The following is a 542455-nucleotide window of genomic DNA, read 5'->3' on the forward strand; positions in this document are numbered from 1 at the left end:
TAAGGAAACAGCTAGATAACCACTTTCCTTGCTTCCTCACGACAGAGCATCTTGGCCTGATTCGGCGAAGCTAGTAGGACGTCCGTCCAGCAGCATCTTCGTTTGTTCCCCTTCATAGCAAAATCATGTTGCATTCCGAAAGATATGCTTAAAATCTGTCTAGCTTGTGAAATGAGGCCTAACGTTACATTATTGCATGATAGGGTCACAGAGGTTCACAAGCAAGCTGGGTTAAGGATTGGTGTCCCTTCCACTGGATGGTTGAGCTAACGTAGGCTAATGCAATTAGCATGAAGTTGTAAGTAACAAGAATATTTCCCAGGACATAGACATATATGATATTGGCAGAAAGCTTAAATTCTTGTTAATCTAACTGCACTGTCCAATTTACTGTAGCTATTACAGTGAAATAATGCAATGCTATTATTTGAGGAGAGTGCACAATTTTGAACGTGAAAAGTTATTAATAAAGAAATTAGGCACATTTGGGCAGTCTTGATACAAAAAATGTTAACAGAAATGCAATGGTTCATTGGATAAGTCCACAACTTTGCACATACACTGCTGCCATCTAGTGGCCAACATCTAAATTACACCTTGGCTGGAATAATACATTATGGCCTTTCTCTTGCATTTCAAAGATGATGGTACAAAAAACTACAAAATAACGTTTTTTTTCCTTTGTATTATCTTTTACCAGATCTATTGTGTTATATTCTCCTACATTCCTTTCACATTTCCACAAACCTCAAAGTGTTTCCTTTCAAATGGTACAAAGAATATGCATATCCTTGCTTCAGGGCCTGAGCTACAGGCAGTTAGATTTGGGTATGTCATTTTAGGCAAAAATTGGGGGGAAAGGGGCGGATCCCTTAACTAATTAGCTAGACTATATATGCTATCTTCAAAGCTAGCTACAGTAGCTAGCAAGCAAGCTATATGTGGCCACTAAATCAACAGTCAACTCCAAACGATTCCAGTTTTCTCTCATTGGGGCCTGAATTCCTTTCCTTTCCCTTTTAAATTCTGACTACCCTTCTTATGTAATGTGTTGGCTATCATCACGAGAGCTTATGAATCACAACAATAAACACTAAGCTATTACATGTTTATTGCTTGGTCCTGTACACAGGCTTATCTAGTATCTGTAAGAGGTCTCTCGTTTTTGCTTTTGTTGGGGATTACAGAGACTGATGTGTACAATATTATGTTTAATCTCACCATTGCTTCTTTCATTTTCTATTACCAACTATAGTGTCCAGTCCTGAGCGATGGAGGCTCTAATTCCCATCATCAACCGGCTCCAGGAAGTCTTCATGACAATGGGGGCAGAGATCATACAGCTGCCTCAGATAGTGGTGGTTGGATCTCAGGTCATTACAGAATCAAAATGCAAGAATCAACTGTTACCTGTTACACTGGAAAATTATGCTTTTGTTGAAATGAACAGATCAATGTCCAGGGAGATGAAGAATAAATAAGAAAGAAATAATAGCAATGAATCATTAATGTAGCTAAGTGTCAAAGCCTTTCTAAAATCAATCTCCTCTCTTCCCATTACAGAGCAGCGCCAAGAGTTCTATGTTCGAGAGTCTGGTTGGAAGGTATTGTTTTGCCTCGGGGATCAGGGATAGTCACACGGCGACCCCTAGTGTTACAGCTGGTTAATGTGCCCCCATTGGTGGAGAGGATTCTGCAAGAAAAAATGGTATGGACTTGACACAGAACAGAGACGTGACTGTCACTTTAAACCCAATCTCGTGTTACTTCTAGCAGACATACTGGACACACTTATACAAACCAAACCCAGTCCAGTTGACATGTATTCAATTAATTTCAATATTATCTCGCATGCATGTAGTTTCACTCACTGGATAAAAATATTTCAGAGATTTTGTGATTTTGTAACATATTTACTTTCCCTTCACTGCTTTTCTCAGGAAATGCGGTAAAACAAAAAAGCAAACACCTACCCAGGTCTTTAATTCCATAGTTTATCTGCATGGACCAGTTGTGTTGTCACTCGTCTTAATATCGTCTTGTGATCTTCATCATTTTTCATTTACTCTGTCTAATCATCACATCAACTTACAAACTCTGTTTCTGTCATATTGCCTTCTATACTGATAAACCCCATCCAAGTCTATGTTTTATATGTGATATGAATATTTCCTTTGTTTGCACATTATTTTACACTCATTACTTTATATTTTGTCAAGGGATCAAGGCTGGGGAATGGGGCACATTCCTTCACAGCAAGAACCAGGTATGTGACACCATCATTTGCTATGCACGTATATTTAGCTGTTTTGCAATGCACATTGTGAGGGTTTCCAAATTTGTAGAACAGCATTGCATTGTCTGAGAGTCTTGGCACTTGTTTGTCCAGTGTTGTAGTACTCTAGACAGGTCTCGAGACCACATATTGAGCATCTCGGTCTTGTCGAATATAGTTGTACTCCGTCTTGACTCGTTCTCGGACAGTGAGGACTCGTAATTTCTTCCCGAGACCAGCGGAGTAAAAAACTAAATTATCAGCTTCCAGTCAGTCAGCACATAAAACCGCTTCGAAAGGCTAAATATATGCACTCCTTTCTTGAAACATTATTATCTTAACAGCCTTTATTATAGACATGTTTGCGCAGTGTGACAGGTTTGTGATTCTGAAAGAACAGCAACTGTAAGACCAGTGCATTTATGTAATAGTGTACTTTTTGTGAAACACAAAGGGCCAGTTCTGCCGTGTAGGGTATAAACAGTATATACCCACTTGTTTTTCTGTGGGCATTGCTTATACTCCTTAATCTCTACTGATGTGTATCAAAGTTGATTTGAGTAGTGTAGTGGCAGTATATGACTTAACAGTATCAATTATATAGTACAATAGAGAACATGCACAGTAGCCTACACAGTCGCAATTTTGTGATATCCAATTGGTAGAGAGCCATGCGTCCTCTGAAACACCGCCCAGCCAAGCCGCACTGGAAGCCAGCCACACCATTGTGTCGGAGGAAACACCGTACAACTGGCGACTGTGTCAGTGTGCATGCGCCTGGCCTGCCACAGGAGTCGCTAGAGCGTGATGGGACAAGGACATCCCGGCCAGCCAAACCCTCCCCTAACCCATACGATGCTGGGCCAATTGTGCGCCGTCTCCGGGTTGCGGCCGGCTGCGACTTTGCCCGAGATCGAAGCCGACTCTGTCCTGACGCTTCAAGCACTGCGATGCATTGCCTGCGCCACTCGGAAGGCCTTGTCCGAAGTGTTGGTTAGTAGGCTATTTGTAATGCGCAATTGTCATCATGCCTGTTTGCATCAGGGGCGTAGACATGGATGGGCATGGGTGGACAGAGGCCCACTCACTGGGAAGCCAGGCCCTGGCAGGCCCACCCCATCATATTGATGTGGTTTAAGCATTGTTGTGTACTAAGATCATCAAAGTTTGGTATTTTTTTCTATTAAAAAAATATTTGAGGGTGAAAATCTGTAGGAGAACTCATTAAAAAAAACATAGGAAAACAGGAGTTTTCACACAGGGTGCTTTTCCTTTGCTTGGCGGGAACTTTTTGCCTAAATTAAAGTATACCCACTTCTCCAGGCACCACTGCATAGGGTTGATCAAAAGGCAGCAGTCACACACAGCATGATCTTAAAGGATAAGGCCCTCTCTGAAGGCGTTGAAGACCCGTTGTTCTCCACTGTGTTTTGGGTTAGTAATAATTTCCCTCATTATGCATTTTTTGCACTTTTCTGAATGTCTAAAGAATCCATATGTTGTTCTGAAATATGAACACAGAAATACTGGACACTTTGAACTCTTAATTATGGTGGTGATTTGACAATTGTCAAATCATGGTCTCGAAATGGACTCGCATTTTTCTGGTCTCGATCTTGACTCGGTCTCAGACCCTTGTCCCCCTCCGGTCTTGGTCTTGACTCGGACTCGATTTGCCCCGGTCTTGGTCTTGAATCGGTCTCGCTTTAGGTGGTCTCAAACACACTGTATCTCCTAATGTCATGCTGCTAGGGGTGTTGGTGAAGTCGATATTTCAGTATCCCATCTCTCTGTTTGCATTATAGATTTTCTCAGATTTCCTGGAGATTCGCAAGGAGATTGAAGAAGAGACTGAACGTAGCTTGGGAGGCAACAAGGTTTGAATAAATAGTTGTCGGTAAATATGGCTTATCTCCAGTTTATGAGCTACTGATTTAATTTATCTGCTTCTCTATCGCCATCTGTATTTCCTCTCGTGACCCCTAGGGAATCAGCCCTGAGCCCATCTGTTTTAAGATTTTCTCTCCTCATGTCCTCAATCTCACACTGGTTGATTTGCCAGGAAAAACCAAGGTAATCCCAACCAGTGTATTAATCCCACTTACTTGAATATGCAGAAGTATGACGTTCCTCATGGTAAAATAAATACCATTACTCATTGAAAACAAATACATATGTATATTTATTTACAGTATTGTAGAGTTATTTATTTATTGTTGATGTACAAGGTTCCAGTTGGAGACTAGCCAGAGAACAGAAGCTCAAGTCCAAGACATGATTCTATTCTTCATCTCCAACCCCAACTCCCTTATCCTCTGTCTCCTGCCAACTCTGACTTGGCCACCTCTGATGCCATTAAATTGGCTTGGGAGGTCGTCCCAGATGCTGAGGCATACTGTACACTTACGCTCCTTAATTTTTCAGTGTATATGTATTGTTTGTTCATTGATATAAATATCAGTAAACCTGGTCAATGTTACTTTTTAGGTTTGACCTCAGTGAACTTTAAGATCAGTGACTCCTAAATGCACAACACCTTTTAGAGGACATAATGAACTGCCATTCAAATGCTGTTAGTATGTATGTATATGAGAGCCATGGACAAAAGAGGCTTGTCTTTACCCCATTTTTTGTGCCCATGTGTGTCTTGCAGGCCGTAGAACACTGCTGGTGGTCAGTAAGCTGGACCTGATGGACGCAGGCACAGATGCTCTGGAGGTCTTACTGGGTCGGGTCATTCCAGTGCAGCTTGGAATTGTGGGAGTGGTCAACAGGTTTGTCTATATCATATGCCTATAACTTATCTAACAGATGTATCTCATTTTTACTGGATGATGTCGCCACGATGCTTAAAAAGATGCAGCAGTGGAAGATGGCATACAAAAATATGATGAATGTACCACCTATCAGACTGAGTATGATGGATCTGAGTCATTTGTGTCGTTAAATTAACTCTGGTACCCTCAGAGACCTTAAAGCTATAAATAACAAATGTTCCAATGTCTCTGCTATTCACCAGCTCAATTTAGTTGCATCTGCCAAACAATCATTCAGCAATTAAAGATTTCTGTCTCCCCACTTTGAGATCGATATTAGGATCTCACACACCCTGCTGAAATATGTGTGCCGTGTCTTGCTCATTGGTTATGTGAGTGATTTTTCACCAAGGTTGCAAGATTGCCAAAAAACAACATATCCACTCTTCAGAGGCTGAAATGTTACATTTTCAGAAGCAATTTCACTGAGCTGAGTCAATCATAGCAACTCACAGGGAAGGCTGTCTGAAGTCAGTAGGCTAGCACACTCCCCCAGAGTGCTGAAGATGAGTTTTTTAAAGAAATGTTACAGATACAGTAACGGCCTTTTCAAAAGTGCTTCATCCTGTAATTGAGGTGTATTATTTCCTGCTATGCTGGAGCTAACTGGTGACTATTTGATCACGCAGAGCCACTGTGAAGTCTTTAACTCCAGCTGTCACTCTCCACATTTCTCCCTTCTAGGAGCCAGCATGACATCAACACCCAAAAGAGCATAGAGGACATGGCGCGGGATGAGCAGGCCTTCCTCCAGTGCCACTACCCTTCTCTGGCCTCCCGCTGCGGGTCTTGCTACCTGGCCCACACCCTGAGCCGCTTCCTCATGCTCCACATCCGGGACTGCCTGCCGGAGTTGAAGACCCGTGTGACGGTGCTAGGTGCCCAGTACCAGGCCTGGTTCAGCAGCTACGGCCAGCCAGTAGAGGACCATAGCACCACCCTGCTGCAGATGGTCACCAAATTTGCCAGCAACTACTGCAACACCATCGAGGGCACTGCCACACACATCCAGACATCTGAGCTGTGAGTAGTTCAACTGCTTTAGGCTACTTTCTCCAGGCAGCAGTCATCTTTCAGTATTTTATATTGTATTGAGCGACTCGCAATCATTGACCACCAAATATCTAGCAACCACCTAGATGCTGCACAGCTGCCATTTTGTGACAGGAAACTCACCACACAATGGTTATTCTGCTGAATGCATTTCACTTAGGCAGGCGTTTTATTTATTTTAGTGTAGAAAATATTTTTAGGGGGTAGATCAGCATTAATACTGCAGATTGTAGCTTCCATCAATGTAATTGTCTGCATCATTTCCAATTCCCCATATATTTTGGGGGTAAATATAGACAGTACCGGCCAAATGTTTGGACACTCATTGGCCTTCAAGAAGGCAGACATTAAGTCAAAATGTGATTGGTTGATTCAACTGTCACTCAACATTTGGCCCTAATGCAGTTCAATGGAAGATGCCTTTATCTAGCTTCTGATGGCCTAGCCAATGGCTAACTTAGCTCGCTAGATTTATCTCCCCAGAGACCAGCAAAGAAAAATCTTGATTGGATATTTTTCTTCTCTTCAGTGTTAATCGCTTCAGTTTTTGTTGGAAAGGGTTCAATCAAAAAAATCTTTGAAAATTAATTATTATTGTTATTATAATCATTCCTTTATAAATCCTTAGGCCCTCTCTGAAGGCGTTGAAGACCCGTTGTTCTCCACTGTGTTTTGGGTTAGTAATAATTTCCCTCAGTATACATTTTTTGCACTAGCTTGGGAGGCAACAAGGTTTGGATAAATAGTTGTCGGTAAATATGGCTTATCTCTAGTTTATGAGCTACTGATTTAATTTATCTGCTTCTCTATCGCCATCTGTATTTCCTCTCGTGACCCCCAGGGAATCAGCCCTAAGCCCATCTATTTGAAGATTTTCTCTCCTCATGTCCTCAATCTCACACTGGTTGATTTGCCAGGAAAAACCAAGGTAATCCCAACCAGTGTATTAATCCCACTTACTTCAATATGCAGAACTATGACGTTCCTCATGGTAAAATAAATACCATTACTCATTGAAAACAAATACATATGTATATTTATTTACAGTATTGTAGAGTTATTTATTTATTGTTGATGTACAAGGTTCCAGTCCGGTAAATATAGACAGTACCGGTCAAATGTTTGGACACTCATACTCATTCCAGGGTTTTTCTTTATTTTTTACTATTTTCTACTGTTGGATTCGATACTTTGAACATTGAGATATTAAAGACATGATAGATCAAACGCATAGTATATAAAGGAGTGAGATCTGTAGAAAGACAGAGTGGCTGTGGAATGTGCTGGGTGCACGGGAGGAGATCAAAGGATTGCTCTAGGGGAGGCAGATGGACATCTGTGGATTAGGCGAAGGAGGGGTTGTGGTCAGGAGGTGAGGTCAGATCCCCTGAAGGGAGTAATAAGGGTTTACTACCCTTTTCCTGTGGAACCATAAGATGTAAGGATTGGAGAGAAGGAGGAGGGTCTTAAGTGGGATATACAGTTGAAATCGGAAGTTTACATACACTTAGGTTAGAGTCATTAAAACTCGTTTTTCAACCACTCCACAAATTTCTTGTTAACAAACTATAGTTTTGGCAAGTCGATTAGGCCATCTACTTTGTGCATGACACAAGTCATTTTTCCAACAATTGTTTACAGACAGATTATTTCACTTATAATTCACTGTATCACAATTCCAATGGGTCAGAAGTTTACATACACTAAGTTGACTTTGCCTTTAAACAGCTTGGAAAATTCCAGAAAATGATGTCATGGCTTTAGAAGGTTCTGATAGGCTAATTGACATCATTTGAGTCAATTGGAGGTGTACCTGTGGATGTATTTCAAGGCCTACCTTCAAACGCAGTGCCACTTTGCTTGACATCATGGGAAAATCAAAAGAAATCAGCCAAGACCTCAGAAAAAAAATTGTAGCCCTCCACAAGTCTGGTTCATCCTTGGGAGCAATTTCCAAACACCTGAAGGTACCACGTTCATCTGTACAAACATTAGTACGCAAGTATAAACACCATGGGACCACGCAGCCGTCATACCGCTCAGGAAGGACACGCGTTCTGTCTCCTAGAGATGAACGTACTTTGGTGCGAAAAGTGCAAATCAATCCCAGAACAACAGCAAAGGACCTTGTGCAGATGCTGGAGGAAACAGGCACAAATGTATCTATATCCACAGTAAAACGAGTCCTATATCGACATAACCTGAAAGGCCACTCAGCAAGGAAGAAGCCACTGCTCCAAAACCGCCATAAAAAAGCCAGACTACGGTTTGCAACTGCACATGGGGACAAAGATCATACTTTTTGGAGAAATGTCCTCTGGTCTGATGAAACAAAAATAGAACCGTTTGGGCATAATGACCATCGTTATGTTTGGAGGAAAATGGGGGAGGCTTGCAAGCCGAAGAACACCATCCCAACTGTGAAGCACGGGGGTGGCAGCATCATGTTGTATGGGTGCTTTGCTACAGGATGGACTGGTGCACTTCACAAAATAGATGGCATCATGAGAAAGAAAAATTATGTTGATATATTGAAGCAACATCTCAAGACATCAGTCAGGAAGTTAAAGCTTGGTTGCAAATGGGTCTTCCAAATGGACAATGACCTCAAGCATACTTCCAAAGTTATGGCTTAAGGACAACAAAGTCAAGGTATTGGAGTGGCCATCACAAAGCCCTGACATCAATCCTATAGAAATTTTGTTGGCACAATTGAAAAAGTGTGTGCGAGCAAGTAGGCCTACACACCTGACTCAGTTACACCAGCTCTGTCAGGAGGAATGGGACAAAATTCACCCAACTTATTGTGGGAAGCTTGTGGAAGGCTACCCGAAACGTTTGACCCAAGTTAAACAATTTAAAGGCAATGCTACCAAATACTAATTGAGTGTATGTAAACTTCTGACCCACTGGGAATGTGATAAAATAAATAAAAGCTGAAATAAATCTGTCTCTACTATTATTCTGACATTTCACATTCTTAAAATAAAGTGGTGATCCTAATTGACCTAAAACAGGGAATTTTTACTAGGATTAAATGTCAGGAATTGTGAAAAACTGAGTTTAAATGTATTTGGCTAAGGTGTATGTAAACTTCCGACTTCAACTGTATATACCTGTGATGGTGAGAAATGTTTGGTTGTCTGAATTACAGCTGTAAAGACCCTTGGGTAAGAATTAAACTTGGTTAAGCTTCTCTAGTGCTCTAGAGTTATTTACTCTGAAAAATAAGAACCTAACACTACATTGTAGAATAATAGTGAAGACATCAAAACTATGAAATAACACATATGGAATCATATAGTAACCAAAAAAGTGTTAAACAAATCTAAATATATTTTATATTTGAGATTCTTCAAAGTAGCCATCCATTGCCTTGATGGCAGCTTTGTACATGATTCCATGTGTTATTTTATAGTTTTGATGTCTTCTATTATTCTATAATGTAAAAATAAAGAAAAACCCTTGAATGAGTAGATGTGTCCAAACCTTTTGACTGGTACTGTGTGTGTATATAATATATTTTCCTTTATTATTTTCCCCTGACCCTACCACCCCTCCCCTATTGGAGTAACCTAACGGACAGCAATACTTAAGATTCTACATTTTATGGACACAATGTATTTTACAGTAGTTATCGTTTGTTTTGTTTTGAATCCCATCCTTCAGCTACTCTCAACCGCTCCCGTCTATCTCTGAAGACCATCCAGTTCTATTTGCCATATTTTGTTCAACTGTGCTGTGCTGTTTCACAAAAGTTCTGAACCTTTCTATTCTCATAGTTTCTACAGATTGTAAATTAAATAAACATTTTTACTAAAAGTATTATTATATTATTGATCGATTTACTGACTTTTCAAATCACCCATTAGTGCTATCTGCAGAGTTAGCTCCAGGTAAATGTTGCAGGCGTTTATTGTATTTCTTGGGCTCATTGTTACTTTGTAGGTGTTCATGCATTGGCATTTCATATTTTGCAGCTTCATTTCAATAGCTCTTGTACCACTCAGTGATTTATTGATTTCCTCAAGCATGTGAAGCAAGTATTGACTCAGTCTTACTGACTGCATCTGAAGTTGACATCCCTCACACACAGCCACTGATATGGCTTCCTCTGTCCTCCTCTCTTGTCAGCTGCAGAGGGGCTCGTATCTGCTACATATTCCATGAGACCTTTGGCCTCACTCCTCAGTCTACCGATCCCTTGGGGGGCTTAACGGAGCTTGCCATCCTCACTGCAATCCGCAATGCTACAATAATAACCACCAGCTCCAATTGAATTGTCCGTGTCTAGGTTAAACAGATCTTTTGAATAGTTTTCCATTAAAGCTAATGGATGTAGAGAAGCACATGAGTTATGTTAACAGAGGGCTTTGTGTGTGTGGTGCTTCAGGGTCCGCAACCGGCCCTCTTTGTGCCTGAGATTTCCTTTGAGCTGCTAGTGAAGAGGCAGATCAAGCGTCTGGAGGAACCCAGCCTACGCTGTGTGGAGCTGGTCCACGAGGAGCTACAGAGGATCATCCAGCACTGCTCCTCCTACAGCACACCGGTACGCTACACACTGCACAACACATACTACAAAGCATTCACTTAAAGCTATGACAACCCTGAAACAAATTGTAATATAATTGTATTCTGGCATGCTGTGTGTTTGTCAGGAGCTCCTTCGGTTTCCCAAGCTGCACGACTCCATTGTGGAGGTGGTGACTAGTTTACTCAGGAAGCGCTTGCCCATTACTAATGACATGGTAAGACAGTTCATTTTTGTGATTTACTTTAAAAAAATTATTACAGATCTTACTGAATGTAATTATTCTACAATTTAATGCTATTCCTTACTGGACGTCTGTCTGTGTTTGTGGATGATTCCGAGCAGGTCCACAAATTGGTTCAAATTGAGCTTGCTTACATCAAAGCACCCAGAATTCACTGATGCTGCTCAGGTCTCAGCATCTGTCAACAGGTAATTCTGTCTCAACTCAAAGCAGATGTTCTGCTTTCATGCATGTCGATGAGCCTAATGTTGACCAGAGGGCTCGAGTGTGATGCTGTCTTTTCATGCCAGTATGGACTTCACTTTTAAGGAATTTCACTAAGCCAGTTGTGAAATTTACTTGAATGACTTTTAACATGTTACTAGAACAGACAAACTGAATTGAACCCCTCATTTCACCTATTTTAGGGCCAGCAGGATGGAGAGAAATACTGGAAGAATGAGAAAATGGCTGAGGAGAATGCACAAGTGGCAGGTTTCAGCAGCCCTGTAAAGGGCCAGGCCATCAACTTCCTGGACACAGTGAGTAGTGGAATCAGCAGTCAGAACTGACCCAGCGCTAGCCTGTAGAGCAGCACTGTATCAAATTAGATCTGTGACAGATTGTAACATCTGACCCCTTCTCTGTTTGCCAGGCGGTGCTGGCGTCCCGCAAGCTGAGTACCAGAGAGACTGAGGTCATCCAACGCCTCATCAAATGCTACTTACTTATCGTCCGCAAGAGCATTCAGGACCGTTCAGAGACCAGAGCTCCAGAGCACCTAGGGGTGTTATTTATATATCCAGTTAGTGGTGAGTTGAGCCTTGCCTGTCCTGGTGTGTTAGCTAACTGTGTGTCTTAGGACTTGTGTGTCTGCAGTGTGCCCAAGACAGTGATGCACTTCCTGGTGAACTTTGTGAAGGAGCGTCTGCAGAGTGAGCTGGTGGGCCAGCTGTACAAACATAACCTGCTGCAGGAGCTTCTCATCGAGTCCCAGGATACAGCACAACAGAGGACAGAGGTGGCCCAGATGCTGGAGGTACTGTATGGGTGCTACTGGTATCCCTACTTACTGGGTGTAGACTTTCATGCACTTTATATTGTACTTTCTGTTTCTCCCTTTAACACCAGTATCATCTCCTTTCTTTCTTTCTTCCTTTCTCTCCTTCCTCAGGCTCTCCAAAAAGACAGCAACAACATCATCTCGGATATTTGGGAGACACCTGTGGTAGCCCAATGCAACTGACCGTGCCCCACTGATCGCATGTCTTTGAGAGTGTAGGTGAGAATGTGAGTACTGTATGGTAATACCACTGAGCTCACACTGACCATAGCACATCCAGCTGTCCTTTTTGTCTGTCCACTGGCCTCTTGGCTGGAGGATTTTGACCATTGTGTCTCAGGCAGAGCTGGTCCATTGTATTGAGTTGGCCATAATGTGAGACACCCATGATCAAAAACAAAGTAAGTGCAACAATCGTCTGTCTAAATGTCTGTTGGGTCTTTTGGTTGTGGTTGTAAATGTGTTTTTATAATGTGCAGTATTAAGTTGTTTTCTAGGGTCTTTATTGCGTCATGGCACAGGTTGTACATGTACTGCTACGTTTGTTTTCATTGATGTATCTATTTATGGAAGAGTGATCTCAAACCATGATCCCAGTTTCTGAAGGTATGTGTGCCGAGTAAATATAATCAGCCTGTTATTGGTTTCTCCTTTTAATTTTTTTGTGACATTCTGTAAAGATGAACAGAGGGAGAAAACCAAACATTATACACTATGATCCTGGTCTTCAGGGATGCTGCAGAGGTTTGGTTTGACCTGGTCTATAGGGTGGAGGGGTACAGTAGTTGTGAGCTAGAGCAGGCTTGTGTTCTTGACGCGTGTCATGTTTACATATCATTCCAGTTGTACATTTGCACTGTGTTTGTGCATATATTAGTCCCATAGCGAAGTCGTATGTTCACAACAGAATACAGCATTCCTTTTCTCAATATGAAGTTTCTAGTCAGGCTCTTCTTTCACATGTTGTTGGACAACTGAGACTACATCATTTATGAATAGCAGACACAAAGACTTGAATAGGTGTGTGTGTGTGTGTGTGTGTGTGTGTGTGTGTGTGTGTGTGTGTGTGTGTGTGTGTGTGTGTGTGTGTGTGTGTGTGTGTGTGTGTGTGTGTGTGTGTTGTAAGCTAGCTTTTCAGGAAATGCAGGATAGTTATGGTTGAGTCCAGCACTGATTTGAGGAGTATAGCGATGAAGTGTAGAAAGCCACTATGCAAAATGATTTTACTGTCCTTGGGCAGTCCTTTACTGTCCATATCTCAGAATGCATTCAAATATTGTACCCCATGTAAAAATACCCCATGTATGCAATGTGCCTCATAGAGGCAGTGTTTTGTAGAGGCAGTTTCAGAAGTCTAGATCTAGTCCTACCCAGATGACAGGGATGTTGGTGTGAGAGACTAACATGGTTCTTGATTGAACTCATGCATGCACCCGTAATTGTATTCTATTTTTTTTAATGTAGATCCCCAAGTGGAGTATGCCCATACAACTGCAGCCCTTAATTTGTGATTCGGTACTAATAGCATTGCGTGATGTTAGTGCATCTTCCCCACCCTCCATCCATTTAGCATTAGCGATTCTAAAGTTTCTCTAATATTGACATCGTAAGTACGCATCTGTTCCGTGAGCCAAAAGTCATGGAAAAGTTCCCAAAGGATGATGTTTATTCTGAAAGCCTTAAAGAGACAGGCAACAAGCACCATCTGAGCAGAAACACTAACTTCTGTGTGATCAGGGAGAGCACAGTGTCTGTTCAGTCTTTCGGAAAGGACAGTATGGCTGTGTGTGTGCATGTACGTATGTCTGAATGAGAGGATGTGCTTGTGTGCGTTTCTATTATTTAACTGTATATGTTCGACTTTACAAACTGCCTGAAAGTGCTTGTCTGACAATATTTGTGATACATGTAATTTGATGGAATGACGTCTGTTCAGATTCGATAGACTCATTAAACCCTAACAACAACAGTCTGGTCTCTGTGAGATTGCTTTGCAGGATGTCCTCAACAATTGATAAGATCTGAGAGATCATAAGATCTGCTGAGTCGTCCAATGCGTCCCCATTCAGTCCTCCAGATGGCTGCTATGACTCACAGCAGTCTGGTATCTGTCGTCATTTCCCTCTGTTCCTACTAAGCAGGTGAGCTGAAATCACCGTAGATATTTGTGGATTATTATGAGGTAAGATGGTATCCTATTCAGCATCTTGAAAAGGACAATGACAAAGTGGCCTGCATGTTGCAGAGACAGATTGACTTGCACTCACACTCCTGGCCCTGTCTGCAACCCCATTCTCCCTGCCTAGTAAGTGCAACAACACCCGTTGTAATTGAGAAAACCAGCAGGAATTTACATTTCAGCCTTATCTAAAATATTTCCATTTAGCAATGATGGATTCGCTGTCGTCTCTTGTGTGAATGTTTGTGTGTATGTGCGTACGCACACGCTGAGCAAAGACTTACTGTATATTAGTTTTGAAAGTTTGAGATGGATGATGAAGTGATTGATTAAAAAGAATACAGGAGTGTATGTAATAAGACTATAACATTATCAAACCACTCATTCATGACAGAAATATGATTAAGGAGATTGCAGTACTGTAGGTCTATACCCAGTGTAGTACATCGGTACATGGAACAATGGGTGTAAACAGTGAAGGATATGTAAAATCATCACTGTATCGTAATGAACCAAAGTGATGTGACCACAAGCAGCCCTATCTAACCATATTATCCAATCATAGCAGTCTACTAAAATAACTATACATTTCATGTTGAATAATGATAGCTCTGAGAGTGTTCCCTTTAACAAAATGTATTAGATGTGAATGCAGGAGGGAATTGGGGGAACAAAAAAGAACACATGCTTGATGGGCTCAGACTCCTGGGGTTGAAATGATATGGCCTACACCTTGTCTTCAACTGTATCCAGTTACTCTGATCAACCTCCTGAACTACCCTCCTCCCACTTTCCTCCTCGCAGAGCCCCGGCCAGACTATACCAACCAATTCCTCTCGAAGCCAAGGGGGACTCTGCTGCAGTCTGTTGGCAAAACCTTCACGTTAGACACGTGTTTCCTGCCAAATAGAGCTTGAATTTTAGTCAGCCCTCTTTTTGTATTACCTGTTAGGCTGTGATGAGATGTATCCCGTCACATGTAGTGTCCTTGATGCCCAGGCTGTGCTCCCCTCCCCTCGGTGTGCCAGTCAGGAGAGAAGCCTGAACAAAGCCATGATAGAAGAGCTGCTGGGAGAGTGAAAGAACTGATACTCTCACTGACTGTCGCCTGGACAACCGGGCACAGGAGGGAGGGAAGAGTGAGAGAAAGGGAGAAAACAACAAAACATAATTGTCATGGTGGCCAAGACTCATTGAGGAACATAAAGATCTCATAAGTCTTGTATCAGAGAGGCTGCACAAAGGTGCAGGCGCTCTCCCTAGTGGAGCTAGAACACTGAACATTAAACAGAGATCAACAGAGCGAATCAAGTGAACATCTGGAGAACAAGTTTGAAATGAAATTGTTCAGCACAGGTTTGCATCCTCAAAGGACTCCATAGGGCTGCACATCCCGTCAGTTCATACCTCTACTCCTCAGGCTCAGGTAAGATTCTCCGGCTTTGCCGTACTCTGCAGTAAATGGAGCTCTCAGGTGGATTGAGAAGTTTCAGAGACCTTCGCTTGCTGTAATGGGATGGTTTTATTTTTTTATCTGTCGTCAAACTTCAAATGGCTCTGTAAATCTCCAGGCAATCACTCTTCTTCTGCAATCCCCCACCATCTCCCCCAGGTGTAGCAGCAGTAGTGAGATTTCAGATTTGGGTTTATGGTACTTGCATGTGTTGAGGGGGTCATCCGTGTTTGCAAATATCAAACAAATTACAGTAGGTACAAATGGAGCATGAGTGTAAGGTCTTTATACTTGAACTATGCTGAACCTTTATATCCTAGGGATCTGTGAAGAATAGAGGCATCACCCTCAGTGATTCCCCTTTAGTGATATACTCAGTGCTCATACATAAGCAAGGTCTGTCGTCTGGCACGCTAGGCTGAGATTAATGTCCCTTTTAAATGATGTTGCATGGTCTGTGAATTTAAACCATGCTGAATCTGTGGGGCAGGAGAAGCTGTGAAATCCATATTGGATGAGATTGATCCTTTCCCAAATGGGGGAGGGGAGGAGGGAGAGCAGACTGGAGCATAACCTTTCTTACTGACAACAGCTAAAAATAGTATGTATGTATCCTCCTTACCCCCACCTTTCTAGACACTTGTGCACACACACACAGGCATACATACGCATCGTCACATCCCCAGAAAGCAAGAAATAAAAGCCTTATGTGCCTCTTAGTGAGGGTGTGTTGGATGGCATGCTAGGAGTGTTTAGAGTGCCACATCAGATCCACAGGAGACTAACACTCAGCATAGACAGTACAGTACCAAGAAAACCGCACACTGCCACACAACAGCAATAGTCACCACCTGGCATTCAACCCTGGGCTTTGGTGCTTCACATTCCAAAGTCAACCCAAAAAAGCTAGCATTTGGTCTGGGAGGACAGTTCTATCTTTAGTTCTCTAGAAAGTTATTTACATAAGGATATTAATTCATCTTTCACTGCATTCTTTTTTAAAATAGTTGTATCAGGGTAATTGGTATGTCACAGCATTGTAAATAATGTACAAAATGATCAACCTCATCCAATGAATTTGTCTTTGCTGTGGAAAATCTGTAGTTGAAAATAACCTATAAATTCAGCTGGGCAGTGTCTACAATATGGGTCTAAAAATAAATGACAGACTAGAATGACAAAGTTCCAGAATCATGCTGACTGAACATTTTGAGAATGCTTTTGTTGTCCATAAATCTATTTTTATTCCCCCACCTGCACAGCATAAATTGACTTTCTCTGCTCTCAAGAATGAAAGAAAAGTTAAAAAGTTGAATGATTCTGGAAGCTTGTTAACACATTCCTCATTCTCGCTTCAGCCCTTGGAGTGTTACCCTGCAGTTGAGGCTTCTCTAATAAAGATATTGTATGGCTGGAAAAGCGGCGCGGCTGAATTCGTCAAGAAGGGAAAAGAATGTGTCAGAGACCGATTATTCCAGGAAGCATTGCAGTAATCTGCCGGGTGGTGGAGGGAGCCAGGGATGCTCTAATGTACATCTATGTTATGTCTGTGTAACGGTGTTCTCAGCAAACGACCATTAACATGAAATACACAGCTCTGCTTTAATAGTACAGTCTGCATAACTGAAGAGTGGTGTAAGTGTGAGGGGCCAGCATGGTGTTTCACCACAACTGATCAGCAATTCCAGGGATGTGGAAACAAACATGGCAGATACGGAAATGTACAGAGCTAGCTGATTTTAAACTGCCTTGAATATTACACTTTCACACAGGACATCATCATTTGTTGGTGTTGTAAGGAGTTCCATTTCCCCTCTTTTTCTCCCTCTCCTTTCCCCTTTTTTTCTCCCTCTCCCCTCAACAGACTGATCCTGTGTCTAATGAATTTGTCCTCTGCAGACACAGATGTTCTCCCAGTGCAGACAGATGTTGAACTGCTCTGTTCTCTCAGTGAGGGTGTCCATCTCTGCTCTGAACAATGGCATGGCACAGGGTGGACTCATTGTCATGGTGATCTCCTTGAATAGACTGTATTCGTGACTATGTGCAGGTGCAGCTGCAAATATGTACAGATGGCTAGCTACTATGGCTGATAACAAATCATAATGCCTATTTTCGTTCTTGATCAACGGCCATATGTTTACCAAACAAATTAACAATCGATTCAAATACACTTCTTATCGGAAATGTAAATATTCAAGACCCAGGCTGAAGAGCGATATGGAAATTATGCACCCACTCTTTTGGCCCCCCCGCCCCACCTAGATGACCCTGGAGCTAAATTCTAAAGATGGTAGATGACTTGCCAATTTGTCATTAGCATGATTATTGCCACTTGAATACCAAGTTACTGCAGTATCCTGTGTTTGCAGAATACCAAGTTACTGCAGTATCCTGTGTTTGCAGAATACCAAGTTACTGCAGTATCCTGTGTTTGCAGAATACCAAGTTACTGCAGTATCCTGTGTTTGCAGAATACCAAGTTACTGCAGTATCCTGTGTTTGCAGAATACCAAGTTACTGCAGTATCCTGTGTTTGCAGAATACCAAGTTACTGCAGTATCCTGTGTTTGCAGTGGAGTGAAAAGAGGAAGGAACAATAGCTTAACACTATCAGAAGCTGTCTATCACCAGGGATAAAACCCCTCATATTCCACCTCTCGCTAACATTCCACACGTCTCTCCACTCTCCGTAATTAGACAAGTAAGATTATTTAATTTGCTGAAGATCAGCCAAACCCAAGTCGACTGCTGGTGTGGACAAAGACGCCACTGAGCACTCTAGGGGAAATATTGTTTTTTGCACACACACTGAAGGAATGAGTGAGATGCATGAAATTACAGCCAATACTCTCTAAGCCCCCAGCCTTAGTGTTCAGCATATTAAACTGGCAGACCGGTACACTGCTTTGGGCCCTTGAGACAAGGTCCATCTTCTTCCTAAATTCTCCCCTTGATGTTTCTGTCAGCTGAATAAGAACCCTGTGTGTCTTGGCTATTGAGGGACAGATTCAATGGCTGTGCACTTTCTGGCTGTGTACTGCAGAATACCCTGCACCACTATTATGACTGCTCTGTAAATCACCTATAGTTTGTCTGTTTTTCTGCCCAAGGACAGGAGAGAATTTACATTCGGAGAGTGAGTGATGATGAAGTACTGTGTGTGTTTGTGACAGGTGCTCCAGCCATGGACTTAGAAGACGAGACGTTGTTATTCCAGAGCAGCTGGGATGCTGAGGAGGAAGAGGAGGAGGAGGGTGGGGAGTCAGATACACAGATTAATGGGAGGACCAGCACCACTGGAGGCAATGGGGTGTGGGGAGCGGTGGGCTGGGTCTACACACAGCCCTGGGTGAGTGGTGTTGTCCTGGGAGTTGGAGTTTTTCTCCCCTGTGCCCTCTCTGCCTACATGTTCCTATACTGCCCCCCATTGGACATAGACCTTTCCTACAGTGCCTTTGAGGTTCACAGCCACTTCTCCGCTGAGCGGTTTGATGCACTCACCATTGCCATAAAGACTCAGTTGGGGTCCTGGGACAGACGCAGGCGTGACGTGGACCCCTATGACTCCACCGCTCTACAGGAGCTGCTGTTGGACATGCTGGCTAGGCAGGGAGATGGAACATCCAACAGGACATCACATGGAGGGCTGAACTCGAAATCTCTGAAAAAAAAACGTGTTCAAAAGAGTAGTTATGGAACAGAGAGGAGATGCCCTGAGTCAGCAAGAGACTGAGAGGCATGGAGAGGCTAGGGGTGGTAAAGTAGAGGTAGGAGAGGAGGATAAAAATACAACTAATTTAGGAAAATCTGAGAGTCGTGAGTCCATAGCAGGAGAGGGCGACGGGGACAGTGATAGATCTCAGACTAGGATGCGCAGGTTTGTCCCCAACTACTCATACCTGCAGAGCCAGGCCCTGTGGAGGATGGAGCTGGTGTTTGTAGCTCAGGGTGGGGGGGACAACAACATCTTCACCCCAGAGCGTCTCCACACCATCCACCACATAGAGCGCCTGCTCATGCAGCACCCCCAGTTCCAACAGTTCTGTTGGAAGCCTCTGGAAGTCCTGAGAGACCTGCCCCTGGGCCCCTCCTACTGCTCCCCTCCAAGCTCCCTCCTCTCCTACCTCTTCCCCAGTGAACGGGGAGGCAGGATCTACTACGACGGCATGGGACCCAACCTGGCTGACATCCATGGTGAGTCTGATGTTTATAAAACTGGGCAACTTCTGTAGGTACAGTTGCTGCTCTGCATGATTTAGTAGTGAGCTCTTCTGCTTGAGAGAGATCAAGCAGAATATTAAAGGGGGCAGGCAGCGACGTTACCACTTTGATCTTCACTTGTGTTTTTACTCCCAGGTGCTCTGAGTCTAGCGATCACCCACCCACAGTTCTACTGGTATGTGGATGAGAGTCTGGCCCCTGACCGGCTCTCCTCCTCTCTCCTGCGCAGTGAGATCCAATTTGGAGCTCCGCTGCCCTCTTACTGCTCCCTCCAGGACCGGCCTGAGGAGCAGAGAAGCCGCTTCAGGAACTTTGTGGTTCAGTACGCTGACATCCTGGCTCAGCAGTCCACCAGGTGGCTTATGGGCCCTCTGCCAATGCTGATGATACGCTGTGTGCTGTGTAATCTTTAAAAGAACCACATTCTAAAAGACATAAAAGAGCCATACGATGAACTGATGCTGTTTTTAATTTCTCACAAGACTTTGACTTTGACCAATTGTAATTAAGCACAATCAAAGAGTCCCTCCTTTCATGACACCCACATACTATTCTTTCATTCTCTTGTCGCTGTCTCCTTATCTCTGGATTTGTGGGATGCTAGCCAGGTGAAGGTGTTGTATGGGGGCACAGAGCTGTTTGATAACGAGGTGAGACAGACCTTCCACAGAGACATGTTGCTGGCGCTGATCAGTGGAGGCTGTATCACTCTGCTGGTCTATTTCCTCACCTCCTTCTCAAGTAAGGTCCCATGCACTCTCCCACCTGCATTAGATACAACATGCATGTTATTGCAACATTTCCTATAGGTCATATGCTGTTATACATGGTATCTGATAAGCTAGCATCAGTATAGTATTCTTATTATTTTGATACCACATGCATGAGGTCTCACAGTCAGTCACTTTGGTGTGTCTCTACAGTGTTCCTGACATTCTTTGGGCTCACTAGCATTGGTCTGAGCTGCCTGGTGGCTCTTTTTCTCTACCATGTGGTCTTTGGGGTGAGATACCTGGGCATCCTCAATGGGGTTGCAGCCTTTGTGATCATTGGCATTGGTGAGTGACAATATGAAAAAATACTAGAATTTCTCTCATGACCAAACTAGTTGAGAAACAACATCTTTGTTACAGATAACATCCAACTCTTTCTTCTGTTTCCCCTCTCCGTGGTCTCCAGGTGTGGATGATGTGTTTGTGTTCATGAGTACCTTCAGACAGGCTTCCCACCTAGTCCATCCAGTCCAGAGGATGGTGTACACGGTGAAAACAGCTGGCCGGGCAACCTTCCTCACCTCCTTCACCACCGCAGCCGCATATGCTGCCAACACCTTCTCACAGGTACTCAGAATTATTGTCAGTCCATATTGTATTATCCTTCCAAAGGGAATGCAAAATAAATGAATGGCTGTGAGGTGGAACTGTCTGTATATGTATCAATATGAAAAGCATTATGTAAATGTGTTGAGGTCTTTTACCCTTCCAATCAGATTCCAGCCGTGCATGACTTTGGCCTGTTCATGGCCCTCATCGTCAGCTGCTGCTGGCTTTGGGTGTCAATCCTCATGCCCGCTGCCCTGTGTATCTGGACCCAGTGTATTGACCCCCAGGAGAATTCCTGTCTCAAATGGTGTGATCCCATCTTTCCTAAATTTTGTGCTAGAGAAGAGAGTTCCTATTGTTGTGCTGCTTGCCTTTTCATTCTGTTTTCCAATTATGAACAAAGTGTGGTTCTAAAGCTGTATCTCTCTGATACGCTTCCTCTTAAAGGTGGAAGGCACTTGCAGGACTGCCAGTGAGCCACAGTCCTTTGTCAGATGAGGATGACGATGTGACCCTACTGTCAGTGGAGATGGAGCCAGGTGAGATCCATATCTGAACAGAGATAAATGAATGAAGGGCAAAATAATGAAAGGTAATAGAGTCGCGACACCATTCAGCCCCTCTCTCGGTCTCTTCCTGTCTCACCCAGGCTCCTGTGACACAGATGTAGATGCAGCCATTCTGTCCCTGTCAGTGGAGACTTCTCTCTCACCACCAGAGCAGGGAACTTCAGGCATGGTCAGCACTTACCTTCAGTGGGCTCTGAGGCACTGGGTGGCAGAGCCAGCCGTGGAGAACCGTAAAGTCATTCTAGGTAAGGGCTCTGTCTGTCTGCAGCGTTTGGGAGGACCACCATATCTCATGATGCCCATATTCCTTTTTCAACTTTTATCAGCAATATCCATGAGTTTTGTATTGTCTATCCCTGAATCCTCCTCACAGAAAAGCTATTTAATCGTATTCCTCTCCCCTCAGTGATCTCCCCCATCTCTTACCGACCAGTCTGTGTCTTGCTGCAAATAGGAATCTACATCCTGGTCCTGCTGCTGTCTGCTGGGTGCTGCTGCCTCCTGCGGCCGGCCACTCATGCCCCGTTACTGTTTCGTCCAGACACCAACCTCCAGACTCTACTGGGACTGAGGAACAACCTCAGTGCCCAGGGCATATCCTGCCACATGTGCTCTGGTGAGACGTCGCCATCAATCTGTGTGATGGAACCCAGATGGGTGTAAAGTAAACTGACTCCACTACTTTAACCTTTCTAGGACACACGTTCCGCTAGCGGAACCCCCCCACAACATTCCGCTGAAAAGGCAGCGCGGGAAATTCTAAAATATTTTTCCGAAATATGTAACTTTCACACATTAACAAGTCCAATACAGCAAATGAAAGATAAACATCTTGTTAATCTACCCATCGTGTCAGATTTAAAAAATGCTTTACAGTGAAAACACAACATATGATTACGTTAGATCACCGCCAAGTCCAAAAAACACACAGCCATTTTCCCAGCCAAAGATAGCAGTCACAAAAAGTAGAAATAGAGATAAAATTAATCACTAACCTTTGATGATCTTCATCAGATGACACTCATAGGACATCATGTTACACAATACATGTATTTTTTGTTCGATAATGTGTATATTTATATCCAAAAATCTTAGTTTACATTGGCGCCATGTTCAGAAATGCCTCCAAAATATCCGGAGCAATTGCAGAGAGCCACATCAAATAACAGAAATACTCATCATAAACTTTGATGAAAGATACATGTTTTACATAGAATTAAAGATACACTTGTTCTTAATGCAACCGCTGTGTCAGATTTAAAAAAACTTTACGGAAAAAGCACAGCATGCAATAATCTGAGACGGCGCTCAGATATAAATAACATTTCTCCGCCATGTTGGAGTCAACAGAAATACGAAATTACATCATAAATATTCCCTTACCTTTGATGATCTTCATCAGAATGCACTCCCAGGAATCCTAGTTCCACAATAAATTGTTGTTTTGTTTGATAATGTCAATTATTTATGTCCAAGTAGCTACTTTTGCTAGCGCGTTTAGTACACATTTCCAAACGCTCATGCAAGTCCCGCATAACGTCGGACGAAAACTTCAAAAAGTTATATCACAGGTCGAATAAACTTGTCAAACTAAGTAGAGAATCAATCTTCAGGATGTTGTTATCATATATATCCAATAACGTTCCAACCGGAGCATTCCTTCGTGTCTGTAGAAGTTATGGAACGCAAGGCGATATCATGTGGAACGCGCATGACCAGGAACTGGCAATCTGCCAGACCACTGACTCATTCCCCTCTCATCCGGCCCCACAACACAGCATAAACTTAATTCAACATTCTACAGACTGTTGACATCTAGTGGAAGGCGTAGGAAGTGCAAACAAATCCATATCTTCCTGGGATTTGAATAGGCGATGAGTTGAACATTAACCAGCCTCAGAATTTCCACTTCCTGTTTGGAAGTTTGCCTGCCATATGAGTTCTGTTATACTCACAGACATAATTCAAACAGTTCAAACTTCAGAGTGTTTTCTATCCAATAGTAATAATACTATGCATATATTAGCATCTCGGACAGAGTAGGAGGCAGTTCAATTTGGGCACGCTATTCATCAAAGTGAAAATGCTGCCCCCTATCACTAAAAAGTTAAAGCCAAATGAAACTCCCCAGTCCTGCAACTGTCTGGCTGTAAATGTCTTTAAGCAACATTTCAATTCATTTTAGACTGGGATATTAATTTACAGTCGACTCTTGGTAAGAGCTGACTCCATTGCATTATTATTCTTGCTATGGGTATTTGCATATTCCAGTTCAGTGCTCACATTTACAACACTCCCAGGACATTGCATATACAAGGATAATAAGCTCTGCCAATCATTTAGCATTGAATCGAAATGTCCCCTGCAGGTCTGTTCATGGAGAAACCTCATCTTCTGCACAGCCCTACCCATACTACCCCCTCCGTGGCTTGGTTTCACCCCCATGAACATACCAAAAGCACTTCAAACTCAACTCTACGGAGCCCAATCACACCAAGCACTTCCTCCTACACAACAGGTACTGGATAGTATGTTAACATATCAAAATAGGATCCACATGAATATATCCCTGGCAATGTTCTGTCAATGTTTGAATGTGGGCCTCTATTAATCTACTGCGTATACTACTAATGTATCTTTTCATGACAGGGCCTCTGCTGACCGTGTATGTCTCTAAGCTGGATTTAGGCGCTTCTATCACTCTGTACCGCTTCTCTCTGAATACTAGCATGCCCTCGCCTTGGAAAAGCCTCAGTCCTAGGAATGGAGAAGTTCCATCTTTTCAGGTTAGATGACCCCAAAATGAAAATGCGGTATTACTGGGTTATGATCAAATATCTAACTTCTGACAATCAGCTTCATCATATAACTTCTGGTGTCTCTAAACAGGCTTACGTTGAACCTCACAGCAACTTCAGCACCCACATGACTGTGTGTGTGTCCCACCCCAGCCCTCGCTGGATGATCACTTCCCAGTCATGTGACCCGCGCCACGGCTGGAAGTCAGAGTTCAGCTTCTATGTGGCATCGGCTGAGCAGCAGCACAGCAGGTAAAAGGAATGACGAGGGACAGATGGAGGAATAGAGAACAGTCAAGCTGTTTGTGGTCAAACTGTTAACACAGCTGTCCTTGTGCCTCCTAGGAGGCTGTATTTTGCCCAGCACAAGCTTAGTCCTCATCCAAGCCGAGTGTGTGCAGAACCACCTGGTTGTGTGATCAGCTCCGGGCCTGACGGACCCACACGGGGCTACTTCTACACACCGCTCCCCACAGGTAAGAGCGGGACAACATCTGGAGCCAGAAAACATCAGGGAACTGCATGAATACTGAAATAAGAGTGTACTATGAATTGTTGCTTATGAATGTGATGGAGTCACCTTTTTCCTCATTTGTACCTTGTTTCAAAGATTCCACCTCAACGAAAAGGTCCAGGACCTCCGGTTTTAACCCCTGTAGTGGAGGTGGCTGTGGCCAGCCAGCAGTCCGTCCTCTGGTTGACACTGGTGCCATGGTGTTTGGAATACTGGGAGTCAACCGCACCCAACGCACAGACAACCACGTCATTGGGGACATGGTGAGGGGCCAACTGCGAGATAATAAAGATATGAAGGTGTAATTTAATAATCAATACTGTTTTAGTGGTATTCATTTGCTTTAAAATTCTCTCCAAAGGGCAGTGTGATATTGGATCCAAACTTTGATATCTTCCAAGAGATTGGTCATCTCTGCCAAATCTGTAAAGTCATCAGTGCTAATAAACAGCTTGTGAAGCCGGGAGGAGCCCAATGTCTACCCTCCGGTACAAACTGCACAGGCAGTTTAACACATATAACAGCACACATACACAAACCACGTTTGATAGGAGTTATGTATTCTCTCTCTCCCTCTCTTCAGGCAACAAACTTTCTTTTATCCTGCCCTTACTCCACCCAGACTGCCACTCACTCCCTGAGCCCAACCTGTTGCCAGGCCAGCTGTCCCATGGGGCCGTGGGGACACACGGTGGCAGAGTGCGCTGGCTCTCCATGGCCTTTGAGTCTGTGAGTGCTAGCCACTGTTGTACTTGGTGTATACTACCACCTATAATGTAGCGATATAGCCCTGATTTGTGCCTGTAACTGAGCACATGTATTTTTCATCTGTCTGTTCCTAAGACCACCTACAAGGGGAAATCCTCTTTCCAGACTCGCTCAGACTTCCTCCAATGGGAGACCTTCCTACAAGAGCAGCTCTCAGCTCTCCCAGAGTCCTCTGCTCTACGGAGAGGTTTCCAGACCTGTGAGCACTGGAAGCAGATCTTTATGGAAATCATAGGCAAGTGGAGAAGCCGGAGGACATGTTCAATACCCAGGGCACAATCAAATCTTTTGACTGCCTGTCGGGCAGCTAATAAATATATGTAAAAGATTATTATTTCAGCCCTTCTGGGAATGTAACTTTCCTGTGCTGACTGACTCCATCCTGGGTTATATGTAGGTGTGGAGAGCGCCCTCTGCAGTCTGCTCCTGTCCCTGGCCATCTGTGTGGCAGCTGTGTCTGTTTTCACTGCCCATATGCTTCTGCTGCTGCCAATACTGCTCACCATTATGGGTAAGACACTGCTGTCAAGCCTTTATTTTTATCAGGATGGCCCATTGTGAATAGACTGCAGAGAAAGGTCTCCAATAATTAGATACAATGCAATATTGATGTGTCATTGGGTATAATGTAAGAGGCAGTCATTAACTGTTGTAATGTACATACTGTATGTTCTGTGGTTTTAGCCGTGGGAGGATTAGGGGGTCATCTGTCTGTCAGTATGTGACTGTGATCTCTTGACCATATGCAGGGGTCATCTGTCTGGTGGTGGCCATCATGTACTGGCTGGGCTGGGAGTTGGGTGCCGTGGAGGCCATCTCTCTGTCCATCCTAGTGGGCTCCTCAGTGGACTACTGCCTGCACCTGGTGGAGGGCTACCTGCTGGCTGGGGAGACCTTACCAGCCACACCAGAACACACTATGGTACGTTCAACACAATCTGATATGCATCTATTATTGGCACATGAGGAATTGAATTTACATATTTTATATTCTACTGTTAGATAGCCAAACTTGGTAAATGAAGGATTTGCCTTGAGTATATTCTGTTTACTTAAAAGTCACTCTGTGACGAATGCCACCGGGTTTAATGGAATAAGCCTGAGGGTTATAATGCATAAAGAGAAAAGACTCATTATATAAATCTGTTTGTATTCTCAGGATCTATCAGCTAAAAGGCAGAGACGGACCCTAGACGCAGTGAACCACGTAGGAGTTGCCATAGTGTCCAGTGCTGTCACCACAGTCATTTCAACCATCCCTCTCTTCTTCTGTGTCATCGTGCCTTTTGCTAAATTTGGTCAGATCGTGGCCATAAACACAGTAGTGTCCATCTTGTTCACCCTGACTGTGACAGCAGCCATGTTAGCCACCATGGGCCCTGCCAACTTCCACAGGCCTCCCGGTGCCGTGCTGAAGGCCAGCCTGGCAGTACTGGGAACCACAGCCTTTGGCGTTGCCCTGTGCTGGGCAACTAGGACCAGTCCCTGGCACACAGTAGTCACCATGTGACCACAAAAACTCAACCACTACTGTTACCTCTGTAAGCAGAACTAAGAGGCTTGGTCTAAACCTCAGTTTAGTATTGTTCTATACATGCAGCTGGAAGGATTCAGATAAGTAAAAGCATCTTGTTTGAGTAGACCATTCTTGATGTGGATAAAGTTGAATAATTTTTTTACCAAAAGAACAGAATGTGGTCTCTTGAGAATAAATAGTCTGCAGAATAGGCTTTGGTTTCTGTGGATGCAGCCTACTGCTCACAGGAGATTACAGTGTTGATTTAAATACTGGTTGGGTCCACATTACTTTGTTCCTGAGAATATTTATTTTTTCTGAAAATTACTGGCTTCTCTGACCTGCTGTTAGCACTAACCTCTGATGGTTGGAAACCACACTTTGAGGTCCAAGAAGACAGGTGTTGAATCAACAAAAAAATATGAATCATTGTCATGCACTCCCTTATTCCAGTGATAAGCCTATCACTCACATCACACCTCTTCACTTGTCTGATTGTTCAGAAGAGAACATTGCGAGTCAAAAGAGTATTCAAGAAAAGGCCAGTGTAAATTGGGAAGATTGTAAAAACTGGGATAAAAGGTGCTTTACTTTACTGGCCTCACTCTTGTCCAGTCTACATGTGTAGATCTTAGATGTAGTGTGAGATATCCCATCGGGTACTTGGTCACCTCCCTGACCAAGGAAGGCCCTTCTCCCTGATTGCTCAGTTTGGCCGGGCGGCCAGCTCTAGGAAGAGTCTTGGTGGTTTCAAACTTCTTCCATTTAAGAATGATGGAGGCCACTGTCTTCTTGGGGACCTTCAATGCTGTAGGCATTTTTTGGTACCCTTCCCCAGATCTGTGCCTCGACACAATCCTGTCGACCTCATGGCTTGGTTTTTGCTCTGACATGCACTGTCAACTGTGGGACCTTTATATAGATGGGTGTGTGCCTTTCCAAATAATGTCCAATCAATTGAATTTACCACAGGTGGACTCCAATCAAGTTGATCATCTCAAGGATGATCAATGGAAACAAGATGCACCTGAGCGCAATGTTAAGTCTCATAGCAAAGGATCTGAATACTTATGTAAATAAGGTATTTCTGTTTTTTTATTTTCAATAACCTGTTTTTGCTTTGTCCTTATTGGGTATTGTATGTAGATTGATGAGGAAAACAATTTAATCAATTTTGGAATAAGGCTGTAACATAACAGAATGTGGAAAAAGTCAAGGGGTCTGAATACTTTCCGAATGCACTGTACTGTATGCTGCTAATAACACACACACTTGGGAAATGTTTTCCTTCTCCTGAGGCTACCTACTAACACACTCCTTGAGTGCTGTAACATTCGGTGGAAATAGAGCAGTGATTTGAGGAGCATTTCGAGGAACGGATATTGCAATTCAATGAACAACAATTGCAATTTCACAAACAATGCCACAGACAGGAGTAACTCAACTTTAACATCTGATAAGGAAATGAAGGACTAACCACACATACCTGAACAAAAATGCTAAGAAAAATGCTAGCCCTCTCATTATGGTTCAAATGTACTGTACATTTCTCTCTAAGGCCTAGATTCAATCAGATCAACGATAGCGGACACCCTGATGTTTTGGAGGTGTGTGAGGTCGAACTGCATACACTGCCCCATTCGCATAAAAGGTCAGAATGAGAAAGTGTAGGCTATATATAAATAATTACACTCAAATTGACAAATCAAACTAAATAATGAGAATTTCTATCATCCTAATCGAGGTGTAGATTAGGCCTACATCTCACGTTCCAGTGTTCGAACTTGTAAACAAGACTGCATGGGATTTCTGTTAATGTGACTCTGTGCAGCCAATGACAATGTCTGCTTTACATATAATGCACTGTCAAGACAACAGCTATGCAGAGTCTGCAAAAGCAGATCTGATTGAATAGACCCCGAAGCTATACTGTGGTATCTTCATGCACTTCAGACGTTTGACCCAAGTTAAACAATTTAAAGGCAATGCTACCAAATACCAATTGAGTGTATGTAAACTTCTGACCCACTGGGAATGTGATGAAAGAAATAAAAGCTGAAATAAATCTGTCTCTACTATTATTCTGACATTTCACATTCTTAAAATAAAGTGGTGATCCTAACTGACAGGGACTTTTTACTAGGATTAAATGTCAGGAATTGTGAATAACTGAGTTTAAATGTATTTGGCTAAGGTATATGTAAACTTCCGACTTCAACTGTATATACTGTATTCTATTCTACTGTATTTCAGTAGAATAGAATACACGCTGACATTGCTCATCCTAATATTTATATATTTCTTTATTTTACTTTTAGATTTGTTAGATATTACTGCACTGTTGGACTTAGGAACACAATTTTGCTACACCCGCTAAATATGTGACCATTGGAAATGACAGTATGTGGTCTATTTTTTTTATTTAACTAGGCAAGACAGTTAAGAACACATTCGTATTTACAATGACTGCCTACCCCAGATGACGCTGGGACAATTGTGCTCCGCCCTAAGGGACTCCCAATCGCGGCCAGATGTGATGCAGCCTGGATTTGAACCAATGACTGCAGTGAAGCCTCTTGCGCTGAGATGTAGTGCCTTAGACCGCTACGCCACTCGGGAGCCTAAAAATCTTTGCTACTACTTTACAGATCCACCAAAGATTTGTATAACTAACCCATATAGACCAGAGCCAGTCGTTTACAACGGGAGCAAATGAATCATAGTGGGCAGAACAATAAAAGACATGGGCAGAACCAACAGCAGCTAGCGAGATCCCATTGGCGCGTTCTAGCAGTTATTTGCATATTTCTGTTAGGGAACGCCTACTTTGTGAAATATACGTGTGCAATAAATCAATTCGCCTTTGCGCTCCTTCTAAACAACGCAATTTTTGGAAACTTTGGCAAAGTGTAAAGTCTACAAAACGTTGTCCACTCTGTTTGTTACAGATTATAGTTTTGGAAACAGAAAAATGTATTGAGATGAAATATTTTATCGAGGAGAAAATGTGCAGGATGTCGGTCAAAATCCATCTCGCTCCATGTTCTTCTACTGCCGACAAGTGGGCTTCCTCTCATCACCATATTTGGTGAGTGGAAAAGCCAAACTGATGATTCACATTTTTATGCTACATCCAGTGTAATATCTGTCTCATTGTTCTTGCGCATGCACGCCATTTATTTATGGCCTAATAATGACGTAATTTAAAAATGAATTACCTTTTAATGTGGCTTGAGCATAACTAATTAGGAATTGCCATTGATTAGGTCTACATTAATTGATGCGTCTTGCTGACAAATGTACCTTTTTTTGTAGCCTGAAAAGTTTGGACACCTGAAATGGGGCTGAAACTGTCCCGGAAAAATGAGATGGTCACTAACACACTATTTACTCAACTAGGCTACAATGCGTCTCACCATGAACTTCAAATAGGCCTACCAGTAGCCCCTGGTGTAGTGGTAAAAAAAATGGTGGGTAAACTCTGATTGTGGTAAATAAAAGTAACGCCCCCTATACTTTTAATGCAAAATGTGGTAAAACAGCGTTAACTTGCTTTTACTCTCCACTAGACCTATCCTCTCAGCCAAGGCAATTTTACACATGAACACACGCAGGACACGTAGCCAACATTCAATAGAATATGAGTTGAATCAAAACACGTTTTACACCCTAGTTCATGAGTTGTCCATAATTCATGAGTTAATGCTAGGCGTGTTCACAGATCATGTAATATAAAATAGTACCTTACCTTACATTAATGACATTTATGACACTGTTATTTGTCATTATTGAGCATTTAACAATTGAATTAGAACACATTCGTATTTAAACCCTGTACCAACTATGGATCTTGGCGATCTCGGAGAATGCACTGTAAAAGTGTATCTATTCATACGTAACATTTCATTAGGCCTATGTTTCGCCGTGAAACAGTTCTCATGGTCACACAAATCCCAAATAATGTAGGCCTGTACCATTGCAAAATCGAATGCTTCTAACCAACCGAACTTTAAAACCTCGTCTAACCGAAAGAGTTACCTTATAGGCCTACTGTCGTTAACGTGTACATGTTGGATGGATTGGATACGCATTTGGCTTTAGAATAGTTATCTAGTGATATTGTCGACCATCATCAGCTGATCAAGGAAAGAAAACAAATATTGATAAAAAAAACAATAAAGCTAAATAAATGGTCTACTACTGGCCAAGTATGGCACGAAGAATAACAGTACCCTCGCACACCTGGAAAAAAAAGCAATGAGCGCTCTAAACAACTGACTGACAAAAACAAACAATGATAAATCTAATGCATTGCAATAAAGGCATAGGTTATTTTTTGTCAAGGACGCATGGAAAACAAATAGCGACAATTAGGAAGTACAGAGGAAAATCTATGCATAAAGAGCTCAGTTGAGGCTGAAATTCAACACTACTGAGTGTAGTGCTCCACATAGAAATACATGGCTTAATCCATAACAGAGAAGTGGGGGTGTTCGTTTCATTTAGAAGCTTTTATTTTCATATTTACCAATGTAAAACATACACTATATATACAAAAGTATGGTGGATTCGGCTATTTCAGCCACACCTGTTGCTGGCAGGTGTATAAAATCGAGCACACAGCCATGCAATCTCTATAGACAAACATTGCAGTAGAATGGCCTTACTGAAGAGCTCAGTGACTTTCAATCGCACCTTCATAGTAAGCCACCTTTCCAACAAGTCAGTTGGTTAAATTTCTGCCCTGCTAGAGCTGCCCCAGTCAACTATAAGTGCTGTTATTGTGAAGTGGAAACATCTAGGAGAAACAAGGCTCAGCCTCAAAGTGATAGGCCACACAAGCTCACAGAACGGGACCGCCGAGTGCTGAAGCACATAAAAAGTGTCTGTCCTCGGGTTGTAACACTCACTACAGAGTTCCAAACTCCCTCTGGAAGCAACGTCAGCACAAGAACTGTTCGTCGGGAGCTTCATGAAATTGGTTTCCATGGTCGAGCAGCTGCACACAAGCCTAAGATCAACACGTGCAATGCCAAGCGTCGGCTGGAGTGTTGTAAAGCTCACTGACACTGGACTTTGGAGCAATGGAAACACATTCTCTGGCGTGATGAACCACGCTTCACCATCTGGCAGTCCGACAGACTAATCTGGGTTTGGTGGATGCCAGAACACTACCTGCCCCAATGCATAGTGCCAACTGTAAAGTTTGGTGGAGCAGGAATAATGTTTTTTCATGGTTTGGGCTACAGCATACAATTACATTCTAGACGATTCTGTGCTTCCACATTTGTGGCAACAGTTAGGGGGAGGCCATTTCCTTTTTCAGCATGACAATGCCCTCCCTCGTGCACAAACCGAGGTTCATGCAGAAATGGTTTGTCAAGATCAGTGTGGAAGAACTTGACTGGCCTGCACAGAGCCCTGACCTCAACCCCATCAAACACCTTTGGGATGAATTGGAAGCCGACTGCGAGCCAGGCCTAATCAGTACCCAACCTTACTAATGCTCTTGTGGCTGAATGGAAGCAAGTCCCATCAGCAATGTTCCAACATCTAGTGGAAAGCCTTCCCAGAAGAGTGGAGGCTGTTATAGCAGCAAAGGGGGGACCAACTCCATATTAATGCCCATGATTTTGGAATGAGTTGTTCGACGAGCAGGTGTCCACATACTTTTGGTCATGTAGTGTATTTACCACTACATTTTAAAGAATGGTTAAATTAGCTCTTTTTTTTAAAGCCCCCCCCTAAAGTTTGACTTCTGTTGCATTTAGGGGAGCTAACGTCTCATTCAGGGGAGCTTGGGACTGTAAGTTTATATCTAGAAAACGATGATTCTGAGATAATTGGCTTTAAAGTTCCAAACCCTCATTGGGTTATCAACATGAATTGGGGTTATTTAGAGTATTATATAGCTAGAGACCATTTAACAAAACAAGGCTATGTCTATAACTCAAATTTGACAAAAATGCAGATAGAGCCTTATAGTCAAAAACTCTCGAAATAGCCTACCAAAATGTTGGAAATTATGAGCAGAAACATTTCCAAATTCGGCAAAAAAAAACATTCTGCAGTCTTTGACTGTAGACTACAGTGTATTTTCTATATTTGCGGGTTAGGGTCGGGTGCGGGCCTCAGATTGTCACTTAATCATATAGTCTAGCGGTTACGGAGGCATTAGGGTATTAGCAATTGTGGGAGGGTGTGAGTGAACGAACAGCTAGACCGCACACCACTAGTCTATGCCATGAGGCGAATGACCATTATTGCTTAAATAATGTTTTTTAAGTTAGCCTACATGATGAATCTGTAACTGGATTAAGGACTCTAATCAATCCACATGGCGGAAATTTCAGCTTTCCAGCGTGATTGAATTTTACAGACAATGTTCCGCATTTAGTGGCGACTGCATTCACTGGAAACGTTCCACATGTCTGCTCAATCGGAATTGACCTTAATCGGAATTGACCTTTTGTCTATTGTGGAATCTGTAACACTTCAGTACATTATGTGTGTAGACCTGTTGCTGTAAGTGTTAAATAAAGAAGGTATGAGAGATGGAGGAAGAAAAAAAGTGGTTATTTTAATTCCCTTAATTTCAAACTGATATAGGTTTATGTTGCATATAACCATCTAAGGTTCTAAGGCACACATTTCAACTGCACATCTAATGCACTACCCACTTACTCTATCTGAGGAAATTATAGATGTTCTTGAAGGGCAAACATCCAAAAGAGATGTTATTTCACTGTTATTTTGATTGTTTTTGATTGCAAGTAGACTACTGCTCTTAACTACGGCTCACGTTTTTAGAAATCACACTTGTGTGTGTCATTGTCCTTGGTTTGCAGCCCGTGCCACCGATTTTGCTTGGTAACACCATATCTCAGGGGAGCAGAGATACTAAGAGAGATGTCACAATCAGTGTAGTGTGACGCTCAGTGAATTCGAGTGTCACACTAAGCCGATTGTGACAGCTTGGACATGTCTTCTCCTCTGGTGACAGTTAATAATTAATGACAAATCGCTCGTGCGCAATTCATTTTTCATGTAAATCATTAGGCAAACAAAGAACTGTTATTGACATAGATATCCACAAGCCACCTACTGTCTGATGACTAGTGTCTCTATTCAATCCGCATCGCGGAAGTTCAGCTTTACAGCGCGATTAAAATTTAAAGACAATGTTCCCGCTTTAGCGGAGGCTGCATTCACCGTAAACGCTGCATATGTCGGCTCAATCTGAAATTACCTTTACATTTCTATTGCAGATCTGTAAAGCGATTCAATAGAGCCCTAAAGCACACAGCACCCTGACAGCTTATATTCAACATTGTTTTGTACCTTTATTTAACTAGGCAAGTCAGTTAAGAACAAATTCGTATTTACAATGATGGCCTATCCCGGCCAACGCTGGGCCAATTGTGCGTCTCCCTATGGGACTCCCAATCACGGTCAGGTGTGATACAGCCTGGATTCGAACCAGGGGCTGTAGTGACACACTGAATTGCAGTGCCTTAGACCGTTGCACCACTTGCGAGCTCAATATGGAATATGATTAGATGTCTGTGCTTATATATTCTACTAGAGCTGTATGAGACAAGCTGATGTGATCATTTCATAATTTGTAATTACTGTCCATCAACCATGCCAGAGAATATAATATTTAGTTAATTAAATGATTCCAAGAATAATTGCTTTTTAATTTTACTGAACAGAACCATGTATTTCCTGCTGAGCAAGAAAAAATAATACAGAAATACTTTTCATTTTAGCAGATTTAAAATGCACAAAGACAGGCTATGCTATTTGTTACTGTTAGATGTACAGATTTGGTTTCCAGTGAGCACAGCTAGTGTGAGCTCACAGTCTATTTGGTGCCACCCTGAGGATTATTGCTTGATAACATTATCACTCATGCAACATGAATAATAAGGCAGTATTGTACAGAGCAAAACAGTGGCTGAACCATTATGTCAGAGGTCACTGGATATGTTCACAGGTCATCATTATTACAGATATGTTGAAACCAAATATAGCCTGAAACTCAAACTAAACCCAGGCAATCATTTCAGAAGATTACATGTCTAGCCTTTTTGGGGGGCTAAGAGTGTGTGATTGAATAACTGAAAATGCTTGGTCTTCATTGGTTTGTGGAGCTTGGCAGTCTCAGACCAATGTGCTTCAGGCTATTAGAAAATAATCAGTTCTGACTCCTGTGGAAGTATTCTCTCTCTACAGTGCCCAGGACTCTCACCTAACCAGCACATGCTAAACACAGACAGCTGAAAAGAGAAAAGGAACATATGACAGCATACAAACACACATAGCACATCTATTGGTTTTTACAAATCCAACCATGCTAAACATCTGCATTGATTGGTTATAAAGGCAAAGACATTAAGTGACACAGCTGGCATTGTCAGTCAAATGAAAAATAACCTGAAAATAGAGTGGGATAACAGTAATTGACATGTATTCAACATCAGTCTTGCTGCAAAATACCAACACTTTCATACTAGCATGGACTTCTGCAGTGCTCCACCATAAACAGATGATTATATTGTGCAATGTGTTGCTATGACAATGACTACTCAGACTTGCCAGCACCCAGAGCCTTCTATTACAATAAAGGAGGCTCTGGCTTGCACCTGGAGATTGTACTATCTATGGAGAGTTTTAGTCTAGTGGGAGAAAATCCTGCACATTAAAACTGTAGATCAACACTGTAACAGAAACCATATCTTTATTCCCCAATGTTACAGGGTACAAACAGCTCTCCAGCACGCCTGAGAAACTAAATGGAGCAATGAAAAAATAATCAGGGAATAAAAGTGATTTGCATTAAAATGCATAAAAAATAAGTGAACTTGCATTTGACAAAATCTCATTAGTTCATGATTTGGGACAATTCACTGTAAAGTGCTTACTGATTTGAGTTGAGGAAAGCATGTCACTTCCCTTTGAATAATCATACTCATTACAATTACACAGAGGTACAGCAATAGCCCCTCAATGGGCAAGCAATTACCAACCAGGAGACATGGGTCACATTTTATTTATTAGATAACTGCTTCCTTAATTTCCTTGTTAATGGTAATAATGAGAATCCTGTACTGGTTGCCAGGACAATTCCAATTACACTTGCAATCCTCTGACATACAGTATCAAAACCTCAAGTCAAAGGTATTCCTCTAATCCTCTTAAGGACTGGAATCCTTGAACAATAGGGATGGGGATGTGAGGAGAGGAGCTCTAGTATTCCGGAGGAGTGCGGCCGGGAGGTTGGGGTTGGCTAATCCCTCTGGAACTCCCTCCGGTCTCCTCCTCTTCTCCTTCTTCCCCCCTGGCATGGTGGGCTGGCCTGACAAAAGCAGGGATCTGTCCAGCTGATGCCTGCCTTCCTACAGGTCCTGAGAATCCACTGTTGTTCATTTAGCTCTCATTAGGAGGCATTTGTTTTTAAAATAAAATAAAAAATAAAAATACCTGGGGGTAGATAAACTTTCCCCCTGAATCCGCCTAAACCGGATATCCACCCACCCGCCCCAATCATAACCATAAAAAAGGTAAAAACAAGGTCTACTGCAGAATGGCTTTACTCCTCACAGTCTGTCGGGAGCTGGGGCCCCTGGGAACTGAGGTGCGGTTGGTGGTCTTGCGGCTGTTCTGTCGTTTCTGAATGATCTTGGTGGCCGAAGGTTTCCGAGTGTCAGGCTGGCGCCTCCCCTGGGGGCCCCTCCGCTTGCCCCTCTTCCCCACCCGGCCCTTTCCGGCCCCCGCTGGTCACTTGCGCGAGTGCAGTGTGTCCTGGAACTTAGTGCTGGTGTAGCGGACATGGAAGCCTTTCTTGTTGATGGTGTCGTCAGAGCGGAACTTGATTACAATGGAGTCGCCGGCAGAGTAGATCTCCTCGGGAGGCTGGGGGAACAGAGGAAAAAAACACACAGATTGAGTTAACGGCTGTCGGTTTCTGGCACTCTGACTGCACTTCAATTAAAACCAAATGATATCTCATAGATAGAGACTGAAGGGACTGTAGCGTAAGGGAGGGGGAGGGCTGTTGGAGTGAACAACTTATTCTCCAATAAAACCCATAATGAGCTTTCCACCTTACTTTACAGTCTCAGTTTGCAGTTTAGTCCAACATGTCTAAAAAGGACTTGATGGAGGAAGTGGTCATTTTGGTACTGTGAGCATTATGTGCCCTCCAGCTCCTGCTAGAACTGATTTACAGTACCAGGCATCAGTAAAGTAGCTAGAGAGACAGGCTTATTATTAAGTATGTTAAATGAAATCAAGGTTGTTCCATGGCCTATGGAGCTAACGTTTCAACTCCCCAGTGGCCTCATTGTTCCAGCTACCCCCCACCCGCTGTAGCCTCAGCACTGGCTGATTCATTCTCAGTGCTGGAGACCATGATAGCCTATCACAAGCCAGCCAGGGCCCGCTCTTATTGAGCTCAGCTGCTACTAAAGCAATATTGTCCAACCCAGAGGAACACATCAACTTTAACAAAGTGATTAAAGCTGGAGAGCGGAGTGGAAATCTTCACAACCTTGGGGCCATTCTTTAACGCTCAAACACAGACACACAGTATAAAAGGTTATTCGACTGCAGAGGTCATTTTACACTGCCTCTGAAAGTGTTGTTTTAACACAGCTGCAGTTGTTCAATAAAACTAGACCTGAACGAGAGAAAAATTATATTATAACAGTATACTGTTGGTGCTAAAAATTATTTTGGGCAGAAAAAGTCTTTCAATAATGAGGTTATCAGTGAGTTTACCCCAGAGCCACAGTAACGTCCTAGCCTTGGGGACTTGGTGTCAGCACCATCGAAGAGCTCCATGTAGTCGTAGCCACAGTCAGCCTCCTCCTCGATTTCAAAGGTCTGGAAGATGAGCTCCACCCCATAGCCTTTCTCAGCCGCAATCACCCACTGGCAGTCAGATGCACCGGGGTAGTTATTGTCGCCAAATTGAGCATGGGAGTACAGGTCTTTGGTCTTGACCTCAGCCTTGAGACGACCTCCACACTCTGGAGATAAAAAAACACCATAGACATCATTTAGAAGGAACTAACCAATGACAATTTATGAGAAACCACTGCAGTATTTCTATTCACAAAGTGGGCTAGAGTCTAAGTTGTGTTGGCGGTAATATACCTGCTGTGTGGGAGGCCTCGAAGCCTTTCTTCTGAACAGAGTTATCAGAGAAGAAACGGATGAACATCTTGTTGGCACTGGACATGATGGGAGGAGGCTTCTTGGTGCCACAGAAGCGACCCAGACTGGGGGCTTTGCCGTCGCGCCCGTCGTAGATCTCAATGTGGTCGTAGGCACACTCTAGATGGGCCTCCATGTCAATTTCATTGAAGGCCTGAGACAAAGCATGAGGGGAGAGAAATAAGGAAAGAAGGTCGCAGGTATACAGCCTGTTTTACAAAAGCTAGAAGAGCTGAGTATGAAATATAATGGTTCCCTATCAGGGTAATAACCTTAAGAAACCAATTGGAATAAAGAGCATAGACACATGCAATCACTTTTCATTGGCTAAGCCAAGTTAACCATATTCAAAAAGCTGAGATATGTACAGTCTGCCATGGATTAAGACAAACAGTATGATTGTGACAGAAGGGGGAGACATTTGTGGTTAGGGGATTGTTTCAATCAAGCAGAGGTTGTGGTGCTCAGTACAGTACAGTGCAAAGTCTTCAATGGTTTCCACAGTTCACCCAAACCCCCCTTCCCACAAACACATGCATACCCATACCTACACACACACATGTAATCTGTATGTTAAGACTGTAGAGAGAGTTGGAGGGGGACACATACGATTTTGATGCGATGGCCTGCGGTGGTGGAGAGTGCCCAGGTGCATGCCTTCTTGCTGGGGTATTTATCTGGCCAATTGGGGCTTGTGATAGTGCCAGTCACACTGTTCACAACGTGATCACAGCCGGCTGCAAAAATACATCCACAAGATCAACATTGCTCCCCTGTATCATAACTGCTCCACACAGGCCAATGTTCAAACTCCACTCAGGAGCTGCACTGTGGTACTTGGCACAAGGGAGTGTGTACTTGCTCACCTCCAATCATTGCAATAGGAAGGCATCCACTGGAGGCTGTTGAGGGGAGGATAGCTTATAATAATGTCTGGAACGGAGCCAATGGAATGGCATCAAACACATGGAAACCATGTGACTGATGCATTTGATACCATTCCACTTATTCCACTCCAACCATTATCTCCCCAATTAAGGTGCCACCAACCTCCTGTGAAGTCATCCCCCTAAAAATAACCTCCAGAGCTCCAACCCGCATAAAATACATAAACCCAGAATCAATGTGCCAGTGGGTCTCAGTTTCAGTGTGCAGGTGGCCGATCGGTACCTTCTTTGCAGTCGTGTTTGTTCTCGTGCAGCACAAAGCCACTGCGGCACTGACAGCTGTAGCTTCCGAAGGTGTTGACACACTCGTGTTGGCAGCCTCCATTCTCCTTTGAGCACTCGTCTTTGTCTGGGGACATAAAGGGACACTACCTTCGTGAACGTTTCTCCCACACTACCACCCTGCCATTAGCACTCAAACACACTTGTGGGGTCGAATTGATTAACCTTCACTCATACACACAGAAACAGACTCTTGGAGGGAAAGACACACACACACAAAGTGCACAAAGAGCCAAAGGCTCACCTGAGAAGAACTGAGCTTTGAATCCCTTCTTGGAGACTGTGTTGTCTGACTTAAACTCAATGCGCATGTTGTTGTACTGAGAGGTGATGGCCTCAGGTTTCTCTGCTCCACAGAATTTCCCATGTAGCCTTGAGTCTGCTGAGAGCCCACTGCGCACCTCCACATAGTCATATTTACACACCTATACAGAGAAGCATCAGGTCATTACAACATGAAACATTTGGGAATGCAATTACAATTTGTACACAAATACGATGCACAGGAATATATACTATTACAAAGTACAATATAAGGACAACTTTCTGTACTCTATGACAGACAGGAGGACAGATCCATGATGACACCATTAAGGCCCATGTAGATAGAACAAACCCAACCCGTGCCCAGTCATAATAACCCCGGTGCTCACGTCATTGCCCTCCGTCTCAAAGACGTCAAAGAGCAGGGTGATGCGGTACTGTGTGGGCGCCACCAGCTGCCAGATACAGTTCTTGTTGGGGGGGTACTCTCTAGGCCAGCCTGGACTGGTGATGGAGCCGTTCAGTTTGGTGATGAAACCTCCACATGCAGCTACACACACAGACAGACAGACAGATGTCCATATGAGAGAAGACCAGGACAATGGTTAAGATGTGCCTAAACTTCACATGGTTATAAGGATAAAATGGTGTATATAAAAAGGTGTATCAATGACAATTTGTGCAAAACATCTATCTATATTGGTGGGATTTTATCCCCCAAAAAGCTTAAAAGCACAATGTATGTCACCCAAAAAGGTTAAGCTGGGTATTATTTAACCATTGAGGATTATTTTCTAACAGACAACCAGCTATATTTTTACCAAAAGCTTAAACATGCAGAAATGTATGTCACCCAAAAGGGCTAAGTTGGATAATTTTTCAATGTTTGAAGAACATGTCATAGCAGGCCTCCTCCTCTAGAGGCAGACAGTGGTCAGGTTTGGAAAACGAAAAGGTAAAACAAACCCCTGCATCAGCAGCACTTCTGTCTGTTTCTAATTTACAGATGATGGTCGAATTAGTCAGGATGTTTTCAACACTTGCTTTGGGCTCTGATTACCTGTGAAGTTGGAGTTGATTTTTGGTAGGGTGAGGGCAACAAATACAACCCCATTGGGTGGCAAAAAATCCAAATGACGAACTGTTGAGTACACACATCTCTGGAGGTATTTTTTCTAGCTACTGTATGTGGGGCAAATGGTGTATTTGGGGTGCAGTGACTAAAGAACAGCACTGAACTGCATTACTGTGTGACCTGCAGAAGAGGAGGCATTATTGAGCAGGCTCTGGTCAGTATTCTGCTGTACTCACCCTCACAGCTGCGCTTGTCGGCAGCCAGCTCGTAGCCCGGGTCACAGGCACACTTGTAGCTGCCCAGTGTGTTGACACAGCGTTGCTCACAGCGACCATTGTCTGGCTTGGAGCACTCGTCCATCTCTACAACCACCACAACAACAACAGGTTAGCGCCCTTTACATGGCCTCACAACTCACCAGCCTACAAGTGCACCCCTCCAAAACTAAACCAAAGATAAACATTAAAAGGTCACAAATGATGAATGATGAAATTGTCTGTCCTGAATTATATATAATTTAACACAACCAATCATGACAGAATGATCAAATTACTCAAAATGTCACCTTGTAATGACATGATGCTGAGATATTCATTACTATGAAACTTAGGCTGGTAATTTCTACAACAAGGGCATATGCCATCAGCAATGACTCTCTGGGTGTTTATTTATACAGTACAAAACCCTTGAGATCTGACCTTTGAAAAAGTTGGCAGCGAAGCCAGCCTTATTGACAGAGCCATCAGACACAAACTTCATCCAGAGCTGGTTGGAACTGGTCTTAATGTCATCTGGCTTGTCGTAACCACAGAAGCGTCCCACCAGTGGGCTGTTCTCTGAGTTCCCATCCCTCACCTCCAGGTAGTCATAGGCACAGCTGTCATGCCTCTCAATCTAAGGAAGGGATGGGTAAAAGGGACAAGGTTAGAACTTCCAAGTCATTTTCATTCCTCATACACAAAGGTTGCAGAGGATAATGATGTAGTGGTATGTAAAAATGTGATAAAGGGGGTGAAAGGAACAAGTAGAGGCCTGTATCTCTTACCTCAAAGGACTGGAAGGTCAGGCCGACGTGGTAGCCCTGAGACACACTGATCTTCCATATGCACACCTTGTTGGGCCGATAGTCGTCTGGGTAGTTAGGAGACTGGATCTGTCCGTTATCCTTCTTCACCTCCCCTCCACAGATGGCTGAATGGCAGAGAACATGCAGTGACGTCATTGCTATCTATCATCATCACCACCACATTTCTTTCAATGGGTTTTGTTTGATGGATTTCATAATGTGGATTAAATTAAATGGTTCCTATATTCAATACACCATGCTCTACAGCAGGGGGGGGGGGGGGGGGGTAAAGTACAGCCCACGGGCCATAGCTGGCTCGTCAGGCACTTCAATTGACCACTTTTTTCATGGTATACAATTGTTAGTTACAATCTTGTCGCATCGCTGCAACTTCCGTACGGACTCGGGAGAGGAGAAGGTCGAGAGCCATGCGTCCTCCAAAACACGACCCAGCCAAGCCGCACTGCTTCTTGACACAATGCCCGCTTAACCTGGGAGCCAGCCGCACCAATGTGTCGGAGGAAACATCGTACACCTGGCGACCTCAGCGTGCATGCGCCCGGACCGCCACAGGAGTCACTAGAGCGCGATGGGACAAGGAAATCTCAGCCTGCCAAACCCTCTCCTAACCCGGACGACGCTGGGCCAATTGTGCGCCGCCTCATGGGTCTCCCAGTCACGGCCAGCTGTGACACAGCCTGGGATCGAACCCGGGTCTGTAGTGACGCCTCAAGCACTGCGATGCAGTACCTTAGACCCCTGCGCCACTCAGGAGGCCCCCGCAAATTGATGACAAACAATTGGTCCCCCAAAAAATGCGTCCCACCGTTGAATTTCAAAATCCCGATGTGGCCCTCGAGCCAAAAAGTTTGCCCAACCCTGCTTTACAGTCTGGATACAATGTTACAATGAGCCATGCTGATGTGCTGGATACATCAGCATGGAGGCAGCCAGACCTGGGGATTTGACAGAATCACTGAGCTGCTTTCAGGCATGTTGTTCAATCTGTGACCCATGTGGCCAGTCAGTCAGCTGAGCTGTGTTGTTATGGGGTTGCTGGGGATTGGGCTCTGGCCTTACCTTCATACACAGCGGAGAAGCCCTTCCCCACCCAGTTACTGCTGCTGCGGAACTCGATCCACAAACGGCTGTCGGTGGAGATGATTGGTTCAGGCAGCTTATCCCCACAGAAACGACCTGGAACACACACACACACACACCAGACCACCTTATTACACTCAGAACTACCTTTTTGTCCAGACACCCTTGTGTTACATTTAAGTTTATTTTCAGCATCACTTTACCATAGTGTATGTATGGGACTAAGACATTCTTAAATCCTAACCTTTCAGAGGGGCTTTCCTGGAGTATCCATCTCTGATCTCAACATGGTCATACCAACACAGGTGACTCCTGTACAGATCCATGGAGGTGAAGTTCAGAATGATCTTTAAAACCAAGAGAGCATGATGATTACTGACCAAATACAGTCCAAACAGTTTCAACATGAGAAGAAAACAAAAATCCAGTGCTGACTTTAAAATGGAGATTTTCTAAAATGATATCATCCTAAGAAAAACTTAGTTATGAATATAACTACTGTTCCCTGAAGGAGGGAATGAGGTATAACATACTGTGGGCAGTCAACAACCAATCATATTCACCTGAAGAAAATTGAAATCACACCCAACGGGCCAATGAATGCCGAGCCCGCCCTCGGAAGCCCTACCTTCCTGGCAATAATACTCGCATTAATTTCCTCAATTCAGTACTGCTCTTCAGTGATCCCAAACCCCCTGACGGCATGTGGCCAAAATATGTTATACCTCGTTCCCGCCTTCAGTGAACTGTAGTTATATTCGTAACTGTACCTTCCCTTTCAGTCGGTCACTCTGTATAACATTCTATGGGGACATACAATCACGCCCCAAGCCAGCTCAGAGGGTACCAAACTAGCAGGCCCACATCTCCAAAAAGGGGTTACAGAAGTCCCCTTTTTCCCTAATACTTACGGGAGAAGCCTGAACAGAGCCCAATATATGGAACCAGAACCTACTACAAATTGGCCATGCGCACTGACACGCTGCCACTGCAGACGAAGTCCATAGACCCCATGGTTCCAATAATAATACTTACCATGCCATCCTGAAATGTCAGTACTCGTGCAAGAAACCGCAAGTCCAAAACAACAGAACACCTGTCGTGACTTGGTAAAGCGCACAGGCGTGCTGCATAGCATCAACCAGATGAACCATGGCAGCCTGAGGCTCAAACCCACAGCAAACCTGCAGCAACCTTGAAACTGTGTACTCGCTGCTGCCATGGCAGACCAAGGCTCAAACCCATAGGGAACTGTGGTAACACGGATAAATGGGCAACCTGCGCACTGCATAACACCCACTCCCGGACCCAGCCATAAGAACACTATGAGCCACACTGGGACAGTTACATCCATATGATAAAAGCTCAAAAAAGTTTGTGGGGAATGCCCATGAAGCCACCACACCCCTAGTGGAGTGAGCACACACATACCGCTAGGCAACCCTTGTCCGTTACTGTCACATGCCAGGGAGATAGCCTCCACAGTCCAATGAGAAAGATGTTGCTTAAAAAGCACCCTATCCAGAGCTGGATTAGCAAAACAGACAAAAAGATGGTCACAAACATGGATATCCTTGATCCTATCCATCCATATAAGTGAGTAAAGCGTGCACCGGACACAGGCCATGCAACCTCCGTTGTTTACTGGAAACAAACTTAGGTTAAAAAAAGGAACAGCTCTAAAGCCAGGAACCTGTAAGACATAGGCATAACCTAGGAAGTAAAAGCTGCATTAGGACATAACATCACTTTGAAGTCGCTAAGCGCAAACTCCAAACAGGAAGGGTGTACTGATAGCGCGTGGAGATTCCCAACGCGCTTGGCAGGTGGCAAGGCCATGAACAGGGCAGTCTTGTAGGAAATTACCTTCAGGTCCACAGACTCCAATGGTTCAAAGGGAGGCTCAAACAGTGTGTCCAGGACCAACACCAGGTCCCAGGTCGGTGCCATAGGCTTAGACACTGGTCTGAGCCACAGCATGCCTTTCAGGAACCACACCACTAGAGGATGAGACCCCGGGGTAGAGCAGTCAATCCCTACATGACACGCCGAGATGGCAGCCATATAAACCTTCAATATGGACAATGAAAGGCCCTGCTCAAAAAGCTCTTGCAAGAACATCAAAATGTCCACCAAAGAGCTTTGAAAAGGAGAACTCCATCAACATGACATCAACACTCAAACGCGCACCACTTATATATGTATATAACCCTCTCGTAGGGCGCATGCACCGACTGTAGGGTTTTAATCACGTTTGAGGGTAAACCCGTAGCTGCCAAATTCAACTTTTCAAGGGCCAAACCCACATCTGTGGTTGTGGGTGCCAAACTCTCTGTCCCGACGACATGGAACCCTCCACGGGTCCCCGCCCTACAGGCGGATGATCTCCGGGAACCAGGGTTATCTTGGCCAATGGGGAGCCACCAGAATCAACAATAGACCCTGCTTACGGACCCTCTCCATGGTGGCCTGAATCAGGTCCACCGGAGGAAACGCATAGAGCAGGGTCCGAGGTCACTGATATGCCAAAGCATCCATTCCCAACCGAGTGCCCAGATCCCTCATTGAGAAGAACAGACAACAATGCGCGTTTTCTCGAATTGCGTAAAGATCTACGTCAGCCCTGCCGAACCGGTCCCATATCTGGACAACCACCGGGGGGTGCAGTCTCCCCTCCGTAGAGATAGGACCCTCCCCCCCTGGAAAGTAGATCCGCACCTACATTGAGAGACCTGGGAAGATATGTCGTCCTGAGTGACAGGAAATGCGCACTGCTCCATACGAGCAGATAATGGGCCAGGTTTTGCCTGTTGATTCCACCGCTGTCCAGTTGTCGGACCTTACCAACACATGCTGGCCCTCCAACATTGGAAAGAAACGCCTCAGCGCTAGCAAAACAGTCAGTAGCTCTAGGTAATTGATATGGAGCGCCCTTTGCGCTGTTGATCAAATCCCTCTTTCCGAGTACCCCAAACACAGCGCTCCCCATTCCAGTAAGTTATCACCCACTGGGACACTACCTGACCAATGAGAACCCCCTTCCACAGCAGTCGTGGGTCCCTCCAAGGAGTCAACGCCCTTAGGCTCGACTGGGATACCTTGAGCAACCGAAGGCAGTGGTGAGATGCATCCAGATGCGTAGCAATTACCCAGTGCTGAAACAGACACATCAACAGAAGTCCTAGAAGCACCACAGCTATCAGAGGGCATCAAACCCAATAACCAAAAGACACAAGCGAAAACAGTGCCCCAGCTGAAACCATGCCAGAAGAGCATATTGAGAACAGAGTCCAGACGAGACCCAGTAACTGAATGCGCTGAGCCAGAGTCAAACAACTTTTTTTGTGATTCCCTGTGAACCCCAGAGACTGAATATGGGAAACCAGCGTGGCAGTGTGGAGCTCCACCTGTTCGCTCGACTCCGCTACGACCAGCCAATACTCTGATCCCTGTCCCCGCACCAGTGCCAAAGCCACCTCCACCACCATATAAAAGGTGCAGGACAAAAGGGAAAGCCCGAAAGGCAGGACCAGAAACTCGTAAGCCACACCCTTAAAATGAAACCTCAGAAACGTTCTATAGGGAGTATGTATACACATTAAAAAAAGATGAATCCTTCAGGATGTGAACCAATCGCTGGGACTCACCGACTGCAATAGCTGGCAAAGTGTGAGCATTTTAAACTTGCAAACCTTGAGGTTCTTATTTAAAACACGCAAGTCCAGGATGGAATGCAATGTTCCATCGCTCTTGGGAACTAACAAGCACCGGGCTATACCAACCGCTCTGTACTTCTGACACGGAGACCACCCGAATAGCCTGCTTTTGAAGGAGAGAGTAAATCTCCTCTCTCAAGACAGGCGTTAGGACCTTGTGGACTATTGATGTAATGATGCATCGAAAAGGAGGAGGACGCATGGGCGAACTGCAGACCGTACCCTCTCGTCACTGTCCTCATCACCCATGGTGAAACTGCACATGCCCACCACTGGACGGAGCATGCTGCCAGTCTCCCATACATTATCTCCTGAAGGGGCAAAGCACCAGCTTGAGGACTGGGATAATTTGTTTTTTCTGCAATGCTTGTTCTCATATCCAACATTCTTGACAACTGTGTGTGAATGTGGGTAAGGAAATGTGTTTATTATGCCCACACCTGGACGATACCGTACTTTCGATACCCCTGAACACAGAGGAACCATGGGTAAAAGCAATGTGCTTTCGTGGTACCGAAGTTCTGATACCGAGCCCAACTGGGTTTGGGGACTTCGGCAACTAGTAACTTGCCCCCATTGATCGAGCCACTTTGGAGCACTGCTACCACCGTAAATGCTTGGGGAGGAGGGCCCCCGAGAACACTTCCATTCCCCCAGCCTCCAGCTAGTGTCGCGAGGTCTGCTTTTGCACCCATGCCGCGGAAGAATCCACTTTCACCCCACTCTCCTTCGACCCAGCCAAGAGTCCGTGCCAAGACATCCACCGCCGCCCAGAAGCACAAAGACGGTCAAAAACAGACATCGAAGCCGCCCCTGGCCCAGGGAAACCTGCCTCTGGCCTGGACACTTTCCTTCACTCCTCAGGAACTGCCGAGCCTCGTGGGAAAAGGACTCGAAGAGCTGTGTCCTGTTTTTGTTTCTCCTCGAAATATGACTGTAAGGACTCCACAGCCGAGCCAAACAAAATTGTTGGCGAAACTGGCTCATCCAAATACATCACCATCCACCAATATTTTACCCACAGCCAGGATAGTACAGCGGGACAGACGCAGCACAAAATCAGCTATAGCACGGATTTCATCGAGAAACTCTGAAACCGGCTTCCCCGCTTCCATGATCTTATTCAGCTCCTGCAGAAAATGTATATGATACAGTGCATTCGAGAAGTATGCAGACGCCTCCCCTTTTTGTTCTCTTACAGCATTATTATAAAATGGGTAAATAAATAATAATAATCTAAATCTACATATAATACCCAATAATGACAAAGCAAAAACAGGTTAAGACATTTTAGCAAATTTCAATTAAAAAAACAACCTTATTTACATAAGTATTCAGACCCTCTGCTATGAGACTCGAAATTCAGCTCAGGTACATCCTGTTTCCATTTATCATCCTTGAGATGTTTCTACAACTTGATTGTAGTCCACCTGTGGTAAAATTGTATTGATTGGACATGATTTGGAAACGCACACACCTGTCTACATATGGTCTCACAGTTGACAGTGCATGTCAGAGCATAAATTAAGCCATGACGATTAAGGAATTGTCAGTAGAGGTCTGAAACAGGATTGTGTGGAGGCACAGATATGGGGAAGGGTACCAAAAAAGTTCTGCTGCATTGAAGGTCATCAAGAACACAGTGGCCTCCATCATTCTTAAATGGAAGAAGTTTGGAACTACCAAGACTCTTCCCAGAGCTGGCCGCCCGGCCAAACTGAGCAATCGGAGGAGAAGGGCCTTGGTTAGAGAGGTGACCAAGAACCCAATGGTCACTCTGACAGAGCTCCAGAGTTCCTCTGTGGAGATGGGAGAACCTTCCAGAAAGACAACCATCTCTGGAGCAATCCACTAATCAGGCCTTTATGGTAGAGTGGTCAGACGGAAGCCGCCACTCAGTAAAAGGCACCTAAAGGACTCTCAGACCATGAGAAACAAGATTCTCTAGTCTGATGAAACCAAGATTGAACTCTTTACTCTTTGGCCTGAATGCCAAGCATCATGTCTGGAGCAAACCTAACACAAACATTATCGTGAACCATGGTGGTGGCAGCATCATGCTTTGGGGATGTTTTTCAGCGGCAGGGACTAGGAGACTAGTCAGGATCGAGGTAAAGATGAACAGAGCAAAGTTTAGAGATCCTTGATGAAAACCTGATTTAGAGTGCTCATGACCTCAGACTGGGGTGAAGGTTCACCTTCCATCAGGACTACCACCCTAAGCACACAGCCAAGACAGTGCAGGAGTGGATTCAGGACAAGTCTCTGAATGTCCTTGAGTGGCCCAGCAAGAGTCCGGACTTGAACCTGATCGAACATCTCTGGAGAGACTTGCAAATAGCTGTGCAGCGACACTCCCCATCCAACCTGACAGAGCTTGAGTGGATCTGCAGAAATGAATGGGAGAAACTCCCTAAATACAGGTGTGCCAAGCTTGTAGCGTCATACCCAAAAAGACTCAAGGCTCTAATCGCTGCCAAATGTGCTTCAACAAAGTACTGAGTAAAGGGTCTGGATACTTATTTAAACATGATATTTCAGTTATTTATTTTTAATACATTTGCAAAAATGTAATTATGGGGTATTGTGTGTAGATTGATGAAGGAAAAAAACGATTTAATACATTTTAGAAAAAGGCCGTAACGTAACAAAATGGAAAAAGGCAAGTGGTCTGAATACTTCCCGAATGCACTGTAAATCTGCAGCATTGTGACCATATTCAATGACTAGGCCGCCACACCCTTAGCCTGGTACACTTTTTGTCCAGCTAATCCGCTGAGAACTGGCATTGTTTATTTGGAAGCACCGTGCTAGGATTAGCCCCATTGTTAGCCCCAGAGGCTAAGAACACTACATGACCAAAAGTATGTGGACACTTCTCGTCGAACATCTCATTCCAAAATGATGGCCATTAATATGAAGTTGGTCCCCCCTTTGCTGCTATAACAGCCTCCACTCTTCTGGGAAAGCTTTCCACTGGATGCGGGGACTTGCTTCCATTCAGCCACAAGAGCATTAGTGAGGTCGGGCACCGAGGCCTGGCTCGCAGTTGGCGTTCAAATTCATCCCAAAGGTGTTCGATGGGGTTCAGGTCAGGGCTCTGTGCAGGCCAGTCAAGTTCTTCCACACCGATCTCAACAAACCATTTCTGTATGAATTTCACTTTGTGCAAGGGGGCATTGTCATGCTGAAACAGGAAAGGGCCTTCCCCAAACTGTTGCCACAAAGTTGGAAGCACAGAATTGTCTAGAATGTCATTGTATGCTGTAGCGTTAAGATTTCCCTTCACTGGAACTAAGGGGCCTAGCCCAAACCATGAAAAACAACCCCAGATCATTATTCCTCCTCCACCTAACTGTACAGTTGGCACTATGCATTGGGACAGGTAGCGTTCTCCTGGCATCCACCAAACCCAGATTTGTCCATCGGACTGCCAGATGGTGAAGTGTGATTCATCAGTCCAGTGAATGCATTTCCACTGCTCCAGAGTCCAATGGTGGCGAACTTTACACCACTCCAGCCGACACTTGGCATTGCGCATGGTGATCTTAGGCTTCTGTGCAGCTGCTCGGCCATGGAAACCCATTTCATTCAAGCTCCCGACGAACAGTTATTGTGCTGACGTTGCTTCCAGAGGCCATTTGGAACTCGGTAGTGAGTGTTGCAACCGAGGACAGACACTTTTTACGCACTACCACTTTACGGCTGAGCCGTTCTTGCTCCTAGACATTTCCACTTCACAGTAACAGCACTTACAGTTGACTGTGGCAGCTCTAGTAGGGCAGAAATGTGACAAACTGACTTGTTGGAACAGTGGCATCCTATGACGGTGGCCACGTTTAAAGTCACTGAGCTCTTCAGTAAGGCCATTCTACTGCCAATGCTTGTCTATGGAGATTGCATGGCTATGTGCTTGATTGTATATACCAGTCAGCAACGGGTGTGGCTGAAATGGCCGAATCCACTAATTTGAAGGGTTTCCACATACACTATATATACAAAAGTAACTCGCCAGCTTTCCATCCATCAGCACTGTGCAAACAAGCCCAGCTTTCTCCATATCCTCTACATTCATGATCCAGCCTGGCTGAATGAGGGGAATCCCAGGTCGCCTTTAGCTCATCGGTGAAATCTTTAAATAGGGGTAAGCAACGCTTCACTGCTGCAGAGACAGGAGGTAAATACCTTCCCCCAAACTTGGAGCAACTCTGCTGTGGGGGAGAAGATGGCCAATCCACCCACAGGTGATCTACCACCCTATGACACAGCTCCATCAAAAGGCACATATACCACCAATGGTTCACTCTCCCACACAGAATCCAAAGCCGGGGCTTTAGGCTGCCCCGGACTGATGACATCCGATTCACACTCAAACTCTGAAAAGCCAACAAGGGATTGTATATCATCTGGACTCTGAACACTGCCAGAGAAACCAGAATGAGCCTCACTCGGCTGGGTTGACAAATTTGACCACCACTGCTGCTCTTTTCCGGCCTCAGACAACCCCATTCCTGGGGTCGCTTCACCGGAAGACCCTTCGCCAGCAGCCCCAATCTTTCTCACAAAGTCAGCCCAACGCCCAATGGAAGTTGAACCAAGCCGGAGAAAATGTCCCACAAACTTGTCTGAGCCAAAGCGTGTTTCCACCCCAGGCAACAGGACAGAACTCATGGGTATCTTTAATTTTCATTGTGAAACCACATGCCCTAGGGCACGATCGGTGGTTCAAACTCAACTGATTAGACTTTTTGAACTTACTCTTACCACTGGTCATCTTATTCAAGCAAGGAAGCATAAGCTACACAAGCAGAGCAGAAAGTAGTGGGGTTTTAGCAAACGCAAAAACCAATGCCAAGACCCAAAACTCGCAACATCTACAGGGACGAGTACTGTCTCCCCACGGAGCCGAATCTCGTAGTCTTCGTTTGCTTGAAAAGTTAGTAAATTGCGTGACACGTTCCCCGGTATTCCACGAACCCCAGTATTATAGCCAGGAAGGCGGGGCTTCCAATGGCGGGCTTGGCATCTATCTATTGGCCCGTTGGGCATGATTTCAGTTTTCAGTGAATACGATTGGTCGTTGACTCCCCATGGTATGTTATACAGAGTGACCGACAAAGGGAACAGAGTTATCACTAAGTCACAATAAACAAAGCACTTCTCCAAGTTTTTATCTCAGTCAGTTTTCCATGGCCTCCCACCTTTTCCCCTGGCGTGACCGATATTCTCCAGATGCAGTGCATGTAGGCTGAGTATCCATTGGGGAAGCCAGGAGAGGAGAAGTTCCCACTGCTTTCCTGCAGACTGTCTCCACATCCTATCAACAAAGAAAGAGAGAGACACATTAACATGAGGACCACGTCAACCAGTGGAGAATCTAGCAATTAGTTTCTGTCTGATAAGGGCTAAAATACTGATTTGAGAAACAGAAATGAAGTAGCCAAGTCCCACTAAAGGCAGACTGTAGAAGACAGCAGTTTGATGCTACAACTATAATCGTGAATCTTAAGAGGGCAACTCTTTCATTTTCAAAATATCATCTGCTGATGATGATGATTATCAACCTCTTCCAGTTGATGAGAAGCAATAGAAGACCGTATGTGCATTGTCTCAAAATAAATCTGGCCTACTGTAAATAACCAAATCCTCTAGGAGACCTAATACATTATGAACATGGTGGTAGTTCAATCCTCCCCCTGGCCAACTGGCTAAACCCACTGTGCTACAGGGGATAATTTCAACCATCATGCATGCACAGTGCTCTAGGGGAACTTCTTACTGAGTTTTTCTTACTCAGCGGGAGTAAGAAAAACATCTCCCACAACTGGTTACGTTCATTGGCTCCCTCCCTCCAGGCCATAAAGCGTCAAATAACGCTTGGCAGAGGTCTGCTAATGCTAAACCATTAACAATCACTCTGAGGGGATGACAAATGCTCCCAGGAATGCTGTGTGAATAAGGATCCACTGCGCTGCGCTCGTACAATCTGTTTTCCATGAAAACTGAGAGAGAGACTCCTTCCTAGCTGCATCCCCTGTGCGCCACATCATCCACTATCCCCTGTTCCACTGAGAGAGAGTTTATCACTGTGAAGAACACATAACACACCCACTCAAACAGCCCCACCTCTCTAAACCCTCTATGGTGAAGAAAGATGATTCCCCCCACTAAAACCACATTCAGTGGTCCAGTTCTGGCCAGCAGTATACTGTTTATTCATTGAGCTTTAATGTGGTTCTGACAAACCCAGTTTTCCCTGTCTGACCCACAATTAACGCTCTGACATCACTTTTATTTTATAAATGACTATTTTAAACTTGTCGGTTTATGCTATAAAATCGACCTTGCGCCTGTAGTCGTTGTCCCTTCAGCCTTAACCTTATTAAACCTCTAAGTCTTTCTAAAGACCAACATAACTACTGGTAAAGTGTCAGGGCAGGATGTTTTCCTTTAGAACACATATGTTCAGTTTTCATTGAACATATCTTGATCTCTGGACCCTAAGAATAGAGTATGTTGATTCCCAGCCATCATTCTAGTCATTGTTCTCTTGAGACCAGCCTTTCTTTTGAGTCTATCTGGGAAAGAGTGATGACACTTCCTGTCCTAGGGCACTGTTTACACTCCTTCCCCTAGCCAGGGAGTCACGGCAACTGTAGCCAGGGAACCACGTCACATCAATGGTAGATGCGCAACTATTTCCACACGTAAACTACATCTAGGAAAACAAGGAGCGTTTGAGTATTCACGCTGTGATATTGAGAGACACGAAAAAGTAGAATAACATTTCTCACTCTCAGAGGTAAGCAAAAGCAACAAAGCACTATATAATGTCCATTGTGCATTATTATCAGACCTATTATTTAATATCTACCTTATGCTATGTACAAACTACAGTGGCAAGAAAAAGTATGTGAACACTTTGGAATGATCTGGATTTCTGCATAAATTGGTCATAGAGGAAGATCAGATCAAATTTTAAGTCACAACAATAGACAAACACAGTCTGTTTAAACTAATAACACACAAACAATGATACGTTTTCATGTCTTTATTGAACACACCGTGTAAACATTCCCAGTGCAGGGTGGAAAAAGTATGTGAACCCTTGGATTTAATAACTGGTTGACCCTCCTTTGGCAGCAATAAACTCAACCAAATGTTTTTTGTAGTTTGGAATCAGACCTGCACAACGGTCAGGAAGAATTTTGGACCATTCCTCTTTCCACAAAACTGTTTCAGTTCAGCAATATTCTTGGGATGTCTGGTGTGAACCACTCTCGAGGTCATGCCATAGCATCTCAAAATTGGGTTGAGGTCAGGACTGGGCCACTCCAGAAGGCGTATTATTTTCTGTTGTTGATTTACTTCTGTGTTTTGGGTCATTGTCCTGTTGCATCACCCAACTTCTGTTGAGCTTCAATTGGCAGACAGATAGCCTTACATTCTCCTCCAAAATGTCTTGATAAACTTGGGAATTCGTTTTTCCGTCTATGAGAGCAAGCTGTCCATGTCCTGAAGCAGCAAAGCAGCCCCAAACAATGATGATCCCTCCACCATACTTTACAGTTGGGATAAGTATTTGATGTTGTGTGCCTTTTTTTTCTCCACACATAGTGTTGTGTGTTTCTTCCAAACAACAACTCAATTGTAGTTTCATCTGTCCACAGAATATTTTGGAAAATCTACTGGAAAATCCAGCTGCACTTCTGCAAACTTCAGACGTGCAGCAATGTTCTTTTTGGACAGCAATGGCTTCTTCTGTGGTGTCCTCCCATGAACACCATTCTTGTTTAGTGTTTAATGTATCGTAGACTCGTCAACAGAGATGTTAACATGCTCCTTATATTTCTGTTAGTCTTTAGCTCACACTCTAGGATCCTTCTTTACCACATTGAGCATTCTGTGCTGTGCTCTTGCAGTCATCTTTCCCTTACAACCACTCCTAGGGAGAGTAGCAACAGTGCTGAACTTTCTCCATTTATAGACAATTTGTCTTACCGTGGACTGATGAACATCAAGGCTTTTAGAGATACTTTTGTAACCCTATCCAGCTTTATGCAAGTCAACTATTCTTAATCTTAGGTCTCCTGGGATCTCTTTTGTTCGAGGCATGTTTCACATCAGGCAATGCTTCTTGTGAATAGCAAACTCAAATTGTGTGAGTGTTTTTATCGGGCTAGACAGTTCTAACCAACATTTCCAATCTCGTCTCATTGATTGGACTCCAGGTTAGCTGACTCCTGACTCCAATTAGCTTTTGGAGAAGTCATTAGCCTAGGGGTTTCACATACTTTTTCCAACCTATACTGTGAATGTTTAAATGATCTATTCAATACAATAATGTGTGTATTATTAGTTTAAGCAGACTGTGTTTGTCTATTGTTGTGACTTAGATGAAGATCAGATAACATTTTATGACCAATTTATGCAGAAATTCAGGTAACACATACTTTTTCTTGCCACTGTATACACCAAAATGTGTTTGAATATTGTTTGCAATAATTGTGCTGTTCTTACTGGAACACTTGTAGAGTTTGCGTGCCTGTGTGATATCCCCTTTGCTTAGCCTTGTCCTCTGGCCAATCGGCGGTCTCACTGCATTGACATCATAGCGTGGCAGGATGGTGTCCAAGAAGATTCCTCTGCATTTCAGGAGAAGAGACCGCTGTTAGATCAAAACACTGCATAACCGAGAAGGCACTTGCACATACACACTTTCTCAGAAAAGACACCACTCAGAGGGCAGTGGTGAACCCTAAAGATCCATCAGCCAGCGGCTGAACTGCTGACACTAACACTGACAATAGGCATTATTCAGTGATATACTGAGGATGCTGACACTTATGGAAGCATCAGGCCACATCTTTACGTGTGTGAGTCTGGCAGCCTGCAGCCAATAGGGCCTGAGCTAAGGAGTGAGATATACTGTATGGGGAGCATACAGTTTATAAAACACAGTTGTTTTTTATTGATATGGTGCCAAAACACCACAAAACATGCACTGGAACATTATGCCAGTTAAGAGAGTGGACCGAGTGTGATCCCAAGCCGTGCTGCCCAACAATGTGGTCTCAGGGCAATTTGTATTATTCTGTACATAAATCTGTGACACTCCTTTTAGTATGATATGATACGTTAGGTTACATTATAAATGGAATAACATACAATAACATACGTACTAGAGGATGTGTAGTATCATACGTCTTACTCTGTGGTATAATATCATACAAATTGGATGATGTACCTTCTCATACATCTTGGTTGACGTATAATATTGCACATCTTTATCGGAGACCAGGTTGCTTGTTGCGCCGTAACAACAAAGGAGAATTAACTTGGAGGTTAGGAGAACTAAAACAACAAAGGTTAGGCAAATTTATGTAGAAGGTTAGGTGAATTGGGTTAAGTTTAGAATATGGGTTAGGGGAGAATATGGGTTAGGGGAAAGGTTAGCTAAAATGCTACAGTGGGCCCCGACGCAACTCAAACATTCAAGCTTTGGATTGCTAGACTGTCACAGATAACGCTCACCCATCCTCCCCGACAAACCTCCCTACTTTCGTTTCTGTCTCAAGTAACTAGACCATTAGTAGGTATCATACATCTTGGTGGTGCTCAGAAATACGTCAAGTATATTTTGTATGGCTCTGAGGCAAGGCGGTGCCCATTCAGTCTTTCTCATCAGTGAACTCAGCACAGAGAAGTGGAGCCACACCCATCAGCGGACCCATGACCCTTATCAACACTGTCAAAAACAATGACCTAACTTCATATATTATTATATAAAAAACAACCAATGGACTGTTACTGGTCAGTGGTCCCCTCCAAGGCTGTATGAATGTCCTCCTCAGAGAGAGGAGGTAGTTCAAACAGGTCTGGGATCAAAACTGACCTCGTCATGTGTGCTGTGCAGATGGAAGAAAAACACTATCCAATTCCAATACTAAAAACCAAACGCCCTCCTCTGACAACTCTATAGGAAAATATAATACTTGATTGGTTTGTTGTATGGACAACAGCAATATTTAGCATAAGGATTAAAAGTCCAAAAGAACAAGAACAATTAGAAAGATGGATAAAAATCACATCATGGTGGCTTGCCTTTGGCTTGAAAAAACCAGACCTTTTCACACCACTTTCTCACTTGACACTTTGCTAGTTTATCATCTCCTTTTCTCTCTCTGCAATAGTGAGGAAAGCCTGGTTCCTGGCTGTTCCCATGGTGACGTACCCATCAACGCCAGGCATGTGCAAACAGAGCAGCCTGAGCTAACAGTTTAAGCACTGTCTGTCTGCCTGTCTGTCTGTCTGTCTGCCTGCCTCCAGGAGCCCGTAAGCTGGCTGTCGGTGAACAACGCCACTCCAGCCAGTGTCAGAGCAGACAAAGGGCATACTGGCAGGTCTTTATTTGAGTTGGCTCTGCTTTATGCACCAGGCCTGAAAAATGTCCCCAGCGCAGAGGGGCGGATAAAGCCCAGGGTTGGGTAACATGCCCCAGACAAAAAGCATGGGGAGCTGCCTTACTTGTCCCCAGGAGACACTTCAAAACATGAGGGCTCCCCATGAAATCTTGCCAACAACAATCTCAGCAAAGGCCCTGGCTTCCCACGGTGATTTACAGTAAAAACGCTGTGCAAACACACAGGCTAATAATGGGGAAACAAAGTTAGACATTGGGACAGGTACATCAGCATCAAAGGAGGTTGGTAACACCTTAATTGGGGAAGACGTGCTCGTGGTAATGGCTGCAGCGGAATGAGTGGAATGGTATCAAACACATGGTTTCTATGTGTTTGATGACAATCTATTTGCTCCGTTCCAGCCATTATTATGAGTAGTCCTGCCCTCAGAAGCCTCCACTGATCAGCATGCAGGGGAAGTGTAAACTGTAAACTGAGAAAACCTAACAGGAGCCCCTTGTCTCCTAATAAGGTGCTCTGAAAACACACTGACCACGCTCTCAATACATTACTTTTTCATCTCTAAACAGTCAAATAATTAAATAAGGCTGGCTATACTCAGGGAAAATAGGACATGCTCAGAGAGGTTGAATGACAATAGAGCAGAAAGCATCAACAATCACAAACCTACTTCATTGTCATCCCCTGGCAAGCACATTGCCTGTACAGTTAGAAAAATAAAGGGCTAGACAGCTCATTCTGTGCAGTGGCCTGAAAGAGTGTTTGTATCCAATCTCAGCCTCCTTGTAGAGAAAGAATCTCTCCCGGTTTCCCAGAATCCAGTTGCCACGAGCACATGGCAGGTTATTTGGGACAGACTGCAATAGGAGGTATTGAGGAAAGGGCCAGCCTCGGTGAAAAAAAGGGAAGAAAATTTTGAACAAAAGGAGAGCCAACAGCTGGTTCTCATACCAGAGAGCTATGTAGTAATGATTACAGTCTGGTCTGGCCACCCTCTCCTCCAGCTCTCACTCGCCTTGCATGTGCCCAGGCTCACATTACATTCACACTGGGAAGCTGGGGCATGCCAAACCCCTTCCTGCAATTGGGAAAGAGGCATTGAATTGGAACAACAATCACTGCTGCCGATGTCTGTAGCGCTAGACAATTTCACATTTTGTTTATGTAAAAGATCTTTCGAAAGAAAGTCCGCGGCGAGTTGCACAGCGGGTACCAAAAATCTATCACACACATGGCTGAGGGAGGGAACCGCATGTTACCGGTATGTTAAACTCAGTGCCAGGGTATCCCCCCCATTGTCATGCAATCCACTATAGACTGCACACTTCCTGACAAGGATGTCATGCAACCTTTATGCTGGGCCTGTATGACTTATGTAATGACACCAAATTTACAGCTCAGTCCCAAGTGGACCTTTTTGGCTTTGCTTTGATCCTACGGAAACAGACAGAAACAGTGCCAAACTGCAGCCTAAAAAGCAAGGAGATGGGTAAAACCCAAATAAGCATGCAGTCGTCATAGAAGTTGAGCTGGTCCAAATCTCAAACAGCCACTATGACGCCACTGTCTCTGTCTGACTAACAGGTCAGCATCTGGAGAGATTTCCAGATGCATCCGACAGGGAGTCTGGGAGAAATAAAGAGGTCAGCTGGCACAGAGGGATGCACTGGCACAGTGGAGTATCAAAAACCATGACACATGCACTGCTCTCCTTTTCAAGCATACTTCAAGGACAAGAAGCAATTTTGTGAAATATGAATTTCAAATCGCAGCAGCATGTACTACAACAGCACTTAAAGAGTTTGGTTTGAGGGGATAGCGGTTTTCCTGCTGTTTAGTATTACATTGATTCTACTGAGAAAAAAAATCTTAGAGGGCAAAGTGTGACAAAAATAGAATCTTAACAGATTCTATCTCCGTGGCCATGAAAAAAAAAGCTGTGGGATATTTTACACTCCTTTTGTCCTTTATAAAAGCTGCACAAACCATCTATGACGCCTTGATCACAAAGGACACAATAGATCAATCATATCAACAATTTATTGAAATATCTATAGCTTGCAGTCAGAACGCACCTGGAAACAGGATCAGTTTGATTCTGTACTCTCAGAGATTTGACTTGTCAAGTCAATGTCGGGGAAATGACATTGAATGGTCTCCTTCTTTATGTGATCATTAGTGGTTGACCTAAATCATGCTAGCAAGTAGACCTGACTTTTTTTTTTACACCAGGGAGCCATGAAGCTAGCCAGCAGACACCACGGGAATAAAACCCTATAACCTCCTAAAGAAGCCTGGTATGTGGGATCATGTTGCTAACGACGATCAAAGCCACTTCAAAGGGGCTCTATGTGGCATAATGAGGCAGTTCACACTATGAGAGGAGAACTTTTACAAGGAGCTTCACAGAGGTATGAGTGTGCCATGTAGCCTGATGTGCTGCAGCAGGGCCACTGGCGCTAGCGGGTCGGATGTGAAGGTTTACTGGGCTGCTGCTACACACTCAGGTAGCTTGAGCCAACCAGGGGAGGGATAATTGGAACAACCTGTGGCTGTGGGTAAAAGCTGGCTCATCAAAAGGTAGACACAATCAAACCTTATGGGTACTTCCACGGAAACGGAATTGCACTGAGACTCAGATTTTTCCACTTAAAATGTACGCCGAACAAAAACCATTGATTTCAAAGTTTAACAAACCATATAACTCTACGCACAAAACTTTTTTACACTGACATTTTTACAAACAAAAAAAACATTTCCTGGGTGAACTTTGCAGATGCAATTATTTTAATGAGCTCTGCCCCGAAACAAGACCAAATTTGGTTAGTCCAGACTGTACCAAATCTGAACCAATCATAGACATCTACATTTCACAAGTTTGGACATTAAAGTACAGCACAGTAGCCCTCAGTAGAGTAGAGGTCAGTACAGTACATTTATAGTGTACTCAACTCTAGTATGTACTGTATTTTTGGGAAATTCCTTTACCGATTTGCTAACAGAATTGAGTTTTAATCACTTAATAATTCCTAAACAAAATTGATATCAGTAAAAATACTATAACTAATTGATAGGTCTACCTTTACATGTTACTTCTGTGAACTTTCATTATCCTCCCTCCTAATGAGGGAGCGAAATGTAAAAATATATTTTGGTAACAGGTTTTTGGTAACAGAATGTTTATGCACAAGGCAGTTTCTTATGCTGTGCATACACTACATGACTTCTAAAATCGTAACAATTTGAACATGCTCAGATCTTATCATTCCATCCACATTACGATGATTGGTCCTGCCCTGCGTTTCTCGGTTTTCGTAGGAAAAAAATTCCGACATGCAAATAGTGAGCTGCTTTGTTAGTGTGCACATTATTATGTGCAGAAACATTAAAACACGGGACAGAGGCGCAGAATACTTATTATGAAAATATGAATAATATTTTGGGTTTCTGTCATGGTAGGACATAGACGTAATATTGGTGGATTTCGTTTTGCATGGCCCGGTGCCCGGTTGGGTGGGTATTTCACTTAAGCACCTATGGAATGTTCTAAAATATTCAAACGCCACTCAACTGAGGCACCGGGCCACGTAAAACAAACTCGCCCGTTGAAAAGGCAGCGTGTTCTCTCCAACTGCTCCATCAACGTCTTCCATCACCTCGGCCCACAAGGTGCGTGTTGTTGTTGCTTTCCTCTTCACCGTCATTGTTTTGGACTCACATGCTGAATACTCATTGGCTATTTCGTCCCAGCACTGCTACTACAAGATGATCGACCAAAATTTCAGACATGTCCAGAAATTCTCGGGACATCTGACAGGGGTATGTAACAGCCATCAATGGTGCGGCCTTGATCCGTGGGAACTATGCCAGTCCCGACCTACTGATCCTAGCCCAAATTCATAGGATTTCACCCCAATCATCAAAATTAATCTGGGACGTCCAAAACATGGCATGGAAAAATCGTGTAGTGTATGCCTGGCATTACATTTAGATGGCTGAACCATTTCTCCTAAACTAAATATGTGTTGATATTAGTTGGTAGGCGTCTTTATTTCAACATTAGTATTTAAGACTGTTTCTGGTAGATGTTTTCTAAGACCCCTTTTCCATCTGTTTGACCAGAAATCAAAGCCTTCACTTAATTCAACATTTTGGGATGGAAAATGGTTGAAAAATGGATATATGTCTTAATTTCTCAAAAATATAGACTCTTAGCTTTCATTTCACACCCAATTTGACATGCTCCTATGAACTTCACATGTTGGTGCTCATGGATCCTTTTACATGGAAAAATCCTTATCCAACAAATACCCCCCTTAATACATAGCTGCCACTGGACAGCATCCCCACCCAGAGACGCAGCTACCTGAAAGACTGGAAGCAATCAATATGATATATGCCTAACCCCATAATAGAAAACAGATAGGCATTGTATTACATGCGGTTGGTAAAGCATGCTGCAGTTTGTGTGCATTGATTTTTGTAGGTGCCCTTCTACTACTAGACTACAGATGGACTGGGTAAGGTGGACTATACAAGATCAAAAAGTTGGTGCTGTCTAGGAAAACGTATAAAACATTCACCAGGATTGAAAGCGAAAGCTCCGTAATCCTGCTCTTTCTGGGCCCCAAAAAGCTAAATGGGCCAGATGTGTCAACTCTAATGACACGTTACTCCAGGCATCCTGGTGGATTACACTTTTTTACCCTCAGAAATCTCATTACAAGGACAAGCAATATAATCCTTTCTGCATCTCACAGAAACCACGTCAGTTCACCCCCTGAGCATTTCCACTGCACGCTCAAATGTAAGCGGTGACCATTGAGAGAGTTAAAAGATCCAAGCCAAAATAAATTTGCGGAAGAGAGAGAAAGAGTAGACACTCCCAAAAAGTATTATATTCTGCAGATGTTCTTCCTTTAAGCCAAGGCACTGACACGTTCATGAGGTCCATCACTGAGTTGTGTCTTTGTCCTGCTTCCCTGTACTTTAAATTCATCAGACCAACCATCATACAGGCTAAGTAACAGTGACAAATCAGCAGTATATTTGTCCCCCAGGCTATGAATGTCAGCAGATCATTAACTGAATAGTATCTAAGCTTCAATTTACACCACCTTTCCTAAGCCTTGAAGTCAGCCCCTGGCTCTAAAATTAAACAAAATAATGGAGAAAAAAAAGAGACATTGACACATTGTAGAACTATGAAGTGACTCACATGGAAAAGACCTGAAGTGAGACATGATAGCAAAAGTGACAGTCTGGGAAACTGCTCTCTGGCCTAAACTGTAACTGATTTCCATGATGTCTGTTCTGTTCTGCTGTGTATGAAGTGGAACTTGGCCGATCTCCTACCTTGAGAATGTATTCCTGGCATAGTGCATGATGCTGTCAAAGTCATACACTTCCCCCAGAGAGTCCACCTCCCCTGGCTCCATCTTCAAGAAGTTATACTCCTGTCCTGTGAATGGAAGCAAGAAAACAGATACTGAAACCTGCAACCCACCACTACCTCAAATACTGTACCATAATACTAAATAGCAAAAGTGAGAGGCTATCTCCTAGAAAGGGAAAGATGAGTGGGCTGTTCCATACACAGCAGTCTACAAAGCAGTCTTACCTGGCTGGATGTTGTCCCTGATGATGCTGACGTGTTCGTCTCTGTCGGGCCGGGTGTGCTCGTGCCAGAAACCAATCACGTGGCCCAGCTCATGCACCACTATTCCAAACTTGTCACAGTTCTTTCCTATGGAGATGGCCTGGGGACCGCCACCCCTGCGGCCCACATAGGAACAGCACCTGCAGGGTCCAACACACAGAACAAAGATCAGGGACAGATCAACAGGCAGGGTAACAAGCTAGTTCAAAGACTGTGGTAACTGGCTACATATTAGACTAAACTAAGTCACTTTTAACTTGGCAGACAAAGATGAGAGCATTAGCTCAAGATTGGCCATCGTGCTTACCAAAGTACTATGTAAACGCTACATTTCTGTGTACATCTCAATCATGTAACAAGAACTTGGTGAACTTCATGTTACACTGGATATATAGAACTTTACTTCCACAAACATGAAAGTGTAAACCAGAAGGAGTGAATAAATAACGAATAAGCCAAGTGAAGTAGTCTATGGAAGGAATCCCTGTTCCTGGAGAGACGCAGGGTCTGACCTAAACAGTTTGTGGTTCAACTCACATCTCTAATGCATATATACAGTATTAGGAACAGCATTCTTAACAGCCTTTCTAGCACGTCATAGGAAAACTAGCGGAGGTGAGATGACCCTACATCCTAATACAGTGGTGACATTCATTGATGCGTGCTTCACTGTAGATGGAGGGTTATAATGTGTGACAGTGAAGGCTGGCTGACTTTAGACTGCAGGGCTCTCCCTCTCTCCCTCCCTGACATGAAAGGGTCAGTGTGGAACCCCGGTCCATGGACACACACTGCGCCCCTGTGGGCCAACCAGCCTCTCTCTAATTAATGTGAACCAGGCTTTCCTGAGACGAGCCTTGAACTTTGCACAGGACAGATGGGGCCTGCAGCAGGCCAGCCCAGAGCCCAGGCATTCCCACTAACTGCGGCCGCCTGAGTGGATAATGTCATCCCTGTTACTCCGGAGGACAGTTACCAGGCTAAAAATGGCTATCAACAGCTGGGTGGAAAAAGGTCAGTTTATGCTCCATATCCGCTCTTTAATATGTTCTTCTTGGTAACGGATTTACTGTACATGCAGAGCCAGAGTATAACGCCATCAACGTGGCTACAGTTTTTGTGTAAAATCTTTTGAACTTAAAAACATGCATAGCTGGGAAAATGACAAAATATATAATGTGGAATTACGGGTTATGGTAAAGCTGAGGAGGTCTCCCTTGGGTGTCATTAAAAAAAAACATGTGTGACACCAGTGCTCAGTGAAAGATGTGTCAGAACTATGAGGCACAGCATGCATTCCTTGGGCATGAATGGCTGTCTTTCCCAGGACTTGCAGGGGGCTGCAATTAGCACAACTCACGCAGACAGACTGCGGACAGAGGGGATGAGCCAGCACTAAAGGACAATGGAGGAGTGGTAAGGAAAAGTTCTTAAGCGATAACTCATTATGGCTGTGTGGATAAAGGACTGTCATGTCTGAGCAGGCTGACCAGCTACACTTCCTTCCTGAGGGAGGCGAGCCCAGGCCTGCGTGGACTTACCCACACGGCCGGTAAGTGAACACAATGTAGCTCTCCTCTGTTGTCCTTTCGATAAAGGTCACGCAGGTATGCTTCTCCCAGTGACGCATGGCCTGGCGGAATATCGCCCGCTGGCTGCCTGAATGTGACGGGAAGAAGGGAGGAGATCAGTGAGGCTGACGTCCATAAGTCACATAAAAAGGAGGATAAAATACCAATGCTAACAGCTTGCTCGTAGTGCCAAATTCATCCCAAGTAAAGTTAATAAAAAAATGTTATGTCCAATAGCTGCCAAGACATTCATTTTAATGTAGTGGATGCAAGTATGCTGAAGTATGCTTAATGGACACCAGCTACCACCTTTTAGTAGGAACTATGTTATAGGGCGCATATAAGACACATATGGCAAGTAAACAGCAGTGATGATGTGGGACTTACCACTGAAGTTCCCACTGATGACATAGGGAATGACACCTTCTGGCCACACCCTCTCAGGTCTGGAGGTTGCCGCCCTTTTCCTGCGGTGTGATCCCTGCCGGTTTGGCAATGCTCTGTTTCGACTGGTCTCATTGGCAGAAGACCCTGTCATTCCCAATTACCAGCCAAAGATGAGGTTTGTACAATATAATCACAGAAAACCATCCAATTAAAAAGTTCAACTCTGGTGAGAACATGGTAAAAACCATGATGAGATTACAACATTTCAGCTGTTCCTAAATGGTAAAGAGATGATAATGACAATGAAGCATGCTTTATAACTTTGTTGAGCATTTTCTTTACATAAACACTTTGAGAGTGCTGGTGATAAACATGCTGTTTGTTTACAACAGGTGTCTTGGCCAACCCAGTGTTGGAGAGGAGTCATCACCTGGTGCTGAGTGGTTCATGCATCGTATACATCTTCCTGGCAGATGCACTGGGAGAGAGTTACAAAGCCTCCTTGCATAATTGGCCTTAAAGTGGGAAAATGTGGGAACTATTTAACTGAATGCAAGTTTTTTTTCTTGGACTGGTTTGTATTGTATCATTAAGGAGACATTTTAGTCAGCACTATATAATAGCACATGCATAAATGGAGTCAGACTTTTAGGATTGATGACAGGCACGTTTACAAGAAAATGCACGCTTTTAGGCTATGGCGATAGGCCTTAGTCTTTATTCTCAGTAACCATGACTGGGTCAGCCAGCCTCACAGCTCTTGCTCACCTGTGGTTGTCTCATTGAAGGTCTGGACGGTCCGTTGGGCCATGTTTATAATCCGGTCCACCTTAAACATGCGCATGTCCTCCTCATCCAGAGCAATGTCTCCCCAAAAGGCAACTGAAACAGACACACAAAGAGAGAAAGCAAGTCAGACATATTTAAGGCGTCTTTACAATATTGTTTTGCACCGTTCAATAGCCTCAAGGTTTTCCTGCTCTGCAGTCCGACAAACCCTGTCGATCACATAGGCATCCATTAAAACAGAGGGTGAAAAAGCTAGACACACAGAGTTGTGAAACAGCAGTTATGTGAATGTTTGAATAACAGGAGAGGAATGCAGTCTGAATCTCAGAGCTCTATAAGCTCCAAGCTAAATAAGTCATACCATCAGGGAGGGAACATCTCTGTATGACATTCAGTGGAGGACATATGAAATCAATTAATGAGAGCTACATTCAAAAGCTTTCAGATCAGCATACCCCAGATGTGCTGGGTCAATCCAGTTGCCGTTGAGAAAACTCTGGGGGAATATTTCCTGTCCTGATATCTTTGTACCATTAATGAGTCCTCGAGCAGACCTAATACTGTAAGATGCTGCCTCAATACTGTATATGGGGCACCTTGAACAAGTAATAAGTTCTTAATGAGGCCAAGGAGAAGGAAAAATAACCAAACAGTCACCCTTTATGAAGAATGTGAAGAATGGTATTCCTTGCTAAATGCCCTATTTCTTCGGCAGTTTGGGCAGGAGTCCTCTCCAGAGATACAGGCCGCTCTGTTTTAAAAGCTTTTAAACCAGCGCGTTTGCTGAATTTACGTCCTGTCCTGTGTGCAGGAGTGGACCATACAACTCTATGCACAAGTACTGCTTCTAACAATTTCCATTATTTTATTTTTTTTACAAAAACACATTTAGTTGAAGAACAGTGCAGATGCAAAGTTCAGTAGCAGAATGACGGTTTGTGCTGTTGTCACCTAACTTTGCATCTGCATTGTTTTTGTAAATGTGTTTTGTAAAATGTTAAAGTCGTCCTTGTGCATAGAGTTCCATGGGTTGTTTAACTTTGCAATCATTGGTTTTTGTTTGGCATACATTTTAAAGTGACAAAATCGAGTCTCAGCATCATTCTGTTCCTGTGGAATTGCCCCTCTGGGAACTGCTTTACTGGGAAAAACAACATCAACTGCTATAGTGAAAGATGGATAACTAAGAACTAACAAAGTGTGGTCTAGGAATCAAAGTGAATGCATCTTTTCAGGGCTTAAGGTTGTTTTTAGAACTCTACAACAATCATCTAAGACTGTTATAACTGAGCTATCATTGGCCAGACCATTAATAACAGTCAGATCGTGGTGTGCGTTTGTGTCAGAGAGAAAAGACGACGAAGGAAAACAATAGAGGAAAAAACTTTTTAGCTTGTGTCCCTTATCCACCAGAGGATAATTATTTAGACAAATGTAGCTGGCTGAGATGTAGGCACAGTCTCACACAAGCAACAGAGGGTCGGAGAGGGCATGTTATTGGCTAGCAAGATTACAAGCTAATGACAGCAATAAGAAAAGGTGTAGATCTTTGCCTGCAAGATAGGGCATGCTCAGCTCAGCGCGTTTAAAATATCATAAGTCAAAGGGATCCTATTATTTGCACTCATAAAAACGCTCAATCACTGTGAGTGTCACCAAATCCCCAAAACATTCAAATAGACTATTCGTACTCAGCTCAAATACGGACACTCTGTGCCAAGAGTATACAGTGCCTTCAGAAAGTGTTCATACCCCTTGACTTATTCCACATTTTGTTGTGTTACAGCCTGAATTCAAAAACGATTAAATCTATTTTTTTATCTCACCCATCTACACGCAATACCCCATAATGAGAAAGCAAAAACATGTTTTTCGAATGCTTTGCTAATTTATTGAAAATTAAATATAGAAATAACTCATATACATAAGTATTCACACCCGAGTCAATACTTTGTAGAAGCACCTTCGGCAGCGATTACAGCTGTGAGTCTTTCTGGGTAAGTCTAAGAGCGTTGCACACCTGGATTGTACAATATTTGCACACCTTTTACAGTTCTTCAAGCTCGGCCAAGTTGGTTGTTGATCACTGCTAGACAGCTATTTTCATGTCTTGCCATATATTTTCAAGACGATTTAAGTCAAAACCGTAACTAGGCCACTCAGGAAAAGTCAACGTCGTCTTGGTAAGCAACTCCACCGTAGGCTTTATTTGGCATTGTGCTTTAGCTTATTGTCCTGCTGAAAGGTGAACTTGTTTTATTCCGTTACTTTTTATCCCAAAAAACTCCCTGGTCTTTGCCGATGACAAGCATACCCATAACACGATGCATGCAGATGCTTGGAAATAGGCCTCATTGGTCTCATGGTGAAATCCCTGAGTGGTTTCCTTCCTCTCCGGCAACAGAGTTAGGAAGGACGCCTGTATCTTTGTAGTGACTGGGTGTATTGATACACCATCCAAAGTGTAATTAATAACTTCACCATGCTCAAAGGGATATTCAATATCTTCTTTCTAAAAAAAAAAACTCCATGGTCTTTGTGGTTGAATCGGTGTTTGAAATTCACTGCTCATCTGAGGGACCATACATATAATTGTAAGTGTGGGGTACAGAGATGAGGTAGTCATTCAAAAATCATGTCCTGAACTCATTAAGGCTTGCCATAACAAAGCGGTTGAATACTTATTGACTCAAGACATTTCAGCTTTCTTTTAAAAATGTATTTACCAAACATTTCACTTTGACGACATGGGGTATTGTGTGTAGGCAAGTGACACAAAATCTTAATTTAATCCATTTTATATTCAGTAACACATTTGCATAAAGTTTATTATTTCAATTCATTGTCACGCCCTGACCTTAGAGAGCCTTTTTATTTCTCTATTTGGTTAGGCAATCTAGTTTTCCCATTTCTTTGTTTGGCCTGGTATGGTTCCCAATCAGAGGCAGCCGTCTATCGTTGTCTCTGATTGGGGATCATACTTAGGCAGCCTTTTTTCCCACCTTAGTTTGTGGGATCTTGTTTGTGTGTAGTTGCTTTCTGCACTGCATATAGCTTTACGTTAGTTTTTTGTTGTTTTTCGGTGTCATTTTAATAAAAGAAAAATGTACGCCTACCACGCTGCACCTTGGTCTCATTCCAACAACAGACGTGACATTCATACAATACATTTAGAGATTTTTTTTTTATACTTTCAAAGACATTCCATTTGAATGGACTCCTCAGTGTCCAGGAAATCCGCCAGTGTTTTAATGTCGCAGGTTCATACTTTTGTCTTGACCTTCAACTCCGCCTATCCATGCAAGCCTATGGGGTCCCCTGGGGAGCAGCACTAGCAGAACACCCATTGGTCAAACTTCTAAACGGACATACCCCCCTCAAAGGGAGTTGTTTCTAATATCTATAGTTAATTAATTCTAGCAGCACAAAAACCATTAACTCCATCCACTGTATGGGAAAAGGATTACACTTACACTTGCTGACAGACAAATAAATTGGGAGACAGTATGGAAAAATATATCTGGATCATCTAGAAACCCCAATCACCAATTAATTAATAAAAACATTTGCTATAGAACCTATCTGGTGGTTAGAGCATTGGGCCAGTAACCAAAAGGTTGCTGGATCGAATCCCGAGCTGATAAGGTAAAAATCTGTCGTTCTGCCCCTGAGCAAGGCAGTTAACCCACTGTTCCCCGGGCGCCGAAGACGTGGATGTTGATTAAGGCAGCCCTCCGCACCTCTCTGATTCAGAGGGGTTGGGTTAAATGCGGAAGACACATTTCAGTTGAAGGCATTCAGTTGTACAACTGACTAGGTATCCCCCTTTCCATCTAACACCTCAAAAAATACATCACATGGGCATTTGTCCATCGCCATTATGTGAGTTCTGCACCACAGAGGACCTTGGTACTTTTCAGCATGTGCTGTGGAAATGCCAGAGGGTGGTTGAATTCTGGGGGAAAGTCAACAATGTAATCTCTGTACTTATAGATAAAATAATGTCATTAGATCCAATTGTGATGTTGCTTTGTGATGACTCTAATTTGCACTTGTCAGAACGCCAACGGAGAGTGTGGTTGGCAGGAACCACAGCTGCTAAGAAGATTATTTTACAAAGGTGGATTCCACCTCATCAGTTACCATTGCAACAGTGGTTGCTCACATTTACAGAAATTGTACTTATGGAGCTCTCCACAGCCAGGATCCACCAGGGCCAAGGTGTTCACTCTGGACACATGAAAAAAAGCAGCAGCGGACATTTCTGAACTCTTAACCAACATCCATGAAATTACTATGTAATATAAATGTATTTGTTTTTATTTCATGATTTATTTTACTTTCTTTTTTTTTTTTAAGCGGTGTGAATGCTTTCTGAAGACATTGTATCTGATCACTACAAGCTACCAGCTGTCCATACAGTATGCAATGGATACAAACTGACTGTCACAATGCTCTTTTATCCTCTTGTTCTTACTTTTGATTCTAAGAACTGACAGCATTAAAGGATGAGAGAATAGAAAGCACTTCAACAAAACCAACATCAATTTGGGGCTGTCACCGAGAGGACAGGGAGCACGATGAGAGGACAGGGAGCACTCTTTCCACAGTGGAAGATAAAAATGCAGCTGCAATTAGATGACTTAATTTATGAGAGTAACCCTGATTTACCTAATACGTAATGCTACAGTAATACTAAACTGAGTTACACAGTTATTAACATTGATTTATTGGCCTAATGCTAGAACCAACTAACCACACAACAAGTTGCAGGATTGTCCCCACCCCCACGCCGCTGCCGTGCACAGAGGGCTAATGTACTTTCCGTCCATGGCTGAGACCCACTCATCCACAAAACATTCTGGGGACAAGCTCTTAATCCAGCGTATAATTGTTCCCTGACAACAGCTAAGATTGAAGTGAGCAAATGCACAGCCCCGGCGGCATTAGGTCTCATTTCCCCCGGGCTTCCCAGTCGTCCTGGAGACGCTGCAGGTTTAGGGAAAGTCTCCCAGGGATTGAAAATTAATCCCCTTGTCTACTGGCTTTAATTATCCACAGAATCTCTGGATTCTTCAATATGGAGCACCGGGCAGAGGACAGGATGGCAGTCATTGCACTGGCCAGTTGATTTTTAAAACAGAGAAACCCCACTGCATATGCACGACTGTCAAAACAGACTGAGCAGAGAAAGACTAGTAATGAAGATTAAAACCCAGAGAGAGAGAAAGAAAGAGAGAGGCAGATAGGAGCAGATCATTATTGAGCACAGCACTGCCGCCACTCTCTTTCCAGCAACATTCATTACCTAAATGACAACAGCTGCAGCAATGGTATTAATTTCAACATAAATGTAAAGGTTGAACAATTTGATCATTTCCGCTCTAAGAGATAGTTCCATTCCAGTTTAAAGATGATATGGTTCTCAGTGTCCTAACATAAACATCTATTGTGGAGAAACACAAACAGGCATTTTCATTTACGTACCACACTTAGTGGCTGGGACAGAGATGCTGTTCATCACTGTATGGGACATACTGGAAAGATAAAAACAGCCTTTGATTAAACATTTGATTGATTGCACTTTGTGCGTTAAACTTTCTCCCTCTCCTCCCCATCGCTGGAATGTGTCTTTAGATCATCTTAACCATCATACTACCTTTCATCTCAGACCACCCCCATCAATCAGTTTGGCTCGTCAGATTACGCACGAGATCTCTATCAAATTAAACACCATTTGATTCAGGGAATTCCCAGGACACGGCCTCCTTGGTGTAAGACACACACCATGACTGAATTGCAGATTTGCGCAAACAAAAACCACACAACTTTATGTACAATGACTACTTTTAAGAATTTTCACTGAACATTTTACAAAAATACATTTACTGGTAGAACTATGCAGATGCAAAGTGTGGTAACCGAATTTTGGTAAAATCTCCCTCAGTTTTTTATGTGACCATGTTTTCAAAAACCTCAGAAATATTTGTTCCGAATTAAGATTCAAAGATGTCTGCAGAAAGAATCCCCTGTCAGCTATGACATCACACCTTGAGTTTGAAAAAAATCTCTTGTGGTTATTGAACTACAGTAAGTGAAGTGTATTTACACCTGGTAACAGAAATTCATCATGGGTCCCTGATCTGAAAACAGAAATGCAAATTTATGGATATGAATCTCATTCTCCTCATGGTGATGTATCTTAAATAGGTACACAAAAAATGTAGAAATATGCAATATCCTAATTTACATATTTGGGTATTATTCTACACACTGCTATTGTTTTAATGAGCTCCGACACCAAACAAGACCAAATTTGTTTGGTCTGGACTACACCAAATCTGAACCAATCCCATATTTGAACATCAAAGTACAGCACAGTGGAGCTCAGTAGAGTAGAGTTCAGTACAGCAGGAGTTTTCAAACTTTTCTTGCCCAGGGACCCCCCCACCCAGGCAAACCTGCAACCCAGGGACCCCCCCACCCAGGCAAACCTGCAACCCAGGGACCCTCATCATCCCACTGCCAGCGGCATACCACCATGCATCCCACTGCTAGCTTGCCTCTGAAGCTAAGCAGGGTTGGTCCTGGATGGCCCCTGGACGGGAGACAATATGCTGCTGTAAGGGTTGTTGGAGGGCCAGCAGGGGGCACTCTTTCCTCTGGTCTAAAAAAATAATATCCCAATGCCACAGGGCAGTGATTGGGGACATTGCCCTGTGTAGGGTGCCGTCTTTCATGGGATGTTAAACGGGTGCCCTGACTGTCTATGGTCATTAAAGATCCCATGGCACTTATCATGAGAGTAGGGGTGTTAAGCCCGGTGTCCTGGCTAAATTCCCAATCTGGCCCTCATACCATTATAGCCACCTAATCATACCCAGCTTTCAATTGGCTAATTCATGCCCTTTTCTCTCCCCTGTAACTATTCCACAGGTCGTTGCTGTAAATAAGAATGTGTTCTCAGTCGTCAACTTACCTGTTAAAATAAGGGTAAAATAAAAAAATAATATGTTAGCAAAAAATGTAATACAGAGTGACGTCTTGTCTTATCATCAAGTGAACGATAATGGCAAGTAAAAGTAATCAACATTTTAAAATGAATAGATTTGGTAGGCAGTTTCATTATTTTTATTAATTTTGACCTCCCCACAGTTCATTGGAAGAGGAAGTGTAAACTCTAACAGTCTATTCAGTAGAAAAATATCTTGGCAGCATAGAGCAAATGTTGCTGTTGCAAATTTAGCAATTTTGAAGCTAATCTCCTGCAATTCTATGTATTTTGCCATGGCTAATGCTGTGTTCCTCTGCTCAAACATTATAACAAAACTCAATGGGCTGTGCCTGAATGGCCATTAAAATGTAAAAAATATATATATATATTTTCCCTGACTGTATAGCTTATTTCATTGTTAGTTCTCAAATAACTATTTTATCTGCTAGCCCAGAGTTGGATAAACAGGAAGAGCTAGCATGCTAACTGTTCCTGTAGACTTCCAATCATTGTGGTAGTTAGCATTGGCTTGTGAAACTACCTTTAACTTCCTTCATACTGGATGCAGAGACTTAAAAATGGTATCCATAATGGTATTCTGTTGCAGCTAGCAATAAACATTTTATATTATATACAAAAATAAAATGTTTTATCTAATAAAAATAATTAACCCTGCAGTAGAGTATAGTTCAGTACATTATAGTGTAGGGCTGTGACAATACCGGTATCGCAAAAAAAATTCCATGGAAAAAATGAAAACGCAACGTAGGTCAAACTCCTTGGTCCTTTAAAAACCTGCTGTATGTAAAATAGTGTGCTAAAACTGGGAAAATAAATGTGACTCGATCACAACATAATGACGATTGTTTCCAACATCTTGGCTGCTTTCCTAAATAAGTTAAATCTGCTTCGTGTTTTGTTTCCTTGCCACGATACTAACGAGTATCGCGATACTAGTATCGTCCCGGAACTATTAGTGTACTTTTTTATTTTATTTATTTTTTATTTCACCTTTATTTAACCAGGTAAGCTGGTTCAGAACAAGTTCTCATTTACAACTGCGACCTGGCCAAGATAAAGCAAAGCAGTGCGACACAAACAACAACACAAAGTTACACATGGAATAAACAAGCGTACAGTCAATAACACAATAGAAAACAAAGAAAGTCTATATACAGTGTGTGCAAATGGCGTGAGGTGGTAAGGCAATAAATAGGCCATAGTAGCGAAGTAATTACAATTTAGCAAATTAACACTGGCGTGATAGATGAGCAGATGGTGATGTGCACGTAGAAATACTGGTGTGCAAAAGAGAAGTTTTTTTTAAAGACAATATGGGGATGAGGTAGGTAGATTGGGTGGGCTATTTTACAGATGGGCTATGTACAGCTGCAGCGATCGGTTAGCTACTCAGATAGCTGATGTTTAAAGTTAGTGAGGGAAATATACACTGCTCAAAAAAATAAAGGGAACACTTAAACAACACAATGTAACTCCAAGTCAATCACACTTCTGTGAAATCAAACTGTCCACATAGGAAGCAACACTGATTGACAATAAATTTCACATGCTGTTGTGCAAATGGAATAGACAAAAGGTGGAAATTATAGGCAATTAGCAAGAAACCCCCAATAAAGGAGTGATTCTGCAGGTGGTGACCACAGGCCACTTCTCAGTTCCTATGCTTCCTGGCTGATGTTTTGGTCACTTTTGAATGCTGGCGGTGCTCTCACTCTAGTGGTAGCATGAGATGGAGTCTACAACCCACACAAGTGGCTCAGGTAGTGCAGCTCATCCAGGATGGCACATCAATGCGAGCTGTGGCAAGAAGGTTTGCTGTGTCTGTCAGCGTAGTGTCCAGAGCATGGAGGCGCTACCAGGAGACAGGCCAGTACATCAGGAGACGTGGAGGAGGCCGTAGGAGGGCAACAACCCAGCAGCAGGACCACTACCTCCGCCTTTGTGCAAGGAGGAGCACTGCCAGAGCCCTGCAAAATGACCTCCAGCAGGCCACAAATGTGCATGTGTCTGCTCAAACGGTCAGAAACAGACTCCATGAGGGTGGTATGAGGGCCCGACGTCCACAGGTGGGGGTTGTGCTTACAGCCCAACACCGTGCAGGACGTTTGGCATTTGCCAGAGAACACCAAGATTGGCAAATTCGCCACTGGCGCCCTGTGCTCTTCACAGATGAAAGCAGGTTCACACTGAGCACATGAGCACATGTGACAGACGTGACAGAGTCTGGAGACGCCGTGGAGAACGTTCTGCTGCCTGCAACATCCTCCAGCATGACCGGTTTGGCGGTGGGTCAGTCATGGTGTGGGGTGGCATTTCTTTGTGGGGCCGCACAGCCCTCCATGTGCTCGCCAGAGGTAGCCTGACTCCCATTAGGTACCGAGATGAGATCCTCAGAGCCCTTGTGAGACCATATGCTGACACATGCACATTTGTGGCCTGCTGGAGGTCATTTTGCAGGGCTCTGGCAGTGCTCCTCCTGCTCAAAGGCGGAGGTAGCGGTCCTGCTGCTGGGTTGTTGCCCTCCTACGGCCTCCTCCACGTCTCCTGATGTACTGGCCTGTCTCCTGGTAGCGCCTCCATGCTCTGGTTACTACGCTGACAGACACAGCAAACCTCCTTGCCACAGCTCGCATTGATGTGCCATCCTGGATGAGCTGCACTACCTGAGCCACTTGTGTGGGTTGTAGACTCCGTCTCATGCTACCACTAGAGTGAGAGCACCGCCAGCATTCAAAAGTGACCAAAACATCAGCCAGGAAGCATAGGAACTGAGAAGTGGTCTGTGGTCACCACCTGCAGAATCACTCCTTTATTGGGGGTGTCTTGCTAATTGCCTATAATTTCCACCTTTTGTCTATTCCATTTGCACAACAGCATGTGAAATTTATTGTCAATCAGTGTTGCTTCCTAAGTGGACAGTTTGATTTCACAGAAGTGTGATTGACTTGGAGTTACATTGTGTTGTTTAAGTGTTCCCTTTATTTTTTTGAGCAGTGTAAGTCTCCAGCTTCAGCAATTTTTGCAATTTGTTCCAGTCATTGGCAGCAGAGAACTGGAAGGAAAGGCGGCCAAAATTAGTGTTGGCTTTGGGGATGACCAGTGAGATATACCTGCTGGAGCGCGTGCTATGGGTGGGTGTTGTTATCGTGACCAGTGAGCTGAGATAAGGCAGAGCTTAACCTAGCATAGACTTATAGATGACCTGGAAACAGTGGGTCTGGCGACGAATATGAAGCGAGGGCCAGCCGACTAGAGCATACAGGTCGCAGTGGTGGGTGGTATAAGGGGCTTTGTTGATGGCACTATGATAGACTGCATCCAATTTGCTGAGTAGAGTATTGGAAGCTATTTTGTAAATGACATCGCCAAAGTCAAGGATCGGTAAGATAGTCAGTTTTACGAGGGTATGTTTGGCGGCGTGAGTGAAGGAGGCTTTGTTGCGAAATAGGAAGCCGAATCTAGATTTATTTTTGGATTGGAGATGTTTAATATGAGTCTGGAAGGAGAGTTTACAGTCTAGCCAGACACCTAGGTATTTGTAGTTGTCCACATATTCTAAGTCAGAACCGTCCAGAGTAGTGATGCTAGTCGGTTTGGCGAGTGCGGGCAGCGAACGGTTGAAAAGCATGCATTTGGTATTATTAGCGTTTAAGAGCAGTTGGAGGCCACGGAAGGAGTGTTGTATGGCATTGAAGCTTGTTTGGAGGTTAATTAACACAGTGTCCAAAGAAGGGCCAGATGTATACAGAATGGTGTCTTCTGCATAGAGGTGGATCAGGGAATCACCCGCAGCAATGATCGACATCGTTGATGTATACAGAGAAAAGAGTCGGCCCGAGAATTGAACCATGTGGTACCCCCATAGAGACTGCCAGAGGTCCGGACAACAGGACCGCCGATTTGACACACTGAACTCTGTCTGAGAAGTAGTTGGTGAACCAGGCGAGGCAGTCATTTGAGAAACCAAGGCTGTTGAGTCTGCCCATAAGAATACGGTGATTGACAGAGTTGAAAGCCTTGGCCAGGTCGACGAAGACGGCTGCACAGTACTGTCTTTTATCGATGGCGGTTATGATATCGTTTAGTACCTTGAGCGTGGCTGAGGTGCACCCGTGACCAGCTCGAAAACCGGATTGCGCAGCGGAGAAGGTACGGTGGGATTCGAAATGGTCAGTGATCTGTTAATTAACTTGCCTTTCGAATACTTTAGAAAGGCAGGGCAGGATGGATATAGGTCTATATCAGTTAGGGTCTAGAGTGTCACCCCCTTTGAAGAGGGGGATGACCGCGGCAGCTTTCCAATCTTTAGGGATCTCGGACGATACGAAAGAGAGGTTGAACAGACTGGTAATAGGGGTCGCAACAATGGCGGCGAATAATAATCGGGCAAGGAGCTGCCCCCCGCAGCGGAGCTGTTGGCCGGGGTTGGGGTAGCCAGGAGGAAAGCATGGCCAACCATAGAGAAATGCTTATTGAAATTCTCGATTATCGTGGATTTATCGGTGGTGACAGTGTTACCTAGCCTCAGTGCAGTGGGCAGCTGGGAGGAGGTGCTCTTATTCTCCATTGACTTTACAGTGTCCTAGAACGTTTTGGAGTTAGAGCTACAGGATGAACATTTCTGTGTGAAAAAGCTAGCCTTTGCTTTCCTGACTGACCGTGTATTGGTTCCTGACTTCCCTGAAAAGTTGCATATCGCGGGAATTATTCAATATTGTGCAGTCTGCCACAGGATGTTTTTGTGCTGGTCGAGGGCAGTCAGGTCTGGAGTGAACCAAGGACTATATCTATTCCTAGTTCTACATTTCTTGAAAGGGGCATGCTTATTTAAGATGGTGAGGAAATGACTTTTAAAGAACGACCAGGCATCCTCGACTGACGGGATGAGGTCAATATCCTTCCAGGATACCCGGGCCAGGTCGATTAGAAAGGCCTGCTCGCTGAAGTGTTTTAGGGAGCGTTTGACAGTGATGAGGGGTGGTCGTTTGACCGCGGACCCATAGCGCATGCAGGCAACGAGGCAGTGATCGCTGAGGTCCTGATTGAAAACAGCAGAGGTGTATTTGGAGGGCAAGTTGGTCAGGATAATATCTATGAGGGTGCCCATGTTTACGGATTTAGGGTTGTATGTGGTGGGTTCCTTGATAATTTGTGTGAGATTGAGGGCATCTAGCTTAGATTGTAGGACTGCCGGGGTGTTAAGCATATCTCAGTTTAGGTCACCTAACAGAACAAACTCTGAAGATAGATGGGGGGCAATCAATTCACATATGGTGTCCAGGGCATAGCTGGGAGCTGAGGGGGGTCTATAACAGGCGGCAACAGTGAGAGACTTTTTTCTGGAGAGATTCATTTTTAAAATTAGAAGCTCGAACTGTTTGGGCATAGACCCGGAAAGTATGACAGAACTTTGCAGGCTATCTCTAGAGTAGATTGCAACTCCTCCCCCTTTGGCAGTTCTATCTTGACAGAAAATGTTGTAGTTGGGTATGGAAATCTCAGAATCTTTGGTGGTGTTCCTAAACCAGGATTCAGACACGGCAAGGACCTCAGGGTTGGCGGAGTGTGCTAAAGCAGTGAGCACTCAACTATAGTGTGCTCTACTGTGTACTCTATTCTACTGTACAATACAAGACTGTGCTGTACTATACTACTTTTCTTTACTGTACTCTACTTTACTGTCCAAACTTGTGAAACATAGACGTCTATGATTGGTTCAGATTTGGTCCAGACCAGACCAAATCTGAACCAATCATGGACGTATATGTTTTGGACAAATGAAGGCCGGTCCAGACGGCCAGGGCTGACTGACCAAATTGAAAACTACTTTTCAATGTCCATGGACTTCCGGTGTCGGACCGTGCACAGTGGGTGAGGATGTTGGTTACAGTAAATGCCTAAATCAGAGGTGGGCAACTCCAGTCCTCGAGGACTTGATTGGTGTCACACTTTTTCTCCATCCCTAGCAAACACAGCTGATTAATCAAATTGCATTCTAAACTGAAGATCATGATTAGGTGATTATTGGAGTCAGGTGTGTTAGCTGGGGCAAAACTGTGACACCAATCAGGCCCTCGAGGACTGTAATTGCTATCAGTAAGAGCCGGGAGAGGTGACATTCATTGGAGAGAGAGGGAGAGACAGGGGTTGTCCAGATTTCTCACACTTGCTTTGACCATCAGATGACAGAAAGAGAAAGTTTCAGCTGAACATAACAGTATGCCAGTGGAAGGGAGGACAGCAGCAGCAGGTAACTATGGTTTGTGAGTACTGTACTGTCCAAACTTGTGAAACATAGACGTCTGATTGGTTCAGCCAATTCAATTGCAGAAATTCTGTTACTGATTTTTCTGAAACTCTGTTACCGATTTGGTAACAAAATGAGTTTTAAATCACTTAATTCAGAAACAAAATTGATTTCAGTAAAAACGAACTAATTGATAGTTCTAACTTTACTTGCTAGTTATGTTAACTTTCATTGTCCTCCCTCCTCAACTAGAAAATATCTTAAAGATATGTGGGTTTTTGGTAACAAGTCAATGTTTCTTAAACTTACAGAAGGTGGACAACATTTTCCTTAAATAAATATCAGTGTTGATATTAGTTGGCAGGGGTCTTTACTTATACATCAAAACACAATGAAGTAGTTCTAATAGCTTGAAATATTTTTTCTGGTAGATGTTTTCTAAGACCCCATTTCCCTCTGTTTGAAAATAAATCAAAGCCTTTGCTTATTCCTAATTTTTAGGATGGAAAATTGTAGAAAAATGTATATATGCCTTAATAATAAAATAAAAATAGTCTCTTGGCTTCCATTTGACATGCTCCTATGAACTTCACATGTTGGTGCTCTTGGATCCTTTTACATGGAAATTACCCTTACTGACACTATTTACTGATTATTCTCCCTGTGTGACCACCAGGACACCACATCTGGTACAGTAAAACTACAAACAACCTCTAAAAACCAACACCACTATCACATAAAGGAAAGTAGGATCACTAGGAGACTTGGACTTCTGTAGTAGTCAGTTTGCCTGAAAAAAAGTGATATTTTCCTATCGAAGACCCTGAGATGAGATGTGGAAAAGAACAGCTGACGTGGGCTTGAAATGTATTACAATGAAATGGCAATGCCTTTCACAGTGAGGGTGTTTTGAAAACAAACATACATTTGAATTCCAATGGCAGCCAATAGTGTATTGCGTTAAGATGATTACAATCTGATGACAGGGCAAGTATCACTTTTCAGGTTTCATTTTGTGAATGCCAACCCTAACTGACTTCACACATGTTGGCTACAGTGTGGCAGCAGGGTGATACCCTACACTCATGGCACATTTCCACACAGGATTTACCCAAAAGGCGCAGACTTTTCGGTTTCCATCTATGCGGGCCGGCACCCGTGTCTCAATGGGCCATGGCTCCGGCAGACCTGCTCTCACTTGGGGCCAAAGCCAGGCCACTGGTACTTTTCAGATTTCATTTACATAACAATGGCTAACTGTGAACTTTAACACCTCACAAAGCAACTGTTTTGATTATGCAGAGGTTGTTGATTCTGATCTTGTCCTCACTGTCAGCCCTAGCTATGGAAACACAATTTTTCTAATATTGTTACACTTAGTATACACTAGGGTAACACTGGTTTTCGAGTCGAAAATGAGGCATCATTGTGCCTTCTGTGGCTGTATCTTTAAAATTCCCGAGAGAAAAATACAAACATAACATCCAGGCACCACGAATAGTGAGGCAAACAGTGGTACAGTCTATGAAAAGCTTATAGTAAGAGGTGATTGGTGGTATTATGGAAGGTGAGAGTCTTGTAAATATTGTGCCCCTCTCCTTCTGTAAAAACAACTCCAGCTGTTTTTCTTGAGCAAATGCTTACCTTGATACTTCCTCACACTGCAATTTGAGCCCAAGGCAGGAGGGAAAAAAACATAACTAAAGGTGTAATTAGGAGAGATTCCGGAGAAGCCTCAGGCTAAAGCCCCAGATTCTAAGAGGGGATTACGCTCCAATAAAAGCTTAGAAGTCTCATCAGGCACCACAGCAGAGATCAGTCCAGAGTCTTATTATTGACACCATGAAGACAGCTTCAGCTGGAGAGCCACATGTCCAGAGCCTGTCTCTTCTAACGTATTTCAAACTCCATCAGGCCCATTAGCAGGATCTGATTTCCCATATTTATCCATGTCTAAAATGTCATCTTAAAATCATGACTGACATATGTTCTCCAATAACTCCCATATCGTATAGCCATAACATTTTCAAATAATCATTCGTTTTATGGGATCATCATGTAACCATTGCAACATATTATGTCTGTTATTACTCATATGCCATATCCTTGCGATGCATTTTTTTGGCTAGTGAAGAGTGGTAGCTACATAAGGTACAAATCAGAGATTAGAGAATTTACTTTAGAATTGTCATAGTCATTAGTCAAGCTGAGATAGGCTTAAATATGCATTGTGTCATGAAGAGACATCCAAGCTTCTTTAAATAAATTAAAAAGGAGACTTTTAAAGAAACTACAGGTGGGGAAAACACTGTTTCCAGATGAACAGTAATGGAGCTCAAATGAATAATTCAGACAAGTCAAAATGAATGACAAATGGGACTGAACTGTAAAGAAGTTCCCTTTTTGCTTGTTTAGCTTCTCATTATTGTTGCTTAATTAGGCATGCTTTGAGTCATTTAAATGAGCACTCCCAGAGCATTTGTTATTTCTTAGCATTGACAACAAACATATTGTTCCCACTAATGCACCCAGATTATGACCACACCATGGCACCCTAATCACCTGAAAACTACAGAAGCAAACCTGTTGATGTAAACTACATTATGTGTGGGCTGGTTTGTATATGTTTCATCTTCCATGCATGGCTGCATACCCTTTAGATAACTAATTGCCTTGGGAGCTTTCTAGAAGCAGATCCCAATAGTAACTAAATGGAAATGTTCTATTTATTTATTTAAAAAAAAAAATTGGGGGGGGGGGGTAGATCAGCATTAATATTGCAGATAGATTGTGGATTCCATCAATGTAATTGTCTGCATCATTTCCAAGAGTGTGCAAAGCTGTCATCAAGGCAAAGGGTGGCTACTTTGAAGAATCTCATATATAATATATTTGTTTAACACTTTTTTGGTTATTACATGATTCCATAGGTGTTATATCATTGTTTTGATGTCATCACTATTATTCTACAATGTAGAAAATAGAACAAATAAAAGAAAAACCCTGGAATGAGTAGGTGTGTCCAAACCTTTGACTGGAACTGTATATATTGAGAAACAGACGCCTCACAAGTCCTCAACTGGCAGCTTCATTAAATAGTACCTGCAAAATACCAGTCTCAACGTCAACAGTGAAGAGGCGACTCCGGGATGCTGTCCTTCTAGGCAGAGTTCCTCTGTCCAGTGTCTGTGTTATTTTGCCCATCTTAAGCTTTTCATTTTATTGGTCAGTCTGAGATATGGCCTTTTCTTTGGAACTCTTTCTAGAAGCCCAGCATCCCGGAGTCGCCTCTTCACTTTTGACGTTGAGACTGGTGTTTTGCGGGTACTATTTAATGAAGCTGCCAGTTGAGGACTTGTGAGGTGTTTGTTTCTCAAACTAGACACTCTAATGTACTTGTCCTCTTGCTCAGTTGTGCACCGGGGCCTCCCACTTCTCTTTCTATTCTGGTTAGAGCCAGTTTGCGCTGTTCTGTGAAGGGAGTAGTATACAGCGTTGTACGAGATCTTCAGTTTCTTGGCAATTTCTCGCATGGAATAGCCTTCATTTTTCAGAACAAGAATAGACTGACGAGTTTCAGAAGAAAGTTCTTTGTTTCTTGGCCATTTTGAGCCTGTAATCGAACCCACGAATGCTGATGCTCCAGATACTCAACCAGTCTAAAGGCCAGCTTTATTGCTTCTTTAAATCAGCACAAGTTTTAAGCTGTAATAACATTATTGCAAAAGAGTTTTCTAATGATCAATTAGCATTTAAAAATTATAAACTTGGATTAGCTAACACAACGTGCCATTGGAACACAGGAGTGATTGTTGCTGATAATGGGCCTCTGTACGCCTATGTAGATATTCCATTAATAAAAATCTGCCGTTTCCAGCTACAATAGTCATTTACAACATTAACAATGTCTACACTGTATTTCTGATCAATTTTATGTTATTTTAAATGGACAAATCTCTTTTGCTTTTCTTTCAAAAACAAGGACATTTCTAAGTGACCCCAAACTTTTGAATGGTAACGTTAGTATATAACAATTCTATTGGTTGCAAGAATTTTGTATAATAATTTAAATGGAAAAACTAAAAGTTTTGAATCCAGCGTTATTTTGTGTATTAGCTCATAAACCATGTGCCCTGGAATCGGTACATCGAAAATCTCTTCCCAACTATTTTGTAATATATATGGCACAGCTGTTAATTGTTTGGTCCTTAAATTAAACTAGAAAACTTAATAAAAAAAAACCTTTAACAAATTTCAGTCTTTAATGCAGTTCTTTACTTTCTCCCCCTTCCACTTGCCTCTTCCATTTTTGCGGTAATGCTGCAATAAGCACACATTTCCATATATTTTTGTTAGCTGCATGTATGACATAACTCCACCAGTCATATTTATGATATCATTTACAAAGACTATACCGTTTTAATTTATTTTTCTCCAAAAATAAGAGATGCAGAGTTTACTTCTAAATCAACAAACCATATAACAGGCATTAAAAAACAATTGGTTTACAACAACGCTGATATTTTAGATGTTTTTGTTTTGTTGACTAATATAAAATCACCCATCAAATTCTCTCCCAATGACAAACATCTGGTTCTTGCTGTCTAAACCACACAAGTAACATTTCACTAGATCTGTTTGAGAATAACCTTACCCGCTGGGATCACATTTTTTGAGGAGTGATTTATATTCAGTGATTTAAATATCCAGGTTTTGAACCCTTGAGTAGCACATGTGAGGTCTCTTAGAGAACATGGCCTCAAGCTACAAGCTCCCTCTGGGTCACACTATCAACAGCTCAGGACACCTGAAATGAACTAGGGAATTATCCAACTAGACTCTTCAGATGACAAAGACATCAGAGTTAACAGCTGCCTTCCAAATATCCCCCATGATCCATTGTTTATTATCAAGTCAGAGACTAGCTCATAGTCAAATGCATAAGCAACGGTGGGGATGATTAAAGGCTTGGGTTGACTGCATGCATGCAATCCTCAGGGCCAGTTAACAGCTCCTAGATAAGCTGCCAATGGGCTTCACTCACCTTACGCTGGCGTGGCCAGTCTGCCCAGCCTGCCCTCCACCTTCCAGTAGCTCTGCCCTGGCATGGCGTGAATGACCTACAGTACAGTCTGTGGGAACTGCCAGGGACAGTCAGAGGGGAGAGGAGGGGGGTGGGGGAGACAGGAAAACCACTTGCATAAGCGAGGGCAGGGGGTTGCTTGAGGCTGGTCTCCTCCTCACCCTCCCTATAGGCTACAGCACATCTCTTGGTAACGCTTACAGCAGAGGAGCTCAAACGGAGGGCAAAGCCTGTTGTAGCCCACAGACTTCAAATTAAATGTCAGAATACAAATGAGAAGGATATATGATTTAAAATCCAACAGACTCAACCCTTGAAAGAAGCACCTTGGTAGATTAAGTCATCTACCCCATAATGCAAACTCAAATATCAAGTCAGTTTCTGCTCTCTTGAAGATCTATCATGATTTAAATACAGGAGACATTGAGCGTAACTTGCATTTTTTATATAGAATTATAGAATCCACTCTTTTTTAGATAGAAAATGAGTGGGATCTAATCTTAATAGGTTCTTACAGTAAACAAATTGCTGGGATGCTGCCATGGTTGGAGCTCTGAACTAAGGCATTTTCCATCAGATAACTATCAGTTTCAAATGGATTTTCCCCATTTACAATTTATATTAATCAATTTGTAATGTTAGCAATTATATTTTGCTCAAGTAAACAATTTATTGTTGAACTTATTGTTTAATCTTGTAAGCTTGCAAGAGCACTAACCACTGTTGACCTACAGCTAACCTTGAAAGCAGCAGACTGCTATCAAATTGACTAAATGCAATGGTATCGTTTAGTAAAAATCGATACAGGCACAAGCGAAGGAACACTACACCACTGTCGATTGCTGACAGTGGTTGTCACCTTTTGCGAGAGAGCGTGAGTAAGTAAGTCAGTGAGCGAGTCATTGAGTGAAGAAGTTTGAGTGAGACAGCTGAAATGGGGCAGAGGCTAGAAATGGGTGGGAGTTGTACTTAACCGTCTTTCCAGAACCTGTCCTTAACATTGCCCACAGGTAAGTGTGAACATATTAACCCACTGTTCAAATGATGATGGGACTGGTCTACCATCACTACTAAAATAAGTCATTTCTTGACATGTGTGATTCCCTGACATTTGTTTGTTTGACTTTGGTCATTTGCTCTGTCTAAACAAATGAAAGATATCATGTTAGGTCAATGGAATAAGCAACGAGCAAAAAACTGACACCTCGGACCTTTGATCGTCAGCAAACACTGCACATTTCTGTTCATGTTGCATCCTCAACTCCAGCCCATTCAAACTTGATTTGAAGACATACTTGTTTACATTTAGGAATCCCACTTGGAGCACTTGTACTGATTGATTTACTCTGCTTCCAGGGGGCTCCTAACCATGAGTCATGTGTCAGTTATCCTCTTGCATATCAGATCCCACATTTTCCTATTTATAAGTTAAACAATTTGCCTGGACAACTGAGATGACAAATACTGATAACTTTGCTCCTCTAAACAGATCTATGTAGATAGTAGAGGAAGCAGCCTTTTGAACCCCCTGTAAAAACATCTCATGTAATCACGCCTTACTACATACAAGAAAAGTATAAACAAGCTATATGAAATTAGAGCAATGTGTGTGTGATGGATTCTGTATTGCAAAACACCACTTTTATTATGTTCTGCCTCTGGTCATTTCCATGTAAAAGGACCCATGAGCACCAACAAATGAAAGCTAAGAGTTTATATACAGTGGGGAGAACAAGTATTTGATGAATTACTTAAAAATCATACAATGTGATTTTCTGGATTTTTGTTTTAGATTCCGTCTCTCACAGTTGAAGTGTACCTATGATAAAAAATTACAGACCTCTACATGCTTTGTAAGTAGGAAAACCTGCAAAAATCGTCAGTGTATCAAATACTTGTTCTCCCCACTGTATATATTTTATATAGAGTTGAAGTCGGAGGTTTACATACACCTTAGCCAAATACATTTAAACTCAGTTATTCACAATTCCTGACATTTAATCCATGTAAAAATTCCCTGTTTTAGGTCAGTTAGGATTACCACTTTATTTTAAGAATGTGAAATGTCAGAATAATAGTAGAGAGAATGATTTATTTCAGTTTTTATTTCATTCATCACATTCCCAGTGGGTCAGAAGTTTACATACACTCAATTAGTATTTGGTAGCATTGCCTTTAAATTGTTTAACTTGGGTCAAAGTTTTTGGTAGCCTTCCACAAGTTCCCTACAATAAGTTGGGTGAATTTTGGCTCATTCCTCCTGACAGAGCTGGTGTAACTGAGTCCGGTTTGTAGGCCTCCTTGCTCGCACACGCTTTTTCAGTTCTGCCAACAAATTTTCTATAGGATTGAGGTCTGGGCTTTGTGATGGCCACTCCAATACCTTGACTTTGTTGTCCTTAAGCCATTTTGCCACAACTTTGGAAGTATGCTTGGGGTCATAGTCCATTTGGTAGACCCATTTGCGACCAAGCTTTAACTTCCTGACTGATGTCTTGAGATGTTGCTTCAATATATCTACATAATTTTCCATCCTCATGATGCCATCTATTTTATGAAGTGCACCAGTCCCCCCTGCAGCAAAGCACCCGCACAACATGATGCTGCCACCCCCGTGCTTCATGGTTGGGATGGTGTTCTTCAGCTTGCAAGCCTCCCCCTTTTTCCTCCAAACATAACGATGGTCATTATGCCCAAGCAGTTCTATTTTTGTTTCATCAGACCAGAGGACATTTCTCCAAAAAGTACGATCTTTGTCCCCATGTGCAGTTGCAAATGGTAGTCTGGCTTTTTTATGGCGGTTTTGGAGCAGTGGCTTCTTCCTTGCTGAGCGGCCTTTCAGGTTATGTTGATATAGGACCCCTTTTACTGTGGATATAGATGTTTAAAGGCACAGTCAATTTAGTGTATGTAAACTTCTGATACAGTGATTTTGATACAGTGATGTATAAGTGAAATAATGTCTGTAAACAATTGTTGGAAAAATTACTTAGGACATCTACTTTGTGCATGACACAACAGACTTGCCAAAACTATAGTTTGTTAATAAGAAATTTGTGGAGTGGTTGAAAAAATGTGTTTTAATGACTCCAACCTAAGTGTATGTAAACTTCCGACTTCAACTGTAGGTACTGCCAGCTATAGCAAGAAGTAAAAAAAGTTAGCCCAACTAGATAATCATTAATTATTTGCATGATTTCAATTATCATTCTGTCACTGCATGACAATGCACATTTGTTATAGCCTGCAATTGTTATTGTCTTCAAAGCCAAAAACAAGACATGTATTTTTGGAAAATGCTCTTGTTCAGTTGTTTATTTTCATACCAATAGGCCTACCTGAAACCAAAATTGCACTAGCCTGCTGGGCGAAAAAATGAAAATAATAAATTAGGCTTACAGCTATCACAACCTATATTTTAGTAGCAATAAGACAGCTTCTGGTTTCAAAAAAGGAGGACTCCCCTCCCAATTAAAATGAACCCCTGGCTATCAGATTACAACAAGGCTTACAAGACCAAGTTCAAAGCAATCAGCACACTGCCTAAACAGCTTATCGGCAAAGGAAATGGCACTCTCTCTGCCCCCTGCTTTCTAAAAGTGACAGAAAAGGGTGCACAGGCTAGAAGCTGCTCTCCAATGCTCTGCATGGTCCTAAAGCCAGCCTTTACAGGTAAACAGCCATTGCAATTTTAAATCAGGATTGGAATGATTTTAGTCTACGTTTCTTGTTGTTGCCTCTGCTGGAGGGGGGTGCTGAGATTTTTCGGCACGCTAGAGACAGCTATATCGAACCGCCAATACAGAACTGGTTAAGCCCCAGTGCATAATATTGTTTTCTTTTTATTCTGATTTTTCAGGGGGTGCTGCAGCACCCTCAGCACCCCTACTTCCCGCGGCTATGTCTAGAACCTAGGCTATGGGAGAATATCCATATGATAAGAGTAATACCACTAAACAAACAACAGCCAACATATATACACAGTACCTGTCAAAGGTTTGGACACACCTATTCATTCAAGAGTTTTTCTTTATTTTTACTATTTTCTACATTGTAGAATAAAAGTGAAGACATCCCAACTATGAAATAAAACATATGGAGTCATGTAGTGACCAACAAAAGTGTTAAACAAATCAAAATATTGTATTTTATACATTCTTCAAAGTAGCCACCCTTTGCACTGTTGACAGCTTTGCAAACTCTTGGCATTCTCTCAACCAGCTTCACCTGGAATGCATTTCCAACAGTCTTGAAGGAGTTCCCACATATGCTGCGCACTTGTTGGCTGCTTTTTAAAATAATATATACAGTTGAAGTAGGAAGTTTACATACACTTAGGTTGGAGTCATTAAAACTTGTTTTTCAACCACTCCACACATTTCTTGTTGAACTTAAATCACCCTCCCGGATCCGGGATCCTCCTCATCAGAAACGCTGACTAGCATAGCCTAGCCTAGCGCCACAGGGAATATCATATAATATAATTTCATGAAATCACAAGTCCAATACAGCAAATGAAAGATAAACATCTTGTGAATCCAGCCAACATGTCCGATTTTTAAAATGTTTTACAGCGAAAACACAACATATATTTATGTTAGCTCACCACAATAGCGCAACACACAAAGCCATTTTTTTCACCGCAAAGATAGCTTTCACAAAACCCACAAATAGAGATAAAATGAATCACTAACCTTTGAACAACTTCATCAGATGACAGTCTTATGACATCATGTTATACAATACATTTATGTTTTGTTCGAAAATGTGCATATTTATAGCTACAAATCCTAGTTTTACATTGTGAACATGGCGCAAAAATGCTCCAAAGAGTCACGTAATCTAACAGAAAAACTCATCATAAACTTTGCTGAAAAATACATGTTGGACATATAATTAAAGATACACTGGTTCTTAATGCAACCGCTGTGTTAGATTTAAAAAAAATAACTTTAGTGAAAAGCACATCATACAATAATCTGAGACAGCGCTCAGCCATTCTCCGCCATGTTGGAGTCAACATATTCAACAAAAATACAAAATAACATCATAAATATTCTCTTACCTTTGATGAACTTTCATCAGAATGCAGTGCCAGGAGTCCTAGTTCCACGATAAATCGTTGTTTTGTTTTAGAATGTCCATTTCTTCTGTCGAATTAGCAACTTTTGGCTAGCTCATGTGTCCATGAAAGTTTGGCGCATGGAACGAAAAATTCCAAAAGTCATAATAAAAGTCGAATAAACTGGTCAAACTCAGTTGAAAATCCATCTTTAGGATGTTTTTCTCGTATGTATCCAATAACGTCCCAGACGGAGCATTTCTTCGTGTCTACCTAACGCATTGCAGAAAACGATATGGTACACCCAGGTGCGCAGCAAAATACTGCCAATATGGCTGACCTGTCACTCCAAAAGCTCTCATTCGGTCCCACATCAGGCTAGACACCTCATTCAACGTTCTACTGCCTGTTGACATCTAGTGGAAGGCGTATGAAGTGCATACATATCTATAAATACAAGGCAATTGAATAGGAGCAGCCCTTCACAGAGACCCATTTCAGAATTTTCACTTCCTGTTTGGAAGTTTGCCTGCCAAATGAGTTCTGTTTACTCACAGATATAATTCAAACAGTTTTAGAAACTTCAGAGTGTTTTCTATCCAATAGTAATAATAATATGCATATCATATGATCTAGAACAGAGTACGAGGCCGTTTAATTTGGGCACTATTTTTTCCCAAAGTGGAAATGGCGTCCCCTATTAAGAAGAAGTTTTAACAAACTATAGTTTTGGTAAGTCGGTTAGGACATCTACTTTGTGCATGACACAAGGAATTTTTCTAACAATTGTTTACAGACAGATTATTTCACTGTATCACAATTCCAGTGGGTCAGAAGTTTACATACACAGAGTTGACTGTGCCTTTAAAAAGCTTGGAAAATTCCAGAAAATTATACCATGGCTTTAGAAGCTTCTGATAGGCTAATTGACATAATTTGAGTCAATTGGAGGTGTACCTGTGGATGTATTTCAAGGCCTACCTTCAAACTCAGTGCCTCTTTGCTTGACATCATGGAAAAAATCAAACGAAATCAGCCAAGGCCTCAGGAAAAAAATTGTAGACCTCCACAAGTCTGGTTCACCCTTGGGAGAAATTTCCAAACGCCTGAAGGTACCACGTTCATCTGTACAAACAATAGTACGCAAGTATAAACACCATGGGACCACGCAGCCGTCATACCGCTCAGGAAGGAGACGCGTTCTGTCTCCTAGAGATGAGCGTACTTTGGTGCGAAAAGTGCAAATCCATCCCAGACCAACAGCAATTGGACCTTGTGAAGATGCTGGAGGAAACAGGTACAAAAGTATCATATATCCAGAGTAAAACGAGTCCTATATCGACATAACCTGAAAGGCTGCTCGGCAAGGAAAAAGCCACTGCTCCAAAACCGCCATAAATTAGCCAGACTACGGTTTGCAACTGCACATGGGGACAAAGATCGCACTTTTTGGAGAAATGTCCTCTGGTCTGATGAAACAAAAATAGAACTGTTTGGCCATAATTACCATCGTTATGTTAAGAAGTAAAAAGGGGGAGGCTTGCAAGCCGAAGAACTCCATCCCAACCGTGAAGCACAGGGGTGGCAGCATCATGTCTGCTTTGCTGCAGGGGGGTCTGGTGCACTTCACAAAATAGATGGCATCATGAGGATGGAAAATTATGTAGATATATTGAAGCAACATCTCAAGACATCAGTCAGGAAGTTAAAGCTTGGTCGCAAATGGACAGTGACCCCAAGCATACTTCCAAAGTTGTGGCAAAATGGCTTAAGGAAAACAAAGTCAAGGTATTGGAGTGGCCATCACAAAGCCCTGACCTCAATCCTATAGAAAATGTGTGGGCAGAACTGAAAAAGCGTGTGCGAGCAAGGAGTCCTACAAACCTGACTCAGTTTCACCAGCTCTGTCAGGAGGAATGGGCCAAAATTCACCCAATTTATTGTGGTAAGCTTGTGGAAGGCTACCCAAAACATTTGACCCAAGTTAAACAATTTAAAGGCAATGCTACCAAACACTAATTGAGTGTATGTAAACTTCTGACCCACTGGGAATGTGATGAAATAAATAAAAGCTGAAATAAATCATTCTCTCTACTATTATTCTGACATTTCACATTCTTAAAATAAAAAGTGGTGATCCTAACTGACCTAAGACTGGGAATTTTTACTAGGATTAAATGTCAGGAATTGTCAAAAACGGAGTTTAAATGTATTTGGCTAAGGTGTATGTAAACTTCCGACTTCAACTGTATATATATATATATATATATATGTGGCCAACACTTAAAATAAGTGGATTCGGCTATTTCAGCCAGAGCCGTTGCTGATAGGTGCAGGGGAAAAAAATAAGAGCACACCGCCATGCAATCTCCATAGTCAAACATTGGCAGTAGAATGGCCTTACTGAAGAGCTCAGTGACTTTCACGTGGAACCGTCATGAGATGCCACCTTTCCAACAAGTCAGTTCGTCAAATTTCTGCCCTGCTAGAGCTGCCTCGGTCAACTGTAAGTGCTGTTATTGTGAAGTGGAAACGTCTAGGAGCAACAACAGCTCAGCCACGAAGTGGTTGGCTACACAAGCTCACGGAACGGGACCGCCGAGTGCTGAAGCGCAAAAAAATCCTCTGTCCTCGGTTGCAACACACACTACTGAGTTCCAAACGGCCTATGGAAGCAACGTCACCACAAGAACTGCTCTTCGGGAGCTTCATGAAATGGGTTTCCATGGCCGAGCAGGTTCACACAAGCCAAAGATCACTATGTGCAATGCCAAGCGTCGGCTGTAAAGCTTGCAGCCATTGGACTCTTGAGCAGTGGAAACGCGTTCTCTGGAGTGATGAATCACACTTCAGCATCTGGCAGTCCGATGGACGAATCGGTGTTTGCCAGAAGAACGCTACCTGCCTTAATGCAGTGCCAACTGTAAAGTTTGGTGGAGGAGGAATAATGTTATGGGCCTGTTTTTCATGCTAGTGTCCACATATTTTTGGTCATGTAGTGTATATTTAGAAGATCACATAGGCTCCCAATTAATGTCAACAGAATTGGGATTTAGAGTGGTCAGAACTGGAGATCATACACGAGGATAAAATAGGCCAGGTGTGGACTACATTACAGCACCCCCTCCAGCCGCTTGTTTTCAGTGGTCACATGAACAGCCGGTGAAGTATTAAAATGCACGTCATTTTGCGCAATGACAAAACCAAGTGGGTAACACTGGAGCCTCATAACATACTAAAATGCAGCGTTTTTCTTCACGATCAAGGCCTACTTAAGTGAACGTAAGATCGGTAGAAAGGATTATAATAGTTTCAATTGACAGTTCAATAGGTGGTTATTTGGTGCTCTCCAATGGATATTTATTCTTCCAAGTTAGGCTATAACTCCTTAATCTCTTTAAATAGGTTATTCTAATAAAAAATGTAACTACACAGAAAGAACATACATCAAAAATACTTTCTATAAAGATATGACAAAACTTTTAAACTAATAACATGTTTGCATTATGTTCCAGTAAAAATGCTAAACTTTTTTTTCTTCCATGTTTTGAACATTATACCCTGAGAAATGACATTGTCCTTATTTTATTTCAATGAGTGCCAGCTTTCCACCACCAGCTATATCAACAGTATGTTATGTTCAACGCGTGAATCAGCAAAACTATGACAATAGGTCAAAAATAAAGAAATATAAAATATCCTTATACCTTTTAAAACTCGATTCACCGCTGTCATCTCCAAATGCATTTCCTTCACTGACCACAAGCTTCCAGGCACACAAAAGCATTTCGTGGCATGTTTGAGGTCCACATAAATGAGGTAAATAGCGTTCCAAAATCTTACCAGCTTTACAGGGATCCTTATAGTCGATCACATCTGAAGTGGCAGTGGGCTCCACATAGTAGCTTGTTTCTATTGCTTCTAGATCGATCGCAGATATCACGCAAAGGCAGGGTAGAAGAAACAAACATCTCGTTGTGAGATCCATGATTCGTGAGTGGAGGGTAGATTACAGCGAAAGACGAAAAATAAGAGATAAAGAAAAAAGGACAGAAGGAGAGAGAGAAAATGGGAGGTTTTGGGGAAATTAGATCTCTCCGGAGGGCGGGTTTAAAATCAGAGCTCAGCCTCTCCACAAAGTCTTGATTATGGGGCAGTGATTCGCTCCCTAGTCGTGCTCCGGGGTAGCGCATTTGCTTGCAAACTTCGGTGATCGTGGCACATCATCACGTTGTGATCTATGGAGACGAGCCATAGCGATGGGGGCCCGTATTTACTCGTCTGTAAAATACTTATTTATCTTAGTCTTTAATTAATTATAATCCCTAAATGTAACTTTACAAACATGATTATATTGTGTAAACACATTTCATTTCAACAGCACAAGATCGGAATGTGCATGGTCAATACTGGAAAATGAAGATCAACCAGTCTTATGTTTTTGTGTACCATGTGTTTCTGTGCATATGATAAATAAACTTGACTTGATTTGTGTAATTTGAAAGTAAGTAAATCAAAAACCTATCATTACAAAGTTACAAATAACATTTTGTTTCATCATCCCAAATAATCACACCCCTCTGCTCCCATAGTCGATATAAATAAAGGCCAATGGAGATGGATTGACACACACACACGCTTGCACACACACACTTTTATTCCTGGCTGGCATTGTCATCACTATTCTACTCAGGTGATTTATAAGTCACACAGTTCATCGTGTATTTTGTCTGGTTGTAAAGAAACATTAAGCTGTTTATCAGAGATAGGCTTCCCCCTACCCCAGACACAAGGCAGAACCCTTCCGTAGATGTGACAAAGCACAGCCTTATTATCACTTGATGAAATCTATAAATCAGATATCAAACTAACTATGCAATTAGAGACAAAAGGAAATATTAATTTAGAAAAGTAAAGAGGGAGTTATAACTCATACTGTGTATCATTAAGAACCAGTTAAAACAGTAATGGTTTTTACTGAGTTGAGCGCCACCTGTTGCCAACACATGGAATTATCATATTTTACCTGCAAAGAAAAACACCATTTATTTGTAATCTAAAAGTAAACACGAAGGATGACAAATATTGATTATTTCATTATTAACTGAATACAAATGACTCGACAGCAAACATGTAAAAGATCAAACATAGGCCATTCCTACCTGTTCCTTTGATCATGATACTGCATAAAATTATCAATTGTGCAAACTCTGAATGTAGACAATTCAAAGTTTGCAAAAACATGTAGATCAGTCTGCAAAGACAGTTGAGTTAGCGCTTGATTTGTCATTGCTGAGTTACGTGACAAATCAAATGCTAACTCATCCCAGTGATTTGGGAGTGAACAGGATGGAGCTGTGTTGACTAAATACAAGTGGCATTTTGACACAAAGATCCTGATCAAATGTGGCCTGAATCATTTCTCAGTAAGTGGGGGTCTCACTCAGTAAGCTTGGGAAGCAACCAAGCAAATGTCAGTTTTGGAGATTTAAAATACACTACATGGCCAAAAGTATGTGGAAACCCCTTTCAAATTAGTGGATTCGGCTATTTTAGCCACACCCGTTGCTGACAGGTGTTTAAAATAGAGCACACAGACATGCAATCTCCATAGACAATCATTGGCAGTAGAATGGCCCGTACTTAAGAGCTCAGTGACTTTCAACGTGGCACCGTCATAGGATGCCCTGCTAGAGCTTCCCCGGTCAACTGTCAGTGATTTTATTGTGAAGTGGAAATGTCTAGAAGCAACAACGGCTCAGACGCGAAGTGGTAGGCCACACAAGCTCATAGAACTGGACCGCCGAGTGCTGAAGAGCATACAAATCGTCTGTCCTCGGTTGCAACACTCACAAAAAAATCTAATCAAATGTTAATTGATCACGTACACATTTAGCAGATGTTATTGCGGGTGTAGCGGAATGCTTGTGTTCCTAGCTCCAACAGTGCAGTAGTATCTATCTAACAATTCAAAACAATACACAAATCTAAAACCGAGTTCCAAACTGCCTCTGGAAGCAACGTCAGCACAAGAACTGTTCATCAGGAGCTTCATGAAATGGGTTTCTATGGCCAAGCAGCTGCACACAAGCCTAAGATCACCATGCACAATGCTAAGTGTTGGCTGGAGTGGTGTAAAGCACGCCGCCATTGGACTCTGGAGCAGTGAAAACATGTCTGGAGTAATGAATCACACTTCCCCATCTGGCAGTCAGACGGACAAATCTGGGTATGGCGGATGCCAGGAGAAAGCTATCTGCCCAAATGCATAGTGCCAACTGTAAAGTTTGGTGGAGGAACAATGGTCAGGGGCTGTTTTTCATGGTTCGGGCTAGGCCCCTTAGTTCCAGTGAAGGGAAATCTTAACGATACAGCATACAATGACATTCTAAAAGATTCTGTGCTTCCGACTTTGTGGCAAAAGTTTGGGGAAGGCCCTACAATGCCCCCGTGCACAAAGTGAGGTCCATACAGAAATGGTTGGTCGAGATCGGTGTGGAAGAACTTGACTGGTCTGCACAGAGCCCTGATCTCAACCCCATTGAACACATTTGGGATGAATTGGAACGTTGACTGCGAGCCAGGCCTAATCGCCAAACATCAGTGCCCAACCTCACTAATGCTCTTGTGGCTGAATGGAAGCAAGTTCCCCCAGCAATGTTCTGACATCTAGTGGAAAGCCTTCCCAGAAGAGTGGAGGCTGTTATAGCAGCAAAGTGGGGACCAACTCCATATTCATGCCCATGATTTTGGAATGAGATGTTCGACGAGCAGGTGTCCACATACAAAGCTTAATGTAGAAAGTGTGTTTGAGACAAACACTTGCAGCCCACATTATAGATCACTCACGTAGCATTTTGGTAGGAGTGAAACATGGATTGCCTGAAGGAATAGATATTACCATGAACTGTGGGGAGGTTAGTCCAACAGCAGTCTCTGGCTGTCTTCCTGACTGGCATACTTATCCCGTTTATCACAGACAAAGCCTGGCTTATATAAGAGCTAAAACATACGCTCTCCTCTATATTGTCTGACTGTTACCCATGTGTGTAATAAAGACACAGTGCAGAAGAATAAAGTATGAAGATAATGATGTGCTTGTTCAATGCTTCACTACTTGCCAATGATGAGCTATTCAAACTTACATGAAAAGCTCAAAATGATGCTGAACCTCTGTTATAACAATCATGTCCTCTCACCTCGCTCTTGTTCCATTTAAAAGTAAAATGTTTGTGATCTGTAAATACACATTTACAACACAGGAGTAGTCCACCTATTAATAAATGCGATCAATGTCCCACACATTATATTTTTGAAACATCTTGCCAGGTCAAAAGCTTTATAGAATTCCTTCCATGAGATGGAGGTCAAATTATAAATGAATTGACCCAACTGGAGCCAAACAAAGTTACAGAACACAGCATATAGAAAAAACTGTTAGGGCTATCCTTTTCAATGATGCTGAGGATTACAAAATGTGACAAAATGCCTTCAATATTGTAAGCCCTCAACATATGGCAGTTGGGTTGATGGAGATTGCCTGTAGCAGAATGGAGACTCGTCCACTACAGAGCTAGTCATCTCAAACCATGGGGTATGAATCCTTTACGTAATGCAGTGTTCCTCTGCTGCATTGGGGTGGGAGTAGACGTAATGGCAGGGGGTACATAGACTAACCCATATCTACATATCTGAATAGTAAGATCATAGCCCCGTTCAGGATGATGGCATCACATTTGGCATCTGGCATGATTCAGTCATCACGATCATCATTAGGTCATCACTGAAAAAGAGGATATAGTGTATAAAACATTAAGAACACCTGCTTTTTCCGTGACAGACTAACCAAGTGGATCCAGGTGAAAACTATGATCCCTATTTGATGTCACTTGTTAAATCCACTTCCATCTGTGTATGAAGGGGAGGAGACATGTTAAAGAAGGATTTATAAGCCTTGAGACATGGATTGTGTATGTGCCATTCACAGGGTGATGGGCAAGACAAAATATTTAAGTGCCTTTGAACAGTAGTAGGTACCATGGTAGTAGGTACCATCTGCACCGTTTTGAGTGTGTCAAGAATGGCAATGCTGACAAGTTTCACACTCAACAGTTTTCCTGTGTGTATCAAGAACGGTCCACAACCCAAAGGACACCTCTTGACACCTTGTAGAGTCCATGCCCTGACAAATTGAGGCTGTTGTGAGGGCAAAAGGGGGTACAACTCAATATTAGGATATGTTTTTAATTTTTGTTCCAATATGTTCCTAATGTTTTGTACACTCAGGATATTTGGTACCAATCCATTGTTTTAGAAAATGTGATAAAAGTTAACATGTTTGCTGTTTGTGAGGAGAGACTTTCATATCAGGATGTTTGGACAGCATCCGTGCCACCCACAGCCTAGCTCAGTGCAGTCATTCTGCTGGGCTGTCCTCGCAGCTTCACAATTATATTTTTGGGGGCTCTGAGCCCTGCTGCCAACACACAGAGATGGCATGGGTTACACATCTACTCAGATCTTTTAACTAGATCTGGGTGTCAAGCCTAGTTCAGACAGAATTTTCCCTCAGACACAGCAAAGCAGGCAACTTTCCAGCTGACATTCCTGAACAGCGAGTATCCAGCAGTGTTAATCCGATGTGGGAAAAAATATTTAAATCAGATCAAATATTTCTTCAAATAAAACTAAGTGCCCAAGGGCGTATTTGGTGTTTGGCTGTATTTTCATGTCTGGCTTGCTTTTCTCAATGACGAGAAAAGTCCATGTCAGGAGACGCAGTGAGAGATCTCAATTGCATACTCCTCGCGTCCTCTCTCCTTCTAAAAACGCAGTGGATGAGAAAGCCAGAGGTCCCTGTTCTCAAATGGACGCGAGGTGTATGCAATTGAGATCTTCCCGTATATACAGGATTTCTACTGGAGTATGTAAGAAAATAACTTGTTTTAGTCTTAGCGTAAATGATTCATCCAGGTTCGAACTTTACACAGAATTACAAAAATAAGCCTCCAAAGACAACAGCAATCCTGGGGAAGGAGTGGAAGACTTGGATATCTTAACAGCAACACCCATTTCTAAATCGAAAAATAGGAATGAAAACATGGGTTATTTTCCAGTCTTTATTGCAATGATAGAAACAGAGATGGTATGCCGGATGTGAATATTATTGCCTTCAACTCTTCTACTCCCTCCAAAGTGAGTCTGTGGGTCCTTGTGCGCATCTGGAAGTATGGCTGCTGCTTGCAGGTGATTTAATTAATAATGTAACATGAAGACCATCTTTACCAAGTGGACGTATGTGGTGAAGAAATTCATTCTGAACAGGGCCATTGACATATTCTGTAGTCATGTGACATTTAGACAATATTAAAATGCACTAATTTTTGGCCCTCCTGATTCACAATTCTTGTGACATCAATTTTGTATCAAGAGTTCCATGTATTCAAAGCAACATCATGCAAATATGAACATGCCAATGACGGATTCTCACGTCAGCATTTTGAACATTTACATTTGACATATCCGCAGACTTCCATTGATTCAGAAACAATAACTATTAAACTTGACTTCATCAAACTTCTAATTCCAATGTCACATCCTCCCGGATCATGGTATTCATTGATGTTTTCCTTATGGCTCTTTCCAAACATGAAAATTAGTACAAAAACACATCCCGTACGATACAAATCTATATACTCAATGTTACACGGCTGCAAGTCTGGCTTTTCAGATACTGACAACACCTAGGATCTTCATAGATGACTATCTGCATACACATTACTGATCATGCTGTCCACTATCTGTGTCACCCATCTGTAGTGTGGCCAAAGTGAACTGGCGATAGGGCCCGTCCTGCTATTCTAGCTTTCCCGAAACAAGGGGTTAAGGAGTTTACCCTGGGCATTCAGCGTGGCCGCCTTGGTTTGGTAGTTCGAGACGTACCGGCGCTCTGGATGGAGATGTGTGGCAGGCCGGGGAGGCCACTCGCCGGCTTGGCCAGCCCACCGTTGTTGAGTAGCTGGTGGATGGCAGTTGTCATAGTCAGCCCTCCAGTGGAGACCACAGGCACTGCCCGGAGCAGAGTGCTGCTGCCAGTACCTATGGAGTTAAGAACCTGACCCTGGGGCTTCCCACCGAGGGCCTAGGGAGAGAGGACAGGTTGAGCCAGTCAGTAACAACGAGTCAGCACACACAGACACAAGGATACTTTTAGCAGGTTTTTGAGGCTGGGTGTACCTGAATGCTGCCCATGCTAGCTGTTGTGCTGGGCAGGCTAGGGGATTTGGTCACTATCTCCTGTAGACTGAAACTTAGGCCGTGGAGGAGGCTGCTGGCGGAAGGTGCTGCACACAAACACAGCGAGAATGATTCAGCACAGTTCACATTTAGACACAGTCAATATAGGAAGCTCAACAACACAATTGCTGGTGACGACAGTTGAGAACCACCCCTATTTGTCTATTCAAAATAACGACCTTGAAAAAACAACCAGAGACATTGCAGGGGTAACGCAAAAAGTAATCAATAACATTGTTTGCTCAGATCGGTTCTCGTGAAGTGCTCAAAATCATGACATAAAACTCCACTTTAGTCCCATTCTTTTTACATTGATTCTCTGTTCCTCTGCATTGCAACTAACACATCTGTGAAAATATACTGTACAACATATTTGGTTGTTGTTCAGTGTTCTGTGAGATAGATCTGCTGCAGTGCCGAGTTAGGACAGTCGTGCAGGCAGGTAGCAGATACCTTGGACATTAGCAGGAGCTTGCGCCTGGACTTGTGAGGAGGACCCTGACACCATGCAACTCTGCAGATTGTGGAAAGAGCTGGAACCCAGACTCTGGGCACTAGACACCCCTGTCAGACTACCAGACCTGCATTAACACACACAATCAATCTACTCAAAGTTGCTCCGATAAACAGAGCTGCTGTGGTAGCTACCCTCCCCATAGTTTATTTTCTATACAATAACTTCCAACCAGTCCAGAACTCAATCCGTTTGCAGCACACACCGCTGCCCAACGGGAGAGAGTTTGGAAAGTTGGAGATCATGGTGTGTCAGGCCTACCGCTGGGCTGTGAGGAGTCGGGAGACTTCCTTGGCTCCAGACACAGTCTGTCCCACAGTCACATTCAGGGGCTTCCCAGAGGGGCCCACTGCATTGGAAAACAGACCATGAAGAGAATAAGCCAAATCTGATCGGACAACGCCACAATATAACATTGACAATGGTTTCTAATGAGTTTTGAAACGGAGGAAATGAATATGATCCATATAAGCCCTACAAATATTTAAATTATCTTAGAAACTATTTCTAATTTTTCTTTACTGAATCATTCATTTAGAGGAGCAGAAAACTGCCCACACTTAAATCTGAGCCAGTTACCTTCCTGTGTTGCAGAGCTGACAGCGCCCCCTGCTGTCTCTCCATGCAGGATGGCCACCTTGATCTTAGCTCTCTTTGAGGCCTTGGTGGGAGTGGGGCTGGGCGTCTGCCTCCTCTTCAGATGGGCCATCAACTCATCTCTCTCCAGGCTCTCAGTCTGCTCACTGGATACAGGCACTGAGACACAGACAGACATCACTGACTGGGATATACAAACCAGACCACTTCAATCAACCCTGATACAAATTCTCAAAATTGTTATATGACCCTGTACATAAATTGTTATATGACCCTGTAAAAAATGTACATCAATTATCTGGTAACCTAACGTAGAAGGCGTAAAATAAACATCTTAAACTAGTTCCCCTACATGGTCTTGACGAGAAAAAATATAAGTAAAAAGGGAAGGTTCTCTTCTGCATTGTTCAACAAGTCCAGTAAATGTGGAGGAGTTCAGATGGAGTGTCGCCTTGTTAACGTCCAAAAGCGGAAGTCGCATCATAGGCTCTTTCCATTTCCCCTGAAAACCGGAACATCCGGTAGTTGGGGACTCGGCAGAGGCTAATGATCTGCCAGTAAGAGGGAGATGGCAGACAGAAGAGAAAAGAGGAGATACTTACCGAAGACACAGGAGGGAGCGCCAGGGGGAAGAGTTTTCCTCACAAGCATGTTTTGTTTCATAAAAGCAGCAAACTGGGCTGGAATGAATTAAAAAGGTAGAAGGAATAGTAGAAAGAGAAGGGATGAAAAGATATCAGTCACGTTCCATTGTGCCCTTCTGTTGTCGTGACTGCTCTAACAAGATTCATGTCAAAGAAAACTATTTTCACCATTCAATATTTCATTCACATTTTCCCAAGCCCACATTGGCAATGGAGGTGACTGACTCATTAGAACAAATGCACACAAACAAATGTGTCAAATGTGAGAGCTGTGTGTGTGTGTGTTCATACACGCTAGTAAGCCCACAAACCTTGTGCCTGCTTGTGTGTGAGCACCGTCCCAGACCGCTGCATATGGGTCTTGAGGAGCTGTGTGGCGGTGATCAGGCTGGACTTCTGTGCCGGGGACAGTCCCGAGGTCTTTGGTTTGGGGCTGGAGGTGAGACTGCTGCACACACTGGACAGGTCCTGAGGACACAAACAGAAAACATGGCTAATCAAATGATCAGCAATGTACACTAGTGTACAAAACATTAGGAACACCTGCTCTTTCAATGACAGTCTGATCAGGTGAAAGATATGATCCCTTTTTGATGTCACTTGTTAACCCCCGAAGGTCAATGTCTGCACCCCGTGGAAATCGAATTAGCATAATACAAAATCCCCATAAGAATCTGTCAGCCTAAGCTAGAGATGTTTCTTTTATTTGGATGCCGTCTCAAGACATCCAACACAATCTCACTCAAATCATGCAAATATGTACAAAAAGTATTTCAGCAGATTTTGTGCATTTGTGTGTGAATAGACCCCCAAAAATTAGCGACTTAATTCGTAGGAAAATACTTTTTTGTGGGCAAACTTCGGAACAATCTTTTGAAAGTTAGAGCAATGCATGATGGGCAATGATGTTCTACACTGACTTTTCTTTCTGACCCACATTTATGATATAATAAAAAAATTAAGTGATAACGACCCTTCGGTAAGTATTCAGACCCCTTGACTTTTTTCATATTTTGTTTCGTTACAGCTTTGTTCTAAAATGTGTTACATTGTTTTTTCCCGCCTCAATCTACACACAATACCCCATAATGACAAAGCAAAAACAGGTTTAGACATTTTTGCTAATTTATAAAGAATAAAACAGAAGTGTCAAATTTACATAAGTATTCAGACCCTTTACTCAGTACTTTGTTAAAGCACAATCTTTGCACACCTGTATTTGGGGAGTTTATCCAATTCTCTGCAGATCCTCTCAAGCTCTATTAGGTTGGATGGGGAGCGTTGCTGCACAGCTATGTTCAGGTCTCTGCAGAGATGTTCGATCGGGTTCAAGTCCAGGCTCTGGCTGGGCCACTCAAGGCCATTCAGACTTGTCCCGAAGCCACTCCTGCGTTGTCTTGGCTATGTGCTTAGGGTCGTTGTCCTCTTGAAAGGTGAACCATCGCCCCAGTCTGAGCGCTCTGGAGCAGGTTTTCATTAAGGATCTCGCTGTACTTTTCTCTGTTCATCTTTCCCTCGATCCTGACTAGTCTCCCAGTCCATGCCACTGAAAAACATCCCCACAGCATGATGCTGCCACCACCATGGTTCACCGTAGGGATGGGGCCAGGTTTCCTCCAGACGTGATGCTTGGCATTCAGGCCAAAGAGTTCAATCTTGGTTTCATCAAACCAGAGAATCTTGCTTCTTTAGGTGTCTTTTGGCAAACTCCATGCGAGCTGTCATATGTCTTTTACTGAAGAGTGGCTTCCGTCTGGCCATTCTACCACAAAGGCCTGATTGGTGGAGTACTGCAGAGATGGTTGTACTTCTGGATGGTTCTCCCATCTCCACAGAGGAACTCTGGAGCTCTGTCAAAGTGACCATCGGGTTCTTGGTCACCTCCCTGACCAAGGCCCTTCTCCCCCGATTGCTCAGTTTGGCTGGGCAGTCAGCTCTAGGAAGAGTCTGGTGGTTACAAACTTATTCCATTTAACAATGATGGAGGCCACTGCGTTCTTGAAGACCTTCAATGCTGCAGACATTTTTTGGTACCCTTCCCCAGATCTGTAGCTCGACACAATCCTGTATCGGAGCTCTATGGAAAATTCCTTCTACCTCATGGCTTGGTTTTTCTCTGGCGCATGCATTGTCAACTGTGGGAACTTATATACACAGGTGTGTGCCTTTCCAAATCACGTCCAATCAAGTCTCATAGCAAAGGGTCTGAAAACTAATGTAAATAAGGTCTTTCTGTTTTAAATTTTTAATACATTTGCAAAAAAATATATAATAATAATAATTTTTGTCATTATGGGGTATTGTGTATAGATTGCTGAGTTTTTATTTTAATTTTATACATTTTAGAATAAGGCTGTAACATATCAAAATATGGAAAAGGTCATGGTGTGAATACTTTCCGAAGGCACTGTATGTGCCATCCAGAGGATGAATGGGCAAGACAATATATTTAAGTGCCTTTGAACAGGGTATGGTAGTAGGTGCCAGGCACACCGGTTGGAGTGTGTCAAGAACGGCAATGGTGCAGAGTTTCACGTCCAACAGTTTCCCGTGTGTTTCAAGAATGGTCCACCACCCAAAGGACATCCAGCTAACTTAACACAGCTGTGGGAAGCTTTGGAGTCAAGATGGGCTAGCATCCCTGTGGAACGCTTTCGACACCTTCTAGAGTCCATGCCCCGGCGGACTTAAGCTGTTCTGAGGGCAAAAGGTGTTCCTAATGTTTTGTACAGTCAGTGTATATAATTCCTAGCATTACCTTGCTAGTTTTCCTAAGCGTAACTGAGTGATGCAGGATGTACCTCGGAGCCTGAGGGGGAGATGGGTACTCTGAGGGCAGGTGAAGAGGGGCGGGCCCTCTCCAGGTCAAAGGGTAACTCCCGCCAGGGCTGCTTCTTCTTCTCTGTGTCCAGGTCCCTCAGCTCTCCGGAGCCTATGCTCTCCGCCCGCTCCAGCACTCCCGACAGGAAGTCTGCTATCTCATCCTACACACGAGAGACAACAGGCATGTATATCTGCATCAAAAGCATTTCACTGACACTATATGTGAAGAGTTTGATGGCCATGGTTTAATTCTCAAAATTCTTTGGAGTTTTCGTAGAAACTCCTGCACTTAGCCAACATTGTCTGAATAAAACAAACATGGTTCCTTTCCAAGACAAGGACAAGAAAAATGGACCAACCTGAATGCAGCGATCCACCATGGTCTGTGTCAGTCCCTCTGATTTGATCTTTGTTGAGTTGATTCTGAGGAAAGACACCATTTAATCATGACTGAGAAATAAACTGAAATGTCCTCAAATTCTTCAATTGAATAGCCATGCAGAAAATGACTGTGAGCAGTCAACAAGTTTAAAATTGCTTTCTTAAATTCCAATGTCTTCATATATATTTCAATAGCGTGTGAAGACCACTAACCCTCCTCAGAGTAAACCCAGGGTAGGCTTAACCCACCTGAGGTTGTCTTCAGCTCCCCCCACCACCACCATGCTGTTGTCGACTCTAAGTTTCTCTCTGAACTCCTCCATGGCCTCTGTGCCACACTGCAGAGCGTTCTGACCAACCACAAACAGCACTGGGGTCTTCATGTCCAGTAAGGGGTCGTCCACATCCTGCCAGTCAACAATACAAATACAGTCAATACAAGTCTATGACTCACATCCCTGACCCGTGAAAGAATGTTGAAACTGTAAGACAAGTAGAAGCATCATATCCTAATGTCTCCACAAGGCAGAACAGATTTGAGCATATTTCCTTACCCCTCTTGACCCACTGATTGTTAGCAGAGGAAAGCCAAGACACACCACAGCGGTCAGGTACTCCATGAGGGAGACCTGGGAGAGGACAACCACGTCAATATGTGCGCCAATGTCACATCCACCCATCACACACGTCAAACCATGGATTGGTTTTCAATAACCAACAGATGTATATCTTTCTGAGCATTACAGAGAATACTCTTAGAAAATGTGGACACCATATATACTGAACAAAAATATAAACGCAACATGTAAAGTGTTTGTCCCATGTTTCATGAGCTGAAATAAAAGATCCCAGACATTTTTTATATGCACAAAAAGCGTATTTCTCTCAAATGTTGTGTACACATTTGTTTACATCCCCGTTAGTGAGCATTTCTCCTTTGCCCAGATAATCCATTCACCTGACAGTTGCGGCATATCAAGAAACTAAACAGCATGATCATTACACATGCATCTTGTGCTGAGGATAATAAAAGGCCACTCTAAAAATGTGCAATGTCTCAAGTTGAAGGAGCGTGCAATTGGCATGCTGACTGCAGGAATGTCCACCAGAGCTGTTGCCAGAGAATTTCATGTTAATTTCTCTACTATTAGCTGCCTCCAATGTCATTTTAGAGAATTTGGCAGTACGTCTAACGGGCCTCACAACCACAAACCACGTGTAACCATGCCAGCCCAGGACCTCCACATCAGGCTTCTTCACCTGCGGGATCATCTGAGACCAGCCACCCGGGCAGCTAATGAAACTGAGGAGTATCTGTCTGTAATAAAGCCCTTTTGTGGGGAAAAGCAAACTCTGATTGGCTGGGCCTGGCTCCCAAGTGGGTGGGCCTATGCCCTCCCAGGCCCACCCATGGCTGCGACCCTGCCCAGTCATGTGAAATCCATACATTAGGGTGTCATTTCTTATTGACTGATTTCCTTATATGAACTATAACTCCTTGAAATTGTTGCATGTTGCGTTTATATGTGTTCAGTATAGACAGAGACAGCATTCATAAATCAGCCTTACGTGACAGGCGATGAGAGCTCCCACATTCCAGCCAACCAAGATAATGGGTTTGTGAGGGAAGTGACTGTGGATCTGGTGCATAAATGCATTGAAAAGCAAATGAATAGAAGCAAATGAATAGACAGATCAGTCTGGTACATAGTATTCAAACAACAATCTCAATTAGCAGCAACGGTCAAATCGATTAGGAACTTTAATCTGGATACACAACTTCAGATTCATAGAACAGCCTTACCTCCATGACTTTGGCCCTGACTGTGGCCAACATGTGCTCCAGACACTGAGTGATGCCCACATTGGCTCCACTGTTTACATGTGTATTTACTGGGATAACCTGGGATAGACACATTATACAGTAAGTAATTCAATTACTTGCCCAAAAGCCTATTGGGTGTGAATAAAACACAGAGACGCAGTCACACTTGAGTATGAATAGAATAGATACAAACCTTTCCCAAGCAGGAGAGTTGTGACTGCCAAAATCTAAATCGGCGAGGGGTAGAAAGAACAGGATTGGTAGGACCTGATGGTACAATTAAGATGAGTGGGGAGCCAGGAAGCTTGCTCTGCAATACAGACAAGCACAAAGATAGGCATCTGGTTATCATCACATCATTTGGGAAATGTAATCAAAGTAGTGCAAGTCAAAACAGTGGTCAAAGTAAGACAGTTAGCCATATAAAACAGTATAAAGACGAAACTACTAAGAGCTTTCTCTTACTGCCACAACTATCACTTTCATCCCTATTATAATTTGGAATGTGTGTTTGTTTCCATTGTCCTATTCATTCTTTGACTGCAGTGAATTCTGATTGCTCCCAGCACCACTGACAGGGATCGCAGCATTAGAGACGTACCGGTTTGTTGTGAGACAGAACGCCCACGGCTGGATCCCAGGGCCTCTTCAGGAGCAGAGAGAGGGCTTCTGCACCAGCCGCTCCAGTCTTTACTGACGACGTCAGCAGCATCCTGTCAATCAGCAAGGGCAACTGCACAGACAGAGAGGAATGGTGAATCATCCTGATAGAATGTATCCCTCTATATAAAAATGCATGTGTCATAACATCAAAGTGTAATCACATTTTGAAAGAGAGAGATAATGAGTACCTTGCTCTTGAGTGTCTGCAGTACGTCCAGGTAAGCAGCCAGCATGGCCAGACTGAGAGACTCTATCAGGGTGCTGTGTAACCACTGGGTCAGTTTGGTGTCCCAGTTGACACTGGCCAGTGCATGGCGCACCTTCCGGGCACATTTGTCCACAGCAATCCTGCGCAATACTGGCTCATTGGAGGCCTACGAGTCAGAAGGGTGGTGAGATGGTGAGACAACAGGGACAGGAACTTTGATAGTCATTCAAACTGAAACATGTCAATGCAATATTTCCATGTTGAATCACTTTTAAAACAAAATCGGCACCACATACAAAAGCATTTAGGTGGTGTTTATGAACTCACATTTTCATTGGCAAGCCGGGCCAGTCTTTCAGCTTGCAGAGCTTTCAGCACCTTATTAAATAATTTGTTTTGAGTGACCGACCATCCAGCCCTGTAATACAAGCAGAGATTGAAATGGAGATTGAGACACATTAATAATTTAGGAAAAAAGTGTATACAAGAGCTGAGCAAACAAGGCAACTGCACCACAGAAGTCAGAAATAATGTATATTTTGAAAAACTCTATAGGGTTATTCAAAGGGATGTTGGGTAGAGGCCACTCACTTGTTGATGCGTTCGTCCCAGTCATCAGGGGGTGGGGGACCATCGGCAACTGTGCGAGCAAATAAAACATGTCGCTCACACTCCTTCATAACACTGCGTGCTTTCTGGTTGTCATAGAGTCGAATAGGTGTAGGCGTGACAGATTCCACATCTATTGACAGATCTGATTCCCTGCAAAAGACACAAACATACTTCAGTCAATGATGTTATCCAGTTTTAGCGGTCAATTAATTATTGCCTTGATAAAGTTACAAAATAAAATTTGTTCTGAGGCAGAAAGATAGACATGCCTTCAGTGTTGTCATATGTGTGCATAAAATAATTTGGGCATTGAGTCATTAGTGAGGATTATGAGGGTTGACACTCACGGAGTGGCATCAGGTTGGCGACGGGGTGTGACGAACAGCATGCGCGTGGGCCGGGCACTGCTGGCGTCCGGGTGGGCATTCCATGGCTTGGCATAGCTGTGGTCCAATAACACCAAGTCCTGATCACGCTCATGAACTGACAACTGGAACAGCAAGGATGTACCCATCCTCTGTGCTGAATTCTGGAAGTACCTGTCCCCACTAACGTACATTCTCTACTGGGGCCACAAGGCCCTACAGCTCTGAGAGAGTGGTCCTTTCAACCCAAGCCTGAAGGGGGAGGAACCATGATCAATATCATATACGTCAAAACATAATGATACATCACGTCATTTGAGTTGGACCATTCATCTTTAACCCACAGCTGGTTCGTTACAAGCACCTTTCTTATGCATTGGCTTAATAACCAATTTTGTAACGTTAGCTAGCTGGCTAGTTAGCTAACGGCATTATTTTAGCTAGCTAGATTCTTTAGAGATGTTCTCATAATGTTGATAGCAAACAACATGCGTTTGCTTCATGCATGGCGGAGAGCGAGCTGTGCGTTGTTGACATTCCTTTGTTATGTAGCTGGCTAACTTGCTAACGTAAGCTAGCTACATGGCCTAGACAGATGCGCTAACAACACGAAATATGCATTACACTAACGTTAGCGCATAGCTTACAGAAGGGGTAACTAACAATCATACCGGGTATTACAACGTGGCTACGTAGCTAGCTAACTTGGCGAGCATAGTAGCATTAAAACTAGCACGCGCTAGTCGTATTGGCTACTCACCTTTTCATACTACCATTGATAGCATTATGTGATTGTAATCGAAATATAATTTTGTCCAAATTCAGTCAAATATAAACGTCAAAATCTAAATTCCGTGTAAATTTTCACATTTGAGAAGGACTACTCCCTCGGGTTTCTATAAATCATTGATTATAGCCGACTTCCTTTTGCTTTGCACTGCCACTGTCAGTACACGGATGCAAAACACCGCCTGGATAGCTATTTCCTACGGGCGGTGCATGTACTGGGGCCTTGGCCAGCACCTGCTCTGAACCCTGAAAAGCAGTGGCTCTAGGTAAGCCAGATGGTAAAGAATGTATTAAAAATCTACTTAGTACACAATTGTCAGCAAATGTCATAGAAACTACATGGTGGATTTCCGTACGACGTTTACCAGTGCGTTCCGTAGTAAAGTGGAGCTGTTTTGTTCAAAGTACATTTTGTCCTATGCCTAATTGTCATGATGATGAGAGTTTAGAACACATTTTATGGAACTGCTACTACACACTGTAAACCATGTTATGTAATAATGAATCCATGTATTGATGTGAAAGCTGATTTGTATTTATATGAACTATTATGATTGTAAAATGTGAAAACAGTCAATAAATATGATTTTTAAACCAATAACCCCTTACCCTAATTCAAACCCTAATACCCTAATTGTATCCCTAAATCTAACCACTTAGCTTAAAATAGTCTTTGTCCTCATGGGGAAGTGGGAAATGTCCCCACAAGGGAGAGTTTTCCTTTATTTTACTATCCTTGTGGGGACTTTGGGGTTTTAGGTTCCCACAAGGATAGAAGAATCCCCCCCCCCAACACCACCACACACACAACATTTTTTGTTGTTGATCTGAATTATATTTTTATTGATATTTTACTGTCAGTAAATGACAGACAACACCAATAATTTCCCCACACCACCAAAGTATGGGCATAGCACAGCGCGATCATTCTTCATAAATACGTCATATTTACACCTCTTCATATCAAGTTCCGTCGTGCGGTCATTTGGAACGTTGCAGGGGAATGCAGCCCTACACCAAACAAATCAAATTAGCAAATTATATTGTACAGTTCTTTATTTTCATTAGAGCCAACAGTGAACTACTTTTATTCCAACAAACTGAAATGGTAAAGACAACGTGCCATGATTATGACCATTTTTAACAACATGTTTGTATCATGTATCACGCATGGCAGCACATCTCATCCACTGTTCCTCCACCTAGACCCTAGAGAATGCCATGTACCATCCAAATGGTCCTGGCAATGGATCATGCCTAAAAAGACACCATGTGATTCATCAGAGTAGGCTTCCTAACACAGCATTAGTTTCTGAAATGTAAAACATAGTTGACATTCTTTTCATTAATCTGTGCGCTATAGGCTAATGTAGGCCTATATGTTTTTTCTTGTTTGTTGAGGGGTTGTTGTCTTGTCCTTTGCCTGGTTTCATATTTTGAAAGATGACACGCAGCATGGGACAGTGGAGGCAGAGCAAACAGGATTACAGCTAGAGCTGTACCTATAGGAAATGAGAGAACAATCAATAAACCCTACAGATAGATTTTCAGTTACATTTTTGTTCCACATTGTGTTAGCAGTTTAGTTTCTCACTCACTATATGACTTTGCCTCAATGCCCTTTACTTCTCAGCTTATTATCTGACATACATAAAATGTAACTGAATTAGACATTGTCATATTAATAATATCCCCTTAGAGTCTATTGACGCACCGGTACGTCAATATAAGTAACATAATAAAACAAATCTGTCAGTTTAAACTAGAGATACAGTATCTTTTTTTTGTTGTTGCCTATAGGCGTCTACAAGCTCCACTTCATTGATGTGCGTACACGTGGGTGGAGTCGTTTTTTTGTGGCAGTGGACTCTTTTAGTTTTGTTCTACCCAGAAAGGAAGTCCGTCTTGTGTAGTGTATATCCACTAAAGGGCTTGGGGAACCAGATTAGTTTACCAAGCAAGAGGGGCGGAGGCACTCTTTGACTCTAGTTAGTAATGACATTTGAACTTCCAATCTGGTGTTATGCCTGTTTACAAATACTAGCTAGCTACCTAGCTACATGTCAGCCTAGTCTGGTGTTATATGCTTTACGACACTACTTTCTTAACCACAGAAGAAGAAACAAACGTGTCTCTTTTTGAATTGCAATTGCTGCAAAATGGGAAGAAATCCCCAGAGATTTTGGGGATCATTGGAATGATCAGTTTTGTGCACGAGCTGTCAATGCCGGGAAAAATATTCGGATCCGAGCTCCGTAATACTTGGGCAGCGAGTACTACAACTACAAGGGCTTTTAAGCAATGGTCCTGAAGGCAGGCTGCGATCCAAGGTACCGCTTCACTATGATCGAAGTGGGCGCATATGGTCCGGAGGGAGATGCGGGAATCTTCTCATGACGCAAGTTTGGCTCCCAACTCATTGCAGGCCAGCTGCCGCTACCAAGGCCGGAGTGCTTGCGGGGAACCCAAACACAGAGCCCATATGTCTTCGTGGGATACCAGGCATTCCCTCTGAGGGTAAATCTGATGTGACCATATCCAGATAAGATATGCAAAAAAAGAAACATCCTCTCACTGTCAACTGCGTTTATTTTCTGCAAACTTAACATGTGTAAATATTTGTATGAACATAACAAGATTCAACAACTGAGACATAAACTGAACAAGTTTCACAGACATGTGACTAACAGAAATTGAATAATGTGTCCCTGAACAAAGGGGGGGTCAAAATAAATCAGAATTAACAGTCAGTATCTGGTGTGGCCACCAGCTGCATTAAGTACAGCAGTGCATCACCTCCTCAAGGACTGCACCAGATTTACCAGTTCTTGCTGTGGGATGTTACCTCACTCTTCCTCCAAGGCACCTGCAAGTTCCCGGATGTTTCTGGGGGGAATGGCCCTAGCCCTCACCCTCCGATCCAACAGGTCCCAGGCGTGCTCAATGGGATTGAGATCCGGGCTCTTCGCTGGCCATGGCAGAACACTGACATTCCTGTCTTGCAGGAAATCACGCACAGAACGAGCAGTATGGCTGGTGGCATTGTCATGCTGGAGGGTCATGTCAGGATGAGCCTGCAGGAAGGGTACCATATGAGGGAGGAGGATGTCTTCCCTGTAACGCACAGCGTTGATTGCCTGCAATGACAACAAGCTCAGTCCGATGATGCTGTGACACACCGCCCCAGACCATGATGGACCCTCCACCTCCAAATCAATCCCGCTCCAGAGTACAGGCCTCGGTGTAATGCTCATTCCTTCGACGATAAACGCAAATACGACCATCACCCCTGGTGAGACAAAACCGTGACTCGTCAGTGAAGATCACCTTTTGCCAGTCCTGTCTGGTCCAGCGACGGTGGGTTTGTGCCCATAGGCAACGTTGTTGCCGGTGATATCTGGTGAGGACGTGCCTTACAACAGGCCTACAAGCCCTCAGTCCAGCCTCTCAGCCTATTGCGGACAGTCTGAGCATTGATGGAGGGATTGTGTGTTCCTGGTGTAACTCGGGCAGTTGTTGTTGCCATCCTGTACCTGTCCCGCATGTGTGATGTTCGGATGTACCGATCCTGTGCAGGTGTTGTTACACATGGTCTGCCACTGCGAGGATGATCAGCTGTCCATCCTGTCTCCCTGTAATGCTGTCTTAGGCGTCTCACAGTACGGACATTGCAATTTATTGCCCTGGCCACATCTGCAGTCCTCATGCCTCCTTGCAGCATACCTAAGGCACGTTCACGCAGATGAGCAGGGACCCTGGGCATCTTTCTTTTGGTGTTTTTCATAGTCAGTAGAAAGGCCTCTTTAGTGTCCTAAGTTTTCATAACTGTGACCTTAATTCCCTAGCGTCTGTATGCTGTTAGTGTCTTAACGACCGTTCCACAGGTGCATGATCATTAATTGTTTCTGGTTCATTGAACAAGCATGGGAAACAGTGTTTAAACCCTTTACAATGAAGATCTGTGAAGTTATTTCGATTTTTACTAATTAGCTTTGAAAGACAAGGTCCTGAAAAAGGGACGTTTCTTTTTTTGCTGAGTTTACATGTGACTATATACATATGTGAAAATTATTGTAATGATATGCATAAAAGTGTTCAGGCATCTTTGTAAGAGAATAGGGGCTTATGTCTAAAGCACATGCTACACAGTTGTTACACCACACATTTGATAGCTGTCATGTTCATTCCTCTTCAATACAAATGAAAACACTTATTTTATTCAAAGATTCTTCTGGACTTGATAATGCGAAGAAGATCTACAACTACCACCGCTCAAGTGCCAGAAGAATTTCAGAGAACTGCTTTGTGATCCTTGTAGCAAGATGGAGGATCCTGGGACGAGCCCTTGAGGTTGCCCCAGAGAAAGCTGAGACCATTGTGAAGGCCCATGATTACCTTTGCACCACAGACACTAAAGACATTGACAACACAGTCATCAACATGGTACATCCACCCCACGTTTGTTGATCTCTCCAGAAACACTGGGGACCTGCATCCAGGAGAGTGGAGACAGCTTCCTCATGTTAGAACATGTGAATAAGAAAAATGCACACAACACCAGTTTTTGGGGTGAGACGGAGTGCTCTGTCTCACTCGAGAGTGGACGGAGCGGACACACAGTACTGATCGATGTTCCTGTGAAAGTACATTGTCATGTCCCTGAGAAACAGGAGACATTGATCAGCAGGAGTCATCCATCTGCTGCATAATGTCAGTGTCCAAAGGACCCACAGCTGTCTTCCTCTTCCGGCCATTGGAGCTGGGTCGGGGAGATGGGGCGGAGGTTAATGGAGTTGCAGGGCAGAGATCAAGGGTGCGCCTGGACGGTACTTTGGGTGTTGGTGAGAAGGGCCTGGGCGTTGGGAAAGGGGCCGTTGAGGTGATGAACCAGGCTGGGGAGATGATTAATCAAGGGGCGATGAACTACCTGTAGATGGGCCCTCAGGGCTCTGCTCTGTCTCTGGGCTGTCCAAGACACCAACACCCTCCAAGACCTACAAGCAGATGGCGAGTACATTAGAATACAATGCAAACAATCTTAAAACATCTCCATGGGCTCCTTTGAGTTAAAATGTTCAACCAAAAGAACTGACTTTATAAATATCTCAATCTAATTATGTTTGAACTAGCCGCTGCTAATCATTGATTTGACAACACAGGCACTGAATATTTCCCAATCCCAATTTCTCCTATCCAGAAAAGAGCTGATTTCACATGTTCTATCTAGGTCTGCTAAACATAAGATCACAAACACATACACACACACTGTACAAGATATCGGCTTCATGATGAGTACGTTAACGATGATCTGGCCTACCACCGTTGTGTCGTCAGCAAACTCAATGATGATGTTGGAGTCGTGCTTGGCCATGCAGTCGTGGGTGAACAAGGAGTACAGGAGGGGACTATGCACGCACCCCTGAGGGCCCCCCGTGTTGAGGATCAGCGTGTGTGTTGTTGCCTACCCTTACCACTTGGGGGCGGCCCATCAGGAAGTCAAGGATCCAGTTGCAGAGGGAGGTGTTTAGTCCCAGGGTCCTTAGATTAGTGATGAGCTTTGTGGGAACTATGGTGTTGAACGCTGAACTGTAGTCAATGAACAGCATTCTCACATAGGTGTTCCATTTGTCCAGGTGTGAAAGGGCAGTGTGGAGTGCGATTGAGATTGCGTCATCTGTCGATCTTTTGGGGTGGTATGCGAATTGGAGTGGGTCTAGGGTTTGATGGATTTGATGTGAGCCATGATCAGCTTTTCAAGGCACTTCATGGCTACTGTGGTAGTCATTTAGGCAGGTTACCTTCGCTTTTCTTGGGCACAGGGACTATGGTGGTCTGCAGACTCGGTCAGGGAGCGGTTCAAAATGTCAGTGAAGACACTTGCCAGTTGGTCCGCGCATGCTCTGAGTACACGTCCTGGTAATCCATCTGTGAATGTTGACCTGTTTAAAGGTCTTGTTCACATCGGCTATGGAGAGCGTGACCACACAGTTGTCCGGAACAGCTGGTGCTCGCATGCATGCTTCAGTGTTGCTTCCCTCGAAGCAAGCATAAAAGGCATTTAGCCCCACTGGTAGGCTCGCGTCACTGGGCAGCTCACGGCTGTGTTTCCCTTTGTAGTCTTTAATACACTGCTCAAAAAAATAAAGGGAACACTTAAACAACACAATGTAACTCCAAGTCAATCACACTTCTGTGAAATCAAACTGTCCACTTAGGAAGCAACACTGATTGACAATAAATTTCACATGCTGTTGTGCAAATGGAATAGACAAAAGGTGGAAATTATAGGCAATTAGCAAGACACCCCCAATAAAGGAGTGATTCTGCAGGTGGTGACCACAGACCACTTCTCAGTTCCTATGCTTCCTGGCTGATGTTTTGGTCAGTTTTGAATGCTGGCGGTGCTTTCACTCTAGTGGTAGCATGAGACGGAGTCTACAACCCACACAAGTGGCTCAGGTAGTGCAGCTCATCCAGGATGGCACATCAATGCGAGCTGTGGCAAGAAGGTTTGCTGTGTCTGTCAGCGTAGTGTCCAGAGCATGGAGGCGCTACCAGGAGACAGGCCAGTACATCAGGAGACGTGGAGGAGGCCGTAGGAGGGCAACAACCCAGCAGCAGGACCGCTACTTCCGCCTTTGTGCAAGGAGGTGCACTGCCAGAGCCCTGCAAAATGACCTCCAGCAGGCCACAAATGTGCATGTGTCTGCTCAAATGGTCAGAAACAGACTCCATGAGGGTGGTATGAGGGCCCGACGTCCACAGGTGGGGGTTGTGCTTACAGCCCAACACCGTGCAGGACGTTTGGCATTTGCCAGAGAACACCAAGATTGGCAAATTTGCCACTGGCGCCCTGTGCTCTTCACAGATGAAAGCAGGTTCACACTGAGCACATGAGCACATGTGACAGACGTGACAGAGTCTGGAGACGCCGTGGAGAACGTTCTGCTGCCTGCAACATCCTCCAGCATGACCGGTTTGGCGGTGGGTCAGTCATGGTGTGGGGTGGCATTTCTTTGTGGGGCCGCACAGCCCTCCATGTGCTCGCCAGAGGTAGCCTGGCTGCCATTAGGTACCGAGATGAGATCCTCAGACCCCTTGTGAGACCATATGCTGACACATGCACATTTGTGGCCTGCTGGAGGTCATTTTGCAGGGCTCTGGCAGTGCACCTCCTTGCACAAAGGCGGAGGTAGCGGTCCTGCTGCTGGGTTGTTGCCCTCCTACGGCCTCCTCCACGTCTCCTGATGTACTGGCCTGTCTCCTGGTAGCGCCTCCATGCTTTGGACACTACGCTGACAGACACAGCAAACCTTTTTGCCACAGCTCGCATTGATGTGCCATCCTGGATGAACTGCACTACCTGAGCCACTTGTGTGGGTTGTAGACTCCGTCTCATGCTACCACTAGAGTGAAAGCACCGCCAGCATTCAAAACTGACCAAAACATCAGCCAGGAAGCATAGGAACTGAGAAGTGGTCTGTGGTCACCACCTGCAGAACCATTCCTTTTTTGGGGGTGTCTTACTAATTGCCTATAATTTCCACCTTTTGTCTATTCCATTTGCACAACAGCATGTGAAATTTATTGTCAATCAGTGTTGCTTCCTAAGTGGACAGTTTGATTTCACAGAAGTGTGATTGACTTGGAGTTACATTCTGTTGTTTAAGTGTTCCCTTTATTTTTTTGAGCAGTGTAGTTTGCATGCCCTGCCACATCCGATGAGCGTCGGAGCCGGTGTAGTAGGAGTCAATCTTAGTCCTGTATTGAGGCTTTGCCTGTTTGATGGTTCATCTGATGGCATAGCAGGATTTCTTATAAGTGTCCCGCTCCTTGAAGTGGCAGCTCTAGCCTTTAGCTCGGTGCGGATGTTGCTTGTAATTCATGGCTTCTCGTTGGGATATGTACGTACGGTCACTGTTGGGACGACATTGTCGATGCACTTATTGATGAAGCCGGTGACTGAGGTGGTATACTCCTCAATGCCATTGAATGAATCCCGGAACATATTCCAGTCTGTGCTAGCAAAACAGTCCTATAGCGTAGCATCTGCGTAATTGACCACTTCTCTTCCGTATTAAGCGAGTCACTGGTACTTCCTGCTTTAGTTATAGCTTGTAAGCAGGAATCAGGAGGAAAGAATCATGGCCAGATTTGCCAAATGGAGGGCGAGGGAGAGCTTTGTACGCGTCTCTGTGTGTGGAGTAAAGGTGGTCTAGATTTTCTTTCTCATCTGGTTGCACATGACATGCTGGTAGAAATGAGGTAGAACGGATTTAAGATTGCCTGCATTAAAGTCCACATGCCACTAGGAGCGCCGTTTCTTTATAAGCATTTTCTTGTTTGCTTATGGCCTTATACAGCTCGTTGAGTGCGTTCTTAGTGCCAGCGTCGATTTGTGGTGGTAAATAGGAAGCTACGAAATATATAGATGAAAACTCTCTTGGTAGATAGTTTGGTTTACAGCTTATCATGAGGTACTCTACCTCAGGCGAGCCATACCTCGAGACTCCCTTAATATTAGACATCGCGCACCAGCTGTTATTGAGAAATAGACACACACACCCCCACCCTTCGTCTTATCGGACGTAGCTGTTCTGTCCTGCCGATGCACGGAAAGCTAGCCAACTGTATATTATCCGTGTCGTCCTTCAGCCACAACTCGATGAAACATATGATTATACAGTTTTTAATGTCCCGTTGGTAGGATAGTCTTGAACGGAGCTCATCCAGTTTATTCTCCAGTGATTGCACGTTGGCCAATAAAACGGATGGTAGAGGCGGGTTACCCACTCGCTGACAAATTCTCACAAGGCACCCTGATCTGCTCCCCCTTTATCTCCTTCTTTTCTTGATGCGAATGACGGGGATTTGGGCCTTGTCCGGGAGCAACATTAAATAAAAATATTTTTCCAGTTAGAGGTGAGTAATTGCTGTTCTGATATCCAGAAGCTATTTTTGGTCATAACAGACGGTAGTATCAACATTATGTACAAAATAAGTTACAAACAATGCTGAATAAACCCCACAAAATAGCACAATTGGTTAGGAGCCCGTAAAACAGCAGCTATCCTCTCCGGCGTCATTTTGAACATACAAATTGTTTTTTCTCCACTTGTTTTCCAAGGTGGTGTTATTCTTCCTCAAACATGAAATGGCTCCTCCAAACTAGAATAATGTCTTTGTATGGGTGCAGAGGGTCCTGGTTGTGCCCAGCGTTACCAGCTGTCAGCACCACCAGCACACTTACAGCACCAAGCAGGACTGTTAACCAGGAGCCTCTGCACTTCCTTATTTCTGTGTCTTCATCCAGTATTCTTCAGCATTGAATAGAAGTTATCCGAAAGGATGCAGTGGCTGCAGTGGAAGGCAGAGAATGCTCTGATGCTATGAATCCAGTCTGTCTCATCACTGGGTCGGGGACAAGCACAGGCTGCACACACATGCACTGAGCCTCACAGCAGCGCACTTCTCTAATCTTGTTCTTTTCTTTTGCTTTTTTCTTACTGTTGGGAAGTAGGACAGGGGGAAGTGTATTCCAGGCAGCTCCAGAGAAACCTATATAATTGTGTCTAACTTAAAGTCTCCTTCCACAACTCTGACTTTATTTTCCTTTTTTCACATGGTTGAAGAGGTAATGAAGACGGATGTGAAAGAAAGGCAAACTATTCTCTTCTACTGCCATCTAGTGGTGATAATCAGTGTGACAAGGTTCTAGAACAGGAGCTCATTAGATCAAGTCAAATCACATTTTATTTGTCACATGCGCCGAATAAAACAGGTTTAGACTTTACCTGAAATGCTTACTGTAAAGTCTACACTTGTTATATTCGGTGCATGTGAAAAATAAAATTGTATTTTATTTGATATGATGAGCTCCTGCTATGGAACCTTGTCACACTGATTGTCACCACTAGATGGATAGTTTGTCTTTCTGAAAGTTTCAGTCTGTTTACCTGAGGAGTATACTATAAAGCAGCATAAAGGTGTTAGCCAGCTAACTTGCGTAAATATACTGAATTAATTTTTATTGTGTAGAAAGATAGGCTTGTAATGGTCTAACTGATTTAACAAACGAAAAGACATGTACCTTTAGCTTTTTCAGTAAATTAAATCAATAGTCATTTCTGGTTGCTTATCAAAGTTAGCTGGCTAACTTATTGATTATGCTTTGTAGTAAACCCCTCTGGACTTCAAACCTGTTACATTCAGTTTCTTCTAAATTGGGAATAGATTAACTAAACATTTCATAACCAAAAAACAAATAAGTCAATGACCTGAAACAAACACTGTCAGTACATGGTGTGTGTGGACTTAAGGGGGACATCTGAATTTAAGGTCCATTATGCAACACTGCAAATAGCCATTTTAAGTCGTTTTTTTACTGGCTTAAACTAGACCTTACAAAAACACTCTCACATCTTTGTGTATTGATATTTTTTCCGGCAGTAAATGACAGTTAACATCTATCATGATGTTCTTGAAGTAAAAAAAGCACGGACACCCTAAGGTGAAGTGCTGAGTAACAGAGGATGATCTATACAAATGAAACAGAAAGTTGCACACTGACACATATCTTTCTTTTTCATTTCTATTCAACCAATCCAATGAATCAGACACCAAGACCTTCACATTTGACACAAAGTAAGCTGACAACATTTTATTCATTGTATAACGTATTTTATTCATTGTATATTGAGAACACAGTGAAGAAAACAATTCACTTCCCCACAGCGCTGAAGATAGGGCATGAAATGGAGGGATCACTCTTCTTAACCACCTTGAATTCACATGCCTTTTGGTCCCACTCCTTCATGCAATCACCAGGAAAATCTACGGGAGTTGCATACCTGCAATCAAACAATTAACATCAGCAAATCATTTTGTTGTGTAAATCAATAGAATTTCACTCACCCAGTCTATTAATAAACGCCTGAGATAGCTTGTGTGGATATTTTAAGAAGATAACAATGGGTTGTATATTCCTTTAGTGTGATAGATACAGACTTGGAAGGCTGAGGGCTACATAGACCATGCATTTTGTAGGTGCTAGAATAAAGCTGTGTTTACTGTACTTACCCCTGGCAGCATTCTAAACAATCACAGTCCATGCAATCACTGTTCCTCCAGCGGGAACCAACAGGATGCCATGTCTTGTCCTTGTCGTCACGACAATGGGTTTTGCCTAAACAAGAAAACAATTTAACATATTGTGTAGGTTTGTTGTCTTTTTCAATGTACTAGCGTAATTAAAAAATGTTTGCGTTTATGAAGGTGGTTAGCTGGTTAGCTTAGTCTTTTACTTTACCCGGGTCAGAAGTCACAGCTTTCCTGTAGCAAGAAGCATGGAGCAGTGGAAGTAGCGCACACAGGATTAAAGCTGGGGCCAATGACCTCTTCACAGGGAGAAGGGAGGGAAAACATATGGTTTTGAGGGGAATAAACAAGCAATTGGTCTACCGTTGAACCTTAAAAACATTGAAGATAAAGAACTAGAAAAGGGAACTGACACATTTAAACATGTTAAAATAATAGTTAATTGACCTTACTCTAGAAAATAAATACCGGTAACTTTATTTTTCCAATGTCTTTTCTCTATTGTGCCGTTTAAATCCACCATCCATTCAGACTCAAACAAAGGTGATTTTGCAGTATTTATTTTTATGTCCACATTATCATATCAAAATGAAACCCCATTAGGCTACTTGCAGTGCATTCGGAAAGTATTCAGACCCTTTGACATTTACCCATTTGGTTACGTTACCAGCTTTTTCTAAAATGTATAAAAACAAAAACATTCATCATCAATCTACACACAATACCCCATAATTCCTCTTTGGAGATGGTAGAACCTTCCAGAAAGTCAACCATCTCTGCAGCACTCCACCAGGCCTTTATGGTAGAGTGGCCAGATTTAAGCCACTCCTCAGTAAAAGGCACATGACAGCCCACTTGGAGTTTGTCAAAAGGCTCCTAAAGGACTCTCAGACCATGAGAAACAAGATTCTCTGGTCTGATGAAACCATGATTGACCTATTTGGCCTGAATGCCAAGCGTCACGTCTGGAGGAAACCTGGCAACATCCCTAAGGTGAAGCATGGTGGAGGCAGCATCATGCTGTGGGGATATTTTTCAGGGGCAGGAATTGGGAGATCGAACATATCTGAAGAGACCTGAAAATAGCTGTGCAGCAACGCTCGCCATCCAACCTGACAGAGCTTGAGAGGATCTGCAGAGAAGAATGGGACAAACTCCCCAAATACAGGGGTACCAAGCTTGTAGCGTCATACCCAAGAAGACTTGAGGCTATAATCGCTGTCAAAGGTGCTTTAAAACCTCTACGGGATCGGTGTCCCTAAACCGGGACGGTTGTTGCTAACGTACGCTAATGTGACTAGAATGAAGTAGTATACAACAGCCAACTTTCCAGGACATAGACATGTCTTATATGGGCAGAAAGCTTAAATTATTGTTAATCTAACTGCAGTGTCCAATTAACAGTAGCTAGTTTAGTTTAAAAATACCATGGTGTTTAAGGAGAGTGTACAACAACAAAAAACTTGTATCACGGCAACTGATTTGATACATTCACCTCTGAAGGTAAATAATGTACTTACATTCAGTAATCTTGCTCTGATTTGTCATCCTGAGGGCCCCAGAGATAAAATCTAACATTGTTTTGTTTGATAAAATACATTTTTATGTTCAAATGTAGGAACTGGTGCCTACAGTTTGACCCCACTGCTGTCTCTGGATCCACACGCACCTCGCCCGGCCATCTAGATGTGTGAAAGTTAGTGTATAAGCGAATGATCCATCATGTATGACATTCCTGGGAGCGTGTAAACTTGAATTCTTTATTACCATAGCAATTTTGTATGTTCTCTATAGTTATGTACTTAATAATGTATCAATTGACCATTTAGGAACATTTGGGCAAACCTCTAGCAGACTCGATACAAAATATTGTGCAGTAATGTAATTCTTCACTGGATCCGTCTGAAACATTGCACACACACTGCTGCATCCTATCTGAAAATATGGCCTTTCTCTTGCATTTCAAAGATGATGGAACAAAACATTTTTTGAAAACGCACGTTTTTTTGTTTGCACAGTATAATATTTTACTGTGAGGACAGACGCTAGGAGACGAGAAGCAAGGTGATGGAGTCCAGGTGAGTCCAATGAAGCGCTGATGCGCGTAACGATGGTGACAGGTGTGCGTAATGATGGGAAGCCTGGTACACACGAGCGCCAGAGAGGGGGAGCGGGAGCAGGCGCGACATTTACCAGATCTAATGTGTTATATTCGCCTACATTAATTTCACATTTCCACAAACTTCAAAGTGTTTCCTTTCAAATGGTATCAAGACAAAGGAGATGATTGTGGACTTCAGGAATAAGAGGACCAAGCACGCCCCCATTCTCATCGACAGGTCTGCAGTAGAGCAGGTTGAGAGCTTCAAGTTCCTTGGTGTCCACATCACCAACAAACTAACATTGTCCCAGCACACCAAGACAGTCGTGAAGAGGGCACTACAAAACCTATTCCCCCTCAGGAGACTGAAAAGATTTGGCATGGGTACTCAGATCCTCAAAAAGTTCTACAGCTGCACCATCGAGAGCATCCTGACCGGTTGCATCACTGCCTGGTATGGCAACTGCTTGGCCTCCGACCGCAAGGCACTACAGAGGGTAGAGTGAACGGCCCCGTACATCACTGGGGCCAAGCTTCCTGCCATCCAGGAACTCTATACCAGGCGGTGTCAGAGGAAGGCCCTAAAAATTGTCAAACACTCCAGCCACCCTAGTCATAGACTGTTATCTCTGCTACGGCACGGCAAGCAGTACCGGAGCGCCAAGTCTAGGTCCAAGAGGCTTCTAAACAGCTTCTACCCCCAAGCAATAAGACTCCTGAACATCTAATCAAACAGTTACCCAGACTATTTGCATTGCCCTCCCCTCTCCCCGTCTTTTGCACTGCTGCTACTCTATGTTGTTATCATCTATGCATAGTCCCTTTAATAACTCTACCTACATGTACATATTACCTCAACTAACCAGTGCCCTCGCACATTGACTCTGTACCGGTACCCCCCTGTATATATTCTTGCTATTGTTACTTTACTGCTGCTCTTTAATTACTTGTCACTTTTATTTCAAATTCTTATTTTTTATTTTTTATTTCACCTTTATTTAACCAGGTAGGCCAATTGAGAACAAGTTCTCATTTACAACTGCGACCTGGCCAAGATAAAGCAAAGCAGTGCGACAAAAACAACAACACAGAGTTACACATGGGATAAACAAACGTACAGTCAATAACACAATAGACAATCTGTATACAGTGTGTGCAAATGAAGTAAGGAGGTAAGGCAATAAATAGGCCATAGTGGCAAAATAATTAGAATTTAGCAATTAACACTGGAGTGGAGGTGACCAAGAACCCGATGGTCACTTTGACAGAGCTCCAGAGTTCCTCTGTGGAGATGGGAGAACCATCCAGAAGGACAACCATCTCTGCAGCACTCCACCAATCAGGCCTTTGTGGTAGAGTGGCCAGACGGAAGCCACTCTTCAGTAAAAGACATATGACAGCCTGCTTAGAGTTTGCCAAAAGACACCTAAAGAGACAAGATTCTCTGGTTTGATGAACCCAAGATTAAACTGAATGCCAAGTGTCACGTCTGGAGGAAACCTGGCCCCATCCCTACGGTGAACCATGGTGGTGGCAGCATCATGCTGTGGGGATGTTTTTCAGTGGCATGGACTGGGAGACTAGTCAGGGTCGAGGGAAAGATCCTTGATGAAAGCCTGCTCCAGAGCGCTTAGACTGGGGCGATGGTTCACCTTTCAAGAGGACAACAACCCGAAGCACACAGCCAAGACAACGCAGGAGTGGCTTCGGGACAAGTCTGAATGTCCTTGAGTGGCCCAGCCAGAGCCCGGACTTGAACCCGATAGAACATCTCTGCAGAGACCTGAAAATAGCTGTGCAGCAACGCACCCCATCAACCTGAGAGAGCTTGAGAGGATCTGCAGAGAATGGGATAAACTCCCCAAATACAGGTGTGCCAATATTGTAGCGTCATACCCAAGAAGACCCGTTGCTGTAATCGTTGCCAAAAGTGCTTCAACAAAGTACTGAGTAAAGCGTCTGAATACTTATGTAAAAAAAAAACTCAAGGGGTCAGAATACTTTCCGAATGCACTGTATGTTACTGGAGTTATAGTAAATTACAGTAAATTAGCAGGAACACAACTTCTGGTGTTATTACATATAATGGAAAATCATCCAAATTTAAGGACTGTTCTATCACCTTCAAAATCCTGAAAACATAACATGCAAAATTACCTACCATGATTCACACCAATGTAGACTGGATTCTAATGTAATTCTACTGGAGTTCTTGTAGGGAAGTACATGCTTTTAAGTAGTGGGTCTTTTGGAAGTAGCCTACCTTTTGGAATTAAATAAAGGGGTGGGGATGGGAAAAGAGTAAACAAAAGTGAGAAACATGCTTACTTTGTTAGGTTCAGGGCTAGGGTTAGGAGTTAGGTTTAGGTTTAGGGTTAGGGTTAGGAGTTAAGATTAGGGTAAGGGTTAGGTTTAGGATTAATAGGAGTAGGAGTTTGAATGGAAATACATTTTAGGTCCCCATGAGGATAGAAGAACAAAATGTTTGTGTGTGTTTGTAAAGTCTGGGTTGAGCCAGTAAACAAGGAAGTTCATAGCTTCAAAATATGTCTAATAAATTATATATTTTTATATATTTTTTCTCTGAATTAATTTTACAACTAAATATCATACACACTAAGGGCTATTTACATGTTGCTTTGTTGCGTAGAGGACCTTAAATTCTGATTTACCGAAAGTCCACGTGCACCATTTACTGACCGTGTTTGACCCCAGCCCTTGTTTAATTCCAAAGGTAAGCTACTTCCAAAAGACCCACAAGCCTGTGAAGTTCTCTACCCTAGAAGATCCCTAGAATTACCTTACAATCCAGTCTACATTCTTGTGAATCATGGTAAGTTTCTTGAAATTTGGCATGCTGTGTACAAGTTAGTAGGAATTTGGAGGAGCTGGAACCGTCCTTGAATATGGTTGATGAAGCTGTGTTCTTCTTCTACCTCCTAATGGCAAATAGGTGATGGGGCTTGAGTTGCACATTTGATCATTTTATCACAATGTGGACATAATAAATACTGCTGGCAAAATGAATCTTTTGAACTACCCCATATATGTGTTTTAAGTCGGAATGGATGGTGGATTTAAATTACATAGTAGAGGAGGGCATTGGACAAATATTACGTTATTTTATAACCTAGGGTAGGGTCAATGATAAGCTCAAAATGTAGAAATGTGTCAGTTCGGTTTTGATAGTTGTTTATCTAGAATTGTTTTGAAGGTTCAACGGTAGGCCAATGGCTGTTTATTCCCCTCAATAACATATGTTTCCCTCTCTTCTCCCTGTGAAGAAGTCCTTGGCTCTAGCTTTAATCCTGTGTGTGCTGCTTCCACTGTTCCATGCTTATTGCTACATGAAGCCTATGACCTCGAAGCCAGGTAAAGTAAAAGACTATGAACCCCCCCTCTCTCTCACTCACACACACATGCACACACACAATATATATAGTCTGGTTACCAGTCTTTTTAGCTAACATTTCCACTCCTGTTATTTGCCAAAGAGACTGGCCTTTCGGCAATCTCAACGTTCAATATGCAGCTGGATTTCCAACAGAGTTGCTCATTGGTTGTTGGAGATAACATTCATATATTCCATGACAACATGTGGAGCCTCAAAAATATAATTAGAATTATAACAAATGTAAAAATATATATTTAGCGGTTAGCTAGGCAAGTTGTTGTATTTTGAGGCTTAAAATCATAGCCAGGGCCATCTCTAACCTTTTTGGGTTTTTAATGCTAATTTCCTGCAACTCTACAAATTTTGCCATGGGGAAAAAAGTAAGTTTTTTGCAATTCTACACATTTTACCATGTGTGGGAGAAAAAACATAGCAATTTTATAACAATGCAATTATACTAATTTTGCAATGGGGCAGAGAGAATTTTTTTTCAGTTTTACAACACATTTTCTGGGGGGTTGAGAGCATTTTTAGCAGTTTCAAAGATCATTTCCTGCAATTCTACACATTTTGTATCCATGTTAATATGATATCTGAGTGAAAATGACTAACAATATCAATGCGTCCCCAGTCGGGATTTGGCCATGATTACTACAAGTATAGATGGCTGATTAGACTAATTTAAAAATTGTTAGCTGACATGGCTAATTGAGTGACTGTCAGTGACTGAAATAACAAGACAAAAAGTGCTGATACACAACTGATACACAACTTGCACCTGGTGTATTCTACTATTCTTACTTTCAATAGTAAGTTTAGTAAGTTCCTAAAATTTACAGTACAAGTCAAAAGTTTGGACACACCTACTCATTCAAGGGTTTTTCTTTATTTTTTAAAATTATTTTCTACATTGTAGAATAATACTGAAGACATCAAAACTATGAAATAACACATATGGAATCATGTTGTAACCAAAAATGTGTATTCTTAAAAGTAGCCACCCTTTGCCTTGATGACATGCACACTCTTGGCATTCTCTCAACCAGCTTCACCTGGAATGCTTTTCCAACAGTCTTGAAGGAGTTCCCACATATGCTGAGCACTTGATGGCTGCTTTTCCTTCCCTCTGTGGTCCAACTCATCCCAAACCATCTCAATTGGGTTGAGGTTGGGTGATTGTGGAGGCCATGTCATCTGATGCAGCATATGACCTGGTAGAGAAATTAACCTTCAATTATCTGGCAACAGCTCTGTAGGACATTACTGCAGTCAGCATGCCAATAGCATGCTCCCTCAAAACTTGAGACATCTGTGGCATTGTGTTGTGACAGAACTGCGCCTTGTAGAGTGGCCTTTTATTGTCCCCAGCACAAGGTGCACCTGTGTAATTATCATGCTGTTTAATCAGCTTCTTGACATGCTACACCTGTCAGGTGATGGATTATCTTGGCAAATGAGAAATGCTCATTAACAGGGATGTAAACAGATTTGTGCACAAAATTGGAGAGAAATTAGCTTTTTGTGCTTATGGAAAATTCCTGGGATCTTTTATTTCAGCTCATGAAACATGGGACCAACACTGTACATGTTGCGTTTATATTTGTGTTCAGTATATTCAGTTTGAGAATTTAGACTTGAGCTAGCAACTTTTGACAGACTGGTTTTTGTCTGGACAACAACAAATGGTTGCTTAGCAACCAGACACCAAAGCTGGAACATCCATCTGTGGAGAAAAATAGAGATAGAGTTCCAATTTGCATAACTTTATGATTGATGATAGCTATGGGGGTTACCAAATCAGAATCAAATCCCCTGATCTCCTCGAGCTCATTGGTGATATTTGAAGATTAAAGAAAGGCCAGTCTCTGCAAATAATAGGATTGCTAAGGAGTGGAATGTTGGCGAAAAAGAATGATACGCAGGCTACATCAAATACAACAAACATATACAATATGCTATACTATTTTCTTGTTTAGGCATGATTACCCATTGTCGTGATGACAAGGATGAGACATGGCATCCTATTGGTTCCCGCTGGAGGAACAGTGATTGCATGGACTGCACTTGTAATTCATGCTGCTCGGGGTACAACTTTATACTATCACCTACAAAATGCATGGTCTATGTAGCCCTCAGCCTTCCCAGTCTGTATCTATCACACTAAAAGAATATACAACCCATTGTTATCTTCCTAAAATATCCACACAAGCTATCTCAGGCGTTTATTAATAGACTGGGTGAGTGAAATTCTATTGATTTACACAACAAAATGATTTGCTGATGTTGATTGTTTGATTGCAGGTATGCAACTCCCGTAGATTTTCCTGGTGATTGCATGAAGGAGTGGGACCAAAAGGCATGTGAATTCAAGGTGGTTAAGAAGAGTGATCCCTCCATTTCATGCCCTATCTTCAGCGCTGTGGGGAAGTGAATTGTTTTCTTCACTGTGTTCTCAATATACAATGAATAAAATACGTTATACAATGAATAAAATATGTTGTCAGCTTACTTTGTGTCAAATGTGAAGGTCTTGGTGTCTGATTCATTGGATTGGTTGAATAGAAATGAAAAAGAAAGATATGTGTCAGTGTGCAACTTTCTGTTTCATTTGTATAGATCATCCTCTGTTACTCAGCACTTCACCTTAGGGTGTCCGTGCTTTTTTTACTTCAAGAACATCATGATAGATGTTAACTGTCATTTACTGCCAGAAAAATATCAATACACAAAGATGTGAGAGTGTTTTTGTAAGGTCTAGTTTAAGCCAGTAAAAAATACTTAAAATAGCTATTTGCAGGTTGCAGTGTTGCATAATGGACCTTACATTCAAATTTCCCCAAAAGTTTACACACCCTTTACTGACAGTGTTTGTTTCAGGTCATTGACATATTTGTTTTGTGGTTATGACATTTTTAGTTAATCTATTCCCAATGCAGAAGAAACTGAATGTAACAGGTTTGAGGTTTAGAGGGGTTTACTACAAAGCAACCAGAAATAACAATTGATTTTATGATTTATTAAATGTCTTTTCGTTTGTTAAATTAATTAGACCATGCCCATTTCAATGTTATCTTTCTACACATTAAAAAGTTAAATCAGTATATTTATGCTGGTTAAAGTATACTCCTCAGGTAAACAGACTGAAACTCTCAAAGACAAACTAGCCATCTGGTGGTGACAGTCAGTATGACAAGGTTCCATACCAGGAGAATATCAAATAAAACTGTATTTGTCACATGCACCGAATACAACATTTGTAGACTTAACACTAAACATTTAATGGTAAAGTCTACACCTGTTATATTTAGTGCATGTGACAAATAGATATTTGATCTTATGAGCTCCTGGTAGTGATTGACACCACTAGATGGCAGTAGAAGGGGATAGTTTGTCTTTCTGACACCTCTGTCTTCATTACTGCCTCAACCATGAGAAAAAAGGAAAAGAAAGTCAGGGAGTTGTGGAAGGAGACTTTAACTTAGACACAATTATATAGGTTTCTCTGGAGCTGCCTGGAATACACTTCCCCTGTCCTACTTCCCAACAGTAAGAAAAGAGCAAAAGAAAAAGGCGAGATAAGAGGAGTGGGCTAATATGAGGCTCAGTGCATGTGTGTGTAGCCTGTGCTTGTCCCCGAGCCAGTGATGAGAGCCTCCTGACTAAATTGAGACAGACTGGATTCATAGCATCAGTGCATTCTCTGCCTTCCACTTCACCCTTTTGGATTAGTTATGTTCAATGCTGAAGAATATTGGATGAAGATACAGAAATAAGGAATCCTTTTTTCTCCACTTGTTTTCCAAGGTGGTGTTATTCTTCCTCTCATGTGAAATAGCTCCTCCAAACTTGAATAATGTATTTATATGGGTGCAGAGGCTCCTGGTTACCAGTGCTGCTTGGTGCTGTAAGTGCGCTGGTGGTGCTGACAGCTGGTAACGCTGGGCACAACCAGGACAGAGGGCAGGGTGGACCATCCTGCTTCGGGGGCTTTGACCTCTACTTCGTTTTGGACAAGTGAGTTTGTCATTCATCCTTCTCTTTCCACCTCACCTTTGCTGCTTGTCATGTCTATTGGGGGCAGAGTTCAGTTGGGGAACTGTTGGTTGTTGAGTGCACCTTGTAAAATCTGTGAACTTCGACTTTAAGGGTAGGTAGTTAGTGACCATCTTATTTCATATTTTACCAAAGCACAATTAATGTTTAATTTGCAGAAACATCTCGTTGTCACATCTGTCGTTGCCAGTCTCAGTGTTTTCAGATTTTGTCATGATGTCATACTTAGACACGTTCAGGAATGTTATTGTTATTATCATGCCCCCTGGGGCCATATGAAGCAATTTACATTTTATTTTGCCATATGCTGGTAATAATGGCCATGAAAATATCAAATTGCCAAAATGTCAAAATGGTAGGCTCACAAGCGTTTTCTCAATGGTTATTACACTTATCAAATAAACAATCTGATATTACATAATTGCTATATTTATGTATACTTTATACAATGTTGAATGCAGTCTGACTAGAAATGTAATATAACCTAATGGGGAAAACATATATTTTTTGTTCCTGTATCTTTGACAACCAGTATCTTATACAAGGTGAGTATGATGGTGGGACAATGATCGAGCATTTGGTCCAACTATCTGTAGTTGTCTCTTGTGAATTTTTGGTAAGCATGGGTAAAAGGCCAGTGGAATTCCCCTTTGGGCCGTGATGAATGAAGTGAGCAGATGCTTTCTTGTAAAGTTCTCAGGCCACGCTTTATGGTCCATGATAGATCTGGATTGCTGGTGAACAGTGGCACATTTGATACTCCATCAGTCACATACAATAAACATGTATAAGTTGTGCAGGCTGAGCTCTAGTTGAATCACAACATTCAAATCAATATATTTTTTCTTTACTACAGTTGGGCAAAGAGGCTGAATTTAATTGATCCAACTACAATCCAATACCTCATTTATGCTACTCTATGAGGTTCTCAAATTAATTTATAAGTAGAGTTTCCCTGTCACTTCTACAGTAGTTCTACAGTAGTGTTAGTTCACCCAAATTACCAAATTACATATTGGTTTCCTTAACCCCCACTAAAAAGGCCTGATTATTGTGAGCAAAGACGAGACAGACCTAATGATTGGGTAAACAAATGGAGCCTCATCTGGTTCTGATAGATGTAGCTACCTTCTGGACTTCAATACTTTAAATCTATAACTTATTGTTTGGATGATTATCTGTCTAATGTGGAAGAGCAGGCTTCAGCGTCTTCGGGCCTGCCTTTCCCTCTCTTCAATTGTTTAAAAAGTCTCTTACTCTTGGATGAAGATTGATTTTCAATTTCCCCCTTAAATCAGAATGCCAACTCTAGGCAGACATTTCTGTGGTGGCACAACATTTAGCTAAGTGGAACTTCAGACAGAGATCTGGAATTGTAGGATCCAAAAGACAGATGTAGAGAGTATGATGAACATTTACATACTCTACCTACTGCTGTGTGTGTGTGTGCACATTGTTTTAGCTAACAGAAGAATACATGTGAATACAACAAGAATATTAGACACCCAGCACTGTGTTACTCTGTGTATTCGCTTGGATTTGTACTTGCTGTCCCCCTAATTCTGTTATAGTCATTCCTCTGCTGCGCTCTTCTACCTGCTCTTCCTTTGTTTGAATTGATATCCCTCCCCTTTTTACCATAACTGTCCTTCTTCATTCTCTGTCTGTTCATCGCTCCTCTCTGTATCTCCTCCTCTCTGTGTCTGCAGAACCCTTTTTCCTTTAGGTCCAGATGTTCCAACGTTTCAGCCTTTTGGCTGCGCTGTCTGTGCTGAGACTTGTATCTTGTTAACAATGGAAAAAGAGAAATGCTTAAAGAGAGAGAGATAATAGGGCAGTGAAATAAGAAGATAGGAGTAAAGACAGGAATTAAAACAATGACACACACAGACAGAATGAAAGAGTATCTAACCTACCGTCTGGCAATTTGATGGTGAGAAACGTTTCGTGAGTTTTCTTCTCTATGATCATTTGCAGTCAAAAATGTGATTTTCATGTTTTTTTATATATGTTTCCACACTATGAGTTTGGAATAATACAGTACTGTGAAATTGAGAAAATTATGATAATTCCTTTTTAGTGTAAAAGCTGTTTGAAAAGACTGCCTGAAATTTCAGCCTGTTTTGGTGGGATGGAGTTTTGGCCTGCCTGGTGACATTATCAGGCGGTAAATTACACTAATAGACCAAAAAGAAGGAGAGTTCCAAACCTGTCTGCCAATAACAGCTAGATTTCAGTTTTCCCCTCCCAACTCAGACCACTAACAGACAGTCCTAGCAAAATTCTTGCTTGAGAAATTGCTCTTTGCTAAGAACCCAGCTAGCACATTTAGTTCCTTGGACGTTGTGTGAACACACGTTTTTGGTTTTGGGAACGGAAATGAAAATATTGCCTTTTCTGAGATTTTTATTTTTTAGGTTGCAGGGAGGTTCTGAGAACGTTTTACTCTGGTTCCTTGAACGTTTTCCTGGGAGGTTTTATTAACAGTCTGAGAACAGAAATGATAGATTATTTGGAAGTTTTTTAATAACTTCCTTAAAATTTCCCCTGAATGTTTCAATAAGACTTTTAATAAAACTGCTAGCTTATTTTGGGTTAACTCATTTAAACTCCAAGCACAGATAAAACACATGGAAATTAATCATGCATTAATCATGCAAACACATTTATTTTTTATTGTGATACGGCATCAGTGAGATTCAAACTGATAATCTCTTTTCTCTATCCATAGACTTAGTACACTGTGCCAACAGGATGGAAACAAGCACTAATTAAGATCACTTAACAAAATAGAGGATAGAGAGAGTTTTGTTGATGCCGAGAATGAAATGTATCTGTTTTTAAATAATATTTTTAAATAACATACTCTGAGCGTTACTAAAGTTGTCTTAATATCCTCGGAACAATTTGAGAACATGACTTTAAATACAGTCATATGAAAAAGCAAGTACACTCCCTGGAAAGTTGTATTTTTTTTGTACATATTTGGACAGGTGGATATGTAATCTTCACTTCAACACTATTGACAGATAAAGGAAAACTAATTTAACAAATGACACTAAAAGATTATACTTTGCAATCATTTATTAATCAAATCTACAGAAATGCAATTCCATAGTGCGGAAAAAACAAGTGCACCCTTAGCTTCAATAGCTTGTGTTGCCCCCTTTGGCTGAAATAACTCAATGTAGCCGTTTCTTGTAACTGTCTATCAGTCTCTTACATCGACTCAGAGGAATTTTTGCCCATTCTTTACAGTACTGCTTCAACTGTGTTATGTTTAAGGGCTTTCTTGCATGCAAGTCTCCCCATAGAATTTCGACAGGATTGAGATCTGGGCTTTGACTCGGCCATTCCATAACCCTCCATTTATTATTTTTGACCAATTCTGTTGTAGCTTTGCGTTTGTGTTTTGGATCATTGTCCTGTTGCAATATCCATGTTTGGTTCAGCTTCATCTATTTGACAGATGGCCTCACCTTTTCCTCAAGAATTCTCTGGTACAATATTGACATCATGATTGACTCAATGATGGCAAGTTGGCTAGGCCCTGAGGCAGCAAAGCAGCCCCAAACCATAATGCCACCGCCTCCATGCTTTACGGTTGGTACGAGGTTCTTCTGTTCAAAGGCAGTGTTTTGTCTTCACCAAACATGGCATCTGGCAATGTGGCTAAACAACTCCCCTTTTTGACTCATCTGTCCAGAGCACATTGCTCCAGTAGTTTCAGTTTTTACCCAGGTGTTTTCTGGCAAACGTCAGTCGTGTCTTGGTATTATTTTTTGAGAGCAGAGGCTTCTTCCTTCCTGACCTCCCATGTAGGCCAAGTCCCTTTCTGACAGTTGACTCGTGCACATTGATTGTGGTAAGAGAGGCATGTTGATCCCTTCATGTTACCCTGTTTTTGTTAAAGACTTCTATGACATCTTTTGGTCAGCTCTTGGGCTGAATTTGGGGGAACGACCTGTCCTAGGTAGATTGCCAGTGGCCTGGAATTTTCTCCATTTGTAGATGACCGTTGGACAGTGGAATGATGCACTTTGAATTGCTTGGAAATGGATTTGTAACCCCCTCCCAGACTCCTGATCATCAATTATCTTTATTTTGAGGGCCCCGGATAGGTATTTTGATCTTGGAATGATGTGTTACCACACATCCATATGGTTAAGACTAAACCAGACCAAGTTTCTAATCTTAATGGAAGGCTGGACCTTCCCAAACCTGTAGGAAACTTTATGCTGAGGTACTGAAATTCCCACAGAAGAACGTTGTTTCTTAACATTCTTGGAACAATTTGAGAACATTCTTTTAAAAAGAACCACGAGGAAACCTGGAGGAAACATTATGCTGAAGTATTGAAATTCCCACAGACCGTTGTTTCCCCGTTGTTTCCCCAAAGTTGGAGAATGTTCCTAGAACATTATCAAAATTGAAATGAAATGCAAACATATTTGACCTTTTAGGAAACTTTCTTTTAAAGTGATGAAATACCACCCCAAAAAATGTTTTTGAAGTTCCTTAAATGTGCTCAAAATGTTCCAAAGTGGAAATAATTATCCTGCACCATTCCCAGAAAGTTGTGGGAAGGTTGTGTCATGGAAATTCTTACACAGGGACTCTTGAAGTCAATCTTAAATTAATCATGTTTATTGTCAGCGCGCTGGAGAGGTTCCGACCAACTCAATGCACCATAGTACACATGTCAATCAGGAGCTCCGCCATGGGCAGTCCCAGCAGTTGTCTTATATACGGCTATACACCGACAAGTTATATTTGCATGATTTAGCATAATTAATGAATCATTACCATTTTCTTTCATTCATGTGACCAACCAATACTGGTTCATAACATGTGACAGACCAATACCTCACGAGGCTTCTCTCTAAGCTGAGACCTTATAACTGAGATATCTTTCGTTCTTGTTCTCAAAACAAGGTCTGGGGTACTGCCAAATTGCAGCTACTGATAGTGAGGATTCGTTCAGACAGCCACCTGCATGAACACAGAAATTGGTTTATAGAACAGCACATAAATAGAACACAGAAATTAGTTGTAAGAAAAGCACAAATATTAAAATTCCATTCCATTCCATCCTCTTATCACTTGTGTGATAATAATCATTACATTTTTATGTAAGCGTTTAGATTTTAGCTTCTATATATAAAAAAAATGATATACTCCTATTAAAGTAAGGGAAATCAACATAGAAAATAATTTTAAACCCTTCATTCTGGGTTGTACAATCCACTTAGTATGGTAATACTGTAATCATAATAAAGGTTATATTTCTATTCATGGGAGGGAGTATCAAAAATAGATTCAGAGGTGAATAAATCTCAATTGTTTCCATATTTCTTACCACAATCGGGTTGCATTGACCTATGTTTAAAAAATATATATAAAAACCACTGTTGTTTAACACGGAACCCAAACCGGCTGCGCGCGTGCGCCATCGTGCGCTATTGTGCATAAATGTATTTTGCCCCCCCACACCAAACGCGATCACGACACGCAGGTTAAAATATCTAAACAAACTCTGAACCAATGACATTAATTTGGGGACAGGTCGAAAAGCATTAAACATGTATAGAAATTTAGCTAGCTAGCATGCACTTGCTAGCTAACGTTAATTTGTCCTATTTAGCTATTTAGCAACAAAGTTTGTCTTTCAATCACCCACGTGGGTATAACCAATGAGTAAATGGCACGTGGGTACCTGCTTCTATAAACCAATGAGGAGATGACTTTCAGCGCGATCTGCGTCAGAAATAGGAACGACTTCTATTTTAGCCCTTGGCGTCACAGACGCTCGTTGGCGCTATAATTGAATAACATGGATTTCTAAATTTATTTTGCTACGCTCGCGCACGCGCACGCGACGTGTCCGGTCTGGTCAGCATGTAACAATTCTAATAAGACCTTCAAAAGGTTGGTGATTACTCATCAGCTCAGTGTTCCACATAATGTAAACAGGTTAACCTCTCTAGGGTATGTGGGACGGTAGCGTCCCACCTCGTCAACAGCCAGTGAAACTGCAGGGCGCCAAATTCAAAACAACAGAAATCCCATAATTTAAATTCCTCAAACATACAAGTATTTTACACCATTTTAAAGATACACTTGTTGTAAATCCAGCCTAAGTGTTCGATTTCAAAAAGGTTTTACGACGAAAGCACACCAAACGATTATGTTAGGTATGAGCCAAGTCACAGAAGAAAAAAAAAATTCCAGCCAAAGAGAGGAGTAACAAAAAGCAGAAATAGAGATAAAATTAATCACTAACCTTTGATGATCTTCATCAGATGACACTCATAGGACTTCATGTTACACAATACATGTATGTTTTGTTCGGTAAAGTTCATATTTATATCCAAAAATCTGAGTTTAGGCGGGACGCTACTGTCTCACTTGGCAAAAAGCCAGAGAAAATGCAGAGCGCCAAATTCAAATTAATTACTATGAAAATTATTATAAAAATCAAACTTTCATTAAATCACACATGAAGGATACCAAATTAAAGCTACACTGGTTGTGAATCCAGCCAACATGTCAGAATTCAAATAGGCTTTTCGGCAAAAGCAAACGATGCTATTATCTGAGGATAGCACAATAGTAAACAAAGACAGAGAAGCATATTTCAACCCTGCAGGCGCGACACAAAACGCAGAAATAAAAATATAATTCATGCCTTACCTTTGACGAGCTTCTGTTGTTGGCACTCCAATATGTCCCATAAACATCACAAATGGTCCTTTTGTTCGATTAATTCCGTCGATATATATCCAAAATGTCCATTTATTTGGCGCGTTTGATCCAGAAAAACACAGGTTCCAACTTGCTCAAATGTGACTACAAAATATCTCAAAGGTTACCTGTATACATTGCCAAAAAATTTCAAACTACTTTTGTAATACAGCTGTAGGTATTTTTTAACGTTAATAATCGATAAAATTGAAGATGGGATGATCTGTGTTCAATACAGGATTAAAACCAACTATAGCTAGCTTTCTGGTCACGCGCTTCTATCTAACAGGACACTTCAAGTGACTCTCGTTCAAGATGGCCGTACTTCTTCATTACACAAAGGAATAACCTCAACCAATTTCTCAAGACTGTTGACATCCAGTGGAAGCGGTAGGAACTGCAAGCAGGTCCCTTAGAAATCTGGTTTCCCAATGAAATCTCATTGAAAAGAGAGTGACCTAAAAAAACAAACATCTGAATGGTTTGTCCTCTGGGTTTCGCCTGCTAAATAAGTTCTGTTATACTCACAGACATGATTCAAACAGTTTTAGAAACTTCAGAGTGTTTTCTATCCAAATCCACTAACAATATGCATATCCTATCTTCCGGGGATGAGTAGCTGGCAGTTTAATTTGGGCATGCTTTTCATCCAAAATTCAGAATGCTGCCCCCTACCCTAGAGAAGTTAAGGGTTTAGATGACCTTACCCTCAACTTAAAAGAAAACAACCTTCAATCATTACCCATCGTCCTTATCTACAGCAGGAAATGGGGGCTCATCCAGAGTTGGCAGCTCATTAGTTTCACAATCCTCTGGAGGAGCAGAAAACATGATAGCTGCTGAAATCTTACCAGCCAGAGAGGCACAGATCGCCTTTCAGCATTTTAAGAACAATTCACAGGGAAGAGAGAGAGAACACATGTTATAACAGTTTTATACCAACCTTGCTAAGAAAGACTCTCACTTTCCTCATCACTTGTGGTAATGACAGATTGGTATTGTTATGCATTCTTAGTCTAAATTAGTATACGTTTCGCAGTGTGCAGACCTCCACAATCAACCTGATATCCCAAATAAACAATTTTGGATAAGCCTAAATCAATTTGGTATTTGATATTTTATTAGGATCCCCATTAGCTATTGCAAAAGCAGCAGCTACTCTTCCTGGGGTCCACACAAAACATGAAACATGATATAATACAGAACATCAATAGACAAGAACAGCTCATGGACAGAACTACAATTATAGGCACGGTTGACCAACCCCCTCCGTCCCCGGCACTCATCCTTCCTTTCCTGCCATTTTTTCATGTCCTTCTTCAGATAGTGTTTCAGTTTGTCCTTTTAATGGCACATGTTCAAAGTGGATGACCCTTGATAACGGACCTTACAGTCCATTATGTCTTTGTCCATTTTCCTACCAGTACACCAGTAGCATGTGAGAAGTTTGAACTGGACCTCTTTCCATGCTCACTCCACATAGACCCATGTTGCACTCCTGAGAGAAAGAACATGAGAGAAAAGGCAGTTGATAGCTTCTGGATGCTTGGTACAGGTTGCTGGCTCGGACTCTCACGGTAGAAGTGGTGAAGGACCATACTGAACACCATTTTTGTGATTTTCAGCCGATTAGAGGGGGTATTGAGGTTCACACTGTTCTCGGCCAAATTATTTTCCATGCATCTAGATACCATCTGTGGTCACCTTCGCCATTACCTCGAGAAAGGACAGACCAGAACAACAGTTTAGTTTAGAATAATAACACACAATTGAAACCCCCCCCGAATTGGCTTATACTCCCCTATCATCTTGGCAATCTCACTGCAGAGTTACAGGTCAGAGAGTCAGAGGGCTAATACTTAGGGAGAAATCCTAACCATCCAGCAGACCCAATCTGATGAGATTTGTTCTTGAAGCAAGACAAAACTAAGAAAAGAAAAGAAAACAACAACAGCAATACAAATCACTCGAGGTGAGGGAAAACTTCAATTAATTTGGAGTAACTGTCATCCATTACCAACATCAATTTTTTCCTTTTACAGGCAAGCATGTGAAAAAACCCATTTTCATATTTACGAAAGGATTCCACCTTGGGAAAACTGACTCACATCGTGAATCATGCATCCCCCCCCAAAAAATATTGCCTGTTAAATCAAAAATAAACAAATTAGAATAACAAATCGAATTATCTCTTGATAACTCCATAAGGACATAATTGTGTCCCATAGGGTAATGGTAAAATCGACTAGAGACAGTTCTGTCTCTCTGTCCTTCTCGTGGTGTGAATCACACATAGGACTATTCTTCTTAATTATTTGTTTTTACATAGCCCATAAAAAAGACAATGTCTCCTGTGTTTCTAGTGAGGGTGATCAGGCCTCACCAGAAAGTCAGAACAGAGGTCAGCGGTCAGTCAGCCCTATTAAGTTTTCCTGTACTTCAGACATTATTTAAAGATATTTCAAAGATTTAAAATATTTTGGGTATCAGGTTTACATTGGGGTTTTCATTTCTTCTAATCAAGATAAGTTGCATGTGTGCAACCAAAACTTTGACAATAGAAACTTTGATTTGTGTACAGCATCCTTTCTAACAAGTGAAAAACCCACCAAAACCAAATAAAAAGACCCCACACTTCTAAATCAAACATAGTCTTAACCATTAACAAATATTCATTAAAGTGTTAGGTAGAGACTTATTATGGACAGAGCATGACATCTACTGGAGACTTAGACAGTGCCAACCCAGTTAATACATAATGATCCCTCCAAAACATTACATATGAATCTTAAAATAATATGCATGTAATAAATATTGAAGCAGAAAGTAACTATCCAACAGAGTGGTAATAAGAACGTAGAGTAACTTTTTGGAGGTATACTAAAATGTAAACAATGCCTTCCAATATGGAGAAAGTCGTCATGTTTGTTTTTGTTTTGTTTTAAACCTTGCAATTGGGGGAAAAGCTAAATTATGTTTGAGAGTGATCTGTGTGTTGAAGCAGTAGTGATTGAGGTATTCCTATTGGGAAAGGAGTCCAAGTTGAGGGTAACAGATTATGGAGACTAGTGAAAGTAACAAAGTGAATGGTAATTGGCTTTCATATAGCAATCCAATAATGCAATATCTTAGTAATTGGAAAGAGTAAGACAGAGGGATGAGCATTGGGACTGAAATTAAATTAGAGGCTGCTCACTCTTCGAGGCCTGGTCCACTGCCCTCCTGTTTATGTCATCTGTTGTTTGGGTTAGAGATAACCTTCCTGTGGAACAATAGATAGCCGCCAGTACACACTGAACTCAAACAGGCTGTGAGAGACACAGTGGAGTGGGGAAATTAGGGACAGTTTGTACATAATTGTATGTCAATGAAACAGGTCAAAAAGATTAAGATTACAAGATAGTTGTTTACTTTAGAAGGTGCACAATTCAGCTTTATGGGACACCGTATCATCTGATGTGTCTGAAGTATAAATGTGTCTGAAGTATAGTTCTGTATACGCATGGGTTTATTGAGACTTCCTGCTCAAGATGCAGTAAACTCGATTAATGAATAAGAATTTTTAGGACTGCATAGTGAAAACTAAGTGCATGTTTATTTTTCTTTATTCCTGGAGCACTCCTGCAGCCTCTAGGAAGTGTAAACACTCCTCCTAAATGTATCATGATCACCTTCACAGTCTGCATGTCACACCCTGACCTTAAAGAGCCTTTTTATTTCTTTATTTGGTTAGGTCAGGGTGTGATTTGGGGTGGGCATTCTAGTTTGTATATTTCTTTGTTGGCCGGGTATGGTTCCCAATCAGAGGCAGCTGTCTATCGTTGTCTCTGATTGGGGATCATACTTAGGCAGCCCTTTTTCCCACCTTCAGTTGTGGGATCTTGTTTTCTGTTTCGTGTCTGTACCTGACAGAACTGTGCGCTTTCGTTTTCACTTTGGTTATTTTGTTTGAGTGTTTTTTGAAAATAAAAATCATGAACACTCCCCACGCTGAGCTTTGGTTCACTCCTTTCGACGAGAGCCGTAACACTGCACATTCTATCATGACATAATTACAGAATCACTAGTTGGTGAAGTCCATGGTGATTGGCAGTCCAGTGTTTAGACACTGGACTGACAAATCAAATCATGTACAAGGTGGTTTATTTGAGATGTGGAATAAAAGCCACTGTTGACTGGCTGCTGTCTGGTTGATCGCTGCTAGTTATCATCTTCATCTCAACTAATCTGTGTCTTAACGCGCTGCTGCGGGCTACCTCCTTTTCCTCCACTACCTGTACTGCCACTGCCTCAATTGGTGGATCAGGCAAATGTTTTCTTTCATTCACTGCTTTTCTCACATTGGCAAACAGAGATCGCCTATTTTTGTTCACATACTGTAGGTATATTCTTTGAGATTTTCTCATTTTGTCTACGTTGATTCTTCGCTGGAGATATTTTCAAACAAGGAAATTCTGCGCGGCACATGAGGTATTTTAACCAATCAGGTTTCCAGAAAGGGCCTGTAAATGCCAGTAACCAATCGGATGTCAGGAAATTACTAATCTTTCAGCACGAAGCACTACGTCTACAAAGAATATAGACATGTATGGACTAGCTAACGATATGCTCAGAGAAAACAAGCTTGTGAAAGATGTACAGTTGAAGTCGGAAGTTTACATACACCTTAGCCAAATACATTTAAACTCAGTTTTTCACAATTCCTGACATGTAATCCTAGTAAAAATTCCCTCTCTTAGGAATGTTAGGATCACCACTTTATTTTATGAATGTGAAATGTCCGAATAATAGTAGAGAGAATTATTTATTTCAGCTTTTATTTATTTCATTACATTCCCAGTGCGTCAGAAGTTTACATGCACTCAATTAGTATTTGGTAGCATTGCCTTTAAATTGTTGAACTTGGGTCAAATGTTTCGGGTAGCCTTCCACAAGCTTCCCACAATAAGTTGGGTGAATTTTGGCCCATTCCTCCTGACAGAGCTGGTGTAACTGAGTCAGGTTTGTAGGCCTCCTTGCTCGCACACGCTTTTTCAGTTCTGCCCACAAATTTTCTATAGGATTGAGGTCAAGTCTTTGTGATGGCCACCCCAATACCTTGACCTTGTTGTCCTTAAGCCATTTTGCCACAACTTTGGAAGTATGCTTGGGGTCATTGTCCATTTGGAAGACCCATTTGCGACCAAGCTTTAACCTTCTGACTGATGTCTTGACACATTGCTTCAATATATCCACCTAATTTTCCATCCTCATGATGCCATCTATTTTGTGAAGTGCACCAGTCCCTCCTGCAGCAAAGCACCCCCACAACATGATGCTGCCACCCCTGTGCTTCACCGTTGGGATGGTGTTCTTCGGCTTGCAAGCATCCCCCTTTTTCCTCCAAACAGAACGATGGTCATTATGGCCAAATAGTTCTATTTTTGTTTCATCAGACCAGAGGACATTTCTCCAAAAAGTACGATATTTGTCCCCATGTGCAGTTGCAAACCGTAGTTTGTCTTTTTTATGGCGGTTTTGGAGCAGTGGCTTTTTCCTTGCTGAGCGGCCTTTCAGGTTATGTCGATATAGGACTCGTTTTACTGTGGATACTTTTGTACCTGTTTCCTCCAGCATCTTCATAAGGTCCTTTGCACTTTTCGCACCAAAGTATGTTCATCTCTAGGAGTCAGAACGCATGAGGCTTCTTCTCTCTAAGCTAAGACCTTGAAACTGAGATATCTTTCGTTCTCAAAACAAGGTCTGGGCGTACTGCCAAATTGCAGCGACTGATAGTGAGGATTCGTTCAGTCAGCCACTTGCATGAACACAGAAATGGGTTTATAGAACAGCACATAAATAGAACACATCAATTAGTTATAAGAAAAGCACAAACATTAAAATTCCATTATAGTTGTATGCAAAATAACGACAGGACAACCACGTTCTCACCAAGCTCTAAGAAACATATGGTTCTCAGAACATTATGTGCTAGCTGGGAAGCTATTTTCATTTATTTTTGACCATTTGAATTTAAAACAATCACAGTAAGGTACTTCAGTGTTACCCTGACATGATTTGATCTTGAGATAACGGCTGCATTGGACCTTTAAATTAATAACTGTGTGTCTTTCCTGAACCCTTAATCTCTTTATTCCCCTTTCACATACACTGTGAGAACACAATGATGGGAACAATTACCAAGGTTATGTAATGATGTTCGTCAATGAAGAAGGAGTAGACCAAAGTGCAGCGTGGTACGTGTTCATGATGTTTATTATAACCTGAACACTGAAACAAAAACAAAAGTGGAACAAAACGCAACAGTTCTGTCAGGTACTCACACAAAACAGAAAACAACTACCCACGAAACACAGGTGGGAAAAGGCTACCTAAGTATGGTTCTCAATCAGAGACAACGATAGACAGCTGCCTCTGATTGAGAACCACACCCGGCCAAACATATAGAAATAGACAACATAGAACAAAAATATAGAATGCCCACCCCAACTCATGCCCTGACCAATCAAAATAGAGACATAAAAAGGATCTCTAAGGTCAGGGCGTGACAGTACCCCCCCCAAAGGTGCGGACTCCGGCCGCAAAACCTAAACCTATAGGGGAGGGTCTGGGTGGGCATCTATCCACGGTGGCAGATCTGGTGCGGGACGTGGACCCCGCTCCACCTTAAGCTTGGCCCACTTATGTGGCGCCTCTGGAGCGGGGACCCTCGCCGCCGACCCCGGACTGGGGACCCTCGCAGCGGGCCCCGGGCTGGAGGGCGACTTTGGCAGCTCCGGGCTGGAGGGCGACTCTGGCAGCTCCGGGCTGGAGGGCGACTCTGGCAGCTCCGGGCTGGAGGGACCTGACCAGTCCCATGCTCGCCACGGTAAGCACGGGGAGTTGGCTCAGGTCTCCAACCTGACTCTGCCACACTCCCCGTGTGCCCCCGCCAACATTTTTTGGGGGGCTGCCTCTCGGGCTTCCTTGCCAGCCGTGTTCCCTCATACCGCTGGTTCCCCTTTCCTGCTGCCTCCGCTCTCCAGCCAGGATCTCCTCCCATGTGTAGGATCCCTTGCCGTCCAGGATGTCCTCCCATGTCCAGCCCTCTCCTCCACGCTGCTTGGTCCTTTGGTGGATAGTTCTGTAACGATTCTCGTGGGCTGAAGGAAGAGTGGACCAAGGTGCAGCGTTTAAAGTCTTCATAATTTAATCCAAAAACCAAATTGAACAAAAACAACAAACAGGAGAACGAAAGCGAAACCGTTCTGTCTGGTATAGACACAAAACAGAAAACAACTACCCACAAAACACAGGTGGGAAAAGGCTACCTAAGTATGGTTCTCAATCAGAGACAACGATAGACAGCTGCCTCTGATTGAGAACCACACCCGGCCAAACACATAGAAATAGACAACATAGAACAAAAACATAGAATGCCCACCCCAACTCACGCCTTGACCAACCAAAATAGAGACATAAAAAGGATCTGGTTGATATCCCTTTAAATGGACGAAAGGCAGGCAATGGAAAAGTGATTTTTCAAAATAAAAGGCACTTCCGGGTTGGATTTCCTCATGTTTTTGCCTGCAAAATCAGTTCTGTTATACTCACAGACAATATTTTGACAGTTTTGGAAACTTTAGAGTGTTTTCTATCCTACTCTGTCAATTATTATTCTAGCATCTGGACCTGAGAAATAGGCAGCTTACATTGGGAACGTTATTTTTCCAAACATAAAAATTCTGCCCCCTAGCTTCAAGAGGTTCATTTAACTGACTTCAATAACACATAATGACCGATCATTTACCTGACTCCAATAACACATAACGACTGTTCATTTAACTGACTTCAATAACACACAACGACTGTTCGTTTAACTTTTCGTTTAACTGACTTCAATAACACATAATGACCGATCATTTACCTGACTCCAACAACACACAACGACTGTTCATTTAACTGACTTCAATAACATTGAGATCATTACTGGGGCTGTATTATAAACACATTGACATGTAGGCATTATGACTGATCATTTACCTGACTCCAATAAGATCATTACTGGGGCTGCATTACAAAGACATTGACATGTACAGTACCAGTCAAAAGTTTTATTTCTACTATTTTCGACATTGTAGAATAATAGTGACGACATCAAAACTATGAAATAACACATATGGAACCATGTCGTAATGAAAAAAATGTTAAGCAAATCAAAATATATTTTATATTTGAGATTCTTCAAAGTAGCCACCATTTGCCTTGATGACAGCTTAGCACACTCTTGGCATTCTCTCAACCAACTTCACGTGGAATGCTTTTCCAACAGTCTTGAAGGAGTTCCCACATATGCTGAGCACTTGTTGGCTGCTTTTCCTTCACTCTGCGGTCCAACTCATCCCAAACCATCTCAATTGGGTTAGGTCGGGTGATTGTGGAGGTCAGGTCATCTGATGCAGGACTCCATCACTCTCCTTCTTGGTCAAATAGCCCTTACACAGCCTGGAGGTCTGTTGGGTCATTGTTTTGTTGAAAAACAAATGATAGTACCACTAAGCGCAAACCAGATGGGATGGCGTATCGCCGCAGAATGCTGTGGTAGCAATGCTGGTTAAGTGAGCCTTGAATATTAAATAAATCACAGACAGTGTCACCAGTAAAGGACCCCCACACCATCACACCTCCTCCTCCATGCTTTACGGTAGGAACTACACATGGGGAGATAATCCGTTCACCTACTCTGCGTCTCACAAAGACATGGCGTCCGGTGAACAGGTCAGGGTTCCACAGCCGCAGGCAGAACAGCTGAAACCGGAGCAGCAGCACGGCCAGCTGGACTGGGGACAGCAAGGAGTCATCAAGCCAGGCAGTCCCGAGGCATGGTCCTAGGTCTCAGGTTCTCCATGAGAGAGAAAGAAAGAAAGAGAGAAAAAAGAGAGAGAGAACTAGAGAGAGCATACTTAAATTCACACAGGATACCGGATAAGACAGGAGAAATACTCCAGATATAACAAACTGACCCTAGCCCCCCGACACATAAACTACTACAGCCTAAAAACTGGAGGCTGAGACGGGAGGGGTTGGGAGACACTGTGGCCCCATCCGACGATACCCCCGGACAGGGCCAAACAGGCAGGATGTAACCCCACCCACTTTGCCAAAGCACAGCCCCCACACCACTATAGGGTTATCTTCAACCACCAACTTACCACCCTGAGACAAGGCCGAGTATAGCCCACAAAGATCTCTGCCACGGCACAACCCAAAGGGAATGAAGGCTTGATTCACACAGTCTACTCTGAACAGTTGATGTTGAGATGTGTCTGTTACTTGAACTCTGTGAAACATCTATTTGGGCTGCAATTTATGAGGCTGGTAACTCTAATGAACTTATCCTCTGCAGCAAAGGTAACTCTGGGTCTTCTTTCATGTGACGGTCCTCATGAGAGCCAGTTTCATCATAGCGCTTGATGGTTTTTGTGACTGCAATTGAAGAAACTTTCAAAGTTCTTGACATTTTCCAGATTGACTGACCTTCATGTCTTAAAGTAATGATGGACTGTCGTTTCTCTTTGCTTATTTGAGCTGTTCTTGCAATAATATGGACTTGGTATTTTACCAAATAGGGCTATCTTCTGTATACCACCCTACCTTGTCACAACACAACTGATTGGCTCAAACGCATTAAGAAGGAATGAAATTCCACAAATTAACTTTTAACAAGGCACACCTGTTAATTCACATCCATTCCAGGTGATTACCTCATGAAGCTGGTTGAGAGAATGCCAAGAGTGTGCAAAGCTGTCATCAAGGCAAAGGGTGGCTACTTTGAAGAATCTCAAATCTCAAATATCTTTACATTTTTCAACATTTTTTGGGGTTACTACATGATTCTATATGTGTTATTTCATAGTTTTGACGTCTTCTTTATTATTCTACAATGTAGAAAATAGTAAAAATAAAGAAAATCTGTTGACCGGTACTGCAGGTATGACTGATCATTTACCTGACTCAAATAACACTAAGATCATTACTGGGGCTGCATTATAAAAACATTGAAAGTAATCTTAGAAGAATGATGTCACTGCTCTGCAGCAGCATGATATCATTGGGGCAGTCCAAAGATGGCAACTATCTAATAAATCAATCAGAGTTATACACTACTGTACACTGTTGCTCTTCAACCAAGGTTACGTGTTCAAATGGAATGTGTGCTTCCGAAGCTATTTTCTGGTAGGAAGAGCATACAGGCCGCAGTGTTGCTACAGTAGTGGAGCCAGACAGCTTGAGGAACTGTATAACAATTACACACAGGCAGGGAAAGACTGCATGCAGCCAAGATAAACATCATCCCAAACTTTAATGGTTGGATAGGATGAAGCGTGTACACTAGGTGGGGATACAGCATGATGTGCAGAAGAAGTAGCACGAAGTTAAGTAGAAATCTGTTTTCTGTTAGTTGATTACAGAAAATATTGTAAGAAGTGCAAAAGTTTGGTGTGCATATTTGATGCACATTCAAGCCTTTGCATCAAACACTCTTTGACTGTAGAGAAGGATCCACATAATAGTGAAAATGTTTAACGGCAGATGCTGCCTTTCTACAGATAAAGTACAATTTGACCCCCCTGACTCCTTTTCACAATCAGGTACCTTAACCTCTCAATTTCCTCCAGACTCTGTTATGCAAACTCCTCATCAACATGTCATCTCACTTCGCAGATCTGGGAGTGTGCAGCACCACTGGGCTGAAATCTATCACTTTGTGGAACATCTGGCTCACAAGTTCATAAGGTGAGAGTACTTTGTCCCACATTGTTTAAAGACCCTGTAATGAATATAAACTTTAGATAAATTCAATATAAACACAAATATTAACCATTAACCACACATGGTGTGGGTATGATGTATTTCATTGCTTCTTGTGATTGTTAGTGTACTGACAACAGAGATAACATTAATATAAATGGTCTGGGTATTGTTCATTTCTCTCCAGTCCACAGCTGCGCATGTCCTTCATTGTGTTCTCTACTGAGGGAAGGATTTTGATGCGGCTTACAGAGGACAGGTAAGGGAACAATCTTTTTTCTTAGGATTTGGGTATTACGTCTGCACAAGATGTCAGCTATTTGCTGATTCTGAACTGAGTTGATTATCAAGAACCCAGAAACCAGATAAACATGCAGGATTTGTTTCATTGAATTAGAGACATTAAAAAAATCACAATACCCTCACATTGAGCTCAACTGACAATGCTGTCAATCCCTTGGCAAACTGTATGCTTCAGCATGTGGCTTATAATATATCATGTGATGCATATGTGTCTAATCTTTCTTCAGGCACAGTTTCAGGCACTGAAACGTTTTCAATGTTTATGGTCTATCTGCTATCTCATTTTACACAAGACTAATTTCCTTACTCTCTGCTGGACAGTGTCCTGTGGCAATAGATCCCCAAATCTCAGCTTGATCTCTTAAAACCTGAAGCACACACAAAGCCCATCACTACTCTCTGAAATGGAAGGCCACTTCAATAAATAGATTGTTTCTGTGCTTATTAAAAACAATTATCTTTGTCATTTCAAATCTGTCTGTGTCTGCTTTTAGTTTAGGGAGAAGACTGAATTTCACAAGAAAACAGTAAAAAATGTAATCTGTTAAATATTAATGCACAGTTCTATTTTTAGGGCTTAAAGCGACTCACTTGTCATTCAAGATTATGGGCATGCATGCAGTTTAATGCTGTACCCAATGTTTTAGTTTGACAGTATGATTTAATAGTAGCATATCAACCACATGTATCACTATGATGACTCTATTTACATCAATACCTATAGCTACTTCTTCTTTATAGCTGCAGTTATATCAATGAGACAGGGACTTCTGCAGGGTGAGGGGTGATACATGATGAGTATGAACTGCCCTCTCATCTGTCTTTCGGTCTGCTTGCTCAGGGAGCAGATTCGTAAAGGTCTGGAGGAGCTCCAGAGGGTACTTCCAGGTGGAGACACCTTTATGCACGAAGGCATCCAGAGGGTGAGCTGTCTGCTTTTAGCTGAGCTCTGAGCTGGCATCTATCTCCACTCTGGCTCAAGAACAAAGAACATGGTTCAGAGACAAAATGGCACCTGTATCAGTATGAATAGTTGCTTTATTCACAGGACAGATTTAGCCAGTGTCCTTTTTCAATCCAATTCCTCTTCTTTTACAGGCCAGTGAGCAGATATACTATGGAAACTCTGAAGGTGTGTAGTTCAATAAAAATATTTCAATTTATTCCTGTTGTAAGTCTTGCATCATATATTAATTTCTCAAGTATGTCTGTTTGTCTATCATTATTATTATTTTAATAGCTCTGTGGCAGCATTTAGATCTGAATCAAAGGTTTTGTGTCTGTTTATAGGATACCGTACCGCAAGTGTCATTATCGCTCTCACTGATGGGGAGCTGCATGAGGACCTCTTCTACTATGCTGAGAGGGAGGTAAGCACAACCTGTCTATTCCATTTGCTTTGGCAATGTAAACATATGTTTCCCCTGCCAATAAAGCTCTTTGAATTTAATTGTATTTAATTGTGTGAAGAGAAAGAGAGAGAGCAAAAGAGAGAGGTCTGAGGGCATCGGCCTTTGGCCTAAAGAGCAGGAACCCAGACTTCATCAAATAAATTGAAAATACAGACATCGTAATCCTACAGGAAACATGGTATAGAGGAGACTGACCCACGGGTTGCCTTCTAGGTTACAGAGAGTTGGTAGTCAAATCCACCAAACTACCAGGTGTGAAACAGGGAAGAGACTCAAGGGGTATGCTAATTTGGTATAGAGCAAACCTAACCCACTCTATTAAATTAGTCAAAACAGGAACATTTTACATCTGGCTAGAAAATTCATATGGAAATGATCTCAACAGAGAAAAATGGCCTCATGTGTGCTAACTACACTACTGTTCAAAAGTTTCGGGTCACTTAGAAATGTCCTTGTTTTCCATGAAAACATACATGAAAATATTTTTTTAGTATGTGAACTTCCGACTTCAGCTGCATGTATTTATTCCATTACAAATCAGCCGTTTCCAGCTACACTAGTCATTTACAACATTAACAATGTCTACACTGTATTTCTGATCAATTTGATGTTATTTTAATGGACGAAAAGTGGGCTTTTCTTTCAAAAACAAGGACATTTCTAAGTGACCCCAAACTTTTGAACAGTAGTGTATATCCCCCCAATAGAATCCCCATACGTTAACAGATTCTCCAACCTAGAGGGGGAGATCAACAATTTCCAGGCCCAGGGACATGTACTTGTCTGTGACGACCTAAATGCCAGAACTGGACAAGAACCTGACACTCTCAGCACACAGGGGAACAAACACTTACAGTTGAAGTCAGAAGTTTACATACACTAAATCATTATTTGGTAGCATTGCCTTTAAATTGTTTAACTTGGATCAAACGTGTTGGGTAGCCTTCCACAAGCTTCCCACAATAAGTTGGATGAATTTTGGCCTATTCCTCCTAACAGAGCTGGTGTAACTGAGTCAGGTTTGTAGGCCTCCTTGCTCGCACATGCTTTTTCAGTTCTGCCAACAAATTTTCGATAGGATTGAGGTCAGGGCTTTGTGATGGCCACTCCAATACCTTGACTTTGTTATCATTAAGCCATTTTGCCACAACTTCGGAAGTATGCTTGGGGTCATTGTCCATTTGGAAGACCCATTTGCGACCAAGCTTTAACTTCCTGACTGATGTCTTGAGATGTTGCTTCAATATATATACCTAATTTTCCATCCTCATGATGCCATCTATTTTGTGAAGTGCACCAGTCCCTCCTACAGCTTGCTTCACAGTTGCTTCACCGTTGGGATGGAGTTCTTTGGCTTGCAAGCCTCCCCCTTTTTCCTCCAAACATAACGATGGTCATTATGGCCAAACAGTTCTATTTTTGTTTCATCAGACCAGAGGCCTTTCAGGTTATGTCGATATAGGACTCGTTTTACTGTGGATATGGATACTTTTGTACCTGTTTCCTCCAGCATCTTCACAAGGTCCTTTGCTGTTGTTCTGGGATTGACTTGCACCTTTCGCACCAAAGTATGTTCATCTCTAGGAGATAGAATGCATCTTCTTCCTGAGTGGTATGACGGCTGCGTGGTCCCATGGTGTTTATATTGCGTACTATTGTTTGTACAGATGAAGGTGGTATCTTCAGGTGTTTGGAAATTGTTCCCAAGGATGAACCAGACTTGTGGAGGTCTACAATTTTTTTTCTGATGTCTTGGCTGATTTCTTTTGATTTTCCCATGATGTCAAGCAAAGAGGCACTGAGTTTGAAGGTGGGCCTTTAAATACATCCGCAGGTATACCTCCAATTGACTCAAATTATGTCAATTAGCCTATCAGAAGCTTCTAAAGCTATGACATCATTTTCTGGAATTTTCCAAGCTGTGTAAGGCACATTCAACTTAGTGTATGTAAACTTCTGACCCACTGGAATTGTGATACAGTGAATTATAAGTGAAACAATCTGTCTGTAAACAATTGTTGGAAAATTCCTTGTGTCATGCACAAAGTAGATGTCCTAACCGACTTGCCAAAACTATAGTTTGTTAACAAGAAATGTGTGGAGTGGTTGAAAAACAAGTTTTAATGACTCCAACTTAAGTGTATGTAAACCTCCGACTTCAACCCTACATGGAGGTGACAGCATTCCCGCCGAAATATGCCCCCTAGACACAATTATGACAAGACAACCAACAAAATCGGGTCACAACTCCTGAAGCTCTTTCGCACACTGGGTCTGTCCATAGTCAATGGTAGGCTTCGTGTGGACTCTTACAGTAGGTACACCTCCAGATCATCCATTGGCAGTAGTACTGTAGATTACTTCATCACTGACCTCAACCCAGATTCTCTCAGAGCGATCACAGTTAGCCCACTGACACACCTATCAGATCATAGCAAAATCACAGTTTACTTGAACAGAGCAACACTCAATAATGAGGCAAAGCCAAAGAATCTACATAATATTAAGAAATGCTATGGATGGAAGGAAATTGGTATATAAACCTACCAAAAAACAATTAGGCAACAGCAAATTCAATCCCTTTTAGACACATTCCTGGACAAAACGTTTCACTGTAATAGTGAAGGTGTAAACTTGGCATTAGAATACCTAAACAGTATACAGTATTTGACCTCTCAGCTTCCCTATAAAATCTAAAACTGTCAAGCAGACAACCTAAGAACATTAACAGCAATGACAAATGATTTGATGAAAAATATAAAAAGCTAAGAAAGAAATTGAGAAACCTATCCAACCAAAAACATAGAGACCCAGAAAACCTAAGCCTACACCTTCACTATGGTTAATCACTAAAACAATACAGAAATACACTACGGAAAAATAAGGAACAGCACATCAGAAATCAGCTCAATATAATTGAAGAATCAATATAATTGTCACGGATTCCCCCAGTACTGCTGCTCATTCTGTGCACCAGCTCCAGAGGCCTACGTCACCGGCCTCAAGGCGTCACTGAACTGTTTCATTACGCACACCTGGTTCCCATTCCCCCTGAATAGTAATTGTATATATGTGCCCTCTGTTCACCATTGTTTTGTCGGTTAGTGTTCCCATGTCTGTTGGTCTGTGAGTACCTGTGCTTGTTATTTCGTGTATTGTGCACTTGTTATTACGGTTCTCGTCCCGTGTATTGTTGTACATTTGCTATCACGGGTCTCGCACTGTGTTGTGTATTGCGGGTATCGTCACGTGTGTTTTTATTAGAGGTTTAACCGAACTCTTTTGTTCAGGTTACATCCCTGTGTTTTTGTACGTGTTTGTTTTGGGCTTCGTCCCCATGCCTTTTCATGGCATGTTGTATATTTTGGGTGGAGAATTAAACCTCCTTATCACAAATTCCTGTGCCTGTCTCCAATCATTTATACCACTTCTGGGGAAGTTGGAACACTCTAAACAAACAACACAAAGAGTTATCTATCCAAAACAGAGATGTATGGATAAACCACTTCTCCAATCTTTTTGGAAAAACATATAAATAGAAATGATACATGATCAAATACAAATCTTAGAATCAACAATTAAAGACTTCCAGAACCCACTGGATTCTCCAATTACATTGAATGAACTACAGGACAAAACATATACCCTCCAACCCCAAAAGGCCTTTGGTGTTGATGATATCCTAAATGAAATCATAAAATATACAGACCACAAATTTCAATTGGTTATACTTAATCTCTTTAACGTCATCCTCAGCTCTGGCATCTTCCCCAATATTTGGAACCAAGGACTGATCACCCCAATACACAAAAGTGGAGACAAATTTGACCCCAATAAATACCATGGGATATGCGTCAACAGCAAGCTTGGGAAAATCCTCTGCATTATCCTTATCATACATTCCCTCAGTGAAAACAATGCACTGAGCAAATGTCAAATTGGCTTTTTACCTAATTATGGTACAACAGACCACGTATTCACCCTGCACACCTTAATTGACAAACAAAGAGACCAAAACAAAGGCAAAGTCTTCTCATGCTTTATTGATTTCCCAAAAGCTTTTGACTCAATTTGGAATAAGGGTTTGCCATGCAAATTGATGGAAAGCAGTGTTGGGGGAAAAACATCCAACATTATAAAATCCATGTATACAAACAAGTGTGTGGTTAAAATTGGAAAAAAACACATTTCTTTCCACAGGGCCGTGGGGTGAGACAGGGATGCAGCTTGAGCCCCAACAGGCTGCAGCACCCGGCCTCACCCTACTAGTATCTGAAGTAAATGTCTACTGTTTGCTGATGATCTGGTGCTTCTGTCCCCAACCAAGGAGGGATCTTCTGCACAGATTCTGTCAGACCTGGGCCCTGACAGTAAATCTCAGTAAGACAAAAATAATGGTGTTCCAAAAAATTCCATCTAGACTCCGTTGCCCTAGAGCACACAAAAAACTGTACATGCCACAGCCTAAGCATCTGCGCCACAGGTTCCACAAAGCTGTGAACGATCTGATAGACAAGGCAAGAAGGGCCTTCTACACCATCGAAAGGAACAAAAAATTCTACATACCAATTAGGATCTGGCAAAAAATACTTGAATCAATTATGGAACCCATTGCCCTTTATGGTTGTGAGGTCTGGGGTCCGCTCACCAACCAAGAATTCACAAAATGGGACTCTGCATGCATAATTCTGGAAAAACATACTCAGTGTACAACGTAAAACACCAAATAGTGTATGCAGAGCAGAATTAGACCGATACCTGCTTATTATCAAAATCCAGAAAAGAGCCGTTAAATTCTACAACCACCTAAAAGGAAGTGATTCCCAAACCTTCATAACAAAGCCATCACCTACAGAGAGATGAACCTGGAGAAGAGTTCCCTAAGCTAGCTAGTCCTAGGGCTCTGTTCATAAACACAAACAGAGCCGCAGGACAGCAACACAATTAGACCCAATCAAATCATGAGAAAACAAAAATATAATTACTTGACAAATTGGAGACTCAGTGAGCATAGCCTTGCTATTGAGATAGGCTGCCATAGGCAGACCTGGCTCTAAAGAGAAGACAGTCTATGTGCACACTGCCCATAAAATGAGTTGGAAACTGAGCAGCTCTTCCTAACCTCCTGCCAAATGTATGACCATATTAGAGACACATATTTCCCTCAGATTACAGACCCACAAAGAACTCGAAAAACAAATCCAATTTTGATAAACTCCCATATCTATTGGGTGAAATACCACAGTGTGTCATCACAGCAGCAAGATTTTGACCTGTTGCCACAAGAAAAGGGAAACCAGTGAAGAACAAACACCATTGTAAATACAACCCATATTTATGTTTATTTATTTTCCCTTTTGTACTTTGACTATTTGTTCATCGTTACAACACTGTATATAGCCATAATATGATATTTGAAATGTCTCTATTCCTTTGGAACTTTTGTGAGTGTAATGTTAACTGTTTATTTTTGATTGTTTATTTCACTTTTGTTTATTATCTATTTCACTTGCTTTGGCAATGTAAACATATGTTTATCATGCCACTAAAGCCTTTTGAATTTAATTTAATTGAGAGGGAAAGAGAGAGAGAGCGAGCGAGAGGGAGACAAGACCACAAATTGTAAACAGAACTTGCACTCCTGTGGGCACAGATCAAACACCAGCACCATATACTGTACATCACCTCAGTAACACTTTGATCCCCTCTTTTCAGAGAAGGGAAAGGAGGTCAAAGCGTCTGTCAGATTTATATATCCCATCTGCCCGGTGAATTAAAAAGGCCCAGTCATTCGCCACACATCTGCAAAAGGAACCAATGATTTACCCCCCCCCAGACTGGGCTGGGATTGGGTGTGCAAGTGCAGCAGGGGTGCAAAGCTGGGGCTTTTTAATCACTTCCAAACACCCCTGGACACATGCAGACAGCAAGGCCAGCCACTCAGACATTGATGAAGTGAGGCTGATATCTCTCTCAGTAGCTTTCAAAATGTGTGGGGAAAGTGTCACTTACCCTGGACAGGGAGCCTTGCAACAATAGTTTGAAACTTCCTGTCACTCATATTGAATAATATTGTCAGCTTAGCTCTGTAGGGCCTTCTTTCAGATGTTCATGAAATGTAACATTTGGCTCATGGGCTCTGTTGGCTCTAGTTTACAGGCTATAGCCAATAAAGGGTTACCTTCAACGTCTAATTCTTTTTAGAAGCGATATTGAATATCAGTCAGCCAGAGGTCAATGCTCTTAGCTATTTGTCAAATCTACACATCGGTGTCCAGAGTACACTCTTAGAAAAAAGGGTTCCAAAAGGGTTCTTCGGCTGGAACCAAAAATAGTTCTTCAAAGGGTTATCCTATGGGGACAGCCGAATAACCCTTTTAGGTTCTAGATAGCACTTTTTTTTCTAAGACTGTAGCTATCTGGAGTGTTATCAGTGTTTGTGTTTTGATTGATGGAGTGCTTTAATAGATTCCAGGTGTCGACAGTCATTCCTGTTTTTGCTCCTTTGTGAATACCTGACAGGCCAACCGATCGCGGAGTCTGGGTGCCTCAGTATACTGCGTGGGGGTGAAGGACTTCAATGAGACACAGGTGTGTTGACGCATCTTGCTTCATTGTGCTCTGATTTGACTTGGTCTCAAACTGTATCCCAAACCTCATTTGGAAAAGAGGTTGGTGGCTGTGTAGAACTGTATGACACGTTTTTTTCTTCCTCAGCTGGCAATGATTGCTGATAGCAAGGACCATGTCTTCCCAGTGGATGACGGCTTTGAAGCACTGCAGGGTGTCATTGATTCGGTAAGAGGTTCAGACTTGACGACTAACACAAGGATCCCACTGGGCAAAAACTCAACATTGTTTCCACGTCATTTCAACAACAAAACATTATACGTGATAAGGTTGAATCAATGTAAAAACTGACTGGATTTGCAAAAAGTCATTAAGGTAAGGGAATTTACTATTTTATTCATCCAACTTTTAACATAAATCAAATGTTATTGTGACATTTTTGGAAGATAACTTAACCAAAAATAGACGTTGAACTGACATCTGTGCCTAGTGGGAAGGCTAGAATAACAGCATCTTTAATGTACACTGCACCATCCATCCAGAGATTGTGTTCAATAATTCTCACTGCAGTACATATCTAAATCCATTAACACGTTAATCAAAAAGGAAACAAGGGAGAATAGGATTAAAGAAAACAATAAACAGAAATATTCCATCCATCAAAACTCACCAGAAACAGAATTTCAGGAAAACCTGCTGTGACTCTGACTTCTCAGCTTTTGATCCAAGCTAGTGGAGTCTACCCAAACAGGATCAAAGTGTATGCATTCATTCATTATAGCTTCCACCTCAAAGGTATTGACTTATATTTTTGTATCCGCTCAAACTATTTCAATAGCGGAGGAATGAAAGAAAAGGAGAGTCGTGGAGAGGCCATTGTCGCCCGGGCACTGAGTTCCTCTCACAGAGCCAGAGGTCAGTCAGACAAGTTGACTGGCATCTGGAGCCCATTAACCGCATGCTGAAAGCTGCTGGCTCAGACTCAATGAAGAAGGACAGCATGCAGTAAATCAAACCGATCTTCAGGCTTACAACACATACTTTCTCTGAACAGTGGGGGTATAGAGAGAGATGTACACCCAGAACACAAGAACAGAGAGGAGCACAGAGAGGAGAACAGGAGACATTAAGCAGACCCTATAAATGAGGTGCACAGGTCCACACTGATACTGTAATTGCCAGTAAAAGGAGTATAGGGATTATATTATTAAACCAATACCCTCAACAAAGCAACACACAACACTCTGTAACAAGCCAAACCTTGGCCAAAAGCCCACATGTCTCTCTTACTCCCACAGATCTTAAAGAAGTCCTGTATTGAGATCCTGGCAGTGGAACCCTCCAGTATCTGTGCAGGAGGTAAGTGTATAGACCTCTGGCCCATATTTATCCTCTCTGGCCTCTCAGATCATTTAATCAGACATTTAAAGGCCCCCTCATATTGGAGCGCACAACAGGACGAGAAAACCAATCTGACTTGGCAGGGCCAGCAGACTGGTGTGCAGTAAATATCTCCGACACACAGTAGCAGCAACTTCTTTTGTCATGAACGATTCAACCTGGACCTAGTCCCAACAAAACTACTGTGCTAAGGACACAAACAATTGCTTTCTCTCTTATCTGATGTGTAATGCTGCCGTCATTGTCCATTCTACAGTCTTACAACACACCACTTTCCTCACTGTAAAAATAAGTATTTACACTTCATGTTTTCTGCGTTATGTGGTATTGGCTCCAGAGAGCCACTACATCTCCAAATGTCTGGACAACTGCAGTTGAAGTCTCATTGACTGCAAACTCTCAATTCTTAAGGCATTCAGATAAATAGTTTATCTTCAACAACCACTATGGTCAGGGCATGGTGGTTTAGAGTTTGTTGGCTGAATGTGACCAGAGTGTGAGATGCTGAGATGATAGACTCAGATGTTAGCTTGAACACATGGTGTGACAAATTCAGTTCAGTTTTACACTCTAACTGGCTGTATGCCTCCTCAGTCATTGTGTTTCTCTCTTCCCTCTCTAGAAACGTTCCAGGTGGTGGTGAGAGGAAATGGCTTCCTCCATGCTCGGAATGTCCATAAGGTCCTGTGCAGTTTCCGAATCAACGACACACTCACCAAGAGTAAGTGGAGCACCAACTCAAAATGAATAAACAGTGGACCTGTGTTCTGTTTGGTTTAAAGACCTGTGGTCTGTGTGTCCTAATCATGCAATAGGACACACAAAGTCGTATTTACTGCAGCTGTAAGAGTAAAGCTGCTCAGGAAATGTATGACAGACGTGGTGCTATGAGTTAGACACAGTAAAAGTCAATGTTTTCTTATTGATGTTTCATAATGCTTCCCAAAAGTGGCATTCAGGAGATCAGTAGGGGTTCTCTATGCCCAAACAAGTGCCTATGCCATTTGTTTCTGGTATTACTGGTTTTTGTTTTTAAAGGGTACATTTGTACTTTAACGGCCTGAGACTGTACCAGAGCTAGAAGATAAAGGGAAACAGTGCCACACACAAGGCAGTCTGGGGAAAAGCCCTGGAGGCACATCCAAGTTCCCCCTGTGGTCTTGAAGTGGCTTAATGGATGTGTGAGACCAGCCCCCTCCGATGCATGCCAACATATAGCTGTGGGAGGGCATGCTCTAATTACAAACAAAGAGAAAATATAGTCTGAGCCTGAGAAGAAGAGGATGAGGGCATGTTTAGGCCATGAAGAATTTAATCTATGGAATTTGATAGCAGATCAAAGTACAGTCTTCAGCTGCGTTCAATATTACGGTTTTATACCTTTTACAGTATGGTGCTACTTAGCAGGAATGACCTGAGGACTGCTAACAAATGTCTTCTACTCTGAATTAGTGTTGAAGAGAACAGGTTTACGGTGACCCAGAATGTAATTAAACATCCAACTCCCCAAGCGGAAGACATGAAAAAATGTAGGAAAAAAGGATACACCACCTCTTTGTTTACTTCCCTCCTCCATCCCTTCTTTCAGATGTAAACCCAAAGATATGTGTACCAACTGTCCAGTAGAACATGTTAACCCCTAAACAGCTCAGTCATTTCAGACACAGCAGGCGCCATGTGTAATTGGCCACTGTTGGCTCATTGTTTCTTGTGGTTGAGTGTCAATGGCCTCATATGATTGATTCCAATCGTCCCACGGTGCGCTCTTCTATAATCTGCAGAACTCCTAATGCGCCCCTTGACCATCACCACAGACACCACCACTCCTCTACCGCCTCTCCATATTCTCCAAAGGCTCCAGCCCTCGTAGGAAAGGAGCAATGTGTAGCTACATGTGTTCAGCAACTGAATGTCCATGTCTCCAGGAAAAGCAGCAGCAGCAAATACAGGCCCTCCGAACTTTGGCAGTGAAGAGAGGTCGGGAGCATTCCTTCCTCCCTGTGACAGATGCTGCCCTGATGGCTCCAGTGAGCATCATCATGGAGATACAGTGCCTTCGGAGAGTATTCAGACCCCTTGACCTCCACATTTTGTTGCGTTAGAGCCTTATTCTAAAATTGATGAAATTGTTTATTTTCCTTATCAATCTACACACAATACCCCATGATGACAAATAAAAACAGGTTTTTAGAAAATGTTGCTAATTTATAATAAGTATTCAGACCCTTTACTCAGTACTTTGTTGAAGCACCTTTTTCAGCGATTACAGCATCAAGTCTTCTTAGGTATGATGCTACAAGCTTAGCACACCTGTATTTGGGGAGTTTCTCCCATTCTTCTCTGCAGATCCTCTCAAGCTCTGTCAGGCTGGATGGGGAGATGCACAGCTATTTTCAGGTCTCTCCAGAAATGTTTGATCGGGTTCAAGTCCGGGCTCTGACTGGGCCACTCAGGGACATTCAGAGACTTGTCCCGAAGCCACTCCTGCATTGTCTTGGCTGTGTGGTTAGAGTCGTTGTCCTCTTGGAAGGTGAACTATCGCCTCAGGCTGAGGTCCTGAGCAGTCCGCAGCAGGTTTTCATCAAGGATCTCTCTGTACTTTGCTCCGTTCATCTTTCCCTCGATAGTCTCCCAGTACATGCCACTGAAAAACATCCCCACAGCATTATGCTGCCACCACCATGCTTCACCGTAAGGATGGTACCAGGTTTCTTCCAGACGTAACGCTTGGCATTCAAGCCAAAGAGTTCAATCTTGGTTTCGTCAGACCAGAGAATCTTGTTTCTCATGGTCTGAGAGTTCAAGTGCCTTTTGGCAAACTTCAAGCGGGCTGTCATGTGCCTTTTACTGAGAAGTGGGTTCCATCTGGCCACTCTACCGTAAAGGACCATCGGGTTCTTGGTCACCTCCCTGACAAAGGCCCTTCTCCCCCGATTGCTCAGTTTGGCCGGACGGCCAGCTCTAGGAAGAGTCTTGGTGGTTCCAAATATCTTCCATTTAAGAATGATGGAGGCCACTGTGTTTTCGGGGGCCTTCAATGTTGCAGAAATGTTTTGGTACCCTTACCCAGATCTGTGCCTCAACACAATCCTGTCTCGGAGCTCTACAGACAATTCCTTCGATCTCATGGCTTGATTTTTGCTCTGACATGCGCTGTCAACTGTGGGACCTTATATAGACAGGTGTGTGTCTTTCCAAATCATGTCCAATCAATTGAATTTACCACAGGTGGACTCCAAACAAGTTGTAGAAACATCTCAAGGATGATCAATGGAAACAGGATGCACCTGAGCTCAATTTCAAGTCTCATAGCGAAGGGTCTGAATACTTACAGTTGAAGTCGGAAGTTTACATACACTTAGGTTGGAGTCATTAAAACTCGTTTTTCAACCACTCCACAAATTTCTTGTTAACAAACTATAGTTTTGGCAAGTCAGTTAGGACATCTACTTTCACAACAATTGTTTACAGACAGATTATTTCACTTATAATTCACTGTATCACAATTCCAGTGGGTCAGAAGTTTACATACACTAAGTTGACTGTGGCATTAAACAGCTTGGAAAATTACAGAAAATTATGTCATGGCTTTAGAACCTCCTGATAGGCTAATTGACATAATTTGAGTCAATTGGAGGTGTACCTGTGGATGTATTTCAAGGCCTACCTTCAAACTCAGTGCCTGTTGATTGACATCATGGGAAAATCAGAAGAAATCAGCCAAGACCTCAGAAAAACAATTGTAGACCTCCACAAGTCTGGTTCATTTTTGGGAGCAATTTCCAAACACCTGAAGGTAGCACGTTCATCTGTACAAACAATAGTACGCAAGTATAAACACCATGGGACCACGTAGCCGTCATACCGCTCAGGAAGGAGACGCGTTCTGTCTCCTAGAGATGAATGTACTTTGTTATAAAAAATGCAAATCAATCCCAGAACAACAGCGAAGGACCTTGTGAAGATTCTGGAGGAAACAGGTACAAAAGTATCTATATCCACAGTAAAACGAGTCCTATATCGACATAACCTGAAAGGCTGCTCAGCAAGGAAGAAGACGCTGCTCCAAAACCACCATAAAAAAGCCAGACTACGGCTTTCAACTACACATGGGGACAAAGATCGTACTTTTTGGAGAAATGTCCTCTGGCCTGATGAAACAAAAATAGAACCGTTTGGCCATAATGACCATCGTTATGTTTGGAGGAAAAAGGGGGGGGGGACGGGACGCTTGCAAGCCGAAGAACACCATCCCAACTGTGAAGTACGGGGGTGGCAGCATCATGTTGTGGGGGTGCTTTGCTGCAGGAGGGACTGGTGCACTTCACAAATTAAATGGCATCATGAGGAAGAAGAATTATGTGGATATATTGAAGCAACATCTCAAGACATCAGTCAGAAAGTTAAAGCTTGGTCGCAAATGGGTCTTCCAAATGGACAATGACCCCAAGCATACCCCAAGCATACTTCCAAAGTTGTGGCAAAAAGGACAACAAAGTCAAGGTATTTGAGTGGCCATCACAAAGCCCTGACCTCAATCCTATAGAAAATGTGTGGGCAGAACTGAAAAAGTGTGTGCGAGCAAGGATGCCTACAAACCTGACTCAGTTACACCAGCTCTGTCAGGAGGAATGGGCCAACATTCACCCAACTTATTGTGGGAAGCTTGTGGAAGGCTACCCAACACGTTTGACCCAAGTTAAACAAATTAAAGGCAATGCTATCAAATACTAATTGTGTATATGTACTTCTGACCCACTGGGAATGTGATGAAAAAAATTAAAGCTGAAATAAATCATCCTCTCTACTATTATTCTGACATTTCACATTCATAAAATAAAGTGGTGATCCTAACTGATCTAAGATAGGGAATTTTTACTAGGATTAAATGTCTGGATTTGTGAAAAACTGAGTTTAAATGTATTTGGCTAAGGTGAATGTAAACTTCCGACTTCAACTGTATGTAAATCAGGTATTTCTGTTTTTATACAATACATACGCAAACATTTCTAAAAACCTGTTTCCACTTTGTCATTATGCCATATAGTGTGTGGATTGCAGAGTAATTTTTTTTATTCAATCAATTTTAGAATAAGGCAGTAACCTAACAAAATGTGGAAAAAGTCAAGGGGCCTGAATACTTCCCGAAGGCACTGTATTAAAGATGAGAATCCACCCCTTGTGACGTGATAAGACTTTATTCTTTAGAAATGCCCAGGAACCGGAGTAATCACAATTTTATTGGGATTGTATAGTTCTCCACAAATCTTACTTGACAGACAGCAGTACAGCCATGTTATTGTTGTAACGTCTGGAGAGTGATGGGTGTGGAGTCAGACGCAGAGAGCAGAAGGTTGACGGGAAAAGTGCTTTAATGTCCTTTCACACAGTAAACCCAGTTACAAACATGGGTGAAGCCCAAAACACAGGCGCAACAAACCCAAAACCATAGTTACTCAAATACCGGACAGCGAAAACCCAAAAGAACACAAACACCACTAACGTGAAATAGCAACAAGCTCGCACAAACACAAGCGGGCTAAACGAACTTAAATAACACCCATCCCAAAACCCCAACAAGGAACAGGTTAGTAGCTAGTAGACCGGCGACGACGACCGCCGAGCGCCACCCGAACAGGAAGGTGAGCCACCTTCGGTGGTATTCGTGACAATTGTATTCTCAGAAGCAATGTCATGTTAAATTGTCTCAGTATTGGTTAAATAGGCTGGTCTGCACTGTTGGAGCTAGGAACACAATATTTTTTGCTACACCTGCAATAACATCTACTAAATATGTGTATGTGACCAATAACATTTGGCTGTAATTTCTGGTAATTTATTGAGTAAGCTTTAACAGTGGGCACATGTCTGCACTCAGTAGTAAAACTTTATATTACCTTTTATCATGCACACAGAGTAAACTGTGTAATAAAGTGTTGTGACATGAAGCGAAGCTGTTGGCGGCAGCATCTAGATCCCTATGGTATTAAATGGTCCTTTATAGTCAGCCAGTCACCCAGTCTGCCTGTCTTCAAAGAGGCCCTCAGCTCTCTCAGTCCCCTTTGATAGCTTAGTATAAGGTGGGTGACCGCTGAGTTGAACTCTGAATGGGATATCTGGGTTTGTGTTGGCTCTGAGCTCAGCTTGGCAGGCTGCAGTATTGATCTCCTCCTGGTCCCAATTCCTCCCCTCCGTCCTGCAGGGTGTTACTGGAGAGGAGAGGAGTGGTCATCCGTTTGCTGTGGAGCGCTCATGTTGATTTCCTCAGTGCAGGGGTATGTTAACCCTGAGCCAGGATAAACAGGCAGTCTTGGGCAATGACCATGCTCACTGGATCTGTTTTCCAACGTTTCATAAGTTGGACACAGAAAGACTAGAGGTTCTCTTTAAAAATGAAGGCTATGCTTTTAATCATTGCCTTTGTCTCTGCTCTGTCAAATGGGTGTCAGGACTAGGGTATTGAACTACGGTCCTTAAGCATCTCTGTATTATATTAGATTGGTATGTTAAATGAGTTACCATCAAGAGAAATTACAACTGCTCTCTGTTGTGATCACTAATTATGTCACAGTACAATACCGAAAATCCAATAAGATGATGTAATTTCATGATCATTAGTCAATGAACTCCAGACATCAATTGAAGAGAGATTTGGGACATGATATACAGTTCAGAAAGTATTCATACCCCTTGACTTATTCCACATTTTGTTCCACTGTCACGACTTACGCCAAAATCAGTCCCTCTCCTTGTTCGGGCGGCGTTCGGCGGTCGACGTCACCGGCCTTCTAGCCATCACCGATCCACTTTTCATTTTCCATTTGTTTTCGTCTTTGTTTTCTACACACCTGGTTTCAATTCCCCTCATTACATGTTCATTATTTAACCCTCTGGTTTCCCCCATGTTTGTGTGCGTGTTTGTTTTATTGTTATTGGTATTCTTTCCTGCACCATAGTATTGTGTTTTGTACTGGTGTTATAAATACCTTCTTCATGCATCTCGGCTCTCCTGTGCCTGACTCCTTTCACCAGTTACCCACAGCCTTGACAGAAACACGCACCTCATAAATGGAGTCAGCAGGAGCAGACAACCCCCCTTTGGCGGTCGAGGAGCGGGTCCTGCAGCATGCGACCATGTTGCAACGTCTCGGCACCGCTATGGATCGCGTGCTGCAGACGATGGACCGATGGGAGAGAGGAGAAGTACTTCCAGCGCCTCCACCAGCACCACTACAACAGGCACCACGGTTCACCCCTCCTTCACCCGGTCCCATTGGGATTCGGTTCGCGCTCCCGAGGGAATATGATGGGACGGCTGCTGGATGCCAGGGGTTCCTACTCCAGCTGGAACTCTACCTGGCGACCGTCCAACCGGCGCCTTCAGGACGTGAGAGTGTGTCCGCCCTCGTCTCCTGTCTCTCAGGGAAAGCCCTAGAGTGGGCCAACGCCGTATGGGGGGAAGGAGAAGCGGTGTTGGACCATTACGCAGAGTGAACGTCTGTTCCACCTGAGGCAGGGGACGAGGAGCGCACAGGAGTTCGCCTTGGACTTCCAGACCCTGGCCGCCAGCGTGGGATGGAACGACAGGGCCCTGATCGATCACTAACGGTGCAGTCTGCGTGAGGACGTCCGTCGGGAGTTGGCCTGCAGGGACACCACTCTTACGTTTGACCAGCTGGTGGACCTGTCCATCCGGCTGGATAACCTGCTGGCTACCCACGGACGTCGGGGTCGGGGCCTGTCAGTTCCATCCCCCAGCACCACCGCTCCGACGCCCATGGAGCTGGGAGGTGCTGCGCCTAGGGCGTCCGGAGGAGGGGCCGTTCCCTGCACCATCTGTGGCCGCAGAGGGCACACTGCTGGTTGGTGCTGGGGAGGTTCCTCTGGGAGTCGAGGCAGCAGGCAGGGCACTCTCGTGTCACCCCAGGTGAGTCGGCACCAGGCTCACCCAGAGCCCCCTGTTGCTCACATGTTTTTGTTTATATATTTTCCTGAGTTTTCCCCGCATTCCCAGCAAAAGGCGCTCGTAGATTCAGGCGCAGCTGGGAATTTTATTGACAGATCATTTGCCCATAGTTTAGGGATCCCCATTGTTCCTGTGGATATGCCTTTCCCTGTGCACGCCCTAGATAGTCGACCATTAGGATCGGGGCTAATTAGGGAGGCCACCGCTCCACTGGGCATGGTTACGCAGGAGGGTCATAAGGAGAGAATCAGTTTCTTTCTTATTGATTCTCCTGTGTTTTCCGTGGTGCTGGGCCTACCCTGGTTGGCCTGTCATAACCCCACTATTTCGTGGCAATGGAAGGCTCTCATAGGGTGGTCAGGAGAGTGCGCGGGGAGGTGTTTAGGGGTTTCCGTCGGTGCTATTACGGTGGAAAGTCCAGATCAGGTCTCCACCGTGCGCATCCCCTCTGAATATGCCGATTTGGCTCTCGCCTTCTGTAAAAAGAAGGCGACTCAATTACCACCCTATCAACAGGGGGATTGTGCGATAGATCTCCTGGTAGACGCAGCACTTCCCAGGAGTCACGTGTATCCCCTGTCGCAAGAGGAGACGGAGGCTATGGAAACATATGTCTCCGAATCTCTGGGGCAGGGGTACATTTGGCCCTCCACTTCATCTGCCTTCTCGAGTTTCTTTTTTGTGAAGAAAAAGGATGGAGGTCTGCGCCCGTGTATTGACTATCGAGGCATCAACCTAATCACTGTGAGGTACAGTTACTCGCTGCCTCTCATCGCCAGTGCGATCGAGTCAATTCACGGGGCGCGCTTCTTCACAAAATTGGATCTCAGGAGCGCTTACAACCTGGTGCGTATCCGGGAGGGGGGCGAGTGGAAGAGCATTTAGTACCACCTCAGGGCACAATGAGTACCTCGTCATGCCGTACGGGTTGAGGAATGCTCCATCAGTCTTCCAGGCCTTTGTAGACAAAATTTTCCGGGACCTGCACGGGCAGGGTGTAGTGGTGTATATCGACGACATTCTGATATACTCCGCTACACGCGCCGAGCATGTGTGCCTGGTGCGCAAGGTGCTTGGTCGACTGTTGGAGCATGACCTGTACGTCAAGGCTGAGAAATGCCTGTTTTTCCAACAGTCCATCTCCTTCCTAGGGTACCGCATTTCCACTTCAGGGGTGGAGATGGAGTGTGACCGCATTTCAGCCGTGCGTAATTGGCCGACTCCCACCACGGTAAAGGAAGTGCAGCGTTTTTTAGGGTTTGCCAACTACTACCGGAGGTTTATCGGGGGTTTTGTTCAGGTAGCGGCTCCCATCACCTCACTGCTGAAGGGGGGACCGGTGCGTTTGCAGTGGTCGGCTGAGACGGACAGGGCTTTTGATCACCTGAAGTTTCTGTTTCTCTCGGCTCCGGTGCTGGCTCATCCGGATCCCTCTTTGGCATTCATAGTGGAGGTGGACGTGTCCGAGGCTGGGATAGGAGCCGTGCTCTCTCAGTGCTCGGGTACGCCACCAAAGCTCCGCCCCTGTGCCTTCTTTTCGAAGAAGCTCAGCCCGGCGGAATGAAACTATGACGTGGGGGACCGGCTTGTTGTCAAGGCCTTGAAGGCGTGGAGACATTTGCTTGAGGGGGCTAAACACCCTTTTCTCATCCGGACTGACCACCACAATCTGGAGTACATCCCGGCTGCGAGGAGACTGAGCACTCGCCAGGCAAGGTGGGCCCTGTTCTTTACCCATTTTGTCTTCACCTTGTCCTACAGACCAGGTTCCCAGAACACTAAGGCATACGCACTGTCCCGGCTGTATGACACAGTGGAGCGGCCCATGGAATCCCACTCCCATACTTCCGTCCTCTTGCCTGGTGGCGTGGGAGCTGGATGCGGACATCGAGCGGGCGTTACGTACAGAACCCACTCCCCCCAGTGTCCAGCTGGGCGTCTGTACGTTCCGTTTTCTGTCCGCGACCGTTTGATCTATTGGGCCCACACATCACCCTCCTCTGATCATCCTGGCATCGGTCGGACAGTGCGCTGTCTTAGTGGGAAGTACTGGTGGACCACCTTGGCTAAGGACATGAGGGTTTATGTTTCCTCCTGCTCGGTGTGCGCCCAGTGCAAGGCCCCTAGGCACCTGCCCAGAGGGAAGTTACAACCCTTGCCCATTCCACAACGGCCGTGGTCGCACCTGTCTGTGGATTTCCTGACGGATCTGCCTCCCTCACAGGGTAACACCACGATCCTGGTCGTTGTGGATCGGTTTTCTAAGTCCTGCCGTCTCGTTCCTTTGCCCGGTCTCCCTATGGCCCTACAGACTGCGGAGGCCCTGTTCACACATGTCCTCCGGCACTACGGGGTGCCTGAGGACATTGTATCTGATCGAGGTCCCCAGTTCATGTCAAGGGTCTGGAGGGCGTTCATGGAACGTCTGGGGTTCTCGGTCAGTCTTACCTCAGGTTTTCACCCCGAGAGTAACGGGCAGGTGGAGAGAGTAAACCAGGATGTGGGTAGGTTTCTGCGATCTTATTGCCAGGACCGTCCGGAGGAGTGGGCGGCGTTCATACCCTTGGCAGAGATGGCCCAGAACTCGTTCTGCCACTCCTCTACCAACCTTTCCCCTTTCCAGTGCGTACTGGGGTACCAGCCGGTTCTGGCGCCGTGGCATCAGAGCCAGATCGAGGCTCCTGCGGTGGACGACTGGTTTAGGCGCGCTGAGGAGACCTGGGATGCCGCTCATGTGCACCTTCAGCGGGCAGTCAGAAAGGCGTCAGACAGCCAGCGCAGACCGCCACCGCAACACCGGGGGACCAGGTCTGGCTCTCGACCCGAAACCTGCCCCTCCGCCTGCCCTGCCGGAAGCTGGGTCCGTGGTTTGTGGGGCCATTCAAAGTCCTGAGGAGAGTGAACGAGGTTTCCCCCAGATTACCGTGTTAACTCCTCGTTCCATGTGTCTCTTCCCAGGCCAGTGGTAGCTGGTCCACTCCAGGAGTCTGAGGTGCGGGAGGTTCCTCCGCCCCCTCTGGACATTGAGGTGGCCCCAGCGTATGCAGTCCGATCCATACTGGACTCGAGGCGTCGGGCGAGGGGCCTTCAGTACCTCGTGGAGTGGGAGGGGTACGGTCCGGAGGAGAGATGCTGGGTGCCAGTGGAGGACATATTGGACCCTTCGATGCTGCGGGATTTCCACCGTCTCCATCCGGATCGCCCTGCGCCTCGTCCTCCGGGTCGTCCCCGAGGCCGGGTTCGGCGCGCGGCTGGGGTATTATCACGACTTCCGCCGAAGTCTTTCCCTCTCCTTGTTTGGGCGGCGTTCGGTGGTTGACGTCACCGGCCTTCTAGCAATCACCGATCCACTTTTCATTTTCCATTTGTTTTGTCTTTGTTTTCTACACACCTGGTTTCAATTCCCCTCATTACATGTTCATTATTTAACCCTCTGGTTTACCCCATGTTTGTGTGCATGTTTGTTTTATTGTTAGGCTGTATCTTACGGCTGGTATTATTGTTGCCGGGTTTTGTTGTTACGCCCGTTTATTCGTGGTACCGGTATTTTTTCCTGCACCACAGTATTGTGTTTTGTACTGGTGTTTTCTTGTATTAAATATCTTGTCCACGCATCTCAGCCTGACTCCTTTCACCAGTTACCCACAGCCTTGACATCCAGATTACTGCCTGAATTCAAAATTGGTTAAATATATTTTTTCCTTACCCATCTACACACAATACCACATACGACTAAGTGAAAACTTTTTATTTTATTTTATTTGCTAATTTATTGAAAATAAAATACAGAAATATATAATTTACATAAGTATTCACACCCCTACGTCTACAGCTGTGAGTCTTTTTAGGTAGGTCTCTAAGAGCTTTGCACACCTGGATTGTACAATATTTGCCCATTATTCTTTTAAAATTCTTCAAGCTCTGTCAAGTTGATTGTTGATCATTGCTAGACAGCCATTTTGCTAGACTGCCAAATCTTGACAAATATTTTCAAGCCGATTTAAGTAAAAACTGAAACATTCAATGTCGTCTTGGTAAGCAACTCCAGTGTAGATTTGGCCTTGTGTTTTAGGTTATTGTCCTGCTGAAAGGTGAATTTGTCTCTCACCATGGCCTCTTGGTGAAATCCCTGAGCATTGTCACATTGACGCCTGTATCTTTATAGGGACTGGGTGTATTGATACACCACCCAAAGCCTAGTTAATAAATCACCAAAGGGATATTCAGCATCTGCTTTTTTTCTTTTTACACATATACCAATCGGTGCCCATTTTGTGCGAGTCATTATAAAACCTCCCTTGTCTTTGGGGTTTGATCTGTGTTTGAAATTCACTACTCGATTGAGGGACCTTATGGATATTTGTATGTGTACGGTACAGAGATGGGGTAGTCATTCAAAAATCATGTTAACCACTATTGTTGAACACGGAATGAGTCCATGCAATTTATTATGTGATTTGTTAAGCACATTTTTACTCCAGAATGTATTTAGGCTTGCCATAACAAAGGGGTTGAATGCTTATTGACCCAAGACATTTCAGCTTTACATTTTGCATTAATTTCTAAAGTTCCCTACAAACAAAATTCCACTTGGACAATATTGGATATTTTGTGTAGATCAGTGACACAAACTCTCAATTGAATCCATTTTAAATTCGGCCTGTAACACAATTTGTTTTTGAAAAAGTAAAGGGATGTAAATACATTTTGAAGACACTGTACATCTAAGCTCCTGATACATGTCTGCATCTGCGCCACTTCTCGAAAGGTCAATGTATTCTGATGATTGAAATGGAAGTTTGATCTGTGCAGTCTGAATTACACTCTGACTACAGCAGAACCATTATGGTTTGTGTATGGGTGACCCTTCGTTCTCCTCTACTCCTCTAGGTGTGAAGCCACTAATAGTGGAAGATACATATCTCCTCTGTCCTGCCCCTATTCTACAGGAAGAGGGAATGTAAGTAATACCATCACTGAATGAATATCAGGTTTTATAATTATCTGCTATTTATCTGCCGATATTTCTGTCACCCATCCTCACCACACTCTATCTCTTTACACTCCATCTGTGTTCCAGGGCAGCCAACCTCTATGTCAGCATGAATGAAGGTCTTAGTTTCATCTCCAGTTCAGTCACCATTACAACTGTGAGCTGTGTAAGAACAAAATGCACCACACCACTGTGCAACACAACTATGTGCTATGCAGTACCCCATCAAAGATTCACAGGAACCAATAACTGTCTCAAACTATGCCTTATTATGTTATTCCCCTGTAGTTACACATTAACAGGCACTTGAACTTTCTGATGGTTCTCAGCCTTTGCACCGTTGTGAAGCTCAGTAGAGACTGAGTTTGACCGGTGTCCCTCACTCTCTGTCTGTCCCAGTCTGATGGAACCATCCTGGCCATCGCCCTGCTCATCCTCATGATGCTCTTAGTCTTCATGCTGCTCTGGTGGTTCTGGCCTCTCTGCTGCACTGTGGTGAGTCACATACACTATCTGTCACATTCACACTCATGGACAGTGTCTTACAAGCTGTAACCTTTTTAAATGAAACACAAATTGCCCTATACGGTAGGTAAACTCATGTGTAGCTTACAGGATTTCCACCAAGTATTTTCTGAGACAACTCTTTATACTGTTTATACACTGTGATCATGGATTTATTTTACAGAGTTCTTTTGTCTGATTTTGGCACACTCAGAGCACCTTACCTACCTGAACAACATTCCCACGGTGAGACGGTTATGAGTTAGTGAAGGATGAGACTCCTTGGCCTTTTTGGCCTCCAATTGATTTTGTTAGTCCATTATGCCCAGAGGTCACCAGAGGTCAAAGCCCAGTGGTAAATGTGTGCTGAAGTAATTAGTCCCTCTGTTGAAGTCATTTGTTCGACTGGAGGTCACAGAACCGCTGCCCCCTCAGCTGATGGAGGTCAAGGGCAATGTAGCTTCTCAGTGTTGTTCTAGTATTTAGACAAAAACATTGAGAGGAGAGAGGAAACTTACGCCATCATCAAGATATGGGAAGTAGGTTACACAATCACACAGTGTTCATGTTTGCCAAAGCTCCTAAAACAAATTCCATGAGGTCCCATCTTTTTCCCAGAATACATAGGTTAGTCATTCTCAGAATAACTCCATGCCAACTCCAATCTACTGCCTCTCCCTCCCAACCATGCCTAACAAAATGCAACACTTCTGGTCTATGGTGTGTATTGCCCTTTCAATATCTGTTTTACCAGCCTGGAAACAGAAAAGTTGGAAAGACGCAGAAAAATATGCCAGTTTTTACTATGTTACTCTCTCTCTCCTTACCTTTATAGTTCTTGTCAGTTATTTTCGGTGGAAATCCTTTCCCAGCACTGTTAGGAAAGTGATGCTAGGTTACCATGGGAAATCAGCTAGTATTCCAGCCTTTGGGAAGCACAGAGGAAAATAAGTATCATTTCAAGTCATGTATATTAATTGTCTTGGCCAGGTTATTTTCTAAGTGCTTACAGTTATAGTTGCTCAAAGTTTTGTTGGCCATAGACACACCACAAGCATGTATTTTGCTATAGATTGAGAAGTGAATCTGAGGAAAATACAGTTTTATCTATATTTACTAAACATTTCAATGATTATAATATTCTACTACATCATCACAGGGCTCTGCCTAAATCCAACAGGAGGAGCTGTTAGTCAAAAGCTGTCTGTAAAATGTTTTAAGATGTCCTTTTCCTGCAATATGCTTTACACTGGTTTCCTTGAAATTCATCACAGTTGAAAACAGAAAAACAAGTGCGCATGGAGCATACACTCGCATGCCCTTTACTCTCCCCCACCCCATCCCTCTTCCGCTCCCCACCCAACCAACATCCCAGGTTTAGGAATCTGGATGGCAGATTTCTAGGTCAGTCGCTTGTAAATAGTTGAACAAGGGAGAGAAAAAAACTATTCCTGAGCCATGTGTTTTCATGTAACCCTGTTTTTAAATGTGTATTTTGAAGTACATGTATGTTTTCTTACATGCTCATTACATGAATGTAAACTCTGTCTCTTCACCCCCCCAACAACAGATGATCCATGAGCCACCACCACCAGTACTGGAAGACAGTTCGGTAAGAAAAAATACATGAAAAAAAGAAACCCTTTATTTTGATTACTGTTGGAGTGTGGGTTAGATTTTCCACAGTATGTCTGACTTTATAGTTAGAGATTGTCTCTGGAAGGGTAGAGAAGTCTCTATTCACTCACCGTAGCACAATGATATGGCTCTAAATGTAATGGCCATTAAGCAGAAGAGAAATACACTTTCCGCCATTTGTTTTATAGGTAAAGTAATAATACTTTTGGTGGATAGTTTTAGTGAAATAGAGAGATACACTACTGTAAGCTACCAGGTTATAGTTGACTGACTGACATGTAGCAAAACCATTTAGAATGTTAATAGGTGTTGGAAACCATTGCTTTTGGTCCATTTTCTTCAATAATCACAAACCTCACTGACCATTTGGAATATTCCCCATGATTTTATAGACTGACATATGACCAAGATATTTCTTCCGCCCAATTGCTGTGGTTTTGTCTTTGAAGTAGTGTCATGATAGATATGTAGTACTGTATCCATCAACCAGAGCATGGTCAGGACAACGCCCTCCCACTATGAAGACCTGTCTTTTTCCACGCCTCATGTAGTCCTAGACCACCCCTTACTCCCAGCAAATACATTCTGATAAAAAAGGCAGGAGATCTTCTTTGAACAGCCCCCTTCTCTGGTCACTGTACAAATTGATAATCAATTTCTATACCCCCCCATGTACAGTATGATAAAAAATAAAGCTGAGAATAATTGTCCCTTTACTTCACTGTATGGGATTTTCTTTAAGTTTAAGGTTTCAACTAAGGCCTTATTTAAGAGCCATCTGTTAGGAATCCTTTCCTTGAAATCCCTCCAGACCTCTGGAAATTCACTGACTAATCAGATGAAACAAACAATACTTCACAACAATAAATACTTTCACAGTGAACAACAAACAGCACCGCAAATGACTCTACTTACAAACATTTTCAACTGTTAACAGAATTCTATCAAATTTGACTCATTTGAATGTCATTAAGCTTTTTTACAGCACACACTCTCTTCATAAATGTTGCAATTATTTCCTTTTATTATAGACCCATTTTATTGTTTTTTTGGGGGGGGGGGGGTACGCGACTATGGTTGTCATCAGGAAAGAATAGAGAGGCAGGTGTATACTGTAGTATCACAATCCAAGTACTTGTCTTCTCAACTGATATCATTATGTTTATACCAGTGCTTCTTTTAGATGTTGATTTTGTAAGATATCGATTGTCGTAAGATCACCTCATTAACCCGGCACATGGAATGTCCACACAAAATTGGTGAAGTAAGCATCTCCCCCACTCCAATTCAATTAGATCATATAGGAGGTATCTTCTCCTTTATTTCTGTGAAGCTCTTTGCCCATTGTCTGTGTCTCTCTGTGGGTCAGTGAGGGTGATGGCGTCAGCCTATTGTTATTGCCACCTCCTCCCTGGCAGGCCCAGATCATAGTCCTGATGGATTCAATTAGTCTGAATCTGGGCCTGTGAAAGAGCTGAAACATGAGGAGGTGGGCTGTGGGCTCTGTCATTTCCTCTGATCTGACGCACGCCACGGACGGGACTGGAGGTAATGAGGCGAGGGGGAGAGTGAGTAGATGGAGACTGACTTAGACAATAAAGGAAATCATACCCAGGGCCTGAAATATTAGACTGAGAGTAGGGTATATGAAAGATGGAGAGACAGGGGGCTTGGTGTTTAAACTGTATCTCAGAACCAACAGTACCAGTGTGTGTGAAATGATCAATCATCTCAGACCTACATTAACCCTGTCTTAGATACTGTGAACCACATGTGAGATATTAACACCTGTCTTTACACACTCTCTCTATTTCCCCCCACTTCAGGATGAGGAAGAAGATGGGATGCCCAAGAAGAAGTGGCCCACGGTTGATGCTTCCTATTATGGGGGCAGAGGTGTGGGTGGAATCAAAAGGATGGAGGTGAGCTTCCCTGGAGCCCTGCTGTGTTTAAGTTCTGACAACCAGATTTCATTCCCACTACTGTACTTCATACTACTGTAATGTACCTGCCCTCCCTCACAATCTACAGCTGTCCTCTCTATGCTATTTGACATAGGAAGACTCTGTTTGAAGAACAGCAATGGCAAACAATCAAGCACACACTCAGTGGTTGATCTGACTGATTGAATTTGGTTGAAATGAAGCTAGACCGATCTTAAAACCTCTTGTTATTTGTCAGGTGCGTTGGGGTGAGAAAGGCTCTACTGAGGAGGGAGCCAAGCTGGAGAAGGCCAAGAACGCCAGGGTGAAGATGCCCGAGCAGGAGTTTATACAGACCCCGACTCGCATCCTCAACAATGGCACGCGCAAGCCTCCTGGCCCTCATAAGTGGTACTCACCAATTAAGGTATTGACCTGGACAATACATTGCACACACAGTTGTCAAGTTCAATCACATACTCAACATAGGTTCCTTTATATATGGCCATGTATTTAACTGATAGGATGGGTTGAAGCTGGAGTTTATTATGTAGGCATTTCATATTTTAGTGTTGGGGTCCCAGTCCTTACGTGACCACTGGTATGGAGCCCCTACACACAGGGCCAGGCGCTAGTTAAAGGCATTGTTCTATATGTCCTGACAGTCAGCAGGGGATGGCTAATTGAAACCAGATACACACTGGACTGACCTCCAGGGGACAAGGGCTGCAGAACCAGTAGTTTTGTGTAGAAAAACAGATTATTTTTGTTCTGCCCCTTCCCCAACCTCTTATTAATGGCTTGGTCTATGCAGAATTCACAATGAGCAAATATCATTTGTTCAGGTTCTGGCTTTGATAATAATCTGGGTCAGCTGTTTTATAATTAAATTGAATTTCAATCTACAAAGTGAACACTCTAATTGGTAACAGATAGACATGCATTGAGAAAATTAGGAAGTTATGGGTTGAGTTCGAAGATAATCCCTGGAAATTCAAGTAAAGTATTAGTATAGTGTGTAAATGTATGTTGCACAGCGACTTATAGTCACACCAACACAAAACCATGCACAAAAAGCATCTTATTGGTATTGTGTACTGCTCTGTGATTGCAGGGCAAGCTGGATGCTCTGTGGGTTTTGCTGAGGAAAGGCTATGAACGTGTGTCTGTGATGCGACCACACCCAGGAGATAAGGTAAGACCCAACAAGCTTGATACATGTAGACAGAGCAAGGTTCATGTGAGGCTCCCTTCTACAATCCAACTCTGCCTGCGTCATATGGAACCCAGGGCTCTATGAAACACGTCATGGTTTCCACTGGAGGAAAATGTAATTATTTTTGCAATTTTCCTGATCAAGCAACCTGTAACTAACCGGCGTATAGTAACACAAGTGTTCTGTACAGGAGTCTCTAAAACATACTGTAGCTATACTATTATAGCGCCACATGATGTTCATTGACCTGTTTAAATCTATCAGAGGTTGTGACTTTCAACTATTAAACAATAAGGTTTTGAAATAAGTTATATTTCAATAGGGAACTATGAAATCCAAGCAAAACAAATATTGTGTTAACATTTTTACTTGTAATTTGCTAAGGGGTATAGTCCATTATTCCATTAGAAATTCCATCACTCCCTCCTCCTCCTCCACCATAAAGCCAGTCTGTGTTTTTATTTGGTGACGCATGAATCAGGCTTTGCATGATGAGTACATTTTGAAGCAACAGTAAATGTAGCAACATAAATGGGCACAGCTGCCAGTAATAAAGCACACATACTGTAGAAAGAGAGGACTGCTGGGAAAACTACAGTAGTAGTGAGCTGGCACCCATGACTTTAGAAACCCCCGAGAGTTACAGGTTGTGTTGAGAGTTACAGGCTGTGTTGAGAGTTACAGGCTGTGTTGAGAGTTACAGGCTGTGTTGAGAGTTACAGGCTGTGTTGAGAGTTACAGGCTGTGTTGAGAGTTACAGCCTGTGTTGAGAGTTACATGCTGTGTTGAGAGTTACAGCCTGTGTTGAGAGTTACAGCCTGTGTTGAGAGCTGTGCATACGTAGGTTGTTGGTGGCACCTTAATTGGGTAGGACGGCCTCGTGGTAATGGCTGGAGCGGAATTAGTGGAATGGTATCAAACACATGGTTTCCATGTGTCTGATTCCATTCCATTTGCTCAGTTCCAGACATTATTATGAGCCGTCCTCCACTCAGAAGCCTCCACTGGAGCTGTGGTTAGGTTCGACTGGGCTGTGCTGAGGAGAATGAGAACAGAGAGGAAGATTGATTCAGTAGACTCTACTTCCTCCTTCACAGGAAGTTCAACCTGAATTAATGTGTAGCTATTCAGGGTGGATGGGGCTAAAGTGTATTGTCAGCAAAGTTCTTCAGTCATGTCATCTGAGGGATGGGCTCAAACAAATAATTCTCTAAAGATTTTAGCATTTTCCAATGTGGCTGATTTATTCGTTTTTCCTTGTACATAAAGCTATGTGGTTAATTGTGTAACTTGTTGATGCGAATGTGAAGATATTACAGTAAAGTACACAGCAGGGCGAGGGGAAGCATTGTGCCCTTGCGGGGAGCACATGAAAGGCCTGTTACACTGACTGAACACAAAATTACCAATGAGGCTTTTTATACTGTCTTCTTAGGTACAACTGTTTACTGCAGCTCCATTGGTCTGCACACCCCACTCACTGTAAGATGGTGAATAGAGACAGTGGAAATTACAGAGACATCAGAAAACTTGCAACGCTGTCATGAATTTACCTTTGCCAGCACATGAGGGGAAATAAGACTTAAAAAGCAAAAATAAAAACTAGCAGACTCTATTCTAATGCCTATCACACTGTAAATGACTGCTGACATTAATAACAACTAAGCCGTACATAATTAAGAGTAGGAGTGAAACCTCGTCTCCATAAAGCTGTTAGTTCATTAGTACACAGGAAGCTAGGCAGAGAGCTCTCTGGTTTTCTTGTTGACTCTCAGTAAACAAGCCTGCTCTGGTTGCAATTAAGACCTCAAGTTAAGCCATTGTTTTTATAGTTTCCTCCAAACCAATGCAGCTGTGGGAGGGAAAGAATCTGGCCAGGATTTCAGCAATACTCCCACTTGACATCACATACTCAGTCCGATTCCCTTTATCCAATGTTCCAGTGCACTGACAGGGCTAGTGGAGAGAGAGCAGAGTCCCTGCTTCCTCTCCTCTGCCCCTGTGTTGGTGCCAGGAGAGAACAACTGCCCCCTCTCACTGAAGCCACGGAAGTTCAAGGCCAAGTGCAGAACTGCAGAAAACAAGATCCCCAGTCAATGGAAAAATGTAAAACTTCGTGTAAATAACATTTTTAGAAGACAATCATGGTACCAATAATATACCAGATGTATGTCCTTGAACCAATCATTTTAAAATCACACACAGAAAAAGTTATAAGGACAATTTAGTTGCTAACGGCAGACGGAGGACCCTGGTTGGCCTTCAACTAGAGTTATTCAATAAGAGGGGGAGCACTGAGCTAGCCTGCAACATCACTTCCTGGATTAGCTCAAACTGTGCATGTTATGTGTCCTTGAGATGCCATCTTAACCAACTTAATTTGGCTTCAATGTGCTGTTGAGTCTTCACATAGGAATGAATGGTGTCACATGATCAATGGCTTTGTCCATTCACATACAGTCATTGGTTGGGGCTCTAATGAGGAGCTGTACTGTTTTCAATTTAAGACACAAAGAAAACATGGTCCCGTGTGGCTCAGTTGGTAGAGCATGGCGCTTGCAACGCCAGGGTTGTGGGTTCAATTCCCACGGGGGGACCAGGGTTCAATTCCCACGGGGGGACCAGGATGAATATGTATGAACTTTCCAATTTGTAAGTCGCTCTGGATAAGAGCGTCTGCTAAATGACTTAAATGTAAATGTAAAACATCATGGTGTGGTGGCACACAGCAAGGGTTGCATCAGCTGTAGATATTTCATCCACATTTGGGATTCATTGTTTTACGTCTTAGTTTGTGCTTTAAAGTCAGAGAGCTGAACTCAAGAAGTAAAACCTATTTGTATTCCTTTCAGGTAGTCTTTCATAAATGTACTATTTTTCAAAGGTCAGGGGGCAGTAAAAAAGGTCTGCTCTGCTACGTGAGTCAAGGGAATAGGAGTGTTGATTTGAATTAGTGGTTCAACCTCAGGATTCCCAACAGCAGTCAGTAAAGGTCTCACCAGCCTGCCTCAGTGCTCCTACAGGATGAGGCTCCTCATGCTCTCACACTTCAGTCCTCTCTCAGGCTGCTCCACAGGGACTAAGATAGACCCAGACAACTGGTAACCTATCCACTGTAGTTGGATTGTAAGGAGAGAGGTAGGTAGGCAGCTTAACCGATTTAAGCACAAAAAAGGGTATACACGCAATATTGTCACTGACAATAATCCTGACAGGAGGAAAGCTCACACTGAAAGCAAAGCATGTACGTAGGGTTATTGTTTAATATTCCAAAACATAAGCCAGTGTTCCAAAACACTGGCTATTGTTTGGAATATAAATGCATAAATACATCCAAACTAAACTGCCTCCTCTTCCTAGTATACTGATGGCTAATGTCCAATTGCTGGAAAATAAACTTTGTGAACTCACAGCAAGGCTTCAATTGCAGAGGGACATCAGGGAATGCTGGGACTTTGTTTTTACTGAGACATGGCTTACGGACAATACAATCGGCTCTGCTATTCAACCAGATGGCTTCTCCATATTTTGAATGGATCGAATGGCGGCTTCTGGTTAGAGTCAGAGAGATAGGGGTATGTTTTCTCATAAACAATTCCTGGTGGACCTACGTTGAAAACATTGCAAGCTCCTGTTAACCCAACCTGGAGTTTCTGATGCTAAAATGCCGACCCCACTATATGCTGAGGGAATTCACGTGTGTTATTATAACAGCTCTGTACATACCGCCACAAACAAACACCAAGACGGCACTCAGCGAACTGTACAAGATCATTAGCCAACAGGAATCCGCTCACCCGGAAGCAGTCTTTATTGTCGCGGGTGACTTTAGTGCAGCTTTAGACATTATCGATTATAGTCTGCTGCTGGATAAACGTACGTGTTATTGCTTTACACACCCTGCTATAATGTAGATAAAGAGAGGGTGTTCTTTAATGGAAGCCTCTCAGATATAATCCAGTTAGAATCAGGAATTCCCCAGGGTAGCTGTTTAGGCACCTTGCTTTTTAAATTTTTTACTAACGACATGCCACTGACTTTGAGTAAAGCCAGAGTGTCTATGTATGCAGATGACTCAACACTATATACGTCAGCTACCACAGCAACTGAAATGACTGCAACACTCAACAAAGAGCTGCAGTTAGTTTCAGAGTGGGTGGCAAGGAATAAGTTAGCCCTAAATATTTCTAAAACTAAAAGCATTGTATTTGGAACAAATCATGCACTAAACCCTAAACCTCAACTAAATCTTGTAATAAATAATGTGGAAATTGAGCTAGTTGAGATGACTAAACTGCTTGGAGTAACCCTAGATTGTAAACTGTCATAGTCAAAACATATTGATGCAGTAGTAGCTAAGATGGGAAGAAGTCTGTCTATAATAAAGCAATACTCTGCCTTCTTAACAACACTATCAACAAGGCAGGTCCAACAAGCAACATCAAGTTACTGACGCAAGCAGTAAAATTTGATTTAAAAAAACAGATAAAAAACATCTTATGGAACAGCGGAGACTGTGAAGCAAAACAAACATTGGCACAGATACATGCATACACACACACACGATAACATACATTATATACATTGTCATGACGTTGCCCTCTTTGGGTACAGCGAGCACCGTCCCCCTCTCTCTGTCTCCAACAACCAGGCTGCTGTGGTCAGAGAGGTCGTAAATTCCTGGAGGAGATTATCTCCTCATGGCCACAGTATAGAGAGAGAGTGAGTTTTCATAGAGAGAACAAATGAATTTCTTCCACCTCACAGAACTTGAGGTCCGAACAACATTTATGTTCTGGAGAAGGTATAAAAGATCGGTGAAGAATCCAGCTACGAACTGGTCCGTTTGGTACAATTTTGTGAAACTCATGGGAGACAATACGGCCACATTACCATAACGCTGTTTAAACAATAGCCCCAGATATGAGGCTTACATCTAATTGTTGTATAAGATGAATGAGTGAGGATGATACTGTTTGTGAAATTGTGTAATGTAATTTTGGACTGTTTAATGAAGGAAACTCCAATTCCCTTTGTAGTTTAACTAAATCAGAGGACCGCCTGTGAGCACAGTTATGGTATTGCGTCCTGGGACAGGCCCTTTTCTGCTCTTCCAAATAAAACCCCCACCCGGGTTTTCTATCACGAGACCGAGCTTACCTCAATTACGAGATGGCTAAAGGTTGCAGACCAGCTTACCTCGATAACGAGAGGGCCAAGGTTTGAGACCAGACTCCTGAACTTTTAACCATCCCACGTGGTTAAACTCTTAAACTATCGATACCGACAGAATAAGAACAAGTCTTTGATATGAACTACTAGTCTGCAGCTAGGAATTCGGTATCATTGAACGCGAAGACTGACAACCGCCGAAACATCTATCCTATAACGACATGAATGAATGTCACTCTGAACTATCCATTCTAACCACGACAGAGAGAGAGAGAGAGAGGGCGGACAGACTCTCCAACAGAAACAAACTTTTCAACAGAGATCCCGACGACACACTGAGCGTAAATATATATATTGATTGCAATTGTTCCCGAATGAGTGAGCGTTCATGTGCAGAGGATTAGCATTTCAATTGTTATAATTATCACTCTGTCTAACAAGCCGCCATACCGGTTTAGCCCACTAGGGCACACCCCCCTATCATTTCTTTGTTAACATATCTATTTTGTTTATTTGTGTGATGCATTTCTGTGAATTACTTAGTTAGTAAATAAATGATTTTAAGACAATTTATGTATGGATGACTCATAGTGAAGACTGGGTTCGTGCAGATAACCAACAATTTGGAATGAGACTAACGTAAGGTAAATAATAATTAATTAATTCGAAGACTAATTGAGCAGATATTAAAATATCTGAAAGTTATATTAGGAAAATTATAACTTTGTAATCTGAATATTTTCCTTGGTGCCCCGACTTCCTAGTTAATTACAGTTACATGATTAATCAGTTTAATCGCATAATAATAATTTCAGAGTTATTTGATAAATAAGTCTTCAGTTTTAATGATGTCAAAGACACGACAACATACACCTGGATTTAGCACTGTAGATATGTGGTAGTGGTGGAGTAGGGGCCTGAGGGCACATAGTGTGTTGTGAAACCTGTGAATGTGTTGTAATGTTTTCAAAATTGTATAAACTGCCTTAATTTTGCTGGACCCAAGTTTCAGAAGAAAGTTATTCATTTCTGGCAATTTTGAGCCTGTAATCGAATCCACAAATGCTGATGCTCCAGACACTCAACTAGTCTAAAGACGGCCAGTTTTATTGCTTCTTTAATCAGAATAACAGTTTTTAGCTGTGCTAACATAATTGCAAAAGGGTTTTCTAATGATCAATTAGCCTTTTAAAATGATAAACTTGGATTAGCTAACACAACGTGCCATTGGAACGCAAGAGTGATGGTTGTTAATAATGGGCCTCTGTACGCCTATGCACAGTAGATATTCCATTAAAAATCAGCCGTTTCCACCTAAAATAGTCATTTACAACATTAACAATGTCTACACTGTACTTCTGATCAATTTGATGTTCTTTTAATGAACAAAAAATGTGCTTTTCTTTCAAAAGCAAGGACGTTTCTAAGTGACCCCAAAATTTGGAATGGTAGTGTACATATACAGTTGAAGTCGGAAGTTTACATACACCTTAGCCAAATACATTTAAACTCAGTTATTCACAATTCCTGACATTTAATCCTAGTAAAAATTCCCTTTCTTAGGTCAGTTAGGATCACCACTTTATTTTTAAGAATGTGAAATGTCAGAATAATTGTAGAGAGAATGATTCATTTCAGCTTTTATTTCTTTCATCACATTCCCAGTGGGTAAGAAGTTTACATACACTCAATTAGTATTTGGTAGCATTGTCTTTAAATTGTTTAACTTGGGTCAAATGTTTTGGGCAGCCTTCCACAGGCTTCCCACAATAAGTTGGGTGAATTTTGGCCCATTCCTCCTGACAGAGCTGGTGTAACTGAGTCAAGTTTGTAGGCCTCGTTGCTCAAATTTTCTATGGGATTGAGGTCAGGGCTTTGTGATGGCCACTCCAATACCTTGACTTTGTTGTCCTTAAGCCATTTTGCCACAACTTTGGAAGTATGCTTGGGGTCATTGTCCATTTGGAAGAACCATTTACGACCCATTCCCTCATGATGCTATCTATTTTGTGAAGTGCACCAGTCCCTCCTGCAGCAAAGCACCCACACAACATGATGCTGCCACCCCCGTGCTTCACGGTTGGGATGGTGTTCTTCGGCTTGCAAGCTTCCCCCTTTTTCCTCCAAACATAACGATGGTCATTATAGCCAAACAGTTCTATTTTTGTTCCATCAGACCAGAGGACATTTCTCCAAAAAGTACGATCTTTGTCCCCATGTGCAGTTGCAAACCGTAGTTTGGCTTTTTTATGTTGGTTTTGGAGCAGTGGCTTCTTCCTTGCTAAGCGGCCTTTCAGGTTATGTCGATATAGAACTTGTTTTACTGTGGATATAGATACTTTTGTACCTGTTTCCTCCAGCATCTTCACAAGGCCTTTGCTGTTGTTCTGGGATTGATTTGCACTTTTCGCACCAAGTACGTTCATCTCTAGGAGACAGAACGCGTCTCCTTCCTGAGCGGTATGATGGTTGCGTGGTCCCATGGTGTTTATACTTGGATACTATTGTTTGTACAGATGAACGTGGTACCTTCAGGCATTTGGAAATTGCTATCAAGGATGAACCAGACTTGTGGTGGTCTACATTTGTTTTTCTGAGGTCTTGGCTGATTTCTTTTGATTTTTCCATGATGTCAAGCAAAGAGGCACTGAGTTTGAAGGTAGGCCTTGAAATACATCCACAGGTACACCTCCAATTGACTCAAATGATGTCAATTAGCCTATCAGAAGCTTTTAAAGCCATGACATAATTTTCTGGAATTTTCCAAGCTGTTTAAAGGCACAGTCAACTTAGTGTATGTAAACCTCTGACCCACTGGAATTGTGATACAGGGAATTATGAGTGAAATAATCTGTCTGTAAACAATTGTTGGAAAAATGACTTGTGTCATGCACAATGTAGATGTCCTAACCGACTTGCCAAAACTATAGTTTGTTAACAAGAAATTTGTGGAGTGGTTGAAAAACTAGTTTTAATGACTCCAACCTAAGTGTATGTAAACTTGTTAAAATGACCATGCATAGATAATAATCAGAGAGTAGCAGCAGCATAAAAAAAAGGGGGGGGGGGACAATGCAAATGGTCTGGGTAGCCATTTGATTAGCTGTTCAGGAGTCTTATTACTTGGGTGTAGAAGCTGTTAGGAAGCCTTTTGGACCTAGACTTGGCGCTCCGGTCCCGCTTGCCGTGCAGTAGCAGAGAGAACAGTTTATGATTAGGGTGGCTGGAGTCTTTGACAATTTTTAGGGCCTTCCTCTGACACCGCCTGGTATAGAGGTCCTGGATGGCCGTAAGCTTGACCCCAGTGATGTACTGGGCCGTTTGCACTATCCTCAGGAGGCCGAGCAGTTGCCATACCAGGCAGTGATGCAACCAGTCAGGATGCTCTTGATGGTGCAGCTGTAGAACATTTTGAGGATGTGAGGACCCATGCAAAATCTTTTCAGTCTCTCGAGGGGCAATAGGCTTTGTCGTGCCCTCTTCACATCCGGCTTCTTCACCTGCGGCATGGCCTGAGATCAGCCACCCACATAGTGGATAAAACGGTGGGTTTGCACATCCGAAGAATTTCTACACAAACTGTCAGAAACCGTCTCAGAGAAGCTCATCTGCGTGCTCGTCATCCTCACCAGGGTCTTGAGCTGACTGCAGTTCGGCGTCGTAACTGACTTCAGTCGCAAATGCTCACCTTCGATGGCCACTGTCATGCTGGAAAAGTGTGCTCTTCACAGTTGAATCCCGGTTTCAACTGTACCGGGCAGATGGCAGACGGCAGACGGCAGCATGTATGGCGTCGTGTGGGAGACTGGTCTGATATCAACATTGTGAACAGAGTGCTTCATGGTGGCAGAGGGGTTATAGTACGGGCAGGCATAAGCTACGGACAATGAACACAATTGCATTTTATCGATGGCAATTTGAATGCACAGAGTTACCTTGATGAGTTACCTTGATGAGATCCTGAGGCCCATTGTTGTGCCATTCATCCGCCGCCATCCCCTCATGTTTTAGCATGATAATGTTTCAGCATGATAATGTTTCAGCATGATAATGTTGTTGATAATGTTGAAAGCTGAAAATGTCCCAGTTCTTACGTGGCTTGCATACTCACCGGATAAGTCACCCGTTAAGCATTTGGGATGCTCTGGATCGACTTGTACGACAGTGTGTTCCAGCATAATTTTTGCACAGCCATTGAAGAGGAGTGGGACAACCTTCCGCAGGCCACAATCAATAGCCTGATCAACTCTATGCAAAGGAGATGTGTCGCCCTGCATGAGGCAAATGGTGGTCACACCAGATACTGACTGCTATTCTAATCCACGTCCCTACCTTTTTTAAAGGTATTTATGACCAACAGATGCGTATCGGTATTTCCAGTCATGTGAAATCTATAGATTAGGGCCTAATGAATTAATTTCAATTGACTGATTTCCTTATATGAACTGTAACTCAGTAAAATCTTTGAAATTGTTGCATGTTGCGTATACATGTTTTGCTTCAATTCATGCTACACACACATCACAGCTGTCGCTACCAGACTTTTATTAAACTGCTCAATTTATACACTTTCCCCCCCCCCCCTACATTTGGAACTATGAATTGTGCCTTCATACGTTATACTTATGCTAAAATCTATTATTCTATTCTATTGCAATTTACTTTATGTTCGTATTCTTATCTTTTATTATTTCTTATTGTTGTTGTATTGTTCTGAAGGAACCTGCAAGTAAGCATTTTGTTGGACGCTGTCTACCATGCGTATCCCGTACATACGACTAATAAACTTGAAACTACATGAATCTTAAAGCATAGGTCTATGTACTCTCTGTTCTTTGCATTGATATTGTTTGGGATAGCATCACAAACATCTTGTTTTGAGTAAAAGTTTTGCAGCAAGGATTTTTCTTTGGATTTAGCACTGACACTATGCAGACATGAATCATGATGGGAAATCACAGCATGTGTGTTGGTCTCCCTAACCCAGTCATTTGAAATAGAAATGTCGATGGTGGACAGTGCACACGCTCTCTTAAAAAAGTTGCCATGCTGTAGGAACATGTGTTGTAGCAATCAGTCCATTCAATTTGTAACAGTTCGAAGCAAGAGACATTTTTATGCCTCCAGCTAATTCAACTGACCAGCACAACTGACAAAGCAATACAATAGCATAAAATAAAATCTCCTCACTGGTGTCTGTGAAACATCAATGTGACCGACTTTCCTAATTTTTATCATGAGATCTGTGTCTCTTAGATGTGTGTAGAGACTGGAGAATGTATACCTTTATTGCTTTTTACTTTGAACCACACCACCTCTACAACTGACCAGTTGATTCAGAAATAATACATTGCGTTATTCTAACCTTGTCGCTCTCTTACATTTCAGGGCCGATGCATGAACTTCACCCGGGTCAAGTCCAATCCTCCTCGCTACCCCCACTACAACCATCACTCAGCCCCCATCTACACCCCTCCAAGAGGCTGCAACCCACCACCTCCCCAAGGCAAACTCCCCCTTCCCACCGGCAGCCCCCCAGCCTCCCCCTCTCCATCCTCCACCTCCACCTCCACACTGCCTCCACTGCCCTCAAAACCCCCTCCTTTTTCTACCACTCCTCTTCCTCCCATTACTCCACCTCCTACCATCACACCCCCACCTTACACTCCTCCTCCAACTCCAGCCCTTCCTCCAACCACTCTGCATATACCCCCTCCTCCTATGTGCCCCCCTTCCCCGCCACACCCTGCATCCCCAACCAGCCCCCTGCCCCCACCCCCTCAGGCCCCTCCTCCAGGACAAGGCTCTCTGCCCCCACCCCCTGCCCGCCCACCACCACGCCCCTCTCTGTAAATCCTCAGCAGTGATTGGGAGGGCAGGGGTTGACTAGTACTAGTACAAGGCAGATCAACAGGAATCACAACTGTCCCCTCATTCTACTGCCACCCAGGATATCTGTGTGGCTCACACACTTGTCAGCTATTTGTTTACAGTGGCCCATGTACACATGTAGGTCAAGAGTACAAAGAGAAGTTGTACTTGAGGTTCCACGGATATCTCCTGATGGACAGCTTTCGTTATAGACAGATCTATGTTGTCCATAGCTGGCCAGGTCTGCACAAAATACTGTTACCTTGCCATGGCAATAAGGGCTAAGCCCATCTGTCCATTCTACAACCAACAGAAGAATGGATGGATATCGTCGTAACAAAGTAAAGCCAAGTGTTGGATGGTTGCCTGTTTTAAAAAAATGAACTGAGGCTCTTGAGAGATGGCTGAGGTATTAGGTTCAGAAAGAAATTGAGAGATGTCTCCAAATGACATTCCGATAATGTATCAGTCTGAATTTTCCACATGCAATATTTGTTTTTCACTGACAAACAAGTTATTATGAGCAGTGGAAGGATTCTTAGAATCACAAAAATGTCCCAGTGCCAAATGCCCTGCTGCATTGCACAATTACTGTCAAGTCGAGGACAATGTTTCTTAATGACAGCATAAAGGATGATTTTACGCCTTAAATGTGCCTTTAATTAAAAACAGAATGTTATTGGAGAGCAATTACATTCCAGTGGTTTAAGTAATTTGTTCATCCATGTGACAGTGTTTGATTCATATGATGGGTCTTTGTTAGTTTATAGCATTCCTAAAATGTTTTATACATATAGCGTGTATAAATATGTCTTACTTTTTGTCTTTGTATTGTCCATTCAGTGTTGGATAACTATTTTGCAGAGTATGATTGTTGTGGTGAAAGAAATAATCATTACGAATAAATGACAATAAATGTGTGCATACGAGTCCTCACAATTATGCCAAATTCCTCAGAATCAGCACTATCAATGGTTAATGTTATATAGTTGGGTTTACAATGTTGTATTTCATCTCAAAATGTTATGACGTATATATCCTTGGCCTTCCCCCCAAAAATGTTAAAAATGTTTTGTCATTGCTGCTCCTGTGGTTCAATGTGGTTTATTGAAGTCACATTTAAAAAAAATCTAATTACATATTGTGTAACTGACCAAAGAATATCATAGGGTAATGATGGTTAGCCTCTGAACCGGGCCACGACGACTTCAACTATTGATGCTAAGTCTATAGGCAGTCTATGGGTCAAAATATTCCAAGCACAAGTTGGATTATGTAATGCTTTGAGTTGCCCATAAAACAGGATGAGTTTTATGTAAACACACTTGATGAAACTATATGTCTTATTATCACACCCAGACACACATGTAGGCAGGCATCTGCATGTGTGGTTCTGTGCCAGTGACTGGGATCTTGTCCACACAATGGATCAGAATCTCCCCTGCAGCATCAGACACTTTACTATACCTCCAGATGGTGTAATATGGGCCAGGCCTTCTGCCTATCCATAAGAGGAAGATTGGAGACAATCATGGAAAGTTGGTTTTGTATTGAGTCAAGTTCATGAAAGTACATATTGATGTACAGATGTCTGATTTTGTATAGTAAAAGGCGCATCCAAATATTTAGCAATCTGAATATGTGTAGCAAAGGAAGGCATTTTATGTTGGGTCTAGAAAACTTGAAGTGGAGTCACTCTCTGTGTTCCTTTGTGAAGGAATCACATTTTCATTACAGACTTATTGACCATGCACCTGCCAGGCTCTCAGGTCAAAAGAAGTGTACTGTAGCCGGGAGACTGGAAAGCAAGGCAGTATAAGCAAGTACAGATTTAGCTGTCATTGCTATGTAACCAATTGTCATTTAGAGTTTATGAAGTAAACGTTGAATCCTTGAAGTAATTTTTTCAAACTGTGTATTTTTTATGATTTGTTGTTATGCACACATACACTGAGTATACAAAACATGCTCTTTCCATGACATAGACTGACCAGGTGAATCCAAGTGAAAGCTATGCTCCCTTACTGATGTCACTTGTTAAATCCACTTTAATCAGTGTAGATGAAAGGGAGGATACGGATTAAAGAAGTATTTCTAAGCCTTGAGACAATTGAGACATGGATTGTGTATGTGTGCCATTCAGAGTCGTGAATGGGCAGGACAAAATATGTAAGTGCCTTGGAATGGAGTATGGTAGTAGGTGCCAGGTACACCGGTTTGTGTCAAGAACTGCAATGCTGCTGGGCTTTTCACGCTCAACAGTTTCCTGCATGTATCAAGAATGGTCCACCATCCAAAGGACATCCAGCCAACTTGACACAGCTGTGGGAAGCATTGGAGTCAACATGGGCCAGCATCCCTGTGAAACGCTTTCAACACCTTGCTGCTCTGAGGGTAAAAGGGGGGGTGCAACTCAATATTAGGAAGGTGTTCCTAATGTTTGATTTGCTCAGTGTAGTAAAATGCTTGTTTGTGACATTTAAAGCAGCGAGAGCAATGTCTTGGATTGAAAAACACTGATTTAAAGCAGATGGATACAATTCTTGACCTGTGAAATGTACTATTTCGATGTACTTCATGGTGCTCCTAATGACAAGGTGCAAGCAGGCAATGTCCCATAGTTTAAACACATCACCAGAGACTTGTAAAGAGATTAGTAGACCTCACATTTCATAAAGCCACCCTCTTATCCCCAAATCCCACCCAGCTGGATCATAGGCACGCTCCAAACTCATTCTGGAAGACATCCACATGTCATTATTATCAGTGCCTCTTAAAAATGTTCAATACTAAAAGCATACAAAAGAGAAACATTCAATTTACCAGCTGGTTAGACATCACTGAAGCAATACGTTTTTCAGCCCCTTTCTTTTGAATACCTTGCTCCTAATGTTGTTAAGGATGTTGGAGTCACTGGGTTCACCAACTATGCACCATTTACTAACAGTGCAAAGACTGTACCTCCCTGCCTCAATCATAGAAAAAATGTAATGATTGTGATTCGCGGCTAACAGCATCCAGATGTTCATATGTTGAATTATGTCACATCTACAAATGGAGTGAGCTATCTAGGAAAATATTAGACATCATCTAATCTGCAGGAAATGTGGAAAGGCTGGAGGAAAGGCGTGCCAGTATTAATTATACATTACATAATTGTGTTTTGGGCATATAGTGGGAGGGATATAGGGGACATTTGGACGAAATAAAACAATTGTTCACTTGAATCCTCAAACTGAGGAATAAATATATACCAAATATTACTATGTATTAACCAAATAACTCAGAACAAACAACCTATAGACAAAAGGCTTTGGTTGCTTTAAATGGTATATAGAATATTATCCTTTATGTCCCTAGATCACAGAGAAAGGAAATATAATGCTCAGCTGCGTTCATTGACCCCTTCCATAGAGGCCAAACACAATGCAAGAAATGTCTTGGCAGAAGTTGCACACTTTCCACCCCTCATTTCTTCCAAGCCATTATGACATAGTGTTCAAATTCACTGTGTAGTCCTAAGGAGGCCAGCCCTCATCCATCTACAAAGCACTGTTAACACTGTATCTGGTGGCCCCTCACACTGGATTCAACAGAAGGCAAATAATAACTCAAGAACATTATGACCCAGTAAATCCAGTAGAAAGCCTCTGGTTATTCTTTCTGGGAAGCTAACTGACAGTCAAGTATTCTTCAATTGCGATAAAAGTCAACCGATCACTGCTTTAAGACAAAATGCTCTGTTAAACTCCTTGGTTGAACACACCCAGTCAGTAAACTGATAGGAGTAGGCATCAACAGTAAACACACAACAAAAGCTGTCAATGGACTATACAATAGTCTTCATAATGAGCAGAAGAAATTAGTGCAGATGGATGAAATGAGACAAGGAGAGGAAGCCACTTTAAACTGTTGAGATGCACCCTTGGCAAGGTGTGGCAGCTGCAGCAGCTGTTGATAGTTATTCAAGATCAGAGGTAATTGCACTGTTTGCCACTATATTAGATGCCTTGCCCTTGTTAGTTCGTAATGAGGACTGATAAACCCAGAGAACTGAATGCTTAAGCAAAATGATGCTATGACACTGAAATGGTGCGTAAAGGATGTTTACAACGCCTTCTGTCGTCTTTTGACAGTGAAAGATCTTAAAGGACTAAAACATATATTTTCAACAATGTTCACTGTGGTTAGAGGATTTAGACTTTTTGGCTCTGTGTATAAGGCTATGGTTGCCTTTGGTGATTGCACAACTCCTGCACTTGAGGCCATTTTAGCACTAAGCCAATGCAATGAAACAATTCTGGAGGCTGCTCTTGTTTTTACCAACTGTTGTGCATGTTTTCTTTCAGCCATACTGAAGTTCAACACAGCCTTTAGGTTGATGCTGTCAGTTGTCATTTCTCATCAGGACATAAATGTGTGTTCAAGTGTCAATGATCGCTGTTATACCTCCAAGGCTATTGGTTCCAAAACTGGCCAAACTGAGAAAGGCTTCAAGACCACCCAATCAATTCTGCAAGCTTGTTCAACTCTTTGTCAGTGCTCCCTGTCAGTTTGCTCAGCCATCTTGGCTTTCAACAGATGCATTGCACCAGGTGTCTCCGCCATGTTGGTTCTACGGGGGTACGTGAGACCAATGTTGTTCACCATCAGGACTCTCACTGGATACTTTGCAGAGGCACTTGCCTTCAGTTGGGACCTGATTCATTGCTTCAAGGAAGTGCTCTTCTCTCAGCAGTTACGCCTAAAGAAATCACTCCTGTTTCTGTCCGAGGTGGCTCTTTGCATCTTTACCTGACCACTTTGTCTTGGAATGAATATCGTTTTAAGGACTTTCCCTCCAGTAAAGTAACTTGAGTAATGCTTTTCTTTTTAATTATTTTAACATCTTAAGGAAATGTGCATCCTAGGACTATTGCTTCAACTTCCCTTCAAGTGTTTATTGTATTTTCAATTGCCATATTAACTATTAAAATGTTTCCTTAATTGAATCATTAGTTGAATCATTGTCCAACTGCATATTTGGAAATCTTGGCAAGTTACATTATCTGCCATAATGGCAATTTTATGGATGAGATAGGGAAATTGTTAATCCATGGGCATAATTGTGAATACTTAATCCTATTGTACACTGTCAAAGCCCATTTTAAAAAGACACAAAGTATAGTACTAGACACTATTGCAACAGTCATAATAAATAGTGCCCCACAAGTTTCCAACAGATGTTCCAGGGTCTGAGTGTTAGTGCAGTGTCCTTGTCCATACTTCCAGTCTGAACCTATCAAAGGCCTGCATTTTTACATGAGTTACTAAAGCACTTCCAGTATAAAACATGGTCTTTGAAAGATCCTAGCAATGTAGGCAGATACAAGGGCTCAGTAAATGTAATACAATGATAACACAGTTGCAAAGACCGGTAAACCTTTACTTGGGGGAAATCCCTTTTTCAGGAAAATAAGGCTTGATTGCAAGATCTTAAACTGAAAGGTGAAATACAAATAAGCAAAGAACCTGTCTCGAGTTTTGTCAGTGACCCTTTAGCATTCAAACCAGCATACTGCTTTACTCCTTGGCTTATAAAAAGACACATTTGGGAGCGTCACCAGCTGACATGTTAAGTTATAAAACAGCAGCTACATAGTCAAACACGCTTACTGCATTGCTCTGTAGGTGTCTTGTAGGCAGAGCACTTACAAACCCCTATCAACAGCGTCTCTAAAACCACACCTTTGGTTACTCAAAGCAAAATTAACATAGCATGTTTTTTTTTGATTGCATAACCCATATGTTCAAGAGGTCTGTGTACTAAGTTGCTGTATGAAAACCATGGTCCCAATATTGCAATCAAATTGGTATGGTGGCAGGGCATGGGTCGACAAAACATCTCTTGGAAAAGGAGTTGAGTTATTGTAAAACAGAGACCCAAACTGAGCCCAGGCAACAAGGCCTATTTATTTATTGCTAACAAGAACAGAAGAGTTGAATATTGATAAACTGTCAACAAGTCACAATGCTAGTAACATGCCTACAGAGTAACGAATGTTGATCATTGGTCCACTAGTACTCATTGTGCATCTTGAGGAAATTGATTGGGTAAATGATTAAATTGCACTTAGAATTTTACTGATGCATGATTATGCCAGGACAGTCAAATATCCAGACTACCAACTTGGTTTAGGCAAGAGTTTAACGCTCCTATACGTCTGCCAAACCACAATGAGTGAATCATTGTCAAGTTTCTTTTGTAACTTAGCCAATGATTCAAAACAAATAGGTGCACAATAGTGAAGACAAGCAAGTCTGTAGCAAGTTTCATATTGCCCTTAACACCTTCAAAACTTGTGTAGGAGACAAATTCTATTGATTTGTCATCATGGTATTTTGAGTATAACAATGGAGAGTTCTCAATAGTCTCTGGAACAGGTCAGTAGACTAAAGCATTTAATGGAAACTTTCTTCTTGGAAGCACTTCAGATGTACAGTCAGGACTATAGCTCAGAAATATTTAAAGCACCCATGCTTTAAATAAATCACTGTCTAATAAATCAATTATTTAATGAAAATCACATTCATCATTTACATCCCTGAGCCTGCACTGGCCCTTGAAATGCTCAGTCTGACCGTGTGGACATTAGGAAACACATTTGAAGATATTTATATATCTGATTGGCTGGTCTAGAGCCCACCCCTTACCCAGCTCAACAGACATTGCTCTATTATCAATCAGATCACATTGTGACATGTGGGCAAAAAGTTCCAGGGCACCTGTACAAGCTGAAATTCCAGGCATTATTTCCCAAAAAGGATGTTATCATTTTCACAATTTGTGTCATTTCTACCTCAGTGTAATAAAAAAGTGACTTAACTGCACTGCCCCTTTAATAATTTACTCAACACACAAGCGTAACAGATAAACATTTCAAACGACAGATGTTTCTCTAGCTGCCAAAGAAAACGGATCCCAACAGACCAAATTATTGCACCAATAACACCAAAAGAACCAGTAACTTCAGTAAGATCTACATGGGCAGACTCTTGACAACAAACAGCTGAATTAAATGTAAAACCAGCAGCAAGTATCCAACATTTAAGTTATGAGCACTGTTGTGTATCATCCAAAATGGATACAGCTCAGTCTTTTCTTCAGTTGGATCATTAATTGCCTACAGTCCAGTAACCCATGGCAGCACCCAAACGCCAACATTACTGCCAACCCTTCCCACCACTGACCCCCCCCAAAAATCACATCTATGATATAACAATGTCTTCAGATGTGTGTTTTGAAAGAAGAGACAGATACAGTACATGTTTAGCGTACCAGAGTAACAATTGCATTAAAAAGAGCCATGACACACACAAAACAGGAAAGTTTCTGAAATGGGTTTTTGGATCATCAAAGGACACGTTTCACTCTACAGTCACAGACTTGGCCAGGTTCCTTGGGCAATCCACCTGTATTGGGCGAGAAGAGTCAGACGTTTCTACATTTACCAAGAAACAACCCTAAGAAATTAGCTCCCCATTATGAATGCCTACAGTAAGAACCCAACTCAGTGACAGTGCAGTACTCACGTCAAAGCCCCTGAGCACAGCCAGGTGGAAGGAGAGCAGCTGCAGGGGGATGACACTCAGGATGCCCTGCAGACAGTCCACACAGTGCGGCACTTTGATGGTGCGGCTCGAGCTCTTGGCAGTCTCGTAGTCATCTTTGTCACAGATCACGATGGGTCGGCCCTGTAAACCAAACAAAAGGCATTATGCTTCCAGCACAACATTGTCATAACCTTTAACCTGGAGTTCAGTGTTGAAATGTGAAACTTTGGTCCTTCCTTGAATAATAGCTTTGTTGACTCATGTCTCAAACCCAAAGCTTAGGTCCACATCTGTGGTAGATTAGTGAGAGTGGTGATGTCATGTAGAAAATAACCTCTCCCTTGCACTTTGTGGTGAATGTGAGGACCATTTGATATTACTGCATTGTGAAAACAAATCTAATGTGTAAAGTATGTGTGCATGAAGCACTTAATATCCATGTCTTTAAGTTGTTATATTTCTTTTTAACCTGGAAGGTAGGTGGTCACTACAACAGCTAGCGGGCATATCACTACCAGAAAACAAAATGTTTATTGAAAGTGAGTTTAACAACCAGATAACGTCATTGGCAATGGTTTACTGTGGTTCCAACCTTTCAACAGTTGATGGGGTGGAAAGCTAAATGGTGTTTGAGATATGGTGCGTCAGTTCTTACCGCGCGGGCCACCACCTGCTGCAGTGCATTCTGACACTTGGTGTAAGTGTGGTCTCTCATGATGATCATGATGACGGGCATGAGTTTGTCGACTAGGGCCAGAGGGCCGTGCTTCAGCTCCCCGGCCAGGATGCCCTCTGAGTGCATGTACGTGATCTCCTTGATTTTCTGGAGAGCGACACACCCAACACCTCATTCAGATAGGAAACCACATTCCCATACACATTCAGGGACACAACCTCAGAAAAACACCATGCAAACACGACATAAGTTGAGTATGTATATCTTATCTTCTTAAATTCTAAAAGGGAACAGTAAACTGGCCAGGGAACACTAGATCAGATCCAGGAGCACAGCACACTGACTCAACACTGTGTGCCTCAGATACTGGAGGATTGGCAATCAACAGAACTTGAAGAATCCCTAAATAGTGTGGAGTGTGGTTGCAATTATGCAGAGAGACATTTCTAAATCAGTCTAATTAGTTGCTGTGCTTAAAAACACAATTCCAGCAGGCTAGGCTCCATTAGGGCTTGCGTGAGGCTGAGGCAGAACAGTTATTGTGGGCTATTGGAAAGTGAAACAACTCTGGGCCAATCTTCTCCTGAAGTATCTTAACACACGGATCATAACCTCATTTAAGAGTGGAGATTCCTGTAGAATACAGTTCTGAGGAGACAACGTTAAGTTTCAGGAGGCGGAGATCAAGGTGGGCATGCTGACCAGTGCTCCCTCCAGGCAGGTGGCGTAGTGGTAGCCTCGGCCCATGATGAGAACACTCTTCTGCTGGTATAGCTCTGCTGCCAGCCTCTGGATCTCATCATCCAGACTAAGCACCTCCTTTATCAGATCTGACACACAAAGAGAGGGAGGAAGGAGGAGCAGCAGGTAAACACACAGAGATAGCGAGACAGGTACAAAGAGAAAAAAAGAAAAAAAGACTAATCTTAGTCCAAGGTTATGAAATGAGAAACCCCTACAAAATATTCCTCTTCAATTTGCAGTACATTTGGGAGAACATGTCAGAAAATCAATTTCATCAAACCAAACTCCTGGATGAAAGACAATACAGTAACACCCATCCTATGACAGTCCAGCAGGCCAATGTTAACAGGTCCTGGAGACTGGGGTCAATGGGGGCTTGGGTCAGGGAGACCATTTAACATAAGGCTTTGGGTCCAGAGGAGTGTGCCAGGGCAAAGAGCCAGGACTAAGAGCCAGGACTAAGAGCCAGGACTAAGAGCCAGGACTAAGAGCCAGGACTGACCCAGCTGCTGAAGCCTCCTCCCTCCCCACTGTACACTCTCGTTCCCTCTCTGAGGATACCGCCACAGCACAGTCATTGCATTAGCTCTCTGACAATGCATATTGTTCAAACAAAAACAGCCCAGTTGGAGCAAGATGACAGACCGAGGAGGCCCACTACAGGCCTCCGCTTTGCCATCCCTCGCTCTGGCTGCGCTGACTGTGACCATTACTTACTGCGGTCTATACTACAGTAGGTCAGTGTGTCGAATAATCTGTACATCCCTTTGAGCATCACCTACACAAAGGTTTATGGTCATTAACAGCACACTGCAATGTCTTGGTAGATGTGTGTAGGGTCTGGTCTACCTGGCAGAACTCTCAGGCCCTGGATGATCTCACGTCGCCGTGGCTGCATGGAGATCCTGTCGTCGCACATCAACAGCGCAAACATGATCAGAGCCACAAACTGACTGGTGTAGGCCTGCAAAACAACAGACACAGCCAGACATAATGCATGCTTAATGCTCCAGCAAGAAGCAGACTGTGTTCTGTACTGAGGTCCCAGGTGTCTCCTAGATGCCTGCATATTTAGTTAATATTGCCTGCTAACGTGAATTTCTTTTAACTAGGGAAATTGTGTCACTTCTCTTGCGTTCTGTGCAACAGAGTCAGGATATATGCAGCAGTTTGGGCCGCCTGGCTCGTTGAGAACTGCATGAAGACTATTTCTTCCTAGCAAAGACAGCCAACTTCGCCAAACGGGGGATGATTTAACAAAAGCGCATTTGCGAAAAAAGCACAATCATTGCACGAATGTACCTAACTATAAACATCAATGCCATTCTTAAAATCAATACACAAGTATATATTTTTTTACCTGCATATTTAGTAAAAAGAAATCCAGGTTAGCAGGCAATATTAAACTAGGGAAATTGTGTCACTTCTTTTGCGCTCATTGCACGCAGAGTCAGGGTGGGTATATGCAACAGTTTGGGCCGCCTGGCTCGTTGCGAACTAATTTGCCAGAATTTTACGTAATTATGACATAAAATTGAAGGTTGTGCAATGTAACAGGAATATTTAGACTTATGGATGCCACCGGTTAGATAAAATACAGAACGGTTCCGTATGTCACTGAAAGAATAAACGTTTCGTTTTTCGAAATGATAGTTTCTGGATCTTACCATATTAATGACCTAAGGCTCGTATTTCTGTGTGTTATTATTAGAGGTCGACCGATTAATCGGAATGGCCGATTAATTAGGGCCGATTTCAAGTACATAACAAATCGTAAATCAGTATTTTTGGACACCGATTTGGCCGATTTTTTATTTTTATATATTTATTTTTTACACCTTTATTTAACTAGGCAAGTCAGTTAAGAACACGTTCTTATTTTCAATGACGGCCTAGGAACGGTGGGTTAACTGCCTTGTTCAGGGGCAGAACGACAGATTTTTACCATGTCAGCTCGAGGATTCAATCTTGCAACCTTACAGTTAACTAGTCCAACGCTCTAACCACCTGCCTCTCATTGCACTCCACGAGGAGACTACCTGTTACGCGAATGCAGTAAGAAGCCAAGGTAAGTTGCTAGCTAGCATTAAACTTATCTTATAAAAAACAATCATAATCACTAGTTAACTACACATGGTTGATGATATTACTAGTTTATCTAGCGTGTCCTGCGTTGCATATAATCGATGCGGTGCGCATTCGCGGAAAAAGGACTGTCGTTGCTCCAACGTGTACCTAACCATAAACATCAATGCCTTTCTTAAAATCAATACACAGAAGTATTCATTTTTAAACCTGCATATTTAGCTAAAAGAAATCCAGGTTAGCAGGCAATATTAACCAGGTGAAATTGTGTCACTTCTCTTGCGTTCATTGCACGCAGAGTCAGGATATATGCGATAATAATAAACGTTTTGTTTTCAAAATTATAGTTTCCGGATTCGACCATATTAATGACCAAAGGCTCGTATTTCTGTGTGTTATTATGTTATAATTAAGTTTATGATTTGATAGAGCAGTACGACTGAGTGATGGTAGGCAGCAGCACGCTCGTAAGCATTCATTCAAATAGCACTTTCGTGCGTTTTCCCAGCAGCTCTTCACTGTGCTTCAAGCACTGCGCTGTTTATGACTTCAAGCCTATCAACTCCCGAGATTAGGCTGGTGTAACCGATGTGAAATGGCTAGCTAGTTTGCGGGGTGCACGCTAATAGCGTTTCAAACGTCACTCGCTCTGAGACTTGGAGTAGTTGTTCCCCTTGCTCTGCATGGGTAGCGCTGCTTCGAGGGTGGCTGTTGTCAATGTGTTCCTCGTTCGAGCCCAGGTAGGAGCGAGGAGAGGGACGGAAGCTATACTGTTACACTGGCAATACTAAAGTGCCTATAAGTACATCCAATAGTCAAAGGTATATGGAATACAAATGGTATAGAGAGAAATAGTCCTATAATAACTACAACCTAAAACCTCTTACCTTGGAATATTGAAGACTCATGTTAAAAGGAACCACCAGCTTTCATATGTTCTGAGCAAGGAACTTAAACGTTAGCTTTTTTACATGGCACATATTGCACTTTTACTTTCTTCTCCAACACTTTGTTTTTGCATTATTTAAACCAAATTGAACATGTTTCATTATTTATTAGAGGCTAAATTGATTTTATTGATGTATTATATTAAGTTAAAATAAGTGTTCATTCAGTATTGTTGTAATTTTCATTATTACAAATAAAAATACATTTTTTTGTGTTTTTTAAAAAAAATTTAATTTAATTTTTAAATCGGCCGATTAAATCGGTATCGGCTTTTTTGGTCCTCCAATAATCGGTATTGAAAAATCATAATCGGTCGACCTCTAGTTTCTGTACAGCACTTTGTGACATCAGCTGAAAGAAGGGCTGTATAAATAAATTTGATTGATCTAAAGCCAAAGGCATGGTTGTAAAACCTTCACACAGCTATTTTCCTTGACAGCACTGGAATCACAGTCCCTCACAACTGACAGTCCTAGCCATCCACTCAGATTTGTGGCAGTGCATTTAATCCAGTTAAAACCCCCATCACTTCATCCAGAATGTGAAGAGGACAGGCTCACGCTAGCCTGTCAAAACACACTGATGCAACCATGTCCCCGAGAAGCCTCAAATGTGCCACACATCCTCCTCAGGCAATACGGCATGATGAGCAGTTACATTTTTTTTTATGTAAGCGTACAAGCATGCTCCAGGCTCTATTCAGACAAAGACCACAGATGACTCATTTGCTTACATTCCCTCCCTCAATATCTATTGTTTGGCTAAGGGGGAGAAGCGTATTCAAGAAGGGGTGCCGTCTCAACTCCAGCTATCCCCTTCATTCTCCCTGACCTTGTTTAGCAGACATAGTTGTGGAGAGCCCCAATTCTGAGAACAAGACAGACACCAGAGTCATCCAGTTTAATGTCCCCCAGAAGGTTAATCTGAAAAATATTATGAAACTATACAAAACGGAGTCAGCAGGAGCGTGTATTGAGCAGTGGTTATATACATAATGTCCTCTGATGTGCTGTGCGTGGGCCTGGACCAGACAAGCAGTAAAGGACAGCGTCTTTGAGGCGTGCTCGCCAGGCTTTCTGCGCTATGCTGGGTGGGGCCTTGGAGCTGCCGGAGGGTCCCTGAGCCAAGCCCGAGAGCCAGAGCAGGGAGGGACCGGACTCTTTTTCTACTACCCGCCCTCAGCTGCTAAGATCCAGACACTAATTTCAGATGAAGTTCTCTAATTTCAAGGGAGAGAGGGGTTAACCACATGTATAGAACATTGACATTAGCACCCAAGTGCTTCAGGGTTTGCCTTAACTATACAGATACCACCAGCGCAGCATATTGGCGTAAACCTCATGCCCTTGCAATAATAAGTATACACAGGTGATTATATAGACCAAGCCAAAGCGAAACTGCCTCTGGACTTCGTAACGCCGCTCCGCCTAATTAGGATGGAGACCATTCCATTCATCTCCAACAACCCTACTGCAGTCTGACCAACTGAAACACTCTGGAGAGGGATATGAGGAATTCCCCCGCCCTAATAGGCTATCCTGAAGGGAATTTTTTCCCCCCACCACAGAAGTAAAAGAAGTTGAGATAGCAGAGTATGGAAGGTCTCCTGTTCCAACAGCTGAGTGTCTACAGGACAGTACACTACGTGAGTCAGTATGGGAAAGGAATCAGTCAGGAGAAGTGCTACACAGAGCAGCAGTGAGCCGGTCCCCTCACCTTGGTGCTGGCCACTCCTATCTCTGGCCCAGCGTTGATGTGCACCCCACAGTCTGTCTCTCTGGAGATGGAGCTGCCCACTGTGTTGGTGACGCCCACCGTCAGGGCTCCTCTCTCCTTACAGTAGCGCAGGGCCATCAGGCTGTCTGCTGTCTCGCCTGCACACAAAAGGTAGCAATGCAAATCAGCACTCAGGATAGATACTGGAACAGGTTGGACTACGTGTATATACTGAATACAATATCAGATTCTATAGACCGCAATTACTGATATCATCAGGTCTTTACTTTCAGCATCAATACATGAAGAGTGAAAGAAATTGCTTTGCGTGCATTATCATTGGGCTGAGCATGTACTTGTACGAGCCGTTGCTGAAGCTGTATTGTGTGGGGAAATGAGTACAGACAAAGAGGCAATGTTCAGGTCCTTGAGGAGACAGCGATCCTCCCACCTGATTGGCTGATGAAGAAGCAGACGTCGTCACGGAACACTGGTGTGTTTCTATCCAGGAAGTCGCTGGCCAGCTCCACCATAACAGGCAGCTCAGTCAACTCCTCCAGTACCTGGCGAGTCTGTGGGGAAAGATCAGCACTGGATCACACATGACATGCACACTGAAAAACATGTTTCCATGTACAAACCAGAGTAAGAACTTACTTGTGTCCTTGTTTTTCCTATCTTGGAGCCTTAGGCTCTAGTTGACTCCATTTAATGCTGGTGATATCATTCCTGCCTTATAGAAAAGGTCATCAGTTACTCACCGCCACCCCAGCATGGTAGCTGGTGCCACAGGCGATGAGGATGAGCCGTCGACACCTCTGGATCTCTTTAATGTGATCCTTCAGTCCACCCAGGGTTACTAAGGATACAATCAAAATACAGTAATCATGTCCCTTTTCTTGGTATGTATTCAGATAGATATTAATCCTGAGGATACCACCTTGATGGGTATAATGACAGACATGAGAGGGGCATAGTATGTATTGTGTAGTAACTTGAGTGTTTTGTGACTTGACTTGTATTACACTGGAAAGGTCATCTCACCTGTGTTGTCATTGAAGTTGACCCTTCCTCTCATGGTGTTGACCACAGACTCTGGCTGTTCAAAGATCTCCTTCTGCATAAAGGAGCTGTAGTTCCCTGAAAAATGTTCCAAAAAACATTCGAGCAGAGTCCTCAACAACATCACTTAAAGCCTGCTGGCTTTGCATTTTTATAAAGTGTTAGGCATTTTGTAAAGGTTACTGTTGACGCATAATTACTACTAAAAGGAAGCCAGTCTGGAAAACATGTTGTTTAGTGCTCTAATTCAGTCTTTTATTGCTGTTGGGAGGTAAATAACACAGGAGATAAATGATGACTGGAATGATCTTGCTCTTTAATACAGACATTTATCAGGCATGTCTTGACTAAATAAAATAAGCAAGAGCCTACAGGGAGATTGTTGTTTCCTCGCACGGCCCTTTGTGACAATGAAATACGAGAGGGTTTTGCAGCCCGCCCCTGCGGAGACAGAAATTTAGGTCATATGAATTAGATTTATTTCAGCAGCGCTCCTGGAATGGAGGCTGAGGAGAGAGCGATAGGGGCAGAGGCTTTAATGATAGGACCACAAAGGATTGTCTCCTAAAACTGACTGGTAGTCTATTAGCACACTCTGCTGGAGACATGGGGAGCAGCAAGCTCAATATAAAGTCCTGCTAATGACCCAGGTACAGTACTCTACATTGGTGATTGACGTGATCTCCATGCTGGGGCCAGGGTGTCTGAACCCCTACAGTACCTTTGATGTCAGCCAGGCAACCCCATAAACACATGGCTGTGTACGTGTGTGTGTGTGTGTGCGCGCGCGCAGGGATTGATATTAAAGGTGTGCCTGTGGCTGCTACTCAGCCGAGGCGGAGAAAATAGGATTGTGCTCAATTTTTCAAGCACTGCCGTCATTATTGACCAATCACAGTAGAAAACGTAGCCTACATGGTGATACAGCAACAAGTGCGTCCAACAACAGGACCAGCTAACATGCCCACTCCAGCTAGCTAACATTATCAGTTTACAGAGTCACGTTTAACAAGAAAAATCATTATTTACTAATCTTTTTTTATTTTTTTATTAATAATTCCTGATGCATTATGCCAGCCCCAGTAAATATGACCCTTGTATAGTGAAATTATTCTGACTGTATTGACAATGATAATCAGCAATTCCAGCCATTCTTGGGTTCTCAAAGTTCTAGTAGCACCATCAACATCTTTACAGAGGGTTGACCCATGACAGTGCTGTACCCTCCCCTCACCCTTCATGATCTGCTGCAGCTCCATCTGCAGGGTCTGGATGGCGCGGGCAGGGTGGTCTCCGGCTGTACGCTTGATGCGGTGGATGGTGAGCCGTCCGGCCGTCACTGCTGCCACGTCATCATCCTCCAGGAAGATCACACGGTTGGTGTGCTCAATCACCGCGCTGCCAGGACAACAGAGCAACAGTGAATCCAAGTTAATGATGTTGTTAATTCCCACTTTCCTAGGAGAAAACATTCACCAAACAATTGTCTAGACTGATTCTAAAAGTACAGTTAATCCAAAACATACACTTAACGTTACATGAGTGGGATATGAGTAATATAGAGAATAACAAGGTGAGGAGTCTGACCTGGCATCAGAGGCAAAGTAGTACTCCACAGACTTCTTTTCCTCAGCGAAGAGCGTGTGGCAGGTGTCCTGCTCCATCCTGGGCAGGGTGGGGCAGCCCTTCTTGTCCTTACCAGCTGGGGAGATACAGTAGTGTACTAGACATAAAACAGCTCCCGGCTGCTCATATTCCATTCTGACTCACTGATAGAGAGCAGTTACCTAATAACTTACATGATCGGTACAGGATAGGAATGTGATCTGTGGACAGCTTGTGGTCACTTTTCACCCCAATAAGCAGAGGACCTCCCCTCCTATTTACATACAAACATAAACAATTACAATGATTACATACAATTAAAAGATGCATGTTTAATGGATATTATTCCTTTACAACTCAAAAACTATGTAGAAATGCAGTAGCAGTGTACCGGGTGCCTACAGCCTCTCCTGGGTAATGGACACTCTTGAAGACCAGGACAAACGCTCCTTCCTAGGAGACCAGATAAAACCATGTTAATCACAAGACAGGTCAGAGGGCCTTGTTTCTGGACAGTTCTGCTCTGTAGATGAACAGGCTCCTACCAGCTGCTGGGTCACTCTCTCCACCAGAGTAGCAAAGCTCAGGTCTTCACTCTCACGGTTGTCATACATGTACTTTACCAGCTTGGCAATGGTCTCTGTGTCCGTCTCAGACTCAAACTCATAACCCTTGCTCTCCTGTGGAATGGGAGAGAGTCAGTCATGGAAGTCTGATAACTCTTGCTGATAGCCTTAGCTAATGAAAGAAACCGACTGCCTTGGGAAAAAAATTGAATATGTTGCTTTGCTCACCAGGAATTTCTGCAGGTCTTTGTAGTTTGTGATAATTCCATTATGAATGACAATGAACTCTAAAAAAATAAGATACACATATACACTTTAGTAATAAATGTTCGTTACTCTCTATATAGTCAGTCAACGTGAGACTTCTACATCTAGCAGAATGTGATGCCTATACAGGAAAGAGGCCCTAATAGTCCTACAAGTTTAAGAAATGTCTATGTACTGACCGTTGCTCTTGTCAGACCTTTGTGGGTGGCTGTTGACAGGGCTGGGGGCACCATGGGTAGCCCAGCGAGTGTGGGCGATGCCAAGGTGGACATCAAACTCCACATCCATGTCCATGTCCTGCTGCTCTGTGGGGCCAACACAAACACTGTTGAAATGCAAGCTTCATAAATCAACTGACATGTGCCCAACATAAAGTAGGTTTGAGTCATTGGTATTGTAGGCATTATATTTATTTCTGTACAATCCACTTATCTACTCAGTAAACATCCTTACTGCTGACAACGGGTGTAAGTCTTACTTGTGAGCTCATCGTCAAGAGCCTTCACTTTTCCGGACTGCTTGATCAGCTGAATAGACCGGGCATTGGCCTCCCATTCCTTCCCGTTCCCTCCATCAATTCCAACACCTGGTAAAAAGAGTCTTATTGCTACAGAGTACACAAATATGCCTCGTGTGATTTTGTTGCGGTTATCTTACACATGCTACAGTTTGATAGCAGACAGAGCATCAACGTAAGCGTGACTAGATTGACAGACCTGCTCAAGGCAAGGGCATACAGTGAGGCCAATGGACAATCATTGTTTTAATGTTAGGAGAGAGAACAAAAACATGACTCCTGTAGATAAGCAGAATAGCTGACGCCTGCCGACAGGCCTACAGTGAGAAGGAAAGGAAGCTAATAAACATGCAGACAGACCGACGCAGACAGTGTGTTGAGACAAGCAGTCTCATCATCTCCCTCAGCTCACCGGCAGAGTCATAGCCACGGTACTCCAGACGAAGCAGGCCTTTGAGGAGGATCTCCAGGATCTCCCGGCGAGTCCGTGGCACATGGTAGTTCAGATAGGCAAAGATTCCTGACAGAAGGAACAGGGAGACAGATTTCAACTAGGAAGTCAAACAATGATATACAACAAAGGAATTTCATTACAACTCTTTTAAGGGATTAAGTGAACAAATCCTAATAGTGGGTATTACCGTTTACTTTTGGTGGTCTGTGATTAGGTCAATAGAGACCAAATAAAGCATGTATGCTTTCTGTTCATATATGCCGATTGTGTCAGAAACACTGAAGGTTCCATTGGCCAGCTAAACTAGCTGATGTAATCTGCAGGCAGTTCAATTATTGGCTCACTACAATTCACAGCAAGAACTACCCTAAGGATTTCTACACGTGAAAAGTTTCAAACGTTAACACAAGTAAAACATTTAAAAATGCTCTGGTGCCATTTATCATCATATAGGTATTGGAAACAATGGTTCTGTGTGCAACTACACAGTAGTTCACACACCCATCTGTTCCTGAGGGCACAGCCTGCCCTGGATGTTATCTGCAGTTTTTACATGAGAGGGAAGTCACCTTGAGAAATGGACAGTGGGAGACTCAGTGGAACAGGGTGTTCTAGTGTTGGGGCAATATGCTGACAGAAGGATCAGGTGCTCTAGGCTATGCTTTTGTGCAGTTCAGAAATCATCTGAGAAGATTTTTTACAGACATGCCTGGCTGAACAGAGGTTGGCCTACATACCATCACCACCTGGTATGGCAACTGCTCTGCCTCCAACCGCAAGGCTCTAGAGGGTAGTGTGGGTAGCCCAGTACATCACTGGGGCCAAGCTTCCTGCCATCCAGGATCTATATACCAGGCGGTGTCAGAGGAAGGCCCTAAAAACTGCCAAAGACTCCAGCCACCCTAGTCATAGACTGTTCTCTCTGCTACCACACGGCAAGCGGTACCGGAGCGCCAAGTCTAGGTCCAAAAGGCTTCTACCCCCAAGCCATAAGACTCCTGAACAGCTAACCAAATGGATACCCGGACTATTGCATTGACCCCCGCCCCCCCAGTTTTACACTGCTGCTACTCTCGGTTTATTATCTATGCATAGTCACTTTACACTCTACCTACATATTACCTCAACTAACCTGTGCCCCTGCACAACGACTCTGTACCGGTACCCCCTGTATATAGCATTTTATTGTTGCTCTTTAAAATTGTGTTATTTTGCCACTTTTTAAATTTCAGCTTATTTAGTAAATACTTTCTTCAGACTTTTTCTTAACTGCATTGTTGGTTAAGGGCTTGTAAGTAAGCATTTCTCTGTAAGGTCTACCAACACCTGTTGTATTCCGCACATGTGACCAATACAATTTGATAAGCCTATTCGTGCCCAATTTCCTGTGCCCTGCCCCATTTTCTTCATGACAACCATCAATCACCCACATAAGCTCACAAATAGAACAATGGCATAAGGTTTCAACAAACAAGTCAAAATAAACAAACCTAAATGATGAAGGCCAAGAGACAATAGCTATTCTTAGGATAACACAATAATCAATGACAAATTCCCAATTAGAGGAGGGGCGGTGATAAAGGGGCGGTGATAAAATAGTGACTATGTAGAGGCACTGCAAAGGAAGCAGTGCAACAGAGCATCCATTGAGAGCAGACTGGCACATGGGGAAATCGAGGAAGGTAGCGGGGGGAGGTCGAGGAAGGTAGCGGGGGGGAGGTCGAGGAAGGTAGCGGGGGGGAGGGTCGAGGAAGGTAGCGGGGGGGGAGGGGGGGGGTCGAGGAAGGTAGCGGAGGGGAGGTCGAGGAAGGTAGCGGGGGGAGGTCGAGGAAGGTAGCGGGGGGGGGGTCGAGGAAGGTAGCGGAGGGAAGGTCGCGGAAAGTAGCGGGGGGGAGGTCGAGGAAGGTAGCGGGGGGAGATCGAGGAAGGTAGCGGGGGGAGATCGAGGAAGGTAGCGGGGGGAGATCGAGGAAGGTAGCGGGGGGAGATCGAGGAAGGTAGCGGGGGGAGATCGAGGAAGGTAGCGGGGGGAGATCGAGGAAGGTAGCGGGGGGAGATCGAGGAAGGTAGCGGGGGGAGGTCGAGGAAGGTAGCGGGGGGAGGTCGAGGAAGGTAGCGGGGGGAGGTCGAGGAAGGTAGCGGGGGGAGGTCGAGGAGGGTAGCGGGAGGGAGGTCGAGGAGGGTAGCGGGAGGGAGGTCGAGGAGGGTAGCGGGGGGAGGTCGAGGAGGGTAGCGGGGGGAGGTCGAGGAGGGTAGCGGGGGGAGGTCGAGGAGGGTAGCGGGGGGAGGTCGAGGAGGGTAGCGGGGGGAGGTCGAGGAGGGTAGCGGGGGGGAGATCGAGGAGGGTAGCGGGGGGGAGATCGAGGAGGGTAGCGGGGGGGAGATCGAGGAGGGTAGCGGGGGGGAGATCGAGGAGGGTAGCGGGGGGGAGATCGAGGAAGGTAGCGGGGGGGAGATCGAGGAAGGTAGCGGGGGGGAGATCGAGGAAGGTAGCGGGGGGGAGATCGAGGAAGGTAGCGGGGGGGAGATCGAGGAAGGTAGCGGGGGGGAGATTGAGGAAGGTAGCGGGGGGGAGATTGAGGAAGGTAGCGGGGGGGAGATTGAGGAAGGTAGCGGGGGGGAGATTGAGGAAGGTAGCGGGGGGGAGATTGAGGAAGGTAGCGGGGGGGAGATTGAGGAAGGTAGCGGGGGGGAGATTGAGGAAGGTAGCGGGGGGGAGATTGAGGAAGGTAGCGGGGGGGAGATTGAGGAAGGTAGCGGGGGGGAGATTGAGGAAGGTAGCGGGGGGGAGATTGAGGAAGGTAGCGGGGGGGAGATTGAGGAAGGTAGCGGGGGGGAGATTGAGGAAGGTAGCAGGGGGGAGATTGAGGAAGGTAGCAGGGGGGCAAATGGGGCAAACAAGGCTCAGCTTTGTTCAGAACGAGGGTTAAACAGAGTAGGAAAAATAAGGCTCTCATAAAAATCTCAGTGATCTCACAGCATTACCACCATTATATCCTTAGGAATTAGCCTGCAGCAGTTCAGTATGAGGAGCATCTATTTGGGGAATTTTTCTGACAGAGACGACAGTGTCTGATTGTCTCTTCTACTAATGGATTTCATAGTGCTAAGTTCCCACCACCCTTAAAAAGCGAATCATCCACACTATTTATACTGGTTCTGGCTGGCTATTCAAAACAGAGCTGGGAGGCTTCAGGAACTAGTTGTGGAGTCAGCAGATGAGAGATGATGAGGGGAGAACTAATCCATCACTATTCTAATATTCAGACAGTGACAGGTTAAAAAAGTAAACATTTTAAATCCCCCTACCTCATTCGAATCAATGTGGCATAATCACTGTCTATCATCATCAGTACCAGTAGTGGTCTATATTCTAGCAAGGAATGAAACTTTGCGCAGTGCGTGCGTTCTGTCAGTCCTGTAGCAAGCTAGTATGTAACCTGATGAAAAGAAGGGTAGTTAGCCAATGGTCGCTAATGAATCCAAGTATATAGTATAACGTGACATACGGTAACATCAATGACAGGAATAAAGGAGCGATAAACTGTCAATCAAGTAGCTAGCAATGGCTCTAAGTAGCTAGCAATGGCTAGCTGGCTAGTTAACGGCAAACAAACTAAGCTCTCTTTCTTTAGATGGAAGCTCAGCTGTCTGACTGAAAACATTGACATCTCCCCAAAACCAGTTCTGTGTTAATCTCACAATTTGCATGTGTAAACTATTGCAAATGTGCACCTATTTAATGTATTATATCTAGCTAACGTTACTTACCACACATGTCAGCGCTTCTCTTGCAAACTAGCTAGTTTACACCAGGCTCAGCTCAGTTCCTCATCTGATGAGTCAGATGGTCCCGCCCCCTTTAAATTCCATTGAATGGGATTCAAGTAGCCTAAGCAGGCTTCCCTTATTGGTGCAACGGCTGTCAATCCCGTTTTTTACCGCCGACGCACTCACCCTGACGTAGCAGCAGGATGGAGATAGGATATCCGTGGGCGCAAGTGAGGAGATGGAAAGTATACCTCCCTAAAATCTCGCCAGAAGGAACAGATTGATGGTTTCAGCCATGGTATTCTCATTTTCCTTATATTGTTTACCTAACAAGCATCAGGTGACTATTTTTCGTAATACTCAGGTACTTCAATTCATTAGTTTGTTCTTGTATGACCTATTTTGTTTACAAACTTACGAAGAAGACTGAAAGCTGTATTTATTTTTGTATGCTGTATTATTCTGTATGTATACAGTAACTAAGATACTGTTTTAAAGGGCATACAGGTCTGCTTTGACTTTACATGGCTATTGTTCTATTTAGTTATTAATACTTATTTCCATGTGAAAAAGGTCTTAGGAACATGTATATGTAGAACATTTTTTATTCAATTTTTTATGATCAGTTTTCATATGCACTTAAAATAGTAGGTACCCTTTTATTTCAATTATTATTTTGTATTTTATTTCTCAGAATAGTTCCTGATTACACTAAAGAGGGTTTTTAGTCTCTCTTACTACAAGAATCCTTGGTTTGGTCTTGATCATAATTTTCAGTTGAGTTGAATTTCAAAACCGGATAACGTCTAGCTCAAAGCTATTTTCACTTTAAATTGACTTAAATGGTGCAGATCTTGGTTCCCTATCGTTTACGTTCACTGCTCCTACGTCTTTGACTCATCCTACTACAGTTTATACTTTTATATAATCTTTGTTGTTTTGTCTTTGTCTATCGTTTCTCTTAATGCTAGGGGGTTACGAAACAATGTGAAGCGCAAGGCCTTATTTTTATTTGCTAAACAATTTCGAACAGATTTGTGCTTTTTTCAAGAGTCTCACTCAATTTCGGCTGATGCCAACTTCTGGAGGTCGCAGTGGGACAACGATATTTGGCTTTCCCGTGGATCTGAACGCTCCGCTGGTGTCACTACAATGAAAAATACCTTTGGTGGTAATATTCTACACTCGGAATGTGACCCCTTTGGTCACTTTATTTGTCTTGTGATCAGTTACAATGACATTACGCTCATTACTGTAAACTTCTACGGGTACAACACCAAACATGAGAATGATGAGTTGCTTGAATCTATAGAGAAACATATACTTCATTGGTTATCTAAATTTCCCAATTCGTTATTATTGATAAGAGGGGACTTTAACATTACTATAGATAATTCAACTGACAGATGGCCCCCAGGTAGGCCAACCAATCAGAATTTGGGTTTAATACTTTTTATGAAAAAGTTTGATCTTACTGATATATGGAGAGGTTTCTGGCTGACATATCACTCACTTGGAGTAACAAAACAGGTTCCAGACAATCCAGAATAGATTTTTGTCTTATATCCAAATGTATTAATAGTGATTGTGTTACTACACATATTTGTACTACTCCCCTCACAGACCATAGGGCCATTTACATTGATATCAAAATATTTACCCCTGATACTAACCTTGGTAGAGCATCCTACTGGAAGCTAAATAGCTCATTATTAAAAAATAATATAGTTAAATATGAGGTGAAAGATCTGCTCTCACACTTTTGGGAAAGGGCTTGTGAAGAACAATCTTATTGCAAGAACTGGGAGCTCTTTAAATTTGAGGTGTCCAAATACCTTAGAAAATATGGTAGTAATCTTGCTAAGACCAGAAGAGCTGAGGAGGAAAAGGTGATCATTAAGATAACTTCCCTTTCTCATAGGTCCCCAGCCGTTCTCACAGGGGAAGAGAAGATGGAACTAATTGAGTTACAACATAAACTGGATAATATATATAGATTAAAAGCAGAAGGAGCCTTTATTACATCTAGGAAAAATGGATTGAGGAGGGAGAACAGAATTCATCATATTTCTTTAGACTTGAGAAATTTCACTCTAAAAATAACACTATCCATAAGTTAAACATTGATGGTGTTATTACAGATGACCAAAAATTAATCGCTAAATACTGTAGCAATTTTTACAGAAAACTGTATAGCTCTACGTACTGTCAGGAATCCACAGATATGTTTTTGAACTCACTGAATAATGTTCATTCTATCAGTGATATAGAATCTAAACAGTGTGATGAACCCATCAAAGTTGAAGAGATTATAGAGTCTATCAAACATCTGAAGAACAATAAATCACCAGGTGTTGATGGAATTACATCAGAATTTTACAAATTATTTTCTGAACAAGTAGCTCCCTTCCTATTTGAAGTCTTTTTAGAGAGTATTAAAAACAATGTTCTCCCTCCTACAATGAGTCAGGGGTTAATAGCACTGATACCTAAGCCTAAAAAATAAGTGCTGCTCATCGATAATTGGTGTCCAATTTGTCTTCTTAATAATGACTATAAGATATTAGCCTTACTACTTGCAAAAAGAATGAAAGAAGTCCTGGATGCAATCATTGATGAAGCAGTCTGGCTTCATGAGGAACAGACATATTTCTAACAATGTCAGACTAGTATTAGACATACTTGACTACTCAGACCTAATAACTGAGGATAGCTTCATATTATTTTTAGATTTTTATAAAGCATTTGACACAGTAGAGCATCAGTTCCTCTTCCACTCCCTTGAGAGACTTGGCTTTGGGGATTTTTGTCTGTAAGGCTATTAAGACTCTCTATGCAAATGATAACAGCTCTATCAAATTTAAATATGGCACCTCACCTAGATTTGAGTTAAAGAGAGGAATTAGGCAAGGTTGTCCTATCTCTCCGTACCTGTTTTTATTAATCACCCAACTTCTTGCAAATTCTTTAAATAATAGTCCTGTACAAGGTATTTCCATAGCTGGTAAAGAAATTATTATAAGCCAGCTGGCTGACGATACTACACTTTTTCTGAAAGACGCTAACCAAATTCCCATATCGATCAATGTGATACAATCCTTTTCCAAAGCGTCTGGTCTATAGCTTAACATTAATACATGTGAACTCATGGCTGTCAAAGATTGTGACACCTTCATATTATGGTATTCCAGTAAAAGAAGAACTTTCATATTTAGGCATAACTATTACAAAGGATCAGAAGTCTAGAGGCGTACTAAATTTTAACCCTCTTATTAAAAAACCCAAGAAGAAGCTAAATCAATGGCTACAGAGGGACTTATCTTTAAAAGGTAGAGTCCTAATAACCAAGGCTGAAGGTATCTCTAGACTAACATATGGCGCTCTATCTTTATATCTTGACAGTAAAATAAGCAAGGAGATAGACCAGATGCTTTTCAACTTTCTGTGGAGAACCCGTACCCATTACATTAGGAAAACTGTTGTAATGAACACTTATGAGAATGGTGGGCTGAATATTCTGGACTTTACTACCTTAAATAATACTTTTAAGATCAATTGGATAAAACAATTCCTAAGAAGACCCACTTTTATCTGGAATTTTATTCCTCATCATGTCTTCTCTACTTTTGGTGGCCTTAACTTCATGTTGTTTTGCAATTATAATATTGACAAAGTTCCAGTGAAACTTTCTGCTTTTCATCGGCAGGTTTTCTTGTCATGGTCCTTAATTTATAAACACAATTTTTCTCCACACAGATATTATATATGGAATAATCGGGATATATTGTATAAAAATACTTCTTTGTTTTAAGAATATTGGTTCCGAAATAATATCCTATTGGTGAGCCAACTGGTAAATGCAGAGGGTCTTTTACTCAGTTATAAGGAATTCTTATCGCTTTACAAGGTCCCTCTAACACCTAAAGATTTTGCAATTGTTTTAGATGCCATTCCCTCAGGTGTTGCTCTATTATTCAGGAACGCGTCAAGACCTGACCCTCAGAGCCTACCTTCTATTGACCCTATTGACTCATCAGTAAGAAAGATTTGTTTCTCTTTTGGTCCATTCAACAACAGAGCGATACGAACCTTGTTTCAGCAGGATGTTGCATCTATAACTTATGTCATGCCTTATTGGAATGGATTTATTGATAATATCTGTTGGAAAAAAGTTTGGATGTTGCCACACACATACTTACTTGTTAACAAAATTAAGGAAGTTTCCTTTAAAATTATTCATAAATATTATCCTGCCAACCACTATATGAAGAAGTTTAAGGAAAACATCAACTCAAATTGCTCCTTTTGTAATGACCACCCAGAAACAGTGTTGCATCTTTTTTGGCATTGTATTCATGTAAGAAAACTGTGGCAAGACATCAGTAGATTTATAATTGAACACTTTAATGAAGGTCTTACACTACTGTGGAGATGTTCTGCTTGGATTCTTTACCTCCGATAGGAATAAGCTGAAACATTTTTATGTAATTAATTTCATTATTCTTTTGGCCAAATTTCATATTCACAAATGTAAATTTACAAACAAAAAAACTAATTTTCTTACCCTACAAAAAGAAATTGAACTGTTTTTTAAGACAATTAAATACTCTACTAACAAAAAAGCTGTTAGAATTATAAGTGTATGTATGTCCCTTAAGGTCTTTGTGTAATGTGATATTGTACCCCCTAGCTCAATTGTCCATTGTATATAATCTATATATACTTGTGTTCCCTCATGTACTCTCTGTATTGATTTGTTGTTAATCAGTGGTGGGCCGTCAGGGCCAGCAAGGCCTTCTCTGCTGGCCTAAACATCATCAGAATATAATTTTTTTTTAAATATATTTTCCCACAAATATGTATTAAATTATTCCCCAGAGTAAGAGTTATACTCTTCATTTCATAGCTTTCCTCTTGGTTGCACTGCTTCCAGCCCCAGGTTGAGATTTGGAGGGCTGGTCTTTATGTTAGATCTTTTATCCAATCATATTCAGCCATCATGTGTTGCCAGGGGTCTAAAATCTGCCCTCAGGCCTTCAGAATCAACAGCGCGGGCGCTTGTAGCTTATAGTGAATGGAAATGAAAATTTTGTGTCAACCAATCAGCTTTAGAGTTGGCTATTGTACGCCTGCTGGCTGGCTCCAGTGTTACACAGGAGCCAGCTAGCAGGCGTAGTGCGTGCACGTCTTTTGATTGGATTACCAATATTGAGAGGCAGGTCCTATGGGCAGGTCTATGCAGATCTAGGAAACTGAATTTGATAAACAAATTAATTCGCGTACTACTAAGCTGTTTTTTCAACCCACAATGGCGGAAGGAGGAGAAGATATCGATTTGGTCGAGGATATAATTATAACGCCATTCTCAAGACGAACTTTTCAAGAAAAGTTAGACATTGTAAGGAGAGGTCGCCCGACTCCGACCAACAGCGCTATCAATGGCTCACAGGCTCCGAGAAGCACTGCAAACTGTACTGCTGGGAATGCCTATTATTTGCAAGTGATCGATTTGGTGTTTGGAGCCACACTGGCTTTGCAAACTTGAGTTGTCTAACCAAGGCAGCAACGAGACACCAAAGTACGGCTGGGCACTTACAAGCAATGGTGCTTTTGAAAACTTTTGGGGACACCGGAGTGGATCTACAGCTCAACGAACAAACGCGCAGGGCAACGGAGCTGCACAATGAAAAGGTGAAGGGAAATATTGAAAAGAATTGATTGTGTCATGTTTTTGGGTAAACACTGTTTACCCAAAAATGTCAATTTGTCAATTTCAAGGTGACGCAACGCCTGGTTATACTGCGTTTCTGTCTAAATGTATAGTGTCTAGAGCCATGGCATCATAATGATGGTAATAAGAGGTGGATTAATTCGGGTGGGACTGTGTAGTACGTCACTGAAGGCCCAGGCCCCAGGCCCACGGCACGCCACTGTTGTTAATAATAATAAAAAATAAATACAAAAAAAAGGAGATGGAAAGTAAATTTGTGAAGTGTCAACCAACCAACCAATATTTATTGGTGGCTATATTATCGTAAAAAATCATGAAAACTAACATTTGCTTTTTTGGTCTTAATATAAGGTTTAGGTTAGGCATAAGATTAGCAGTGTGGTTAAGGTTAGTTTTAAAATCACATAAAAAAATCAAATAAAATATTGAAATAGGCGGGGTTTATGTCTGTGGTTACTAGCGACAACCATATTTATTCAAAATAACCATATTTATTCCCAGTTTAGTTTGATAAAATGTTTTTGTGTCACCATATTCGTTTGTTACTTTACATCTGCCTTATTTTAACAGACCGTGGACTGGACAGAGATGTGTTAGTGGATGATAAATTCCCAACAAAATTGTATAATTTATAGAGGTGTTTTTACTTGCTTATTATACATTCACATAATAATAAACTTAAAAACCAACGCAAACTCAAGCTTTCCTCCAGACCATACTCCATCTGTGCACCATTTCCCCTGTCAGGTTGACGGATTATTTGGTTGCCAATTTCAAATCATATCAAACTGTCACATGCGCCGAATATAACGTGTAGACCTTACTTGAAATGCTTACTTACAAGCTCTGAACCAACAGTGCAGTTCAAGAAAGAACTACATTCAGGGCATTCAAGAAAATAATTTCATACTTAATTCAATGCATTTGATTTATTTACATTATACAGTGTGCACATTTGTGTTGTTGCGCTTTTTTAAAGGCTCAGTGCAGTCAAAATGTATATATTAAACAACAGCTGATGAACCAAACACTGTAAAGGAGTGAAACAATTTTATCAGTGTTATTTCCTGATAGCTGCTGGATGAAAATACAATCTACACAGGACCTCCTAAACAGCAGGTTTGCATGTGTGGGAGTTTCGGCTTTCCATGGTGACATCACCATGCGGTAAATGAATAGACCAATAAAGAGTTTCAAACCTCTATGACAATGACAGCTACTTCTCCATTCCCCCCTTTGCAAAATCCTTACTTGATGTAGTTTTTTGCTAAAAAGCTATTTTGCCCATTTGAATGGAAATCTTTTACAGTAAGGTACTTAATTGTTACCCAGAAATGAGTTGATAATGATATACAAACGGCTGCATTGGGTCTGTAATAACCAATACTTACTGAGTTACATGGTGTGATAATACTAGAAACTGTAATAAATAAATCGTCAGACAAGCTGGAATCCTTCACCTTAGAAGCCTTTCAAAGCAAGCATCAGGACAAAGACACTACTTCTTACCCACTGAAACACATAGTCAGAATGACTTGACAGCTGACAATCTCTGAGAATTGCTATGAAGTTCAATGAGAAATCTCTCCAAATAACCCTGCAGTTCTTCTTTTACCACTGCTGTGCTTTAGACAGGACTCTACGATGCTCATTAATCCGCTACAGGATGGAGTCAGGAGTGGGTGCTGGAGGGGAGAGGGTAAGAAGAATGTCTGTAGAGTCAGTCGTTTCCATTGGACTCAGCCTTGGACAACTTCCTCTTGCTCATCCTTCACCTGGGAAAGAACATGAAATGTTAGGTTAGTCTTGTGAAATCGAGAACTGGACCGACAGGCAATCATGAATCATCTCAAATTCCGCAAGTTATTTTGTACAGGGTACAAACCTGCTCTACCCCTTCCACTTCAGGGACATAGAACTGCAACATATTCTGGATGCCACTCTTCAGTGTAACCATGGAGCTGGGGCAACTGGTGCAGGAGCCCTGCAGCTTCAGCTTCACAATGCCATCCTCAAAGCCGCAATACAGGACATCTCCACCATCCTCCTGCACTGTGGGCCTGGGGGAAGCCACATGAGCTAAGACTGATACATACCGATACTGCAATGAGCAAAGAGACACTTCTGACAACAGGTAGATGTCAGAAAAAGGCTAAATACAACAACTAATAATACCTTTCGGGTATCCAGAAGCTCTTTGATCATAGTAATCACCTCATCATCATCATCTGAGGGTGCTGTGAAGACAAAGGGAACAGTTAATGCAAACATATACTTACAGAACTTACAGTGCCTTCGGAAAGTATTCAGCCCACTTAAAATGTTCTACATTTTGTTACAGCCTTATTCTAAAATGAATTCGTTTTTTTACCTCATCTATCTACACCCAATACCCCGTAATGACAAACTAAAAACAGGTTAAGAAATGTTAGGGAATTACACAGCCTGGAGGTGTGTTGGGTCATTGTCCTGTTGAAAAACAAATGATAGTCCCACTAAGCCCAAACCAGATGGGATGGCGTACTGCTGCAGAATGCTGTGGTTGCCATGTTGGTTAAGTGTGCCTTGAATTCTAAATAAATCACAATGTCACCAGCAAAGCACCTCCACACCATCACATCTCCTCCATGCTTCACGGTGGGAACCACACATGCGGAGATCATACGTTTACCTACTCTGCGTCTCACAAAGACACAGCGGTTGGAACCAAAAATATCAAATTTGGACACATCAGACCAAAACACAGATTTCCACCCTTCTAATGTCCATTGCTCATGTTTCTTGGCATAAGCAAGTCTCTTCTTCTTATTGGTGTCCTTTAGTAGTGGTTTGTTTGCAGCAATTTATCACGAAGGCCTAATTCACGCAGTCTCCTCTGAACAGTTGACGTTGAGATGTGTCTGTTACTTGAACTCTGAAGAATTTATTTGGGCTGCAATTTCTGAGGCTGGTAACTCTAATGAACTTATCCCCTGCAGCAGAGGTAACTCTGGGTCTTCCTTTCCGGTTGCGGTCTTCATGAGAGCTAGTTTCATCATAGCGCTTGATGGTTTTTGCGACTGCACTTGAAGGAACTTTAAAAGTTCTTGACATTTTCCATATTGACTGACCTTCATGTCTTAATTTAAGTATGGACTGTCGTTTCTCTTCGCTTATTTGAGCTGTTCTTGCCATAACATGGACTTTGTCTTTTACCAAATAGGGCCATCTTCTGTATACCACCCCTACCCTGTCACAACACAACTGATTGGCTCAAAACGCATTAAGGAAAGAAATTCCACAAATGACCTTCTAACAAGGCACACCTGTTTATTGAAATGCATTCCAGGTGATTACCCATGAAGCTGGTTGAAAGAATGCCAAGAGTGTGTAAAGCTGTCATCAAGGCAAAGGGTGGCTAATTTGAAGAATCTCAAATATATTTAGATTTATTTAACACTTTTTTGGTTACTACATGATTCCATGTATTAACTTGATGTATTCATACTTGAAGTATTCACTATTATTTTACAATGTAGAAAATAGTAAAAATAAAGAAAAACCCTGGAATGAGTAGGTGTCCAAACTTTTGACTGGTAGTGTATGTAAATAGTTTTATATTTAGACATTTTCTCAAAACCTGTTTTTGCTTTGTCATTACGGGGTATTGTGTCTAGATTGCTGAGGATTTTTATTTATTTCATCCATTTCATAATAAGGCAAACGTAGCAAAATGTGGAAAAAGTCAAGGGATCTGAACACTTTCCAAAGGCACTGTATATACACACTGTGTGTGTGTGGTACCATGGTTACAGAAAATTCTGAATTAATCATTAATAATGATGAGTGAGAAAGTTACAGAGGGTCTAATATCATAGCCCCAAGACATGCTAACCTCTGCTGTTATTGGTAATGTTGAGAAGTTAGCATGTCTTGGGGGTAGGGTCTTTGACCCGCTGTAACTTTCTCACTATTCACATCCGTAATCATGGTAGCATCCACATTAATGTGGAAGTGTTTAGAAACATTCATGTTTGACATGAGGGCGGCTAAGCATTTTGATGTGTATAAACCGTGTGCTACACACCCATTTCCAATAAGTACCTAGTTAACTTAGCGTAGCTAGCTAACATTAACTTGCCATTGCTAGCTACCCGATTGACAGTTTATCACTCCAGAATTCCTGTCATTGATGTTACCACTCGGCACGACGTCACGTTATACTCTATACTAGAATTCATTAGCGAACCATGGCCAACTTGCCCTCTTTTCATCAGGTTACAAACTAGCTAGCTACAAGACTGGCAGAAGGCACGCACTGCGCAAGTCGCACTGTTTTATTCATTGCTTGCTAGAATATATAGACCACTTCTGGTACTGATGATAGACAGTGATTATCCCACATTGATTCGAATGAGGTACGACGTCAACAGGGGAACATGCTAACCTCTCACCATTACCAATAACAGGGGAAGTTAGCATGTCTTGGGGGTATGATATTTGACCCTCTACCTTTCTCACATTATTCACGATTCATTTAGGATTTTCCGTAACCACGGTACCATCCACATTAATGTAGTGTTTAGAAACATTCTATTTTTATTTACTATAAAAAAGTTACTCCAAAATGACAATGTATTATTTACCATTGGACACAAAATAGTCAAACAACCAAAACCAACTGCAAATGCATCCAACAAGTTTGTGTGCAAGTCACAAGCTGGATGTAGTCATTGCGTGCCAGGAATATGGGACCACATTAACTTGACTACTTTATTTATAAGAATCTTTAGGGGTGTCAATTTTGATCAGTACCTTTGAGGGAAAAAGTATTACTTGTTCAACAAAATCTCTTTCTCTGAGCAATTGTTTTCGTATAAAATAATTTCCCTTTTTTTTTAGCATACAATACAGTTCAGCACTTTACTTATTTATTGTACATTGTCATTATTGCTCATCTTTATCAAGGGTGTCAATTTCTGACCCCACTGTATATACCCTTGTTATAAAGCCTATCCTATGTTAAGTGCATGTCTTGCAAAGCCTTATACAGTGATTGTGTTTGCTCCATGCCTGTATTTGCAGGATTTGTCCTCCTCATTGACAACAGGAAGTCCAGAGGTGAAAAAGTCCATAATTGCAGCAAACACGTCAGGTTTGATTAACTTCCATTCCAGATCTATATCTGTCTGAATAAGAAGTCAGAAACGGCGCAATCCTCATCCGTTCTAAGCCATGATTGTCATATTATAAAATATATACACCGCATTCAGAAAGTTCAAACCCCTTGACTTTTTCCACATTGTTACATTACAGCCTTACTCTAAAATGGATCAAATCAAATACATTCCTCAATCTACACACAAGCTCCATAATTACAAAGCAAAAACAAGTTCAGAAATGTTTGCAAATGTATTCAAAATAAAAACATGATTAACTTATTTACCTAAGTATTCAGACCCTTTGCTATGAGACTCGAAATTGAGCTCAGATGCATCCTGTTCCCATTTATCATACTTGACATGTTTCTCTAACTTGGAGTCCACCTGTGGTAAATTCAATTGATTGGACAAGATTTGGAAAGGTACACACCAGTCTATATAAGTTCCCACAGTTGACAGTGCATGTCAGAGCAAAAACCAAGCCATGAGGTCCAAGGAATTGCCCATAGAGCTCAGAGACAGGATTGTGTTGAGGCACAGATCTGGGGAAGGGTACCAAAAATGTCTGAAGCATTCAAGGTCCCCAAAAACACAGTGGCCTCCAAATGGAAGAAGTTTGGAACCACCAACACTCATCCTAGAGCTGGCTGCCCGGACAAACTGAGCAATTGAGGGAGAAGGGCCTTGGTCAGGGAGGTGACCAAGAACCTGATGGTCACTCTGACAGAGCTCCAGAGCTCCTCTGTGGAGATGGGAGAACCTTCCAGAAGGACAACCATCTCTGCAGCACTCCACCAATTGCACCTTTATGGTAGAGTGGCTAGATGGAAGCCACTCCTCAGTAAAAGGCACATGACAGCCTGCTTGGAGTTTGCAGGTACCTAAAGGACTCTCAGACCACGAGAAACAGTCTGATGAAACCAAGATTGAACTCTTTGGACTGAATGCCAAGCGTCACATCTGGAGGAAACCTGGCACCATCCCTGTTACGTTCCCCAGTTTCTGTGTTGTGGGTTTGTATATATGTGTGTATTTCAGGAAATGGCTTCCTGAAGTCCTAAGCAGCTGATTGGTCGGCCCCATTGATGATTGGAGCTCTGACCCCACCCTCTCGTCAGGAGATACAGCTGTTTTCAATTACCGACTCCTGCAGCTTTAAAACGCGAGAGTTTCTTTGTTAGGAGGAGGTAGCTTCTGGGTATGTCCTGTGTTGGTTGTTGCTCAGAGAGAGCTTCTTGGTATGTCCTGTGTTTCGTTGTTAGTCTGTATGAATTTTTGTAAAGTATTTTGTAGCTGGTCCTGCTGACGTTTGTGTATGCCATAGGAATGTTTTTGATTTGTGAAATTGTTCACTTTAAGTTTGTATTATTCTGTTTCATTTGTTCCTTGGGAGTGCTTAGGCAAGAGGACTGCGGGCATACATATAGCCGTAGTATGTACTATGTCTATGCACACTAGGTAAGACCTGGGTGGACCATCCCCTGGATTTTGGTTAGTGTGCCAGTTGGTGCTAGTTAAGCAAGTTGTGGGTAGGTAGGTAAGTTGTGGGTAGGTAAGGTAGGAGAGGGGGCTCTAACTGTTTTACTTTCTTTGCTTTGGTTCCATCCAGCCCCTTTTCCCCAAATGACTGTGTGAAGGAAGAAATAAATTCCCTGTTAAGGGTAATATATATTCTGCCTCAGTCATCTTTACCCGCACCTGCAGTCACATAACTCCCCGTGGAGTGAAAGAGGTAAGTGTAGCAGGGTGTTGCGTTCCCTCTTCCAAAAGGCGTACATAACAATCCCTATAGTGAAGCATGGTGGTGTTAGCATCCTGTTGTGGGCATGTTTTTCAGCGGCAGGGACTGGGAGACTGGTCAGGACCGAGGGAAAGATGAATGGAGAAAAGTAGAGATTCTTGATGAAAACCTGCTCCAGAGCACTCAGGACCTAACACTGGGGTGAAGGTTCACCTTCCAACAGGACAATGACCTTGAGTGGTCCAGCCAGAGCCCGGTCTTGAACCCGATCAAGCATCTCTGGAAAGACCTGACAATAGCTGTGCAGCAACGCACTCCATCTAACCTGACAGACCTTGAGAGGATCTGCAGAGAAGAATGTGAGAAACTCCCCAAATACAGGTGCGCCACGCTTGTAGCGTCATACCCAAGGTTATAATCACTGCCTAAGGTGCTTCAACAAAGTCCTGAGTAAAGGGTCTGAATACTTATGAAAGTGTTTTGAATTTTTTTATAAATTCATTTCTAAAAACCAGTTTTTGCTTTGTCATTATGGGGTATTGTGTGTAGATTGGGGGGGAAAAAACGAATCAATTTTAGAATAAGGCTGTAATGTAACAATGTGGAAAAAGTCAAGGGGTCTGAACTTTCCGAATGCACATGTCATTTTTCTTACATGCTGACCACACCGCTCGCGATGGTTGCAAAATAAATGTACACATACATGTTATTCAAATCATTGAACCCACACTGCTCGTGCGCATCTGCATGGCCAGGCACTAAACTAGAAATTGGATCTATTTGTGACGCTCAACGTGCTGCAAGTCCAACCTCTCATCGGTTTTAAGGAGCATATACCCACGTGCCATCTCCTCATTGGTTTTAGTAATGCACAGTAAGGTTAGTTGCCAACCGTCAAATAAAGTCCAAAGAAAAAGAAGCCTGAAGGAGGAGATGAGAAAAATTCGGTTTACCGTTTTATCTGAGTATTAATTGTCGGCGTAGTGGACCTTGTGCATGTCAGGTAAAACTAACCAATGTTTATATCCCAGGACAAATTAGCTAGCAACAGCAAGCTAGCTTGCTAAATTGCCATAAATGTTTAATGCTTTTTGACTTGTCCCCAAATTAATATAATTGGTTCAGAGTTTGTTTTGATATTTCAACCTGCGTGTCCTGATCACTTCTGGTGTGGGTTAACAAAATCAACGTGCGCGCGTCCGGTTTGGACAGCATGTTACTTTTTAACTCTGCATTGTTGGGAAAGGGCTCATAAGTAAGCATTTCAGTGAAGTCTATACCGGTTGTATTTGGAGCATGTGACAAATAACACGATTTGATTTAAATGACTGAATCTTACCTTGGTTATGGTAATGAAGTCAGTACCCAAAAAGACACCCTTGACACCATCGATTCTAAATAGTTGCCTGAAGAAATAATATGAAGTTACAATGTTGCCCAAGATAAGTTAGGGCTGTAACAAGATGTCTATCAGACTGCTTGTTTCTTTCAAATGTGTAAAATAATTTTATCCCATATTGGAAGGCATGGTTTCAGTAGCCTAAGTCATTAACCTAGCGAGGGGTGAGCAATAGGCTTCCCGGGGTGCAGCAAAATCCATTGTTCCTTGTTCGAGGACCATGCGACCTGGCAGAAACTTCAAGCTGTTTGGGTTGGGAGTGTCTTGAGTCCGAATGAACATGGTCCTTGCTGGAAAGAGGGGCACAATACTGTCAATCATTTTCGCTATTGTGGTGTTACAACACATGTTATATAGCTTGTACAAAATAGAGGTACTTTAATGTAAATGTCTTCAGAAAGTATTCATACCCGTTGACTTATTCCACATTTTGTTAAGTTGCATCTGAAATTCAAAATGGATTAGATACTTTTTCTCACTCACCTACACACAATACCCCATAATGACAAAGTGAAAAGATGTTTTTAGACATTTTTGCAAATGTATTAAATGAAATGCAGAAATATCTAATTTAGATAAGAATTCACACAAAGTCAATGCTTTGTAGAAGCACCTTTGGCATCAATTACAGCAGCAAGTCTTTCTGGGTAAGTCTCTAAGAATTTTCCACACCTGGATTGTGCAACATTTGCCCATTATTCTTTTCTAAATTCTTCAAGATCTGTCAAATTGTTTGTTGATCATTGCTAGACAACCATTTTTCTTGCCATGTATTTAAGTCAAAACTGTAACTCTGTCACTTTGGAACATACACTGTCTTCTTGGTAAGCAAATCCAGTGTAGATTTGGCCTTGTGTTTTAACTTATTGCCCTGCTGAAAGCTGAATGAATTCCCCAAACATAACTTAGTATTCAGGACAAAAAGTTATTACTTTAGTGCCTTGTTGCAAACAGGATGCATGTTTTGGAATATTATTATTATTTTCACGCTGTCAATTAGGTTAATATTGTGGAGTAATGAATGTTGCTTTTCCATCCTCAGTTCTATCACAGCCATTAAACTAACTGTTTCAAAGTCACCATTGGCCTCATGGTGAAATCCTTGAGCAGTTTCCCTCTCTGGCAATTGGGTTAGGAAGGACACCTGTATCTCGTTTGAGTTCATGCAATTTATGTGACTTGTTAAGCACATTTTTACTCCTGAACTTATTTAGGCTTGCCATAACAAAAGGGATAGCTAATGTTGAATATTTATTGACTTAAGACATTCCAGCTTTTCATTTTTTATTAATTTTGACAAATCTGGAAAAACAATTCCACTTTGACATTATGGGGCACTGTGTGTAGTAGGCCCATGACAAAAACATCTCAATTTAATACATTTTAAAATCAGGCTGTAACACAACATTTGGAAGAAGACAAAGGGTGTGAGAATACTTTCTGAAGGCAATCTATATACACACGCTGTACATGGTTTTCATGCCTACCAGAAACAATTGAAAATAGTGGCCAACTCCTTGTGACACCAATGTTGAGTGGAGTCCAATGCAGTCCAGCATACTGATATGCACGCACAGCAAGGCTTAAGAAAAAACATTCTGAGCAGGTTAAATTCGGATAAGAAAGGGGTAAATGGATCACCAGGATCAACCATGCTAAATAAAAACAACCAGTCACGCGAGATTGTAAATAATCTGATTCGTCACATGATGTAACATTATTTATGAGTACCACATGCTGACAATGAACAATTCAATTTGATGGAATGTGGACAGAAAATGTTACTTCCAAAAAACCATGATGAAAATATTCCTGTGATCAAACTCCCACTGCATCATTAGGCAAGTAGGGATATTGTGCTGACTGGGCTGGTGTATTTCTGCCAGTGAGAGGCAAGCTGAGCAACTAGCTAGCTATAAATAATCATGTTCTATTAAACCAGTTAAAAGTTATGACAGTTGCAATATAATTTAACTGTAGATGGAGCTACAATAATCACGTTAGCTCACTAGTCTCATATCTGCGTCAGACCTCGGCTTGGGTTATGAAACTGATAAGAGCTACTATAGCTAGCTGCTTACTTACTAATTAGTTGAGGAACACGAAGTGATAGAAATAACGTGAAAACATGCATTCTTAAAGTTTAATAGATATCTTAAACGAATCTAGTACTCAACGAATCCAGAGGAAAACTTACGGACTTGAAATTCTTAGAGAAATACCCAACAACCTCCTGACCTGCCTGTAAGTCGCCATGTTTGTCATGTTTCTAAACAGTGACTCAATTTCCGCAAACTCCGCTGAGGGCGGAAACCGTCCTTGTATTTTTATGTAAGCAAATTATGTATGCCTACCTATATGATACACAACCACAAGGTAGATGAAAGGTGCATCTTATAACATTCATTATGTAGCAGTGTGATGGTGCATAATCTAGGGGAACAACAAGTTGCACACAAGGACCAATTCAAATAGGCCAGGTCAAGGGGGGATGTTAATAATTCAGTGTATTTTTTATTTATTTTTAATCACAGCTGCATAGCTAATGTTTTTCTTTGGTGTACAAACACTTTTTCATATCAATATTGTACAAACATGTGATTGTAAAAGTTTTGTATATTTTGGTTTGGCCCATCGCGGGTTATCTGTATTTCCGTACCCCCTTATTGTTCTCTTTTGCCTGACCTTCGGCTAGCAAGGTGCCTGAGAGCTAGGACTGCGCCAAGGGTTAACATAATGTGTATTGTCTCTTCGTGTGCAGGGCAAATAAAAATAATTCAACTAGCAGACCGTCAGTTGTGTCAGCGTCCTAATTAAAAGTTCACAACGCAGAATGAACCACGCTACAAACTGGTTCCGCGACCACCGGAGCTGTGCATGTGGAGGAGATGCGCACTTGGTTTGCTATAAGTGAATGTATACTGTAAATAGTGAAGGTGAATGTAGCATATTCACTAGATAAGGGTATTGGTGTTTATTGGCAAATAAAAATAATTCAACTAGTTGTGGCAGCGTCCTAATTAAAAGTACACAACGCAGAATGAACCACGCTACAATTACATATGGGTGTGTCTCATGATGATAAATAAATGCAATATAAATTAAAACAATTAAAATGACTTGTTTTGCATTCATTTATTTATTTTACAAATGAGTGTTCATCAAATGCAAGCTTTGCATGACAAGTATTTTGATATGGGTGCTTTTAGGTTTCAGCAGGTGAGGCTTGCTGTATAAATCAGCGACTGTTCATTCCTATACAAGTCAGTCAGTCATAAATCAAAGACTTGATATTACGTTCAGGAATTTACCTACAAAAGAACGATTTTAACAACTAAACTTCACACAATAGCAATTAGCTGGCAAACAAATGTTAGTCAGCCGGAAGACAGAAGTGAAATAAAGTTCAATTTCAATTTACTCTGTCGATTGTCTGTAGGCGTAGTCTTTATGCAGGGGGAATTAAATTACATGAATTTAACGTATAATTAAAAAGCATTTCCAAACGTGGGTCTTTGTAGACCCGTGCAGTTCCTTGGAGGTCAGTTCCTCTCTGCTTACCTCATGTCAAAATAAAAGTTGCCCACAAGTTCATGCTTTTTGTGTGTGCAAGTGTGGCGCACTTGAAGGAATTTTATTTTTGACATGAGGTAAGCGGGTCTACTACAACATACCCACGTTTGGAAAGTCTTTAAATGTATGTTCTATTAGATGTTTGTTTTTTGTTGTTGCACAATGACCAACCCTATGGACAATTGGCAGAGTAAATTACAATCACATTATCTAACTTCTGGCGCACTATTCGTTTTTTTGCAAGCTAATTCCTACCAACGCTACTGTGTAAATACTATAGTTGCTAAAATAAACTATTGTAGAGTAAATTATTACTGCTGATGCCGTGTGCATTTTTCATTTTCACTGCAGATTAACAAACATATACAAGTGTTGTACAAAGTAATACAAAAAGAATTAATAACTAATTTTAAGACAGCGGTTCTTACTTTGGATCAAGTAGTTTAAAACCTCTATTGGTCCCCACCATGACCAGGTAATATGCAGAGTCGTGGATAGCAAACATTAAAAAGTGCTTCAAGATTATTGAATAGTCAGCAGAAGACCATATCAGCATTTCATACGGCTATGGAGAAAACAAAAACAGAAGGAATGCAAAATCTGGTGTAGAAGAGCAATAAAGTAACCCTTACGGGTTTATGATGAAACCATGTGTTGACCATTTACTTGGAAGTGTATTTTGAGCATGTGTAGGTAGGTGTCTGACGTGAAAGTCATGGTTCAACTGTGTTTCGCTTGAGGTGCTTGACAAGGGTTGTAGTTATTCTGGTATGTTCTGCTAGGGGGTGCTGATTCTAAAAAGGTAGAAATAGTGTGAGGTGCCATCGGTCTAAACTAAAGCCTTGTTCACACTGGTAGTTTGAAATGACTCAAATCCTATTTTTCGGCATATCCAATTCTAATCTTTTATTTTTCCTGCAGCCTGAACAGCCAAAAAGCACATGGAATGTGGTGGTTTGAAATCAGATACAAATCTGATTCCTGTCCATGCGAATTAAGTCTGAACGGTCAAATCTAATTTGCCCTCAAGTGGTTTTTACTGTTATTTGGCATATCTTGTTACTTTGCTAGCTACTCTTGACATGACAAGAATGTGGTAGCTAACTAGCTTGTTGTTTACAAACAAATGAGTGAATGTGAATGTACAGCTACCTAGCTGACTGCTGTGGCTAGCCAAAAAGGACTTGTTTTGAAAGTTAGTTAATTTTATATCCTTTGCAGCTCTAAAAGTATTCCTACATTATGATTAACATTCAAAGCAACGGGAAATGTTAATGGCAGGCTTACATGCAGTAAATTTGGTGATTCTACTTGTGTGTATGTACTGACATGTATGTGTAACTGATACACTACATGTTAATGTATGTAAATTGTAATGTCTTTTTCATTATGTGTCGGACCCCAGTAAGACTAGGTGTTGCTATTGGCGTCGGCTAAGGGGGATCCTAATAAATCAAATAAAATGTGGAGTCTTTCCCCCACGACATCTCCCCCCCCACGCGGTTTCAATTGTTTTGGTCAAATTCTATTGATCTCTTTACTGTATCTATTGTTGTCACCTTAGCTTGCTACATAACTTCTGAGTGATAGGAAGCACGAGCACCACCACCAATCACCCTATACCACTGCGCACACACACACTTGCATAGCCATGTCAGGAAATGACTGCTATCTGAACACACTTGTAACTTGCTGTTTGGACAGTCAGTATTCCAAAACAGATTTGAAAAACTAAAACGATTTGAGCATTAAGGCCTGCAGTGTGAACAAGGCTTAACAACTACATCACATTTACAAATCTTGAATCGGTGACTCAAGTGCAGGTATAATGTAGAAGTGCGGATTGAGAACATGATTGTGAATGTATAGAGTTCCAGTGAAGGTAGTATTAGATACTGATTGGGAGTGTAGCGGAGGTGCTGATTGGGAGTGACTTTGACGATAGTGCTGATTGTGAGAGTGGAGGACTTATAAGGCTTCACTTCTACAGCATTAGCAACCTGCTCAGTCCAAAATTCAAGTAAACCAACAAACTTAAATACAGCAGCAACCTGCATGTAGATTCATAAGGCTGACTTTTGCAGCACTGACAGTCACGTGACCATGTAAAACACAACTAATAGTGACTAAGAAAGCAATCGGTAAAAAAAAAAAGAGGCTAAAACTCAAACATTACAGCTTGACATGTGCAACATAATCCAGCATCTGATTAACATTATAATACATGATCAAATATGACAGCACTGCTAGAGGTACATTTAACCTACCTAGTAAAAAGTGTACACCACTCAAATGGGCTAAAATGGTCATCAGATTACTTCCAAAATATCAGAAGTATAAGACACAGAGTAACCACTAAAGGAGGCCTTCCTCTCATCACCCTGAGACCAGGGCTGTCATGGGAATCCTTACTGGGCCTCACAGAGCAATGGGGAATGGACTAAGTATAAGAGCAGAGGGTCAAATTTGAGCGGTTGAGCCCAGAACCGGATATGCAGTATACAGTTGAAGTCGGAAGTTTACATACACTTAGGTTGGAGTCATTAAAACTCATTTTTCAACCACTCCACAAATTTCTTGTTAACAAACTATAGTTTTGGCAAATCGGTGAGGATATCTACTTTGTGCATGACACAAGGAATTTTTCCAACAATTGTTTACAGACAGATTATTTCACAATTCCAGTGGGTCAGAAGTTTACATACACCAAGTTGACTGCCTTTAAACAGCTTGGAAAACTCCAGAAATGTCATGGCTTTAGAAGCTTCTGATAGGCTCATTGACATAATTGGAGATAATTGGAGTCAATTGGAGGTGTACCTGTGGATGTATTTCAAGGCCTACCTTCAAACTCAGTGCCTCTTTGATTGACATTGTGGGAAAATCAAAAGAAATCAGCCAAGACATCAGAAAAAAAATTAAGACTTCCACAAGTCTGGTTCATCCTTGGGAGCAATTTCCAAACGCCTGAAGGTACCACGTTCATCTGTACAAACAATAGTACACAAGTATAAACACCATGGAACCACACAGCTGTCATACCGCTCAGGAAAGAGACACGGTCTGTCTCCTAGAGATGAACGTACATTGATGCGAAAAGTGCAAATCAATCCCAGAACAGCAGCAAAGGACCTTGTGAAGATGCTGGAGGAAACAGGTACAAAAGTATCTATATCCACAGTAAAATAAGTCCTATATGGACATAACCTGAAAGGCCGCTCAGCAAGGAAGAAGCCACTGCTCCAAAACCACCATAAAAAATCCAGACTACGGTTTGCAACTGCACATGGGGACAAACATTGTACTTTTTGGAGAAATGTCCTCTGGTCTGATGAAACAAAAATAGAACTGTTTGGCCATAATGACCATCGTTATGTTTGGAGGAAAAAGGGGGAGGCTTGCAAGCCGAAGAACACTGTCCCAACTGTGAAGCACGGGGGTGGCAGCATCGTGTTGTGGGGGTGCTTTGAAGCAGGAGGGACTGGTGCATTTCACAAAATAGATGGCATCATGAGGGGGGAAAATTATGTGGATATATTGAAGCAACATCTCAAGACATCAGTCAGGACGTTACTTGGTCGCAAATTGGTCTTCCAAATGGACAATGACCCCAAGCATACTTCCAAAGTTGTGGCAAAATGGCTTAAGGAATTGGAGTGGCCATCACAAAGCCCTGACCTCAATCCTATAGAAAATTTGTGGGCCGAACTGAAAAAGCATGTGCGAGCAAGGAGGCCTACAAACCTGACTCAGTTACACCAGCTCTGTCAGGAGGAATGGGCCAAAATTCATCCAACTTATTGTGGGAAGCTTGTGGAAGGCTACCCAACATTTTTGACCCAAGTTAAACAATTTAAAAGGCAATGTTACAAATACTAATTGAGTGCATGTAAACTTCGGACCCATTGGGAATGTCATTAAAGAAATAAAAGCTGAAATAAATAATTCTCTACTATTCTGACATTTCACATTTTTTTAAATAAAGTGGTGATCCTAACTTACCTAAGACAGGGGATTTTTACTAGGATTAAATGTCAGGAATTGTGTAAAACTGCGTTTAAATGGATTTGGCTAAGGTGTATGTAAACTTCCGACTTCAAATATATGTGTGTCCTTTCTGTATCTAATCTAACACTGGACCCAGACAAGAAGCTCCCTAAATTAAGTAATGCTTTCAATCTGATAGAAAAGCTGAGTGCAAACTAATGTGGGCAGAAACCCCTCCCCCACTAGACTGCCATATCCTCTGTGCATACCAACAGATTACTTCTGACAAAGAATATGACAGCTACCAGCACAGGGACAACGGATGTACAAGGGGCCTCATTTATAACCTTTGCGTAAATTTTATACAAAAATAATTAAACTTGGCGCCTGCCATACATACGCATATTTCCAGTTATAAAATCAGACCTGTGGTGAAACTGCGCGTCAACAGGCATTATAACGCCGCCTGTAAAACCCCAGCATTCACCTTTTATGGTGATAACTCCCTTATTTGCTGTATACTTTGGAAGTATTGGAATTAGGCCAAGGCAGCATCTAAAGAAAATAGCAATGGAAAACTTCACCAAATGTCTTTGGTGCTGTTGGCAGAATATTTTCTTTTGCAGTGACATTTGCTGTATCTGACCGTTTCTGATAGAAAAAAACAATTGCAAATTGTTGTGGACCTGTAAACAGATCGTTTTAATTCAATAATGTTTTGTATAAACTTTTTCCTGAACCAAAACATGCTGCACTGCCCGCAAATTCTTCTTCAACATTGTCTACTCTGAAAAAAATGTTGAACTACAGTAGGCCTACTTACAGTGGTAGGCTACAAACTTCAATGCAAAATATCAACTGTATGTTATTAACCACGCTCCTCTCGGATGCATAGATCAAAAACGTATAATAGCCTATCTAATAGGCCCAATTAAAAGAGAGATGAGTATGGTCATTTATTGTATGGTTATGTCAGAAATATGAACTCAACTTGGACAGAAAAGGTAAGGAATGTATTCTGCAATGGTTATGATAAGCCTATACACCGAGTGTACAAAACATTAAGAATACCTGCTCTTTCCATGACAGACTGACCAGGTGAATTTCAGGTAAAAGCTACGAGCCCTTATTGATGTCACTTATTACATTTACTTCAATCAGTGTAGCTGAAGGGGAGGAGACACGTTAAATATGGATTTGAGACATGGTTTGTATGTGTGCCATTCAGAGGGTGAATGGGCAAGACAAAAGAGTTAAGTGCCTCTGAATGAGTTATGGTAGTAGGTGCCAGCCCAGGCGCACCAATGTGTCAACAACTGCAACGCTTCTGGGTTTCACACTTAAGTTTCCCGTGTGTATCAAGAATAGTCCACCACCCAAATGACATCCAGCCAACTTGACAACTGTGGGAAGCATTCTTGTGGAATGCTTTCGACACTTTGTAGAGACCATGACGAAATGAGGCTGTTCTGAGGGCAAAAAGGGGGGTGCAACTCAATATTAGGAAGGTGTTCCTAATGTTTGGTGTACTCGGTGTATGCATGTTTAGAAATGAAATATTGTCTACCCGAGAAATTTGACATTACAGTATTCAGATGTAGTCTACAAACGTTAATGGAAAAGGAACCGTCTCTTCTACCGTTAAACTGCGCTTCACGTCGGATCGCATTGAGCAAAATACTTGAAATAGCTTATCTATGTACTATTGTAAAGTGGGTTTAATTAATTGAGAAATGGGATAAATTGTAGCCTATACTAACTTGCTGTAGGCCTATAGGCAATTTTGTGAGTATGAAGCCATTAGTCAGAAAAGGTGAGGAATTAATTATGAAATTATCATGGAAATTAAATAAAATTACTTTTCTAATTATTTTAGAATGCAAAGAAAATAAATTGATTTTTGCTCTTCTCACTAATAAATGACTATCTTGTTATATTTAGCTACCTGTTTTTGTTATGAATTCGACTATTATATACAGTGGCTTCAGAATTCAGTATTCACACCCCTTGACTTTTTCCACATTTGGTTATTTTACAGCCTGAATTTAAAATGAATTAAATTGAGATTGTGTCACTGGGCTACACACAATACCCCATAATGTGAAAGTTGAATTATGTTTTTAGAAATGTTAACAAATAAAAAAAATTTAAGCTGAAATGTCTTGAGTCATCTCTTTTATGGCAACCTAAATACAAATTGTCTTAAGTCACAAGTTCCATGGACTCACTCTGTGCAATAATAGTTTAACAGGATTTTTTTAGGGGCCATCTCATCTCTGTACCCTACATACAGATAATTGTAAAGTCCCTCAGTTGAGCAGTGAATTTCAAACACATATTCAACCACAAAGACCAGGGAGGTTTTAAAATGCCTCGCAAAGCAAGGCACCTATTGGTAGATGGGTAAAAATACAAAAGCATTGAATATCCCTTTGAGCATGGTGAAGTTATTAATTAGGGTTTAGATGGTGCATCAATACACCCAGTCACCACAAAGACACAGGTGTCCTTCCTAACTCAGTTGCAGGAGAGGGATTTGTGGTGAGGCCAATGGTGAGTTTAATGGCTGTGATAGGAAAAAAACTGATGGATCAACAACATTGTAGTTACTCCACAAGACTAACCTAAATGACAGAGTGAAAAGCCTGTACAGAATAAAAATATTCCAAAACATGCATCCTGTTGGCAAGAAACTGCCAAAAATGTGTCAAAGAAATTAACGTTATATCCTGAATACAAAGCGTTATGTTTGAGGAAAATCCAACACAACACATCTGAGTACCACTATATTTTCAAGCATGGTGGTGGCTGCATCGTTATGGGTATGCTCGTCATTGGCAAGGACTAGGGAGTTTTTGGGGGGATAAAAATAAACTAAATAGAGGTAAGAGCAGGCAAAATCGTAGAGGAAAACCTTATTCAGTCTGCTTTCCAACAGACAAATTCACCTTTCAGAAGGCCAAGCATACATTGGAGTTGCTTACCAAGACAAAATTGAATGTTCCTGAGTGGCCTAGTTACAGTTTTGACTTAAATCAGCTTGAAAATCTATGGCAAGACTTAAATGTCTGTCTAGCAATGATCACCAAATAATATAACACAGCTTGAATAATTTTAAAAGAATGTGCAAATACTGTACATTTCAGGTGTGTAAAGCTCTTAGACTTACCAATAAAGACTCACAGCTGTAATCACTGCCAAAGGTGATTATAACATGTATTGACTCAGGGGTGTGAATACTTATGTAAATGAGATTTCTGTATTTCATTTTCAATAAATAAGTAACATTTCTATAAACATGTTTTCACTGTCATAGGTTATTGTGTGTAGATGGGTAAACATCCATTTAGAATTCAGGCTTCACATAATTCACTAAATGTGGAATAAGTCAAGGGGTATGAATACTTTCTGAAGGCCACTGTATTCCTGCACAAGGCTACTACGCTACTTTTCCCTTAATTGCAATGCAAAAATTCAACCACTTGAAACTGCATACGCATGGAGGCAGGATAATCACATTCTAACGTCAAGTTCAGTTTTTATAATGACAATTTTTGCTTAAACTGCTGCATGCATGTTTTGGGGCATATTTTGTGTGTACACAGCATTTATAAATGAGGACCCACCTCAATTCTACTGCAGCAAAAAAAACACATTGATGACCTTGCTCAATATCAAGAATGATCAAAGTTTGTAAGGACAAGATCTTAAGAGTTCTATGCTGCCCTGCAGTCCAGCCCCGGTGCTGGTGACAGCATGCAGTATGTATGCCTTAGTGTAGTGTGCACAGGTGTGGGCTCCAATGCTGGCTCCCCTTCTCTGTAGGGAAGGATGGGATCTTTCAGGGCTTTTCTTGTGGGGCCTTGATGTGAAAGGGCGCAGAGACAAAGGGGTCTACTGAGCTCACCTCTGAAGTCCAGGAGTGTAAGGGTCCCACAGGTACTGAGCCCACAGCAGCCTGCCTGCTCACATTGGACACCACCCTCTGAGCTGTCACAGGTTGGTGAGGCAAGGGGCCCTCAAAGTGTCGGGAGTACTTGGCCAGGGCCTGTGGGCGGAAAGGCTGCGTGGCCACCTGGCTCAAGAGGGCTGGTTCAGGGGCCACAAGGTGAAGCACAGCTGGGTGAGGGTGCTGGGTCTTGGGCTTCACGAAGGGGGCCTGCAGGAAGACGTCTGGATGCTGTTGAGCCACAACAGGGGGACGTTGGAAGGGGGCATTTGCGAACACGTCACCTGCCTCCTCTTGTTCAATCCTGAAGGGGGATTTGAAGAAGACATCAGGGACAACCTCAACCACCCTGGCTTGCTGGGGCATCTGGTGGGAATGATTCAAGGATGGGGCACAGAGGGATGGGGTAGGTTGGTGGGAGGAAGTGGAGAGTTGTGGGTGTGATAGGGATGGCTGGGAGGATGGGAGGGGTAATTCAGACCCCTGCTCCTCCTCTTCATCTGAATCCAGCAGCAAAGGTCTGGAGCCACTGCAGTCATGGACCACATCACTCTCACTGGACCTCCTGCCCTGCTCCTCCTTCACTTTCTCGTCTTCCTCCTCATCATCGCTGGAGTGGATACAGCCCTCGTTTGCTCTGTGACCTTCTCCAGGCAGCTCAATTTCAGAACCCCCCTCGTCCAGCACAGCGTAACCATTACTCACCCCTTTCAGCTCTGCAGAGGAGAGAAGGCACAGAGTAATGGATAAGACTTGAGATGTGTAAATGGAGACAAGATGATACAGCAATTGAGTTGACATTGAGAAACCTCTCGCAGCTCTGAACACTACGGTCTGTGGTCCTTTGGTCTAACGGACCATCAATTAGGTCAATCCCAAAGATGACAAGTATACAGCTCTACTGCAAACAAGTAAACACCATGGAAACAGCAATAACAGCACAATGGTCCAACAGCAGCAAGCCAGCACAGCACGACTACATCAAAAACACAACATGTTCTACTCTGTACAACACAATGTGACAGACAAGACTATTCAGCACTGTCACCACAACAAAATACATTGTTTCCACTAATTGATTTCAGCAGACCTGCAACATTCTCTAAGCATATATACTCAATACCTCATCAAAACAATTCCATGTACCATTACAGAGCAAGTAATAATGTCAGATTTAGGGTTGTAATTAGTAAGTTATATAAAGATATAGGGACTTGATAAGAAGGCAGTGGACCTATGGAAAAAAGGAGTGAGAGGACTCACAGGAGCAGAGACAGAAACAAAAAGAGAGGGGGGAAGAAACAGGGGCAGTCTTACCTTGGGAGTGCAGGTAGCAGGAGTTAGCCGGCAGCTCCAGAGGTATAGGGTTAGTGGCAGCCATTGTAGGGCACAGTTCAAAGTCAGCCAGAAGGCAAAGAGCTGGGCAGGGTGTGAGTAAGAGAAGAGGTAGAACTGTAGCTCTAAGCTTCTCAACCTCCCACTGGATTGAAAGGCAAGAAGCTAGGTGTGTGAGTTCTACAGTCAGTGAGAGCACTCAACCCCATGTAAGAGTGCAGTGTGTTAAGTGTGTTAGTTGCTTAACTGAGTGAGCACCGAGGTGTAATAGGATGATTGGGCACTTCCATACTGTAGCGTCAATGAGAACTGTGTTTCGATCAATAGGGCAAAATTATACATTTTTTGTTTCAAAACGCGGAGGCCTCTGAAAGCCATTAGCGCATTTATGAGCTGCCATACTGACAGCATTCGCTGTCTGAAGTGTGAGCCTTGACATTGTTAGGGAAGTGAATTATGTGGGTGTGTGACTAAGCAACAGACTGTCTTAACCAGCCATAGGATGCATACTGTGCCTATAGCTACTTGCTCATCCAATCATCTCATAACACTAGCATATATTGAACTACATTTCCTACTGGTGAACTGAAAGACACCAAGGAGACTAGTTCCATCCACGTTTACATGTTTATTTAAGGTCCCTTTGGTTTCTTTTTTTTCTAATTTCATAAAAATAGAAGGTACACACTAGATAACTCTTTGCTTTCACATATTAACATTTGCTGTTTGTTCATTTCAACAGTTTTCATTTTATCAAATTATACTTGTCACCGTTTCCCCTAGCAAACACAGTAGGTACATCCGTTTCACAGCAACACAATTTAAAACTCTAATGGCAAGGCTAGACCTCTACTGAATACAGCACTGTGGTGTCTAAGAACAATATGAGCACTACTGTAGAATTGCATAGGTTAGCTACACTAAAACCTGCAGAAGACTGAACTGTACAACAAGTAGATCAGAGAGAAAAATGAATAAAAATGAAACAAGAGTAGCTTTACTGATTATCTGTCCATACACTTCAGATTCCATAGGCCAATTTCTAAAACTTACTATACAATATATGGTTTGGTGAGGGGTAAAACAATGTTTATCTCAAAGATACTAGCAGTAACATCAACGGAAATGTATCATTTTGCTTTGTATACTTTCCAAGTATGGAAACAAAACTTTTTGACATGCATTATACGGGTTGCATTTCAGTTTCTGAAATACTGTATCATTTTGATATGCCTCAGAAGATCAATCAAGGTTGGGTACAATGTAGTGCATCACATCCACTGATTATGCTTGCTGGGAGGAGGATAAAGAGGAGTCAAGACAAATGTTGGTTCTGTTTCCAACAAATTATACTAATTGCACTGTAACTTGTAAGTAGGTAAGCTAGATAACCCCTAAATGTATAACATAAGCTAACAGTAAAGGAGGAAAATAAGGGACAGAGATATCAGGAAGACCCTTCCGTCATAAACCCTGTTTTCAGAGGGAGGGCTCTATGAGGTGGAAGAAATATATTCCCTTCAAGCTATTAAATAAACTACAGCTCAGAGAAAGAAAATCAAACTAGAAAAAAGTCAAAACCAGGGATGATGTGTGATGACAATACCTCAATAAGGTACAGTAAGTAACAAGCACAGAGCTATCCTCAGAACACAACCAAATTAAGATAGTTAAAACCATGGGGCTAGTTGCTTCCCTATGCTAAAATAGTCTTCCACAAGACCAAGAAGGATAGACACAAATACTGTGGACAAAATGGAGGGACAGGATGGTAGTACTCTTAAATACAGCTTCATAAATAATACACAGAAATACATTTTTTTCATTCAAGTATATGTACTTGTTATGAACTTTATATATTTCATATTGACTCACTTCATACATTCATTCTATGGTACTATCAATAGTCACATTTATTCATAACATATATATTTTTTTAAATATTAAAACACTTTGAAAGTAGTAGTTAAAGTACATTTTTAAAGGGAGAATGAGGACATTGAAACAGTGGTATTATATACATAAGAGTTGGTGGGGAATGGATTTGTCCAGATTTAAGTTGGACATTACATCATAGGCAAGCAACATCAAGGTGTGTGTGTGTGTGTGTGTGTGTGTGTGTGTGTGTGGTATGGATGGGCAGATCGGACAAAAGGGAGGTGGATATGAATGATTATGAACATGTGCAACAGAGGCACATGGAACAAATAGAGAAACGGATTGCCTGTACTGTATGGCTATACCAGCGCAACACAAGCAGACAGACAAAACCCAAGCTGCACCTAGTTCTCGCTCTGCTGGCTCACTGGTGAATATCAACCGACTCATTAAACAACCACTGCACAGTTCTGTTGTACCTGCGAGTCTTATTCTCATGCTTATTCCCCTGCTCAATATGGCACTCTTTTCTATCGCAGACTCTGAATTTACAGCTGCTAACCTTGCCAATGGGCCGAGAATAGAAACAAACAAACCCAAATAAACCCAATAAAAGCTCTTATTGGAATACACATAACCAAAAGACAAGGGCATTCAAATGAATCACACACATTTAGAATAATACCACGATTGCATCAACCTTTCCAGACAATTCTTAGACTTAAGGGCATAGTGGGAGGAAAAAAATGGACCAGCTCAATATAATCTTAAAGGAGGACTACAGGAAATTCACAGCACAGGAACAATAATCCCAGGAAACCTTCAGATAAACAGATTGTAGCTCTTACGTAAAACACAGCCAAGATAAACATGGTTGCACAGTAAAGGAGATGGTTGTTGTAGCAGACCTGAATATCAGCGCCAGTTTGGGGGTAGCTGGCGACGCCTGTAGAGATCAGATGTCTACCGTAATGGTGCACGTTGCACAAGCGCAATGGCAGACATCTTACAACATTTGCAACAGAAAGCCAAACATTCCCAGGGGGCAGCAGTGGATCACAGCAGTTTGATAACAGTTAAACACACAGCAGAAGACCAAGGACTGACAGCTTATCGTCATTATTAGTCTCCCCTGTATGCCCAATGCAAGCAGCTCTGGATAGTTCAGTCAGCATATGCTTTTCTTAAGGGCAACTGCTTTGCTCTATAGACTATACATGGTCATAGCTGCTACAGGAAGAGTGCATACAGATAACCAGGAGAGATAGAAGCACTGTACTGTTGTGTTACATGGTCAGACCTGTGACAAATAGGTATGCCAGGGGTGGATTGTATAAGTGATCAAACATTGTAGAACCCAGCAAAGATAATCGGGTTATGGGCAAGCCAGGCAGTATGTGCATGAGGTGGGGTTGAATCTGCATGGAAGGACAATTAGGAATGTTGACAGATTGATGAAAGCGTGATAATGACCATAGCGCAGCCAAGACAGAAGCAGACAATGTGTCAGGGTGGGTGGTTAATGCAAAGTTGTTACACCAACATGGGAATGCCAACGGCCACCATTGTATCAGGCAAGCAAGAGATGGAGGTGGGGGCAAGGAGGCACACCGGAGAAAGTTTTCACTAGTCCATTTCACCTCGCAAGGTGCTACAGAAGTGCCTCTGCTGCCCCCTCTCCATCCCCTATGTGTTACGATTGCACGCTGCCCCTTCGACCTCGCTCTCCCAACCCCCCTAGAGGTCGATGAGCTGATCCACCAGCAGAAGGGAGCGGGCCATGTTGGGGATGCTGGACTCTGAACTGCCACTGTTGCTGCGCGAGTGACCACCTGAAACGTGCCAGAAAGAGAGAGAGAGAGAGAGGGAGACAAGGACAAGGGGGGAGCAAGGAAGAGAGAAGAGGGAGAAAGGCGAACAAGCGGGAGTGAGAGTAATATTTAGAGAAAGAATTTGACAGAGAACAGAGGCCAGAACATATAATGGCAAATAATTGAGAATCGGTGAAAGAGAGCGGAGAAGAGAGCAGAATGACAGGAGCAGACAGGGGTGAATGAGGGACAGGGGGAAGAGAAGAAAGATACAGAAAGTAAGCTGATGTTATCTATATGCAGCCGCAGGATTTCAGGGAAAGCATGCTGGGAGAACATATTGTAAGTCGTCCTACCCTCTAGAAGAACTACTCCTTAAAGCTCTGCCTTTGGTGCTTCTGTTCTGACAGACTGTACAAAACAACTGCAGAACGGTGCCGCCCTTTGATCGGAATTCTTATTGACAACGTTCAACCAATGAAAAGTGAATGCGAGAAAGCTAAGAGAAACCCACCGATGTGAGAGCATGCTAGGACGAGGGCTAGCTAAGGTTACAGCACAATCCAGCTATAGTCGCTCTCATCAGGTGTAAGTGATGAACTAAGGTGTTATCTAGGGTCTTCTCAGCGATGACTGTGCTCATTCATGGTCACCTTGGGTTATATAAGTTGAGGAAGACAGCTCATACAGAACAGTACTCTGGTCTTCAGAAGATCTGTGTGGATCAACGAGACACGTGGATCCAAACCATATCTACATTCTGCTGGTCTACCTTACATACCTTGGTTGTTGGTGTTTTTGATGAGCACAGGGATGGGGTCAAACTCGTCCTCAGTGCCCTTCTCCCCAGCCTCGGGTGGCTGGAAGCCCGACATGAGGTAAGCAGAGTCTGCAGGTGGAGGAGAGGAGGTGAAGGTGGAGGGGGAAGGTTAGCGCAGCCCAGAAGAGTGCGAGTGGGGGGGGGGGGGGGGGGGGGGGGGGGGGGGGGGGGGGGGGGGGGGGTGCAGGGAGTACAGAGACAGATGCAGCCAGAGCAGTCACAACGTTAGTACTAAGCCATGCATCTGATGTGGCTTTTGTAAATGAGTCAAGGGTCTGCAGAAGATCCCACAATGGTGTGGCTGCTGTATAGCGCTACAAATTAATACCTCACTGTTTGAACTATGAAGGGCTGTTGATACAGGCTGCCGATAGGTCAGCCTGTCGGCTGATCTTGATATTACTAATATGATAGTTTAACATCATACATTCAAAGGTCACTTGCCTTTGAACATGTATTTTAGTGTTTTGACTGGGCGTTAAAGCTGAGAGATATTGCAGGCGTGTGGTTTAGTTTTTGCTGAACATAAGTCTGAGGTCAGACTTGCTGAGGGGCGTTTACACAGGTAACACACTGAGTGTACAAAACATGACAGACTGACCAGGTGAATCCAGGTGATGTCACTTGTTAAATCCACTTCAAATCAGTGTAGATGAAGGGGAGGAGAAAGGTTAAAGAATGATTTTTAAGCCTCGAGACAATTGAGGCATGGATTGTGTATGTGTGCCATTCAGAGGGTGAATGGGCAAGATCAGGATTCATACAGACAGTACAAGTCAAATTCAAGTACTTTTTCAAGCAATAATATTAATTTTCAAGGATCACCAATTTGTTATAGTTCCTATTATGCAATTGTTTCTAGTCGCAGTCATCACTACCTTACAAGTTCAACTCAATAATACGGGTTTCACTTTATTTACTATGAGTGGTAAGTCAGTACTGATGATGTTGACTGATTTCCTTATATGAACTCTAACTCAGTAAAATCTTTGAAATTGTTGCACTTATATTTTTGTTCAGTATACATATTATTAAATTGTCTTTATATTTCACTAAATGACATGAAAGTGAAATTTGACGGTGTAAAAAGCCATTCGTAGAGTCAAAAATATTTTATTCTATACCCATTAGAAGAAAATGAAGTTATGTCTTTGATAAGATTAAAGACACAATTTACATTTCTGGGGAACCCACATGGGTCCCGGACCCCAAGTTTGGGAACCACTGTACTACTAACCTCTCTCCCTGCTTGCTTCAATGCTTCCTCTCTCTGTGTATCTCCTTTGCAGCTTGACTCACCACTGTCTGTCTCACTACTCTATAAAGAAAAGGTATTTTGTTATGAGAATTTAAAGTAGCCCATCTTTGGATTACAGCTAGCTTAATTTCAGTCAACTGCTCCTGCCGAGGTCAGGTTTCATTCAACATTAGCTTCTAACTTCATCCTTCTAGCCAGCTAGTTATAGCTAGCTACCTGGCTAACAGCCAGAGCCTTTGGACTACCTAGCTAGCTAGACACCTGACTGAAATATAAGCGACTATTTACCAGTTGTACACTGGGGGGGGGGTTGTTTGGGGATGTCTGTTGACACAGCAGGAGTCAAGGGATGTTAAAAGAATTCCCACTATCAGCGGCGTCCCTCTGCTACTTGCCACTGTATGTCTGGTCTGAGGTAGTTCATTTCCCCTCTCGGCCTACATAATAGGCGGAGTTTCCCGTTGGACAGAGTAGTGAATGAACGCGCTGCTAACAAGGCAAATCCGGGAGATTAAACGCCATTTCCCAAATATAAAGGTAAGTAAACGGTGTTTACCCTCACCCTCCACTACATCCTTGGTTGAGTCTGGCAAAACTCATTCATAAACATCAATATCCTGCCAGGCAGGAGGAATCTACTGTACATTTGACCGGCATTTTAGCTATTGATGTGACGTTTGGTGGCACCTAATCAGTCAGTTCTGTACCTGCCTGGCTGAGTGGCAGTGTAGGTGGAATGAGCGAGTTCTCCTGGCAACTAGAGTGCAAAACTCATTAGGAAATAAAACTCAGTAGACTGCCTGGAAATTAACTTGCACGACCAATACATTTTCTAATATTTATAATATTAACATAATTGATCATTTTCTGTTTTCATCTCATTTTAATTAAAGTACTTTGGAAGTACCAACTTGAGAAAATGTTTGATTTAGTAGTTCATTCAGTTGTAGTTAGTAGTTGATTCAGTAGTTGAATTTCAGAGTGCCAAATTCATGTATTGCACCTTGTGCAAAACCTTGTGCAAACCCTGCAAAATAACTTTTTTAAGTGCCTTTGAATGGGGTATGGTAGTATTATGGTAGCTAGGCGCACAGGTTTCAGTGTCAAGAACTGCAACACTGCTGTGATTTTCACGCTCAACCGTTTCCGTGTAATATCAAGAACGGTCCACCACCCAAAGGACATCCAGCCAACTTGACAACTGTGGGATGCATTGGAGTCAACATGGGCCAGCATCCCTGTGGAACGCTTTTGAAACCTTGTAGAGTCCATGCCCCAACATATTGAGGCTGTTTGTTCTGAGGGAAAAAGGTGGTGCAACTCAATATTATGAAGGTGTCCCTAATGTTTTGTACACTCAGTGTACAGTATATGACAGCTGGTGAGAGGGTCTTACCAGCAGGTGCTTGGGCAGTGCCAAATGAGACAGGAGCCAGCTCATCCAGACAGGAGGCAGAGCCTGCGGGGGCAGAGGAGCAGGAGGATGGAGGTACACAGACAGTTTGAGCCCCAGGGGTGGAGGTGTGAGACAGCAGAGAGCAGCCCAGCAGAGTGTCCTCCCCAGCTAGAGGGTCTGAGGGAGGAGAGGCCAGAGCACAGGGGCCAGGATGTAGGGAGGAAGAAGGAAAGAAAGTAAACAGGCCATTAGCCCAAACAGGGGGGGGAAAGCATTGGGTTAATAAGCTTGCTCACCCTCTTCCCACAGAAAAAAGTTCAGACCAAAAGTAAATGTGAGCTTCCTCTTATAAACTGAGTATATAAAACATTAAGAACACCTGCTCTTTCCATGAGACTGACCAGGTGAATGCTATGATCCCTTATTGATGTCACTTGTTAAATCCACTTCAAAATCAGATCAGTGTATATGAAGGGGAGGAGACATGTTAAAGAAGGATTTTTAAGCCTTGAGACATGGATTGTGTATGTGTGCCATTCGAAGGGTGAATGGGCAAGACAAAATATTTAAGTGCCTTAGAACATTGTATGATAGTAGGTGCCAGGTACACCGGTTTGTGTCAAGAACTGCAACGCTGCTAGGTTTTTCACAATCAACAGTTTCCTGTGTGTATCAAGCATGATCCACCACCCAGAGGACATCCAGCCAACTTGACACAACTGCGGAAAGCATTGGCAGCAACATGGACCAGCATGCCTGTAGAACGCTTTCGATACCTTGTAGAGTCCATGCCCCGACAAATTGAGGCAGTTGAGGGCAAAAGGGGGGCTGCAACTCAATATTAGAAGGTGTTCCTAATATTTGGTATACTCAGTGTAAATTTATCCTCCAAGTAGTACCCTGCTCAAACCCCAGACTAGTAATGGTACTGTGCTGTATGTAGTAGTTGGACCAATGACAGGTCCATGGTCCATTAGTGTCCTCTAGTGGAGCAGATTTCCACTACAACCAAAAGCTGAAAAAAAAAAAAAAAAAACTGCCCACTGAATGATGTGGAGAGGTCAAACCCAGGGGCAGCAGACACGCTCTATTGCTCAGCAGTAGCTGCCTTGTCCCCAGCTCCAGCCTATTTTCACTGGCTGCAGGGAATGTCAGCCATTACACAAACATTCACACTTTGCTCATGTTCATCTGGAGCAGAATCAGCACTGCTAATCAACAGTGCGCTGCAAATGTTTTCCTGTTCACCCTTAAGAGTACGTCATAGTAACGGATCATTGCGATAAACCGAGGCGCTCGCTGTCACAACCATTCCAGACAGTTTCATTGACAGCAATAAATAAATGGTGACAGGGAATAATATTTTGCTGCAAGCAAACCTGTCAGCACAGCCTGGCAGGGCATGTTTGAGCAGGCTACTGATAAATGACCTGATCCTTTCAACACCAAGCAATAGTTAAAACAAAGAAAACCACAACTAAGCTCCTGAATCAAGACTGATATGCCTGTATGACGTTGATGGCAGAAAGAACACTCAATCTTAGTGAAGGAAAATCCCTCTGTGTTATCCCAATGCATTGTGGCCTCACACACAGAGCTGTGCATTCATTCATGCACGCCAACTGATGTACGGCAATAATACTAACTATAATTCAAGGCTGATAGAGGAGTGGTAAAACAGTAAGGTATAGGGCACTAACCTGGCAGGCTGGCTGAGGCTGTGTCCAGACCCAGGATCAGAGAGTCCACATACATATCAGCCTTAGCTGCTGCTGAAAATGGAACAGGAGACATGGTAGGATAAAGAAATGAACGAGAAGGAATAAAAAAAAGCTCCAGGTAATAAAGTATATGAGACTGATTTGAGTTCATAAACAACCAGAAGCATCTCTCATATCTGGAGAGGATACAGGAAGGGGAGAGACAGGCATGCAGACAGGCAGGCAGTCAGGATAGCCTGATACCATTGCTGTTGCCCTCTCCACAGCTGCTGAAGGGGTCAGCCAGGGGCAAAAGGTGAGGGAGCAGCAGACAAGTCTCAGGGGACTTCAGTCCCTCAATCAGCTTCTCTGTGAGCCATCCAAACAGAGAGACAGGAAAAGGAGAGGGAGGACCAGGAAGGAGAAAGGCATAGAAAGAGAGGAAAGGAAGGGAGAATTTGCATAAGCAAAGTAGGAGTAGAGGGAGAAAAGAGAAGAAGGCTCATTTAGGTACCACTGAGAACATGGTAATTAATTATGCTATCAAGATGAGCATTAGTTGGTAGAGGGTAACGCTCACAAGGGGTAGTAATGGTTGGTTCTTGGATTTGTCAATATTCTACTGGCTGCGTCATGTTTTGCCATGAGGCAGCCCTGTCCCTCTTGCTTTCCTATTCAGCAGAGGGGCATAAAAAAAGATTAGGAAAAAATAAAAACAATCCTAGTGTGATAGAAATCACAGACCATGCTTGAGTAGAGGACAGGTTTATTTCAGCTGGGCCCACTGTATTAATACCATTCATGTCAAACTGGTAGTGGAACGAAACAGCATGCCTTCAAAAGGGAGTGTGTACCCTGATCGTCTTAAACCATCAACACATAAATCCATCCAACCAAACTGAGACAAAGACAAACAACTAGCAGCTAGTGTCATTATCTCATCTGTATTTGGTCATTAGTTGACAGATTCATTTCAATATGGCAGACAAGCATTGCCAAATAGTCTCAAGGAGCAAAATGTCAGCCTATACAAAAAACATACCAGGGGTTAGCTACCATAGCGCCATTCCACAGACTAGGCCGACATCACTGACTGTCCTTACATGACTCCTCACTTTCATCAGTGAAAAAGTGTTGGATCACCCAGCACTACCGGACTGAAGGCATCCTTGTTAAGTCAGCTTTGCTGGGTGTGCCAGGTGTCACAGACAAAGCAGGAGAACTGTCTTCAGGATATGTGCCTCTCCAGCAGGTTAGTACATCCAAACAGCCTGAGTGCAAACCAGGTGCATGCGTGTGAGAGCATCTTCTGGGTCAAAACCTCCTCTCCATACATACTTACAGGTGACTGGCTGCTATGGGGGGACAGAGGACCTTGGGCAGGGGGTGTGGGCTCAGAATATGACACAGCACAGCTGCCCATTTGCCGCCTTCACTAAGGGATAAAGGTCATAGGTGGTAGGTCAATGCTAACAAACTGCTATGATACAACAGCTGTGCATTCCAGAGCCATATTTAGATGTATGGCTCTGGTGTACTTCTCGTTTGGCACCATATCGCAGCAGCATGCACTGATCTGTGAGGAAACAGATTCTCTTTCCAATGCAGACACTGTGCAGTGCTCTCCCAACAGAGACATTTGGGCTCCCGAGTGGCACAGGGGTCTAAGGCACTGCATCTCAGCGCTAGAGGCGTCACTACAGACACCTTGGTATGAATCTAGGCTGTATCACAACCGGCCGTGATTGGGAATCCCATTGGGCGGCGCACAATTGGCCCAGCGTCGTCCGGGTTTGGCCGATGTAGACCGTCATTGTAAATAAGAATTTGTTCTTAACTGAATTGTCTAGTCAAATAAATAAAGGTTACAACAGCAGGGATGCAGTTCCTGTTGTCGACTCTACCTGTGCTGTGCTGCAAGTAAATCCTTAGGGCACTGATGGATAGAGAACACTGTGTAGAAGAATATGTGAGTGGGGAGAGGACAGAGAAGAATAACCACACCCTGCTTATGTAACAGCCACAGGCTGCCTTTTATCCCCTCAGTCTCAGTCCCCACAGACTGTTTGACTGTCACTGGAGCCACTCTGTGGGCCTTTGCACAGACCAGACTGAGCTAAGACAGTGTATTGCTCCTGTGCCATTTGGAAAAGCAGTCAACTACCAACTGAAGGAAGAGCTCAGATGTGATGGTAAACTTTCCCACTTTTCTCAGTGAGAAGGGCATTCTGAAGCAGGCACCTCCAGAGGTAGGCTACAGTACAGCAATCCAATTAACAAAGTAGAATGTGTCCTTCTGGTAATCAGGCAACAGTGCAGTTAGAGGCACGGGTCCACAAGTGTGAGGCGATCCAGCTAAGGTCTCTATTCATAGGAGCTGAAAGGGAATCAATGAGTGCGTTTACTGCGCTAACAGGACAGGGACAATAGCACGACAGAGCAAAGCCATGTAATCTCAGAGTCATTATATATACAATTGGATTTAAAACGACATGAGCTATAGGACATACACTACAATGCCAAAAACAGACATCCCTTGAAAATAGTGATTTGGCTATTTCAGTTGCTGACAGGTGTACAAAATCAAGCACAGCCATGCAATCTCCACAGACAAACATACTGCCAATGGCCTTTTTAAAATGTTTATTTTAACTTTATTTAACTAGGCAAGTCAGTTAAGAACAAATTCATATTTTCAATGACGGCCTAGGAACAGTGGGTTAACTGCCTTGTTCAGGGACAGAACAACATATTTTTGACCTTGTCAGCTCGGGGATTCGATCTTGCAACCTTTCGGTTACTAGTCCAATGCTCTAACCACTAGGCTACCTGCCGCCCCAACTGAAGAAGAGCTGTGACTTTCAATGATGGCACCTTTCCAACAAGTCAGTTCTTCAAATGCTGCCTTGCTAGAGCTGCCCCGATCAACTGTAAGTGTTGTTATGTGAAGTGGAAACGTCTAGGAGTAACAACAGCTCAGCCACGAAGTGGTAGGCCACACAAGCCCATAGAAAGGGACTGCAGAGTGCTGAAGCACGTAGCACAAAAATCGGTTGCAACACTCAGTACCAAGTTCCAAAGTGCCTCGAAGTGACGTCAGCACAATAACTGTTCGTCGGGAGCTTCATGAAATGGTTTTCCATGGCCAAGCAGCCGCACACAAGCCTAAGATTACCATGCGCAATGCCAAGCGTCGGCTGGAGTGGTGTAAAGCTTGCCGCCATTGGACCCTGGAGCAGTGGAAATGCGTTATCTGGAGTGATGAATCACGCTTCACCACCAGGCAATCCGACAGACGAATCTGGGTTTAGCGGATGCCAGGAGAACGCTACCTGCCCGATTGCATAGTGCCAACTGTAAAGTTTGGTGGAGGAGGAATAATGGTCTGGGGCTGTTTGTCATGGTTTGGTCTAGGCCCCTTAGTTGCAGTGAAGGGAAATCTTAATGCTACAGCATACAATGACATTCTAGACGATTCTGTCCTTCCAACTTTGTGGCAACAGTTTGGGGAAGGCCCTTTCCTGTTTCAGCATGACAATGTCCCCATGCACAAAGCGAGGTCTATACCTAAATGGTTTGTCGACTGGCCTGCATAGAGCCCTGACCTCAACTCCATCGAACACCTTTGGGATGAATTGGAAAACTGACTGCGAGCCAGGCATAATTGCCTAACATCAGTGCCTGACCTCACTTATGCTTGTGGCTGAATGGAAGCAAGTCCCCGCAAAAAATGTTCCAACATCTAATGGAAAGCCTTCCCAGAAGAGTGGAGGATGTTATAGCAGCAAAGAGGGGGAACAAATCCATATTAATGCCCATTATTTTGTAATGAGATGTTCGACGAGCAGGTGTCCATACTTTAGGCCATGTAGTGTATACAATCCACCAACATGATTGTCTCAGGAACATCTATGTGCAAGAACTGAAAAACACTGGATGGAGGGTTGATGTTGGCAGGACAGACAACTGGAACGTGCCACTTCATTACACAACAATGTTGCATGCTGGAAAAGGGCATTACCTGGAGTGTCAGAGAGGGAGAGTGTGTTAAAGGGGTCCGGGCCACTCAACATCTCTGAGCCTGCATCCAAACTCAGGATGTCAGCAGATCTCTCAGCTTAACATCACACAGGGAGAAAGAGAGAAAGAATGAGAGCTATCAGGAGAATAGGGGGAGGAAGGATGTTGAGGTTTTTTACAGTTATTGATCTAATTGAAGTCAACAAGATGTCATTGAGGACAACACAATAAACAACATTATTGAATACTAGTTTCTGATTGGCTAGAAGGGCTTTCTAGAACACGGGACAGTTGGATGTCTCTGGGACCGATATATACGGGACACCGAATCATGACGCAACATAAAGCACTGCACATGCATACCGTACTTGCTACGAAGTTACAGAAGCTAAACCAACAACTACACAAACCAATATTAATACATTGTAAATTAGGAAAAATTGAGAAAACATTTGTCTTAAATTTAGAGATGAAGCCAACACCTAAAAACACATGAGGACACCTCATGGGAAATATGTAGAGATGAGGGAGGGATAATAATGTAGGTATGACACAGGGAGAGGGAGGAGAGCTGTTGAAAACATGGACAGCCTTACCTGGGAAAGCCTTGCCTGTAGCACCAGCAGCAGAGACAGGCTGCAGACCTGGAATGAGGTTCTCTGTGGAGAGGCTGGCCCTCTCCCCTGTTGTAGCTGTCATAAAGACATACACAATTAGGTAAATGAACAGAGGTGACGCTTTTTTCTATCTACCACCTATCCATTGCACTTGCAGAAGTGTATACACAGATTGGGCATTGTGGTCTTACTCTCGACCAGCTTGGTAAAATCCTTGTTGAGTAGCTCCTCAGCAGTGAGCTTGGAGAAGTTGTCGTCACCAAACGGGTTCCAGCTGCCAGTCGGTGCAAAGGGAGCTGTCTGGGCACCGCCCTCACCTGGCTGGTTCACACTCTGCTGGGAGGAGCAGGGGGAGCCAGACGGGGTGGTGCTGGCTGACCTACAACACACATACGGAAACAAAGGTTACAGTGGAAATCATCCATCTCATTTATCTTATGTACAAACAAGTCTGTGCAAATAAAGAGCTTGTAAGCAAATATGGGTGAATTAAAAGTCTATTGTAGATTGAATAGACGGTTTATTCCTGTGTTAAACTGGGCTATAAAGGGGGTGTTTATACGGTTGTCTGTTGTATATTCATTGGCCTGAATCTCTCTCTCTGTGTCAGTAGAATAATTGGACAGTTGATTGTTAGTTCATTGAGATTAGTTAATTCAGATTACTTGGACTTGTTGAGGCTGGCCTCGGCTGCAGCCGCCTGCAGTAGCTGGGTGGACCTGCTGACTGGGACCCCAAACACAGCACTGTGGGTGACATCGCTCAGTATGCGCCTGTGGCCACCCCGGGGACCCATCTTTGGGGAGGAGGGGGGCGTCAGGGAGCCAACCTTGTGGAGCCCACGGCCAGATGCCAGAGGCTGGGGAGGAAAGACAGTCATGAAGATTAGGAAAAATATCACACGGAATATGAAAATCAGGGAGAGAAGGAAGAAAATTACAGGTTGATACAAGTTGATTAGCCATTCTCTAAGAGAGGATATTATTTCATTGCATCCCAAAATACAGAACCATTGCAAAACCATATTGAAACATTCTACTGGTTAGTGAAAAGACATGGTTGATTAGTGGCAAAGCGCCAATGTAGGGTCTTGAGGATGATCAGTTATTCATTATATTTTTTGTTGTTGAGAGGTTGGATTTAGAAGATTCAGAACAATAAATAACAAAATACAGGAATCAAGAGAGACAGAGGTGACAGGTTCCAGAGACAGAGATGTTTCATGACAACCTTAGACATTAACCATAGTGAAAGGAAAAGCAGCCAGACAGCTTCTAAAACTCATCTTTTTGGTTGTATATCTTTGAACACTATGCAAAGCATGAAATATCTATCTTTGATGTTAGAAAAAAATGACTAAAAAGATTAAAAGATGACCGTCTTTACATTGTTTGTTTACACCTTATTGCAGCCCTGATGTTTACAGGATACAGGACAAATCCAAGAGCAAGTATTTCTAGAATTTTTTACATAGATCAATAAAACATGCAGTTATTTTAAAGGGAACTAATCCAATTCAAATGTAGAATGCATACAAAGTCAGTGTTAGGTGATTAGCTAGATTCGAAGGCCCCAGACAGAAGGAGAGGGCCCGTTAGCCCCCCTGTCCCAAAGAGCAGCAGGCTGCCAGAGGGGAGGGAGGTTACCGTGGGCTCAGAGTCACAGTCAGAGTCGAAATCAGGTGCCACAGGTCCTGTGGCTGCAGGCTGAGGGGGAGCTGCTGTTTGGGGGGAGGGGGGCACAGGGCCGGCTGGTGGCTGCAGAGGAGCAACAGGACTAGCTTTGGGCTGCATAGCCACAGAGCTCTGGGGGGCCGGCATGGGAGGCTGCTGCCGTTTGTAGAGGGTCTGCACCAGCTGATGCTGCTTAGGGATAGGATAGTGGGAAAAACACAACCAGTGCTCAGGAAAACCTCTCCCTACGGTCTCATTTGGCCAAGTTTGGGATGAGTTATTGCTCTGAGAAGTGCAAACCAGTTCGCCACATGTACAGTGGGGCAAAAAAGTATTTAGTCAGCCACCAATTGTGCAAGTTCTCCCACTTAAAAAGATGAGGCCTGTAATTTTCATCATAGGTACACTTCAACTATGACAGACAAAATGAGGAAAAAAAATCCAGAAAATCACATTGTAGGATTTTTAATGAATTTATTTGCAAATTATGGTGGAAAATAAGTATTTGGTCACCTACAAACAAGCAAGATTTCTGGCTCTCACAGACCTGTAACTTCTTCTTTAAGAGGCTCCTCTGTCCTCCACTCGTTACCTGTATTAATGGCACCTGTTTGAACTTGTTATCAGTATAAAAGACACCTGTCCACAACCTCAAACAGTCACACTCCAAACTCCACTATGGCCAAGACCAAAGAGCTGTCAAAGGACACCAGAAACAAAATTGTAGACCTGCACCAGGCTGGGAAGACTGAATCTGCAATAGGTAAGCAGCTTGGTTTGAAGAAATCAACTGTGGGAGCAATTATTAGGAAATGGAAGACATACAAGACCACTGATAATCTCCCTCGATCTGGGGCTCCACGCAAGATCTCACCCCGTGGGGTCAAAATGATCACAAGAACGGTGAGCAAAAATCCCAGAACCACACGGGGGGACCTAGTGAATGACCTGCAGAGAGCTGGGACCAAAGTAACAAAGCCTACCATCAGTAACACACTACACCGCTAGGGACTCAAATCCTGCAGTGCCAGATGTGTCCCCCTGCTTAAGCCAGTACATGTCCAGGCCCGTCTGAAGTTTGCTAGAGAGCATTTGGATGATCCAGAAGAAGATTGGGAGAATGTCATATGGTCAGATGAAACCAAAATATAACTTTTTGGTAAAAACTCAACTCGTCGTGTTTGGAGGACAAAGAATGCTGAGTTGCATCCAAAGAACACCATACCTACTGTGAAGCATGGGGGTGGAAACATCATGCTTTGGGGCTGTTTTTCTGCAAAGGGACCAGGACGACTGATCCGTGTAAAGGAAAGAATGAATGGGGCCATGTATCGTGAGATTTTGAGTGAAAACCTCCTTCCATCAGCAAGGTCATTGAAGATGAAACGTGGCTGGGTCTTTCAGCATGACAATGATCCCAAACACACCGCCCGGGCAACGAAGGAGTGGCTTCGTAAGAAGCATTTCAAGGTCCTGGAGTGGCCTAGCCAGTCTCCAGATCTCAACCCCATAGAAAATCTTTGGAGGGAGTTGAAAGTCCGTGTTGCCCAGCAACAGCCCCAAAACATCACTGCTCTAGAGGAGATCTGCATGGAGGAATGGGCCAAAATACCAGCAACAGTGTGTGAAAACCTTGTGAAGACTTACAGAAAACGGTTGACCTCTGTCATTGCCAACAAAGGGTATATAACAAAGTATTGAGATAAACTTTTGTTATTGACCAAATACTTATTTTCCACCATAATTTGCAAATAAATTCATTAAAAATCCTACAATGTGATTTTCTGGATTTTCTTTCTTCTCATTTTGTCTGTCATAGTTGAAGTGTACCTATGATGAAAATTACAGGCCTCTCTCATCTTTTTAAGTGGGAGAACTTGCACAATTGGTGGCTGACTAAATACTTTTTTGCCCCACTGTAAATACCCTTCTGAGTCCTGTGTTTTTCATGAAACTTGTCATTTACAGTATTTACATGTGGTGAACTGGTTTAACAGATTAGAGGGGAGTTTCTGCAAAGTCAAAGTTATTCAGTTTGATTCAATTTAATTCAAAAGCACAAGGTTATTCAGAGGTCCTGATAAAAGTGCACTCTGCATAGAAACAAGTTAGACAATAAATGGATACAAAACAAACAATGGCATCCTTACATACACAGCATGAGCATACAGGGGACCATGTTTATAACCAAGGAGTCTCCAACTAATACTATTTAGATAAAGTAAATGGAATATTGCAGTGAAATTACTTCATATTATTGGCAAATGGCAACAAGATTGTCAACACAATGTAATATATAGTGCCTTTAGCAGACTGATATGAGATATGCCCACCTGGTTGACTTGCTGATGTGGGCTGAAAAAGGCGGCTGCCTGCTGCTTCATGAAGAGACCCTGCTGATGCTGGGGCGTGGCCATGGGTTGCGAAGAGGTGGTCTGAGCCAGTGGGGATGTGGCCTGTGCAGCAAGTGCCTGCTGAACTGATTGGACAGCAGCAGCAGGCTGTGCGGCAGCTAAAACACCTGTAATACAGTTAAGATGGTTGTCTTGTAACAGCCCTGCTAAACTACAGCCATTGGGCTTCCGGCATTGCCATCAGCCATTGAGGGAATGCTTCTTTTGAAATCAATGAAAGCTGCTATACTGCCCATGTCGCGCTCGCGTTGCGTCACATCCAATGGCAGCGTCCAAGCTCAAGAATCGTTGCGGTTCAATTCTCTGATGCACGTGTTCATTCTCTTGTGAATTGAAATAAAGTCGATTGTGGTTGTATATGGCCTTGACTATACACCACTGCTTATTTTACATTTGTCATTTAGCAGAGGCTTTTATCCAGATTTATGAAGTCAAGAAGCTATTAGCTAGCAGAAACGCTAGCTAGCTACAATGACCATGTTCACAGTGTAAACAAAAGCAACTTGTAAAATTAAAGGATCATTCAGTACAACCCCACTAGCAACAATTGAGTGAGTACTTGCAAAAAAACTGGACCAAAGATATTGTGCTTATGCATAATCAATGAACATGGTACAGTAGGTGAAAATAGAATAAGATGCCCTTCCCCTCTGCTCCTCTCCGCTCTCAAAGCATGGCCCTGTGTAGTAGGTAACACGTCACATTTAACCGACACTGATGGCAAAGCAATACGTAGTGGAGCTCAAGTATAAGGGTGACTTCATAACAATGGACTGAAACAGACAAGCTTGAAGCTCCTATCCGTCTCTATACAAGCATATGGACAGATAGACTATGAATGTCACCAAGGGCTCATTAATTCAAACCTTGTCCTGCTGGACAAATTGAACCACTGGGATTACAAGGCCATGTTATGTCAGCCAAAGATGTTGAACATTTCAATGCAGGATGCCCATCTTGGTGGGTGCTTTGTTACAGGATAAGAGACTTTCACTGCTAGCAGGCCTCAGCTCACACATCATCAGATCCTTAAGGTTCAAGCTTTGAGAAGCAGAGGTTGTATAGAGGGTAGTGTACTGTATGAGTACCTATGGGCTGGGGCCCTCCTGCAGCCATGTTGGGTCTCTTGCGTGGGGTGAGGGCTGACTGGATGGGCAGGATGCCTATGGGCTGGGTCCCTCCAGCTTTGGGGCGTGAACGGGGTGCGATGGAGGTCTCCATTGTGGGGACGGGGTCTGTGAGCCTTGGAGGGGGAAAGGAAAGGCAGGTTATCATTGCTGGAGCTTGACATATTTAACTATAAAAAAAAAAGCCCAGATACTTATGCTCTTCACTCACCTGGCTTTGGATTGACTTTTTTTGGCCACAGCTTCGCTGGCTCTGATTGGTTCGGGGAGTTTTGTAAGAATAGGGGAGTTCTGAGAAGGTGAAAAGAGTTAGAGTACTATGCTTAGATATACTACCCAACTAAAATCAATAAGCTTCACCCAGATTTCTAGTTTAAAAGTTTTCCTTCGGTCAGAGAGCCGGAACAAGGACCCTTAATCATTATAAACTTCTGCATGACATATGATTGCAGCAATTCAATGATCAGTTACAGATTTCATGAATCAGCTTTGAATGTCCACTTTGATGCCTCTCTGGGAATGTGGTCTGAAATGTGCTGTGTCAGATGATTGAATGCTGACATTGCACCATCAATGCATAGCAAAGGGGCCTAGGGGATGGAGGGCAGCCAACTGGCAACAATCACAAAGCTCCCTGCTCCACCATCTTCTGGCATTTTACACTACACTTATGTTGCTTTCCAAAACGATAAGACATGAATAAAACATTTCAATAAAACGTGAAAGCTTCTTACGTTTAAAAATAAATAACATCTAGTACAGTGCCTTACATATCATCTCTTACTTTCAATGATGTATTTACACCTGGCATTAGGAACGGGCAAGATAACAATTCAGATAAAATTAAAAAGGTGCTCTACATTATGACCCTTTGAAATATTTGGTTGTAACCTTTGTCTCCAGGGAGATTTTCTAGTACGGTTGTCATTACTGATGGTGAGGTAACTTACATGTACGTTCTGGATGGGGCATTCTATCCCGGCCAGCCTGAAGGAGAAGTAGGACACTTGGTAGATATCTGGTCTCTTCTCAGGGTCAGGCTCCAGCATGTATCCTGATGAATGGAAAAACATATGGTTGGTAATGATGATACAAATACATTTCACTAATTGTACTAAAATACTTGGGACTGTGTAAGAGAGAAATGGCACAGAGAAAAACAGAGACAGAAAACAAAGGCAGAGCCTTGACTCTCTCACACACACATGGACCAGTGAGTATAAGGTGATGGGGAGGATGGCTACTCACTGATGAGGCAGTGCATGTCCGGGGAATAGCGGGAGTTATCTGGAATAGTGAAGCTGCCATCACAGATGGCCACCTGGCTCTCCCCAAACGGCAGGGTGAAGTAGCACAGCTTATAAAGCAGGCAGCCCATAGCCTGCAGAACCACAGCACAGAAAGCATCAGCACACCTTGTGTTAACTTGGCATCAAGCCAACTGTGTTCACCCATAAAATTATTCATTAATTGAAGGTTTATACAAATATGTCCATTCAATAGAGAATTGCATTTGAAAAACAAATTGTCCGAACCCCATGTCTCTTGTCATTTGGACACACCTACTCATTCAAGTTCTTTTTTTTCTCTTAAAAAACAACAACAATTTTCTACATTGTAGAATAATAGTGAAGACATCAAAACTATGAAATAACACATATGGGAAAAAAAGTGATAAACAAATCAAAATATATTTTATATTTGAGATTGTTCAAAGCAGCCACCCTTTGCCTTGATGACAGCTTTGCACACTTGGCATTCTCTCAACCAGCTTCATGAGGTAGTCACCTGGAATCCATTTGAATTAACAGGTGTGCCTTGTTAAATGTTCATTTTGGAATTTCTTTCCTTCTTAATGTGTTTGAGACAATCATTTGTGTTGTGACAAGGTAGGGGTGGTATACAGAAGATACCAAATAGGGCTAAAAGACCAAGTCCGTATTATGTCAAGAACAGCTCAAATAAGCAAAGAGAAACAACAGTCCATCATTACTTTAAGACATGAATGTCAGTCAATCCAGAACATTTCAAGTACTTTGAACGTTTCTTCAAGTCCAGTCGCAAAAACCATCAAGCGCTATGATGAAACTGGCTCTCATGAGGACCGCCACAGGAAAGGAAGACCCAGAGTTACCTCTGCTGCAGAGGATAAGTTCATTAGAGTTAACTGCACCTCAGATTGCAGCCCAAATAAATGCTTCACAGAGTTCAAGTAACAGACATCTCAACATCAACTGTTCAGAGGAGACTGTGCGAATTAGGCCTTTATGGTCAAATTGCTGCCAACAAACTACTACTAAAGGACACCAATAAGATGAGACTTGCTTGGGCCAAGAAACACGAGCAATGAACATTAGAGCGGTGGAAATCTGTCCTTTAGTCTGATGAGTCCAAATTTGAGATTTTTGGACCAAACCGCCGTGTCTTTGTGATGCAGAGTAGGTGAACGGATTAGATCTGCATGTCTGGTTCCCACCGTAAAGCGAGGAGGTGGTGTGATGGTGCTTTGCTGGTGACACTGTCTGTGATTTATTTAATATTCAAGGCACACAACCAGCATGGCTACCACAGCATTCTGCAGCGATACGCCATCCCATCTGGTTTGCGCTTAGTGGGACTAGTGACGGAGTGCTGCATCAGATGACCTGGCCTCCACAATCACCTGTCCTCAACCCAATTGAGATGGTTTGGGATAAGTTTGACCGCAGAGTAAAGGAAAAGCAACCAACAAATACTTAGCATATGTGGTTACTCGTTCAAGACTGTTGGAAAAGCATTCCAAGTGAAACTGGTTGAGAGAATGCCAAGAGTGTGCAAAACTGTCAAGGCAAAGTGTGTCTACTATGAACAATCTAAAATATATTTTGATTTGTTTAACATTTTGATTACTACATGATTCCTTATGTGTTATTTCATAGTTTTGATGTTTTCACTATTATTCTACAATGTAGAAAATAGTAAAAATAAAGAAAATCCTTTGAATGAGTAGGTGTGTTCAAACTTTTTACTGGTACTGTATATTTATTTACAAAGCTAACAGACTGAATTTCATTATCCACCCTCCACAAAGACAATCTGTTCCTGTTTTCATTGTGTATTTCTGAGTCTTTCCCTTTAAAATTGCCACAGAAAAGTCCCTCCCCCCAAAGTAGATTGATCACCAATATAGCCAATGAAAGCCAAGGATCTGAAGATGAAAATTACAAGGGTATCAAGTTGATTTTGATTGGTCCAAACCGTGGAAAGTCCTCCAAATGGTACTACCACACAATGCCAAATACTGTATGGAAGAGGTACAACCAAGAGCGGCGAGGTCTAAACTGGTAACGGTCACAGCAAATGAACGTTCTTATTTCATCAACACTGTCAAGTGAAAGTATATTAAGGTTATCATTTTTTAGAGAACAATCTAATGATTATGTGATTTATAATGACATAGGGAAAAGAAAACTGTACTTTGACATTCATTTTGCAGTACCCTCTTGAATTGCCCTGTTTCTCCACACATTCTAGAGCAGTGAGTGAACGCCCTATATAGTGGAGAGAAACCAGTCATAATCTCTCATGGTGATATAGCAGCATGCCAACTCACCCAGATGTCTGCCTTTGTAGTGATGACCGTGCCATTATAGAGGTTGATCATCTCTGGGGCTCGGTATGACAGAGTAGTGTACCTTACATGGGAAGGAAGGGAGCACACCAATTTTGGAAGGACTTCAAATCACAGATAAATGTCCTCAACAGGGTTCACTTGGCACAGTTAAACTCACAACATCCCACCCTGTTGTACTTGTTGATTCACTAGACTAAAACTATCAAACCACTTTCATGAGTTCAGTATTCCAGTTGAGGTGAAGCTCTTCAGAATCACTCACTTCTTGATTTCCTCCTCCACCAGCGGAACGCCCTCTGTCTGAGGGTTCTGGAAGCGGTTGGTGGCACTGCCAAAGTCACACAACACATAGTGTCCCCGGTCATGGAGCAGGATATTCTCCACCTGCAGAGGAGATAGGAGTCATCTGTGTGTCTGAGACCATCTTCGAATAGCGTTTAACATATGTATACACTTCATGGCTCACTTCATGCTGACACACATATGCAGCTAGGACATGTATTAAAGAAAAACAGATTAAAAGGCCATGATAATGCCAATGAGACCATTAAAGTGTAAGTAAAGTGCAGACTGAAGGTGTGTGTGTGTGAAGACAAGTGCTCGTGCCTTGAGATCTCGATGGATGATTGGCGTCTTGCACTGGTGGAGGCAGGCCACGGCCTCGCAAGTGTCACAGAAGATCTGCAGCACCTCTGCCTCAGTGAAGCCTGTCTGCAGACGCTGGTTCATCAGGTTCACCACCTGACCACCTGTAACAAACCAGGAAGGACTTACAATGGGTTTGGGAAAAAATAGGTATGAGGTTTGTGCACTAATGAAACCACTAAAGCGCTTGAGAAGGAAAGAGGAGCAGAATTACCACGACAGAAGTCCATGAGGATGAGGACCTCCCAGACATCTCCTGCTCCCACTGCAGTTATACTGGAGTCCAGGAAACCCACAATGTTCCTGTGGCCCACGAGGTCCCTCTGAACACACAATTGGTTAATATTTTAGAGAATATAAAGAACCTCATACATCTCTGGTTGGCTTTCAAGTTCCAAACAGGCTGCCATAACAATGGTGATCTTTGTTTGTTTTTTGGACTGACTGAGTGTACCGTTCTGCTCTAGCTTACTGCCTATGAGGATATGCCAAAAGGCTGGAAGTAATAATGATAGCCATCCTGTACCAATTATGCCCCCCAGGGTGTGGCTGCAGGGGCTAGTTATCTTACAGCATGGCCTCCAGTTAACATTTAACATTTAAGTCATTTAGCAGACGCTCTTATCCAGAGCGACTTACAAATTGGAAAGTTCATACATATTCATCCTGGTCCCCCCATGGGGAATGAACCCACAACCCTGGCGTTGCAAGCGCCATGCTCTACCAACTGAGCCACACGGGACCAGTTAGGCAACGGAGGCCCAAGGGGGCGGGGGAAGTTTAGCTGCATGAATGCCAATTCAACACATTCAGCATCAGGCTCCAACTGGGCTAAGAGTGAAACTCTATTACTACCCACCCTCCTGCTCCTTCCCTCCATCTCCTCTCTGTATATGTTTAAGTTAGTCTTGTCAACCCTCCCCTTCCATAGTCAGCAAATCACACACTCCCATATCACCTCTTCCAGAATAAAAACAACCCTCTTCTTTGATTTGTGTAATGTTGCTCTATGGTTCTACATCTGCTTCACTATAGCAGAAGCACAGTGATCCTGTGGTTTCCAACGAGTCAGTGACCTCACACAATCCTTTGCCCCCTTTGTCTAAGAGCCTCACCATATAGCTATTAGCTAGGTGTGCATTCTACGTTGGACTGAGTGACCGACTAAGCAGGGCTCCAGCCCAGAGCCTGTTCTCACCATGATCTGGATCTCCAGCTCGCAGACCTGCAGGTCGTGCTCGTTGTTGACATACATCCTCTTCAGAGCACAGCGCACCCCCTGGTTGGTCCGCACCAGGAACACAATGGCAAAGCCTCCTGTGGAGGGAGGGAGAGAGTGAGAAAGAATGCAGAGGATGCTTAAATTTCTGCATTCAGCACAGGTCACCAATGAAGTCAGCTGCAATGTCAGACAACTTAACAAGAACGGAATACAATAAACATGAAAATGGCTAAATATGGAGCGACAAATGTTCGCTTCGTGACACTGGTTCCCCCTTGAGCCAAATGATGAGCTTTGACCTTCACAAATGTCAGCGACAGTGACTGAATCAGCCCAGAGTCATAGACAGTCAGCCTCCTCCAGTCTCTCTGCTCAGCCTCAATGAATGAGTCTTAGCTGCTGATGCTGCTGAGAGGCTGACTGTGAGCAGAGCAGACATCCTCCAGTCTGTCCATTACCTCATGACAGCAGCACACCATGCAACCCTGGCAACGTGCACCCTCTCTCTCTCTCACACACACACTTCATGACCCTGGATAAACAGTGGGGGTGGCAAAGTTAGCTGGGAAGATACGTTGTGAAATGTGTGTTCAGTCAGAGGGAGCTGTGATAAAGGACGGCTCAAAATAGCATTGGGTGAGTCAGCAGTAGAGCCGAGACCGAGAAAGACTGCAGGTATTGGAGCAGCAGCACTGACTGGAGACAGTGAAGAGTGCGAGATTCCATCATCCGGCTATTAGAAGAACATTGTACTGACACAGGGCAACTGGCAAGGCTCCAAAAGGGCCCTTATGTTGGTCTCTCCATCTCGCTCACCTGCTAATTCAGACACACAAAACCACTAGTGATTGTGTATGTGGCTGGCTGTGCCCACTATTTGTTTCTGTTGAACAAGGAGGCAGTACTGGCTTGCTTTGTTCCATGCGTGGTACAACACTGGGCTCTTTCATCTACACACCTTTCACACACAGCAAGGGAGCTGGCCTTTACCTCCATAAAGAATAATTCCATCAGATGGGCAGGGTTCAGTAGAAGCACTGTCTGGAACTTAACATACTGTGCATGTATCTCACATTGTTCAAAGAAAGGTAACAGTAGTGCATTTATGTCAGTGATGCAGAGCTGGTGTTTTGAAGGATTGGTGGTTCTGCAGTGTTGTAGCATCACAATGCTGTAAGGTGAGTAGTATGTGTGTCTGTGATTAAGAACGATAGGCTAGTAGTAGCTGAGCCAATACTCGGAGGGGTTGGTTGAGAGCTCTGCTGTGCTGCTGCATTGACATGCACTACGCTAAATAAGCACCTCCAGGTTCTGATCAGAGCAGAAACAGATATGGGCCAGGACCAAGTTTCACTAATCTGAATAAGAGATTGATTTCATATTGGTTCTTCTCTCTGCTGCACGCACACACAAGCACCATAAACAGACACGTTCCAGTGCAGGTGGCTTGGTACCGCAGTGGCATTTCAGCACCTCACCCTAAACCACAGAAACAAGGCTTGTTTGTCCTCCTGAATCTTGTAGATTATTTTTTAGATGGGCCTGCATGCTCTGCGAAGAATCAATACAAACTGGGAGGTGGCTGTACATTTGAATGCAGAAGATAAGGCACTACAGAGCACCTGCAGCCTGTACAACAAGTCAGGTCTAAATCAAGCCTTTGAGAGCATTAGGCTACTGGACAACTGCTTCCTTGTCTATTTTCACTGCTGACACAGCTAGGTCTAAAGCATTTCAACCCTGCACTGAACTCACTGGGACAAACACACAGTCAGTCCTATTAGAAGAGCCTGCTTCTGCTGCTCAGAGAGGCCTGTTGGTAGCCAGCCCTGTGCTCTCCCAGCATGCTGTCTGTAGCTGCCTGCGCTGAGCCATGCCCTGGGCTGAGTCATCCAGCCTGCCTCACATCACTAAGCCAAGGACAGCTCCCCTCCACATGATCTGTCTGTTCTGTCTGGGGTTTGATCATCAGAGGCTTTGGACCACAGCCTTCAGTTCCATAGGAGCTACTGCTGTACAATGAGACTCAGTTCAAATAATCAGTGTGGCCTATACACTCAGTAGAATGGTAAATGTACAACCAGTGGAGGGCCAAGCTAAATCTATGTTATCAACTCAAATATATGCAAAATAGAGTGTATCCAGAGTGTATCTTGTCCCCGTTTCAAAGCTAAAATCAGAATACCTTGTGGGAGCAAGCACAAACATGTAGACCTACACACAACATGGAGTGTGTGTGTGGGTGGTCCTGTCTGAGCTGACGTAGGGTTTGTCCTGACAAGCCACTGCTAGTTTGCGCCGTCTAATCTCAGGCACCTACGTGAAATTAGAGGGATTAGCCACCTTCTTAAGTAACATGCCGCGAGCAGCCCATTGACTTTCACCAGACTGGACAGGCCAACAACAACTACATTATAAACATTCCCCCTTAACACTGATGACAGCCAGTATAATACCCCGCTGTCCACTCAACCAAACACAAATAAAAATAATTAAAGTATCCTTAAGTGTTTTGGCATACAGTTCAGGAAACAATGATAGACAAGCTCCATTGCAGTGACGACAAACAGCAAACTATAAATAAATATGACTACTACATGGTTAATAATCATGCTCACTGAGGCATCTGCATTATGCTGCATCCTGCATGGAGAAGACAATTCTACTGGCACTGTCGAGTCTCCAGTAGGCATTATTATTATATTAAACCAGCTTGCACCAGCTAACACTCGTTGATGATTCGAAAAAGACAGTTGGTTTTCCCAGCATGCCCCAGTGGTTTGTGTGTGCACTCTGACAGTGGAGTGAGAGGGGCAGGCAGGCTTCCGCCATGACAATGTCAGTAGTAGAGGGCTAGTGTTACCATACCAGCAATAACGTTACACACCTGTAAACTGGAGTAAATGACCCACCTTGTTGATACTGTAAAGAGAAAGTGTTGCAGCTAAATGCTTTCTGGTCTTGGGATTGCTGAGAGAACAGGGGCAAAACTGCTTTGACAATTCCTGCAAATGTGACCCTGCAATACCTCAAAACCAGCTGAACAAAAATAGCCTGAAGGAAAGCAAATCTACAGCCAGAAAAATGTATCGATGGAAAAATATTCTAACTTACATTCGTCAAAATGTGTGATTTCTAATGGAGGGCAAGAGTGGTTTGAGGGAGAGGGTCATCTCAGCTGGTTCTACCACTGGTCCCAGACCAGTGAATCACATAAGCAGCCTCTTCATTCATGGTTTGAGAATATTCAGAAAGTTATCCAGTTAGTTATACTGAATGATTTTACTGTGCTTTGACTGTATCATCCAACCCCCATGTGTCACTGTCTCCTCTGAATGACACACTCACTTTCATAGAGGAGTAGTCCTAAACCTGCTGAGAACTGAAAGTGAAGATATCCAGGCATTCAACCAGGGGTGGTACGGACCGACACATGGTGCCCATCTATTATTCAGCAACAGGCCCTCAGTTGACAGAATAGCACATTCACTTTGACCATGGTCGTGTGGATCAGCGTAGCATTGTCCCTAAAGCAGAGCATTAGTGTTTGGGGGACACAGCGTCGGGCTCAGCAGACTAGACTGTGGGTGTAGATGGCTCATGGACGGGACAGTACTGTGTAGAGCATAGGGATATGGTGTGGAGAGCAAAGCAGCCTAATGGGTTAATGGTGTTTACAACAATGCAGACAGCAGCACACTGAGCCAATAGCATCAATCAAGAAGAATGGTAGACGGGCCGAAACGGCCCCCATTAACATTGTCAGGGCTGTAGTGGTGCGGGTCGAGAGTTTCACGTTCCTTGGTGTCCACATCACCAACGAACTATCATGGTCCAAACACCAAGACAGTCATGAAGAGGGCACGACAAAACCTATTCCCCCTCAGGAGACCGAAGAGATTTGGCATGGTTCCCCAGATCCTCAATAAGTTCAACAGCTGCACCATCGAGAGCCTCCTGACCTGTTACGTCACCGCCTGGTATGGCAACTGCTCAGCATCTGACCATAAGGCGCTACAAAGGGGCATGTGTACAGCACAGTACATCACTGGGGCCAAGCTTCCTGCCATCCAGGACCTATATAATAGGCGGTGTCAGAGGACAGCCCATAAAATTGTCAGAGACTCCAGTCACCCAAGTCATAGACTGTTCTCTCTGCTACCGCACGGCAAGCTGTACCGGAGCGCCAAGTCTAGGACCAAAAGGCTCCTTAACAGCTTCTACCCCCAAGCCATAAGACTGCTGAACAATTAATAAAATAGCCACCGGACAATTTACATTGACTGACCCCCCCTTCCTTTTGTAAACTGCCGCTACTCATGGTTTATTATCTATGCAGTCACTTCACCCCTACCTACATGTACAAATTACCTCATTTAACCTGTACCCCCGCACACTGACTCGGTACCAGTTCCCCTTGTATATAGCCTCATTATTGTTATTCTTATTGTGTTACTTTTTACTTCAGTCTATTTGGTAAATATTTTCTTAACTCTTCTTGAACTGCACTGTTGGATTTTCTTAGGGATAGGGGGCAGTATTTTCACGTCTGGATGAAAAGCATGCCCAAAGTAAACTGCCTGTTACTCAGGCCCAGAAGCTAGGATATACATATAAAATTGGTATATTGATAGAAAACACAAAAGTTTCTAAAACTGTTAAAATAATGTCTGAGTATAACAAAACTGATTTGGCAGGCAAAACCCCAAGGACAAACCATCCAGGGAAAAAAATTGAGGTCACAGTATTTCCCAACGGCTTTCTATGGGAAGCCCTATTTAATAGGAACCTGGTTGCAGTTCCTATGGCTTCCACTAGATGTCAACAGTCTTTAGAAATTCTTCAATGTTTTTCTTTTGAGAAATGAAGAAGTATGGCTGTTCTTTGTATGTGTCACTCCAGATGGACTCTGTTTGGTGTGCATGAACTGGAACGTGCTTCACGTTGTTTTTTATCCAATATTGGAAACAGTTTATCCTGTGTCTTAAATTGTATTGATTATTTACGTTTTAGGATACCTGAGGTTTGATTAGGAACGTTGTTTGAAATGTTTGGACCAAGTTTACAGGTAACTTAGATACTTTGTAGTCATGTTGGGCGAGTTGGAACCGGTGTATTTCTGAATCAAAGGCGTCAAATAAATTGACATTTTGGGGATATAAAGAAGGAATTTATCGAACAAAACGACCATTCATTGTGTCACAGACATTTGGAATTGCAAAAAGAAGATCTTCAAAGGTAAGGCATTTATTATATTGTTATTTCTGACTTTTGTGTCGTTACCTGCCTGGTTGAAAATGATTTTCATGTGTTGGTATGCGGGGCGCTCTCCTCAGATAATCGCATGGTCTGCTTTCGCCGTAAAGCCTTTTTGAAATCTGACACTGCGGCTGGATTAACAAAAAATTAAGCTTTATTTTGATGTATTACAGTTATATTTTCGTGAATCTTGAATATTGACATTTCTGTAGTTTGAATTTGGCGCTCTGCAATTTCACTGGATGTTGTCAAATCGATCCCGCTAAAGGGATTGCGCGCGAAGGGATCACTAACAGGTTAATTCCATTGAGAACTTGTGGTCAATCCTCAAGAGGCAGGTGGACAAACAAAACCCCACAAACTACAAGCATTGATTATGCGAGATTGGGCTGCCATCAGTCAGGATGTGGCCCAGAAGTTAATTGACAGCATGCCAGGGTGGATTGCAGAGGTCTTGAAAAAGAAAGGTCAACACTGCAAATATTGACTCTTTGCATCAACTTCATGTCATTGTCAATAACAGCCTTTGACACTTATGAAATGCTTGTAATTATACTTCAGTATTCCATAGTAACATCTGACAAAAATATCTAAAGACACGGAAGCAGCAAACTTTGTGGAAATTAATGTGTCATTCTCAAAACTTTTGGCCAAGACTGTACATTTTAAAGTGAAAGAGTCAAAGCATAATCCTGTTACCGTGAAATGCTTACTTACAAGCTCTTAAGGTCTGGGGAGTTTCCTGGCCATGGACTCAAAATATCGATGTTTTGTTCCCCGAGCCGCTTAGTTATTACTTTTGCCTTATGGCAAGGTGCTCCATCATGCTGGAAAAGGCATTGTTCGTCACCAAACTGTTTCTGGATGGTTGGGAGAAGTTGCTCTCGAAGGATGTGTTGGTACCATTCTTTATTCATGGCTGTGTTCTTAGGCAAAATTGTGAGTGAGCCCACACCTTTGGCTGAAAAGCAACCCCACACATGAATGGTCTCAGGATGCTTTACTGTTGGCATGACACAGGACTGATGGTAGCGCTCACCTTGTCTTCTCCGGACAAGCTTTTTTTCCAGATGCCCCAAACAATCGGAAAGGGGATTCATCAGAGAAAATTACTTTACCCCAGTCCTCAGTAGTCCAATCCCTGTACCTTTTGCAGAATATCAGTCTGTCTCTGATGTTTTTCCAGGAGAGAAGTGGCTTCTTTGCTGCCCTTCTTGACACCAGACCATCCTCCAAAAGTCTTCGCCTCTGTGCACTCACACCTGCCTGCTGCCATTCCTGAGCAAGCGCTGTACTGGTGGTGCCCCGATCCCGCAGCTGAATCAACTTTAAGAGACGGTCCTGGCGCTTTCTGGACTTCCTTGGGCGCCCCGAAGCCTTCTTCACAACAATTGAACCGCTCTCCTTGAAGTTCTTGATGATCCGATAAATGGTTGATTTAGGTGCGATCTTACTGGCAGCAATATCCTTGCCTCGGAAGCCCTTTTTCTGCAAAGCAATGATGACGGCACGTGTTTCCTTACAGGAAACCATGGTTGACAGAGGAAGAACAATTATTCCAAGCAGCACCCTCCTTTTGAAGCTTCCAGTCTGTTATTCGAACTCAATCAGCATGACAGAGTGATCTCCAGCCTTGTCCTTGTCAACACTCACACCTGTGTTAACGAGAGAATCACTGACATGATGTCAGCTGGTCCTTTTGTGGCAGGGCTGAAATGCAGTGGAAATGTTTTTTTGGGATTCAGTTCATTTGCATGGCAAAGAGGGACTTTGCAATTAATTGCAATTCATCTGATCACTCTTCATAACATTCTGGAATATATGCAAATTGCCATCATACAAACTGAGGCAGCAAACTTTGAAAATTTATATTTGTGTCCTTCAAAACTTTTGGCCACAACTGTATGCCCCCAAAAAATAAAACTTGATTTCAAATTTTAATAAACCATACAAACTCTATGCACAAAGACTACTTCATTTCCAAAAACGAATTTAGTGGAAAAACTGTGCAGATGCAAACTTCGGTAATGGAATTATGGTAATATCTCCCTCAGGTTTTATTCGACCACATTTTTCAAAAAACAATATCTGCTCTGAATTAAGATTCAAAGATGTTTGCAGAAATAATGGGGTGTCAGCTATGACATGGCACCTTGAGTTTGAAAAAATATATTTTGGTTACTTAACTACATTAAGTGAAGTGGATTTACACCCGGCAACGGAATTACATCATGGGTCCCTGATCTGTACTACACAGAAATGTATCATTATGGATATGAGTGTCATTCTCCTCTTGTTTCACAAGTTTGGACATCACAGCACAGTACAGTGCAATACAGCACAGAGTAGGGTACAGCACAGTTCAGTACAGTATAATATACTGTACTTTTCTTTACTGTATTGTATAGGACATATTCCACTGTGCTCTAATCACTACTGAACTGTATTTAATTGAAGTGTAATCTACTGTGCTCTACTCAATGTACTGTGCTATCCAAACTTGTGAAAATACATAAAATTATAGGTTTTGATTTGGTCCAGATTTGGTTCTATCTGTGGAAGTTAAAATCAAGGACAGGGTGGGCTGTCAATTTTTACTACTTTTCAACGTCTATAGATGTCCGGAGTCGGTCTGTGCTCAGTGGGTGAGGATGCTGGTTAGTGAATGGAAAGAGTGGGCTCATGGGTAGGTGTCAGTAAGAGCTGAGAGAGGTGACATTAACTGGAAAGTGAGAGAAAGAGAGAGGGAGGGCTTGTCCAGACGCACTGTTTTAACACTCTTGGTTTGACCACAAGACACAGAAAAGTTGGGGGCTGAACATAATATACCAGTGGAAGGGAGGACAGTAGCAGGTGGCCCAACTGTGGTTTGTGACTATGATTTCCCATTGTTGCCAATTCAGTTGCAGTAGTTCCGTTACAGATTTTTTGGTAATTCTGTTAATAATTGGTACGAGTTTTAATCACTTAATAATTCATAAACAAAATTGATATCAGTAAAATCACTACTATGACACCAATGTCGAAAATTTGTGAATCAATTTATAGGTACACAACACAATCCTGCCTCTCATGAGCTGTCCAGCCCTTACCGAGAACCACATACTGTATTTTTAACAGGGTCGTTAGCAATTGAGTTTTCCGAGTATTTCTCCACCCACCTAGCTCAAATTCTAGACATTGGAATAAAATGAAACTACAGCATCCATAAAGGGACCATTGTACTTAAATATCCTGGAGGTTTTTGTAGGGTCAACAGTTTTTACTTAGACGTATATATATATATATATTTTTTTTAAATCACTCTCACGTGCCCATTAAGAACCAACGATGTGCTACCTTTTTCAGCTGAAGCGCAGACGTTCTACGGAACCCAAACCGGCTGCGCTCGTGCTCCTTCGTGCATAAATGTATTTTGTCCCCCCACACCAAACGCGATCATGACACGCATGTTAAAATATCAAAGCAAACTCTGAACCAATTATATTAATTTGGGGACAGGTCTTAAAGCATTAAACATTTATGGCAATTTAGCTAGCTAGCTTGCACTTCCTAGCTAATTTGTCATATTTAGCTAGCTTGCTGTTGCTAGCTAATTTGTCCTGGGATATAAACATTAAGTTGTTATTTTACCTGAAATGCAAAAGGTCCTCTACTCCGACAAGTAATTCACACATAAAACGGTCAACCGAATCGTTTCTAGTCATCTCACCTCCTTCCAGGATAATTCTTCTTTCCACGACTACCGACCGAACTCGGTTCATCTTTCAAATCAGCCACGTGGGTATAACCAATGAGGGGATGGCACGTGGGTATCTGCTTCTATAAACGAATGAGGAGATGGGAGAGGTAGGACTTGCACCGCGTTCAGCATCACAAATAGAACTGACTATTTTAGCGCTTGGCAATGAAGATGCTCGTTGGTATAAATTTATTTTGCCAAGCACGCGACACGAGCGGTGTGGTCAGCATGTAATGCACTTAACAGAAAACCACCTTCCTACAGTTGAAGTGGGAAGTTTACATACACCTTAGCCAAATACATTTAAACTCCGTTTTTCACAATTACTGACATTTCATCCTAGTAAAAATTCCCCGTCTTAGGTCAGTTAGGATCACCACTTTATTTTAAGAATGTGAAACGTCAGAATAATAGTAGAGAGAATGATTTATTTCAGCTTTTATTTCTTTCATCACATTCCCAGTGGGTCAGAAGTTTACATGCACTCAATTAGTATTTGGTAGCATTGCCATTAAATTGTTTAACTTGGGTCAAACATTTTGGGTAGCCTTCCACAAGCTTCCCATAATATGTTTGGTGCATTTTGGCCCATTCCTCCTGACAGAGCTGGTGTAACTGAGTCAGGTTTGTAGGCCTCCTTGCTCGCACACGCTTTTTCAGTTCTGCCAACAAATTCTCTATTGGATTGAGGTCAGGGCTTTGTGATGGCCACTCCAATACCTCGACTTGGTCCTTAAGCAATTTTGCCACAACTTTGTAAGTATGCTTGGGGTCATTGTCCATTTGGAAGGCCCATTTCCAACCAAGCTTTAACTTCCTGACTGATGTCTTGAGATGTTGCTTCAATATATCCACATAATTTTCCATCCTCATGATGCCATCTATTTTGTGAAGTGCACCTGTCACTCCTGCAGCAAAGCACCCCCACAACATAATGCTGCCACCATCGTGCTTCACGTTTGGGATGGTGTTCTTCGGCTTGCAAGCATCCCCCTTTTTCCTCCAAACATAAAGATGGTCATTATGGCCAAACAGTCCTATTTTTGTTTCATCAAACCAGAGGATAGTTCTCCAAAAAGTTCAATCTTTGTCCCCATGTGCAGTTGCAAACCGCAGTCTGGCTATGTTATGGCGGTTTTGGAGCAGTGGCTTCTTCCTTGCTGAGCGGCTTTTCAGGTTATGTCGATGTAGGACTCGTTTTACTGTGGATATAGATACTTTTGTACCCGTTTCCTCCAGCATCTTCACAATGTCCTTTGCTGCTGTTCTGGGATTGATTTGCACTTTTAGTACAAAAGTACGTTAATCTCTAGGAGACAGAATGCGTCTCCTTCCTGAGCGGTACAACAGCTGCGTGGTCCCATGGTGTTTATACTTGCGTACTATTGTTTGTACAGATGAACGTGGTACCTTCAGGCATTTGGAAATTGCTTCCAAGAATGAACCAGACTTGTGGAGGTCTACAATTTTGTTTCTGGGGTCTTGGCTGAATTCTTTTGATTTTCCCTTGATGTCAAGCAAAGAGGCACTGAGTCTGAAGGTAGGCCTTGAAATACATCCACAGGTACACCTCCAATTGACTCAAATTATGTCAATTAGCCTATCAGAAGCTTCTAAAGCCATGAATTTTCTGGACATTTCCAAGCTGTTTAAAGGCACAGTCAACTTAGTGTATGTAAACTTCTGACCCACTGGAATTGTGATACAGTGAATTATAAGTGAAATAATCTGTCTGTAAACAATTGTTGGAAATATTCCTTGTGTCATGCACAAAGTAGATGTCCTAACCGATTTGCCAAAACTATAGTTTGTTAACAAGAAATTTGTGGAGTGGTTGAAAAACTAGTTTAATGACTCCAACCTAAGTGTATGTAAACTTCTGACTTCACCTGTAAATGCCAACTAACTTTTTGATCAGTGTGTGTTTCAACTATTTAACTGTACTAGAACGCTTAAGGCCGCTAAAATTTTAAATTTTGGTTATCGGTATCGGGTTTTTTGGCAAGAAAAATATCAGATATTGGTATCGGCCAAAAATGTCATATCGGTGCATCCCTACTATTTATGTTGTTTACAACTTTTACCTTTACTCCACTACATTCCTAAAGAAAATATGTACTTTTTACTCTCACACGTTTCCCTGACACCCAAAAGTAGTCGTTACATTTCGAATGCTCAGGCATCTATCAATATAGCTCACTATGTCCCTGTCTGTCCGTAATAAAAATAAACGAATAAAATCATGCTGTTTGCTTAATATAATCAATTTACTTCTACTTAAGACAATTTAGTACTTTTTCCACCACTGTACTTAAGTACAATTTAAACCAGATACTTTTACTCAAGTAGTATTTTACCCATGTTACCAGAGATGCCTTTTTCTTTCTGTGTATAGGTATTCGCGCACATTTGATATTTCAAACTATGTCAAGGAACATTTAAAACTAATACCGGGTCGCTGATTATTGTTTTGATAACAAACAACATTCAGTCATGTTACCTAGCTAGCTAACAACCTGGTAACTTGACAGTAGGTTCAGGCCAATTTTATTGGCACAGGAAGAAAAGGTAAAAGGTCTGCTAGTCATGAGATGTGCTTCAAAAAGGTAAGATTCCTATTGGCCTAATGTAAGCCTAAGTAAATAAAAAAATCTATTTCTTTCTGGTGCTCCTTAAATTCTGTTTGGTGTCTAACGTTTTAAACTGGGAGCAGTGTGTATAGGTGTGTTTGTGGGAGAGAGAGTGGTGTGTGTGTTTGAGAGTGAGGGAGACCGAGAGAGTGTGTGGATGGGAGGGAGAGTGTGTGTGCATTAACTGAAGGGTAAAGGGTTCATGCAGTGTTTTCCCCTTACTGACATAATGACATGCAGATCCTTACGCATGTATATTCGTTCCTCCCATTCCTCCAGCCAAATCACAGGTAGGCCTTTGGAAATATGAGCAAATCAGCCATTCAATGCCATATTCTATTATACACTGAACAGTGTGAAGTTCAACTCAATGTGTTGTATTGAGTAAGTGTGAATTTCAGTGACAGGTTTTTTGGAAAATGTTTAGAAAACGTGGACAAGCCTCTGGGGGACGGGGCAAACAGGATGCTAGGCCAATTATTTATTTTTACACCGTGGTATCGCGATACTACTAGGTATCGTAAAATATTTAGCCTTGTATCTTTTGTAACATTTTTGGTACCGTGACAACACTATTTCTGATACCTTTTAATATTTTTTCTACTCAGTGGCTACACCCCCGTGAGCCCAGACATCTCATTAGGCGTCATAGAACCGCACCGTCTTCGACAGAGGATAAAACCCACTCCTGAAGAAATTCACACCAGACTAGAAAACATGCAGCTGACGCAACATGTTAAAATAGTTTGCACTACAACTCTACCAAAGGACAAGACCATACCACGTGGAGCATTGGCTACACGGCTGGAAATGGTTAAACTCTGAGACTATCAGTCCCTACAGAATAAGAGCAAATCTTAGATATGTAATTTCTAGCTGCAGACTAGTAATTATACAAGTCTAGAAAGAGAATACCGACAACCGCTGAAGCATCTATTCTATGAGAAGATTTCTGAATGGTACTCTGAAATATCCATTCTAACCACCTACAACCGCAAAATACATTGTGACTTCTGGGAAAGTTAACCAGAGACTCTGATGAACCCTACAGGACGATTGAATATTCCAACAGAGAAGACAACGACATACGGCGTAAATATATAAATTGCAATTATCCTCGAATGAGCGGCCGTTCACGTGCAAAGGATTAGCATTTCAATTAATATAATTCTAGACTGTGTGTAGTGAATCCAATTGGTCTTTCCCAGTCTCCACCCCTTTCCTTTTGTCTTCCAAGCAGTCATATCGGATTAGCCCACTAGGGACTTTTCTATCATTGTTAGTAACCAATATCTACTGTTTGTTATGTATTTCTGTGATTATTTAGTTAATAAATAATTAAGCCAATTTGTATATTGCTGAATCATTATGGAAACTAGGGTTTGTGCAGATAACCAATAATTTTACGACGTTTGGAATGAGACTAATGAGGTAACAATTAATAATCATTAATGGAAGACTAATTGAAAATATCTTAAGAGTCGATTCGGGAAATAGAGACAATTATTTTCTTCCTGTGGTGCCCCAACTTCCTAGTTAAAGTTTACATGATAATTTTAATAATTACAGAGAATTGATTTGATAAAATAAGTCTTCACATTTACTGATAGTCACAGACACGACAAAGGTAATATATCTCTTAAACGCTGTTGAATATTCCGATAATACGGGGTGCTACGCTAGCTAGATGTGGCTGGGGGTGGTAATAGCCTTTCTTTCACATGATCCATCAATTTAGAAAAGTGCGCCTGGTAAGCGTCATTTAATAATGATAAAATATTTTACAAGTAACCATTTCCATGTACCCTTTACACCTTCTGTATCTTGTGCATGTGACAAACTTAGATTTAATTTGATATAGTGCGTGTTTAACAGAGACGGTAATGTGAACAACATGACCAGCACCAAAGTCAGATTTGGATACAGGCCAAGGACTAGATAATATATTTTTTAAATGGAGTTCACACTTATTGTAGGCTACTACTTTTACAATTTTTAGTCTTGATATCTTTGGTTGTTTACTACACTACTCACTCGGTTTAGTACATGGCCTCACATGTGAATCCTTAAAGAGATGTGTGGGGCTAAGGCTTAAGAGGGTGTGAACAATGCTGAATGGGTGTAGACAACATGCTCTCCAGTAGGTGTAACAAAATATTCAAGGACAATTTTCTTAAAAGTGGGGTTACAATTTCATCAACTCTCAAAGCAGAATTACTTTCCCATTGATATACCATTTTCCAGCTTAGTCTACTTTTATCCAATGTAAAAAACAATTCCAAATGTTGCTACATAGGACCAAATCCAGATGGTGGGTCACACATTAAAACTGCAAACATTTTCTCTACAGCCCAAGGCAAAATGTGTAGAATTGCTTGAGTTGAACTCTAAAACGTACAAAAAAGTATCTCCATGGTAAAGAGGGGGGCCACTAAAATGTACGCATACCCACGAGCAACTGTGGCCCCTCATGATGACTTCAGATTCGGGTCTACCAAACATATTAAGAAATGACAATGCCAGATGATCATCAACATCATGTGAAGGAGAACATAGCTCAAGAGGTAAGCTGTGTCAATGTTCCAACCAACCCTGTGAAGCAAATTAACACACCCACAAAAGTCAGTGACCAAAGACAAGCCGCGTTGCCAAACCAACACAATTCTCCCAATCTAATCTGAAAGATAATGTATTGTGTGGAGCATGTGCTAATTTATTGCCTTAAGTTATAGGCCTCCCCACTGTGTGCTGCCATTACAGTCACTCCCAGTAGGCCTTGGAGCATCTATTCCTTTTAAGTATATTCTCCATCCTCCATTGACCGGAGATTAATGGTGAACACACATACAACAGAAATTAATTGGAAACAATATGACCCGTTTGGCTCCTACAGTCCTCATGTAGCAAATTGTACTGATACCCTCATCTAAAATCCCACTTTTTTTTTTATCCCCTCCATTTGTCATCAAGAGTTGTGACTCAGTCAGAAGGTAATAATGTCTGAGCAGACTTAAAATAATACCTTGTTCCTCCATTCTTGAGGAATGGGGGCTAGAAATGTTAGCCTATAATGTATGTCAGTTATGATGAGGTGAGATTCCAATTCCAGGGCCATGTTCCTCCTGTGAAAGACCAACCAGGTGGACAATCCTGAATGATAGAAATGCTTGATACAACCTTGCCCATGCCCTAGATGCCCCATCTGCTTCAGGATGGAGACTGTCCAGTTTTTAGATTCCCATCACCATCCGTCTGGTGGTCACATTCCAAATTAATCCTGACACTACCAGTGACACCACAGCTGTTTTAGGGCGCTCACAGCTGTTACAGCAGTTGCATACCATAGTCGAGCTTCCAAGGCCCCCAGGCATAGGCTAGGCTAAGTCCTTATTATTGACCATGATGACAGAATTCTTGATATCACCAAGAATTAAAATCAAAGCCAATCTGTTATAACACTATTTGCAAACAAAAGCAGCTAATGTTAGTTTATGTTAGATTGAGATCATAGGATGGAGGCCATATCACAGCTTGGTCTCATAGACATTTTAAATACGGGACACTGAAATTCGTATATGTTACATTGTGTATGGTTACATAAGACAGAAGGTTACTTAAGACTGATTGGGGTGGATAGGTGTGCGTATTACGCGAACGTCCAGCAACCCAAAGGTTGCGTGTTCGAATCTCATTAGACAACTTTAGCATTGGAGCAACTTTTATACTACTAATTATTTTTAGCTACTTTGCTACTACTTAGGATGTTAGCTAACCCTTCCCCTAACCCAGAAAGTGGAATTCGTAACATATATACGTTTTGCACATTCACAACATATTGTAAGTTTTGCAAATTCGTAATATATCATACGAAATGGGTGGACATCTGTAAATTAATACATACCATACGAAACGCTATATATCGTAAATGAGGTGTCTGATTTACGTACAGAATTTTTTTTCTTCTTCTTGAAACCAGGTTGCACGTCATCGGGGTAAACTTGCTTCGAACCCAAACTTGCTTCCAGCTTGGCACTAGTGATATCGGGCAATGTTTGAATAGCAGATCAATTACTGTAACGTTAACTCACCTTCAGCAACAGTTTCATCAACGGTCACTTGATACCGTCCAATGGTGAAAACCCGTCCAATAAAACTGCCAACGCTGCTGCTCGACCCAATGCCACCTCCACCTGCTCCAGAACCAGGCCCAGAACTCGCAAGTTCCCGGCGTGAATCGAAGAACTTCTTCATTTTCCGGTGGTGAAAGCCAAGTGCCGATTGGTTTGCAATCAATACCTATCCACAATAACGCCTAGCTAACTATTCGATTTGGATAATTGGTTGACCGTAGTCAATTTAGGTTAGTTAACAAGTTAGCTATCTTATTGAAGAGCCCCCTCGTTCGATTTCCAGGCGCTAGCTAGCTAGCTAGCTACCAAGGTGTCGACTGTCATAATAGCTAGCTAGCTAAATAGCCAACTAGCTAGTTAACTCACTATCAGCATATGCGTTGACACGGGTTAGCTATTAACTAAGGTTATTACTATAACATTAGCAATGGATAATCAGTTAGCTAGTGGTAGCAAAGAAATCCCTATCTAGCTGGCTTTGACAGTTGTGTTGGCAAACTACTAAGCTAGCTAGCTACTCTGGCCAGCTTGTTCTAGTTATTTACAAACGTCATCACCCATTTTCAGCGTAAAGACATTTAGCTATTTCACCCGTTTCTCCAGAGCTCTTGGTGTAGACTCCTGAATACTCCCTGGTTTCTCTTCGAGCATTGGCTAATTAGTTGCTTAACGTTAGCTACATAGGTGTCCTAGTAGCTAGTAATTCATAGCCAGCTTTACTCCCGTGGACAACAACTGATCTGCCTGGGCGCAACGTCGATGACAAAATGTGCAGATAGGCGCTACTGTCAGTTGGATTCGGTAGGGCTTTAGATCAGGCAAGTGACACCGTAGATAATATTTGCACGTTCGAACTATCTGAGAAAATCTTTCTAGCTTTATTTGGTTCTTCGTCGCGAAGGACCGTGTACTATGCTAAATTTTGAAAATAAAAATAAATACTCTAATCTGAGTGACGTTGACCTCAATGAGACCAGGGAATTGTAGTCCGTACAAGGTATGTTGTGGAATCGGCGGGTCGCCTTCAAAATAAAGGCCCCCCCTTTGAAACTGATGCAAACAGTTAAACATTGTGGAATCATGACCCAATTTGACTAGATGATGCTAAACAATTTTGGAATGGTGTTATATAAATTCAACAAAAGACAATTTGTTAATTTGATCAACAACAAAAAAATATTTTAAAATTGTACTGTGGATGCCCTTATGAAAAAGATTGCAGTCATTGTGTCGTATAACTGCAGTATCCTGCAAATACTGCATCCAAAATAACACAGTTTTTTTTACTGCAGTAATTTTGCAGTACATTAGTGCAGTATGCTGCAGTTATTCTGCAATTACTGCATCCAAAATACCACAGTCGACTGCAGTTACTGCACTTTTACTGCAGTTTTAAAACTGCATTATTTTTGTTGTAAGGGTGTATTAGACTTCAGAATTGTATTGGGGGCATACTAACATTGCAATGTACAGTCTTACCTATGGATCTTGGGTCCATTAATAGGAAATCATGTCACAATTGAATCTATTGTTCATATTGGACATTCATATCGCAATGTACGGCCTTACCTATAGATTTTGGGTCCATGAAATGGGGTATCAGCCTACTCAGTGACACTCACAGAACACAACTGTGAAGAGTTTTCACAAATGGGGTATTGTGGGGTATTGTTTGTAGATGTAACACAACAGAATGCGGAATAAGTCAAGGTGTATGAATACTTTCTGAAGGCACTGTATAAGGCCAACTTAAGCTGGAGACAGCAACACTAGAATGGGTGAGGTCTGGGAGCATAGTGCTGATAACATTGGACCTATCATGGAAAGCAACTCTGGACCTGGTAGGAAAACTGACTCTAGACCTGCCAGGAAAACCGACTCTGCACATGCCAGGGAAACTGACTCTAGATGTGACAGGGAAACTGGCTCTGAACCGTACAGGGAAACTGGCTCTGGACCTGACAAGAAAAAGGGAAAAAGAGCTCTGGGCCTACTAGAGGAACTGGTAACTCTGAGTCGGGTAAAAGCCTGATGGCCCACTTGGGCTTGGGACTGAGTGCCGGAGACCTCAGACCCAGTATAACTGGAAAGTGCTAGGGACTGAGGGCTGAGGACTGAGAACCTAGGGAGCTATGGGCTGACTGTGTCTGGAGACAGCAAGCCTAATGTAGTAAAGTTTGGGCCTAGTAAGGCAGGATGCTCTAATCCTGGCGTGCTAGGAAACTGTCTACCAACTAAGGCAGGGGGCTGCGATCCGTGCAGGGCCAGAGACTGCAGACCTACAGACTGGGCACCTAACCTACAGCCTGGCAGGGCAAGGGGCTGTAAGCCCGGCAGGCTAGGACGCTGCTTACCCAATAAGAAATGGGTCTGCAATCCAAGCAGGGCAGGAGACTGCAGACCTACAGGCGGCGTAGCTAATTTAGGGCCTAGCATGGCAGGGGGCTCTAAGCCTGGCGGGATAGGACAATGCATACCCAATAAGGTGGGGGTCTGTGATCCGTGCAGCGCAGGAGACTGCAGATCTGACGGAGAAGCAAATGTGGGTCCTAGCTGGGTAGGATACCTAGGGCCTGGCAGAGCAGCAAACTTAGGGGCTACTAGTGCAGGTAACTATGAACTTAGAGCGGCAGAGGACTGGGGACCTAGCACAATGACAGGCATCTGGGAACCTAAGTCAGAACAGTGTGAACCTGCAACTAGGGCCATAGACTGAAGGCCTTGTACTGCTGTAAACTGAAAGCCTACCAAGGGAGCAGATTAGACTGGACCTACCGGGAAGGCAAGGAATTCTAGACCTACCATGAGGGCAGGATACACTAGTCCTCTTTCAAGGTCAGGACATACTTGGCCTACTGGTAAGGCACGGAACTCTAAACCTGACTCTACCAAGGAGAGGAAGTGGACATCTAGGTCATGGGGGACATCAGGGGTGACTTCTGGTGGGTCACGCGGGGTGATGTCTAGCGGGTCCCGCATGGCGAGAACTGGAGGGTCCCCTAAGTCGAGGTCTGGAAGATCTGGAGGTATTGGAGCTAGCAGGATACTAGCAGGCAGGGCCAGCAGGGACCCCAGGCCTGGGACCGGCAGCTGTCACCAGGCAGGGGCTAACGGGGCCAGGCCAGCAGGAGCGGACTGAACCCTTGCAGCTCATCTTCCTCAGGTGCATGACAGCTTCGTGTGGTGGTGTGGGCTGGTATCTCTTCGGGGCACCCCAACATCTCAACTACAGCAGGTTCAATTCTATCTTGAAAGATCATGTAAAAATGGCTAGATGGAGCCATCTGAGTGGTTGGCTCTTCTGAGCTCTCACCCGCTAGTGACTTAAACTAGTGGTCTGACCCCACTAGAGGGGGTCCGGTAAGAGCCAGGACACTAAGAGCCAGGCAGATGTGTCCACATCCTGACCCCACTAGGGGAGGGGGGGGGGGGGGGGGGGGGGGGGGGGTGGATCACTACTGGCTGTAAGCAAGTGACAACAAGTGATGCTCGTTTGTAGCAATACTGGCTGTATCCAAGGCTCAGCCAATTGTTTACATAACAACAGAATGCAGCGCAACACGCGACTGAAGAAAGAAGAGACAACCAATTTACTAGATACATCATCAGCACGCCCTCTGGAAAGTCAGCTTGCCAGTTACAGCAGCGCGTCCCCTGAATGATAACAAAGAGGTAACGTGAGAAGCCTGACCACGGAGACCGGGGTGAGAAGGTGGAGAAGCGTACTTCATGAGCTGTAACCAAAAAACTACTGTCATTTGGAAGATTTGAGGTGAGGGAGAAAGTGTGGTGGAACAAGTATTAGTATTAAGTATCTTGCTAGCTGGATCGAATTATCCATTAGCTAGCCAGAGAAATGTTGATCAACATTGGCCAATTTACTGGACCCTGGCAATCTGTGTGAAATGTTAACTAGCTAACGAACTAACCACTATCTGTTAACTAATGTTTTCTCTCTACAGTATGTGGTTCATTTTCAGAATTAGAGAATTAGGTGAAAAGGAGGCGTTGCTTGTTAAACAATTGGATTCAGGGATCAAGTGTAGCTGGTGCTGGGCCTGTCTTAAACTGGATGCCACAATAGAAGTGAAAGGAACACCACACACTTTCCCTCTTTCTCACTTTTGCTGGCACATTGTAGAACAGATGTCCACAGGCAGAAAGTGTACAATGTAATAATGTGCAGTGCAGCCCAAATATATTGTTTTTGTTGTGTTGAATTTGACAGTAACAGGTGTGTGTGTGAGTGAGGAGGGATTATACTTTTTTTTAACTCAGTGAACGTTATTTTTGCACACATGTAGCCTTCATCGATGTCTATATGCACTTCATCGATGTCTATAGTGGCCACTATAATAGAGCAAAAATAGAATAGAATGTTTGTTTCATTCTATTTCTACTTTAAGATGCTTTTTTCCACAATTGCAATATTTATGTGTGTGGTCACATGCATTCTATTATAAAGGCTGTCATGGCTAACTGCAATATTAGTGTATTGTTTTTTCTGAAGACTTGAGTGTCATTTGCAGTAAAGTCTAGGCAACAAATAACATTGGATTGCATTCTTTACATTTTTAGCTGTGAGTTAGGTTCACATTAACCACTTTTTATTTTACACACAGAGATTGATCATGTAGATCATGTTCTTTGTTGTTTAATTAGTTAAAGCCTGCATTTCCCCCTAGCAGGGATTTTTTTTGCATGTTTCAGTGCAACTAAAAAAAGTGTCACCTTTTTGGGCCCTCAGCCATTTGCATCCCTGAACTTAACTGACTTTAGCTTGAATATAACACACTCTTTTTCAGTAGCTGAAACATGCACTTAATACTTGTGATATTAGCTACAAGCATACAGTAGTTAGCAGCTGGAAATTCTGTAATTGGACGACATGCATGAGCTAAACAGGTTAACAATGCTACCAGTTGGCGACAGAACAAATGTACATATGTAACAAGATAACCGACACTAGCAAGGTTTCAGGAGCATGTATTAATCATCTTAAACAATCCCCAACAATATAAGGCCCCAACTTACATTGCGGAGGCACGCACAAACACTTCTAGAAAACAGACTGAAAACTTGGTCCCCTGCCACATTTTGCATCCTTATTGGCTAAAGACAAAAACAACTCTAAGCTGGGATCCAGGAAAATGAAAGCAGTTATATACAATTAAAAACATTACATTTCACAACGGATTTCATAACACATTGTGTTCCCTCAGGCCACTACTCTACTACAGTACCACATACTGTATCTACAACACAAAATCCATGTGCACGTGTATGTAGAGTGCGTATGTTATGTTGTGTGTATGCGTCTTTCTGTGCCTGTTTGTGTCTCGTCACAGTCCCGATGTTCCTTAAGGTGTAGTTTTATCTTATCTTGTTTTTTCTGATATTACTGTTGGCATGAGTTAATGTATGTGGAATAGAGTTCCATGTAGTCATAACTCCATGTAGTACTGTGCGCCTCCTATAGTCTGTTCTGGACTTGGGGAATGTGAAGAGACCTCTGGTGGCATGTCTTGTGGGGTATGCATGGGTGTCTGAGATGTGTGCTAGTAGTTTAAACAGACAGCTCTGTGCATTCAACATGTCAATACTTCTCACAAATACAAGTAGTGATGAAGTCAATCTCTCCTCTGCTTTGAATGAGGAGAGATTGACATGCATATTATTAATGTTAGCTCTCTGTGTTGATTTAAGGGCCAGCCATGCTGCCCTGTTCTTGCCAATTGTACTTTTCCCAAGTCCTTCTTTGTGGCACCTGATCACACGACTGGACAGTAGTCCAGGTGTGACAAAACTAGGGCCTGTAGGACCTGCCTTTTTTTTTTTTACGATCTTTAAAAAGCAGAGCATTGCTTTATTATGGACAGACCTTTCCCCATCTTAGGTACTGTTGCATCAATATGTTTTGACCATGACAGTTTACAATCCAGTGTTACTCCAAGCAGTTTAGTCTCCTCAACTTGCTCATTATTCATTACAAGATTTAGTTGAGGTTTAGGGTTTAGTTAATGATTTCTCCCAAATACAATGCATATAGTTTTAGAAATATTTAGGACTAACTTATTTTTTGCCACCCATTCTTATACGGACTGCAGCTTTTTATTAAGTGTTGCAGTGATTTTGACGTGTATAGTGTTGATTCATCAGCATACAGTTGAAGTCAGAAGTTTACATACACCTTAGCCAAATACATTTAAACTCAGTTTTTCACAATTCCTGTCATTTAATCCTAGTAAAAATTCCCTGTCTTAGGTCAGTTAGGATCACCACTTTATTTTAAGAATGTGAAATGTCAGAATAATAGTAAAGATAATGTCACGACTTCCGCCGAAGTCGGTCCCTCTCCTTGTTCGGGCGGCGTTCGGCGGTCGACGTCACCGGTCTTTTAGCTATCGCCGATCCACTTTTCATTTTCCATTTGTTTTGTCTTTGTTTTCTACACACCTGGTTTCTATTCCCCAATTACATGTTCATTATTTAACCCTGTTTCCCACATGTTAGTGTGCATGTTTATTGATTGTTCATGTCGGGTCTTGTCGGCTGGTTATGTTTGCTGGGTTATGTATTTACGCCCGTTATTTTTGAGTGACCGGTATTTCTCCGCACCGACTTGCCAAAACTATAGTTTGTTAACAAGAAATTTGTGGAGTGGTTGAAACACTTAGGTTGGAGTCATTAAATCTTGTTTATGTAAACTTCCGACTTCAACTGTACATAGACACACAGGCTTTACTCAGAGCCAGTGGCAGGTCATTTGTAAAGATTGAAAAAGTAAGTGCCCTAGACAGCTGCCCTGGGGAATGCCTGACTCTAGCTGGATTCTGTTGGAGAGGCTTCCATTAAATAACACCCTCTTTGTTCTGTTAGACAGGTGACTCTCAATCAAAATATAGCAGAGAATGTAAAGCCATAACACATACGTTTTTCCAGCAGATTATGATCTATAATGTCAAAAACTTTACTGAAGTCTAATCAAACAGCTCCCAGTAATTTCATCAGTAATTTGTGTAAGTACCGTACATATTGATTGCCCTTCCCTATAAGTGAGCTGAAAATGTGTTGTTAATTTGTTTACTGTGAAATAGCATTGTATCTGGTCAAACACAATTTTTTCCAAAAGTTTACGAAGGGTTGCTAACAGACTGATTGATCGGCTGTTTGAGCTAGAAAAGGGTACTTTGCTATTCTTGGGTAGCAGAATGACTTTTGCTTCCCTTCAGGTCTGAGGGCACACACTTAACTATAGGCTTAGATTGAAGTAATGGCAAATAGGAGTGGCAGTATTGTCCGCTATCATCCACAGTAATTTGTCATCCAAGTCGTCAGAACCAGGTGGCTTGTCATTGTTGATAGACAGCAATAATGTTTTCACCTCTTCCACAATTACTTCAAAATTACAGTACTTACAGTAATTACAGTACATAATTTGGTCAGTTATGCATGGATGTGTAGGTTCAGAATTTGTTGTTGGCATGTCATGTCTGATTTTTCTAATCTTGCCCATACATTGTTTTTAAAAGTAGTTTGCAATATCAGTGGGTTTTGTGATGATTTGGACATCTGAGTCAATGAATGATGGAGCCGTGTTAGCCTTTTTGCCCAAAATTTCATTTAAGGTGCTCCAAAGCTTTTTACTATCATTCTTTATATTTTGTTTCATAGTACAGTTTATTCTTCTTTTTGTTCAGTTTAGTCACAAAATGTCTCAATTTACAGTACGTTTGCCAATCGGCTGTGCAGCCAGACTTATTTGCCATTTCTTTTGCCTCATTACTCTCAAACTTACAATTTTTCAATGAACAGTATTTACAGTCATTTTCTTAATGGGTGCATGCTTATAAGTAACTAGAATAAGCAATTTCATAAATGCGTCAAGTGCATTGTCTGGTTGCTTCTACACACCACAGACCATCAAATATTATTTACATCTTCAACATAGGAATCACTACAAAACATCTTGTATGACCTCTTATACACTTTGGAACTTTGGTGTTCCTTGATATGGCTACTATATTATGATCACTACATCCGATGGATTTGGATACTGATTTAGAGCAGATTTCTGCATCATTAGTAAAGATATGATCAATACATGTGGATGATTTAATTCCTGTGCTGTTTGTAAATACCCAGACTGAACCATGTTGCAGGCACTGGTTACAGTTTGAAGATTTTTCTTGAGTGGGCAGCTAGATGAAAGCCAGTCAATATTTAGGTCACCCAGAAAATATACCTCTCTGTTGATCACATACATTATCAAACATTTCACAGTGTCATTTCACTTGTGACAGAAGTGCGCAATGTTTGAAGTGTCACACATTGATTCCTATGCAACCAGTTTATCCCCAAGTGATGTCACATAGCAATTGACAGAAATTCAACTGTTTTTTAGAAAGGAGTGGCTCCTAATCCATGATTGGAAATTTTATTTCTGAGGCTCTATATTGGTCATCACTAGTTACCACAGCCACAAAGTCATAAACCCTGCCTATTTCTACCTTTTCTCTTCTTACAATCAGATGTTAAACCTAACCTTAACCACACTGCTAACCTTATGCTTAACTCTAACCTTAAATTAAGGCCAAAAAAGCAACGTTTATTTTCATACATTTTTATGATATAGCTTTGTGGCTGTGGTAACTAGTGAAAACCCTCTGTATCCGTGAGTGCACAAATTCTCATAGCCTCTCCCAGGAATGTGGGATCTCATTTTCTCATGCCGAAACCAGATTAGATAGATACCAGTAGTTAAATCAGAGTTCAATGTCAGGGCTGAGGAAGATGGCGGATGTTTTGTTTGAAACGGCTGGCATATCGATGAGAGTGAGAAGGAATGGATTACAGTGGCAAACAAGAAGGGAAATAAGAGAAGTAAAGTGGTCGTCGAATCTAGTAAATCCAAGCCTTGTTCTGACAATTTTTTTAGTTGGAGTGAGGGTTTTGGACTGATGGTGTTATCTGGGAGATCTGTTTGACATCTCAATGAAAATCATAGATCCGTTGTATGAGTTAGCGTCAGTGGGGATAGCAAGAAGTGGGTTTATTATTATTGTGTGTCCAAGGAGCAGAAGGAGTGTGCTTTTTATTTATTTATTTATTTTTACATTTAAAAATAAATAAATTTTACCCCCTTTTCTCCCCAATTTTCGTGGTATCCAATCGCTAGTAATTACTATCTTGTCTCATCGCTGCAACTCCCGTACGGGCTCGGGAGAGACGAAGGTCGAAAGCCATGCGTCCTCCGAAGCACAACCCAACCAAGCCGCACTGCTTCTTAACACAGCGCGCCTCCAACCCGGAAGCCAGCCGCACCAATGTGTCGGAGGAAACACTGTGTACCTGGCCCCCTTGGTTAGCGCGCACTGCGCCCGGCCCGCCACAGGAGTCGCTGGAGCGCGATGAGACAAGGATATCCCTACCGGCCAAACCCTCCCTAACCCGGACGACGCTATGCCAATTGTGCGTCGCCCCACGGACCTCCCGGTCGCGGCCGGCTGCGACATAGCCTGGGCGCGAACCCAGAGACTCTGGTGGCACAGCTAGCACTGCGATGCAGTGCCCTAGACCACTGCGCCACCCGGGAGGCCCAGGAGTGTGCTTTTTACTTGAAAAAACTATATCAGATTGGAATGTGTCGTGTGGATCTGCGAAGCAGGGTGCCTATCAAAGGGTTTATTGGTGGAGTTGCACTAGAAGTGAGGGTAAAGGATGTAACTGAAGAAGTAGATGCAGTGGTTGGTGCACGCAGACTGACCTGTATGGTTGATGGAGTGAGGAATCTCACTTCTTGGAAGAAGACTCTCTCCATTCGCATGTATTTTTGGGTTATGTGAGAGACCCTGTAAGAGCCTTTGTGCCCGAACCCATGCAGTGTGATAAATGTAAACTACTTGGACATGTGTCAAGTGTATGTAGTCTTATGCCAGTATGTAATCTTATGCCAGTTGAGGCGAAATGCTGCAACTGTGGTGGAGGGCATGCGCCTGAATTCATGAAGTGCCCTGTTGGGGTGAAAGAGGATGGGTTTTTGTATTTTAACATTTTTTGTATTGTATATGATGTTGTTTTTTTCCCCGTTTCCCGCAATGTATTTTTGTTTTTTGTTCACTACCCGTACAGTAGGTGGCGGCATGCACGTTTAACGTTAGTTTGCGGACCGTCATAATACCAGAGAAGAAGAAGAAGAGTTAAATGGCAAAAATATTATATTTGCAATGTCACTAAGCAAAAAACAAACAACCAAAACATCAATGTCCACTACAATGTCAAAACATGATTTTGTCAGGAGTTCAGAACCATTGTATCGAAGTCAAGAAGGCATGCAGAACGGACTGCGTCTGGGAATGGATTTCCCCATCTAGCTAACTAGTAGAGGGGTAAAAAAAATGCCATTACACAGATGCAATTATATTTTGGTCTAGTCAATGACAACACATGTTGCAAAGTAAATATCTGTGTCAAATACAGTACCAGTAAAACGTTTGGACACACCTACTCATTCCAGGGTTTTTCTTTATTTTGACTCTTTTCTACATTGTAGAATAACTGTCAAGACATAAAAACTATGAAATAACACATGGAATCATGTAGTAACCAACAAAGTGGTTTAGCTATTTACTTATTGTCCTGCCTACACCTAACGACTTGTTTTTTTTATTATATGACCAAACAATATTTCACTTTATTTGGAACGGCAAGCCAGACAAAATTCATCAGGCCTATTTATATAATGAATATGAATTCGGAGGGCAGAAATGATTAAATATTATAGCATTGGACCTCTCACTAAAGGCTTCAGTCATGCAAACACTATACTTAAATCCTAACTGGTTCTCTAGCAGATTAGTAAGAATGGCCTTTTCCCCTTCATTCAGATTACAACCTCTCACTTTCAGTTATTTGAAAATGAAATCATCTCCAAAATATTTCAGCAATAGAAAGCAGGTTGCAATTTCAGTTTAATCGACCAGAAAAGACGGAACAAATATTAGAACGAATATTATGGTTAAACTCAAATATACTAATTGATTAAAAAAAAATATATATTTTTGGAAATGTTTAAAAACGTTATAATCTTTGTAAATGATATCATAAATAGGACTGGTGGAGTTATGTCACACATGCAGTTAACAAAAAAGTATGGAAATGTCTACTCTATCCACATGTTCAAGCAACTGATTGCAGCTTAACCATAAAAATGGAGGAGGCAAGTTGAAAACGGAGAGAGAAGGTAAGCAACTTGTCTGTCGGCCTTGCATTAAACACCAACATTGGAGAAAAAAAGTATCCCTGTTTCATATACTAAAAAAAGTATAACAGTTTCATTTAAGGACCAAAAAATTGACAGCTGAGCCATACAGGTTGCAAAATAGTTGGGAGGGGATTTTCAATGTACCGATTCCATGGCACATGCTCTATGAACTATACAAAATTCTTGCAACCATTAGAATGTAATATATATATATGGGGGATACAACCATCCCAGCTGTACAGATTTTTCTGTTTTGGTACTGCACATATGTCGCTTGTTTTTGGTCTCAGGTTCAGGAATGGCTGAAAAATGACAACATTTACTTGGAGCCAACTCTGTAAATAGCACTCCTGGATGATTTGAAAAGTCATAGTCAATCGATCAATAATATAATAATAATACTCTTAGCAAAAGTGTTTATCTTTCATTTACAATCTGTAGGAAATATGAGAATAGAAAGGTTCACAACTTTTGTGAAACATCAAAGCATAGTGGAAAAATATATGGCAGCTAAATGGATGGTCTTCAAAGATAGATGGGAGGGGGAGAGGATACTGTAGCTGAAGGCTAGGATTAAAAACAAACACAAGTTAACTAATGTAAAATCTGCTGTCTGTGAAATGTATGAAATATGTAAAGTGCATTCGGAAAGTATTCAACCCCTTGACTTTTTCCACATTTGGTTATATTACAGCCATATTCAAACATTTATTTAAAAACGTTTTTTCCTCATCAATCTACACACAATACCACATTATGACAAAGCAAAAACAGGTTTCTAGAAATGTTAGCAAATACATTTAAAAAAAAAAAAATGAAATATCACATTTACATAAGTATTCAGACCCTTTACTCAGTACTTTTTGAAGCACCTTTGGCAGTGATTACAGCCTGGAGTCTTCTTGGGTATGACACTACAAGCTTTGCACACATGCATTTGGGGAGTTTCTCACCATTCCTCTCTGCAGATCCTCTCAAGCTCTCAGGTTGGATGGGGAGCTTTGCTGCACAGCTATTTGTCAGGTCTCTCCAGAGGTGTTCGATTGGGTTCAAGACCGGGCTCTGACTGGGCCACTCAAGGACATTCAGAGACTTGTCCCAAAGCCATTCCTGCATTGTCTTGGCAGTGTGCTTAGGGTCATTCTCCTGTTGGAAGTTGAACCTTCGCCCCAGTCTGAGGTCCTGAGCGCTCTGGAGCAGGTTTTCATCAAGGATCTCTCTGTACTTTGCTTCGTTCATCTTTGACTCGATCCTGACTAGTCTCCCAGTCCCTGCCGCTGGAAAACAGACCCACAGCATGATGCTGCCACCACCATAGGGATGGTGCCTGGTTTCCTCCAGACGAAACCATCATGGTTTCATCAGACCAGAGAATCTTGTTTCTCATGGTCTGAGAGTCTTTAGGTGCCTTTTGGCAAACTCCAAGCGGGCTGTAATATGCCTTTTATTGAGGAGTGGCTTCCGTCTGGCCACTCTACCATAAAGGCCTGATTGGTGGAGTGCTGCGTAGATGGTTGTCCTTCAGGAAGATTCTCACATCTCCAGAGAGGAGCTCTAGAGCTCTGTCAGAATAACCATTGGGTTCTTGGTCACCTCCCTGACCAAGGCCCTTCTCCTCCGATTGCTCAGTTTGGCTGGATGGCCCGCTCTAGGAAGAGTGTTGGTGGTTCCTAACTTCTTCCGTATAAGAATGATGGAGGCCACTGTGTTCTTGCGGACCTGCAGACATTTTTTCTGGTACTGCCATAAAGTTGCCCTGTTGGGTGAGGTTTATGACTCCCCCCCATAACTACCTTTCCCTTTTCTCTCCCCTCTACACAATGGACTCTTGTGGTAACATCAAAAGGTTGGGGAATGGAACAATATTTCCCTTTCTCAACCAGTTGAAAGTGTCCGTTGGTACTTAAAGAATATGATGTCAGATCAGTTGTTGTCTGGGACATTATATCTGATGTTAGGATGAGAAATTGTATCTTGGAAAGTCTACACATTCTAGTTATCAGATTCACATGAAATTGTTGTGCAATTTAAATTTTTAAATATGAAACTATTTGTGAGAAGATGAAATGTGATTTTAGCTTCTAAATGAGAGAATTGTTTTCATAAGTAAACTTATGCTCACTCAGTGGCCACTCCCAAGTAAACAGACATTGGTTGGAGAGCGCAGCTCTCGAGTAAATTTATATCTAGCATTTTCCTTTTCTGAATGGGCGGTTATTAGAAAGCATAAGATTCTGTATTTACGGTAGCATAGCTTCTCAAGGTCCGATAGAGACCCAATCCCTTTGTCCCTCTGTCTTCCCGCTCTTTAATTCAAACACAACCCCATTTCTTTGTGTAACCAGCCGTCATATCGGATTAGTCCACCAGGGACTTTTCATGACATGATTAGTAATCAATGTATGATCTATCCTGTATATATAAACTCAGCAAAAAATGCAATGTCCCTTTTTTAGGACCCTGTCTTTCAAAGATAATTCATAAAAATCCAAATAACTTCACATATCTTCATTGTAAAGGGTTTAAACACTGTTTCCCATGCTTGGTCAATGAACCATAACCAATTAATGATCATGCACCTGTGGAACAGTCGTTAACTTCTTATGGCTGCAGGGGCAGTATTGAGTAGCTTGGATGAAAGATGCACAGAGGTGCCCATAGTAAACTGCCTGCTCCTCAGTCCCAGTTGCTAATATATGCATATTATTATATATATATATATTATTATTAAACCTGAGAAAAAATCCAAACAGGAAGTGGGAATTCTGAGGTTGGTAGATTTTCAACACAGCCCCTATTGAAACAACAGTGGGATATGGATGAGTTTGCACTTCCTACGGCTTCCACTAGATGTCAACAGTCTGTAGAACCTTGTCTGATGCCTCTACTGTGAAGTGGGGCCGAAGGAGACAGGAAATAGTCAGGTCTACCATGACCTGGCCATGCTCTGACCATGCGCGTTCACATGAGAGGGAGCTATGTTCCATCGCACATCTGAAGTCAATGTAATTCTCCGGTTGGAACGTTATTCAAGATTTATGTTAAAAACATTCTAAAGATTGATTCAATACATCGTTTGACATGTTTCTACTGACTGTTACGGAACTTTTGGACATTTCGTCTGCTTTTAGTGAACGCGCTTCCTGACGTTGGATTTGTTTACCAAACACGCTAACAAAAATAGCTATTTGGACATAAATGATGGACATTACCGAACAAAACGAACATTTCTTGTGGAAGTGAGAGTCCTGGGAGTGCATTCCGACGAAGATCAGCAAAGGTAAGTGAAGATTTATAATGCTTTTTATGAGTTTTGTTGACTGCTCAATTCGGCGGGTAACTGTATGGCTTGCTTTTGTGGCTGAACGCTGTTCTCAGATTATTGAATATTGTGCTTTTGCCGTAAAGCTTTTTGAAATCTGACACAGCGGTTGCATTAAGAACACGTGTATCTTTAATTCTATGTAAAACATGTATCTTTCATCAAAGTTTATGATGAGCATTTCTGTTATTTGACGTGGCTCTCTGCAATTTCTCTGGATATTTTGGAGGCATTTCTGAACATGGCGCCAATGTAAACTGAGGTTTTTGGATATAAATATTAACTTTATCGAACAAAACATATATGTATTGTGTAACATGAAGTCCTATGAGTGTCATCTGATGAAGATCATCAAAGGTTAGTGATTAATTTTATCTCTATTTCTGCTTTTCGTGACTCCTGTCTTTGGCTGGAAAAATGACTGTGTTTGTCTGTGATTTTGCGGTGACCTAACATAATCGTTTGTGGTGCTTTCGCTGAAAAGCCTATTTGAAATCGGACACTTTGGTGGGATTAACAACAAGATTACCTTTAAAATGGTATAAGATACATGTATGTTTGAGGAATTCTAAGTATGAGATTTCTGTTGTTTGAATTTGGCGCCCTGCACTTTCACTGGCTGTTGTCATATCATCCCGTTAACGGGATTTCAGCCATAAGAAGTTTTAAGACACTAACAGCTTACAGACAGTAGGCAAATAAGGTCACATTTATGAAAACTTAGGACACTAAAGAGGCCTTTCTACTGACTCTGAAAAACACCAAAAGAAAGATGCTCATGGTCCCTGCTCATCTGCGTGAACGTGCCTTACGCATGCTGCAAGGAGGCATGAGGACTGCAGATGTGGCCAGGGCAATAAATTGCAATGTCCGTACTGTGAGACGCCTAAGACAGCACTACAGGGAGACAGGACGGACAGCTGATCATCCTCGCAGTGGCAGACCATGTGTAACAACACCTGCACAGGATTGGTACATCTGAACATCACACCTGCGGGACAGGTACAGGATGGCAACCACTGCCTGAGTTAAACCAGGAACGCACAATCCCTCCATCAGTGCTCAGACTGTCCGCAATAGGCTTAGAGAAGCTGGATTGAGGGCTTGTAGGCCTGTTGTAAGGCAGGTCCTCACCAGACATCACCGGCAACAACGTCGCCTATGGGCACAAACCCACCGTCGCTGGACCAGACAGGACTGGCAAAAAGTGCTCTTTACTGATGAGTCACGGTTTTGTCTCACCAGGGGTGATGGTCGGATTCGCGTTTATCGTCAAAGGAATGAACGTTACACCGAGGCCTGTATTCTAGAGCGGGATCGATTTGGAGGTGGAGGGTCCGTCATGGTCTGGGGCGGTGTGTCACAGCATCATCAGACTGAGCTTGTTGTCATTGCAGGCAATCAACGCTGTGCGTTACAGGGAAGACATCCTCCTCCCTCATGTGGTACCCTTCCTGCAGGCTCATCCTGACATGACCCTCCAGCATGACAATGCCACCAGCCATACTGCTCGTTCTGTGCGTGATTTCCTGCAAGACAGGAATGTCAGTGTTCTGCCATGGCCAGCGAAGAGCCTGGCTCTCAATCCCATTGAGCACGTCTGGGACCTGTTGGATCGGAGGGTGAGGGCTAGGGCCATTCCCCCCAGAAATGTCTGGGAACTTGCAGGTGCCTTGGTGGAAGAGTGGGGTAACATCTCGCAGCAAGAACTGGCAAATCTGGTGCAGTCCATGAGGAGGTGATGCACTGCAGTACTTAATGCAGCTGGTGGCCAAACCAGATACGGACTTTTGCTTTTGATTTTGAACCCCCCCCCCTTGTACAGGAACAGATTATTCAATTTCTGTTAGTCACATGCCTGTGGATGTCTCAGTTGTTTAATCTTTTTATGTTCATACAAATATTTACACATTTTAAGTTTGCTGAAAATAAAGGCAGTTGACAGTGAGAGGATGTTTCTTTTTTTGCTGAGTTTATGTAATTCTGTGTGATTTATTTAGGTATTTAGTAAATAAATAATTCGGCCAATTTGTGTATTCCTGATTCAACTTGTTAACCAGGGTTCGTGCAGATAACCAAGTACTTTATGGCAATCAGAATGAGACTGAATAAGGTGATGATTAATAATTGACTGCTATGGATATTAAAGATCTACAGATCTTTAAAAGAGTGGGTTCGGGAGATAACCGCTCTATATAAATGAATGCTTCCGTGGTGCCCCAGGTTATTAATGGTTTAATTGTTGCATTGTTTATTTCAATCACGTAATCAATTAAACGTTAGGTAATCGATTTGTAATTTAATCCTAGTCAGAGACACGGCAGTACCCTTTCCCAGATCTATCTCGACACAATCCTGTTTGGGAGCTCTATGGACAATTCCTTCAATCTCATGGCTTGGTTTTTTCTCTGACATGTACTGTCAACTGTGGAACCTTATGTAGACAGGTATGTGCCTTTCCAAACCTTGTCCAATCAATTGAATTTACCACAGGTGGACTCCAATGAAGTTGTAGAAACATCTCAAGGATGATCAATGGAAACAGGATGCACCTGAGCTCAATTTCGAGTCTCACAGCAAAGGGTCTGAATACGTATGTAAATAAGGTATCTGTTTTTTAGCTTTAATACATTTGCAAAAAAATCTAAAAACCTCTTTTTGCTTTGTAATTATGGGATATTGTGTGTAGATTGATGAGAAAAATATTATATTTCATCAATTTTAGAATAAGGCTGTAATGTAACAAAATGTGGAAAAAGTTAAGTGGTCTGAATACTTTCCAAAGGCACTGTATACGCTGGCAGTGGAAACCTAAGTATTGTTGTCCATTAGTTTACTAATGGAGGGGTGGTAGGCTTAGGGGGAAATAGTAAAGCATAAAAATATATTTAATTCGTTTACTCCAGTTAGGGGAGGTGTGGTAGGTTTTGGGGAAAATAATAAAGAAGAAAAATACATTTAAAAAAACATATTTTAAAAGATATATATGGGGGATTGGAAAGGATGCTGACAATTACATTGTTAGAAGCCACAATATATCTGCAATATTAAAGCTGATCAACCACCTAAATAAAAAAGTATTCGCAGCCCTCAAATTTTTACAGCCTGAATTGAACATAAATTGAGATTTTGTGTCACTGGCCTGCACACAATAGCTATTAATGTCGAAGTGGAATTATGTTTTTCGAAATGTTTACAAATTAATACAAAATTGAAACCTGAAATGACTTGAGTCATTAAGTATTCAAGCCTTTTGTGATGGCAAGCCTAAATAAGTTAATGGGTAAAATATGTGCTTAACAAGTCACACAATAAGTTGCATCGACTCACTGTGTGAAATAATAGTTTTTACATTATTTCTGAATGACTACCTTATCTCTGTACCCCACACATACCATTGTCTGTAAGGTCCCTCATTCGAGCAGTGAATTTTCAAGTATGGTGGTGGCTGCATCATGTTATGGGTATGCTTGTCATCGGCAAGAACCAGGGAGGGTTTTTTTAATAAAAAGAAATAGAGCTAAGCACAGGAAAAATCCTAGAGGATAACCTGGTTCAGTCTGCTTTCCAACAGACACTGGGAGACAAATTTACCTTTCAGCAGGACAATAACCTAAAAAGGCCAAACATACACGGGAGTTGCTTACCAACACATCATTGAATGTTCCTGAGTGGCCTAGTTATAATTAAATCAGCTTAAAATCTATGGCAAGACCTGGAAATGACTGTCTAGCAATGATCAACAACCAAATTTGACAGAGCTTGAAGAATGTAAAAAAGAATAATGTCAAATATTGTACAATCCAGGTGTGCAAAGCTCTTGGAGACTTACCCAGAAAGACTCACAGCTGTAATCGCTGCCAAGGTGATTCTAACATGTATTGACTCAGGGATGTGAATAATTGTGTCAATTAGATATTTATGTATTTAATTATCAATACATTTGCAAATATTTATGGAGTCTTGTGTGTAGATGGGTGAGGAAAAAATGATAATTTCATCAATTTTGAATTCAGACTAACACAACCAAATCTGTAATAAGTCAAGGGGTGTGAATACTTTCTGAAGGCACTGTACCTCCTCCCTATAAGCTGACTCGTCATTGTTCATTATCAGGCTTGCAGCCATGGTGTCTTCAGCAAACTTGATGATGGAGTTGGTGTCGTACAAAGCCACGCAGTCGTGGGTGAACAGGGAGTACAGCAGAGGACTGAAGACAAACACCTGGGTTCCCATGTGTTAAGAGTCAGTGTGGAGGAGATCTTGTTGCCAATCCTCACAGCCTGTGGTCTGCCCGTTAGGAAGTCCAGGATGCAGTTGCACAGGGTGGTGTCCAGACCCAGGTCTCTGATCTTGGTGTTGAGCTTGGAGGGAATAATAGTGTTGAACACTGAACTGTGGTAAATAAACAACATTCTCACATAGGTGTTTCTCTTGTCTAGATGTGTTACTGCCACGTGAATAGCGATGGAAGTGGCATCTTCCGTGGATCTGTTGGAGCGGAAGGCAAATTGGAGTGGGTCCGGTGTGCCTGGCATGCTGGCCTTGAAGTGGGCCATGACCAGCCTCTCAAAGCACTTCATGATGACAGAGGTGAGTGCGACGGGGCGATAGTCATTTGGGCATGTCACCTTGTTTTCCTTTGGTACTGGGATGAGGGTGGTCTCCTTTAATTAAAACCTCTACAGGATCGGTGGGTCACCCGCGGGACGGTTGAGCTAACATAGGCTAATGTGATTAGCATGAAATTGTAAGTAACAAGAACATTTCCCAGGACATAGACATATCCAATATTGTCAGAAAGCTTACATTCTTGTTAATCTAACTGCACTGTCCAATTTACAGTAGCTGTTACAGTGAAATAATACCATGCTATTGTTTGAGGAGCGTGCACAGTTATGAATTTGAAAATGTATTAATAAACCAATTAGGCACATTTGGGCAGTCTAGATACACAATTCCGAACAGAAATGCAATGGTTCATTGGATCAGTCTAGAATTTTGCGCATACACTGTTCTGTCATCTAGTGGCCAAAACCTAAAGTGCGCCTGGGCTGGCATAATACATTATGGCCTTTCTCTTGCATTTCAAAGATGATGGTACAAAGAAAAACGCATGTTTTTTTCTTTGTATTATCTTTTACCAGATCTAATGTGTTATTCTCCAACATTAATTTAACATTTCCACAAACTTCAAATTGAATTCTTTAAAATGGTATCAAGAACATGCATATCCTTGCTTCAGGTCCTGAGCTACAGGCAGTTAGATTTGGGTATGTAATTTTAGGCAAAAATGGAAAAAAAGGAGTGGATCCTTAAAAGCAGGTGGGCACTACAGCTTGGGACAGGAACAGCTTGAAGGTGTCAGCTAAGACGTCCACCAGCTGGTCAGCACACAGGGATGCCAGGGATGCCATCTGGGCCAGCAACTTTGTAAGTATTCACTCTTTTGAGTCCTTCTGGGTGAGAAGATTGTATGGAGAAGATTCTTGCTGGCTAATGATCTTGTACAGTTCGCTGAGTGCCGCCTTAGTGTTTGCTTGTGGCGGTATGTACAAAGCTGTTATAATAACACACATGAAATCCCTCAGCATATAGTGGGGTCGGCATTTTAGCATCAGAAACTCCAGGTTGGGCTAACAGGAACTCAACTCAACAACTTTTCAACTTCGGTACACAAGGATTTGTTTATGAGGAAATATACCCCTGCCCTCGACTCTTAACCGAAGCCGCGGTGCGATCCATTCGGAATATGGAGCCTTCTGGTTGAATAGCAGAGTCGAGTGTATTGTCCTTAAGCCACGTCTCAGTAAACACAAAGACACAGCATTCCCTGATGTCCCTCTGCGATTGAAGCCTTGCTCTGAGTTCAAAGTTTATCTGAATTCACAAGGTTTATCTGAGTTCACAAAGTTTACAATGGAAACCGATGCAATCCTGCTGGCTATGTGGCTAGCTACATGACCAGTGGTGCCAGTGAAGTCCATATGAGATTCAAGGCACTCTAATAAGTGCCATCATGCAGAAATAGCAAAGAAAATAATGTTTGATGAGCTAGCTAAGTTAGCTAGCAAGGTATACCGGTTAACAAAGAGGATGCTAGCTAGCTTAATTTGAATGCATGGCAGGACCAGTTTTGTCAAAGATCAATGGTAGACCGTCTTTGGTGTTGTGTCAACATTCAACTATTAGCAAAAACGCCAGGCACATACACATATGCAGCGCTCATGCAATGCAATTATCTTTTATTATCTGTAGTTAGTAGTTAGTATACAAACTCACATAGCTATGAGCGAGCATGTTGAAAACAGTAAAGTAGCTAGCTATATGTGTTATCTCCAATAGCTATACATCTTGCAATTGCATAAAAAATACATACGAAAAATACATGTTTCCACCCCCATGCTTCACAGTAGGTATAGTGTTCTTTGGATGCAACTCAGCATTCTTTGTCCTCCAAACACGACGAGTTGAGTTTTTACCAAAAAGTTATATTTTGGTTTCATCTGACCATATGACATTCTCCCAATCTTCTTCTGGATCATCCAAATGCTCTCTAGCAAACCTCAGATGGGCCTGAACATGTACTGGCTTAAGCAGGGGGACACGTCTGGCACTGCAGGATTTGAGTCCCTGGCGGCGTAGTGTGTTACTGATGGTAGGCTTTGTTACTTTGGTCCCAGCTCTCTGCAGGTCATTCACTAGGTCCCCCCGTGTGGTTCTGGGATTTTTGCTCACCGTTCTTGTGATCATTTTGACCCCACGGGGTGAGATCTTGCGTGGAGCCCCAGATCGAGGGAGATTATCAGTGGTCTTGTATGTCTTCCATTTCTTAATAATTGCTCCCACAGTTGATTTCTTCAAACCAAGCTGCTTACCTATTGCAGATTCAGTCTTCCCAGCCTGGTGCAGGTCTACAATTTTGTTTCTGGTGTCCTTTGACAGCTCTTTGGTCTTGGCCATAGTGGAGTTTGGAGTGTGACTGTTTGAGGTTGTGGACAGGTGTCTTTTATACTGATAACAAGTTCAAACAGGTGCCATTAATACAGGTAACGAGTGGAGGACAGAGGAGCCTCTTAAAGAAGGTCTGTGAGAGCCAGAAATCTTGCTTGTTTGTAGGTGACCAAATACTTATTTTCCACCATAATTTGCATATAAATTCATTAAAAATCCTACAATGTGATTTTCTGGATTTTCTTTTCTCATTTTGTCTGTCATAGTTGAAGTGTACCTATGATGAAAATTACAGGCCTCTCTCATCTTTTTAAGTGGGAGACCTTGCACAATTGGTGGCTGACTAAATACTTTTTTGCCCCACTGTATATACAAAAAGTATGCGGTCACCCTTTCAAATTAGTAGATTCGGCTATTTCAGACAGAACCATGTATAAAATCGAGCATACAGCCATGCAATGGCCATAGACAAACATCGGCAGTATATTGCCCTTACCCGAAAAGCTCAGTGACTTTCAGCGTGGCACCGTCATAGGATGCCACCTTTCCAATAAGTCAGTTCTTCAAATTTCTGCCCAGCTATAGCTGCCCCGGTCAACTGTAAGTGCTGTTATTGTGAAGTGGAAACATCTAGGAGCAACAACGTCTCAGCTGGGAAGTGGTAGACCATACAAACTCACAGAACAGGACTTCAGAGTGGTAAAGCGCGTAGCAGGCAAAAAATTGTCTGCAACACTCAGTTGTAACTCTCCCTACCGAGTTCCAAACTACCTCTGGAAGCAAAATCAGCACAAGAACTGTTCGTCGGGAGCTTCATGAAATGGGTTTCCATGGCCGAGCAGCCGCACACAAGCCTAAGATCACCATGCCCAATGCCAAGTGTCGGCTGGAGTGATGTAAAGCTTGCCGCCATTGGACTCTGGAGCAGTGGAAAGGCGTTCTCTGGAGTGATCAATCTTCACCATCTGGCAGTCCGATGGATGAATTTGGGTTTGGCGAATGCCAGGAGAACGCTACCTGCCCGAATGCATAGTGCCAACTGTAAAGTTTGTTGGAGGAGGAATAATGATTTGGGGCTGTTTTTCATGGTTCGGGTTAGGCCCCTTAGTTCCAGTGAAGGCAAATCTTAACGCTACAGCATACAATGGCATTCTAGACGATTCTATGCTTCCAACTTTGTGGCAACAGTTTGGGAAAGGCCCTTTCTTGTTTCAGCATGAAAATACCCCATGCACGAAGCGAGGTCCATACAGGAATGGTTTGTCGAGATCGGTGTGAAGGTCTGACTTCAAACTCATCAAACACCTTTAGGATCAATTGTAACGCCGACTACGAGCTAGGCCGAATCGCCCAACATCCGTGCCCGACCTCACTAATGCTCTTGTGGTTGAATGGAAGCAAGTCCCCACAGCAACGTTCCAAAATCTCGTGGAAAGCCTTCCCAGAAGAGTCGACACTTATAGCAACAAAAGAGGGACCAACTGCATATTAATGATTTTGGAATGAGATGTTCGACGAGCAGGTGTCCACATACTTTTGGTCATGTAGTGTATCCCTCAATACATTACGTATTAGTCCACAACATCTGACATTTGGCCCGTAGTTCTTGCTTAGGAAAGAAGTGGAGACCGTTTTCAGGGACCTACCAAATCACAATAAACAGTGAACAGCGAGGGGGATGGTTTGGGAGATGGTTTGGGAGAAACAACCATACGACCGACCACTAGGTGTCATTGAATACCCACAGATCAAATCAAATTGATTTCAACAGTACTTGATAGAGTCCACTAGTTTTCTACACTGGTGTAAAATGTCACCATTGCATATCAATTGTATATTAACATATCTTGGACATTTTGGAGAACACTTATGGATCTATGAGACACATACATGCATACATCTATGTATTTTCTCTGTAAACTGATTTGACAACTGATTTGCATTTCTGGATTGAGGTGGGGTTAACTAAATGAGAAATGGCAATCCAGGGGAAATGGAAATACATACATACATTGTGATATCAAATGCCTTCTTACACTTTAAGATGGGGGACGCAACCAAGCCCACGTGAAACCATTCATGAAAACAAATGATCTGAAGTACTTAGGCCCTTACCAGCTGACTATAAAAAACAACAATTATTATAGATACCCCAAAATAGATTGAATGGGCTTGTCATTCACACAGTATTGATGAAACACCAAGTGCGTTTTTATCTAAATATGGGTATACGAGGACATCTTGTGGTCATAGGGTTTTTCCTCAGTCACTAGCTATCATAAAAGTGTATCCCCCTTCACAAGCTCGATGTTGAGCGTGTCCCCTTTCCTATGCAAACATTTGTATGCACTTGCATGAAATGCAATGAGATATATTTGACGCAGGTATTTACTTTGCAACATGTATTTTCATTGAGTAGATCGAACAAATATTACTGTACTTGCGTTTTTGTACCCCTTTACTAGCTAGCTACTGTAGATGGGACAGTCCAGTCCCAGAGGCAGTCCGTTCTGCATGCCTTCTTGACTTCGATACAATGTGTCGTCATGCATTTGTGCATGCAGACTGCTGATAACTGTCATAGCTACCTTGCTAGCTAATTTAGCTAACTCTTCAACCAGTATTTTATTTGCTATTTCTGTATGATGGCACTTATTAGAGCCTTAGAGCACCACTGGTCATCTAGCTAGCCGTTAGCCAGCAGGTTTATCGGTTTCCAGTGGACTAGGAGAACATTTGACATGCTGTAATGGTGCGATGACATGCCCTCAGTTGATGAGATCATAAAAAATGTCCCTCTTTTAAGTACCTCTCGAAAAACCTAATTTAATTACAGCTAAGTGTTCAACACAGTTCAGTCTGTTATCTTAGCTAGCTAGCTAATGCCGATACACCATAGTCGTGGGTCTGCAAAATCAAGCAAATAGTATAGTATGGAACTCATGACAAAATCATGTTTTGACATTATAGTGGCTATTGATGTTTTGGTTGTTTTGCTTTGTACTTTGCAAATAGCATTTTATTGCCATTTAACTCTGCTGCAACTACCGGTATGTATCTAATCCGGTTTTGGCAGGAGAAAATGAGTGAAGTTCCAATTTCCCTCAAGAATTTTCTCACTCACGGCTACGGAGCCTCAGAAATAAAAGACAGTCACGGATTAGAAGCCACTCCCATTTTTAAAATGAGGTGAAATTAGATTACTATTGTTTGTGAACAGGCTACTGGGTGGTTGTTGAGTTGTTTTGTAACAGTTGTTTGCTATCACGTTTTAAGGTATGACCCAGGTGCAGACAGTGTTGAAGAAACCAAAGTTTATTCTTTAAACAGGGACAGGCAAACAACAGGTCAAGGTAGGCAGGGGTCAATAATCCAGAGAGGGTGTAAGGCACCGGAACAGCAGGCGGGCTCAGGGTCAGGCAGAGGTCGGTAATCCAGAGTAGTGGGGCAAAGGTACAGGATGACAGGCAGGCTCAGGGTCAGGGCAGGCAGAACGGTCAGAACCGGGAAACTAGAAAACAGGAGCAAGGAACAGGCCGGAGCAGGGAAACAAAACGCTGGTAGATTCTACAAACAAAACGAACTGGCAACAGACAAACAGAACACAGGTATAAATACACAGAGGTAATGGGGAAGATGGACGACACCTGGAGGGGGTGGAGACAAGCACAAGACAGGTGAAACAGATCAGGGCGTGACAGTTTGCCCTGTTACAATGTTTCATATACACCCTTTAATCTGGTAAACTATTACATGGAGAGAGGATGTTTATGTTTCATCACTACTCATTGACTACAGCTCAGCGTTCTACACCATAGTGCCCTCAAAGCTCATCACTAAGCTAAGGACCCTGGGACTAAACACCTCCCTCTGCCACTGGATCCTGGACTTCCTGACGGGCCGCCCCCAGGTGGTAAGGGTAGGTAACAACACATCAGCCATGCTGATCCTCAACACGGGGGCCCCTCAGGGGTGCGTGCTCAGTCCCCTCCTGTACTCCCTGTTCACTCATGACTGCACGGCCAGGCACGACTCCAACACCATCATTAAGTTTGCAGATGACACAACAGTGGTAGGCCTGATCACAGACAACGACGAGACAGCCTCTAGGGAGGAGGTCAGAGACCTGGCCGTGTGGTGCCAGGACAACAACCTCTCCCTCAGCGTGATCAAGACAAAGGAGATGATTGTGGACTACAGGAAAAAGATGACCGAGCACGCCTCCATTCTCATCGACGGGGCTGCAGTGGAGCAGATTGAGAGCTTCAAGTTCATTGGTGTCCACATCACCAACAAACTAACATGGTCCAAGCACACCAAGCCAGTTGTGAAGAGGGCATGACAAAACCTATTCCCCCTCAGGAGACTGAAAAGACTTGGCATGGGTCCTCAGATCCTCAGAAGGTTCTACAGCTTCACCATCGAGAGCATCATGCCTGGTTGCATCGCTGCCTGGTATGGCAACTGCTCGGCCTCCGACTGCAAGGCACCACAGAGGGTAGTGTTGTTATCATCTATGCATAGTCACTTTAATAACTCTACCTACATGTACATATTACCTCAACTAACCAGTGCCCACGCACATTGACTCTGTACCGGTACCCCCCTGTATATAGTCTCGCTATTGTTATTTTACTGCTGCTCTGCAATTACTTGTTACTTTTATTTCTTGTTCTTATCCATATTTTCTTTTAAACTGCATTGTTGGTTAGGGGCTTGTAAGTAAGCATTTCACTGTAAGCTGTTGTATTCGGCGAATGTGACTAATAACATTTTATTTGATATCATTTAGGGACCTATTCCCTGTCAGGAAATCAGAATGCTTTCTTCTACACCTGTATTTGTACAAGTATACAAGAAATGCAATGCTTCTAAAACAGGTTTAAGTGTTCTGTTCTGCATACTTTAAATAATCCTAAGTAGTCAACACAAGCTCATTCCTCAGTTTTGCTCTGTTCCTCCGAGTGCTAATCCCACAGAAATTACATGTTAGGACACTAGAATTGACACATTATTTGAGCTGTTTTCCTTTACAGCAGAGTAGGCCTGTCTTCAGTTTTCTGGCCTAATGTAAAGAAACAGCAAGGTGCATAAGGGAATACACTGCATCCAAAAATAGATGTACAGCTCTGTGCTTGCGCAATATTTATACTCTGAGTTTTGGTTTATATATTTGTGTAATAATTGTATATGTGAATGGAATATGTCTGCATGTTTATCGGTCCAAGCTATGGAATGTGCTATCTGTCACAGGAGTCCAGTAAAAACTGGAGTCAAGCTGTTAGACCCACACAATGCTTCCTCAACTGGTGGGCTGCTTCTGACAGCATTGACTAGGAAGATGAAGGTGTAGATGGGCTCTGTGACAAAGCCAGCACAGGTGACGAGAACAGCGATTCTATCTATTGTAAGCACTTATAGCAGTCATTTAATATAGATGCTTCTTCCTGGTAGAATTGATTGGATATCCCTGATAACACTATTCAATTTCTTTATCAATACTGATGCAATAACCTCTAATTTATAATATAGACACAGATTATTTTGGTGCATTGATTCATTGTGGCTTACTTCAGAACAGTGTACAGTTGGTTCACACCATTACTCTGTGTGCAGGCCAGGCCAGGGGTCTCCCCGACTCATTCTCTTATCAGCCCACAACAATCAGCACAAATCTGAAAGGGTGGACAGGAAGAGAGAGGGAAGAAGGGAAGAGTAAACTTCCTTTGGAATGCGCCTCTCCTCAAGCACAGGGTGGGGCGCTCTGAACAGACTGCCCACAGAAGGAGAGGCAACCGAGTGTAAAATAATGACCTGTTCTCCACAGGACTGTTGAGCTCATAATGTAACCTCATGTCTCCACCTGAGCCTTCAGAAACTTTGGATATAGACACCAGCATACAGCCTTCAGTAAGACAGTGAGGTGAGGAGCTCTTAAATCGGCCTATACCAAGACGATCTGCCTTCGATTGTCATTAGTCATGCACAGAGAACAAATAGAGCAGGTGCCCTGGTTCTCCATCTGCAGCCCAACCACAGGATCTGTTAGTGATTAATATGTAGACCACCCCTGGCCCTCCAGCTCCACTCCACAATCACAGCTGCCTACCTAGCTGCTGATCAATGTCAGCCCTGGCTCACATAACAAAGCCCTTTTTAGTCTTTGTTAGGTTGCAATCACAAGCACAGATAACGAAGGCTTTCTACTCTGAGCCAACATCGTGAGGGTCAGATCTTGTCCCATTCGAGAGCAGCCTCATTAGAAAATGTCTATGTTTGGTGAAATCGCTACATAAATGGAAGCAAAGATTTGAGAGGCGGTTTAAAGTACTGTAGATAGAATTAAACTTTGCAAGCACCAGACTGCAAGTTCCTAAAAATGCAAAAAAGTGGCACAGTCGCTAACCTTAAAAATAAAACCTAATTCATTGCACATCACCCTAACCTTAAAGATATAAATGAATTTGCACATCATTCCTAACTGTAAAAAAACAAGTTCATTGCACATCATCCCTAACAAAATGCAACCTGATCAACAGTAGCAGCAACGCAAGGGGGCAGTGGAGTGGTTTCTCTTAGTTGACAACCTCATCCAAATGAAAAACTTTGCATGCTTTTGAAAGCTGTTTCTATTATTCATTTGCTTGGTCTCTGAGGGGAGGCTATTCCATAGACAAATGGCTGTATAGAAAAATGTGCTCCTCGCAGTACTGTTTACGCTTGAAATTTTACAAGACATATCACTAACTCTGGTATTATAAGAAATTACATTATCATAATGGAGAAAATCAAGATTACAAACAAATCACAGTCCCACAGAGTCCCACAAACGTGTTTTCATTAATAGCAGTCAATTGAATTGATAAAGGAGTGAAATGATAGAAAGACTTACTATTAAAAATAAACAATTTTCAGAGCTTAACCATATCATAGCCGTTCTAGTAAGCACATTATACACAGCTCATGTCCTATAAACAATTATAATCACTTAGCTGGAGGGGGAATGATTTTTCTTGTTTGTCTATGTCTGTTTGAAGATGGATCAGAGGGAGATTTAGAGTAAACAGCAGAGGAAACTGAAGCTTAGGTGATAGCAGATTGTTTCAAAGATGACCTCGACAACAGAGCCCCTTTGGGATCATGGTCAAGGCTCAGAGTGTAATAGAGATTAATACAGATTATTAACACCTTACTTACACAATTATCAAATCAAATTTTATTTGTCACATGCGCCGAATACAACAGGTGTAGACCATTACCATTAAATGCTTACAAGCCCTTAACCAACAATGCAGTTTTAAGAAAATACAGTTATGAAAATATTTACTAAATAAACGAAAGTTTAAAAAAATGTAACACAATAAAATAACAATAATAGTGGGTACCGGTACCGAGTCAATGTGTGGCAGTACAGGTTAGTTGAGGTAATTTGTACATGTAGGTAGGGGTAAAGTGACTATGCATAGATAATAAACAGTGAGTAGCAGCAGTGTAAAAACAAAAGGGGACAGGGGACGGGGACGGGGGGGTTGTGGTCAATGCAAATAGTCCGGGTGGCCATTTGATTAATTGTTCAGCAGTCTTATGGCTTGGGAGTAGAAGCTGTTAAGGAGCCTATGGAGTCTATGACTTGGGTGACTGGAATCTGACAATTTTTGGGGCCTTCCTCGGACACCGCCTAGTATATAGGTCCAGGATGTCAGGAAGCTTGGCCCCAGTGATGTACTGGGCCCTACGCACTACCCTCTGTAGCGCCTTACGGTTGGATACCGAGCAGTTGCCATACCAGGCGGTGATGCAACTGGTCAGGATGCTCTCGATGGTGCAGCTGTAGAACGTTTTGAGGATTTGGGGTCCCATGCCAAATCTTTTCAGTCTCCAGAGGGGAAAAGGTGTTGTCATGCCCTCTTCACAACTTTCTGTAGCAATGGATGTGTTTAGATCATGATAGTTTGTTGGTGATGTGGACACCTGCTCCACTGCAGCCCCGTCGATGTGAATGGGGGTGTGTTCGGCCCTCCTTTTCCTGTAGTCCACGATCTTCCACCCAGTCTTGCTCACGTTGAGGGAGAGGTTGTTGTCCTGGCACCACACTGCCAAGTCTTTGACCTCTTCCCTATAGGCTGTCTCCTCATTGTCGGTGATCAGGCCTACCACCGTTGTGTCGTCAGCAAACTTAAAGATGGTGTTGGAGTCGTGCTTGCCCACGCAGTCGTGGGTGAACAGGGAGTACAGGACGGGACTAAGCACGTACCCCTGAGGGGCCCCCGTGTTGAGGATCAGCGAGGCAGATGTGTTGTTGCCTACTCTTACCACCTGGGGGCGGCCCGTCAGGAAGTCCAGGATCCAGTTGCAAAGGGGAGGTGTTTAGTCCCAGGGTTCTTAGCTTAGTGATGAGCTTTGTGGGCACTATGGTGTTGAACGCTGAGCTGTAGTCAATGAACAGCATTCTTACATGGGTGTTCCTTTTGACCAGGTGGGAAAGAGCAGTGTGGAGTGTGATTGAGATTGCGTCATCTGGGCCTCCCGGGTGGCGCGGTGGTCTAAGGCACTTCATCGCAGTGCTAGCTGTGCCACCAGAGATTCTGGGTTCGAGTCCAGTCTCTGTTGCAGCCGGCCGCGACTGGGAGGCCCATGGGGCAGCGCACAATTGGCCCAGCGTCGTCCGGGTTAGGGAGGGTTTGGCCGGCAGGGATATCCTTGTCTCATTGCGCACTAGCGACTCCTGTGGCGGGCCGGGCGCAATGCGCAATGCAATGACTTATGGCTGTGCTCCCTGCTTAAGGAAGGGTTGGGGGTGGTATCTAGAACATGCTCCTGATTAGAAATGTGGTTGGATGGTTATGTTTTAAAGGGTAGACCACGATCTATTTATGTTGAATCAAGTTCAAAACAGATGGTATTCTGTGATGGAAGATCACTAACAAGCGTCATCCATATCACTAATCAGTAATCATTAATGGTGGGACTGCATTAGTTAGCTTTGCTCATGGAGTCAAATCCCACTGGGCACAAACTGGTTGAATCAACGTTGTTTCAATGTAATTTGTTAATGTATTGTGACATGGAATCTATGTTTAAAATACTTTGGATTCGCAAAAAGTCACCAACATAAGCTGTTGTTTTGAGGGTGAAATTTCAACCACAAGATTATGCCATCTTGGTAACCAATTTTCAACATAGACTAACCTTGTATAAAATATGTTGAATTTGTACTTTTGAAACAACGTCAGATCTTCAACATTAGGCTGGGGCCGAGCACCTCCTACGTGATAATCTATGTACAACTGAACTTTGTTCTCCCATCCAGGGTTTTAGCCGAGCCCAGCTTAGTTTTGATATTTGTCACTGACTTCTACCAATGTGCTATCATGGAAATTATTATTGAGAATCCTCCACTTAAAAATTATATACCATCAATAACACTATTTAGGCATACAGTTGAAGTCGGAAGTTTACATACACCTTAGCCAAATACATTTAAACTCCGTTTTTTTTTACTCATTCAATCCGAGTAAAAATTTCCTGTTATAGGTCAGTTAGGATCACCACTTTATTTTAAGAATGTTAAAATGTCAGAATATTAGTAGAGAGAATTATTTATTTCTGCTTTTATTTCTTTCATCACATTCCCAGTGGGTCAGAAGTTTACATACACTCAATTAGTATTTGGTAGGATTGCCTTTAAATTGTTTAACTTGGGTCAAATGTTTTGGGTAGCCTTCCACAAGCTTCCCACAATATGTTGGGTGAATATTGGCTCATTCCTCCTGACAGAGCTAGTGTAACTGAGTCAGGTTTGTAGGCCTCCTTCCTCACACACGCTTTTTCAGTTCTGCCCACAAATGTTCTATAGGATTGAAGCCATTTTGCCACAACTTTGTAAGTATGCTTAGGGTCATTGTCCATTTGGAAGACCCATTTGCGACCAAGCTTTAACTTCCTGACTGATGTCTTGAGATGTTGCTTCAATATATCCATATAATTTTCCATCCTCATGATGCCATCTATTTTTGAAGTGCACCAGTCCCTCCTGCAGCAAAGCACCCCCACAACATGATGCTGCCACCCCTGTGCTTCACAGTTGGGATGGTGTTCTTTGGCTTGCAAGCATCCCCCTTTTTCCTCCAAACATAACGATGGTCATTATGGCCAAACAGTTCTATTTTTGTTTCATCAGACCAGAGGACATTTCTCCAAAAAGTACAATGTTTGTCCCCATGTGCAGTTGCAAACCGTAGTCTGGCTTTTTTATGGTGGTTTTGGAGCAGTGGCTTCTTCCTTGCTGAGCGGCCTTTCAGGTTATGTCCATATAGGACGTCTTTTACTGTGGATATATGATACTTTTGTACCCGTTTCCTCCAGCTTTTTCACAAGGTCTTTTGCTGTTGTTCTGGGATTGATTCGCACTTTTCGCACCAAAGTACGTTAATCTCTAGGAGACAGAATGTGTCTCCTTGCTGAGCGGTATGACGGCTGCGTGGTCCCATAGTGTTTATACTTGCGTACTATTGTTTGTACAGATGAACGTGGTACCTTTAGGCATTTGGAAATTGCTCCCAAGGATGAAACAGATTTGTGGAGGTCTACAATGTTTTTTCTGAGGTCTTGGCTGATTTCTTTTGATTTCCCCACGATGTCAAGCAAAGAGGCACTGAAGGTAGGCCTTGAAATACATCCACAGGTACACCTCCAATTGACTCAAATGATGTCATTTAGCCTATCAGAAGCTTCTAAAGCCATGACATAATTTTCTGTAATTTTCCAAGCTGTTTAAAGGCACAGTCAACTTAGTGTATGTAAACTTCTGACCCACTGGAATTGTGATACAGTGAATTATAAGTGAAATAATCTGTAAACAATTAATGGAAAAATGACTTGTGTCATGCACAAAGTAGATGTCCTAACCGACTTGCCAAAACTATAGTTTGTTTACAAGAAATTTGTGGAGTGGTTGAAGAACGAGTTTTAATGACTTTAAATGTATTTGGCTAAGGTGTATGTAACCTTCGACTTCAACTGTTGCTAATGGAGCTAGCAAATTTGATTGTTTTCTATAGATCATTTGGTTTGTCAAGGAGGGCGGTCACGTGTATTTGCAATCAGATGACCACTGGTTCGAGCCCGGTATGGGACATGGACAAAACGTTTCCACTCTACTTAGAGTAAAGCTGCCTGTTCCCCTGTGTTACTTATACAGATATCCTTGCTGCTTTCATGCCATCCTTTGGCGTGTCACACTTTGGCATGTCATCAAATATACATCAACCTCAGTGTACCCTAATACCACAGTATTGCGTGGAGTGGGAAAGACGCTGGATGGATCTGACTAGTGGCTCCCTCAGGGCTGGAGAGCAGCATAAACCGGGAGATGATGAGCTGACATGACCACAACGGATGGCTTCATTAAGTACATGGTTACAAGCCTCTCCAAAGTAATCAACTAGAATAGTCTAGCAATAAAACACTGGAAACCAGCATTGTTGATATTCATCTGTGTAGTTTTATCAACAGTCATGGGATTTTATCCTAATCCCATGTGTCTAAGTAATGTTCAGAGGAGAAACAGATTCGGTTTACGAGCCCCTTGTGGGTTGCATAAACATCTTTCCCCAGAATTAAATGATTCACACCTGTAATCCCCAGCTAGAGTTGAATAGAATGTAGTCTATAGAGGCACAGGAAGTAACCTAATACTCAAACAGGCTGTTAACCGTGTGGATAAGTCCTTCATGAGAGTCCTCACCTCTAGAGGTCACAGACGAAGCTTAAACTTCTCTCATCACAAAAGAGGAGGCAAGGAGGTTCATGGAAGGCGTCCAATTGCACAGAGGCACCATGAATGCATGCAGGAACACACTGTATGCATGGCTGAGGACCATACGTTGACAAACACAAATGACCAGCTACTGCAAAATGAGCAGAGAAGTGTGAACTAAAGATGCCATTAGAAGGGGTGTCATACACGTCGGCACTGCAGCTCCTATACTGTGAGCCCAGCAACTTAGAACTTCATTAATTGTACGCACAAAAATAACACAAAAGATAGTTGCAGACAAAACAGAGCTCCGACAAGCTGCAGGAGGTTGTGCTTTCTCCCTCTGATTCTATTTCAGAGACTGTGCCTTCTTTCTCCAGATCATTAGTCATATGATTCTATTTCAGAGACTGTGCCTTCTTTCCCCAGATCATTAGTCATATGATTCTATTTCAGAGACTGTGCCTTCTTTCCCCAGATCATTAGTCATATGATTCTATTTCAGAGACTGTGCCTTCTTTCCCCAGATCATTAGTCATATGATTCTATTTCAGAGACTGTGCCTTCTTTCCCCAGATCATTAGTCATATGATTCTATTTCAGAGACTGTGCCTTCTTTCCCCAGATCATTAGTCATATAGAAACTTTTCAATGCACATTGTGCATGTCACGACTCCGACCGAGGGTGACTCCCCTTCCCGTTCGGGCGGGGCTCGGCGGTCGTCGTCACCGGCCTACTAGCTGCCACTGACTCTTTTTCCTCCCCCTCCTTATGTGTTTATTTGGTACACCTGTGTTGAGGTGATTTATAATTAGTGGGGCTTTATTAGTCAGCCAGCCCGTACGGTTCTTTGTGCGGGATTGTTCAGCTGTATGTTGGATTCGGGAGTAGATGAACGTTGGTTGGTTTCGTTCATAAATTGTATTTTGGACTGGGGTTTTTTGTCCTCCGTGTAGGGGACATTTTGTTTGTTGCACCCAGTGTTTATTCGTGTGGACGTGGTTTGCCAGTTGTGCATTAAAAGCACCAAAATTGAACTGTCTGTTGTTCCTGCGCTTGACTTCACACCCCCGACACCCAGAGCGTTACAGAATCCCGCACCGCAGAAATGGAGTCAGCAGGAGCAGCAGCCAACCCTCGATGGAGGAACGGGTTCTCCACCACACCACCGTCCTCCATCGGATCGGATCAGCCATGGACCAAATGATGGAGAGAATGGACCGATGGGAGAGGAGTGGGTTCCTCTCTCCACCTTCGGTTTCCCCTCCTCAGGACTCTCCATCCCCCGGCTCCAGCGCGCTCCGTCTTACGCTCCCGAGGGATTATGATGGAGCGGCGGCGGGGTGTCAGGGGTTCTTACTCCAACTGGAACTATACCTGGCCACCGTTAGCCCCACTCCCTCGGGAGCGGAGAGGGTGAGTGTCCTCGTCTCCTGCCTAATGGGTCGTGCTCTGGAGTGGGCAAACGCAGTCTGGAATGGCCCAGACTCAGCGAAGGAGCACTACCCAGAGTTTACCCGCCGTTTTCGTGCCGTGTTTGACCACCCCCCAGAGGGCCGAGCGGCGGGTGAAAGACTATTCCACCTCAGGCAGGAGAAGAGGAGCGCACAGGATTACGCGCTGGAGTTCCGGACCTTGGCCGCGGGATCAGTGTGGAACGACAGGGCCCTTATTGACCACTATCGGTGTGGTCTCCGGGAGGACGTCCGCAGGGAGCTAGCGTGTCGGGACACCGCTCTTTCCCTTGATGAGCTAATTGACATGTCTATCCGACTGGACAATCTGCTGGCTACCCGCGGGCGTTCGGAGAGGGTCCTGTGCGTTCCACCACCCAGCACCCCGGCTCCCATCCCGATGGAGTTGGGAGGGACCGCGCCTAGGGGTATCGGAGGAGGAGGCCCCCCCTGCACCAGCTGTGGTCGGAGAGGACACACGGCCGATCGGTGCTGGGGGGTCCCGTCTGGGAGTCGAGATGGCAGGCGGAACACTTCTCGATCACCCCAGGTGAGTCAGCACCAGACTCACCCAGAACCCCCTGTTGGTCACATGTTTGTCTTGATTTTTTTCCTTAAATTTTTTCCCTCTTCCCAGCATAGGGCGCTAGTCGATTCAGGTGCAGCTGGGAACTTTATGGATCGCGGACTCGCCCGTAAGTTGGGCATTCCGCTTGTGCCGATAGATTCTCCCTTTCCCGTGCACTCCCTAGATAGCCGGCCATTAGGGTCAGGGGTGGTCAGGGAGGCCACAGTTCCACTGGACATGGTGACGCAGGGGAATCATAGGGAACGGATCAGTCTCTATATTATTGATTCGCCTGCGTTTCCAGTGGTGCTGGGAATTCCCTGGCTGGCCCGGCACAATCACAGTATTTCGTGGAGACAGGGGGTTCTCCAGGGGTGGTCAGAGGAGTGTTCTGGAAGGTGTCTGGGAGTTTCCATCGGTGCTACGTCGGTGGAGAGTCCAGACCAGGTTTCCCCGGTGTGCATTCCCCCCGAGTATGCCGATTTGGCAATCGCTTTCTGTAAAAAGAAAGCGACGAAATTACCACCCCATCGACCGGGAAGGGATTGTGCGATAGATCTCCAGGTAAACGCTGCGCTTCCCAAGAGTCACGTGTACCCCTTGTCCCAAGAGGAGACGTTGGCTATGGAAACATATGTCACGGAGTCTCTGGGACAGGGGTACATTCGGCCCTCCATCTCACCCGTCTCCTCGAGTTTCTTTTTTGTGAAGAAAAAGGGGGGAGGTTTGCGTCCGTGTATTGATTATAGAGGTCTAAATGCCATCACAGTGGGGTTTAGTTACCCACTACCTCTCATCGCTTCGGCGGTGGAATCATTTCACGGAGCGCAGTTCTTTACAAAACTGGACCTCAGGAGCGCGTACAGTCTGGTGCGTATTCGGAAAGGAGACGAGTGGAAAACCGCATTTAGTACCACATCGGGCCACTATGAGTACTGCGTCATGCCGTATGGGTTAAAGAATGCTCCAGCCGTTTTTCAATCCTTTGTAGACGAGATTCTCAGGGACCTGCACGTGCAGGGGGTGGTTGTGTATATCGATGACATTCTGATCTACTCAGCTACTCACGCCGCGCATGTATCTCTGGTACGCAAGGTGCTTGGCAGACTGCTGGAGCATGACCTATACGTCAAGGCTGAGAAGTGTGTGTTCTCCAAACGAGCCGTCTCCTTCCTGGGTTATCGCATTTCCACCTCGGGGGTGGTGGTGGAGAGTGACCGTATTAAGGCCGTGCGTAATTGGCCGACTCCGACCACGGTAAAGGAGGTGCAGCGGTTTTGGGGTTTTGCCAACTACTACCGGAGATTTATCCGGGGTTTTGGCCAGGTAGCGGCTCCCATTACCTCACTGCTAAAGGGGGGCCCGGTGCGGTTGCGGTGGTCAGCAGCGGCGGACGGAGCTTTCAACAGGTTGAAGGTTCTGTTCACGGATGCGCCCGTGTTGGCGCATCCGGACCCCTCTTTAGCATTCATAGTGGAGGTGGACGCGTCCGAGGCTGGGGTGGGTGCCGTGCTATCACAGCGCTCGGGTACGCCACCAAAACTCCGCCCCTGCGCTTTCTTCTCTAGGAAGCTCAGCCCAGCGGAGCGTAACTATGATGTGGGGGACCGGGAGTTGTTAGCGGTGGTCAGGGCTCTGAAGGTGTGGAGACACTGGCTTGAGGGGGCTAAGCACCCCTTTCTCATCTGGACCGACCACCAGAATCTGGAGTATATTCGGGCAGCTAGGAGACTGAACCCACGTCAGGCAAGGTGGGCCATGTTCTTCACCCGGTTCCGGTTTACCTTATCCTATAGACCAGGCTCCCAAAACGTAAAGGCTGACGCACTGTCCCGCCTTTACGACACGGAGGATAGGTCCACCGAACCCACTCCTATCCTTCCCGCCTCGAGGCTGATAGCGCCAGTGGTATGGGAGGTGGACTCGGACATCGAGCGGGCGCTACGGGCGGAACCCGCGCCTCCTCAGTGTCCGGCGGGGCGGAAGTACGTGCCGCTTGGTGTTCGGGACCAACTGATTCGGTGGGCTCACGTCCTACCCTCCTCGGGACACCCTGGGGTGGCGAGGACAGTGGGGAGCCTTCGGGGGAGGTATTGGTGGCCTACCTTAGCTCGGGACGTTAGGTTTTATGTCTCCTCCTGTTCGGTATGCGCCCAGAGTAAGGCTCCTAGGCACCTTCCTAGAGGGAAGTTGCAACCCCTCCCCGTTCCACAACGGCCATGGTCTCATCTGTCCGTAGATTTCCTGACCGATCTTCCCCCGTCTCAGGGAAACACTACGGTTCTGGTGATTGTGGATCGGTTTTCTAAGTCCTGCCGTCTCCTCCCGTTGCCCGGTATCCCTACAGCCCTACAGACTGCGGAGGCCTTATTCACCCACATCTTCCGGCACTACGGGGTGCCGGAGGACATCGTTTCTGATCGGGGCCCCCAGTTCACGTCCCGAGTATGGAGGGCATTCATGGAGCGTCTGGGGGTCTCGGTCAGCCTGACTTCCGGGTATCACCCCGAGAGTAATGGGCAGGTGGAGAGAGTGAACCAGGAGGTGGGTAGGTTTCTGCGGTCGTATTGCCAGGACCGGCCAGGGGAGTGGGCGAGATACATTCCTTGGGCCGAGATGGCCCAGAACTCACTACGCCACTCCTCTACTAACGTATCCCCCTTTCAGTGCGTGTTGGGGTACCAGCCGGTCCTGGCACCATGGCATTCGAGCCAGACCGAGGCTCCTGCGGTGGAGGAATGGGTACAGCGCTCTAAGGAGACCTGGAGGGCCGTCCAGGAGTCCCTCCAACAAGCTGGGAGAAGGCAGAAGAGGAGCGCTGACCGCCACCGCAGTGAGGCCCCCGTGTTTGTACCGGGGGACAGGGTCTGGCTCTCGACCCGAAACCTGTCGTCAGAGGGGGGGTACTGTCACGACTCCGACCGAGGGTGACTCCCCTTCCCGTTCGGGCGGGGCTCGGCGGTCGTCGTCACCGGCCTACTAGCTGCCACTGACTCTTTTTCCTCCCCCTCCTTATGTGTTTATTTGGTACACCTGTGTTGAGGTGATTTATAATTAGTGGGGCTTTATTAGTCAGCCAGCCCGTACGGTTCTTTGTGCGGGATTGTTCAGCTGTATGTTGGATTCGGGAGTAGATGAACGTTGGTTGGTTTCGTTCATAAATTGTATTTTGGACTGGGGTTTTTTGTCCTCCGTGTAGGGGACATTTTGTTTGTTGCACCCAGTGTTTATTCGTGTGGACGTGGTTTGCCAGTTGTGCATTAAAAGCACCAAAATTGAACTGTCTGTTGTTCCTGCGCTTGACTTCACACCCCCCGACACCCAGAGCGTTACAGTGCACAATACATTTCAAGCTCACTGCTTTTTTTTATGGCAGTATCTGTCAATCACTTGTGTGACCCCAAGATGGAAGAAGTGCTCACATCTTCCTGTATTCCTATAAAGCTAAAAATCTATTTTCTTTATGTTCTTCCCATCTGTCTCATTGTCTGTCCCACACACCTTAGAAACAATTAAACTCATTCAAGGGTATAATAAAAATGCTTCTTCACGTTCACACTATGTGCATTTGCCTAATAGCCTACTAATTAAAAACCTTTTTAGCACCATTCTTAACACTTAATATTGTGCACAAAACACATTCAGATTTGAATATTTTATTGACTGATTAAGTCTAGTCTGTGTGATCAGTGACATGGTGAGATTAATTTCCCTCATGCCTATTTTTTATTTTAATTCATCGCTTTCTGACTGAAATACAATTTCAAAAGGTAATATTGTTTTTGTTGCTCAGGGCCAGTATTACATTTGATGCATTAGAGCGGGGGCTTTTTCCATTATGTTTCTTTTGTTTTCCTTGAACTGAGGAAGAGTTCAATACCAACATCAAGCTGTGAGTGTTTTTGACAATCTGAATACTTGCATACTGAATACTGTTCAGCATGTGTTGTCAGGAATCGTATCTTACACTATAATCGTATTTTAGATGATAGTCTCTATCATTTGAAACCACCGATGGCTGAATTTACAGCCATTGGCCCTTGGCCTCAGGGAGGTCACCTAGGATACTAGGTTCTGCTTTATGATGACTCTTAATAACCTCTTGGAAGTCACTCAGCGGCTGAGTTCAAATTTAAGGGGGCCAAGAATTTAGATCTTAACAGTGTGCACGCTCTGTCAGTATTTGCTGTATACTTCAAGAGCAGGGCCAGATGTTGACCGTCATTCCTATCCCAGTGCATAATCCCATTAGGCATGCCTGGACCAAATGGCAGCTGATTTATGATCTATTACATTGTTATTATTGTATTTTAGGAACAGTCAGTCACCTACCAATTGTGTCCTGCAGACAGGAGTCTGGTCTACTGACCCTAGATCTGATCTCTAAACCATAGGATTCAGCTGAGCCGCCCAGAGATGAGTAATGAGCCTCAGATTCACTCACTGGCAGTGTGTCCCAATCAGCAGAACCAGCCACTGAAATACTACTGGCTGACTATCTCACTCACAGGCTAAACCTGGTCTGCACGAGCCCCAGACGGTAAAAGGATAATTTCTATGCTATATTGGAGATGGTCCATTTTACTCAGACCGTGTCTTGTATGTTTCCTTCCACACATAAAGCTGATCAAATTGTAAGGAAGTGGCCAGGCATGTCTAGAAATTTCTATGATAAAGCTCTGGGCCCAGACTAGTACAAATTAGGTTAATCTAAGGTCTTGTGCTTTTGAGGAAAATCTTCCTTACAATTTGATCAGGTTTATGTAGAATCATACAACAAACCAACCTGCAGATCATAATGCCTTGTCATTGTGTCAAAGTCTGACTCGGCAGAGTCGGCATAGATAGTTACTACTAAAGGATTGGTTACTAAAGAGAAAGGAAACAAATGATTGTGTCCTGATGAGACTAATGTAATGCATGAACTGGAGAAGTTATTATCTATCTCCACCATACTGGCTCTTATATGACACTATTTCCTAGGGACGATATATGGTTTTGTCAGCCAGCCTGTGTCTCCAAGCTTTGGTGGAGATATTTGCCAATGATCTCCTCTTCCTTTTCAGGGAAGATGGGTATGATCCAGGAGAGATATGGATTACAAGCATTGGCTCTGATCAATAGATAGAGGTAGACGTGATTTTTCAGATACTTCTTACAGGTGGGAAAGGGATATGTGATTTTGTTAGTGTCGCTGTCAGTCAATGCAATGAAAGACTGAATCAAACTATCAACACATTTTGGCCGAATGGAGTTGTTTTTTGGGCGTTAATTAGTCAACAAGGTACTCTAAACTTAATTGCATGGAAGAAATTTCCCTGTGCTTTTCTTTGGTTCTGGTGGATTATTAATCACAATTCTGCTCAGATGGGTGAGTGGTGACTGTTTGAAATTACCCTCCCAATTCATAGTGGGTAGAGGCAGGCTGGGAAAGGATTAACGAGGTATGAGATTGGGCAGTGGGCCCAAGGTTATTGCCCCTGGCTCCCTATAACACAGCCCCGCAGTGGTCCAGACACCAAGGAAACTCCAGTGAAACATCTCTCCCTTTGCCTCACTCCATCCTCTAGTCTCAAATCTCAATGGGAGACAAAGAGTCATAATTAGCATTGATGGATTTATAATCTTATAGACAGCTGTAGTCAAACAAACATTTGTGGTTTAAACTTGACAAAGTTCATTAAAAGATTATCTGATGCTTCTGGGTCAAAACAACGGCAGCAACAGTCACTATTAAATGTACATATATAATCACAAAGCCTTCATGATGCTTTAACCAAAACAAAACGTTTACATATTGCTCAGTCTACATTTAGCAATCCTGATGGCAACGGCATGAGTGTGATCACAGAGCATTTTTAAAATGCCTCAAATAAGCGACTGCCAGTACAGAACGTCTAAATGTCTAGTAATTACCACAATTAGCATTGGGAAGTGCTAGCCCCTGGGAGCGGAGAGCAGAGAAGTACTAGGGTCAAGATAATGGCACAGAGCATTATGTAATCACATTATCTCTGCTGATAATGGCACAGAGCATTATGTAATCCCAGGGAGTTTTCTGCTTGGCCCACAAGTTTGTGCAAAACTATAAAATGAAAATAAGAAAATATTGTATTGAGTATGTACTGTATATAGCTACAGCATGATGCACAGCAAGTAATATTGGTATGCAAAATTGTACTTGCACTGACCAGTATAATTCGTCACAGACACAATTTTTCTCAAATTTCTGCAGTTGTCTGATCAGAAGAAACAGTATGGTCACTTTGGTGGATTTGTTGTGAAGTGCTTGACAGTTGCCTGTTATTGCCAGATCAAACTGACAGCAGATTGTGATATACTGTGTTACCTTTCACTTGACTTGCATGGAGTATTTGTGGTATTTGGTTAGGAAACAGTCATTACAGTACAATGAAAAGCTAATTTTATATACATTTAAAAAAAGATATATATATATACTGTATATAGACTTAGCACACAGAGTAACACCTGCCTGTCCAATTACACATTTGACATGAGGTAGCACCTGCTCATCCTCACAGCATGCCCTCTGACCTGGGGCGGCACAGTACCTTCAGAAAGTATTCATATCCCTTGATTTATTCCGCATTTTGTTGTGCTACAGCCTGAATTCAAAATGGATTTAAAAATAATAATAAATTCACCCATGAACACACATATTGACCATGTGAAAACATGTTTTTAGAAATATGTGAATTTTGTTTTAAATGAAATACATAAATATCTAATTTACATAAGTATTCACACCACTGAGTCGATACTTTGTAGAAGCGCCTTTGGCAGTGATTATAACTGAGTCTTTCTGGGTAAGTCTTCTATCCACAACTGGATAGTGCAACATTTGCCCATGATTCTTTTCAACATTCTTCAAGCTGTCAAATTGGTTGTTGATCATTGCTAGACAACCATTTTCAGGTCTTGACAAAAAATCTAAATTTAATCCATTTTATATTCCGGCTGTAACATACAAAATGTGTGAAAAGTCACAGGGTTTGAATACAGTACTTTCTGAAGGCGCTGTAGTTCTAGTTTCAAGCTTTATTGTCGCGTTCACGAGTACAGTGAAATGTCTTTCTTGCAAACTCTTTTCCAAACAATGCAGTAATCAAAATCAATATATAGTACTGTAAAATAAGGTAACGTAGAGCAATAACACACAAGAAATCTCTGATCCACACTGTTCCTCTGCTTGCAAGGTACTCATCTATTCCTTATGTGTGTGACTAGTGCAGAACTGCTCAGCGGCTGAGACCTCTCAATTTCTCCAACTACTGACTCCAATTCCTTTAAGTTGGTTCAGCACTCAGTGTATTTGAATTGGATTCAACTGTGCCTTGTTCTGTGGCAGGAGCAGACCCATGGGGACACAGTGGGGGGACTAGATGCAGGGCCTGAGAAAAAGAATGGAATGTCTGTCCCAATACCATTACACTAGTGATGTATACTGCACAGTTGAGCCCAAAATAAATCAGCACAGGAATTATAAATAATTGTATAGGTTTAAGTCAAATATCTTGTTTTTCTGTTTAGAAACCATAACTTGTATCTCTCAAGGGAATGGGGCCTTTTAACTTGAATCACACACTAATACAGACATCTCCTATTGGCTAGGGCCAGGTTCCCACAGGCTGCCATTGGTCACGGCCGCACATGGCCGCAATCATGTTGACAAAACGAAACCCAGAGCTCTCCAAGTTCACAATTGCCTCATGCATCCCCACCCCCACTTCCCATTGTCTCCTCTAATAAAAACAGCATGTGATATCTCTTGAATTGCTGATAATGCTAGAGGAATAAGTGCAGTATTGTTTGTTGAGCCATTATGAACTAATTTCACAAAAAAAAAACCTGTTCAGACACTATCTCATTGAGCCTTGTTACTTCAGTCTGCAAACAGAACAATTAGCATAGGCACAGCCATCCCTTCTACTCAAGCTGTATCAATCACTGCCCCACACAGCACATCATTTTGTGAAACTTCACATTCTGTTGCTGCCTACTGCTACCTCATGATTACCCTACTGCATGCAGACAGTTGTGTACTGTCTGCATGCAGTCTCATCTCTCTTGACGTGCAGTTTTTCAACAGTCAATAAATAAATGTTATCCCTAGCTCTGATCCTAGACTTACCTATGCACATCTGTATGTTGAATATTTAAAACATGTGCAGTGTGTACATTAACCATGCCTGCAGTTAGACTGGGAATGGGTGAGTGTGGAGGGGGCATGTGGGGTTGAGGCGCAGGTACATGTTCATAATATGAATTACTGTATTGTGTGGGTGGGTTTGAGGGTTGTCCATTGTTGAAGATAGGGTTCCTGTTGTGGAGAAGAGAGCAGCTCTGGTGGTTCGTTCAAGGACTGTAGGGGAAGGATCCCTGTTCTTGGGCAGCTTAGTTTAGCCCATTCCCTTGTGCCAGTCTCCGTGCCCCACAAACTCTTCCTGAACACTATCTGCTCTCTGCCCATCCTCGCTCTCCTAGCAAGCTCAAACAAAGAAAACAATCAATAAATCAATTTGTACACCTCCACTGTTGATCACTAAATATGTAAACTGTAGAGATAGGAAACGGATGTAGCCAGGCCCGGTGCCACGAGGGGGCAAAAGGGGGCAATGTCCCCTTAGTTGGAATATTGTGCCCCTTCAGTTTTGTATTCCTATTCTGTCCCACAATCTGCCCCCTCCGTCATGCCCAAACGATTTGTTGTGTATGCTTCATTCATGCAACTCCCTTGCACGCATCATACATACGTCATGCACATTTTACTGTGAAGGCATTTTGATTGGCCTTCACAGTAGAAAGGTGGGGTCAATTTGACCATTTAGGTTTACTTTCAAAGTTACGTACTACAAAAAAAAAGTTTCACTGCCCAGCTGGATGGAATTTAGCTAATGTTAACAGTTAGGTAGGTAGCTGATAGCATGATGGATATTAGAAATTGGCTTTGCCAGGGCACAACGGCAGCATCGGATCAAAGCGGCGGGGAGGGGGGAGGCCTGCCAGAGGCCAAGACCGCTGAGCCGATGCCAATCACCGAGGCCAAGGCAGTTGAGCCCAGCAGCAAAGGCACTTGCGCAACTGTCTTGCAGCCTGGTGACATAGGAGTTAATCAACACGAGGAGGGGCCTGCAGCCGCCAAGACCGAACCTAGCAGCAGCACCACCAGGATATTACAAGCACTGATGCCTCTGTTAGTGCCTAATGACCTCAGTGATGAGGAGCCAGCACAGGTTTGTCTGGGGAAATATATCCAACCTGCCTGTACTGTGGGAGAAAACTGACATTTTGTAGCGTGTGGCTGGAATATTCCTGCAAGGCAGATGCAGATTTCTGCTATCCTTGTCGAAAATGTAACAATACGGCTTCAATTCTAACGCTGATAAGGCTTTCACCCAAACTGGATATAATAACTGGTGACATGCCATTGATAGCAACAAGGGACTGGAGAGGCACGCATCAAGCAAGTAACATTTAAAATGCATGGTACTTTGGACAGAAAGACAAGCAAGGAATGCACAAGGAGCGGAGATTTCAACACTGGACATTGTGGAATTTCTTGCTGTCAATGAGCTTTGTCTATTCCTGGCGATGTTAGATTTTATGCTCAGGAAAGACAAGGAACTTGCTAGTGCCTTTTAAGCACAATTCCCCGCAATGCCACACACATCTCATGACCCAGAACTAAATAATTGGGCTCATGAGTGAGGTAGTTACAGAGGAAATTGTGAAGGAAGTAGGTGATTCATGGTACACACTTAAAGTGGATGGGACTAAAGACCCAACCGGGTGCGAGAACATTTCAATTGTACTCCGTTACATGAGCGAAAACAACCGTGTTTGTGAGCGGCAACGAGTAAAGAATGTGATGCTTTATCGCTGACTAACTTGGTCCTGTCAGAGCGGAGTGTAGCCTAGTGGTTAGAGCGTTGGACTAGTAACCAAAAGGTTGCAAGATCGAATCCCAGAGCTGACATGGTACAAATCTGTTGTTCTGCCCCTGAACAAGGCAGTTAACACACTGTTCCTAGGCTGTCATTGAAAATAGGAGTTTGTTCTTAACTGACTTGCCTAGTTAAATAAAGATAAAATAACAAATGTTGGCCTTAGCACCGAGAAGATTCTTAGTCAATGTTATGATGGGGCCAGTGTGATGTCTTGTAAACATGGGGGTATGCAAAAAGTTAGTGCAGGACAAGCTGAAATGGGAAGTGCCGTATGTGCATTGCTTTTAACCACCAGCTGCATTTAGTCGTAGTGCACGCTATGTCCTCTGAGGGTGCATTGGATGACTTTTTTTATGTGTGTAATTCCCTTTACAAGTTTCTCAAGAAACCAACTGTGGCTGCGCAATATATGGGAGAGAAACTGAAATGGCTGCTTGAGCAGCGATGGACTGGTCATGTGGCCACGGTGAGTGTCATTATAAAATATTTGGACAGCATCATCCACCTGCTCAGAGAAATCGAGAGTACCCGCACCTACGGTACAGAGGTGCGACTTGAGGCTGTGGGCCTATTGAAAGCTGTTTCTGAGCCGAGCTTCAGATTCATTGCCTTCATGGTTCACAAAGTCCTCAGCCTTTTCGACCCTCCCCCTCTAACAAGTTACTTCAGGCTGTAGCAACTGATCTGTACACTGGCATCCGAGTCGTCTGCAGTGCCCACAATTTTGTGTAAAAACTGCGACGTGACAGTGAGTTTGAGTTATGGGAGAAATAGAAGCACATGGACACCCATGCTCCAAGCAAATGGCAAAGAGTAGTAATTTGAAAGAATATGTGGTCGAAACAACAATGGGCCAGAAGAAGAGGATAATGAGAGGTAGAGCAAAAGACTGTTTTTCAGCACTCTGGGTGCTGTACTGGGAGAAATGTCAGCAAGATTTAACGAATGAAACAGCCAACTTGTTGAGGCCCTGTGTGCCTTCACCCAGAGAATGAAACCTTTATGGATGTGGAAAAGGTGAAACCACTGCTGGACTTAATCTGTGGAAGCTGAGTTTATTGTCGCACGCCAGTTTCTACAGACTGAAATCGTATTCAGTGAGCACAGACGGAGCATGTTGCACAGGAGGAAAGTGCAGCTGATTTCAACTAGCATTTGAGAGGGATCTTACAAACAAATTCCGTGGGGAGTGAAACGAGAGACTGCTGAGGAGGTTCAACACCGCATCAAGGCGGCTGCAACTCTTTTGAATCTGGGTAAGAACAGGCAACCTGTCACACCCTGATCTGTTTCACCTGTCTTTGTGATTGTCTCCACCCCCCTCCAGGTGTTGCCCATCTTCCCCATTATCCCCTGTGTATTTATACCTGTGTTCTCTGTTTGTCTGTTGCCAGTTCGTCTTGTTTGTTCAAGTCAACCAGCGTTTTGTGTCTCAGCTCCTGCTTTTTCCAGTCTCTCTTTTCTCGCCCTTCTGGTTTTAACCCTTGCCTGTCCTGACTCCGAGCCCGCCTGCCTGACCACTCTGCCTGACCCAGAGCTTGCCTGCTGACCTGTACCATTGCCCCCCTCTGGATTACCAACCTCTGCCTTACCCTGACCCTGAGCCTGCCTGCCGCCCAGTACCGTTGCCCCACCTCTGGTTACTGACCCCTGCCTGCTTTGACCTGTCTATTGCCTGCCCCTGTTGGTATATTAAACTATTGTTTATTTGATGTGGTCTGCATCTGGGTCTTACCTTCATACCTGATAGTATGAACTGGCCATGACTGACCCAGCAGAGCCGGACCAGCTGCTCAACACCATCTCCTACCAAGGAGCCTCCATTGGTAGGCACGAGGAATTGCTTTTTGGGCTGATGGAGGTCTTTCAAACGTTGGCTGAGCACCATGACCGGGCGTTGGACATGCTGCTGGAGCAATTCTGTGGGTCGTTGGGGGGTCAGCTGCCACGGTGGTAACCCCACCGGCCACTCCACCTTCCCGGGAGCCCCGGTTACCTTCTCTGGAACGATTTAATGGAGAGCTAAGCACCTGCCGGGCATTTGTAGCTCAGTGTGCCCTCATTTTTGAGCTTCAGCCCTCCTCCTTCCCCTCGGATCGCTCCAAGCCTACCTCATCACGCTGATGTCTGGAAGGGCTCTCACCTGGGCTACCGCCTTATGGGAACAGCAGCCGGCCATATACGCGAGCCTGGAGGGGTTTGTGGGAGAGGTGAGGAAGGTCTTTGATTCCCCGTTCTCCTGGAGAGAAGGTGCCCGGAAGCCAATCCAGCTCCGGCAGGACGCCCGCACGGTGGCCGACTATGCGGTGGATTTCCGTACGTTGGCAGCGGAGAGTGCGTGGAACCCGGATGCGCTGTTCGACATGTTCCTGCACAACGTCTCGGAGGAGGTTAAGGACGAGCTTGCGGCTCGGGAGTTAACCACAGATTTTGATTCCCTGATCGCTTTGACCATCCACATCGATGGCCGATTGCGGGAATGACGTATGGAGAGGAAATTTGATTTCACTCGCACGTCCAGGGATTCCACCTCGCCTCCGAGTCATCCCGGAAGTCCCCGACGGTCCCGTGGCCGAGAGCACCCGAGATTTCCCGACCTTCCTCGAGAGTCACCGAGGAGGGCCGAGGCACTGTTTCCCGAGCTCATACAACTAAGCAGGGCTGGGCTGTCACCAGTGGAACGGCAACATCGGATCAGCACAAGGAGTTGTCTGTATTGCGGGACTTTTGGGCATTTTGTGTCCTCATGCCCGGTAAAAGACCAGGCTCACCGGTAGGAGCGAATACTCTGTTTTCTGCGATGTGATTGGATTGGAAATGTTTGGTTTATAGTATAATCGGATTGATGTTGATGTTGTTCTATAAGGTAGAAGAGGTGCTTTGCATTACATTGATGAGGGTGGGCAAACCTTGATCAATGGTTGAGTAACAATGTAGCTATAGTGTTGCCATAAACACATCGTTGCTATGGAATACAAATTTCTCTGTTATCATACGCAACGTACATTTACATTTACATTTAAGTCATTTAGCAGACGCTCTTATCCAGAGCGACTTACAAGTACATACATTCATACTTTTTTGTACTGTAGTACGTAGTATGGCACTCTTGTGGGAAGACAGCTTGGTAACTGCGTCCAAGCTACATTGTACCGATAATTCATGGTAGTGCATTGTACATTATTGTTTGCTTTCCACGATTGGAAATGCATTGTATTGGCATGGGGAAGTGTATTACAGTACTTAGCAACTGTTTTGCATTGCATTGTTGGGTATTGTGCATGTAGCTGTGTAGAGTTGTCATAACCAGCTCGAGAAATTGCAAGTTATGAACTGTCCATGTTTGTAAAGCGGTGCAGTAGCCTGTATTCTTGCGTCAAGACAGCCGTGCGTGGCTGCAAATACAATGTGTGTAATTGTACTATTAATTATTATCCATCCTGTGTTGTCAGTAAGCGAAGATAGTTGTGACCCCTTAGTCATTTCTGATGCCCCCTTGCGGAGTTAATCCTACCGCCGGGCCTGGATGCAGCTACTGGTCCATTTCCTGAATATAGAGATATTGTATTTGTGATAATTTCAAAGTATTTCAAAGCCACTTAAGACCGTGTTTATCTTTGCACAACTACAATAACTGTTTGTTTGTGTCCTGTTCAAACGGCCGTTAAAATAATTTTTCTATACAGTGCACAACATGACCAATGCTCAAATTGTTTTGTGAGGTATGTGGAAGGGAGACGACGCCCAATATATGATTGGATTAACTGTCACAAACACACCTGTAGAACAATGTAAAACATGCTGGAGTCAGCAGACAGACAGGTCAAGGTGAAGTCAGCAATAGCCTGACTCACAGTCCAGCTGTGGCCTGATGTTGACCTGAGCTCCAGACCTGCTGATGACCATCATACATGCTTCTCCAAGCCCATAGCCACTCCATTAATCATAGTCTCTAGAGAGCTCCTCCTGACAGACATTGGATTATACACCCACTACTGTTAGCACCCAGATAGTGGGAAAGCACTGTAGTTCTTCTATGATTGAATGCTGGATAACATTAAACCCTATCTCCACCACCTCATGGCTGCAGCCCAAGCCTGGACCTGTTGTACCTGGCAGAGGAGAGGGGGCTGGGATTGTGCCATGCAGGATAAGGGAATGCTGGAAAAGGCCAAACACTAAGTTTCCAGGAGCCTCCGGGAGGCAGCAGAAGCAGGAAGTGTGATTCTGTATTCAGATAAAAGAGAAATCCAATTAAGAGACAGTGAGAGGGGCATTGACAGAGACTGATAACACAACCGGCCCAGCACAGAACCAAAATAGCAAAGAGCAACACGATAATTTGACAAGAGACAAAAAGATAACATGACCTCCTGCCAAAAGGAACCCACACAATAAATGCTAAGCTGTGTTAAAAGACCACAGATCTGACTCTATGGTCATGAATTACCACCATATTATCCCAGGCTAGACTGGAGACAAGGCCCTGCAGGGGAAAAGGGATAAATTCAGAGACAATTACTTCACACATGATGGTACCCTGTGTGAGATGAACTACATTCCCTGTACAGTCCACCCATGCCATTGCAGACATACAGTATGAATATGTCTCTTCATTAAGGGGGTGTATAATATAAAGCTAGCATTGGCACTGTGTTCTAGCCTGTAACTGAGACCCCACTTCAACAGATCTCATAACACTGAACTAAGATTTCAGTATGAATGGTTGTTGGCTAGATCTTTTTTCTAACGTATGGGGGAATGTTCTGTTCATGTTGAGGAATTCATAGGGTGAAGTGTCCCTCACTACTCTAGGTTAAGGAAACCGTAAAAGAGTTACATTTACATAATTGTGTTATCGATGGAATGATAATTACATGCAGCAGCAGCGAGACAAAGTGTTTTGAAGGGATTTGGCATTTAAATCAAATCAAATCTTATTTGTCACATGCTTCGTAAACACCAGGTGTAGACTAACAGTGAAATTCTTAAGGGCCTTTCCCAACAATTCAGAGCGATTTAAAAATATATATAATAACACGAGGACTAAATACACAATGAGTAACAATAACTTGGCTATATGCACGGGGTAGTCAATATGCGCTGAATGGTACAGCTGTAGAACATTCTAAGGATCTGACGGCCCATTCTAAATGTACTCAGCCTCCTGAGTGAAGAGGCATTGTCGTGCCCTCTTCACAACTGTGTTGGTGTGTGGACCATTTTAATTCCTTAGTGATGTGCACACCGAGGAACTTGCCGCTCTCAACCCGCTCCACTACAGCCCCGTTGATGTGGATGGGGCATGCTTGGCCCTCCGTTTCCTGTAGTCCACCATCACACTGCCAGGTCACTGACCTCTCTATAGGCAATCTCATTGTTGTTGGTGATCAGGCCTACCACCGTCGTGTTGTCAGCAAACTTAATGATGGCGTGGAGTCTTGGGTGAACAGGGAGTACAGGATATGACTAAGAACACACCCCTGATGGGCCCCTGTGTTGAGGGTCAGTGTGGCAGATGTGTTGTTGCCTACCATCACCACTTGGGGGCAGCCAGTCAGGAAGTCCAGGATCCAGTTGCAGAGGGAGGTGTTCAGTCCTGGTGTCCTGAGCTTAGTGATGAGCTTGGAGGGCACTATGGGGTTGAATGCTGAGCTGTAGTCAATGAACAGTATTCTCATATACTCCTGGGCTCCCGAGTGGTGCAGCGGTCTAAGGCACTGCATCTCAGTGTAAGAGTCCCTGGTTCAAATCCAGGCTGTATCACATCCGGCTGTGATTGGGAGTCCCATAGGGCGACGCACAATTGGCCCAGCGTCGTCCAGGTTAGGCCGTCATTGTAAATAAGAATTTGTTCTTAACTGACTTGCCAAGTTAAATAAAGGTTAAATAAATAAAACATAATAAAAAAACTGTGAAATGCTTACTTATGGGCCCTCCCCAACAATGCAGAGAGAAAAATAGAGAAATAACACAAGGAATAAATACACAATAAGTAACGATAAATTGGCTATATACACAGGGTAAGTACCAAGTCAATATAGGTACGAGGTAGTAGATACTGTATGTAAAGTGCATTCGGAAAGTATTCAGGCCACTTTTAAATTTTTACACATTTTGTTACATTTTAGAATAAGGCTGTAATGTATTCTTTTTAAATGTCCCTTATCTACACACAATACCCCATAATGGCAAAGCAAAAACAGGTTTAGACATTTGTGCACATTTATAAAAATAAAATAGAAATATATAATTTACACAAGAATTCAGACCCTTTACTCTGTACTTTGTTGAAGCACCTTTGACAGCGATTACAGCCCCGTGTCTTCTTGGGTATGATGCTACAAGCTTGGCACACCTGTATTTGGGGAGTCTCTCCCAATCTTCTCTGCAGATCCTCTCAAGCTCAGGTTGGATGCGGAGCGTCGCTGCACAGCTATTTTCAGGTCTCTCCAGAGATGTTCGATAGGGTTCAAGTCCGGGCTCTGGCTGGGCCACTCAAGGACATTCAGACTTGTCCCGAAGCCACTCCTGCGTTGTCTTGGCTGTGTGCTTAGGGTCATTGTCCTGGTGGAAGGTGAACCTTCGCCCCAGTCTGAGGTCCTGAGTGCTCTGAAGCAGGTTTTCATCAAGGATCTATGTACTTTGCTCCATTCATCTTCCCCTCGATCCTGACTAGTCTCTCAGTCTCTGCCACTGAAAAACATCCCCACAGCATGATGCTGCCACCACCATGCTTCACCATAGGGATGGTGCCAGGATTCCTTCAGATGGTATTCTTGCTTGGTATTCAGGCCAAAGAGTTCAATCTTGGTTTCATCAGACCAGAGAATCTTTTTTCTCATGATCTGAGAGTCCTTTAGGTGCCTTTTGGCAAACTCCAAGCGGGCTGTCGTGCCTTTTACTGAGGAGTGGCTTCTGTCTGGCCACTCTACCATAAAGGCCTGATTGGTGGAGTGCTGCAGAGATGGCTGTCCTTCTGGAAGGTTCTCCCATCTCCACAAAGGAACTCTGGAGCTCTGTCAGAGTGACCATCGGGTTCTTGGTCACCTCTCTAACCAAGGCCCTTCTCCCCTATTGCTTAGTTTGGCCGTGCGGCCAGCTCTAGGAAGAGTCTTGGTGATTCCAAACTTCTTCCATTTAAGAATGTGGAGGCCACTGTGTTCTTGGGGACCTTCAATTCTGCAGAAATGTTTTGGTACCCTTCCCCAGATCTGTTCCTCGACACAATCCTGTCTCGGAACTCTACGGACAATTATTTCGACCTCATGGCCTGGTTTTTGCACTGTCAACTGTGGAACCATATAGACAGGTGTGTGCCTTTCCAAATCATGTACAATCAATTTAATTTATCACAGGTGGTCTTTAATGAAGTTGTAGAAACATCTCAAGGATGATCAATAGAAACAGGATGCACCTGAGCTCAATTTCCAGTCTCATAGCAAAAGGTCTGAATACTTATGTAAATGTGATATGAGTTTTTTTATTTTTAATACTTGTGCAAAAAAAAATTAAACCTGTTTTCGCTTTGTTATTATGGGGTATTGGATAATTTTTTTATCAAGATTATTATTTAAAAAAATCAATTTTAGAATAAGACTAACGTAACAAAATGTCGATAAAGGGAAGGGGTCTGAATACTTTCTGAATGCATTGTACATATACAGTAGGTAGGGATAAAGTGAATAGGCAACAGGATAGATAATTAAAAGTAGCAGCAGCGTATGTGATGAGTCAAAAGAGTTAGTGCAAAAAGGGTCAATGCAGATATTCTGGGTAGCTATTTGGTTTAACTAACTATTTAACTAACTATTTAGCAATCTTATGGCTTGGGAGTAGAAGCTGTTCAGGTTCCTGTTGGTTCCAGATTTGGTGCATCAGTACTGCTTGCCATAAGGTAGAAGAGAGAACAGCCTATGAGTTGGGTGGCCAGAGTCTTTGACAATTTTGGTGGGAGAGGGCAGTATGGAGTGCAATAGAGATTGCGTCACCTGTGGACTTGTTGGGGCGGTATCCAAATTGGAGTGGGTCCAGGGAGTCTGGGATGATGGTGTTGATGTGAGCCATGACCAGCCTTTCATAGAATTTCATGGCTACAGATCTGAGTGCTACGGGGCGATAGTCATTTAGACAGGTTACCTTGGCGTTCTTGGGCACAGGGACTATAGTGGTCTGCTTGAAACATGTAGGTATTACAGACTGGGTCAGGGAGAGGTTGAAAATGTCAGTGAAGACACCCGCCAACTGGTCAGTGTATGCTCTGAGTAAGGGTCCTGGTAATCCGTCTGTCCCTGCAGCCTTGTGAATGTTAAGCTGTTTAACCCAATGAGTAACCCAATGAGTACTATTTTCATGTTCGGATGAAAAGCGTGCCCAGAGTAAACTGCCTGCTACTCAGGCCCAGAAGCTAAGATATGCATATTATTAGTATATTTGGATAGAAAACACTCTGAAGTTTCTAAAACTGTTTGAATGATGTCGTGAATTAGGATTGTTAAACATGGTGTGTTTGAGCTACAGACTTCTTGGTTGTACCATTAGATTCATCTATTTAGTCTGTGTAATTAACAGGGCAGTGTTTGTGAGACAAGGGCGGATCCCAAAGGGGCCCAGGGCCGTTTTTCTTTTTTTTACAAAAATGTCTGTAGAGCTACAAACTATTCAAAGCTATCTATGAAAAGCTGAGACTCTCACACACAGTAACATGTTTTTGCTTTGTTAGAAGGTAAGGGGTTCTTCTACATATTGTAGAAAACCATAGGAAATCCCAGGACATAGCAACTATGTGATCTTATTACAGTAGACACTATCACAAACTCCAAACTCCACACAGTTGTTACTGACTAGTTAGATATTAATTTCCCACTGAGCAAACAATTGATGTATGTACAGCATTCATATGAATTCATTTTTTATCAGACTTTAAAAACATGTACATTTGTCAATAAAACTCATAAATGCAATTGTTTATGTCAAATTGTTTTGTGTTCTACTTGTAGCCCTAGTTATCCTGAAAAGAAAATGGTAAAACACTTCATTGTGAGGCTAAATATAAGGGCTGGACATGCTGATCAATGAGTCCGGATTAGTGTCCTGCTCCTTGAAAGAAGCAGCTCTAGTCTTTAGATTAGTGCAGATGTTACCTGTAATCCATGGCTTTTGGTTGGGATATGTACGTAAGGTCACTGTGGGGACCACTTTGTCGATGCACTTATTAATGAAGCCGGTGACTGATGTGGTGAACTACTCAATGTTATCGGATGAATCCCGGTACATATTCCAGTCTGTGCTAGCGAAGCACTCTTGTAGCTTAGCATCCGCTTTATCGGACCACTTCCGTATTGAGCGCATCACTTTTACTTCCTGTTTGAGTTTTTGCTTGTAAGCAGGAATCTGGAGGATCGAGTTATGGTCAGATTTGCCAAAGGGAGGGCGAGACAGAGCCATTTCTGTGCATGGACTAAAGGTGGTCTAGAGTTTTGTTGCCTCTAGTTGCACAGGTGACCTGCTTAGTAAAAATGAGGTAAAACGGATTTCAGTTTCCCTATATTAAAATCACTGGCCACGAGAAGCACCACCTCTGGATGTGCATTTTCTTGTTTACTTTAGGCCCTATACAGCTCATTGAGTGAGGTCTAAGTGCCAGCATCGGTTTGTGATGGTAAATAGATAGCTACGAAAAATATAGTTGAAAACTCTTGGTAAATAGTATGGTCTGCAGCTTATAATGAGGTATTCTAACTCAGGTTTCTTAACATTAGAGATGGCACACTGGCTGTTAAAACTTCTTATGGCCGGGGGCGCTATTTTCATGTTCGGATGAAAAGCGTGCCCAGAGTAAACTGCCTGCTACTCAGGCCCAGAAGCTAAGATATGCATATTATTAGTATATTTGGATAGAAAACACTCTGAAGTTTCTAAAACTGTTTGAATGATGTCTGTGAGTATAACATAACTCATATGGCAGGCGAAAACCTGAGAAAAATCCAACCAGGAAGTTGGAAATCTGAGGTTTGTAGTTTTTCAAGTGATTGCCTATCCAATATACAATGTAAAATTTGGTCCGATTGCTTCCACTAGATGTCAACAGTCTTTAGAACGTTGTTTCAGGCTTCTACTGTGAAGGGGGAGCGAATTTTGAGCTGTTTGAATCAGGGGTCTGGCAGAAAGCCATTAGTTTAGTCACGCGCGCGGCCGTGAGCACGAGCTCTGTTCCTTTTAATTTCTAAAGACAAAGGAATTGTCCGGTTGAAACATTAATGAAGATTTATGATAAAAATATCCTAAAGATTGATTCTATACATCGTTTGACATGTTTCTACAAACTGTAATATAACTTTTTTTACTTTTCGTCTGGACCTAGTGCCTGCGCCTTGTGCATTTGGATTACTGGACTAAACGCGTGAACAAAAAGGAGGTATTTGGACATAAATGATGGACTTTATCGAACAAAACAAACATGAAGATCATCGAAGGTAAGTGAATATTTATAATGCTATTTCTGACTTTTGTTGACTCCACAACATGGCGGGTATCTGTTTGGTGGCTGAGCGCTGTACTCAGATTATCGCATGGTGTGCTTTTGTCATAAAGATTTTTTTTAATCTGACACAGCGGTTGCATTAAGGAGAAGTGTATCTTTAAATGTGGCTCTCTGCAAAATCACTGGATGTTTTGGAGGCAAAACATTACTGAACATAACGTGCCAATGTAAACTGAGATTTTTGAATATAAATATGAACTTTATAGAACAAAACATACATGTATTGTGTAACATGAAGTCCTATGAGTGCCATCTGATGAAGATCATCAAATGTTAGTGATTCATTTTATCTCTATTTCTGCTTTTTGTGACTCCTCTCTTTGGCTGGAAAATGGCTGTGTTTTTTGTGACTAGGTGCTGAACTAACATAATCGCATGGTATGCTTTCGTCGTAAAGCCTTTTTGAAATCGGTCACTGTGTCACGTTCTGACCTTAGTTTCTTTTTTATGTCTCTATTTTGGTTTGATCAGGGCGTGAGTTGGGGTGGGCATTCTATGTTTTGTTCTATGTTTTGTATTTCTGTGTTTGGCCTGGTATGGTTCCAAATCAGAAGCAGCTGTCTATCGTTGTCTCTGATTGAGAACCATACTTAGGTAGCCTGTTTTCCCACTTTGAGTTGTGGGTGGTTGTTTTCTGTTTTGTGTGTCATCACCTTACAGGACTGTTCGTTTGTCGTTTTTTGTTGTTTTGTCAAGTGTTTCGTATTTTATTAAAAGTAATATGAACACTTACCACGCTGCACCTTGGTCCTCTTCTCCTTCTCCCGACGATGTTCGTTACACACTGTGGTGGGATTAACAACAAGTTTATCTTTAAAATGGTGTATAATACTTGTATGTTTGAAGAATTTTAATTATGAGATTTCTGTTTGAATTTGGCGCCCTGCACTTTCACTGGCTGTTGTCAAATCGATCGTTAACGGGATTTCAGCCGTAAGAAGATACACACCCCTCCCCCTCTTATTACCTGAGGCTGCAGTCCAATGATGACGATGCATGGAAAAGCCAGCGAGGTGTATATTATCCATGTCCTTTTTCAGCCACGACTCCGAAAAACATAGGGTCCTTTTGATGGGATAGACTTGACTGGAGCTTGTCCAGTTTGTTCTCTAGTGATTGTATGTTTGCCAACAAAATAGAGGGCAGTGGCGGACTAGATGCTCGCCGACGTAGTCTATTCATGATGCGGCCTCACTTGCCTCTCTTTCGCCGCTGCTTCCTCTTTCGGATCTTGGGGATCAGGGCCTGGTCCTGGGTAAGTATAACATACAGAGCTCCCAACTCGTTGAAATATAAATGTTCACCCAAATCGACATCAGTGATTGCTGTTCTGATGTCCAGAAGTTGTTTTAGGTCATGATGGCTGTGTTAAAACCACACACACACACACAAAATAGCAGAATTGGTCAGGAACCTGTAAGATTTCAGCTCTCCCCTGCAGCTATCCACTACTTGGAATGTATAGAGGAGGACATTATGTAACTGCCTGGTACAGAGAATGGGAAACCAATACTCTCCATCTAACATACATCTAAGTCACAGTGTTTGCTTAAAGTGAACTGACAGCGTTTTAGCAACATGACATCTTATTAAAATTTGTTCATATACACCCCAGGAAGAATATTACATCTTTAAAAAAAATCAGACAAGAAAGCACTTAGAAATGGTCCTTTTCACATTTTCATAAATTCATAGAATGTTTGGGAATGATGTATAGTAAGGCATTTCTGAAAATTCTATAGCAATATAGAGTGGGAAAGCGGCCGTGCGTTTGGACAATTAATAGACACTGCAGTAAATAAAACCTAATAAAAACATCTGACTTGTCCAGGACCGGAGTCTATGCAGACAGGAACGCCATAGCCTATATGCAAATAAGCCATTTGTCACACGGGCTTGCCATCATTCACTTTGAACTGGAATGTGTCTTTATAAGCAGTAGCAAAAGCACAACTTTAGATCATTAGAACACTTTCAAAAGCCACAAAATACACCTGAATAGATTTCGGCAAATATGTAAATACAATTGGAGTCCTCTTGCATTTGGGAACTTTACAGTCCTATTGATCAAATAACCTTGAAAAGGTACGCTTGTTCTCCCTCAGTTGCCTATGCACATCAACAACAACAAGATCAACAACTAATGATAGCCAGAGCGAGATAAGCTAATATCTAATGAGGGAAAATTAGATAAACCCTCAAGCTTTTTAAGCTAGTTGGCAGTCAAAATTGCACTGAAACAATGGGCAATAGTAGCCTGCTCATCCTTCTGCAGCTTGCCTGACAATGGATGCTTGTCCCAACCCACGCTTTGACAACAGATTGGGAACTTGTCTGCCCCGCCCATTTGATCGATGCTAAATACATTTGATTGACAACTAAGAGATATGCTAACTGTGGATAACTGTCGCCGCTAGCTAGCAAAGCGATTCACATTTCTTGGTAGCTAACCAAATGACACCTGCATCTCTAGCTGTAGTCACCGAAAAACGATATGAGGGTAAAAAGTCAGTCACTCATCCACTCCTCCAATGACATTACATCCTCCCAACAGATAGCAAATGTTAGGCTCCGTGTTCTTAGCTTGCTAAATATATAGCTAGCTACATAAATAGATACGCTAGTCCAGGGGTGTCAAACTCAATCAGATCACGGGCCATATTGAAAAAACACAAGAAATTCACAGTCCAGACATAGCCTATTTTGTTTTATTAAAAAGAAATGTGCAACTGCTACCCAAACTGGCTATTGTTATATTAGAAAAAATATGTCTCTTTATAATGTCCACACATACATACATGCATACATATATATAATGCATACATATATATATATAACAAGGAGGTGCACTGCCAGAGCCCTGCAAAATGACCTCCAGCAGGCCACAAATGTGCATGTGTCAGCATATGGTCTCACAAGGGGTCTGAGGATCTCATCTCGGTACCTATTGGCAGTCAGGCTACCTCTGGCGAGCACATGGAGGGCTGTGCGGCCCCACAAAGAAATGCCACCCCACACCATGACTGACCCATCGCCAAACCGGTCATGCTGGAGGATGTTGCAGGCAGCAGAACGTTCTCCACGGCGTCTCCAGACTCTGTCACGTCTGTCACATGTGCTCATGTGCTCAGTGTGAACCTGCTTTCATCTGTGAAGAGCACAGGGCGCCAGTGGCGAATTTGCCAATCTTGGTGTTCTCTGGCAAATGCCAAACGTCCTGCACGGTGTTGGGCTGTAAGCACAACCCCCACCTGTGGACGTCGGGCCCTCATACCACCCTCATGGAGTCTGTTTCTGACCGTTTGAGCAGACACATGCACATTTGTGGCCTGCTGGAGGTCATTTTGCAGGGCTCTGGCAGTGCACCTCCTTGCACAAAGGCAGAGGTAGCGGTCCTGCTGCTGGGTTGTTGCCCTCCTATGGCCTCCTCCACGTCTCCTGATGTACTGGCCTGTCTCCTGGTAGCGCCTCCATGCTCTGGACACTACGCTGACAGACACAGCAAACCTTTTTGCCACAGCTCGCATTGATGTGCCATCCTGGATGAACTGCACTACCTGAGCCACTTGTGTGGGTTGTAGACTCCGTCTCATGCTACCACTAGAGTGAGAGCACCGCCAGCATTCAAAAGTGACCAAAACATCAGCCAGGAAGCATAGGAACTGAGAAGTGGTCTGTGTTCACCACCTGCAGAATCACTCCTTTTTTGGGGGTGTCTTGCTAATTGCCTATAATTTCCACCTTTTGTCTATTCCATTTGCACAACAGTATGTGAAATTTATTGTCAATCAGTGTTGCTTCCTAAGTGGACAGTTTGATTTCACAGAAGTGTGATTGACTTGGAGTTACATTGTGTTGTTTAAGTGTTCCCTTTATTTTTTTGAGCAGTGTATATATATATATATATATATGATGCTGTCTATAGCATTTTAACATGGGTCAGACTGATAAAGAGCTGTGTGTAAAAACATGTTAACCTGCAAGCACTGAAGAATCTGGCCTGGCCAGTTAATGCTTGAGTTGAACCGAGGAGACAGAGAGAGTAAAATGGAGACAGAGGAGAGAGAAGGGTGTCGTAAGGTTGGGTTGTCTGGGGGTGGGGTGTTAGCAGGCATGGCAGAGGAGGAAGAGACAGCCAGGTTTATAGCCTACTCTATGTTGAGACAGGAGGGGGTGAGAGAGAGGGGAGCGAAAACATGAGATCTTGGCCTGTGATAGCATCTCTGTAGCCCGCTTCCCTTTGCTTTGGAACATAACTCACATTGCTAATGGTATATAAAGGCTGGCGGCGAGCTCAGACCTGTTCTTCTGACTTCTAAAATAGAACAGCTAGTCTGCGCCTGTGCTTGGTCCAGCCCTTATAGAGGCTAGCAAAGCAGAGCAGACAGCATGCCAGCCCAAAAATGCAAACAGGACATCTCAGTGCAGCACAGGGGAAAGGTCCTCATTATCTGGAAACAACAACAGCACTACAGAAACATGCCACTCCATTCATCAGTCATTACTACATACAGTACAGAGAGGTCCACTGAACCACAAAGAATGCAAAGTGACCATTTCTAAAAAGAAACCTTTATAAATAGAGAGTTTTTCTTTCAGAATACAGAGTGACACAGAAACAGTGAGCTGGTCCTCTATGCAGATCAAGTCCAAATACCAGCCGGGAGAGAATGGGGTTGGAATCCCAAGGTGTAATTGCCAGTAATCACATTTCAGGACGATTTGATTGATTCCCTGACATTGTTCTGTCATTCAGACCCTCATATGCAGATTGAGCAAACAACATGTAATTTGTCCAGCTAAACAATTTTCCTTCCTATCCAATTGGGGTGACGCAAGTGATGACATTGGAGCACAGCACAAATTGGTGCACTGGGATTTGGAACTGGCTTCATGGAACAATCTAGGATTACCCAACGTTCATTAGGGGTAAGAACACCAATGGTTGCAAAGTAGTAATTCAATTATATGTCACTAAAACCTTTATCATTTTGTCTAATCAAGGTCTTATCAGCAGCAGACTAATGACAATGCAGACAGGTGGGCTTAATACAGGTCAGCTGGTAGCCTGGGGTATTGAATGAACCAGAGATGGAAATGTGAGTGCTCATAATATGCACCACGGTTGTTCAGATAACTCTGATAAGGGTCTCCTCTCATTACCAAGTGAGAAGAAACATTCGTACACAGCTAATTTGTGTAATGCTGTCGACCTACATTATCCTTAATCTTTGTCATACTAGCTGTGAAATAAAATCAGACAGAGAGAGAGTGTCAGAAATCTTTAGCAGACTGTTTTTTCTCATGGCTCCATCCTCTGTGGGCTTGATGCCCAATCAGTCCTTCTGTCTGTACGCTGCAGCCAGACACACATCCCAGTCCATTTCCCATTGCTGCACCGGTTGTGTGATGATAGATTACACAGAGGGTCACCAGGAAGCTGGTCCCTTTAAATGCATATCGTAATGCTGCCAAATAGCACATAAAAATTGAATGGGTTCATTGGAGCCAAGGGGAAGTTGTTCATTGAGATACGAGAGCAATTGCTTTTACTTTTGTTAGTCTAACTCCAGCTGTGTTCCTTACGCTTATCAGTGTGCAGTAGAAGTTTTACTGTAAAAAGGGTCTCCCGCTTTGACGCCACAAAAATAGAAGTGTTGTAAGAATTTGATAGTCTAAGTGATACAGTATGTTTATGATGTTGGCAATTTCCATTCCTGTGAGGTGGGCCTTGTCCTGTTTTGCCTGATTTACAGTTATTGTTATTGTTTTTGTTGCATGCCATCAGAAAATTGTTTTGGTTCCACGGTTGGCCGTTGAAAATAGACACAACAGGCTGCTCAATACATCCACTCGATTAGATCTATTCAGGCAATCTGAAAGAGCTGGAATGACTCACCAGAGTTACCTGAAACTTTAGATTGAGTTTGGTGCTTTCCCATGTCCATCTCACTCACCTTGTTCTGGCCTGTCTACGCGCTACCAGGGAAGAGTGGTAGGAAATTCAACATGTGGAATTTAACTGTGGGGTTTCTGCTTCTGGCCAGTTGAGATTGGACATTCGCACAGTTTCCTTTCACACTTGACATAGGGGCTTGAACAGCTCATTTAGGTTAATATATCATTCTGGTCAGGGCTTAAGCTCACCTTCTTGGCCTCAGCCGGACATAAGAGTGCAACCATGCACGTGGGTCTGTATGTGTGTGTACATGTGTGAGTATGCATAGGTGTGTGCGCAAAAAGCCACATCTGCAGGATTGGTTTTGTAGTGAGGACTTATGCAGTGTGATTTCATGTGTGTGGAGGTGGACAAAGTGTGGGATAGAAGCAGAGAAAGTGAAAACCAATATTTGTCCACTGGCCACTTTTCCATCTTCAGTTACAACAGTTGCCTAGCCATGAATTGGAAAACTTGAGACGTGCATGGAGACGAGGAGGAAGAGGGAGTGAGGGAGCGATGGGGAGGAATGTCTCAGGGTCTAATCTCCAGGTTTAGTATGCCATTGTGTGAGTTTCCAAGCCAATACCTCCCACCCAGGAACAGAGGCACTGCAGATTAAATTAATATGATTCTATTATGCTGCACTTTTGTTGTAGACCACTTAGCCACAATGAGGTGATGAGACCAGTGCACCAACCATTACAGTGTACTGAAGGAGCCCAGATAGCACATTTGGTTCCTTAGAAGTTGTGGGAATGTATGTTTTTGGTTTCCCATTGGTTCTGAGAACGTGGTTCCCTGAAAGTTTTCCTGGGAGGTTTTATTAACAGAAATTCTAGGTTATTTGAAGGTAATTAAATAATGTTCTGAGAACTTTTAATAACACTGCTGGTAGCTTAGATTAACTTTTTTTTAAACTCCAACCACAGATAGGACACATGGAAATTTATTTGCTTAGGCATTAATCACATTAAACAATTTGTATGGGTGTGTGACACGTCATCAGTTAGATGCAAACCTATAATCTTCTGATTCTGTTCCCTATCCATGGAATTAGTCCAATGCGCCACCAGGATGGAGCTAGCATGCCATGTATTTTTTACTCATAAAAAGATGTTCATTTTAGTCTATTCAAACAAACCCAATTTCAAAGGAAACAAGCACTCATTAAAATGAGGTGTGGCCAATTACTCGGCGCGGCCAACACACCTGAACACACTTAACAAGATAGAGGATAGAAAGCGTTTTGTTGATACTGAGAACGGAATGTATATATTTTTTAAATAACATTCATAGAATGTTCTTTGGACGTTACTAATGTTTTCTTGTGTTTATGGAAAGTTTTCTTAACGTTCTCGGAACAATTTGAGAACATGACTTTAAATAGAACTATTAATAAACCTGTAGGAAACATTATGCTGAAGTACTGAAGTTCCCACTGAAGAACTTTGTTTCTTAACGTTCTCTGAACTATTTGAGAACATTCCCAATGTCAAACTAGTTGGAGAACGTTCCTAGAACATTACAGAATTTTTTTATTAAATGTAACCATGTTTGAACTTTAAGGAAACGTTCTGTTAAAGTAATGAAATACCAAGAAAATAGTTTTTTTGTCATGTTTCTTAAATGTTCTGAGAATGTTCCAAAGTCAAGCAACTATCCTGCACCATTCCCAGAACTTTGTGGGAAGGTTGTATGCAAAATAACCATAGGACAACCATGCTCTCACCAGGCTCTAAAAAACACAAGGTTCTCAGAACGTTATTTATTAGCTGGGAGGACTATATATTGTCTTGGCAGTTTGGCTGCAGGAGACTGGCATCATGATGGCTCAGGAGACAAACTGTTCTTGTTGTTCAAGGCAAATAAGTCAAAATCAGAACTAAAATACCTACCAGACAAACAGAAAATTAACTATGTGAAAAATCGAGGAGAGCTAATTGATAAAATATCAATATCACAACATCTAGCGATTGAATGTCAATCTTTTCATGTTTTAGGTTTGTATAGTTTTTGTGGACTGTAATTTTATATAATTAAAGTTGAACTGACAGCGTTTTAATTACTTTGCGGATATGAAACAGACAATATCAGTTAAAATATAAAATTCCCAGTTTATGCTTCAAAACCAACTTTATAAAGACGTTTTAAAAATAGGTTATATTTTACAAAAAATTCCATGAAGTACAGTAAGACATTGTTGGCAGAATCGATGGATGCAGTTAAATGCATGATTAATATAATTAATCAATACATTTCTTGGTAGTCCCAAAACTATTGCTATCAGGTTGTATGTAAATCACAGCTGGCCTGGTACATTGTTTGCTGTCTCCATTCTGGATGCACTGTTTCCGTTTCTATGACTCAATATTCTGGACAAAACAGATGACTATAACTAAGGCTGGGAATGTCAATACAATCAAACTAGCAAGGTCAATGATCACAAGTCAGTAATAACATGGCTGATAGACTAGCCCACATGTCAAAACAAGGCCCGCGGGCCGAATAGGACACACAAGCGAGTATAAATGAGTCAACAGTTGAGTCAGCTACTTTATGAAATTACAGCTTGATGCGTTCACATTGGTGAATTCAACTTCAATTGCGCTGCTTTCGTGTGTCCTTTTTATAGCACGCAGCGGAGGGAAAGTGTACTGACACTTTCCACAGTCCTAGCTAGGCTACTACAATGTTGCAATCTGGCTTCGGTTTTTAAAGCTTGACAATGAATAACTAAAAAAGCTAAACCTGCAACAAAACACTGTGCAAAGGAGAAACATGTAGGCCTATTACAGCAGAGTGGCGACTCAACTACAATACATTTTGAGTGCACCATACAGCAATGCTGCATTCAACCGCAACGGTGATCCGTTTAGTGCAAAAAAAACATGTTTTAAGTTTGTTACAACAAACCTATAGCTACGTTTTTGTTATTTGGAGTTATTAAATACTTTTTGATTAGGGTCGCAGCATATTATGCTGATCTGCAAGCATAGCAGCAAAGGCTGGAAAAATATTATTTAGCTCTTTTTTTGTTTTAATATGTTAAGAATGTGAGTATGTTCAGGGACTTGCGTGTAGTGAAAGCATTCAGCAACAAAAGAAGGCAGATGTCTGGAAGTCTTCCAGCCTCTCTCCTCTCCCGTTATCTCTAAGCCCTCCTTGGATCACCATGAGTACCACCAGAGGCATTGTTGCTGTGAGAGGAGAGGCCTGACAGTGTCTCAGACGGCCTGATAATCCGAGTGCACACAGTGTGGAGAGATAAGGCCACCTCCGAGCCCATGCCTAGCCACATGGCCTCAAGTTCTATTACAGCAGAAACATACAGCATCAGTAAAGGACATTTTGAACAACAACCCAAGTGTTACCTGTAGTAATAATATGCAAACGTGTAGCATTCTTACTAAGACAGCCTGTAAAAGGGATTTCACTATAGTACATACAAAGGACACATATATATCAAATGTATTTATAAAGCCCTTTTTACATCAGCAGATGTCACAAAGTGCTTATACACTGTAAAAAATATTGTGCTAGTTCCACTTCAAATAATTGAGGGAACTATTTGCTTCAGTTTTTTGAGTATTTCCAACATGATGTATTTTTACTTATAATATACTTGACATGTAGTGTTTCACAAACACTAATATATTAAGTCCAGATTAAAAACATTTCTAAACATGGCTTTATATATTTCATCTCTTGACTTTTTGATCCACTTTAGCAGGAATTGTTGAGCGCAGTACTCATTTCACTAGCACTGTCACGCCCTGACCATAGTTTGCTTTGTATGTTTCTATGTTTTGTTTGGTCAGGGTGTGATGTGAGTGGGCATTCTATGTTGTATATCTAGTTTGTCTGTTTCTATGTGTTTGGCCTGATATGGTTCTCAATCAGAGGCAGGTGTCAGTCATTGTCTCTGATTGGGAGCCATATTTAGGTAGCCTGTTTTGTCATTGTGGGTTGTGTGTGATTGTTCCTGTTCCTGTGTTTGTGTTCACTATTACGGGACTGTTACGTTTTCGTTCGTTTGTCGGTTTATTGTTTTGTTCGTTGTTTAACCTGTTATGGCTGCAAGGGGCAGTATTGAGTAGCCAGTTAAATCGTGCCCATTTCAAACGGCCTCGTACTCAATTCTTGCTCGTACAATATGCATATTATTATTACTATTGGATAGAAAACACTCTCTAGTTTCTAAAACCGTTTGAATTATTTCTCTGAGTGAAACAGAAGTCATTCTGCAGCACACTTCCTGACCAGGAAGTGGAATGTCAGAAATCGATGCTCTGTTCAACTTCCTGCCTATACATGGGCATGATACGTAAGAGTCTACATACACTTCATACACCTTCCCCTGGTTGTCAAGAGGCGGTGAGAGAAAAGATTTCGTGTTTATCTTGGTCTGAGGTAGAATTAAAGCTCTTTGTTTGACGTGACCGTCCACTTCCTGTTTCTGGAGCGCGCGAAAGAGGACATAGATTTGCCTTCTGTTTTGCTCTCGTTATGGACGACTAACATCTCCGTCTTAGATTTTATTTGATACATGTGACCATATCATCGTAAAGTATGTTTTTTCAATATAGTTTAATCAGATTATTTAAATTTTTTCGGGAGTTTTGCCGTGTTCCGTTCTCTGACTTTGTTGACGTTGGAGAGATCCGTAGCACTTGGCAAGTGCCCATGCTAAATGAAGAGGGAAATTTGCCGTTCCAGATCCAAACAACGACTGTTCTGGACAAAGGACACCTTGTCCAACATTCTGACGGAAGATCACCAAAAGTAAGAAACATTTTATGATGCTATTTCTAATATCTGTCGTGCATGTGAACTGGTCGTGGGCGCCCAAGTGTTTCTGGCTATTGTGGCTATGCTAATATAACGCTACATTTTGTTTTCGCTGTAAAACATTTAATAAATCGGAAATATTGTCTGGAATCACAAGATGCCTGTCTTTCAATTGCTGTACACTATGTATTTTTCAGAAATGTTTTATGATGAGTAATTAGGTATTTGACGTTGGTGTCTGTAAATATTATGGCTGCTTTCGGTGCAATTTCTGATTGTAGCTGAAATGTAAACTATGATTTATACCTGAAATATGCAAATTTTTCGAACAAAACATATGCTATACAATAAATATGTTATCAGACTGTCATCTGATGAAGTTGTTTCTTGGTTAGTGGCTATTTATATCTTTATTTGGTCGAATTTGTGATAGCTACTGATGGAGTAAAGAACTGATGGAGTAAGAAAAGTGGTGTCTTTTGCTAACGTGGTTAGCTAATAGATTTACACATTTTGTCTTCCCTGTAAAACATTTTAAAAATCGAACATGTTGGCTTGATTCACAAGATGTGTACCTTTCATATGCTGTATTGGACTTGTTAATGTGTGAAAGTTAAATATTTTAAAAAAATATCTTTTGAATTTCGCGCCCTGCACTTGAGCTGGATGTTGTCATAAGTGTACCGGTGTCGGGCTGCACCCCAAACAGGTTAAGTATTCTTATTAAAATGAATACTCACCACGCTGCATCTTGGTCCTCCTCTCTTTCGCCTGACGAAGAACGTTACAGAATCACCCACCACCAAAGGACCAAGCAGAGTGGTAACGGGCAGCAGCAGCAGCAGCAGCAGCAGCAGCAGCAGCAGCAGCGATCGCAGGACTCCTGGACCTGGGAGGAAATTCTGGACGGCAAGGGACCCTGGGCACAAGCTGGAGAGTATCGCCGCCCCAAGGCTTAGCTGGAGGCAGCGAAAGCGGAGAGGCGGTGGTGTGAGGAGGCAGCACGTAAGCGCGGCTGGAAGCCAAAGAGGCAGCCCCTAAAATTTCTTGGGGGGGGGCACACGGGGTATGTAGCTAAGTCAGGTAGGAGACCTGAGCCAACTCCCCGTGCTTACCGTGGAGAGAGAGCTTTCGGGCAGACACCGTGTTTTACGGAAGAGCGCACGGTGTCTCCAGTACGTGTGCATAGCCCGGTGCGGTACATAGCAGCGCCTCGTGTCGGCCGGGCTAGAGTGGGCATCGAGCCAGGTGCCATGAAGCCGGCTTTACGCATCTGGTCTCCAGTGCGTCTCCTCGGGCCGGGGTACATGGCACCAGCCCTACGCATGGTGTCTCCTGTACGTGTGCATAGCCCAGTGCGGCCTATTCCACCTCGCCGCACTGGCATGGCTACGGTGAGCATTCAGCCAGGTAGGGTTGGGCAGGCTCGGTGCTCGAGACCTGTAGTGCGCCTCCACGGTCCGGTCTATCCAGTGCCTTCTCCACGCACCAGCCCTCCTGTGGCAGCCCCACGCACCAACTCTCCTGTGGCAGCCCCACGCACCAGCCCTCCGGTGCCGGCACCATGTACCAGGCCTCCAGTTCCAGCAACCCGCACTCGCCCTGAGGTGCGTGTCCCCAGTCTGGTACCACCAGTTCCGGCATCACGTACCAGGCCTACAGTGCGCCTCCAGGGTCCAGTATGCCCTGTTCCTGCACCCCGCACTCGCCCAGAGGTGCGTGTCCCCAGCCCGGTACCACCAGTTCTGGCACCACGCACCAGGCCTACAGTGCGCCTCGTCTGTCCTGAGCCGCCTGAGCCGCCCGTCTGTCCTGAGCCGCCTGAGCCGCCCGTCTGTCCTGAGCCGCCCGTCTGTCCTGAGCCGCCTGAGCCGCCCGTCTGTCCTGAGCCGCCCGTCTGTCCTGAGCCGCCCGTCTGGCCTGAGCCGCCCGTCAGTCAGGACCCGCCTGAGCCGCCCGTCTGTCCTGAGCCGCCTGAGCCGCCCTTCAGTCCAGAGGCGCCTGAGCCGCCTGGGCTGCCCTTCAGTCCGGAGCTGCCCTTCAGTCCGGAGCTGCCCCTCAGTCCGGAGCTGCCCCTCAGTCCGGAGCTGCCCCTCAGTCCGGAGCTGCCCCTCAGTCCGGAGCTGCCCCTCAGTCCGGAGCTGCCCTTCAGTCCGGAGCTGCCCTTCAGTCCGGAGCCGCCCCTCAGTCCGGAGCCGCCCCTCAGTCCGGAGCTGCTCCTCAGTCCAGTGGGGCCCTTTATTAGGGTCCCCAGTCCAAGGTCGGCGGCGAGGGTCGCCGCTCCAAAGAGGCCACTGAAGCGTGCTAAGACTATGGTGGAGTGGGGTCCATGTCCCGCGCCAGAGCCGCCACCGCGGACAGATGCCCACCCAGACCCTCTCCTATAGGTTTAGGATTTGCGGCCGGAGTCCGCACCTTGGGGGGGGGGGGGGGGGGGGGGGGGGGGATACTGTCACGACCTAACCATAGTTTGCTTTGTATGTTTCTATGTTTTGTTTGGTCAGGGTGTGATGTGAGTGGGCATTCTATGTTGTATGTCTAGTTTGTCTGTTTCTATGTGTTTGGCCTGATATGGTTCTCAATCAGAGGCAGGTGTCAGTCGTTGTCTCTGATTGGGAGCCATATTTAGGTAGCCTGTTTTGTCATTGTGGGTTGTGGGTGATTGTTCCTGTTCTTGTGTTTGTGTTCACTATTACGGGACTGTTACGTTTTCGTTCGTTTGTCGGTTTATTGTTTTGTTCGTTGTTTAAGTATTCTTATTAAAATGAATACTCACCACGCTGCATCTTGGTCCTCCTCTCTTTCGCCCGACGAAGAACGTTACAGAATCACCCACCACCAAAGGACCAAGCAGAGTGGTAACGGGCAGCAGCAGCAGCAGCAGCAGCAGCAGCGATCGCAGGACTCCTGGACCTGGGAGGAAATTCTGGACGGCAAGGGACCCTGGGCACAAGCTGGAGAGTATCGCCACCCCAAGGCTGAGCTGGAGGCAGCGAAAGCGGAGAGGCGGTGGTATGAGGAGGCAGCACGTAAGCGCGGCTGGAAGCCAAAGAGGCAGCCCCTAAAATGTCTTGGGGGGGGGGCACACGGGGTATGTAGCTAAGTCAGGTAGGAGACCTGAGCCAACTCCCCGTGCTTACCGTGGAGAGAGAGCTTTCGGGCAGACACCGTGTTTTACGGAAGAGCGCACGGTGTCTCCAGTACGTGTGCATAGCCCGGTGCGGTACATAGCAGCGCCTCGTGTCGGCCGGGCTAGAGTGGGCATCGAGCCAGGTGCCATGAAGCCGGCTTTACGCATCTGGTCTCCAGTGCGTCTCCTCGGGCCGGGGTACATGGCACCAGCCCTATGCATGGTGTCTCCTGTACGTGTGCATAGCCCAGTGCGGCCTATTCCACCTCGCCGCACTGGCATGGCTACGGTGAGCATTCAGCCAGGTAGGGTTGGGCAGGCTCGGTGCTCGAGACCTGTAGTGCACCTCCACGGTCCGGTCTATCCGGTGCCTTCTCCACGCACCAGCCCTCCTGTGGCAGCCCCACGCACCAACTCTCCTGTGGCAGCCCCACGCACCAGCCCTCCGGTGCCGGCACCATGTACCAGGCCTCCAGTTCCAGCAACCCGCACTCGCCCTGAGGTGCGTGTCCCCAGTCTGGTACCACCAGTTCCGGCATCACGTACCAGGCCTACAGTGCGCCTCCAGGGTCCAGTATGCCCTGTTCCTGCACCCCGCACTCGCCCAGAGGTGCGTGTCCCCAGCCCGGTACCACCAGTTCCGGCACCACGCACCAGGCCTACAGTGCGCCTCGTCTGTCCTGAGCCGCCTGAGCCGCCCGTCTGTCCTGAGCCGCCTGAGCCGCCCGTCTGTCCTGAGCCGCCCGTCTGTCCTGAGCCGCCTGAGCCGCCCGTCTGTCCTGAGCCGCCCGTCTGTCCTGAGCCGCCCGTCTGTCCTGAGCCGCCTGAGCCGCCCGTCAGTCAGGACCCGCCTGAGCCGCCCGTCTGTCCTGAGCCGCCTGAGCCGCCCTTCAGTCCAGAGGCGCCTGAGCCGCCCTTCAGTCCAGAGGCGCCTGAGCCGCCTGGGCTGCCCTTCAGTCCGGAGCTGCCCTTCAGTCCGGAGCTGCCCCTCAGTCCGGAGCTGCCCCTCAGTCCGGAGCTGCCCCTCAGTCCGGAGCTGCCCTTCAGTCCGGAGCCGCCCCTCAGTCCGGAGCCGCCCCTCAGTCCGGAGCCGCCCCTCAGTCCGGAGCTGCTCCTCAGTCCAGTGGGGCCCTTTATTAGGGTCCCCAGTCCAAGGTCGGCTCCAAAGAGGCCACTGAAGCGTGCTAAGACTATGGTGGAGTGGGGTCCATGTCCCGCGCCAGAGCCGCCACCGCGGACAGATGCCCACCCAGACCCTCTCCTATAGGTTTAGGATTTGCGGCCGGAGTCCGCACCTTGGGGGGGGGGGGGGGGGGGGGGGATACTGTCACGACCTAACCATAGTTTGCTTTGTATGTTTCTATGTTTTGTTTGGTCAGGGTGTGATGTGAGTGGGCATTCTATGTTGTATGTCTAGTTTGTCTGTTTCTATGTGTTTGGCCTGATATGGTTCTCAATCAGAGGCAGGTGTCAGTCGTTGTCTCTGATTGGGAGCCATATTTAGGTAGCCTGTTTTGTCATTGTGGGTTGTGGGTGATTGTTCCTGTTCTTGTGTTTGTGTTCACTATTACGGGACTGTTACGTTTTCGTTCGTTTGTCAGTTTATTGTTTTGTTCGTTGTTTAAGTATTCTTATTAAAATGAATACTCACCACGCTGCATCTTGGTCCTCCTCTCTTTCGCCCGACAAAGAACGTTACAAGCACTAACTGGAGATAAAGCTGCAAGCATTGTAGCTTGATGTATTTGTCTCTGTCAAGAGTGCGTGCATGATTTTACTAATGGTGAAAATGGTTGGTCTCATTGAATGTCAATTTGCCTGACAGTTTTGCTATTTGTATTTATTATGGATCCCCATTAGCTGCTGCCAAGGCAGCAAAATTAAGGCAGTTATACATTTTAAAAACATTACAATCCATTCATAACGGATTTCACAACATATTAAGTGTGTGTCCTCAGGCCTCTACTCTACTACCACTTAATCTATAACACAACATCCATGTGTATAGTGCGTATGTTATCGTGTGTTTGTATGCATGTGTCCATGTTTGTGTTGCTTCACAGTCCCCGCTGTTCCATAAGGTGTATTTTTATCTGTTTTTTTAAATCTAATTTTACTTGGTGTGGAATAGAGTTCCATGTAGTCATGGCACTATATGTAGTACTGTGCACTTTCCATAGTCTGTTCTGGACTTGGGGACTGTGAAGAGACCTCTGATGGCATGTCTTGTGGGTGTCTCAGCTGTGTGCCGGTAGTTCAAACAGACAGCTCGGTGTAATCAACATGTCAATAACTCTCACAAATACAAGTGGTGAAGTAGTCAATCTCTCCTCCACTTTGAGCCAGGAGAGATTGACATGCATATCATTCATGTTAGCTCTCTGTGTACATCCAAGGGCCAGCCGTGCTGCCCTGTTCTGAGCCAATTGCAATTTTCCTAAGTCCCTCTTTGTGGCACCTGACCACACGACTGAACAGTAGTCCAGATGCAACAGAACTAGGGCCTGTAGGATCTGCTTTGTTGATAGTGCTGTTAAGAATGCAGAGCAGCGCTTTATTCTCCCCATCCTAGCTACCAAGACAGTTTACAATCCAGGGTTACTCCAAGCAATTTAGTCTCCTCAACTTGCTCAATTTCCACATTATTCATTACAAGATTTAGTTGAGGTTTTATGGTTTAGTGAATGATTTTTCACAAATACAATGCTTTCAGTTTTTGAAATATTTCAGTCTAACTTGTTCCTTGCCACTCATTCTGAAACTAACTGGAGCTCTTTGTTAAGTGTTGCTGTCATTTCAGTCGCTGTGGTAGCTGACGTGTATAGTGCTGAGTCATCCACATACATGGACACACTGGCTTTACTCAGAGCCAGTGGCATGTTGTTTTATTTATTTCACCTTTATTTAACCAGGTAGGCCAGTTGAGAACAAGTTCTCATTTACAACTGCGACCTGGCCAAAATAAAGCAAAGTAGTGCGACAAAAACAAGAACACAGAGTTACACATGGGATAAACAAATGTACAGTCAATAACACAATATAAAAATATGTATACAGTGTGTGCAAATGAAGTAAGGGGATAAGGCAATGAATAGGCCATAGTGACGAAGTAATTACAATTTAGCAATTAACACTGGAGTGTGCAGATGAGGATGTGCAAGTAGAAATACTGGTGTACAAAAGAGCTCAAAAACAAATATGGGGATGAGGTAGGTAGTTGGTTGGATGGGCTATGTACAGATGGGCTGTGTACAGCTACAGCGATCGGTAAGCTGCTCTGACAGCTGATGATTGAAGTTAGTGAGGGAGATATAGGTCTCCAACTTCAGTGATTTTTTTCAGTCATTGGCAGCAGAGAACTGGAAGGAAAGGCAGCCAAAGTAGGTGTTGGCTTTGGGGATGACCAGTGAAATATACCTGCTGGAGCGCGTGCTACGGGTGGGTGTTGTTATGGTGACCAGTGAGCTGAGATAAGGCAGAGCTTTACCTAGCAAAGACTTATAGATGACCTGGAGCCAGTGGGTTTGGTGACGAATATGTAGCGAGGACCAGCCAACGAGAGCATACAGGTCGCAGTGGTGGGTAGTATATAGGGCTTTGGTGACAAAACTGATGGCACTGTGATAGACTGCATCCAATTTGCCGATTAAAGTGTTGGAGGCTATTTTGTAAATGACATCGCCAAAGTCAAGGATCGGTAGGATAGTCAGTTTTACGAGGGTATGTTTGGCAGAATGAGTGAAGGAGGCATGGTTGCGAAATAGGAAGCCGATTTTAGATTTAATTTTGGATTGGAGATGTTTAATATGAGTCTGGAAGGAGAGTTTACAGTCTAGGCAGACACCTAGGTATTTGTAGTTGTCCACATATTCTAAGTCAGAACCGTCCAGAGTAGTGATGTTAGTCGGGCTGGCGGGTGCGGGCAGCGATCGGTTGAAGAGCATGCATTTGGTTTTACTAGCATTTAAGAGCAGTTGGAGGCCACGGAAGGAGTGTTGTATGGCATTGAAGCTCGTTTGGAGGTTAGTTAACACAGTGTCCAAAGAAGGGCCAGATGTATACAGAATGGTGTCGTCTGCGTAGAGGTAGATCAAAGAATCACCCGCAGCAAGAGCGACATCATTGATATATACAGAGAAAAGAGTCGGCCCGAGAATTGGACCCTGTGGCACCCCCATAGAGACTGCCAGAGGTCCGGACAACAGGCCCTCCGATTTCACACACTGAACTCTGTCTGCAAAGTAGTTGGTGAACCAGGCGAGGCATTCATTAGAGAAGCCAAGGTTGTTGAGTTTGCCGATAAGAATACGGTGATTGACAGAGTCGAAAGCCTTGGCCAGGTCGATGAAGACGGCTGCACAGTACTGTCTTTTGTCAATGGCGGTTATGATATCGTTTAGGACCTTGGGCGTGGCTGAGGTGCAACCGTGACGAGCTCGGAAAGCGGATTGCATAGCGGAGAAGGTACGGTGGGATTCGTAATGGTCAGTGATTTGTTTGTTCACTTGGCTTTCGAAGACTTTAGAAAGGTAGGGCAGGATGAATATAGGTCTGTAACAGTCTGGGTCTACAGTGTCTCCCCCTTTGAAGAGGGGGATGGCCGCTGCCGCTTTCCACTCTTTGGGAATCTCAGACGATACAAAAGAGAGGTTGAACAGACTAGTTATAGGGGTTGCAACAATGGCGGTGGATAATTTTAAGAAGAGAGGGTCCAGATTGTCTAGCCCAGCTGATTTGTAGGGATCCAGATTTTTCAGTTCAATCAGAACATCAGCTGTCTGGATTTGGGTGAAGGAGAAGCGGGGGGCGGCTTGGGCCAGTTACTGTGGGGGGTGCAGAGCTGTTGGCCGGGGTTGGGGTAGCCAGATGAGGCCAGCCGTAGAGAAATGCATGGCCAGCCGTAGAGAAATGCTTCTTGAAATTCTCGATTATCGTGGATTTATTGGTGGTGACAGTGTCTCCTAGCCTCAGTGCAGTGGGCAGCTGGGAAGTGGTGCTCTTTTTCTCCATGGACTTTACAGTGTCCCAAAACTTTTTGGAATTAGTGCTGCAGGATGCAAATTTCTGTTTGAAAAAGCTAGCCTTTGCTTTCCTAACTGACTGTGTATACTGGTTCCTGACTTCCCTGAAAAGTTGCATATCACGGGAACAATTTGAAGCTAGTGTAGTACACCACAGGATGTTTTTGTGCTGGCCAAGGGCAGTCAAGTCTAGAGTGAACCAAGGGCTATATCTGTTCTTAGTTCAATTTTTTTTTGAAAGGGGCATGCTTATTTAAGATGGTGAGGAAAGCACTTTTAAAGAACAACCAGACATCCTCTACTGACCGCGGACCCATAACGGACGCAGGCAATGAGGCAGTGATCACTGAGATCCTGGTTGAAAACAGCAGAGGTGTATTTAGAGGGCAAGTTGGTCAGGATGATATCTAAGAGTGTGCCCATGTTTACAGATTAGGGGTTGTACCTGGTAGGTTCCTTGATAATTTGTGTGAGATTGAGGACATCTAGTTTAGATTGTAGGACAGCCGGGGTGTTAAGCATATCCCAGTTTAGGTCACCTAACAGTACGAACTCTGAAGATAGATGGGGGGCGATCAATTCACATATGGTGTCCAGGGCACAGATGGGAGCTGAGGGGGGTCTATAACTAGCGGCAACAGTGAGTGACTTATTTCTGGAGAGATGGATTTTTAAAAGTAGAAGCTCAAACTGTTTGGGCATAGACCTGAATAGTATGACAGAACTCTGCAGGCTATATCTACAGTAGATTGCAACTCCGCCCCCTTTAGCAGATCTATCTTGACGGAAAATGTTGTAATTGGGGATGGACATTTCAGAATTTTTGGTGGCCTTCCTAAGCCAGGATTCAGACATGGCTAGGACATCAGTGTTGGCAGAGTTTGCTAAAGCAGTGAATAAAGCAAACTTAGGGAGGTGGCTTCTGATGTTAACATGCATGAACCAAAGGCTTTTACGGTTTATGGTTCAATCTTGTTAGTAAATATTGAAAAAAGTAAGGGGCCTAAAGCTGCCCAGGGGAATTCCTGATTCTACTCTGATTTTTTTGGAGAGGCTACCATTAAAGAACACCCTCTGTTCTGTTAGACAGGTAACTCTTTATCCACAACATAGCAGGGGGTGTAAAGCCATAACACATGATTTTCCAGAAACAGCCTATGATCTATAATGTTACACTGAAGTCTAACAAAACATCCCCCACAATCTTGTTATCATCAATTTCTCTCAGCCAGTCATTTGTGTAAGTGCTGTGCTTGTTGAACGTCTTCCCTATAAGCATGCTGGAAGTCTGTTGTCATTTTGTTTACTGTAAAATAGCATTGTATCTGGTCAAACACACATTTTCCCGGAAGATTACTAAAGGGTTGGTAACAGGCTGATTGGTCAGCTATTTGAGCCAGTTAAGGGGACTTTACTATTCTTAGGTAGGGGGATAACTTTTGCTTCCCTTCAGGCCTGAGAACACACACTTTTTGGTTGGCTTAAATTGAAGATATCGCAAATAGGAGTGGCAATATCATCTGCTATTATCCTCAGTAATTTTCCATCCAAGTTGTCAGACACCGGTGGCTTGTTATTGTTGGTAGACAATAATTCACCTCTTCCACACTTTACAGAATTAAAAATTACAATGCTTGTCTTTCCTAATTTGGTCAGATATACTTGGATGTGTAGTGTCAGCAAGTTTGCAACTGAAAAATCATTAAAGTAACAGTGTGTTTTGTGATGAATGAGCCATCTGTTTCAATTAATGATGGAGCTGAGTTTGCCTTTTCGCCCAAAATTTAATTTAAGGTGTTCCAAATCTTTTTACTATCATTCTTTAGGTAATTTATCTTTGTTTCATAGTGTAGTCTCTTCTTTTTATTCAGTTTAGTCACATGATTTCTCAATTTGCAGTATGTTTGCTAATCTGTTGTACAGCCAGACCTATTTGCCATTCCTTTTGCCTCATCCCTCTCAACCATAACATTTTTCAATTCCTCATCAATCCATGGGGACTTAACAGTTTTACAGTCATTTTCTTAACCTTTCTAGGAAGGGGGTAGCGGAACACTTGGCCTACAGCCAGTGAAATTGCAGGGCGCCAAATTCAAACAGAAATCTCATAATAAAAATTCCTCAAACATAAAAGTATTATACACCATTTTAAAGATAAACTTCTTGTTAATCCAGCCGCTGTGTCAGATTTCAAAAAGGCTTTACGGCGAAAGCACACCATGCGATTATGTTAGGACAGCGCCTAGCCACAAAAACCAAACAGACATTTTCCAGCCAAGGAGAGGTGTCACAAAAGTCAGAAATAGCGTTAAAATGAATCACTTACCTTTGATGATCTTCATCTGGTGGCACTCCCAGGACTCCATGTTACACAATAAATGTTTGTTTTGTTTGATAAAGTTCATCTTTATGTCCAAAAACCTCCTTTTTGTTTGTGCGTTTAGTTCAGTAATCCATATACACAAAGTGTGGGCACAACATCCAGACGAAAAGTCAAAAAAGTTCCATTAACTTCTTTGGGGTAGGGGGCAGTATTTTCACGTACGGATGAAAAGCATGCCCAGAGTAAACGACCTGCTACAAAGCCATAAAAGCTAGAATATGCATATTATTAGTAGATTTGGATAGAAAACACTCTGAAGCTTCTAAAACTGTTTGAATGATGTCTGTGAGCGCTGGACTTGCCCGCGCGTTGTGAGTTTGGAAAGTGTACTGAACGCTAGAACAACAAGGAGGAATTTGGACATAAATGATGGACATTATCGAACTAAACAAACATTTTTTTGTGGAACTGGGATTCCTGGGAGTGCATTCTGATGAAGATCATCAAAGGTAAGTGAATGTTTATAATGTTATTTCTGACTTCTGTTGACTGCAAAATATGGTGGATATATTTGTGTCTTGATTGGGCTCTGAGCGCCGACTCAGATTATTGCATGGTTTGCTTTTTCCGTAAAGCTTTTTTGAAATCTGAAACAGCGGTTGCATTAAGGAGAAGAGCATCTAAAATGCCATGCATAACAGTTGTATCTTTTAGCAATGTTTATTATGAGTGTTCCTGTAAATTGATGTGGCTCTCTGCAAAATCAAAGGATGTTTTGGAACTTCTGAACGTAAGGCGACAATGTAAACTCAGATTTTGGGATATAAATATGAACTTTACCAAACAAAACATACATGTATTGTGTAACATGAAGTCCTATGAGTGTCATCTGATGAAGATCATCAAAGGTTAGTGATTAATTTTATCTATATTTCTGCTTTTTGTGAATCCTCTCTTTGGCTGGAAAAATGGCTGTGTTATTCTGTGAATAGGCACTCACCTAACATAATCGTTTGGTTTGCTTTCGTCGGAAAGCCTTTTTGAAATCGGACACTGTTGCTGGATTTACAACAAGTGTATCTTTAAAATGGTGTAAAATACATGTATGTTTGAGGAATTTTAATTATGGGATTTCTGTTGTTTTGAATTTGGCGCCCTGCAGTTTCACTGGCTGTTGAAGAGGTGGGACGCTACCGTCTCACGTACCCTAGAGAGGTTAAAGTTCGTAGAAACATGTCAAACGATGTTTCTAATCAATCCTTAGGGTGTTTTTATCATGAATATTCAACAATGTTTCAACCGGACAATACTGCTTTCATTAGAAAGGAAAGGGAACGAACGTCGCGCTCACGGCCACGCGCGATAAACAACTCATGGGTTTCAGCTGAGCCACTTACTCTGAGTGCTCTTATTCTCTCCCCTTTCACAATCGAAGCCTGAAACAACTTCTAAAGACTGTTGACATCTACTGGAAGCCTTAGGAAGTGCAATCTGACCCCACAGACACTGGATATTCGATAGGCATTCACTTGAAAACTACAAACCTCAGAATTCCCACTTCCTGGTTGGATTTTACTCAGGTTATCACCTGCCATATGAGTTCTGTTATACTCAGACATTATATTAACAGTTTTGGAAACGTTAGACTGTTTTTTATCCAAATCTGCTAATTATATGAATATTCTAGCTTCTGGGCCTGAGTAACAGGCAGTTTACTCTGGGCATGCTTTTCATCCAAACTTCCCAATGCTGCCCCCTATCCCAAAGAGGTATTTAATGGGTGCATGCTTATTAGTAACTAAGTTAAGCAATTCATAAATGTGTCAAGCGCTGCATCTGGTTGCTCGTCATTACACACCATGGACCAACAAATATTCTTCACATCAACAACATAGGAATCACTACAAAACGTATTGTGTGACCTCTTCTACAAAATATTGTTTCTTAAGCTACAGTTGAAGTCAGAAGTTTACATACACTTAGGTTGGAGTCATTAAAACTCATTTTTCAACCACTCCACAAATTTCTTATAGGGGGGCGCTGTTTTCACTTTGGAAAAAATCGTGCCCAAATTAAACTGCCTCGTACTCTATTCTAGATCATACAATATGCATATTATTATTACTATTGGATAGAAAACACTCTCAAGTTTCTAAAACTGTTTGAATTATATCTGTGAGTAAAACAGAACTCATTTTGCAGCAAACTTCCATACAGGAAGTGAAAAATCTGAAAACGATGCTCTGTTCCAGGGCCTGCCTATTCAATTGCCTTATATTTATCGATATGCATGCACTTCATACGCCTTTCACTAGATGTCAACAGGCAGTGGAAGGTGGAATGGGGTGTCTAGCTTGATCTGAGGCCGAACAAGAGCTTTTGGAGTGACAGGTCTGGAAATTTCTTTGTCTTCTCTGGCGCGCGAAGTACGTCGACATTGTCTTCTGATAAGCGTTCGGTATACACGGCGGATATCTCCGGCTCTGATTTTATTTGATACATGTGATAATAACATCATAAAGTAGGTTTTTCCAACCGAGTTTTATCAGTTTATTCAACGTTTATTGGGAGTTTTGGAATTTTCCGTTCTTTGCATCAAGAGAAGATGGGCATGTTCGCGCCACATGGTTAGCTAAGGTTGCTAATTCGACAGAAGAAATGGACATTCTAAAACCAAACAATGATTTATTCTGGACCAAGGACTCCTTGTACAAGATTCTGATGGAAGCTCAGCAAAAGTAAGAGCAATTTATGATGTTATTTCGTATTTCTGTGGAAAATGTTGATTCCTATTCTCTGCCGTTTTGGGAGCGCTGTCTCGCAATAACGCAAGCTGTTTGTTATGGTAAAGTTATTTTTTAAAATCTAACACGGCGGTTGCATTAAGAACCAGTGTATCTTTCATTTGCCATACAACAAGTATTTTTATGTAAAGTTTATGATGAGTTCTTTGGTCAGATTAGGTGAGTGTCCAAAATAGCTCCGGACATTCTGGTGAATCGATGCTACATATTCACAATGTATAACCACGGTTTGCAGCTTTAAATATGCACATTTTCGAACAAAACATAAGTGTATTGTATAACCTGATGTTATAAGACTGTCTTCTGATGAAGTTGGTCAAGGTTAGTGATTAATTTTATATCTTTTGCTGGTTTTTGCGATAGCTACCTTTTGCGGTGAATAAATGCATTTGTGTGTTTGGCTATTGTGGTAAGCTAATATAATTCTATATTGTGTTTTCGCTGTAAAACACTTAAAAAATCGGAAATATTGGCTGGATTCACAAGATGTTTATCTTTCATTTGCTGTACACCATGTATTTTTCATAAATGTTTTATGATGTGTATTTATGTATTTCACGTTGCTCTCTGTAATTATTCTGGCTGCTTCAGTGCTATTTGTGATGGTAGCTGCAATGTAAAACTATGATTTATACCTCAAATATGCACATTTTTCGAACAAAACATGAATGTATTGTATAACATGTTATAAGACTGTCATCTGATGAAGTTGTTTCTTGGTTAGTGACTAATTATATCTCTATTTGGTCGGTTTTGTGATAGCTACCTATGCGGTAGAAACATGGTGAAAATATGCGGTTGAGTCTTTGGCTATTGTGGTTAGCTAATAGAAATACATATTGTGTTTTCGCTGTAAAACATTTTAAAAATCGGAAATGATGGCTGGATTCACAAGATGTTTATCTTTCATTTGCTGTATTGGACTTGTGATTTCATGAAAATTATATTATATGATATCCCTGTCCCGTTAGGCTAGGCTATGCTAGTCAGCTTTTTTGATGAGGAGGATCCCGGATCCGGGATGGATATTAAGTAAAGGTTAACAAACTATAGTTTTGGCAAGTTGGTTATGACAAATTACAGATGATTTCACTGTATCACAATTCCAGTGGGTCAGATGTTAACATGCACTAAGTTGACTGTGCCTTTAAACAGCGTTGGTACTTCCAGAAAATGATGTCATGGCTTTAGAAGCTTCTGATAGGCGAATTGACATCATTTGAGTCAACTGGAGGTGTACCTGTGGATGTATTTTAAGGCCTACCTTCAAACTCAGTGCCTCTTTGCTTGACATCATGGAAAAATCTAAAGAAATCAGCCAAGACCTCAGAAAAAATATTGTAGACCACCACAAGTCTGGTTCATCCTTGGGAGCAATTTCAAATGCCTGAAGGTACCACGTTCATCTGTACAAATAATAGTATGCAAGTATCAACACCATGGGACCACGCAGCCGTCATACCGCTCAGGAAGGGGATGCGTTCTGTCTCCTAGAGATGAACGTACTTTGGTGCGGAAAGTGCATATCAATCCCAGAATAACAACAAAGGACCTTGTGAAGATGCTGGAGGAAACAGGTACAAAAATATCTATATCCACTGTCAAACGAGTCCTATATTGACATAACCTGAAAGGCCGCTCAGCAAGGAAGCCACTGCTCCAAAACCGCCATAAAAAAGACAGACTATGTTTGCAAGTGCACATGGGGACAAACATCGTACTTTTTGGAGAAGTGTCCTCTGGTCTGATGAAACAAAAATAGAACTGTTTGGCCATAATGACCATTGTTATGTTTGGAGGAAAAAGGGGGACGCTTGCAAGCTGAAGAACACCATCCCAACTGTGAAGCACAGGGGTGGCAGCATCATGTTGTGGGGGTGCTTTGCTGCAGGAGGGACTGGTGCACTTCCCAAAATAGATGGCATCATGAGGCAGGAAAATTATGTGGATATATTGAAGCAACATCTCAAGACATCAGTCAGAAAGTTAAAGCTTGGTTGCAAATGGGTCTTCCAAATGGGCAATGACCCCAAGCATACTTGGCTGAAAACTGAAATAAATCACTCTACAATTGTTCTGACATTTCATATTCTTAAAATAAAGTGGTGATCCTAACTGGCCTAAAACAGGGATTTTTTGCTTGGATTAAACATCAGGAATTGTGAAAACTGAGTTTAAATCTATTTGGCTAAGGTGTATGTAAACTTCTGACTTGAACTGTACATATGTTAACGTGGGTTATTTTTAACAATTTGCTGGGATGCTTGATTGTTTTTCTGGGAGGCTTAGCAGAGGTAGACATGCTTGGGTTATTTTTATTAGTGCAGGGTGAGCTGCATGCAGTGAACTTCCTACTAGGGCACACCACCTCAGTTCTAACTGTATTACTCTGGTTCATAGGCATATGATTACTGCATGCAATAGATGTAGGATCAGCAGAGGCATTCGGGGAAGTAAGAGGGACATAAATTAGGTTACTTATATTTTGTCTTCCAACGCCCCTAGGATTTACTGAAACATTACGACAACTCAGCGACACAATGGTAGGGATTATATGAGCTGGACTTGGGTTGTTGATAAGTAATTGTCTCAACGCAGCCTTATAATGCTGCGAAAGGATCCAGGTACCCAAATTATTTTGGTGGATCCCATTCGCCTTATAATATGAGCTTTGTTTCCAAATTATCAAAATTGTCAATAAATGTTACGCCCACAGAGCTGCAATAGTTTCGTAGCCAGTTATGGAGGGCTAAAAGTCTGCTGAACTGTTCAATGCCACAATTTAGGGAGGGCAGAGGGCAAGATATTATGGGCCGTGTGTTGGTGTCAAGTGGAGACCAAATCAGTTCTTTTAAATCAATCTTCAACTGCTCTGAGCTGCCCTTCATGATGTCTTTTGACCCCACATGAACCATGACATTATCCGCCCCCGGTGACTGACTCACAGCCTCGGGAAGCAACCTGGTGATATCCTGAACTTTTGCCACAGGAAAGCACAAGGTCTTTACCCCAGGTACAGATATATGCCTCACCATCGAACTCCCTATCACAATCACCGTAATTATCCGGCCTCTGCCGTGTCTCGAAGCAGATTACGGGGCCAGAAACACAGAACTCACCTGAGAAAGAGGGCTGCTGAGAAGCCGGCTGCGTGCAGGCCAAAACAAAGGGTGCTCCCTCCATGGCCACTGACACCCCCACACAACTGTGTTGTTGTCTGTCTCTCGTTGAATGTGAAGAGCGAGAGAGAAGCGCAGGGGGGCGGGTGATGTCTGGGTCGGTCTGGCAGGTCGCCGGCTGTTCCTTGCTACACACCGGCCCGGCTGCGTGTTAGTGTTCAGTGTAGCCTCTCAGAGCTGTATCGGGCGTGTCCCCAGTGTCATGAGCTGGGGGACTTTGTCAAATGGCAGAGTTGCTATCCATTCATCATGATCCATTACACCTCAAAGCATAACAAACTGTTTGATACTAATATAGAAATGTGCTTTTCGTTCTTCAACCATGCATTCAACATTGTGTAAAAGTATCAAAAACATTTTATTTTACCCACAATCCTCTGAAAACAGAGCCACATGGCAACTCTAAAATGTGCAGTTTTGTCACACAACACAATGCCACAGATGCCTCAAGTTTTGAGGGAGCGTGCAATTGGCATGCTGACTGCAGGAATGTCCACCAGAGCTGTTGCCAGATAATTTTATGTTAATTTCTTTACCATAAGCCGCCTCCAACTTCATTTTAGAGAATTTGGCAGTACGTCCAACCGGCCTCACAACCGTAGACCACGTGTAAGCACACCAGCCCAGGACCTCTACATCCGGCTTCTTCATCTGCGTGATTGTCTCAGACCAGCCACCCGGACAGCTAATGAAATTTAGGAATATTTGTCTGTAACAAAGCCCTTGTGTGGAAAAACTAATTCTGATTGGCTGGGCCTGGATCCTCAAGGGTGGGCATATGCCAAGGCACCCACGGCTGCGGTCCTGCCCAGTCATGTGAAAATCAATAGATTAGGGCCTAATGAATCTATTTCAATTGACTGATTTCCTTATATGAACTGTAACTCTGTAAAATCATTGAAATTGTCGCATGTTACATTTATATTTTTGTTAAAGATGACAACTACATATTCTTTATGTCAAAATAATAATATTTTCAAGTATAATTTACTAACCAGCTGAATATTTTTTTTTACAGTGTACAGAGACCCAGCCTAAAACCCAAACAGAAAGCAATGCTGAGCCCCTGGCCTGAGAGGATGGAAGTTCAGTATGTACATTAGCTAGATGTGGGGAAAAAGTGAGAGAGAGCGAGAGAGATCATGAACAGATGGGCTCCTGCATTTTCCACATGTTTTTACAAAAAGATAGATAAACTTGGATTTTTCCGCAAGGACATATACAGGATTCTACCCTCCACAACATAACCTTCACTCCAAATCAAAACTCCAAACCTACAACCTGATTTTGGACAAAGTCCTAAAGCAATGGGACTCCCTACATCTTTTCAGATTATTACCAATCCCACAAGGTATGACTACAAACACCCAGAAAAGGCTACTCTCCTTGATGTTATCCTCACAAATATTCCTGATAGGTATCAGTCTTGTGTCTTCTGTAATGAACTTAGTGATCACTGTTGTACAGCCTGTGTTCATAATGGCTGCTCAGTGAAACAACCTGTCTTGATTTGTCATAGACGCTTGCTAAAAAACTTTAATGAGCAAGCCTTCCTTCATGACCTGGCCTCTGTAAATTGGTACAGAATCAGCTTGATCCCCTCTGTCGAAGATGCTTGGCTCTTCTTTTTTGATATTTTCAGTGGTATTGTTAACAAACACGACCCCATAAAGAAAATAAGAATTAAACTGGTTCAGCCTCTGGTTCGACCGTGATCTGGCAGAGTTACTACACCTCAAGAACTCCATTTGGCGAAAGGCTCGGCACACACATACTCAGGCTGACTGGCTCTCGTTCAGGCAAAGGAGAAATAAGTGCACTCAGGCTATCCGGAAGGACAAAGTGAGTTACTTTAAGGAGCAGTTCTCTCTAACCCCAAGAAGTTCTGGAAAACGGTTAAAGACCTGGAGAATAAACCCGCCTCCTCACAGCTGCCCATGTCCCTTAATGTTGATGATATGGTTGTAACTGACAAGGAGCACACGACTGAGCTTTTTAATCACAACTTCGTTAAGCCAGGATTCCTATTTGACTCAGGACCATGCCTCCTTGCCCATCCAACATTTCCTCATCTCCCACCCCTTCTAATGCGACTAGACCCAATGCTTCTCCTTTTTCCCCCAACCCGCTACAAAGTTTCTCCCTGCAGGCAGTCACTGAGTCCGAGGTGCTAAAGGAGCTCCTTAAACTTCTGGGTCAGATGGTTTAGACCAGGGGTGTCAAACTCATTCCACGGAGGGCCTAGTGTCTGCAGGTTTTTGGTTTTTCCTTTCAATAAAGCCCTAGACAACCAGGTGTGGGGAGTTCCTAACTAATTAGTGATGTTAATTCATCAATCAAGTACAAGGGAGGAGCGAAAACCCGCAGACACTCGGCCCCCCGTGGAATGAGTTTGACACCTGTGGTTTAGACCCTTTCTTCTTTAAGGTTGCTGCCCCTATTGTCGCCAAGCATATCTCTGACCTGTTTAACCTGTATCTCCTCTCTGGGGAGGTTCCAATTGCTTGGAAGGCAGCCACATGGCATCCTTTATTTAAAAGGGGGAGATCAAGCGGATCCTAACTGTCATAGGCCAATTTCTATTTCACCCTGTTTATCAAAAGTGTTGGAAAAACTTGACAATAATCAACTGACTGGCTTTCTTGATGTTTATGGTATTCTCTTTGGTATGCAATCTGGTTTCCGCTTAGGTTATGGATGTGTCACTGCAACCTTAAATGTCCTAAATTATGGCACTATTGCCTTTGATTCTAAGAAATGTTGTGCTGCTATTTTTATTGACTTGACTTGTGGTAGTGACCTCATACAAGTACTTGGGAGTATGGTTTGACGGCACACTGTCCTTCTCTCAGCTTCAGGCTAAGGTAAAATCTAGACTTGGTTTCCATTATCGTAATCGCTCCTCTTTCACCCCAGCTGCCAAACTAACCCTGATTCAGATGACCATCCTACCCATGCTAGATTATGGATATGTAATTTATAGATCTGCAGGTAAGGGTTCTCTCGTGCAGCTAGATGTTCTTTACCGTTCGGCCATCGGATTTGCCAACAATGCTCCTTATAGGACACATCACTGCACTCTATACTCCTCTGTAAAATCTCTGTATACCTGTCGCAAGACCAGCTGGTTGATACTTATAAAACCCTCTTAGGCCTCACTCCTCTGTATCTTAGATACCTAATGCAGCCCTCATCCTCCACATACAACACCTGTTCTGCCAGTCACATTCTGTTAAAGGTCCCCAAAGCACACACATCCCTGGTTCGCTCCAGCTAGCGACTGGAATGAGCTGTAAAAATTCTCAAACTGGACAGCTTTATCTCCATCTCTTCATTCAAAGACTCAATCATGGACACTCTTACTGACGGTTGTGGCTGCTTCGCGTGATGTATTGTTGTCACTACCTTCTTGCCCTTTGTGCTGTTGTCTGTGCCCAATAATGTTTGTACCATGTTTTGTGCTGCTACCATGTTGTGCTGCTGCCATGTTGTGTTGCTACCATCCTGTGTTGCTACCATGCTGTGTTGTTATCTGAGGTCTCTCTTTATGTAGTGTTGTGGTGTCTCTCATCGTGATGTGTGTTTTGTCTTATATTTTTAATCCCAGCCCCCGTCCCCGCGGGAGGCCTTTTGCCTTTTGGTAGTCCGTCATTGTAAATAAGAATTTGTTCTTGAGTGATTTGCCTAGTTAAATAAAGGTTAAATAAAATAAATACAAAGGATGTAGAAGGCTAATGTGGCCATGAATGGAAGTTTGGCTAAAATGCTTTGCTCGCTAGCCTGGTAGCCCCAGGATGACAAAACAATACATGTGTTTACTGTATGACAGTGATAGACTGTTTCGTTAACATGAAATCGATGAGGATGGCGTTGGCGTTTCTCTACAAGTAGGGGGAGTCAACATTTTCTACTTGCACGCAAACGCACACAGAAATTAGAACCACAGACAGCCACATCATATTTAGCTTAAGTTGATTGGACTAAATAGTTTTGTTATCTTTTAGTTGTCACTGTATTAGAATAAGCAGAGGTGATTTGATGATGTTGAAATGTTGCTAGAATAGTAAAGGCAGCTCCTGTTTTCTTTGTGACTTGAGGTAACTCTCCGTGGTTCTAAATCAATAGTTATTTTGTGGGGGACACTGTCCAACAACATGGCCAACCAGGCAGGATATAACCCCACCCACTTTGCCAAAACACAGCCTCCACACCAGTAGATGGGTATATCAACAAACCACCAACTTACTACCGTATAGCCCACAAAGATGTCCTCGACCGCATGAGCCCGAGGGGGTGAAAAACCCGACAGGAAGATCATGTCAGTGACTCGCTCAAGTCGAGTATAGTTTTTTTTTTAAAGCCTGGCACGACGTGACGCACTACTCCTAGGGACGGCATGGAAGAGCACTAGTAAGCCAGTGACTCAGGGTCAGAGGCCACGCCAGAGCCTTATCCAGTATCTCCATATCTGATACACATAACTACTACGCAACCCACAAACTATATACACCTCACATAAACATCCACACACTACCTACACCCAGTCTCACAGAAACTATGTTGTAAACACACACTATTGACTGTCTGAACTAGTTTTTGTGAGAAGCCGCCCTGTGAATTTCCTATCCCTGGAGTGGTATGAGCCCAAGGGGGCAGACAGAGACAGGGCATTCAGGAAGGCTCTGGCGTGGCGATGGAGAGGTAGATAGGACCGGGTGGGTGGAGGAGGCCGACTAAGGACAAGCATGCGCCACTGGCTGGACAGGGTTTACTGCCAGATTTGGGTTACAGGCAGTTAAGAATGGTGCCCAGATGAGGTACACAGTGGTTATACTATGCTAGTTGCTTATCTCCACCACAATATCTATATCAATACACAGAGATCTGTGCTGTGGTTCATTAATTTTACCTGCTGTCAGGTTAACCTATGTAGAACTGTAATTCATATGACTATGTATGTAGAACAAGTGTAATTTATATGACTCTTACATAGAGTCCCTGTATCAACTACACATGATCTCTCCTTTCATATGACATTGCATTAGCAGGGTTAGGGTTAGACCTCGCATCCCATCTGAGTTGGTTATTTGTAGTTACTCTGCATTGGCCTCTTTAAATACAATAATTATAAATAACTTGCTGGGCCACTTAATGGGGGAGGTGTGTTGCTCTGCTGGGTAAAGAAACTACAATGCCCCACCTTGGTGATCCCCATGACATGCACGCAGGGTAGGGGAGTAAATGATTACATGTAATCGCTTATATGTACTCTGATTACCAAAAAACTGCATTCAGTTACTTTACCAGCAAAAATATTGTAACCAGATTATAGATACTTTTGAATGACTACATGATTTCTTCTTGGATTACTTTTACATTTAGAAAGAAAAAATAAATACATTGACACCTTTTTGTTTTCTCAATAACATTCAATTCAACGTTGAAAAAAGGTGCAGGTTTAAGTTTGTTCAACCTGAGAGAGTCTGACCACAAGTCAGAGACCACTATGATGACACACCAAATGTGTTTGATGGATCCTTTTTGTCTTCTTCTAATGACTCTTAAGGCAAAAGTAATCCAAAAGTAACTGAAAGTAATCTGATCTACACAATTACGGTTGAGGTTTACACAATCCAAAAACAGTCCATTACACAGTAAATCACAATCTGGATCAGGTGGGCATAATTTGAATGCCAACGTGACTAGACAAAATTCTAAAATACGATCTTACTGTGTTAAGATTTCACTAGGCAATTCAGAGAAAAGAGATAATTTTGGTGCGCATAGAATGGATGCTTGAGTGCATTTAGATGCGTGGTCAGCTGCAATGTTTTTTCACAATACAACAAAAATAGACTCATTCTGTTCAGGACAACCCAGGGTATGACGCCATGTCATTTTGGAACTGTACATCAAACAGTGAACATAAACATTGACACTGTATATTACATGAGTTTTATGATATGGAAATGTGATGTACACATTTGGACTCACTGGTGTTTGGCTTGCATGTATGACATCAAAGCGGTATTTATTATAATCCTCAACGTCTCATCTTCCAAAATACACAGAGTCCTCGTAATTTACAGCATTTCCCTCACTCAGACAACAACAAAAAATGCTACATTTTCAGAATGGCTGTCAGTCAAAACCCATACAGCTCTGTGAAGCGGCGGTCCAGACATCATGTATAAACATGTTACTGTACAGCTACTGTGTTCCAATTTAATTGCTTATCAGTGTCTAAATCTGCCATTTTCAACCCAAATACGGGTACAAGTGTAAAGGGCTATGGGTTGCCCTATTGCCTGGGGCAAGTGAACTAGGCAGTCGGGCCTGCTCTGTGGTTGTCCAATTGGGCTGGGGATTTAAAAAAAAACTGAAAACAACCAAACTACAAAGAATTCCAGTGCTGTGGCAAATGACTGGTCACCACACGTTTGTCGGCGGCCCTGACACACAGACACACACAGCCCTGGAGAGTATGGTCAATAAGGACCGAGGCCAGTAAAAAGGATCTTTGTAGGCTTGAATAAAGGGACTTTGTTGCTGTTGTACAAACATCTAGGGGCTTCCCACATATTACTTCAGCTGAATGTGAAGGGGGGGTCATTGAAACAGAAAGGGGTGGGGGTGGATTTAAAGGTGTGGCCAGTCTTAATAGGAATCAGTGAATAATTGTGATTTCAGACTGTAAGGCTTTGACGATATTGAGGACTGACATTGGACTGGAAAATACATTATGTTTAAGTCTCTCTCATTGCATTTTGTAGAGGAGCATGTCAACACATCAGATTTCCTTTTTACAGAGCTAGAAATACATGAATTGGGTGTGGTTCCCTGCTTAAATCACTAAAACATTGAACTGGTCTAGACCCGAACAGCATGAAAGAGTAAGATACACACCTGATAATGAACAACTGCCGTTGAACACAATATGATGGCTATCTGGAAATCTGGAACACTGGAGGAGGAAGAATGAAGTGTTTACAAGACAATTCCTAGAACTTTCCACTTATCTGGACATCTTGAACATGTCTGTTTGAACCTGTCTAAGATTCTTAAACTGCCACTTCACTGCTCTGGCATATCTGATCACTTTGTGACTAAATACCCTATGGATTGATCATCTCAGTTCAATGGATTTACAGATGTGTTCTAAGAGGATAACCATTTCAACTGCTACAGTATAGGGAAGTAGCTATTTGTGAACTAGGACACTGTAGTGATGTTTTGAGCAAACTGTTAGGCCTTTGGGAATATGGACAAAATCCATTCCACCCTTCTCATGCAAGAACCAGAAAATCCTCTAGTCTGTCCACACCACCATGATCCCCCGAGTTTCCTTTCAGTGACCACTGTGTTAAACAATAAACCAAGTTGGATCTCATGTAGAAGAGAACACTGAGCTTTCTCTTCTGCAATGCATTGGATTCTCAATACTCTAACCTCGACTGAACCCAACTAACCTCTTCATAGTCTTGATCAGATCAACTGTCTGTTACACCAGTGAGTTGTGAAATACTGTTGAAAACACTGACATTGTAGAGCACTGTCCTCATAAGTTAACTCCCACATACAACACTGCCAGCATTACTTTAATGCCATTATTGTTGCCTATTTTAGGCTATTCCCCGCTCAATTAAAAATGTTTTTCTTCAGCTCAGCCCCTCCTTACTTCATGTTGACATTAGAATTCTCCTCACGTGTACATTGCAGTCATCTTGTGTCATGGTAACTTCATTTTCCAAATTGAAATTTTTACTTGCTTTATTAGGTTGTCATCTTCCCCTGATGCAAATGTATTGCTCCTGGATCTCACCTTGACTCAGATTGCTTGCCATAATTCAGCTAGATCATGGATATTAATAAGCAATTACAATGATGAACGTGTACTAAAGTCACTGTGACTGCAGCAGGTCAGCAGGGTACTGACACTATCCCCACTGATCTATCCCAGAGGACACAATGATGAACTAAAGCACCTCTCTCTCTCTCGCTTCTCTGCTGCCATTTTGCTGGCGCCAGAACAAGCGAACCCTGGCCTCCTAGCCTTTCCTCTGTTCTATGACACATTCACTTGTTCAGCGGAAGTGCAGGGGGGACATGACTCTCTTAAAGTGCTGGTGCTATATCCCACCTTTGAGCCAGCTGTTCTACTGCCTTCAACCAGGCCCTAGAATAGATAAGGACAAAAAAAGATTTACTGTACAGGTGATTTACAATCAGGGGTGAAAGCAAGCTGGTACAGTCCTGTATGGAGTACTGGCAAAATAAATAGTGGGGGTACGCCGTACCGGTAAAACATGAGCCGGGTGGTACATGCACAATTGTCCCAGCGTCGTCCAGGTTAGGGGAGGGTTTGGCCGTCATTGTAAATAAGTATTTGTTCTTAACTGACTTGCCTAGTTAAATAAAGGTGAAATAAAAATTTCTCCAAATTGCAAATTGTGGTTCGACGTGAACACTGACATTTTGCCAAGGCAGGTTCCTAGATGTACAAGGACAGCAAGACAAATTAAGGTCGTTCTGCGTAGGATGCAAAAGGCACTCTTTTTGATATTTTCAGTCACAATTGTGCACCAATATAGAATTTTTAAAAAGTATTTTATATTAAATGAAGTGCCCGTTTTCTAGTGTTTTGTGGTGGAAAACTGAGCAGGTCGAGTGTAACACATTGACCCTGTTACCCATAGATAGACAGGTTAAACATTTTTTTTAAATTAATTGTTTTTGTGAAGCTTGCATTCCATTGCCACTCCCTGTTCCACACAACAACCTTCCATTCCCCCTGTCACAAAAGGATTTATGGCTGATTTAAGAGGAAATAGTCATCTCCAATTTCGTCAACCCTGTTACTTTATTTGTCACTTACTACAGTATTTAAAATATATACATATTTAACCTCTTGAGATGGGAAAACATGTTTATGAAGTTGAGCATGTGCTCTTTATGACAGAATATGAATTACAGTTAAAGTCGGAAGTTTACATACACTTAGGTTGGAGTCATTAAAATTCGTTTTTCAACCACTCCACAAATTTCTTGTAAACAAACTATAGTTTTGGCAAGTCGGTTAGGACATAAACTTTGTGCATGACACAAGTAATTTTTCCAACAATTGTTTACAGACAGATTATTTAACGTATTCCAGTGGGTCAGAAGTTTACATACACCAAGTTGACAGTAACGTTAAACAGCTTGGAAAATTGCAGAAAATTATGTCATGGCTTTAGAAGCTTCTGATAGGCTAATTGACATAATTTGAGTCAATTGGTGTCACACCCTGATCTGTTTTACCTGTCCTTGTGATTGTCTCCACCCCTTCTAGGTGTCGCTTATTTTCCCTATACTTCAGGACCTTCTGGAAGGGCTTCGTTCCCTGACGGAACGCCATGACCAGGGGTTTAAGGCTATTATGGAGCAAATCAGGGAGTTAGCCTACCACCTCTGAGGACCCCCAACAACTCAAAGTTTTCCCTGTGAGTGGTGAAGTTGTGAGGTTGTACAGCCTACCCCAAGAACCCTGCTTATTCACGTAAGTAATTTTATTCACGTAAAATTCACGTAAGTTGCGACAAAAAATGGTGACCCCCTGGAGAAGTTCTAAAGCCGAGGAGAGGAGTGGTAGGGTGTAACGATTCTTAATCGTAATATCATTAAAACCCCGCTAGTCAATGCACGGACGTAGGGTCCCTAATCAACTGGAACATGGGGAGACTCAATGAGAAGCAGCTGATTGTTGCGCCAAAACTGCAGTCGCCCAGGAGAGCGCCCTTCCCGACATTAGCGTAATAATATATGCTATCTTCAATAGGTCCGAAGGAAACAAAGATGGCTGTAGCTCAAAAATAAGGGAGCATTGAGAAAGAAAATCCCGGCAGGTACAAGGATCCCCAGAGTATCGCTCCGGAGTAGGTAAGCAGGGTTCTCGGGGTAGGCTGTACAACCTCACAACCTCACCACTCACAGGGAAAACGTTTGAGTTTTCAATACTTATGTCATGCAATAAAATGCAAATTAATTACTTAAAAATCATACAATGTGATTTTCTGGATTTTTGTTTTAGATTCCGTCTCTCACAGTTGAAGTGTACCTATGATAAAAATGACAGACCTCTACATGCTTTGTAAAATCGGCAGTGTATCCAATACTTGTTCTCCCCACTGTATTTGCTTTGTTTTCATACAACAATTTTTTAAAAACTTTTATTTAATGCACTTTGAGATTGTTGTGGAAATTTTTACACAGGGCCACTCAAAGTCAATCTTAAATTAATCTATGTTTATTGTCAGGGCACTGGAGATGTTCCAACAAACTTGATGCACCATAGTGAACGTCTGTCAGGAGCCCTCATGGGGCAGTCCCCTCAGTTCTCTTATATACTCAGCAAAAAAAGAAACGCCTTCTCACTGATAAACGCGAATCCGACCATCACCCCTGGTGAGACAAAACCGCGACTCGTCAGTTTAGAGCACTTTTTGCCAGTCCTGTCTGGTCCAGCGATGGTGGGTTTGTGCCCATAGGCGACGTTGTTGCCGGTGATGTCTGGTGAGGACCTGCCTTACAACAGGCCTACAAGCCTTCAGTACAGCCTCTCTCAGCCTACTGCGGACAGTCTGAGCACTGATGGAGGGATTGTGCGTACCTGGTGTATCTCGGGTAGTTGTTGTTGCCATCCTGTACCTGTCCAGCAGGTGTAATGTTCAGATGTACCGATCCTGTGCAGGTGTTGTTACAAGTGGTCTGCCACTGCGAGGACATTCAGCTGTCCGTTCTGTCTCCCTGTAGCACTGTCTAAAGCGTCTCACAGTACGGACATTACAATTTATTGCCCTGGCCACATCTGCAGTCCTCATGCCTCCTTACAGCATGCATAAGGCACGTTCACGCAGATGAGCAGGGACCCTGGGCATCTTTCTTTTGGTGTTTTTCAGAGTCAGTAGAACGGCCTCTTTAGTGTCCTAAGTTTTCATAACTGACCTTAATTGCCTACCGTCTGTAAGCTGTTAGTGTCTTAAAGACCGTTCCACAGGTGCATGTTCATTAATTGTTTATGGTTCATTGAACAAGCATGGGAAACCGTGTTTAAACCATTTACAATGAAGATCTGTGAAGTTATTTGGATTTTTACGAATTATCTTTGAAAGACAGGGACCTGAAAAAGGGACATTTCTTTTTTTGCTGAGTTTATATTGCAGACAAGTCATATTTGCATGATTTAGCTTATTTATACTTAATGAATCATTAACGTTTGCTTCATTCATGTGACCAACCTATACTGGGTCATGCATGTGACAGACTAATACTTCACAAGGCTTCTTCTCTCTAAGCTGAGACCTTGAAACTGAGATATCTTTCATTCTCAAAACAAGGGTCTGGGCGTACTGACAAATTGCAGATACTGATAGTGAGGGTTTGTTCAATCAGTCACTTGCATGAACACAGAAAACAGTTATTAGAAAAGCACTAACATAGAACACCAGAATTGGTAAATAGAAAAGCACCAACATAACATTTACCATCACAAGATTTCTTGTATAATGAAAAGCGTTTTATAAATGTAACATATTATTATTATTACTGGGAATAATGAAATCTACGTTCACCCTTGTTTACAATATAACATTTTAATAACCACAGTTAACGGTAGTATCTTTGCAGTTTTATCGACCTATGTAATAGTCTTTGAAGCTGTCCTTGAGTTAGTTTTGGGGTAAATGCTTGTATTGGATGGGTGAAATTAAAGCATGTAGCACACACATATCAATCAATTATATCACAGTGCATTATAGGTCAATGTTACATTGTTTGCCAAATAATACTGCCCACATTGGGTGTTTCTCATGACATGTGACAATGAGTTTTCTTTTGAAACTAGAGTAGAAGCATTCTCTTATTTCCTCCTGATGATGACTGTGTTTACTGGCTCTATGTCTAATATGCACTGCCCATGGGCCTCTTTTGGACTTGGAAGCTGTGGAAGCCTGTCATACCTTGTTACTCCCAACAAAAATATAAGCTCAGCTCCCCACGTATTATAGATCTAATTACAAGGTAAGGGAGTCAAACTGTGGAGGAGGGCTTTCTAGAGTTGATTACAACTTGATTGACAGCAACTTCCAAGCTCATTAGCAGGTGGTTAGCCCTCCTCCACATACATACTGTGCAGAAACATGCAGTCCGTGCATGCACATAAATACATGCATGCACAGAAACACACATGCACAGTCCAACACAAGCATACACTGTGGTCAACTGATGTTTGTCTTATTCGATTCTTCTTTAAAATAACAGGAACACCCTACTTCAACATGTAATTGGATCACTCTTTTGTTTCTGAGTATTTTCCTGCACAGCATGAAATACAAACTTGTAACGCATTTGAGTTTAAAAAAGGCTTCTAAAGTTTGTAATTTACACTTTGAAATTTTAGACTTGATTTGCCCTAACAAAACATTTATCAACCCCGACAAAATGTCCATGAATTATAATCCACATAATAATTCACATTTCCAGTTGCTGTAGGATGATTTTCCGACTGTAGCAAACTGTCTCAACTAAGATCCTACACCTGTATGATCCAGAGAAAAACTAGGGCTCTCGAATGGCGCAGCAGTATAAGGCACTGTCTGGTCCAGCGATGGTGGGTTTGTGCCCATAGGCGACGTTGTTGCCGGTGATGTCTGGTGAGGACCTGCCTTACAACAGGCCTACAAGCCTTCAGTACAGCCTCTCTCAGCCTACTGCGGACAGTCTGAGCACTGATGGAGGGATTGTGCGTATCTCAGTGCTAGAGGCCTCACTACAGACACTGCTTGATTCCAAGCTGTATCACAACCGTCTGTGATTGGGAGTCCCATAGGGCGGCGCACAATTGTCCCAGCGTCGTCCGGGTTAGGGTTTGGCCAGGGTAGGCCGTCATTGTAAATAAAAATTTGTTCTTAACTGACTTACCTAGTTAAATAAAGAATAAATAAACATGAAAACATATGTATGCATTTTGGTGGTTATCAGAACTCCATGGTCCAATGAACCCAACAATAACCATGCTGTTTAACCCCCTAGAGTCAAATCTAAGTTACGTAAGTAGTCAACATTTATGAAACATTTTCTTCCCAGAATCGTCTGGTTAAACGGGACCATACAGACAAATGTCACAGAGAATTATTGTTGTATCTCTGTTGGTGGTGCAAAGACCGTGTTATTATGCTCTGATCATGGCAGATAAATGGTGAGGCCTCCAATGTGGTAGTCAGATCAGGGTGGGAGCGTCAGACTGTTTTGCAGTAGCAGTTTCCTCTTTCCCCCCTGTTGTCTTGATTAGCTTCTCATGCTAATGGAGAATTTCCTGTTAAGAAAAAAACAATCAAACAAACTTGTAAACTTCAGATAAACAGCAAAGTCACGACATTCGAGAATTGCGGAAGGATTGTCCTGGATAAATCAAGCCTGTCTTTGAACCAATGGGAATCCCTATAGTCAAGCAGGGGTGGGAATTCCAGTCCTCGAGGGCCTGGTTGGTCTCACAGTTTTGCCCCAGCCCCAGCTAACACACCTGACTCCAATAATCACCTAATCATGATCTTCAGTTTATAATGCAATTTGATTAATCAGCTGTGTTTGCTAGGGATGGATAAAAAGTGTGACACCAATCAGGTCCTCGAGGACTAGAGTTGCCCACCCCTGCTAGTGGGATTACATGAATCCCTACAGTGGGATTACTTTTTAATTTACAGTGAACTGCTGGAATTTGATATAATAAATTGGACATATGAAGAATAATAAACTTTACCCCCTATTGGCCAATTTGTTCATACTGAATCCGTTATATGACGTGATTTCAATTTCATTTTTGTTTGACTGAGTTAAAGCCTAAAGCCTCCCTGTAGGCCTTTGGGGTGGTGTCTCCTTGAGAAATAAGCACAACTGGAAACGTCAGTTTCATGTTTTAGGACACCTGCATTGCCTGATATACACCCCAGCATACCATAACTACATTTACATCAGATTATTCATGTATGAAAATACCCGTTTTTATTTTCTTTGGCTTCTCCAGCTGTATGACGAAATATCCTTTTCAGTAAAAGACAACAACATGCTGACAAGCACATGTTTCGTTAATCTAGCTGCAACATAAGACTCACTCAAACTTGAGTCAAGCACATGGAAGCCTAGAAAATGGAAGCCTAGAAAATGGAAGCCTAGAAAATGTAATATTCATGAATTCATGAAAATCTCTTTTCTTCCCAGGTTTCTAATCTGCTTTACAATATTTTTTTATCCATTGCCATAGGCCACTTTAGTAAGTCATCTAAGAACAGACACACACCAGTTGTGTGAGAGCACTAACGAATTTGATCATGGTAAAAGTTTCCATAGTAATGAAGAAAACATTCCCATGACGTGGGCAGGGCTTGTGATAAACAGGCTCTATAACGCTCTGCGACAGCTCCCATGATTTACTGGCTGACGCACTGTATTGAGAAGTTCCTGTAGAGCCTCTGAATTATGTAAACTGGGTTTCCTTTGCTGCTCTTAAACCTCTCAAAGGATGCAGTGTGTTCACCATAAAGGGTACAGTAAAAGTGAAAAAAGACTGAACAGATATGGACCTGTGTAGCAAGAGCACTTTTATTTCACCTTTATTTATAAAGTTAAGTCAATTAAGAACAAATTGTTATTTACAATGATGACCTGTAAAGCATCAATAAACAGCACATCAATTAAGAACAATTACACTATACATACAGTGCCTTCAGGAAGTATTCACAACCTTTACCACATCTTGTTGTGTTACAGTTTGCATTTAAAATTGATTACATTTATGACTACCTCATCTCTCTACTCCACACCAGTGGCGACCCATCATTCAGGGCAATTTTTGCTCTTTTGCATGTTATTTTGACATTAATACGTGTCACATATCAGTTTGCAAACAATGTAAAAATAAATCAGTCAGTAAAGCAGCATACAAACATGGCCTATATTTTGCTTTCTTGAGTAAGGCAGCTCCAAAATGCCGGTGTTTCAGCCTAGCTCAGTGCTTTCTGTGGTGGTTGGGCACCCGGGAGAATGGTAGCGCCCAACAGCTTATTGTTCTGATTCCTGGACATGTAAAAATGATCAAGTCGGGCTGCACTCACCCTAACCCCAAAGACCTTCACCCATGTACACTGTCTTGTGTCAGGATGTCTAATTCTCCCAACATCCACTAGGTCAAACTGATTAAAGATGTCTCTTAACACTCCCACTTGTTCTCAACTGGCCTACCTGGTAAAATAAAGGTGAATACAATAAATAAATAATAAACACTCCCACTGACCCTGCATGAGGCTCTTCCCCATTTGTCTTTCGTAAAATCTATTGTACAGTTCCAGTCCCCGCTGACCACCAGCATCTCCTCAGGTGTTACCTGTGAGAGTTCCTGTCTTAGCCTTTCAGTGATACCCATCCCGGATCCGGGAGCATCCTCATCAAAAAAGCTGACTAGCATAGCCTAGCCTAACGGGACAGGGATATCATATAATATAATTTCATGAAATCACAAGTCCAATACAACAAATGAAAGATAAACATCTTGTGAATCCAGCCATCATTTCCGATTTTTTAAATGTTACAGCGAAAACACAATATGTATTTATATTAGCTAACCACAATAGCCAAACACACAACGGCATGTTTTCACCATGTTTCCACCGCATAGGTAGCTTTCACAAAACCCACAAATAGAGATATAATTAATCACTAACCTTGAACAACTTCATCAGATGACAGTCTTATAACATCATGTTATACAATACATTTATGTTTTGTTCGAAAATGTGCATATTTAGAGCTGCAAATCGTGGTTATACATTGTGAATACGTAGCAACAATTCACCAGGATGTCCGGAGATATTTTGGACACTCACCTAATCTGACCAAAGAACTCATCATACACTTTACATAAAAATACTTGTTGTATGGCAAATGAAAGATACACTGGTTCTTAATGCAACCGCTGTGTTAGATTTTTGGGCAGCCAGCGAAAAATACAGAGTGTAGCGGTTGGTAATGTTCTCTAGTTGCGCCGTGATTGGCTCAGTGTTCTGTCACTCATGGGGACACTACGTCACTGCCAAATCTAAGGGAAGAGCTCTAAAATTCAAGACCCTTGGGTGCTGCCATAGAGTTACATTAGAAGTGCCCATCCAAGGCTCAAGGTCATTGGCCACAGATAAAATTACATCAAATCACATTATACAGTATATACACTAGCTTTGATTGGGCTGATCAACATCATACTTTCTACATCTTAGCAGCAGTCATCATTATGAATCAAGTCAACAATCTACTGGCAAATTCTTTTTAATCCTTGTCAAATCATATAGATAAAACGTATCGTGCTCATCGGCCATAAACATTACACAACAAGTTGGAAATCGCAAATTCAACAATGAGTGGATTGGAACGAATCAGTGGCTAACTGCAAGCATCGCAAAGCAATCACTAGCTTGCTATTCAGTGGAGTGGGTGTGTGGTCCCAATTCTTGGTTTAAGAGTCTCTTTTCCAAGCTTAAAATGATAAACATTTAACATAGGCCATGCTGTCATTCCAGTAGGATTTTTGCCGCGCTCAAAACAACTGTTAACTCCGAACTGGGAAATCTGACTTTATTGAGTTCAAGACAACTGGGAACTTGGGAAAAAAAGATCTCAGACTGGGAAAATATGCTTTGAACAGTCATCCAACTTGGAATTGTAAGGTGGGGTATCTCGGGCCTCTTTCTAGAGATACGACGTGAAGATCACTGACGTCATCATGATTCCAACTTGTTTTTATCCAAGCTCTCATTTGTCTTGAAAGCACCATAAATTCAGAGAATGTCAGACTTTGATGACCAAGTTTGATGACAAAATTTGCACATAAAGGACTGTCGCGCCACCTTCCTGTTCAAGTGAGCACAGCACAGCTAGGTGAGTCCAAAAATGTCTTGTACGCTGCAGCTGCATAATGATGTAATATGCCAGGGAGATATGTACAGTATACTGTAGCTGTGAAAGTAAAATTAAGTGTATGTTGTGTAGTAAGCTGTTAGTAGCCCATTTTCCTCACCCTAATAATTAGGTCTATTTTCCCCTCTTAATTCCGCCAACTGTTCTGACTTGGTGGTGCACATGTAGCCTATAGCTGTTAGAGAAATGTCATAAAATATTGTAAGAGCTTTCACTGTCTGCTTATATGCTCCCTTTATTTATCCTACAGTTCTGACTTGGTGTACAGAGAGAATACCTTAAGAATGGCCCATGTTCTGAATTCTGTCCCTGTACATTTCAAAAGTGCTTAACAAATAGTTATATTGACTACACCCGTCCTAGCTCGCTCACAGATTGCCTCTTATCTGCTTGTCGTCCCCTTATGCCATATTTTGTACATCTCAATTATCGGCTATGTTTTTTTTAAAGGCAGTAAATGAGGCTGAATTAACTGTTTCACTTCCAGACAAGGCTCCTCTGATAGCCAGGTGTAGCAGGGGTAAGGTGTTGGGACTGCTGTACGCCCTAACAGTATGTGTACACCGTTTGTCACCGTTATAGTGCAAAAATGTATTGTTTAGTGTTGTGTTGTGTAGTGTCTTTGCTCGTATGCATCCCCAACATTTTTTTGTTTGTTTGCCCCGCCAAGATTTACATTCTAAAATCGTCACTGCTCCACCCATACAATTATCTGTAAGGTCCCTCAGTCGAGCAGTGAATTTTAAATACAGATTCAACCTCAAAGACCAGGGAGGTTTTGCAATGCCCCATGAGGCCAATAGTGACTTTAAAACAGTTACAGAGTTTAATGGCTGTGATAGGAGAAAACTCCACAATACTAACCTAATTGACAGATTGAAAAGAAGGAAACCTGTACAGAATACAAATATTCCAAAACATGCAACCTGTTTGCAACAAGGCACTAAAGTAATGCAAAAAATGTGGCAAAGCAATTAACGTTTTGTCCTGAACAAAGTGTTATGTTTGGAACAAATCCAATACAACACATTACTGAGTACCACTCTCCATATTTTCAAGCGTAGTGGTCGCTGCATCATGTTATGGGTATGCTTGCAATCGTTAAGGACACAGGAGTTTCAGGATAAAAAAGAAATGGAATGAAGCACAGGCAAAATCCTAGAGGAAAACCTGGTTCAGTCTGCTTTCCACTAGACACTGGGAGAAGAATTCACCTTTCAGCAGGACAATAACCTAAAACTCAAGGACAAATCTACACTGGAGTTGCGTACCAAGAAGACAGTGAATGGTCCTTGGTGGCCGAGTTACAGTTTTACTTAAATCTACTTGAAAATCTATGCAAGACCTGAAAATGGTTGTCTAGCAATTATCAACAACCAATTTGACAGAGCTTGAAGAATTTTGAAAAGCTCTTAGAGAAAAGCTCTTAGCTCTTAGATACTTACCCAGAAATACTCTCAGCTGTAATTGTTGCAAAAGCTGCTTTTACAAAGTATTGATTCAGGGGGGTGAATACTTAAGTAAATTAGATATTTCTGAATTAAATTTTCAATAAATTTGCAAACATTTCTAAAAACATGATTTCACTTTGTCAATATGGGGTATTATGTGTAGATGGGTGAGGGGAAAAAAGTATTTGATCCATTTTGAATTCAGACTGTAACACACAAAATGTGGAATAAGTCAAGGGATATGAATATTTTCTGAAGGCACTGTACAGTATACACAAATTACACCATACATGAAAGCAAACACGAAATGCAAAACACGATCATATGATCCCATGTGGCTCAGTTGGTAGATCATGGCACTTGCAACTACCAGGGTTGTGGTTTTGATACTTACAGGGGACCAGTACAAATGGAAATGTATGCTCTAGCTACTGTAAGTCACTCTGGATAAGATGACAGTAAAATAAAATATGAAACAAACACATTCTTCAGTAAAAAGGCTTGAACAATATGGTACTAGTTGGTTGGAAAGGTCATGTTTATGTGAAGGCCTTAATTCAGAATAATGACTCTGGAATTACCCAATTAAAAATAAGTTCACTGCAAAGAGGGGGGAGGTCAACACAATAAAACAGATACATTTAAGTAATTTAGGAGACAATGTTCCGTTATTTATCTTTGGCTTAGGCTACACGCCACAAGTTGCCCAAGTAGCATTTGTTTGAAATGCATCACAGCCATGATAGGGGCGTGCAGTCTCCAGAAATGTAAACAGCCTGTCCAGTGTGGAAGGGTGAGAAAGCTGTACCCATATCAGGCCCATTCCTCAATCAACACCTCAGACTGTGCCAGTCACCATGCCCCACTGGACTAGCACCACCTCTGGATTCATCCATGGCATATTCTCACGCAAAGACAAACGAGTGGCTGTCAAGCTGTCATCTCGGTGTCACTGAGTCTCTACCCTGATGCCTTTGAAACCGGCCTCTCTGCCAAAACCAAGGTTAAGCACTGTGTTCAGTGCTCTGTCTCCTCTTGCCTTTCCACCTCTGCCCTCCCCACTACCCTGCTTCCTCTCTGAGCCGTACAGCACCACAGAGCCTTGGACAAAGAATTACATTAGAGGGAACAGGGGAAGAGGGAGGGACTCACTCCTGAGAGGGCACTGAGAGAGTTAGTGGTAATGCATCATGATGACAGGGAGCAGTACATGCTTTAACTACAATTCAATTACCGGTAAGCATCTAAAACAGTGGTCACCAACCGGTCGATCGTGATCTCCAAGCCATTCCTAGTCGATCACCAAACATTTCTGTAAAAAACCCAATGATAAAGCCTTGCATTCCAATTTTTTTCTTTGTTTTTAGCATCAGGAAGGCAAAGTGTTCCCATTTTTAACCATGCTTACCCGGCAGGTCCAGAGAGCAAATCAAGGGCACCTATAGGTCTACCGCTGGCCAATCAAATGGCACAGATCACCGTGTCTGCACAGTTTCCTTGTGTCATAGACTGTAAAAAGAAACCTTGAACACACAGCAAAATTGATAATGTGAGATTTCAAAAGTTTTAAAGTCATGACTAGAGAGAGACTCAAGAAATACAGCAAAGAGCTGCTGTTTTTATGAGTAAGTTCATGTTTAAGTTGTTATTTAGCACTGTCAACTCTTTGTTCAACAGTTTTATAAACCATAAAATGCACGTTCGCTACTTCTACTCACGCTACAACCAGCACTGCAGCTGCAATGAATGTATAGAAAAGTGTTTCGATAAACTTATGTTGTAATTATTTGCAGCTTGTGTCTTTGTTAATATAAAGGAATATTTCACTTTCTCTGGTTATAGGAGTAACAACATGAATTGGTGCATGAGTCAGAAATAATGCAGTGAACCTTAAGTTAAGTTTTGCCAGTCAGCTGGAAGACATCGTCCCCTTTTTTTAGCGGAGGGCGGGAGAGAGGAGGGATGGTGAGTCGGGTGAGAGGCAACCTCAACGCTGTTCCCTTCCTCCCCTCAGACTGATCATCAGATGCAGGCATCAATCCAGTAAAAAAAATCCTATTATTATGCTCACTCAGCTGTGCCTCACAAGTAATACAACAAATGATCTATTACCAGTGCCAAAATTTTGTATTTTGACATGTCTCTCCGTCAACCCTGTGTCACCTCTAGGAAGATTTTAATCCATTTAACCCCCTTAATTTCTCCAAGTTTGACCTTCATTGTAAAATCCATTGTAAAATGTATTTATTTTGTTGCTCTGACAAAGTAATTCCTGAAGATTATTATTTATTTCAAGAGATTCGTGATTCATTTACTTCTGACCCTCATTTTAAGGTCAACCCTGTTACGTGAACTGAATTTTCATTTTAATATGGTGAAACTATTCCTTTTTAAATATTTATTTCAAAATTAACATTGAACATCTAACAGTCAAATCATAGTATAAAAGCATATGAGCTGGTTGTACTGTTTTTTGGCCATTTTCTGGTGTTTTGTGGTGGAAAACTGAGCAGCTCGAGCATAATACGTCAACCCTGTTGCCCAGAGACAGGCTAAAAATGTTTTAACAATAAAAACAATTTTGTGAAGCTTGAATTGAATTGCCACTCCCTGTTGCACACAACAAGCTTCCATTCCCCCTGTCACAAGGGGATTTATGGCTGATTTAAGCTTAAATGGTAAACCCTATTACGGTCAATTCTGTTACTTTATTTGGCACTTAATAAACACTTACTATATAAACATGTTTTTTATGAAGTTGAACATGTGCTCTTCCTGACAGAATGTTAAAATTAGGTAAAATCAAAAAGCCACACTTCTCAAAAGGCACCAAATTGTTGGAATGACCCTAATGGAACATTTACTTTAGAGAGAGCATTTATTACCCATATAACAAATGAGTACAGATGCAGACAGCCATACACTGTACATATATAATTCACCTTTTTTTTTTTTTTTACTATGGTTAATAAAGGCAAATCAATAAACATACAGTACTGTTATACTGGTATGGAATCCATAAAGGACGTAATATCCCAAAAGAAGAGATGCCAGTCATCTGATCTCTGGTTTGATACATCGTCTATTTAAACCACCAATTTTCCCTGCAGCCAGTAAAGGAGTTACTGCATCAGCAACGGATTGATCCTACAGCCATGTCCTTGATCAAGGTACCTAAACTAAGCTGCTGCGTCAGTGAAGATCGTGATCTATGAAAGTCATAAGTAAATAGTTAATGTTTCTTATCATTATTAATGACCATTTTAGCAGAGGAGTCCCTCATGTTCTGTTTTGTATTCCTCTGAACGTTTGAATAATTCAAACATAAATCCAAATGTTTATCCAAGATAAAAAACAGTCAGAAGCCGGTTTTCATTTCCTAGAAACAAGTTCCTAATTAGCAATGGATTTATGTAAACATTATTTTGTTTTGGAGTACAAAAAGGCAAGGGGCAGTACTGTTCTCACCCCAATTGAATTAGAGAAACAGAAATTACATTATCATTGTGACAGATACACACTGAGTTAGTAAAAGGCATTTGGAAACTTCTGTTAGAGAGCTGTCCATAGAAGGAACTACGATGACAACACCCCATAGCACCCCCACGGCTATCTGAGGTGGATGGCATGCCAGGCATTTGCTTGATTGTTCTTCCTCAATGTACTAGCTGGTGTGAGTCATGTCAAGATAACAATCTATTATTTTTAGTGCTGGTGTACTAAGTCAGAGGGAGGGCACTGGTTTCCTTTTCAGCTGGGGGTGTCCTGACTTGCGGTCTACACTTGTTAGAGAAACGTTACCACAAATTGTGTTAGTGTGTCAACAAACAACTGAAGCACATGCCCAGTCAAGAAACCTATCAATTTTCCTCAGGGATTAGAAGTGATGGTATGAATTTTCCAGCGAATGAGGAAGGACTGAAAGTGTGACAAACAATATGTGAACTTTTGTACGTTTTTTGTGCAATTCCAATACCATCTGTAACAATATATAGAGCAACTCAAAAAGGTCTGTACAGCATGCAAGTGACAGTGATTAATCGGTTACATAATTTAAAGGCCACAGAATAAAAGGGAGCTGTCTATCTTAATGGGGCCAGCAACGAACAAGTCTGTCAAGTCGTGGGCACTATCAGGTGATGTCAGCAAAGTCATGGGTTAACCTACAGTAAAATCACGTAACCTCCGGCAATGCTCCATCAAGACTAAAAAGGAACACCAGAAGCTGCAGCACTTGATCACACTGAATGAAACCTTACCTCATACAAGAATGATCTACTAACTAGTAGATACCTGCTAGGTTTTGAAAGTGAGTATCTTAGAGTGTTTTCCAGGCATGAATCGCCTGTGATTGGTTTAATTCAAATTCTATCCCCTGGGCACATGTAAATTCAACATCTATTCCACAATGGTTCAACGTTATTTCATTGAAATGATGTGGAAACAATGTTGATTCAACCAGTGTGTGCTCAGTGGGGATTGAGTATGTGGTAGTGACTGTACAGTATGAGCAGATTGCTCCAAGACTAGCAGTGTCTCAGTACACACAGGCAGGCACACTTCACAGCTCCTCCCTCAGCTAGGGTGTGATTAAAGCCAGTGCAGGCTGAGGGCGACCTGCACTCTGGGTTACAGCTCTGAGAGAGAGAGAGAGAGAGAGAGAGAGAGAGAGAGAGAGAGAGAGAGAGAGAGAGAGAGAGAGAGAGAGAGAGAGAGAGAGAGAGAGAGAGAGAGAGAGAGAGAGAGAGAGAGAGAGAGAGAGAGAGAGAGAGAGAGAGAGAGAGAGAGAGAGAGAGAGAGAGAGAGAGAGAGAGAGAGAGAGAGAGAGAGAGAGAGAGAGAGAGAGAGAGAGAGAGAGAGAGAGAGAGAGAGAGAGAGAGAGAGAGAGAGAGAGAGAGAGAGAGAGAGAGAGAGAGAGAGAGCAGTGAGCAGAGAGAGCGCAGTGAGAGAGAGAGCAGTGAGCAGAGAGAGCGCAGTGAGAGAGAGAGAGAGAGAGCAGTGAGCAGTGAGAGAGAGAGAGCAGTGAGAGAGAGAGAGCAGTGAGAGAGAGAGAGCAGAGAGAGAGAGAGAGAGAGAGAGAGAGAGAGCAGTGAGAGAGAGAGAGCAGTGAGAGAGAGAGAGCAGTGAGAGAGAGAGAAGGGTGGAGAGATAGGGAGGGAGAAACACTCAAAGAGGGAGGGGCAGCTACTTGGTGGACTTTTGTGGTTCTTGCAGCAGCGTCACAGCTGCTTGCTCTCGACAGTGTGGCATCACTCTCATATTACACACAGCGAAAAGCGCTCCAGCCAAATACTACAGTATGTATGATTGGATTTATTTCACAGGTATAAGGGTTGGCCTTCTTTTTGAAAAGTTTTTCTTTACTTCTTGAATTGGTTGTTTGTTTCACTATCCTCTCCATGGATGTATAAAACTAAGGCAAAATAAGCAAAAAGGATTGTAAAGTATTTTTTATTTTAATTTGTACATTTTGGATGCATTGCACTGACAAGACAACATGTTGTTGTCAGCGACATTAGAGGAACTTCTCAACAACCTTTTTTGGTCTTTGGAAACAGACATCCATAAACCACTGGTAGTGTTTGGAGGATCTGGACACTGACCAGCTGTTTTACGTTTGCTTTGAATGAATAGAAGCGAGAGGATGTGACATAGAGAGACCAAATTCTTGTGAGTTTGACTTTAAAAATGCTAGTACAAAATGTAATTTTTTACACATAATACATGAAAAATATATTTCACTTTGTGTATCTCTCTGCTTATGAAGATGGATTTCAACTTGAGTAGCACAGTGCTCTATGCGGTCAACAGCACTGTGACCCCCTTCCTCAACAATACAGGACCCTATCATCCTGCAGCGGGACCCTGGAGTTTACTACTGCTGGTGATCATCATCATGACCATCGTGGTGGGCAACCTGCTGGTCATCATCGCTATAGCACGCACATCCCAGCTACAGACTATAACTAACATCTTCATCATGTCCCTGGCCTGTGCTGACCTCATCATGGGGGTCCTGGTGGTGCCTCTGGGGGCCACCATAGTGCTGACGGGGAACTGGCAGCTGAGTGACACCTCTTGTGAGCTCTGGACCTCCGTAGACATGCTCTGTGTCACGGCTAGCATTGAGACTCTTTGCGTGATTGCAGTGGACCGCTATATTGCTATTACAAGGCCCCTCAGGCACAAGGTTCTGCTCAATAAGTGGCGTGCCCGGCTAATAGTGTGTGTGGTTTGGATTGTGTCTGCTCTGATATCCTTTGTGCCCATCATGAACCAGTATTGGCGAGCAGAGGATGACCCGAAGGCCTTGCTGTGCTATCAGGACCCTGCCTGCTGTGACTTTTTGATCAACCGGACCTTTGCCATTATATCCTCTGTAGTGTCATTCTACATCCCTTTGCTCATAATGATATTTGTCTATGCCAAAGTCTTCCTTATAGCCACACGACAGGTACAGCTCATAGACAAGATCCGTCTGCGCTTCCAGAGTGAGTACCAAGTGCCGCAGACGCAACAGCTGAGCCACCACAGTAACAACATCCTGCCCTTGGGCTATGGAGGCTCCTGCAGCACAAGCAGCACCAGCTCAGCTCGCAAGAGGAGCTCCAGACGAAGGCCTTCACGGCTAACGGTTATCAAGGAGCACAAGGCCCTCAAGACCTTGGGCATTATCATGGGCACCTTCACCCTCTGCTGGCTGCCTTTCTTTGTGGCTAACATAATCAACGTGTTTGACAGGAATGTGCCCCCTGGAGAGATCTTCCGCCTGCTCAACTGGCTGGGCTACATCAATTCTGGCCTCAACCCCATCATCTACTGCAGGAGCCCTGAGTTCCGCACTGCTTTCAAGAACCTACTGGGCTGCCCCTGGTTTTCCACCCCACGATTTAACATCTTCTACAAGGAGCTGCGGACACGATGTCCCTGCTTCCTGGGTTCGGCTGAGGCAGGGGCGGCCTCTTTCCAGAAGCCCCCTGCTGCTGCCACGCCTGAGGGTGATGAGAGCATGGCCAGCAGTCAGAGCAGCTATAAGAGTTTGGAACCTTCCCCAGGACCCCCACACTCCAATGGCATCACACAGTTCAGTGACTTCTCAGAACCAGAACATTTATTGTAAGTTTCTTCTTGTTATGATTTCAAATTTTGCACACTACATTTTCTCATTCCATGCAGTAAAATACTATAAACAATGCATTTTAAAAAAATTGCACAGATAACTGGGGCTTTCCACCAATTCAGTGGCTTTTGAGATACAGTACCTTCAGAAAGTATTCACACCCTTTGACTTGTTCCAAATGTTCTTGTGTTACAAGCTGAATTTAAAATAGATTAAATGTAGTTTTTGTATCACTATACCTACACACAATACCCCATAATGTCAAAGAGGAATGATGTTTAGAAATGTTTACAAATTAATACAAATTAAGCTTAAATGTCAATAATTATTAAACCCCTTTGTTACGGCAAGCCTAAATAAGTTCAGGAGTAAACATTTACTTAACAAGTAGCACATAATAAGTTGCATGGACTCACTCTGTGTGCAATAATAGTGTTTAACATGATTTTTGAATAACTACCTCATCTCTTTACCACACACATACAATTATCTGTAAGGTCCCTTAGTCAGTGAATTTCAAACACATATTCAACCACAAAGACCAGACCGGTTTTCCAATGCCTCGCGAAGAAGGGCACTTACAGTATTGGTGGATGGATAAAAACAAAGAAAATAAGACATTGAATATCCCTTTGAGCCTGGTGAAGTTATTCATTACACTTGGAAGGAAACTGTTCAGGAACTTCACCATGAGGCCAACGGTGACTTTAAAACAGTTACAGAGTTTAATGGCTGTGACAGGAGAAAACTGAGGATGGATCAACAACATTGTAGTTAATCCACAATACTAACTTAATTGACTGAGTGAAAAGCAGGGGCGTAAAGTACTTAAGTAGAAATACTTTAAAGTACTATTTAAGTAGTTTTTTGGGGTATTTGTATTTTACTTTACTATTTCTATTTTTGACAACTTTTACTTTGACTTCCCTACATTCCTAAAAAAATTATGTACTTTTTACTCCATAAATTTTCCTTGACACCCAAAAGTACTCATTACATTTTAAATGCTTAGCAGGACAGGAAAATGGTCCAATTCACACACTTATCAAGAGAATAAGTGGTCATCCCTACTGCCTCTGATCTGACGCACTCACTAAACACAAATGCATCGTTTGTTAATTATGTCTGAGTGATGGAGTGTGCCCCTGGCTATCCGTATATTATGTCTGAGTGATGGAGTGTGCCCCTGGCTATCCGTATATTATGTCTGAGTGATGGAGTGTGCCCCTGGCTATCTGTAATGATGTCTGAGTGATGGAGTCTGCCCCTGGCTATCTGTAATGATGTCTGAGTGATGGAGTGTGACCCTGGCTATCTGTAATGATGTCTGAGTGTTGTAGTGTGCCCCTGGCTATCTGTAATGATGTCTGAGTGATGGAGTGTGCCCCTGGCTATCTGTAATGATGTCTGAGTGTTGGAGTCTGCCCCTGGCTATCTGTAATGATGTCTGAGTGATGGAGTCTGCCCCTGGCTATCTGTAATGATGTCTGAGTGATGGAGTCTGCCCCTGGCTATCTGTAATGATGTCTGAGTGATGGAGTGTGCCCCTGGCTATCTGTAATGATGTCTGAGTGATGGAGTGTGCCCCTGGCTATCTGTAATGATGTCTGAGTGATGGAGTGTGCCCCTGGCTATCTGTAATGATGTCTGAGTGATGGAGTGTGCCCCTGGCTATCTGTAATGATGTCTGAGTGATGGAGTGTGCCCCTGGCTATCCGTATATTTGAAAAACAATTAAATGGTGCCGTCAGCTTTGCTTAATATAAGGAATTTGAAAAGATGTACACATTTTACTGTTGATACTTAAGTATATTTAGGACCAAGTACTTTTAGACTTTTACTCAAATATTATTTTACTCGGTAACTTTCACTTTTACTTGAGCAACTTTCTATTAAGGTATCTATACTTTTACTCAAGTATGACAATTGAGTACTTTTTCCACTATTGGTGAAAAGAAGGAAGCCTGTACAGAATACAAATATTCCAAAACATGCAACCTGTTTGCAATAAGCCACTAAAGTAACACTGCAAAAAAATGTGTCAAAGCAATTAATGTTTTGTCCTGAATACAAAGTGTTATGTTTGGTGCAAATCCAATACAACACATTACTGAGCGCCAATCTTCAAACAGCCCTGACATTAAATTCCAACCTCAGTGTGGAAATATAACAAATCTAGTTTTTGACTGTACTGGGTCTTTAAAGGGAACTTTATTGAATATAAAATTCAATATTGGTGCACAATGTCTGCTTAAAAGATCAAAGGATGCAAAAGTCCCTCATTTTGTGGAACGACCCAACTCACATTTTCACGTTTCAGCATTTGCACTATTAGATTTGGTAATGATAATCTTGAAAAGACACTATGGTCCATGTCTACATGTGCTTAAGTCATGTAAGGTGCTCAGTGTGGTCAAAATTAAATGCTTGTGCACATTTTAGCTCTGATGAAAGTTTTGGTCTATTGCCCACAGCACAGTTCAGGCACAGTTAAGACAGGCAGTATGTTTGGGAATCTGTGTAAATGTGTAATGTCTGTGGTAGTAGGAGAAAATTATTACATCAGTGGTCTGACATGTGAGCATTAAATTGTTTTCTTAAACTTTAGGGCTCCTCTTATCTTTAGCGGTCTACAGCTGTGAAGAATGATCTGAGAAAACACAACAGATCTTTTGTTAAGTAGGACACTCTGAACTTCAAATGTCCCTATTTCTCTGCTAATACCATCAAATACTGTGAGAGGAACCTTTTTAATGTTTAGAAATCCCCAAAACTGTGAAAGACAAGCTTTTTGTTGTCATGCAAGGCGACTAATTCTCAACCCTCCCGTATGAAAATGAGAAAAAAAAAGTTAAGTGACTTAAATTATTTCAGTTAAGTATTAAAGAGAGAATCACTTTAAAAGTGAATTAATGATGACAGTTTTATGACAAAAAAATGCAAGCATACTGTAAACCAACGCAAGCTCTGAACTGAAAAGATTTGCTTGTAAAATAAAGACAGATCAAATAGTATGGGCAATGAAATGAAATCAACCAAAGTACAGGAATAGAAATTATGTAGATGCTATACATTTTCAGTTTAGTTCTAATTGTCTTTTCAATGTAGGCCTATTGATATCTGATATTTTCCTGTCATATTGTTGCAATACACTACCATAAGTTAAATAACCATTTTTACAAGTGTGTGTGGGTGTGTGTGTGTGCGTGCGTGCGTGTGTACTGTCAATCATTCAATACATCTCTATTTAAGAATGAAAATAAAAATGGAACAATGCAATCACATCAGGAGTGGGTTGAATTGCTGCAATCCAGAGGGCATGTTTAGGATCGTATCTGTAGTTTTAGCGGTATTCCTTTGTGAGACGGGATACGTTTTTGGTAAATCAAACAATCTCTTTGAATCTTTCACTCACATGTTTCATAGAGCTCACTGGGCATGCATGTTGAATATCAGGGAGAATCCATATTTGGATAAGTTCTGAATACATCAAGGTGCTGTGTCCGACTAAAATAGATTTGGCAGAACCATGTACAATAAATAAATACACTCAATGCTTACATATTCAAAGATAAGCTGATGTGGGAATATAACATTGTAACATAATGTGAAATGTAATATGCATATTTCCATTATCTTGATCCATAAATATCAAAGTAATTTGTTTAAACACTGTAGATTAACTAGTTGCTGGTATCATATTATGTTACCTGTAATCCATCTTTGAATCCAGCTCATGTCAACCTTATACAAATTACTATCAGATGTCCATGGTTTTTCTCTAAGAAACAAATATCAAATCCACATCAGTAATTTTGTGCTTCTGTCGTTGTATATGTAGCTGTAAATGTAGCTGTATATGTAGCTCTATATGTAGCCGTATATGTAACCGTATATGTAGCCGTATATGTAGCTGTATATGTAGCTGTATATGTAGCCGTATATGTAGCTGTATATGTAACTGTATACTGTATGTAGCTGTATATGTAGCCGTATATGTAGCTGTATATGTAGCCGTATATGTAGCTGTATATGTAACTGTATATGTAGCCGTATATGTAGCCGTATATGTAACTGTATATGTAGCCGTATATGTAGCCGTATATGTAACTGTATATGTAGCCGTATATGTAGCCGTATATGTAGCTGTATATGTAGCCGTATATGTAGCTGTATATGTAGCCGTATATGTAGCTGTATATGTAACTGTATATGTAGCCGTATATGTAGCCGTATATGTAACCGTATATGTAGCCGTATATGTAGCTGTATATGTAACTGTATATGTAGCCGTATATGTAGCCGTATATGTAACTGTATATGTAGCCGTATATGTAGCCGTATATGTAACTGTATATGTAGCCGTATATGTAGCCGTATATGTAGCTGTATATGTAGCCGTATATGTAGCTGTATATGTAGCCGTATATGTAGCTGTATATGTAACTGTATATGTAGCCGTATATGTAGCCGTATATGTAACCGTATATGTAGCCGTATATGTAGCTGTATATGTAGCTGTATATGTAGCTGTATATGTAACTGTATACTGTATGTAGCTGTATATGTAACTGTATATGTAGCCGTATATGTAGCCGTATATGTAGCCGTATACTGTATGTAGCTGTATATGTAGCTGTATATGTAACTGTATATGTAGCTGTATGTGTAGCTGTATATGTAACTGTATATGTAGCTGTATATGTAACTGTATATGTAGCCGTGTTTATCCAATGGCATTGAAGAGTATACCACCTCAGACATCGGCTTCATCAATAATTGCATCGACGACGTCGTCCCCACTGTGACCGTACATATCCCAACCAGAAGCCATGTATTTCAGGCAACATCCGCCTCGAGCTAAAGGCCAGAGCTGCCTCTTTCAAGGAGAGGGACACTAACCCGGACACTAATAAGAAATCCCGCTATGCCCTCAGACGAACCATCAAACAAGCAGTGTGTCAATACAGGATTAAGATTGAATCCTACTACACCGGCTCTGATACTCGTCGGATGTGGCAGGGCTCGAAAACTATTACGGACTACAAACGGAAACCCAGACGCGAGCTGCCCAGTGATGCGAGCCTACCAGACGAGCGAAATGCCTTTTATGCTCGCTTCGAGGCAAGCAACACTGAAGCATGCACAAGAGCATCAGCTGTTCTGGATGACTGTGTGATAACGCTCTCGGAGGCCAATGTGAGCAAGACCTTTAAACAGGTCAACATTCACAAAGCCGCGGGGCCAGATGGATTACCAGGATGTGTACTGAAAGCATGCGCGGACCAACTGGCAAGTGTCTTCACTAACATTTTCAACCTCTCCCTGACCAAGTCTGTAATACCTACATGTTTCAAGCAGACCACCATAGTCCCTGTGCCCAAGTAAGCGAAGGTAACCTGCCTAAATGATTACCGCCCCGTAGCATGTCGGTAGCCATGAAGTGCTTTGAAAGGCTGGTCAAGGCTCATATCAACAGCATTCGCCCGGATACCCTAGACCCACTCCAATTCGCATACCGCCCCAACAGATCCACAGATGACACAATCGCACTCCACACTGCCCTTTCCCACCTGGACAAAAGGAACACCTATGTGAGAATGCTATTCATACAGCTCGTTCAACACCATAGTGCCCACGAAGCTCATCACTAAGCTAAGGACCCTGGGACTAAACACCTCCCTCTGCAACTGGATCCTGGACTTCCTGACTGGCCGCCCCCAGGTGGTAAGGGTAGGCAACAACACGTCTGCCATGCTGATCCTCAACACTGGGGCCCCTCAGGGGGGTGTACTTAGTCCCTTCCAGTACTCCCTGTTCACCCACGACTGCGTGGCCAAACACGACTCCAACACCATCATTAAGTTTGCTGATGACAACAGTGGTAGGCCTGATCAGTGACAACGATGAGACAGCCTATAGGATGGAGGTCAGATAACTGGCAGTGTGGTGCCAGGACAACAACCTCTCCCTCGATGCAAGACAAAGGAGCTGATCGTGGACTACAGGAAAAGGAGGGCTGAACAGGCCCCCATTCTCATTGATGGGGCTGTAGTGGAGCGGGTCGAGAGTTTCAAGTTCCTTGGTGTCCACATCACCAACAAACTATCATGGTCCAAACACCAAGACAGTCGTGAAGAGGGCACGACAAAACCTATTCCCCCTCAGGAGACTGAAAAGATTTGGCATGGGTCCCCAGATCCTCAAAAAGTTCTACAGCTGCACCATCAAGAGCATCCTAACCGGTTGCATCATGCCTGGTATGGCAACTGCTCGGCATCTGACCATAAGGCACTACAGAGGGTAGTGCATACGGCCTAGTGCATCACTGGGACCAAGCTTCCTGCCATCCAGGACCTATATGATAGGCGGTGTCAGAGGAAAGCCCATAAAATTGTCAGAGACTCCAGTCACCCAAGTCACAGACTGTTTTCTCTGCTACCGCACGGCAAGCGGTACCAGAGTACCAAGTCTAGGACCAAAAGGCTCCTTAACAGCTTCTACCCCCAAGCCATAAGACTGCTGACCAATTAACCAAATGGCCACTGGACTATTTACATTGACACCCCACCCTCCATTTGTTTTGTACACTGCTGCTACTCGCTGATTATTATCTATGTCACTTCACCACTACCTACATGTACAAATTACCTCAACTAACCCCCGCACACAGACTCTGTACCGGTACCCCCTGTATTTAGCCTCGTTATTGTTATTTGTGTTACTTTTTATTATTTTTTTACTTTATTTGGTAAATATTTTCTTCTTGAACTGCACTGTTGGTTAAGGGCTTGTAAGTAAGCATTTCATGATAAGGTCTACACTTGTATTCAGCGCATATGACAAATAAAGTTTGATTTGATTTGTATATGTAGCTGTACGCTACCATGCTCTTTAACACCAGATCTTACTGTGTTGTGGGACCTTAACTACCAGTTGATTATCAATTTAGAACCTGAAGGTTAAAATAGCTAAGAAAACATGAATATAACATCTTTGATGAAAAAGGCACTGCATTATAAAAATACACAACAGTAAAGTATGTCCAAACTGTACCAAATGAAAGTGTGAATGTCTCATGCAGAGCATCATGAGCTGATCAATGTTTAGCCTGTATAGAGAAGCTTCCCAATAGTTTAGCGGTTTGTATGCCTCTGCTGGGGCCCCTCTGCAGCCTATCCAACACCACCCGCAGCTGATAAAGCTTTATCACTGGGTCACAAGACTTCCACTCACTGGGAGACGCTATTTACAAGACAAGTAGGCGAAGGGAGCACACGGTTTGGTTACAGTTGGACTGCTAAACATGTCTTACCAAACCAATCCAATTTGCAGAGTCACTCCATACACTATACAGATGCTGGGATCAGGTTTCCTTTTTAATGACTACCAATTCCCTCTAACAACTTCAACCATATGTCACAACCTGGCTCTTAGATGGTGACAAGCAAGGGAGTCCACACATTGGCAGTTGAGTAACAAACAATATTTATTAAATAACAAAGTATAAAACTACAAAGGAAAACTAACCTGCGAAGTGTGAAAGTAGGCATGTGAGGGATGTAATGGAGATGCATGGATGAAGGTAAAATGTGTGTAAGTGTTGAAGGGTGCACCTAATCCCAAAACATGATCAACCAGATCACAAAACAAAATGGTGCTTGTGGAGAGAGAGAGCCAAGACTGGGCACCAAGAACTTTTATCTCCTAGTTGATCCCAAACCTAGGTGCAACTTGTCACCTTAACGACCCAATCAGCTCCACCTGTCCCCAATCTGCAAATAAAAGCACAAACACAGGGAAGGAGGCAGGGAGAGTGAGGTGGGTGTAACACATAGCAAGTGCGGACACTCATGGCTGTCTGCATCAGTTGAAGGGTAGTGGGCTATGTTATCTTTACTGATCTCCAGCGGGGGTTTGGGGGCAGTTAGGACTCGTTATGAATGCACTTTCTTCTCACACATGCACTACTGGATCTAAAGATTACTTCAAAAGCTCCGGAGCTGATGATTGTCTACTAATATGTATAGGCTGGTGACATGCAATTACAATTTTATTTATCCAAACAGTTCATTTGCATCGTCACATTTGTTTCTCGATACATGTTATTTAGCAGACGCTTTTTTTTATGCTGCCAATCTCGGAGGTCTTTTACAGATAGATCCAATAAATTGGGCAGGAACATGGGAGACATTTTAAGAGCATATAAAAGTATTCCTTAAAAGGAGCAGAGCCCGTCCAGTTCAGCCTGAGAAAGAAGGCTATAGCTCAGTGTAATACTACTCACACCGGCACTGCAATGCTTTGAGATAGATTTGATAATGTCAGTAAGATCAATGTGTCTCAGACAAACCGGGCCGTGGCTATGACAGTATATCGAATGTGGATGATAAAGCGTGTGCACCATATTACCTCGGCAGGCAGGGCTGCTAAGCTAAGACACGGCATGAATCAGGGATCTGTGGTTAGGCTAGGACAGTGATTCCCAACCGGGGTACTAGAACCCCTGAGGGTACCTGTCCTATCCACAGGGGGCACTTGAGAAGACTCGTGAGACCATAGGCCTACTGGTAAATTGCACATGAGGGTAACTTCAAGGGTACTCCAGACAGAGCAGAATTCAGTTGGTGGTACAGTAACTGAAAAAGGTTGGGAACCACTGGGCTAGGACACGGCATGAAGCAGGGGTCTGTGTCTGCTGCAGGTTGTGATCAGACAGGGCTATCTCTGGACACTCCCACAGATCAGAGGCAGGTTGAGAGGATATTATTCATGATTAGGACTTGATTTGGCAGGATAGTCAGACACCATGTGCTCCTCATTCATTTCAGTCTGTCTCGTGTGTGTGATGGTCACAGAAGTGTCAAACACACTGCAGACAGAATAGAAACAATGAGACAGCTAGGACTGTATATATATATGTGTGTGTGTGTGTGAGAGAGGGGAAATGAGCAGGAAGAGTTAGGCAGCGTTATTCCTCAACCCCTTGGAACACAGGCAGGGGACAACAGCGGGGATCAAAGAGTGATGTCAGCACAAACTTTAGATAGAAGAATAGAGGACATGTCAGGTTAGATATGGCTGGCCCCGACTCGGAGCCGGGTGATCGTTTGTCTGGGCTTGTATTGACCTCAGACGGTCTCATAATGGTTGAGAGGTCTTTGAAACGTCAGTGGGACAATACTAACAATGAATAACTATTCTTATTAAAGTGCATGACAAACAGCCCTAAATAGGGAATAGTCTGAGCTTTGTACAAATGACTGCTTATACATTGTTCTTGACAAAGTCGATGCCACATGGGCAATTCATGGTAATAATTTTTTCTCTCAAATGTAGTATAGGAATAGGACAAGTACGGATAGGACATGTAGTATAGGAATAGGACATGTAGTACAGGAATAGGACATGTACAGAATAGGAATAGGACATGTATAATATAGGAATAAGACATGTAGTATAGGAATAGGACATCATGTAGTATAGGAATAGGACATCATGTAGTATAGGAATAGGACATCATGTAGTATAGGAATAGGACATCATGTAGTATAGGAATAGGACATCATGTAGTATAGGAATAGGACATCATGTAGTATAGGAATAGGACATCATGTAGTATAGGAATAGGACATCATGTAGTATAGGAATAGGACATCATGTAGTATAGGAATAGGACATCATGTAGTATAGGAATAGAACATTTACGGAATAGGACATGGAAATTGTTAATTCCATACAGTAGTCTTTTAACTAGCACGCATAGCAGCAAAATAAACAAATGAGTTAATGTCCTCAGAATTTCTCATAACAAACAGTAATGTTGTTTGGAGATCTATAGAGTGACAGCTGCTACTGCATTAGTCCTCATGGTGCGGCAGCGCTACATACAGCCTCTTGTAATAGTTATCACACACTCATTCTCTTTCATAAGCAGTGGCCTGCAGTGGCCTGCTCGGTATGGGTCAGGGGGAAGGTGATAAGACTGTAATGAGAGAGGAAAACACTTAGTGATAGAACACACATTCCTCTGTGTCAATCTTATCTTTAAGCACGGCAGTGGGGTATTTGTTTTCAGAAAAAAATAAAGATACATTTTTAGTCAACACTTCTCCCAACATACAGATTATTAAAAAGCAACATAGGCTGTATTTACATAGGCAGCCCAATGCTGATATTTTGCCCAATGATTGGCAAAAGATCTGATTTGTCAAAAGACCAATTAGTGGCAAAAGAACAGAATTGGGCTGCAGGTGTAAATGCAGCCATGAAGAACTAAATGCCATGAAGAACTAAATGCCATGAAGAACTTCAGAATTCTAGAACAGGGTTTGCTTTTATTTCGATTTGAGAAAAGCCTTAGGCCTGAAATTAATAAAAAAATAAAGTGCCCTAATATTGTTTGATTATACAAGGCCAGCACAATCAATATTGCAAGTTTGATTTCTGGTGCACCATTTCATTGTTATCTTCAATTGAGCCATTCAGCAAAGAGTGCATAGCTGTTTGTTAACACTGGAGCCTAACTGAGAGAATAGCACCGTTCAGCCATGGGACAAAAGGAGGAAGACTGTATAATAGAAAGAAGCTGTTATCACAAAAAATGTAATGTTTGATTATCATACTAATTAAGCATAAACAATTCAGGGCTTCTATAAACACATGTTAGAAGAGAGGTTGGTTTTATAATGGCTTTGCAATCATTAGCAATCAAGTGGCACTGACTTTTGTGTTTGCCCTGGCACTAAAAGGTTATGGCTTAAATTGCCATCTGACAGAGTCATACCAGGGCTTTAAAAAGGGGAACCTATTACAGCTTTCTGTGGAAATTCTTTGTGGGCTGTGTCTGGAACAGTAATGTCCATCTGATGGCTGATGGACTAAACTCTTGCTCTATGCTACCATGCAACTGAGACTGAGGCATTATCCAAACACCACGTCCCTCAAAAGAAACATGTAGTGTGTCAGGCATGGTTATCAAATCCCCCTCCCAAAATACAGCAGATGAAAGATTCCTAGAATTCACATCGCATGGATATCTGTCACGGCTGTCAAAAGAAGTGGACCAAAGTGCAGCGTGGTGAGCGTACATTTCCTTTTTATTTAAAACGTCGCCAACAAAACAACAAACGAAAGAAACAACCGTGAAGCTTACAGGGCTATAGTGCCACAAACAAAGTTAACTACCCACACTGAAAGGAGGGTAAAAGGGCTACCTAAGTATGATTCCCAATCAGAGACAACGATAGACAGCTGTCCCTGATTGAGAACCATACCCGGCCAAAACATAGAAATAAAGAAACATAGAAAACAAAGCATAGAATGCTCACCCCAACTCACACCCTGACCAAACCAACTAGAGACATAAAAAGGCTCTCTAAGGTCAGGGCGTGACAATATCACATGAAATCCACAGAACTCCTAGGTTAAGAAGTTTCTGTGCAGCACCTATATTCAGTTCAGTAATGGCTTTCGTGAAATAGCACTCACGAGGCATCACAACAAGTAATGAACGCCAACATGTTGTGGCAGTGTGAACTCAGACACAACTCTCAAATGCTTATGTTCAAAGCAAATTGAATTGCTCAGACACGTTACACTTTTACCCCTCTGAAATTCTGTTGTTGTTTCAGCTTCCATTTGTTTGGCATGGCAACTATATCAGGCAAGAAATAGCTTTTGGATAGAATCCACGAAGCGTAGAGGCGGTGGAAATATGTCCATCTGCAGGCCTGCCTAATATACTGAGTGACTCAGAGCACCTGCCAAAATTGGCTTATTACTCCAAATGACTGAGTAAAACATTTATACACACTTTAGGTGCCACCAGAACTATTTTGAACAGACATTTGTGATGCTTGAGTCCTTTAATAGAACTGCATGCTGAGTGTGTAATGCCACACAGCTAAGTGTGAAATCTACATCCCTGCTCCTGGAGACTAGAATGCAGCAGTGTATTGATATGAATAAACAAATACATTGTACTCTGTTTTAGATCATTTGTCAGTTAAATAGCATTATCAACTGTAAAATGCCATTGTAAGTACAGTCAATGTTTAGAAAGGCTAGTCATAACAGTTCATATATTCATTGATTTTTCTCATGACAGGATCAATGCTGCATGAAATACACTGTACATACATTCCAGTTATACTACAGGCATGCAGGATAGTCACAAAAAACAACTAGTGAAACAGGAAATTGATCTGCTGACAGATGAATGCACTAAGGCTAAGCCTTTCCATTCTGTCTCAAATAAATCACATTGTACAATCTTTAACACAATGGTCACTTTTTCAGATTACAGCGAGTGACAAGTATTGTATATCAAAAGTATGGTCAGGATTCTATACAAAGAACAACTGCAAAATGTTAATGCCGTTCTAAGAGAGGCCATTGCAAAAGAGCTCTTTTAATGTGCAGTCGACCATGACAGACCAAGCATTACCCTTTTAATATGTGAGCACTGACAATAACTGAGACCTGCACAATATAGATTAGGAGTCTTTTGTTGGATTAGGATGGGATCAAACCTCGGGGAGCATAAAATGAGGAACAGGATAAGAGGAGCATGGTAATGTGAGTATCTGATCCAATCCTACATCTAAAGCATCAAGAAGAAAATGGTGGGAGTTGAGTAAGCAGTTCACTATGGGACAAATCCAAATGTTAAGCCAAAGTTTTACTTCACTGTCTACAGCTGAGTAAAGTTTAAAAAAAATGGCAAGTAATTTAAATTAACTTTATTATCTCATCGATTGTTTCTTTCCAACTTACGCGTTCGAAGGTTCTTAATGGTAAGGAACCATATGTGCTCCAGGTGGTTCTTAAGAAACTGCAAACAACTTGATTGAAATATTTTAATGCCATCAATCATTGGAATCAACATATTTGGCACTTCCACTATAGTGGACAGGATTGCAAAATAATCCCTTTGGCCCCACCTCACTTTCTGACCACAAAGTACACTTTACCCTGTTGACAGGTACTGTAAAAGAAAATACACTTCACTCAAATGATGGATGTCTCTGCATGAGACTTTGGGATGGAGCGAAAGCTAAATTTTAACAAAGTTTTAAACTACACAGGCAATTCTTTCCCTCAGAAGTCCACGTGAAAGTACAATACTTGCTGTATAAGGGATGAGGGTACTTCTCTAGATTTCTCCAACAAAGCAATGGTGGGCATTGCTTATATTTTCCTGTGTAGACATGTACTGTAAAGTTGATAGGATCAGAATCTCTGGCATTTTGATAAAAGGATTGGTTGAGCAGGGAGTATGTTTGTGGGAAAGAGAACCCTTAGAGTACACACTACCATGAAGTGATTGATGGGAATAGGAAGGGCATTAATCAATCAGGATAGACACATTCAAAAGCTCAAAATCAAATAAGCAGTAAAACAAACTGTTATTGTTCCCCAGTCTGAAGTGAACCCAAATCACATAATGTTCAATATGGTAATGTAGGTTACACATTTCAACCTCCTTCCACCATGTTAGAGTCATCTCTCCCAATGTGCATTTGCCAAGTCAAACAAACACATCATCTCCTGATGAGACAGTTGGCCTTCTTGTCTAGATGCTTTAATAGTAAAGAACAACATGTGCTTGGGATTTCATGGGACGATGGGATAAACAACAAGTCTGATATTGCAAAGCAAATTTAAATCACAAGTGACACATAAGATGGTTGGATCGATTTCAGGGTTGATCTCAATGTTAAGAATTCCAATTCCATTATTTCAAAAATATATATACATTTCCCAAAAAGATATGTCATATCAATGTAAAAATGTTTTCATCTTCCCCAAGGCAGGAAAAACAAAACCAATTGTATTATTTTAAGGGGTCAGTGTAAATCAGTCATATTTAAATTAAACTTTGAAATGTAATTTATTTTGTAATGTATTTTGAGGTATAGCCAATATTTCACCATTGCTTACAAGAACCACTTTCTGATGGTTCTGAATTGCTCTTTTTTATAACCATTACAGTAAATTGTGCTTAGTATATTTTGGCTAATAGGGCATCAACATTCCTCTAAATAAATTCTCATTAACCAAAATGACATTCTTAGTTCTCAGTGAATCATAGGCTTTAACAAAGTCTGGAATATGACAGTGTCTCAGAATATGAAAAATGACAGGAATATGACTCAATACAGTAAGCCCAAAAATTCTAATTTATCCTTATTCACTCAGTTTCACATTACAGGAAAAGGATGGGTGAAAGATTTGGAAACGAATCTCAAGAAATTCAAAAGAACAAAAGGCCGACCCCAGCAGTGACTTTCACAACTGACTGAGCAGAGATTGGAATGGCTGAGATGATACTGCACAAAGAACAACCTAATAATGCAGATGCACTGGCCCTGGTGAATATGAGCAAGGAAGATTTACAAGACCCTGAGGAGGAGAACTGAACTGGGCAGTTTGGTTTGGCTGGCCTGGATGTTTGGGAGCGGCACCAGTTTAAAGGTCCAGATCACAAGACTTGAAGACTAACTGTGTCAACACAGCACCCTGAGGAAGACTGTTCACTGCAACCCAGCATTAAATCATCATCATGAACTGAGGTATCCTGTCCTTGTCTGCCACCAACACGCTCACAGCATACTGTGTACAATAGGATAAACTCTTTCTTTACAACCAGGAATGATTGCAGATGTGTAACAGTAATACACCGTAGACATTCATGCACAATGTGTGTGGCCTCTGGTCTAAAGTGGGCAATCAGAATAAATGGTGTACATTATCTAATGCAAAGTTATTTATTTATTATATCCTCACTATCTGTACATGCAAAACTTGTCAACTTAACACAGGAATATCATGTTATATGTCTTTACTCTCCAGTAATGTCCATAGTGTAGCAACACATTTTCTATTCAGTGTTCATGTCATTAACCTCTTCACTGCCAAATCAACCTAATTAACTGCACTTGAAATATAAGTGTTCTTATCAAGTGATCAGCCTAAATAACACTGGTAATAACCAGATCCATTAACATACAGTACCAGTCAAGAGTTTGGACACACCTACTCATTTAAAAGTTTTTCTTTATTTTTACTATTGTCTATATTCTATAATAATAGTGAAGACATCATAACTATGAAATAACACATATGGAATCATGTAGTAACCAAAAAAGTGTTAAACAAATCAAAATAAATGCATAGTAGCCACCCTTTGCATTGATGACAGCTTTACACACTCTTGGCATTCTCTCAACCAGCTTCACCTGGAATGCTTTTTTTTTCAACAGTCTTGACGGAGTTCCCACATATGCTGAGCGCTTGTTGGCTGCCTTTCCTTCACTCTGTGGTCCAACTCATCCCAAATCATCTCAATTGGGTTGAGGTCGGGTGATTGTGGAGGCCAGGTCATCTGATGCAGCACTCCATCACTCTCCTTCTTGGCCAAATAGCTCTTACATAGCCTGGAGATGGGTTGGGTCATTGTTCTGTTGAAAAATAAATGATAGTCCCACTAACTGCAAGCCAGATGGGATGGTGTATTGCTGCAGAATGCTGTGGTAGCCATGCTGGTTAAGTGTGCCATGAATTCTAAATAAATCACGTGTCACCAGTAAAGCACCCCCACACCATCACACCTCCTCCTCCATGCTTCACGGTGGGAACCACACATGCGGAGATCATCCGTTCACCTACTCTGTATCTCACAAAGACACGGCAGTTGGAACAACAAATCTCAAATTTGGACTCAGAGCAAATGACAGATTTCAAACGGTCTGATGTCCATTGCTCGTGTTTCTTGGCCCAAGCAAGTCTTGTCTTTTTATTGGTGTCCTTTAGTAGTGGTTTCTTTGCAGCAATTCGACCATGAAGGCCTGATTCACACAGTCTCCTCTGAACAGTTGATGTTGAGATGTGTCTGTTACTTGAACTCTGTGAAGCATTTATTTGGGCTGCAATTTCCGATGCTGCAGCAGAGGTAACTCTGGGTCTTCCTTTCCTGTGGCGGTCCTCATGAGAGCCAGTTTCATCATAGCACTTGATGGTTTTTGCGACTGCACTTGAAAAAACTTTCGAAGTTCTTGAAATGTTCCGCATTGACTGACCTTCATGTCTTAAAGTAACGATGGACTGTCATTTCTCTTTGCTTATTTGAGCTGATCTTGCCATATTATGGACTTGGTCTTTAACAAATAGGGCTATCTTCTGAATACCACCCCTATCTTGTCACAACACAACTGATTGGCTCAAACGCATGTAGAAGGATAGAAATTCCACAAATGTACTTTTAACAGGGCACACCTGTTAATTGAAATGCATTCCAGGTGACTACCTCGTGAAGCTGGTTGAGAGAATGCCAACAGTGTGCAAAAGCTGTCATCAAGGGTGGCTACTTTGAAGAATCTCAAATATAAAATATATTTTGATTTGTTCAACCTTTTTTTGGTTACTACATGATTCCATATGTGTTATTTCATAGTTTTGATGTCTTCACTATTATTCTACAATGTAGAAAATAGTAAAAATAAAGAAAAACCCTTGAATGAGTAGTCGTGTCCAAACTTTTGACTGGTACTGTACATATTTTATAAAAAGTTATATGTAACTAAAGATATTGTTTGCAATAAACAGTCAATTATGAATATAAGTCAAGGACTACCAACGTCAACCTATGAAAAGCTAAGACTATTTGTAACATCAGCCACACAAAATGTACCCACATCAGGTGTACTGACATACAGCCAAATACATCCTCATTGTACTTCGTACACACAGCAGAACAATCTGCATCTCTGCCCTAAGTCACTGACGACAGACATTGCTTTGACCCATAAGATCTAGTAATAATTCCTTGCATCTCATGCAGCTCATAACTTATTTATTGTGTGATGACGAAGCAGTGAATGAGAGTGATGTGATTCCAAAAAAGAACCTTGAATATTGTCATGAACTAAGTCATTATGAATTCTAACAATGTGTACCTCTACAAACCTTTCACTAAACATATGACTGTACAACTGAAATAAATGACAAGGTTTCCATGATCCTTCTCACTTTTGTCAAATTGTGAAAAAGAGGGGGGCAGAGAGAGGGACAGACTGAGAGACAGAGAAAAATAGTGAGTGAGACAGACAGTGACAGAGATTTAGAGACATAACAGAGCGAGAGAGAGAATCAAATTGAGAGAGACAGACAGACACAGACGGACAGACGGAGGGAGGGCAGACAGAGAAGATGGGCTGAGAGAGGGTCAAAGAAATAGTGAGTGAGAGACAGACAGACCAGATAGAGAGTGAGTGTGAGAGACAGAATCTTGACTATAAAGAGAGATACATTTAGATGTAGAGTCTCTCTCTCGCTCTAGGAGAATAAACCCTGGACTCTCTCACTATAGGGGAATAAACCCTGGACTCTCTCTCACTATAGGGGAATAAACCCTGGACTCTCTCTCACTATAGAGGAATAAACCCTGGACCGCATAATGCTCACAGTAACTGCGTGGGGTTTGAAACAGTCATGCTACAAAAACATCCTTATCTCCTCAACCTCAACTCCTTGGGATGGAAACAATTATCCGGACTGGAGTTCAACTCGATTCCTATCAGGTAATTCCTGTTACAATTGGGTTTTTTAAAAGTGGCAGGCCGGTAAAGTATTCATTAATCACAACACAACCTACTGTGCTTTATAACACTACTACTATACAGGCCATAGTATATCAAAGGTGGCCAAAGCCAAGCAAGGCGCTGTGGTGTGGACGACAGATTAACCCAATGACAAAGCCAGGATTGAGCCATTTGTTGTTTTTTAAAGTCAGGGTGTCTAGCCAATATGATTATAAACACCAATGAACAAGTACAAACAAAATTCAGTTTGGTATGTTCTGCAAGGACAATTATGATGCTATGGTCACATAACCACTGATGAAATCAATCATCAGACACTTACCAGATAGTCATTCTGTACAGAAAGGGATGCATATCTGATAAACCTAAAGGACAGGCAGCTTCTCTACAACTATTAGCTTGCATAACACACAAACAAGAATGTATTCACACAGTGGAATGCAGTCAAACAGTAGGTCAGGGGGAGTATTCAAGAGGCCATCTCATAATTACAACAGTGATGCGTACTAGATGACCAATGAATTATGTTCTCGAATCAAAAATGGGTACAAATATGCAATGGGATCTTGTGACTTTATTGGCATCAGAAGAAAATTAAATTAGGTCAATTGTTAAGAGAGAACAAACATGAGTTTCATCATTCACATTGCCCACCAATATCAAAAGTGTGCACATTTGTTATATTCAGTGAATAAGGGCTCTAACAAGAATCAGGGGCTCAAGTAAGTATACCTTCTGCAAATGGAGAGCAACTATTAACCTAAACATGCAGTGCCACCTAGTGTAACAGCTGAGTCTGAACAATCTGCCTTAAATGTTGTAAGTGACCACCGATATAAGCTTTTTACTTGCTTTGTGGTGATGGGCACAATGTTCACACTTGTGCAGTGAGAAATGTGTGCGGGAAAAAAAAGGAATGGAAAATTTTAACCGATTTTTGCTATAGTCCTTGCAAATACTTTTTAGTAATTATAACACAGAAATGGATTAGCCCTCTGCTTATCTAGTCATTTTAAAGTTGGGTAGCCTATGCTGCATGCAACACTCTCTGGCCAAGGGCATGGTTAATGCAGTGAGTACAATGTATAAATCAAACGTTTGCCTGAACATTCTCATTTAAGGTCTGCAGTGAAGCCACGGGAGCAAACGTGTTTGGTACAGGGACATACAACATTTTCAAATTTGATTGTATTCAGCATTTGAATTTTGAAATATTATACTAAATTTAACTACAGAGATGCATTTTTCTTTCTGAGTGCTAATCGGGGACATTTCCGGGCACAGCTATAACTGGGGACAGGCAACCAAAATCAGGGACTGTCCCTGTAAATCGGGGGAAATTGGTCACGGTTCCGGTCTGCTTATGGGGTGGCTCTCCCATAGGCACCAATGCATTAGTAGAGTCTGGACTGCTTAGTTCAATGACTGTATATGAACCAAAAAATGGAGTGAGTGAGATGTTTCGCTTCCTCTTCCGTCTCAGGTGAAACAAATATTTTCAAGCCTTGAGACAATTGAGATACGGATTGTGTCTGTGTTCCATTCAGAGGGTGAATGGGCAAGACAACATATTTAAGTGCCTTTGAACGCGGTGGGGTAGTAGGAGCCAAGTGCACCAGTTTGAGTGTATCAAGAACTGCAATGCTGCTGGGTTTTTCATGCTCAACAGTTTCCCATGTGTATCAAGAATGGTGCACCACCCAAAGGACATCCAGGCATCTTGACACAAGTGTGGGAAGCATTCGAGTCAACATAGGCCAGCATCCCTGTGGAACACTTTCGACACCTTGTAGAGTCCATGCCCCGATGAATTGAGGTTGGTCTGAGAGCAAAAGCAGGTGCAAATCAATATTAGGAATGTTTTCCTAATATTACACTCAGAAAGTATTCAGAACCCTTGACTTTTCCCACATTTTGTTACGTTACAGCCTTATTCTAAAATTGATGAAATAGTTCATCAATCTACACACAATACCCCATAATGACAAAGCAAAAACAGGTTTTTGCAAATGTATTAAAAATAAAAAACGTATATATCACATTTACATAAGTATTCAGATCCTATACACAGTACTTTGTTGAAGCACCTTTGACAGCGATTACAGCCTCGAGTCTTCTTGGGTATGACGCTACAACACATTTGGGGAGAACGGGCTCGTTCTGATGACTGGAGAAGAATAGGTGGAATGGTATCTAAAACATAAAAAAATGGTTTTCAGGTGTACTCCAATCAAGTTGTAGAAACATCTCAATGATGATCAATGGAAACTTGATGCACATGAGCTCAAATTCGAGTCTCATTGTCACGGCCGTTAAAGGAAGAACTGGACCAAAGCGCAGCGTGGTGAGCGTACATATGCCTTTTATTTAGGATGACGCCGACAAAAACAAACAATACAAAAACAACCGTGAAGCTTAAGGCTATAGCGCCACAAACAAAGACAACTTCCCACACTGATAGGAGGTCAGAGACAACGATAGACGATAGACAGCTGTCCCTGATTGAGAACCATACCCGGCCAAAACATAGAAATACAAAATCATAGAAAAACAAAACATAGAATGCCCACCCCAAATCACTCCCTGACCAAACCAAATAGAGACATAAAAAGGCTCTCTAAGGTCAGGACGTGACACTCATTCTATTTTTCATACATTTTCCAAAATTCTTACTTCTTATGGCTGGGGGGCAGTATTGAGTAGCTTGGATGAATAAGTTGCCCAAAGTAAACGGCATGCTCCTCAGTCTCAGTTGCTAATATATGCATATTATTATTAGTATTGGATAGAAAACACTCGAAAGTTTCTAAAACTGTTTGAATGATGTCTGTGAGTATAACAGAACTCATATGGCAAACAAAATCCTGAGGAGAAATCAAAACAGGAAGTGAGAAATCTGAGCTTTGTATGTATTCACCAGAGTCCCCAATGAAATCCCCTTGAGATATTAATGATGTTGCACTGCCTAGGGGTTCCACTAGATGTCAACCATCAATATAAATTATAATGAGACTTCTATGGTGTTGTGGGAGTGAATGATAGCAGAATCTTTCAGGTGTCTGGCAGTCAGCCATTTTCTGATAACGCTTATTCCTCATGGTACCCACTTGCGTTCCATTTCTCATGAAGACAAGAAGGAATACTCCGGTTGGAACTTTATTGAAGCTATATGTTAAAAACATCCTAATGATTGATTCTGTACTTAGTTTGAAATGTTTCTTCGACCTGTAATATAACTTTTTGAAGTTTTTGTCCGATGTAACGCTGACCAGAATCAGCTTTTGGATATGTATACCAAACGCGCTAACAAAAGAAGGTATTTGGACATAAATAACGGACATTATCGAACAAAACAAACATTTATTGTGGACCTGGGATTCCTGGAGTGCTTTCTGATGTAGATCATCAAAGGTAAGGGAATATTTATCATGTAATTTCTTGTTTATGTTGACGTCAACATGACGGCTAATTGTGACTAATTCTTCTGAGCGCCGTCTCAGATTATTGCATGGCTGGCTTATTCCATAAAGTTTTTTTGAAATCAGACACAGCGGTTGCATTAAGGAGAGGTATATCTATAATTCCATGTGTATAACTTGTATTATCATCTACATTTATGATGAGTATTTCTGTTAAATGATGTGGCTATGCAAAATCACTGGATGTTTTTGGAACTAATGAATGTAACGTTTTTTTCTGTGGCTATATGTGGTGACCTAACATAATCGTTTGTGGTGCTTTTGCTGTAAAGCATATTTGAAATCGGACACTGTGGTGGGATTAACAACAAGAATAGCTTTAAAATGGTATGAGATACATGCATGTTTGAGGAATTTTAATTATGAGATTTTTGATGTTTTGAAAATGGCGCCCTGCACGTTCACTGGCTGCTGTCATATCGATCCCGGTAGCGGGATGCACCTGTTTTTGCTTTGTCATTATGGGGTATTGTGTGTAGATTGTATAAATAATTTAATCAATTTTAGAATAAGGCTGTAACAAAATTTGGAAAAGTCATGGGGTCTGAATACTTTCCGAATGTACAGTATCTTTCTATAATGTGTGGGAATACTTTGGAAGAGATTTCCCAAATTAAAATCACTTGGGCTGATTTGCTGGTATTTTTACAATCTTTTATGTCCCACAATAAAAATTAAAAAACGATATATATTTATTTATTTATTTTGCTCAGAAAACGTAGGGGACCAAATAAAATCACCCGCTGGCCGCCAGTTGGGGAACCCAGTGTAACTTTGTCCACAACTAGGCATTTAAATTAATATTTATATTAACAATTTTGACTTTGACTTTTGCTGTTTACTGATGCCTAGTTGAGGAAAGAAACGTAGCCTGGTGTCCTTGATCAACCAAACCTAAACTATTCGGTTTCACCCAAAAAGTGTTTCCCATCAACAAACACATATCCATAATCTCTAGGAACAATATCTTCTTTGGGCTGCAAGCCCGAAGCCGGGCACAATATGACAACAGCCACTTCAAGTGCAGGGCACGAAATTCAAAATATATTTTTTTGAAATATTTAACTTTCACACATTAACAAGTCCAATACAGCATATGAAAGATAAACATCTTGTGAATCCAGCCAACATGTCCGAGTTTTAAAATGTTTTACAGCGAAAACACCACATATATTTATGTTAGCTCACCACCAAATACAAAAAAGGACAGACATTTTTCACAGCACAGGTAGCATGCACAAAACCAACCTAACTAACCAAGAACCAACCAAACTAACCAAGAAACAACTTCATCAGATGACAGTCCTATAACATGTTATTCAATAAATCTATGTTTTGTTCGAAAAATGTGCATATTTGAGCTATAAATCAGTTTTACATTGCAGCTACCATCACAGCTACCGTCAGAAATAGCACCGAAGCAGCCAGAGTAATTACAGACACCAACGTCAAATACCTAAATACTCATCATAAAACATTTCTGAAAAATACATGGTGTACAGCAAATGAAAGACAGGCATCTTGTGATTCCAGCCAATATTTCCGATTTCTTAAGTGTTTTACAGCGAAAACACAATATAGCATTATATTAGCTTACCACAATAGCCAGAAACACAAGCCATTTACCAGCAGCAAATGTTAGCGATCGTAACAAACCAGCAAAAGATATATAATTTTTGACTAACCTTGATAAGCTTCATCAGATGACAGTCCTATAACATCAGGTTATACATACACTTATGTTTTGTTCGAAAATGTGCATATTTAGAGCTGAAATCTGTGGTTATACATTGTGCTAACGTAGCATCTTTTTCCCAGAATGTGCGGATATTTTTATGACACTCAACTATTCTGACCAAATAACTATACATAAACGTTACTAAAAAATACATGTTGTATAGGAAATGATAGATACACTAGTTCTTAATGCAATCGCCGTGTTAGAATTCTAAAAATAACTTCATTACGACATCCAGCTTAGTTATAGCGAGAGAGTGCCCAAAATCTGGGCGCAAACTACTAGTACAACATGTTCGACAGATATATGAAATAGCATCATAAAATGGGTCCTACTTTTGACGATCTTCCATCAGAATGTTGTACAAGGGGTCCTTTGTCCAGAACAATCGTTGTTTGGATTTAGAATGTCCTCTTCTCCAGTCAATTAGCACGGAAAGCTAGCAAAGTGGCGCTAAGCTCTCCTTCCTGAACATACGCAGACAAAGCAACACGCCTAACGTCCCGAAAAAATTTCAATAATCTAATAAAACTATATTGAAAAAACATACTTTACGATGATATTGTCACATGTATCAAATAAAATCAAAGCCGGAGATATTAGTCGTCTATAACGACAGCTTTTCAGAAGGCAATACCAGGTCCCTTCTCGCGCTCTCCAGAAAACAGGAAACTGGTGACACGTCATGCCGAGAGCTATTATTCGAGCCCAGATCAAGTTACACACTCCATTTCTTCTCTCACTGCCTGTCGACATCTAGTGGAAGACGTATGAAGTGCATTTATATTAATAAATATCAAGGACATTTATAGGCAGGCCCTACAACAGAGCATCGATTTCAGATTTTCCACTTCCTGTCAGGAAGTTTGCTGCAAAAGGAGTTCTGTTTTACTCACAGATATAATTCAAACGGTTTTAGAAACTACAGAGTGTTTTCTATCCAATAGTAATAATAATATGCATATTGTACGAGCAAGAATTGAGTACGAGGCCGTTTGAAATGGCCACCTTTATCCAAGTTACTCAATACTGCCCCTGCAGCCATAAGAAGATATTTACGATACGTCGGGTTGAATGTGTCCCTCGCTATCAAATAAGCGTTAAAAACATGTGAATAAAAACCGGAACATGGAAGATCCTGGATAAAACCGTGTTTTTAAAGCTTATTTTATAGCGAGGGACATATTCAACCCAACCTATTGCAAGTATTGTTTCTAGAGATTACGATTAGGGGTCATTCCACCAATTCTGTGCCTTTTGAGAAGTGTAACTTGGACAAAAAAAGTTTTCACCTAATTTTAACATTCTGTCATAAGGACCACATGTTCAACTTCATAAAAACACATGTCCCATCTCATGAGGTTAAACTCTTGCGATGGCATTCAGCAGTTGAAACAAGAGCAATGTCTCCCTGCCACTGTTTCGCTAAAAAGCTTAGGGATGGGAATGGAGAAATGTACCCACTTTCAAATTCATAGACAGAGGACTGACCATCCATGCTACTTATCAAAAGTGTAGTTTCAACCTTGTTTTAATGCTATTCAGTGTTTGTTTATATTTATTTTCTTTACAAACATTGGAGTGAAACAAGCTTATATATTGGGTTCTGATGGGGTATGACAGTTCATTAAGCTTTTATAAGTTATATTCTTCAAGAATCAATGGGTGGTACATATACAGTATATCATTAATTTAGTCCAACAATGGATGTAGCCACTGCAGATTGCCCCTTTAAACAAAAAAATACTATTGTAAGTGCCCTTTAAGTGCCAAATAAAGTAACAGGGTTGACAATTTCATGTGAAATCAGCCATAAATCTACTTGTGACAGGGGGAACGCAAGCTTGTTGTGTGCAACAGGGCATCGAAATTGAATACATGCTTCACAAAAAAAAGAAAAGTAAAAAAATTATTCTAGCCTGTCTATGGGTAACAGGGTTGAAGTTTTATGCTCGACCCACTCAGTTTTCCATCACAAAAACACCAGAAGAATTGGCAAAAACAGTAGAACCAGCTCACCTGCTTGTACAATATGATTTCACTATATTTACAAGGAATACTTTCCCCATATTAAAACGAGAGCTCAGATCACATAACAAGGATGAAATTACTTTGTCAAAGCAACCAAATAACCAGGGCTGTACAATGATGGTGAAAAGTCACAGAGGGTGCATGGAGGGACACTTAAGCAAGTCGTTATTCATATTTACATAACGGGTGGGTTTAATCTTGAATGCTGATTGGTTAAAAGCACATTCCAGCTGGTGTCTATTCCACGAGAGCACATTTTCTATGCCAGTCGAAATCGCGCCTCATTAGCATGGATGTATCCAAATAAACGTCACTAGAGAACAAGCTACTGTTGTTATTCTTTTTTACATTTGACGTGACTGTAAGTTAGCCATAGTTGGCTAGCTAGCAAGCAAGGAATAAGAATATTGCCAGCCAGTATGGCAATGGAACATTTAGAACGAACGGCTGGGTCACGTCGATAGATACAGAACTAAAAAACTGAGCGACAGGGTCGCATCTCTGGCAACCAAACCAATAGAACGAATGACAAGCTGGTTTAGGTGGCAACCTTAGATTTGTGTTGGAACTATATCTTGTGGAAGGATGAAATATGAATAAATTATTCTAAATAAAGTTTTTAATGAAAATATGTCCATTATTTGATTATGTTGGTAACCCGTTGTATAAAAGTGATAATGCCCTTGAAGCTGGTGTTTGGAGGATATATTGGCACAGGTATTGTGCCAATATATCCTCCAAACACCAGCTTCAAGGGCATTATCACTTTTTTAAAAATCTGATTGATTGAATTCTCCCTGTGGTCTATTTTAAAGGGCACTTAATTTAATATAACAGGCTTTTAAAATACAATATTGGCAATTTCTACTTAATGCAAAAGGCACTCTTTTCATGACACTTTTTTGGTGAAACCAAATAGTTTAGGTTAGGTTGATCAAGGACACCACGCTACTGTTCTTAAAAGTCCAAATTGTTAATATAAATGTTGATATAAATGCCTAGTTGCAGATGAAGTGGGAACCCTCTCCATTGGGTCACAACAGGTAGGTAGGATACATACATATTATGAATAGTCCTTCACAAATATGTCATTTAGTAGGCCTATTTATTATATAGCCTTAAAGTAAAAATTACACACTTGTATTACAGTAAAGTAAATGCCACGTTTACCTGTTCTGTCGCACTTCCTGGAAAATTGCAGCTCTGTGTAGATGCATCCCACTAAGCATGGACCGACGCCGACGTCTTTAGGACGTCTTTTTTAGGGCCAGTCTTGATTTCAAACCAATCATAGGCGTCTATGTTTGGTTCAGATTTTGGTCTTATTTGGGGACGGAGCTCATTCGAATAATACCCAGCATCACTTTACAAGTGTTCGTTTAACATTTAAATGTTGGTCATTCAGCAGACACTCTTATCCAGAGCAACACACAGTCAGTGCTAAGATAGATAAACAACATATCACAGTCATGGCAAGAAAAAAATATTTCTGCAATCGTTATTGAGGATGTTTATTTAACCTTTATTTAACTAGGCAAGTCAGTTAAGAACAAATTCTTATTTAAAATGACGGCCTACCAAAAGGCAAAAGGCCTCATGCAGGGACAGGGGCTGGGATTAAAAATATATATTTTTATAAAATATAAATATTGGACAAAACACACTATATAAAGAGAGACCAAAGACAACAACATAGCAAGGCAGCAACACATGACAACACAGCATGGTAGCAACACAACATAACAACAATATGGTAGCAACACAACATGGTAGCAGCACAAAACATGGTACAAACATTATTGGGCACAGACAACAGCACAAAGGGCAAGAAGGTAGAGACAACAATGCATCACACAAAGCAGCCACAACTGTCAGTAAGAGTGTCCATGATTGAGTCTTTGAATGAAGAGATTGAGATAAACTGTCCAGTTTGAGTGTTTGTTGCAGCTCGTTCCAGTCACTAGCTGCAGCAAACTGAAAAGACAAGCAACCTATGGATGTGTGTGCCTTGGGGACCTTTAACAGAATGTGACTGGCAGAACGGGTGTTGTACTGTGAAGGATGAGGGCTTCTTAGATATCATGTTTGACTACTTTGAAATTCATGCTGTTTTAAAGATTGCAACATAGAATATGTATTATTGCTCCAATCTTCAGTTGGCTCCCCTTTCCTATATTAAATGGATTTACAAATTATTATTGTCATATAATGCTTACTTCATTGAGAAATTTGGCCATTATTTGGAAATTATTGACCAAAAAAGACATCTTGTCAATGTCTGTAAATAGTGTCTTTTCAACTTTAATTCAGAACCGAAAAGGAACCTGATTTCAGTATTTCGGAAAATACTTATTTTAAACGTCAGGAAAATACATATGTTCACCTTTCATTCAGAACCTTTAATGAATGTCTGGAAAATACATCTAAAATTCATATTTTCAATGTCATTTTGCTTACTGGGTGTAGCTTCTGTGCAGAGGTCATGGCGGCTTGAAATCATTGCCTGAAGTAGAAAGAAGCAAGTCTGAAGAAAGCAGTCATCACAGACGTTGCCAATGTACAGAGTAACTAAATTGCATGTTGTGCAGCTAAGCAACAACCATAAACAAAGGCTTGGGAGCATGCTGTGTGCTGAGTCAGAAGAGGATAATACAAATACAAAGAAGCAAACCTGTAATACTGATGGTGGCGCGGTAGCCTACCACTGGAAATGTTCAAGTGCAGGGAATTACTTTTCTCTCCATATTCGTTGACACTCCTACTGCTGCACTGAATCCTGAAACCAAACTGTTGTCTGACGTTAAGAAAAATACCTATCTCAGCAAGGTGTATTTAGTGGGAAGCGATGAGTCAGGTTGAGCTGCGTGTGAACAGGTGGCCGACTTCAATGCATCTCAGACATGAGCGTTTGTTGTCACTGTCTGGGCCAGCCAGCACAGTAGCCCCCTTAGAAAGTTGTTGCTTTGAGTAAGAACCACGGACTGAGTTTGCCAATGATTCGTTTTCAAATATACTAAATGCCAGAATATTACTAGTATTGATGAAATAATATTTGTTTTATTATTTAATTTCCATGTGAAATTACTATTTTACAGCTTAATCTCAGTGAGGTTGAGGAAGGTCAGACCTCAGTCAGTGCTCCCGCTCATTGGGAAAATTATGCAACAGATCAGTACAGACTCCTCTCTCTGTCCAGAATATCCATCATCCTTTGGCCTTCCAGAATTCACCAGGAGAGCAACAGAATTGGCTTCGGGCAGGGACTGCCATGCCATTGTGGAGAACTGGGTAATGTTGACTGCCTACTGTATATCTTCCATGGATCAACTTTACCTCACATGTGATCCTCACAGTTTGCTCATACTGTAGATGGCTTGCTGATTTATAGCCGAAAAACAAATTAAACAAGCACTGCACCCAGCCATCAGTCACAAACAGCCACCTGGACACACAGATAGGCCTATCACAAGCTCAACGGCAGCATACAGTAGCCTCTGCAATTTGGCCACCCCTTCCCTAGCCACACACTACTTTTTATATAACCAATCAACATGAGCTTGTAAGTGGCATCGGATAATGAATAATGACTGCGACTGAATTGATTGTACCGACCTCCCTTGTGCTCATAATACTGTAGGTGTTGTGTGTGCAGACTGGGCTGTACTGGGGGCTGTTCATCTGGGGGCTGAGCTCTTGAAGCACTGGTACAATGTGAGCGGTGTTTGGTGTGTGCCAGTCTATCTTTCCTCCCCCTGTGATGGTAAGTAGGGGCTTAGCAAACTATTATCACAAAAGAAACATGTGCATAGTAAAAAAGCACAATCAAAAGGGTAGAGGAATAGTATTGGTATTACTGACAGTGTTGGTGCTGAAACTGTAAAGTGATCCTGTTCCTTTTTGCAGACTCCTTGACTGGTATCGCTAAGGCAGCAGGCATCCAGGATGTCCGTTGGTACCGGTATTGGGATATGGAGCAGAGGGGTGTGGGTGTGCAGAAAATGATGGCAGATCTGGAGATGGCTCCAGAGCAGAGTGTCATTGTTCTGTCTGCTTCTTCTCACTGCCCTACTGGTTCAGACCTCCCAGAAGCACTGGAGACTTAGTCCTCACAGAGCTTATGGTGAGTACTGCTCCATAATCCAAATGTTTTTACAGTCTTTAGTAATGATGGCTGTTATCAATGTTTTTTTTATATTCTTTTGAGGTTGTTGTTCTAGTAGTCCTGTTCAGTCTCCTCATGCTCTCTCTCTCTTCTTCTCTCTGAATCTTTCTCTCTTCTACACTCCCAGAGGAGTAGGTTTTTTGCTGTCTTCCTTCTGCCTGCACAGGGCCCATGCCACGGGGTCTTTGAATAAGACTCCTGGCCAGTGCATCAGTGTGCCTCTCTGGGGATGGAGCTTCTGTCCTTCTCCTACAGCTTTGGGCTTTACGGTCACTTTAATGGTGAGTCACTTCAATGGTTCACTTGCCTCTCAGTGTATCTTTCATCGAATGTGATGATTGCAAGATCACAGGACATACAGTAGACTGACAGTTAATCTCTGTAGGGAAATGCATTGTCTTATATAGTAGGCATCCTCAATTTGTACTTACTGCAAGCGAGCGGGTTGGGAACCTCTTTTGTGCCCTAAAGCAGAGCTCCAAACTGCTAGCCGTTCAGTCCCAGGCCTAATCATTCATCATAAGCTAAATAGACCTCTGTGTAAATCCCTGTCCTAGGCAGTAGGGAGTGAACAGCATGGTGGAGAGAGGCATGCTGGTCAGAGAGAGAAGCTCAGGCTTCTGGGATGTCCTGGCAGCTGGGATCACCTGATCCAGCATGGTGGACTGTACTGCTGCACTTGGCTGAATGGTGAGCAAACCATCTTAGTCAAGCTCAGAATTTGTCATCTTTTGACCAATTCAAACAGAACAATGTAGCTACTCCATTTAGGCATTGCAACTTCCGGTCTACATTGATCGTGGAATTGGTCGAAAGTCTAAGAGCATTTGAAAACATCAAGACAGGTTGCTTTTGTTTCTTTGCTTTTAAAGAACCAGCATTCTCTACCTAGACTTTGCTGTCAGCACTTTTCTCACACAATTTCCATGTCTAGTTTGCTTTCATCCACTTTATTCTCAAATATATTCATTATACCATTATCAATGATGCTGTACAGTTTTCCTGAACTGAATTGAACCCCTTTTAGCCGAGCTGAGTTGGAGCAGTCATGCTTTGTAAAAGCGTCTGATAAATGACATAATATACAGTATTATGTCCATGTCCACAATGCTCAATATAATAATTGCCAGTTCTTTTGTACTAATACACTACCTGGTACCAGTAAATGATGTAAAATAAAATAAGTGCTATGTTCCATGTTGAAAATGTATTTTCTTTGATCTTCGATTATGACCTCTTCCCCTGTCTCCTTTAGTCCAACAAGTGGAATTAATGGAAAATAGTAGACATATCTACCTGCTTCCCAATGGCTGTCTGAATGTGAGTGCTATCAACAGCCGTAACCTAGACTACGTAGCTGAGTCCATCCACCTTGCATTGACCTCTGTCTTCTGAAGTCCGGGCCCTCATTACATTATAGTGACAGCCTCTATAAAACTCTTATTCAGCTTGACTAAATCCTGTGAAAGAAGCATCTTTATGTCACATAGAGTACCAAACGAATGAGTGCTGGACGCATAAGGAAAATGGCGTTTAGTTATCATTTGAAACAAAGTGTAATGTCAAGCTTTCAAATAGAGATAGGGAATATGAATTATTATCTGCATAGCTGGAGAAATACGGTGGGCATGTAGTTGTGGTGTGATGGTCCAGTAAGGAGCACTCTTTCCTCTGGTCTCAACCTGGTCTCAGAGTATTTTGTATTATTCTGTATGTAAATCCGAGACATCCCATTTAGTAATGGTAATATGTTACATTTCGTATGAAATGTATTAATTTGTAGATGTCCATCACCCATTTAATTCATAACATATCATATGACAGTTCTTATTATATCTTACGAATTTGTAAAACGTATGATACTGTATGTGACCGACCGGCTATATTCGGTCTTTTATAGCAAAATTTGAAATTGAGTTTTTTACATTAGATAAAAGTAGAGACTCAGAGCTAGAAAACAGTATATCATACATGACTGTTGAGGAACAATGGAAAAGTAATTATCCTTTGAAAGTTGATAAACTTATTACCTCACTTTTGAGAAAATGGCCCTGGGAATGTTTTGGTACACCTACTGGAGAGCTCTTCTTTGTCAACAACCATTCAGCATCATTCACACCCTCTAAAGCCTTATCCCCACCCATCTCTTTAAGGATTCACATGTGAGGCCATGTACTAAACAACCAAAGATTTAAAGACTAAAGGCTGGTTTATACAACGGGTGTATTCATAAATTTAATCTGGAGTGCCAGAGTGTGCTCAGAGTATTAGTAAACTCAGAGCATTGTCAGATTGTCCGTTGGTAATTTCAGAGCATTTCGCTCTCGGAGCGTTCGCTGGACGCGGAGTAGGGTTGATCCGAGCGTTCTGACCTAACAACAGCAGTCAAGCATCCAAGCTAACTAGCTAATGTTGGCTAGCTTGCTAGCTACTTCCAGACAGAAATGAGAGACACATCACTCTGACCATTTTACTCGCCCTAGCAGAGCTGGTTAGGCTGTTTTTACATTATCCAGAGCGTTGGTGACTGCTACCGTGTTTCTGGCAACAATTTAGTTACACTTTTTTGCCAACGTTTTCAGACACCGTGCATATTCACCGGGTGTTGAGTGTTCGTAAATTCGTCAGTTATTCTGTGCTCTGGCACACTCAGACTAGAGTGCTCTGAAATCTGAGTATTTACTAGCTACGTCTATCGACAGTTGTCGCAGTGACATCATGAACATTCTATTGAAATGGTTACTTGCATAGTGGAGTCTTTTGTTTAGACATGTAGCTAGCTAGCTAAATAATGAACCATAATCCCAACTCATAATGTTACTACCCTGCATGAATCTGCAGGTAGCTAACCAACCAGGTTTAATGTTAGCTAGCTAACATTAGGCTATAACTAGCAATGCAAATGGCTCTGACATACAAATAATATAACTACATAGATTATACATGTAATGTTAGCTAGCGAACCAGCCGGCTAACATTAGCTAGCTAGCTAACAGTACACTTTAACTTGAAATGAAAACAACTTTCTGACAAAATTAGAAATGTCTAATATGAAAAATGTAGCTAGTTAGGCTATCTTACCCATATACATGGATGGACACTTCGCCCTCTCTGTCACGGATGCCATGGTTGCCCTTAGTTTGAAGATGTAATCCGGAGACAGGTGTTTTATACAACAGACTTCAGTGTGTTCTCTTTTTGACTCCAACTGCATAATTTGCAATCAAACGCAATAATTTTCTCCATCTCCTTAGCTATCGTAGTCTAATTCCATGGTGCATTCCAAAGATTTCAAAACTCAGTCCTCCAGAAGTGGAGAGCAACACTTATGCAGTTCCACTACGTGATATCTTTCAAAAAAGCTGTGTTAGAAAGGATTACTTTCACATACTGACCAGCTCATGTTATAGACAAAACCTTGCTACATGGCAGACCAATCAGAACTCATTTCTCGGCATGTCCAGCCCACTCATTATCTCAGCCAATCACGGCTAAACCAACTACCCAGCTAGCAATGAGGAATCGGCCCAGAAGCGGCCCACTTCCGGGGGGCCGGGAACTGATTGAATCGTCCCGGAATCGGGTGTCGGACTCAACCCGGAATCAAAATGATTGACTGCCCAGAATTGGCCCAAGAACATTGGGCCCTTTCCGCCTACCGTAATTCAGCCCACTTTGCTGACATCTTACCAGAATCCCTTCCAAGTGGAATTATTATATTTTTTTGATAGAAATAACACAATATATGTTTTGCCCCTTTGCCACAGTGAAGTATAAATGCTGTGACGTAATGCCATATTTTAATTGTATGGGCTTTTAGCTTGCAGGGATGAAACTTGGAGACACAACCCAAACACTGCAGTTTAGTTCATGTGATCACAGGGCAACGACGTGTTTTTCTTGTCTATATTGAATACACAATTTAAACATTCACAGTGTAGGTTGGGAAAAGTATGTGAACCCCTAGGATAATGACTTCTCCAAAAGCTAATTGGAGTCAGGAGTCCGCTAACCTGGAGTCCAATCAATGAGACGAGATTGGAGATGTTAGAGCTGGTTAGAGCTGCCTTGCCCTATAAAAAACACTCACAAAATGTGAGTTGCTATTCACAAGAAGCATTGCCTGGTGTGAACCATACCTCAAATAAAAGAGATCTCAGAAGACTTAAGATTAAGAATTGTTGACTTGTATAAAGCTGGAAAGGGTTACAAAAGTATCTCTAAAAGCCTTGATGTTCATCAGTCCACGGTAAGACAAATTGTCTATAAATGGAGAAAGTTCAGCACTGTTGCAACTCTCCCTAGGAGTGGCCGTCCTGCAAAGATGACTACAAGAGCACAGCGCAGAATGCTCAATGAGGTTAAGAAGAATCCTAGAGTGTCAGCTAAAGACTTACAGAAATCTCTGGAACATGCTAACATCTCTGTTGACGAGACTACGATACGTAAAAAACACTAAACAAGAATGGTGTTCATGGGAGGACACTACGGAAGAAGCCACTGCTGTCCATAAAAAACATTGCTGCACGTTCGAAGTTTGCAGAAGTGCACCTGGATGGTCCACAGCGCTTCTAGCAAAATATTCTGTGGACAGATGAAACTACAGTTGAATTGTTTGGAAGGAACACACACCACTATGTGTGGAGAAAAGAGGCACAGCACACCAACATCAAAACCTCATCCCAACTGTAAAGTATGGTGAAGGGAGCATTATGGTTTGGGCTGCTTTGCTGCCTCAGGGCCTGGACAGCTTGCAATCATCAACGGAAAAATGAATTCCCAAGTTTATCAATACATTTTGCAGGAGAATGTTAGGCTATCTGCCCGCCAATTGAAGCTCAAGAGAAGTTAGGTGATGCAACAGGACAACGACCCAAAACACAGAAGTAAATCAACCACAGAATGGCTTCAACAGAAGAAAATACACCTTCTGGAGTGGCCCAGTCAGAATCCTGACCTCAACCCGATTGAGATGCTGTGGTATGACCTCAAGAGAGCAGTTCACACCAGACATCCCAAGAATATTGCTGAATTGAAACAGTTTTGTAAAGAGGAAGGGTCCAAAATTCCTCCTGACCGTTGTGCAGGTCTGATCCGCAACTACAGAAAATAAATAAATAAATAATTAAATCCAAGGGTTAACATGCTTTTTCCACCCTGCCCTGTGAATGTTTACACGGGGTGTTCAATAAAGACATGAAAACGTATAATTGTTTGTGTGTTATTAGTTTAAGCAGACTGTATTTGTCTATTGTTGTGACCTAGATGAAGATCAGATCAAATTTTATGACCAATTTATGCAGAAATCAAGGCATTTACAAAGGGTTCAAATACTTTTTCTTGCCACTGGATATGACCAGACTTTCTCTGTATCCTATTTGTAGCCTATTGTGTTAAATATTAGCCACTATCAGTAGTGAACATAAGAAATAACCACACATATTTAACCGCCAATTTAGTGTTAATTCCCTTCAGTCCCTTCACCCTACATTGTGTATAATTATATTCCATTACAATATTTTGTCTACCGTCTTTTGCTTCTTCTGTAAATTATGTCACGTCCGTGTGGTTGTTGCTCTCACTAGTAATAATGGATAATATTTCATGTTTAAAAAATTGGATATGAAGGCTAATTAATTAATTAAAGATTGCAGATCAAACCGTTATTAGCCTACAGTTTGAACATGGATGGTGAAATACTTGATTCTAATTGTACACTTATCTTCCAAGTTTACCATGGGTTGAAGAACTGAAAGGGGCAATTTTCAGAATGAATCAAACCACTGATTTGTTCTTTCATGGGTCCCAACCCTATGTTTCCATATAGGTAAGATTTATGAATACTTCCCTAAACATAAATCATGTGTAATATCAGAGTGTTTTAAATCTACCCATGGGTTCTGAAATGGAGACAAATATTCAAATGTTTTGATGGCTATCATTCATTGATATCCGTATTCTGAACGCATTCTCCATAGCCAACATTCTAGAATTGTGCCGATCAAATTCAAATACTCAGTATTTAAATAGATAAATTAACAGAAAAATTAATTGAATGAAAACTCCTTGATCAATTCTGTCGGCGACCCAATGGGTGTGTTTTGGGGATGAATTAAATGTATTCAGTGCGCGCAAAGGAGCCAGACCCACATATCTTGCTACGCACCTGCATAAGGTAACACTTCGAACACACCGACAGCTCATGCATTTTGGTACACCACATTTACATTCATTTCCAATGAAACGCTGCGTTTGCTTTGCAGCATTGCGTTGCTTTGCAGAGGCAGTTGCAATGCGTTGGGTGTGGATTTATCGAATGTATGTGTCAAACTGTATGCGTAGACGGCTTGACAGAAATGGTAGCAGAAGGTGAAAGTTGAACTTTTGTTGCATACATATCCAGATGATGCTGCATACTATTTTGCGCTGAAACTCTGTCGGTGTGTTCGAAGCGGTGTGTTCCAAGCGTTTTTCGATTGGTGTGATCGAAGCTTTAGGCCACTAGCATACCGGGCGCAAGGAGGGGGGATTCACAAGCTCTGGGGTCCCATGCGTCTGTCACGATGTCTATATATTTTTTTTATATATATATAAATCATTTTGACAATAACCCTCTAAAAATTAATTAATTAACCTTTTTTAATTTCGAAATGTACTAAGTTAATTGTTTCTTGGGCTTAGGGAATGTGACTGAAAAAAGGGCCTCATGCCTTGAAAAATAACAAATTCAACTGATTGACAGTATAAAGGGATATCGGTGAACAAATGCCGTGGTCAAGGCTATGAAGGCGAAAGTGCAATGAGTGGAGCTTACTCAGGTGTTCAAAAGCGCATACAGTTGAAGTCGGAAGTTTACATACACTTAGGTTGGAGTCATTAAAACTCGTTTTTCAACCACTCCACAAATTTCTTGTTAACAAACTATAGTTTTGGCAAGTCAGTTAGGACATCTACTTTGTGCATGACACAAGTAATGTTTCCAACAATTGTTTATAGACAGATTATTTCACTTACAATTCACTGTATCACAATTCCAGTAGGTCAGAAGTTGACATACACAAAGTTGACAGTGCCTTTAAACATCTTGGAAAATTCCAGAAAATTATGTCATGGCTTTAGAAGCTTCTGATAGGCTAATTGACATCATTTGAGTCAATTGGAGGTGCCTGTGGATGTATTTCAAGGCCTACCTTCAAACTCAGTGCCTCTTGGCTTGATATCATGGGAAAATCAAAAGAAATCAGCCAAGATTGTAGACCTCCACAAGTCTGGTCATCCTTGGGAGCAATTTCCAAACGCCTGAAGGTACCACGTTCATCTGTATAAACAATAGTACGCAAGTATATACCATGGGACCACGCAGCCGTCATACCGCTCAGGAAGGAGACGCGTTCTGTCTCCTAGAGATGAACGTACTTTGGTGTGAAAAGTGCAAATCAATCCCAGAACAACAGCAAAAGACCTTGTGAAGATGCTGGAGGAAACAGGTACGAAGCTATCTATATCCACAGTAAAACGAGTCCTATATCGACATAACCTGAAAGGCCGCTCAGCAAGGAAGAAGCCACTGCTCCAAAACAGCCATAAAAAACCCAGACTACGGTTTGCAACTGCACATGGGGACAAAGATCGTACTTTTTGGAGAAATGTCCTCTGGTTTGATGAAACAAAAATAGAACTGTTTGGGCATAATGACCATCGTTATGTTTGGAGGAAAAAGGGGGATGCTTGCAAGCCGAAGAACACCATCCCAACCGTGAAGCACGGGGGTGGCAGCATCACGTTGTCGGGGTGCTTTGCTGCAGGAGGGACTGGTGCGCTTCACAAAATAAATGGCATCAATAGCAAGGAAAATGATGTGGATATATTGAAGCAACATCTCAAGACATCAGTCAGGAAGTTAAAGCTTGGTCGCAAATGGGTCTTCCAAATGGACAATGACCCCAAGCATACTTCCAAAGTTGTGGCAAAATGGCTTAAGGACAACAAAGTCAAGGTATTGGAGTGGCCATCATAAAGCCCTGACCTCAATCCTATAAAAAATGTGTGGGCAGAACTGAAAAAGCGTGTGCGAGCAAGGAGGCCTACAAACCTGGCTGAGTTAGACCATCTTTGTCAGGAGGAATGGGCCAAAATTCACCCAACTTATTGTGTGAAGCTTGTGGAAGGCTACCCAAAACGTCTGACCTAAGTTAAACAATTTAAAGGCAATGCTACCAAATACTAATTGAGTGTATGTAAACTTCTGACCCACTGGGAATGTGATGAAAGAAATAAAAGCTGAAATAAATCATTCTCTCTACTATTATTCTGACATTTCACATTCTTAAAATAAAGTGGTGATCCTAACTGACCTAAGACAGGGAATTTTTTACTTTGATTAAATGTCAGGAATTGTGAAAACTGAGTTTAAATGTATTTGGCTAAGGTGTAAACTTCCAACTTCAACTGTATATCAGACTGAGAGCCTAATGCTTCTTAGGTAGTTAGAAAACGATCTCTCTGCAGAAGCGACAGATACAGGGATGGAAAAAACAGCTTAATTGCCATAGCAACATCAGGGAAACTTTGGCAGACTGGAGTGGTGCTTCAAATATGCTAGTTCTACAACACCTTTAATTGAGCCTCTCATTCTCCTTAATTGCCAGCCTCAACACGTTACGGAAAGAGAATAACTTTATAGGAAACTCTAGGGACATGTCGTCTGGATTCTGGTCATCTTTAGCGGACAATAATTCTTGAGGGCTTGAACAAAAAAAGTGGTTTGCGATTTCGTTAATACTGCAATATCAACAGACCCTTATCTCTGGTACAGTATATCCTGAAAGATGTCATTCAAAACTAAGTTTAAATTGTGTGCAGTGCTATTGACATATAATGCACAATGTCTCAGGAACGACTGTCTGGGTGAAATACTCAGTGTAGAAAACAGCCGGGCCTGCAACCTGGGCCTAAAGGCCTTGATGAAAACATTTGCACACAAGAAAGGAGGACTTCAGGAGACGAGTCTCTCAAGTTGGATTTAATTTAATTTAAATTTAGCCTTGAGTATTGCAGCCCATTTGTGTAGACTATTAAACAGACAAATCCCAAGTTCAACAAAAAATAGTGGCTGAATTTATCCTCAAGCCGACTACTTTTTTCCTCATTGTTAGGCTATTTGATTTGTCATTTTTATAAAAAAGTTTCTAAATAGCAGATAAATACGGTATATAGCTATTGATAGTAACCTGCAGAATGAAAGCTAGTGTGTTGAGGGTGGACTGGCATTAGACTGGTTCTATGCACAACAGCTTTCTATCCAAGCTGGGAGAGGCGCAAGAACGGCTCATAGATTTCCTAAGTCTAAATTGTGCACCTTGTGCTTTCAGGGGAATCTCAAGACACAATTGATTAGTACAAAACAACACATTTGGCTATTCAGTTCTTTGGGTGGTGGACCATTCTTGATATACACGCGAAGCTGTTGAGCATGAAAGACACAGCAGTGTTGCAGTTCTTGACCCACTTAAACCGGTGAGCCTGGCACCTACTACCATACCCTGTCCAAAGGCTAAGGATCCACCCCTTTTTTCTATTTTCGCCTAAAATGACATACCCAAATCTAATTGCCTGTAGCTCAGGACCTGAAGCAAGGATATGCATATTCTTGATACCATTTAAAGGAAACACTTTGAAGTTTGTGGAAATGTTAAATTAATGTAGGAGAATATAACACATTAGATCTGGTAAAAGATAATGCAAAGAAAAATACATTTTTTAATTTTTTTTATTGTTTTGTGCCATCATCTTTGAAATGCAAGAGAAAGGCCATAATGTATTAGCCAGCCCAGGCGCAATTTAGATTTTGGCTACTAGATGGCAGCAGTGTATGTGCAACGTTTTAGACTGATCCAATGAACCATTGCATTTCTGTTCACAATTTTGTATCAAGACTGCCCAAATGTGCCTAATTGGTTTATTAATACATTTTCAAGTTCATAACTGTGCGCTCTCCTCAAACAATAGCATGGTATTCTTTCACTGCAATTGCTACTGTAAATTGGACAGTGCAATCAGATTAACAAGAATTTAAGCTTTCAGCCAATATCAGATATGTCTATGTCCTGGGAAATGTTCTTGTTACTTACAACCTCATGCTAATCACATTAGTCTACGTTAGCTCAACCGTCCCGTGGGGCACCCACCTATCCTGTAGAGGTTTTAAATATTTTGTCTTGCCCATTCACCCTCTGAATTGCACAAATACACAATCCATGTCTCAATTGTCTCAATGCTTAAAAATACTTCTTTATTAACCTGTCTCCTCCCATACATCTACACTGATTGAAATTAATTTAACAAGTGATATCAATAAGGGATCATAGCTTTCACCTGGATTCAGTCTATGTCATGGAAAGAGCAAGTGTTTAAATTTTTTTTGTATACTCAGTGTATTTTATTATGTATTCTATTAAATTAACAGTAAACTATCCTTTTTGTGAAAGAGTGTTGAAGGCTTTTCCTGATATTATATATTTATGTTCTCACAAAAGTAGGCTCTCTAGAGCTTATTCTGTTTGATCCTGTCCTCTCACAGAGGCCTAATGTCTATGCTTTACTGTTGCTTAATATTGAACCTGACATGTCTCTGCTTTCATCCATTTTTGTCTAAATTCAGTTTGACAATGTGAGCAGGAAGGACACTGCGTCACTTCCAAAAAATCCAACCAAGACGGCACACACCTACGCCTCACAGAACCCATAGTTTCAGCCCAGTGTAGATCAATCCAGCCCCCACTCCTACACAGTGCCAATTTTCCCAGGCAACTTTTTGTGGCTTTTGTTTATTTATGTGGAATGGTAGCATATACTGGGTACAAATTTATATTAGCTGAAGACCCCACAGTATGTTCATAAAGCATACATTACTCCTCTAAAAACATTTGGGGCGGCAGGTAGCCTAGTGGTTAGACCCCACAGTATGTTGAATTGGGCCAGTAACTGGAAGGTTGCTGGATCAAATCCTGGTAAAGGTAAAAATCTGTTGTTCTGCTCCTGAACAAGGCAGTTAACCAACTGTTCCCCAGTAGGCTGTCATTGTAAATAAGAATTTGTTCTTAACTGACTTGCCTAGTTAAATAAAGGTTAAATATGTTTTTGATTTCATAAATGTGACATAGCCACATCATTATGAATGTATGAATAAGATAATAATCACAGATGTAAGAGCTTAACCCATAATACAACATTTAAATGTATTATTATGTGAAGACAGCTGATGTCATAATCATACACAATCCCTAACATCACAGAGAAGACAGTCTAATTGAACGGTATTGTGCTTGGTCATGTAATTTGTATACCTGCAAACATCAGTCTGTGCCTCCTAGACACTGAGACTTACCAAACACAATCTATCATATGTTAAATCAAAAGGAGAAAAACAACCTGAGGAAAACAATAGGAGCTGATAAGCCACAGGCAAGCACCCATCAATCTTTTACTGAAACACGCAAAGATGCTCTCCAGTCATGGCAGCCTCTCTGCTGCCATTAATATCACCCACGTATATAAAACCAAGATATATGTCCACAACAAAAGACTCTGTGTACATAGCAGATCACAGCTCCCAGTTACAAGAAAACAAGGTTTACTGAGTAAATGACCTCCACAGGAACATCGTCATACCTGTCGGTGCTTCCTGACACTGACAATACTCATGTACAGGCAGATCTATTCAAGGGGCAGTGCAGTTAAAAACATGCTTATCCAGTTTTTAAAATCATATTTCCAAACTATGAGGTAGAAATATCATTCTAAATTGTGAAAATTATGATAATGCCCTTTTTGAAAAGAAAATGCTGGAATTTCAGCCTGTTCAGGTGGTACTTTTGGTCCATATCATGACATCGCAATATGATCTGATTATAAAAGACCAATGACTGTTCATCTGAGTAAGGCGGTGGGCTCTAGACCATCCTATCAACCAATTAGGGGTGTGTATGTAATTATCTTCAAATTTGTTTCCTAACGCTCACACAATCAGACAGCATTTCAAGGGCAACAGGAGGCTCAGGGAAATGAATTATATAAAATGTATTTTGGAGTTATTTTCATTTAATAAATATACACAGGGATTTATTAGACATACAGTGATGATTTAAACATTTTATAATTGCAAAGACTGGATGGGGGCTTTAAAAGAGTCATATATTTCATATACATTGCCTCCTTGGTCGGAGTGAATACGCCTCGGAAATCTATATATGCAGAAGAAGTCATTCTTCAGGCGACGAGCTACTTGCTTTGCAGGCTGCTTCTTGCATGGGAATGCATGGGCCATTTTTGTGAAGTGGTCGGTTATAACTAAAACATCTATGGACTATGGTCACTCTGTTCTGCAGTCCAAAAGTCAATACAAACCAATTCCATTGCTTCTGAGGTGCGAATGTTCTCAAGTGGAGCTTGAGCATGAGGCTCCGGAGTCTTTCCAACAATGCATTGATGGCAGTTCTTCACATGATTCTCAATGTCATGCTCCATCCCAGTCCAAAAGAATCGCTGTCTTGCAAGAGATAGTGTTCGAGAGCGCCCTTGGTGGCCCACTGTATCATGAAGGCCATGGAGAACTTGCTGCTTCAGGGAATCAGATACAACATATTGGAAGAGCTTTTTATTCATGTGATGGTCTCTCTTCTCCTTTTACAGTACACCATCGTGAATGGTGAGCTTGTTCAGGTGCTTCAGTAGTTTGAATACCATACCTTTATTACTGAGTGTATTAGACAATGTAAACACACTAATCCACCAGGAGGTGGCATAATACCCATTTTATGCAGGAATTTAACAATTTAATTACACCGTTACATATACATCATTCATGGTTGGACGAGTCTCCTGTCGGATGCCATGGTTGCCCTTAGTTTGAAGATGTAATCCGGAGACATGTGTTTTCTCCATCTACTTAGCTATCATACTCGAATTCCACTGATTTCAAAACTCAGTCCTCCAGAAAGTGGAGAGCAACCCTTATGCAGTTTTAATACACATTCATTTTTAAAAAGCCATCTTAAACAGGATTACATAGACATTTTAAATATATATATATTTCACCTTTATTAAACCAGTGGGTCTGGCGACGAATATGTAGCGAGGGCCAGCCGACTAGAGCATACAGGTCGCAGTGGTGGGTGGTATAAGGTGATTTGGTAACAACACGGATGGCACTGTGATAGACTGCATCCAGTTTGCTGAGTATTGGAAGCTATTTTGTAGATGACATCGCCGAAGTCGAGGATCGGTAGGATAGTCAGTTTTACGAGGGTAAGTTTGGCGGCGGAGTGAAGGAGGCTTTTTTTGCCAAATAGAAAGCCGATTCTAGATTTGATTTTGGATTGGAGATGCTTAATATGAGTCTGGAAGGAGAGTTTACAGTCTAGCCAGACACCTAGGTATTTATAGTTGTCCACATATTCTAGGTCAGAACCGTCCAGGGTGGTGATGCTAGTCGGGCGGGCGGGTGCGGGCAGCGAACGGTTGAAAAGCATGCATTTGGTTTTACTAGCGTTTAAGAGCAGTTGGAGGCCACGGAAGGAGTGTTGTATGGCATTGAAGCGCGTTTAGAGGTTAGTTAGCACAGTGTCCAAGGAAGGGCCAGAAGTATACAGAATAGTGTCGTCTGCGTAGAGGTGGATCAGGGAATCACCCGCAGCAAGAGCAACATCATTGATATATATACAGAGAAAAGAGTCGGCCCAAGAATTTAACCCTGTGGTACCCCCACAGGGTTAAACTGCCAGAGGTCCGGACAACAGGCCCTCCAATTTGACACACTGAACTCTGTCTGCAAAGTAGTTGGTGAACCAGGCGAGGCAGTCATTCGAGAAACCAAGGCTATTGAGTCGTCTGATAAGAATATGGTGATTGACAGAGTCGAAAGCCTTGGCCAGGTTGATGAAGACGGTTGCACAGTACTGTCTTTTATCGATGAAGGTTATGATATCGTTTAGTACCTTGAGCATGGCTGAGTGTACCCGTGACCAGCTCGGAAACCGGATTGCACAGCTGAGAAGGTACTGTGGGATTCGAAATGGTCAGTGATCTGTTTATTAATCTTGCCACTATAGGGGGTGCTGTTTCGCATTAGCATAATTTGGTCTACAGATTAAACTGCCTAGTACTCAATTCTTGCTCGTACAATATGCATATTATTGTTATTATTGGATAGAAAACACTCTCTAGTTTCTATAGCCGTTTGAATTATGTCTCTGAGTGGAACAGAACTCATTCTACAGCACTTTTCCTGACAGGGAGTGAGATTTCAGAAATCTTGGCCTCTGGTCCCAGGTCAGTTTTAAAGTCCCTGTAAATGCTATGAGGATACAAACACTGCCCACGCCTTCCTCTAGATGTCAGTAAGAGGTGACAATTTGAATGGAGTCGATTGCGCAATCAGGTCCTGTATAAAAGAGCACAAGGCGGAAGTGGCTTTCTTTTCCTGCTGCGCCTGACGCACGAAGGACGTCGGACTGGCTCTCTTTCCAAGCTTTGGTTTAGCCACTTATATATCGCCGGTCATGTTTTTACTCGTTATAGGTGTTAAAAACATCATAAGGTAGTTAATTTAAACCGTTTTATAGCAATTTATATCCGTTTAGTGCGATTTTGAGGCATTTCTTTGTGATGCACTTTGAAGCGCCGGGCACGTTTCCAGTACCGGTCGAACGTTAGTGGCCATTTCGACGGACAAGAGGACATCTTTCGACCAAAAGACGATTAGACCGGAGAAAGGATACATTGCCCAAGATTCTGATGGAAGATCAGCTCATAGTAAGAAATATTGTTGTTGTTCTGTAGAAAAATGTTAAACGCATATTCCGCCATTTTTTTTGGTATAGCTTCGCTTGGCGAACCCTGTATTGCACAGTAAGGATCATTTTAGAAATGTAATTCAGCGATTGCATTAAGAACTAATTTGTCTTTCGATAGCTGTCCAACTTATATTTTTTTAGTCAAGTTTATGAATAGTTATTCATTAGACAAGATCACTGTCAAAGATGGCGCCCGACATTTTCAGGCCAGTTTTGCTAGTATTCTCATTGTATAACCACGTTTTTTTGTGGCTAAATATGCACATTTTCGAACAAACTCTATATGTATGTTGTAATATGATGTTACAGGAGTGTCATCGGAAGAATTCTGAGAAGGTTAGTGAAAAAATTAATATATTTTGGCGATGATAACGATATCGCTCTCTTTGGCTTGAATCAATGCTCGGGTAACGTTTGCATATGTGGTATGCTAATATAACGATTTATTGTGTTTTCGCTGTAAAACACTTAGAAAATCTGAAATATTGTCTGAATTCACAAGATCTGTGTCTTTCCATTGCTGTGAGCTGTGTATTTTTAAGAAATGTTTTATGATTAGTAATTAGGTAATACACGTTGCTCTCTGTATTTATTCTAGTCGAGTTGTGATGGTGGGTGCAATTGTAAACTATGATTTCTACCTGAAATATGCACATTTTTCTAACAAAACCTATCCTATACAATAAATATGTTATCAGACTGTCATCTGATGAGGTTTTTTCTTGGTTAGTGGCTATCAATATCTTTATTTGGCCGAATTGGTGATAGCTACTGGTGGAGAGAAAAAATGGTGGACAAAGAAAAATGGTGTCTTTTGCTAACGTGGTTAGCTAATAGATTTACATATTTTGTCTTCCCTGTAAAACATTTTAAAAATCTGAAATGGTGGCTTTATTCACAAGATCTGTATCTTTCATTTGGTGTCTTGGACTTGTGATTTAATGATATTTAGATGCTACTATTTAATTGTGACGCTATGCTAGCGATGCTAATCAGTGTGGGGGGGGTGGGGGGTGATCCCGGATCCGGGGTTGAGAGGCGTGAAAAGTTAACTTGGCTTTCGAAGACTTTAGAGAGGCAGGGCAGGATAGATATAGGTCTATAGCAGTTTGGGTCTACAGTATCACCCCCTTTGAAGAGGGGGATGACCACAGCAGCTTTCCAATTTTTAGGGATCTCGGACGATACGAAAGAGAGGTTGAACAGGCTGGTAATAGGGGTTGCAACAATGGCGGCAGATAGTTTTAGAAAGAGGGTCCAGATTGTCTAGCCCAGCTGATTTGTATGGTCCAGATTTTGCAGCTCTTTCAGAACATCTGCTATCTGGATTTGGGTGAAGGAGAAGCTGGGGAGGCTCGGGCGAGTAGCTGCAGGTGGGGCGGAGCTGTTGGCCGGGGTTGGAGTAGCCAGGAGGAAGGCATGGCCAGCCGTAGAGAAATGCTTATTGAAATTTTCGATTATCATGGATTTGTCTGTGGTGACCATGTTACCTAGCCTCAGTGCTGTGGGCAGCTGGGAGGAGGTGCTCTTGGACTTTACAGTGTCCCAAAACTTTTTGTAGTTAGAGCTACAGGATGCAAATTTCTGCTTGAAAAAACTAGCCTTTGCTTTCCTGACTGCGTGTATTGGTTCCTGACTTCCCTGAACAGTTGCATATCGCGGAGACTATTCGATGCTATTGCAGTCCGCCACAGGATGTTTTTGTGCTGGTCAAGGGCAGTCAAGTCTGGAGTGAACCAAGGGCTATATCTGTTCTTAGTTCTGCATTTTTTGAAAGGGGCATGCTTATCTAAGATGGTGAGGAAATTACTTTTAAAGAACGACCAGGCATCCTCGACTGACGGGATGAGGTCAATATCCTTCCAGGATACCCGGGCCAGGGTGATTAGAAAGGCCTGCTCGCAGAAGTGTTTTAGGGAGCATTTGACAGTGACGAGGGGTGGTCGTCTGACCGCGGACCTATAGCGGATACAGGCAGTGAGGCAGTGATCGCTGAGATCTTGATTGAAAACAGCAGAGGTGTATTTGGAGGGCTAATGTAAGTTGGTCAGTATAATGTCTATGAGGGTGCCCATGTTTACAGATTTAGGGTTGTACCTGGTGGGTTCCTTGATGATTTGTGTGAGACTGAGGGCATCTAGCTTAGATTGTAGGACTGCCGGGGTGTTAAGCATATCCCAGTTTAGGTCACCTAACAGAATGAACTCTGAAGCCAGATGGGGGGCGATCTATTCACATATGGTGTCCAGGGCACAGCTGGGAGCGGGGGGGGGGGGGGGGGGGGGGGGTCGATAACAGGCGGCAACAGTGAGAGACTTATTTCTGGAGAGATTAATTTTTAAAATTAGAAGTTCGAACTGTTTGGGCATAGACCTGGAAAGTATGATAGAACTTTGCAGGCTATCTCTGCAGTAGATTGCAACTCCTCCCCCTTTGGCAGTTCTATCTTGACGGAAAATGTTGTAGTTGGGTATGGAAATCTCATAATTTTTGGTGGCCTTCCTAAGCCAGGATTCAGACACGGCAAGGACATCAGGGTTGGCGGAGTGTGCTAAAGCAGTGAGTAAAACAAACTTAGGGAGGAGGCTTCTGATAACATGCATGAAACCAAGGCTTTTTCAATCACAGAAGTCAACAAATGAGGGTGCCTGGGGACACACAGGGCCTGGGTTTACCTCCACATCACCCGAGGAACAGAGGAGGAGTAGGATGAGGGTATGGCTAAAGGCTATCAAAACTGGTCTTCTAGAGCGTTGGGGACAAAGAATAAAAGGAGGAGATTTCTGGGCGTGGTAGAATAGATTCAGGGCATAATGTGCAGACGGGTATGATGGGGTGCGGGTACAGCGGAGACAAGCCCAGGCACTGAGTGATGATAAGAGAGGTTGCATCTCTGGACATGCTGGTTATAATGGGTGAGGTCACCGCATGTGTGGGAGGTGGGACAAAGGAGGTATAAGAGGTATGATGAGTGGAACTAGGGGCTCCATTGTAAACTAAAACAATGATAACTAACCTAAACAACAGTATACAAGACATATTGACATTAGAGAGAGACATAAAGCAAGGCATAAAACAATCACAGGTGTTGATTGGGAGAGCTAGCTAAGACAACAATGGGTAAGACAACAACAGCTACTCAGCTAAGACAACAACAACAGGTAAAATGGCAAGGAATGGGCAGAGAGTGTAACGGCGTTCCTCCTCCTCTTCATTCGAAGAGGAGGAGCAGGGATTAAACCAAAATGCAGCGTTGCAATTTGACATGATATTTATTAAATAAACCGAAAACACAAAGAACACTTGAAAAGATACAAAACAACAAACGACGTAGACTGACCTGAACGTAAGAACTTACATGTAACACGAAGAACGCACGAACAGGAAAACAGACTACACAAAACCGAACGAACAAACAAACCGAGACAGTCCCGTGTGGCGCGACAAACACAGACACAGGAGACAACCACCCACAAACAAACAATGTGACACCACCTACCTTAATATGATTCTCAATCAGAGGAGATGAAAACCACCTGCCTCTAATTGAGAACCATATCAGGTACCCATTAAACCAACATAGAAACACAAAACATAGACTGCCCACCCAAACTCACGTCCTGACCAACTAACACATACAAAACTAACAGAAAACAGGTCAGGAACGTGACAGAGAGGGTCGGTTAACTACACACAGAGCCTGAGTTCGCGGTTGGGGCCGACAGATAAACAAAAATAAACAGAATGGAGTACCGTGATTAATGGACAGTCCAGCAGGCATCAGCTATGTAGCCAAGTGATCATAGGGGACAGCAAAGCCGCGGAGTAGTCGCTACTACGCTAGCACGCAGGCGACACAGCGTTTAAAGTTAGCAGGCCGGGGCTAGTAGAAGTGTCTGCTCCGACGTCCGACAGAGGCCGGTTGAAGGCACAGCGGATGGAGTATTCGTCGGCCGACCAGTCGTGGTGGTGCGGCGGGGCGCCGTGTCGACAAACGATCCAAGCCAGATGGCGAAAGAGGTATTGTAGTTGTAGTAATTTACTTTGCTAGCCGGGAGATGTGCCTGGCTCACGGCTAACTGGTGCTAGCTTCGGGGCAGGGGCGTTAGCCGCTATAGCCACTCGATAGCAGCGGTGATCCGGTGCCACGGTCCAGAGCTTACGGCAAGGATCCGGTGGAGTAGTGGATTCTAGCCATGTTTGGGTGGAGTCCGGGTGAACAACTGAGTAGGCCGGGAGGTGGGCCTGGCCTGGCTCAGGGCTAGCTTCGGTACTGGGTCACTCGGTGGCAGCTAGCTAGCTGTGAAGATCAGGAGTAATGGTCCAGGGTTTACGGCAGGAATCCGGCGTTGTAGTGGAGAAACAGTCTGATACTGGTAGGCTGGCAAGTATTATCCAGGCTAAAAAAAGGGCTGGTATCTGTGCAGAAGGTAAAGGCTGCTAGCAGTGGCTAACAATGACTAAATAGCTTGTAAGCTTCTGATGGCTAGGTGGTTCTGGCTATAAGGTCAAAAAAAAAAAAGTTTTTTAAAATAGCGGTTCCGTATCACATTGGGTGATGCAGGTTACCGGATGGTATAATTGATTTAAAATGGAAAAGTGATTGAAAATACAATTGAAATATACCAAAAAAGGTTGAAAAATACAAAAGTACACGAGAGGACGAACAAAACACGTCTGCACTGCTACGCCATCTTGGCATCCTAAGACATATTGACCAGCTCAAATAGACAGAAGCGTGTTACAATCCAAACTCATCTCTCGGCATGTCCAGCGGGAAGGTTGCTCGCCTTTTCTTTGGCCAAACAAACTAGGCTCGTAATTTAACAATTTTATTAGTATTTACAGATGGCATCCAGATTTGTTAGATGAAAGTTCACATGTTCGAGAAGGCATTTCTGCTTTGATAAAAAAAAGGTTTTGTTCAAACGGCTCTCCTGTGAAGTAGTGACCCGTGACATATGCCTAGCTTCATGGTAATAAGGCAGTTTGATAGGAAAGTACACATATACAAAGTAATTATTAGTAAGGAAAACAACAATGAAGGCAATACATGCGCCATCCGGAAAATGTGCCATGGGGAAAAAGTTAGGGCAACTTTTGTTCTGACCAAAGACATTTATGGTCCTTTCAAGACAACTGGAATTCTGAGTCAGATGACTGTTCAAAATTATTTTTCCCGGTCATAGCTCATTTTTTCAGCGAGTTCCCAGTTATCTTAAACACATTGAGGTCAGAAGTCTGAGGTTTCTGAGGTCCGAGTTCCCAGTTGTTCTGAACGTGGTATAAAACCAGTAGATAGTGATAGCACTGACGTCATTCACGAAGTCATCCAACTTCAGATGGCGCATGAAGCCAGAAGTATTTTAATATGAAGCGTGCCATATTACTGTATGGGGCTGAATGGCACAAAATAAATCGCTAAGGATCATGGTGAAAGTGGCCTTAACTAGCAAGGGGGAACGAAGAAGGGTGCAGCTCGAAGATGAGGTAGCACTGGAGAGAGAAGCCTGGCAGGTTCCAGAATATACAGCATAGCGCTCCAGAGGACGTAAGCAAGGTTCTTGGGACACCGGGGTAGGCTGGGAAGAAGCACCGCTGGAGTTGGGGTTGCTGAGAGTCTGGGGGATGACTGTTGTGGCTTCCTGCCTAGTAGGGAATCCACATAATTGCTCTAGAAATGTATTGAATGCATGGCCATGGCGTTCTGCCAGGGTATGGAGTCGCTCCATATGGCTTTGCAGTAACTCCCTGTGTCTTCCAATGGTGGCTCCTTGGGAGGAGACACCGTTGCGGAGCTGGTCCGAGTCTCCTGGATCAGGCAAGGCCAGTTTGTACTATCAAGGCTCAGGCTAAGACCCAGATGCAGACACAGGAGGCGGATAGTACGAGTCTCAGAGTTTATTATAGTACAAGGGTAAAAGGTAAGTCAAGGCAGGCAAAGAGTCATAATCCAAATCAGTCAGGCAGGTACAGGACAGCAAACAATCGATAGGTCAAGGCAGGCAAAGAGTCGTAATCCAAATCAGAGTCAGGCAGGTACAGGACAGCAGGCAGGATCAGGGTCAAGACAGGCAGAAAGGTCAGAACTGGGAAGCCTAGGAAAAACAAAAACTAGAGCACAGGAAACATGGGAACATGCTGGTAGGACTTGACGGGACAAGACGAACTGGAAACAGACAAACAGAAAATGCAGATATAAATAAATAGGGGATAGAGGGGGGAGATGGGAGACACCTGGTGGGGGGTGGAGACAAGATCAGGGTGTGACACTAACGGGAGTTTCAATCGGAGCATCCTGGACATTAGAGTCAAATTTTGAGATTTTTGGTAACAACCGCCGTGTCTTTCAGAGACACGGAGTGAGTGAACGGATGATTGCCGCATGTTTATTTCCCACCGTAAAGCATGGAGGAGGATGTGTTATGGTGTGGGGGTGCTTTGCTGGTGACACTATCAGTAATTTATTTAGAATTCAAGGCACACTTAACCAGAATGGCTACCACAGCATTCTGCAGCAATATGCCATCAAATCTGGTTTGGGCTTAGTGGAACTATCATTTGTCTTTCAACAGGACAATGACCCAACACACCTCCAGGCTGTGTAAGGGCTATTTTACCAAGAAGGAGAGTGATGGAGTGCTGCATCAGATGACCTGTTCTCCACAATCCCCGGACCTCAACCAAATTGACATTGTTTGGGATGAGTCGGACCGCAGAGTAAAGGAAAAGCAGCCAACAAGTGCTCAGCATATGTGGGAACTCCTTCAAGAATGTTGTAAAAGCATTCCAGGTGAAGCTGGTTGAGAGAATGCCAAGAGTGTGCAAACTGTCATCAAGGCAAAGGGTAGCTATTTGAGGAATCTCAAATATAAAATATATGTTGATTTGTTTAACACTTTTTTGGTTACTACGTGATTCCATATGTGTTATTTCATAGTTTTGATGTCTTCACTATAATTTTACAATGTAGAAAATAGTAAAAATAAAGCAAAACCTTGAATGAGTAGGTGTTCTAAAACTTTTGACTGGTAGTGTAGATGTGCAGCGACGCTCCCCATCCAATCTGACAAAACTTGAGAGAATCTGCAGACGCTTGTAGCGTCATACTCAAGAAGACTTGAGGCTGTAATCGCTGCTAAAGGAGCTTCAACAAGGTACTGAGTAAAGGGTCTGAATACTTATGTAAATGTGATATTCCAGTTTATATACACTGCTCAAAAAAATAAAGGGAACACTTAAACAACACAATGTAACTCCAAGTCAATCACACTTCTGTGAAATCAAACTGTCCACTTAGGAAGCAACACTGATTGACAATAAATTTCACATGCTGTTGTGCAAATGGAATAGACAACAGGTGGAAATTATAGGCAATTAGCAAGACACCCCCAAAAAAGGAGTGATTCTGCAGGTGGTGATCACAGAGCACTTCTCAGTTCCTATGCTTCCAGGCTGATGTTTTGGTCACTTTTGAATGCTGGCGGTGCTCTCACTCTAGTGGTAGCATGAGACGGAGTCTACAACCCACACAAGTGGCTCAGGTAGTGCAGTTCATCCAGGATGGCACATCAATGCGAGCTGTGGCAAAAAGGTTTGCTGTGTCTGTCAGCGTAGTGTCCAGAGCATGGAGGCGCTACCAGGAGACAGGCCAGTACATCAGGAGACGTGGAGGAGGCCGTAGGAGGGCAACAACCCAGCAGCAGGACTGCTACCTCCGCCTTTGTGCAAGGAGGTGCACTGCCAGAGCCCTGCAAAATGACCTCCAGCAGGCCACAAATGTGCATGTGTCTGCTCAAACGGTCAGAAACAGACTCCATGAGGGTGGTATGAGGGCCCGACGTCCACAGGTGGGGGTTGTGCTTACAGCCCAACACCGTGCAGGACGTTTGGCATTTGCCAGAGAACACCAAGATTGGCAAATTCGCCACTGGCGCCCTGTGCTCTTCACAGATGAAAGCAGGTTCACACTGAGCACATGAGCACATGTGACAGACGTGACAGAGTCTGGAGACGCCGTGGAGAACGTTCTGCTGCCTGCAACAATCTCCAGCATGACCGGTTTGGCGATGGGTCAGTCATGGTGTGGGGTGGCATTTCTTTGTGGGGCCGCACAGCCCTCCATGTGCTCGCCAGAGGTAGCCTGACTGCCAATAGGTACCGAGATGAGATCCTCAGACCCCTTGTGAGACCATATGCTGACACATGCACATTTGTGGCCTGCTGGAGGTCATTTTGCAGGGCTCTGGCAGTGCACCTCCTTGCACAAAGGCGGAGGTAGCGGTCCTGCTGCTGGGTTGTTGCCCTCCTACGGCCTCCTCCACGTCTCCTGATGTACTGGCCTGTCTCCTGGTAGCGCCTCCATGCTCTGGACACTACGCTGACAGACACAGCAAACCTTTTTGCCACAGCTCGCATTGATGTGCCATCCTGGATGAACTGCACTACCTGAGCCACTTGTGTGGGTTGTAGACTCCGTCTCATGCTACCACTAGAGTGAGAGCACCGCCAGCATTCAAAAGTGACCAAAACATCAGCCAGGAAGCATAGGAACTGAGAAGTGGTCTGTGATCACCACCTGCAGAATCACTCCTTTTTTGGGGGTGTCTTGCTAATTGCCTATAATTTCCACCCGTTGTCTATTCCATTTGCACAACAGCATGTGAAATTTATTGTCAATCAGTGTTGCTTCCTAAGTGGACAGTTTGATTTCACAGAAGTGTGATTGACTTGGAGTTACATTGTGTTGTTTAAGTGTTCCCTTTATTTTTTTGAGCAGTGTATATATATAGCCAGTCTTGTACCTGCCTGACTCTGATTTGGATTATGACTCTGCAAAAAATGCCAAAAACCTGTTTTTGCTTTGTTATTATGGGGTATTGTGTGTAAATTGATGAAGGGAAAAAATAATTTAATCAATTTTAGAAAAACGCTGTAACGGCACAAAATGTGGAAAAAGTCAAGGGGTCTGAATACTTTCTGAATGCATTGTACATAGGCATATTAGCCAATACATGACATAACTTACACATATAGCATACCTTGCAATACAATCTTCTTTAAAAACAGTTGTACAATGTGCTCTGTAATAAGATAACCAGAGTTTGATTTCTAAACCAGATGAGTTCTCAAATAGCTGTTGCCCAGTGGTGGGCATGCATAATGTTGGATGCGTTGGAATATAAGGTATGGAGAATGATAAAGAGCCTTTATGATACAGAGCCAATTATTTTAGAGTTTCAAATACTACATTAAATTATTAACTTTCCTACTAACCTTCTGAAAGTTGACAGTGCCAAAATCTTGCCAATCCATTTATTATTATACTAACTACGACTGAGTGTGAGACATGTTTTCCATAATGTACATTTCATGTATATACAGTCGTGGCCAAAAGTTTTGAGAATGACACGAATATTAATTTCCACAAAGTTTGCTGCTTCAGTGTCTTTAGATATTTTTGTCAGATGTTACTATGGAATACTGAAGTATAATTACAAGCATTTCGTAAGTGTCAAAGGCTTTTATTGACAATTACATGAAGTTGATGCAAAGAGTCAATATTTGCAGTGTTGACCCTTCTTTTTCAAGACCTCTGCAATCCGCCCTGGCATGCTGTCAATTAACTTCTGGGCCACATCCTGACTGATGGCAGCCCATTCTTGCATAATCAATGCTTGGAGTTTGTCAGAATTTGTGGGTTTTTGTTTATCCACCCTCCTCTTGAGGATTGACCACACGTTCTCCACGCTATTCCAGTTTCAACTGTTCTGCCTGCGGTTATGGAACCCCTACCTGTCCCAGACCTGCTATTTTCAACTCTTAATGATCAGCTATGAAAAGCCAACTGACATTTATTCCTGATTATTATTTGACCATGCTTGTCATTTATGAACATTTTGAAAATCTTGGCTCTCTCTAATTCTCTCCTTCTCTCTTTCTTTCTCTCTCTCGGAGGACCTGAGCCCTAGGACCATACGTCAGGACTACCGGGCATGATGACTCCTTGCTGTCCCCAGTCCACCTGGCCTTGCTGCTATTCCAGTTTCAACTGTTCTGCCTGCGGTTATGGAACCCCTACCTGTCCCAGACCTGCTGTTTTCAACTCTTAATGATCGGCTATGAAAAGCCAACTGACATTTATTCCTGATTATTATTTGACCATGCTTGTCACTTATGAACATTTTGAACATCTTGGCCATGTTCTGTTATAATCTCCACCCGGCACAGCCAGAAGAGGACTGGCCACCCCTCATAGCCTGGTTCCTCTTTAGGTTTCTTCCTAGGTTTTGGCCTTTCTATGGAGTTTTTCCTAGCCACCGTGCCTCTACACCTGCATTGCTTGCTGTTTGGGGTTTTAGGCTGGGTTTCTGTACAGCACTTCGAGATATTAGCTGATGTACGAAGGGCTATATAAAATAAACTTGATTTGATTTGATTCTCAATGGGAGTAAGGTCTGGGGAGTTTCCTGGCCATGGACCCAAAATATTGATGTTTCGTTTCCCGAGCAACTTAGTTATCACTTTTGCCTTGTGGCAATGTGCTCCATCATGCTGGAAAAGGCATTGTTCGTCACCAAACTGTTCCTGGATGGTTGGGAGAAGTTGCTCTCGGAAGATGTGTTGGTAACATTCTTTATTCATGGCTGTGTTCTTAGGCAAAATTGTGAGCCCACTCCCTTGGCTGAGAAGCAACCCCACACATGAATGGTCTCAGGATGCTTTACTGTTGGCATGACACAGAACTGACGGTAGCGCTCACCTTGTCTTCTCCGGACAAGCTTTTTTCCGGATGCCCCAAAAAAATTTGGAAATGGGATTCATCAGAGAAAACGACTTTACCCCAGTACTCAGCAGTCCAATTCCTGTACCCTTTGCAGAATATCAGTCTGTCCCTGATGTTTTTCCTGGAGAGAAGTGACTTCTTTGCTGCCCTTCTTGACACCAGGCCATCCTCCAAAAGTCTTCGCCTCACTATGCGTGCAGATGCACTCACACCTGCCTGCTGCCATTCCTGAGCAAGCTCTGTACTGGTGGTGCCCCGATCCCGCAGCTGAATCAACTTTAGGAGACGGTCCTGGCGCTTTCTGGACTTTCTTGGGCGCCCTGAAGCCTTCTTTACAACAATTGAACCGCTCTCCTTGAAGTGCTTGATGATCTGATAAATGGTTGATTTAGGTGCAATCTTACTGGCAGCAATATCCTTGCCTGTGAAGCCCTTTTTGTGCAAAGCAATGATGACGGCACGTGTTTCCTTGCAGGTAACCATGGTTGACAGAGGAATAACAATGATTCCAAGCAGCACCCTCCTTTTGAAGCTTCCAGTCTGTTATTCGAACTAAATCAGCATGACAGAGTGATCTCCAGCCTTGTCCTTGTCAACACTCACACCTGTGTTAACGAGAGAATCACTGACATGATGTCAGCTGGTCCTTTTGTGGCAGGGCTGAAATGCAGTGGAAATCTTTTGGGGGGATTCAGTTCATTTGCATGGCAAAGAGGGACTTTGCAATTAATTGCAATTCATCTGATCACTCTTCATAACATTCTGGAGTATATGCAAATTGCCATCATACAAACTGAGGCAGCAGACTTTGTGAAAATTTATATTTGTGTCATTCTCAAAACTTTTGGCCACTACTGTACATTCAAACAAAGAACACTGTCACAAATCGTTTTTCAGCATTCTTTGAGTACAGAGACAATGGCAAAGGTGTCTCAGGCAGTATAGGAAGTATCTAAATAGTGTAACCTACCAATCAATTTATGTCAAGTGCCGTCGAGGGCACAATCTTAAAATGAGAGCTTTGCCATCTGTGCCAAAAGTCTGGGCCTCTGATGGAGAATGAAAAAACTGTCATCAACGCATGCTTTAGTATTCCCCTTCTCTCTTGGAGCATTTGTGTGTCCAGGCCCCATAGGCGCATTGAAAGGATCCCACTCTGGTCAGCAATGTAGCTGACTGATCTAGAGAAAGACACGTGCCTTAGCAGAATGCAATCTAAAGCTTGTGTGGTCTAGAGACAAGAACTCTACCATCTATGGCAAAAGCCTGGGTTCCTGATAGGGACAATATAATTCTCACCACTGCTTGTTACAATAGTCAAATAATCTGTTTTACATCTGTCAAACTGATTCTACATTGAATTTCATCTTTGAGATCAAATCAAATTGGATTAGTCACATGCGCCGAATACAACAGCTGTAGACCTTACAGTGAAATGCTTACTTATGAGCCCCTAACCAACAATGCAGTTTAAAGAAAATACGGATAAGAATAAGAAATAAAAGTAACAAGTAATTACAGAGCAGCAGTAAAAAAAACTATAGTGAGACTATATACATTGGGGTACCGGTCCAGAGTCAATGTGCGGGGGTACCGGTTAGTTGAGGTAATATGTACATGAAGGTAGAGTTATTAAAGTGACTATGCATAGATGATAACAGAAAGTAGCAGCGGTGTAAAAGAGGAGGAAGGGGGGGGGGGGGGGGAAATGCAAATAGTCTGGGTAGCCATTTGATTAGATGTTCAGGAGTCATATGGCTTGGGGGTAGAAGCTGTTTAGAAGCCTCTTGGACCTAGACTTGGTGCTCCGGTACCGCTTTCCGTGCGGAAGCAGAGAGAATAGTCTATGATTAGGGTGGCTGGAGTCTTTGACAATTTTTACGGCCTTCCTCTGACACCGCCTGGTATAGAGGTCCTGGATGGCAGGAAGCTTGGCCCCAGTGATGTACTTAGCCGTTCGCACTACCCTCTGTAGGGAGCTGCGAGCAGTTGCCATACCAGGCAGTGATGCAACCAGTCAGGATTCTCTCGATGGTGCAGCTGTAGAACCTTTTGAGGATCTGAGGACACATGCCATATCTTTTCAGTCTCCTAAGGGGGAATATGTTTTGTTGTGTCCTCTTCACGACTGTCTTGGTGTGTTTTGGACCATGTTAGTTTGTTGGTGATTTGGACACCAAGGAACTTGAAACTCTCAACCTGCTCCACTGCAGCCCCGTCGATGAGAATGGAGGCGTGCTCAGTCCTCTTTTTCCTGTCGTCTACAATCATCTCCTTTGTCTTGATCTCGTTGAAAGAGAGGTTGTTGTTCTGGCACCACACGGCCAGGTCTCTGACCTCCCTAGAAGCTGTCTCGTCGTTATCAGTGATCATGCCTACCACTGTTGTGTCATCGACAAACTTAATGATGGTGTTGGAGTCGTGCCTGGCCGTGCAGTCATGAATGAACAGGGAGTACAGCAGGGGACAGAGCACGCACCCTTGAGGGGCCCCTGTGTTGAGAATCAGCGTTGCGGATGTGTTGTTACCTACCCTTACCATCAGGGGACGGCCCGTCGGGAAGTCCAGGATCCAGTTGCAGAGGGAGGTGTTTAGTCCCAGGGTCCTTAGCTTATTGGTGAACTTTGATGGCACTATGGTGTTGAACGCTGAGCTGTAGTCAATGAATACAGTCTCACATAGGTGTTCCTTTTGTCCAGGTGGGAAATGGCCGTGTGGAGTGCAATAGAGATTGCATCATCTGTGAATCTGTTGAAGCGGTATGCAAATTGGATTGGGTCTAGGGTTTCTGGGATAATGGTGTTGATGTGAGCCATGACCAGCCTTTCAAAGCACTTCATGGCTACAGACGTGAGTGCTAATGGTCAGTAGTCATTTAGGCAGGTTACCTTGGTGTTCTTGGGCACAGGCACTATAGTGGTTTGCTTAAAACATGTAGGTATTACAGACTCGGACACGGAGAGGTTGAAAATGTCAGTGAAGACACTTGCCAGTTGGTCCGCGCATGCTCGCAGTACATGTCCTGGTAATCCGTCTGGCCCTGCGGCAAGGTGAATGTTGACCTGTTTAAAGGTCTTACTCACATCGGCTGCGGAGAGCATTATCACACAGTATTCCGGAACAGCTGGTGCTCTCATGCATGTTTCAGTATCATTTGCCTCGAAGCAAGCGTAGAAGTAGTTTAACTCGTCTGGTAGGCTTGTGTCACTGGGCAGCTCTCGGCTGTGCTTCCCTTTGTAGTCTGTAATGGTTTGCAAGCCCTGCCACATCCGACGAGCGTCAGAGCCGGTGTAGTACGATTCGATCTTAGTCCTATATTGAAGCTTTGCCTGTTTGATGGTTCGTTGGAGGGCATAGCGAGATTTCTTATAAGCTTCCGGGTTAGAGTCCTGCTCCTTGAAAGCAGCAGCTCTAGCCTTTAGCTCAGTGCAGATGTTGCCTGTAATCTATGGTTTCTGGTTGGGGTATATACAGTTGAAGTCGGAAGTTTACATACACCTTAGTCAAATACATTTAAACTAAGTTTTTCACAATTCCTGACATTTAATCCTAGTAAAAATTCCCTGTCTTAGGTCAGTTAGGATCACCACTTTATTTTAAGAATGTGAAATGTCAGAATAATAGTAGAGAGAATTATTTATTTCAGCTGTTATTTATTTCATCACATTCCCAGTGGGTCAGAAGTTTACATGCACTCAATTAGTATTTGGTAGCATTAACTTGAGTCAAACGTTTTGGGTAGCCTTCCACAAGCTTCCCACAATAAGTTGGGTGAATTCTGGCCCATTCCTCCTGACAGATCTGGTGTAACTGAGTCAGGTTTGTAGGGCTCATTGCTCACACACACTTTTTCAGTTCTGCTCACAAATTTTCTATAGGATTGAAGTCAGGGCTTTGTGATGGCCACTCCAATACCTTGACTTTGTTTTCCTTAAGCCATTTTGCCACAACTTTGAAAGTATGCTTGGGGTCATTGTCCATTTGGAAGACCCATTTGCGACCAAGCTTTAACTTCCTGACTGATGTCTTGAGATGTTGCTTCAATATATCCACATAATTTTCCATCCTCATGATGCCATCTATTTTGTTTAGTGCACCAGTCCCTCCTGCAGCAAAGCACCCCCACATCATGATGCTGCCACCCCCGTGCTTCATGGTTGGGATGGTGTTCTTCGGCTTGCAAGCGCCCCCCTTTTTCCTCCAAACATGACGATGGTCACTATGGCCAAACAGTTCTATTTTTGTTTTATCAGACCAGAGGACATTTCTCCAAAAAGTACAATCTTTGTCCCCATTTGCAGTTGCAAACCGTAGTCTGGCTTTTTTATGGTGGTTTTGGAGCAGTGGCTTCTTCCTTGCTGAGCGGCCTTTCAGGTTATGTCGATTTAGGACTCATTTTACTGTGGATATAGATACTCTTATACCTGTTTCCTCCAGCATCTTCACAAGGTCCTTTGCTGTTGTTCTGGGATTGATTTGCACTTTTCGCACCAAGTATGTTCATCTCTAGGAGACAGAACGCGTCTCCTTCCTGAGCGGTATGACGGCTGCGTGGTCCCATGGTGTATACTTGCGTACTATTCTTTGTACAGATAAACGTGGTACCTTCAGGCATTTGGAAATTGCTTCCAAGAATGAACCAGACTTGTGGAGGTCTACAATTTTTTTTTCTGAGGGCTTGGCTGATTTCTTTTGATTTTCTTATGATGTCAAGCAAAGAGGCACTGAGTTTGAAGGTAGGCCTTGAAATACATCCACAGGTATACCTCCAATTGACTAAAATTATGTCAATTAGCCTATCAGAAGCTTCTAAAGCCATGACATCATTTTCTGGAATTTTCCAAGCTGTTTAAAGGCACAGTCAACTTAGTGCATGTTAACTTCTGACCCACTGGAATTGTGATACAGTGAAGTAATCTGTCTGTAAACTATTGTTGGAAAAGTTACTTGTGTCATGCACAAAGTCGATGTCCCAACCGATTGCCAAAACTATAGTTTCTTAACAAGAAAGTTGTGGAGTGGTTGAAAAACAAGTTTTAATGACTCCTACCTAAGTGTATGTAAACTTCCGACTTCAACTGTTCGTACTGTCACTGTGGGGACGATGCTCAAACAAACATGTGTATCTGTAGTTGGTGTTCTTCAACTCTAAAATGCACTAGACAGTCTAAGACAAAACCCACAAAGAAAAGACATCAGTCAAATGCATATGTTGTCTAAATAGTGATGGCAGGGGTAATTCAAAGTGCAGTAGGATGGTTCTCCTCACAGGTGAGTAAATCAGCCCATGCTTGGTGAATAGCACTTGGTTGATCTCTGGGAGCAGAACACAAGAGAGCTGATTAGATCATGTGAGACAAAAGAAAGAGACAACAATGAATAATATAAATCATCACAGCTAAGGAATGTAGTTTGTGAGCTAAAAATGTACATCCTGACAGTCTGAGGCAGGGTGATCTGCAATCGTCCTAATCCAACTATTGACAGGGATAATGTGACATGTTTTATTTGTCTGTATGAATGAAATGAGTGGGTCTGCCTTGATGACTGTATTAGCTATACACTACTTGTCCTATAGAATTTTGTAGTCTTAAATTATTACTTTGAATAAACTGATAGCTAAAATGCTCCTTGTCCTGGAATGACATGCAAGCTAGTGATAAAGCTATCTGCTCCTGCTCGCTAGCAACATATCTACTTGTTGTAACTAGCTAGCTACATTACTAAGGTTGCTGTGTTCTATGTTTGAAGTCATTTTCCAGCTTGCATTGGTATCAAGTTTCTATAAATAAATAGTTAGATTACAAATAAATAAAACTTGATTTACCTGATAGCAGTTTGTCGGACGGAGAGCTCTCTCGAGCTGTCACCAGCTGTAACTACCTTAAGTATGGCTAACGTGATTGGCAGGTGTGATCAGCAGCGATAGTACCATAGATAGTACAACAGTTTTGATTGGTTTACAGTTTAGTACTCAGCGGCATTTGCCTGTCCAGCTAGCTAACATAAAAGTAAGTATTTAGAAAAAAAATGCAAGATTTGACATTACAAACGTAAATGTGTTAAGAATTTTTTAAATACTCACAATATGTGAAGCCAGCTCCACCTTCGACAGAGATCAATCATGTCAAAAAACTAATGCAGATCAAATTAAATCACATTTTATTTCTCACATAAACATATTTAGCAGATGTTATTGCGGGTGTAGTGAAATGCTTGGGCAAGATAGCTTGCCTATTACTGAGTGCAATTGCCACCAATTACATATTGTTTGTACAGTGTAACTATTAATTATTATGAAATAATTACAATACTTGTTAGAGTGTAATTACATATATAATCACATTGTAATAAGGAACCCTTCAAATGTAGTGTTAGCGTGAGGTTTTACTGACAATGCTAAATTAATGGACATTATGTACAGTTTATATGACAGACAAAGAGGGATTGCATTGACCATCTGATATCTGGTATCACTGTTAAAATTCCTTGAGACAAACACCACTGCAACAAGCATACAGCAGACTTGGGTTCAAATACATGAGAATTTGAACAAACTTTTCTGTGTACACAGCCCAAAACAATTATCCTAGTTTTATTTAAAGTATTTGAATGTGAAATTGTAAAACCAAATATTCTATCAGGATATTTTAAGACAGTACAAATAGTATTTTGGGAAAGTATTTGAATGTAAAAGTATATTTATTTGCTGTTTGTGCAACATAGTCTGTATACATATCCTCTTGTCTAATAAAAAGTGTGACAGAAATAATAATGATTCCATGCTATCTAATAAAAAGTGTGACAGAAATAATAATGATTCCATGCTATCTAATAAAAAGTGTGACAGAAATAATAATGATTCCATGCTATTTTCTCCCCTACTGTGTAGTCTTCTCCTCCACACTTGTTGCTATGGTTTGAAAATTATTCTTCACACACCTGAGATTCCTGTGCCTGCAGTGTTCATTATGTTTCACGCATATGGGGACATGTTTGAGACATCACAGCTAGAACAACGTTTAAAATCAATTAACGGCACCTCACAGCTGCCAACTGGAAACTACATGTCAGATCATCTAACAGACTACAATATCAGCATCATTTCAAGAACATACTTATTTACAGTGACGGCCTACCAGAAGTCAAAAGGCCTCTTGCAGGGACGGGGGCTGTGATTAAAAATAAAATAAAAATATAGGACAAAACACACATCACGACAATAGAGACACCACAACACTACGTAAAGAGAGACATAAGACAACAACATAGCATGGCAACAACACATGAAAACACAGCATGGTAGCCACATGACAACAACATGGTAGCAGCATAAAACATGGGACAAACATTATTGGGCACAGACAACAGCACAAAGGGCAAGAAGGTAGAGACAACAATACATCACGCGAAGCAGCCACAACTGTCAGTAAGAGGGTCCATGATTTAGGTTTTGAATGTAGAGATGGAGATAAAACGGTCCAGTTTGAGTGTTTTTTGCAAGACCCACTGGTTGATGCGTATTTATAAAACCCTCTTAGGCATCACTCTCCTCTATCTGTGATACCTACTGCAGCCCTCATCCTCTACATACAACACCTGTTCTGCCAGTCACATTCTGTTATTAAAGGTCCCCAAAGCACACACATCCCTGGGTTACTCCTCTTTTCAATTTGCTGCAGCTAGCAATTGGAACGAGCTGCAAAAAACACTCAAACTGGACCGTTTTATCTCCAGTCAGGACAGGTCGTTTCACTGAGCAGCCATTATGAACACAGGCTGTAAAACAGTGATCACTAAGGTCATTACAGAAAACACCAGACTGATAACCATCAGGATTATTTGTAAGGATAACATCCAGGACATGACTTTAATGAATCAAATACCAGTGCCCATTTGAAAATAACATCTATTTATAATCATTAGGTTTGCTTGGTGAAGCTGTAACAAAATAATTAATTATATGGAGAGAGAAACAACTGACCCCAGTACAAGTATATTACTTTACTATCCATCCCTTCCAATCTGTAAAATTGTAAGAGAGCAGACAAAACAGCACCAACAAAATAATTTTTGCTGTTGTAGTTGAGCTTACAGCACCCAACAATCACAGTGAGTCATGAATTGCAATTGCAGCTGTCAAAACTGCCACCGGCTACATTGTGCATACTGTAGCATTGCTTAGACACCTGCCTATTGCCTACAGACTGCCTTCACACCACTCCAATTTAACACCACACTGTCACTATGGCTCACTTCCCAGGTGGCTGACACAGCCAGGAGCAGTGTTTTGTACGAGTAGGTGAGGGAGGTTAACATCTATTGATCTCACTACTATGTTGTCTATGATGAACAGCCCCATGCTTTAATGAATGCAACTGTCAGAGCGAATGAAACACCTGGTCGCCCTCGGCCTGGCACGTAACCCTGGTCTTCTTAAATCACAGTCAATGATTTAGAATGAATAGGCATTCAATGAATAGCCAATGATTTAGAATCGATAGTCATTCCCTCCAACATGGACAGCCATTGATTAAAACCTAGAGATACTGGAAGACAAAGGCTTTTCTCTACATTCATTGGCCATGAAAACAGGGATCATGTAATCAACCCAGTCTAATTGACAAATAAATAAGGATGCTTGAGGAGATCCATTTGAATAGTTACTGTTGCGTTTCCACTACATGATACCCCTATAAATTCAATTTTAAACCCTATGCCTAACCTTAACCCTTACCTTAACCCCCCTTTTCTGCCGTTCCAATATCCACTTCCAAAAATAAAACAATTTAATCTACAGTGATGTAGACATGTAGAGATTGATATGAGTAACTGTATGAATCCATCATGATGCGCTTTTTGATAAAGCCTTCACAAATAGCCAACTGTTACATTCAAATAGGCTACTGTATAGGATGCGACAGACACTCTGTCCAGTACCTGTTGCATACAAGCAGGTGGTCATCAGAGGCAGCTGTGCACACTGCGGGCAGCCCACTGAGGATTTGGTGCACATTTTCACAAATTACTTTACTGTAATGAAGGCTATGCTGTAAAACAGCTGAATAACTTTGAGAGCGTTCAAGGGTTATTTATTTCACTCTGCTCCTCTCTGTGGAGTGGGAAACGTGGGGACCGTTGATGCGCTCAGTTTGGTGATTCTCCAATGTGGATAAGTTGACAGTCACAGTCAGATTCACTGTCAGTCTCCGCTGATATTGGAGGAGTTGAAACGTGGACACCTGCTCCTCTTGCCGAATAGGTAAGGTTTAAAATGTGAATTTTCATGTTTTCTAACCTTGATAGGCTATAGGAAATAATTTTACAATCGTTTTTCTGAAAAGATTAAATTAGTAACATCACTTTTCCTATAGCCTCTGTCATTTGCATTCTACAATCATTTCAATCAGAGCCAGTTTTGTGCCACTGCAAACTTAGAAAATATTTTATTTCCTGGGAATATATATTTCTAGGATTCATTTGGGTAGAACATTTTACAATGTTTTCCAAATTAGGGAATACAGGACATTATTTGGCAGAAAATATATTTAACCTAAGTTTTAGTATGCTATATGTTTACTAAATAAGATGTATTTGGATGTGGTTATAAGGTAAAATGACAAATGCTTTATAGTAGAACTTATATGGTCTTTAATAACCAGTGATTCTACCTAGACAGGGTGTCTAACAGGCTGACATCCATCAGCACTACCAAGATAAAGACCTGCATTAGTTGCCATTCAAATGCATTCTCAGAAAGAGGTGAATAACACGTTAGGGAAATGTTTGCGTGCCTGGGGGCATCCCCTGGCATTATTAGACTAAAATGTTCCAAGCTAATGTGTTGCAGCACTTTGCAGAGAGTGAAACCCATGTGCACAATGTGCCTCTATTATCCTGAGTCCTGTGTTTTTCATCTATTGAGATATCATATTGAATCAGATATTCCCTTTGTTAATATGTTCTGTCCTTGGTAGAGTTATGAGGCCAGCGGAACAGATATTGACTGACAGGGATATAGATTGTTTAGTGTTCCAGCACTGTCTGTCTCCCAGTAGGAGAGTGGGTGAATGTTTAGACATCCTGTCCCACTGGGCAAAAACTGGTTGAATCAATGTTGTTTCCATGTATTTTCAAACAAAGAAAATGTGGAAAACTGATTGGATTTGCAAAAAAAAAGGCATTTCATATTTTTTTCACCCAACTTTTAAACTAAATCTAATGACATGGTGACATTTGTTGTTGATTTCATGTTGAATTCACGTTAGTTGAGAACTCAACAAAATGTAAATCAAAACTAGATGTTGAAACTGACATCTGTGCCCAGTGGGGTGGGTTCTCTGACTAAACATTCACATTCACAGCTCTGTTCCACCTATTTTCCTGACCAGCGGCAGTCATGAGTACATTTTATTTTGTTGGTGCACAGCCATCACTTTGCAATCTGAAGAGGACCTCAAAAGTCCCTTACCCTATTTTGCTGCATAATGTGGTTGAATTCAAAATAGAGAAAGACACATACTACCCACTGGGCACATATGTAAATTCAACATCTATTCCACAATGGTTCAACGTCATTTCATTGAAATGATGTGGAAACAACGTTGATTCAACCAGTGTGTGCCCAGTGGGTGTAAGTGCTAAAATAGGATCCATCTGTCCATCAACTGCACTGTGTGATTCCTGTTTAAGCATGACTAATCCATGTCTCAAAAGCACTTGAGAGACAGTCAGAGACAGTCAAGATTGTAAATGTGATTGGGTAAAACCGTTTTGGCTCTGATGGTTTGCCCTCCCTACCCGGCACAGTGTCTCTCATGAACATGGTTCAACTTCTCAACTCATACCATCTGTGTACCTGTTCACAACATGTTCTCAACATGTGTTTCTGTTGAACCACTGCTAACACAGTAAGATGCTGAATGTATGCAGTCATCTATAGACTATATAGAGTCATACCCTAATGATCATGTGACTCTTTTAGCAAAAAATTATGAAATGAGGTCACAACAACAAATCTGTTGTTGTCAAGCAAAGCATGATTACACATTTAGAGGCTTGTTGAACTAAAGAGCATATTTCTGTGTCATTCATGTGTCAGTGCTTCTCATTTGCAGCACAATTCATAGTATAAAGTGAATAGATTTCTGAATGATTTACTATAATTTCACTGATTAAAGACATTGCCCCAGCTAGCACAACATGCTCTGAGAACCAATGTTTTTTCCTAAAAGCTCAAACATGGTTACATTTCATTTCACTTTTGGTAATGTTCTAGGAACATTCTCCAACTGGTTTCACATTAAGAATGTTCTCAAATAGTTCAGAGAACGCTAAGAAACAATGTTCTTCTGTGGAAATTTCACTACTTTAGCGTTTTCTACAGGTTTCCCCAAGGTTCTATTTAAAGTCCTGTTCTCAAATTGTTCCGAGAACGTTAAGAAAACTTTCCATAAAAACCACAAGAAAACTTTAGTAACGATCAGAGAATGTTCTAAGAATGTTATTTAAAAACATGTACATTCCGTTCTCAGCATCAACAAAACTCTCTCTACCTTCTATCTTGTTAAGTGTGTTCAGGTGCGTTGGCCTCGCCCACTAATTGGCCACACCTGATCTTAATGAGTGCTTGTTTCCTTTGAAATGGGGTCTGTTTGAATAGATTAAATTAGCGCAGTGGACTAATTCCATGGACAGAGAACATAAGATTATAGGTCTGAATCTCACTGATGCCGTGTCACAATAAAAAAGAAATGTGTTTGCATGATTAATGCCTAAGGAAATAAATGTTCATGTGTCCTGTCTGTGCTTGGAGTAAAAAAAATAGTTAACCCAAAATACGGTGTTATTAAAAGTCTTGAAACATTCAGTGAAAGTTTTAAAGACATTTTCACTTCTGTTATCAGAACATTAAAAAAGACGTCCAGTTTTACAGGTCAGGAAACACATGGTTTCGTTCCCACAACCAATGTGAAACCAAAAATATATGTTCCCAGAACTTCCAAGGAACCAAATGTGCTAGCTGGTTGATGTGCTGTGTAAATATACTTTATGCATGTTTTATTCACTCTAGGCGCCAAAGGGAATTATTAGATTCCAATCCAACTGTTCCAACCCAACGGTTATTCAGTGGATGCTAGTATCATCCAGAACAATCAGTCCAATCAAGGGATACAGGGGGGCACAGACCTCTCAGAGATATGTTCACTGTCACCACAGTGCTATAATAGAAACAAGCTTTTAGGTTAAGTTATTTAGTTTGGATATGAAGAATTTCAATAGACTTGACACAACCTCATTAGAATCCATTGAGCCCAACAAAAACAAGTGGACTGATAAGCTAAGTCTTCCTTTTTCTATCTTCTCTCTAGGCACCTCTGGCCCTTTCTACAGTGTGACGTGCTTGACCTACTAAGATGGAGGGCAGTGGCAGTGGGTGGGCTGTAGATCTGGTCTCTCCTGGGCCGTGTGTGGCTGGCATGGAGCGAAACACCAGCGGTCAGGTTTTTGAGGTGGCGCTGCAGAACTCCTCCTCGTCCAAACTCAGCCCTCAGTTTGTGGGGGTGGAGCTGCCGCAGTCCTTCAAGCTGCTCATCATCCCCTGCTATGCCCTGGTGGTGCTGATCGGGGTATTCGGCAACTACCTGTTGCTCTACGTCATCTGCCGCACCCGCAAGATGCACAATGTCACCAACTTCTTCATAGGGAACCTGGCCTTCTCCGACATGCTGATGTGTGCCACATGTGTCCCCTTCACCTTGGCCTATGCCTTCAACCCCCGTGGCTGGGTGTTTGGGAGGTTCATGTGCTACCTGGTTTACCTCATCCAGCCAGTAACTGTCTATGTGTCTGTTTTTACTCTCACTGCTATTGGTGTTGACAGGTAAGCCTTGGTCGAGGTGGCTTTAACTATCATTCCATCTAAGTCAGACTAGACAAAACGTTTTGATTTTGGGTAGAATGAACACATTGCTATTACATTTCTATTTAAGCTTCTATCGCATTACGTAATTTCATTTCCACCACAGGTTTGATCATTTATCCTCTATTGACATTTCCTCCATGGTGTTTCAGTATTTGCGGCTGTAACAGAATGATGATTAGGTATACATTCGAGGTCTGTAACATAAAATACTCTTAACAGCTCTATTCAGCACCATAATATGACTCTTCTATAAGCTCAAGTCAGTTGAAGATGATTTAATTCCCACTTCACGTCAATAACAATAGATCCAATAATCTACAGCAACAGTACAAGCATGTGATATCAGTGCGACACAGTGCGACAGTGCAATTACTGTCAGATCAAAAAGCAAAAACATACCAAATCACACTTTTTTCATGCTTGTAAATGAGCTGTTATGTAGATCTAGCTTTTCCCGCCTGTTCCTAGGTACTATGCCACAGTGCACCCTCTGAAGAAGCGGATCTCAGTGCTGGCGTGTACCTACCTCTTATCTGGGATCTGGCTGCTCTCCTGTGGGCTTGTGGCCCCGGCTGTAGCCCACACTTACCATGTGGAGTTCAAGAATGAGGGCTTCACCATCTGTGAGGAGTTCTGGATGGGCAAAGAGAAAGAGAGGTTGGCCTACGCCTACAGCACGCTCTTCATGACCTACGTCCTGCCTCTCTCTGCACTCTGCATCTCTTACCTCTGTATCTCTGTCAAGCTGCGTAACTGTGTGGCGCCTGGCCACCGCACCAAGAGCCAGGCCAAGGCCCAGCGAACCCGCAAGCGCAAGACCTTCCGTCTGGTCACCTTGGTGGTGGCGGCCTTTGGCGTGTGTTGGATGCCCATCAGTGTATTCAACGTGCTGCGGGACATTGACATTGACCTGATTGACAAGCGCTTCTTCCTGCTCATCCAACTGCTGTGCCACCTGTGTGCCATGAGCTCCTCCTGCTGTAACCCTTTCCTGTACGCCTGGCTACATGACCGCTTTCGCGCCGAGCTGCGCAAGATGTTCACCTGCCATCACCGCATCGGCATCCCTGCCAACAACTGTGCCACAAACAGCGTGGTGCTGTGAACCACTTCATCCCACGCTCCCACCTTTCACTGGATGTGTTCAGAGAATGTCCTGAGGTATTTGGTCCTGGAACTAGCTGGATGATTTTCTGTCAGGTTTTTGCACAAGTACTGCATAAGATAAGAATGTCAAATGAATACATTCATTTACAATTAAGCTTAAAAAATATTTTGAGAATATACATTGTTGTGCATATTATGTACATTTCTACATGATGAAGTGGTAGTTCATTGCAATAAACTGTGTCACAAACAAGACTGCTGCAAAAATGCGTAGTGCATTAGAAGTTTTCATAGACATGTTGAACTATCAGAAGTTGGTTGAGCAAGATATGGACATCTTCTGTTTGTACATGTATATGCTGTTTAAATAAGAATGTTCTTTATTGTTCAGGTTATTCCCATGATACAAACACAGTGATGGTTTAATAATATATGTTCTTTGTTTGGTGTTTACTTGAATTCTACAACCTCAAGGCTGTGACTGACAGGCGATGCTCATTACCACATGGGAACACGGCTACCAACCTCAGAAGCGGTCCTGGCTTGGGGACAAAGATGATAGCTTTCATCTCTCAACCACTAACACAAAATTAAACACATTATTTGGTCATTTCGAGAAAGATTGTAATTTATTCCATTTAACCTGGTTTCCATTTTTGATCAATTGCATGGTTAAAACACTCCTCAGTATAGTAGTTTTAATTTCTGGGTTAATGTGACCGCATTGATGATGTTGCATCATGCATGTTACATCTTTGTAAATGTAATTTGAAGTATGGATTCTTTATTTCCCATATTAATGTGATGATTTTTTGTATTTAAATATATAAAGAAAAGAATAGGTTAGGATTCATCACCCAAATCAAGTTATTAAAATGCAGATGATTGTCTGGTAAAGCAAGTCTAGAGTTGGTATGAAAGAGCAGTCAAACATAATTAATTTATTATGATATTAATTAGATTTTTTGGTTCATTAAACTGTTTCAAAAATAAATGCGTTTGAGTTGACTCCTGAAGAACATTTGAAAAAGAGAGGATTGAAGAGGGAAATAATTCTTGCCATGATCACATACACATTCAAGACTCCTGTTTTTCTCTCAGGTTGGTTATGGCATTTTCAATGGTGTACACTGTATATGCAAAAGTATGTGGACACCCCTACAAATTAGTGGATTCAGCTATTTCAGCCACACCCGTTGCTGTAAGGTATATATAATCGAGCACACAGCCATGCAATCTCTATAGACAAACATTGGCAGTAGAATGGACAGTAATGAAGAGCTCAGTGACTTTCAACCACCTTTCCAACAAGTCAGTTTGTAAAATGTCTGCCCTGTTAGAGATGCCCTGGTCAACTGTAAGTGATGTTATTGTGAAGTGGAAACATCTAGGAGCAACAACAGCTTAGCCGCGAAGTGGTAGGCCACATAAGCTCACAGAATGAGACCGCCGAGTGCTGAAGTGCATAAGAATCATCTGTCCTAGGTTGCAACACTCACTACCGAGTTCCAAACTGCAGCTGGAAGCAACGTCAGCACAAAAACTGTTCGTCAGGAGCTTCATGAAATGGGTTTCCATGGCTGAGCAGCCGCACACAGCCTAAGATCACCATGAGCAATGCCAAGCATCAGTTGGAGTGGTGCAAAGCTCGCCTCCATTGTACTCTGGAGCAGTGGAAACGCATTCTCTGGAGTGATGAATGACGCTTCACCATCTGGCAATCCGATGGACAAATCTGGGTTTGGCAGATGCCACGAGAGCGCTACCTGCCACAATGCATAGCGCCAACTGTAAAGTTTGGTGGAGGAGGAATAATGGTCTGGGGCTGTTTTTCATGGTTCGGGCTAGGCTCCTCAGTTCCAGTGAAGGGAAATCTTAACAATACAGCATACAATGACATTCTAGACAATTCTGTGCTTCCAACTTTGCGGCAACAGTTCGGTGAAGGCCCTTTCCTGTTTCAGCATGACAATGTCCCCATGCACAAAGGGAGGTCCATACAGAAATGGTTTGTCGAGATTGGTGTGGAAGAACTTGACTGGCCTGCACAGAGCCCTGACCTCAACTCCATCGAACACTTTTGGGATGAATTGGAACGCCGACTGCGAGCCAGGCCTAACCTCCGAACATCAGTGCCCAACCTCACTAATGCAATTGTGGCTGAATGAAAGCAAGTCTCTACAGCAATGTTGCAACATCTAGTGGAAAGCCTTCCCAGAAGAGTGGAGGCTGTTACAGCATCAAAGGAGGGACCAACTCCATATTAAGGCCCTTGATTTTGGAATGAGATGTTTAATGAGGTGTCCACATACTTTTGAAGGTAAATGTTCTGTCGGTGTCTGCAGTCTGTTTTGAACAATTTCAACATTTAATGAGAAAGCTTGCACTGCTTGAACCATTTTTAAGCTTGCACTTTGTTTGAACCATTGCTCCCGAGATGGTGAGGGACTCTCTATTCACAGGTTTGTGGTTGTTATTTATTGTGAATTCTTGTCTGTGGGTGGGTCAGAGACCTCATCTCATTACCATGGTTTCTCACCTATTCCTTGTTTTTTTTTATATGTCTGAAAGTACACTACAATATCAATATACACAAGAGCAGGGCAACATCCCACGTGCACCACATCTATTTCGATGGGCACAAGCGCTGTTCCTGACAAACTATTCACACCCCCCTTGTTGGCAGATTAAACATGTTAAAGCTTATTTCCTGTAATTCTACACATTTTGTCATGGGGTGCAGAGAAAATGTTACCGTTTTAAAGCAAATGTTCTTTCAATTCTATACATTTTTCCATGTATAATGTGTCTTCATGTGATATGAGTGACTCAAACATAAAATCTATTGGTTAAGAAACCTAGCAAAAAATGTTACATGACATGGGCTAGTTGATCTGAACATTTGACAAGTTATAAATAGCACTAAGGTATGCAATGACTGACATGACAAAAACAAATGCACTACCCAATTTCAAAATTCGATGATTACAACTTTCAAAAGTAAGTTTAAAGCCGGACTGAGTTCCTTAAATTATATATATATATATTAACACGCCCCCTGTCCTCCCCACAGTTTGGGAACCACTGCTCTAAAGGTCAGGCAAGACAATGTGATCACAGATGAAGTTACCTAATTCTTCAGAATGTGTAGACAAAATTACTTTATATTTTTACTAATAACCTGTGAGAAATGTAAAGGTAGTGATGCATTTATTGAACAGAACCCAAACATATATTCCTTGCACATACACAAGTCATTTCTCAGTTAATTAAAAAATGTCTAGGTCAGCGGATCATAAGACCTACAGCTATTATTATAAGTCTTCAAGCTGTCTTAATAGTATACATGACAAAACATTAAGATTTATTATACTTTATTTCAATTGGAAAGCTCAAAGTGTATACAATACTCTGAATTTAAAAGCAGTATAAACAAAAAGCTCTTAAGGAATCCAGACTTACAGTAATCACAAAAAGTAAATTCTTAGGTGTAAAACCCTTGAAGGCACAATCATAGACATGTGAATATTTCACAAGATTTCTTATTGCTATGACATTACACAAAGGCATAGTTGCAGAAGATCCATCGAGTAGATTACATTGAGATTTACACAAGTTGTAAGGCCATTGTCAGTGTCAAAGTCTACCGCTTAATAAGCACTTCAAAGTGCCAAAGGCATTACATCTAACATGGACAAGGTTAATTTTGAAACATTCATAATGCTTAAAAAGGGAAATTTCACAATTTTTCAACTTCATATTCCTCATCTCCAGCAGCTCCCCAACATCAACATATGTGAAAATAGCACGTTTCCATGGTTTGTAGTAAAGATAGAGGAAGATGGGTTTTCAATGACATCATTGTGCACCAATTATTTGGCATTGCCTACTAATTGTTTGATGTAATTGGAAACACTTAGTTCTCTCATTTTTACTACAAAACATAGAAACACGATTTTCACATACTGTTTGTTGATGTTTGGGTTGTGCTAGAAATGAATATGAAGTTGTAAATTTTTTAAATTTCCTTTAAAATGTAATTATATTGGAAGCTCTTTCTCAAAGTTAAACTCTTAGTTACTCTTGCATAAATATTTGACATGATTTGTGCACTTATATTTGCATACATATTTTACAATAGACAGAAAAGACTGCACAGTGGGTACATCAGTGATTCAACAGCAGTAGATAAAAATAAATATATAAAAAAAAAGGTGAATATCAGGTCACTCCTTACTCATGAACATGATCAGTTCTTTCCACCTTGCCGGCTGAGGGATTCGAACCAGCGACCTTTCGGTTACTGGCCAAATGCTCTTAACCACTAGGCCACACTTATCCATGACTTCAAAATGTAACAAAGGGATGGTAGGATAAACAACTAAAGTAATAAGGTAACTAATGCAAGAAACTGAAGTAAGGAATGTTGACTGATGAGTGTTTCCAATCAAACCAGGAAAATCCGATCAAAGGTTCACTAATGCTTCAACTAACTACACTAAGACCATTGTTTATCCGACATGTTCCTACCACACCACATGGACTGTCTGATTAACGTTGATGTACTTGTACCTAGCCCCACAATAATTATTATCCATTTTATTTGGTATTAGATCACAGGTATTAACTCCTGTGATTACACCAAGAAGTATAGCGGCAGCACCAAGGCAAGTCATGATAATGTAAAGAAAATGATGACAAACATAGCCCTAGAAAACAATGAAAGAAGATCAAGGTTTAAGAATGCAACAAAAAAACACTAGCATCTTATTATTGAAGCGCTGTGTTAAGGCTTTGGGATGAGCAGATATCAAAGTATAACTAGCTAATTAAAGTCCACTGAATTGTAGGCACCATGGAGTCACTGTGCAAAGGCCTGGACAGATCCATGTCACTGATGAAATGTACATCAATATACCTAGGGCATCCAGTTCTATTCTTCCTAAAGAGGAGAACGATTTAAAAAGTTTATTAAAAAAAGTACCAACCCAAAGACAAGAAATGTGCGCATACGGTAAATTAGTATAAAAAGGAATTCCAGTAGCGTAGTGTTACAACAAGAGCAAAAGCTGGTCAAATAATAGTAGCCTGGAATGATTAATGAATTAGTTCTAGAAAAAAAGCATTCCAGCATGCATCCCATGCTGGATCCCAGCATGCATCCTGGTTTCTGAAAGAAACCTGGAAATTGAATCACAGCCTGACTCCTCATGGAGACAAAAGTGCATATGCGCAAAGGAAACAAGACCTTCATAGAGATTGCTTGATCCAACACAGTGACAGCAATATAAAACCACACACAAACTAAACGGAATGTTGGAGTAGAAGTCTAAATCTTTCCCTCCATCCTACAGTTCCCTGGTCCACTCCTCACACCTTACAGGGCTTGCTTGGGAGAGGTGAGGCCTTGCAAGATGCTGGGCTTCTCCTCGATGACGCGCACCAGCAGGTTGTCTATGTACTCCTCCAACTCAACGATCTTGGAGTCCTTCTTGGAGAGCTCCGTTTGCTGCTTCACCACCAGGGTAATCAGCTCTTCCTGGGTCAGCTGGGTGTAGGGCCCACTCTCCACCTTACAAGGTGCCTGAGGATGATGGAGCAAACGGAGTCACAGATATTAGCGTTCTATCACTGCTTTCAAAAGGTAAATAGACATATGAACATGTAGTACCTTCATATTTCCCAGTGAGCTGTCATAGGTCTTCATCTCTCTCACCACTGGGGTGTTGATGAGAGCATGGCTCTCCATGGAGCTCATGGGCTTCACTGGGTGAGGCCTGGAAAGACAAGATTACAAAGAAAACACTAAGAGTGTGGAGCATAACAATTGTTCACGGAAGTAAAGAGATTAGTTGGAAATGGAATGAACAGAGGTCTATTTCAGTTAGACTCCAGTTACAGAAACCAGGGAAAACGACAAACCAAAATTGTCCCAATGTGCCATCATGAATCAGAATAGGTGCACTGACAACCAAGACTTTTCCCAAGTTGAAAAAAAAACAGAACTCAACAGCATATCCCATGCTCACACCAAAACCAAAAATACAAACACAATTCCCTTTGATCCAACATACCCAGCAATTTGTTGGACATTTCTGACACTTAAAATCTCTCCAAATACACAATTGTTAGACTAGACTTGAGGCTTATTGCCCATTACACAGACATAAGTTGATTGATTGAACAGAACAGAAGAAAACCCCCCATGCCGTGAAATGCATACAATCATTGAAGGGCTAAGGGCTGGTTATGACCTCAGAGGGGTTCAGGCTCACCTGATTGGTGTTAAGGCTGGCCGATCTCCATTGCTACTCAGAACAGTGAGTGGCTGCACCTCAGAGGTTGAGACCCAGGCCCGTAGCAGGGTCTTACCCTCAGCCCCTGCCTGGGGGTTGGGCTCACCTACTGACTGGGGAGGCTCAGGAGAAGTCAAGTCAGAAGACATGCGGGAGAAGGTAAAAGGGTCTGCTGTCCACTTCTCTTTCCTGGCTTGGGTTTCTACCTTTTCTTTACCATAGAGATTTCTCTGTCTAGTATTTTTGGCTTGAGGCTCAAGTTTGACAGATCCTGTAGTGGCTAACCTGATTGTCTCATTTTCTCTGGGTGAAGGGTCTCGTTTAACCAGCTCACCCTTTCCCATGGCTCCTTTATTGCTCGAATTAGCTGGAGGCTGACGTGCTGCTCGTTTATTTTTCCTTTGAGAAAATACCCTTTGAAAAGCAGGACTGGGCTCTTCTGGTTTTTCTTCCTCTGGATGTTTTTCTGAGTCACTGTCGTTACAACTGGAGAACAGATCGGTTGGATTGTTTGGCACAAAAAGCTTAACCAAGTCATCAGTTGTCAGTCTCTGTTCAAGCTTGTCGTCTTTCTGTGGTCCTCCAGAGAACAAGTCATCGCCATTGTGGCTCTGCTCTGGTTCGGCCCATGGGTCTTTAGGCAGGATCTCAGCAATGGGGAAAGGGTCATCAAACGTCTCTTTCATAATGAGTTCCAGTTGTTTTTTGTTAATGTCTCCTTCTACAGAGTCAGTAGCTTTAGCCATCGTTGGACTACTTTCCATGATGTCCGGGGTTGAGACTGCCCTCATCTCGGATCTGTTCTCCTGCTGTACAGTTGTATGCTCTGCTGATGTTAGCTCAGGATCTGCTTGCTCTTTGCTGTCTAAACTTTGTCTGAATTTGGCTGAGGGGATCTCTTTGGGAGTGTCTGGCAGTCCTTTAGGTTCATCTGTAGAACTTGACACCAAAACTTGCGGTGCAGGTCTATTAGGCTTTTCTATTGGGAGAACAGATTTGCCATCATTGGCTGACGAAACAGATGTGTTAAGCACCTTCCTTGCATCTTCCCGAGGTTTCACTGAGGGTACGTCTCTGCTCTGAGCCATAGGATTTGTAGAGACTAAGACTTTGGAGACGAAGGTGCTGTGTCTTTCAACAGATGGATTATTCTGTGCAGTGCTCTGGCTTTGCTTTTTGTTTGAGTCTGCCTCTAGTCTATGGGGTTTGGGAGGGGGGATAAGCTCTGGTGAACTGTTGGGCCCCACTCTCCTCCAAGATTGAACTTCCTGAACTTGTGTCTGTTGCTGGTTTAGCTGTTCTGCTGCCCTCTCCTGCAAGTAGGAATATTTGTCATTAAGTGGAGGTGCTGGGGGGTTGAAGTCTGCGCGTTCCTTTTTCCTTTGCGAAAATCCCCTTTGAAAAGTAGGACTGGGCTCTTCTGGTTTTTCCTCCTCTTGATGCTTTTCTGAGTCACTGTCATTACAACTGGAGGACGGATCTGTTGAATTGTTTGGCGTAAAATGTTTATCCAAGTCATCAGTTTTCATTCCCAGTTCTTCAAGCTTGTCCTCTTTCTGTGGTCCTCCAGAGAACAGGTCATCTCCACTGTGGCTCTGCTCTGGTTGAGCCCATGGGTATTTAGGCAGGACCTCCGCAATGGGAAAAGGGTCAGGCTCAGAAAATCTCTCTTTCATAATGCGTTCCAGTTGTTTTTTGTTAATGTCGCTTTCTACAGAGTCAGATGAGGGTTGCTTTTCACTGTTAGCAGTTACCCCAGTGTTCTTTGCCATGACAGGAATACTCACTCTCATGTCTATGAAGTCCGGTGTGGAGGCTGCCCTCATTTCTGACCTGTTCTCCTGCTGTACATTGGTAGTAGACTCTGCTGCTTTTGGCTCAGGATCCACTCGTCTCACTGGCTCTTTGCTGGTTAACCTTTGTCTGGGTTTGGTTGCGGGGATCTCTTTGAGAGTGTTTGGCAGTCCTTTAGGTACATCTGTACAACTTGACACCAAAACTTCTCTTAATGTAAGTCTAGTAGGCTGTTCTATTGGGAGAACAGAATGGCCTTCACTGGCTAAAGCAACTGATGTTTTAGGCACCTTCCTTGCATCCTCCCAAGGTTTCACTGAGGGTACGTTGCTGCTTTGAGCCATAGGATTTGTAGAGCCCAAGACTTTGGAGACGAAGGCGTTGTGTCTTTCAACAGATGGATTAGCCTGTGCAGTGTTCTGGCCTTGCTTTTTGTTTGAGTCTATCACTAGTCTAGGGGGGGCTGCAGCTCCAGGTTTGGGAGGGGGGATGAGCGCTGGCGAACTGTTGGGCCCCACTCTCCTCCAAGACGAAGATTGAACTTCCTGAACTTGTGTCTGTTGCTGGTTAAGGCGTTCTGCTGCCCTCTCCTTCAAGTATGAATATTTGTCATTGTGTGGAGGTGCTGGGGAGTCGAGGCCTGGGCCATCCACACTCATCTCTTCTCCAATGAGCTGAGATGTGTATTCCTGCTGTCTCTGATTCACTTCTGCAATGATATTGTCCCATTGAGTCTGTCCTTGTACTCCATGCCTCTTCTGTGGGAACAGGCGATCATAGTCAGGAAGAGGTAGAGGAGGTCTTTTGGCCTCAACCTCCTTAATTGTCACAAGAGAGCCACATTTAGCAGACACACTTCTGGAGCCTGCATTGGGATTTCCATGGCTATGCAGTTCCATTGGGCTGGGGGGCAGAGGAGCTGGCCGCTTCCTCTCAGATCCGATAGGGGAAGATCCTATGGCAGCCAGGTTCTCAGTGCTGCTGCAGGGGGATTCAGAGGTGCTCCTCCGTGTCTTAGGTGGAGCCAGGGAGGAGTGAAGGTTGGAGAACATATCAGGAGACTCAGAAGGGACGCTAGAGAGAGGGGATTCGGCGCAGGACAGGGAGGGAGATTGTTGCCTATGGGAGTCTGAGTTGGGGGTTTCAGGCTGCTTCAGAGACTCCAATCTGCCAAGGAGTGAAAACAATGCTTGGAGGTCAGTGTCTGACCGTCACAATATACCAGAATTATGAGCATGCCCAGCACAGCTGAAATAGCCAACACACCTCTCATGAGTTAGCCTAATCTTTGTGTGATGTTTCATTCCATCAAGATCTTATCTTCACACATGATGATGCACCCCAAATGCTTCCAAGAACAGAAAGTCAGAGAAATGTGTGCTCTTTCCAGGCTGTCTCTGCTCTTTTCTATTCTTTGTTCATCATTTGGAGCCCTAATGATGATAATTGTGTATACCCAGAGCCTTTTCTGTCTGATATTTCAAATGTTCGTATTCGTTTGTTTCAACAATAAAGAACAATCCTGTTGTGACAAAAATATGCTGTCCTATCCTGTCTGAAACTGAGAAAATTAACAGGGTCCCACTCAAACATTTTCTGACATTCTTTTCTTGTAAGGAGAAGGTTACGTCATCACACCTGGTAAGATCTTGATGGAATTAAGCATAATTTGGAAATATTGGAATGCCCACAATTGCCTTTCTTTTAAAAACACTTAAAAAGGTAGTTATAAAAACATATTACATTTACTTTAGGATGGACCATTTCATAATTATTGTAAAAAGCTCAAAAATGTAGGCTAGTAAACAAATCCAGATTTAGAATGTCAGAATTTCAGCACTAAAATAAGAGTAGGCTATAATGAAACTAAGTATTTTCTCCTTTAAAGGAATTGGGCTATATTGAGTGGACAACTCACCATTAAGAAAGAATTGTTCAAATAAATCCAGAAAACAGAAATAGATGAGTGGAAAAACAAAGCTTGTTTTCCCCAGCAGACATTTTCAATGTAGTTAGTCACCCTGTGCGAGCGCACGTCATCACTTCCAACCTGTTCTGCACCATACCACCCAGTTTCAGACACACACACACACAGGTTTCACACTGCAGACCAATCAGGACACCGGCCAAACAGGTCCATCACGCGCCAGATGGAATTCCTGATTCTGATGATCCACGCTCATGTTTGTCAAGGCTTTTAAGAGCCTTAAGACAATCAAGAGGAACAAAGAGATGAAACTAATTGCAGCCAGTATAGATTGGAGACATGATCTGGTGTACAGATTAGTTCATCCTAATCCAAACCACCTGATTACATTGATTACTAAAATCTCCAGACAACTAATTGCAACTGAGAATACTAAACTACTAACTTCAGTTGTATATCATATCAAGCGAGGAAAACGCCACAGCTATTCAATCTGGACAATATAAAGTCATTTCTGCGAAAAAAATTTTTTTAGGAGAGTTATAAGAATGCAGTAGTTCAGTAGTGACAGTTTGGAAAATGGGTGATAAAGGCTACCAAGGCAGTCAATGTGATCGTTTGCATGTGCTGGCTCTGAGGTCAAAAATTCCACCACTAGATATTTCAAAATAACATGAAAACTACAGAAACAGAAAAAGGTTATTGGTTAGTGTTACCAGATCAGTAGTGAAATACATTGTGTATCTAGTAGCTCCACGTACCATTGTAAACGTAACTTCTGTCATAACATCAGGTAGGCCTACATTACATTAGTAGGCTGACATCAAAACTCACAGCAGATAGAAGGCCAAATCCTAACTTGAGATCTGCACTATTCAAATCATGCATTGGTGGGAGATTTGAGCAATGTTTGGACTTACCTATGCAGATCTCAAGTTAGAAAAGAGCTGAAAAGAGCTGTAAGTGCAACAAGACTGACACCTACCTGGGCTTGACTGCAGACACCTTGGCGGTGCGGTTGGAGTTGAAGACTGCAGTGCTCGGGGTGTTGGTGCCGCAAACACCCTTCTGGTGGTCCACCGGGCTCTCCTCAAATGGGATTGGAGGGTCTGGACTGAGGAGAATATCCTTGAATGCGTTGGCAGCATGGCGAGGGGCAGGAACAGGGACCTCCAAATCTCTGGTGCCGCGACTGGGAGATGGGTTGGGCCTCACCTCATTGGCGACACTCTGCTGCAGCTCTTCCTTCTTCTCTTCCTTCTTCCTGATCATACCAAACAGAGAGGACAGCCTCTCAGTCACAGAGGCCTCCTCCTGTTGTTTCTGCTCCTCTGCCTTCTTGGCCTCCTCCTGCTGCCTCTGCTCCTCCCCCAGCCTCTGAAGCTCATCTGCCTTCAGCCGCCTTCTTTCTTCTGCTAGCCGCTTCCGGTCCTCCTCCTCTTCCTGCTGCTTCTTCCTTGCCTCACCCTCCTGGAACATTCTCCTCTCCTGCTCCTCCTGTTGCTTGCGTGCCTCCTCCTGCAGTACCTTGAGCTGCACTTTTTGTTTCTCCTCATTATGTCTCTTCTCCTCTGCCTGCCTCTTCTCTCCCTCTTCCTGAAGGCGCCTTTGCTCCAGCAGAGCCCTATCCCTATCTGCAGACTCCTTTCTGTAGGTGTTGACAGAGGCACCCTTGAGGGAGTCTATGGCGGCATCAGATGGTTGCCTGTGGCTTCGTACATCCTCCACTGAGCCCTGACCAGAGCTGTTAAGGCTGAGGGTGGACCCAGACATGGGTTCTACCTCCTCTGCATACACATGATTGCCGTTGATGCACGTGCTGTTCGGGTCTTCTTTCTGCTTGGATCTGCCCAGAAGAGAAAAAGGTCCTGTAGACACTTTGCTGTCATTGCTGTCTGTGCGCTTGTGGCCCAGGAACTTGAATTTCTTTTTAACTGTAGATAGAAAGAGGTTACTACATATGCCAATTATCATTACTCAAATATGAAAAGGTCAGCAGATAGTCAAAATGTTTAACTGAATAGAAGGAGCTCACCATCAGGAGAATCCACATTGAGGCCAGAAGAGCGACTGCCACTGAGGGATGCGTTCTTCTCAGGAAGAGTGCCCAGTGTGGACATGGACTGGGAGACATTGCGCTGCAGGTTGGATTTAGGGGCAAAGAGGGACTTGAGCTTGGATTTCTTCTTGGCCCCAGGAGACTCTGGGCACACTGAGTGGGAGTCAGCCTCTCCCTCGCTGTCAGTGACTACCTGGCTGAAAGAGGGCACTATTGCAGAGGCCGAGTCAGAGAAGCTGTCCTTTTTCTTCCCACGCACTTTGTCCTTGAGCTTTCCGATGCGGGAGCGTGGTTTGTCTTTCATGGAAAGGTCAAACATGCTGGCTGTCAAGTTGTTTCTCATGAACTGGATGTCCAACATCACTTCCCCTCTGACCTTGTCCTCCTTCCCATTCTTATCCAGCAGTTTGTGCCAACTGAAAATGAAAGACAGTCAGAGAAAGAACAAGATTAGATCCTCCTGTTCAATTAATTAAAACTACTGAAGGTCAAATATGACTGGAATTGTTTATTACGCAACCAATTACATTTGAATTAGCCTAGCCCCTAGATAAAACCTTTTCAACAACGTCATGATTTTCCAGGAAATCAGATGTACAGAAATTGTGGTCAAACATGACTTGATAAAAACTATTATTGCGGAACTATAAAGAGCAGAACTATGACACTTCTAACAGTTTGAGGTCAGGACCTAGAATAGATCCAGCTCCTCTAGTGTTGACTTAACTAGGCTGTAAACTAATTGCAGTTCAACTAAGTGTCCTTTGCTTTGTGTATACATGTCTCTTAAGTGAAGACCAGACACATACATACATGCCATTGAGTGGCATGCACCCTGTTCCAGCAACCACTGGGCCAAACAGATAAAGCAGACAATTATTCCTTTGTTCTGCCTCTGCCCTCATCTCCTCCCTGTTGAGCACAGTGTTTATGCCTACTCAGAACAAGGGAAAAGCAGAAGTGTTGGAGACCCTTTTCCATAACAAAACAAGCAATTAGTATGCCCTGTCACACTGAGTCTCTCTGTGATTGCAGAGACTGCACTGAACAAAAGCACTGCTAGATTTGTTGGTAAATTAGTAGACAGGTAACGCAAAGTACAGCTTCACAGACTGTCCCCCAGGTGAGTTCTTACCTTTCCAAGACCAGAGAAACACATCCAATCCATCCTGGAGCAAGTTTATTGCAATAGGCTTTTTTCTTTTTTGCATATTCAGTGACTTGCAGTATGCTCTTAGTCTTTTTGCATATTTAATTGAGTTATCATATAAATGGAAGTAAACATTTTTTTGACTGGCTTATAAAAAGGAAGCAAATACAGGCTAAAAGTCCCTGGTTAAATTCAGTGTCGTCACTGAACCTACAGGTTAAGGTCAGCTGAGACAAGGAAAGCATTCACAGGGTCAGAGTTGTGATAGACAAGTTGGGGCTCTAGTGAGCAGTACACACATTCTTCCCTGATGACATCATCCATCCATCCATCCATAAGCAGGAAAAGGTTCAAGGAAAACAAAAAGACAGCAGCTGGTCAGGTTTTACTCATGGTAGATCATTAGCCTATGTGCCTACATTTAGGATGCATTCAGCTGAAGTGCTCTGTACTCTGCTGGGCAGTGATCAAATCAATTTTATTTGTCACAAGCGCCAAATACAACAGTTTTAGACCTTAGCGTGAAATGCTTACTTACAAGCCCTTAACCAACAATGCAGTCCAAGAAATAGAGTTAAGAAAATATTTACTAAATAAACTAAAGTAAAAAAAATAATAATAATTGAATCAAAAAGAAACAAGAAAACATACATTTATATATATTTAACCAAGAAAATCCCATTGAGACCCAGAGTCTCTTTTTCAAGGGAGACCTGGCCAAGGCAGCAGCAGCAATCAATGCAATAGATAATTAAAACATACAACATGATCCAGCCTAAAAAAAAAAGCAGCATTTACACTCCTCTGTAACAGAGACTCCCATCAATATTTTTAATTAATTCCGTGGCACTAACATATCTAGATGAAGCATGGATTGTAGATTATTCCATGCGTCTGGTGCACAAGAAGAGAAGGCAGTCTTGCCTAATACTGTGAATGTATAACTAGGCTATATACAGAGGGTACCGGTACCTAGTCAATGTGCGGGGGTACAGGTTAGTTGGTAATTTGTAGTGACCATGCACAGCTAAACAACGAGTAGCTGTTATTTAAATCAGAATAATGTCTATGTGGTTCATGTAAAAGATCAGTGCAACATTACCCTGTTACTGGTGTACTAAAACAAAACTAGACATGATCCTGCAGGAAAAGTCAGGAAACATGCATGGGAGAAAACCTAGCCCACCTTCCATAAAGCCCAGCAGAGCAATACAGGACTCCTAAATTGTAGGCTAATGAAAGCTGTGCTAAAACTTCTCCAAGCATTACTAATCTTCTTCCCAAAATGTGCCATGCCAAGTAAAACAGCAACTACCAACTTCTGTTTCTGTAGTACTAGTCAGACTGAACACATCAGTGAAGGGATGTTGGGAGTTTAAAAGGAACAACAAGTTGACAAGGTACATGTGATAGCGTTTACAGAGAAATAGAAAACTCTGGCCCTAATAGAGGAGTGGTGGTCTGTCCTGTTGGACCGGTTCTCTCTCTGAGAAAGTGGTAGAGGCACAGACTTCCCTCTGAAGTATAATGATTAACATGTCACATACAGCTAATGATTAGGGTTGGGTAGTATCCAGATTGATACCGTCATACCGTCCTTCTCTCATCCCGTGATTTACGGTATTACCGTGTTAGTACACAAGGGGGTGCAAAAGACCTAAAAAATGCCCATTGGGCATCTATTACCAGAATAGTAATACAATTAGCACAAGTAATTGTGCATTTCCAATAAGGCTGGTAGCTAAATATGCTAACAAATGCAAACAAAAATAAACAAAAACATGCAATCCAGCTCATCAAGTTATACACATTCAGTACCAGTCAAAAGTTTGGACACAGGGTTTGTCTTTATTTTCCATGTGTTATTTCATAGTTCAGATGTCTTCACTATTATTCTACAATGTAGAAAAGAGTAAAAATAAAGAAAAACCCTTGAGTAGGTATGTCCAAACTTTTGACTGGTACTGTACATACACACGAGCTACCGAATATCATTGTTGGAGAGTTACAAGCGAATGTGAACGAGAGACATTGTGCAAATAAACAAAGTTGATAGATGATTGTCTGAAGAAAGAACAGTATTGGCTCTGGAGCAGCATGTTTATACCCTGTGTGGAGTCTGGAGTCACTAGGGCAATGGGCCTGCCTGCTCTGAGTAGAGGGGGGAGGAGCAAACAGTCCAATGGAGTCATTTTAACTAATCCACTTAGATTAATAACAAGTTAAACTGAAGGGTTGCATTAAATGCTGAAATCTGCCTCCCCCCCAAAAAACGCATAAGAAACATATCTTGCTGCGTTTTGCAAACGCAGACCTAAAAATACTTCTCATTGTCATGTCTGCTCATCAGACTAATATTCTCAGGTGAGAATTCACGAACAGGCATTCTATCAGCAGACAGCGCTCTGACTGATTTGTAACTACTTTTCTCGGTGTAGTCGCATACTTCTCTGGTAAAATGCGAGAAAAACTAAGCAAGACATTAGGAAATGTAGCTGGCTACATTCTTTCTATGATAAACATTAGAAATATGATGGCCATGCATAGTTTTTGCAAAAAGACCTTGCTGTTTCTTTGTAAGCTCCTTTACTTGTGTGGCTGCCAGCCAAATGGCATTGCTCTTTGTTGTCATCTGATTAAAATGAAGCCATTTTCTGCCTAATGTGTTGCACCAATGTATTTTCTGTGAAGGAAAACTTGACTTTCAATATAAAAAGCGACCCCTGTCTACACAGCTGGATTCACCTGGTCCCGCTGTCTCCTGTTGTGCCATTTACAAACATGTGACTGGCTCAAATGTTCTAGAGAACTGTGGTAAGCTTCAAAATGTAAAATAATGTGACAGGTCAAATTAAGACGTATTCCTAAGGTATTGCACAAGTTAACTGCAGGTATTTACTTAAAAAGTAACAACAAATATGAAAATGTATTGAAAAACTGCAAAGAAAGTTTCAATGGTATTGACAGTTTTGAAAAACATTCCGTGGCCATTTCCAAATACCTCGGTATACTTCCCAAGACTACTAATGACTAACATGACAGACTAAACAGTATGGATTTGTTTATTGACAGAAGATCGGTTTTGTGCCCTTGAGAGAAATATAGCAAACATAAAAAAGAAAGAGTAAACCTCTTGATTCATGCACATATAATTACATAGGCCCATTTCATGATGAATTGTGTTGATAAATAGCCTAATTATATTTTAGACATCTCATGAACATGAAACAGGCCTACAGCTAAGCCAATTTCCAATGTGGATAAGGACATACCAAACATAGGCCAATACCGTTGTCAGTAGTGCCTCCACATTTTTGTATATCCAAGTTGGAACTTGCTCTTTCAACGAATAGGCCTAAGAACAGTGATGACGCATGTTCAGAGCCATACCCGGAACATGATCAGTGACATGGTGTGTTATTTGGTGTCATACCATTTAACTTTGTCTCATGCTGAGAAAATATTCTGCTACATTGTGAGAGAGGACAAAGTGCTCCCATGCAGGAGATCCTAGTGCCTTACTTCAATGTCAAACCCTGACCCATCAGCATTACACTAAAGTAGGTCAGTAATATAACACCATACACTGCTAGAGGAAACAAACAGCAATATCCAATACCCTTTTTGTGTGAGAGAGAAGGAGCAAGAAAAGGCAAGTGAGAAGGAAAGGGGGAGAGGGTAAAGACTAGTAGAGAAAACTTTATCATCAAAAGCTATACAAACCGATTTAGTCAAATCTAAATAAGGCTCCAGATATGAGTGTATAATAAGCAAGTGAATTATGTAATTTAAGTACTGTACAAATGCTGCCCTTGTGGCAGCCTATACTGAAAGAACATTTTACACAGAAGGATACAACCATATGACTAGTAGTCACTCACTGCCCTCAACAACAGCAATTGACAAATAGCCTACAATTCAAAGGTCAGCCAGCAGTCTTAAATATTAAAATCAAAGTGTCCTTCAGCCTAGAAAACAGTGGCTGTTAAATAAACACTATTACATAAGGCAAGGGTGTGTACATTTTTATTGAATTATTCATGGTTTACCATGTTTTGTTATGAAGCTCGTTACACCCATTATGATGGGCCTATCCCGTCATTGTTGTGAATGTCATCCATGGATCACAGCTCAACAACTTGTCAGTGTGATGGTGTGATTAGCCCTCTGCTTTAAATAACCTTGTAGGAACATGGGGAATGTCAGGAATGTAGACCCTGGTCAATATTCCTCTTAATGAGATATGGCCCAACCATCAGCATTACCTGATCCAGCTGTGAATGCTAGAGATACAGTAGGCTTCACAGTTAACACTAACGAGCTGGAATTTCCCAACTACTTCCACTCTTTTCAGAGGGAGTTCTTCAAACAGCTAGGTTAATAGTTAGGCTGGGTTCGGATATCAACTCAAGTAGGCTATTCACAGTCTTGACCCAACATAATCAGATTACTTTCCCACAAGCTCCATGACTCCACACACTCAGATCCTTTATCTTCAATCAACATGAGAGTAACTTACTCGGTCTTTTTGCGGGTGCTGTTATCGTGTAGATCCAGTAGGTTGATCACAGCTCGTCCCAGGAGTTTGTCCAGTCCCACCAGAGCTCTGTGCATTACTATGATATACAGTGTGCAGCGTTCAGCATTGCCATGGTGGAACAGTGGCAGGTCAAACGTTGCCTCTTCCTTCCATACCGGTGCGACGCATTTTTCGGCAACCGAGGTAGAAAACTTGTCTTTGGCCACCTGCATGATGGCATAGGCATCGTTGGTTCCATTCTTTCCTTTGATCCTCAAATTCCTAGCTTGGAACACGGTCACCTGTACGCTTGTGGGATACCACTGCTGACTTTGGTCAGCCAAAGACATTTTCAAAGCTTTAAGCTTTTACAAAAATACTAGTTTGGCAGGTTTTGGATATCACAACGACTTTGTTCTCACTTCAAGAGACTGACTCACCAAACCGTAGCTCGTCGTCCTCTATAATGTCAACTCTAGCTGATTATGTCGTAACACTTGACACGCCTCCCCAGTTCACTGTACAACACCGTCCACGTACCTAGGCCACACGGTGACTATGCCAAGGATAGTCTGAGTAATGTAGCCAACCTTATATAGCTATCAGGCTCAATTAATGCAACGCGTGTGTTTGTCCTTACTAACCTACTGGGTATCTAGCTACTATAACTAGTTAAAGATTAAATGTCGCCAAGAACTTGCTAACGTAACGTTACCCCCCAAAATAAACTCAGATGTTTCGCAAGGACCATCGTATAATATTTTATTCTACAAGAAAATTATACTCTGCTATCTCATAGAAAGGTAAAATACTAACACAACGGCTATCCACTGACTGTAATACTTGCTTTTCACAGCATCTCTCTTCTTGTTTTGACTTGTTTCATTGTTGAACAATAAACTTCCTCATCAACCATTCTTACCGCCCATACTCTCCCACAACCTATCTGATTGGTAAGGATTTGCGTCAATAAGGGTAAGACCTACCGTGATTGGACAGTGGTGCTGGTGCCATTGTAACGTGAATTACGCAGTCTTTTAATCGACACTAGGCACAGGTCCAGGATCAGTTTACAATCCCTGATTCCCCAGGACTATGATGACCTTCCTACACCCTCAGGCTTCCTGAATTTCTGTCGTGTGCTCTGTTTCTTGGTAAACTAAACTGAACAAATTGTCATAAAAACATTTTTAGTGAAGAAGGTTTCAGCTTTGTTGAACAGACAGGGTAAAGAAGTCACAAATGATACCAGAACGGTATTAACGGAGGCCTCAGAGACAGCTGATGCTCAGACAGTCTGCAGACAGCAATAACTGAGTTTATCTCAGACTTCTTCATTCGCATTCATCTCATGCTCATATCAGAGAAGCATAATTGCACCATCAGTATGAGAACAATGACAATATATGAAGTTGTATTTTTTTAAATTTTGCATCAGTTTTTTCTATAAGGCACAGTCTGAATTTCTTGAACAATATATTATTGAATTAAAAACTGTTATTTGTCACAATCATTTCATTCTGATGTCACTGTGACAAATTCAAATATAAATATACATACAACATTTGAAATCTCCCTTTTTCATTTTGAGATGAGAGTGGACACAAAACTTGGAAATAATTTAGGGACCTATCACCAATGTGATGAATGTTAGTAAATGGATGAAATGTAAATCTGGGTAACCATGAGTGAAAAGATGACACATTCTATCATTGTGTTCTTGCACATTTTGACATTTAATACCTAATGTAAATAAGTGGAATAAGAAGGTTTTTTTCCAGTGACAAAGGGTTGTAGAAGGTAAACTCACGAATATCAGACACAGGTTATATAAACATGTTGTGACCAGCCACTACCGCAGGTTTAGCAGTTTGACATCCCCTCAACAATTAAATACAACACATGTATTCACGTATATGATACCACTGCTTTGTACTTATCACAAATCTGAGCTTTGTGAGTTTGAGTTATTAACATTAACCCAAAGGGAGATTTCAGGACCTAGAATAAGGATACGAATCTATGAAATGCATCAAATTTGCTAAACACTGATGTTGAGGTAAGCTCTGCTATTCTACCCAATTCTTTGGCATAATAATTTCCCTGAACACATTGGAGTTGTTTAGAGGAGCTTATCTAAGATGCACTGAGTTGTTGCATTCTTACACACTCTGAAAGAATACTCAAGATCAAAATAGCATAATATGGTTTTACACAATATTGGATGATAAAGTGTGTGAAGAAACATGAGGCAATTATGTAGATAACATGAACCACTTCTGTCATAATTTATTTTGCCTTTACTCTGAGCTTTGTACATTAACAGAAAATGGTGTAGAAGTAGTTGATTTTTACTGTAACAAGCTTCTAAGCCATTAGTTTATGAGGTAAATGTGTGTGTGTGTGTGTGGGGGGGGGGGGGGGGGGGGGGTCAGTAAGCACTTACTGTATCTTGATTAATGTGTTATAAACCAGAGCCATTTACCACATAATTTAACAACCGTTAACATAGTCTCCTGATGCAGATGACAAACTGAACATGGTTTGAACTGATGCATCCCTTTGATTTGTCAGCGCATGAACAATGATGTTTGAAATCCTGGAGGGGGCAGTGTTTACATGAGTGTAAATCCAGAGATTTGAAACTCCAAGAGGGTGTGAGAGCACAGGGGTGCGTTCAGTTCGATTGAACATGTGGTACACTGTGTAACCATTTGTACTGAATGACACATTTCCCCAAATTGTTCTTCAACGTTCTTGAACAGACTTTGAGGTACGTTTTCTCCGTTTGGTGGGTGTGGTGGGGTGTGGCTTGAATCAGTGAGTGACATATTTAAAGGGTAGCGGCCATGCTGACAGCGTTCCACAGCCCACAACCCAATCCCTCCCAGTTTTTGAACTGGTCATTCAGAACAGCACTGTTTCCGTTTAATTGAATGTTACAGTACGTTTTTTCCCCGAACTGAACACAGGCCAGTAAGGGAAAAAGGAAAAAGGAAGAAGGATGGGGCAGTTCATATGAAAAATAACCAGGAACATTTCCGAGTACATGCCAGGGTCAAAGAAAGGTCACTCTTAGTTAATTTTATCCAAACACTGATACTTGTCCAACCTGTTCATGAAGGGGAGAAGTTCCCTCAGTGCTGATGCGTATTTGAATCCGAGTCAATACGTTTTAGTAAAAACATTTTTTTTTAGATACTGCATTCTGTCATGCTAGATTAAGGATCTCACACACAAACACATATTCACGGAAGCACACACACACACACACGCACACACACACACACACACACACACACACACACACACACACACACACACACACACACACACACACACACACACACACGCACACACACACACACACACACACACACACACACACACACACACACACACACACAATAATACAAGTCAACATAATAAGAGCAAAAGGATTCTTCACAGAGGAAATGCACAGCCGTACTGTAGAAATGGACAATCTCAAATTCCATTTCATGCTATAGTTGATATGCACAGAATAAGAATACAACTGCAAATTGCCCCTTTAAGGTGTCCAAAATCAACATCTTATGTCAATTTTAGACTTAGCTTGTAAAACTTCCTGTGAATAAATGAGTATTTCAGGTACACAAAAGACAGGCCTTGAATTCCTGGCAAACCCAACAAACAGTTCATAAGTGACAGAGATGAAAGTACACATCCCATACCATCACTGTGATGGAAGCAAAAGTAAGAAGCAACACAACCCCATGATCTATCTCCAACCCCATCATCTATCTCCAACCCCATGATCTATCTCCAACCCCATGATCTATCTCCAACCCCATGATCTATCTCCAACCCCATGATCTATCTCCAACCCCATGATCTATCTCCTTTACACATTTAAAATAAAAACCTCATCATGAGTTGAATCCCAATTTGAGATCCACACGTGCAACTTGAAGTTCTTTGCAATCATTTAAATTAAATGTACATGAAAGTCTGACCCAGCGCTCTGAGAACGGAAATTATAGGTGATCTGAAGGTTTTTTGAATTACGCTAACTGAATGTTTCAATAAGACTTTTAGCAACACAACTAGCTTATTTTGAGTCAACTTTATTGAACTCCAAGCACAGATAGGACACATGGAAATTCATTTCCTTAGGCATTAATCATGCAACCACATTTAGTTTTTATTGTGACGGCATCAGTGAGATTCAAACCTATAATCTTGTGTTCTCTATTCATGGAATTAGTCCACTGCGCCACCCGGATGGAGCTAGCATGCCATGTTTTTTTACAAATACAAAGCTTTTAATTTTAGTCTACTCAAACGGACCCCATTTTACAGGGAAAGAAGCACTCGGGTGTGGCCAATTAGTGGGCAAGGCCGACACACCTGAACACACTTAACAAGATAAAGGATAGAAAGAGTTTCATTGATGCGGATGAATGGACATATATCTTTTTAAATAACATTCTTAGAACTTCCTCTGAACGTTACTAAAGTTTTCTTGTGTTTTTTTATGGAAAGTTAACTTAATGTTCTCGGAACAATTTGAGAACATTACTTTAAATAGAACCTTGAAGAAGCCTGTAGAAAATGTTATTCTATGGTAATGACATTCCCAGAGAAGAACGTTGTTTCTTAACGTTCTTGGAACAATTTGAGAACATGACTTTAAATACTGTTAGTCTACACCTGTTGTTTACAAAGCATGTGACAAATACATTTAGATTTGATTATGTTTTATTCGAAACCTGTAGGAAACGTTATGCTGAAGGACTGAAATTCCCACAGAAGAACGTTGTGTCTTAAAGTTCTCTGAACTATTTGAGAACATTCCAAATGTCAAACCAGATGGAGAATGTTTCTAGAACATTACCAACATTTTTATTAAATGTAACCATGTTTGAATGTTCTCTTAAAGTAATGAAATACCAAGAAAATAACTTTTTTTTGGTCAAGCTCCTTAAATGTACTGAGGATGTTTCAAAGACAAGCAACTATCCTGCACCATTTGCAGAAAGTTGTGGGAAGGTTTTATACAAAATAACCATAGGACAACCACGCTCTCACCAAGCTCTATAAGAAACATATGGTTCTCAGAACGTTATATGCTAGCTGGGAAGTTACACAAATGGATCTCAGATGAGGATTTGTCTCTACAGGTGTAGGACACTACAACAACAGCAGTCATATCAAATATTGCCAGGGTCCACTGTGGACATTTGCTGGGAGAGAGTGAGGGTCACACTGTAGTTTCACTCTTCCACATACTTTTCATGCCCACAGAGCTCTGGGAATGGTCTGTACAACTTGTGTCCAATTCCAGCTCTATCACAGAGCTCTTGATGGTGCCGTTAGGGGCAGCCCCTGGCACAGTGGTAGTGATACTGTTGAGAGGGTAGGAGCAGCGCTTACCTTCCCGCTCTGCAGCCGCTGCCAGTTTCAGATTGTCTCGGCTGGCGCTGCACCTACTACCTTGCATGGCCACCCTGCTGGCCACAGAGGGGAGCAGAGGGAAGGGCTTACGGCTGCCGCTGCTGCCCCCGTCGCTACCCTCTGAGGGGCTGGTGGTCACTGTCCCCCCCACTCTCCTACCGTTACCGTTGGTTAGCGGGCTGGCCGGGCTTTCAGAGTGGCTGTGATGGAGACTGCCATTCTCACTAGCGGCCTGTTTGTGGGCTGGATGGGCGGTGTTGTGCTGCTCTATACCTGTAGGTCCCAGTGCTCCCATACTGCCCCCTCCCCCACCAGTCCTCATAGCTTTGAGACGGTAGTGACCTCTGCCTTCACCTCGGTGGTGATACTGGCTGCTCCCTTGTTTAGTTCTGCCACTGACCTTCCTCCTCTGAGGCTGGACAGTGGCTACAGAGCCTAGTGTGGGCAGCAGGTTGTTAGCTTGCTTGTTGTTATTGTCTGTACTGGTGCTGGTGATGATGCCTGCTGGGGCACGAGTGGCATTGTTGCTATTTTCTTGTGCCACCTGCAGCAGGTTGGTAAGTTTGCAGGGCCCAGGGCCCACACTGCTGATCCCACTGGGGGTGGAGGAGGACCTGGCTGATGAGGTGTTGTGGGGATCCCCTGGAGGATGGCAGCCAATGAAGATCTGGGATCCCTGTTCAGAGGTGGTCTGCACCCCACTCACAGTGGTGCAGGTGTGCGTGTAGACTGGTATGGGCTGGGAGCGCCGATTTCCTGGACAGCAGCTTAGCCAGGAGGCATGCACATCCAGGCGTCGGAAGCAGTGGTGGACCACCAGGAACACCCCCAACACGGTGGCAGCTACTCCATAGAGACAGCTGAAAAATAGGCTGCTGCGCCCTGTCAGCCACATGGCCATGGCTCCACAGCTCCACAGGGCCAGGAACAGGAAGTGGGTGGCTACCAGCACCAGGAACTGCACCTTCAGGGTGTACTGGTCCTCTGGGGTCAACGCAGCATGTATGGTCCCCACCACAGAGTCTGTGGACAGGAGGCTGGTGCTGCCACCCAGGGCTGGCTGGCTCTCAGGCACAGGGGAGGACAGGGAGAATCTTGGGCACTCTTTGGACACCCGGTGCCTCAGGCGAAACACAGTGCACAGGAAATAGATCCAGGTCACCAATACCGCCAAGCCTGCGGGGACAAAGAAGGCCCCCAAACTGGGCCGCCACACCAACCAGCAGCTGTAATATGCAATAAAAAAGTCAGTAAGGTCATAGCAAAACAAGGACACCTCTATGTATTCAAAATCTCATAAAAATGTCAACTTTTGCTCTTGAATAAGCACTAAACCAAAAGATACTGTGTGAAGGGCCAATGGGTCAATAGTCAAATGTGAAGCACTCACTAAGGGTTGTTGTCCCCATAGTTGTTGACATTGACAGCTGCAGTGATGCCACATACGATGAGAGGAACACCACCAGCTATTAGATAGAACCTGTATTCAGGAAAAACACAAATTAGATGGATCAAAGAAGTTTGTATGAAAAGGAAGTAACAGTGAATAACAGTGAACTTATTTAGAAGTGAAGTATCATGTGAGAGATACAAGTCTATAATATTGGAAACAACAACCAAACCCCAAGAACTGTATGACAAATAGTTTCTGTGTATTCTATATGATATTTAGGGTCTTTGCTCCTTTGTTTTTTCTTTCAGCAAGCATACACTTCACACAGCTGTAGTGATCCCTAGGCTAGTTGTCTGTGATCTCCTGAGCTGAACTGAACTGTTATTTGGGCAGCTAGCTGATACAGTGTAACAACGGGCAGTAGGCTGCAGCGGGGTTGTGATTTATCAAAGGGCCAGGTGTCATTGGAAGGCTGACCACATGCGGCGGTGGTCGACAAAGGGGTTTGGGAAAACCAGAGAGGTCAGCAGTACAGCGCATGATCCCAGCCAGGGAGCACTAGGGCAGAACGGAACATGGGGAGGAGGGGAGTGGCGCAGTAATGAGGGGACAGTACGCCCCCTCCATCACCCAGCCCAGATTTACAATATTCTCCTCAACCTCTGTTATCCCTCGCTCGTATACTCCTCCCCTCCCCCGCTCCGGGCTCAGCTCTCTGCATCTGTCACTACCGCTCTTTTGTGCCTTATTTGTAGTCTACTGTTTTTCCCTCCAAGGTTTTCTAAAACAGAAGAGCCTTGCTTCTAAACACAATGGTGGTCTTTGATATGACACAGTTTGGGTGTCTGTTCACATGAATACAGTCATTTAAAATAGCACCCCACGATGAGCTCCCAATTCAACCATTGACCTGTTTGGCAATGACTCACAACCTTCTCATATAAAGGTCGACTCTGTCTCACCCTGATGACATCACTGACCTGAGCATAGGCCGCTGAGTAGGGGGAACATTAGACTCTCCCTCTGGCTGCCGTGGCATCCTCCAGACAGTCTCTTTGTAGAGGACTCTGGCGCTGACACCAATCCACAGCAGAGTAGACAAGGAGGAGTAGTGTAGAGCGATGCCCACCTGACACAAATCACACCGGGTCAGCCGTCACACACCACACGTAGAGAGCATAAGCTGGGTCTGAGAGGAGAGGTACTTACTGCCTGGCACACCATTGGGTAGCTGGTCAGGGTGATGCCTCCTGCGTACACAGCTGTGGTCATAGCGATGTGGAAGCAGGTATTGAGTAAGGTGTGCCAGCTCTTTCTGGATATATTTATAGAACTACAGGAGGAAAACAAAGATGAACATTAGCAGTGAAAAAAAGACAGTGGGTTATGTCAGATAATAAAGCATGCACGCGCAAACACACTGTACCTGTGGTGTAGTATGTGTGTGATGATGATGGTGAAGAGGCCGAGGAGAAGGATTGCAGTACAGGTGTAAACCACAGGGTGGAGCACCCTCACTGACATGGGTGGGGAGTGGGGGAAGTCAGGAACCTCCTAGGAAAAAAAAAATACGAATGCAACGACCACACTGTGGGGCTTGGTATAAGATCCTGAGATCGTGAGAAGAGAACATTCTTCCAGTGCAGTCATCATTACATTACATCCACCATGTATATCTGAGAGTGAGTGATCCCAGGATGCCCTACCTGCAACACAGCGTAGTTGCTGAGCACAGAACAGCGCAGGGTGGAGGTGGCAGAGTCAGTGTGGGCTAGTTGGCAGCCCTCCTGGCTCCACCCACCCTGCTTCTGCAGCAGTGCCTGTAAGCTCCAGTGGGCCGCCACCGGCTCGCTGCCTGGGGTCAAGTGACGCAGGGACACCAGGATAGCCTCCGAGTGGTTCCACAGACTGCACCCGTCTGCCAAACAAAGGAGGAGATAACCATCACCAGCAATTTTTTTATTATAAAACATTGACATGTTTTGACCCGTCTCTGTGAATGAGATGAATTCTGTAATAATAGTATAATAACTGCTCCAAACAGCCAGTTCCCTCACCCAGGCCTACGTAGACCACTGGGCTGTTGATACTGTGTCTGCGGACGTGCTCTCCAGGACCGTTAGAGTTCCCAGAGAAAGGGAAGAACCTCCCAGTACGGAACGCCACAAACTGGAGCTTACAGTCTGACGGGGCGTCCGGGGGGAACAGAGAGGCAGGAAGAACCACAGAGGCCAGAGCTACAGCATTCTAGAAGAAGGGAGGGAGGGAGATCCTTTACTTTCCTACTTTCAAATATATTTGGCCATATTATCTCAATGGAATAGGAAACAGAAAGTTCAAACACTAAATTACAAAATCTAATTTTTCTCCCTCTTTCATGTCAGCTGTTGTAAATGACTGTGCTAAATGCGGTTCCATGCCATCTCCAGTAGGTCACAAACTGAGGTGTGTTCCCTCTAATGACAACCGTATGCACTGTCTGCCATTGTACCACAGACACACAACCACAGTCCTGTTAGTGGGTGAGGTTAGGTTCAGGTCTGGGTGAGGGAGACGGAGACATTGCTCACCTTCATGGGGAAGTTGTTTAGGGAGGTGTTGTGGGTGCCAGTGGTGCAGCGGAAGCGGAGCTGCTGTTCGTGGGTGGGCTCTGCCCCCTCCATGCCCAGGTTGCCTAACAAGGTCTCCCGGCGTTGGTAGGCTGTGCAGCTCATTCCAGTGAAGTGGGCCGGACGGATAAGGTGGGCCTCCATCACAATGTTCCTGGAGATCTTTGTAGGGAAAAAACAACTTTTATTATAATTCAACCTTTAAATCAAAATTCTAGTACATAAAAACAGGCTCAACTTTGACAGTACCATGGAGAGGTCCTGGGCATGGCTGTGTAGCTGGGGCCAGGCCAGGGTCTCCAGAGAGTGGACTATGGAGCTGCAGGCTCTCTTCTCTGTCTGGGCATGGGCCAGGATCTGATCATCCACCTGCATCAGGTTACTGCCCATGTCCACCAGCATCTCTGACAGCTGACACATACATACACATGTAAAAACATGAGGATAGAGTCAGACACATACAAAAACAGGCATTCACATAAACACAGGGGGCAGAAAGAAACAAGGGAATCAAGTCAAAAGACACAACATAAAACCACAAAGACATGCATTGAGGGTATAAAGATCTCATCGCCCTACCTCTCTCAGTGGTCGGATATATTCCATGAATTTCTCCATCATCTGGGCCACGTACATCACGTCCATGGTGTCAGTGAAACCGGATGCCTCCACAGTGTAGGTACGCACCTGACGTGCCAGAGTGGCCGCATTAGAGGCATTGATGGGCATCTGGAAAAAGAGGGAGCGATAGTATAATTATTTGTTTAGTAACAAAACATAACTTATATGTTTTGTTACTTTTACACATTTACCTTTCAGGCTATTTCCATATTACTACCATAAGACATGTATCATACTTTGATTTTATATGTACTGGACAAAATTAATTTGGGACAGCCCAAGCACAGCCTCTGGCACTGACCAGGATGAAGGTGTGTAGGACCCGTGTGATGTCATTAGTGTAGAGACAGTTGTCATAGTCTCCCTCCTCCCAGCTCCCTGAGCGGTCACAGTAGCGTGATGCCTGCTTCTGCACCACACCACCCCCCATGGACAGGGAGGGGTAGCGCAGCTGGAGACAGAACTGGTAGGAGGTGATACCTGCCAGGGTCTTCTGCCACCTAGGAACCACACCCAGAAATAATGAGGAAGCATGTTTAAAACCTTTTCTCAATAGGGGGTGCTGTTTTCACTTTGTAAAAATTCGTTCCCAAATTAAACTGCCTCGTACTCAATTCTTGCTCGTACAATATGCATATTATTATTACTATTGGATAGAAAACACTCTCTAGTTTCTAAAACCGTTCTAAAACAGAACCCAAGTTGGAGCAAACTTCCTGTCAGGAAGTGAGAAATCTGAAATCAGGCAATCAGTTCCAGGGTCAGTTTATTAATTTGCATGTATTATATTGGTCAACATGCACTGCATACGCCTTCCCCTAGATGTCAGCAAGCAGTGAGAATTGGAATGGAGTTGCTAGGCAGATCTGAGGCCATATAAATGGTCTTGGAACGTGGGGTGCACTCTTTTCAACGTTCGTCATGGCGCAAGACAGACCTCAGGATGGCATTCTGAAAAGCTGTCGTTATAGGCCTTAGATATATCCGGCTCTGATTTTATTCGATATAGGTGTTAAAGACATCATAATGTAGTTATTTTAAACCGAGTTATATCGGTTTATATCAGTATATTGCGATTTTCGGATATTTCTTTGTGCTGCGTTATAGTGAGTTGGGCACGTCTGGGCCACAAAGCTAATGTTTGAAGACGGCAATCTACAACCGAGCAACGATGATTCTGGACAAAGGACAACTTGCCCAAGATTCTGATGGAAGCTCATCAAAAAGTAAGAACTATTTATGAAGTTAATTCGTTGTTCTGTTGAAAAATGTTGACCTACTATTCCGACATTAATTTCGGTGCGGTCTCGCTTTAACGCACACTGTATGTCGTAGTAACGTTAATTTTAAAAATCTAACACAGCGGTTGCATTAAGAACTAATGTATCTTTCATTTGCTGTCCAACCTGTATTTTTTTGTCAAGTTTATGATTAGTTATTGATTAGATTAGGTGCCTCTCCCAAGATTTCTCCCGACATTTTCTTTGCAGCTTGGCTACTATTCTCATTGTATAACCACGATTTGTGCCGCTAAATATGCACATTTTCGAACAAACTCTATATGTATTGTGTAATATGATGTTATAGGACTGTCATCTGAAGAAGTTTGAGAAGGTTAGTGAAAAAATTAATATCTTTTGCTGGTTTATTCGTTATCGCTATTGTTGGCTTGAATCAATGCTGTTGTGTGGTTGGCTATTGTAGTAAGCTAATATAATGCTATATTGTGTTTTCGCTGTAAAACACTTAAAAAATCTGAAATATTGGCTGGATTCACAAGATCTTTGTCTTTCATTTGCTGTACACTGTGTATTTTTCATAATGTTTTATGATGAGTATTTAGGTAATTCACGTTGCTCTCTGTAGTTATTCTAGTTGCTTTGGTGAGAGTTGTGATGGTGGCTGCAATGTAAAACTATGATTTATACCTGAAGTATGCACATTTTTCGAACAAAACATATGCTATACAATAAATATGTTATCAGACCGTCATCTGATGAAGTTGTTTCTTGGTTAGTGACTATTTATATCTTTATTTGGTCGAATTTGTGATAGCTACCTATGCAGTAAAAAAATGGTGGAAAATAAAAGTTGTGTCTTTTGCTATCGTGGTTAGCTAATAGAAATACATATTGTGTCTTCCCTGTAAAACATTTTAAGAATCAGAAATGATGGCTGGATTCACAAGATGTGTATCTTTCATCTGGTGTCTTGGACTTGTGATTTCATGATATTTAGATGCTAGTATTTACTTGTGGCGCTATGCTAGGCTATGCTAGTCAGCTTTTTTACTGATGAGGGTGCTCCCGGATCCGGGATTGTGACCAAGTAGAAGTTAATCAGAAAGTCTGTTTTTATTGTGGATTTTGTTTCTGGAGGGGGGAATTATTGTTTTCTTCCTTACTTGAACTCCCCCCGGTTGTTAGTGACTCTCTCCTCCGGACAGAAGGAGGCACTGTTCTCCAGCACCACTATCTCCACACTGCGGGAAGTGTTGCCCCGCCCAGTGGCCACCACACACTCCCACTCTCCACTGGCCTCCACATGCACGTTGGACAGGATGAGCTCACTGTACCGAGGAGACAGCACATCATTCACTGCCATCACCACATACAGCACAGCACACTAAACCGCATGTCCTGTCAGCAGAAACTAAACAAACAGTGTCATATTTCACTTAAACCTTTATAATAAATAAGTGAAAATAAAACAACTGAGGATCGCAATAAAATGAAAAATTTGAGTGCTGGGAGCGGACCCCTCAGTACTGTAACGTTACCTGGTGATGAAGGTGCAGTCATGCACCACACTGGCCTCCAGACTGATGCCCTGTTCAGGGTCAGAGGTCACCAGCTGGCCGTTGTGGCGCCAGTGCATCGCAGTGATTTTGTCCACCAGGGCGGCAGTGCAGTGGAAGGGCATTCGGTCTCCCTTGAAGACCACCTGGCGCTGGGAGGGCAGGAGAGACAGGGTGTGCAGCTCCAGAGGCCCATCTGAGTGAGGAGAGTAACACAGCACAGTCAGGGGAAGGGAAGGCAGATGAGACCATAACAAATCACTCTGGTTATTTCTGCTGCTCTCTCATTACTCAACCTCAGCTTAATGCTTATGAGGAAGGCATTATGAGTCAGTTTTTTTAGGAATATTGGATGCAGACAGCCCCAGTTCATAAAGGCAGACCGCAGAGGAGTTGTCAACACAGGCACATGCACTTGGAAATACAACCCACTGAGTGGAAGAGGAAATAAACCCACTGAGTAGAAGCGGAAATAAACCCACTGAGTAGAGGTGGTAATAAACCCACTGAGTGGAAGAGGAAATAAAACCACTGAGTAGAAGAGGAAATAAACCCACTGAGTAGAAGAGGAAATACAACCCGCTGAGTAGAAGAGGAAATACAACCCACTGAGTAGAAGAGGAAATAAACCCACTGAGTAGAAGAGGAAATACAACCCACTGAGTAGAAGACGAAATACAACCCACTGAGTAGAAGAGCAAATACAACCCACTGAGTAGAAGAGGAAATAAACCCACTGAGTAGAAGAGGAAATAAACCCACTGAGTAGAAGAGGAAATAAACCCACTGAGTAAAAGAAGAAATAAACCCACTGAGTAGAAGAGGAAAAAAACGCACTGAGTAGAAAAGGAAATAAACCCACTGAGTAGAAGAGGAAATACAACCCGCTGAGTAGAAGAGGAAATACAACCCACTGAGTAGAAGAGGAAATAAACCCACTGAGTAGAAGAGGAAATACAACCCACTGAGTAGAAGACGAAATACAACCCACTGAGTAGAAGAGCAAATACAACCCACTGAGTAGAAGAGGAAATAAACCCACTGAGTAGAAGAGGAAATAAACCCACTGAGTAGAAGAGGAAATAAACCCACTGAGTAAAAGAAGAAATAAACCCACTGAGTAGAAGAGGAAAAAAACGCACTGAGTAGAAAAGGAAATACAACCCACTGAGTAGAAGAGGAAATAAACCCACTGAGTAGAAGAGGAAATACAACCCACTGAGTAGAAGAGGAAATAAACCCACTGAGTAGAAGAGGAAATAAACCCACTGAGTAGAAGAGGAAATAAACCCACTGAGAAGAAGAGGAAATAAACCCACTGAGTAGAAGAGGAAATAAACCCACTGAGTAGAAGAGGAAATAAACCCACTGAGTAGAAGAGGAAATAAACCCACTGAGTAGAAGAGGAAATAAACCCACTGAGTGGAAGAGGAAATAAACCCACTGAGTAGAAGGGGAAATAAACGCACTGAGTAGAAGAGGAAATAAACCCACTGAGTAGAAGAGGAAATAAACCCACTGAGTGGAAGAGGAAATAAACCCACTGAGTAGAAGAGGAAATAAACCCACTGAGTAGAAGAGGAAAAACCGCGCTGAGTAGAAGAGGAAATACAACCCACTGAGTAGAAGAGGAAATACACCCACTGAGTAGAAGAGTAAATAAACCCACTGAGCAGAAGAGGACATAAACCCACTGAGTAGAAGAGGAAATAAACCCACTGAGTAGAAGAGGAAATAAAACCACTGAGTAGAAGAGGAAATAAATGCACTGAGTGGAAGAGGAAATAAACCCACTGAGTAGAAGAGGAAATAAACCCACTGAGTAGAAGAGGAAATAAACCCTCTGAGTAGAAGAGGAAATAAACCCACTGAGTAGAAGAGGAAACAAACCCACTGAGTAGAAGAGGAAATACACCCATTGAGTAGAAGAGGAAATAAACCCACTGAGTAGAAGAGGAAATAAACCCACTGAGTAGAAGAGGAAATAAACCCGCTGAGTAGAAGAGGAAATAAACCCACTGAGTGGAAGAGGAAATAAATGCACTGAGTAGAAGAGGAAATAAACCCACTGAGTAGAAGAGGACATAAACCCACTGAGTAGAAGAGGAAATAAACCCACTGAGTAGAAGAGGAAATAAACTCACTGAGTAGAAGAGGAAATAAACCCACTGAGTGGAAGAGGAAAGGGAACTCGATTTCCCTGCAGGAATACTATAGACAGCAGACCATTAGAGATATCAAAACAATGGTATTTTGCTTTTCAATTGAACCGCTTTTTTAATTTAATGGTCACTCACAGCTTCTTATTTTTCACATACTGTACAACTACCTAATAGATTTGGGACATCTACAAACAATATCATGATGAGAAAATAATGACTCTGTCATTCACATACTCAAGTTTTCATACTATTTGAGGGGGGATAGTGGTGAACCACCTCATTCATATGCATTACATTTCCTGTCAGACACTCACCACAGCTCAGCTGACTTTCCCTCAGTCCACGCAGAGGCTTTCCATGGAGGCTTTTGGGATAGGCACAGACGGTCTCGTCCCCCAGCCGCGCTGTACTGGTGCGAAAGTAACCTGGCATCCAGCGCAGCCCACAGTCACATGACAGGAAGTCAGAGTTGAAGTTCCTGGTGAGAAAAAGCAGGGGTTTTTACAATACCATTCATCATGGGAGATTACACTGAGGAGCGGGTGCACTTTCCCTCTAATGGCACATGTTGCCCATCAGTTAATATCTACAGTATTCTCTGGTGGTACATTATAGGATCAACATGTCAGATGTGACAAATGGCTATCCATTGCTTGAACTAAGCCTATAGGGAGAATAATGTGATCAGATTGCCTAGATTTCTTTCATACAGCTTACTAAGTTTATACAAACATCTGTCTGGAGCAAAACAGGGACAAAGGTGATGACTGTTACAAGCAGAGAACTGTACTCACACTAGCTTAAGAGAGGGGAGCTCCTGAAAGACCCCCGAGTCCAAGGTAGATAAGATGTTTCCAGAGAGGTTCCTAACAGCAGAAAACAGACAGATTCTCAATCACAATCACTGTACTAGGTACAGTACCCACAATACTACACTAGGATGTGTTCAATGAATAGTCATTTAGCCTGTTTACAGTTTGGCGAGGTTGGTGAGTCCCTGGAACATGTCTGGAGTCAAGCAGCCAATGCGGTTGTTGGACAGGTCACTAGGAGAGATAACACAGAGAGTGAGGGCACAGCGGTGAATCATGGTAATTTCTTAAGCTTATAGGTTTATCAAGATAGTTTAGAAAGTACAGATTGGGCTATCTTGATACTGCATGTTGTTTTTGTGATTTCATTGGGAAAGACTGCCTTCTCCAGCACATTGGCCAATAAACTTTCGCTTCTTATTTTCATTTGTTTACAATAACAAAGTATTATCCAAAGAGGCTTTCTTGGTCTGTAGGCCTATCTTTCACAATTTCCATTCATACAGCTAGCCAGAGTGTAACACAGCAGGATTTGCAACACTAATGACTTGTGAATGTTCCTTATCGACAGACCATGAAGCTTCCTGTAAAGCCTTATCACCAAAGACGGAGCAAAAGCACTCTGTAGCCCCTGCATGCTGTGTCTGCATGGTATAAGGACAGTGTCAGAGAGGGCCTTGTTCCACTGTCTCCCTGACACAACCCAGCCGAGAGCGTGTGTTTATCTCTCCCTGTTTGTTTTGAAAAGCCCCAGACCTTGCAGGGAAAACACAAGCAGTACAGGGAGGGGAAAAGAGTCATGCGGAGCAGGGCAGAGTACCGGAGCCGACCGCGACGTAACCAGACCTCACGGTCCAAACACACAATGAGTGAGCAACAAGCGGTCGCAAACTGCTGCCCTGTCACATCCAATGATGTGTGAGGAGCCTCTGCGCGGTCCTGAGGTTTCCATGGCGGCAGAGCAGGGCACCAGACATGTCATCCCAGGCCCCACAGAGATTAGCACAGACCAGCATATACACTGAACACAGTTATCCACAACATATAGCTGAGCCAGCCAGGCTTTTATGATGACACTAAAACTGAAAAGATATGGTATGGTATGACCTGTATCATAAAAGGTTATGACTATGTGTGCTGCTTACAAAATTTTTTGGAAAACTGTGGCAACTAAAACCGTTTTTTATGCAATATCACTGTTTACAACGCACATAATGAAAACAGAGCCGATAAACACTTACAGCTTCCGAAGATCAGATAAACTTTGGAAGGCTCCAGGCATGATGGTGCTGATGAGGTTGCTCCTAAGGTCTCTGAGGGGAGAGAGAAATATATATTTTACACAAGACATTAGACTGCATGGCAATGAAACAGACATTTGGTATTAGGCTACATGGCAATGAAACAGACATTTGACATTAGACAAAATGGCAATGAGGAGACCTAGGGCCTTGCACAGAATTAGTTGAAACATTGGCCCATAACATCCCCAAACTAAGGCTACAGGTAGGGCAATCACCAGGGGTTCATTAGAAATTGTTAGTAAATATGAACGGTGAATAGCTGGACACAATATTCAGCCTGGATCCCCAATACAGTGGTTTCTTTAAAATGACTGGGAGTGGATACCTATTTCCCAAACATGACCCCGCCAGTCAGACACAGAAGGATATATCTGCATTCAGATGGTTTGGAAATCTTACCCCAACAGCCACCTGGGCTTGGGTCAAGCAAGGATGCAAAAACTTCACCAAAGAAAACATAGCAGGAATCGAATAGTTTGAAAGCAACTCTTCCCCCGATAAAGTTACTCTGGCTATTGCCAAACCATAAATATTGATTTCTTTGACTGGCTTTGAAGATCTAATTTCATACTACCCACCACATTTCACCCCACACTCTTCCCGTGCCTTGCCCAGCCATGCCCATGTGTTAAACCACTCAGCCACATGCCCTTCTCCGTCCGTAGTCAGAGCTGCCGGAGAATTAACCTCTGAAACTCAGGGAGGCTCTTTATTGGTCAGGTGGGAATAGCAATGTTGGAGAAGGTCATCAGACAAAGGGTTGCAGGCAGGACAAGGCTGATGTGTGGAGGCAATGTGATCTGTGTTCCTACAGCATGAAAAACGGTTGCTCCCAAAGGAACAGTCACAGAGGAGGATTTCCTTACAGAAGCTCCCAGACATCAACCCCCTCCTCCCCCCATTCCAATCCTTCCCAGCATGCCATTGTGGTAGCCAGAACCTTCAGGGTCTTTCTGTTCCACTATCTCACAATGCATTATCTCAGATCTATTTTCCTAACCACACCGCCTCACACCATTTAATAAAATGAGAGCCACCTCAAACCTCAGATATCTCCTCTCCCACTCTTGTCCTCCGCCCAAGAGATGAGCTATTTTGACCAAATCAGGGGAGATTAATTCTGAGAATGGGTTCCAGTAAATATGAGAGAGTGAGAGAGAGAGAGAGAGAGCGATAGAGAGAAAGAGAGAGAGAGAGAGAGAGAGAGAGCGATAGAGAGAAAGAGAGAGAGAGAGAGAGAGAGAAAGAGAGAGAGAGAGAGAGAGAGAGAGAGAGAGAGAGAGAGAGAGAGAGAGAGAGAGAGAGAGAGAGAGAGAGAGAGAGAGAGAGATGATGTATGCCTAGAACAAATTGAGATACAGGCAGGGGTTTCATTGGTCAGGATCTGTTTTGGTCATTACTCATATCAGAATGATCTAAGCCAGCACATAATGATGGACCTGGTCTCGTGTAGTGTTGTTCTGGCTGTGACTGAGTGGACCAGAGACAGATGTGTCTATCTGAAAGGAGTAAGACAGACAGCCTTAGACAGAGCAGACCAGATCTTTCAGCACAGTATGCCAGCCCACTGATGCAACAACTTCACTGCTTTTTACAGATGTGGAATTTTCCCCTGACAAAAGCGCTCACAGAACTATGTTAACTTCCCATATCTGTTTGGCATGTGCTTCAACGCTGACCTACAAACAGTAGTCAGCATGTGTGGAGAGAGAGAGAGGGCAAGACATCCCTTGCATTGAGAAAACATCTGAGTGTATGAGAGTGCAAATTACAACGTGTTGGTCTGTGTTGTGTGTGTGTGTGTGTGTGTGTGTGTGTGTGTGTGTGTGTGTGTGTGTGTGTGTGTGTGTGTGTGTGTGTGTGTGTGTGTGTGTGTGTGTGTGTGTGTGTGTGTGTGTGTGTGTGTGTGTGTGTGCACGTGTGCACGTGTGCGTGTGTGTGTGTGAGAGAGAAAGAGAGAGAGAGTCAGAAGCCTAGCTGGAGCTCTTAACCAGGGCGGGGAGAACAATGATAATGTTTCCGGCCTGGCGTGTCCCGGGTCTCATTAACACCGTGATGAAAGACGGGGCACTGCCCACAACTTCCTCCCTTATGGTGACTACTGTGTCTCAGACACACACTTACTGTACCACACACACACACATTGTGCCATAGAGACATATTAGCTCTGTGCTACATACTGCACAACAGACACACTACCGTGCTAAAGACACACACTCTGTACCACATAGACACACACTCTGTACCACACAGACACACACTCTGTACCACACAGACACACACTCTGTACCACACAGACACACACTCTGTACCACACAGACACACACTCTGTACCACACAGACACACACTCTGTACCACACAGACACACACTCTGTACCACACAGACACACACTCTGTACCACATAGACACACACTCTGTACCACACAGACACACACTCTGTACCACATAGACACACACTCTGTACCACACAGACACACACTCTGTACCACACAGACACACACTCTGTACCACACAGACACACACTCTGTACCACACAGACACACACTCTGTACCACACAGACACACACTCTGTACCACACAGACACACACTCTGTACCACACAGACACACACTCTGTACCACACAGACACACACTCTGAACCACATAGACACACACTCTGTACCACACAGACACACACTCTGTACCACATAGACACACAGGCAGTCAAGTACTTGGGTCCTCTTAAAGGAAAACGCCAGTAATCAAGTTTTCAAGATATATAATTTTCAAAATACGATATGATGCATTTATATGATGCATTTAAAACGCAGCATCATATGATGGAAAATGCATCATCGCATATTTATGTATTTTGAAAGTTCTATGTCTTGAAAACTTGATTACTGACATGCAAAACATTTTGGGACTATATTAACAATGGACTAATGAAACAAATACCAACAGATAGTTTGGGGGTGGAGTTTTCCTTTAAGCCTCAGCACTCTCATTCTCAGCACTCAGCATTCTCAGCACTCTCAGAAGATGAATCTGATGCCCAATATGTCAACAAAAGTCTTGAGATAAAATCAAGTTCCATATGCACCCACATATCTGTACTCTCCACAATCTGCCCTTTCATTCACATCTCCAGAAGGGGCAGAGCAATGTGTGCTTTAGGCCTATGAATATCAACAGTTGGGCACTCCGATACACTCTCTTATCACTGAGCTGGGGAATGTGGAGGAGAGCACCAGAGTCAACAGAGCCAGCAGCCCCAGCCCCATGCAGCCCCATGCAGGCCACACACCCAGGCAATGACTCCCCTCTGCCCTCTGAGGCAGCACTCTCCCAGGCTACGACTTCACAACTCACTGGCCCTCACACTGATGACAGCAGCTGTCAACAGAGAAGAGGAGCAGCATACACAATGTCTGAAGGAATTTCAAATGCATATCCTCAAGGTACTGTATTTCACCTTGAAACATAATGGCATGGAATTGCAGCCTTAGGTCCTATATTAATCTGACATTTGATGGTGGGTATGTTCTTATCATTGGCATCTCAACAACAAAACCAATAAATTCTGTAGTAAATTCCCTCCTTTATATTGACTCTTCTCCACACTCTCCCACTCCCACTTATCATCCCTTATAGTTGCAGCACAAACATATTAGAAATTAATGGAAAATCTAACTTCTGATATGATATTCACAAGCCTCACTTCTAAATGACGTATGGCAGTAGTACCTTGGCCAGACAGCATCAACATGTTTTTTTACTGTTCAAAATAAATAACTGGTCCTCAAATTGATTTGTAACCAACATCCCTCTGAGCCCAGTGCTTTATCCCTGCACCACGTGGCTCATATGATTGGGCCCTGATAGCATCCAACCCACTGCCAGTCTAAAAAGAGCCATTGTGTTCTTCAGCTGGGCCTGACACCAGGATCTGCCATTAAAGACTATATTTTTTTCTCCAAGTCTTCTCCCGATCAATGGGGCACATCTATTGCTGCTCTGAAGAGTCATTCCTGTCTGGGACGGGACGGGGCACAAGCACCTGGGGCCCAGGCAGGAAAGGAGAGGAGGGGAGATGAGAGGAGGAGAGAGGAGCGGCGTGCTCGCAGGGCAGAAAGAGGGTTATAATTAAGACGACTGCTGTATAGCGCTCCAGACTGTTGAGTGCTCCATTATCAGGCACACAGTGGCAGGGGAGGGAGTTCTCCATTATCAGGCCCACAGTGGCAGGGGATGGATTGCTCCATTATCAGGCCCACAGTGGCAGGGGAGGGAGTGCTCCATTGACATTGTTCAGACCATAGCCCTGGGGAATGCTGTGAGAAGGACTGAAGCCAGGGAACGGCCACTTATTATCGCCAGACTGGAATCAAGAATTTCCTGTTTCACTCGATTAGGGACAGGTTTTTTATAAGTAGAGAGAAAGGACATTCCATTTCCCATGTTCTATACTGTACTTAGCTGCGATGCACAACACAGTTCACACAATCAAAAACCACGGTATGAAACAAGCGTTTGTTTGGGTGTGCGGAGTGAGACAGAGAGAAAAAAGAGAAATGGACTGAATGGTTAACTGGCACCAGAGGTCAGTGGAGACCATTTTTGTGCCGCGTGTCATTTCCTGTCTCGTTGGTGTCTCCAGAACAGAGGCCCTTGCTCGTTTATTTTTACAGTTTCTCTTTTTTTTTACGAGCTGCTTTTCCCCTGTAGGGAGGGGCAGGTGGGGATGTGGGGTTGAGGGGTTGAGGGGTTCGGCATTGAGTAGAATCGGCCCCCTATACCCCCCCACTCCTCAACACACTTGCTCACAATGGGGGCTCTGTAACACAGCCCCCAAAACCTACTCCTACCTTCCCCCCAAAACAGGAAACCAGGATCTGCCGAGGTCTTGTTTTTCTACTAATTTCCTGCTTTCCTGCCCCTTCCACAGATTATTTTCTTACATTTTTTTTCTGGTTCCCCTCAGATTGGATCTCTAATCTACGTCAGCTCGTGTGCATCTGGAAACCACTTGCTTTAGCCCTGTCGGTTGATTCTCCATTCCAGAGCTACAGTTATTAACCACTGCATGCAGCCTATTCTTTCATAGCAATAATGAGCAATAATGACCTAATAATAATGATAAATTAGAAACTAGCCAATCATTACTCTGGAAAATTCAATCAAAAGAGGCCACACTGTCACGTTCTGACCTTAGTTTTGTTGTTATGTCTTTGTTTTAGTATGTCAGGGCGTGAGTTGGGTGGGTAGTCTATGTTCCTTTTTCTATGTTATTCTGTTTCTATGTGTTTGGCCTAATATGGTTCTCAATCAGAGGCAGGTGTCAGTCGTTGTCTCTGATTGGGAGCCATATTTAGGTAGCCTGTTTGTCATTGTGTGTTGTGGGTGATTGTTCCTGTGTCTGTGTTTTTCCATACGGGACTGTTTCGTTTTCGTTCGTTCACTTTGTTGTGAAGACGAGCGTTACAGAATCACCCACCACAACCGGACCAAGCAGCGTGGTACCCAGGAGCAGCGGGTTCAGGACTCCTGGACTTGGGAGGAGATCTTGGATGGCAAGGGACAATGGGTACAGCCAGGAGAATATCGCCGCCCCAAGGCAGAGCTGGAGGCAGTGAAAGCCGAGAGGCGGTGGTATGAGGAGGCAGCACGAAAGCGCGGCTGGAAGCCCGAGAGGCAGCCCCAAAAATGTCTTGGGGGAGGCACACGGGGAGTGGGGCTAAGTCAGGTAGGAGACCTGAGCCAACTCCCCGTGCTTACCGTGGAGAGAGGTGGACCGGGAAGGCACCGTGTTATGCCGTGAGGTGCACGGTGTCCCCGGTGCGCAGGCATAGCCCGGTGCGTTACATAGCAGCGCCTCGTATCGGCCGGGCTAGAGTGGGCATTGAGCCAGGTGCCATGAAGCCGGCTCAGCGCATCTGGTCTCCAGTGCGTCTCCTCGGGCCAGGGTACATGGCACCAGCCCTACGCATGGGGTCCCCAGTTCGCCAGCACAGCCCAGTGCGGTCTATTCCACCTCGCCGCACTGGCCTGGCTACGGGGAGTATCCAGCCAGGTAGGGTTGTGCAGGCTCGGTGCTCGAGACCTCCAGTGAGCCTCCACGGTCCGGTCTATCCGGTGCCTCCTCCACGTACCAGACCTCCGGTGGCAGCCCCACGCACCAGGCTGTTTCTCCGTTTCCTTCCTCCAGGTGCTCCCGTCTGTCCAGCGCTGTCAGAGTCTCCCTCCTGTCCAGTGCCGCCTGAGCCGCCCTCCTGTCCAGCGCCGCCTGAGCCGCCCTCCTGTCCAGCGCCGCCTGAGCCGCCCTCCTGTCCTGAGCCGCCTGAGCCGCCCGTCTGTCCTGAGCCGCCCGTCTGTCCTGAGCCGTCTGAGCCGCCCGTCTGTCCTGAGCCGCCTGAGCCACCCTCCTGTCCTGAGCCGCCTGAGCCGCCCGTCTGTCCTGAGCCGCCCGTCTGTCCTGAGCCGCCTGAGCCGCCCATCTGTCCTGAGCCGCCTGAGCCGCCCGTCTGTCCTGAGCCGCCTGAGCCGCCCTTCAGTCAGGAGCCGCCTGAGCCGCCCGTCTGTCCTGAGCCGCTTGAGCCGCCCTTCAGTCAGGAGCCGCCTGAGCCGCCCTTCAGTCCAGAGGCGCCTGAGCCGCCCTTCAGTCCAGAGGCGCCTGAGCCACCCTTCAGTCCAGAGGCGCCTGAGCCGCCCTTCAGTCCAGAGGCGCCTGAGCCGCCTGAGCTGCCCCTCAGTCCGGAGCTGCCCCTCAGTCCGGAGCTGCCCCTCAGTCCGGAGCTGCCCCTCAGTCCGGAGCTGCCCCTCAGTCCGGAGCTGCCCCTCAGTCCAGAGGCGCTCCTCAGTCCAGTGGGGACCTTTATTAGGGTCCCCAGTCCAAGGTCGGCGGTAAGGGTCGCCGCTCCAAAGACGCTTCTTAAGCGGGCTAAGACATTGGTGGAGTGGGGTCCACGTCCCGCGCCAGAGCCTCCACCGCGGACAGATGCCCACCCAGACCCTCGGTTCAGGTTTTGCGGCCGGGGTCCGCACCTTTGGGGTACAGTCACGTTCTGACCTTAGTTTTGTTGTTATGTCTTTGTTTTAGTATGGTCAGGGCGTGAGTTGGGTGGGTAGTCTATGTTCCTTTTTCTATGTTATTCTGTTTCTATGTGTTTGGCCTAATATGGTTCTCAATCAGAGGCAGGTGTCAGTCGTTGTCTCTGATTGGGAGACATATTTAGGTAGCCTGTTTGTCGTTGTGGGTGATTGTTCCTGTGTCTGTGTTTTTCCATACGGGACTGTTTTGTTTTCGTTCGTTCACTTTGTTGTTTTTGTTTCAGTGTTCTATTTCTTTATTAAAATATGGACACTTACCACGCTGCGCATTGGTCCTCCGATCCGTCCTACTACTCCTCCTCAGAAGAGGAGGAAGACGAGCGTTACACACACACACAACCCTCAGTTAGAAATACCATTAAAAAACATCCAGGTGATTTAAAATCCTCATGGTAAATAGTGCTTCACCTGAAGGTACATATGGGCACATCTGATGTTGGGTGCAACTAAGAAGGAGCCTCTTCCAACACTGGGTAATTTCAACCATGTCATGTCACAGAGCTCTAGAGTGAACTGTCCTGAAGGAAAATGGCCACAGCTCTGGCCAAGACTGGCACTAATTTAAACTGTGGTACCAACTGCACGCTAGTTGGGGAAAGGATGAAAGGACTGAAATAGTCATGTTATACTTTTATTTGAAGTGTAACATTTCCTAAGTTGATTATATGTTTCCACAGTCTGCTGCTAGGGGTACTGGAGATGATTCTGCCAAGGAAAACTCTGGAACCATGGACTTACTGTCTCCAACTCTGAGTTCTGGAAGGAACAGGGCTAGATGACAAAAAGGAGGTGATGCCCACTTTGGCTGTTTTCTTGATTGCAATTAGTATGCATGAGGTCCTGGTAGCAACACTGTTATACACAACTTCAACCAGGAAAGACTCAGGAATTGACCACAATTCACTTTACGTCACCAATGTAGAGCCCATTCATGTTTAATGCAAGGGTGATTTAATTTGCTGTTTGTTCATGAACAACTGTCCCTCTGTGTAGAACTATCATAACAGTATGGAGATATTCGTCCTAAAAACCAGCCAGCTCATATTCAATAGTTTTCAACAGTAAATGATCAGAAGCCCCCCCCCCCTAAAAAAAAGATAATGAAAGTGTAGTAAATCCATAAATGTATTTAAAAAGCAGACAAAAACAAAGCCAGCAATAGGCCACCTCCTCTATCTCTCTTCCAATGAGCTTGCATACAGTAGTTTGGAAATACTCCATTCAGGGTTGGGAGTGGGCCAACTCTACCAGCGAACTGGCAAACAATGCTGTTCATACAAAATATCAATGAAAAGGAGGGCAATCATGGGCGATGTGTGAATATGCATCCAGTGGGCGGACTACAGCGAATAGAGGAGTAGTGAGAGAAAGGGGGGGTGGGACCGTCCGGTAGATGCAAAGAGGAAAGCAGAAAAGGAGTGAGAATGGAAGTGGGGGGAAGGGAACAGGGAGAAACCTCAAGAACTTGTGAAGGAAAAAGCCATTGAAATCATGTCAGGTTTGCTGCATGTGCATTCAAGAACCACTGGTATATAAGGAATTCTGTTTAGTAATGAGCTTATGAGAGGGCTTGCTCGCCATTTCAATAAACGCCTAGAGCCACGATTAGGTTAAGCTTGCAATACAAACACTCCCGTTCCTTCAGTTTATCTCCCAGACACATCTGGAGTCTATCAACTCCAACAGCCCCCCCCCTTCTGTTTCCACTCTCTAGCACGCTCAACCCCTTCCTTACTCAACCCCTCATGTCACACACACTCATTAAGTGACCGTTGCCTCACAGGGGCCATTCAAAACCGTATGGAGGAGAAAGTACAACACAAACGCTCATTTGTTTGGATAGTGCGAAATGAGAGTCCCATGTCCAGCCGTCTCTAGCTGCTCCAGCCAGGAGTTCAGGTTGTTTTGGGGAGGACAGATTAAATTAGAGCGTTCCTGCTGCCTGGATATGGACTCTGCTCTGTTGTGTCCAGAGGGGTTTAGAGGGCAGGGCTCCTGGCCACGGCCACAGCCACCACTGGATTTACATAGAAAAGCAGAGCCCACCTCTGCACTGCTCCCACTCATCAAGGTCATTTGCTTAGCCTCTGTGGAAATAATGCTCACCTCCCCCACTAAAGAAAACAACTTTATATACTGAACAAAAATATAAATACAACATGAAACAATTTCTAAGATTTTACTGAGTTACAGTTCATATAAGGAAATCAGTCAATTGAAATAAATTCATTAGGCCCTAATCTATGGATATCACATTACTGGGAATAGATATACGCATCTGTTGGTCACAGATCCCTAAAAAAAGGTAGGGGCGTGGATCAGAAAAGCAGTCAGTATCTGGTGTGACCACCATTTGCCTCATGCAGCGCAACACATCTCCTTCGCATAGAGTTGATCAGGCTGTTGATTGTGACCTGTGGAATGTTATCCCACTCTTCTTCACTGGCTGTGCGAAGTTTATGGATATAACCGGGAATTGGAACACGCTGTCGTACACGTTGATCCAGAGCATCCCAAACATAGTCAATGTCTGGTGAGTATGCAGGCCATGGAAGAACTGGGACATTTTCAGCTTCCACGAATTGTGTACAGATCCTTGCGACATGGGGTTGTGCATTACCATGCTGAAGCATGACCTGATGGAGGCGGATGAATGGCACAACAATGGGCCTCAGGACCTCGTCACGGTATACAGTGGGGCAAAAAAGTATTTAGTCAGCCACCAATTGTGCAAGTTCTCCCACTTAAAAAGATGAGAGAGGCCTGTAATTTTCATCATAGGTACACTTCAACTATGACAGACACAATGAGAAAAAGAAATCCAGAAAATCACATTGTAGGATTTTTAATGAATTTATTTGCAAATTATGGTGGAAAATAAGTATTTGGTCAATAACAAAAGTTTATCTCAATACTTTGTTATATACCCTTTGTTGGCAATGACAGAGGTCAAACGTTTTCTGTAAGTCTTCACAAGGTTTTCACACACTGTTGCTGGTATTTTGGCACATTCCTCCATGCAGATCTCCTTTAGAGCAGTGATGTTTTGGGGCTGTTGCTGGGCAACACGGACTTTCAACTCCCTCCAAAGATTTTCTATGGGGTTGAGATCTGGAGACTGGCTAGGCCACTCCAGGACCTTGAAATGCTTCTTACGAAGCCACTCCTTCGTTGCCCGGGCGGTGTGTTTGGGATCATTGTCATGCTGAAAGACCCAGCCACGTTTCATCTTCAATGCCCTTGCTAATGGAAGGAGGTTTTCACTCAAAATCTCACGATACATGGCCCCATTCATTCTTTCCTTTACACGGATCAGTCGTCCTGGTCCCTTTGCAGAAAAACAGCCCCAAAGCATGATGTTTCCACCCCCATGCTTCACAGTAGGTATGGTGTTCTTTGGATGCAACTCAGCATTCTTTGTCCTCCAAACACGACGAGTTGAGTTTTTACCAAAAAGTTATTTTTTGGTTTCATCTGACCATATGACATTCTCCCAATCTTCTTCTGGATCATCCAAATGCTCTCTAGCAAACTTCAGACGGGCCTGGACATGTACTGGCTTAAGCAGGGGGACACGTCTGGCACTGCAGGATTTGAGTCCCTGGCGGCGTAGTGTGTTACTGATGGTAGGCTTTATTACTTTGGTCCCAGCTCTCTACAGGTCATTCACTAGGTCCCCCCGTGTGGTTCTGGGATTTTTGCTCACCGTTCTTGTGATCATTTTGACCCCACGGGGTGAGATCTTCGGGTGGAGCCCCAGATCGAGGGAGATTATCAGTGGTCTTGTATGTCTTCCATTTCCTAATAATTGCTCCCACAGTTGATTTCTTCAAACCAAGCTGCTTACCTATTGCAGATTCAGTCTTCCCAGCCTGGTGCAGGTCTACAATTTTGTTTCTGGTGTCCTTTGACAGCTCTTTGGTCTTGGCCATAGTGGAGTTTGGAGTGTGACTGTTTGAGGTTGTGGACAGGTGTCTTATAAAATGTGAGAGCCAGAAATCTTGCTTGTTTGTAGGTGACCAAATACTTATTTTCCACCATAATTTGCAAATAAATTCATAAAAATCCTACAATGTGATTTTCTGGATTTTTTTTTCTCATTTTGTCTGTCATAGTTGAAGTGTACCTATGATGAAAATTACAGGCCTCTCTCATCTTTTTAAGTGGGAGAACTTGCACAATTGGTGGCTGACTAAATACTTTTTTGCCCCACTGTATCTGTGTATTCAAATTGCCATCGATAAAATGCAGTTGTGTTTGTTGTCCGTAGCTTATACCATAACCCCACTGCCACCATGGGGCACTCTGTTCACAACGTTGACATTAGCAAATCACTCACCCACACAACGCCATACACATGGTCTGTGGTTGTGAGGCCGGTTGGGATTACTGCCAAAACTCTCTAAAACAATATTGGAGGTGGCTTATGGTAGAGAAATGAACATTCAATATCTGGCAACAGCTCTGGTGGACATTCTTGCCAATTACATGCTCCATCAAAACTTGAGACATCTGTGGCATTGTGTTGTGTAACATAACTGCACATTTTAGAGTGGCCTTTTATTGTCCCCAGGACAAGGTGCACCTGAGTAATGATCACGCTGTTTATTCAGCTTCTTGATATACCACACCTGTCAGGTGGATGGATTGTCTTGGCAAAGGAGAAATGGTTACTAACAAGGATGTAAACACATTTGTGCACAACATTTGAGGGAAATAACCTTTTTGTGCATCAGGAACATTTCTGGGATCTTTTATTTCAGCTTATGAAACATGGGACAAACACTTAACATGTTGGGTTTATATTGTTGTTCAGTATATAAGGGAAACCGCTGGTGCACTCACTCTCTTTCACCAACAGCCTTCATACTATCTTTAGCCATCTCGTCTCCTCCCCTGCATCGTATGGTAAAATTGTTGAAGTTGGCCTAGTTCCTAACCCTAACTTCTCAGAATGGCAGAGACGATTTCAAGGTCTGTTTCAGCAGGGCTCAAGCACAGCTTGAGAAGTTCCTGCCTCTACTTTACATAACTGATGTTATCGGGGTAAATATGAATGAATAGGACACAGTATTTCAGAGACACAGTAGACTTATTTCAATGTTATCAAGGACTTTAACCCTCTGCCAAACTCTCCCTCTCCACATTTGCAAATTCCCATGCCTTTCTTGACTTATGATGACCAGGAGTTTCAATGCAAAAGTCCCCTCATTCTTAGCCTTCTATATACATCACAAACAGTGTGTATTTCCTGTTCTTAGCTGAAGTTGCTTTAACTATGCAGGAAGTGAAGGGAAAAGGAGGCAAAACAGGCCTACTGCAAACCAAACATGTCTTACACACAAACCATCCATATATTTATATGTACATATTCTTATTCATTCCTTTACACTTGTGTGTATAAGGTAGTTGTTGTGAAATTGTTAGATTACTTGTTAGATATTACTGCACGGTCGGAACTAGAAGCACAAGCATTTCGCTACACTCGCATTAACATCTGCTAACCATGTGTATGTGACCAATAACATTAGATTTGATTTGATTTGAACCATGGTTAGAATAGCTATAAATGGCTATGAAGGAAATGTATAGGTTCCGGAAGAATCACATCCAAAAGTGAGGTTTTTTGGACATCTTTCAAGTGTGTGAACTGGCCCCATCCTGCTTGGCAGACCCAATCCCATGCAGCTAACTTAGCTCTTCCTTACCTGTCCAACACAGTGCTCCTGCTCCTTCACCTATCCACTCTATCTCCCTCTGTTCTCCCTCTCCACTTCTGTGCTCCATCTCTCCCTGTAGGGTGAGCAGCCTGGTAATGAGGGACCCTTATGCCCTGGCTGTCCTGTGTCCCATGGTGCAGTGGGGCCCGGTTGGACAGGAGCCAGACCCCCTCTCTGCTCATTATTCTCATTACCTCGCCTCAAATCAGTGCAGGACAGGCCACTGGGATCTGTCCACAACTCATAAAGGTCCCTGCTCGTTAGTGGACCAGCCTTGTTAGGGCCTGCGTCAGCTCCCATTAGAGAGGGTGTGCTGCGAGGAGGTGGAGGTACCAGGAAAGGTGTGTGAGAATGTGTGTGTGAGGGTGTATGTATGTGTGTATGTGTGTACACTAGAACGCTAAGTGTCGTACACTGCAACGCTGAAGATGTCCTGTAAAGAGGGCAAAACAAACATAGCTAAATTGCTCTCTGCTCTTGGGTGGCATGACAGTTTACGAAGGCAACAGCGGCTTTGAGGAGGTTTAGCCCAATGAAAGGGCTAACTGTGTGGAGGAATCCACAGTGTGGCCTGCTCTGCTCTGGTTGGAGGAGGGGGTTCCTGTCCTGTAGCTGTGCTTTTATACTTATAACAGCAAAGCTCTGATTATACTCAGCTCTGCCTCTGCTTGGACTACTGTTTCAAACATGGCTGAGTAGGCTGAGAGGGACAGCATTTCTGTTTAGACATCTACTTCTTACAATTATGCATGGAGGAGTTTGGGATGCCCATAATAGGACACACACACAGACAGACATTGAAGTTGAGACTGAGATCCACTGAAAGTGTGGGTGCAGTTGACTGTCTGGTTGCCCTCCTGACTTTGGGGAGGGGTTGCTGTGGTGTTATTCCCTGGTGTGTGTTCAGCCGGCCCTTGTGGGCTCCTAGCTACCACATACAATTCTGAGAACCATATGTTTCTTAGAGATTGGTGACAGCTTGGTTATCCTATGGTTATTTTTCATACAACCTTCCCACAACGTTCTGGGAATGGTGTAGGATACCCAGCTAGCACATACAAATCTTAGCTGTTATGTTTCTGAGGTGGGAATTTCAGTACTTCAGCATAACATTTCCTACAGGTTTCTTCATGGTTCTATATAAAGTAATGTTCTCAAATCGTTCAGAGAATGTTAAGAAACAACGTTCTTCTGTTGGAATTTCAGTACTTCAACATAACGTATTCTGCAGGTTTAATCATGGTTCTGTTTAAAGTCATTTTCTCAGAACATTAAGAGAACTTTCAATAGTAAACACAAGAAAACATCAGTACCGTTCAAAGAACATTTTAAGAACGTTATTTTTTTAACATATCCATTCCATTCTCAGGATCAACAAAACTATCCTCTATCTGTTAAGTATGTTAAGGTGTGTTAACCACACCCACTAATTGGCTACACCTGATTTTAATGAGTGCTTGTTTCAATTTAGATGGGGTCTGGTTGAATGGACTAAAATGAACAGCTTTGTATGAGTTCCAAAAAAAAATGCATGCTAGCTCCATCCTGGTGGCGCAGTGGACTCATTCCATGGCTAGAGAACATAAGATCATAGGTTTGAATCTCAGTGACACAATAAATAAGAAATGTGTTTGCATGGTTAATGCCTAAGCAAAGGAATTTCCATGTGTCCTATCTGTGCTTAGAGTTCAAAACAGTTGAGCTAACAGCTTTATTCAAAGTCTTATTGAAACATGTTCTCAGAACGTTAATTAAACCTCCCAGGAAAACTTTCAGGGAACCTTAGTAAAATGTTCTCAGAACCTGCCTGCAACCTAAAACGCAGAACAGACAAAATGTTAACTTCTGTGCTCAGAACATTTTACCGTTCAGGAAACATATGGCTTTGTTCCCAGGACCAATGGGAAAACATAAACGTACGTTCCTACAACTTCCAAGGAACCAAATGTGCTAGCTGGGCTGGCTTCTACAGCACTGACCACATATATGAGTAACTGCTCGCCACTGGACCAAATGACAAGCACATGTCGACAACAGGCTGGAAATAATGAGAAAGACCTGAACGGTGACCAAGCTAGAGACAAAACAAAACAACATAGCAACTCGCAGGGGGAGCAGCACAGTAGGTGGACAAAAAGCTAAATGAATCTTGCAGTTGTGGTTTTTTACTTCACATCTATCCATCTTTGCCCAGTTTGATTTTTATTATATCAAGTTGGTATATTTTAATATGAAAATAGTTGTTTTCCCATGAGCTCATTTTTTATTGTAAGTCGTGAAATGCTCAATTACAAAGTGTGGAGCACAAGATGAGAGAGCAGACCTCCAGTGCAGTGTGTCAGAGGGCTGGTGGAGGTCTGAGGTCTGAGCAGAGGAGTGAAATGAGTCCTGTGTGATTTACAACGTGTGTGTGTGTGTGTGTGTGTGTGTGTGTGTGTGTGTGTGTGTGTGTGTGTGTGTGTGTGTGTGTGTGTGTGTGTGTGTGTGTGTGTGTGTGTGTGTGTGTGTGTGTGCGGGGGGTTCTTGTTCTGTGTCTCTCTCACTATGTCAGAGTTTTAGCACTGCAAGCCTGCTCCACCCCTACCTCCTACTAGTTTTACCACTGTCCCAGGTACACTAGCCTGCTAGTGGGCAAGCTCAGGTTACCCACCCCACAAACCCCATGGCATTCTGGGGGGCCTTGTCTGCACTTGCAAAAACAAGTAATACCATCTCATTTTACATCAAACAAACAATTCTGCCCAAGCCTCTAGTTTGCCAAAGCCCCATACCACTAATCAAATCTCAGCTACACCCGATCTAACAATACAGGTCATAAAGATGATCAAACTAAGACTGAATAGATGAGGCTCTAACTTTGATTAGTAGAGAGAGTAAGAAGAAGGTAAGAACACTGTCACACAGGAGTGTTCTAGTCCGGTTTAGCTCACATAAGAGGGTCAAGCAGTTTCAGCAGATTTTGCTCTTTTTTCAGACCTGTCATGTCTGTGTTGAGCTCCAATAGGTAGGTACTAACAAGCTAACAACTGCAGCAAATTACCATATTTGTCTTTCTTCCAACATTTTGGAAAAGCTTGTTCAGTTCATTGGTGGCAGCTCAGAGATGCATGTGGAACTAATATCGCTTAAGCACCATCTCCCCCCACCCCTCCCCCAAAACTGCTGCCTCCTAGACATACACAGGCAAGAGTTGGCCCCATTCCATATTGTACAGTACAACACTGGAAGACCACTGTCGACTATCCTTTTGTTGACGCAACGTAAAACTCCCTTCCTCAGTATCACTCAGCATTTATATTTGTGTTCTTATGTTTACAACAGCAGGGACAGTTTGTGCCACTGATGAAAAACAAATCGTCAGAGGACTCAAATGTCAACCAATAGGAAACAGCCAGTGGACCAGCTAGGCAGTGGGACCCTACATCCAGCCAGCTGCCTGCCTCAATCTAAGCTACAGGCAGTGCAGGCAGCGCCAACAGCCTCCTCCTCCCATGGAATCCTCTTATCTTGTCCTGTAGAGCAGGGCTTCTCTGATAATGACGAATGGTGGGGTAATTATGTGATCTCTTCCACATAACTCTGTGATAACCACACTGAGTGTTTCATCCTCCCTGCTGGAAGCCAGCCCACTGGATAGCAGAGCTGCGAGAAGCACAGATCTCCCTGATACCCTGTCTCTGTGGGACTGTGGGCTCCGCAACACAGGGCCATATGGGCTACAAGCACCCAACCTGTTGGTGTTAAACCTGCCAATGTTAAACCTATGAGTGAGAACCCAGGACAGACTCATTCAGATTTAGTGAAAATCACAAGTGTTACTCACAGTTTCTCCAGGGCATAGAGTCCAACAAAGGATCCATTTCTCAGAACCCTGATGCGATTGTTGCTCAAAATTCTGTTAAAAAAAAGGAGCAAACCAAGATATCATTAGTATTGTGCTTCAACAAAACATAAAAAATCACAAAGACACACGTTCATCTCATACTTAGCCTACCTGAGTTTTATTAGTCAGACCCATATAGAATATGAAAGGAGAAAGGGCAATATCAGAGAAAGAGACGACCAACAACTCAATTGCCCAGAAAATGGGTTTCAGATAAAAGTTTGACTCCTCTAAGAGGGTCAGAATCTTCATGAGAGGATAAATAAACTGCACGAGCAGAAGTCACACGTGACCACCTTGGCCAGAGACATTACACAAAGCTGTTTCCAATTCATTCTAAAGACCAAATAGGAGACAGAGATTGGGATTGGGGGTGGGGGGAAGAAAGCTTGTGATAATCATCCTGGATACATTTTTTACATCATAAGCCAACGGCGTTCACATCAAAGGAAAGTCCGCACTCGTCATGACAATTACCCTTTTCCCTATTGGCAAATAATTTGGCTTATAGGGCCCTTATCAGAAAAGAGTGCGAGGGGCTTTCTAGGACCAGCCTGCACTGAGCAGAGCAGAAGATCTGCTTTGTCTCAAGGGGCATCATAGGAAACTGTATTTACAGTGATCAGCCAGCCTATACGGACCAGCTCAGATGGACAGAGAGGCTACACCACAACAGAGCCCGCCAGCCTAGCCCCAGACACAGCCAGGCCTTCACAGGGTCCACTGTGACATTCCCTATCGGTGTAACCTGCTCAGGAGACACAGTCCCTGGTCCTGAAGCCTGTACCCCTACTACCCTACAAACCCCTGTGTCGTGGGTCCTGCCAGGTTGGTTGTGTGTCATGGGTCCTGTCAGGTCAGCTGTGTGTCTGCAACACCATGTCTTTGTGATTCTGGCCCCTCGGTGGGGTAGCAGGGTACAGCAGGGGCCCGGCTCAGGCGACAGCCCCCATCATTAACACGCCCCCCAGCCTCATGCCGCCTTCTCCCTGTTCCCCGGGGCACTTAATGGGCTGTTTGTGAGATGAAGTGTGTTTTTAATCGAAGCTGAGGAACAGAACTGAGCGGAGCACGGGTGTGTGTGTGTGTCTTTAAAAGAGGGAGCTGGGCCTCCCGGGTGGCGCAGTGGTCTAGGGCACTGCGCCACCAGAGTCTCTGGGTTCGCGCCCAGGCTCTGTCGCAGCCGGCCGCGACCGGGAGGTCCGTGGGGCGACGCACAATTGGCATAGCGTCGTCCGGGTTAGGGAGGGTTTGGCCGGTAGGGATATCCTTGTCTCATCGCGCTCCAGCGACTCCTGTGGCGGGCCGGGCGCAGTGCGCGCTAACCAAGGGGGCCAGGTACACAGTGTTTCCTCCGACACATTGGTGCGGCTGGCTTCCGGGTTGGAGGCGCGCTGTGTTAAGAAGCATGGTTTGGTTGGGTTGTGCTTCGGAGGACGCATGGCTTTCAACCTTCGTCTCTCCCGAGCCCGTACGGGAGTTGTAGCGATGAGACAAGATAGTAATTACTAGCGATTGGATACCACGAAAATTGGGATAAAAAATGGGATAAAATTTAAAAAATAAATAAATAAATAAAAAATAAGAGGGAGCTGACTGCCTTTCTTGCCACATTAATAAAAATACAACCGTCAGCCCTCACCTCCTCACCTTTTAGTTCACTTAATGAGCAGATGTAATTAGCAGCACCAACCGGTCACTTTTCCAACTAAGGGGTTGATAATGAATACATTGGTCATTAGTCACTAAATCAGCACTGTAAGAAATTAACTATATATTTGGTAGTAATATACCTGCAAAGTGTCTAAAGCTATCTATCCGTCTACTTGAACTATATAATGTTTTCCTTCCTTTTTTGCTGAACCAAATTATATTCAAATCCATATGCAAATAACAATGAGCAGAAAATGCAGTCTCTTGTGTATTGTGGTCGTCCTAGGGCGTAAACTGAATTTGAACCTGTGACTCCCAGTCCTAACGTCTCATGCGTCAGTTAGACACAGTATCTGTCATATAACTTGATGCAGGCCTGAGATGAAAGCTACAGAAGATCCGGAACTGCCTGAATAATTAAATACAGATAGCAGAGGAGAAAGTAACGTCTGGCAAAACAACAAGCCATTTAATTCAACACAGACAGTGTGTGTGTTCATGTTCATCTTTTTGCGCAGGTTCGCTTTTTTCATCATGAATCTTGTTCTGAAAGCAGCTCTGCACTAGTGGGCACAGCCACAAAGTCATAAAATCAGATTTTACACCTAACCCTAACCTTAACCACTGTGCTAACCATAATGCCTCACCCTAACCTTAAATTACATTTTTGTAATCAATATTTCTACTACCGCATGGCAAGTGGTACCGGAGCACCAAGTCTAGGACCAAAAGGCTTCTCAACAGCTTTTACCCCCAAGCCATAAGACTCCTGAACAGGTAATCAAATGGCTACCCGGACTATTTGCATTGTGTGCCCCCCCCAACCCCTCTTTTACACTGCTGCTACTCTCTGTTTATCATATATGCATAGTCACTTTAACTATACATTCATGTACATACTACCTCAATTAGCCCAACTAACTGGTGCCCCCGCACTTTGGCTACCCGGACTATCTGCATTGTGTCCCGCCACTCACCGCCCGCCAACCCCTTTTTTACGCTACTGCTACTCTCTGTTTATCATATATGCATAGTTACTTTAACCATACCTACATGTACATACTGTATATAGCCTCGCTACTGTATATAGCTTCGCTACTGTTATTATTCAGTCTTTTCGCTGTTGTTTTTATTTCTTTACATATCTATTGTTCACCTAATACCTATTTTTTACTTAACAATTGCACTGTTGTAAGTAAACATTTCACTGTAAGGTCTACACCTGTTGTATTCGGCGCACGTGACAAATACACTTTTGACTTTGACTTTGCAGCTGGCCTATCTAAGGGGAAATCACTCAGTTCTCCCTCCAGGGCAAGACTCATGATAAACATCAACCTGCTCTTTTTGCGTGATTGTGTACAGTAAGTGTGTTGTGTGAGAGAGAAAAGTGAGACAATCAGCTCAGAATCTAAAACTATTAGTCTCAAGCGCATCCATTTGAACAGAAAATAATGAAACCTATTTTCTACGTTGCACAGAAGAACTGGAAAGCTCACTTCAGGAAATACACAAACATGATAAAGTAAAGCACATTGAACCCACTGTTTGGAAACATAAGATGTTCATTTCCAAGAAAACAAAAGGGTTGGCGATTCAGGACATTAGCATGTAATTTTCCTATTCTAGTACACCCATGTATCTCTGATGTCTGTAGCAGAGTGCACATTGCTCTTTCACATGATCAACACAAACAATACAGAGTAGGACTCTGAGAAAGAGCGAAGGTGAGACAGAGCTCTGTAAACAGCCTGAAATAGGCTAGATGCTCCCTCCCATCAGGCTAAACAGGAAACCAGACAATTAGCTGTTTATTCAGGACACGGCTGACAGAGGTCAGGGGTCAGGAGGAGAGCACAGAGCAGAGCACTGTCCATGAGCAGGTGGAAGACAGGAGCGACCGGAAGAGAGAACAAGCAAGGGATATGAGAAACCTAAACTCCTACATCAGAGTACACAAAGGCTGTATAGAGAATTGGTGTATTTTCAGAAGCACTGGAGATGAGCGAAGTCTGAGCTTAATTGAAAAAGCATGGATCACATACAGCATTCATCACTGAAGTGAAGAGAAGGAGGGGAACACTACTGCTCAACCTCAAATTGATAGAGTGGCCTGTGTTGTTTGAATGGCCTGCTGCGTCTCCACACTGACTGCCCCCTTGACAGATGGCACATTGAGTTAGTCTGCCTCCAAATACAATTGCAGCTCTATGGTGCACAATATGAAAAGTGCACTAACTCAATCCAGGCGACCTCTAAGGTACAGCAGAGCTGCATTAGCCTCCTCATTAATTTAGCCCTTTCAGACCAGTGGCTTATCAGAGATCAGAGCCAGTAATATAATCTATATCAGCTGTGTGTAAAACCAGGGTTGCAGGTCAGCATGGGGGGACACACAAAGACACTTCATCTAAGGCCATTCAGTGAAAATCAAACACTAGCAGGGCCAATGATAAGAGCCAGGTCATCCAAGATGATTCAGCTGTTGGAGCAGTAGGCATGTTGTTAATAGAGGCTGAGTGTCTACAGGTTAATGGCCTTAACCCCGATCACAGCTCTGGTCAGGTGCACATACTCCTCTCATCTCCTCTCGTTTCTCTCCTAATAGGGATACAGTATCATGCTGTGATTACTCAACCGGATACATTCACCTCTGAGAGATGGAGAGTATACTGTAAAACCAGAAAGACAATAGAAACTGCTGGTAGCCTATAACTTAGTCATCCCTCTTGGTGCACGGCTGGGACAGTAAGTCAGGGAGATGCACACTGACTGCCAGACAAAGGGCCATGTCCCAGCAATACAAACCACAGCAACCCCTCCCTGGGCTGTGCCACTCACTTTGTTGGTTTGCTCAATTTGCTTCCTCAACCCACAAAGCCTTTGAGAGAGAGATGAGGGCATGTCAGCATGTCTCAAATTGTATTCATTCACTGATTTATTTCTGCTCCTTCCTCTCTGGGGAGAGGAGAGGATGAATGGTGACTCCAGGCCACTGTCTGTTTCAGACTGAACCTCTTCAGCTGGGTGGATCATGGATCCGATCAACTCCAACATTAGCACACACTCACACAGGTGTGAAAGAGTGGGCAGATGGAGTGTGTGTGGGAGTCTGTGTCTATTTCTGTCTCTATGTCTGTGAGTGTCTCTGTGTGTTTGTACGTGTTTGCCTCTGTGTGTCTCTGTGTCTCTGTGTGTCTCTCTGTGTATTTGTGCATGCTTGCCTACAGCTGCACTGGGTTTCAGGTCTTCCTCTGCCAGTAATCTTTTTTTAGTGAACAATCGTTCCTCTGGTGGTAATCTGAAGGCATGCTAAAGAATGTACAGTACGTACACTGTATACAGCGGAAGAGAAACCTTTCAGCTATTCAAATGACAGCTGAGGGCAGAAAAACTGGTTTAGGATGAGTCTCCAGGCTCCACTTTATAAAATCCTTCTCAAACAAGACAGGATATCCTCTCTTTCAAATCGCACATATCTGTTCCCAATAAACATTGGTGTAAAAATATGTTTTGATTCTGCTCCACTGTCTCACTCTCTTTCTAATCATGTCCTCATTTGGAGACCTTCTCTCTCTTCAATAACTGTGCTACCAATCTTACATTTTATCATTAGGACTTGCAATCAAATCAAACATAAAGAAAAGAAGGGTCATTACAAAGAAACAAACAAAAGCAAACAAAAGACTAACTAGATGATAGTTTGTCTTCCATGGCTTACTGCAGACGTTTGAGATGTGTAATGTATGAATGAAGAGTCCCATGTTCCCATTTCCCTGATATCCACTGCTTTCCCAAATACCCTGCCGTCTTGGAGCCTCTCTCTCCCTGTCTCCACTCCAGAGGGAACTTCTGATTTTAGTTGCTTTATCCTACGGCCGACCAAAAGTAGGATAACAGTCTTAAGGAGAGGGTTCTATTTAATAAGAATCCCTCTGCAGGCTAAACTGTACACTCTCATTAACCGTCTCTAACCTGCCAACCCAGCATCTCATTACAACAATAACATCAACAATCTCCCTCTCTATCATAACACTGATCATCTCCAGAGTCGTTCTGAAATAAGGGTGCAAGAGACAGGGGAGAGGGGAGGGGGGTTCAAAGATCAGCCATGGCTGTGGGCTGTCCTACTACACACTGTGGAGACACAGTCCAATGGAACAACATGAGGATATGAGTACAGATTAGACACTACACGCCCAACCCCACCCTGACCAAGGCAAACAAAGAGAGGTGCAGGTTCAATGTAATAAAGAGAGTCAAAACAACTGAACACGCCACTGTTTAAACATAATTTAACTTTGGATGGACCTCTTCGCTAAAGGACCACACGAGGTGAAGGACAAGAACCCCTGAAAGAGTTTGGTAAAGCGCCACAAACTCGGCACATGACACAAGGCTCTATAGCTCAGAGATTAAAAGACCAATAGCAGCCGCAATAAGAAAATTATTCACTGAGAGTTTCTGAGTATCCAATTCAAACCAGTTTAATCTGCATGGTGATTAAATACTGAAAGCATCAGATTGTGTCACAGCAAAATGTAGCCATTTCAATCCAATAACCCATCGAAAGTCATTTATAAAGGAAACCGAATGAGGCTTTTAAAGAAGGAAGAAGTGACTTCATGTCTCTCAACGCTAAAGCAGACACAATACACCTTTGGATACATTCTCAGTCTGGACACTTTATCTAGAATACTGTAGCTTCATGTAATTAAAATAATATTTGAGTAATCTTTATTTAAGCATGAGTAATTCCATACTCATGCATTATTTAGATCTCAGCGTCCTGGCAATGCATACGAGAACAGTTACTGTAAAGTAGAGACATGGCAGTCTATTTTTCAATAAAGACATCACAAGGTTGGAACTTGGACTGATGGTGACAGACAGATCGGGTCTGTGAATATTGCGGGTGAACCCATAATTTTATTAAAAACTCCATTACTTAACTTGGCTGTTAACAAGTTTCTCAAGATGTCTTAGTTCCAAGTGCCACGTTTAATACATCAAAAGCAATTACCAAACTCCAGCACATTACGTAGCACCTTCCAACCTCACCTCATACACATGGAATGGACTCTAACAGACAAGCCCCTGCCAAAGAGTTAGCCAAAGGCTGCCTGCCCCTCTCTCTACTGGGAGAAGTGGCAATTGTCTTCAACACAAACTACTGTAAGGTGTGTGTGAGTATGTATACACACTGTACAACATGATGTTTGATCATTGGGTGGTAGAGGAATGAATCAGTGAAGCCTTTGGATGAGAGTGTGACTTTCTGAATGGTTGGGGACCATTTGAACAGCTTAGCGTCTGGTTTGCAATGACAATCCACTTTTTCTGCATTAGCCAACAAGTTATGGACCAGGAGCAGGTCTGTTTCAGAGACACACGGAGCTGGTTATAGGGTTAAGGGGTGTGTTCACTTGTTAGCGGGCTAATGAGGGAGGGAGTCTGGTCACCTGCACACACACACTTTCATTGTGACATGTCACAGTCCTCAGTCCTGCTACTAATGAAAGCCCAGACCAATTACTGCTGTAAGCTTTTAGCCACAGGAGCCCCATCTCAGCAGGAGCATGTGTGCGTGTGTGTGTGTGTGTGTGTGTGTGTGTGTGTGTGTGTGTGTGTGTGTGTGTGTGTGTGTGTGTGTGTGTGTGTGTGTGTGTGTGTGTGTGTGTGTGTGTGTGTGTGTGTGTGTGTGTGTGTGTGTGTGCTTCTAGCCACAGGAGCCACATCTCAGCAGGAGCATGTGTGTGTGTGTGTGTGTGTGTGTATGTGTGTGTGTGTGTGTGTAGAAGGGATCTACTTCCGGCGCCGACAGAGATGGCCGCCTCGCTTCGCGTTCCTAGTAAACTATGCAGTATTTTGTTTTTTTACGTGTTATTTCTTACATTGGTACCCCAGGTAATCTTAGGTTTCATTACATACAGTCGGGAGGAACTACTGAATATAAGAGCAACGTCAACTCACTATCATTACGACCAGGAATATGACTCTCCCGAAGCGGATCCTGTGTTTTGCCTTCCACCCAGTACAATGGATCTGACCCCAGCCGGCGACCCTAAACAACGACGCCGTAAAAGGGGAAAACGAAGCGGTCTTCTGGTCAGGCTTCGGAGACGGGCACATCGCGCTCCACTCCCTAGCATACTACTCGCCAATGTCCAGTCTCTTGACAACAAGGTTGATGAAATCCGAGCATGGGTTGCCTTCCAGAGAGACATCAGAGACTGTAACGTTCTTTGCTTCACGGAAACATGGCTCACTCGAGAGACGCTAACGGAGTCGGTGCAGCCAGCTGGTTTCTTCACGCATCGCGCCGACAGAAACAAACATCTTTTTGGTAAGAAGAGGGGCGGGGGGGTATGCCTTATGATTAACGAGACGTGGTGTGATCATAACAACATACAGGAACTCAAGTCATTCTGTGCACCTGACTTAGAATTCCTCCCAATCAAATGTCGACCGCATTATCTACCAAGGGAATTCTCTTCGATTATAATCACAGCCGTATATATTCCCCCCCAAGCAGACACATCGATGGCCCTGAACAAACTTTATCTGACTCTATGTAAACTGGAAACCACACACCCTGAGGCTGCATTCATCGTAGCTGGGGATTTTAACAAGGCTAATCTGAAAACAAAACTCCCTAAATTCTATCAGCATATCGATTGTGCTACCAGGGCTGGTAAAACCCTGGATCATTGTTATTCTAACTTCCGCGACGCATATAAGGCCCTCCCCCGCCCTCCTTTTGGAAAAGCTGACCACGACTCCATTTTGTTGCTTCCAGCCTACAAACAGAAACTAAAACAAGAAGCTCCAGCGCTCAGGTCTGTTCAACGCTGGTCCGACCAATCTGATTCCACGCTTCAAGACTGCTTCGATCATGTGGATTGGGATATGTTCCGCATTGCGTCCAACAACAACATTGACGAATACGCTGATTCGGTGAGCGAGTTCATTAGAAAGTGCATCGGTGACGTAATACCCACAGCAACGATTAAAACATTCCCAAACCAGAAACCGTGGATTGAGGGCAGCATTCGCGTGAAACTGAAAGCGCAAACCTCTGCTTTCAACCAGGGCAAGGTGACCGGAAACATGACCGAATACAAACAGTGTAGCTATTCCCTCCGCAAGGCAATCAAACAAGCTAAGTGCCAGTATAGAGACAAAGTAGAGTCGCAATTCAACAGCTCAGACACAAGAGGTATGTGGCAGGGTCTACAGTCAATCACGGATTACAAAAAGAAAACCAGCCCCGTCGCGGACCAGGATGTCTTGCTCCCAGACAGACTAAATAACTTTTTTGCTCGCTTTGAGGACAATACAGTGCCACTGACACGGCCTGCTACCAAAACCTGCGAGCTCTCCTTCACTGCAGCCGAGGTGAGTAAAACAGTTAAACGTGTTAACCCTCGCAAGGCTGCAGGCCCAGACGGCATTCCCAGCCGCGTCCTCAGAGCATGCGCAGACCAGCTGGCTGGTGTGTTTACGGACATATTCAATCAATCCTTATCCCAGTCTGCTGTTCCCACATGCTTCAAGAGGGCCACCATTGTTCCTGTTCCCAAGAAAGTTAAGGTAACTGAGCTAAACGACTACCGCCCCGTAGCACTCACTTCCGTCATTATGAAGTGCTTTGAGAGACTAGTCAAGGACCATATCACCTCCACCCTACCTGACACCCTAGACCCACTCCAATTTGCTTACCGACCCAATAGGTCCACAGACGACGCAATCGCAACCACACTGCACACTGCCCTAACCCATCTGGACAAGAGGAATACCTATGTGAGAATGCTGTTCATCAACTACAGCTCAGCATTTAACACCATAGTACCCTCCAAACTCGTCATCAAGCTCGAGACCCTGGGTCTCGACCCCGCCCTGTGCAACTGGGTACTGGACTTCCTGACGGGCCGCCCCCAGGTGGTGAGGGTAGGTAACAACATCTCCACCCCGCTGATCCTCAACACTGGGGCCCCACAAGGGTGCGTTCTGAGCCCTCTCCTGTACTCCCTGTTCACCCACGACTGCGTGGCCATGCACGCCTCCAACTCAATCATCAAGTTTGCGGACGACACTACAGTGGTAGGCTTGATTACCAACAACGACGAGACGGCCTACAGGGAGGAGGTGAGGGCCCTCGGAGTGTGGTGTCAGGAAAATAACCTCACACTCAACGTCAACAAAACAAAGGAGATGATTGTGGACTTCAGGAAACAGCAGAGGGAGCACCCCCCTATCCACATCGACGGGACAGTAGTGGAGAGGGTAGTAAGTTTTAAGTTCCTCGGTGTACACATCACGGACAAACTGAATTGGTCCACCCACACAGACAGCGTTGTGAAGAAGGCGCAGCAGCGCCTCTTCAACCTCAGGTGGCTGAAGAAATTCGGCTTGTCACCAAAAGCACTCACAAACTTCTACAGATGCACAATCGAGAGCATCCTGTCGGGCTGTATCCCCGCCTGGTACGGCAACTGCTCCGCCCACAACCGTAAGGCTCTCCAGAGGGTAGTGAGGTCTGCACAACGCATCACCGGGGGCAAACTACCTGCCCTCCAGGACACCTACACCACCCGATGTCACAGGAAGGCCATAAAGATCATCAAGGACAACAACCACCCGAGCCACTGCCTGTTCACCCCGCTATCATCCAGAAGGCGAGGTCAGTACAGGTGCATCAAAGCAGGGACCAAGAGACTGAAAAACAGCTTATATCTCTCGCCATCAGACTGTTAAACAGCCACCACTAACATTTAGTGGCCGCTGCCAACATACTGACTCAACTCCAGCCACTTTAATAATGGAAATTGATGGAAATGTATGTAAAAATGTATCACTAGCCACTTTAAACAATGCCACTTAATATAATGTTTACATACCCTACATTACTCATCTCATATGTATATGTATATACTGTACTCTATATCATCTACTGCATCTTGCCATCTTTATGTAATACATGTATCACTAGCCACTTTAAACTATGCCACTTTATGTTTATATACCCTACATTACTCATCTCATATGTATATACTGTACTCTATACCATCTTCTGCATCTTGCCTATGCCGTTCTGTACCATCACTCATTCATATATCTTTATGTACATATTCTTTATCCCTTTACACTTGTGTGTATAAGGTAGTAGTTGTGGAATTGTTAGGTTATATTACTCGTTGGTTATTACTGCATTGTCGGAACTAGAAGCACAAGCATTTCGCTACACTCGCATTAAAATCTGCTAACCATGTGTATGTGACAAATACATTTTGATTTGATTTGATTTGTGTGTGTGTGTGTGTGTGTGTGTGTGTGTGTGTGTGTGTGTGTGTGTGTGTGTGTGTGTGTGTGTGTGTGTGTGTGTGTGTGTGTGTGTGTGTGTGTGTGTGTGTGTGTGTGAGAGAGAGAGAGAGATGGTAAGAGAGAGAGACAGAAAAAGAGGGAGAAAGAGAGAGAACGTGTGTGTACGATAGACCTTCCCAATATTAAAGGGCCTCTTTTCATTCGCAGGTCTTCCAGTGCCTATGCACTGGACTGGTAGCTCTGTCCTGATGGCTAGTTGAGTGCCCTTGAATCACCATTCAGTGCCCTGGTCTGCCAATGCACCATTCAGTGCCCTGGTCTGCCAATGTTCCAGACCCATCACAGGGAGAATCAGGTGGACAAGGGAGACTCCACAGCCACTCAGTGGTAGAAAACTAAGCTACCTCTGACAGGAAGCAGTTCTGTGTGGCCCAGGGGCACTGGCTCTGCCCTCAGAGGCCTGGGTCACCACACTGAATGCAGCAGGCCACTGAAGGCCCTTGAGCACAACAAGCACTTTAGCAGTAAATGCATCTTGAGCCGTGAATGTGTCCATTGTCCCTAAGCCACCAGTGTGCTTCCAGCAGGGAACAGGGAGCTTTGCCAGACTACAAGTCCTATTTATCTCCTGTCATGTACATGAGCATCCATGTAATTGCATGTAAAATGTTTTTGTAAAATCATGTCACAGGCACTGATTGAGTTATTCAAGCATTATGGAAAAGTGAACAGAATCTTCCTGACGAGTTTGCTTGTTCTCAGAGTTGTGCAGGGTCATTCTTGGTGTGCAGTCAAAGGCTGTGAAAACCAGAAAGAGTTATACAGTGTACATCAAAATAGTGTATATCTAAGATGCTATGTACAATATTTGTTTTCCAAGACTCAGGAAAACAAAGAAATTAAAGATTCATATAAAATTGAAACTATATTGTGACAGTTGATTGCAATGTGTCTCATCCTGAAGCTGGATAGTGGAGTGAGCTTTTTCATATTATTTGTATTGTAGAAGCGCTTATTATAGAGTATACTGCATTGTGCTTGGGTAACCAGGCGGGGCAAGGGAGTCTATATGGTTTGTGGTTACATGTGTGTGTGGTTGCATGTGTGTGTGTGTGTGTGTATGTGTGCGTGTGTGTGTGTGTGTGTGTGTGTGTGTGTGTGTGTGTGTGTGTGTGTGTGTGTGTGTGTGTGTGTGTGTGTGTGTGTGTGTGTGTGTGTGTGTGTGTGTGTGTGTGTGTGTGTGTGTGTGTGTGTGTGTGTGAGACAGTCAGATGTATCCATATGCAACAGCATATACATATGTTTGAGTGTATGTGTGTGTGTAAAATGGCAAGCAGTCCTTCAGCAATTCCTCAGTCTAAAATTATAATTGGGGCTTTATAAACAGTCTCTAATTAGAGAGGGGAGGATGGAATACTATTTTGGATGCTGTGGCCGTGCACGCCCTTCCCGCATGTGCACACACTCACACACACACACACACACACGCACCGCTCCTGTGTTCAGAGATGGTTTCCCACAAGGAAACAGTCTCAGGACAATTCAAGCAGCAACACTATCAATTAATGAGAAAGCAACTTCCATGACATGTGGGTTTTTAATTCTACATAGTTTTTATTCAGTATTTCCTTTTAGTTGCGCAACACATTTTAAACCTGGGCAACCAACAAAGACTGAAAGATGAAAGATGTAAGCCAGTGGCTGCCTAGAATCCTAACAATCAAGGGTAAAACACAGCAAGTAAATGATGAAAGTATAACTAAGATTTACACAAGAGAATGTTAAAACCTGCAAAGTCCAACCAAGTCAGCAACTCCATCACTGTGTAAAGTTTGTTCTTTTAATGAGGCAATTTAGTGAATCTAGGCTTTTCAAACAAGTGGAATGTGGTCCATGCCTGACTAACATTGTCTCATTGTTCTGTCTCATAACCAAGCTCTGTTTTCTGCTCCAATGCAAAGACTGCTGGGAAATGGGTTTGCTTTTACAAAGGATAGGGCCAAAATCATTCTGACCCAAATAACTTAACAATGCTGTTTGGCTAGATGGTGAGTTAGACACTGTTTGTTTCATGCAATACATATCTATTGTAGAAATGGGTGTTGTCGTATTGAGTGGCTCTGTAACGCTAAGTAAAGTGGAATACAATCAACAGGTTTCATAACTCCACTCCAATTACTGGGTAACGGGCGTCTGTAAAGCCATTGTTCCCTTAGAATTTGTTCAATCGGACCAATTTTCACACCATGCAAATGGTTCTCATATAATTTACCAGAAAGATGTTCTTAGTGTAAGCTTTTACAACGATGATATCTCAGTTTGTATAATTATAGTCGAGGAACCATTTATTTTTATGACACATTTAACCCATTTATCAAACATAATCATGTTTTAGTTCAAAAGAGAGCAAATGCATTGTTTTCTTTTTCACTAATTCAATGATTAATTTCAACCAGTAAATCAGAACTGATGAGGGTACATTTTGAGGTATTATAAACATTAGACAAATTAAGTAGAACTATCTGAAATATGTCCAACATTAAACATACGGGTGGATATTCTTACTATCTTCAGATATCAATTCTCAGTATCACACAAACACTTACACAGAAGTGGTCACACACACAAACTTGTGACCGCATGCATTCTCAGCACGGACACCCACCGCCTTATTCTGTGGGTCTGCAGTCTACTGCTCCCAAAGCAGAAACTCTGGAGGCCATTTCTGTGGTTCAGCACGGGGAAGAGAGGGGAAGGGGAAGACAGACCGACGGGTGGGGGCTATATCTGGAGAAGAATAACCAGAGAGTCATTTACTTTTTGGAGTAAGATAAGAAGGAGCTGTATAAAAGGAAACATTATAATAACAAAAGTCAATCAAGGGTGTAATGTTGCCATGACAACATATTTCTCTGTTTTTGTCAAGTCTGAAGATCGTGGCATTTTGAGCAACAATCTCAAGTGATGAATGAACTATGTACACCCTTGTAACTTATCCAGAACGTCAGCAGCCCGTCTGGTGTTCAACCTTTCCAAGTCCTCCTACTGGCTTCCAGTCAAAGCTCGCATCCACTACAAAACCATGGTGCTTGCCTATGGAGCAGCAAGGGGAACTTTCCCTCCTGACCTTCAGACTATTACTTAAACCCTACACCCCAACCAGAGCACTCCGCTCTGCCACCTCTGGTCTCTTGGCTGTCCCACCCTTACGGGGAGGTTAGATCCCGCTCAGCCCAGTCAAAGACCTTCTCACTCCTGGCACCCCAATGGTGGAACTAGCTTCCCCCTAGCCACAGTATCTTAAGATGAATGCACTATCAGTAAGTCTCTCTGGATAACAGAGCCTGCTAAATGACTAAAATGTAAATGTATGAATTCATCAGAGATGGACAAACGGAAACATACAGTAGATATCAAAGAAGTGTTATTTCCAGAGCTGTGACTTTTCCCTTGAGCCCCCAGTCAGGCAGGTCCTGGGTATGTGTGGCATTGACAGGTGCTGAGGCTGTTCATAGTGCCCTGGGTATCCAGTGTCAGGCCTTTGTTTTTATTTTTTGTATTTATTTTTTGTATTTATTTATTGCTATCCAGTGCCCCACCTAGGGCTGTGGTGGTCACACAATTTCGTCAGCCGGGTTTTAATACATTGTGAGGCTGCCTGATGTGACTCTAATGATGATTTGAAAAAAGTCGCTTAGAAGACATGAGCTCTGCATTGTTTTTTGCACAGGCTGTACACACTGCATCAGTCACTCATTCCCAATTTGACAAGCACTTGATAATGCCTAGAATTTCCCGGGGCATCCCCTTTGTGTGGCCGTAATGCATTCTAAAATAATCCATGCCTTTTGTGGCCAGTGGCCATTGTGCACTTCTCCCTGAGTTCTGCACACTCCATCACATGATCGGGTCTTTCTCACAGGCTACAAGTGAAGACAGACACATTGGGGACGTAACTGCGCGAGTCCTTATCCAATTCCGAGGTGCATATTGAAGATATAAGAAGAACTGTCCATATTTGCTTTTCGTCAGCCAACAAGATGAGTAGGTCTAACGAACAGCAAAATTACTAGCCTATGTCAATCTACTATCCCTCATAGTACAAAGGTTCACCTATTCTATTCTGTGGGAGAAATAAATGTTCCAAACATAGTCTGGGACAGTTGTGGGATGCAATAGATCCAAAATTAATACAACCACTAGCATCAACAAAAACGTTTTTTACGCAATGTGGCTGACGCAACAGATCAGAACATTTAGCTTAAAATGTTGATAAACTATTAGGCTATTTCTTCACATTACAAGCACAGAAATGCGCACATGGTAGTAGGCTATAAGCACGAATGTTCCTTTAGTGGAAAAGTCTTCCCAGACTTGAAACTCACGTGCTGCTTATGTATGCCAGTTAGGCTCTACACCCCTTGTAAAGCGGATGAATGTGCTTCATTTTAAGAAGTTATTTGGCCACTTTAGTTGTGATACAAACCTTTATAAAACATATAGGCCTATGAGCTAGGCTACATGAGGTGTAGGTCTACTGTGAGGTGTAGGTCTACTATGAGGTGTAGGTCTATTATGAGCTAGGCTACATGAGGTGTAGGTCTACTATGAGGTGTAGGTCTACTATGAGGTGTAGATCTACTATGAGCTAGGCTACATGAGGTGTAGGTCTACTATGAGCTAGGCTACATGAGGTGTAGGTCTACTATGAGGTGTAGGTCTACTATGATTCGAAAAAGTCGCCAAAAACAAGGCATGGTTTCTTATGCTGAGAATCATTCACAAGTGATAATATATAATTCACATGTGATAGGCTAATATTTTCACCCATCAGACTATTCTTGATTTAATCTTGTCTTTACATATATTAAGTAATATATGTTTGAAATTTGTTTTGATTTAGAATGGACCATTATCAAGCACCTGTATCAAAACAGGGTCAGTGGGAATATAACAAAAGGAATATATGCACTTAAATAACAAATGGAGGACGCTTTTCCCAGTGGTATATTTTCATGCCAGCCAGGTAGGCTATACTCCTGTTGTAAATATAAGAAATGTGCTTAATATTAGGAAAGTTGAGAAATACATATAGTAGGCCTAGCCTATAGAAAGCTGATCCTCCAATTTTTAGTAGAGGCCATCTGTCATGCCCTGATCTGTTTCACCTGTCCTTCTTCTTGTCTCCACCCCCCTCCAGGTGTCGCCCATCTTTCCCATTATCCCCTGGGTACTTATACCTGTGTTTTCTGTTTGTCTTGCCAGTTTGTCTTGTTTGTTCAAGTCAACCAGTGTTTTGTCTTAACTCTTGCTTTTTCCCAGTCTCCCTTTTTCTCGCCTTCCTGGTTTTGACCCTTGCCTGTCCTGACTCTGAGCCCGCCTGCCTGACCACTCTGCCTGCCCCTGACCCTGAGCCTGCCTGCCGTCCGGTACCTTTGCCCCTACTCTGGATTACCGACCTCTGCCTGACCTGACAGTGAGCCTGCCAGCCGTCCTGTACCTTTGAAAAATGTTTGATTCTCTGGTGTTCGGGAGAGAAACTGCCCGGAAGTTACTCCAGCTTTGGCAGGACTCCCTCAGTGAGGCAGACTATGCGGTGGATTTCCGCACGCTAGCAGCGGAGGGTGCCTGGAACCCAGAAGCGCTGTTCGACACGTTCCTGCGCGGATTATCAGAGGAAGGACGAGCTTGCAACCCGGGAACTACCGAAGGATCTCGACTCACTCATCACTTTAACCATCTGGATCGATGGTTAGCTACGGGAACGTAGGAGGGAGAAGAGGTCTGATTGCGGTCCCAATCGCTCACTCAAGGATCCCACCTTGCATCTGATGAACTCCGAAATTCGTCCCCGAGAGGATCCGAGCTTACCTGAGTTCCTCCAAGAGCCTCCGAAGACTGCCGATTTGCCTCATCCCAAACCGATGCAGCTCGGCAGGGCTAGGGTTGTATCCAGCCGAATGCGTACGCAGACTTAACACCCAGAGGTGTCTGTATTGCGGTACTGCCGGTCATTATGTGTCTACCTGTCCCTTCAAGAGACCTAGCTCATTGGTAGGAATGAGTACTCTGGTGGGTCTTAAGGATAACTTTGCTTCTTGCCCCCCTCCCCATGCCACCATGCTGTGGGGCGACCAGTCCAAGTCTCTCCAGATTCTCATTAACTCGGGTGCCGATATGAGACTTATGGACGTTACCCTGGCGTCCGAGCTGGGCATCTCCACTCAACCCCTCTCCATTCCCATGGATGTTAGAACGCTGGACGGGTGCACTATAGGCTGGGTCACCCACCATGCCACCCCCATCAGGGAACCACAGCGAGACGATCCAATTCCTGATAATTGCGTCTCCACAGGTTCCTGTGGTATTGGGATTCTCTGGGCTCCAGCGACACAATCCCTCGATCGACTGGTCTACTGGTGCCATTGTGGGCTGGAGCCCGTTCTGCCACGCTCATTGCCTGAAATCAGCTCTGCTTGCCCCAGGACGTATTCCTGGGGACTTGGAAATTGCCCCGAACATCTCCGCTATTCGCGCGGAGTACCAGGACCTCCGGGAGGGGTTCAGTAAGGCCCGGGCCACTTTGCTTCCGCAGCACCGACTGGTACCCAAGTATGTTAGGCCGGATGCGCTGGCACGCCACTAAAGCCCTGCGGCTAAACACCCGGAAGCCAAGACCTTTCCCCCTTGCTCCAAACCATTATCCCCTCTGCTGTTCGTCCTCTGTTGCCCCGTACCCACCATATACTTACTACTTTTCATGTATCTAGATGTAAACCCATGTCTCACAGCCCTTTGTCTCCTATTTCCAGGCCCACCCCTCCCCCATCTCATCAACGGACAACCGGCATACACGGTGAGACGTCTCCTGAAGGTTCGACCTCGCGGCAGGGGATTCCAGTACCTGGTTGACTGGGAGGGTTATGGCCCGGAGGAGAGGTGCTGGGTCTCCGCTAGGGGCATCCTGGACCCAGGCCTCATCTCTGATTTACAACGCCGACACCCCACTCAACCAGGTAGGATGCCAGGTGGCATCCCTAGAGGGGGGGATACAGTCATGCCCTGATCTGTTTCACCTGTCCTACTGCTTGTCTCCACCCCCCTCCAAGCATCGCCCATCTTCCCCATTATCCCCTGGGTACTTATACCTGTGTTTTCTGTTTGTCTTTTGCCAGTTTGTCTTGTTTGTTCAACTATTTTTCTCGCCCTCCTGGTTTTGACCCTTGCCTGTCCTGACTCTGAGCCCGCCTGCCTGACCACTCTGCCTGCCCCTGAGCCTGCCTGCCGTCCGGTACCTTTGCCCTTACTCTGGATTAACGACCTCTGCCTGACCTGACCCTGAGCATGCCTGCCATCCTGTACCTTTGACCCACTACTCTGGATTATCGACCCCTGCCTGCCTTGACCTGTCGTTTGCCTGCCCCTGTTGCTGTAATAAACATTGTTACTTCAACACAGTCTGCATTTGGGTCTTGCCTGAAACGTGATACCATCACTCTGTTTTCTCGCGCAATTGCATAGCCTATTGAAATGTTGCGCAACATGAGCTCATGGGCTCTCATGAAGTGTTTGATTATATTTTCAATTACATTTGCATTGATGTCAGAGTGATTAGAGGAACAACAGAGTGCTGAGTACCAGGCAGTTAGCAAGTTTGGTAGACTACTAATGACCATCAGGAGCATCAGAGCTTGGAGAAGCATAATTACCATGACTTAAATGTCATGTGGAATTTGACTACCTTCATGACTCGTGACCAACGATGTGGTGGTAATAGGGTCACCGCAACAACCCTAGCCCCACCTAACATGTGTGGACGTAGGAGAGTCCACTCCCCCTCCTCTAAACACCTTTCCTCACATAAATAAACCCTCTCCCAGCAGGAATGCCTGTGTGTTCCGAGTGCTCCACAACTCCAAGCTTTTGGAATTCTCTCTGCTGATAAGATGGCTGTTGGGACATTTCATCGACATACTCCTGTCTCAACACATACTGACTCACAGACCCAACACAAACCAATGGCACATCTGCTAGCCCTTTTGATAACACCACACGGCCCACCCCACTCCCAAGATGCATTTCGTTGGATGGTGTATACCATGTGTATCCCGTACATACGACTAATAAAACTTGAAACTTGAAGATCACAATGTTGGATGGATGGGAGACACTATAACACTCCCATTAGAATCCATATAGACAGTGGTGTACAGTAGGGACAGAACCCAGGCCCTACTGCGCCCACGCAGGCAGAGAGCAGCCTCACTGCAGCTGTCTGAGGGGGTGTCCTGCTGCTACACATTCCTCTCAGTGCCTGCTGACGGCCAAGGACAGGCATTGGTGCCGCCCAGCCTGCCACCCCTCACATCTGCGGCCACTCCTTTGGGTTGGCACTCGCTGGACCAAGGTCATCAGTAACAGACAACAGTGAAAACAAATGGCAAAGGAGGGGAGAGGTTTTGACTTTTATAAAAGCATAAATTATAACCACCCAGACTTATAGACAGCACACTCCCTCCCACTGAAGATGTGTTTTCACCACCTCAGTGCTACAGTGTTATTAACCATTAGAGACAGAGGATCCATGGTTCCCCAGACCTTGCTAAAAGAAATGTGATCTATCTGTATCCTTCACAAAGTGCTAAACTACATAACACACACGCAAGTATGCATGCACGCACACAGACACACACTGACACAGGCACAGACACACATACACACAACCAAACACACACACATTCCCAAAACTATATAGCTACACACAATGGAAAATGTATTCAACATTTAGTCCTAATATTTGGCTAAATAAATAAATACTTATTACCAGGTGGTTAACATCAAATTACTTTTCATGAAATGATGCTACTGTATCGAAACTATACTATAGGTTCAGTCTCTTCCCTGGCTCTTCCCCCAGTGCCTGAGGTCCGGTAAGCAAAGAGAGAGGCAGAGACTGGGGAGCAGTCAGCCTCCTGGGCCACATCCCTATGAACAAGTGGAGGTTTCTCAGAGGAGGAAGGGGAGGACCATTCTACTCAGTGAATTTAAGAAAAATACAAAAAGTTATCCTTTTTAGATAAAACTAAACTAAATATATCCACATCACCAAGTAACTATTAAAACACACTGTTTTGCAATTAAGGTCTATAGTAACTTCAACAGCACTTTGTAGAGTAGCACCATGGTGTAGCTGGAGGACATCTATTTTCCATCCTCCTCTGGGTACATTGACTTCAAAACCAAACCTAAGCGCATCATGGTTCACAGGCCCTTCCATAGACTTACATAGTAATTATGACAACTTCCACAAAGGTCTTTATGTTAGCTAGCTGTCTAAGGCTATCCAACACAGCAAGTCAAGGTAATCTTTCGGTTTTATTAATTTATTGCCACCGGGGCCCACCGATGAACTGCTAAACTGCTTGCTGTACACTGTACTGCGTGATTGTACACATGGATTGGATTGTGTTGACTATGACGTTAGCTAATATGGTGACAACGATGTAGGACGTGTAGCGGTTAACAGTTATCGTAGGAAAGTTTGGCTTGGAGAGATTTTTTTGTGTTGTGCACTGAAGTCCACAAGAGAAGGGAAAAGGTGAGACTAGGACAGTGCGTAGATGCCAGAAGGAATTATACTACTAGCAAAGTGATGATGCTGTATGTGGCTGCTTTGAAAGTGAACTATGTGTGCGGGTGATCATGGTTGTATTAATTCCGTCGATTCTGTTGCAAAACGTTTCTTAAACGCACGCAAACGGAACAAAACGGGGATGGACCTACCTGAATTTGAACTTTTTGCAACTGCTTGGACCTATGTTTGCACCCCAGATCAGCTAGATGCAGGCAAGAGCGTGCAAGGCGGTATTGAATGTGTCACTGTCTGTCACCTTGATTACTCAAATATTTCTCTCGATCTGTGCACCTACGTTGTAAACTTCATGATGGGTATAGAGCAAATTTGAGTGTCACGTAGTAGCCTAAGCCTAGCCATGTTACATTGAGCTCGGTGAATGGAATATGAATGACAGTCATCCAGTATGCTGTAATAGAAATAAGACCATGCTCATTAAAAACAAATCGTCCTCACTAATCTTAAACGGCACCGACCGACAATGCTGCCAAGCCTGTAGACTCAGCCTCAGCCTCTCCCTCTCTCTTTTCTCCCTCTCCCTCTGTTCTACCATTTTTCTCTCTCCTCTGCTGTACCTCTTCTCTCTCTTCTCCTTCATTCTCACCCTTCTCTACCTCTTCTCCCTCTTCCCACTGCTATACCTCTTCTCTCCCTCTCCCTGCTATCCCTCGCCTTCACAGCCGTGTGCAATTAGCCCTAAACACAGCCCTGCCCTGAGCAGGCTCACATCTGGAAGGAGTTTAGACATGGCAGTATCCTACCAAGACGGCTAAATATTTATGTTGAGAGTTACTGTGTGTGGATGAACTCATGATAGAGGGGTGGGGAGGTAGGGAGAGAAAGAGGGAGAGATAGAGAGAATGAGGGAAAAGATGACTAACTCATGGAGAATTGGCTGGGAATAGGCTGGGAATAGAATTGTAACCCTAAACCACTGATAAGTTGTAAGTCAATGAACAATTTACCAAAGGGCAGCCATTTAAAATATTTTAACATACACTAATGGAGGATATCCAATGCTATCTGATATACTTCAACCTAACTGATTTAAATTTCCCACACATTGTTCAACCAATCCAAAGCCCACAAGGTGTGGTGAGTCGCAGGAGGAGGTGACAGTGTTAGGCTCACTGTTTGTTCCTTTATGGTCCACTGGAACAACAAACATCCAACTAATACTTTTAATAAACAAACCCCCGTTGGGATTTCCCATGGGCTGAGCAGCCTCAGCTGGAATGTTCATGGGGGCCAGCTGTTTTGCATTAAACGTAGCAGTCAGCCCCAGAAGACCTGGGTCAGGCCTGGTGTCCCCTAGCACCATAGCCCTTTCCACCGCTGGCTGCATGGAAACATGGAGCAGGATATTCCTCTAACCTGCCCCAGGAGAGGGCCTGGGCAACAGGTAACCAAATCTGGGGAGGGAATGATGCAGAGCAGGCAAAGGCTGAGCCCCCCTACTGCACCTAGGATACAGTCTGCACAGAGTAAGGAATGTCAGGAATAACAGGAATATCAACACAACTTTTCACATTCCACATCTGGAGCTAATGTCGTGAGTGAGGATGAGAGCATCAGTGTTTGGTGCAATTCATTGAAAGCTTTCTGCAAATTACCTTTCCAGTCACCTTGTATTTCAGTAAAGAAATGGTAAGGATGGCCTTGGACAGTTTTTCACATGAATGTGGGAAGGAATTGTTTGCTCCTAATACACAGTCACATAAAAGTGTCACGGTATGCTAAACATGTGTAGGAAAACAAATAAAGTGAAATTAGTAGGTGCAGGGATGCAATATTATCTTCAATCACCTCCACTGCTGCCACCTAGGCAATTTTTAAAATTCTTTCCTATCCTCTAGTTCTGAGAAATGTGTTCCGCAGATGTTTATGCTGCCTTTATTAAGCAAAAACACAAGGCCCTATAAATGGACCGCTAGCCGCCTTGGGCTCCCTCTGGCATAAATCCTCTGGATGTACCTCCTTTGCATGCACCAATGGCCCAGTCTGAGGTTTTACTGCGCCATATACAGGCGAGTGATGCTCCCACTGGGTCAGAGAAAAGGAGTATTGTGGGATTGTGGAGGAGCGGAGTACCTTGGGAAACACTTCAATTAGTAAAAACATTGTGTTCTTTGGAGTATTTGGTAGCAGCTTCATATGTGTACATATAGCTCAGGATTCTACTGTAATATAAATACGGTATCAAAACAATTACTGTGTATTGACAGTATTATACAGTTAAAAAAAGTAAATGCTACCATAATCGGAATGAATGAATGGATGGATGAATTAATCAAATGAATTGAGGGGAGGGGTTTGTATTACATCTACATTTTACATTTTAGCAGACACTCTTATCCAGAGCAACTTACAGGAGCAAATAGCGTTAAGTTCCTTGCTCAATTTATTTTATTTTTTATTTTTATTTCACCTTTATTTAACCAGGTAGGCCAGTTGAGAATAAGTTCTCATTTACAACTGCGACCTGGCCAAGATAAAGCAAAGCAGTGCGACAAAAACAACAACACAGAGTTACACATACACAAACGTACAGTCAATAACACAATAGAAAACATCTATGTACAGTGTGTGCAAATGTAGAAGAGTAGGGAGGTAAGGCAATAAATAGGCCATATGGGCTAAATAATTACAATTTAGCATTAACACTGGAGTGATAGATGTGTAGATGGTGATGTGCAAGTAGAGATACTGGGGTGCAAAAGAGCAAGAGGGTAAGTAATAATATGGGGATGAGGTAGTTGGGTGTGCTATTTACAGATTGGCTGTGTAAAGGTACAGTGATCGATAAGCTGCTCTGACAGCTGATGCTTAAAGTTAGAGAGGGAGATATAAGACTCCAGCTTCAGCGATTTTTGCAATTCGTTCCAGTCATTGGCAGCAGAGAACTGGAAGGAAAGGCGGCCAAAGGAAGTGTTGGCTTTGGGGATGACCAGTGAAATATACCTGCTGGAGCGCGTACTACGGGTGGGTGTTGCTATGGTGACCAGTAAGCTGAGATCAGGTGGGGCTTTACCTAGCAAAGACTTATAGATGACCTGGAGCCAGTGGGTTTGGTAACGAATATGTAGTGAGGGCCAGCCAACGAGAGCACACAGGTCGCAGTGGTGGGTGGTATATGGGGCTTTGGTGACAAAACGGATGGCACTGTGATAGACTACATCCAGTTTGCTGAGTAGAGTGTTGGAGGCTATTTTGTAGATCGGTAGGATCGGTAAGTTGGTCAGTTTTACGAGCCTATGTTTGGCAGCATGAGTGAAGGAGGCTTTGTTGCGAAATAGGAAGCCGATTCTAGATTTAATTTTGGATTGGAGAGGCTTAATGTGAGTCTGGAAGGAAAGTTTACAGTCTAACCAGACACCTAGGTATTTGTAGTTGTCCACATATTCTAGGTCAGAACCGTCCAGAGTAGTGATGCTAGTCTGGCGGGAGGGTGCAGGCAGCAATCGGTTGAAGAGCATGCACTTTGTTTTACTAGCATTTAAAAGCAGTTGGAGGCCAGAGTGTTGTATGGCGTTGAAGCTCATTTGGAGGTTTGTTAGTACAGTGTCCAAAGAAGAGCCAGATGTATACAGAATGGTGTCGTCTGCGTAGAGGTGGATCAGAGAATCACCAGCAGCAAGAGCAACGTCATTGATATATACAGAGAAAAGAGCCTGTTGAAACTCCCTCAGACGGTTACGTCGGCAGACCAGTCGTGATGGATCGGCGGGGCTCGGGGTCGGCAGCAAACGGTCCAGGCCAATTGGCAAAAGAGGTATTGAAGCCCAGGAATTGTCTGATGGATCTCTTTGGCTAGCCTGGAGATGGGCCTAGCTCGAGGCTAACTGGTGCTTGCTTTGGGACAGAGACGTTAGGCAGGAGTAGCCACTCGGATAGCAACTAGCTAGCTGTGATGATCCGGTGTAAAGGTTCAGAGCTTGCGGTAGGAATCCGGAGATGTGGTAGAGAAAGAGCAGTCCGATATGCTCTGGGTTGATATCGCGCTGTGCAGACTGGCAGGAATTGACTCGACTGAGGCTGGCTGATGCCCGAGTTAACGGTGATGACCGCTAGCAGTGGCTAACTGACTACTAGCTAGTAGCTAGTTAGCTGGCTAGCTTCTGATGGGGGTTCCGGTTCTAAAGTATAAAAAATAGCAGATCCATACCATATTGGGTGAGGCGGGTTGCAGGAGAGTATGTTCAGTCTGTAGATGGAAATTGAGATTCAAAAATATCAAAAATATATACGAAATATATACGAAGAAAACGATATATACACGGGACAGGACAAGACAAGACAAAACAAATGTCTGACTGCTACGCCATCTTGGAATCAGGGGCACATTGACAGATTTTTCACCTAGTTGGCTAGGGGATTCTAACCATCGACCTTTCAATTACTCTCCCAACGCTCTTAACCACTAGGCTACCTACCGCTAGGCTACCTACCGCTAGGCTACCTACCGCTAGGCTACCTATCGCGTTTCACAGTATTTTACTGTAATTACAAGGGTTTGGTGCCAGCAGGTTGGCTACTTGGTAAAGTGTTTACACATTACAGCATATTAATGAATATTTTGTGTTTTATATCACTTGCACAGTTTTAGAAACTGTTCTTCCTCCTGTAAGAATTACATGACAACATTTTGATTGCGCACAGGGCTGCGGGCCACCATGTGGGTTCGTAGACCACCATGGACAAGAGTAATGATGGAAAAATCTCCTTTATAGTCAAAGCACTGAATCTATCAACATATTTTCATTTTATAAACATTTCATGCAATTCTACGTGATTTTATATGTCTGGAGACCTTAGCAGAATACCACAGAAATTACTGAAATTATAGGCAAAGAATTAACAGAGAGACAGGCATATGCGTTCATCTTTTCATATCTCTCCAGTACCAAAACACTGTGTCTTGTTTGCAATGAAACTCTCCCTGTTAGCAAATAATTAATTTCCATCCCAGACAGAGTAGGCCTACCAACACAGAAAAATGTAAGCTTTAACTGCTAGCTACTCTTGTTCCGTGGCTTAACCCAACGAGAGAAGGTCACAAGTGTTTCCCTAAAAGCTTTCTGGGTTTGATCATCTTCTATTGTACAGAAAGCGAACAGCTTAATCAATTGACAGCGACAGAATGAGAATACTTCCCAAGCAAAGTACATTTTTGGCTCCTCGGCTATAGAAGCTGTAGCTCAGCTTCTGAATGTCAAAGAAACTAAACAACGATATCCCCATATGCATCGGAGTCACATCTTTCCCGGTATTTTACAGCTTGTTTCTAGCATAAAGCATCGCAGACCCAAAGCGCTTCTATAGATGACTTTATATAATTTGATCTGTTTTATTTTCTTCAAAATCTTTAGCTAACAATGGGTAGGCCAATGCTTCTACCAATGTTCTTTAATAAAAGGTAGGCCTATGGCATACCCTCTCATACCCCCTCAATTTGAGTCTTGGTTTTAACAGCCCTTCACTGACACAGAGGTACAGTAGGCTATTAAAGAGTGCATGGTGGGTAAAGGAATTGGCCAACAAATCTATGGATACCAACCTATAGCCTAATTTAATCTGTCAAACACGTAGGCCTACCTCTTATTTCTTAAATAGGAAGAAGTAACCTCCAACACAAAGCCCTCTTGGTGTTTGTAAAGTCAAATGAAAATGAAGACGGTTGAAATTAATTATGCCTACTCAAATTTGCCTACTTTCAGCACCATGAGCTGTCCAATTCCTAATGATTGCTGCCGCTTCCATTTTCAGCACCACAATAGCTGCGTTTACACAGGCATCCCAATTTCTGATATTTTGCCTAATTATTGGTAAATAATCCAATCTGATTGGTCAAAAGACCAATTAGTGGAGAAAGATCAGAATTGGGCTGCCTGTGTAAACACAGCCTAGGTAAATTACTCGAATCTGGCATATTGTGAGGTCAATAACTCTGATAAATACATCATGGGCAAGAAACATATTGTTTTTATTCAAATCAATTATAGCAAGACATCAAAGTTGATCTTCTTGGAATACCCATAACAGTGTGTAATGCAGCCCAATTTTATTTACACCATCCCAGCAGCACAAAAGACTCGGGATGGAAGTACATGTTCTTATAAACATAACTCCAAACTTAGTTTCCCCTAGTAAATTTAAATAAAATAATTAAAAATACTTCTCCAGAGAGTATGACTTAGCCACAGAGGATCACTAGGTCCTTTAAAAAAATTGCTGTGGATTGTTTCAAATCACAAGCACGTAGCACTATGCCTAGTTGGGGAGCCCACAATTTGGGCAGCGTGCATGGCAAACAGCCTAGGTGATTATTGAGTTGCGGCTGTCAGAGAAAATCATCTAAAATATATGTGAAGATAATATGTCTTGGGTATAATTTAAAAAGTTGAGACAAGAAGATGTGTGTAGGTAAGATATAGACATGTTTCAATCCAGAATGATCTCAGCTCTCCAGAATGTGCTTAGCTGTCTTTCGACAGTTCTTGCGCATTCATTGTTTCATTGTGTGAACTGTTTGCCCTTTGTTTGTTTATATTTGATCAATTCCCCATTATATATGCCACCAGTAGTACATGTACCGTTACTCCCTGTCATTTGGTACATTCATTTCAGTTAAAGCATGTATTAACTAGGCCTACAGTATTTTACAGTTCTCATTCTCAGAGTGGAAAAGTTGTTTGCAGAGTTCACAACCTGCTACACCTGTGAGAAACACGTTTTTGTTTATTTCATACCATCATTTAGGCCTACGATTTAAAAAATAATCATTATTATTATTTTGTTTGGAGCGCTCTATGTGAGCAATGAGCATGTATCTGGTTTCTCTGTCCTGTTAATGTTGACGGAGTGAGCACTTGAGCATGCATTGATGTACCTGGCCTGCTGCATGCAAATGTAGGAACGTGCCCCTTTGAGGAGGTCTGATTTCTGATTGTCTCAACTCGCCACATCCACCACTAATAAGCTGAGCTTCTCAGTCATTTTTTCTTCACCTCACACAGTAAATCATTAAAGTCATACAGTTGATGTCGGAACTTTACATACACTTAGGTTGGAATCATGAAAACTCGTTTTTCAACCACTCCACAAATTTTTTGTTAACAAACTATAGTTTTGGCAAGTCGGTTAGGACATCTACTGTGTGCATGACACAAGTAATTTTTCCAACAATTGTTTACAGACAGATTATTTCACTTATAATTCACTGTATCACAATTCCAGTGGGTCAGAAGTTAACATGCACTAAGTTGACTGTGGCTTTAAACAGCTTGGAAAATTCCAGAAAATGATGTCATGGCTTTAGAAGCTTCTTATAGGCTAATTTACATAATTTGAGTCAATTGGAGGTGTATCTGTGGATGTATTTCAAGGCCTACCTTCAAACTCAGTGCCTCTTTGCTTGACATCATGGGAAAATCAAAAGATACCAGCCAAGAAATAAATTGTAGACCTCTACAAGTCTGGTTCATCCAGCAATTTCCAAACGCCTACCACGTTCATCTGTACAAACAATAGTACGCAAGTATAGACACCATGGGACCACGCAGCCGTCATACCGCTCAGGAAGGAGACACGTTCTGTCTCCTAGAGATGAACGTACTTTGGTGCGAAAAGTGCAAATCAATCCCAGAACAACAGCAAAGGACCTTGTGAAGATGTTGGAGGAAACCAGTACAAAAGTATTTATATCCACAGTAAAACGAGTCCTATATCAACATAACCTGAAAGGCTGCTCAGCAAGGAAGAAACCCCTGCTCCAAAACCGCCATAAAAAAAGTCAGACTACGGTTTGTAACTGCACATGGGGACAAATATTGTACTTTTTGGAGAAATGTCCTCTGGTCTGATGAAACAAAAATAGAACTGTTTGGCCATAATGATCATCGTTATGTTTGGAGGAAAAAGGGGGATGCTTGCAAGCCGAAGAACACCATCCCAACCGTGAAGCACGGGGGTGGCAGCATCATGTTGTGGGGGTACTTTGCTGCAGGAGGGACTGGTGCACTTCACAAAATAGATGGCATCATGAGGATGGAAAATGATGTGGATATATTGAAGCAACATCTCAAGACATCAGTCAGGAAGCAAATGGGTCTTCCAAATGGACAATGACCCCAAGCATACTTCCAAAGTTGTGGCAAAATGGCTTAAGGACAACAAAGTCAAGGTATTGGAGTGGCCATCACAAAGCTCTGACCTCTATAGAAAATTTGTGGGCAGAACTGAAAAAGCATGTGCGAGCAAGGAGGCCTACAAATCTGACTCAGTTACACCAGCTCTGTCAGGAGGAAGGTGCCAAAATTCACCCAACGTATTGTGGGAAGCTTGTGGAAGGCTGCCCGAAATGTTTGACCCAAGTTAAACAATTTAAAGGAAACGCTACCATATACTTATTGAGTGTATGTAAACTTCTGACCCACTGGGAATGTGATGAAAGAAATAAAAGATGAAATAAATCATTCTCTCTACTATTATTCTGATATTTCACATTCTTAAAATAAAGTGGTGATCCTAACTGACCTAAGACAGGGAATTTTTACTTGGATTAAATGTCAGGAATTGTGAAAAACTGAGTTTAAATATATTTGGCCAAGGTGTAAACCGACTTCAACTGTATATATTTTTTTTTACATCCATTGCTAATGATAATAGTTCCTCACAGTAGCCTATTTGAAAAATCTTTCCAACACTCTCCCCCTTGATAATCACAATCCTTGGTGTGAAAGAGCAAAATGCAATGCTCTGGTGATCCCATATATCTAGTGGAAACGTGATAAAATAGTTAAACACATTTCTCACAGCAGTGTGCACGGGAAACTCTTGAGAGCCCAGAACAGGCTAGTTGATACAATGTTGCAAGTTCGCTAGCAACAGCTTCGGGCTGGACCCAGTTGATTGATTTGATTTTAAAAATTGCACTTCACTAGCAATAGCTAGTCAAGACAGATAGAAAGGGAGGCAGACAGGTGGAGTAGAGAGATGAATGCGATTGAATGAACCTGGATTTTCATTAGGATAATTAGTTGACAATGGAAGTTATAGGACTACTGCTGCCTTGGCCTATAGACTATCTCTGAGTTCCATGCGCTCATTTCTTTAGCTGCCAATGGCTCATGGTGTATCAATGTGTACATATGGCAGAGGCTGATGGTCACATTAGCTGAATTTCAAACTTGTAGATTTTCATCATTTAAATTCATATTTTTATGATTAACCACGTGACAATGATTTTGAGAAATGAAAACGTTATTATTGTAATGAAACTGTTCCATGAAAATGTGCATATGAAAATCATAAATGGCACGCAGATAGATAGAAATTGTTATGAATAATTTGATTGAGACCACGCTAATTAGCCAATACACACACTTGATATTGCGCGCCTAGCGGAGAATCAGAGATGAGGGGTGGCATTGGGCACACATCGATATATTGTATATATAGACTAATAAGCAACAAATTCTAAAACACTGAGAAATATAAGAATTTCATGAATTACAAATGACATTACATGACCCTCCACTGGACTAGATGTAAAAAAGACTAAACCCTCCCCCTGACTGAAATTGAAAAAGCATGACCCTCCCCCATTTTCCTCCAGGGCCCCATTCTGTACATTTCTAACCATCCCTGAGGGAGTATGAGAGCACAGATGGTCCCTTCGCCTAGTTCTGCTAGGAGCAACCCAAACCTATGTACAGTGCCTTTGTAAAGTATTCAGACCCCTTGACTTTTTCCAAATTTTGTTAGGTTACAGCCTTATTCTAAAATGTATTAAATAGTTTTTGTCCTCATCAATCTATACACAATACCCCATAATGAAAAAACAAAAACAGGTTTTTAGAAATGTTTGCTAATTTAGAAAAAACATTTTTACGGAAATGACACATTTACATAAGTATTCAGACCCTTTACTCAGTACTTTGTTGAAGAATGGGAGAAACTCCTGAAATACAGTTGTACCCAGCTGGGCACACCTGTATTTAGGGAGTTTCTCCCATTCTTCTCTGTAGAGTCTCTCAAGCTTTGTCAGGTTGGATGGGGAGCATTGCTGCACAGCTATTTTCAGGTCTCTCCAGAGATGTTTGATCAGGTTCAAGTCCGGGCTTTGGCTTGGCCACTCAAGGACATTCAGAGACTTGTCCCGAAGCCACTCCTGCGTTGTCTTGGCTGTGTGCTTAGGGTTGTTGTACTGTTGGAAGGTGAAACATCGCCCCAGTCTGAGGTCCTGAACGCTCTGGAGCAGGTTTTCATTAAGTATGTCTCTGTACTTTGCTCCGTTCATCTTTGCCTTGATCCTGACTAGTTTCCCAGTCCCTGCTGTTGAAAACCATCCCCACAGCATGATGCTGCCACCACCATGCTTCACCGTAGGGATGGTGCTAGGTTTCCTCCAAACATGACGCTTGGCATTCAGGCCAAAGAGCTCAATCTTGGTTTCATCAAACCAGAGAATCTTGTTTCTCGTGGTCTGAGAGTATTTAGGTGCCTTTTGGCAAACTCCAAGCAGGCTGTCATGTGCCTTTTACTGAGGAGTGGCTTCCGTCTAGCCACTCTACCATAAAGGCCCGATTGGTGGAGTGCTGCAGAGATGGTTGTCCTTCTGGAAGGTTCTCCCATCTCCACAGAGGAACTTTAGAGCTCTGTCAGCATGACCATTGAGTTATTGGTCACATCCCTGACCAAGGCCCTTCTCCCCCGATTGCTCAGTTTGGACGGGCGGCCAGCTCTAGGAAGAGTCTTGGTGGTTCCAAACTTCTTCCATTTAAGAATGATGGAGGCCACTGTGTTCTTGGGGACCTTCAATGCTGCAGACATTTTTTGGTACCCTTCCCCAGATCTGTGCCTCAACACAATCCTGTCTCGGAGCTCTATAGACAATTCCTTCGACCTCATGGGTTTTATTTTATTTGTATTTATTTTTTCGTTTTTGCTCTGACTTGCACTGTCAACTGTGGGACCTTACATGGACATGTTTGTGACTTTCCAAATCATGTCCAATCAATAGAATTGACCACAGGTGGACTCCAATCAAGTTGTAGAAACATCTCAAGGATGACCAATGGAAACAGGATGCACCTGAGCTCAATTTCGAGTCTCATAGCAAAGGGTCTGAATACTTATGTAAATAAGGTATTTCTGTTTTTTATTTTTAATCCATTTGCAAAAATGTCTAAAAACCTGTTTCTGCTTTGTCATTATGGGGTATTGTGTGAGGTTTTTATTTATTTAATCCATTTTAGAAAAAGGCTGTAACATAACAAAATTTGGATAAAGGCAAGGGGTCTGAATACTTTCTGAAGGCACTGTATGTGGACGTCTGAAGCAGGAATCTGGCTATGGCCACACCACATCCAAGGCTAGTGTAAAGTGAAAAGTTGCAAATCTGATGTTGAAGCGAGATAGATCTCACTAGACATATTTTACTAATGTAAATCCACTCTTGTTGGTGAATAGACACATCAATCATAACAATTCAGATTGTCTGTCATACATGAATAGTCTATCAGACTAACAGTGATACAGGATGATTGAAGTGTCAGACAGCAGTGTGAGGTCTCACCATGGGCTGGTCGGCTGGACAACGGTCTGTCAGTCAGCCTTCCTTTCTGAACAGAAGGCGATTGTGAGGCGGCTGTCTGAGATTGCTGGGATGTTATGGTATTAAAGGAAGGAGCCAAGCCGCCATTAAAGCACAGAGAGGGAGGATAAAAAGAGAAGAAATGTGTTTCTGTTTATTCTAGTTTAGCAAGGCCAAGTCAGCTGGATTGTGGGGTGGGTGTGGGGAGCGAGGAGGGAGGAGGGAACTGAACCCCAGTGTGTTTCCTTGCGTCAGAAGCAGATTTAAAGTGACAGAGTTGTGACAAAGGGGCAGGGCCAGATGATGGCTTTACTTCACAAAGTCTTCCGTCAGGATCCACACCAGTCCAGACCAGACCAGACTTCCTACATTGTGCTTTTCAGAGACACAACTGACATTGGACTTGAGCTTTCAGCTCATGTGGTCTGTTACTATGCCGCTGTAAACTTCTGGTCTTTTTGGGCCAAAACCATGTCCATTACCTCAGGCAGTCATTAAATACCATCATAACTGAGACTGCAAGGTCAGGTTTGGAGGGTTTATCAGCATATGCCATGCATAAAGTGTTCAAATGTTCATAAAGTCAAGGGTCCAGCAACTACTAACAGTGGATACTACCATAGCATGTGAACACTAGGTTATAATGTATTTTCTCATGTGTATATTCAGTTATAGTCAGTGTATAACACTGTTAAGATGAATATGATACCAACATTTGCCACAACTTCAACTATCCTCTAAGGTGTAGATTTCCCATAATCCATTTACACGTTGGCACTTTGCCCCTTCTATCATCCTCTAGAATTATTTATTCAAATGTTTTTTCTCTTACTCAGTTCTGGGCTATAATAAAGCCCAACAGAGTTTCTTAATGATGAACATGTAGCCCTATCAACATTATTTTATATAATATCTACATCATACTAGTGATACATCATTCTACAGTGTTTGGAATTTGGGTTTGGGCACTCATGATGCCCAGACCCCATCTCCTCCTTCAAAGTTTGAATCAAACTAATTTTTATTTTAAATTCGCAGTTTTAAGCGGGAAAAAAATAAGCATGTATGACTTACAATGTAACGGTCTGGTTCGGTAGCAGGCCGGATTCTGGAGTTTCAGAAAGTTCTTCGTTACCGCAGCTGACTCTATTCCGAACAGTTTGAGTGGAGTGGGCTTTGGAGCGTTCATCTGTACAGCTGCAGCCACTAGTGATGAGCCCAGGGCAAGCTTGAGTGAGCCTCGACTCAGAGACAGACAGCAGGACCAACATCAGCAACAGACGCTCCGGGAGCGGGATGCCAACGCCGGGCACAATCATTGTCCTTATCAGTCTCACCTCAGCTGCCCCCTGTCATCCCATTTCTCCACCACGAAGGTGCCTGGGGCGATGACAGGAAGAAAACAGTTTTTTTTGTGCTTTTTTTTGTTTACAAATGTGTGACAAATGGCCAATTTCCGTTTAAATTCAAATTCAAAGATGTTAGAAACTTACTAGTAATAAGGCATTCCCAGTATTTGGTACTCCCAATATTCTAGCTTCCCATTATGTCATGGCAACTTCGTGCGCGCATAGTCCTATGTGGCTTTCATCTTTAAGAAAATACCAGTAAAGCTCACCCCGTTCAGTTGTCCTGAATTAAAACTCTACTTGAAATGTGAAGATTCGAGATGAAGATTAAGTATTTGTCCAATTTTCCGTCACATGGTATCTCCTTGATACACACTTCAACGCGTCAACACTGGATTTGATTGTCACAAATAGAATTTGGTTACCATTATCTGTCCAAACCACCTATATCCAAACTTCAGTGATTTTAATCAAATTCCATACTGAATTGAATAAGATCTGATACCCTCCACCGTTTAAGTTGAATTAATAGATTTAGAAATAAGTTTGGCACGATGTTCTGAAGATTTCTTCGGGTGTCAACTTAAATTAAACTTTGTCTGAAAGTAACTGAGTTAATTTGGTAGACGATAGAACGGGTCCTGATCGGATCCTCTGTATTCCCAAAATCTAGCGGTTCTGCTTGCCACTCTGTCACACTGAAATTCAGTTACTACCCCAGTGCGCGCATTCCGTCGCCTGCTACGCGCTGATACGCGGGGTCCTAGCGCAGATCCCGCTTTGAAAGTTTAACTTGTCTGCTCTCAATTCTTTTGTATCACCAGTAGCCAGCCTTAATGTTTATGGTAGCAAGACTACAGTCTGTCTGAAAGTAGATCTGCAAATGAAGGGGGTGCACTGTGCACATCTGACATTTTTAAACATACCAACGACATGAAATGATGCTGCGCATAATACATGTTCATGTACCATAAATTGACATTTATAAAGAAGAGTTCAACTGATAACTGTAATATCAATATGGCATCAATAGTCATAACCAAACGTTTATTTAATTAACAATGACAATTTATATTTCATTAATACAGTAGTCACAAATCAAATACTTCATTAATTACCATATCCTGCAGTGTAGCTTGCTCTGAAGTACAGCAGAAATGCAATACTTGTCTTTAAAAGTAGATCTACAGTATTGGTTATCAGGTGATGAATAGATATCAAAAACTTGCAAACGACCCCAGATGTACAAGTGACTCTCTGACTGACTACACTCTTTTGATAACAATGCATTTGATTATGCATGATCCCCTGTTGCTGTAATATTTTTGCAGGTAGATGTAGTATTTATACAAGCCAACATCCAGGGATTTGCCTTGCTGCTGGATTTCAACACATGCGGTAAGAAGAAGGTGGCCATTCATATGTATCTTGACCTTACCAATCTTTGGGCACTAGTGATCATTTGCAAGTTTCCCATGGACTTCAATCCACCCAAGATCTTGGGTGTGACCAAGGTTATAGAAGACTGGAAAAGGTCTTTGCTTCAATGAGCACATGGGTTATGAGAGCAAAAGAAAGTCAGTGAACCTCTAAATGTTCCTTGTTAATAGATGATTTTGACATTTTTCTTACATTACAAGAGGGTTTTCTGAACTTTTGCTTTTGCCCATCAGGAGAGATCAGATTCACATAAATCAACTCCTCCCAGCTTTAGGAAGAATGTAGTGAGGCCATAATGTTATGAGGGCTGAAGCTATCATGTTAGAAGCTAAGGTCACAGCTTGAGGAGCTTAAATCAGCCTTTCTCGATGGGTCAGCTATGTTGGCCTGTTACAGTGGCAAGAAAAAGTATGTGAACCCTTTGGAATTACCTGGATTTCTGCATAAATTGGTCATACAATTTGATCTGATCTTCATCTAAGTCACAACAATAGACAAACACAATCTGTTTAAACTAATAACACACAAACAATTACACATTTTCATGTCTTTATTGAACACACCGTGTAAACATTCACAGTGCAGGGTGGAAAATGTATGTGAACTCTTGGATGTGAACTCTTGACCCTCCTTTGGCAGCGATAACCCCAATGAAACATTTTCTGTAGTTGCGGATCAGACCTGCACAAAGGTCAGGAGGAATTTTGGACCATTCCTCTTTACAAAATTGTTTCAGCTAAGCAATATTCTTGGGATGTCTGGTGTGAACCGCTCTCTTGAGGTCATGCCACAGCATCTCAATTGGGTTGAGGTCAGGACTCTGACTGGGCCACTCCAGAAGGCGTATTTTCTTCTGTTGAAGCCATTCTGTGGTTGATTTACTTCTGTGTTTTGGGTCGTTGTCCTGTTGCATCACCCAACTTCTGTTGAGCTTCAATTGACAGACAGCCTCTTCTGCAAAATGTTTTGATAAACTTGGGAATTCATTTTTCCATCGATGAGAGTAAGCTGTCCATGTCCTGAGGCAGCAAAGCAGCCCCAAACCATGATGCTCCCTCCACCATACTTTACAGTTGGGATAAGTTTTTGATGTTGGTGTGCCTTTTTTTTCTCCACACATACTGTTGTGTGTTCCTTCCAAACAACAACTCAATTGTAGTTTCATCTGTCCACAGAATATTTTGCCAGTAGCACTATGGAAAATCCAGCTGCACTTCTGCAAACTTCAGACGTGCAGCAATGTTTTTCTTGGACAGCAATGGCTTCTTCTGTGGTGTCCTCCCATGAACACCATTCTTGTTTAGTGTTTTACGTATCGTAGACTCGTCAACAGAGATGTTAGCATGTTCCAGAGATTTCTGTAAGTCTAGCTCACACTCTAGGATTCTTCTTAACCTCATTGAGCATTCTGCGCTGTGCTCTTGCAGTCATTTTTTGCAGGACGGCCACTCCTAGGGAGAGTAGCAACAGTGCTGAACTTTCTCCATTTATAGACAATTTGTCTTACCATGGACTGATGAACATCAAGGCTTTTAGAGATACTTTTGTAACCCTTTCCAGCTTTATGCAAGTCAACAATCCTTAATCTTAAGTCTTCTGAGATTTCTTTTATTTGAGGTATGGTTCACACCAGGCAATGCTTCTTGTGAATAGCAAACTCAAATTGTGTGAGTGTTTTTTATAGGGCTAGACAGCTCTAACCAACATCTCTAATCTCGTCTCATTGATTGGACTCCAGGTTAGCTGACTCCTGACTCCAATGAGCTTTTGGAGAAGTCATTAACCTAGGGGTTCACATACTTTTTCCAACGTATACTGTGAATGTTTAAATTATGTATTCAATATAGACAAGAAGAATACAATAATTTGTGTGTTATTAGTTTAAGCACACTGTGTTTGTCTATTGTTGTGACTTAGATGAAGATCAGATCAAATTGTATTACCAATTTATGCAGAAATCCAGGTAATTCCAAAGGGTTCACATACTTTTTCTTGCCACTGTAGGTCTATACATGACTGGATATTTGCAACTGAAATAACATGTTGAGTGAACATTGCTTTTATTGCAAACATATTCCTAGTGAATACTATAGCATTGTGTTTAGAGAGTTTTACAGGTTAATGACACTACTGCTACTGCCAATTGCCTGTTGCTATAGCAAGCAATATTATGGGGCCTTATCCATGAGTCACCGTATGCTTTAAACAACAAAAAAATAAGAAAAGAAAGGCAGCGATCAAGCGGTAGTACTTACTACACTACTGGTCATTGAAATAGATGGTCCCTTTTACTTCCAGTGAGCAGTTGTGATTTAGTTTACGGTACTGTTTTCATAGCATTATGACCCCAACTAATGCTTATGCCCATCACTAATGAAAGTGTCTGCTTTAGTTCGTTATCCAAATGATTGTAAGGGCAACCACAGTGATCACCTATCTAAAAAAAGATGCATCATTTTTATGTGGGTGAAAGAAGTATAGCTTAAAAGTTACAGATACATGTACGTTTTGCAGTTGCTTTCAAGGTAGACTATATCGGGTTGTGATGGTTATTGATCCGGATGGGTTGAAATCAAGATTCCATGGCAATGCCATTACAATTCCTCCAACTCTAAAATTATGTTTTGCTGAGAGCAAAGAATAAAATGAGATACAGCCTGGTAAGACTTTTTGTATCCTAAAGCAATTTTGAACACTCCAAAAAAAACATTCAACTTTCAGCAGGCGTCCATTTCAACAAGTCTGTCTTTGTCTTTAAAAAATCCCAACAGTGCTGCCCTCTACACATTTGTTTAAAAATACTTGCTGATATACAGTATGAGAGGCAGGGGAGGAATGAAACTTTAGAGTTTCAAATCTGGAGTGCATTTTGAAATATGAAAAGGTGAACCAGGAGAGTATTTGAAAGGGGTCTTGGTGCAGTTGGGGGTGACATGTATTCACAGACATATCCAAAAGGCAGGCACCTCAAGTCATGCTAGCATGCCCGGTCGTACAATGGTGCAGTGTGCTCTGACCCACCCTGCAGACCCCCGGTTTGTTATTCCTGTATGTGATACTGTACACTGGAGCAGGCTCAGAGAGACAGCATGATTTCTTAAGGAAACCAGAAAGAGTGGATAGGTGCCTGCTCAGCGATGAAACAGAGGGCTATTTATCCAAGCCGTTAAATAAGGCTTCAAGAACAACACCCCCTCCAACTCCCGCTCACCAGACCCCAAATCTCTCTCATCTGGAGAGCACAGTTTCACGTCCCAAACGGCACATAACATCAAATTGTACTTAATGGCATCCAGACAAACTTTAATGTCGTTCCAAGATTCTCTCTGCATACCCCCCCCCCCCCTCCTCCTCCCTCTCCTCCCCCATTGCAATCTCTCCCTCTCTCCGTTCCACATCTGGACTCCATTCCAGGTGGAATATGGTAAGAGGGGGAACGGAAGGAAGGAAAGGTGGAGGGACCAGCTGAGAAGCTGAAGATCTGAGGAGAGAAGAGTGAGATTCAGTGTTGAAAGAGGTTGGGTGGAAGTGACGTCAGGATGGAGTAGGAATGTGATGATCCCTCTTGGGCATTTCCGCTGGCTCTTCCCAACCTCACATTACACACCAGTACAACGAGCACTGTCGTCTTCAAAGTGGCTAATACAATCACAGGTTTCTATAGCCGTAACGAAACAAGTTTACTAGATACAGTATCTTCAAGAAAATAAGGTAGAAATCAT

At 42.8% G+C, this 542455-nt stretch overlaps 10 protein-coding genes, 3 long non-coding RNA genes and 2 pseudogenes across 40 annotated transcripts; 7 read left to right on the plus strand and 8 right to left on the minus strand.

Moving 5' to 3' along the window:
• The first annotated feature begins 1271 nt into the window (after positions 1-1271).
• Positions 1272-12144, plus strand: LOC120051171 (annotated as a pseudogene).
• A 7321-nt stretch (positions 12145-19465) lies between these two features.
• Positions 19466-28008, plus strand: LOC120051178 (protein dispatched homolog 3-like). The gene is made up of 19 exons (XM_038997906.1): positions 19466-19790; positions 19953-20172; positions 20422-20558; positions 20741-20875; positions 20997-21157; positions 21307-21446; positions 21587-21678; positions 21789-21953; positions 22142-22324; positions 24358-24494; positions 24598-24758; positions 24852-24982; positions 25117-25283; positions 25382-25508; positions 25604-25749; positions 25864-26023; positions 26186-26299; positions 26538-26710; positions 26948-28008. Exons 1-19 carry the CDS (start codon positions 19466-19468, stop codon positions 27296-27298), a joined length of 3225 nt encoding a protein of 1074 aa, XP_038853834.1. The 3' UTR covers positions 27299-28008.
• Positions 28009-34983: 6975 nt separating this feature from the next.
• On the minus strand, positions 34984-93378 carry LOC120017819 (bone morphogenetic protein 1-like). Its single transcript, XM_038960816.1, has 20 exons — positions 93059-93378; positions 65788-65901; positions 65020-65163; positions 64603-64720; positions 63023-63201; positions 62758-62863; positions 55499-55623; positions 52180-52295; positions 43507-43609; positions 43242-43358; positions 42141-42286; positions 41794-41989; positions 41332-41457; positions 40410-40570; positions 40001-40181; positions 39698-39823; positions 39137-39264; positions 38468-38681; positions 38090-38340; positions 34984-37222 (listed from the first exon to the last, which is right to left on the minus strand). Exons 1-20 carry the CDS (start codon positions 93201-93203, stop codon positions 37088-37090), a joined length of 2931 nt encoding a protein of 976 aa, XP_038816744.1. The 5' UTR covers positions 93204-93378; the 3' UTR covers positions 34984-37087.
• Positions 93379-96000: 2622 nt separating this feature from the next.
• Positions 96001-109117, minus strand: LOC120017921 (KAT8 regulatory NSL complex subunit 3-like). 5 transcript variants are annotated; one of them, XM_038961052.1, is made up of 21 exons: positions 108904-109117; positions 108126-108395; positions 107758-107928; positions 107494-107584; positions 107147-107332; positions 106897-107028; positions 106489-106605; positions 106275-106373; positions 106040-106111; positions 105025-105099; positions 104720-104877; positions 104449-104512; positions 104068-104250; positions 101578-101734; positions 101225-101302; positions 100605-100781; positions 100287-100374; positions 99965-100092; positions 99452-99558; positions 99158-99356; positions 96001-96998 (listed from the first exon to the last, which is right to left on the minus strand). In XM_038961052.1, exons 2-21 carry the CDS (start codon positions 108335-108337, stop codon positions 96988-96990), a joined length of 2505 nt encoding a protein of 834 aa, XP_038816980.1. In that variant the 5' UTR covers positions 108338-108395; positions 108904-109117; the 3' UTR covers positions 96001-96987. The 5 variants fall into 5 exon arrangements, with proteins under 5 accessions (XP_038816980.1, XP_038816904.1, XP_038816842.1 ...); XM_038960976.1 differs by having other exon boundaries at positions 96004-96998; positions 99111-99356; positions 108904-109116; XM_038960914.1 differs by lacking the exon at positions 96001-96998 and having other exon boundaries at positions 98327-99356; positions 108904-109116.
• LOC120018271 lies at positions 108474-128032 on the plus strand. Of its 10 annotated transcripts, XR_005472218.1 has the most exons (6): positions 121518-121532; positions 121648-122107; positions 124865-124963; positions 125415-125502; positions 127501-127609; positions 127826-128032. It is a non-coding gene; the product is annotated as an uncharacterized LOC120018271 (long non-coding RNA). The 10 variants fall into 10 exon arrangements; XR_005472222.1 differs by lacking the exons at positions 121518-121532; positions 121648-122107 and adding an exon at positions 108474-108492; XR_005472212.1 differs by lacking the exons at positions 121518-121532; positions 121648-122107 and adding an exon at positions 119558-119576.
• Positions 119591-124417, minus strand: LOC120018223. Its single transcript, XR_005472197.1, has 4 exons — positions 124292-124417; positions 120241-120328; positions 120012-120117; positions 119591-119782 (listed from the first exon to the last, which is right to left on the minus strand). It is a non-coding gene; the product is annotated as an uncharacterized LOC120018223 (long non-coding RNA).
• A 926-nt stretch (positions 128033-128958) lies between the features above and the next one.
• antxr1a (ANTXR cell adhesion molecule 1a) lies at positions 128959-187974 on the plus strand. 5 transcript variants are annotated; one of them, XM_038962083.1, is made up of 20 exons: positions 128959-129538; positions 147026-147097; positions 147300-147371; positions 148257-148338; positions 148514-148547; positions 148706-148785; positions 155350-155418; positions 155545-155625; positions 156696-156756; positions 157421-157519; positions 169655-169724; positions 169845-169923; positions 170157-170252; positions 171832-171873; positions 173726-173821; positions 174081-174248; positions 174936-175016; positions 185598-185647; positions 185715-185787; positions 185919-187974. In XM_038962083.1, the coding sequence occupies exons 1-20, from the start codon at positions 129378-129380 to the stop codon at positions 186060-186062; spliced, it is 1710 nt and encodes a 569-aa protein (XP_038818011.1). In that variant the 5' UTR covers positions 128959-129377; the 3' UTR covers positions 186063-187974. The 5 variants fall into 5 exon arrangements, with proteins under 5 accessions (XP_038818011.1, XP_038817798.1, XP_038817741.1 ...); XM_038961870.1 differs by having other exon boundaries at positions 128962-129538; positions 169845-169914; positions 185598-187974; XM_038961813.1 differs by having other exon boundaries at positions 128963-129538; positions 185598-187974.
• A 4033-nt stretch (positions 187975-192007) lies between these two features.
• Positions 192008-208203, minus strand: LOC120018933 (glutamine--fructose-6-phosphate aminotransferase [isomerizing] 1-like). Of its 3 annotated transcripts, none has more exons than XM_038962242.1 (19): positions 208085-208203; positions 204272-204379; positions 203821-203928; positions 203522-203647; positions 203304-203362; positions 203133-203189; positions 202901-202962; positions 202704-202783; positions 202492-202606; positions 202139-202302; positions 200887-200982; positions 200604-200701; positions 200294-200414; positions 199843-200000; positions 195943-196057; positions 195052-195179; positions 194329-194496; positions 193653-193814; positions 192008-193532 (listed from the first exon to the last, which is right to left on the minus strand). In XM_038962242.1, exons 1-19 carry the CDS (start codon positions 208089-208091, stop codon positions 193488-193490), a joined length of 1977 nt encoding a protein of 658 aa, XP_038818170.1. In that variant the 5' UTR covers positions 208092-208203; the 3' UTR covers positions 192008-193487. The 3 variants fall into 3 exon arrangements, 2 of the variants coding, with proteins under 2 accessions (XP_038818170.1, XP_038818106.1); XM_038962178.1 differs by having other exon boundaries at positions 203055-203189; XR_005472293.1 differs by lacking the exons at positions 192008-193532; positions 193653-193814 and having other exon boundaries at positions 194384-194496; positions 194962-195179; positions 203055-203189.
• A 6640-nt stretch (positions 208204-214843) lies between these two features.
• Positions 214844-224380, minus strand: LOC120019108. 3 transcript variants are annotated; one of them, XR_005472296.1, is made up of 7 exons: positions 224294-224364; positions 223584-223678; positions 222251-222386; positions 222037-222103; positions 215991-216052; positions 215701-215875; positions 214844-215590 (listed from the first exon to the last, which is right to left on the minus strand). It is a non-coding gene; the product is annotated as an uncharacterized LOC120019108 (long non-coding RNA). The 3 variants fall into 3 exon arrangements; XR_005472299.1 differs by having other exon boundaries at positions 223584-223694; positions 224294-224351; XR_005472294.1 differs by having other exon boundaries at positions 223584-224380.
• Positions 224381-232893: 8513 nt separating this feature from the next.
• Positions 232894-275792, minus strand: LOC120019212 (AP2-associated protein kinase 1-like). Of its 4 annotated transcripts, none has more exons than XM_038962563.1 (20): positions 274854-275792; positions 259111-259229; positions 258127-258235; positions 257874-258016; positions 257530-257651; positions 257247-257328; positions 254903-255035; positions 254605-254708; positions 253866-253945; positions 253616-253770; positions 252447-252634; positions 250087-250302; positions 249106-249299; positions 248632-248819; positions 248420-248515; positions 247825-247920; positions 243804-243875; positions 242104-242280; positions 239411-239518; positions 232894-234321 (listed from the first exon to the last, which is right to left on the minus strand). In XM_038962563.1, the coding sequence occupies exons 1-20, from the start codon at positions 275014-275016 to the stop codon at positions 233498-233500; spliced, it is 3369 nt and encodes a 1122-aa protein (XP_038818491.1). In that variant the 5' UTR covers positions 275017-275792; the 3' UTR covers positions 232894-233497. The 4 variants fall into 4 exon arrangements, with proteins under 4 accessions (XP_038818491.1, XP_038818604.1, XP_038818543.1 ...); XM_038962750.1 differs by lacking the exon at positions 232894-234321 and adding an exon at positions 235484-238650; XM_038962676.1 differs by lacking the exon at positions 250087-250302.
• Positions 275793-381614: 105822 nt separating this feature from the next.
• Positions 381615-398513, plus strand: LOC120019524 (beta-1 adrenergic receptor-like). 2 transcript variants are annotated; one of them, XM_038962941.1, is made up of 3 exons: positions 381615-382031; positions 382129-383477; positions 397684-398513. In XM_038962941.1, exons 2-3 carry the CDS (start codon positions 382129-382131, stop codon positions 397709-397711), a joined length of 1377 nt encoding a protein of 458 aa, XP_038818869.1. In that variant the 5' UTR covers positions 381615-382031; the 3' UTR covers positions 397712-398513. The 2 variants fall into 2 exon arrangements, with proteins under 2 accessions (XP_038818869.1, XP_038818785.1); XM_038962857.1 differs by having other exon boundaries at positions 381615-383477.
• Positions 398514-412300: 13787 nt separating this feature from the next.
• On the plus strand, positions 412301-413889 carry LOC120051187 (annotated as a pseudogene).
• A 36659-nt stretch (positions 413890-450548) lies between these two features.
• Positions 450549-452162, plus strand: LOC120054699 (prolactin-releasing peptide receptor-like). Its single transcript, XM_039002244.1, has 2 exons — positions 450549-451015; positions 451526-452162. The coding sequence occupies exons 1-2, from the start codon at positions 450549-450551 to the stop codon at positions 452160-452162; spliced, it is 1104 nt and encodes a 367-aa protein (XP_038858172.1).
• A 3359-nt stretch (positions 452163-455521) lies between these two features.
• LOC120019655 (rab11 family-interacting protein 2-like) lies at positions 455522-470773 on the minus strand. Of its 2 annotated transcripts, XM_038963143.1 has the most exons (5): positions 469910-470773; positions 464217-464656; positions 463167-464115; positions 457836-457941; positions 455522-457748 (listed from the first exon to the last, which is right to left on the minus strand). In XM_038963143.1, exons 1-5 carry the CDS (start codon positions 470257-470259, stop codon positions 457542-457544), a joined length of 2052 nt encoding a protein of 683 aa, XP_038819071.1. In that variant the 5' UTR covers positions 470260-470773; the 3' UTR covers positions 455522-457541. The 2 variants fall into 2 exon arrangements, with proteins under 2 accessions (XP_038819071.1, XP_038818990.1); XM_038963062.1 differs by lacking the exons at positions 463167-464115; positions 464217-464656; positions 469910-470773 and adding an exon at positions 458440-461479.
• Positions 470774-474650: 3877 nt separating this feature from the next.
• Positions 474651-537991, minus strand: LOC120019786 (adhesion G protein-coupled receptor A2-like). Of its 2 annotated transcripts, XM_038963230.1 has the most exons (20): positions 537438-537991; positions 537019-537324; positions 503678-503749; positions 486981-487052; positions 485902-485973; positions 485722-485793; positions 485242-485405; positions 482748-482961; positions 482373-482537; positions 480270-480468; positions 479927-480076; positions 479597-479758; positions 479309-479509; positions 478796-478985; positions 478445-478656; positions 478165-478292; positions 477948-478071; positions 477719-477867; positions 476736-476825; positions 474651-476571 (listed from the first exon to the last, which is right to left on the minus strand). In XM_038963230.1, the coding sequence occupies exons 2-20, from the start codon at positions 537261-537263 to the stop codon at positions 475152-475154; spliced, it is 4101 nt and encodes a 1366-aa protein (XP_038819158.1). In that variant the 5' UTR covers positions 537264-537324; positions 537438-537991; the 3' UTR covers positions 474651-475151. The 2 variants fall into 2 exon arrangements, with proteins under 2 accessions (XP_038819158.1, XP_038819221.1); XM_038963293.1 differs by having other exon boundaries at positions 537019-537991.
• Between the last annotated feature and the right edge of the window lie 4464 nt (positions 537992-542455).

This window comes from Salvelinus namaycush, chromosome 1 (assembly GCF_016432855.1).
Source record: "Salvelinus namaycush isolate Seneca chromosome 1, SaNama_1.0, whole genome shotgun sequence".
NCBI classification, from domain to species: Eukaryota; Metazoa; Chordata; class Actinopteri; order Salmoniformes; family Salmonidae; genus Salvelinus; species Salvelinus namaycush.

Bases quoted from the DNA above. Each gene is read 5' to 3' on its own strand.
- LOC120051178 (XM_038997906.1), top strand. From the start codon at position 19,466: ATGCGCAGGTTTGTCCCCAACTACTCATACCTGCAGAGCCAGGCCCTG. The intron at 20,173-20,421 runs GTGGCTTATGGG...GTGGGATGCTAG, and splicing joins CTGGCTCAGCAGTCCACCAG to CCAGGTGAAGGTGTTGTATG. The intron at 24,495-24,597 runs GTTAGATGACCC...GTCTCTAAACAG, and splicing joins GAGAAGTTCCATCTTTTCAG to GCTTACGTTGAACCTCACAG.
- LOC120017819 (XM_038960816.1), bottom strand. From the start codon at position 93,203: ATGGATCTCACAACGAGATGTTTGTTTCTTCTACCCTGCCTTTGCGTG. The intron at 43,610-52,179 runs GTGGGAGGCCAT...TTGGTTTTAAAG, and splicing joins CGGTCACGCCAGGGGAAAAG to ATCATTCTGAACTTCACCTC. The intron at 40,571-41,331 runs GTGAGTACAGCA...CTGTGTGTGTAG, and splicing joins CGACAAGCGCAGCTGTGAGG to CTGCATGTGGAGGTTTCATC.
- LOC120017921 (XM_038960976.1), bottom strand. From the start codon at position 108,337: ATGTACGTTAGTGGGGACAGGTACTTCCAGAATTCAGCACAGAGGATG. The intron at 107,929-108,125 runs GTGAGTGTCAAC...TGTCTTTTGCAG, and splicing joins CGCCAACCTGATGCCACTCC to GGAATCAGATCTGTCAATAG. The intron at 105,100-106,039 runs GTAAGGCTGATT...GTCCTCTCCCAG, and splicing joins GAGCTCTCATCGCCTGTCAC to GTCTCCCTCATGGAGTACCT.
- antxr1a (XM_038961813.1), top strand. From the start codon at position 129,378: ATGTATTTATATGGGTGCAGAGGCTCCTGGTTACCAGTGCTGCTTGGT. The intron at 148,548-148,705 runs GTGTGTAGTTCA...GTCTGTTTATAG, and splicing joins ATACTATGGAAACTCTGAAG to GATACCGTACCGCAAGTGTC. The intron at 169,924-170,156 runs GTAAGAACAAAA...TGTCTGTCCCAG, and splicing joins CCATTACAACTGTGAGCTGT to TCTGATGGAACCATCCTGGC.
- LOC120018933 (XM_038962178.1), bottom strand. The intron at 202,303-202,491 runs GTCAGACTCCTC...TTGTCCTGGCAG, and splicing joins TACTTTGCCTCTGATGCCAG to CGCGGTGATTGAGCACACCA. The intron at 193,815-194,328 runs GTAAGAACTGAC...TTTGGTTTACAG, and splicing joins AGCAGGTGGTGGCCCGCGCG to GGCCGACCCATCGTGATCTG.
- LOC120019212 (XM_038962563.1), bottom strand. From the start codon at position 275,016: ATGAAGAAGTTCTTCGATTCACGCCGGGAACTTGCGAGTTCTGGGCCT. The intron at 259,230-274,853 runs GTGAGTTAACGT...CTCCCTCCACAG, and splicing joins TGATGAAACTGTTGCTGAAG to GAGGCTTTGCCATTGTGTTC. The intron at 257,329-257,529 runs GTGAGTGATTCT...TTCCCATGTAAG, and splicing joins GTGGAGGAGGAAATCAAGAA to GTACACTACTCTGTCATACC.
- LOC120019524 (XM_038962857.1), top strand. From the start codon at position 382,123: ATGAAGATGGATTTCAACTTGAGTAGCACAGTGCTCTATGCGGTCAAC. The intron at 383,478-397,683 runs GTAAGTTTCTTC...TTATTCACTCAG, and splicing joins TCAGAACCAGAACATTTATT to TTTCACATTACAGGAAAAGG.
- LOC120054699 (XM_039002244.1), top strand. From the start codon at position 450,549: ATGGAGGGCAGTGGCAGTGGGTGGGCTGTAGATCTGGTCTCTCCTGGG. The intron at 451,016-451,525 runs GTAAGCCTTGGT...GCCTGTTCCTAG, and splicing joins ACTGCTATTGGTGTTGACAG to GTACTATGCCACAGTGCACC.
- LOC120019655 (XM_038963062.1), bottom strand. From the start codon at position 461,306: ATGTTCTCCAACCTTCACTCCTCCCTGGCTCCACCTAAGACACGGAGG. The intron at 457,942-458,439 runs GTGAGCCTGAAC...TTGTCTTTCCAG, and splicing joins CCAGCCTTAACACCAATCAG to GCCTCACCCAGTGAAGCCCA. The intron at 457,749-457,835 runs GTACTACATGTT...CATCATCCTCAG, and splicing joins GCTCACTGGGAAATATGAAG to GCACCTTGTAAGGTGGAGAG.
- LOC120019786 (XM_038963230.1), bottom strand. From the start codon at position 537,263: ATGATTGTGCCCGGCGTTGGCATCCCGCTCCCGGAGCGTCTGTTGCTG. The intron at 485,974-486,980 runs GTAAGTGTTTAT...TATCTCTCCTAG, and splicing joins TTATCTGATCTTCGGAAGCT to TGACCTGTCCAACAACCGCA. The intron at 485,794-485,901 runs GTAAACAGGCTA...TTCTGCTGTTAG, and splicing joins CTCACCAACCTCGCCAAACT to GAACCTCTCTGGAAACATCT.